A 576716-nucleotide genomic window follows, 5' to 3' on the forward strand; every position below is an offset into this window, starting at 1 on the left:
ACGCATACAGCGCACATCTCTCTGTTACTACCGCCACATCGCTCAAAACGTGAATATTAGTTTGATAGTAGTATTAGTTGATTGGGAAGACGATGTGCAATGCACAGCGCGAGAGTGCGTTGCAGTTTAACAAGAGGAGTGTTCGGCTGCGGTGATAGCCCAGTGCTCTCGTGTAGTAGGCAGCGAAGCTGATCTGTTCGCGCCGCCCCGTGTTAGAATCCCAGCCACGGATATCTATTTGGTTTAGTTTTATTTATTTTTTTCACTCGGCACAAACCCATAAACATCACAAGGTCTTGCTTGGGGTTTGCCCATCGCAATAGTGCTTTTGCACGAATAGCAGTAGTACCGTACCTACATGATATCTTGCATAACTTAAGAAAGCTGGGAAAAAGGGCAGGGCATAGTTTTTTCAGCCCCCGTTCTTTTGTGATGCTTATGCAAGCGTATTAAAGCTGCCCACAACTCAATAACAGAGTGCCCAATAAATCATCAAAGCAACTTTGCCGCATGCCAATCCAGCATTGTTTATTAATGTGAAAGTATTAGATGGCTATGTTGACGCCGGAAGGGTCCACAAAATGTGTCGCCGGAAGTTGGTCCTCTGTGACGTCACAAGGTATGTGACGTCACCGGCCATATGACGTCATGAAACATTACAATAAAAATAAAAGAAAATTGTGGACTAGGTGGAAATTGAACACGCGCCGCCGGCGTGCGAGGTGACACGACGAGGTGACACGACAGACAAAATTTAGAGAGTGCTAATGTCACACCCGAGCCGAGCCACAATCGCTGCCACGAGCAGACAGGAGAGAGGATGAAAGATGGAAAGAGACGCGCGGCGCAAAAACGCGTTCGCCGAAGCGGTGATGCAGGTTTGAGCAACACATATCGCAGGTGCAGGCGAAATCCCAGCGATATCATCGCTGGTTGACCTCAATGTGGTGGCAGTATTCCCGAACACATTCACCGAAATTTTGAGCAACTGTTCGTCGTACAGCACTTCGGGTGGTGTCATAGCATTTGTTTTTGTATATAGCTTACATGTTTTAGTCAAGTTGAAGGCTAGCTTGTGGCAGGGGTTCGGACCGATGGCATATGTGCCTTCAGTTAACCGCTTTAAGGCGCGGCTGAGGTGTCCGCCGAGAGGTTGAGATTTGAGAGCTACTGCGCCCTTTCCTTTCCTAAAAACACACACTTTCGCATTCCTCCACGTAAGCAGACTTAAGTGCCCTCAGAATTTTTTCTTTACCTTTATTATGTGGGAACTGTTAAGAGGCTGTATAAACGGTGGACGAAGGGAGTGTCAGTATAACGTGAAACAAGCAGTTTCTGTATACTAGATCTACGGCTGCGCTCCTAAGTTCTATGACTGCAAGCAGTAAAGAAAAGCAAAGACGGGCTAACACGAGACGGTTGAAGCCTGCGAGATCAGGAAACTTAATGACAAATGTATTAGCATGTCGTCTGCTGCACTATCTTATAAGGAGCTCTTTTTCGTGAACGATGCGCACCTAAAAAGTTTATCCGGATGTCTGACGACACACATTGTATGCTCTCTGCTGCGCCAGAAAAAATTTTGGTGCAAACTACGAAGCAGCTGCGTGCCATCTTCATGGACTATTTCACTACCGTTACCAAGGTTTAGCCACTATCCATTGTTCGTTTTGCACTTTGTTGTTTTCGTTTTTCACCTCACTCCTCTCAGATTTTACACCCTGGCGTCTCGTTTTAATTCACCATTTTTCTCGGCCATTACACCGTGACCGGCATTGACGCGGCTGATCAGTTCACGCGTGGTTTTGTTTGAGCTCCTACCGAACAAACTCAGTCGATAATCAGGGCTGTGTGATCGTAGTCCTTCTTCAAGCTTTTCCCGTCTTCTTTGTGTGCTGCAACAGCAAAAAGAGCTATTTGATGCTTACGTATAATACAAACAAAGGTTGTTTGACAACAGTGGAAATATAACTTACGAATGAAGAAAATAGAAATAGTCTAAAGAACATCATTCTGAGGGTTACTGGTTATCACAGCTTATATTCTGGAGTCCAGTCCACTGGAGGTTACGTGGCACTGAAGGTCGGTGAGATAATTTCGGACCAATGTAGTGTCGGTGGCATGCCTTTTTATTGGATTTTCAGGCCCAGCAATGTGTACGAAGTACATGGAATGCTTACGATGATCGCGGCATAATGCGGAGGTTGGCTTCTGTTTTCTTTTTTTCAATCACTGCAGAGGCATGGTTCATGGAACTCACAAGGTTTCTAGTTGTTAATCAGGGTGTGGCAAATGCATGTTTATTCGACATGAACGCAATCTTAGCGCTTCAAGAGGTTAATGTGTGCAATATTGCCTCAAAAATTTGTGGACAACCTGTTTCTCCCTCTATGTTTTCGACGCGGCTGACCAATTCATCATCGTGCGCCAGGACAGCACCGGCTGGGCAAGGAGAAAATCTTCCTCATGGGGGAAGGGGAAGCAACGACGGGAGCGCCACCTCGAAGGTTACGCGGAGCTCCGCGTAGCCGGTGACAGCCTCTTCGGGATCCGGCCAGTGTTGCGAGCGGTTGCAGCCGCACGCTCTCGTCCCCTTCCACGGCAGGCGCACGGAGATCCGTCGTGCCTTGCCGCTGTACTTCTGGTTCCAGGCAGAGAAGCGAGCGCAGCAAACGCACGCTCTCGTCGCCTCGCCCAGCAAATGCTCGGGGATGGCTTTGCCCCAAGAATGCGGCGCGCACGGGAAAACCCGGCCGCCATTGTCGGCGCATACAAACGTTCGCGGCCGACGCCCCCGAAGTCGCACCTCAACCGGCAAGTAGAAAGCCCTTGTTACGTAGCCTTCTATTTCCGAGGAATGCCTCGTTGATGTTTTGTAGCTATGTGGCCCGCTGTGTGTATTAATTAGAAGTGTAGTAAATAGCATATGAGTGTTCATGCTTTGTCGTCCCAGCCTTTCTTCCCTCGAGAACGAACCCCTCCGTGGTTAGGGAGCGGACACGCTGCATCCGGCGGGGAGTGAGAGAGCGGAGCGGAAGGCTGCCCCCCCCCCCCCCCCTCGCCCCCTGCATATCCACAAATTATACAAGCAGACCAAAAGAAGCGATATTGGCTGGTAATTTCTCACATCAGATTTCGATCCAGATTTGTGGGCGGCCACAACTCTTGTTAACTTCCATGACTGACAAAAACTCTTTGGTCTCACTCGATCATCATATACTAATGTTAATACCAGTGCAAGAGTACAATATAAATATTTTAACAGATGCATAGGGATGCCTTTTAGGCCGCAGGAGAGTAAATGACGCATACTGAGAAGGCTACAGTCGATAATGTTTGCACCGGTAAGAGCTGCGCACGGCTCCTCGAAAGACGGCAAAGTACTCTTCCCGAAATAGAGGTCTTCAACCCCAATGAAAACTTACTGAAATTGCTCCACAAACGTGTTCGAAGCGTCTGCAATTATTTGCCGTGGCCATCAAGGAAACGTTTATTTTCCTTGCCTGCTCTCGATCGCCTTAATATGTTTCCAAATGTTTCCAAAAGTATTTTTGAATCTTTCGAAAAATTGGGTTCGATTGACGCAATGCAGTTCAAGCATTTGTGGTCGTGAAGCTTTTTGTAAACAGATCTGTACTTCAGTAATTGCATCGTGCATTCTGTCGAGCCGCCTGCTTCTTTATTGCGCATTTCTGTCGAAGTGCTCATTATAGCCCATCGCCAACCTAAGTTCTAAGGAAAGCCAAATTGGAACCCTAGTCGTTTCGAAACGAAAAGAGGTATGCATTTACGCTACTGGGAGAAAAACTTAAAAGTTCTTGAACCTGATCGTTCAGCCCAGTTAACGTTAATACAGTAGGGAGTCAAAAATTTAGAAGGTTGAGGAAGCTGACGCAGTCTCCATTGCCGAAGTCGTATTACGGATGGGTGGGTGTGAGGGAGGGGGAGGGAACAGTAGTTCTGCAAACTACTTTGACTGAAACTAACTCAACGTCACTCTGATAAAAAGCGTAATCATTCAAAGTTTATTTAATTAGCGCGCTTAGGAACAACCTTGGGATTCCAATACTGGTGGACAATGACGGTTCATATGCAACAAAAACGCAGGTATGGAACAAAGGTGAAAACAAACGAAACAAAACATGAAAACTGCACTAGAGCAGAGCGACGTATACGTTATAAAAAGGGCAAACAGAAAGCGACTGGAACAAGCACAATCAAGGAAACACCAGCAGGGTGCAGAGAAGGTGATCAAGAAACACAAAGCGCGCAACGTCTACAACGTAATAACGAGGAGAGAGCAGGAAAACGCCGGAAGCACGAGAGAAAGCGAGACAGAGGAGACTGTTGGGAAACAACTCGCATTTATTGAAGGAGAATCAGCGCCCCGCAATCGTACAACGCATGCAAAAACCTAAAAACCCCCAAAACGAGAGAAGTGTGGGTCACTTTGCCAGCGTTATCTCGCGCAAAAAAAAGGCAAACAAACAAGTACGGCATTATTAACAAGTTCGGCTAAAAAAAAAAAACGAAAAATACTTGTTACTCAGCTATGATGAGGGCAGATTCGCATCTGCCCTCATCATAGCTGCCATTCGCACTGCCTAGTTTTCTAGTTTAGTATTCTTTATACTAAGCTACCCTCCAGCATACGCCAACACGCGCGTTATAATTGTAACGGAAGCGGTTCACATAGAGAAAGCAAAAAAAAAAAATTCGCTGTGGCTTAGCTTGGTTAAGCCCGGTAATGCGAAAGCAATATCCGTACCTACGCCATGGTACAGCTGGTAGTGTAGCTGGTGGTGGTGCTTGTGGTTAGACTTGTGGTGATGCATCGGTTATACAATCCAATCCAATCCAATCCATTCCAATGCAATTCAGTCCAATTCAATCAAATCCAATACACTCCTATCCAATCCAATATAATCTACTCTAATCTAATGTAATCTAATCCAATCCAATCTAATCTAATCTAATCCAATCTAATCCATTCTAATGCAATCAAGGTCAAATGAAGGTCAATGGTGGTTACCGCCGCGGCACGATGGTGGTCACCGCCGCGGCACGGCAAAGGCGTGAAAGTGCAAGTAGTATTGCTTTCGCAATAATAAGTGAATGAAAAGCGCTAGAAACAGCGTGAACTTTCAAAGCTACGTGACAGTGTCGTCTGCAGCAATAACATACGCACCAAGTGTTTGTTCTTTTCTATTATTAGTTTGCTTCTGAGGCATCGATCAATTTCAGGTGGTAGGACGCCCCTATTTCTAATGGCACTCAAGGGCTGGCTGATCAGGCAACGTGAAATGTTTTATGTGATTTGCCGGGCCACAGCTGAACGACTTCGACCAGACTTCGATGGAGAGACGGCCACGGGGACCGTTAAGGGGGAAATGAATATCGATGTCATCTCATTAATGCAAGCGACTCTTCTCGCGTTCCCTTCCTCGAAGCAGTCTTCTCACTCGCCCAGTTCTCTTTTTCTTTCGCTCGGCTAAAGAACGCCATCTACTCCGGGACGAGGGAGCGCTGGCCGTCAGTGATTCAATAACAGGCTCAACTTAGCACTCAGCTACTCGACGAAATCCACTCCAAGTACATCACACCGAGCTGAAAAGTCGCGAGCAAAGTAGCACGCATACAGGGCTCAAGTTTTAATTTCATTCTCAGTTGCTCCGAGAGACGGGACACCACCGAAATTTTGTTCTCTACTTTCTTGAGTATTTGGACGAATTATTCGCCGCGTACTGGCACAAAGCACTCACGGCTATAGAGTTTAGAATCATGTTGTCTCCGCTTGCACAATATCCGGTTGGCAAAAGTGCTGACAATGCGCAGAGAAAATTCCCAGTGGCACTGGCCGTTTTGCTGGAAGGCGAAATTTCTTGCTTCGATGAGCGCCGAAGCAGTTGTCTCCGCTTCACTGCGAGATTGTTGCAATCCGCTATCCCCATCCAGCGCAGGAACAAAGTCAGACAAGGGAAACAATACGGCAAAGTATAGACGGAGTACAATAAAGTCTTACCTATCCAAAATAAAAGCAAGGGTCAGGCAAGTAATTGTTCTCTTTCGTGCGAATCGAGCCTGCGTTTTGCTGCCAGTTGCGAACGTTATGCATTACATGCGTGTGCTGAAGAAGGCTGTTGTAAATATAACCCCTGCTTTAACGTCTTTTTTTTTTCGTGCTCATGCATATCGCGCTCGTGCGCAGTTTAATGTTTTGCGCTTACCATATGCCTTCTTGTAATTACCCTCGGGGTCAGCCAGTAGGGTTTCAACGAGGTAAACAGTCTTTGTTCCTAAAATACCGGTCTTACGAGAGGAGTCTGGTATATTCGATTCTTGGTGAAATTTGCATGCCGCTCGGAGAACCGCGACGCACCTAATACGACGTGAAGGGTTGCGCGAGCTCGGTGAAAGGATTATGCCGGAACGTAGACGCTCCGCGCCGTATACCTGCAAGGCCGCTATTTCTCTCTGCCGCGCTTTTGTCTCGCGCGCCGCCTCCGGTTCACCTCCGCGGGAGCGAGAGACGAGACGCGTGTGGACGGCTCTCCACTTGGCGGCGTCTGTGCTTAGCTCCCGCCGCTAATTGGGGCATTAGTCCTGCCGCCTGGCGCTCCCAGCATTTCCGCTGCCTGCACGGGACCACTAAGAGTGACGCCGGAGCGCATGCGTCAGGCGGCACGCTCCCGGCGGTCGTTAACGGGTCTCTGATGGTGTTTTCTGCGCCGATCATCGCACCATGTTCCGCGGAGTGCCGTCGGCGCCAGGCAGTGGGGATTACATAACTAGACGACCGTGGCAGTCCGAAGGGACGCAAGCACGAGAATATGTGCATGCTTCCATTAGGTCACCAGCCTGGTTAATGTGACCGCTGCTGCAGCGCGCAGAGAAGAGAGGTGGCGTCGCCTTTATTGCAGTTTTAAATATGTATGTTCGCACCTCCGGCGGCTTACGTTAAGGAGGCAGAAAGAGAGACGTTTATTTCAAACGAAGAAGGAGAGATGAGACGTACACGCGATTTAAAATTTTGTCTCTAGTTTACTTTCCGATTCAAAGACTACCCGCCTTTATGTCGACACAGGTGATAAAGCTTTATTTCAGTAAAGTATTGACATGTTCTACTTCGATTGCGCTCTAAAGCTGCTCAATAAAGTTCGTGTGCACGCCTATGTTTCCCAGCAATGTTTGCACGAAGTTCAGCCCGATCTTTTATTTAAATTATTCTCTTTAGCATCTGATTTCTCGAGCTTCTCGGGCGAATGTTGTCCAGCCAGACTCATTAAGGGCAATTTTGCGCGACTCCTCACGGCGGCGAGATTGCGTCCAAGGGAAGGCAGCACTTTCCTGGAAGACATCGCGCGTTTCCAAGCAAGCATCCTTCAAAAGGTCGCCTCTCTCTCTATCGCGCTGTCATGTAGACACAATCTTCTTCGGACGTTTTCATCTACCGGGCTTTGTTCCGACCCACGAAGTAGTTTCGAACTCAAAGACGCTACAAAGATGTAATACGTTCCTTCGTCTACGGCGTGGCAATCTCAGCCCTTCATTTCCTTTCGGTCTGTCAATACGAGGAACTGGAGGCTTCTCGGACGCTGTTTCATCGCTGACCGTAAGACTGACATCCGTTTTCGAGGCAGCGCGTGCAGCAAATTGCGGAGGAATCGGACTGCCCTTTGTTGTGTATTTGCTCAGTGCCGAAAAGGAAAAAAGAAGAAAAGGGAGAGGCTGTTGTCTGTGAGTTGGGTTCTTGTTGAGATGGTGGCTCTCCTATTCCTTGTAAACCTAAGCATCGCTTCACTCTTTTAATATCGAGGAGCGCGAAGTGTTCGAGAGAGGTGTTAAGACTCTCGAAGATTATGTTGAGTTGTTTTGGTTCTTTGAGAGAGAGAGAGAAAAACTTTATCATGGCAAGTGTGTTTAGACCCCCCTTGGGTCCCTGGACCACCGCACGGTCCCACTCTACGTCGTAACGTTCATGCGGTGTTTGTCCATGACGTCGGCACCCCGAAGCACCGCAGCAAGCTGCGATGGCGAAATTGAACCCAACACTTATCCTGAGCCGCCGCGGTGGCTCAGTGGTTATGGTGCTCGGCTGCTGACCCGAAAGACACGGGTTCGATCCCGGCCGCGGCGGTTGAATTTCTTTGGAGGAGAAATTCTAGAGGCCCGTGTACTGTGCGATGTCAGGGCACCTTAAAGAACCCCAGGTGGTCGAAATTTCCGGAGACCTTCACTACGGCGTCTCTCATAGCCTTAGTCGCTTTGGGACGTTAAACCCCATAAACCAATAACCAACTTATCCTGATAGTGCCATTTTGCGGTGTGGTCTTTGCGAGGATATTTCATCTACTGACGCCTCCAATCAAAATATTTCTGCAGTATTGAGTATAAGTGGCAGTGAAGCGCCATATTACGTTTAGTTCGAGTCTCCTTTCTAGATACTTTCATACAATACCGCCTATATTTACTCCACACGATTAATGCCTTTAGTAGCTCTTCTGTTAATCAGTTTTCCTTCGTTTGCTGTCCATGTCATGTCATCGCTCTGACAGTAGAGTGGAGACCATGAGAGCCGAAAGCATCGTCTTATATCCTTTCACAGACTTCCAACAAATGCTATTACCCGCAAACTGACTGCTAAGCCAGATTTGTTATTTAAGACTGAGTTGGTTTGGTGGCAACTGACTTCCTGTTCTCATATTAATAAGTAGTATTATGGCATTCCACTGAGTGAACTCAATAAAGTTTACTTTTTTTTTTGTCGAGCCTTAACAGACTCACAAAAACTCAGTGTGTAATAAATTGTGATAAAGTACACTGTTGTGAGGCCACTCATATTTCTCTGGTTGTTGTGTCCGTGCAGGATGCATGCTGGATAAAAAAGGGAAATGCCTACAGCCGCTCATGAATGCGCCGAAGTTTTCAGCCTTGATTATGACACATTCTTTTCCCCTCTGCGACATATCTATGGCATGACGTGTCGGAAGCGAAACAGGAGGTACACTCTCACAGCAGCCAGGCATAACAGTCGTACTGATCGTGTTTCACACAATTCGCGAGTCTGTTTTAATTTTTCGATCTTACGTCCGGCGCCTAATATACAATTACGGAACCTCGCCTACTGTTCAAAACACCAGAAGACGTCAGTTAATCTTCTCTCTCTCATTTCTTTTTCCTTCTTTTCCCTTTTTTTTTACTGGTAAGGATATTGCAATAGCTTTCAGGCTATTGAAGAAGCTAAGCAAAATAGCAACACAGAATAAAAAAAAAAAACACGATCGTTCGTACTGTCCGTTCCTCCTCCGTCTTTCTTAGCGCTTAACTCTTTGGTTATGCTGAGACCAATGACCCATAGCCGTCAATTCTGGACAAAAGCATTTTTGTGCGGGACACCGCCTGTGAACGAAATTTTTTCATATAATGCAAGATTTCACTATAACAATCAGAATATCCGCAGTTCACCTAACGGCAGTTTTGCATTTTTTTATTAACGTTTTTGCTATCTCAAAAGAGTAGACCATTGGTTTTTTATGCTGATGGGTGCGATCGATGGAAGTCGATCAGGAAGATTTTAACAGGAAGATTTTGCTACATATCAGAAGAATAGACCATTACCTTCAATATTTCCATAAGAGTATCTTACAATTTTCTAATTTTCACACTTTTTGACTCAGAATGTTGGACATGGTCCTACTGCACTTAAAGTGACTGACTGCACTCTACATCGAGAGTCACTTATTCGCTTCGCGGCAGCCCTGAGGAGGCTTTGAAGTCTTCGTACACAATGCTTTCTGTTTTTCGAATGCCTATGCGAGGAAAGACATTTTTATTTTTGTCAAACTGGGCAAATTTGTCAGAAGCGCCTAAAAAATCTAAAAAGCATTATTTCATCAATAGCTCTCAAATGCTCAATTTCAGAGCTTATTAATTTGAAAGTTCACATAGCTAACAGCTAACATAGCTAACACTTAGCATAATATAACACAACACAACACAACACAGCACAACACAACACAACACAACACAACACAACACAACACAACACAACACAACACAACACAACACAACACAACACAACACAACACAACACAACACAACACGACACAACACAACACAACACAACACAACACAACACAACACAACACAACACAACACAACACATCACAACACAACACAACACAACACAACATAACATAACACATAGCTAACACAGCTTCACGTACCGTCTAAGCCCCTCCATAACTAGTTTTAACCTATGGAGTGGCAAGAAGGTTTGGGGAACACGTTGAAATCGCACCGAAACCAGTGCTGCTTGGCTGCTCTGTGCCTCACAGAAAGGTGATTAAATAAGGCACTTTTCGGAAACAAGTAACAAGTGAGCCCCGTGATCGCCGAGGTTGCGCGTCAGGACCGCGAGTCCACGTAGTATTGAATGGAAACACGTCTTTATTAAAATCCCTCACGCGCACATTGTCAGAGGCATCTATGCGGGCATGTGGCACCACTCAACATGTTAGCTGCAGTGCTACCACGAACCCTGGCTTATTTTGTCGTGTTGCTTACAGCCATCGACTTCCTGAAACGAAACAAGTGATCGCTGCATTTCGCCCATAGATTGTGAAATTCTTGCCTGCAAGCCGCGTGCGGCTGACGAAAACGGCGAGAAAAACTAAACGTGTCCGAAATTGAGCAATCGCAGTCGCCACCGCCATTTCACCACTTCAGACGTCCGGTAACTTTTCATTTTGACGTCCGTGCAAACTGCAAAGCGCTTTGTCACGGGAGGAGGCGCTCTGAGAGCCTCTGACAAAAAATACAAAAAGCGCTAAACGGGGCTTCTCGTAAGTCGCGATTCCCATCAAACGTGCTCTTTGTCTTTCCGGGGAACGACACAGATGCTGGCCGCTCCCAAACACCCCAGAACGAAGCACAACGACGAAAGCAGATTATAAATATATATATATATATATATAGAACCACGCCGAGCACAATGGAGGTAATAAATGTCTTCACCTGTGAGCCCTCGAGACCTTGCTTAGCCAGGCGGCCATGGATTCGGAGTGCTCCCGGCGGCGTTGGGGGCGTTGAAACAAAGAAAAAAGAAAACAAGCGGACCGCCGGCTTTCAGGTGCCGTTCGGCCAAGATGTGAGCCCCGTCCCTTCTCTACTTTCGTCGATTTGTCTCGAAATTCCGTTTGTCGAGTGAAAACGAACAAATAATGGAACCAGAAAGTCGCGCGACAAAAAGGTTTGTTTGCAACGCTATGGGGGAGCAGAGAAAAGTAAAGGCCACAGAAGAAAGCCCCAGTGCCTCGTGCGTCGGCCGTAATGAAAGCGCCACCGACGCCTTAAGGAGGAGACACCGCGCAACGCAGACAACAGTGGGCGCCCGCAGTGGCACCGCACGAAGCATCGCGCAGCTGTGTCCTTGTCGAGAACAAGTCAAAGTTTCGAGTGGTGATTTGAAGTCGCGCGTTAGTCGCCCCATATATCCTTCTACCGTCGATGTTTTTCCTCCTGCCGTTCAGAGAGCGGACGGGGTCGTCTCGGTGTCGTATTTAGGCCCTCTGGGGGTTCTCGTTCACCATCGCTATCTCCGCAGAGCGTCGATACTGCTCATCGAGATGCGGTCCCGCGCCATCGCCATTGCCTCGAGAGAGCCGCGGCACTGGGTACGCGCAGCGACGGAGAACGTGCTGTACACGTTGGCTCGCGCAGCTTCTTTGCGGCGTTTTACTGGCAACGACCAATTTACAGGGACTTCCTTTGGGACGGAAAACTCGGTCGTCGTCACCGTTGTCCGCTGCCTCATGCGGACGAGTACAAGCGGGGCTTCCGAAAAGGGTGTGGCTGAAGGATCACAAGCGGTGTGCTGCAAACATCGCCCCGAGAGCTCAGAGAGCATGCTAGTTCATGGGAGAGGAGGCAGGAGCGCCAGTGGGAGAGAGTACAAATGTCTTCAAGTATGCAAGCGAGGTGCGCAAAGAAGGGAACGGCTGGTAGTGCGGCACAGCGTTCTTGAATACACTTAGTATGTTTGAACACTTGGCACGCAGGGGGCATGGGCTGGCATGCCGTGTTGACGTCGTATCGGCGGAAATCAGCGCACAGGTCGACTCTGGCGTAGAGCGTTCGCTCGCTGATTAAGCGCAAATGTGCCGAGGCAAGCTTGACAAGCACGACGACGAAACAGGTTAGCCGAGCCGTCACCAGAACATCTGTTGGCAAGTAGGGTGTGAAATCCTCATAGTTTTCAGCATCGTGAAATCGTTGCGGAGGCTTCCATATACAGGGGGTGCAGGACGCTGGGGTGCGACCTGCTGTATGGGGTACGGAACTGCTGTATTCTGCGCATGGATGCCGAATGTCGCCTAAAGAATCGCTGCTGTCACCGTGCATGACTGAGTGTACTTGATATGTACGTTAAAGCTCTGCCCTCATGTGAAAAGGCATCCCTCACATATTTAAGCAATAAATGAGCAAATAAATAATCAAGTTATGTCAACTCTCTTGCGTCCAGAAACAATTGCATGAGAAAGAATGAAAATGAGAATTTCATGAATAAGTGTGTCCAACATTTTTGTCCAAAAATTTTGAATATTGGAATATTGTAATGTATTGGTATGGAAATATTGAAGATAATGTTCTATTCTTCCGATAGGTAGCAACATTTTTCTTTGCGAGTGTTTCCATTGCTTGCATCGAGCAGTTCAGGCTTCCGTTTGAGAAGCACTCTTGACGATAGCAAAAATGTTAACAGCAAAAAAATTCAAGCCTGCCAATGAAAGATCTGCGGATATAATGACTGCTACAGTGAAATCCTAGAAAATCTGAGAAAAAAATTCATTCATAAACCGGTTCCTGTTCAAAAATCCTTTCGTCCACAGTTGTTGGGTATGAAGCGCGGTGCTTTCAGTGATGGCGCTTTGGACCTCTCTAGTCCTCGCACCTTTGATTCATGGTACGATTACAGGCAATGAGACAGACATTCAGTAGGTCTCATGGAGGAGCGAGCGGCTTTTCTCACCTCCTAAAGAGTTTATAATTTTGTCTTCCGAGTCTGTGAGCGGTGGGTGAGAGGCTTTCTGTCCTAGAAGCATGACCCCAGCTCAGATTTTCTAAGATTTCTCTGTAGCAAGGACGCCGCGAGACCGCTAGTTAAGCTCGTGCTGTTTCGTTGACGAAAACGTGCTTAGTGCGCAGACAGCAGCACTTGCCGCTTCTTTCCACGAATGCACGCGAGGAGCCTAAAGCAGCTCGGACCTAAAAAAAAGCGCGACAGAGGGGCTGCTCGTGCTGAAGCATATAGGCACCGCCAAGCGAACTCCTACAGAAAAAAAAAATGGTGGCGCTCCTATAATCGGATAGAGCTCAAGAAAGAAGCGGCAGTCCGGAGGACTGTCGTGATGAGGACATCGTGGTTAATCTCATTTCACGGAAACACCTTCAGCCACTTGCGAAGCCACGATAGCGGATTGACCGCGACGTCATGACAGACGGTCGACGCCATTGCCTGGAACGCCTCCTTTGAGGGGTGTCTACCGCTTCCTTCTTGAGTTGTAACCGCCGATAGTCGATGAGTTGCAAGTTAGTGGCTAACAATACCAGAAAGGAGCAGTCAAACTCTGTTCATTATTCATTATAGTGTATCCTGCAAGCAGTATCCTGTAAGCAGCTCATAACGTGTCTCATGTCTAAATATGGCATCTTCATTTCTGGAGGGCTAGTCTGTGGAATGCCACTGCTGTCTTCTAGTGCTTTGAGAGTGATTAGTGTGATTCGGAGGTTCTTACTGATCACGGACTTTGCCCATTCTACATTTCTGAGCGTTTTAGCTGCAGAGGTCCCCTCACTATGCACATATCGCTTTCATCATCGCTGCGGCTATCCCTGAACCGGCAGTCCGAAAGTATACCTTCTGTGTTTAAATTAAGAAATAGTTCCACAAACGTCAACGGATTGTTTCAATACCTTCCAGGATGCATGTCCAAGCCGACAGCCAAGCTAGATGCAAATGCGCTCACCCGGACTTTCTGTGTTTTCGAATGCGACGCTGACACTGCACATACTGTCGTATATCAGCGGTGTTCTACCGATAAAACGGGATATACGAGAGTGATGACTCGGGCATGCACACTGGGCTTACCTTTAGCAAACTAAGGTAGGCCTGCGATGGGACGTTGCAGGCGACTATCACAAGTGGACACATAATAATCGCTTTATCGAGAACTTTTGCCACTTTTAAGCAAGGCTTGTTTGCACTCCTTCTTCTAACTTTATCTCCCTTTCTCATTGTGCCTAATGGCAAACACCTTGAATAAAAAAAAACTGTCAAATGAGGTGGAAGCTCAGATGCCACAAATACTAATTTGGCCACCTTCCTACTTTCCTAACACTCTTCCAACTGTGACTCGTACTGCAACTTTATGAGACACTAACAAACCTTTCACTTTGATTACTTTGGCTACTGCATGCGGTGGCTCAATGGTGTTCGCCACGCTTCTGTTTAGTGGTATACAGGGCGGCAGGTAAGTAAAAGTTTGTAGCGAGAACGAGGACAAAGAGACAAACGGAAGACACATACAGGACGTAGTGTCTGTCGTCATGAACAATCTAGTCCTCCCAAATGCTTTGGCTGAGCGTAGAGGGCGTACTTCTCGGCAAGAGAGGGACAAAGGGCCTGAAAGGGGAGGCACAACGTTCGGGCGCTGCACGCCTGTCTGCAGGGACGCGAAAACAGTGGAGAACGAACACAGGCGCATGCTCACGTAATAAACATAGAAAACGACCACACCGAGATTCAGCGGTAAAAATAATTGCGTCCTGCTGTTTTTGCCAACAGGAAGAAAACCTGCTTTGTCGTCGAGTTTTCCCCCAGCGCTACATCCAAACTTACCGCGGCTTTTATGTTGGCTTTATTCGTCCTTGTTTAAAGAGAAACAGGATGGTTTTACCGCTTGCTGCAACTACGCTATATTTTTTTGATTTTCTTAACCGCTCCCGTTTTGCTGTAAGAAAATTTTAATTCGGGAAATAATGAATTCCGAAAGCAGTTTTAAGAACAGGCGACTTGTTATACTTCAGATAACTCTCTGTGAAATACGCTTACAAGTGGTAACACGTCGCGATCTCGCGAAAGGAGGTTCATGATCGCGCACTTATTCCTCGGCTTTAAAGGCTCTCTTCGCACGCTCATTTCTCGAATGAAAATTCTGTCCAGTGCTTGAAGCGATGCCAGCATTTGCAGTGACTCCGTATTCCTGCCTAATGCCCTGGCCGTGGGTGTACCGCTTATTGCGGTGACACAAGGAAGCACAATTTCAAGCGAACCATGCATTCGCATCGCAAAAAGAGGAGGCACACACAGCATGTCGGCAATATGTTTAATGCGACAGCGCCGCAACGCAGGCAAGGCAAAGAAAGGAATTCATGAGGCCACCTATTTTATAATAGCTACGGCCAACTAAGACTAAAACGCAGCACTCGTGGAGGAGAAGGCCTTGTCTCGCCAGCTGTAAATAGTTTTCCAGTGGGTCTTTGGTTATCGAGCTCCTGGCTCCGCTTGCCTTATGAAAACTGACGGTTCGCGTGTTTGGTGTAGCGCTCGAGCGAAACCGCGACACAGTGTTTCGTGGGTGAAAGCTGAGGCTGCCTCCGCGGGTCCAAGCAAACGCGGCTGCCCAGCCTCTCTCCTTCGGATAGGCGTTGTAAATCAGTCTTTGCACTCTTCTCCATCTTGGACAAACAGGTGACGGCGGCTTACGTCGGCAGCACTTCGATGTAACCTGTGGGAGCGAAAATGGCAGAAAAAAAAAGTGGTCCACTAGATTCACTCTTAGTGCAACAAATGCACAACTCTGTTTCACACGTATTCTGTTTCAGGTCGAGCAAGGAAAAAAAAAAATACAGGAACACGGTTATTTAAAAAAGTATCAACTAAACCACCACCACTACTACTACTACTATACTACTTCTATAGTACGTGAAACAACAGTCTGCACGCCAAGTACTGCAATCTACGGCAATACTAAAACTTGATTTTTAGCAAACGGTGAATCGCGCCTTCGAATTTTTTTGGTAACACTGGCTTTAATTACAGCAGTATTTCGGAAGTAAGAGTTTCATTATAATAACAATGATAACTGCGCCTCCCGTCCAACTTTTGAGTCATTTTACTAGTTTGGAAGACAAGTTAAGGGTAACTAGCAAGAAACGCAACTGCGAATGAAGGGCTTGTCTTTAGTAATGTTCTTTGAAAGTTCATATTGTGATAACGGCGATGCAAGGCGACAAAGGTACAGCGCAAAGGAGACAGTGGATGTGGTCATACATGATCGTACATGATATAACCACACACGGTCATTCCTATAATGAACCAATAAAGAAAACAGCAGCTCTCCTAGCCCTATTGCGTAACGAATGTTTTTATGGACGGGACCAAGGTACACAATAGCATTAGTACCTACAACCAGGAGCCGGGAAATTACTAAGCGAAAAAGCCCTCCATTTATTTGAGATTGTAGCATATTCTCGGCGAGGGAATTAGTAACGAGGAACAGGGTCTCAAAAAGTGGCGCGCCACAATTGTCTGAACGTAAAGTGTGGCATTATTCAAAATCAATAGTGAGCCCTCCATGGAACAGTGTGCTTATCTCTGAATATAACACACTGCAGCCCTGACATGCATTCTGTGCATATCTCGAGCTTCGGACTAAAGCGCGCTAAGGTCTTCCAAGAGTTCTACGAGTACTGCCATTTTGTGCTTTCAAGGAAATTACAATAAAATTGATGCGGTGTCCTTCGCAAGGCGTCCACTTTGAGGTACTGAGCCCCTGCACGCCTTTAACCATTCGCTGAAATAAAGGCAGGCCTGAAATACTGGGATTCTCCTGCGTAAGATCTCAGTGAACCCGGTGGCAGCTCCAACATTTTGTTCCGTCTCTCCTGCTGCACACACTTCATTCACAGCGTCAGCCGCTTGTTTTATTACTTTCGCCAAACTTCGTCCCGCCGGAGATATTGCGATTAGTGCCACCGCCGGAGCCCAATCTCAAGTCAGTACCCGAGTCGCGCGAGCGATTTCTCTTACGTGGCTTATATCGGGCCGCATTTTGATTTCATTGCCTCGAGACGACTTAGTTTCTCTAGGGCCGCTCGAGCGTCGCCCTGGCGCCCGGAACGCTACCGGATGTGCCTTTGCTTCCCGGCGGGCGCGCTTTGGAAAGGAATTTCAGCGAAGCGCGTCAATTAGAGCGAATCGATTCGCAGCACCTGTCGCGCGGGCTTAATTATTAAGCCCAATGAGTTTTCTCTTCCCGCGGCTGAACTGGACCGTGCTTCTCCATGCTAATGGGGGTGCGAGCCGAAGGGCTCGCGCTGCGAGTGCCGGCCTTCTTTCAGGCGCTTCTCTTTCTTTTTTTTTATTCCCTTAACTTTTCACGCTCTTCGCTGCCCTTTCCTCGTGAAAAGGTAAGCGGGGCGGCTACGGCTTGCGCCCAAGATCTGTCTGCAGCGACGCGCGCAGTGAGGCGCTCTTGCGGAACAATTAGGCACCTTCGCATCTGTCGCCTCTTTTCTCAGCCTGACGCTGTCAGCGTGTGCCGCGCTGCTCAGTGGGCTCGCGGACGAATTGAGTGCGAAGCAAAGGCGAGTGTCGCGAGTAAGAAAGATGCGGGGACGAGCTGGAGGAGGATGTCGCGGGCTGGTCTGAATTGCCGCGACTGTGCTTTCGCGCAGACATCAGGGCTTCCCCAATTAACAGCCTCACGCGCTATTGCCACACACAGAACAAAGTTGCGTGAGGGCTTTTCTTTAAATTGTTTTCGCTCTTTCTGGCAAGCCTTGGTATTTGTTATAGGGTAGCCGGTGCCTCTTGCGTACTTCTCTCTTTATTTTGCTTTGCGTTTAAAAATAAAAAACAAAAAACAAAAAACTACGTTTACGCGAAGTTGAATTTCGGCTAGTGATTATGTCTTCCAGTCGCGTCCTCTATGTAAATATGTCAGATGCTCAGATGCTTTAAAAGCGGCAGCAAAATGCCCCGTGATAATAACTTGGAGAAATGAAACTACGTGCCCCCCTTCACCCTTCAGGCCACGCGTAGCGTAACGAATCCAGGCGTCCATACCATCAGCTCTAAAATCACGGCTGTAATGGTACCATTACGAAGATATTAAACGCTGACAGTAGTTTGGTTGTGGCCAATGGCATCATTTCTTTTTTACGCGAATGATGTTCACACACAATTATTTACCAGCTGCGGCACTAAACGAAGTGATATGATGCCGGTAATTAGTAATTAGCGCAATTTAATATCGACTATTAGACGCCGTGAAATCTCGTCGATCATCATAAGGACGACTGGCTGAAGTGTGGGGCAAGCAACCATAGAGCACAAGGGCGCAGAACGCGCAGAATAACCGAAGTTTATGGGTGACTCTCACAGTAAGTGTAGGAAAGTGGCGGGAGTGGCCGGTCCCTTCTACGCAGTGCATTCCTTGGTTTTTCTTTGTTAAAAAAGAATGAATACTTGTGCCTTCTAGTAAACATTTTCTCAGTCATGAATGGTGCGGTACGATGCGTATTTCGGAAGTCTGAATGTTACTACGGCATACAAAGTGCTGCAGTACCGCGAACACACAGGCAAACAAATGTAGCGTCGGACGAGCCTGTCAAAGGCGTGTATGCCTGTATGCTTATTGCAGAGACTCTCATACTCGCCTGTCTGTATTAAGCAGCATTAAACGTGGTGTCCTCCCAATTCATTCTCTTCGAGGGAAATATACCGGGAAGAATGTCAACGTTGCGTTTCGTAGTCGCCATTTCGAACAACGTCAGGGCCTTGTTACCTAGCTGCGCTTGGTCTCACAACTTGCTCGAGGTGGAGCAGCAACCACGAGAGCTAGGTGACAGCTTTCACACGCATGCTGTTCTAACGCGTATCGGGCCACTTACACACGCGTAGAAGCAGCCGAATCGTCCTCGTAGCTTTCATTCTACCGCCAACAGGCTGCCAGACGGAGTATGCATGCATGCATCTGGATGGCGGGGTCACTTGCTAAACCTATACTTTGTTTGTGCACGCGAAGCTTCTACCCAGAAGCTTTAGCCGACTTCACATAGTCGTGTCGTTTTTTGTTTTTTTTTTGTATAAACCTGGTAAGCCATTAGCAAACTTTTGACAACCAGTACATATTCATCAAAAGTCTGTTAGGCCTGTGAGTCATAGCTTGGTTTTGATAGCACGGAGCATTAAATGGATAGGTAGTTATTTTCATGCCCTCTGTGCGAAAATGCATGTGTGACCTTAGGCGCCTCAAAAGGCTAATTTATTATAGCGCATCAGTTGGCCGGTCGAGACTTCGAGAGCCTGCAAAAGCATACTCGCACATCATAAGCGCCGCCCGAAAAGAGGCTCAGGGACCCTTTGTTCTGCTTTTCGCGAAAACACAGCGTGTTATTTTGAGGCGAGGCGCCGCCGTTATTGGCAGTACGGTTCTCTGACAAGCCGTGGGAAGTCGGAGAGTGACGACAGCCGGATGCGCCATGGGCTCCGGATCCGTCGACACCGCCTGTAACCGAAGCCGCTTAGTCGGTCGTACCGCGCAGCCGATGTTTATGGCTTTGCGGCATGCGCTCTCGCTTCTCAAAGAAATGGCGATATTTTGAGCGCTCCTGGTATCAAGCTTTCCGGTGTCTGAAGGCTTACCGCGGCTGCATGCGGTAAAGAGTGCGAACGCGCCGCAAGCGTTTCCGGCCTAGTCGCAGACAACAAAGTGCTGATCCTCTTCCGTTCGTTTTTAAAGAAGATGCAGTACGGGCGACAGCCGCGTACAGGCACGGTGCGAGGGAATATCGTGTGGCCCAACCGCGCGGCTCGTAGACGGTAACTGGTAGTTATGGACCAAAGGGAGGGAAGTCCCGGTTTTAAAAAGCGATCCTCGGGTCCTCCAACTGTGTTAAGGAGTTCAGGTCTATGGTTCGATGGAGAGTTGGAACCATGCGGAATTTTTTTAATCCTTTACGTCATGTAACCTAGCTAAGTTGCCTATTTTCCCGCCTTCAAGGCCCCTTTTGCCTCTGGCAAGACCCGTCCCAGATAGCGGCGCCTTTGATGCAGTTCTGATGCATAATCAACCCAAAGGCACAACTTGGGACGTGAAGGCAATGCAGAGATCTGAGGTGAACGCACATTTCCGCTGCACGCGACGCTTCCACCCGTGTGCCCGTGTGCTGTGCGATGTCAGTGCACGTTAAAGAACAGTGGTCGAAATTTCCGGAGCCCTCCACTACGGCGTCTCTCGTAGCCTGAGTCGCTTTGGGACGTTAAACCCCAATAAACCAAACCAAGCATAATCAACCACAAGTCCCGTTAGGCTCAGACAGGCGTGGAGATGAACCAGGAAATAGCATTACTCATGCGTTCAACACAAGCATTTTCTTCCTTCGAGTCGAAGTGACAGCACCCTCCCTCCCTCCGTAACGGCGTCCACTCCGAGGCCAACCACTTCACGTGACGGTACAGGGCCTATTGTTGAGAGCAACCTCCTTCCTGTCCTGCCCGGATGATCCTTGGTCAGCAGGGGAACGCGAGACATTTAGGTTACGACATTCTACGGCGCTGACGGCCGACAGGAAGTGTTACATACAGCTGCCGCCGTGAAAATCACAATATCCGCTAACTGCTTGCGCTTCACGACAAGTTCGCTGTGGCGAAGCCAGATTAACAAAATGCACACCTTCGGCTCTGCGGATCTCCTGGAGCTTCTTGTCGTGCGGCAGCGTCCCGGTGGCGGACACGAGCTGCACGAGCGGCGGGCTGCTGGGCTTGCGGAAGGACACGCGGCCTTTCCCGTGCACGGCGGCAGTGACGCGCACGTAGTTTGCGTCTTCGCAGGACGCGTCGGCGGCGCGGCTGCCCAGGCGCTCGGGGTCGGACTGGCAGGGCCGGCCCAGCTGCGGCGACGAGAGCACGCTGCCGTTGCTGAGCGAGCTGCTGGAGCGCTCGAACGCCGGCAGGACGTAGTTCAGGTCCCGGGCGTCGCCGCTGCAGCTGCGCGCCGCCTCGGGGCTCTCTGGCTGGCGCCGCCACGCAGGCGGCATCGACAGGGACGGAGTGGCAGGCGCCGAGCGGCCTGCACGCGCGTCCACGCCGCAGCAGCAGCGCGCAGAGCGGTATAGTTAAGACTCGTCTGCGCCGCTCATGGGGAAAGGGCGCATGTTTCAAAGGGACTGTGGCGGAAATTACACGCCTTCTACAACCTTCTCTCGGGTGCTCTCAGAATGTGTACTTTGAGGCGTATCTAATAAGCAGCAGCATTTTGAATAAATTATGTAGACACACACACACAAAAAGAAGACAGCCCAGTGCTGTACCGCGCATTCTTGCTACTCGAAAGTGTGTTCGAAATGACCTACTAACAAACTCAACTGTAAACGCTACTAAGAAGTATAGTATAGTATAGTATAGTATAGTATAGTATAGTATAGTATAGTATAGTATAGTATAGTATAGTATAGTATAGTATAGTATAGTATAGTATAGTATAGTATAGTATAGTATAGTATAGTAAAATGCCAACACTGTTCCCACTTCGAGTTATTGATCAATTCGCTCTCGCCCTACCATAAGCTTGCTGTCCCGGTTAGCTCAATTGGTAGAGCGACTGCTCCGGTGAAGCGGTGGTCCCGGGTTCGAACCCCGGACCAGGACGAATTTTCCTTTAACTGCGCGAAGTTTCTGAGAAAGCTGTATAGCTTTCCTTTGTAGCCGTATGGCTGCGTTCGGGTGGATGCCAATAAGTAATTACTCCCTTATTACAGTATAGTATAGTATTGAAAGCATAGTTTATCAAGACAATTTCAGATATCTTCGATTTATTTAATATTTTTTTATACCATTGCCCAAGGCCTGGAAAGGAGGGATCTGTAATTATTTTGTCCAAAAAAGTATTTCAAACCAAAAAGAAATTCTTGATTCGAAAGAGGTGGGCCCTGCTGTTTATGCGAACTGTGGGTGCTAGTAGCTGAAAGTATATTTCCAGGAGATGCTTAAAAATTTGTGCAGCAAATTTATGACTGCTGCGGAGTACGCCCGGCCGTTTTTGTCGGTTTCTAAGTTTTATTCTTTTTCTAAAATTGCAAACTTGGCACAAGAAAACTTTTGGTTACTTTGGAGCTTTTTTTTTTCAAAAAAGAGAAAATTAGCTATGACAAATAATACTTAATGCTGAATTTTACAAAAACTTCCGTACCTAAAGAAAAAAATTACTGACATATATTTAACGCATCGGAAATATTATTGCCAAAGTCTCAAGAAAGCGCAGAACCGCAAGGACTTTGGATGGCGAATGAGAAAAAAATGTTACGTATGTTTTATATTCTGTGGAGATATTGCACATTATATGCAAAAAACAAGTTGAAATGCTGCTGGTGTAGTAGAGACAACACTTCTAGACAGATCATTTTATGCACATTGCTGTTTGCGCCTACTTTAGTTATGAATGCCTGAAAATTTTTAGGCAACATTTCTGTTTGCCAAAGAGTGCACTTAGTTATTCTTGTCCATTTCGAACTTTTATTCTTTTCTCTAAAATTTTGCAAGCTTAGCAGAGGGGAAGTTTCTGTTAATGTTGGACGTCTTGATCTGACCAAAAGACCTAACCATTATCATAACTAGTTTACATTCTGTTCTTTGCAAACTTATCTACAAAACAATATAAGATTCACTCATGCGCCTGGGAGTATTAGGAAGAATTATTGCTGAAAATTAGAAAAAGCGCAGGGAAAAAACAATTCGAGACGATAAACACCGCTTGAATTGTTACTTTTATACTCTGCGCAGGTATTCACTATATGGATGTTCATAAGCAATAAAAAAAACATGTTGAAAAATAATAATGGCAGGTTCAGCATATCAATGAGGCCTTTCTGCAAGGCTTAACCCACTTTGTAGATCTGAAGAAACCTGTTTTCTGCAACGTGTGTGAAACACCGATCGAAGCCAGGGACTCTCAAGCTGATTGATTTACCATAATATATATGCGGACATTTACATTACCGCCATTGAAAACATAAGACAGCGCACTCACGTGGACAAGATAAAAGATTTTAACGACTTGCATGAGTAATGCAAACCTCCAGCTTCGTGATGTGACGCGCGTGTCAGTGGTAAGACCCTCTCCCACAATTCCCGCCCACGTACTTGATGGGCAAGAGGCATTCTTCCTCTTAGCAGCTTTACGCGGTGCCCTGACTGCAGCAACAAAGCTTGCACAATTAAGGTGGATTTAGTACGTATAGATGCCCTTATAATTAAAAGCAAGTGGACAGAGCAAAAATAGGTAAAATGTTTCTTTAACGTTGTGTGCTACCCCGAAATTTTAACAATATTACTATCCCATCCGTAAAAGATATATCAATGAATTTTATATCTATTAGTAGATATGCTTGCATAGAGCGCAGTATAACTGTTGTCACAACAGCTTTTTCTTCAGTATTTTGGGACCTTGCAAATAAATTATTGTACATTCAACGGGATTTCCTGTAGTATTTCTGTAGTCCCCTGTCGTAACGACAAAGCCAGTTCTGTCGGGACAAAACACGTCTTAGCGATACAACAGAAAAATTTATCGCAACTACAAAACGGCAAATTTTTTTGCCGTATTTTGGGACCGGCTCTGTCGCATTTTTAGCCTGGGTACGTACAGTCTTATTCGCTGAGATGAGGACCTCCAATGCTAGCAGAAAAACTATGTGCGCAAAGTTTTCAAAATTTGAAAAAGTGAATAAACGTTTAAAATAGACAAAAATAACTGGGTGCACTGTATGGTAAATATAAATGCCCCAAAAAATTTTCAGGTATGTAATTCGAAGAAATTTCAGTTAATTCGCAATCAAAGTTGGCGAAAGCTGCAGTATGCGGAAAAAATGTCTCTTTAGACGTGCTGTATCTACTAAACCAGCAACATTATGCACCATGTTTTTAATACTTATAGATATTGATATAGTGCTCAATATCTCGTCAGAATATAACAAATAAAGAAATGTGTTAATGCGACAGCGAGCGTTAAAGGCCTCGTTCCACGGAAAATCTGGCGCCGGCGTTGTGAGCGAAATATCATGAGCATGACTCTGCCAGGTGGGGCCCAGAGAGCGACCCGGGAGGCAGGTGGGCCACCCAGGTCACGTGACCTTGCGGGGTCATCACAACCTGCCCACCGGATAGGGAGCAAACTGCCCCCCCGTAGCAGGTGGCAGCTAAATTAATGACTAAGTCGCTCGGGAAGAACAACCTAGGCTTCGCAAAGGCCCACCGCTGGGAGCACCTGCCATCGCAGGGCAGTGGTGCATCGCTTAACCGCTGCACCACTGCGCCAGGAAGGGTATGGGGACTCCCAGGAATCTATGAATGTAACGTAGAGGATGACCTTCTGCATATATGGGAATTAACCCATTACGCTATCGCGTCATATCATTAAGGCAGAGCTTAAGTGTCTCCTCCAATTTTTTATGCGAAGCATATTACTAGAGCTACACTACAGCCCGTCGAGCGCGGCGGTGGAGCTACCATTGACCTTTAGCGTGACCACGTGACCCCACGTGACAACATGACGTCACAGCAGAGGAGAGATGGGCTGCCGGCTCGCGCGGTCGGCCGCGGCGGTGGAGGCTCCGCTGCAGCTGACCACGTGACGCTACAGCAGCGGTATAAAGCTGAGCTTGCCTCGCTCTCCGGGCACTTACGAGGCGGCCAGGTGTTGGGATGCCGCCTAGAAGCAGGGCTGATTTGAACGAGAAGCGAAAGCTTCAGCGTGCCACAGAGACCGATGAAGAGCGGGATGAACGTCTGGCTAAGCGGCGTGCTCAATATGCGGCTCGGCGACAACGTTCTACAACAACTGAAGAACAAAGCGAGGAACTTTACCAAGCCTAGCCATCAATATGCTTCGCATCTGACTAGGCTTAACCTTAGCTAAGCCTCAGCCATTTTTTTCAGTCTTCATGGCTCTGTGCTTTCTTGAAGTTTGAGCAGTAATATTTCATTATCCGCGAAGGACACATTGATGAATTTTTTATCAGTTCGTAGATAAAGTGTCGTGTAAAATTCCGCTGCAAATCTTTTCGGTTAAAGCTCATTTCCTCTTTTAGACGACATACTCCAAAGTTACCCAATAGTTCTGGCGCACCAAGTTTATGATTTCTTTAGTAAATGAATAAAATTGACACATCGGCAGAAATGAACTGGAGCACTCCACAGCAGTCATAGATTTGCTGCATAATTTTTTAAAGCGCCTCCTCGTAATATACCTTCATTTATTGGCGATCAAATTTTTCAAAAATGGAAACACACGTGAGTTTACGAGCCCAGCTCTTCGTCACCGAGGATTTTTTTGTTCGAAACAGTTTGTTCTATGTAAACATAATTGCTGATCCCTCCTTTCGAGACATCGGGAAATGACGTCAAAATATTAGGCACATTGAAGATGTCGACTAGCCATCCGCTGCATTCATCTGAAATCGCCCAATATATAATTGTAAATATTGCAGTACAGTACAGTGCAGTACAGTACAGTGGCATGAGGAACCAAAATATTCTTCTTCATGCAGGTTAGATGGTTCGGTTAGACAGTCGCATCAAACACGTCGACAGTGGTATCAGGACAGGAAACCGGTACGCATACGGCCGAAGAAGGAGTACAGTACAGTACAGTACAGTACAGTACAGTACAGTACAGTACAGTACAGTACAGTACAGTACAGTACAGTGCGGTATTTGGTACATGCAAATATTACGCGTATTGCTGAGCGGGGCCTTGGCATACAGTCCGCATTAGCTAAGCGCCCGAGCACCTCAGCGCTCGACAGACCCCTCTGCGTCGATTTACATTGAACAAACGTCACGTGCGCAAGAATTCGAACACAGAGTGCGCAATACAGCGGTGTTTCACTGAGCTTGCTGCCGTCATTTGAGCTCCGATAAATTCGCACACAACTGAGCTCTGTCTGTGCTGCGCAACCATCAGACGTTCAAGACCAGACAGCCAACAGTTTGTATCTGTATGCATCCCATGACACTCATACTGAAGGCTAAGTAGTGAAGTGCCGATAATTTTGGTCAGAGTCATCCTTTTAAAGCATGCTTCCTCCGTACTGAGCCCTTGATGCGCTACGAGGTCTGCAGTGGGCGACCTTGAAGAACATAACTATTTCGCACTCAGCGAGTTTCTCCCTCCGTCCTTTTGCTCTCCTTCCGTTTCACACTGAAATCCTGCCAGGTGACTGAGTGATACGTTGTATTTGCTCAACTTATCTTTGCCTGGGGTGAGTCCTCATTGTAGCAACTCTGTGGTAGTCAGGAGAGCACGACAGGGTGTTCTGAATTCCTGGCAGATGTTTTCATTGCTATATGCTTCACTTGGTGTAGCTTTCCGCGTATAGTTTAGCTCCTCTTTCCTGAGTCAGAAAGGGTTATCGGTTTCCATGTTTTTTTTTTTCTATTATTGTTTGTTAATTTCGATGGTGTACGGGTACAATGATCGAGGGAGGTATTAGAGCAAGGAGCCCGGAAGCACGGGACTGCAATAGTACCTCTTAAGATCGAATAAATCAGGCTGAGTCAAGGATGCACATTAATATTTCGCGTGGCGCAGGGTAAAGGACTCATAATAAGTGCGAGCATAAACTCATGAGGCACAAAACAGAAATATAAACAGGCATACCAACACAGTACATAGACATGTGCTGAGAGCAAGTGCAAAAGAAATCGTATTCTGGCAGAAATACGAAGCAACCGATTTGATGAAGCAGACATGAGCAAGAAAAGCGTAAAACAAGTTAATAGCCTATGTACAGTGAGAAAAAATTTATATATTTAAAAAAGATGCTGTTTTGTTTTACGCTCTTTCGTTGTTTTCTTATGTTGAAAAACGTACATGCCGCAACTGCAACGTACAACCCACTCCAGCCTAAGACCACGAACAGAGGCCGGCAGTACCTGATTGATAAATCTGCTGATATCGCACAAGGCAAAGCAAGTCAACCAGATCACATGAAGGACAGTAAAGAAAAAAAAAAACGAATGAAGCACTCCAGAGCACGTTTTCGCCCTTTCCCTCACTTTTTCAGTTCGAATAAATAAATAAACAAAAGCTAGACGTGCCAACTTCCACGCGTAAGCGAGTGCCGTGCGTGCTTTTCCCGCTATGTACGACGAGTCACTCACGTACCAAGCCTTACGCAGGAGGACCGCTGGGCGACAGCGCGGGACTGGCACCAGGAAGCGAGCGCCGCCTTGCGGGCAGCCCACAGCGACACGGCCCTCTTCAGCTCCCGTATCACCTCCTGGCCGCGCTGGGTGCGGAACTGGAACACACCTTCGCCCGTACAGCAGCGCCTGCGAACCACCAAGAAGTCGACGCTCGCACATAGGGGCCCAACTGCGGTCGGGGATCGGTGCTAAGCCGAGCCAAATGCCCGGAGATGCTGTCGCATGCTCAAATTAAAAAAAAAAATCGATTTGGGCTATTTACGCATAGGTTGACAAATAAGAACGTACTCTTGAGTCGCTTGATCAGGACTTCGCCCTGGTGAAATTATCATGATGATGGTGCCAGTTGTGAAGAAAAATCTATGAATTCGAATATTTCTATTCACTTTCTGGTAAATAGATCGATAGACCGGAAAGCAAGCGTGTTGTCACTTTCTTCCGTCCCGACATTGTGCTGTTTCTCGGTATAAACAATCGCCCGACGATACAGGTATGGGCTAGTGAACTAGCCCGTACCACTGGTACACAGTGCTCCATCATCATATTGCCATGTGTGCTACCTCGACTTGCTGCTGGCTGCTCGAGGCAGATCAGCAGCAAAGGAGAAGAGGATCCGGTGGAGCGATGTTTCTGTTTGTGCTCAGTCTCGTTTCTTCTTTATTGTTGTTTTGTTATTAGTGCGAAAGCACCCATACGCTCGTCAACACCGACCAAGAATCTTGTCACCGTAAACACTATCTCGAGCAAAAGCTTGAAGAAAAAAAATGTTTATTGTATATTCACCTGGCTATTCAGTCACCTGATATTGTTACCAGAGTAAAGAGCATGTAGGCCCTCATACATTTCAGACAGCTGGCTTGCGTGACTGCGCCGGAATAATGTTTTTTCCGCACACCCACGTCCAGTAAACTTTTGCGGGCGATAGTTCGTACTTACATACGTCCACCGTGCACCGTACGTACGATCTTGTGCCGTTGCCTAGCAACCCGAGTGACCACCCGAGCTTACTACTCAAGTTACTCGGGTAAGCTCGGGGGAGTTCGGAGGAGCGTCGCGCCAGCTGCGCGAGAGGTTGCTCGGGGAGACCAGCATATGGGTCGCACAACCCCTGCCGGTGGCCGTGACAGAAACAGCCACCTGCCAGTGCAGTGGCGCATCGCTTGACCGCTGCGCCACCGCACTGGTAGTGGTATATAAGGACTCGCCGCCATATGCGACTCTTAAGCAGAGAATGACCAATTCTGCTGATATGGTCATTAGCCCATTAAATATATCGCACCATACCCTTAATGCGGAGCTTAACTGTGCCCTCCAATTGAAGAATGAACACCTGCCTTCGCATGTCTACTCGGTTTAACTACGTTAAACCCCTACCATTTTTTTTTGCCACGCCCCTGAAGAACGTAAGCATGAATGCCTGTGAGTTTTGTGTGAACGTTAGAATATACTGTCCTTATTGACTTCATGGCACTCGACATAGTTGGGCTAATGTGGACAGCAAAGGAAGAGGACAGATTGAGGGTTGGTATTAAGGGAGTAATTACTCTGTACAATCCACCCAACCACAGACACACGGCTGCAGAGGGAAACTATACAGCTTCCACAGAAACTGCGAGATTAAAGAGAAATTCTTCCTGGCCCGGTGTTCGAACCCGAGACCACAATCTGTGCGGGGCAGCCGCTCTACCAACAAAGCTAACCAGGAAGGCTAGCAGAGATATGGCAAGTGAGAATTAATCAGTAACTCGAGGTGGGAACGGTACGAGTCCGCCTTGGAGGATTCGTTTAAGCATTCTGCACTTGAATGTAGTTAATATAAAGAGCAATGTACGCCCATAAAGAACGGGAGCAACCAAGGTAGGGGGTAAACGGCTGTTCTCAGCAAAAACGCACGCAGTTGAAGTTCAATAAGCTATACAGCTGGGCCAATATTTTTTTTTCCTTGCCCCCGCTGGCAAAGTTAGCTCGGCTGACTAATACACGTGTCACGAACGCACCAAAGAAAGACCAGTACCTCTGAATAGCTGCTCTTCCATATTTAGAAGCAGACACATCAAAATTCTTCTCACTCTCAAAAATTGGATTAAAACAAGATTCACGGGCGATGAAATACAGCCTCCCATCATTTTTTTTTTCCTGCATTCAAAAGCTGCTAGTCACCTCACAGCTTTTGTTAACCTCATCAACGGTGCACACAAATTTCGATGAAATGCATGGTCAAGGGATCGGAGTGCTCGCTCCTACAGGCCGAAACGCAGTCTGATGAACTCGGTGAGCGCGTTGGCCTGTAATTCCCGTCAGTGCTTGGGCAGAACTCGAAAGCAAAAGCAACAACCGCAGACCTCGCGAGAATAAAAAAGAAGTGAGTGGCTGAGCGCTCTCCGAGACGCCTGTCGGGTCATTTCATTTTGTGGCGAGCAGCCTGATTGGGTCTCGCTTCCGTGTTTCTGTGTGTTTCTTCTGTCCGAATTGAAATTTCTACTGAGGTGCACACGCAGCGTTGCAAACTGCGAGGAAAAGCCCGTCTATTAAGGAAACTGTCTTATCTCGCTACGTGGGTGAAGCAATTAAAGGCAACAAAGGGAAAAACGCGTTTTTTCCCCTTCAACTCATAAAGCTGGACTTCCGTAAGAGGAAACATCGACTTTGAAAACAAAATGTCGCAAATGCGGCTAATCAGAGAGAATATTTTGCAGTCGAAATTTCTGCGAGAGCAAGTTGACTCCAGTGACAGTGCTTCTGTCTGCGTTCTTTATGAACGAACGAAGCATTTAGGATGAAACACCACCGAAACTTTAAATTTAGGCATTCCTAAAAGGCATAGCTGCCACTTACAGACCGAGGGATCAATCAACACACGTGTGGGAGGGCGCCGTGTAATCGAAGCGCCTCGGCGCGCCTCTAGCGCGCTGACAGAAATGTTAAAGTAGAGGTTTCTGCGCTTAATCTCACTCATCAGTTCATACGCAAAGCGTGCATCATTTGGAATCCCCTTCCGCGTGACGCAGTTGAACCTCAGCCATCGCCGCATTTCGCAAACCTATTGCCATTTTTTTTTTCTCGTTAGCACTTCTTAAACATGTATTATTGTTGGTTTGCTGCTTGTATATTCCACTCATGCTGTACCCCACTCACGTCTGCAATGAGGTCGGCAAATAAATATCGCGAGCGCCATCACAGCACCGGCCACGTCTTAAGCGAGGCGATGCTCCTGCAGAAGAAAGGGGAGAATGTGAGTTCAGGGAACGGACCTTCGTGCTAAATGTGTAAATTCTCCCCTCCTTTTGCACGCGTATAAAAAAAATTAGGGTGAATGAAAGGGTTAGAAAATATTGAGAAGCGCTGCGGTGTTTCCAGTAGAAGCAGTGTACCGGACGGTGGCGCAAGCACGAGTATTTCTTGCTGCACACTGCGCTGACTAATTAAAGAAAATTATTCGTTCCATTTTAATTTCTGTAGATACAAGAAAGTTTCAGTTAAAAAGCTTGCCATGATCAGAAACAAAAGCTAGAAATCTCTCTTTCTTTTTATTATGGCAGCCTTAGTGTGAAAGGCCTTTTCATGGTCTGGTATAGACGAATTTAATAGGTGGTTTTTATTTGCTTCTGAAGTCTGCTTTCACGGCCGAATTGTTCCACCTATTAGCTATGAGATAAACAGTTCAGTTCCATGGATTTAACCCCAAAAAGCACGAATTGTTGTGCCAACCACGTTTGTCCCCAGTAGGACTAATATCTCTCTCCCCTTTTAGACCCCCCCCCCCCCCCCCTTTTTTTTTTCCTTAGAGTGTGCGCAACTGGATCAGGCCGTTCTTAACTGCCAAGACATCCATATACTGACATACACGGAAGACCTGAAGGACTGCCACTCAACGGCGGAGACAGCACACGCTGCGTTTTTCTTCGAAATGTGCATTTGTCAAGATAAGGCTTGCCATTCCAGCTAAGCAGTAAGCTCGATTATGGGCAAGACACATGGTGACAACTGAAAATGTAGTGCTCCGCATCATTCCTTCGCTTTTCTCTCTGTCTTTGTAACTTCAGCCGGCGGAACTAAGAGACTGTATTACTCCCAGTACCCCAGTGTGCGTTAATGCTGCAAAACGACATCCCGTATCAGCGACTGCCTCTTCAGCGAGCAGAAAAAAAAAAATGATGCGGTATCTGGTTGTGTAGGCACGACAGAAAAAGAAAAGAAGGAGAGAATGAAGAGACAACTCGCGTCGTGTCATTATCCATCCAGTTTTCGTCTTTCGTCCTTCCTTTATTTTTCTTTTTCTCAACGGCAGGAAATGACAGGCGCCGAATGCGGTGACGGGAGTCTTAGACGAAAAGGTTTCTGCCTCCTGCTCCAGAAGCTTTTGGGTTTGCATTTCGCTTTTGCGGCACTTTTTGCTAAAGAGGCTGCTCCTCATCTAAAGTGAAGCGACGAAGCTGTGAAAACTTTCTCCGCTATCAGAATTTAACTTTTTTTTTTCTTATTATGCCAATGCGCCTTGACGAGCTCGAATTAAACGCAGCATATAAGGTGAGTGAAGCTGGGGACTAATTGGATTCAGCCGCCGCACTCCGTAAATGCTCGACGCGCTGGGATCGTCCGGCGAACGACGTCACTGCTGCGGATTGGCGCCTATAGACGAGCCTAGCTGGGCCGAGCCGAAAGCGACCGAGCCGCTTGCGCGCGCAAGCCCGCTCGGTTTTCGCTTCACCGAGTACGGTGCTAAGAGAGAAAAGACAATATCTGCTGATTTGTAGAATGCATAAGGGTGTATGCGCCAATTTGAAAAAAAAAAAAGGAGAAAGGGGGAGGGGATGGCTTGTAGACAAGGGGGAAGAGAGAGACCGATGAGCCCCCACAGCGTGCACAATGCCAGGAAATATATTTCTGATAAACACACACGCTTATGTACGGATATCACCATTTGCAGGACTGTGGAGCAGCTTTTACGCGCCGGCAATTAGGTCTAGTGCACGTGAACTTGAGTTCGATGCTGTTTTCTTGCTTTTATTCCAATCCATGCCTCCGTTGTTCTTTTGCAGGGTTCAAAAGACTACATGGCAAGCTTTCAATTAGGTTATTGCACGTAAGAAGGAACTAACCACAGGAGTTCTGTACATTCTCATGATCGGATATTCCTTTCAGTCAGTGCTACGTGCGTGTAGTTAAGCATGTGAAAAAAGAGAATGCAGGCCGCCAAGGTCGCTCTGTTTTGAGATTGAAGCCGTAGTTTCATTTCAGCGAAGAAAAAGAAGTAGGGGGGAAATTATTAATTATCCACAAGGATGTATACAGGAAGAGAGCTGATAAGAAACGCAACTACGAAGATCCTCAGAGCGCTCGAGACAGCTTTTTCCCCGAAGCTCAGTCAGCGCAGTTCTGTCTAGATATATCGGGGCATTCGCTCGCTCACAACCGTGTTCGAAGAGCGTCCATGTCGCACTCTCTCAGGTTGCGCCTGACATCGTACGGGGGTCTTCTTATTCTGCCAAAACGTTATTAACAGCTCTGCGTCCGTGCTACGACGTGCGCTGCGACGCTGCCGCGTCTGAACAAGCATCTCCTAATCCCTGCTGTCATATTGCGCGGTCGATGAACCGGGCCCGATCTGGCTTGTCGGTCAGCATCGGCAATTTTCGCTAACCGCAGTCGGCTAAGACCGGCCCGGTCCCATTTACTTGGCGTCCTGCTTAAGATATGCCGCCAAGGAAAGCTCTTTGTGTGACCGCGCCTTGCGCCGAGCCTCGCTATAACGAGTATTTCCGCTCTCCTCTACATTTCCGCCCCCCCCCCCCCCTCCCTTTTTTTTCGGAATCGTTTATAGGCCGGCTGCCGGCTAGGTTAATAAAACTGCACGGTCCGTTGCAGTGCCGCTCCCCATGATTGCAAGTACCATTAACTTCGACGGGGTGTGAGTGATGTTTTCTATATAACCCTCAGAGTTATATAGAACAAAATCAAATAAACTCCCCCCGGGGGCCACCGCAACGTCAATAGAAAGTTATTGTAGATCAGTAGACAGCTAGACCGCACGGCTCCTAGCATATAATTTTGAGCAGTCATTTATGAGTTGCTCCGAGAAAGTGTTTCCAAACGCACGGTTCCGCACACGCCAAACACTAGCGCGCTTTAAGCGCCTTTTTATTTCTCCAGCATGCGCATGTCGAGCCTCAGCGGCGCAGGTGGTGTGCGCACTCTATTCCAGTACAAACCTTCAGCGCTCGTTTTTAGGCATGCAATGCACATTTGCTCGATCACGCTGTTTTAAGCAGCAACCTCAAAGTCGCGATTCTGCACTTAAATCACAGTTCAGTGAATTTAACTCCTCCATTTTATTTCAAGGTCGAAATTATTTGATCGAATGTGCCCGCGGGATGATAAATAAAACAATTTATTACTGCTATTAGCCTGTGAATATCAACTCATTGAGTGCCACGCGAAAGAGCGTCCTTATTTGCTCGAGCACTCGTCGGTGCCCAAACAGAACTTCGTCTAATTGCCAGGCAAAACAGCGCGAGGACGCGGACGAAAAAAACTAAGAACACGGGTGCTGATTAGAAACTAAAAGGGTGTTTTGCTGCCGAGGAATAAATGCTTGTAAAAAGGGGCGCGGAAAGTGACAGGTGCCACACATGAAAAATGAAAAACTGCCGCTAGCGCCCGTGTCCTTGCGCTGCTTTCACCTTTCAAGTATGAACCAACTAGACCGCCTCAGTGTTCTCCTGCCTCCCACGCAGAATAATTGCTTTTTTAGGTGAATGCGCGTGATTTTTTTGTATTTATTTGTTTTTGTTACAGTATTCTTAGCACCTGTAAGGCATTACAGAGGTAGAACGGGGGGAGGGGGGGGGGGGGGGGGGGGGGGGTGAACGAAACAATAAGTCCCACCTATGCACACGCATCGTATACTGCAATACGTAGAAACATTTTACCAACAGTAATCAAAAGTGTTTAAAGAATACTTCGTTCGACTGAACCACCGCGACATCCGATGGTGTTTGTTCACAAATTCATAGTTCGCACAAAAGAGGACGTTTGGAAGAGCTTCGTCTCCCGAGGCATTTCTTTCATTGTGTTTTGCATAGTCCAGCCGTAGTGAAACATAATCTGGCTAGCAGAAGCACTTGATTGCCGCGGCCTGTACCAGTGCGAGAGTAGTATATATAGTGAAAACATGCCAGTCGAAGAGTTCATCTACGTTTCTGAAGTAGCCTCCAGCCTAGACTTTCCTTTACGCAGAAGACACTGAAATATCTTGTGTAATTAGCAAGCAAGCATAAAAATCGCTAGATTTAGGACTGTTTCTGATTTACTCATATCAGATACAAACTACTGATCCTACACAGTACAAGCATAGTCGGATATAGTATAGATCGGACATCAGTGCTGGACAATAATTCACTTGAATTCACTTGAACAGGCAAATTGTTTGCATTTCTGCGCAAGAAATTTAGAAACGTACTGGCTGGCAGCTGCAATGTGATCGAGATGTCGGCTTCAGAAAAGATCATGGGTTAAACAAAAAGATATTTGCTACGCTTTTTTTCCCCCTCACGACAAGCAATAATTCGCCGCTCATGAAAGCACAGTTATGTGCGTCTAACTAAAACTTCTTTTTCTGCACTACATCAGGGGCTTTGCGATGAGGAGGACAAGGCAGCCATTTTATTATCGGAAACAGGGTTACGATATTGCGACCTGTTATGTGACTTGTAAAAACCATGCCTCCGAAGTTGCGGCTTACAGGGCCGCTGCTCAAAAAAGTGCGATAGAGATCCAAGGCAGTCAAGGATGGACTCCATGAGGTAAAAAGGAAACACACTGCAAGCCTATTCAAAACACCTAGTTGTAATAGCAGCAATAGTAGCTGAGGGTTGATGCCCTAGCAATGGCCATCGTGGGCCAAACGCAATTCAAGGCGGCTTTACTTTTCAGGAACACAAGGCGGTTTTCGCTGGAATCATCTGGCCTTGCCGTCCGCTTCTCGAGTGGTGGTGCGCACTTTTCACGCTTTAATTGAGCTTGGCGCGTGATAGCCTTAGATGCGTGTGTGCCACTAAACCCTACCCAACACCATACAACACAATTTTCACGCTCTAAGTTAACTGTAGAGCGCGGTTAGGTTTTCCTTCTCGTGCTAATTGAGACAAGGCAGAAAAGAAAAAAAAAAAGTGGTGCGACTGAAAACTGAGTATTAGTCGTTCATGATCTTGAGTTGTTATACAAATTGCACCTCCAGTTCTCGGGCATGCAAGATCAATATCGTATTCATGTCCTCCTCCCAGCATTAGAGTGGGAGAAGCGAGACAACAAAGAAAAATATTTCAGCGCCTTCTCAGGCGCCTCCTATACCACTTCACATCTACAACAATTTTCGCGATACGTACTGCGCCTTCCGCGTCCATTGTGTATGCAGCTATAGTGTCTGCTGAGCCAGTTCGGTCCATCTCTTAAATCGCAAAGCCAACGATCAGTCGCGCGCTTCGGCACTTCCCCCGCCGGCTTGCATAAACAGGAAGCACGGAGTTCCAACAATCGCGGCGCGCTGATGCTCTCGACACCTCGCGCAGGCGAGCGCGCCGGGGCCGGCGGCGGTAACAAGCCGCATCCACGTCACCGCACGGCCGCGCGAAAATCGTCCGCGTTTCTTCGCGCATCTGCATTTCTCCTCGCGGCGGGGAACTTCTTGAGCGACGCGGCCTAATCGCGGCCGGCGCATAAAGAGTGCCTTGGCGCGCGCGCGTTATGCAAATCCCCGCGGAAACCGCGGGATGTATATGCAAATCTCCGCACACCACGCACACCATCTCGAGCGCGGCTCGCCGTTCCGCTTCGGCTGGATGGGCCGTAGTTGGCCACCGGCCGGTCCCGCGCTGACCGGCGGCTCGCCACTTGACCCGGTGTACTCGACTCGCTCGCTGTGCGGGGCCACTCCTGGCACCCGCTGGCAGAAACTCGAGTGGGGCAGTCCTCGCCGTTTGTACACGCGACTGCGCTTTTAAGTTGTCGGCGCCGGAAGGAAATAGCAGTAGCAAAAAAAAAAAAAGTCACGGAAGAGCCAGCCAGCCAGGTCCCGCGGATGTAGCTTGTGTCCCGCACTCCCCACCCCTAGGGCCTCGCTCTTTAAGTGTAAATTCACTGCTACGCAGGGCGGCGGCTTTAATTTGCGAACTGTCAGCAAAGCACGCGGAGGAGCAGCAGCGGAGAACACGCAACGAAAGGCCTCCCCGACATCGTTTGAAGACGGGCTACTGTGCTGCGCGCCGGCTACTGCTCCTTTCTGGCTAGCGAAACAATCCCGCTCCCAGCCGGCGCATGTCTAGGCGGGAGCTTTTTTTTTAATTTCTCCTTCCTTCCTTTTTTGTTTTCCCCGAACATAAGCCACACGCTTTTAGTTCTGTCCCAATGAGGGAGCACCACTGGGGACGTCTAGCTGCGCCCCAGCATCGGTGCTCTTATTTTTTAACTGTCACTCTTTCCCCTAACGAGCAGACGGGGAAAGACATCGTCTAGTCTGCCTCCCAGGGGTCAGAAGCTTAAACGTTGTTTTCACGAACCCAGTCAGCTTCCTTAAAGCGGCCATCCTTCCACGATAACGACTACCGAAAAGAGCCTGTAAGCAACAAGTATAAGCGCACTTGCACCACCAATCCAAAGACGTTTGCGCGTAATTACGAAAAAAAAATTTAAAGATTACGATTTATGGCGTAGTCATTATCACGTATTTGCTGTGCGAATCGGAACCCTGGACCACTGCGAAGTTTTTCAAGGGTGAGCCATCATCAGTTCAGTTTACGAAGAGTTAAGCGCACCAACCAAGGCCCGCGTTCTCATTAACCTTTTTTTTTATTTGCTTTTATCTCATATCGAGCCCGCGTGCCTCAGGTTCACTTGCGAACGCACCGATTGTTGCAGCTGCGTTATAAGTGATCAGGAGTTCTCTCGTCTTCTACTGAACTTTTGCCATCGCAGTTACACGCTTAAAAGAACGGGAAAACGACTGAGCCCTTAATATATGCTTCACGTACTTGCAGTCGGCAGTAAAAGTGTACGGGATGCATACGCTTGGGAATAAATTTATCGTAACGCCACCCCGCGACCCAGTGGTCAGAGATTGATACCAGAGGACGGAGAATGCACGTTCCATTACACCTGCCGCCATTTGAGGCGACTGACCTGCATGCCTTAGCCGAAATATTTTTTTTTATGCACGCCCGCATCGTGCAAACTTGTGCCGCCGACTGCAGAGAGTATCGGCAGCATAATACAGGGCTCGACACCGGTTTGCCGAATGCTTCGCCGCAAGGGAAGCCAGTCCGCTCAGCCCGTATATGCTGGGAAAGCACCGTCTAAAACGACAGAAGATATACATAATAGGCAGGACAAAGTTCGTCCTGGCTATTCTGGTTATCATCTGTCGTTTTCTTGTGCTGTTTTCCCAGTATTAAAGATCACCAACTCGCCTAACTTTCGATACTTTTGCATTACAGGTCCACTTAGCGGTGGAAGTTGGCCCCTGCAGGAAGCGTAAATATTTGAAAAAGTTAGGCAAGATTTAAATTTTATTCGAGTGTTTCATTCGAATGCTACGTCGCATCGCGCTCTGTTCAGAATGGCTGATAAAGGTCTTCGAGGGCACAAAGAGAAAATGCTGCGGACCGAAAAACGGACTACGGGCTGTCGGAGCAAGCGGTGTAACGAAAGCGACGGGGTCCCGCTGTTCAAGCGAGGATGAGGCAGAGGGCTCGACTCGAAACTGGCGCGAGATGCTTGTCTTCGCAAAGTAACTCTTCGTGGCACAGTACCAAACAAACAAACAAAAAACATTGTGTTCCTTCACTGCACTCTTTCGGCGTGGCTTAGTCTTTGCTCCGTTGCCACTTCTTTCGAGCGCTACGTTGAAGGGGATGAAGCGGCAAAAAAAAAAAAAAAGCACCGAAAGTCACGTCAGTGGAGAGTAATGGATACCGCGCATCGTTCAAGAAGGAATCAAAAGGGAAAGAAGCTAAACAGCGACAGAAGCCGTGGATAGGAGCCCCAAACACAAGAGTGCCAACAGCCACTCCAGTAGAGCAATAAAAAGCTGGGTTCGGCAGGCAGTGAAAGCAGCGGCGCGAGCGAGGGGGTGGGTATGGAGCAACGAGGCCCCGCTCAGCGGCAGCACGACGCAGATGTCTTCGAGGGGATCCCGCGGCGTGCGCGGCGAACACAGCGGGATAAGCAAACGACGACAATCATCGGCGGCGCGTAGCATAATGTATCCCGCTTCCACGCGGAGGAACAACAGCGGGCCGCATTTTCTCCGTGCCATTGAACCGCCCCCTCCGCCGCCACGCTTCTCGCCCTTTGAACGCGCCGCGCGAGAAAACCGCGGGCGGCGAGACAAGTGCGACGCGCGGCATTAGCGCGCGTGGCGCGCCGCCTACGCGGCCCGGCTGGCTCGGGGCACCGCTAGACGCGCGGCGGCGTCGTGAGGACATTCCGCAGCATTCGTCGCGCCGGGCGGCGTGCTCGTCGCCGCTAGCGGTAAACGCGGCCGCACTCCCCACTTCTCGTCTGCCTCGAATCGTCGCAGCGTTCTGAGAGAGAGAGAGAGAGAGCGAGCAGGCACAGGCAAGGCGTAGGACGTGTGTTGGGTCACGGCCAAGGCGCCGGCTTCGGTCGCTTTGCCCAAGGAGCATGCGTCGCGTTGTTCCGTTGCTCCAGAAAAATATCAAGAAATAGCCATGAGGGAGGCATGAGGGATGCTGCACGTCACCATCAGCCTAATTACACCCACGGCAGCGCAGATGTCTCTCCCATGATGCCGCACTGTATAATGAATCGACACCATGCCGTCATATTGAGAGCGAATCGTTTAAATGACGCCATACTGTAATATGAAAAGACATGAGGCCGTCATATTGACGGCTCAGTTGTATTCCTAGTTGACAAGCAAAACGTCAAAATGATCAAAAACACCGTCATTTGGAAATGACGGCTGGCTGTCATTTTGACGGTTACGTGCTTGGAAATAGAGCTGCCAAGATATTTCCCGTCATTTTGACGGATTTTTTTTTAGTGATATAGTGTCCTGCGGAAGCTGCTGCCGCCCTATTCCTGCAAACTTCCCCATTTCGTCCAACCCCCTGACTCACTGACGCCTCCTGCCTAGCTTTTCCTTCCCTTGGAATTCACTTCGTTACCCTAAGGGACCATCAGTTACCTGTCGTCCGCATTACATGCTGTGCCCGCGTCCATTTCCTCTTGTTGAAACCGACATGGCCCTCTTATCGTTACACCTTTTCCGGTAGCCCTGTCCTCAATATGACTTCCAGCTTTTTCGTTAAGCTCCTTGTTTACGCCTTCTGGGTGAGCTCAGGCAAGAAACATTCTAGGCTTATATAATCGCCTAAATTTATTTTCTGTCTATACTCCATGAACTTCCCGCTTCCCTCGTTTTAACTGAGACCATGCATTGGACTGTGTACATCGTGGAGTGAATATAGCAGTTAATTCGCGGGAACTAAAGGAGGCAGTTCGTCACTCCAGCAGTTCCGGCCGCGAGATTTAGCTCCACGCGAACAGGACGAATTCGCGCTTTGAATTTCCTGTCGGGGGGCTTTGGCCTTCTCAGCAGAGGCCAGCGAGACTCCATTTTCGCAGACTACGTCAAATCATATGGAGTTCAAGTGTTTCTAAATCGCACCTGTCATCTGCATGAATCCAGCAGATATGCGCCCTCCGGTGTCGCATGATATTTCCTGAACGCCCTGTACTATAAGCCCGGCCGCATCTCGTTTTTAATCGTTATTAATGACTATGTCTGAAGCTAGTCTTTGTGATCTTATATGCGCTGATAGAACTTTAGTATAATACGTAGAGACTATCTCAGATCAGAGAGAGAGAGAAGGTCAGGAGCACAGACCTTTGGGCTAGTTGATTCATAGCAGACACGTACAAGCGCAAAAAACACGGACAGAGAAGAGACTTGGACAACACGAGCGCTTACTTTCAACTCAAGAGAGAGAAAGAGCGTTTTTTTTTTTCGAATATTCCTTAACACTGATCAGCTCTTCTCGGAGAGAAATGAACCGTTTTAAAATGGCGCCAGCGTTGCTCTTCGCACGGAATCTTTCCAATTTCGTTTCAGAATAGCTTATACAGCACAAAACCGGTCGCCGAAAGAACAGCATGATATCTATACAGGTACTAAGCTCTGCCAAGAGGGAGAAAAAAAAAATTGGATGCTTACGAGTGCAGTGAATTCTTTAAATGCGCGTTTACCGCTCTACCGCGCAAGCTGAAAACAAGCGCCAACTCTAATCCGCAGATTGCTTGCCCAGAGGCCACTTGTTTACGACCTGAGCACTACGGCGTGCTACTGAATAAGCTGAGAGACTTAAAAGCCCCGGCAGTGTCTCTATAATGGAATCGTTATTAGCGAATGTCCTCACCAAATAACGCATGACAACCTCTTGACTGGGAGCCTACGTCAAAGGGAGCACACCGGACCCTGAACCACAGCTGCAAGTACCGACACGGCACCCTTTTGTTTTTGCGACCGTCTGTGTTATTCATTTTCAGATCGCGGATGCCACTCGCACCTCCTTAATATTAAACTGCTGTCCACTCGCCATAAACCGCTACTACTATCGTTCTTCTCGTCCCCCCCCCCCCCCCCCCCCCCCTCTCGCTTTTATGGCCGTCGGGCACTCTCGATAAAAACAGGCGTTTGTTGTGTCTTTATCTATACTTTCTATGTCAACACTTCTTTCTCCTCCAAATTTAGTGTGCCCTTTGTTCCTGGAGGTTTTCCTTCGGTTGACTAAGACATTGCGTAAATGAAGAGTGCAATACATGGTTCATTTATTTATGTTACCCCTCAGGGCCATAGGCATTACAAAGGGGGAGTGGTAAATGTGAAAAAATTTGAGAGAAAAATACAGTCGGTTATATGAATGTTAAATACCACCTGAACATAGAATATTAAACGGTGCTTCATGGGACTGCCCGTAATCATTCATGCCAACAACCTTTGCGGGAAGGCGGTTCCAGTCACGTGAGGTTCGCGACAGGAATGATTGCGAAAAGCATTTCGTGTTGCAAGACACAATTCCGACTTTGTGATTATGATCAATGCGGTGGGATACAGAAATTGGCTGAGTGATGAGGTGATCCCGTAGAGCGGAATGATGATACATCGTGTGGGACAGGGGGACACTGAGCACTTTTCTACGCGATGTTAACGATGGGAGGCAGAGATTAGACTTCATGGTAGTTATACTTGCTGTGCAGTTATAGTTAGCAAGGATAAAACGCAGTGAGTCATTCTGCACCATATCGAGGCCACTAATTAATTTTTCATGAGTAGGGTCCCATACCGGTGTTGCGTACTCGAGTTTGAATAGTATTAATATTTTACAAAACAATGTTTCGAATTAGAAGGAACATTAAAAAAGATGCGATGTAAGTAGCCTAGCATGAGATTAGCATTTTTAATTATGTCCTCGATTTGAAGAGACCAGTTCAGCTTAGAATTAATATGAACGCCGAGGTATTTATATGATGCAACTGATTCCAAAGAAATGTTATTGCTGTAATAGGGAAGTTGGGCGGAAGTTTTCCAAGATACATGCACGACCTAGCATTTATTAATATTCAGCTGCATTAACCATTCCTTGCACCAGTTCCCTATAGTAGTAAGACCTGACTGAAGCAATGCAATGTTGCTAGCGTTGGTTATTTCTCTAAAAAAGACAGAATCATCAGCGAATAGGTGGATGCGGGAGTTCACAAGGGAGGGGAGATCAATAATGTAAATTAGAAACAACAGGGGTCCAAGAAATGAGCCTTGTGGAACTCCGGGACACATTTCTGTAAAACTGGAATTTTACCGTCAGCAAAAACAAATTGTGAGCGATTAAAAAAACGTTCAATCTATTTCAATAAGTTAGTCAATATTGGTTTGGCTTGTTTTGTTGGGGTTTAACGTCCCAAAGCAACTCAGGCTATGAGAGACGCCGTAGGGAAGGGCTCCGGATAATTTCGACCACCTGGGGTTCTTTAACGTGCACTGACATCGCACAGTACACGGGTTTCTAGAATTTTGCCTTCATCGAAATTCGGCCGCCGCGGCCGGGATCGAACCCGCGTCTTTCAGGTCAGCAGCCGAGCGCCGTAACCACTGAGCCATCGCGGCGGGTAGTCAGTGTTCGGTCGTTTTAGTTTGTGAAGTAATAGTTTCTGACATACCCTGTCGAAAGCTTTTGGAAAACTTAAGAATATGCGGTCAGCTACTGATAGGCCTAGAGTATGATGAAATGCATGTGTAAACGATATTAAACGTGTTTCACGACAGTCAAAATTTCCGAAAACTATGTTGCGCCTACGTAAAAAATGACTTCGATTCAAAGAAATTATGAAGGTTGGTGAATATTATACGTTCGAGCATTTTACAAGTACTGACAAGGGAAATGGGACGATAATTGCTAGGGGAAGCTTTCCTGCCGGATTTGTAGACTGGAAATATCTCTCCGATTTTCCACCACTTAGGTAGCATTGATTGGTCCAGTGATTGCTGAAAAAGTTTGGCAAGCATTATGAGAGATTAAGCTGAAGTGTTGTTCTTTTTTTAAACAATATTAAGTTATTACATTCTTGACCCGGAATGAACGATGAGTGCATCAATTCGCTTATCGACACCAGGCGTACAACAATTACAGGGGGCAAGTTCGTCGGTGATTTGCACACATAATTGCACTCCGTTAAGCTACAGCACGTGGTCATAGATCGGTCACTGACTTGCGACCGGTTTCGGTTTCAATTCTGCTTCTCCATCCTCCGTGGCTCCAGTATTCGCGGCTCTATAGCCTGGCTTATATGAACCTATCTAGGTGGTGCTTCATATACCATACAGCGGGGGTTTGAGTCAGAGAATCGAGCTAAGCAAGGTCAGCCCAACTCGACGATTCTCTGTTTACATGAACTCTGTACGAACGCGTCAACTGTCGTGGCGCGCACCGGCTCCGTGCTTGTGTTCTTCCGCGCAGAAAATGATTTCCCAAAGTGTGACAGAAGATTAGGCATAATTTGCGGAGGAGGCTGCGAGTCAACCCATTCCTTGTGATGGAGATGAGGAGTCGAGTCTACGACCGGGTTCAGGAAGCTCTATCTCGGTCTGTGCTTCCGCAGGCAGAGGTTGTGCCGCAGGGCTCTCGGCATGACTGCTACTTGCCAGGTGCCCGACGCGCCGTTGCAAACAGCATAACAGCGACCGATAGCAGCTCGTCGCCAGCGTGCGACCGATGTCAACGACGGGCCGCACGTGGCGCATCGCGCCGACCAGGAGCAGAATGCGAGAGCGCAGGGCGTCAGCGTCATGATGACGTAGGGGCGCGTTTCTCGGGGCCGGCCTGCCAGCCTGGATGTCGGCCGCCAGCGTCAGAAAAATGCGCTAGTATTGTTCGTTCACGTCCATGACAATCCTTGGGATAGATGAATGCCAAAAATGAATCAAATTGAGGATCATTGTCCAATACCGAGTTGCTGGTAGCAGTGATAACTGCTATACAAGCAAATTTCATCCCATAGCCGAATTATTTGCGGCCTGGTTGCGGCTTGCCTGGCGTCTGCTAGCTCCGCTGCTGAAGGCGTCGCGGAAATCGAGCGCATCTTTATTTTATTATGGGACAGGTTCACAGTCAAAGTGGTCAAAGGGGTGACGAGAGTAGTACCTTTTGCAGCGCTGCCAACTGCCGATGCGGCATCGATGCAAAACCAGCTAGGGTTAGCGACGACCAGTGCAGCCAGGGATCCTCGCAGTTCATCGCCCGGCGCGCCCGCAGACTGCCTAGTTGCCGAAAGCTCAGCATGCTGTCGTTGCTCGAATACAGCAGTCGGCCTTTCTGATAGCATGGCGGTTCTGTCTTTTCTGATGAGAACGTGAAATATACCGAGCCTGCAGGCCGGCCAGCCAGCCTACAGTGTATCCTGTCCGCCGGCGTCATAAAAATGAGCTAAAGATTGTTCTTCATAAACTCTGGGATAGAGAAGTGTGAAAAATAGATCATTTTTGAGGATCGTTGAACAATGCCGAGTTGCTGCTAGAAGTAACAACTGTGATACGAGCAAATTTCTTGCCACAACCGCCTCTCAGCTGCCGCTGCCCTGCAATTGCGGTCCGGCTCACGCGCCTGGCGTCCGCTAGCTCCGCTGCCGATCGCGTCGCGGAAATGACCATATTTTTTGCTGTGAGATGATGCTGTTGACAGTAAAGCGATACCAAGGGTAGGCATTTTATTATAACGCAGGCGACTTCCGAAGCGCCGTCCGCTGCGGCTTCGATGCGAAACAGACTCTAGGCCTCGCGACGTATACAGGGCAGCCAGACAGCAGCGCAGTTCGTCGCCCGGCGCACCCGCGTCCAGCGCCGTTGCCGAAAGCGTACTACATGGGTAGGCATGTTCTGTCGTCGCTCGAGTACAGCAGGCAGTCTTGCTTAAAACATCGCTATTTTGTCACCGCTGGTATGCGGTGGCGAAGTGTTACACCGGCTGTGGGCCGGGCTCGAGTCTAGCGGCGCAAAGCTGCTTGCCGCTCCGTGTGTCGACCCCTGCTTGCAGTGGGTGGCAATTCGCAAGCAGTGACCGGTGCGGCGCGCCGGCCAAGTTTTCGCACATGTGTCAGCCAACAGCATACATCGTTCTAGCAGGTGACGGTGCAGCTCGGGAAGATCAGCCATTTTTTAAATTTCCTTGAATGACGTCATTTTGACGCCACATTTGAGCGCATATGGTGTTGTGACCTCGGTCAACTATGGGTCAACAGGCATCCGCTAAGCCGTCATGTTGTGTTGACGACAAAAGCCTCTGACTGGTTAAGATGACGTTTGCTGTAGAGTCGAGGGGGACGAACGCTGGGAAACCAAAATTTAGTTTTTTTTTCCAGTAGACGGTCTAATGACATGCCAGAATTATTTAACATTGATGATTAGCATAGAGGGCAGTACATGTGTGTGGAAGTGCTTTTTAGCGTCTTTGAGCGCCTGCACATATGTGTTGGACGCCGCCGTATACGAAGCCCATCGCTCGGTAGTTGGCGAAAGCTTTGTGACGCGGTAAGGGCATTTATTTTTGTTGGATAAACGCTTAATATGATTATTACACCAGGGTGGGTTTGAATTGGTGGTAACGGTGCTTTGAGGAATGTACTGTTCAGTGATATGGGTGACTATAGTTGTGAACATGTTACTGTTAGTATGAACACTGTGGTTATCAAAGCCATCTACGAAAACTTCGATAAAAGAAGATAGTTCGTTATTTATCGCCTGAAAATTTGCTTTGTTGTAGTCTCGTATTATATTTTCTTTTAATTAGTATTCGGAGAGGCTAGATCAATGTCAAAGTGCAGAAGCAAGGGGCCGCTAATGCCCGGCAGGTATGTAATGGGGGAGACTATCTCAGGTCGTTTTGCCAGCATTAAATCAAGTGTGACCGTCGCGTTAGCTGTAATCCTGGAGAATACTGTGCACACATCTAAAATTCGCAACCTTGAGACGAGAACGGAGACATTAAAGGGGAGTCATAAATCCATGTTAAGCTCGTAAATTTAAATCGCCAAATAAGAATACTGGTGAAGAAGGAAGACGTGTTGCGATGACATTAATAGCATCGAAAAGTTCATTGCTAAACGTAGGAAATGAACTGAATTTATTTGCTCTGTCTCTCTGACAGACTTAAGTGCATCATAAATAGCTGCCCCCTGCCAGTAAAATGCGCACTGTGCGCGCAAAAAAGAAGACGGCTAAAGGTTGCGCCATTTTCTTAAATTACGTTTGGCACGAAAGGCTAGCGTGTGCAGGAAAAATCAAGTGTGCCTAATATATTCCCTATTCTTTACCTTATATATTCCGACGTCTCGTCTCATTGAGAAGTCTCGAAGTGTGCCATATATTCTTGTTCGACTGTGCGTATGCTCCTAGATTTATCCAGTGTAGCTATAGTTACTATGCGCACGAACAGCTTCCTTGCAATCATGACCGGCAGTTATTTCTCGACCTCTTCATATTTTTCCTTTCATTAAATTTCTCAGCCCTATGTCACGTTTTTCAGTGGGCTACAGTCTACTCACGCGTTGTCCGGTTGTCTGTGTGTGCGTGCGTGTGTGCGTGGCCTTATTATTTCTTCCTTTTTTTTTGCACAGGAACTCTCCATCTGGAGCAGCGTCTCATCAGTTTTCTTCATGGGCGCTAACCTAGGCTTCTCATCTGGCTCCTCCACCCCTCCCTTCCCCGAGGAAAACAACGTCCACTCCGCTAAGCAGAGAGCATCGAAATGACTCAAGAAAAAAACAAGCCGTCGGGCCTCCTTCGGCCGCCACGAACGAAAGGCCGCTCATTTCGCCGCTTTTCATTTCCTCTCTATCTTGTAGATACTTTTTTTCCCTCTGTCGCCATCCCACGGTTCGATGCGCTACTCACGTTGATAATGAAGCCCCACGCGAGTATAGCGCGCTCCTCTGAACCGCCGCCGTCGCGTGACGCGTCCGGTCGCCACGGTGACATCTGAGGCCGGGCGATGCGTCCTGTACGCTGGAGACGGCTGCCGCCCCCGCGACTCGCTGGGGTCCCCAGGGCTCCTCGAGGTCGCGTACGCACGCGCGCGCATAGGCTGCCCTCCTGGCCCCCGACGTGATCACGGCGCCCACCCGGCCGCGCTTGTGTTTACAAACAAACATGCGGGTACAGGAAGTAAGAAATCTGCGCGCCGAAGGGGGTGAGCGCCGCCGTGTTTGCCATTTAAGCACTGCCTCTACTTTCCTTTCCTCTTATCGGGCACCGCTGTTTGCCTTGGTCCTCATATGTGGACGGAGACACGCGCGCGAATCATGTGGGGGGCATTGTTTAATGCGGGCACTGGCTGCTGTTCTTGACATATATTAGGCTAGTGGAAATCACAAACTACGCCAGATGTGAATAAATGCTTAAAGAAGCCAGTAAAAAGCGTGCAACGTCTTCATCTGCCCACACATATCACGGGCACTTGAAGAAACTGTTGATTTTTCCCCCATTCTTTTATCGCAGCCAAAAAGAAATATAGCAGAGATCGGGTGACCTTACCTTAGACAAGTGCGCACACACCTATAGTAAAGAAAAAAAGAACGCGTTAAACTTCGAGCAGTGTACACGCAGTGGTGAACGCTGCAGTGACGCACACTTCGCATCAGGCAGACCAATTACAAGCCCTTGTTTCGCAGTTCCACAATGTAAGAGCGCATAGGCATAGAGCTCAGGAAAGGGCTTGGTGATAAACTACGTGTGAGTATTGATAGTGTATAATTCAGCCTCGCATTCGTGCCCGTCTTCTTCGGGAACCGTTCGGTACGTAGTAGTAAACTCAATTTTACAAAGCCGACAGCCAATGTCGAAAACAAAGAAGCAAAGTAGACGTTTTATTTTGGTTCTCTGGCTAATAAATCAGTCATGTTGTGCTGCGTGCGATTATCAAGGAAAAGCGAAACGCAGTTCATATCGCTTACTGAAACAAAAAGGGCCTACTCTGTTTAAGAAGAGCACGTCTGGTGTCAGTCCTGTTCTTATATGTGTTTTTTTTTCGCTCCGCCAGTCGTCGCAAAGCCTCCTCCATTTCCCCCACGGCAGAAACAAGCGCAGGTACTGGAGTGAAAGCACGAAGTAAACAGGTCTCTACGCTAGACGGCGATTGACTGCACACCTAACCATGCGTGCCTAGTTGGCGCCACCAACGATCCACAAGCTCTGGTAGCCGGCTGTACTTCTGAATGCAAGTGCTCTCTGAGAATCGTGCGTAACAAAAGGGCAGTGGCCATACCACACCGCTGCTCCTTCCCGAAAGCGCAGGGTATTGACAATGCCTATACGTAGTCGGATAAGGAAACTTCGGAGCAGGAGCGTAGGGTGTATGTAAAATGACAACGTACCTTTCGGCAAGTGTGTGTGTCAGTCACCAAGCTCATAGGCACTACTAAACTTGTAGCTCGAGTATGCGCGATTACCGTGCGATTTGTAAAAAAAAAAAAAAGCAGACGTTATAAAACGTTGGTTATCTCTAGCATGTCACTACTAGCACAGCGCGTATAACTCCACAAATACGACCCCTCATGAATCGTTGGCTGCGGAGGCAGCTACAAATGACGCCGCGGTGTTTTCACCAAGAGTCCGCCACATTCTAGCTATCACTGAAAAAATAAAAGATGAATTAACAACTCAGCGCAGTGGCCAAAGCTGCAGCCCTTCAGTGTATGTTGGTTGCTCCGCATGTCTACATTTAGCTCTGAAATGGCGCTACTATTACAAGCTCCTCAAAGCGCAGTGCACAAAGGCTCCGCTGACGGAAATCCCAATGTGCAAATGAGAATATGCCCCGCGGGCGAGCCAAATAGTGACGTATATACGCAAGGCTACCGTCCCGCCTGCGGCAACCAATCAAGCATGCGAAAGCAAGAGTGTCAACTCACCGGCCGACCTCGATGGTGACCAGGGTTGTGGTTCCCCTGGCGGCGGCGACTTTGGCGCACGACGCTGCGTGCTGCGGTCCCTGGCCGGGCTGGAGCAGCAGCTCGTGCCTGTACTGGCGGATACAGGTGACGGGCCACACGAGGAAGGGCTCCGGCGCGCCCGGCCGCAGCAGCCCCACGCTGTGGCCCTGTATCACCAGCTGGTAGTCGCCACGCAGACCCAGCCGCTCCGAGGCCTCGCTCGGCTGAACCACCACCGGGAACCTCTCGCGGGAGAAGAGCACTGCGACAGCCGCCGGATTGGGCACGGGTCAGCAGCAGTAAGCTAAAGGCTGTAATGGACTCACGCCTTCTCTCATGCCTTGAATCGAACGCAGGCTTTCCTGCGCAGTGCTAGTGCCCTATCTAGTTATGCAGTCTTGCTGAACATCTTTCCTCTTGCAATAAGACCTTGAGGTGGCTTCTCACGAGGACGCGCTCTTTTTAAGAATCAACACGCCATGCCCGCGCGAACAGGTGCCGTATACGGGCAACTACCGGTGCGATAAGCCATTGTTGTACAAATATATAACAATGTCTCACATATTTTGCCGCCACCAAGTTTTTGGAGCCCTCATGGCCGGAACGTAACTGTGACTGTGTAACATGTTTCGGCTCTGCATAGGTAATTCAGTTTCAGAAAACATATATACGGCGCGGCCCGAGTAGCCTGTTTACAGAAATGGAATAAATTGTCCTAGGAGTGGAAAACATGAAGATGATGTGGCAAAGTCCCGCAATGTACGGCAGCATATGGGACATACATATGCTGATACTCCTGCTCAAGCATTCACGCAACGCTCCAGGTGCGCTATAACTTACCGCCACCTCATCTCCGAATGAACGCAACCGTCCTGGCGTTGAAATATTAAAAAAAAGAAAAACTTTATCAGTCGCCGCTGGTCCGTCATACTCCTTCTGTTTTTCACTGGCTTTACAGTAATGTTTCTTCGCCAAAATCGTTAATTTAAATTTTATCCATTTAGCCAGCAAATAATTTTTTAGTGCTATCACTATGCGGACGTACTTAATACATTTATCACGAGATGAAAAAGAATAAATAAAGCACAGGCAAGAAACGAGAACAAGAAAATTCTCTCGGCAGTTGATTTCACCATTACCTAGCTTGAGTTAAGAGGTAAGAGTGGATTGACGAACTAAGTGCCCGCATGCTTTAATACCCCGGAGTTGCCCCGGGTGAGTCGGAATATGTAAACCCTGGCTAATGGAACGTATAGCGCATGCTTTGAGAGAATTTCTGTCATGTAGCGATGATATAGCTAAGGTACCAAAGAGATCGGCAAGGACCGAACGGAGTGACGCAGATTCATGCTTCAGCCCATGCGACAGGGCTAAACTCACGAAGAGAGAAGCAGCAGCAACGATAGAGGAACGTCCTTAAATGTTTGGAAGGGGATACGCACGGGAACGAGGGAGAGAACATTCACGGAACACAGAAGACCAAAGAGCGCTAGCGGAGAAAAATAATCCTGCGAGAAAGGCAGCGAACCCAAGAGGATGCCGTGGCGAAAGACGACACTGCCCTGCCTGCATGCAAAAACTCGCAGAGAAGCCGAATGAATATTCTTAAGGTACCTCGTTCCTGTGATTGTTTACGGCCTTTAGGGACGGCCGTGTTCCCACGCATACCAAAGTGAGTTGAAGTGACTCCGTTTAGAGAGGCAGGCCGCGCGGAAAACAAGGAAAGGGTCTCTTTACTGCCTGGCGACAAAAATAAAAGCGCTCAGAAACACGAGACTAAACCAACGAATAACTGAGAACCTCCTTCGAGCGCACGGGGAGAGAAGCAAGACAAACAATATTTTGCGAAGGCTTAGTTGATCGATATCATGCTCCACAAGTTCCAGCAGCTACGGCACGCCTTCGCTTCGCGCCGTCTTTATTGGGTTGCGCTTAGGTTTTGTACACCTCTTGTCAAATGGAGTGCCAAACGCGATAGGGGCCGCTGTGAGTGTGGTAGCGATCGCATCAAACGGCTGTAGGGGCAAACGAAAAAAAGAAATGAAACGCATAAAAACATAAAACTTCCTCTACGGAGCTGAATGATGCACGTGTATACCGAATCGCGTAATCGGCATAAAAAAAATAATAATTTCGTTGGTGACTCTGAGCTTCGAGCACGATTTATACCCACTGAGAAATAGCAAAGGAAACATCGGTCCCGGCTTTAGCGATTCCTGAGAAAAGGAAACATTAAACTAACCATAATTGGCGAGGAGAGGCGCGCTTTGACGTGAGCTCTTAGCTCTCAGCGTACACACGGGAGGACGGAGACAAGAGCAAAGGGGGGGGGGGGGGGGGGGGGGCTGAGCGTTCAGGCGTCGCAACGAGGCAGCTGCACTGAGAACAGCCCCGCGAGTAAAAGGCGGCTCCCCGCGCAGCTGTGCAACGGCGGGGTGAAGTAAGTGAGAGCAGAAGCTTGTCGGGCGACGAAGAGCCTCGGCTTATATGTATCTTTACTTGCGCTCATCTTTCTGCGGCCGAGTGTGCACCAGCTCCCGAGAAGAGTAAATTGAATTTGTTACTCTGCCCGAGCTGCGCATTTTAGTCGCCATTTTAGCACAGTACTTAAGTTGTCGTGTCGAGCTGTTAACGTCCAAGCTTGCTTCACTTTTTCTTTTTTTGCAGGGAACAGAGGACGGAGTGGCCGCGTCGGGTTGCGCCCATCTGACCGTGAGGAGACGGCAGTTTTCTCGCCTCCACTGCGAGATGACAGTGATGAAGCTTGGCTGACGGTTAATGTTGCGGCCGAATGAAAAGTACGCAATAAATTCGCAGTGAAAAAAAAAAAAAAGGAACGCGAGAAATGAAAAGTTGCTCACTACGCCAGAGAGAGCGAGAGGGAGAGAATTAAGCGGCAGGGCAAAAATGCAAATTGCGGCATGCGTGTTTGTTCTTCGAGCAAAAGAAAACTAAAAGCAACTAAGCCAACGAAAACAACTTTCACCGCTGAGCTACGCTGCGACTTAGTTGCTGGGGCTTGGGTTTTGGCGTCCGGCGCTTTTAGATCCGAAGGGCTGTAATGTTTCCGCTGACCGCGATTGTTCCAGGGAACAACAGTAGAGCGGAAGCACGAGTAGACGCTGACGCACATGGGACACCTCAGATACGAGATTCCACAAACGGAGTTGCCAAACCTTGCCGCTACGCGCTGCCAACTTTGATAGGAAGCGAACGAACCGTTTTTGAAAATATTTGTTTTCTGATTCTCCTCCCCGGAAGAAAATAAAAACAATCGCATGTGAAAGGACGCCTGAAGTTGAATGACGAAAGGGCGTGCCAAACTCATTGTCCACCATGTTAATATCAGAGACAATCGAGACTTACAAGCGCCCCTTTGCATAGCTAGGCAGTCAGACTCTGAAAGCTGAACGCCACTCGGCTGAGTAATTTCCTTCGCAGAAGCCTTTGTGAAGACGGAAAAAGCTGCCTTTATTTGTGGGCTGTTCCTTGAGCTGAATCATTATTCTTGTGCCCTATGGAAAGCGCCTCTGTGAGAGCGTATAGCCAAGCTACTTTAGTGCGAGCTGCAGGAAACTGCCGCGGCGGAGGAGTGCCTTTATTTTTCCGCATCCAAAAACGCCTCCCGGAGCTTGGCACGCCAAGGCCGTGCACTGCTCCTCTAGCAACGATAAATCTTCCTCCTGGCGTTCGCTGACATACCGCTTGGCTGACACCCGAGGTTGTTGTGCTTCTGCACTCCAAGACACTGTTGCACGTGCTTAGCCATGTCGAAAAACGCGTTCATCACCTAAGCGCTTTAAACTCTCCACTGTGTAAACCGACGCCAACATGCTGTTGTGAGCGCGGCCGTTGTTGACTTTTGCTAGAGCTAAAGAAGAGAGCGAACTTTCACCTGTAAATTACTCGTTCCCTCTGTGCATCCGTGTCTAAATGAGAAACGTACACTCACTTCTTCGGAACGTAAATCTTTAAGGTGCGGCTTGTTTCCCGGATAAAGACGGTTCATTCCGTGAGTACTATCGGCCACAAAAGTTAACGGGATGCGGGTGTGCGGGAAAAATTTGCATCGAAGCAGTCCCGCAAGCCAATCGCCTGGTATGTCTGAAGGTGTGTGGGAACGAGCATGCTCCTTCAGCTGGTAACATTACCAGGCAGCTGGGTCGCAAGGCAGCGCAACAATATTTTTTTTCGTTTTAGAGAACGCGCATCCCGTAAACTTTTGAGGCCGATCATACATTCACGAAGGAACTTCAAATTTAAGCAAAGGAATTATGTTTGGTGTATTTTTGCCCTATATCTTATCTGAAAACCGAAAAGTAGTATACCTAAAACCTGTAGCGGTCACTTCCTGAACGTGCAGTCTTTCGAAATGTTATCTACTTAGTGCGCCAGGAAAGATACCAAGCTGTGAAACCTTCCGTTTTAAGCGACAATAGACAATTTTAGCTGACCGGTTTTACGGTCCACTCCACTTGCGTTGACACGCTCAGCATAGGCGGAGCGGAGGCGCAGCGAGCGTGTTGTACCCAACCGTTCCGCAGGTACGGCTAAACGGAGCGGTTTCGACCTGTGTGCCATCTGGCGATGAGAAATAGTACCGCTTTGAGAAACGTAGTTTGTTTTTTCTAGTTTATATCCATTTGTTCTTGCTTCACTGGTACTTCATTGGTGTTAAGCGAACATGCTTAGGAAGGACACCTGATCGTGCAGCATAACTAATGAAAACGCGACTTGCATTGGTATTTAAACTCATAGTTTTTCAGCGCAACTGCACACGGCCAAAGAAAAGAAGCAGGAAGAAAAGAAGGACGAACACAGCGCTGTGTTCGTCTTTCTTCTCTTCCTGCTTCTTTTCTTTGGCCGTGTGCCTGTACTTCTTCTCTTCCTGCTTCTTTTCTTTGGCCGTGTGCCGTTGCGCTGAAAAACTATGAGTTTAAATCAAGTATACCAACTAGCCCAAGAACTAACTCTACTGAATTGCATTGGTAGTTTGATCCATGCAGATCAATGCTGCACTGTGTTGTTTATGTGAGTGGCCGCTTTTAGCCGCTATTTCAGGGGTTTTCCTACTTCCTGCGCTGCCCACATCAAGAATTCAGACTCCGACAATGTACAGTCTTTGTCAAAAGTATACAGCCCAGGGTATCTACTTCTGAGCCCAACAGCGCGGCTCCGCTTGCATACTCAAGGACCCTACTCTCACGAAGGCGGGTGGAGCTGAAGTTGTCAATCCTCCCAAGCTTGGGACTGTCAAATGTGTTAGAGAGCCCCGCTACACGGCTTGGAAGCAAACTCCTTGGGCTGTATATTTTGACAAAGACTGTACGTTCTCTTTGTCGCGACTAAACCGGAGGTGAATTGACGATCTGTCGAGTTGGAAACGTTTGCAGCATGTCGAGGTAAACCCCCTTTCCATATGAGTGCACAGACATCTACTCATTAGCGAAATAAATAGAGGCTCGAAGGCAGCGACCAGCTTTCTGGAATTTGCTCTTCATCCTGTCGAAAGCGTACCCGGTAAGGCGGTCTTCGCTTTTCTTCATCGCGCACAACGTTAAATCGCGCTTGACTGCGACCGCGGCCTTTTCTGGCACCCGCTCCCATATGTACACAGACGTTCGAAAGGAATCACCGCAACTGCGTGTCACTGCAAACAGGGATCCTTGTCGATTTTGAAGCGCTTTCGACGACTGTAGTCGGGGGAAACGAGCCCTTGAGACAGTGGAACTAGGAAGCGCTCTCAGACGAGACCGTCGAGCCGGAGGCAGCCATCTTGAACTAACCGGAAAACCCGTGACGTTTCCGTACGACACGACGCTCCGCTGAGCCGGCGTGTCAGCGGAACGGAGGCAGCGTCCCGCTCACCCGCTAGCGGGTGAACGTACTAAGCATGCGCACTTCAGCGCCCCGCTCCACTAAGCCGTGGAGCGGACTGTAAAACCGGTCAGCTAAAACTGTCTGATATGTTCCTAGATTTAGTACTTGTCCCACAAACATAGGCCCCAGATTTATAAGCAGCGGTAAACCGTTCGGGACTAAAATTATGGCCGCGGCAAAAGCTGTGAATTAACACACACGGTGAGCGCTATTAAATCAGTTTATTTCGCGTGAAGGAAGAAGCACCTAAAAACCAGCCGAAATTCTTAGTCCAGGCTCACAAAGATAGCACGAAAGTGGCATTTAGTTACGCTCAGAACACAAGCGAAGTTTACTTTAACGCAACGCCGCACAGCGCAGTAAAATTCTGCGTTGCGACCCTCTTCGAGAAAGTTACGCCAGTTTGTCGCTAGCACGTGTCCGCACTCATGCATGGCAGCCATCTACGCTAAGCACGTCGAGCCAAAAAAGCTGTAAAAACGGCCTTGTTGTGCGCTGCAGGTTTCGCTGCCGTGACAGGAACTTGAGATTTGCGCGCCGATGTAAAGAAAAAAAAAGAAAGCTCTCATGTCAGCGAGAAACACATCGACAAGAATTCTGGAAAAAAAAACACGAATTCTAAGCAGAAAAATGTGGTCGGCAAAGTTAGTCACGCCGCCGCGCTCACCAGTTGCGCATGCGCAGTAGCGGCGCATAGCTAGCGCGCCGGGGCCGCCGCCGCCGCCGCGCGCTCTCCATCGCCTCTCTCTCTCTCCTCGTTGCTTTCGCAATCCTCCAGGTTTAACCAGAGCTAAACCACTGCCATTTTTTTCATTCAGGCCTTTCCTTTCAGTCAAAGTCGATTCAGGCAGAGATGATATCAAGGGGGCACGTCTTGAGCCGATATTAAGCTTTTTCCGCTTGGGACGTCCCGCATACCCGGCCTTTGCAAACATTCTTCACGTTTCCGTGATTCGCAGTAGCTGCTACTTTGAGCCCCTAGTGTTAGACAACGTTGCGAACAACGTATGCTTCCTTTTTCTTTGTTAAACGCCTTTGGTTGCCCCTAAATCATCGGCGTCTGGTCTGCAGAACCCTTGCCACTTCGTCTCTACCCATATGCATGCACTATCGATAAGACCAGCTGGCAGGCTTCGTAACGTGGTCTGAAAAACTATTTATTTAGATTGAAGGCAAACATAACGAAAGAAATACTGATGACCGTACTTTTGATTGAATTATATCCTGATATTAGACTCTTAATAACAGTAACTCTATGAATTTATAAGTACTTATCAAGATACACTCGACACAAATCTGACTGCTTGCAGTCGTCACGACAAATGGCTAGTGGAACGAAGAAGGAAGTCTTTTTTTGCCAAGCGTCAGTTTTGAACTGCCGTTTTAAGGCATATTTTGCAACTTAAGAAATATCTGCCTTTGACAATCAGTCCTTTCGAAGAGCCGAAGCCTTCTGTGTCGTTCAGCACTTCAGCGCACAATCTAGTACGCGCGTCGCCTCAAACTGCTTGAAATGTCACGCGAAAGGCCGACACCCTGTGTGTCCGTAGCTGCAGCTCTCCAGCGTCCAGATCTCAGCTGCTCTGAGTACGCCAACTAAAGTCTGTTGCAGCGTCCAGGTGATCGTACCGCGCCGGACCACGCATCAAATAAACACACCCGACACGGCGGCGCGTGATTGCGGTACGACTTCAAGGCACGAGTCGCACCAGCCCACACTCAGCGCTTCTCGTCTCGTCCCTACGTTTCATCGTCGTCCTCATTGTTTTCGCGCTTGGTGTCTCAAGACAAATAGCAGAGTAACCCATAGCAAAATATTAATCGCACATTCGTTCGGGGGCTTTGATGACGTCCTCAGCAAAGTTTGATACGAAGGTGAGGGGACAGTGAAGGGCGCCTTTGTAATCCTGAAAGGTGTGTTGTTTCAGTTTCCCTATGCCTCACTAAGAATATCGTCTTCAGTATTAGGAACGCGCCAACGGAAATGAATTAGTTTCTCACATTATTCTGCCAGTCGCGCCGTGTGTTTCTCGAACCGCAACTCGTGAACTAATTTCCTAATGCGCGACTCTTTTCGCCCTGATCATGCTCTTTCATTCGGTTTTAATTGTCGTGGATTAATTTCAAGTCTGCGCATGGTGCATTTCGCTGCCAATGTTACCTGATCTTGCCTTGCCACTAAACCTAAATTTCCTTTCGTTCCGATTATTGTTCTCCTTCAAGAACACTTCCTTCCGTGCGCTCCTGAAAACAAAATATAAAAAAACCTTCCTGCATGACAACGTCGGAAACGGCAAACACACTGTGTGGCTGTGATGCTTGCTATACGTGGAAATGTCTGTTTCGTCTTAGAAAATCTAGTTATGCTGCAGCAGACAGCGATTCGACTTGAGCGGAAGAAAAGCGTTCTGTTGGTCGCAGGAATTCGCTCGGCAGCTTGAAACTTCAAAATAGAATAGGTCTCACTCGGAACTGCAATACTGTAACTACACAATAAAGTTCGCTTGATGAGGATTTTTCGTAATATTCAGTCCTGGTTAATCAAATCGAACTAAAGTGGAACGCGAATAGCCAAGCTACCTACCATTTCAGTCCCGTTTCCGACACGTTATTTGTGCAGATTTGCGCTTGCTGACGCTATTATCTTGTGTTGAAAAGTGACTGCGATATGCGGCATAAGGGAAGAAGCGCGAAACCTGAAAAAAGTAGAGTGTCTGTCGCACGCCCTTCAGATGATTTTCGTCGAATACAAGCGCACGAACCCGACGCACAGTTGAGGGAAGGTTTATTTCGTCGATGGCAAACATCGTTCACAACACGAAGCTTTCCGTGCTCACCGGTTCTCCCGAAGGATTAAAATCACTTCTAATATGATTATTAAAAGAAGACAGCATAGTAAAAGGTAGTAATTATTCTTCTGCTCGCGTCAAAACCCATCACAAACAAGACACGTGAAGATGCTTTCCAACAAAACAAGTGAATATCAGTGAATGTACTCCGGAGGCTTGAGAAAGTTTGCACAACTCACTCAATAAGTTCTTGTGCGTTCTCTCCACATGCTGCACGTCTACGAACCCCAGTTGGGCCCTCATATCGTCCTTATTTTCCGTAGTTTGTCACCGCTTGATTTTCATGTACCTCTTGTTTTATTTATTTACTTGTTTCTTAGTGACCTTTAAAACTTTTTCTTTTAACACATCGCTGCTATGTGCGTTCTTGACCTCTGTTCTGTTGTTGACCTCATTTCCTCGGACTCGGTCTCAATAGCACGAGCGTGTACTAAACTTAAAAGACTTAAAACTTGGGCCTGAAATTAAATATTAAACAAAAGCTGTTGATTATTTCGCAAAGAAAAGAACGCAATGACCATGCAACCAATAAATAATTTGCACGCAAAATAACTTTTCGAGGTACCTTAAGATCCTCCCACTGCTACGTCTCTGCATCTGCAAAATCACTGTCATTTCTTCTTCGTGAAGGAGGACAAAAAGTCAGGAAATTTCCTTTTCTTATTTTTTTTTCATGCCAGAATTTTCGCACTGACGCATTTTTCCTCTTTGTAGTCCTTAATTAAGCTATTTCATTTGATATGGTTCTTAATAGCGCTTATATGTGGCGGGAGCTGTGTTTTGAATACTCAAGCGCAGGACGCACAGTGTGGTATCTCATCATGGTTTCAGATCCTACTTCAGTGCACTCTGGTTTTGTCGGGCGCTTGAGGCAACCACGAATCCATGTACAACGTGTATAACGGACCATCAAAAAAAAAATTATACGAGAGTTGCGTGATGTCGAGCGACAGGATGCGTGAAACATTTTCTGCGCGTCCTGCGGACGCTTTTTAAGCAGGTTCCGTTGCAGTGCGACTCTCGGCGCAAGTACGGACCTGTCAACCACAGGCGGCTTGAGCGGCAGTGCCAGCCGTTCGGAAGCAATCAGCACTTGAACATTATACTGAAAGCGTCGCAACAAAAGATCACAAAAAGACAGTGTCTGCAGCGCACTGACGAATCAAAGTATTAAACAATGTTTACATGTGTGCGAAAGGCGATAGCGCCTGCAGTTGGCGCCAGCTACCCTTTCTTGTTCTCCGCCTGTTGGAACGACAGCGCAACGCAAGCAGTGGAAACAAGTCTATAGGGGCTCGCCGCAGTTCCGAAAGCTTGCACAACCAAATCGACATGTAGTAATTGTGGGGTATCGGGAACACCGGACGCCTGCTGCGCACGCGCAGTTGCCTCCGTGCGTAAACAACAGGCGACCAGCATTACAGTGCACGTACAGTTTCCCACAGAAGTTTTCGGAACTCAGAAACCACGACAAAGCTGAATTTTTTCGCTGCCTGGGGGCGCGGCCTGGCATTGAGGGCTGGACTATGCTGGTCGCATAGAGAAGTACGGGGCATATTCTTACTTTTGTGGCCGCATGGTTATCCTGAAAGTATAGTTAAGATTTTTCGTGATATCCGTGTTCCGAAAACTGTTGTGCGGGACGGTACGTCTGCAATGATACGTCTCCGCTATATATGCTTTAAAAATCTCTGATAACACGTTAATGCAAACACAGGATGCGTTTTTCTGGCGTCCAAATGGTTGCTACTGATTGTAGTTCATGAAGACGAAATTATGCTGGGAAACTGCGGATTCAAAAAAACTTCCATTATTGCGCGTTACGCGCGTTGCTGTAATATATGTGCTCCGTACAATAATTTTTTTCTTCAAAGAACAGCCGCCTTCGATACAAAGCACGTGGCTTGTTTGATAGTAGAAGTATGGAAAGCTGGGCGAGTTTGTAATAATTCATCATGGGGGGTACAGCGCGAAGAAGACGAAGGAAGAAGACTACACAGACGAGCTCTTGTTTGATAGCCCATGGCAGTGAGTTTGACGCCCGGTATATGAAGATGGCCTGCTAACTGCACTGCCGGCATTTTGCATTCTTTTCTGACAGTGCTGTAAAGTAATGCCAAGAAGTGATATATGTATTGCTCTTTCAGATGAGCGGCTACAGCATAACGGTAATAGTGAACCATATTTTCTCCCGCATCTGAGGTAATCTGGTGGTCTGTGGACTGGTATAGAACCTAGTTTCCCTTAAAGACTGGTTCACGTGCAAGCGACTGAGCGATTGAGCGGCCCGTCGCAGCGAAAATTTTCCAACTTGTTGGAACTCCGTCGTTCTGGCCACTCGAGCCGCCGAGACGGCTCGAAACATGTTTTTGCGCCACCGCGGCAGGGATCGCGAGCGTTTTCGCTTGCAAGTGAAACAGGCTCAACGCTTGGGCACGCGCCCTAACTAAACCGCAACTCCCATTCTTGTCTAAGACGTGCGAGCAATGCTTCTGCTGTCTTCCTACTTTACAAACGGCGTGGGTCAGGGATCCAAATGCCACAATATTTGAAACGTTCGAACTACTGCAACTTACTCAAGTGCTGTTAAATATCGTTTCTACAAAGCGGTCCAAAGCAATGATTGTAACGAAGGAAACATAAACTTCAAAAAATCCCATGGAAGCGCGTATACACTACACAAAGGTCTGTGCTCGTATGTGTACCGCTCCCCCAAACTTGCGAGCCGATAATATAGAAAAAAAATCCGCAAAAAGCAACATTGTTTCACTTGTATTGTTGCGAAAGCAACACTACGCTAGTCGCCGAGCCATTTCGCGAAGCTGATTAAAGGCCATACTGCACATGCGCGAGGAGCAGTGACGTCACACGGCGCATAGCTAGCATGCCGCCGCGGTGGCTGCGCGGGTGACTCAGAGGTGCCGCCGCCGCACTCGCCAGTTGCGCATGCGCAGTAGTGGCGCATAGCTAGCGTGCCGGGGCCGCCGCCGCGCGCTCTCCATCGCCTCTCTCCCTCTCCTCGTTGCTTTCGCAATCCTCCAGGTTTAACCAGAGCTAAACAACTGCCAATTTTATAAATTTACTTGCGTGGCACACTCCCCAAGGAGTTGCCGGATGGCGAAAGCTGCCTGCTGCTATCATTATTACCATTTTCCAGCATGCACCTTTGTGCAGCTGCGGACCATTTAAAGCATAATTCAGACCACAGTACTCGGTGTGGACGGCAACGGCCGACCAAAAAGTGCCGCCGACAGGACTGCTAAAAGGGTATCCCTTCATCTCGTCTGCTCTTGTATTTCGTATTCATGGCGTAAGGTGTCCCCGGACATTGCTGCTAAAAGTTTTAAAGGTACAGAAATTTTGAATGCAACGGGTGCAAACGAAGAATACTTCATTTACGGGAGTAGTCGGGCGCCGGTCCCGAGCAGCGGCGACAGCGATGAAGAACCTTATGTATCTGCAACCGCGCGCCGGATATAGCGTCAGACTGTAGGATACAATAAAGTAGTTTCCACGCAATGTAGTTGGGAAAACGAGCTGAAAAATGCCTATTTTGTGTAAAGACCCCACCCCGCCAAAATCGCGGAATTGCGGTCCTTAGTCGTGTGTATACGGTACCTCATTTTATTGAAGAATTCTGTATTGGATTACCCAGAAAGAACATATTTCTCTCCGTATCAGTCCTCAAACAAAGGCAGCAGTAATCGCGTTGCCTGTCCACATCTCAACCGCGTTCAATTTTGTTGAGCACTCATTCGGCGTGCCACTTCGACGGTACCGTGCCTGACACGACGCCTATTAAAACTCCGTTTTGCGACGTTTAAATGAACTCTGACAATTTATTTTCTTCTTTGCCACGCGTAGTACGAGCGATGACCATTAAAATTTTGTCGTGAACGCAGTCGCTTGTTGTCAGGGGCGCCCTGCTACGTCGGCCCCTGCTCGCCAGTTGTGTCTGATGTTCGTCTGGTATTTGATATTTGGGTTCAAGGCCATCTAATTATGCAATGAAGAAAAGTTTATAATGCAGAAATTTCAGACCCACTTAGTTTCATTGCAACGAGGTTTAATGAAGTGGCGACGCATGTCCTCCGCTTAGTGCAAGATTTTTTTTTTTCATCTTAGACTAATATATATAAAAGCATGATGCTCGGTGATCTGTCAAAGGGTTCCTGTTAGTAGGCGCACAAACAAAAAAACACTATCGCGTAATGTTTCTTCACGTCATGCCATGGGACAGCTCGGATACGGCACTATCCTTCTGTACGTTAATGGTCTGGGTCTTAATCAAAAAACGATTCTTTGCCTTTGATTCAATTCCGTTCTAATCATCGACGCCGTGGCTTCACCGCTTCCTTTCGGGCATTGACAGAGGACTAAAATAATAAAAATAAAATATACTTTTGTGTGTCTGCTGTGTGCGTGCGCTATTGTGGAGGTTTCGAAACGTTAACCAACGCTCTAACTTGGTCGGCGACCCAAGATTTTACCACTGGGTCTCTCTCTTTATCCTGAATAAAAAAACGCTGTATATTTATGCTAGTTTTTTCTTTCATTTTCTTTTTTTTCATGTTAGTGCTTTTTGGGTTCGCAGAGTTATAGCTCACCGTGAAGTGTTCCGCGGGGCTTTATGCTGCCCTCCTTCTTTTGCTCAAATGACTGGTGCGGCTGAAAGGGCGCGATATATTCGCGATAACATGGCAGTGGAGAAAGCGGTCAGCTCAGCTGATGTCCTGCATCAAGCGTCTTTGGATCTTCCACGCCAGCAGTAACGCCGCTGCAGCCTTAGCTGCTGTGTGCGTGAATTCGCAACAGCCCGTAACTATTAGATTGACCGACCGACCGACCGACCGACCGACCGACCGACCGACCGACCGACCGACCGACCGACCGACCGACCGACCGACCGACCGACCGACCGACCGACCGACCGACCGACCGACCGACCGACCGACCGACCGACCGACCGACCGACCGACTGACTGACTGACTGACTGACTGACTGACTGACCGACCGATTATTGATTGAATGATTGACTGACTGATTGATTATTGGTTGATTGATTTATTGACTGACTGATTGATTATTGGTTGATTGATTTATTGATTGGTTGATTGATTGGTCAATTGATCGATCGATAAATTTTTGATCGAGCGATCATTTTTTAGCCTTTACCCGTCATTTGAATGAAAAGCTGAAGATAACAAGATGCTCAAGGAAAAGTAGGAAGATATTCCCGGAGGCACTATACATTAAGTGTGCCATTCGTCCTTTGCCCGCCGCGTACTCACTGTCTAGGCACCCGTCGCCGTACTCGAGCGGCGGCGGGATGAGCACGCCGTCCAGAGACTCGGCCGAGTCGCCCTCGCAGGCCCCGCCGCTGCCACCGCTTCCCCGCGCCTGGCGGCCGCGGCACGACGAGCCCAGCTCCGTGCTGGCAGCTCCCGACGCGCTGTTCTCCAGGCTGCTGCTGAAGGCTGCCGAGTTGGCCATGGCCGCCGCTTGCTCGGACGCCTGGCGGCGGGGAGAGCGCCACGAGCGCGTTGGTTGCAGCCCGTACTCAGGAGATAGAAAAAACGCAACATGGAAGTTAGGTACGGGGAGGGAAAAGCATTATGGCATCACCTCAGTCGCTGTGCACGGATCACCTGCATCCCTTTCCGCAGATGGGCATTTTTCCAGCGCTCCGATGGAGGCTCAGCGCACTGAGTTTCGCTAAGAGGATCTTGCAGACAAAGAAGCCCAATGATGGTTCTCGTGTCCACTAAACATAATTCCACCGCAACCACGTAAGACTGAGAAAGCAACCGGCAAACAACAAGTTACGCAATTCTTTCTACGTTCTCCGTTCAAATGTTCAATTTATGTCGTAAGGGCATGCTAACGAACTACCATGCTAAGTGCGAAAGTGTAGCACGAAAGCGCTAGACGGCGTTTAGCTGATAGATGCTCCGTTCCCGGCGCAAGAGTCGCACCGGTTCAGGTGCGCAAGCCTTGGCAACCAAAACTTATTGCGCTGCATACCGAAGAATCCATGTGATATGAGCTGTAGCCTCGATCAGCTCCTCCGCCTGCAACATTATTTTTATTTCTTTTCCTTTCTGACCACAGTACGTTCTCTCTCTAGAACAAGAACTGCTCACGACTTCGGCGGCTGTAATATTTCAGAACTTTCCTCCTCTACCCACCTCAGTACAACTCCTCACCTGCGAAAGCACACAAACACACTTATATCTGTACATGAACGGTTGCCGCCATTCAACCGCAAGTTATTTTTTCATTGCAATGGCAGCTTTGCATATTCAGAAGAGGCCAGGACGTTTGTAAATCTTACTCTGGATGCCATGCTAAGGTGCTAATGCTTTCAGTGCGTCCGTTGTATTCCACTCACATTAATCAGCGCGTGTGTTCGCATCTGCATTCATTATCTTCGATTCCTCGCAGTCAACTTGTGAACTGGCGCAGCTACTCACGTTCGCCAAATAGACGACTTCTATGAACGCAATTAACATGCAAATTAGACATTTGTCTTTAACCGAGTTCAAAACCAAGCTCCCTCCAGGAACTACTGCGCCGTTTTCCTACCCTCTGCCACTTAAATATTGACTCGAAAATCCTGCGCTAAAAATATAATACTGTAAGCGACATAATTTTCGCGTTTTTCCCAAACCGCGCAAAACTCGCGAAAAATAGATCCCGAGAATAACATATCGAGTTAGGATACGGTAAAACATAAATCTGATATGAACACATTGTCTCCTCTGAGATAGAAGCGGAAAATGAAGAGGCAACTCTATCGTCAAGCTATGCTGAAATGGAGGTGTTTAAAAAAAAAGAGTAATCTCCTAAACACGTCCTCTGAGTTCCTGTCCGTTCGTTTGCTGTCTCTTTGATTTCTTCATGTCGAGCATTCCTCCTATCCGTGAAATATCTGGTACCCAGCGACGAACACGATACCCGTCATAGCCTTTGACGGCCATCGCGAGTAATGTACTTCATGCGCAGCGTCAGCAAGGTGAGTTTACGGATAGAAGGGATGTTCAGACCCTGTCTGAAGCCGCGAAATTCGGCAGGTATTCGAAATACTAAAGAAAACGTCCTTTTTTAAGAAACATCAGAAATCTTTGTGTTTTCGTTTTGTCTACCGCCAAGCTCCTCCCAATGTGCGCGCCGCGAGAGTGGTGCACGATGTCTCATTAGCCACGATCTGTTCTTGCAACGTCAGAAAGCCTGCAGACCACGGGAAAAAGAGTCTAACCAGGGGGCCTGCCGCGTTTGCTTCACGAAATTTTCTGTTCGCGAAATATTCTTAAACTGCGGCTCAAGTCCAATTCGTGAAATAATGACCTCGCGAAAAATAAGCCACTTACAATATATAAAAACCGAAGCACGTTTCAAAGGTGAGGAAATAAACATTAAAGGCATAGATGTTAATCAGGCCTGGGTTTCCTAGTTAGCACCGCTTCGTACGAACCATGCTAGTTCGTGCATGCCGTGTTGAACCAGTTAGGGACGCACACACAATGCAAGACTGGTGCATCATAAGCGAAATTCCCCGTTGCGTAAGATTCCTCACGATCTAAGGCGTTTCAATAAGCGCTTGCACAAGATGTAAGGGCTTACTTGAGCGTAATAAAAAAAATTAAATACCGAGCCTGGTAGTTGGTTATTTAAAATCTGGGGTCTGCGCCTGGGTTATGGCATGCGACGTAGTCTGAAATTCTTCAACGCGGACTGACAACACACTGTTCAGGGCCGTTTTGTACTTCGCCCCCCGCAGGAATGCGGTCGGCGTGGCCAGGATTCGAACCCACTTGTGCACCATTTCCCAGCCCGAATTTCGGCATTGCAAATGAATGCGACTTATGCTAGGATCCGCTTACTCTACCTGTATCGCGCTAGTATTTGCTGTGAGCCCTTTTTGTCTAAAAATACTTGAAAAGAGAAAAAAAAACCTGCCCGTGGCTTAATTAGTAAGATCTCCGTTCTGCTAGCAACAGGTAACAGAGTGGTACACGTTAGCCAAAGATTTTTTTTTTTTTGCTGGCCTTGCCTAGCGGACGCATCTACAATTTCGTTAATATTCACGTGCCCAGCTCGCGGGCACACGATACTTGTACGAGATTGAGAGAAGGAATTTCCTGCACATTTAAACGCAAATTTTGATTGTGTAGGCACGAACGGGTGCTATGAATGTTGCAGCATTCGTGAGTTATGCTTTAACAGGCATCCAGAACCGCGAACTGCGTACTGCAAGCAGCGAAGCAGATCCGAAATAGCCTGGACCACTGCAACGTATTCCGCTATAGTTGCAACCGAAGAGGACGGTAGACCCTAGTACGCGACATCCTTCAAGATTCTGGCAGAATATTCAACTCGTTCGCCGCGAAATCATTTTCGTCGTTCGATTTGCGCCGCCAGCTCCGTTCACAGCGCTGAATTTCTGTGAATATTTACGGCCGCCGAAAATCTCACGCTTCACGCCGTCAAGCGGACTCATTAGAACCGAGAGTCGGCAATTTTGATTCCGTGCAAGGGCGCAATTGCCCTTTTTATGAAGGTTTCTGTGAAGAACAAAAGATAACTGCAAGTTCAGCGACCTCCAGGAATGTGCCCGGAACACGTATAACTGCGCACAAATGGAGCCAGCACTGACCTGAGATTTAAACGTCCCTTGCGTTCAAACTTAGTAGCGAACTAAATGCAAAGAGCTTAAAATGAATCTTGTCTCTCTACAGACCTCCGTAAATTTGTGGTGTGGTGTGCAATCTGATAGTCGTCCGATGCATTGCCATCACGTACGAATAAGTCTGAGCACCGAATCGTGCGGTACTTGTGCCGATTATGGCAAAGCGGTCGGCTCCTAGAGGTGCAGAGGCTCGATACAAGCGCGTCGCGCCAACAGCGAGAATGACCAGTCACTAATGTATTCACTTATTTTTTTATTTTTATTGCACTAGGTGATCCAGGTGACCTGCGACGTTCTTTGCACTCTTTTTTATTTGCGAATATCCGAGGAGATTTGTTTTTTAATCACTTGCCGACTAAAGCCTCCGCGGTCGCTCATTGGTTATGGTGCTCGGCTGCTAACCCGAAAGACGCGGGCTCGATCCCGGCAGCGGCGGTCGCATTTCGATGGAGGCGAAATTCTAGAGGCCCGTGTACTGTGCGATGTCAGCGCACGTTAAAGAACCCCAGGTGGTCGAAATTACTCGAGCCCTCCACTACGGCGTCCCTAATAGCCTGAGTCGCTTTGGGTCGTAAAACATTACAAAAAAAAAAATCTCTACTGAACTCCTGATTTTTTCCTATGCAACAACCATCCCATACTGTTGGGGCGATAATGTTAACAGAAAGGCGATGTCCGTATTCCGCACGTACCTGGAACGAAATTCGGCCAATCAACTGTCGCATAAATAACGCTCCGCGCTGTCATGACAATTTGGTAAAACGCCTTCGTCCAGGACTAACAGAAAAACTGCACACTCTCTTGAGCGCAGCGCTCCTTCGCAACTGCCTCGTGTTAAACTTGTGCCAAGCCCATTTCGGCGAGGCCTCCTCACCTTCCGGCACATGAACCTCCAGCCGTGCTGCGAGGAGGCCTTGTGCGCGATGAGGCCCAGGGCGAGCAGCCACGAGCGTGAGCCCAGCTCGTCCTGTGCGGCCAGCACCAGTGGCGACCGGCCCTGGCACACCAGGACCAGCGCGTTAGGGAAGCGCTTCGAGTCCGACGTGAAGCCCACGTGCACCGTCTGCGCCAGGTCGAAGCAGAGGCGGCAGCAGGCAGGCGCCGCCGGCGGGGGCCGCGCGCCGCCGCAGGCGGACGCCGCGCACTGCGACAGGGCCTCTTCCTGGCTCGTGTACATCTCCAGCAGGGGTCCCCGCTCGCTCGTCTCGTCCTTGAGCACCAGGAAGCGCTTGTGCCACGCCTGCGGAGACAGGCGCCAGCCAGTGTGAGTAAGAGGCGAGTCCACGGCGGATGGGCGGCGGACTGGTCCAGACCCTTATTGGATTGCGCAACCAACGTACAGTCTGAACAACCAATGTACATGGTGACAACACAGCACAAAAAGACAAGGAACCAGAGTAAGAAAGACACAAGACAGGCGCTGACTCGCAACTAAAGGCTTTATTTGCTAAAACCTTCTTATATGAAGGAAACAGGCAGAAATATACAGCACAAAACACACACAAAAACTAAAACTAAAAACTAAAAACACCTTTGAAAATGCGCACGACAGTCAAGCGTTATGAAGAAAATCCATCTCCTTATCAATTAAGGAAACTGATGGTTTGCTGACGCAATTTTGCTTGTCATTTTCAATGTGAAAATTGCGTCAGCAAACCATCAGTTTCCTTAATTGATAAGGAGATGGAGTTTCTTTAAACGCTTGACTGTCGTGCGCATTTTCAAGGGTGCTTTTTAATTTTTAGTTCTGGTTTTTGTGTGTGTTTTGTGCTGTATCTTTCTGCCTGTTTCCTTCATATAAGAAGGTTTTAGCAAATAAAGCCTTTAGTTGCGAGGCGGCGCCTGTCCTGTCTTTCTTACTCCGGTTCCTCGTCTTTTTGCGCTGTGTTGTCACCATGAATCCTCACCAATCAGCCCAGTTGAACGTCTTGCTAAACCAATGTACAGTGAACGGTAGGGGGCAGGGGGAGGTGGGCTGTTTGTCACGGAAACTGTGGTATTGAACACGGCGCACTTGCAAACTTTAACGCTTAGGCTTTGGATGTTCATATCTTGAGTATTATTGCTATAAGAGCGACGCGCAGTTTACCAATGCCCACGAATTATTCTGCGTAATTTTCTATTCCGATTGTGTTTGCTCATTGCTGAGGGCTCCAGCTTTGTAGCGGCGCTATTATCGCCCCGATCGGTCAGTCGGCGAGGCGTATTACAGCGAAAGGAATTCCATCGGAAAGAATCGCAAGAAAGTGCCGCGAAACACATCGCCTGCAAAAACCGCGTTTGCAAAGCAGTCATGCTCCGTCTGCTTTAAGAGATCACTGTAGGGTAGCGACCGGCTCGCCAAAAGAAGTGTTTTCAGGCACTTTCGCTCTCTGCTGCATTCAGTTCATAAACGAAGTGCGAGGAAGCTTTTCTTGGACACAGTATTCAAATAAACGATGTGATGTTGACTCCAATTCCGGCTTGGTTACACAAGATTTATTTGAGCCCGTCACAGTTATGCGCGTTCTTCCGAGTGACAGTGTGAGATGAGGCAGCACTCGGCATGAGTTCTTTGCAACTTTGCAAAGTTTAGCAGCTTTGAAAGTTACTAAACATCGCTGCACATGCACACAGCACTAAGGACAAGCTCCAGACATAACTCCCACAAAAGTGCCGAATAAAAGAGGTATACCATCGAGGCAACTGGCATGCCGTTTTGTCACTTCCCTTTTTCTGTAACACAGCAGTTAGCCGATTCCTAGCCCCTTTGCCAAGAGCGAAACAGCCATCTGTTCTTGTAACTTGCGTTCCGCTCTATCCATCGTATCTGTCAGTTATATTCACCAACTAACCCTACGCTTAACTCTCTTCTCTCACTGCTCGGTTCGAGCGTCCAGCCTGAGCGAGACAGCTACTGCACCTTTTCTTTCCTCGTAACCAACTGTTACTATTAACGATTTCATTCAACCATTCCATTTCATAAATTTGAGAGAATTTCATTCCCTCCAAGTCTCTCCTTCCTAACCTGTTTTGGAGTCATAAATGAAGGCCGAGAGTCCCCATAAGTCGGACAGAGGAGACAGCGACGCTTTCATCACGGTCGATACACTGCGGCAATATCGGGGAATGCCTGTCGCATCCCCTCCGTTGGGCATGCGAGAAAAATCTGACTCGTCGGCGCCGTCGCGCACGCTCCTCGTCCGATGCCCAGTCGGCGTGCATCGTGTTGACCGAAAGGCCAAAGCTGCCGGCGGACTCTTTGCCCGCGGGGTGGCCGAGCTGCTGCCTCCGCTGTCCGCCGCTTTCGCGGCACAAAGGCGCGAGCTGCCTGCGTTGCGCATACGCGGCATCCCTGGCTCCGATAATCGCGCCTGCGATGGGAGACACTGCGGCGCGCGCCTGGAGCTGAAGTCGCCCTTTAACGCACAGCTCTAGGAGTGCAACGCCGCCTCTGCTCGGGGCTAGCCAGCGCGTCGCGTTGCTCGTGGCTATTGCCCGTCTGCTTGAAGCGTACGATACGGAACTCACGCGGCGAACCTACTCGGGCACTTTATCCTTCGAGTACATGAGATGGCACTGGGGCTTATGGGGTTCCTGAAGTGGCAAGTGCGCAACGACTTGAACACAATAACACCTCATGCGATCTCAAGGCAGTGCTTACGGTGTTAACATTTAGATCAGAGGAAACTGAGAGCGAAATTTGACAGCGGGAACTTTAAATGAAACTATAATAAAGCAAGATACCTCGCCTTGAACACGACAGAAAAAGATCGAAGCGTCGAAAATGTGCTATAGAAGCTAGGTGCGCACATTGTCTCCTCAGTAATAACTTTTACTTCACTACAGGAACGGCTAATTATACCATGACACTCACGAGGCTTCGTTAAAGTCAAGGTAGTAAATCAAGAGCAAGTGTGAAGGAGCGTTACAAGGTCAGCGCTGTTGCCAATCAGTAAACGACCTCCAAGTGTTCAAATAACTTAACGAATTATTAGTAAGGGAATTCGTTAATTGTTCAACGGTTTGTTTTATAAACTAGAAATTGTTGAAACTGAAACTAGAAATGCTTGTTTTCTCGTATGTTGTCTGTTTTGCACCCCCTCCCTTTTCCTTTCCCTGGTTCGTTTGTTTTTCAAATTTTTCTGCTCTTTCATTCGCTGATCAAATCGGCCTGCTTTCCTTTATTATTGAATGTCGTAACACGCACACAAACAGTCAGTTTCAACCTTCACAGCACCACCCTCCGACCGGGTGATATGTCATGATACGATTCATGTCGCACGTCAGTAAAGCACAAGGTCTCTTATTCCTACAATTAAACATCGTGGTCCAGGTTTCAGCGAGTGCCCCACGCAGGGTCGTAACCGGCGACTGCCCCTCCGCGGGCGCTAATACCGCTGCCCACTGTTGGTCGTGGCTTCCAGTCCGTATACATATTATATTGACACACGTACACGCGCCAGCGCCACCGGAGTGCCGCCCTGCAACAGGCGGGGGCAGAGCCGAGAGGGGCCGCCTCCGGAAACAATACGTGCGCGAAGGAAGAGCCGCGGTGCACGAGACGTGCCACGACCTGACCGTGTTCAGCGCGATTGATTAATTTTTTAGATGCACATGCTCCTTTCGCAGCGCGCGGGGCACGCCTGGACTCGATGCGCCGAGGCTTCCTCTGGACGCGGACGCCGCCGAAAGTCGTGGGAAGAATGTTCTGGCCCACGCTTGGAGCTGCGCGATGGACGCCATCCGACATCGACAGCGGCAGAACATGCACGGACATGGCCAGAGCGAGCACGCGTGCCTCAAGACTCCCAAGACGGGATACTGGATCCGGTAATCGGGTTCTTTCGGGGCTCGAGGACTGCATATCAGACGGCGTCACGCCCAGTAGAGGGTATGCGGGAGAAGGCAGGGATTGAGGGGAACTATATTGTCGTCGATTGCGCGGACCCCAAGCGATTGTTTCATGTGTGTGCGGGTGGGTTTGGAGGCGTGTGTGTATGTCCACATGCTCTTAGGTTTATGTGGGCACTTTTTGTTCTCCATTTGCATACACAATGTAATCACGCAAGCTTTGTGTGAAACACACTTTCCGCAAGTTTGTTTTCCAAAGGGTAAGGCAGAAATGAATGAGAAAAATTGAAATTCCATGCAAGGAACTGAAAGAAAACAATTCTTTCGTTTCCAATCGCATTAGTGATCTTTCTGTTTATTGCGAAAGCTGAAGTGACTTCACTGAGGTGCAAAGCCTTTGTTTCACTTTATCTATTTATGAATATATCATTCCATATCAACCACTCGTGTCATTATTAATGTACACCGTATGATCGCTCCATTATCACACGCAGAGCGTAACTGTACTGCGATTATATACCAAAGGTTTTAGTTGCACTGTTGGGGGCTAATGAACAGCGATAATACGAGCGCAGTGCATGCATTATGCAGTACGCCGTGTGCTGTGAGATCACGTGCTGGAAAACTTAAACTTACAGACATGGACAGATGAAGGTAAAAAGTGTCAGGGTGCTATCCTAGTTCTCCGTTTTTAGCCATGTTCCGTAGAACGTACGTTTCAGCATGGTTCTGCATCCTGAACCGCAACAAACTTCGGGAGGGCGCGAATTTTCAGGCCACCTTGCGAGGACTGCAACACAAAAGACAACACCCGACGGACAAAAAAAGGAAAGGAAGGCAACGGACACGAAAGCTCTCACCTACCTTTTTTTTCCCTCGTTCTCTTTTGCACTGTGTCTTTTGTAACCCACCATATGAACGCCGGCATTACTGTAGGCATAAAACATTCCATTCTCCCTTTGTACAAACTACGCAAGACTTTCCCCCGCTTCATTCCCTAAAGAAACGACATATCATTGGCCTTTTTTTTTTTGTTCCTGGCGTACCAGTGCGTTTGAGGTGAATGAGCGCACTCCCTGGCGTACACACCAAGCCTTAGAAGGCTAACTAAAAACTTTATTTCCTCAAAAGGATGAAGGCTCCCAGAGGTAGGTGGTTGGGTCCGCTAGTTCAGGGCTCCAGCTCTCTCGGCTGCCCAGCGAGCTCTACTAATCAGTTCTTGCTGACGTTCGAGCTGCGAGCTGGAAAACGCGGCTTCCCATTGCGCCGGTGTGGCTGAATTATTTCTCTGTATGACTGGTTTGCCCTGGAACCCTTATATCCTGTGGAATGAAGTGGGCCGCCTACCGCAGTGGAGGCCTTTGCTCGTGTATAGTGAGGATTTTGGTCTCAACTAGTTGGTTCGTTGATACAAAAGATTAATCCAGCGAGAAGGAACGAGGACACAAGAAAATACACAACATAGCGGACGTCAGCGCTCGTCCTGTGTTGTGTTTTATTTTGCCCTCGTGCCTTCACGTTGGATTAATCTGTTGTACAATCCTGGGTGTATTTTGCTGGGAAAGCTCAGGTTCGGTTAGGTGTTTGTGGTTGTCGCCAGGTTACTGATTGCTCCCTATCGAGGTCACTGTACGGAGGGGGGGGGGGGGGGGGGTACTTTTTCCTGGTGCCTTTCTGGTGTTCGAGAATGGCCCCGTATAGTCGGGTGACTGCACTGGGTTCTCCGTCACCTGTCGCCGCCCGGTTAGCGTATCTTCAGGAGCATGAGTCGTCAGCTTGGTTCCCCCCAACTGCGGCCATGTGTCTCAGGGCTCAAGTGAGGGAGTACCTGGTGCTCTTGTTGCGTCTCTTCAGGTTGTGCGCGGCGGTCATAGCTATGCGTTCGCTACTAAATCTGCTGTAGGCTTCCTATGAGTCCGTGACGATTCGTGCAGGTTCGCCACCCTCGTTGACCTGAATCATGGCGAGAGCGATAGCCAATTCCTCAGCCTCCAAGACACTTCCACCGCGGAGCGAGGCATTGCAGTCTTCCTGCAGTTGTCGATATACGACGTAAGCGACCGCGCCGTGTTGGTTACTGAATGTCGCAGCGTCCGTATACCATACGTTGTGTGTTTCGCAAAAACTCGTTCCTGGGCTTCGGCCCTGGCCGTCCTCCGTTTCTCCTGGATCCGGGGGTGCATGTATTTCGGGACAGGGTTAGCCTTGTATGTCTGACAGCATTTCCGTGCTATCGAGCTCTCTGATGGAGTCCGTATCGTAGTGCCAGCGTATGCCTTTGCCAGTTGTTTGCATCAAGCGCAGTCTCTGCGATGAGGTCCACCTCGATATGTACATATTTTTTTGTTGCTGATGCTCAGCGGCCAAAAACTTCTCTTTCAAGGTGGTCACCGGCAGTCCCAGCGCACACTTGTAAGTCCTCTTTAGGATGACTTCAATTTGTACTTTTCCTTGCGGAGAGGTACTTGGTAGGGGAGGCTGTAGACTATTCAGCTTACTACAAGGGCCTGTACCAGTCTCCAGGTGTCCTCTTCCTTCATTTCTCGTTTGCGGTTTGATACTCTCGAAATCATACATGAAATATGTGCCGTGACGTTGGTTACCCCTCTCATGGTGTGGTCAAATCTGCATTTGTTCTGCATCCACATCCTGAGAAATTTCACTCTGTCCACTTCGGGCATCCTCTTGCCATCTGTGTGGACATCGATGGCCCTGTCTGGGTCCTGCCTTTTCCTGCGCACTCTCAGCTGCTCTGGTTTCTCTGGGGAGCCAGTTGTGGCGCATACCATGACATTGTCCACATAAATGGCATGACGAACGCCTTGGATTCCCTACAGTAGGACGGCCATCTCGGTCATGGTGATGTTGAAAAGCATGGGAGAAATTACGGACCCTTGGTAGTACTCTTGTTAGGGACCGTAACGGAGTCCGTACTCAGTCCTCCGATTCCGATGGTTGCCGTTCTATCCGTCAGAAATGCTTTCACACACCAGTGCATTTTCTCTCCACAGTTGAGCCTCCAGCCCCGCCTGGTGGCTGATATTGTCGCACGTCGCCTTCAGGTCTAGTACCATGAGCGCGTGTTCACCGAAGTCCCAGCCTCCCTGGACATCGGTTTTAATTGCGAGGCTTCTGTGGAGCATTGTAAGGTACTGTTATGAGCATATTGATGGAAATGGACTGACCTTCCGATGCGTAGCAAAATCTTCCTGTTCTTGTGCTTGCCCCGAGCACTTAAGACTGCCATAAAAACCAATGGGGCGCGTTTTTGAGAATAAATAGCAGCAAACTGCAAGCGTTGCGAGAGGGAATCAGCAGATATATTGAATGCGGCGGTGCGATTTTACGATATGTGAATATATTGCGTTCATAAACAACTGCTCGTTGAGAAAATGCGTTTGTCCAAAATTTCTTGGTATGTTTGGAAACGCGCTCAGGAGTTCTTTCAGCTGAAGGAGTGCACCTTGCATGAACAGCGTCGGATGGAAGCCGCAGAGCGTGAGCGGAATGAGGTCGTTTCTTTGAGGTGGTTCTGCAGTCTGGCATGTACAACTCTCTGCAATCTGGCATGTACAACTCTCTCGTAGACTTTCCCTAGGCACGACGTGAGTGAGATTGGTCTGAGGTTGTCCAGGTTGGGTGGCTTGCGGGTTTCGGAATCATAACAATCCCCGCGTGCTTCGACTCCGTGGAGGTTGCGCCCCCTGGGCAGTGATGGTTGATCAGGTACGTGAGCTTTCCTACGGATTTTTCGTCCAAGTTCCTAATGACGGCGTTACTGATGCCGTCGCGGCCTAACGTCGTGTTCTTGATGGCTGACTGCATCGCTTGCTCGACCTTCTCCTATGTTGTGGGTGTGTTGAAAGTAGCGTTCTCGCTTTTCCAGTAGCAGGCGGAGCAGGTCGGAATATCCGCGCAGCCTACACATCTTCTTTTCGCTTGTTTTGAGTAATTCTCGATTCATGCCTTGATAGATGTGCGCCATGTTGTGCAGCTTCTTCTTGTTTTCCGGTCTCGTTTTAGTTGGGTCGATAGAGCTCTGAGGCGCGCCCATGTTTTGCCTATGCCTAGCGTGCCTTGCAGAGCGTTGCACTTCTGGTACCAGCTCTGTCGGGATAGCTGGCTGGCGTGCTCCTCGGCTTCTTTAGTGATTTCAGCAATTTTGGTATTGAGTTTCAGCTTTCGCCTCTTTACCAGGCTGTTCTTAGCCTCCCAGAGGTGGAGCAGATGCTTATCCACGCTCGGGTGTTGCTCGGTGAGGTTTACCCTATCCGTACATTCCTCCATGACCTTTTTGATGTTGCTACCCATTCGTCTAGGTTAGTGAATTCATCCTTGGCTCCTTCTCTATTTTGCCGGAAGACTTTCCAGACCATGATCCTCGCTTGCCCGTATTTCTTCCTGACCGGAACGGTCTCCACCTGCATTCGCAGCGTGCAGTGGTCGTTGCCCAGTGTCTGTTCCGTGTTCTCCCACGTGGCTGTTCTAGTGTTGTTGACAAAGGCCAGGCCCTGGCAGGAGCCGCGATTTATGCTATTCCCGATTTGCTTGGCCTCCGTGTGGTCTGTAATGAGACTGAATCTTCTTCGATCCACCTCCCTGGCTATATCTCTGCCTCCACATGTATCCTGTACATAGCGCCAACTTTTGCGCCATACGTTAATTCTCTAATCACGGCTAGACCATTGCCGTTAGCTTTGGTCTCGGCGGCGGCCAGTAGATAGTCGAAGTTGGCCTCCTTTTGACTCGGGGGGCTGTACAAGTTAAGGATAAAAAAGCTATCTTTGTTTCTTGTCTGTATGATAAGAGAAGAGGCTCTCATCAAATCAAGGGCCGTGATAGCTGTTTACGCAGCGTATAGATCCCATTGTTTCACACAAGAAATCGCACAAGTCTAAGGTCATTTTTTTGTTGTTGTCGTCTTTCATCAGAAAAATCACTACTTCTTTAAAGACACCAAGCGCGTCTAATCGAAATTACTTGACACTTGGCATTTCACCTTGATTTCACGTCCTCAACCTCATCTGCAACGCAACTATCTACTTACAGAAACGTAATGCTTCTGTTTCACCGCTCTTCCTTTCTTGTTCTACGGAGAACACAAAGAACAGCATGCTCTTGATAAACGCCCGATCCAGGCGCTATTTTTTCAATAAAACATCTTAGCGATATTGCTACACTGTTAGTGGAAAAAAAAAATAAGACACAGGGTGTGTCCGGAAAGTAATGCTATTATTTTTGTAACCTACGTAAACAGAACTCTCCCTGCAAAAAACTGATTAGTTTAAGAGTTCTAAACGTCAGCTTTGACATTCGATTTCGTTTCGTTCAGAAAGAGTCAATCCGTTTATTCGCATTTTGTGTTACGGCGCCGACGCGGTAAAACAGGCAGATGTACTCTGGAAGCGATTAAATTATCTGTCTAAATCCCTACAAGACAAGAATACCGTCCCATACCAAAATGACAATCAATAACAGAACCGTCAAGGGACCCGTAATGGTCCCGAAACGTCATTTCTTTTACTCCATTTTTCTTTCTTTTGGCGAGTGTGTAGTTTCAAAATAGTGTCCCGGGTGACGAGTTGGCCACCACCTTCAGCGATTACTTTATTTTCATCGCAAGTAATGCACATGACGCGCATTCGATGGACCTAATGAAACATAGCACACACGACAGTGCTTTCTTGTCACCGATAACCACGGCAGAAGTTCAAACTGCATTTCTGTCCCTTAAAAACAGCACAAGCTGCGATTTTGACGGATTACAGATAACTCCGACAAGGCATATCGTTCATGTTATGAACAGTATTTTAACACATCTAATTAATTCAATATTCCTGACAGGCATTTCCCATGAAACACTAAAGGGCTAAAGTTTGTGTTATTTTCAAAGGGGGTCATCGAGGCTGCCTGTCTAACTACAGGCCAATATCAATTCTTCCTGTTTTCTCTAAGGGCACTGAACAATTATTTCATCATAGAATGGTCAGCTTTTTAAACAAACATGACATCATTACACCCTGTCAATTCAGATTTACAAAAAAAAAAACGCTCGACAGAAATTGCACTACTCCACCAGAAAAATTTTTGGAAGCTTTTGAGCGTAAAGAGCACATGCTTGCATTATTTATCTACTTCTCAAAGGCATTTGATCGGATTAACCACATAGATCTTTCTGAAAAGAAAAATTATATTACGGTTCTCGCGGCAGCTTGTTGACCTTTCCGAAGAGAAGCAGGTCCAAATTAATGCTTTTAATTCTGAGCTGAAAACGGTCCGGTGGAGTGTTCTGCAAGGCAACATTGTGGGACCTTGATTATTTTAAATATACATTAATGACACACTTAACATCAACACAGCTATTCACTATATAATTTACGCTGATGACACTAGTTTGCTGCTCCCCGGCCGGTCTTCACCTGAACAGTAGTCCAAACTAATAAGGTCGATCTGCTAAACAACTTCAAAATTTCAAATTGACTGATTCTTAACCCTTCCTAGACAGAAACCGTATTATTTAGCTCTCGAAACAAGATCATGGATACTGATATGAATCTATATACTGGCTCCTCAACATAGGAATAACACCACATTTAGAAGGTAGAAGGCCTGGGGGTTATTTCCCAAGAGAATATGTATTGGAACTCGCATATCAGCCACATTCGCTCCAAACTCACTTGCACAATCGCCTTGATGTCGCGACTGCGGTTTCTTTTGCCTCAGTACATTAAACTGCTACTGTATAATTCATTTTTCTTTTCCACGTTGAGCTACTGTTCCCTAATTTGGAACACTAGCAAGCAAACTGACATTAACATTCATTTTAGATTACAGAAAAAAGCAATCCTTATCATTAGCAATGCTAAATTTAACGTTCACACAAAACCAATCTTTTAACAATTCCACCTGCCACCGCCTTGCACAATTACATACTTACTTTACGCTACAGCAACGGCATATCAAAAAATGACGCATACTTCAAAGATCTCCCCTCACCCTCATTAACATTACGAACCAATGTATACAACATGCGCAGCAGTGACCGCCGGATGATACCTACCTCGCACCCGACCAAATTACGGTCGAAAAGTCTTAAAATACTCTTTACCCGCCACTCTTAACCCGGAATGTACCTCCTTATAGTGAAAGCAGATTTTATAAATTAACCATGTTCTTTTCTTCTTCTCCTGAATTTTCTCAGTGTTTTTTTTCTAATAATGCGATCATAACTGCTGTTTCGGCCAAGTGTTTCTCAGTAGGGTGCAGATCTCGTCAAGACTCCAAAAGGCTTTCTGCGTGCACCCACAGCACTGTGTATGTACAGGGTGGTCCACTCTTAGTTAGAATGCGCTAGCGCATGGCCGTGCTCTTTGGAGGGTCACTGCGTCCGATACGGCTGCGCATCGAAGCGAAGTGGCAGATGACGCGAAGCACCACGTCCAGGTACACCTTCTCCTGCGCCGCTTTGGTGCGATGAGCGACTGTGTCGCACGCGGTGGCCCTCTGAAGAGTGCGGCCTTGCGATAGCGCATTCTAACTAAGAGTGGACGACCCTGTACCATGTGATGCTGAAATAAATTTATGATCCTGAAATTTCTGATTCTGAAACGTGCTGCTATCAGCGTCCGAGGTTTGACGACTGCGAGATAATTTTACTGCATTTGAAGGCGTCATGCCCAGCATTCCGGACAAGTTAACAGCGCCTGAGTTTAAAGCGGTGCACATATGTCGATCTGTTCACATGCGGCTTAGTACTTTCATTCTACATGCACTCGTTTCTCAATAAACATTTTAAACTCGATCGCTGTCTGGTTGCTGAGCACCTTTACGCTTTGCATTACCCATAACACGATTTATTAGGTAGAAACTACGAGAATCCGCACACGACGCATTTCACGTCTCAAAAAATATTAACGGACATACGTGATCATCCCTTTCTTGGCCTTGTCGAATAAAAGCATTGACTGTCTCGGAAAAAAAAATCACTAATAATTATCTCTTTTTAGGAGAGAAGCTAACACTCACTGAAACCAAGGAAAGCATATAATGTTTTTTTTACAGTTCTTGATGACCACATCAGAAAATTTCCCCGCCGCGGTGGCTCAGTGGTTACGGCGCTCGGCTGCTGACACGAAAGACGCGGGTTCGATCCCGGCCTCGGCGGTCGAATTTCGATGGAGGCGAAATCCTAGAGGCCCGTGTACTGTGCGATATCAGTGCACGTTAAAGAACCCCAGGTGGTCGAAATTTCCGGAGCCCTTCACTACAGCGTCCCTCATAGCCTGAGTTGCTTTGGGACGTTAAACCCCAATAAGCAAAACAAAACAAACATTGGCAAATTAACAGCGTAATCGCTTTTAGGCGCAGGATAATTTTAAGATATTAGAATAAAAGACTATCTAATCTGTCTTGAGTGATTAGCCATGTCGTGCTTGGCAGCACATCGAGTGGGGATGTCGCTATACCACAGCGCATATGCTCTGAAAAAGCGAGCTCTAGCGACGCTTTGCACCAGACCTTAGCGCCTTGGCATCGACCCACGTTTAACCAGGCCGTCTCACCATCTGGCATACCAGGCGGCAAGCGAACTCGTCTCGCTTGTGCGCGCCGTCGCCGACCTGCGTGTTCCCTTGCCGGAGAGCGATAATTCATCGCTCACCGCCGACGTTCGCCCTTCGTATGCGGAGGCGTCTTTTGTTAACGACGGAGATTTGAGGGCGTCTTCTTTCGCAGCCGACATTCCGCACATTGATTCAAGGATTCTTGACACGACCAGCTCGAAACGAACGATGCGTTCGCCAGCATCAAGAAAGCACTCGGCATGTCTGTAGCAAAAAAAAAAAAGAATAAAAGAGTGAAAATGCGCAAGAACAGATACACAGAGCACTGCAAGCCTCGGCAGCGTTGATAGGTGCCTGTGACCTTTGGCGTGGTTGTTGCGTTATTATATTTCTCGCCAATGTGTGCGGTTTGGCGGGATATGGGCCAGGCGGCAAGGTATGTTACGAGTGTTCGGTCGGTGAACTGACTTCTTTCAAGAATGGAAGTCACTTCCTTAACCTACAGCCTATTTTATATGAACATAGCAGGGGCGGGTCGAATCATATGTCCGGCTGAGCAACGTCACTCTATCTCGACGACTGTAGGTTTGCATGAACTCGGTACTCGAGCCCAGCCCAACGCGACGCACAGCGACTCCTAACGTCGAGCTGGGCAGTGCGACAGTACCACGGTGGCTTCCAACACTCAGCCGTTGTTCCCGAGGGACAACGTTACCAGTCCCAGTTTATTCTCTCTTCTCTCTGTAACCAGAAACCTTAACTAAAGAGCGTTCACATGCGCCTTGCCGAGCGCGGCGGGCTGTGTCAGCGTATATACCCCTTGCGCTCGCGGGCTTAATCGGCCCTACCAGGCGGTCGCTCGTCCCGGCCCGCTATAGAGTCTACATTGGTCCAGGAGAGGATAGTTTCAGCCTGACAGGACGACTCAACCCATCAATGTCGATTTCGTGCAAATGTGCAGTCTGGCCATGCTTGCAACTTCTTCACGCTGTGCTCCTCCGCAAACACAGACTAATCTGGCTAGGGTACTGCTGTGAAGGACATCTGCAGCCACATCAGCCGCCTAGTTATGCGGTTGTGCAGATGCAACCATGCAAAGCGAGTTAACGTTTCAATACAGAAACAGCATTCCCGCCTAATACAAGTCAACAGAGTAATTCCAGCGAATGCCATGTATATTCCTGTGCTTAATCATGTGCTTAACCATGAGAGAGAAGTGCGAAATACTTGCCAGGAAACTTGCTCTCAGTGTCTCACTCTCTTCCTCTCGCACACGCACACACACACACACACACACACACACACACACACACACACACACACACACACACACACACACACACACACACACACACACACACACACACACACACACACACACACACACACACACACACACACACACACACACACACACACACACACACACACACACACACACGCACACAAGCACGCACACGCACGCACGCACGCACGCACACACACACACACACACACACACACACACACACACACACACACACACACACACACACACACACACACACACACACAAAGACAGCACTTAGGCAAACCTCACAGCTAACTATTTAGGAGCGAATATTCTACATATAACGGTAAGGATGCCTTCCCCAAGACGACTTTCTGGAGTAGCATGCTAAGCTCATAACCAGGCAGACCTCTCCTTTATTCATTAAAGTCTCTCTCTCTCTCTCTCGAGACGATTTCATTGATGTTCGCTCGTTAATTATAGCTCACAAATCATCACAAATTATAGCTCAAAATCTCACAAAAAATCCAGTCATCAACATTTAGCACTGCAGCTGGAAAGCTAACGTTAGATTAAGGTGAACAGCGGTGCAAGAAGAGGTTCACCAATCAGCCTGCCGTAAGAGAGTTTTCTCTCTCACATCTGAACACTAAGTCTGGTGGCCGACACTTCCGTACATTTGTGTTCGTACATAATTAAGTTGGAGAAGGAGCAGCCACGGGAACGGCTCAGGGCTGTTAAGGGGAGTAACCGACTCCTCCCAAATCTGAAGTTAGAGCGCCTGTGGTACGGCGTGTCGAGCGAGTCGGGCAGTACGAGCAAATCTAGGTCCTTCAAAGTAGACAATGCGGCGTAGGAGACGCTTCCTCTTACTCGACCCATCACGATGTCTCAGTGGCGTTGGCGTTCGACTGCTGATCCCAACGGCACGGGTTCGATCCCGGCCACCGTGGGCGTATTTCAAGGCAAAATACAAAAACGGCCGTGTGCTGTACGGTGCTGGCGCACGCTAAAAGGCGCCGGCGGCCTAAATTAGTCCGGAGCCTCCACTACGGCGTCCCTCATGGACGTTGAACCCCACAATTTAAAATCTTTTACCTCTTGCTATCAGAGTCAGATTCAAACGTCACCACCATCATTTCTTTCTTGTACAGCGTGTGCAGCCGTACAAAACAGCCAAGTTTTGACCATCGGGTTGCAAGGAGTTCCATAAAGACGAAAACATTCTGCTGAGCAACTTCAAACACTTAAGTCAACATGAAACAACCATCAACCACCCCGCACGATTACCTCCATCTGTTACAGAGCGACGAGAGAGAGAATAACAAATAGTGAATCAAGCACGACGAAGTGGAGTTAGAGCGGAAAATATCCGGATAAAAAAAAACGGCATACAACTAGGGACTGATGCAGCTTAACTCGCACTGTTCAACTCGCGCGGCGCCATACTACACTGCGTTTGAGCTTGGAGCAGTCGAGCGCTCGCAGTAGCAGCCCTGAACTCATTACGCGCTTAGAGCAGAGATGACGTCGGCCTGCCCACACTATGCAACGCTAACCCTACAAAGCAGATTCACCGTGGTGTTCACCTGCTCTTTTAGAGATATGACGTTCGCCGGTCAGGGCAGTCGTCAATGTAGAATCAGATCTTAGAGACAAATTTAGAAAAGGGGAGGTGGCGGAGGGGCGGTGACTGCCCCTTCCCTCCAGCGAGAATTTTCTTTTTTTATGGGAAAACCGTAAGAGCCCCATTTCTTCGACAAAGAACGCTCAAGATAAGCATTGCGTGGAAAACAACTAGCGACTATGAAGGATGATGTGAATTTCATCATACCAGGTCCCTTAACCCCGCCTCCCTATGATGGCGCTGATGAATGGGGCAGTAAAGCGTACAGCTACCGCTGAACTTCGCAGCGCCTCTAAGGCTCTGCGCTCTCTTTGCCACACGAGTGGCACCATCGTAGTTCGCAGCCTCTCTCGCGTCTGGCAGCTTTGGCTGCGCGAGCGTGCACTTCCTGATCCTGGCGCGTTCTCTCATCTCAGCATCGTGGTGCTCGCACTTCAGGATCCTCTGGCTGTTGAACTTTGAAGTGAGAAAACTGAACCCCTATGTGCAGATCTACACGCTAGTGTTTAAAGTCCAACCAGCGTGCACGAGAGGCCGTATGGTTTAATGGTCTGTTTGTCTTTGTAGTTGCGACTTTTCTTTTTTTTAAATTATGTTATTACGTGTCAATATATCATTTGATTTCACACACAGGCACATTTGAAGAAAAGATGGGGGAGGAACGGTTCTTTCACTGTGGCCTCAACTCTGAACGAAAACTTTCTTTCATAACATCATCAGCCTGACTAAGCCCACTGCAGGGCAAAGGCCTCTCCCATGTCTCTCCAATTAACCCTGTCCTTTGCCAGCTCCAACCACCGTATCCCCGCAAACTTCTTATTCTCATCCGCCCACCTAACTTTCTGGCGCCCCCTGCTACGCTTGCCTTCTCCTGGAATCCACTCTGTTACCTCTAAGGACCCGCGGTTATCTTGCCCTCGCATTACATGCCCTGCCCAAGCCCATTTCTTTCTCTTGCTTTCGACTAGGATGTCATTAATTCGCGTTTGTTTCCTCGCCCACTCTGCCCTCTTGCGGTCTCTTAACGTTCCACCTATCAGTTTTCATATATATATATATATATATATATATATATATATATAAAGGTAACTGAGTGTAGCTTCTTGCCTCCCTGGCTAGTTCAGTGGTACACTGCTGTCCCCGCGAATTCCCCGTATATAAGTTGAATTCACTGATTCTTAAGCTCACAGCGCTTACGTCGCATTTTATATGCCACCGAAAGCACACTCCTGAAAACAGATGGCCAACTGGAGAGATCCCTTTTATTCCCAGCATCTTTCTCAAAACAAAAGGATACTGCGCCAGGAGTGCGTGTTTCTTCACAAACACCTGCGGCAAGTTGTTTCTCGATGCGCGGCAAGATCGGAAATGATTTTGAAACTGAGGCGTCACCGCATTTTTGTGCCGTTATGTAAACTTTTTTTTCTATATCCCACAAAGACAGCATGTACCCCTCTGGAGCTCCGCCAACGTTTCGAAAGTGTGCCGGAAAAGCTTACTAAAGCCAATCCTCTTGCTGAGAGCGACGAGACAGCGCGCGCTGTCTCTCTGGAAATCGGATTACAATTCTCGATATTTAAGAACCTTCTAGCGAGATTACGCAGATTATAATGCGAAAATGGGGAGCATAAAACGTTGTAACTTTACAGAACGCTTTTCTCGGGCTAACTACAGTTTATCATTACTTTTTTTTAATCCCTTTTATTTTTATGAGCCCTTTCTGTGAACCGTATGAGCGCAGGACCTGTGCTCCCAGGGGCGAGTTGTGCAAACTATCCTCAGGCGCACTAAAGTTGAATCTGCGCGCCCGGGAAGAGATAAATGTTCCATTTTACTTGTTTGCAGTGATAATTTAACAAGCTTGTGTTGCTAGCACCCAAATACAGTCGGCATACTTAGCAATGCGCTGTAAAATGCCAGGCACAACAGCATTCGAGAGTTGCACAACCTTCCCTTGCACAACCTTCCCTTTAGCATGTCTGACCAGCTTGCCCAATCCTATGCACAACCTTGGTGCACGATCGTGGATCTGGCGCTGTGTACCATCAGAGTCAAATGAAACGCGAACAGGATAGCTAAAAAGCAGACAAACAATAAGATATTGTTTACTGAAGAAGAAATATAGGTAGGGTCAATTAACACCTCGATGCAGCCGTCTTCTCACCACCAATATATAACTTAATTGCGCTAGTTTTCAGTCTGCTCCAACTAACGTCTCGCTTTTCTGTTCCCAGTGCAACTGTCTTGCGCGCGTTTCGTTTGACGCTGATAGCAGGTACAAGCGAATTAGGTGGATGTTTTGGATGTTACGAATTATGGCACCACAGTAATAAGGACAATCCAACCGCTCAGCTAAACGTCTTTATATCGGCATCTGTATGCGCCACGGTATGAACGTCTTTATATCGGAGTGTGCGCCACGGTATGAACATACGGTGCTCGTAATAATGCTAGCTGACGTCATTCATTTTTTTTTATTCGATCCCGACCGGTGCCGAGACAACGAATGTGCTTCAAGGTAGAACAACACTTTTGCATCTGCATTCGTTTCGACTAAATTATACGCGCGTCATCCGTTTATAACGCTCCACTTTGAGTATATCTGCTCCCGTCGTAGCTGTTTCACCTCGTAAAAAAAAAAAAAAAAAACTACCGTAACTTGTGAAGCAGCGACAGCACATCAGCTTTGCATTGGGTTGGAAGAAGACACTCTTCAGGCTCAGTGGTTATGGTGTTCGGCTGCTGACCCGAAAGACGCGGGTTCGATCCCGGCCGCGGCGGCTGGAATTTCTTTGGAGGAGAAATTCTATAGGCCCGTGTACTGTGCGATGTCAGTGCACGTTAAAGAACCCCAGGTGGTCGAAAGTTCCGGAGCCCTTCACTACGGCGTCTCTCATAGCCTGAGTCGCTTTGGGACGTTAAACCCTATAAACTAAACTAAACTAAACTAAACTAAATGCTTAAGTGATTACGAGATAACTGAAGGCAACGCTGAAAGGGGCACTGTGGACAAATAGAAGCTGGGTTGTATCGATGGACTACCGCATCTTATTGACCGTGAGACCACTGTCACCAAAAACGGAGCTTTTATAATGTATAAAAGCGCAAAAAAACGAAATATAAATGTCGGCATCGCCGGCCGATCTCGCGAGTAAAATGTGTTAGTCGACACAGATTTCTGGGCGCGGATTCCGGAAGCTGCGCTACACTGCCATCCACTTGAAAATTGTGACAATTCGTCAATTTCCGCAAGGACGTCACGAGTTTGAACCGCCTGGCGGGAAGTCTTTTAAATACAATTTTCTCGCCATTAAATGCGTCTCTTGCTGCCGAGAAAGCCTTAACACAGCCAGAAAGCGCAAGAGAATAAATTTTTTTTCTGTGATCAATAGTTAGATGGAGTTGTCTTCAGTTTCCTGTTAAGAGCAGTAACACGGCGCAGGGATTTTTTTTTTCTTTTACCATGAACGAACCCGTTCGCATGCACAACCCCGCTACTCACAGTGTCGATGAACATGCCAACCAAAGTATAGCAAATTGTGTCAAGTATCTAATCTCTCTTCTTTTTTTTTTTTAAGCGCGTATTTCATGACCACCTAAAGGCTGCATATGTGCGGAGCTCTCGGACCTTAGCTTACTAAAAAAGAATTCGCGGATTTTCTGACTGTTCAAGAGAATTACGATTGTCTAAAAGTGTAACACTGCGGTTTTGTTCTCACGAACTCGGTCTAGTAGCTTGAAATTTATCGCGACATCCGGTTTATAACGATGTTTCTGGTGAAAGACGACTATCAGGAAAAGAAAAAAAACACACTTAGGGACTAATTACACATTGTCATTGAAATGAGCGCAGCCGTACGGCTAAAAGGGAAAGCTATTGAGAGTTTCACTGAAAGCTATACTGCGAGCTTTACCTGCAAGGCAGGCGCAAGGAAATCAAAGTAAACAACATGCTTCATCACTCGACAAAGGCTAACATTTTAACCATCAAGACGTTGCAGGAAATACGTGCGCATTCGGCGCAATAGCAGCACTGCTGGGGTTGCCGACGTCACCGAGTGGAAGCGGGAGACGAGTGCTCGCATGCACTGTTCCACCCAACACGTGGACGCGGCTAGAGCACTATCCTAGCGACTCGTACAGCCTAAGCTGTGGTGGGAAGGTGGGCGGAAATCGCGTTTTATGTAAGGCGCCCACAAAAATTCCAGGGGTGCACTTAAGTCTGCTTAGGTGCAGTAATGTGAAAGCACTTCTCTTAATGCTGCCGATTATGTTACTACGTGATAGTTTCTTTATGCTTTTCCCGTTCCTAAGTCGTAGCCTGGAAGCACAGATACGAGCTCTTCAGGAGGAAATGAAGCAAATTAGTTCAATTGAATTTAATTGATTTAATTTAATTGATTCCATCATCATGTAGCTGAAACGTGCAAGAAAATTTCTTATGGGTTACGCGCACTAATTAAAGCCCGAAGCTATTTTCCAGTACAAACTTTATTATCTCTTTACTACGCATTCATCCACAGCCACTTAAACTACGGTATCTCATCTTGGGGTAACGCCTATCATATTCATCTCTGGCCTTTAATAAAACTGCAAAAGCAGGCCATGCGCATCATAACCAATACCCCTCGAATGTCACCCTCCCGCATTTTGTTCATAGATTTAAACGTTCTACCTATCTCGGCCCTTTATTTTTACAACCTTGGTATCCTATTCTTTAAGATTCTTCATCATTATCTCCCGCTAAGCATATTTTCTCTCGGCACGATCATGAGCAACATCGTCACACGTTTTGCGCTGCGTAATAACTTTTTACTACCTAAGGTCAGAACTAACTACGGCAAACAATGCCTTCATTTTTCATCCGTATCATTTTGGAATTCTTTGAACATAGACGTCAAACAAACTAATACGCTTTCTTTATTCAAGGTCAAACTAAAGCTTTCCTTCTTGATTTGTGATTTTTTTGTTATGTTATTGATTCTATGTATCGCGGCATCTGTGTTTTATTTTACATTATCGTGCATTACATTGTTTGTATTTAAATATTTCAGTAACTAATATTACATTATGTGCCCATATTTATTCTGTTTCGTCGCTAATTAATGTGTTGTGTATTTTATATTATGTTGCATATTGAAATTTATTTTCATGGGAGGTCCCGCCCGCGGTCTTGTACCATGGGACCTCTCGCTGTATACAATTGTAACATTTATTGTATTACTCAATAAACTTTCAACTTTCAACTTTCAATTTAAATAAAGTTTAATTAATTTCAATTGTGTTCAAATATAGCTTAATTTAATTGAATTATGCGTGTTAATGTTCAGTATTTCATCAATTCTATTTAATTACCAACCGATTCAAGCACTAATTAACTTATTGATCAATTTGATTAAGTTACCGCTTAATTTGTGAAATAATCGACTAATTGAGCTAACTAATTAATTCACCCAATTTATTAACTACCAACTTAACGAAAAACTTTGCCACCGTAATTATAATTACATGCTAATTACATAATTATTTAATCAACTATTCTATTCATTACCCCCTATAATTGATCACTGACAGTTCGTGCGGACACGCTCTGATGACACGCTTTGCCGACACGCTCTGCCGACAGGTCCTGTATACTCCACTCATGGGACAAGAAATGTCTCACATATTTCCTGCTCGAAGACTATGAAGAAGGGCGTCGGCGACTCCGAAAGGGCGCTACGCGCTGTTCTCTTAAACCACCTGTTAACGCAAAGGCTTGTGGAGATTCAGCGTCTACGAAATGCGCGCAACAGCCACTGGCATACATCAAGCGATTGGTGTATACGGCAGATGCCGAGAGCGACCTCGAATGCGGGCGGAACACCTAACGCTACAGATCACGCGGTAGTCGCTGACCGTACGCTCGAACGATACGACGGCACTCTCTCTCCGTCAGGTCGCGTTCTATGACCCATTTGCACCAGCGCCTCTGTGAATGAGTCTTGATGATCCGGAGAGATGGATCGACAAAAGTTGGCAAATCCACAAGAACCACGAGAACGTCGCCGTGAATGCAATGGTGAACCCAGGAGATTGCGGAGAGATTGCGTGAACGCAAGAGGTGCGCACTCGCGAAGCCAATGCATCAAAATGTACAGGATTGGATGAAGATGGAGGTCAGCATAGTCGAGCTTGTGGTCGTGAGCGTATGAGATAACGGCATCAAGAAACACGATGGCGCTGTCGCTGACGATTGCACCATCAAAAAAAATGATTGCCTGAGAATTCTTTCGCTGCTTTCGCTTTTGTTTTGCTTGTAATCAATTCCAGTGATTTCAATTAAAATCACAATCTATACAGGCCAGTAGGCTTCTCTAGATGAAAAAAATTCTACTGTTTTCGCAGGATATTCAACATTTAGCCATTTATTTATATATACTACCTACCCTTCGCGTAGCAGACAAATGCTATCATCTTAAAAGGGGGGACGTAATACCACACGCTGAGCCGTGGCCATTGTCGGATGCCCCCGCCTCGTTTTCATTGCATATAAGAAATAGAACCATTTTCATTTTCCTGCACTCTAGTGTAGGTGCACTAGTAGGCCTCACGTTACCCCTCGAAAGGGAACCGTTTTCGTCAAAAGTATTTTAGAGCGCTAGAAGTACCGCTAAAGCGCATGATAGCAAATGGAATTACTGGTAGCTAGATGCCTTATCAAAGAATAGGCGCCGCGGTCGTGTTTGAGTGTGCTATGGTTGCCTGCACGGTATTAATATCATATTTTTTAGGCTTTCTGTGTGCCAAGAGGTGCTCCCTCTGGCCAGCGCCGGTTCCGACGTACGTGCTGCCCAAGCTAGGGGAGCTGTCGCCGCTGGTGTACGTTTTCTGCGACGCACTCGCCGCTCTCGGTCGCTTCCGTTCGACCAGTGGAAACTTCCATCCAAGCCCCACGTGGCCGAAAGCGCTCGCCTTGCATGCGAACGCCATATTTAGCGAGAAACTCCCTCCCTGGCTAGAATATCGAGTCTTTTGCACGCACAGGTCCGCGAAAAACGAAAATCACCAATTTCAGTCACTTTAAAACCGTCATCGAAGATCATCTGTACTGATGTTTATACCTGTTAATTTGCCCACTCCTCATGAAATGTCCCATGTGGACCTTTGATTAATAATTTATTTAATTGATTGATTGATTGATTGATTGATTGATTGATTGATTGATTGATTGATTGATTGATTGATTGATTGATTGATTGATTGATTGATTGAAAACGTCTTTATTTCCTATATGTTCCTAGAGCATGTGGGTGGGCCGTCTAGTCCGGCAGTCCACTGGTGATCGCTGCCGTTTTGGCCCTCCACCAGCCAATGCTGGCGGTCAGGGTTTGCTGAGAAGGTGGCCTCCCACTGCTCGTCCACATAAGTCGGAAGGGAAAGAGAGCAGGACGCGAGTTGAGTTGTAGTATGCTACAGGTAGGATTAGCCTTGCTTATTCTGTCGGCAATTTGCCCACCGTAGCGTCATTTATATGTTATTAATGTTTTAAAACAGTCAAATCTGCACCGCTATGCGCACAGCCACTTATAATAGTACATTTTTCACTCCCGCAGTCACCATCAATGCACACATTCACTCACACAACATAATCCACTCCAGAAGTCACCATCTATACTCACATTCAGTCACAGTAGAACATAGTCCATTGCAGTGCCACCATCTATGCACACATTTACTCACAGTATAACATAGTCCACTCCAGAATACACCATCTACGTACATATTAAATCACAGTAGACCATAGGCCGTCCCTGCTATCACCATTTAGAGTCAAGATCAGTGTCCTGCAGGAATATTAAAAGAAGGTGTGAAGCCTCTCTTCTGCATGTCTGGTTTCCACTCGGGTAGACAATGTCCTGAACTGTACTGTGAAGGGCTCCTGTCCTCTTGAAGGAAGCGAACATCACATACCTTTCCACGTTGTACTCTGGGCAGTACATAATATAATGTTCTATATCCCCGCACACAACACATATAGAACATAGCAGAGACGATGCCATGCCCGCCTTATGCATCCAGGTAGGAGTACGAGCAGAGCCCATTCGAATTCGATGTAGTAGATGAATGATAATCTTACAGCTATCGTTACAGAGTGCGCCGCAGAAGTAGGTGGTAGGACGGTTCGACAGGATACCAGCAAGCTATCTCAGGAGACTAAAGATCTGATTAAGAAACGCCAAAGCATGAGGACGTCTAACTCCACAGACAGGATAGAACTAGCAGAGCTATCGAAGTTAATAAATAAGCGCAAGGTAGCCGACATAAGAAAGTTTAACATGGAGAAAATTGAGCATGCTCTAAGGAACGGCGGTAGCCTAAAATCAGTGAGGAGAAAACTGGGCACAGGTAAAAACCAGATGTATGCGCTAAAAGACAAACAGGGCAATGTCATCAGCAATATGGATAAGATAGTTGAATTAGCCGAAGAGTTCTACACAAATCTATACAGTAGCGAATGTAATCATCAAGTTACTGAGGGAGGCAGTCAAGCACAGCAATGGGACATCCTGCCAGTAACGAAGGAGGAAGTAAAGAAAGCCTTAGGAGCAATGCAAAGAGGGAAAGCAGCTGGTGAGGATCAGGTAACAGCAGATTTGTTGAAGGACGGAGGAGAGATTGTGCTACAAAAACTAGCCACCCTCTATACGCAATGCCTTGTGACCTCGAGAGTACCAGAAGCTTGGAAGAACGCTAACATTATCTTAATTCATAAGAAAGGAGATGTGAAGGACTTGAAGAATTACAGACCAATCAGCTTATTGTCCGTTGCCTACAAGGTATTTACTAAGGTAATCGCTAATAGAGTCAGGACAACCTTGGACTTTAGTCAACCAAATGATCAGGCAGGCTTTCGTAAAGGATACTCGACAATAGACCACATTCACACTATCAATCAGGTGATAGAGAAATGCGCAGAATATAACCAACCCTTATATATAGCCTTCATTGATTACGAGAAAGCATTTGACTCGGTGGAAACCTCAGCTGTCATGCAGGCATTGAGGAATCAGGGTGTAGAAGAGTGTTATGTGAAAATATTGGAAGATATTTATAACGACTGCACAGCTACTATAGTTCTCCATAAAGTCAGCAATAAAATTCCAATACGGAAAGGGGTCAGGCAGGGAGACACGATCTCGCCAATGCTCTTCACTGCCTGCTTACAGGAGGTATTCCGGGGACTGGAATGGGAACAGTTGGGGATAAGAGTTAATGGAGAATACCTGAGTAATTTGCGATTCGCTGATGACATTGCCTTGCTAAGCCACTCAGGACAAGAACTGCAAAGCATGATCAATCAGTTAGACAGGCAGAGCAGAACGGTGGGGCTAAGAATTAACATGCAGAAAACCAAAGTAATGTTCAACAGCCTAGCAAGGGAACAGCAGTTCGCAATTGGTAGCGAGGTGCTGGAAGTAGTAAGAGAATATGTCTACTTAGGGCAGGTAGTGACCGCAGATCCGGATCATGAGAGGGAAATAACTAGAAGAATACGAATGGGGTGGAGCGCATATGGTAGGTTCTCTCAGATCATGAATGGTAGCTTACCAATATCCCTGAAGAGAAAAGTATACAACAGCTGTATCCTACCGGTACTCACCTATGGGGCAGAAACGTGGAGGCTAACAAAGAGGGTTCAGCTTAAGTTAAGAACAACGCAGCGAGCTATGGAAAGGAAAATGATAGGTGTAACGTTAAGAGATCGGAAGAGGGCGGAGTGGGTGAGGGAACAAACGCGGGTTAATGACATCTTAGTTAAAATCAAGAGGAAGAAATGGGCTTGGGCAGGGCATGTAATGCGAAGGCAAGATAACCGCTGGTCCTTAAGGGTAACGGAGTGGATTCCAAGAGAAAGCAAACGTAGCAGGGGACGGCAGAAAGTTAGGTGGGCGGATGAGATTAAGAAGTTTGCAGGGATACAGTGGCGGCAACTGACAAAGGACAGGGTTAATTGGAGAGACATGGGAGAGGCCTTTGCCCTGCAGTGGGTGTAGTCAGGCTGATGATGATGATGATGATGATGATGTAGTAGACTGGCCTGGGATCTTCTCAGTCCCTTGGTCACACATGGCTTGTGAGGCGCACTCCACAGGGTACTAAAATGATCGAGCACCTTTCTTATGAAGAGTCGTTTTGCATCTGGAAGGAATTTTTTTGATGAATTTCTTGACAGAGCTTTATGGGCAAGACTATCTGCCATCTCACTGCCTCTGACTCCGATGTGAGAGGGCGCCCATTGGAAATATAGAGTAGAGCCTGTGTTGTGCAGATTCTCTACCAAGCGTAGAGAGCTTATAGACAAGGCATCAGTAGGGAACCCGCGCTCTAACCTCTGAAGGGCAGATTTTGAATCAGTTAGGATGACAACAGGTTGAGCCGGACGGGACCCTAACTTCCGTAAAACCGCCTCAAAGCAACACTTTTGGCCGTTGTGGAGGATACGACAGTAGTAATGCGTACATACCACTTACAGTTCAAAGAAGGAATGTAAAAAGCCGCTGCGCTAGCTTGTTTTGCCTTGTCCACAGAACCATCCGTGAAAATTTGAAGATGGCGGGAATACTCTCTTCAAAATGTTCAAGTACGATCGAACGCGTTGCTACAATGTCGTCAGCGCATATTGACATACGCACTTGCCTGCAATTTTTTTTTCAACGAATCGGGAAGGCCAGCCATTACGACGTTAAAGAGCGTGGGGGAAAGAACACTTCCTTGAGGCACACCTCGTGATAGAACCCTTTCGGTGCTTGCGGTACTCCCTAACTGTGCACTAACCGCACGATCATTCATAAACGTGTAAATGAATCTTAGCATATGGCCCTGTATGCCCATGCATTTCAAACAGCAGGACGCGAAAGTTATGAGCCTGTATGCGATCTCGGCCTTGACATCGACAATGATGACTGCGACGACGACGACGAACCAAGCGCTCGTCCTGTGTTGTCATTTCTTCAGTCTGTGCTCTTTCACGCTGTTTGTCCCAATGGACCGTTACCAACTCGCCCAACTCGCTCCACTCCTAAAACTAAGCGGTTATGAAACGGCGCCGAAAATTTGAAGCCACCCAAAATGTACTGTGACGGGGCAAATGTTTTGTGGATGCAGTATGACAGAGTGCCCAAAAAGGAGAAATTCAGGCAACACAAACCTCCACTGCAAGCAACACCTTCATCGTATACGAATACTTCAAAATGAGTGCGACGACTCAATATGTGAGAACGTCGCTTTACAAGCTTTTACTCAACGCGAAAAGGTGGGCGCTATATAGGCTTTCAGTGCAAATTGCCTAGGCTCTCCTCAAAACAGGGGCGCCAAAAGAAATCGCTCCCCTACCCTTACAACAATTTTTTTCGACAGTCTATAGACTTCTGTCTATAAAGTCTATAGGCAATATATAGGTTTATGGCCATACACTTTCAGTAAACTTTTGTTAGTAGACAGTTTACAGACTATGAATAGACAGAAATATCTATAGGAAGGCGATAGACTCTATAAGAAGTCTATAGAATGTCCATAGACCATTTTTATAAGAGTACATGCCACTTCCCAAGAGAAATAGTGCTTCCATTTGAACACATTCCAGATTTGCGCATGGCAAAGGCCGCGCGCTGGCCTGCACACTACGACGTAAAGCAGAGTTGGAAGCTGTGCGTGATATCATAGTCGCGTGTTCAATGTCAATAGTGGGACGCAGTCCAGTGCCTCACAAGCTAGAAGAACTGCTTTGAAGTTTTTCTGTAGAAATTAAATTTTTATAAAATTCTTGTGACGTTGCATGCATTTCACACTCACCAAGACCCATTGATTCCGTTTGTAATCATTACATAAAGTTAAAACAAAAATACAGCAATCTTATTTCGTCATCTTTTTTAATTATGCCATTCAATATCATTTTTTATGCTAAATTTGTAGTCTTAACTTGGGACTAAGACATGGAGCTACAGACGCCTCCGCCAAGCTATGAGGGGCTCTTAGCCCCCTAGTCTGTGGCCGCAAATAAGTAGAATAAAATCGGGAGCGGGTTTTGTTCCAATGTTCGAATAACCTCCATAGTGACAGCCGTAAGCAGAAACAACGAACGAACTGAAAACACCCAGACAGGCATTTTGCTCGCGGCAAGTTAATTTCGCCTGTCCAGCGGTCTCCAGCTCGTTTCTCTTGTGCTCTTTTTATACAAGAAGGCGGGGGGGGGGGGGGGGGGGGGGGGGGGGCTGAGCGTCTTAAGTGTTTGAATGAATAGCATTAGAACGCTCAATAGAACGGTCAATGAGTTTGCCTCTTGCATAGATGCTGACCGGAAAAGAAAGAAGAATGCTTGCATTTTCTGTCCAAAAACGAGATTGCCAAGGAGAATAGTAAGCACAATAACCTGCGTACTTGCTCCCAAAAACAAAAAGCAATGCCACAAATCCTGAGCAATTAACGCCCCAAAGCTACCTCAGTCGCGCACAACCAGACTTCTAGCGACGGCTTCCAGGCGACCTTGTCTGCCTAGCTATTGCGTTATTTAATTCACTCCAGTCTTCCCGCATTTCATGGACGTCTCATCGTACTGGTCTCAATGACAAAAAAAAAGCCTACAAAACAGCATTCCTCTATTACCTCAGATGTGCTAAGTGAACAATTGACGCTTGTTTTAGTTTTTTTTTTCTCACGACGGGCCAGCATGGATTAACTAAGGATTAACTAAACACGTTTCGCATCTTTTTCCTAGGAAAACTGGATGGCAGTCGCTAGTAATCAGGCCTGTATACAATAAGTCTTCAGAAACGCCATCTCTTGCGTAAATGTACTGTCGAAAGCACAATGGGCGTCGAACAGTGGCGCTTAGGTTTGACTTGACTGTCGCGCCACTTTCCAGCAGCGTCTATATACTGTCCAGACAGGCGAGGATGAGACCGTTTTCATCCAGAGGCATGTCATTTCGCTCGTTTCGGTGCGTGGCACTCCAGCTTGACGTAAACGCCGGAAGGTGCAACCGGAAGTGTTATATACCACTTTTATGCGAAGCATATTACTAGAGCTACACTACAGCCCGTCGAGCGCGGCGGTGGAGCTACCATTGACCTTTAGCGTGACCACGTGACACCACGTGACAACATGACGTCACAGCAGAGGAGAGATGGGCTGCCGGCTCGCGCGGTCGGCCGCGGCGGTGGAGGCTCCACATGAGAGGCGCTGCAGCTGACCACGTGACGCTACAGCAGCGGTATAAAGCTGAGCTTGCCTCGCTCTCCGGGCACTTACGAGGCGGCCAGGTGTTGGGATGCCGCCTAGAAGCAGGGCTGATTTGAACGAGAAGCGAAAGCTTCAGCGTGCCACAGAGACCGATGAAGAGCGGGATGAACGTCTGGCTAAGCGGCGTGCTCAATATGCGGCTCGGCGACAACGTTCTACAACAACTGAAGAACAAAGCGAGGAACTTTACCAAGCCTAGCCATCAATATGCTTCGCATCTGACTAGGCTTAACCTTAGCTAAGCCTCAGCCATTTTTTCATCCGACAGTACACTTCAACGCATAATTTCGGCTTTAACTAGCATAATCATACATAACTTCCACGAATCAAAACTTCAGGTCATTCAAACAAGAAGTAGTGACTCCAAGCAGTGCGAGTTAAGGCGAGTCGGTTATGGTAATTACAGCCCCTTTTCAAATCAGAGACCCCTCACTACATGTTGAAGACTTAGTAACCTCGCCCTCAGTGAATGTTGTCTTGGTATACTTCTGATAACACAGAAGGCCGATAAATGTTCTCGCGAACTGCAAGGGCGTAGCACTACTCCTAACGAAATGAGGAAAAATAAGCATAAGCGGCCCTTACACATCTAATAAACCTGCCACCCAGTCGATACAGTTGCGGCACGTTTTTCGATTTTGCGCAGCCGACTTTGTGGAATGAAGTTTCAATTGTATGGCACTGGCAGCGTCGGACAGAGCTTGTGTCGGGTGTTTCTAATGATGCCATGCCTTTCTCCTATAATGAACGGCACAACTTAGTTGAGTTTCGTAGACAGTAATCGCGGCTTAAGGGAAGAAAACGTAATAGAACAAATTGCGCTCCATGATTTCAACACTTGTGCTCCAATTATGATTAAATACGAAAGTATGACAACTGGGCGTGTGCGTGCATGTCTTTTTTTTCCTTTCTTTTTTTGACGGCAACTACTTTTGCACAAAAGCACAATATAAGGGCCTTCCACGCGAAGAAAAATTTTTCCGCAAATCCGCAGCTGCTAGTGAAAGATATATATTGAATACTTGGTTCTTTCATTTTTCTGCGCAAGCTCTTTTGCCGTTTGTAAAGCGCCAGTAGTGCTCCCGTTTTATGAGAGTGCTCGACTTGCAGAGCGACGTTTTATTGCATTTTGTTCTTTGTTAAGAGTATTTTTGGCGCCGTTTTCTTACTACTCTTAAGCACTTAACGATTAAGCGCTATGATTACTCTCTGCACTGAATACAGGAACTGTTGTAATTCGTACAAACAAGAAAATAATAAATGGCTGCTGTGCCCAGCCGCGTATTGGCATGCACGTCCTTCTGGACCCAGCTAAGCATATCTTCATCTGTCATTTCTCACAGTCGGAAGACATATGAACACAAAAAGGCAAAATATCGCTAAAATAGGATGACTACGTAAGTTAGTAAAGAAAGAAACTTCAACGTCTCCTCTATAAAAAAAGAAAATAAAACGTGTGATTAACTGCCGTCTTTGGCTGACACGTATTGCCCCACAGCTCCTTTCTTTATTAATGCACGAGAAGAAATACTGTCTGCCGAATACCTGACTTTTGCTAGCAGTTGAACTTCCACGCTAAAAACTAAAATACATATATGGCAAACTGGCAGGCAGGCATGACTACAGCCTCTTCTCAAGAGAGCGAGTACTGTTGCCGCCTCTGGATTGAACAACGCTGACCAAAAGGCGCTCGCCTTAGAAGTAAGTACATCTCCCAAGTGACTCCGTTCTTGAACCGCGACACTTACGCAATACCGCAACGTGTATGCTGCAGAAACGATGCACTACATCACCCCGCAGACCGACATATCCACCAGGATGGCTTGATGTGAAGGGCTCGTAACATTCCGAGTTGGCCCTGCATTGCCTGTGCACGCTCATATTCCCTCTGAAATCCTCCAACATTCTTTCCAGCCACAGTGCAGACTTAAAAAGTCGGAGAGTGCTTTTGACGCGGCGATGTACGCATGTATAAGCTGTGCTACCGCAGCAGCCATTTTAAAGTCCGTGCAACTGTAACTTACGAAGTTATGAAACACAACGACATCAGTTAGGCTCTCGGCAACTGCAAACTACATTTAAGATCGAATCATGCGATTGGACATAGCTCATTACATTTCTCTGGAAGTGAATGACCGGCTACCAAGGATTATGTCACGCGCTGTTTCCACTCCTACCCGCTTGTTCTAAGCAGCCTAGTGATCAGCGGCTCAAAGCATTTACGTCACCTTTGTGCTGGGGCAGTACTAACCCGTGGCAGTCATAAACGCCAGGGTGATAAAAGTAATAGCGCACCACTGTGGCCTCGGCACTTTGGCCGAGCACTGTGACCTTAGTCACCCATTCAGGTCTTGCCCTAGGGCTGTGATCATGTAAGGATTGTCCAACATCAGCATGGAAAGGAGCCTAAAACAATTTGCAAACGACATGGTTCGCAAAGTGAGAATAAAAAAAGCTAATTTATCTCTTTTCTCTGCCAGAATCTCTTTGGTATCACGACGAACGCGCGTTTGTGGTGAATATAGTGTTGAAGATTTCATTAATGGACAGGTGAACATAAGATTACAACAGCGGACCTTTCTCCTTGTCTCTATATATTGACTGACGGGCTGAGAGTCCTTACTTTGAGGGGTAGGCACAAGACCACTGTGGGGGAAAATTATGTTGCCATTAATTAATTATACAGATGCGCAGTGCCCTTAGATACACGACGAGTCATGAGGGACATAAACCGTAGTTGTGAATGTGTGAGAGCGAGTTTCTATGACGTTCGTTTCAGTGAAAAAGTTTCTTCACGGACGGCCATTTTCGTATTGGTTTAGCTTTAACCGAAAGGCAGGGGGGAGGGGGGTGAGTTGTGATCCTTTTCCCTCTCTTGATGTTATTGAGAGGGAACTAATGCTGATGATGGCAAATAATGTAAACGTCTTCCGGGTCCGAGCTTGCCCGTTCGCATTATCCGAAGTCATCTTCGGGAGAGTTAACTGTTTATTCGCGCACGCACGCACGCACGCACACGTACACACGCACACGCACACACGCACACACGCACACACGCACACACGCACACACGCGCACACGCGCACACGCACGCACACGCACACGCACACACACTGATATGATTTTATCATATTTTGGCAAGCCTCATTTACGGGCTCCAAACTTCGAGTGACCGCTACAGCGGCAACCACAGAAACCTTTGTTTAATTCTAACACGTGAGCTGGGTCAGCTAAATGGAGCAATGGCTACGTGTTCTATCATGAAAATCATGTAACAGCAACGCCATGTTGTAACGTACCTGACTGATAATTCAGCAACAGTGTTCGCATTCATAGCATGCTTGCAGTTGTTGTGGCAACGCCGTTCTGCAGGAGCGAAAAATAACATTGTCTGTGAGCTAAAAACAGAAAAAGAAAGCAAAGTACCGACCGAGAAGACGTGTTAAGTGCCCATAATGGGTTGTCTTTTCCGTACTTGTAATTACTCCTGTTCTCCCAAGGGTGCGTTTAGAGCCCATGGTAATTAATTAGGTTGCGAAAGTAGCTGCCCAGGAGGGAAATATAAGAACACCTCACGTAAAGCTAGCTGATAAATCGCGGAAGCTTACACAGAACACGCCGAATACCCGGCTTGGCCTCCTTTTTTTTCCCACCTGGTCGTTCATCTCAGCGCAGCAGACTTGAAGCGAAAGCATGCGTACTACGTGTTCTTTACTGTTCTTTATTCATTTTTTTTTTTGCTTTGCTTCAGCGACAGTAGGCAAACATTTTTTTGTTGTTGTTTCTGCGGAAGCACGGAGAAAAACGGAGAGCCTGGAAGCAATATCTCTAGCGCCCATGAAGAAGTTGATAAAAATTGAGTAAAACTGCCTTCGTTATAGGTTGCCGGCTAAACGTCACGCATGCTGTTAATGTGTATTAAAAAAAAGTCAGAAAAAACTCTATGCATGTTCTTCGCTAACAATCTATCACGAGGAAGCACTGTGCCGAATGACTATTCTGCGACAGTGCACCACAACTTTCGTCACCAAAGAAGGCCACTAAACCTGTAATTGTGCTTTAGAGGAAGTGGAAGTCGCTTTTTTTCAGCCAAAGCTGCAGATGGAAAGATAGGTAACGCGAAAAAACACATTCACAAGTGACGACAAGACGAGACGAGGGCAGACTTACAACTGAAGTTTACATAGTTTTGCCAGCTTCTGATACCGTTCTGCACCTGTGCTGGCAAAACTATGTAAACTTGCTTGTTCTATCTGCTTTTGAAACCGCTCTCAGCCTGTGCTGGCAAAACTATGCACACTTGCTTAATCCACCTGCTTTTGATACCGCTCTCAGCTTGTGTTAGCAAAACTATGTAGCTGGCTTGTTCTGCTTTTCATACCGGCAGGCAAAAATAGGTAAACTTGCTTTTTCTGCTTTTGATACCCTCCTGAGCCTGTGCTGGCAAAACTATGTAAGCTTGCTTGTTCTACTGTTAATACCGTTCTAGCCTGTGCTGGCAAAACTATGTAAACTTGCTTGTTCTTCGAATAAACCTGAGTTGCAAGTTCGCGCTCGTCCCGTTTTGTCGTCACTAATGAATGTCTTTTTTTTTTGTTGCGCAACCTATCTTTCCATCTTCATGACCCAACTTGCCCAACAACGTATTCTAACAAAGCTGCAGACTTGAGCGGCCCCCCATAGATGAACTGTCTGCACTTTTTTTTTTTCATTTTTGTCGGCCACGATGGGCTAATGGCCGCGGTCCCATTTCACGGAAGCGACGGGCATAGCTTTGCTCTTTCACTGCCTCTACAGCTCTTCTTTCCCCGAGCGTAGGGTCGCCAACTGGTCATTACGCTCGGTTAACCTGTCTGTCTTTCCCATCTGCTGTGTCTCCCCCTCATAATTATTTCCGATGATGAGGATAAGAGTCAAGGTGGCTGCCGGAAGAAGACGAGCTCAGCCTTAACAGCGCGCTAATTAAAGTTATCGAGAGAACAGCGGCCAAAGACGCGGCGAACGAGAATGAGAAATGCAGGACAAGCGCCGTTCGTCCGTCGTCGCGTTCATGTTGTGGGCCGTCAACTAGCCCAAGCTGCTATCCTAAGAATTAAAGTTTTTAATTCTGCTCCAGCAGCGCCTTTTCCAAAGAAAATAAAATGCAATCAGGAGCCGATCCTGCTAGAAACGCCAATATGATCTTAGATATTATGCTTGACAACAAGCCTTGCTCAGATTGCCCCTAGAAACTACACGCATAAGCAGTTTTTCGTACCTTCTGGTTCAGTTTTTTTTTTCTGTATCATTCTCTCGATCAGTTCCAGGTGTGTCTTTGTGTATTCCGCATTATCAGGCTAGAAAGTCGCATTTTTGTTGCTTCTAACTCCGTGCTGAACGCAGAAAAAATTTCCCAAATAGTTTAGAAAGCGAAATATATTTCGCACGTGGTGACGACGTTGCCATTTTAGGTTACCTTAATTTTCAGTTAGCCGACTACTCTAATAACAATGCCTTCGTGATGTGGGTAAATTTTAACAGCGCCTCTTTTGCTCAAATAACCTGGTAAGATGAAGAAAACAGCGAAATACAAATTAAGAAAGAAATATATAAAACAAAAATAGATGAAAAGCCATGCAATGCATATAAAATTGGGAAACCAACCACCTATCAAAGAAAAGCGTCTCAGGATTTGGCGCTATCGGTTGCCATAAAACTCTTTCGGATGCCATAAAACTTGTGAAGTCTTTTTTCTTCAACACAACCCTTTAGAACTTTATTTCTGAGGCTCCATAATGCTTGCGGAGGTTTGAGAAAGGCAGCAAAAACGCAAATGAAACAAATTTCACATCACGCCACAGTGATAACTGGTCCCGAGATTTGTTGCTGAGCATTAATCAACATTTTCATAGTGTTTACGCCATGCCTTCGGGCCCTTCATTCCCAAACTTCACGTCGATGACTTGAACTCGCACCGCCACGGTGGCCCAGTGGTTATGGCACTCCGCTGCTGACCCGACAGACGCGTGTTCGATCCCGGCCGCGGCGGTCGAATGTCGATGGAGGCGAAGTTCTAGAGGTCCCTGTACTGTGAAATGTCAGTGCACGTCAAAGAACCCCAAGTGGTCAAAATTTCTAGAGCCCTTCACTGCAGCGTCCCTCGTAGTCTGAGTCGCTTCGGGACGTTAAGCCCTCATAAACTGATTTGAACTCAAATAATCTTGCACTTAACATGCTTCTTACTTTCAAAGCCATGGTCATCGCGGGGACCTGACAGCGCTAGTGGGTTAATTTTTTCGAACCATTCATGTTATTTTTGTGAAATATGGAGCTCCATATAAATGCACCCTAACTTTCAGATTTTTCTCGATAGTAGAGCCTAATGCGCGTCTTAAAGGATTAAAGAAACACGTGCTATAAATGCTGGCATGAAGAGCGCTCTACTTTTCCGACGTTCAAGATAGGGCCTTCTCTTCCAGGACATCTTAAGAATGCCGTCAAAACGCAGTGAACTGAAGGATGCCATCATAAGAAAGGGTAAAGAGGCGACTCTTGCATTGAAAAATCTGGAAGCTCTGAGTCGATCTAAGACTGTGTGGTTTTCGGCATGTAGCTTTGGTTCCCTCTAAGCCACAGGCACCATGCACAAGGTTGAAGACGTAAAGAATTCCGAGGCCGAAAGTGGCAGAGAACGACTCGTTACCGCTTTTTGGAAGCAAACGCTGGTAGTTCGAGATCCATTGATTTTATACATTCGAACTGCCCGGGTAAAAGAAGCCAGCAGGTACCGGATGTGTATGGCATGTAACCATATGCAAACCATCGATGCTATGCATGTTTCAGCTCCGCCTCGCAGTCTGTGGACATCGCGTCCTTAGGTCGGAAAGGAGCGCAGCCTTGGGAGAAGCAGAGAAGTCAAGCCACGCGGGCGCAGAAAATAGAAGGCACAGGGTTATCGACACCGGATGGCCGCATGCACCCGCACTCTCAAATGACGCGCACCTGACATGCAGCCCATAAGGTTATCACAGCATTCAGTGAAACCCCGCTAAATTTTGCAACCTGCCTTCAAAGGCTTTTTCGACATCGTTTCACGTTATGACGGGACACGGCCGCCACGGCGAATGCAAGCTGATCCCGCCGGCGACGACACAACCTGCAGCTCAGAACAATGAGCGCCGGTGTAGTAAACTCGGTAAATGGGCGGCTTTAAACAACAAACGAAGTTGCGCCTTCGCCGTTTGCGAAACGGAGGAGCCTGGTATAAAACGCAAACCGCAATGCGAGGAAGGCATAAGGCAAATTGCGCAAAGTCACGCATGCGATGGAGCATGCGCAGAATTAAAGAGGCTCTGGCGTCCCAATGACTTCATTATGCTCCCGCTAAAAAGCCGAGAAACCAAACGCGGGCTCGAAAACGCCAGCGTTTTTTTTTCTGAGACGCCGTTTAAGATTTCGCTCATTAAATGTTGACCCTGCTGCTCAGTCTTCTGGCAGCCTTATGCGCGGCCGAAACGCGATATCCTAAGTGCGAAACGTGAGACCCGCTTTTTTGAAAATTCGTAGGCGATCAACAGCGTCTCGTGAAAGGTCAAAACACGGTCGGCGGAGCTAAACGACAGAATTCTTGATTAGGCGTTATTTGAAACTGCAACGCAAAGAAAACAAACAAACAAAAGACGAGAAACGTCCACGTTTCTGCACTTCTGTTTCTATACATGACCGATAGAACATCCTATAGGATGCTAGAGCAATTAAAGTACGGTATTCCATGCCCGCTGTTGGCCTGCGTTGAAAGACCTGGGAGTTAATTGTGAATAAATTAATAAATAATTACCGCGGGCGCTTAGCGAACTTTCAATTGAGTAATGCGAATGCATTGCAATTCTATTCCCATTATATTCCCATTCTATTCTAATTTCATTTATATTCCATACCAATTCTTTTCTAACTATATTCTGAACTTTTGTAGTTGTCGCAAATGTAAGTACTAGTTCTAACTATTACTGGTTAAAAATTCTTTTTCTCCCGCAGTTGATGACGTCACACCGCTGCAGCCAATCAAGAGTTTTGTAACGCCGCCATTTTTCGGGCGACGGCGAGTTTTCGTGTCCTTGAGTCATCTACTGATGTCGCATTAAAATAAATAAATACGACAAGAACACTGGATTGGTTCCGATATGCCGAACAATTAGTCCGTTCACTTTCTCACGCCTACGCCCCTAGGCGACTGTGTACCATACTGAACAGTGCTAAAAGAAAGGACAGGAACAGAAAGGAATATGCATGGCTCAGTTATGGATGGTTGCGCTGTTTTCGAAAAAGAAAGTCTTAACATGGGCAGAACGCCACTTGCAGTAACATTCATGAGGCGCTTAGTTTCACTTTATTTCTGGTATGTGTATCCATATTATGGTGTCTATGTGTACTTTGATGGTGATCATGCCCGGATTGTAATGGCGCAAGGGCAGCCGTGCCAAAGAGCACCATGACGCAAGGTATTTTTCGCTTACTCAAGGTGGTGTCAGAGGCCCATTTTCCGAGCATTTCATCACAAAGGAGCCGAACACCGGGCAACAGGGGAAAGGCTGTACCCATTGTATCGCCGGTGGGTGCCCGGCAGCACTAAGTAATGCGTGCGTGCGTGTGCGTTTGTAAGAGAGAGGCATGTCATTGTTGATGCGGCAGGAGGAGTGGCAAATTCTAGTGAACACATCGCTTAATAAGCAGCCGTCACTGCGACAACATTTTACAGCGAAAGCTCTAATAGCTTAGTCAAAGAGCCAAATACGATACGGGGGTACGATCATAAGGCGCTGCACTGTGAAAAGGAGGAAGTCCTGGCGCGGCGACAGCGTAAAGTTTTTTCAGGAAAAGAAATACGCTATACCCTATTACTACTCCTTTTCCTCTATAAATGCTCCTCTTTCCAGAAGTTCACCGCTTGTGTCTTGGCCACTCTCCCGTAGTGGGTATGTGCCATTTTATTTGAGACCAACCAACCAAGAAAGACACAGTACCTGTTTCACTACTTTTTGTCGCTGTGCAGTTTAAGTGTCCTCCTACGAAGTGCGCCAGCTATGCGGCTTTTCTTTCCTCAAAAGGAAAAGAGAGTTTAGACAACGAATTATAGACAGTCTCGCTAGCAGTCTGGCCTTATTCCCTCTCTAGACCCTCCGCTGGATCTGCGGAAAGGACAAACGCATAACAGGATCACTTTACCGGTGGACGCCTCAACCGCATTGCGAGGGAAAACATGAACGCCGAGTAAAAGCTTGTTGCCAGCTAGCGTTCGTGTTTTCTCCCACAGCGCGGTTGAGCTGTCTACTGGCAAAGTTATGCGCCTTTCCTTTGCTGAGATACAGCGGAGGGTCTAGACCACTTCTAGCACCGTGGTCTAAACTGCGAATAAAGCTAGACTTGGAACTAGACTGTCTTATTTGCTTCGTGTAAGCGGGCCCTGGACTGTGCCGGGAAGGAAGGATTGAAAGGGGCAGTCCATGATGCAGAACAACGCTATGAACTAGGCGACGTAGGCGTACGTCTGTCGTCGTGCAAAGAGAATTCAAGTTGTGTCCCGCATTCCGCCCGCAAGTAACGCTAGGTCAGTACCGGCTGCGGCAGCCACGTTTAAAAGCGAAATGTGATAAAACTGACCTGCTCCTGTTTGTGTTGCCGGAAGTGCTTTCACCACGCCTTAAACTGCCCGTTCTTTTTTTTCGTATTGAAATGCACTGACAAATATCCGGGGCCGGTATTTGTCTAACTGCTGTTCTCTGGGCTTGATTTGGGTGTTAGCTCTGTTTGACTCTGCTCTACACTCTGTTTGACCTTAAATCATATAACAAAGGTATCTGAAAGTCCAAAGTGGTTTATGAGAGTGGGATGGACGGGTGGGCATACGGATTGAATTATCGAAGGAGTTAAGTATACGGATACCACTCCAAAGCGCATTGCCCTAGTAGCGTTACAATAGTCGAAACCAGCACAGCAGAGTGCGCCTAAAGTTTCTACAGCTCTTTTTTTTTTTTATCATACTCTAAACCGCCAGTGAGCGTGGCTGGGCAAAAAAAAAAAAAACGCCAGCACGCCAAAAAAAAAAAAAAGAGAGAGGAAAAGACCGGCCTAAACCAGTACCACATAAGTGTTGTCGTACGCTATGCTGGATGTTTTATATTGTTTATTTTTTCTCTTATTTGCTCCACCATGTTTTCAAAATAAAAACAAAAGAAGTGCAGGTTAGAAGCAGCTTGAAAGCAAGGAATAAGCTTTTATCTTCGGAACACACGCCCCGCCCTGGAAAATACTGTAAGGTGTATTTCTGCGTTCCTCACGTTCTCATTTCCTTTCTTTTCTTTTTTTTTTCTGACTCGCCGGAACATTGCTGGGCGTCTTCCTTTACTACCAGCTTTTCCCTGCTTATTTTTATTTCCCGTTTCGCACTTTGTCGTTTCTTTTTCAACTTCCACGGCTGCCGCGGTTCCCATCTCTCGCGGAAGCCACCGCCGGCGCTCATCCTCTTTCCTCGTTGACTTTTTTTTTTTTTTGAGCATGAGAGTCCCTTTTTGTCTTCGCTTCCCCTTCGCATCGCGCGGAAGGGAATCGAAAGTGTACTCGCGGCGAATATTGAGGATTTGCCGCCGAACGCTTGACCAAATGCAATCGGCGAGCAGGTGCTGCGGCTGCGGGCCGCCAGTGGGCGAGTCGTGAGCTGAATTCGCGTGCGGCTGCAGGACGCGCAAACACGACACTGCGTTGCACCAACAAGAGCAGGGACTGCGGAGGCGCACGCGACCGCAAAAAAAGAAAGAGCGAAAAGAAATACGTTGACGTGTGCGCTTTCACACTGCGCGCCAGAGCGCACTTAGATCTGAAGCGGCGAAATTCGGTCCCTCCTTACGCTTCGGGCACGGCGGATCAACATACGCGTATTCGGTCGCCTCCGTGGCCGCCGCTGCGTGTACAGTTCTCCGTCTTACCGTGCTCGGAAAGACGTGATCCGTTCCTCGGGCGTCTGAGTAAGCAGGAGATGGGAGCTCTTGAAGTGGTTCGACCCTTGCAAGCATTGCTCTCTTTCGCAAAGCAGGGATCGATGTTCACTGATCGTGGAATCGATACTCAATGTCAGCTTTCAATACTGAGCGGAGACGCAAGGGCCCAAGCAATCGGCGTAATTTCACGACCGATGTTCGGGCACCTATGGGCCAGTGAGAGGAAATGAAAAGTGTGAGCAGCGCATGTGACGCTGCGTTTTTTTTTAATAAGCTGACTGCTGCCTCAGATCACAACAGAATCAGGCGGAAGCGAATAGTTTCGCCCAATGAATGAAGTTAAGCAGGTAGTGATGATGGAGTCTTTGTGTTTCACGCTACCTAAGATGCTGCCAGGCGCCGGGTATGGGTTGGTCCCAACGCAGGACTGACCCACGCAGCAGCTGGTGGATTTCCGTTTCTTCGTCGCGGCAGGAACGAACCAGGTAGCAGGGTGAGCAAATGAGTCCCGAAAGTGAGGGCAATTAACGAATGATTGCAGGAGTTACGGCCACACCAATTCGCATCCTGCGAAGCGCCGTCTTCTTAGTCCGAGCAGCACCGTTGAGGTGGGTGACTGCACGTGGAGGAACCAGAGCAGGTGTGAAGCGCCGGAGGTGCTCCTTTCGCGTAAAAAATGAGAATAGCATCATTCCAGCTTCATTTTTTCTTTTTTTTCTTTCTCCGTCTGTTGCTTTTTAGGGTTAAGAGACCACCGTCGTTGTTAAACGCCTTTCGTTTCCTCCCACGACAACACGAATAAAAGAGCTCCCACTTACTCGAATGTGATAGCAAATCTTAGGTCGGACTGCTTGCTTCAAGCGTTCCTTTCATGAATTCACCACAACCGTCGTTTCAACTGGCTTAGTTTTGACCCCTTCCGACTTAATGACCCCTCTCCCCCCCTCTCTTTCTTTCGCTAAGCCATAGGCAAAGCTAACCGATGAAATTGCAATAAATACCTGCCAGCCGTAATATTAACAACTGGCAAAAATTGCAAGCTGAGGAATTCGCCGATCGTAACAAACCGAGGGCAGCCGGTGTGCCGTTCTTAGTGGCAGCTAGGCCACTTGTCCTTAGCCGCGAGCCGGTAAAGGTGGCTCGAAAGATCTTGGGTACTGATAGCCACAGAAAAAGCACACAACAGAATAGAGGCGTGGCTCTCAGTTGTAAAAAAGTGCGAAAAGAGAAAAAGAAGAAAGGAACATTGGAAGGTTAGGGAGGACAGGTCGAAATAATCTTCCTCCCTAACGAGTTAATAGTTGACGTGACGAAATCACCCACAAGACAGCAAGCGCCCTTTGTTGACAAGGACCGTATAGGTGGCTTCTTGGGTAGTTGCAGAAAACCCGTGTTTGTGACAGCAGTCAGCTGAGTAGTTTTGTCATGACTAAGGTCGAGGAATACTGACTCAACAACGCGCGCTCACGCACGCACGCACACACACACACACAGACACACGAACGCGCGCGCGCCCCCCCCCCCCCCCACACACACACACACACACACACACACACACACACACACACACACACACACACGCACACACACACACACAGACGCACGCGAACACACGCGCACAGACTCACGCACGCACGCGCACGCACACACACGCACAGAAACTCGCTTTCGATTCCTTTCTTAGAACAACAGTGAAGCGCGGCCTAATTCTCTAATATGGGAATAATAAGGAAAGCGACGCACGCAGCACTAACACGCGAATCTCAAATACATGGCTGCGCATGGATTTCAAGAGCCTGGAAACTGTAACTAACGCGTTAGACTGGACAGAGAAGACCTACGCGTACATGACGATCATTTTCATTGCTCTGCATGTACGGTGGATAAGCCTTCATTAAAAACTGCTAGAAACACCTAAGAAGCTGCATTGTGAAAAAGAACAACGAAAAAAGAACCCAGAAATGGAGCTTATTTAAAGAAAAATAAACGTGTCAGTCAAACTTGAAAGTTTAAAAGAAAAAAATTATGTGTAGTTGAGTTCCTGTTCGTACGGTTTATCAATTTTTGTTAAGATATTTAAGGATAAAATGCAATGCAATGCAGTGTGTGTGTGTGTGTGGGGGGGGGGGGGGGGTTAAAGAAATGATTACGGGCGATGTTTTTGTTGCTATCGTTTTCGGAATTTATTCTTTTGTCGTGCGGGAAGGGGGGGGATAATAAAGAAATTAGGGGTAATAAAGAAATTAAAGATGTTTTGTTAGGATCGTTTTTCGAATTTATTCTTTTTTCTCTTACTTTGGCAAGTTGCAACTTGATACAGGAGGCGGTGAGAGGCAAGTATTGTTAGCTTGCTATGAACCCTTGCGTTTTGGGCCGTAGCTAAGATAATAAAGCGGCAGCCACTGAAATAATCGCCACAAAATACTGCGCAAAGCGATTTTTCTAATATGTAATATATAGTACAGAAAATGTTAAAATGGCTGATGCAAAGAGCTGTCAAACACGAATCCAGAGTGGTTCCACCACCGGTGATGAAAGTCATCCGATTCCTCTGTGCAAAATTACCCACAGGCGTCAAGCCTGCTGTCGTCAAAAGTGAGCCTTCCACGTTCCGTGACTGCGACGATGGCGTTCATTCGTAAACTGCGCCTGGAAAAGACTCTTTGTCGACCCCAATAACTCGTTCCTTGCTCTTTTGCAAGACAAAACACGTCGTCATGCCAGTCTAATGAATCAGTTGTGTCGCGTTGGAGCTCGAATAGCCAGTCATGTGAAGGAAAACACACCCAAGGACTCTAACGTGAAGTGCCGCTTCGTAATCTATGTACCATGTTTGGGCGCCTATTTCTCAATATTTTTCCTACCGCTGGATAACATTTGGAAATACTTTTGCTGTGCAGAAGAGTCTAAGGAGAGAATGTGATTGATAATTAACTCCGGAATCAGCGTGCTTTACAAAGCACTGGCGCGACTGCTAGAGGCCTGAAAACGCAGTGCTTTGCATGTGCCATCTTCGTCTTGAATGGAATTGAAAGAGGACATGGATTGTTTTTATTGAAAACAGGACACGTCAAGCCGAACCACTAGTATGGCATGCTATACTATACGTGAAGCCAGAGTCATCGGCCTAATTTAGCCGACTATACGATTATTGCCGTCACAAAGATGGCAGCAGGAAGAGGAAAAAAAGAAATCCTGCGCCGTCATTCATCCGCAGAGCCAGGGAACAAATATTGACATATAGTGATGGCGCCCACAGATGCGTTGGTCTATCGATATTATGACAGAGGCGGCGGAGCGCCATCGGTAGATGTCACCGGCCAGACGCCCATGCGAGGCGGCCCACTGATCGCGAAAAAATAAATAAATAAAAGAACGCCTCAAGGAATGTGTTACTGGCCGTGGAATGCGACCGCTGCGGCGGCTCGTGGTCGCTTTCTCACGGCTGCCGCGCTAATTGCGTGTCGCGGTGGGCTCATCGGAACGTAAGAACGCGCCCATCCGCCGCCCAAGCCCACGGGTTTGTGGACCTATATGTGATTGCCCGCGCGTGCGAACCACTGTGCGCCGCGCGGCCGGTGGAAACTTCGGACGCTCTTTCCTGGCACATTCAGTTGCCGTGAGGCCTCCGTTCCCAGGCAAAACCGGCCCGTGTTTTCGACTTCTTTTTTCACAGCTCGGCTAATAGGACCACGAACACGTGAATGGCACGGGCTGGACGCGATCCTGCTCGGCGCAGCCAGAGCGAGGAAACTGTTCGTGCTGACAGAAACAATGCGAGGACGACCGCTTTAGCCGTTACCTACTCGAGCAGTTTTGCATTGCCTTTTCTTTTTGCAAGTCCGAGCAATATACGCGACAGGAACTGGCCTCTAGCTCTCTCCATTCTTCACCATCACTGTTAGGAGAGCGCAAGCGATCGTACGTACGGCTTACTTACCCCCTTCAGTGAAAACCTGTGTGTGTGTGTGTGTGTGTGTGTGTGCGTGCGTGTGTGTGCGTGTGTGTGCGTGTGTGTGCGTGTGTGCGTGTGTGTGTGCGCGTGTGTGTGTGTGTGAGCGCATGGGCATGCGTATGTGTGTGCGTGCGTGTGCATATATGCATGTGTGCGTGCGTGCGTGTGTGTGTGTGTGTGCGTGCGTGTATGTGTGTGTGTGTGTGCGTGCGTGTGTGTGTGAGCGTGTGCGCATGCGTGCGTGTGTGTGCGTGTGGGTATGTGTGTGTGTGTGTCGCGCGAGGTTGCTCGGGGAATCTCAAGTCCCACCGGTGGCAGCACTGCCGCACCACTTAACCGCTGCAGCACCGCGCCACGAGAGGTATGAGGACTCCCAGGGATCTACGACTGTTGAATAGAGAAAGACCAGTCCTGGATTTACGGGCATTCCCATTAGCTATCGCGTCATACCCTTAAAGCGAATCGTGGGCGGCGGTACGTGGGTCTTCATGAAGTTAGCGCGCAGATCTGAAGGGGTGCGGCGGTGTCGCAGCGGCAGCTACGTGGAGCCATGCAGAGGTGGAATTGCCAGATGCGTGGCATCGGGGTATACTACGCCGCAGAGCGTGGCGTCTCTGCCGACCTTTGGTCTCGTTTGGCCGACACGAAACTGATCACCTTTGTATTGATCTTCAGTGTACGTCGGTGCAATGTGATCGTTTTATTCTACACATGTTTATTTTCAATGATCAAGAACGTACCGCCTGAATAGGGTGTCACTGGTCTTGGTAAGCACAAAATAAGGAGCCAGTGATCGCGGCTGCTCGACTAATATAGCCACATTTTGTTAATTATTTCTCCTTCATATTGCAATCGCCATTTCTAAAGCTGCATTAATTCGAGAACAAATGCAGCCAAAACTAATCATTTATCTTTTTTCAGCCTGATTCCGAAGCTGCGCGATAAAACGCCCTAAGTCCCTCTCACAATAAGGCGTCATTGAACGACGAGCTTGCAACGACACCTGCTTCCGATTCCATCCCCACAGCCGTAGAGATTTAAAAAGTGCACCATGTACATGCAAGATCGGCCGGCACCTGGGCGGAGGCCTCGCTGTCCATCCTGGCTGGCAAATGCATCCCCAGGCCACGCCCAACCAGAAATAAACATTGAGTACGAAGACGAACGAATGGCGATGCGAATCACATGGTCTAGAGATCTCTCTATCGCCGCTCCAACCCCCCCGCTTCATTCATTTTCCCCATGTGGAAACGGAAACGATCGACCCTGAATCCAGGTGAATGTGCATAACTTTGTACCCTCGACTACAGCAGTCTTTCAGACGATAATATCGGCAATTTTTGCTTTTTCTGACGCTGTGGGATAAAAGATGAGCAACTGTCCTCGGTCTTAGGTCCTGTAGTAAGTAGAATTAGCTGCCTGCTGAGAATAAGGGATCGTAAGAAAAAGGCTGTATGTAATATGTGCCAAAGGGCTGGCAAGACAGGGGAGCTTAGATTGCCCACGGTTCGATTAAGGCTTCCTGCTTCAAGGAGCCGCAAGGCAAACAACCGGCCGTTGCCGTTCTGCCAATCAGCCGGCGCGAGTAAGCTCGGCCTGGGTCCACTCGGTTGTCATCTCAATCAGCCGCGTGTCAGTGCACAGCGGGAGCAGGCAGTGATATTGGACGGCGAAGCAAATGACGCCACACAAAGAGCAATGCTTGGCCAAGCGCCGAAAGCTTTCAGCACAATGCAAACAACGCACCCGGTACAAAGGAGACATCGACGGTTTGATCCTTGCCTAAAACTATTTCTCGACAATCGCCTTATTACACGATGACGCTCAGTGCTTCTGAATAGTTAAACACGTACAAACGTGTATTGATTAATCTATAATTTTCAGTTTTTTTAGTTTTCTTAATAGCTTTCCTCTCGGCGAATACTATCCAAAATTCGTTCTTAAATTTACTAGAGAAATAACTAGAAAATCTGCAGTTCTCATCAAAAAATTCGTTCCGTCTCAAACTGCTAATGACTGTACTTAAGAATTACCTACGCATTCATTATGCGCATGTTAGCGTTAATATCACTGCCAGTCTAGTAGTTTGGTTGGTTTGACGAACTTAGTTTTTTTATTAATCCGAAGGCATCATATGTCCCATTTGCGAATCCGCCATCCGTCTGCCGTCCATGGGACGAATTTACTCAGTGACGTCATCATGCTCTCACATGACGTCAGCAATAGACCATAAGATATTGACGTCGACAGCAAAGAAAAATAGACAAAATATCTCCCGAAGACGAGGGGAATTGAACCAAGGATCTTCAGATTACGAGGCGAGCACGCAGACCATAGGCCACATAACCGCGTTACATCTTGGCGAATAAAGGCGAACCTATAGTGTATGCGTTTCCTTAAGACTGTATGGTAATGAGTAAGTGTGCCAACAGAAAGGAAAGAATCTTTAATGGACCTCACAACACAGCTCGCGATGAGACAGTGTTTTCGCATTCAGAGCACGCAAGCAGTCTTCAGTGCCCTCCGTAATTTTTTTTTTTTTACATTTATTGTCTCTTGCAAATTTTGTAGACGATTTGGTTCTCATATTTTTTTCTGCAGGAAGAGCTGGAAATTTATTGCAGTTTCCGAGTGTATTTCCGCTACCGAGGACGCCTACCAAATATACGCATTTATATCCGTACTGTATACGTGACGTATGCAACTGTATACAATATCCTGAGTTGAACGGAAGTATAATTCGATACTGACCTATATAGATATGTTTTAGCCTATTGCACACTATAGTATACCTATATACCAGGTGTCCCAGCTAAATGTAACCAAGATTTTAAAAAATACGGGGTGTCCTAGCCATCTGAAACCAAATGAGGGTTGTTTAGACTCGCGTGACCTAGTCTGCAGTATTTTTTTAATTCCTCAAGGTTCACTAAATAGTTAAGCTTAAGTAACTAACTTTTTGACTTGAGGAACAAAGTGTCAATGGAAAAGTTGTAGAGTGCTTTGAGAAACAGCTTACTGAGAGATTTGCAGCAAAGTAATATATACGTAAAGTAGTTTTTTTACCAGCCTTTAACCATAACCCGCACAATAAGAAAAAGATTCCACATGACAACTGTGCCACTTAAACGTCCCAAGAGGCGCCTTAAAGAATAAAATCTGTTTTTTCTGAAGTCCTCTGCTCGATGAGACTTTGGGTGCACATTGGGGCAGAGAAGTGAGCGAGCAGCTGGTCACGTGACAACTTTCTTTTAAGGCCAATAAATGAAGCTACGTAAATCGTAACTTGACGGAAACAGCACTGCTAGCGGTTTTTCGAGGCGATCTAAAACTTTTTCATTGACACTTTCTTCCTGAAGTAAATAATTAAAAAGTTAGTTATTAAACTCCAGTAATTAATTAACTTTGAAGAGCGAAAAAAATACTCAGGGCTAGGCCACGCGGCTATGAACAACCCTCAGTTGGTTTCACTGGACTAGGACACTTCGCCTTTTTTTTAAAGTTTGGTTACATTTAGCTGAGGCACCCGGTATAAGGCCCGTCGTTTTCGGGTAATTCACTATTTCACTCGATTTTCGAACCCCGAATTAATGATTAAAAATCGGGTTAAAATCAATCCCTATCCGAAAGTGCATCTTCAGTTTCAGTTTGTCAGTGCACAAAGCTGAAGGCACCACAGTGACACCAGCGGGACATCTTGTACTCTTTTTTAAGCGGCTTTTTTTATTTAACTGATGATGTTAAGCCACTTTTAATGCTTGTCATTAACGGCGTGGTTCATTCCGTGGATAAGTTAGACAAAAAATGTGGAGAAATAAACGACATACCTGAAACCGCCTTACCATCACTCGCGCATTACTTATCACGAAAAGCGTGTCAGACCGTTTGCATCCCGCTACGACACTTACAATTAATAATTTTTTCGTTGACCACTGAAGAGTGGAATAGGCTGCCGTGTGAATGCATCAGTGTGGACGTAGTTGAAGTGTCTGTTCGGGAAACTGAGAGAGTGCTTAGTCCGGGCTAAGCCTCTTCAAATATTTAGTAAAAGTCCTATTTGTTACCCGTAACTATTTGTTAGCAATGTATTACGCCTCATCCCGCCTACTTAAGCGGCGTGTTTATTGCCTATAATTATTGTTGACAGCAGTGTGAATTTTTGTGCATTTTGTATGCCGCATTTTCAAGCGCTCTATGCATCTTACACTCCGCTCCTGTATGCGCCTGAAAATCAAGCTTACAGTGTTGTCAACTAAATAATCAAATGAAGATAGAAAAGTAGGTCTCATAGGAGCGAGAAGCGGGAACAAAGGCCCTGAAGGGAAGCTTTAATAGCATTCATTTTATCAATCCGTATACACACGCTAACGTCTTCCAGTTCCAAGGCTGGTTTCAAATGGCCCCTTATAATGTTTATCTTTGAAATGTACAAAATCAGGCAGGACTAACAAAGATGCGAAAGTCTGCACATCAGGGTGGTAATTTGCGCCACGAAATAGTCGCAACCACAAGAAAAGAGAAATATCTGAAATGCAGAGCAATTTCTTCGTACAAGCTGTCACTTCTAGAGTATGAAAGTAAAGCTCAATTTTAACAGTCATAAAAGTTTCGTAGTCAGTGAAAGTCAACAAGCTATTTTATTTCCGCAGGCCCTAAAAAAATGGCCCTAGAAAACCAGAATAGAGAGGAACTTTCTTGAATATCTTCCTCTTTCTATCCGAATTCAAATTGAGGAATTAGCGCTAATTCGTACACCGAACGCCATAACCCGTGAGGGGGAGGAAGAAAATGAAAAGAAGGAAGAGTGAAATAAGTTTCGAGTGAAAGTTAAAAGCAAAAGTCTGTTTTTCTGACGTGCTCATGAGCCGGCCACACACGAGTGGAGCGTGCCATATCGAACTTATAGCTTACACGCTACCATATATGTAGTCCTGAGATGGAGTTACAGTGCGTGCATGGGTGAGCTCGAGCCAGCTATTCTCCGGTGCTGGATGTTCATCGAAAGTTAGATTATGAGCACCGAAAACATGTGCTCCAGATGAAATGAGCATATAGCAGAGAAAATTCTGGTCCCCTGGTAAACCGCGCAATCGCTTCGGGTACCTTCCTTGACTTGCCTCTAAAAGAGTTAGCTGCTGGGATGGTTGGTTGAACGACGTTACAAAAATATTTCAACGCCATGACTTACTACACAAGAAAGGAGACAAAAAAGTGTTGTCTTCTTTCTTGCATGTAGTACGTCTCGGCGCTAAAACATTTTTGTAATTGCCACTAACTTTCCTCGCGACTGCTACCGCGTAGCAGCGATGGTAGCAGCTGCCGACTTCAATAGTAACTGCATATCAGCTATTTGGGGGCTGACAGGGTAGCAAAGTGCTCATCTCCACTCACACGCACGCGCTCCACCTATTTCCAAATTCTCATTCTGTGTTACTCTCAAATGCGTTCAAAGAAGGTTTGCTGATAATTTTTGTACTCGTCCCGTTGCTTTATAAGCCATCCAAGTTACGTCGTAACTAGCACATCCAGAGTTAAACACCATGAAACAGCATCAGGCTTACATCACCCACTTCCTACTTCAAACCACCTGCCATAAACAACAGCCAGGCGGCGTTGCATCGCCTGTTCCTTCGCAGCATTCAGCTCTGAAGAAAAACCCATTCCTCTTGATAGGCGTCCAGAAATCATTAAAGGCCACCAGCGCCAGGAAGCACGACTGAACGACACCTCTAACTCGAAGCAGCGACATCAGCAACAGCTTAAGAGTTTGGAAGAAGAGCCATGCCTGCCATCACCTGCCGCGCTGGGCAGTGGCGACAACACGCTACGAGCGACACCTGAGTGCTCTTCCGCATTTCGTTGAAGGAAAGTAAAAAAAAAAAATATTTGATGTGTTATGGTAATATTTCGCCTTGCACCACGTTATAGCTACGCTGTGGCACTTTACTTCAAGTGCACTTAGCCGCTTTGAAAAGGTCACTAGCTGCCCTTCTGTAGCTGAGAACAAGAAATCACGAAAATTGGAGGTGCCAAAAATGGCTCAACGAAAGCGCTCTCTGGGATGAAATCTCTGAGACGTTTGTCGGGCGAGGAAACATGGTCTGAAGGCACGATTTTGCACTTCCAACTAGCGAAACTATAAAACACAGCAACCTGAACAATGCAAACTTGACAGTATGGAATTATGGGTGCCGTGCAAAGCTCAATAAGCAGCTGGTTCATTTGAAAAAAGCTGAGGAAATTCAGGTGCAAAGTGGCATGGGCACAGAGAGAAAACAATGACAGCGCTGCAAGAACCAGCGATTCTTGAGAGCGCTATTGTTTAATTGCTGGTAGCACCGAAATTAATGAACTGGCTACCGCATTTAAAAAACGGCAGTTTACTGCCTACACCAAGGAACGCGTATTCGCCCGGCATGACGGCGGTGTGATTTTGAGAGCAGCCGAGTATTGGCACCCAGTAAAACTCGTCATACTTTAGTAAATATCTTTACCTTTCTTTAGGCGATTTGCGAATATTCGAAAATTTCGAATATAGCTCGTATACTTTTCCCGGTTATTCGTATTCGATACGAGAGCTCAGTCTCGTACATGTTTAGAACATTAGAAAACAATCGAATATTCGATAAAAATAGAATAAGTCCAAAACTTACATCATTAGCATTCGTTTCCTCGTTCGCGGATACAGCTTGAGTAAACCTAGTTCGCAGGTGCACCGACAGCGACACACCAACATGACGGCTCCCTGCAGCCCCCTGTGTGCCATGTGGTACCGAATAAACTGTTTTGTTGTCTGCAGAATGTGACTGTGCGTCCAGCCTCGCAGCACTTGGTCTACGCTCCATCTCATTAGTTCCTTGCAGCGCTACCGAAGTTGCGATGAGTGCAGAGGCGACGTTCTGGAGCTGGGGAATGCAGTGCCAGTATGGAATGGGCATATGGGATAACATGCTTCATAGTGCACACGTGCCAAGCGCTATTTCAAATCAAGCCTTGACATACGTTCGCGCTACCTACGCCATTTCCCGAATATAGCGCGCGCGATTCTTGAGTACTCTAAAAAAGCGTTTGCAACATGACGGTGCACTTCGAAGCTGGACCCCTCTCTTCGGAGTGAGCGCGTCGTTGTTACTGAGTTGTTCATTGGTTGCTCTGCTCAAGCCCTTTTCTTCCTCTTGATATCAACTAGGGTGTCATCAACCCTCGTTTGTTCCCTGACCCACACTACCCTCTTCCTGCTAGCTCACTGGCGTTCACAGTCGGGCATACGCAGCAGTACTTGTTAACGTTTTATTAATGCAAGTCAATTCTTCCGCTGTGAAACCAGCCCCAACGCTTATCGCGTACCTGCGTTTCAACGGAGGCGTCTGTTCCGAGTTGTGTAAAAACGGAGTTTTCTTAAATCACTCTTCCTCTGGTTTCAGCGTACCAACGCCGACCGAAAGATGGCCCAATCCCAACCACAGTTTTTCCCCGTAATGACCCACAAGAACGTCTTCACTGTTCAGTGTGAGTCGGGCACACATCCTTATGTTTTTTTTGTTTGTTTTTTTTTACGGTTAGGGGAGGGAAAGGCTTGATTTCAGAGGGACCTCTCACCTCGACACCCCTACTCCACTTTGGCTACGTGCCTATTAATTCTGAGTAGAAAAGAAAACGCAACGATGTCCTAACTTTACAGATAGGATAATGAACCGTCGTCACATTCCTGGACTGGAAAGCTTATACATACGTGCGCCCAACGTGAAAGAAATCAAAAAAGTGCCTGCTACAAGAAGATGGCGAGGCATAATTCACGCTTTGCTATCTCATCGACTCATCGTCGCTTGTTGAACGGAGCCAATTTAACGTATCGGAAATCACTCACAACAGGCGCATTTAATGGCCTTAGAATGACCGCCCAGATTCCGCAACGCGGAAAATTTCAGCGCGCTCGCAAATCCACATGGTTTCTACACTACTTGCATGTACGGTTTCTACACTACTTGCTTTTCATTGTGCCTTACTTAACTTTCACTTGGCAATTTTGAAGAATTTCCACTCTGACACGTTTCGTTTTGCTCTGTTGCTACTTTGTGTGGCAGAAATTATCCATTGTGAATTCCTTTTCCTCTCTGACGCAGTAATCTCACAGTACTCGTTGTACAGAGAGTACTTCCGCGAAAAATGATGGCGTGCGTCCTTAGCAAAACGCCGTACGGAAAAGTGGGAGGTTGTGTAAAGTACTCGCAGCCTTTTCTGTTCATACATATGCCCAGTGAATACCGACATAAGCAGACGCCAGGCAGTTACGAGTTGTAAACGTTTTCCCTCGTGTAGGGTCGTAAATCTTTTCGCTGACGTATGTAAATCGCAAAGCGTCCGGGACAGCACGTGGAACAATCCCACAGACGGTGGTGACGGTTTGGTGCGTTAGGTCAACTTCAGAGAAGCACCAGGCTACCAGAATGAAAGTTGCGCCTATTAACGAAACTGGTACATAAAAACGGTGACAGATGATGGTGTATGCGTGGTGGCAAACATTATACTGTATGTGTGCGAAAATTTGTGTTGATGGGACCGCGCACGAGGAACTCATAGTCAGACGCACGCGCTATGACACCTGATACACTTGAATAAAATTTGGACAGACACGCCACTAGCAGCGTTAAACTAGATCGCTTTTCGACAGTGCTGCCCAAAGTTGAGTAACCATGTGCCAATGCAGTTTTTTTATCCATGTACGCTGTCGGTAACTTGTATATGCAGTCGAGCCCGGATATTTTGAATTATTCGCTATATCGAACACACAGACTATATCCTTGGAAATCCCGAGTAAAAGCATAGGAAAGTCGCACTGTATGCCCAACTCCGGTCATTCAGTATATCGAACCGCGCGCCGCGCCCCTGCAAGCAGCGCTTCCGCGGATGGCGCTCTTCGATGACTTTTCGCGCGCGTGAGGTACGCTTGAGGGTAGCCTTTGGTCTCTTGTACTCATTCGCCACGCCACAAGGCTGTCATGCAGTGAAGCCAACTTAAGCAAACCTTTCAGGCAGCGTGTGTTTCTCTGCCGGAGACGTTGCGGATATTAACTCTGCATTAATTTTAATGCGATTATTCTGTTTGTAGTGTACTGGTAACAGGATTAGATATATTATGATAGGAAGTGGCTTGTTTCTAAGAGCCATCCGCTGCGGCTTCTACGCGAATCAGATTGGACATAACAACGCACAGGGAACGGTGTACTGCCAGCACGCCGGCAGGAGACACGTCACTGCCTGAACAGTGTCACTAGAGAGGGTATACAACCTATTCTTGCTTTCAGGTTGTAGGTAAGCCTATCAACTTCCATTTCATATATCGAATTATCCACATATCGAACCATTTCGCGATCCCCTTCGGGTTCGATGTGTGTGGGTACGACTGTAGATGTGGCCAGGGGCACTGGCTTGGCGTAATAAAATTCCCCCGAGCACTTCACAGCTCCGACGTCGGTTTCTGGGCGCAAAATATACGAACTCGGGAAAGACTAGGCTTCGTTACGGTCGCTAAAGTTAAGCTCCTCCAGGCAACTCCGATGCCCTTAGACACCCCTCGCCCACTTGCCGCACTAGCTCATTGGGCATCGAATAGCACGATCGGCTTTATTCCTGGCGGAGATCGTAAAACGGCCTTTACGAGACGCCCTTCCGAGCAATTTATTCGCACCTGATCGACCTATCGCCGCAGCGGTGGCGCCAGTGGCACGGAGCTTGAAGGCGACGCTCCCACCCACTGCATGGCCCAAGCGCCGTTATGTAAAGTTGGCATGTGTGGTACAGTGGAATTTTGTCGCGCGTTCAATATACGCTTGTCGATGCGTTCACGCGTGCCTTGTTCGGCACGTTCGTAATCAAGTCACTTTCCCCGAAGTATAGCGCTGTATTTCAATCACGCTCCGCAAACACGGGGCATAAAGATCCTTGACCGTGCCATGAAGCTGGCAGTAAACAAGACTTTTACGAGCTGCGCAGACAGTAGAAGTTTTGGGCCCACCTCTCTCATTCCCTTCTCTATCTTAATAAATGTGATCAAAGGGAGCAGCGTTGGAGCCCGTCTAACGTTCTGCCGAGGTTTCACAGCACTGTCAACGTGTTGCTCGTGAATGAACTTGTGAACGAAATTTGCGACAGTAACATCCGGTAGGGATCGGAATAAGCTGACTAGACTCAAGAATAATGCTTGCCTCACAAAACTGTGGAGAAGCTGTGAGTCTATGTTTCTTTCACCGAATTGCGCGACTTTAGGATTAACCTTTCCGCGAAAGTAAACCAAGTGTTTTCCTTCCCACGAAGCTTACGCTATGAGTGAGCAAAAAGTTGAAACCGAAACTAAACAGAAATGCACCCGTGCTTCACCGTAGCTATTCAGAATACTTGTCGAATCTATACGAGTGAGTGAGTGAACCATTTTATTCAGGACGACCCACGAAATAACAAATGCTTTTAGTAGTTTGCGAAGACGCAAGCAGGAGCTACTGTTATGAACCAAGGACTTTTGAGCAAAGACAAAAGCGAAGGGCTTGCATAAGTCATAAGTTGCATAAGTTGTCCTTCAGAAAGCTTTTTCCTCGTGCTTCCAGTGTGATGTGATATGATGCATAGAAACTTCAATTCAATTCAATTATTAAAGGCGGGCTCCCAAAGAGTTAACGCGGCGCCAGCCTGTAAACGGCGCGTGATGGCGGTACTGGGTGAAGTCCAGATTGTCCGTGTGTGGTCTGAGTGTACACTTCTTCACGACAACGGTGAGGAAAAAACGCGCGATTTCTTGCTAAATGGGGCTAACTTTCTGTACAACAGGAAGGTCGCAGCATGACCGGGTTCCTTATTTTGGCTGAAAAGGGCGCTCCTATATACCGAGGACGAAAACAAATAATCCTGTAGTCAGTTCTTCAACCATCTGAATAAGTTACGTCCAAACAGTTGCAACCAACTGAGCAATAAACAAAAAAGCGGCAAGAAGGAAACATTCAACTGTTTTCATGGGTGTTGCATGAGAGGTGGTCGGACGAAAACTGCTGGCAAAATGTGAGACACACAAGAGCTAGATATTTAACAAACTGCGTTTGCATTTTGCGGGCCTTGATACCCGAAATCACATAAAACAACATGAAACAAAGCTTCTGCCTTGTTCTAGCCTCAGTGCTTCTGCTGGTGACGAAGTAATTGGACCAGAAGTGATTCGACACTCAGCCCAACGCGCATCTGTTGTCACCTAGACTTAAAATCACGTTAAAACAAGAGGCAAGATAAGGAAAAAAAAGAGCTCTCGCTTGGGCCTTAGAAAGCCCTGGATTAGTGACGGAGAAATATGGCGGGCTAATTCCATTTGGGAAAGAGATACGAGCAAGACAAGGCAAGGGAGCTTAACTAGAACGGACGCCTGTCAGTTATCCTTCACGGGTTCAAAGGATGAAGGAATGACGAGATGAAGAGGAAGAAAACACCGCCAAATGTACTCGCAGTGGTTAGTTGTACGGCAGCGGGTAGAATGAAAGGTGCGTTAGGACGGGTCGAATAATAAACGAGTTCAGCACGTGACTGCTACGACAAGAATTTTTTGCTGGCCATGGCAGGATATGACGCGGAAAGGATTCTTTCGAGTGGTCCGTACGTCAACAAAACGGCCAGATGGACCCAGTTTAGAAGTATCAGGCAATCAGTCAATAATAAAAGTGAGCAGCGACAGTTGAGCTTCAGATGAGCCGAGAATTAAAAAATAATATGGAGATGAAAAAGTTTGCCAGAACCAAACTAATGTGCGCTTGAGCCCATCGAACAAGGCGAGCGTCGCGTTGCCGTTGAGGCGCAACTCGGTGTCTATATATCCTTGAGGGAGCAGCGCGTCGCCGCTAATACTGTGGGGCGCCCCAAGAGATCGGTGAGCGCCGCCCGCGCGGAGACATACGTACAGGCTGTTATGCGAGCGTTCAGTGCCCCCATAAATCAATGATGAAGAATGTGATGCGCCTACGAGAGGAAAATTCTGTAGTGCAACCGGATTGCTCCCAGAAACTGTATCCGACCTAATCCGCCTCCTTGTCTAGGATTATAGGCCAACGCGGCGATGTGCGAGCAGAAGACATGCAATGAAAATATAAAGATTCTTTGTCAGACTTTCCGTCGCTTGACGCTGCCGGCATTTGTTGGGAAATGAACAGGCCCCACTGATATTTACTGTGAGTTAGAGAAAAATGATTAGCAGAATGCTGAGCCTCACGCGAATGAAATTTATATAAGAATAATAGTAATTCTTTATTTTCATGCATGATGGAGGAGACTGCGGGTAAAAGTCGCTTAAGAAAGAGAGCGACTTGACTGCAGCCCGCAGCCTCCTTTACAAGACAAGCAATGATACAAAAGAAAACAGACATAAGCAACAACTGACTTCAAATTAAATATGTGCACAACATAAGGCAAAAAAGGCAAGCAAATCAAAATGAAAAAGGCTCTTCAATTATTTAAGAAAGAATGAGTAACAAATAAATTCACGTAAGGCTCGTACATGCAAAGTATAGAAATCATGACCTGATTTATGAAACGAATTTAAGAGTGCTGGCAGAGCGTATGGTAGTTTCTGTGTAGATTAAATGGCTCGTGGTGTGACCACCTTCCGCTGTTTCATGCATCTTGTGACGTAAGAATGTGTGTTTCTTGTAAGATTAGATAATTCGTGAAGAAATTTTAAATTCTCTTTTACTTCCTGCTTGAAAGCTTGAGTCAATTTATAATGATAAAGGTTAAATACGGTTATTATATTTGCTTTAGGAAATAAGTCTGATGTAGGCAGCCTCAATGTAAGACAATCCATTTTCTATTTCTTCTTATTGCTTTTTCTTAGCAGTTCAGTTTTTCAGGTCCTCCTGGGTTATGAACCGCGCAATGGCAGCGCCTTCGGAAAAGCTCTGGCGCTGTATGCTTAAGCTGTGGCCATTAGGAAGCGTGCCGTGGGTGGTCGGTGCGGCAGTTTCGACGACTGTGCCATTGCGAACAAGCAAACCTCCCGCGAAATAAGGGTCACTCGAATCCGTGTAGAACTATGCGAACTGATGTGTGCTCGTTCTCGCCAAGGTATACTTCAAACGAAGAGGTTTCGTGAAGTTTCTGGCACAGAATATAAAGTACGCACCAAACGGCGGGACAGGTTTTTAGCTCTAAGAAACGTTAATGGAAGAGGCTCGATACACTATACAGGGTGTTTCACCCAAGACTTTACACAATTTTTAAACATAGGTTTTTGAGTTAGAAGGGCGCTTTTTTCGTCATAGCATTGTCAGCGGTGTTGTGGTACATCAGAATGAAGCCAACACGTGCTAACTACCAGGCTGGTTAACTTATATTAATTAGGTAACTTTTTAACAATTACTCTTAGGCTTAATTATTGAGACACGTGTGGACCGCCGCAAGTAATATCCATATCAGTTTTTTTAGAATTTAAAAGATGCGGTTATCTTAGGCGCAGTGGTCCAACAAATTTCGGCTACATTACGCCAAAATACATGCGCTTTCGAGAAGCTTGCAGGCATAGCAACCGCTTCAGTGCACGTAGCTCGTCGAAATGACCAAAATTTGTTGAGGCACAGCGTCGAGGGTAACCGCGCTGTCGAAATTCTAAAAATTGATATGGATATTACTTACGGTGGGCTACACGCCTCTCAATAATTGAGGAGCCTAACAGTAATAGTTAAAAGGTTATGACCAAATGTTTTTAGGGGAATCACCCAAGGTGGAGTAGATTTGTAATAAGGGAGTAATTACTCATTGACGTCCACCCGAGCGCAGCCATAATGCTACAAAGGAAAGCTATACAGCTTTCTCAGAAACTTCGTAGTTGAAGAAAAATTCGTCCTGGTCCGGGGTTCGAACCCGGGACCACCGCTTCACCGGAGCAGTCGCTCTACCAATTGAGCTAACCGGGACGACAAGCTTATGGTAGGGCGAGAGCGAATTGATCAATAACTCGAAGTGGGAACAGTGTTGACCAAATGTTTTTAGGGGAATCCCCCAAGGTGGAGTAGATTTGTAATAAGATTTGGTCAACACTGTTCCCACTTCGAGTTATTGATCAATTCGCTCTCGCCCTACCATAAGCTTGCCGTCCCGGTTAGCTCAATTGGTAGAGCGACTGCTCCGGTGAAGCGGTGGTCCCGGGTTCGAACCCCGGACCAGGACGAATTTTTCTTTAACTGCGAAGTTTCTGAGAAAGCTGTATAGCTTTCTTTTGTAGCCGTATGGCTGCGCTCGGGTGGACGTCAATGAGTAATTACTCCCTTATTACAGTTAAAACGTTATCTACTGGATATTAGTTCCCCAGCCTGCAAGTTAGCATGTCTTAGCTGCACTCTGTCGTACTGCCCTGCTGACAATGCTATGCAGAAAAAAGCCCTCTTCGAACTAAACAACGTATTCTTCAAAATTGCTAAATTTCTCAGGTCAAACACGCTGTACAGCGTAGCAGGAAGAAAGGAATCAAACGCTCAACTATATGCGTGCAAGCTTGGTCGATAGTATAGAGAAAATCAAAGCATTGCCAAGATGGCAGGGCCACGTGCATGAGGTAGTGCACGACGCTATAACATCAGCTGTTTAGTCCATGTGCAGTCGGTAGACAACGAATTGTCAGCGTTTCCTCCATTTTATCCGCAAGTATCTCTTTTATCGGACAGGGACGCAGAAAGTGCTGGTCCGTGTCATTGTCCTCTCTGTGGTGTGCTGAGAACGTCGCTGTACACCAAGTTCCGTTGCTTTGGCAACCGGTCGCCACTGAAACTGATGGTTCTGCCCTGCTGAATCCATATGTGCCACAGAAATGTCCGAAGACCTGCATAGGCCAAAGAAGGCGCTATAAGAGTGACCACGCACGGGAGCGCGTGAGCTGAGATTAAAGAAACGATTACGATCTACCTAATTCTCCTTCACGCTCTACAGTATTTAAAGCGTTTCATCGACACGGCGGCCGAATTTCGAGGGAGTCTTCGGCCGCCGAATTTCGAGGGAGTCGAAATTCGGCGTCCGAATTTCTATGGAGGCGAAATTCTAGAGGCCCGTGTACTGTGCGATGTCAGTGCACGTTACAGAACCCCAAGGTGGTCGAGATTTCCGGTGCTCTCCAGTGAGTCGTATTCGTGAAGTGAGCCCGTCGAATACTGCGCGCACACTGACCGCGTTCTTCGGCCATGTGCAAACGCCCGGCACGCCGCAGCGCTACGAGATATTTTTCCTCTTTTGCTGCTGATAATCTGGAAATAAACAACATTTTCTGATAAACAATGACCTCAGGTAATTCCCAAGCAAAAACCAGGCCGTTTTCATATTGGGACAGCTGGGAAAAGCGGTAAGGTTCCCACTTGCCTGAGTTTCCACTGACGCCATCTTCAAAAACCTGAAAGGGTCACAGCTTGTTTAAATTTTGTGAGCGAATGTGACGCATCAGGGCGCTCAGCCGTTAAAAAATGTCGGTTATCTTTCTTTACATATCAGGGCCGCTCGCTTTGTCCGGAGGCACTAAAGCGGCGATGAATAAAGGACGGCTTCCGTGAAACCTGATGCGCGCCACCTAGCCGGCTGCTACTGCCGAGGGCGCTTACACCTCAGAATGGGCTGCTAAGTTTATGCATTATTACTGCGTGTGCGGTTATTTCTTTTTTTTTTATGGGGGCCTTGTATGTGAACAAATAACCAGTTTCCAAAAGTCGGATCTCCTTACTTTATCAGATTCCTTTTCTTCATTTCTTAATATCTTTGCAACGCTGACGTCATAAGACACTCTCCTCGGACGCGAACTTCTCCATTCAGAAGGGATGCCTGCAAAAAGAAACGCGCCAAGGCGCCCACCTGCTTCCTGGAAGGCAACAAAACAATTTCCCTCCCTTTCCCCCATAAGGAACCTCAAGCAGCACGGTTTCGCAAGTAAAAACTAAACATTTCAAAATGGCACATACACGCACAGACACACACGCACACACACACACAAAAAAAAACCCTAGCACCAACCGTAAAACGAGTGTTCCTTTGAAGCGGGTCAGTCGCATGACTAGAAATCGCCGGCGTTACGTACGGGGCTGGTGTCGCGAACGCGAGGAGGGGGCAGACGGCGGAGAGCAATTGGGAAAGGGCACGAGGGTGAGGTTAAAGGACGCTATAACTCATTACTCATTCGATGGATCTTTCCGGGGTCGACATGCGCTGATGTCAGAATTTTCAATCGACGGTTGCCCCCGATCGAGCTTTTGTTTTTTATCGTCGTCGGCCAAGAAGATTAATTATTAGCTTTCTACGATCATCGATTCGCACGCTGCCCTTCTCGAAGAGCGCAATGCGCGCCCTACGCCCTCGGTTCCCTTTCCCGCCGAGCAACGCCCCGCCGGCGCAGCTCCGCACGGGTCAAACAATAATCTGTCGCCACTCGCTCCGTCTCCCCTTCATTGGCCGTCCTCCCTTTTTCCCTTTGTTTTCTCTTTTTCCGAAGCGCCCTTCAAAACCTTTCGGTTTGAAAAAGAGGCAGACGGGTGCGGGGAAGAGGACGAAGTGGCGAAGGAAGTGGGGAAAGGGCGTATTCAGATTATTTCCCAGAGGCTGCGCGGCGGATGCCACTTACCAGACAGCAATAGGGCTTTGTTCTGTCCCCCGAGCCCTCGTTATCGCACTACTCCTCCGACCACAAGGAGCTGTTACGTCTGAGACGACTTTATCTTCTATCATCCCTCTCTCTCTTCCTTGTTCTTTTTCTTCTTGTAGTCCTTGTTCTTTTTCACCAGATCCTTCCTCTCCTTGTCGTCATTTAGCTTCGGAAAAGAGCACACTCGAAGAGGAAAACAAATAATTAACCTTCGTCTCCCGTTGAACGGGTCTCCTCCTCCTGCTCTGGACGAACAATGCGCGATGCCCACGCAAAATACAAATGGGCGCCAACGCGTTAGCGCGCTGCAGCACCGTGCACCTATTTGATATGCACCTGCGCCGCACGAGGCTCGTGTAGACCCACGCCAGAGTCCCTTCGCGATATGAATTCACTTTCACTTTGGTGAATATGAATAGTGCATTTTGGTACACTTTGATGCACCGAGCACCCAAGTGCACCCACAGTTGTCGTACAGAATGCAGCATCCAAGCAGCGACAACCGGAAGTATAACGCAAGTAGTCAGGAACGGAGAGCCAAGAAAAGAACATCCAATAATGCCGGAACGTTCACTGCCGTGAGGCCTTACATAACACACGGATGTCGAGGGGCTTCCAGCCGTGGTTCCGCAGGCAATGACAGCGCGTACTTACGCGAAGTGGGAATTGAATTCCTTAAATCTAGACAATAGAGCGGCGCGGCCGTGACTAACCTTTCGTTTGAGCCATTCCAACTTGAACAAAACTTCCGCGCCCAGGATGGCACAAGCAGAAATACGCAAAACTCTCCTAGGGAGACATCCAGAAATTCACATATTCAAGCTTCCCCGAAGTGTGTAAGCGGAAGCTAGGCTTTCGCTTTCAGGTGCCTCGTCGCGTCGGCGTATTTGTACTTCCGTCACACACGGAATATGGCGCGTTCGGTGCTTTTATAAGCCTCGGAGTATGGTCGGCGAGAGCAGGATACCCTTGCCGAAGCACGAAGCCACACCAAGTCATATAAGAAGCTCCAGAAATTCCCTGTTTCCAAAGCCCTCGACAGATGGCACTGCTATTTCTGGCGGAAGTAGCGCGTGGAAATGAAGGGACATTGAGTGTTTTCCAAATTCATGACGCGCCTAGGCAGGCAACCGGCCGCAACGCGGGCGCTTTAGCGACTGGATGCAGCAGCAGAAGCACCGCAGGTAGATGTGTTTTCTTAGGCGCGGAAAAAAAAAGCCAATTTGCGTGGCTTCAGCGAAGCCATTTCGAACGCTGCGTGCGAATAACAGCGCCGAACTTGTCGCGGGTTAAAATCTGCGCCTGACGTTCGCGAATAGCGTGAGCTTCAAAAGGCGTCGCCGGTCGCGGCTCCGCTGAATACTCCGTGGCACACAGCGAGAACGCGACTACTGAGGCTTCTCATGACTGCCATGAATAGCGCACGCCTCGAAGCTCCTGTTTCCTGCCGAGGAGCAAGCGGGTAACGTTGCGGTAGAGCGTGCTTTATTTGCGTTAACCTTCGAGCGACACTGGTCAGTTGGAGTGCAGGTTTTCTATGCTGAGCGAGTAAATGGCTGCTGCGGAGACACGACTCGGCCGCTTGTACGGTGCCGCCTCTGATCGTTAAGTTTCCCGAATGGAGCCCATGTGAGGTCAAGCATGCTCCCGCTGGCTGGGGCGCAGGCGATAGATTCACCTCATTACTCCTTGCACGAGCTCCTTAGTATTTTCAATGGTCCGCATCCTGTGGTTCAAACGACGTTCGCGCTTATAAGGGGTCAAAATCCGGTCTTATCTGGCCATTTGGGGACCCCAGTCGGCCACTTCTGAAATGCCCACGGAGGATTATGTCTTTGCTTCCAGTACGCGGCCGATTCATTTACTATAAGTGACAATAGTCTTCAGGCCACGCGAGAAGCTATCTAGGCGCATAGGAGCAATGGCTGCCAACGACTACTTCATTTTACTACCATACAATAGAGGACATTAATCTGACTTTCGCCTCCAGAACTCTGGTCAAGAGGCACTGATAATAGCAGAGGTATTGACTTTTGTTCCCGCTAAGACGTCCTAGAGACTTTTGTCGCCGATAGTACTTACTGTCCTGCGTTGGAAAGCCGTGAAAACCACAAAAACCGCGCAAGCCATGTTACGACGATTACGTTGCACTCGAAAGTTGAAATGAGTTTTTTGCACCTGCGCAATTATCTGTTCCCTTTTAAGGCGGAAGCCTTTAATGTCTCATCGTTGTAAGCAGCAGTTGTCGACAGAAAATGTCACGCTTTTCAATTGGTGGAACCGGTCGTGACGTCACAGTGCGCGAATTTCAAACGGGGCCAATTGCACTTTGGCTAGTAACCATACAACCATTTGAAGGGATCGTATAGTGATGCTCCAAGTAAGTGGGACTGAGCTTAGTTAAATTGCTTAATTACCTAATTAGCCTAACTAGCTTTACTAGTCAGGCCATATAAATAAATAAAAGCGATTAAGAAACTGGTCGAGCTCAGGAATCGAACCCCGGTCTTCGGCGTGAGAGACGAGCACGCTATCCACTCCGCCATGCCACCTCGATGGTTTGGAATGAACAAAGGCGCGTCTAGTGAATACGGTGTCTTCACTCACTCTCATCCTCCTCCATTCCCTTCCGGCGAGGTTTAGGTGTCCACCGACAAATGAGAGACAGATACATTTCCTGTCCTCAAAAACCAATGTACCGACGAGCGAGGCGTAGAACCGAATGGGCGAAGGCGTTCTATGGACTCCTTGGCAGCGTTGCAAGACGCTGTCGCGTTCCACTCTTAGGGGCGAAGCTTAACATCTTAACCACACATCAGTGACCACACTTTAGGTCAAAAAAGTGCCCCCCTGAATTTTGGCGGGTGTTCACCGAGATATGTGAGACAGTTACTGCGTAATTTCCTTTCCTCAAATACAATTTTCATTTTCTTCATTACGGCTCCTCTTTATCTAACTTCTTTCACTCCCACCTCCCTTCCTCTACGGTGCGGTTCAGGTGTCCACCGAGATGACAGAGAATTACTGCGCCATTTCCTTTCCTCAAAAAGCGTTGCGTTCAAAGGGCAAGGCATCGCGCCGAACGGGTGGTGGCGTTCCGTGGACTCCCTGGCAGCGCTACAACGCGCTGTCGCGTTCCACTCCTAAAGGTGAAGCTTAAGCGCCATTAATCAGCAATTAATTAGCATTCATGCATTAATCAGTAATTAACAATTAATTAGTGATTTGCCATCACTTAGTAATTAGTACTCAAATATATGTGACGCCACCGGTGCCACAGAAACAGCGAAGGTGGTGCGGAAAACGCTTCCGCCTCTACCCACTTTAGACAGTCAAAGTGCCCCCTGAATTTTTTTAGTGCGCGAGCACAAAAACTTTCAGACTCAGATTTCGCCGAAGTTGGCCTGTCCGAAGCCTCTCTCCGCGACCTTCAGGTTTCTCGGGAAGCGCAACCTGGGCCGCACCTGGCTCACCGGTGGCAGCACCTGCCATCGCAGGGCAGTGGCGCATCGCTTCACCGCTGCACCACTGCGCCAGGAGTGGCGTGAGGACTCCCAGCCATCTATTAATATAATGTAGAGAACGACCAATTCCACATTAACGTTAACACATCGTACCCTTAGCCCATGTTCCCTTACCCTTAGTTCGATTTAGCCCATGTTTGTATGAAGCCTGCTTGACCTTGAAAACCGAGCGTCGAACCGAAACCGATGTAAAAACAGAAGTGCTAGCGCGCGTAACCCGCATTTGGCCTAATTCCGCTAAATCATTCGCCAGTTTTTTTTGCTTGTTCACTACATGGTGCCATGAGTCAGTTGCATTTATTCTCTGCACGCGACTGTCTTTATTCTTATTCTTACTCCTGTACGGGTGTTTGTGCAAATAATTTCTCAGCTCATCCAAAAGGGGAACCAAACTTAGCTTATCATCTCTCTTGACCGTATCATTAGGCTGTCGGTTCCTATCGAAACATTTCTTCAGTATCATTCACATGACTTGGGACCTTCCACAATTTTTGCTGTTTTTATTTGCTTTTTTGTGGAATTAATATATCACCGTGTCATACGTGCTGGGAGAAAAGTGCACTAGTATTATTTGGTATTGTATGTGAGTTAGGTCTGAACATATAACCATGCAAGAAAACATTGCGCTGCTGTCGTTTTCTTACTTCTAGACACGGAAATCGTGTAAGCATTATCTACTTCATCTGCACCGAACGTTCAGCTCAATGATTCTAAACACATGAAAGCGCCAAGTTCAACATTACCATTATATCTCATCCCGATTTACGTAGGTAGTTCATTCAACCATTATTTTCAGACATTGAGTCGAACACGGATATATCAAACTCGAAGGGGACCATGAAATAGATCTATATATTGATACTGGATATATAAAAATGGCATAGATAAGCTTATCTGTGACCTAGAAGCGAGACTACATTTCACCCACGCTAGTGACGCGCTTCTTGCACAGACATGGACCTCGCTAGGCGCTGCTAGGTCAAGCCTGCTTCGCATCGAAGCCGCTGCGCACGGTGCTTTGAAACTAGCAACTGCCTGTCATAAAATCTCTAACCCCGTTACCAGTACACTATACATAAAATAATCGTTCATTAAAATTAAGGTTCATTTTGTTTCCGCAAAGCCTTCGGTAGCGAAGCATGCCAGACGAGGGCCGCCGCTAGGCTCTAGTTAGTTAGGCTGGCTTCACCGCATGACAGCGACCTGGCGTGGAAAACGAGTACAAGGCCACCCTCAAGCACACTCCACGTTCATCTAGTGACGCTGCTCCACAGTGACAACGCTGCCAGCGAACCGTCTCCGCGCGTAAAAAATGATTAAAGAACGCCGTTAAGAGAAGCGCCACGCACAGGAAGAGGGGGTGGGGGGGGCGCAGTTCGATATAGTGACTGACCGGCGGAATTGAAGTTTCATATACAGTGTAACTTTTTAATATCTTTACACAACATCTTCAAGTAGATAATCTGTGGATTCGATATATCCAATAATTTTAAATATATCCTGGTTCGATATATCCGGGCTCGACGGTATATGCTCTTCGCCCATATGAAACGTCAGGGCAAGGATTCAGACAACTGCCGGTAAGCCAGTAATAGTTGAAACAGCGCTCATCGCCTTGCGTATATGAGCGACCGAAAGCGGCGCTTGTCGCTTCCCTTTACGCAGGTCGGCTGTGTGAGCGCGGTGAGCGCCCTTCTTGTGCCGAGCCGCCGCCAGGCTCTTGTTTTCTCCCCCACGCGCGGGGGGCCCGCACAAACATGCCGCTCCCGAGGAAGATCGATGCCTCCAAATATCCTGTCCGCCCTCCGTTCTTTCCCAGGGCTTGTCCCGGTTTTAGAAATTCAATCGAGGCTGAATGTTGCGCGCTCAACCTTGGACGAATTCGAGAAGCGACGACGGGCCTCAAAGAAACTGCGCAGTACCGCCCGCCGCTTAAATCTCGGCGGCGGATTTGCCGGCTCGCTTCTCTCCCAATGAGCTTGGCAGAGGCAAAGCCATCTATAATGCATGGTTCAATCCGTAGCGGGGCCAGCTTCTTCCGGCCTCTCTCGCTGCCTCGGCCGCCCTGTTTGCTCCCGCCCCTTGGCCGTTCCTCTAGGAGAAACAATTGCACACCGGAGATGTCCGAAGTTCGGCCTTCCGTTCTTGGCCGCCAGTGCGCCGTTTTCACTTTGCATGGCCCCGTTATTGCGACGGCCGCGCTCGCCATGAGGCCATCTAGGAGTCTATGTGGCGGTCTCTATACTCTCCCTGCCGTTCGGTGAGTTGCGCGTGGAGCATGCGGGATCGGCTTCTTTCGTCGGGACACGAGAGGCGCCTACTCAGGAACCAGAGCGCGACCGAGCTTGTGTGAGGTCATATGAATAAAAAAACTTTTGAGGGCGCATAAGCTTCGCCTTTAAGAGTAGAACGGGATAGCGTCACCGGGTCCCGTTCGCATCGCCTACTCAACACTTGCACAACGACCTAATCCTAATTAGCATGCTCATAATTGCTCATGCGCTGATTAGTACGTGTCTCGAAGACACTCCACCAAGTCAAAGACCACAAAGCACTCACTAATTCCACCATTATTCAGATTGAACCAAGTGTAATTGTATGCCCAAACCGAGTTTGAACCGGAGTAGCAAGCACTGCTAGTGCCGTGCTGTTCATTGCCCTTTTTCTAGTGCAGTGTTACTTAGGTGTGCCGTATTATGACGTAGTGCTGATGAGCCCTGTGTTACGTCTTTTCTCGTGCTTGCTTTAAGTGTGTCGTATTATGCATTGGGTCGATTTGCGATTGTTTTCTTCATGGTTTGTTTGCACATAGTTCATGTGCATGGAACATTGCTTCCCTCTAATAAATGCCATGTTCAAAAAAAAAAAAAAAACATTCGTAGCCCGAGGGTAGCGTGCCCGTCTAGGAATCCGAAGGTACTGAGTTCGATTGGCACCCAAAACTCAAGTGAACCCAATTTTATTTTTAGCTCAATTTGATTAATTATTTGCTTCCATCGAGATTTTTCGCTCACAGCCAACGACGCCGCCGACGACGACGGCGCTGGCATTTCTGGGACTGACGCTATCGCGTTCAAAATAGTCATGTCCAAGAGCTCTGTTCCGCCTTGCGTGAAACTCAGCCGTATATAACATCGCAATAAAATTCGAAAACGTAGCACGAATGTTTCTGTCTTTCATGCTTTAAGTGAGCCTTGCTGTTGCCGAGCTCACTGCAGCGTACGCGACGCTGTAGTCAGCGCCTTGTTCCGGTACCACTGAGCGACAAACGTTATACGTATCACACAGCTGTGGCAATAAGAGCCGGTCGAATACAGCCGGCTTTCAGGAATAACATTTCTGTGCCTAGAAGCGCTTTTTTTTTTCTTCATGAACTTCCATTCAAGCGCGTCAGGCATGGCAACTGCCGAAAAATATGGTTTAAGGGCAAAATGTATAACCATTCCGCGTTCAGAAAGGAATAACAAAGAAAAATAAAGACGCCAGTGCTTCTTACGTCTCAGATTTGCTTCTAATAAGTGCCACTGCGCCGCCAATCGCAATAAAAAGCAAAAGGCCCCACTGACCGTGGTCGGAGCGGGCCCGCGGCCTTTACTATGCTTTTTGCTGGGCGACAGACGAGGCATGATCCTCCGCACAGCTGCGCTTCTCACATATAAGTCGCAGCGATGAAGGTGGCGTGTGAGAGTGGATTCTTTATTATTACATTATCATGCTTCTTGCAATTCATTATCCCTTGGACTACAGACCGGGAGGTGAAGCAACGGAGGTGAAATCGAGGGATTTCGACCTTGTTATAAGAGAAATGACGGCCATCCCAAGGTGTAGCACTGCACCGAAGTTCTTTGCCTTCTTGCCTGACCAGGAACATGGGCCTTATCATTTTCTTTCTAGGCCAGCCCACATTCGTTCGTGAAGCAAGTGCGCGCAAGACGACTTTATCAAGAAGATGCGTCGGATCAGCGCCCCCTGCGCGCGGCCGGGGATCCTCAGAAAGGAGAAATCAGCCACTGCGCGCCCGAGGAGAAAGGCGGCGATGCGGCGCCGGCTCCAACAGCGGCTCACGCAGACGGGGAGCCAAGGGAACCACGCGACCGAATTTGCTTCGGGGCTAAGGGATTTGCCAGAAGCGCCAATCACGACTGTCGAGCAGGTACGAAAGTTTGATGAGATGCGGAGGGACTGTGGCTCTGATCAGCCTATTGGGTTGCCTCCTCGCAGAGGTGAGACGCGCGTAGAAAAAAAAAGGAATGCATTGTACTTCAAAAAGAGAGACGACTGCGCATGCTGCAGCTTACTGGATGTAGTGGCATCTCCTCTGAGACGATCTTTTCTGTGGCTCTGATTTCTTCTGGTATTTGCAAGAAAAGGCGTTTCGGCATCGCAAGAGCAAAAACCTGAAAGTGCAGCTGTCAAACTAGCTGCCTATTGGACATTAAAAAAAACTTACAGCTTACAGAAACATCGGAACAGGTACTTTTCGTATCAGAAAGTAGATTACGCATGCTGTGTCAAGAAAAGAGGTGGCTGAATTTCACCTTCAAGCGCGAATCGATGGAGTGTGTTTTTCAAATTGGAAAGCAAAAAATTATACGTTTTAGAATGCATCATTTAGTGTGGATAATGCAGCGTGCAAAAAAAAAAAAAATCAGCGCCTCTACCCGTCAAGAATAAGCGTAAACACATTGCAGGAAGAGCGGTCTTTCTTGGCCAGAGCTTGTCTCTGCGGTCACTTAGTTGTTACAAGTTCGTACAAGTCAGTTTTCTTTTGAACGGGAAATGTTACTGGAGCGTAACTGATAGGTAGTGAGAACAACATCCCTGTAAATACTATCCTGTTTTATTACATGCGCGAGTAAGCCGCGGATCAAAATCGCACACACAAACACACACACACAAGTGCAGGCGCCGATCCGCTACCCTAAATACTCGTGGCGCAGCGAAACCAGCATGCAGAGAAGAAATCAAAAGATAACTCAAGCGAAATCACTACCTCAAGGCTATATTTACAAACTAACTCTACTGAATTTTTCGGGTTTATGGTCACTAAAAACACAACCAAAGTTATTCGGTAGGACTTAGCTCCCTATTCCTGAAATAGGAAGGGAGTAATAGGGTGCATGCACTTTTGCTCCCAATGGAACTCCCCGGCCTTCCAGCATATCTTTGTGCGTTTAATCTTGAAGCCCTCGCACCATATCAGTGGTCGTGCTCGTGCACTATGTGTGTCCTTCTCTACATCTACTCCGCTACCAGAATAAAATATTTTATCTCGGTGAAATTAATGACGAATCAGCCCCTTTGTTGTCGTGAAGCGAGCAGAATACAAAGCGGTGGTCATTCGACTCAGAGGAAAGGAATCTGAGAAGCGTATGCGCTGTGAACTCTTATACGGCCCGTAATAACCTCCCAAGTGAAAAGGATATCGAAGTTGAACTCACACAAAAGAAAAGGAGAAGAAAGGTTGGGCGAAGCCAGGAACCTAATGAATAATAGGAATCTCATACGGCACAAAGCTTCAGCCTTGCTTCTGTAAGCTGCACGTATGAACTTCTAGGTTGAGCGTACTGCCAGGTCTGACCCTAGGAATCGTGATCGGCCCCGTAGTGTAGAGCGTCAGAACACATGATATGAGAATATGAAGACAAGTCAAATGACCGCTGAGAGTGATTCGTTACGTAAACACGTAATATGTGCGGGACAGAAAATAAGGGCATACAGTGAGTTTCGTAAGCACTACAAGCGGAGTGCCATGAGTCTCTATTTGTGATATAGGGAGACCCGGGCGCTGGAGTCAGATGTCTACGATGCGCACGGCACGTGCAATAAATGTGAAAATTACGGTATCAGAGATACCGTGAACTCCATATTTCTTCGCTTCTTTTGTTTTTTTTGTTTGTTTTTTTGCTATTGAGACTGTACAAGGATACCGCGTGTCTATTTCGTATCGGCTCACGCAGCTCAGTAGGCAAAAATCTTTTTTGGAGCACTCAGAACTATCCCAGTGGCGAATTTTGCTGTCATTGACGGTTACCCGCGGCACTTCTGTAGAGCGGGGAGCCCTGCTCTTTCGGGCTAATGTATTTTCTGTCATTGACGGTTGTGAGGGCAGGGCACACTTTTATTCTTCTTTCTTTTTCTTGCCCTTTGTAATATATGTCAATGACGATAAAGTGGTGCAGTCAGAGGCTATTAGTTTTCATTCTTTCATTTCGCCCCAGCCTAATATATGTCATTGACGGTCTAAATGAAGCATATATCAAAGTACGATCTTAAGACGACCATCAAACTTTTTTTTTTGTTCATGCAGGTGCCAGCCAACCTTATCCACATATGTGGACACACACTATTGTTCAAAAGCGAAGACAACCACAAGAGAACGGCGTGAAGAAGTTATAGGCTATATCATCTTGAAAACATGTGCCGTCGTCCCCATATATTTTCAGCACTTTACAAAACACACGCAGTCCTTGCGAAGGAATATACATATTGCCTCTCATCTACGTGGAACAGTAACGGTTTGTCAGTTTTTTAGCTGCATTCATAGTGTCCACGGGGGAGTCCGTGATGGGCACACGTATTCTACGTTCCCCTTCATACGTTCTGCAGCCCTCTCAGAGCAATGAAGGCATAAAACGAAAAGTCGCAGCATCTTGTGGAGAAATGTTGTCTGAAAACTGAAAAAATAGCGTATAATGAAGGTGGACTGAAAGTGGCTAAAAGAAAAACATCGAGTTGATCACCTTACCCTAGAGTCAAAGCGCTAAAGCAAACGGAAGTCCAAACGCGAAGTAAAAACTAGTTTTCATTTGCCGAGAAAAGTTGCGCAAGAAGGGCATCGTCGCTGTTGGGCCGTTCGGTCACGCTCACGTGTTTATCGTCCTGCTTCGGTTTATCAGGAGAATTGGGCTCCTCGAGAAAATGTAGTTTCGAGTGGTGAACGCTGCCGTTTCGAACGACCTGTTTCGTGTGCTCCACCGCGCGGTCGCTGTTCATGCGGCGGAGCTGACTTGGGGGCGGAAGACAGAGCGGTGTCGCGTGACGTGACCTGGGAATTGGAACGCTCATCTTCGCGCCTTACCACCAGAAGCAGACCACGAAAGCACTGTTTCGCTTGCGCCGTAATTTTGTTTTTGTTTTTTTGTCGAGGCACAAAATGGGCGATGAGTGTATTTTTCGACCAATATTGCCATATTTTTTTTTTCATCAGAACTATTATTCCCGAACACATTTCTATAACCTGAGGCTGATTATTCGTCTCGTCACAGAACTTCATGTTTTCTCCACTTCAGGCGTGCAGACTACGGATCCTGACACTACTTCACAGAGATTCGGGGTGGATAGCCACCTGGGTCACCTTTCCAATGTGTACAAAGCACACAGATTGTGGCTATTTGACAGAGAATAGGGGGTTCAAGTACCGAAGCACGAAACCAAAAAATAAGTATAAAAAGACTATAGTGTACAAGCTGGTCATCTTTCACGAAAGCGTAGTACGCACGAACAGAGCGAAAATGCAGGACAGAGTACTGCCACCAGCTTATGCCACTGCCTATAGTATTGCGTAGTTTTTGCGTTACGCAATGCGAAAAGTAACCCATAAATGGAGCATCCTGTCCATTCCTCTACGCCTTCTTTGATCTTGAGGGCATCCCCTCATGCCGTGCAAACATTTCAGCACAAACATTCCTCCTTTTCTCATGGTCGTAGAGAGAGCACTACTGCAAAGGAAAATGAAAGCGTCGGTATGACTCGCGCGGTAAATGGCTTAGTATGTAATGAAATGAAATGCTTGATGCGCATAGACCCGGCCAGAGAGCTAGGTTAGGTTTGTCCTACTGGCGCGGAGTTAAGGGCCAACATGGTCCATTGCACTGAGCGATGAAGAGTCATGCGGTCTGCCGCTGTAGCTGCGAGAGCGTCTAACGAGACTCTCACTGATGCCGCTAGGCTTGTCATTCATGTTGCCTTGGTGCCATGGACTTCCAGCCCATGTTACAAGTCTGTGTGTAAATACATTCATTTTCCGCATACATACGGATAATATGGGTTTCTGAGCGAATATATGAAGTTAAGCGGTGCATCTCTGGGACAGCGCTGAGATAAGGATGAAATTATACAAGTACACTCTTGGGTGTCTTACCTTCCGTTTGCGAGTCACCTTAGCACACCTGAGCTTTTTTTTTTTTTTCATTATGACGACGTGATGCAAGTCTGGAAGTTCTAGCCCTGCGGACAGACCAGTTTTTCTCCTTCCATCCCTTCGAGGTTCTCATGCAGTGAGTGACTTGCTGGTTCTTTGAGAGGATTAAAATATAAAAGCCCAGAATCTCTCAGGAAAGCAGAGAAGCGCCAGACCAGCTAGGCGATCTATTTCTTCGCTGCAGAGTTGAAGTGATCAAACTAGCGGGGCTTTGTAAAGTGAAGGTTAGCAGGCCAGATGCAAAGCTCTATATAACGTCGGGGCGGAAGGGAAACAAATTTCGGCCTCCGGGTTGCAGCCAAGCATGGGAAGATGGCAACCAGAAGACGCAGAATACTAAGCTTTTTCGGCGCACGTTCTCTTGCGAGGGGCAAAATAAAAAACGAACAATTCAAATTCGAGCCTACAGAAAAGAAGGGGAAAGTTCCTGCATTGTCTGCTCGCTTAGATGTCGACATCACACTGGGGGCTTTTTTTTTTTTTTCATTATTCATTTTCTATGCCGCTTTTCGCACGCAGTCAAAAATTTAAGACTTTATACTCGCAACTTTCTCAACCACCAAAGCGTAACTTGCTCTGCCTAGTTCTTTATTCTATAGCAGGGCTATTTAAAATCAGACTTCTAGAAAAAGGCGTCTTCGAAGGAAGGATGCGTTGGATAGCATACGCAATAGAAATCCCAAAGGAATTTCTGCGTGGGGTCTTGCACCATTCTGACACTCTACAAAGAACAAGCGGCCCACCAGCTCAGTCCCATGCCACTCACTTCATTTTCTCTTTTTGCTCACAGGATTCCCGTCTAAAATCTGCTCCCTCTATTAGCGTAATTTCTTTATACTTTCAGAAGTAAGCGGAGTCACTTCTTCATCATTTCCGGCACGGAGGCTGCGGCCAATCTGGTCAATTTCCAATACCTATGACTTGGTCTGATCATCGCGGCTAACGTCACGTCATTACGAGGGGAAGGGGGAGAGATTCCGCCTTCTGCTACTCCCTCCACACGGTTTTCCTCGCGTCCCAGCCATTCCATTAATTACGCCGAAGCTGCCAGACGCACGTCGCCTCAGCTCTGTGTGCCGGCCGCATCGGAAGAGCCGATCGACTAGTCCCCGCCGTCGTCCACTTCCACGAGCGCAGGCATGCAGGCAGGCAGACAGAAAACCGCGGTCGTTGCCTGGACACGACAACCCGCATTTTGGCGCGCTCGGCGGCGTATATACGCGATCGCGGGGGTGTGACGAACCGACCACTCGGCGACCACAGCCGACGCGCAAAAAGCGAAGCAAGAGGAAAGTAAAAAAAAGAAAGAGCGGAGGTAAGAAACGAGGGCAGGCTGACGGGCATGGGAAGGGTGCCCCCGGCGCCACACACACTTGGCTCCTTCACGCGACCGGCACGAGATCACGTACATAACTCGTCACCATCATTGGTGCGGTCTGGCCATATCTGAGTTTTTTTTTTTTTTCGTTTTCATCGTTTTCACTTCTCTTTTACTTTCCTTTTTTTTTTCTCACGTTTGGCTTCGTCTCTACGGCTTTTATTCCCCCCCCCCCCCCCCTCTATTTTTTTTTGTTCTTTCCATCCATTCTTTCGCTTGCTGGCTCTTCTCCCTGGCCGGCGTGCACACGACTGGCATAGGAGCGCTAACGACAGGCGGCGGGCAGAGGAGAGCACTCGGAGTGGCGTCGGCACGTATTCGGGAGTGCAGCGGTATGACGGCGCTGGCAGCTACGGGGGGCGGCGACTGACCCTCCGCTGCACTGCTTTCAACCCGACCGGTGCCTGCTTTCTTGCCCCTTTTGCTTTCTGCGTCCGCGTTGGTCTCGGCTGTCTCCGGCGTACATCTGCCCGTGCGCGCCAGAGCCAAGCTCCGGAGGGTCGATGACGGAGGCTAATGACGCGCCTAATGGCAGCCGATAACAGCGCCGAGGTAACGCCCGCTGAAGGTGCGCTACTGCTGCTAATGTTCTCGCTGCGCCGCCCCGTGACTGCATGTGGCCTATAGCGTTTATAGAGTGCTACATTTGTTGCTTTGTATTTTTTCCTTTGTACAAATTATTAACAATAAAATAAAAAGGACAGCGAATGCCGTCCCTGCGGTCGGGTTGAATGGCCAGATGGTCATTAAGAGGCAATAGGGTATCAGTGTTATCATCAGCTGGCCAATTAGCTGCACCACAAAAGTGAGTGTCTATAGCTTGTGAAGACTGGGCGAAGTGCTGGTCGCATAAAGGGTTACAAACAGTAACTTTCCGAGGTTCGAATATATACAAAAAAAAATAAACACACACAACAAGCACACACTTAGACGCCTGTATCGTGAATTCAACAGCACTGAACTCGGGCTGTGTCGCTGTCGGACGCGAGAATCATGTCCCGAGGCTCACCTTCGGTGGGGCGCCGGAGCTTTACGAAGTCACGCCTTGAACCTGACGCGCTGTGAAGATGAGGCCGCTGATAGTGTTTTTGCGCCTTCCCGATAGCCAAGATAGCTAACTTAGAGATTGATGCATTAATATTTGGCGTAAAGCACTGTGTTCGCACTGCCTGATCTGGAAAACCGCAATGTCAGAACTACCAATAAGATGGTCCACGTCCTCATGACATTGTGCACACGGCGTAGTTGTAGGAAGATGTAATTATCGGAAATAAGCACGACGGAGGAAGCTGGCGTATTATTCCATAAAGCAGTAAAAATTATTTCGTGAATCAGTGAGCGTTGTAGCATGTCGTCCGCCATTTTTGTGCAGACATGTTTGGCCACCAGTAGTAACATAATTTTTTCCCACCCAATTTCAAGCATGCTGTACACATTAGAAATAGAAACTGTTTCTACGATCATTCGGGTGTTTGCTTGATGAGTCGCAGAATTTCGATGTTGCTATTTTCATCAGTTGTGACACTTTGTACCGCATTTTGCACATATCTGCAAAAAATCAACCACTTGCACTTTGCTCGGGAAGCTAACAAATTGTATTCTTAAGGCGTGATTATAATATTTAGGCGTAAAAAATATTTTATTTCAATGGAAACAAAAAAAAACGCTGTCAAAGGACCAGCTCGTTATCAAGGACTGATCCAATGCCTCCCATTCTCTCACGCCGCATTAGTTTGGCATTTTTTTTTTAGCCAACACAAGCGTGACGCAATGGCTCCTGTCGGGTCCTTTTAAAAGCAACCATGTACGTTAAAAGGTCCTCGTAATGAAAGAGCTCGTGAATGCGCTGTATACTAGGCCATTGCTATCATCCTCGCACTCAACGACCGCGCCCATAGCGCACTTCAGGAGCAAATGCGGCAGTCGTGTATCTGTCGGCTTCAATAGACTCGTTCGTCGAAAAAACAAAGGGTAGAAGAGCAACAAAAAACAAGCGTTCTGCGCACGCGCCTGTCTTCCGACTGAGGCTCGGGTGCCGATTACGGGGCGCGCGCTTTAATAACGACTGCGGGGGCCCAATGGGCGGCCGGCACACGTGTCCGCCCTGGTCCCTGCCTGGTCGTGCGGCCTCGACAGTCCTCGCCATTGGGGCGTTTGTTTGGACGCGTAGCGCTGCGAGCGACGCTAGACACCGGACTTGACTGAGTGCGTTGCGGAAACACGTTGTCGACATCGTGTTTCCGCGGGAGCTGCTGACAAACGCGAACGTGTCCGGCAGCTGCCAAATCACCGAGCACGGGGCAGGAGAGGGAGAACGCGATGGAAACATAACGAGGTCCGCTGCGTAATACTTAGTAACAAGGATACGGCATTCTGCAGGCACTGAACTATAGAAATTATGGCTCTCCGCACTTATCAAAGGCGTTATGCTAGTAGGGCAACTGTGTGCGTGCGTGTGTGCGTGCGCATTACAGATGATGTATTACCAATCGACGTGAGGTTTTCTGCACCCAGCGTGCCATTGAAAAGGACGACACAACGCTCAATAAATCTGCAAAACCCGCCAAACCGGCCTCCCTGTCATTCACTAAGCACTCGTCCCTTACGGTGGTAATAATGGGAAAGTTAATCAGGGGCCATGGATTTAAACATCGCACGCAGAGTGAAATAGGTGTTTGTTGCCGCGGCGTTTATCGCAAAGCAAACCTATGCGTAGACGAGCCGCGCCAAAAAAAAAAAAATAGTTCCCGGGTATTCGAGGTATTCCTTCCAGAATTCAATAAGCCATCGCTCGCGGTTAGCAAGTCTGCCTTGCAGTGTTTTTCTCGTATGTTTTGGAATAGTCACAAATTCATTGAAATCAATACGTTTTGTTAGCAATTTGTTTTCTTCGTGCTCTTTGCTTCCGCACTTTTTTGCAACAATGTCTGCAGGACTATGCGCTTCCTTATTGATAGTTGCGCATTCTGTTGCATAGTTCGTAGTAACAGTCCTAAATACCTTACCACGTCTTAAGGGTTCGTTCATAAACTCTGTCTTCTCTGCCCGATTTGTTGCTAAAGAGTGCTGAAACCGTTCTAGATTATTGGCGAGCTGTCTAAATTGCTTTTTCCGCATATTAGCATATGTTAGCGAAGTGGGCAGTGACAGTTGTGTAATCCGCGCAATTCTTGATCGGTTTGGTCACGGCTCCTTAAGTGCTGACCTGTGATCAAATGCCTGCTAGTTATGAACGATGGTCAATCGAAAAGTTACCTTATGATGTCAATAAAAAATCTCGATCATGTGGTACAACATCCTACTCTGAATATGTTAATAGTTTATCTCTTCAAGATGGTGCAGTGCTGTGCGGTTTATTAGCATGACGGAAAGGATGTCTCCACTGCAGCACACTGAAGATGGTCGCCTCCTTTGAGGTGTGCACCGGACAGGGGCAGCACTCTGTAATGTTTTTTTTTTCTCCTTCTTTTAACAAGAGAGGTGGAAAACAAGCTGCATTCTCTAAGAATGAGGGCCCAGCAATGGGCTAGCTGCCTGTCTGGTCAGCAGGTTTAGCAGTTAAAACTTGAGCAGTTAAAAACGTCAGCAGTTAAAAACTTGAATAGCGGAGCTTCAACACTGGTTGACACAACACGCTGCGGAAGCCTGCATACTGCGACGCTCTTGATGTTTTGGAAGCCATGACCCAGGTGATTAGCTATTGACGAGGTGGTTCAAGGGCTTATGAGAAATCATGGCACGGCGCATCAAATAATCCGGGACGACTAACACTAGCGCCAAGATTCCGAGTGGTGGGTACCAAAAGAAATCTCTCTCAACTGAAGTAACCATATAACAACAATGATGATGATGATAATAATAATATTATTTTTTTGTCACCAACAAGTGCCCTACAACACAGACAGGCCGGTCTAAGCCTTTAGTTGGATTGTATGACCAAGCCTTACGATAGGTAAAAAAACATGTTGATTGAATACAGAATGATCCGTGAGCATATGGAAAAAACAAAACAAAAATTACAAGAAATGGAGCAGAACACGGTAAAAATTGGTAAGCTTAGTCCAATCAAAATAAAAAGAACATAAAGATACTAAATATAACGACGTCCAAAATTTCTCTAAGCGTTAACTCCGACCTCATCATTCAGTCTTCAGTGAGTTTTTATTGTTGATGTCGCGGAAAAAATATCATCCAGTAACTTGTTGAAATTATTGAGATGATAATAATGATTACAGTAATAACTATGATCACCACAGGCTCGTCGCCGCAGGTTTTCCCTCTCGCCCGTGCTATTCCCCTTCTCTTGTGATCCTTTGACTGACTTCCAGACTCCATCCTGGTTCGAACAAAGTGATCCGCTCAAGCAGTGCATTCCTGGCGCTTGAAAATAACGTACGGGCGCCGGTCGGCGACGCCTTTGTCTCCAGATTGCTCGAAAAGTGCCGGCAGCCCCCTGTGTTCGTTCGCCACCTAATTCTTCACTCCATAGCTGAGGCGTGCCAATCTGCCGTGCTACTACATACAGCGCGATCACCGCCATAGCTTGGATTCTGATTAGTTGTACTTGGAGCGGGTCACAGTGTCGTATTCATACCGTAGCCTTCTTTCCTTCCGTATACGAATAATCGGCGGTCCCTCCCAACGATAAAGACGCATATACAAAGCGGCGTTCATGCCCGGTTGCGCGAAACTGCGTAAATTTCGATGAAAGTAGAGATTTTTCAACACAATTCTTGCTAATACGAGCATGGCGCCGAAGGCAACTGGCACGTAACCGATGAAAACAGAAAACAGAGTGACAGCAGTCAACTTCGCAAACGGCGCAAGGCTTTCCGGCTCGATCCGCCGCGGTGGTTAAGGCGCTCGTCTACCGAGCCGGAGTACCCGGGTGCGAACCCGACCGCGGCGGCCGCGTTTCGATGGAGGTGAATTGCAAAAGGCACCCTTGTGCTGTGCGATGTCAGTGCACATTAAAGATCCCCAGGAGGTCGAAATTATACCGGAGACCTCCACTACGGCGCCTCTTTCTTCTTTCACTCCCACCTTTATCTCTTCCTTTACGGCGTGGTTCGGGTGTCCACCGATATATGTGAGACAGTTACTGCGTCATTTCCTTTCCTCAAAACCAATTTTCATTTTCCAGACTTGGGCACGGTGTTTCCTTTTTTTTTTCGTTGTCTTAGTTCATCGCTAGTGAGTGCGCGCCCGACAATCCCCCCTGGAGAGAATGGTACAAGAGTGGGACGGGCCCGTCAGCGGGCGCTCTGAGCAGGATCTGGCAAGCATGAATTGGGAGAAGGCGCTATGCCGGAGGTGTTGCGGAGTGTTCCTGCCAGGATCCCCGCCAAAGAATAGCGTACTCTACAGCGGACGCCTCAGGCTCGGCGCAGGGAAGCAGCAAGAAAAGTGAGTTGTGACGTGCCACCACCAACACTGTTTTGCATTGTAAAACACATCACGAACTGTCAAAGTTCACCTGAGTTGGTCTCTTGGAGAGGTTTCACGCTCACTGCATTACGTCGTTCTCACACTCCACGTTGTTGCTCGAGGCAAGCCACTAGGCGTGGAATGTTGAAAGATTTGGTTTTTGGTTTGGCTTGGTTTTAAAATGAGCTTTAATGTCCCAAAGCGACTCAGGCTATGAGGGATGCCGTAGTGGAAGGCTCCGGTATAATTTAGACCACCTGGGGTTCTTTAACGTGCACTGACATCGCACAGTACACGGGCCTCTAGAATTTCTCCTCCATCGAGATGCGACCACCGCTGCCGGGATCGAACCCGCGTTATTCGGGCTAGCAGCCGAGCATTATAACCACTGAGCCACCGCGGCAGCTGAATGTTGATATACTACTCAAATTTTCGCATGTAAGCCTTTCTGATCTTTGTTTCATTCGTTCACACCGTCAAAATAAAGGTAGGAAATAACTAAAGTTCAGCTGAACTATCACTGTTAATTTACAGAAACCACTGGGACGTTGCCGCAGGTTTTAGGTGCAACGCTGCCGCAGGTTTTACCACCACAAGCGAAGCGATCAAGCGGCGGCTTAAGTCCTGAACTCGCTTAATTGTACAGGTGCTGATTAAAGATATAAACACTTTCGTAGTAGTGCAGGCGCGTTTCAAGTGCAATGACATGACAGTGCAAGCATAACCTGCCATCGGTCTAACGCTGAAAGACAAGATCACAAAAGAAAACTAAACTAAAAGCGACTTGAGAGGTTTCTTCCAGTCAACGAGCATGGAAAACCGTCATTATATAAGTATCAATAAAGATAGTTGCCGAGGTACTTCCGCTAATCTGAAACCACAGTTCGTGCATACATGCCTCTTAAACAACGCGATTCAACTTATATAAAGAGTCAGGTCAACGGCTATTTCTCAGAAGCGTCTGAGTGCCTAACGCGTACGACCGCCAACCATTTCTTTGGAGCGAGTACTGGGAGCTTACAGAGTTCAAGCGATGCACGTGCTGTGACGGAACGAAGTTCGTCCCCAAAGGAGCATACTTATGTTTCCACATATATAACGTGACCGTACAACTATCGAATTTTAAATTTATTGGACGCACAAATTCGATTACGAGTACCCAAGCCCACACGCTGAGCCGTGACAAAAAAGTGCGTTATGCTATTTAGCTTTCTTCTCGAATCAGGGCGAAATTGCACTCATAAAGTTTTAATATTTAGACTTTCCTTCGTAATTCGGATCGCCAGGATCCTAACAAGCGCTCAATTCAGCGAAAATCCTTCAGCAGTGGTGGCCGGACAAAATAAAACGTCAATAAAAAAAATAACCCCTTCTATTTCTTTCTCATATGCCTTATCAAATAGCTCCTGCGTTCGTATGAGACATCGAATACGCTGAACGTTGTCCAATGTCAGGCGGAGAAAAGGAGCAAAGAATAACGCATACTCGTTTGGCCCACTTTTATTTTCATAACCTGAGATTTTTCTCCATCCTTTGAAACCCTATCTTCGGTCACAGCGCATATCTCGTTGCGACATTCCTGTTCTCTCTTTTGTCGTTACAACACCATGAAGAGCACCGCGCATGCATATATTTAGATATTGCTCTTCTCCTCTAGCCCCTCTCGTAACCTAGCACGAAGGATTTGCATGGCCCGCAATGCAGTGTGTGGCGGGATTTCAGGCAAGGGCGGAGGGATTACGCGCGCGCTCTCGGGCCTGATCCGCGCCCAGCGTACGCCCGCTGGACCAAGTCGTGCTCCCTACAGACCGCGTCTCCGGCCGCACCCGACAGACGCAGAGCATAAGCGTCCGCTTTGAAGCTTGCTATATAGCGCTCTCGCCTCTTCCCTCCTCGCAGTTTAGCGGAACTCGAGGGTTGGCGGTGGGAGGGGGAGGGGGGGAGGAGGGCTGGTCGAACTCGCGGGGCCGCGCGAATGACGGAAATCTGCGCCAGTTTCAAGTGGCAGGAGCGGCGGGCGGCCGGACCTCAGTCGGACCGTGTTAATTTAAAGCGCCGGATTAGGCGCCCGAAGCGGCGCCCCAGCTTGACTTCATGTACGCCCCCGCAAAAAGGCGTTCACTTCTAAGGTAACCGAATGGAAAGCTCGCATCGGTCGAACTGCGCTCGTCGCGGGTGCCTTCTGTTCAAGATGAGCGGGAATGAAAGCCGCGGCTATTCCGGACTGCCCGCCGTTTGAACCGGCGTAGCGCTTAGCGCCCTTTTGAAACGTGACGCACTACAAGACGCGTTAGTGTGTGGTAATATGTCTATGCGTTCCAAACGCGATCGTCGCTTTTCTCTAAAATATGCTAGGGTAATCGTTTCAGGCCTTCGCATCAGACGTTTCCGAGAACGCAGAGAACACAGCTTGCTACAGTCGGATACAACTCAATACTGAAGCAGTGATGCCTCACAAAATGAGGCCCTTCACCTAATTTCGTCGAGCGACTGTCATGACGCCGCGCTTAATCCCCTTGCGCCCAAGTCCAGCTTTATAGAGCGTCATTTTTAGTTGCGAGACAACAATATTGTAAGATATTGTTATGAACACATTGATGGGAATGGCTTAATCGTCCGATACGTAGCAAAATCTTGCTTTTAAAACTTGTTCTGCGCTCGCACCGAGTTGTTAACACTGCCATAGAAAAGTAATGGGGTGAGTTTTTGACAATAAATAACAGACAACTATGAGTGTTGCTAGGGAGGATCTGCGGATATATCGATTGTTATGATGCAGTCTTAGGATATGCGAAAAACGTGTTCATATACAACTTCGCATTGAAGAAATGCACTTGTCCAAAATTTCTGGTTATGCGCTAGCGTTACACCGCGGGGCTTTCAGGTGCAAGGGAATTAACCGCGGTTTAAGCCTACTAACAGCGACGCCACAACTGGTCGACACCATTGGCTGGAGGGCCTCCATTGACCGGCATTCGCAGCCGCTTTGTTCTTTCGAGCTCCGTCACTGGAGAGAACGGCGCTAGCGTCGACCTTGCACAGCAAAGGAGATCACGTGACGCCTATATTGCTGCAAGATCACAGGCTGCTGGAAAGAAATTATGCGTTTATAAGACGCAGGTCACCTTATTCTGTTTATTTTTTGGTATCAGCGGGTACATTCCCTGCGCATTGTGATCATGTGTCGTCATGGCAACAGCGGCATGTTTTATGCGAAGCATATTAACGTATGTTTCGGGACTTCGCGCGACGCCCGGCGATGGCCACCATTGACCTTCACGTAGGTCACGTGACATCACGTCACGTGATGACGTCACACCGGCTGCAGATGGGGCCTCATATCGCGCCGTCGGACGTCGCCCGGCGGAGGCCTCCACGCATGGAGGAAGGAAAAAGAGAGGAGAGGCCCTTTCCACACAACACCATGGGAGAAAAATGTGGAGGAAATCACGTGGTTTTTTCGCGATCGGGAGGCCATCTTGTCCGGGCAGCTTAGCAACGGCGTCGTAGTTGCTGCTTGCAAACATGGCGGTAGCAGACGGTCGCGGCGTAGCATTTGCGGTGCGGCGTAGGCGTACTTTTCTCAACTGCTCGAGTTTGTTTTTGATCGTGCTCACAGGCTGACTTGGCGCCGTTCACTCATATCTCAGGTGGAATTCGCTGCAAAACTCTCGTTGTTGCGTGCATTGATTTCAACGTGCTCGGCGACCACGATCGCACGGGCATTTCGTCTACTGCGTCACTGCTCGGAGCCGTCGGGAGACTACCGCTGCTTACTGAGGAGCACTCGCGCTGTTCGTTCACCAGTGATTCAATACGCCGTGCGCTAGAGAGGTCGTCGGCGTATTGTGCGGACGTTTCACGTCCTGTGCGTGCAGTGTGCGTGTACCATTCGCGCTCCCGTTTCCATCGGCAGTGAATCCTCGTTGCTATTAGGCGTGTTCTCGCAACGCTCCAGTGATCGTCACTGGTGTTAGTGTAACTGTCATTTTCGTTTTTCGCGATTGCGCTTGTGTGAGCGGCGGGGGCCATGACATGGGCGGAGGGCGATATTTTAAAGGAAGCATGCAGCTGCGCTCACTTTGCTCTTAGTATACTGCAGAAACTTTATTACCCGCCCGTTTCAAGCGTGTAACGTTTGAAGCGTCTAGCGAGCTCTAGCTTCTGGGACGTGCCGGGCTCGAGTGTATTCGTTCATATCGTGGCCAAGTCTGTGTTTCTGGTCGCGCGCTATGCTTAGAGCGGTTTCCTGTTGCCGGTTTGCAATTGCTTTTCTATCTGATGTCATAGTCAAGAAGTGCGAAAAAGGCGAAGCTCTAACTGAATTAGGAGGCCTTTTCTCACGTGTTTATTGTGCCCATGTCCTGTGATTGTGTTTTTTGGGGTAAAAAGTACTTAGTGAAATGAGGATCCACATGTGCGCTGAATTTAATTCATTGATGTCTGTGGTTATGTTGAAGAAAAATAATTTGATGCATTCGATCATTACGTACAATAGATCAGATTTCATTTTATGTGTTGTCATCACGAGTAAAGTGTGCTACTATGTAGTGACATTAGAAGCTAGTATTTCATCAAGTAGCGAAAAGCGGTGCGTACAGCTGCAGCTCTGCACATTAAACATGAAACACGGCATTGAAATGATGCTCAACACCGTGAAACTTACACTGCAGCCACTGGGTACTCCTAAACTTCTAGAAGTCTGAAAAGCTACGGTAATATATATTATGCACAATACTAGCTAGATCTGTGGATATGTGAAACATGCTATGTTGCCATGCTACAAAGGATGGATTTATGGAGAGGGGCAGTCACATTTTAAACATTTATTTCTTGGACTTTTTTCATTGAGAAAAAGATGTTTAGAATGGTTATCCTGTGTAAAATTTCAGATAAACCCTCCCCTGCTGTCTACTATATGCACTTTGGCCCTCTCCGTTTCTGTCACCTGCGTGAGTGGCTCTTGGAGTTGTGAATCAAAAGTCATTGCTGGCACGGCCACCAATACAACACGTTATGATATTACATTTTGCGTTCAGGGTCAAGAACTCAAACTTTTTAGTATACTCGCCCATCCTGACTGCTGTATACGAGAAAGCATTCCTTGCATCACCAGCCGCACGAAAACGTGCTATGAAGATAAGTATAGTATTTATGGCCAATAACAAAGTACTGCAGAATTTTTCCTACACTCACTGCTGCAGCACAAGGCAACGTTGGCACAGCCAGCTTCCCAAACATATGCAATGGAAGCAGATGGCAACATTCAGCAGCAAGAGCTGCATTAAAAGGCAGGTTGAACACTAAGGTGGGGTGTGACCATGCATGGCAGCATTGTTCACGACTCAGCCGAAAGCAGACAAGTGCACACTCATTCAGCATAAAACTGAGAGGTTTGTGCTATCCTCCAGAGAGCGCGATTAAAGCGCGGCCAGTATGCGGCACACTTTTATGCGAGCATAGCATGCAAACAACCCAATATCAATAACCTTGCTCAGGGATCTCATGCATGAACCTCTAAACTCATTCTAGCAAAGAAGGATTTTTTTTACAACCTCATGAGCACATTTGACAGCTGTCCACTCAAAAAACATATGCTCTCAAATAGAAATTGTTGCAGAGTACGATTCAAATATAAGTCTCGTGCAAGCAAGCTGTACATGAAAGGCTTCCAGTGTAGCCATATACTAAAACATTTCAGGAAGCTTAAGTTTAAAGGGAGTACTTTACACTGCATTAAGGTGGGATAGTTTGTTCGGAAGCTTCATGAAATACACTGTGAGATCCAAGACACACAGCATTAAAAAGAGAAAGAAAAAAGAAAGAAGAAAAAAGAAAGTGCTTTCAGGCAATCGGTATGTGAAATCTCTTAATTTTAGAACGTTCCCCAAAGCTCTTATAAAATTTGACAAAATATTTTTGCAGAAATGACTAAAAAAACCTGAGCTACTGGTGGCTATTGCATGCCATACTCAGTAAAGAATGCAGGGGCTCGTTCGGTTGAATGTGAAATTTACCGTTGATTTTATATGCGACTATTGTTGCGTATACCTTTATGCACTCGCTGTAGTTTCTACCGGCATCTTGCTTACACCTGCGATTAATTCGATCCCGACAATTTACGTATTCATTGATCACACGCGCCCTTAGGTTATTCTAAACTCAAGGTAGACACGTGCGCCGAAGCAGATGAGTAAAATTCTTTCACAATACAGCCACTACCAGTGGCGTAGGCAGAAGTATTTTTCGGGGACGCCGCTGGTAAAAAGAAAGACCCCCTGCGCTTAAACAATACCTTAGAGATTTTTCTTCTTTAAAAAAGGCGAAGGGTTAGTTTTGTTCACTGCAATATCTACATAAAGGTACGTATGCACACAGGATCCCGAGAACTTCATTCATAAAAAACATTTATTTTCTCACAAAAAACAACTCATACGGAAAAACGTGGCTATTTACAATATTTTCACATCATATACAACAACACAATAGCTTCTGCTCTACAACAAAATCATCAACTGCAAACAAATGGCATTTGTCAAAACTTCTACCGCGTACATGCAAACCTGCGGGGGCCTGTGCCCATGCGGTAGCACGCTCCTTCGTTGGCTTTGAAACGCGCGCGCAATCGGCGCGGCGGCGAAACGTCAGCATGACGTCAGCCCGGACAAGATGGCGCCGAGCTTGTTTCCGGCTTCACAAAATGTCACGTGACGGCCTCTCCTCTAATTTTCCTTCCTCCATGCCTCCACGCTTCGGTTCGCGCCGTCGCGCGCGACGCGGCGGCGGCGCCACCATCGCTGCATCACGTGATATGTGACGTCACGCCAGGGATGAGGCGGCGCGCGCCCGCCGTCGCGTCAGTCTCAGTGCCCGCAACCGCGCCAGCGTCTTTGCGCCGGGCGTGTATGCGGTCAAGATGCCTCCAAACGCTAAGGACATGCTTCGCATCCACTGGGCTTAACCTTGATAAGCCTCCAATTTTTTTTATGCTTCTGTCACGCTCGTTCATTGTCACCTCAATGCCAGACGTACGCGACCGAGCTCAGTATAAGCTCCGATTTCGATCCGAAAGATGTGACGCGGCGAGAATCACGGTTATTTACCCTGAGAATGGACAAAAAAGCGAGTTCACACTGTCGCGTGCGCCGAAAGCATTTTAGGGAGCAAGATTACGCTCATGGAGTCGTCGCTAAAATGCTTAATAAATAGCAGCCGACACGGAAGGAGCTGGCTGAAACATGCCACAGCATTTTAAAAAATTAAAGATTGACGTGTGTCGTCCAAAATCTGGTATCGCCCTCATTACCGCACTCTTGTATTGTGAAATAGGGAGCAGTCGAACGGCACCACATCCGCCAGCACAAACTGAAACCGACTGGCCCGAGACCTGATTTGCACTTGGCGTTCTGCCCAGCTCTTCATACTGAATATAGAAATTCTCTTTTTAGCGGGATATAGTGAGTTGGTGACCGCTTAACTATGGCTATTGGCGTAGCGGCTTCAACTTTGTACACAACGGCAATAACACATGCGCTTATTGAAGGCCGCGGGATGGTGGTCGCTGCATCGTTTTAGCGGCGGATAAAACTCATCGTGTAGTTCTGGGGCTCTTCGTTCACTCGGTGAGGTGTTTTGTTGGCAAAAAAGCCGATTTATGGACTCAGATGGACTGTAAACATGACCAGAAAGCTAAACAGCCTGAGACGCAGTGCAAAGCAGGAGAGCGGTACACGTGATCCCACTTCAATCGTCACGCGGGTGTGGCCGAGAGATGGCACCACTGTATGCACACGGCAAAACTAAGGAAAATACAGCAGGCTAAGTTGAGCATTGCAACATGTTCTTCACCTATATGCCGAGATAACAGTAATATACCAAGATTAAAAAAAAAAAAACTCATCGGCTACATCAGCCCGCTTCGATGCAAAGCAGGTAAAGCTGATGACTTTGAAGTCATCTGCCGCCGAATCCTGCACTAAACGTTTAGTGGGTCGACCTTTCCCACCGGCAGCCTCTGGAATAATTAAAATGCACACAAGCCTGAACTGCCCAGCAGGTTTAAGTACACGTATTCTACGTTCATCGCGCTCATCCTTCTAAGCAGCTAGCCAGGCCACATATGCTGCAAGCTAATGATTCGGGCCATTCACGCTGCGAATTCCGCCATTGCTTAGCTGACGTGAATTTTAGCTTCGATCCACACAGACCAATTCTACAGAACCGAGTGCGAAAGAAGAAGAAAAGAAAGATGGTACAATTCCTCACTGGCTGCATACGGAGGAAGCGATCAGAATTATACGAGCGGCCGCACTCAGCCCTATCCCAGTACTGACGGAAGCTGCCGTGAGGCATGCTATAGCGCAAGGCCAGCATAACGCTGAAGTAACAGGGCGACGACTCCTCGGTCGGTTGCCGAGTTCGCTTCATCTTGGCCCGCCAGTCCACGCGCAGCACGCAAAGACAGGCGCGCCGAGGGACGAATCTCGAGTCGATGATTTGGCCCCATACGGTGGAACCAAATCACCAGTCGAATTCGGCGCTTGCCAGATTAGCCCGCTCAATTATCCGACGCCTACACCGACGGGCCAGCGGGGCGGAAGTAGAGCAAGGGCGGAACGGCTCAGAGGCAAGAAGAAGAAATCGATGAAAGGTTTTATGGGAGGCTCGTGCGACTCTATACGCCTGTCTGGGAGCGTCGGTACAGGATAAGGTGTCTCGGAAGCGTGTGTAGAGGCTTAAGGAGCGGCACTCTCGCGTCGAGGCAACCTCGGAAACTCCTAGCGAAAGCTCGACACCCAGGGAAGAGCGCAGATTAGCCAACGCCGAATGGGAAGAGCCGCCCAGCTGCCAGAGACCGGCCGGCTGCGCTAGTTGTTGACGCTCGGCATCCCCGGGTTCTCGGAGGCCGCTCAAAGCCGCGGGGAAGATGCGGCCTGTGCCCGTGGCCGGTGCTGGCGAAACGAGGTGGCGATCTGCTTGTGCCCCGAAGAGTTAAGGCCGACAAGTATTTCATTAATGGCGCTTTTTGTAACTGACATTTGCCGGACGCATGTAACGCGAAGTGAGAGTGACCTCGTGAACTGTGTGTACGGGAGGTACTTTTTTCCCATGTCTATGGCGATTGCTGACAATAGTCAACAGTCTCAACAGTACAGAAATTTTTAGCACTCTTCATTTGTCTGCCGAGATGGCAATTATGTTCATAGAGTTTTGTAATATCGTTAGAAAGTTGCCATGCAGCAAATCATTGTATATGGAGTTCCTTGGTCTTCGTCGAATGTAATAACATGGGTTTCTTCTCATCGCAAAAAAAAAACAAAAAAAAACAGATTCTCTGTGCAGTCTCGTTTCTTCTAGTTCAAGAAATATTCTTCTGTTAACTGAAACATGGCTCAATTCATCTATTGACGATTCCGAGATCTTGCCACAGATAACAAACTTGGATATTTTTCGTAAAGGCAGAAATGATAACTCCTGTGTGGGCGGTGTACTTATCGGAGTAAGTTGCAAAATGCATTGTACACAGACTGAACTATATTCGCCATTAGAAATGATTTAGCTAGGCTGAAACACATCGCTACCGCGCCCTCTTACTGGAGTCTGTAATAACCCGCCGAACGCTGACGCATCTTTTGTATGGCGTTTTCACCACGCTCTGAACACGCTTTCAAAGACATGTCAAAACACTTCAGTTCTACGTTTCGGTGATTTCAACGTGCCCTCCATTGACTGGTCTGACCTTGATTCCACGTCATCGAAATACAACATTGCTTGCCAGTTTGTCAACACATGTCTCACCTTCGATTTAGCGCAGCTTATCACCAAGCCAACACGCACCACCGATCATTCTTGAAACATTCTGAACTTAAACACTTTTAGCGCCGTCAAAAGCTCTGCGCAGTTACGCATGTGCAAGACCTTAGTATCACACAATAATCCATACTACATTCGCCTCCAATTTGTTCGGAGCTAAAAAAAAACAAGAAAAAAGCAACTCCCGGGGCGATTACTCCAGCATAACTAATGAATTATCAGCCTTTTCTAACACCTTACCCTAGAGTTGTTCGCCTCGCTCAACGGAATCGAACTGACTCCTTTTTAAAACAGAGATGCAGCAGTTAATTAGAGTTTACGTTCCAACTATCACAGTAACCGAACTCGGAGCAATAATAGCCTCGGTTGAATTCAAGCTTAGAGCGAGCAAATAATAAGAAAAAGCGCCTCTTCCGCCGTCCTAAACATATTAACTCTCAACTTGCTTGGGACAAATACTGCTCCGCTGCTAACGACTACGATGCCCTAGTATTAAAAGTAAAGCGAAAATTTTACTCACGTACCTTACCTTCCATGCTGCATAGCAACCCTGAGGGCTTTTAAAATGTGTTTTTCTCAAGGAATCTAACTCTACACCCATTTGTGATCCCATTGGCTTTCCTATACCTGATTTTGGAGTCGCAAATTTAGTAAACAATGCATTTAGTTTTGTAATGACCCCTGAGCCGCTTAAAAATCGTCCCGATGCACCTGCTTACAATAAACCTCAGATGGCAGACATAATCTCCAATCAAAGCAATATCGTTAAAATTATTGACTCATTAAAAAATTAATCATCAGTTGGGATTGACGGCATTAATGCTAAAGTTTTAAACAGCACTAAATACATACGCAGTTTAATCTTACCGCTCATATTTCAGCATTCACTAACTGGATACGTTCCAGCAGACTGATGGATTGGTAAAATAATTCATGCATTTGAGAGAGACAACCGATCCCTACAGGCGAGCCCCTACAGTGTAGACATGCTAAGAAGATTTTGCTTCGCCACCGCACGTACGGTTACCTGCTGCGTGCTTTATCCACGAGTAAACAGAGGAAACTGAGGAAATATGGGCATCCCGGCTTCCCGCCGCTGCCTTCGCGCTGCCGTTCCTCCGGTCTTCCGTCGTCCTCTGCTCTTCCCCTTTCTCCAGCCTCAGGGACAGAGAGCCAGCCGGGTGGTCATCAAAAACCGTCATTGGGCTGCCGGGCCCTCTGACTGCCCAATGGACCGTTTCCGTCGATCCATTTTGGCAGGATTTCGGGACCCGCTCTGGCAAGCCCGCACGGCGCGTCCTCTCCAGCAACGAGCCTCGGAGGCTCAGAGGGGGTTTCTTCGGGGACAGCTCAAGGTGCCCACTGTTTCTCATCTTGTCCGGTGACCCCTTTGGACTCGTCCGTACTAGCGATTACTTTAGCTTGCCTACACGGGCTGCAGTGAGCTACGAAGGGTGCGTGCTTTGCGTTGATCCTCCCTTCCACACGCGGAGCCAACGATCGGCTCCTGTCTCGTGCGCGGTCGTACTACACCGAGCTGCACTGTCTTTGAACGCTCAAGGCGGACGGAGATTGGCCCCCTCTCTAGCGACCCGACCCTTTGGCCACCGCGAGGGACCGAGACATTCCCGCGGGGAGAAGGAGGCCTTTGCTAGAGACGCCCATTGTCTGCACGTCGCCTGTTCGCGCCGTGGAGCCTATGTTATTCGCGTGCCCCTGGGAAGGTTTATTGTTGTCAGAAAAGGTATCGCTCGAGGATGGCGTGAAGAAACCCCTCCGTTGAGCGTTCCGAGGTCTGTTTCCGTGCGGCGCTTCAGCTCTTCTGCCTCCTGACGTTGAGTGCGCGCCTGCATCCGTACACCAGCACGGGTGGTGCCGACAGATCGCGGCCCTTCAGCTCGCGCTAAGCACTTTCTGTACGCAGAAGAAACCGCAAATATATACATAATTTCCATCATCTTAATGAGGAGCAGCCTGAAAACCGTCAGGCCGGACGAACTTCTTCCAGGCAACGTTAAATCTGCTAAACTTGTCTCATCCGCACGTATACAAGCGAGTACTTGTCGAACTGTTCGCTATAGTTCAAAGTAATTTTCTTAATATCGTTCAAAAGAAGTGTTCCTGATCGTTCCGTGCGTTGTGATTATAATTAACAGGTTTTGCACACGCCAAAGCCAAGAAGAAGCAGCAAAGCACATCATAGTGAGGCTCCGAATTAATTTCCTCCACTACGAGTTCCTGATTGCGCATCAAGATCAACATGCTGGAGTTGTTGCATTTCTCCCTGGAGGAAATTCGGGACGCCGCAGCCGGGATGGAACCCGCGATCTTGTTAACGTGAGTAATGTGCCACCGCGGCCAGTTATCCGTTAGAGATGGAAGTCCGGTAACCTTGACCGCGTTCAACAAAACGCGGCTTTATTATGTTCATTCTGAGAGCAGCTAAGAACGCCACGTAATTCTCAGTTAGAATATGTGATTCCCTGAAGTACTGAAGGCATTGCAAAGCATATTGACAAGCTAAAATTATTGCGTAGCCCGGGCGTCATAACGTTTCCACTAAGGTATACAGTTAAAGGCAACTAAAGTCACAAATATCCCCTTAATGAAAGTTTGCTTCGGGATTAATAGAAAATAATTGCATTAATTAAGTGTTAAAAAGTGGTAATCGCTCTCGTCTTTCAGATTACCGCGCCATCTTTTTAACCCGCACTGCCTGTAAATTAATGGACCACATTATCTATTCCCAAGTCACATTACACTTCGTTATTAATACATTCTTCTTCTTCAGCCAACACGGCTTTCGCTCTGATTTCTTATGTGAATCACATCTATCTGAATTCATCACTGAGCTTCATTTGAGCCTAAATTCATTAACTAAAACTGGTGTAATGCTTTTAGACTTTTTTAAAGCCTTCGATCCTGCTTCCCATCTGCGACTCTTCAGTAAACTCTTTTCTCTCAGCCTCGATCCAGTAATTTTATCTCGCAATAAATGTTTCCTCACAGGCTTATCGGAGGGCGTTTCTCAGTTTCAACCAAAGTACTTTCTGGAGTTTCGCAAGCATCGGTTCTTGGTACACTTATTCTCATCTACATCAACGATCTACCCTGCGGCATTTCATCATCAATACGCCTCTTTGCGGACGATTGCGTCCTCTACCGCCGAAGTCTTTTTCTCAAGGCAATCAGATGATTTTTAAAAACGACTTACTTCTTATTGATAACAGGCGTACCGCGTGGACAATGCAGTTCAATAGTCCAAAGTGCAATTTGGGCATGTTTCGCGCAATCGGTATAATATTACCCATGCGTATTAATTGATTAAACTGCACAAATACAAACATATCGTTGCCCCAATGTCTTAATCGCAAGTAATTTGACCTCGTCTTAACGCATCCCAAAAAGGGTCGCTGACAGCTTGAAAAAGCGATAGCTTTCATCAGAAGAAACCTGTCTGCATCCCCTTTCAGTCCACAAGTTAGCATAAGAAACTTTTGTCCGAACCAAACATGAATGCACGTCTTCAGTTTGCAATCTATATCAGATTTGCTTAAATAATAAATTGTAATCTGTCCAGAACCACGCGGCTCGTTTTACATCCTCAAAGTACAAGAGTATATCAAATCATCACTTGATGTCCTCTCATAGGCCTTAGGCCATAAAACAGCCCGACTATGCATTTTCCATAAGTTATTTCACAACTTCCTTCATGTTCCCCAGTCACTTCTCCCACCAGCACGTAAGTCTCGCCGGTTATTCGATGCCGTAAATATACGGCGTTTGCATGGGTTAACCCCATCCTCTAATAAATCTTTTTTACCTGTCGCAATTCAGGAATGTAATGAGTTACCGGATTCAGTCACCATTCAACGTGTTCCTGTTAATTTCAATGAGCAGTTACTATGTGACCTCGAACATTTGATGTCCCTAGAATTGTAGTGTGCTCCTAGTGATTATTTGGCCGATCCATTTGTAATTATTGTATGATTAAAGGTGCACTTATTTTTTGTTTCTTCTTTATCTTGTAGTCGGCACATCGACTACACTGTCGCTAAAGCCTGTGACCGACTCGGTTTCTTAAGCCGAAACACACGTGAATTTCCTCTAAACGAACGAGATGTGTTGTACAAATCGCATGTCAGGTTAATACTAGGGTACGCATGTAAGTACAATATGGGACCCTCCTACTTTAAAAGATAAAAAGAAACTAGAAAAGGTGCATACATTAGCAGCCCGGTACGTGCTTGGCAGACCAGTACGAGAAAGGCAGTTTAGTGCAACTCAGGCCAAAGAAACATATAAATGGGAAGCGCTTGAGCATCGCAGAATGATGTTTCGATTAAAGCTACTTCATGCAATATATTGTTCACTTAATGTTATCCCCCGCAACACCTATCTCTTTCCCCCTCATCACATATCGGCATGTGTGGACCTCAAACATAAAATCATGGAATACAGATAACACTGCAGTATTCAAAGAAGCGTTCTTTCCAAAAACGATTCGACGATGGAATCGCTTGCCTGCCGCTGCTGTACTCATTTCTTCCAGTGACGCGGTTTATTCTTCTTTAAAACTGATACAACCTGTTTGAGACTGTTTGTAAGTTTTTTGCTGTTCTCGGTGGTAATCTCGGTGCAGACCGCTGTCACTTGTGGATTTCACGCCCACCATGTCCTTATCCACCTGTGCGTTTGCTCTGCTAGATATCATGTTGACATATTTTCTATGCATTTTGCTCGCGTTCTCGTGATCCTGTTATACCTGTGGATGCTTTTCTATTTTTTATGCATAGATTCGCGTGCAATGTACCTGCAAATTTATGTAGACTTAACTGCAGTATTCTGCCCCCCCCCCCCCCCCCCCTCACTTTAATGCCTTGATAAAGGCGCTGTGAGTAATAAATAAATAAAGAGGAATCTAAACTCGTCTTTTTACCGCGGAAACTCGATCTACACGTTCCGAGCACCTTAGAAACTTCGAATTATTGTCCTGTGCAGCCGATTTCCCTAATTTAAATCGGATTAAATGTCCTGGCTCCAGCCTTTCTTGACCTCACCGCTGACGGTAAGAGGAGTCAAGAAATGCGTGGAGTGCCTTTCAGCCAGTCCCGTGGCTGCTTGCCGCTCTGCCATCGGCAGAGTGATACGTAGCGATCGGCGAAAGCAAAGAGTACACGCGTATTTTTATTCCCGTGGGCCTAATTTGCAGCTCTCACTGGAAACCTAAAAATAAAAGCGAAAGCGAAGCTGCCACGCGACTTCCTGAAAGGCACTCCACGCGTTGGTTGACTCCTCCTACCTTCAGCGGTGAGTTAAAAAAAAAAAGGAGAGAGCCGAAAAGTTAAATCCGGTTCAAATTATTGAAATCGGCCGCACAGGACAATAACGCGAAGTTTCGAAGAATGCTCGGAACGTGTAGATCGGGTACCTGCGGTAAAAAGACGAATTCAGATTATTCCTCAGTGCACCTTTAACGTGTTCTGTCTTTGTTTTTGTGTGGAATTTTTGTCCTCGTGTTTTGTCTTTTTCATGACGACCCCTCCCCCTACCAACCCCCTTACGTAATGCCCTGTAAAGGGTCCTTAAGGGTTAAATAAATTATGTTGGTGATGATGATGGTGATGATGATGAAACTTAGCTTCGTAAAATGAGAAGTACTGACACCTTCTCGGCTTCTCCAAGTAATCTCTGCATTGGCTAACGTTCACTGCCCGAATTTTCGCCACGAAGATTACTACCAGAGACCCTTCGATGACCTCTTTGCGCGTCCATTGCAAGGCGTCCGTTAACGTATAATGATAAGCCTTATCCCGAATAAGACAAGCAGCTTTATCCACGCAGTTAAACGTGACCTGCAAGAGAATGATACCTGCGACTTGAGCAGGACATCGGCAGGGACAGCACCGTGCACACGGTGCAGTTCTCCCCTTCGTGCTCTTCCTCATGGCGTACTTTTTTCGTGTCCCTGTAGTAGACGCAGGTTCGTGTAGGAGCTGTGAGCGCTAGCTGTCTGCTTGCAGACTTGTTTCGATGGCTTGAGAGCGGCGGATCCGTGCGAGCTGTCACATCGCGATCGCAGCTTCCACTGCGCAGCCGCAAAAAGCTGCTCCCGAGTACGGAGCGCGGGATCCAGCAGACTGCTCCCTCCTCAGACTTCAGGAATATGCGGTGAAGCCCACTTCTTGCTTTTACTGGGAGGAGGGGGGCAGGGATCATTATCCAGTCCGAGCGCTTCGCTACGCCTCAGTGGCCAGGGAGGCACGCGTAGACTTTATTTGTATATAAAAGGAAATGTATGAGCCAGCGCAACGCTGCAGGGTATGAGAAAGGTCGTAGTGGGGGGCCTCCATTTCTGACCGTCAGGCAGGGTCTCGAACGAGTGCCATAAGCTCAGTTCAAGGGCGTTTTTGCATTTCACCTCCAGCAAAATGCGCATCACGATGGCGAGTTCTAACCCACGGGCTTGTGATAAGCGGCCTAATGCTACGACCACTGAGCCGCAGGTGTGAGTCATACACTCTGTAATGATTACTGGAGAGGTTAGCCTGGCAACAGGTCTGGCTTGTTCGCCCGTACTGAAAATGAAGTGGCACACAAACACTTCTCGCACGCAAGCCCCTCCTACCCCTCTCTCTCTTCCTCTGTACAAGCACAACAGATTGATTTTAGTTCAGTGGCCGTTGTAACACGTACTCTGTGATTCCCTGCTGGCTGAGATGGTCCAGCAACCAATCCTGGCACAGCGCGCACAGCGCGCACTCAGAGCACAAGTAGTATAACGCGACGTTTAGAATACGCCCGATTGACGACAAGCGGCTGTAGTCCCAAATCAAATGGTGCGGGATAGTTGGTATTGCTTCGTGAGAATAGCGCGCTGAATAATTCCTACAGAAACACAAGGACGACATTGGTTTGCGAAGAAATGGGGCAGAAACAAAGTGTGGGTTTTTATGCAGCTAAATAAAACGTGAAGAAAATACTCAACTAAAAAATTTGGTGCCATCAAAATGTTGTATATTTTTTTCTCGCGTTCTTAGTCTATTAAGAAATCGTACTCCCAGCATGCATTATAAAAACAGTTGAAGGTCGTGCACCTCCTCCCTGTCCCGTTTCTTCGCAAACTAAGGCCGTCGCCGTCTATTTGTAGAAATTCTTCAGCGTCCTATTCGCGCGTCAACAGGCAAGGTGAAGGTCGCAGCTACTAGCAACGAGCATGCAGGTCGAAATATCTGCCGTCAAGTTTGGGGCTCTTCCCCTCGGTTTCGCATACGGGCGCTCCACACTCCCTCGAGTACAAGAAGGATGTCTGCAGCCGGATATCGGCATGCGGCGCTGTGTAGTAAAGCAAAGAAACCTATAGGAGCTTTTTTATCAGAGTAGTGGCCAGAACAAACCAACAAATGCGGCTTGCATCCGTGTCGGCACCACTGCCCCCCCCCCCCCCTACTCCCCCCTTGGGGGAGGGCAGCCAAAAATGTGGAAGCTTTTTAGTGGTTGTCGAATTCATTCACTAAATGTGCGGAAGAATAGCGCTCCAAAGGAGTGAAGATTGCCATGTGCCGTCCTCGCAAGCGGGACTATGGTTGTGGGGCGAAGCTGTTTCAGCCAGACTTTGAAATTGGAACCATGGAGACTGCAGTGAATATGCAGCAGATACTCTTCGCATGCAGCCAGAAAAATGGAACAGTAACCCCGCCTGTCTATGAAATGGAAAGATTAAATCTCGTTTCAAGCACACAATTACATTTTTTTAGGCTTTCTGAGTGCTGTATCGGTTAAAAAGCGTTCTCCAAAGCTCGGACACTACCAGACGTCCATGGCACACCAAAGCATGCTACGGTTTGGAAGCACAATCAACTCGACGATGTCACCTACAACATCCGCCTCCTTATCCAACTTTGTTACCGAAATTGTACAAATTACGAAGCAAAACGCGAGGCTCAAATTCGGTTATACCTGGGCTATAAAATGCGAGCCCCTACAATTAACTATACCAATCACCAACGCATGTGGACGTCGTTCGCTACGGGCTTATACTGCGGCAAGCACGTCCCCCTTACAACCAATAGGAGAGCACAGGTCGTCCAACAGGCATGATATATTGCACTCCACCCACAAGTGTCGCGCTTCGAACGACAACACGTGGGCGCCTGCGTACTACCGCATATCCGGTTCCGGCCTGTATAACAACAGCCCATGTCCTCCATACGTCGCGATCGGGGTGAGGGGCTCCCACACGCACAAATAATAAGGCTTAGCGCTCGCTCGCTTTACTACCTACGCATTCGCTACCTGACATTCGCCGGCGCGAAATCTTGTGGTCTCCTCATGCGCGACGGTATAGTGCATGAACTTCCGGTTTCGCCTCCCAGCTCGTCTAGGAGCTTTTTAAACGCAAACTTCTTTCCAAAAAAATCTCAGGATGCAATCTATAGAGTAGTGCACATCCCGAAGAGAACAGTAAATGATTTGCGTGCAGGAAATTGCTGATTCAGGGAGAAAAAAAAATACGAATGAAAAATTGGTATCGAGGCAGCGGTTTAAACGGCAATTTTGGCTTGAAAGCATCTCAGAATGCATCCTAAAGGAGAACACGCCCACATGGGTAAATTATGAATAATTTGCATGCTTACCATGCTTTGTTTAAAAAACAAGGACAAATAGAATCAGTAAATCGTATTATTTCAAAAACATAACGCTAATCCGGTAATCTTCTTTACTTGTACTCCTACGCATTTTCACAAATATACTCGTATTTGCGCCCATGCGGAGAACAGAAGATTGCGCGCCGGCGAATGTCTGATACACGCACTCTACGAAGAATTCTGCGCGCTGGATGTTATCACGTGCGTCTGCCGTGTGCCGAGGAGCGCCATCGACGTCACCCCCTCGCCCAAATTCGTCGCTATATACTCGCACAGGTGTCACCGACAGACGCCACCCGTGTCTCTGTGTCACCCTCGTGCCGTGCTTCATTACACCACCCCTCGCGGAGGTTGACCAGGGAAGACAGGGGACCGAAAGAGGGATGAGACGGAGCACTTCTTAATGAAGACACGGGAAGAAGGATAGAAAAGGAGCGAGGAGTGCCAGCTTCACCGGCAGTGAAGACTTGGTGTCCGCTCAAGAAGAGGCGAGACAGCTCGCAAAATAAGGGAGAGGTGTAAGGTAGAAAGAAAGGTAGGCCAGTGCATGGTGCGGCAACGGTAAAAGTGTTTATTGCTAGAAGAGGTTAAACAGGCGTGGCACAGTCGTTGCGTCGGGTGTGCCAATCCCTACCTGGAAAACACGTCAGGCAGTCGCTAGTGGGAACTGTGTTAAGCAAGGACAAAACTCTCATGCTAGGCGAGTAATATGTGCCAGAAAAGATTGACACCTGCAGAGGTACAGCATTGTTCTCAGGCTATCCGGCGCTGCCAGAAGCAACAAGAAAAGAAAATATCTGAGGTTCTGTCCCCAAGTATCCGGTGAAGAAGGTCAGCTGCACGTGAACCTGACGGGTCTGTGTGGCAGCTCCTTGACAGCGCGCGTTTTCTACTGCCGTGTGCAACTACTCATTTCTCTTTTTCTTCCTTGTTGTCTCATGATCTCTGTAAACCCTTGACTCTCTCTGAAGGCTTAACTTTAGATGATTTTAAAAATTAATACGCAGAAAACTAAAGACGCTCTCTATAGCCTCAGAAGTGAACAGCAGCGAAGCGTTGGAAGTGGAACTTGGAGGGGGGTCTGTTACTTTTGCCCCCTATGATACAGTTATAGACCACACTTTTTTTTTTTTTTCAGACGTATACTCGTCCTTCCACCACCACTCTTGTACAGTCCACCGCAGAGCCTCCATCTGGGGTCCTTCCTCCTTACATTTGGCCATAATACAAGTTTACTCTCTCTCTCCTCGGGCGGCGTGTTTCGCAGCAGCCGCCACAAACGGAGAGTACCACATTCCTCCGCTCTCCCTCCTCCTTCCACGATAACCACCTAAGGGTGGTTACCGGGCAGTCATCCTCCTGCGCTCGCTCTGCCGGTTAAGCCGAAGGCCTACTAGGACGACACCGACGCCCAGCTCAAGGAACAGACGTTTAACAGCTGCGCTGTAAAAGAAGTCCGGTGCAATTCGGACCAAACTCCATTGCACAGCACGTCGTTCAGTATGGGCCGCTAGCCGTTGAAGTGGTGAGGCCGCCGACAAATCGATCCGCGGATGCTTTCAAACTTGTGCGAGCACAGGTACAATTCGGGCTGAGCACTGAAGTTCAGATGGCGTTGAATTCGCGTTTAATAACGCTGACGCAAGAGAGAACGCACACGTCAAACTATAAGAAGCAATCAATATCTTTGAAACAATAATTGGGCACTGTATAGAGGCAGCCGTGTTGTCTTCGGAGACCGAGGGCTCTTTCTGATCAGCGCTGAAATGGCGCTGACACTGAGTTAACCTATGTTACGAACTGCTCGAAGCAAAGATTAACGCCAAGGCTCTGGCGGTGCCAAGAACTAGCTGAAATTTCCGGAACCGAGGAGTAGTCAGGCATAATCAAGCTGGAAAAACAAAAGAGAACAGGGATATGTCCAAAGGTAGCGCGGCAGCATGGAATGGACGGCAGTCCAGACATTACACTTTTTTTTTTTGTCACGGAAGGCAAGTTTCGCTACCCACGCAGTATGAGCCCGTTGCATAAATAGGGGCAAGGAACCCTGGACGCGACCGCGTTCGTCTCGTCAGCTTCTTTCATCGGCGTCCCTGATTGTTTCTACGTCAAGCATCGAATCAGTCACAAACTAATGACTCCACCCGACTTGTGAGACTTGTGGATTCTGTGGTGGATTACTTTGAACAATTTTTTGCATTTCCCACTTCTCGCAGTAACACAAGTCCCGCTTCCCAGCGCCCGGAATACATCACTCCACCTTTGCTTCAGCACGTTCGTTATCGAAAATATTGATTCTCCGATGAAGACGGAAAGATTTATTCGTCAAAGGGAGGGAGGCGCGTAAAGATTGGAATCTCCTTATACCGCATTGCAAAGGACTATGGTTGTAAGTAAAAAAATGTATAAATATATATTCAGTCACTTTTAAAATCGTATGCGCTGCGTCAAAATGAACTCCGAGACTATTCGATTTACCTTATATTTAGTTTACATGTTTGGGTACATATGCTAAAGAGAAAAAAGAATGCATTCCGATAAAGCCTCCTCAAGACACTTATACAAAGGAAAGAACACGAACACAAAGCTCTTGACAAAGGCGAAAAGTGCCGAAGTGGGTGAAGACCCAATTTGCATGTGTACCAGCGTTGCACATAAAGGAGCTGAGCCTAATCAAAACACCTCAATAATAAGTACACATTCCGCTATTTATACACGCTGTACGAAGAGAAGAAATTATCGTCATGCTCACGTGCCTGCAATATCTTGTTCGCTGACTGATTAGTTCCAGACTATATAAAAATCGTTTCCGCGTTTCCCGATGGCGTCCCTACAATAGTAAATTTTTATGGAGTATTGAACGCAAATCGTGTGCCATAAAAGAAAAAAAAAAACAGGAACAGCTCGAAAACGCTCACATCATATCTGGTATGATTATTTTCAAAAACAAAAATAGGGAACAAACAAAAATCCACCTCGGTTCTGCTTCTGGAGTTTTGAAATCGGATAGTAGCAGCTTGAATGCCGTGGTGTCGCTTCTCTCGAATGAAAGAAAAGGGAAGAAACGGTCGTCTAACCTGTCCAGCTGGAGTTGTAACGCTGTGTTTTATAGCTGATAGCTAGGGGGCGTGCATCAAGTGAACGAGCGGAAAGCTATTTGCTCTCCCTTTCTCATAGCTATTCAGGAGGACTTGCGCACGACATGGCAAAGTGTTCGTGCACGCCGACAGTCAAGCTTCGCACAACTTGTTACAGTGCTGCCTCTTCATCTGGTACTATCACCTTTCACTCTTCGCCTCTTTAACTTCCTCTTCCCTTCATCAATTAGCAATAGCAAGGGACCGATGCATGTTCCTATCCTTCCGTTATCCTTGCTATTAAAGCTTCTCTTTCCCATACCGCATGTTTCATCAACCTAAGTTGCTCAGCAGTTTTTAAGAATAAGCTTCTTGGTTAGAAGCGCGCTTTTTTTCAGCATAGCATTGTGAGTGGTGTAGCGCAGCAGAATACAGCTTCGATAACTAGTAGGCCCCACAAATATTTCCTACATCGCGTCAAAATACATACGCATTCGAGAAACTTGCAGGCAAAGAGAGAGAAAAACCTTATTGAGAGAGAAAAACTTTATTGTGCAGGCAAAGCAACCCCTCCAGTGCACATAACTCGTTAAAATAGCCAAGATTTGTTGGGCCACACAACCAAGGGTAACTACGTTTACGAAATTCAAAAAAGTCGTATGGATATCACATAGGGTGAGTTACGTGCATCTCAATAACTCAGGAGCGTAACGGTAATTGTAAAAAAGTTAACTATTCAATATTAGTTCACCAGCCTACTAAGTGCACCGATGTGCTACACAGCTGACAATGCTATGCCGAAAAAAGCGCGCTCCTAACTCGAAAAGCCTATATTTAAAAAATTCAGAACATCTTAGGTGAAACACCCGGTATAAAAGAAGCGGGGAGCAAGAAGGCGCACTTCAATCGCCGCGTCTGGTGACTTCTGCGACACCAAAGTGTGGATAGCCAAGTTTCAAGCCGTCGCTCCCACTCGGCAGTCACTCCACCTCCGCGCGCGGGGAGTTGCTCGCTTCTAAAGGTAAACCCAGTCCAACAACAACAATGACGGCGGCGACATGGAAGGGGAAGAAAATATGCCCCAGATGATAAGCGAAGATGAAAGCGCCTTCAGCGCCACTAACTCTTCCGCTGGCGCAGTAGGCCTTATTTCATGCGCTTCTCCCTCTCCCCCACCTGGCTCTTGCTCACTCGCCATGTGGTTCGTTTTTATCGCCTCCAAATCAAATATACCGGCCGGGTGAGCACGGGCGGCGTGATAGTGAAAGCTCTTGCACCGCAACACGCGCTCGCGAGAAACTCATGCAGGGAAGAGAGCGAGAGAAAAAAAAAAAAAACCCTGGAAAACGAAGCGAGGCGCAAAATGAAAAGCAAGAAACAACGAAAGGGAGAATCAAAAAAGCGCAGAGCGAGGCAAGCCAACAGGTCCAGTCAATAAAAGGGCCGACGACGAAAGATTGGCTGCCGCCGCCGGCCAGCAAAGCGCGCAGCCGGAAACGAGCATGCAGGAAAAACAAGCCGCGGTCGGCCAAGGCTGCAGTGGTGCCCCGGCGGGATCCCACGATGCGCTGAAATTTCAGACGTCAGCCGTAGCGGCGCGACGCGCATCTACGCACTTCTTGCGTTTTGTTTTTTGTTTTGTTTTCGCCTATCTTTTGCTCGTCCTCGCGTCTCCCTCCAGCCATTCGACCCAGGTGCGGACCATGGTTGCCGGCTGCTCCTGGTGTTGCGCAGCACCACGGTGTGCGCGTTGGCCTTGCTCTGTGCTAGCCTCCTTGCATCTAGACCTTTTGTCCGCAGTCGCCTTCAATTTTTGCTCGGTCGCGTAGGCAAAACGCTCCGAGACGTCGCCGCCAGAGGCGTCCTCTCGCGCGTGCCGCTTTGGTGCATGCCGCGGTGAAAAGCTCACAAAGGCGGACGGTGAGGGGCTCGATGCTGAAGAAACTTGGCGCTGTGATGGCGAGACGAGAAACTTGGCCGAACTGCGCAAGGTCGGGCCGGTTACACGTTGGCCAGCGCTTTGCGCCCGCGCACCGTTGCAAGGTTTCTTCGTAACCTTTATTGCCCGATGCCTCCCCCCCCCCCCCCCCCCCCACCTCGTCTTTGTCCCGTTAACGCTCCAACTCCAACCTCTTCCTTCCACTGGGCGTTAGCTCCTCCTAGGCAGTTTATCTTTGGAAACAGAACAAGCAAAAGATGCATGAGCGCGACTTCCTTCTAGCTCTTATTTGCCACGCCGGACTAAGCGATGCCGACACGCGCAGCGTTTCACACTCCTGGGCTTCTTTAGCAGCTTCTTTAGATACATGTTGGCAACTCTGTTCTGCTACAGTGTGCTTTCTTCCAGGTTTTTTGCTTTGTTTTTCGCACTGTCGTGATGCCGGTTTGTGCACTGGAGGGCAGCACACCTCAATAAAAGAAAACAGGCGTGATTCGGCCATGATCGGAGATCGCGTAAAACATAACGGCGGGTCAGCGAACACACGCAGTCACACACACGGTTGACGCACGAGCGCGGACGTTCGGCAAGAAAACGCATAAAAGTCGCCAAGGCCGCAACATCCGGCGGATCATTTAAATTTAACTCGCTTTTGGCGAAGTCTAATGGCAGACTTTGAAAGGAATCTGCGTTGGTCATTAATCCCTTGCCTCGAAAATGGAAGGTGGTATTTTTTTTTTTTTTTGCCTCCTGGTGAACTAGAGGCGCATTTTTCACGGTAGCAACGTGCACCTATAGGGACGACACCCCGGTCTTTGGCTGACGCAACCTCACCGACTGCTAGACATAGCGGATGCGCAACGGAAATCTCCAGTCGGGAATGAATCTTCACCCCGGACGCCAGGGCGAAAATTGAGAAAACGTGCCTACACTTCACTTAATCCCGGCCCTGAGGCGCTCGCAGCATCTGTGTAGGATCACAACTGTTCGACTGGGAGAGAAAAAAACACCAGCGTGAAAGCCATATAGTGAATATATAGTTCGCGGCGCTAGAAAGCCAGAAATGAGCAAATAAAAGTTGGCTGAGCAAGGGAGGGTCATGCAGTTGCACAACCTGCTCGCATTTTTGCGCGATCGCCGAGACAAGTTCTGCATTCACCCCGGGGAAATGAAACCGCCCTCCTCCTTGCCCCTCAAAGCACGCCGGCCATTTGTCAGCTCCTCGGTTTCTCGTCGCTCCGTTAACCTTTTCTTTTTTACTTTGGACTTGTTCTTTCTCGTGCAGCTAGCTATCTCTCGCACTCAGCTTTATTAAATCACATTCCGCCGAGCAAGTGCTTCATCCGAAGTGCAAACAGTGACGGTCGACGAAAAGAGGAGGAAGGTATAGGCAAGGGGATAAGTGAGCCGATACCATTAATTAGGAAAACGGGGCGCCCAGCCCGTATATGCGCATGTACGAACGGAGCTGTATACTGCTCCGAACAGAGCGCGCACTTTTTCCTCTCAGCGCTAAAAGAGGGTGAGAGGCGGCGAAAACGGTTCACGCCGATAAATGGCCGTCGATCGTTCGTCCCCCTCCCCCTCATTTTCCCCCGGACTTAACCCATCTCCATCCCTCTCTCCTCACTCACCTCACGGTACACAAGTTGGAGGCTCCGTTAGAGCGCGTATAGTACGCAAGTCGCTCCCTTCCTCAGCTCAGCAGCGGATTGTGATCGTTTATTTCGCTTAAGTCTGGACAATTAGAGCACTTCCGTGAGCTTCACATGTCGTGCATATATTCTGCGCCCGTGCCTTTCTTTCCTTTTCTTTGCTTCTGCGCTCCGGGGGTGCACGCTTGGAAAAAGGCTGGAGCAGTCTCAGGATCGCAGACTTCTCCCACATCTTTGGACATCTACAAGAGCACTTCGTACCAGACACGCCGAAGTAAAAAAGAAGGTGGGAAACACCTGGCAACTTGCCTGAACAATTTGTCGCTGTCTTCTCTATTATACAAGGTAGGTCAAGGCTTAAGTTACAATAAAATGTCGGTGTCGCTGGTTAACCAGCCGTTTTCCACTCGATATACAAACTTTCCCTTGGCCTGCTTGGTGCTCAGCTTCGCTGAGGTGAAATACTTTGGGAAATTGAGCCTTCAGCCGCAGATCGTGCAGACTGAAACGCGTCAGCCGCGGCGTTCTTTAGAAAAGTTTACCATGCGTCATGAAAATAAAAATAATCGTGGTCAGGAAAAAGCGTATCTGCATGAAAATAAAAATGACACAGAACGCTAGGCCTGATAGACGCCGCTTTGCATTCGTCTGTCGGTAGCGCCACCTGGCGGAAAATGAAGCATTTAAGAGGCTGCGTTCATCTGTCCCTACAAGAGCTCCAAAACCGCAGAGCTCTGTGGGAGATGTCCCGTCGACGGAACGAGTCGTGAGCCATTCGCCGCGCAACGCTGCAAGTGCTAATAACGGCTATGAGTGTTAAGAATGCGGGCAATGTTACGGAGAGACTGGAGGCGCTAGCAGGGGGCAAACGATCCGCGGGCCAGCTGGCAGTCGCACGTGTTTTAACTGGATAGCGGTAAGTGTTTAGCGTTAAGCGGAGAACCAGGCATCGTAATAGGCGTTGGCATGTCGAGAAAATCCGGATTGATCGAGACGGTTGTTATGTCACACGTGGAGCAGCGGATTAAAAAAAAAATGATTAAAATATCGCATAATTATGCGTATAAGGTCGCAACATTGCTCAAACGCCATTATGACGCGCAGGAATGCAAATTAAATTGTTTTCGCCTAAAAGGAAAAGGGGGTAATTAAATGGGAGTTCAACCTGTGACCCTTTGGTCGCGAGTCATACACGCTACCCCTAGGCTGTCGAGGTTTTCTTTTTTTCTTTATTGTCTAGGCTTTCGAGGTACGTTCGCTCGGCTTGGTTAAAAGGAGGCCGTGTGTCTTGTCTTACAGTGTCTGTGTCCGGAAGTGCTAAGCAAAAGAGGACCACAGAACGCTGAAGGGACTCATTAACTATAGCGTCATACCCCTAAGGCGGAGCTTAAATGTCCTTCAATTTTTTAAAAAGGAGCCAGGTGGCCACTATAGGCTGTTTTGGACGGGACAACGGCGCTCTGTACTCTCGTTTAAGTTATGTAGTACAATTGTTCCAATAATAATCGCACTGGACGGTACTATTACTGTCTGAAGTAGAACAGTTCTCGCGGCCCATTTGCGGCGATATTGGTGCACGCTTGCTTCGAAGAAAAGACAAGATATTAATCGCACCAGCAGAATAGACCTTAATGCAAAGAAAAAAGTTCTACATAAAGCATTTCGTAATGCAATATTCAAAAATTGAAGAACATTTATCTGTATCGCCTCTTTAACTGATTCTTACAAAAGCCTGAGAACAACCGCTGATGATTTTTTTTTAAGTGTTGTTTCATTACGTCAGCTGGAGTATGCAGGGTGCCGCATGCACCCGTTAACTGGGTCCGCGACCTTGCAATCAAGTGCTGACTCTTGGAGCACACCTTACCACAGCGAAAGATTATGCACAAACTGTGCCCGCTGTCACTGAAACTACCCCCCCCCCCCTCCCCCTTCCACATTTTGTGTGCAGATGCCCCTGTACGTGCACCCACCAAAGCTTTAACGCCACCCCCTCGCCACCCCCTCTTCTATCGTGCTCTTTAGTTATCTTAGCGCAGGTGTAAATTATTTTAGCGTTTTAAGTGGTGATGAAGCGTTAACTGCCAATTTTCATGCTGTAGGCTGCTCCCATCTTTCTTGCAGTGGTCGGCGCGCAAGACCAAGTTAGGACTGCAGGCAAAAGTGAAAGTAAAGAACAAACTGCAGGAAAGTATGAATAACGGCTAGGAATAAGGCCAGAGCGCGGGAGGGTCTGTTGGCGCTCAAAACATCGTTTGGTATTCAGCGTACGGTGCGTCCAGCTTCCCCAGCGTGCTGAGTCGACCTCTTGGGTACGTCTGTGTACACACGCGGCACGTGAGCTTGACTTTAGCTTCTACAAGGAGCTTTGCATCTGCTTTCCGTGGCGCAAGGAATAAGAAAAAGGGATGAAAAAGAGCGAGCAAATATTTGAGCCATAGCCTCGAGACGCCCGACCTCATCGGCATTATTGATCGTTCCTTCCCTTAGCTGCTGCTTCAACCACGACTACTGCGACGCACATTTCTGCTTCCTGCGCTTGGTCTATTCGCATTACCCGGGAACTTATTTCCGGGGCGACCTGAGCCGCCCAACTGTTATACATTGTAGGCTGAGGCGAGCGCCTCCTTTTGTCTCACGCGTCAAGACGAGAAGGGTAGTAGTAAACACGACATTTTCTCTTGCTGTATGCCAGCCCACTTTGAAGTACTGATGAGTTATCGGCGCGAAGCTTTGTAACGTTTTTTTGTGGATGCCCAAAGCCAGCGGCACATGGCTGTATCACTTTGTCACGCGAGACGCGACGAGGTTTATCCGGAATGTTTGTAACCATGAGCAACTGTTTCTACGTTGTTCGCGATTATCGTAGCTGCTTTGAACGCCTTATGCCTAAACTTTTTTCGCCTGCTTTAAATTGAGTGCGGCCGAAAGAGGCAGTGATTGTGTTCTTCGACGACCGCCGAGTGCGTCCGCCGAGTTGTTCATTTCTTTGTGGGCGCAAGTCCGCCCCAATAAAGTGTTCATTTTGTCAGCCCTTCGTTGTCTCCTGACCTCCGGACTACCGTCACCAGCACGTGGCATTGCAGTAAGTAGACTAATCGTCCTAGAAAACAATGTATAGCTAAATAAATAATAGAAAGCTTCTTCCATTCTCGTTTTTTTTTTCTCTCGTCTATTCATGTACAGGTCTGAATTCATTGTGACCCATGAGAAGCTTGAAAAATATTTGTTTCTTTCTGGTAAAGTGGTTCTAAGTCATTTAGTTTGAAGTGAAGCAGAATGAATGCCAACTAATCGATATCAAGCGCTTAAATGCGCTCTTAGACACCTTCCGAGGAGAGCACGTCAACTCGCTCATTCACTGAATTATGTTGTCATGAACACCTTAGCCAGATAATACACTTCTACACGCAGCAGACGACCCACAATCACGCGCGAAAGCTGCCGAGCCCTTCCGGCGACTTTTTCACGCTCGCACCCTTCTCCGTCGCTCGCACATGCGTGTACAAGTTGAGATGTGGCTATTGGTTAGATTCTTTCACACGTCAGGCAGCTACCGTGGCCGCGGCCAGTAAGCCGCGTAGCTCCGGCGGGTCAGGAAGCTCTGCCCTTGGAGGTGGGGCCGGCGGAGGAACGCCGACCTTCCAGCATGCACAAAGTGACGAGAGGAGAAGGAAAGGCGCGAAGGCGCTGAAAATTCAAATTTTGACTACAGAGAGCTCAGCTTCTACAAAGCGAATAAAAAAAACAAACTTGCTGGACAATATTCATAAATCGGCGTGCTTTAACATCACAGGAGTACCGCAACTTTATAAGGGCCCCTTTCAGAGCCCCTTTATTTGCCGCTGAATAAACTCCCACCTTTGTAAAGCCGCAATAAATTCTCAGTATCAACGCATGCTTTTGCTGTTTTTTTTTTACAGGCTTACGTCAGTAGCAAACGGCCTCTGTCAACGGAAGATATTTAACTTGTGTATGTTATGTACATTCAAGTGAACACTCCCTTTTAACACTCCCGGCTTTGGCTGCAGAGTTGCCTCGAAGTTCGCAGAGAAACTATTCCGCGATATTTCGCAACAGATGGGTCCGGTATCCTGCCGATTCCAACCTCTGAAGCTGGGTGCGCACGCTGCAGTAGACTTCATGTTCGCAAGTTCTCTGGACGGCGCTTCTGATGACAGCCTTGGCAGAGAGTTGTTGCACCAGCTTGGAATGGGACGAGGTGAATGGAAGCCAGTGCGTTCGTGTTCGTGCTTCATAGCTCCAGCAGATGTGACCTAGGTGCAGAAACAATTTGAGGTAATGGAACCGGATTTGGCCTACAATAGGCACTTCCGTGATCAGCTTCCATCAGCTTGAGTTCGACGTCCCGAAGGCAGGTCGCAGAGGAATCGACCTGTACTGATCGACGGTATTCGGAGCCTGTGAGGTACAAATAAATAAACTGAGAGGCTGTAGAGCATCATAAAATACGTCGAAAATCTGTTTTAGGGTTCATAAGGATCGGCTGTTATGCCCCGAAAAGTATTAGAAACCTGTTCGCAAATCTGAAAACTTTCACCCAGCCAGTATGTTAAAAGACATCAGCTAGCAGTTTGTCACAGTGGGCTAGGAGTAAGTTGCTGAGGGCTGAACCTAAATATGACTCGATGGAGAGACCTTCTTTTTCGATGGAGCTTCTCTTCATTGCTTACGAAGGTGAATTTCAGGTAGAAAGACATGAGCTCTAATACCTGGAGACATTCGTTCCGCAGGCGTTTTGGAACTTGATACCGCGTAGGCCTCGAGGCTTTCGCTGACAACCAAGGAATGAAGATCCTTTAAGTCCATGGATATGACAACCATTTTCTTGAGCTGACTATCTTTGAAGAACTCTGAGTCGTCAAGCGGGCTACGAACTAGGAAAGGACACTTAACAGGTAAAGCTTCTAGAGAGCATTGAAGGTACAAGCCCACCTATTGTTGTCTTGTGTTCCTCTCGGAAACGAGAAACGATTACACTAATGGTCTGCCGTCCTTATGGATCTTGGAGTCGAAGAAGATGGCGAGGCTCAGGCCGTCACTCTTTCGTACGGAAGAAGTCAATTTGGTCAATCACTCGTCGTTGCACCAATTCTCCGCCACTTTCTTCACTTTTGCGGTTTTCCTCGAATACGCACGAGGTTGCTTTTGACAACTTCATCGGCTTGACGTTTGTGCTCTACCGAGAAAATAACGACGAAGCCACCTTCCTTGTCCAAATCCCTCTGCTTGAGTGCGGCGCCCCGAAGGTAGGTCGCAATGGAATCAATCTGTTCTTGCACATTGGAGTGGACTGTTTTTCTTGGCAAGGTGCCGATGCGTTCAACGATGCACCGTTCTGCCTCTGAGGCACAGCTTTTTTCCAGTGACAACATTCACATATTGTCACGATTGGCGTTCACGTAAAACTTCGGTCCTAGTCTCAGGGCGTCATTTACGGGGTCCAGCAACGAAGTTGTCCCATTTAAGCAGACGTCTTGACTCGCCTAGCTTTCTCCTACGAAAAAGCGACAGGCTGAAAGTTGACATCTATTTCAACTGCTAGATCCATAAGGATGACGAGCCTTTCGTGTCATCAACACCTTAGGTCGCTGTTAAAAAAAGATCATTTATTTTTCAGCTGTAGCTGCTTAAAGGGGTGGACGGTCTGCTCACCATCTTGGCCGTGGTGGCGCTGTTTTGTGGCCACAGGAAGTCGTTCGGGCTTTTGGCGATACGGTGGCTGCGGACTGGTGGGACGGCGTCATCTTCATCGCGGGAGCAAGGGAGAATTCTGCAAGTCAGGGTCCTGAGAAGGCCCAAGGCCCTCGGTCTCGGCAGATAGGGGTGATCGACGTCTGTCTGGACATCTACATTGGCCCTGGCGGTTCTCTCGTCACTTCGCTATCTTCCAGTAATTCTCTTGACGTAACAGGAGCTTCTCCGAGCAAGCTCGCTCTGTCTGCTCACACATTACAGGCCTCTCGATCGCCTGACTTGCGATTTTATAGGCAAAGACCAAAACTGTATGATACTTCGTCCAATCGTCGCACCACCGCAAACGTCTTTTTCCCGCCATACCATTGGTCTAGGCCTGGGGCCCATTTCGGTTTCCCGCCTCAATGTCGCCGGTCGAATTGCGGTCCGTCAAACCGCCTTTCCTCTCCTCGCCAATGGTTCTTGACGGACACACTGTACAATGCACGGGCCAGCTTCGCCTCACCGACATTGTCGATTGTAGTCTACGCCACTTGGCACCTGCACTCGGTCAAAGATCTTGGGAGATGTTGCGTTTCGTCACGCCTTCAGAATCCAATTGCTGGAACCTCCGACTTAATCACCCAACGAGCCGGCCATGCTTCGGCTTGGTATTCATCGCTGCTGGCCTAGGGACCGGGCATCGTCAATCGTGCTGGATTACAGTCGCGACAAAAGGGTACGTCAGCGCGCGCGTCTCGACGAAGTCGTCACGCCTGTCCCGTTGGGTGCGTTGTCTCGTGTTAGGGAGAGTTAGCGACGGTGCTTGTGTTGGTCGGGTCGAGCGTTTCATCGAAACTCTGCTTTCACGTAGACAGCGGCGGGATCCACCGCCGTCTACATGAAAGCAGAGTTTCGAGGGATCCACCGCCATCGAGGGGAAGAGTACAATGAGTCAGCCGCAGTGCGCGCACATCATAAAGTCTGCCACAAGCTCAACATGGCACAGAAGAAGAAACTCCAAGTGCCCCTCTAAGCGCTCGTCGGACGAAATTCATGCAGCGGCACGCACCTGCGACGAGGAAAACACCTGTGGCTAGCTAATGTTGCACAAGCCTCCACGCAAACGCACCGCTCGGCGTGTTCGCTTCCTCATCGTACCAAGACGCTGGGCTGGATAGCCAGCGGTACGAGGTGTTAAATCTGTCCGTACGTACCAGCCTCTACTCATCAGTCGTGACGGTGACTCGGCGGCGACAAGTGGTGCCGCACCAGTAGCTTGACCTGCTGCCGGAGCTGCCGACTCCTCGCCGCTCGGACTATCCTGCCAGACCCGCAGCCTCAGCCCTCAAAAGCATCGCACGCTGTGTGGTGTTAAGGTCACAGAAGTGCAGGCCGCATTTCTTTGTGAGAACTTCGTTGTCGGGGTTGGAAACGGGATCCATCGTAACGCTGGCGCAAACGTAAACGAAGCGATGGTAGCGACGGCTGATGGAAGCCTTCAACGGCCGGCGGTAGTTGTCATTTCGGTTGCTTCTGTGCTGTACCGCTCGCTGCCAGCAATCACGGGCTCCGCGTTTACGTCATTGCACGTCACTTCTCGGGTACTTAGTCATCAGAGAGCGGGAAAAATTTTAGCAAATTCCAATCCAGATCTCTAAGAACTAAATGCGTCCTTTACGGCCAAACAAGCGACAACGAAGCCACGAAATGCCGAACTATCGGATTTTGCTAAAAAGAAAAAAAATGATACTGAGTTGTCCTCGGTGTCCCTTTAAACGTGTGCTAACGGATGAAAAGCCTGCGCGAAAACTCGAACAGCAGCGGCAACGCCACCACGTGGCCAGCTTTTCGCTGAACTGTGTGTGTGCAGCAGTAGCTTAGCGTGTCGTAGTTTTGTTTCTTTTTTTGCGTTATGCACGTGACCTCCGAACGCGGAAGCGAATGTATCTTGTTGAGTTGTTTCAGATATTCAAAGATCTTTTTTGATGCACGTTGTATTTCAGAAGGGCGTATTTAATTTCTGCGGCCGCAACGGACACTAAACAAGCACTTTGCGCATGACATTTTCATCGAGGACGTCCGCACACCAGAGCGCGTAACTTATTCGGGAAAGCGAAGTACACAGCTAACGTCGCCGGGTGAAGGCAGACCAGATTGCCTTCAGGGTTCATGGCCTGCAACGCCTACGGTTTGCATCGATACTGTCAGCGAGTGTTCAAAACCTTGTAGATACTGCATATCGCAACAGAATAAATTTTGAAGTCCCAGATTTTATAATAACTCCTCAACAACTGCAAAGATAAACTACTTGACATACTGCTTGCTAAGAAATGCAGCCAGTTCGTCAGCGTTCGACAACAAAGCAACCTATGACAAATGACACTGTCTTTTCAGCGATTTGTTTCCCCGAAATCCTCGTGTAGCTGACTGTTGTCGAGCAAAGGGGGGCGTTGTCCCCGAAGGTTTGGAGTAAAAAATGCCAAAACAATGGCGTCGTTGGCAGCATCGTCCCAGTGAGACAATGATAGATGGCAAAAAGGGGGAAACACCCGTCTTTGCGCAGGCGAAACACATACACGCACGGGGCCACCGCATGTCTGTGCATCTTGGAGCCCTCAAGGCCGGACATCACGCCCAGCTTAATAAAGACAGATGCATCTGTCAAAGCGTCAATGCTTTGCCGTGCCACCGTCCTGCGTGGCTTCTCTTTAGGCAGTCTCGTTTCCTGACCCCTATTTTCATTGCTTACTCGGCGCACCTTGTCTCATGGGGGCAAAAGACCTGAATACGTCTTCAAAGAAGAGAGAGAAAAAGAAGAGATACATATATAGAGACGAAGAGGAAAGAGAACAAGCCGCCCGATGTCTACTCCAAACGAAATCACATCTCGGCGCTGCCGAGGAGCCGGAGATGTTCCCTCGCCGGGCAGAAAACGCGACGAGGCAAGAGCAGCAAGAGAGTGGAGCACTGTTTATTTGCGCGTTACTCACGAGACCCGCCCACCAGCGCGCGCCGAGGGTTTTAGCGCCGGCCCAACGCCTCTCCCGTGGTCCGTTTCCCGCGTGGGTCCATCGTTACCGCCCCGGGGCCTCCCCGTGACAGGGCCATCAACTCTTGGTCCACGGACGCCGCGCTCGCTCGTGAGCGGTGATCAGCGGCGATGCCTCGAAACTTGGGCGGACGATGTGCGGGCGAGGCGACTTTTTTTTTTTTCTCGCAGTCGCGGCGTCGGCCACGTGCGTCGTATCATTTGCTGGGCGCCGTCATCTCGGAGTTTGAAGCCTCGAGTCAAGCATGCTCGTTGTAATACGCGCGGCACCACCGCCGCCAGTCGTGTCGATCGGCCACTCCTCTCCCCGTAACTTGCGGCGCTCTGCGAAGGGCTTGTTTCCATGGCTTAACCGAGGGAAGCCGTGGTTTGTGCAAGTGATGGGTTCAGTCAGAAGCTCAGGTGCAGGAACGCCCCGCTATCGTTTCATTTATACTGCTTATTGGCACTAGCGAAACTTACAATATTACGCAATGAGTGCCGCGTTATTGCTGAAGAAATAGCGCTCTAACCTTAATCTAGTATAAAGCCTTCTCATCTTTGAATATGCAGTCTAACGCAATTTCAAGGTGATTACTTCAGGGTTAACCTACTCGGGTAAGACTCCTCTTACACGGTTTCTTTTCGCAAGAAGGCAGCAACGTTACACAAGCTTAGCTGTCCGAACGAATCTCCTATGCACACCGTCGTTTGCTGCGGACTGGTAACCGACCGTCGCACCAGGAAAACTTTATTGGTCCGTTTTAGCCGGAACTTGATAGCCTTCAAACCGCATTAGACTGTACACGACTTACTGCGAGCATGCGCTGAGCTTAACCCGCGTTGTGAATCGCGGGTGGCTCTAAAGAGGAGGTAAACGCACGACCGGCTTTTGCAAAGCGCGTGTCTTATGTCGCATCTTTAGTTTGAATTTAGTAATAGCATACAGCCACCTAATTATGAACGTGTTGTAGATGGTGGCGTGGGCTGAGCCAGCTTAGCAAATTTCTACGAAAGGGATGTACTGAGCACGGACAAATTTTAGGGGGTGAGAATTTGACGCTGTGTGATGTCGGCAAGTGTGTCCCACCTACGTGATCCAATAGAGACATCAATCAAAGCGCAGATCAATGAAGACTAGCGGTATCGAGAATAACAAGGGAACTTCTCGTGAACTGTGACGCGCTCGTTGTTTCAGGGAATCTGTCCCCACATCTACCGCTTTCGTAAGGCAATGCAGCTGTTCGCTAGCCCGGCCAAGGGCCTTAAGATTTCGGGTGACCCGGTTTTCTCGCTGCCTCTTGGTGCAATTCGTGTAGATCTCTCTACTGTCAGTGTATGCGTGCACGCGCGGCTATCGGCTGTAATTGGGGGGGAGAATGGTGTCGCTTGCGAGGGTGGCGGTCGTCAAGTTGGCTAAAAACGTGCGTCTGAATCGGTGTGGGCGATATTGCATGCAAAAGCCGGGACTGAGGAGGCTCTGAGTAAACCCTTAATATACAGATGTACACTCAGGCCGGAATGAAGCCTGAACAGCGCCTATGAAGAAAACAAAATATTTTACCTGTGTGCTTTCAGCTGCAGTATTCAGCTAGCCTGATTAAAGTGTCAGGGTAAACGATCTGCCGAAGTATACATCGATAAACTCTTTCTGAATGGATAGCTCGCTGAAAAGTAGACAAGTACACCATATGTGTGTTCCCATTTCATTCCGCCCTACTATACGGTTCTTTCTTAGTGGTATCAGTATCAGCAGTATTGTCCATGTGATTAACAGCAGCATGACAGTAGCGTTCTCGCGCGACGGATGAGTGTCATACGTTACGAGGGAGTGGAACCCGGAGTAAGGAGTAAGTACTTTGCCCCATAGTGGTGTTAAAGGGCGGGCATGGAATTGACGGTATCACCTGCAATGTGGCTGAGGTCTCGAGACCGGCGACGTTAGCAAACTGAAATTAATAACAAGTGTAAAATAGAACAAACCATGACTGTTTCGAAGCGAGTTCAGGTGCTCGTAGCTTGCTTGCTTGTTTTTTTCTTTCTTCCTTTCTTTCTTTCTTTTTCTCCCTTCCTTTCTTTCTTTCTTTCTTTCTTTCTTTCTTTCTTTCTTTCTTTCTTTCTTTCTTTCTTTCTTTCTTTCTTTCTTTCTTTCTTTCTTTCTTTCTTTCTTTCTTTCTTTCTTTCTTTCTTTTTTTCTTTCTTTCTTTCTTTCTTTCTTTATCTCTTTAACTCTTTCTTTCCTTCCTTTCTTCTTTCTTTCTCTCTCTTTCTTTCTACTTTAAATCCTTCCTTCTTTTTTTTTGTTTCTTGCGGAAGTTCGGAGTACTCTAGTGTAGAAAGAAAATGTCGCCGGCAGCTGACACGGGCACAGAGTAAAGATTGATGCAGTTCGAATAACATAAGAAACGGGCGTGTAGCTATATTAATGTGAAAGACAGGGGAACAGGTAATGCGCTCCTTTGAGTGTTTGAGCACACAGTGGTATGTTCCCAAAATCGAGAGAGCACAGTTTGGCGCTGTAGAGTGAACACACACATATACGCCTTGGCAAGTGATGGAGAGCGCGTCCAACATAGCCTCATTTGTCACGCGCCCGCGAGAACGACCTGAGGAACCTTGAGTTGGGCGCCCCGTCGAATCAGGATATATAGCCGGTAGGATACTCTCCGGCACTCAGTTAAGCTCCATCTATTCACGCCTGCTTGGAGGTGTAATTCAGCCGCTATAAATAACTCGCGCCTCACGTCATCGACAGCTCAATGTGCGCAGGATTTATTGCAGAGTTTTCTAGATTAATTGCAGGTTTATGAATTCGTTTGCTTTACTTTCTTCTATTTGCATTGTTTGTTTGTTTGTTTGTTTGTTTGTTTGTTTTCCTTCGCCTTTCTAAACAAGCCTCGTTGATCACACCAAACTGCGCCAAACAAATACGCCACTGACGTATAAGTGCACCTTATTTTACGCACATATTTAACGCTTGCGTGTCGTCAGGCCTGTTCCCGTGTAACATGCAATCCGCAAGAGTTGCCGTGATATATAAAAAAGGCAAAATAGATTATCTATCGAATTATCATCCAATTTCTATTCTTCCCGTCTTTTCCAAAGGATTCAACAAAATAATTCTTCAGCGTTTGACTGCTTTTTTTTTTAACAAGTACAAAATCATAATTGAGGCACAGGCAAAGTAACATGAATAGATAGTATTGCTCGGCAAGTATACTACGGCAGGCTCATTCATTTTCATTCATCGCGCTTTTATTTATCCTAAGGGCCCATTAGAGCGCATTACACAGGGGGAAAAAAAAAAACATATAAAGACAGCAAAATGAGTCAGTTTTCTTGGCTCGGCTGTAACTTCTTTTACCAAGCGATGAAATTGAAAGATGTTTCATGCGAGTGAAATCTGTTCTTTTTCAGGAGCAAGTTATTTTGCAGTGTATAGCTCCCGCCAGCGGTGATGCACTTCCGCCATTTGAGCGCGGTCTCTGCACGCTATCGTAGACGAAGGAAGGCCTCTGTCGACGACTCCAACGGCGCACTGCATGGGCGAGCTATTCGTTGGACGCGAAGCGCGCGCCCTATAGAGATACTCCTCCTTCTTGGGAAACAGCCAGAAGCCAGATGGTGCGAGGTCTGGGCTGTCAAGCGCATAGCTTCAGGGAACAACATCCGTCAGCAGCAGCCGTCGTCAACTCCGACATGCAAACTACAGAGTGCATTGCCGCCGCTGGTGGGGACTGTATGGAAAATCCCCAGGAAACAAGACATTCAAAACCGTTTCAGGAATATGCAACGTCGTTTAATTTCCTCGCTTAATACAAAAGTTACAGACAGTTCAAGTGCTAGGGCTTACTGAACATTGAATTTACAACCTAAGAGGAAAAAATTATTGGAGACAGATCAAATATGTCTGTACATTTTAGTGCGGCGCCGAAAAGCTTAAAAATTGTTTAGAACCCATTCATATACCCGTACGCACTAGAAGGCATGAAATACGAGAACAATGTTTGAACTATCACTACACAAACACGCTTATTTGGCTTGTTTTGCGAGCAATCTTCAAAATTAATTAAAAAATTTAATTATTCGAAGCTGCCCTGTTCATCCAATTTCTAAGATATTCGTATCGGGGAGAAAAGGGTGCTCTACATTTGTCTGCGCTGTATTACAGTGTGCTTTGCATAGCCACATGAACCACGTGCACTCATCGGATCCACAGGTGTCTGTACATATGTGTACAAAGGTCCGCTAATTGTTGAACGATTGGCTGTCCTGCATGCGCTGGCTAATCACGATGGGTAATGAGGCCTCTATTAGTAAAAGCACCGCTTGATGACTAACGCTAGTCTTGGTGCGTGCGAAACACTTCCCACATATATTTTTTTTTTACTGCATTTCCCATTTGGGTTTAAGATAGTTTTACCTAGCGCCCAACTCGTTTTCTTTTTTCTTCGTCTATACAGATATATGGGAACAAGCTACTCTCGTGTGGTAATACATACACTCATAAGCATTTTCAAATTTACCCTTATAAGAGTAGCCATACTGACACTAGGCCACGACAGCTGTTCCGATAAGCGGATTTCGTTGAGGCAGCGTACTGAGCATGCGCAGTCCAGAATGCACGTATTCTCATTCAAGTTGTAAACAGTGAAAATGTTTATACGTATCAGAACAAAATTGAATGACTGTTTGGAGCTGAATTTTCACTTAATCGTAAATTTCCAAGCAAAAAATAGAAAAAACTCTTACAATAAAAGTTTGATTGCTGCGACTCTGGCTCTCTATCAAAATGCAGGCCGCATATTGTAAAGACTATTTTTCCGGGTAATGCTTTTATTATGCTCTGTAAAATTGGTAGCCGCGCCTGTTACGTCAGGACTGACAACTAGCGAGTAATATTACTCGCCGCGCGGTTGGTTAACGACGAAAAGGCGGAGAGAAATGAACCGGCAAAATAATCGTTACGAAATGCGTCTCCAAGCGTCAAATTTCTGCAGAATGTGCCTGCCAGAGTGTTTAAAACGCACGGAAGAGCCGTGACAAATTGCACTATATGTGTAATTGTCACGTCACTTGCGTAAATTTTGCACAAATTTATTGCTGAGATTACAACCCAAGGTAGCATTAACGTTAATATTTAAAAGCAGTGCACCCGTAAATCTTAATTCCTAAATCTTAAAATACTGTGATTTTCTGAAAAAACTCCCAATCATTCAGGGCTTTGAAATGAAATAGTGGTCTCAACGGTCTCTGAATTATAACGAGTTCTTTTGTAACGCGGTGAGTGTTCCAAAACGTTCAATAAAGAAAATAAAAAGTGAGTGTTCCAAAACATTTCAGCGGTTGCTGGGAAAAACAATTCCATTGTTCTATGCATTTTGATAGGAGCCTTAGTGCTCGACTTTTCTTCTGCTTTCGCCTGTCATTCCCTTTCAGGCATCCGTTGGCCCGCCACCTCTCCTTTTCGAAAATTTGCAACCTTGATTCGGCACTGAAGCGTTTATTTCCTTGTCGTCAGCGGTGTGGTAACTTACTTGCCTGTTTCCCAGCGTCAAACGCTTAGCAGAGTTTGTCGATTTCTTTTCTTATATTTTTTTTTGAAAACATTGCCTCAGTCGGACGTTAAGCTTAGTGCAATTGAACATACTCTTTTTTTTTTTCGTCCCAGTCCTTCTATATCTTTTTTTTTATATAGGTGAATGTCTGAAGTCGTCTGCAAGCTGCTACTTCCAGTGCAGCTGCCTCGTCTTCCAAGACTGCCGAAATACAAGGAAGGATTTTTTTTTTTTAGCCGTTTCCCGTAATTAAAGTCATGCCTTTGATGCTCTTCGAGGAAGAAATGCCGTGAATTCTTATTCGTTCCACAGCTTTTTCCATGTTCGTGGCAGTTGTAGCTTCGGGAGACCGAAAGTGCCTCGTCGTGGTTGCCTATTTAACTGTGTTCAGCAGTCTTGTTGTGAAGCATCGAATCGTCTATTCTTTCTTGCTTACAAATGGCTAAAATATATATATTAAAAGGTGCTCAAAGGTACCAAATGCGCCTTTTCAATTAATAAAGTAGAGAAACCTTAGTCACGAGATGATTCCGAAACAAGTTTTATACAAGTCAAAGTAACTACATGCATATACTTACCTGCGTAGAATGAAAGCTTCTCAAATCCTGGCTTTCATTCTACGCCGGTCACTAAACAATAATTATGGACCATATATCGCTACATGGACCTGCAAGCCACTTGTTAGAACAGGCGCGTTTCGTAAGCCTACACGAGGAGAAGAGCGCGCGAATAGGTACTTGACCTGGGGCATGAAAGGAGCGCAACTGCACGCTGCAAGATATAGTTGACGCACGGAGTAAAATGTGCGTGTCGGAAAGAGCAGTACGCAGTTAGTTTTCAAAGTAAATAGGTGCATAGAAGCATCGCCACAAAAGAGCGTCGAAGTACAGCGATACATAAGAGATGGGCACGTTAAGTCAAGAACGATGACTTCGATGGAATGCTAGAAATGAATGGGTTTGATTCTCTGTACTGCGTCCAGCGATAGATCATCCCACTCGCGGGATGACCTGGTGAAAAATGACTGACGGTGAGCTGTGGCCTATGCAAGAGGAATATGCGAGCGTCAATTACAATTCTAAGTTGAAACCTAGCAGGATATTAAAAAAAAAACTAGGTTGAAACTCCAATCATGCCCTTGATATCCACTCCTTCATGTAATTTCCGCACATAACAAGTGAAAGGTGGATAGTAAGCTTCATTCCGCCAAAAACGATTTTTGCAACTTGGTCCAGAGGTACCAAGTGTCACGCTGACAAAAAAGAATGTAACGCAGTTGTGCCCCAGGGGAGCACATTATCATTTGTCAGATCTTAGGCATAAGCACAGCACCTAATTGCTGCCCCAAGAACGGGTAGTGCAGCCATAATTTAAGGATTTAGGGAGACTCTAGGCCATGCAGGTAAGCTGACTTGAGGAATCTTCAACTTTTTCATAGGTGGTCAGTGGGCTTCACGCCAGGGATATGGTGTAATATTCCCTTTTGCCGACAGCTTTGCTTTCCGGAGAAACAAAATATTACCAATAATACCATAAGAAGGCTACATAAGAGCTCAAATTCTAAGCTGTCTCCCCTTACCCCTTATTTTTTGCTCAGAATGTCCTATCCAAAAAATAACATTTATTTGGTAACGAGTAGACCCTGAGCAATGCATGAAGAGTATAAATAATCCCTGTCGACGGTATTTCAAATATATATGCATATATGGCATCGGTGGCCGTTGGCTTCCTTCATATATATATATATATATATATATATATATATATATATATATATATATATATATATATATATATATATATATATATATATATATATATATATATATATATATATATATATATATATATATATATATATATATATATATATATATATATATATATATTCAAGATCTTTCAGTAGCGTGTGTGTGTGTGAGAGAGAGAGAGTACATGAAAGATGCCAGCAGTCACTGAAACCAAGGAAAGCAAAGAGGAGCGCTTTCATTTTTATTTGTGGTGTTGGATGATGGAAAATTAGTAGTGTAAACCGCGGACTACTCAGTGGTACTAAGTAGACCCACCAAGCTTTGTAACTACAGCTTTTAATCGAGACCGCGCTCCTGCAGGCGTTGTCTAACTGGACTGAAGCGATTATTTATTAAACCCGCTCGCAGGTATCAGGCTTTGCAACGCAGCTATAGACACCCCTAAGACTGTGGAATATTCACATCTACATAAAATCTGGCCGAGTCCATGTCTCTACTGAAAGCGTCCTCAAGAGAAAGGGCGTTTGTTCCGGCAAAGCAGAAAGCACAAGCAGAAAAAAGCCAAAAAGCAATGTTAGTGAGGCTCGCCCGAGTCTATTGCAAAAAGAACGGCGAATTAAAAACTATACTGCAGAATTTATTTTTCGATGTCATGGATTGAGAGTAAGCCGACTCCTGTAATGGAATCCCGAACGGCTGTCCGTACCTAATACTTGCATGCCGACTCCTCCTTTATCTTTGTACCGCCCATAATCCTTGCGTTATCTTTTCTCTTCTCTTCTGTACAAAACTGAGCCTGCATTGATGTGTTTTACGCCAGTTTGTCCTTCGTGTAATATTTATTTTCTTGCTGCTTCCAGGCCTCCATTACTACCGCCAAAAGCGACAAAAGAGCGGCCCCTTAATACCTCGCACTTAAGAAATTCTTTATGCCACAGATGAATACTCGATGTGACCCAAAGCGAGCAATGTTCTGGTGACATTGAGCATATCACGTGTAGAAAACGGGTGAATGCTTCATTGAGATCAAAAGTATAATACTATTCTTCAACTCGGAAAACCTCTAAACTAAATACACACTTAGAAACGTTTCAGGCAACACGCTGGGAAAGCCTGTATTTGATTTAAAACTGCACATCGATGGTGCCGGCTCGCCCACATATCTCCGCACTTTCACAATCGAGAGACGATGGCGAAACAGCACCTGAAGAGACCGTTGCAAAACGGTGGGCTGACGGAATCAATACAGTTCTTCTATAACGGCATAAAGTTCGATTTCAGCCTGTTAAACGGCAGTCGGGAAACGTCGAATACAAAAGCGTCCAGACAATTTCGAAACTTCATCGTTTCCTCAGATCACGATTTACGGCGTGAAATGCGAACAACACGCTCGCTGTTTCGACAGGACGTAGCCACGAGTTTCCAGCCCTATGCTTCAACAGTAGCAGGCTGTCAGACGTGCAATATATCGGTCTCACCCAATCTTTCATTCGCAGTTTCCCCGGTGCGCTGTTCAACACCTCAGACAGCGTACTATAGAACTTTCCGGTAGCCTTCAGGTCCCCCGTGTGAAGGTAACAGTTCCAAATGGGCGGCAAATGTGAAAGTTAAGTTGAGGTAAACGCTGGTTTCTACCGACGCGGAAAAAAAAATATGGGAGACGATTAAACATCGCCTTTAAGAGTAGAATGCTACATTGTTATCGGGTCCTGTTCGCATCGCCTGCTCAACACTCACACAACTACCCAGTTTCTAATTAGCATACTCTTAATTACTCATGTACACAGCAGTGCATGTCTCAAAGACATTCACAATGCATTCACATGGACCGCGTTTAATTAACTTGAACCAACGAGCCTTCATGGGTAGCTTTCCCGTCTCGCACTCCGAAGGTCCTGCGCTCCATTCCCATCCAAACTCGAATTAACCCAATTTTCTTTGGAGGAGAAATTCTAGAGGCCCACGTACTGTGCGATGTCAGTGCACGTTAAAGAACCCCAGGTGGTCGAAATTTCCGAAGCCCTTCACTACGGCGTCTCTCATAGCCTTAGTCTCTTTGGGACGTTAAACCCCATAAACCAAACCAAACCAATTTTCTTTTCAGCTCAAATGCGTTCCTTTGGTTACAGGAACCTCCCTGAGAAATATGGCGTCAAATGAAACATTATTTGGCCCGTTCCTCAATTTTATTAATTATTTGCTTTCATCTAAATTTTTCGCTCACGGGCAACGATGCCGACGACGACGACGACGCCGGCTTTTCTGCGAAATGCCGCCTATAACGTTATCGCGTTAAAAGCTGATAAATTAACGCGTACCTTATTCGTTACATTGCCGGGCCTCTGCTCGGTTACGACGATTACAAAATGCAAGCAAGCAGCACAAACTTAGAAAAGCGGAACATTAGGTAGAGCCAGGCATTATATACGATTGCACAAAATGCCCGTGAAACCTGCGTTCGTTCATTATCCTCACGGTCAGCCTGAGTGGGACACCAAGGACCCGCTCCGCTACCCTGCAACCTTGGTCGGGACGACAGGCGCCTTGCCAGTCTTTCCGAAATCGGCCTCTACCACCCAACAACCCCCTCCCCTTTTTTTTTTCGTTTTTTCAGGCTCTCACTTTTTATTTCTCGACTTTTTGCGAGGCTTGTTTATTTCGCCCATCCGCGCAAGGTTTTGCTATCTTCTCGAACGATTTTCTTGTCCCGTGCCCAAGAGTGGGCTTCGCCCAGTACAAGGAGCGTGCCTGCGCGCGATCGCTGTCCGAGGCCGCCGACTGTCACGACGGCCATGACATTCGGATTGCCGGGGGATCATTCTTCTCCGGCTAGATACATAGCTCTGTCCGCAGACGCCCTCCTGACGGGCTTAGGTATGTTAATTATTTCTTCTTTGCTGTTTTCTTCTACGGCTCGCGTTTTAATGCTTTTTTCTGCTTTTTTTATATATATAGGAAGCTTGATTGGCAGGAATGGAACTAGGAGCTTGCAGCGCCGAGGCCGCCGTCCCCACTTCTGCAACAACGCGTTCGGAGGCCACTGGCTTGGTTGCAGAGCTGTTCTCGAATGCTTTCAAGGGCGTACGTGGGCATTGAGGGGCGACGTTTCAGTTTCGAGGTGGCAAGCAGAAAAAAAAAAGAAAAGAAAAACGCACGATTACAAGCGACATCCGGGGGCAGTCGAATCGAGACGAGCGCCGAGTGCAATTTGTGTTTCTTCATGCAAGACCACATTGCCCAGCACGCTCGTCACCTGCCGCACGGTGTTTGTTCAAACGCAGCTTTGTGCCAACGGTACTCAGTGCCGCAGACGCGTAACTGCTTGGCGCACCACTGCACAGAGATTGCTAGTGCTATTCTCAGAAGCGATTTTAACCAGACGCGCGTAAGAACAGGGAAGCGAAAAAAACGGTAAAGAAACAAGAACAAAACAAGAGGCGAGCCTTGCAGCCTGGTGTGAATGCCCACTGGTCACAATGCTGAACAACCCAAGTCAGTTCCAGCCCCTGCCGCTCTTAATGGTTGTGCGCTAACCTGTAGAGCGTTTAACCGGCCACTCTATCCGCTCAACTACGCGCAAGGCTTGTTTCTTTTTTTTTTTTCAGCTTTATTAACACGCCCCTGATTCTACAGCGCGCACAAAGCACTATTTTATTTTCTTTTTCGAGCAATCGAAGCAAGAACCGAACGAACGACAGAAGTGAAACATAAAAGTGCCTCCGATAATACTGCGTCAAAAATTACTTCAGAAATGAATAAAGCCACGAGAGTGGACGTCACCTCGAATTCAGATCTCATGAACAAGGCCTTATCATAATGATTCAGCGCATGTGAAAGGGCGAGTTTTCCCAAAGAATATGCTTTTTCCCTATCAAAGCTGCTCGAAGACAATTGGGTGCTACGGCCAATTTTTCATCGTGACTGGATATCATAAAGTTATGACGGATAGCGGCTGCTGACGAATCGCTGTGTCTTTTAAATTACGCAACAGGATGTCTTACAGTGACTCCGTAAACAAAACTAAACTTGAAAAAGCAATGGCATTGTATCCAAACAAATCCTTGCCTCGTTCTCATATGAACGGTATGAGCACAGTTGTAGCACTCAAACGTGCTGAACTTCCTGTTCCTAGTTAAGCACAAATACAATTACAAAAATGCCAGCAATTTCTTATAGAAAATGTGAAACAGGCGAATAATTAAAAAGTACTAGAACAGGCTCAATCGGCAGCATGGATTTTTTAAAGCTACATGAGTGTATGATCTGGTACATGGTACAGACTTTCAACTTTTATCCATGTCTGTGGAAGAAACGAAGAGCTATCCGCTCCCAGCAAGTGCCTGCGGCTAAAACCTGCATAAATAAATTAGGATGAGCGTACTCGTCTAAAAGCGGCGGCGCTTGCTGCAATCACTACGAATGTGAGAATTGCCAATTTTCGAATCGGATTCGGAGAAGCGGTGTCGTAAGTGTCAAAATGAACCCGAATGCACGTTTCTTTTTTCTTAGAATAAATGAATCACGACGAAGGGGTTACCAGCAACTGCAAATCTGATCATATGCCTCAATGTACTCCTTGATGTAATCGAGTCGAACTAAATGAAATCACGCTCAGGTGAGAAGCATTTATGCGAGTGAGAAGTGACGGGCACCGACAGAGTTGGTCACCGCGAGAAATGCGCGCATAGAAATTTTGTTTGAAACCTTTATTTAGCCCGTACATACGATCTACTGATCAGACCGAGCCGGATAAGGGAAACGACATGTGGGCTGCGGCATCACGCCAGAAGGTGTCCCGGACCTTCGGGTTGGGGAGGAATTCCAGGAGCAGGTTCCAGAGCGATTCTGCAGTTATGGCGGTTGTTGTGTTGCCCGGAGCTAGACGTCGTAGGATTCAGGCAGATAAGCTGTAGTGAGTGCACCTAATATGCTTCTTTCTGAGGAGGTGAAGATGGGAAACTCCCGGATGAAGTGCGCATTCGTAGCCGGAGTGTGGCACGTTTGGAGTACGCATTGTAAGTTTATTGATTCTGAGCGTATCAGTAAAGCTTGAATAGGTCAAGAAAGTCTCAGGTAAGTATATTTAGATAGATCCGCATATAGTAATAATAATAATAATAAGAAGAAGAATTTTCATTTCCATAACCGTACGTTGATGGATAACGTCGTTAAAGAAAGCATGTGCAGCTCAGCGGAAATGGAGACACCAGTGTAGTAATAGAGTTTTGTCACGAATATTTGGTCATAAGTGAATGTTCGCGGATGCCTTATGAACGATTCTCCAGTCGAATACGAAATGATTTGATTTATGATTGATGGGGCTTTAACGTCCCAAAGCGGCTCAGGCTATGAGGGACGCCGTAGTGAACGGCTGCGGAAATTTCGACCACCTGGGGTTCTTTAACGCGCACTGACATCGCACAGTACACGGGCCTCCAGAATTTCGCCTCCATCGAAATTCGACCGCCGCGGCTGGGATCGAACGCGCGTCTTTCGGGTCAGCAGCCGAGCGCCATAACCACTGAGCTACTGTGGCGGCTTCTAATATCAAATGAATAGTACGAAATGTTCAATTCATATTTCAAAATATCGAACGCTCGCTGAGCGCTCAGTAGCAAAATTTTATATTCAAATGAAATATTTGCGTTCCATCGTCTAAACAAGTCGCATCATAATAGTAATAATAATAATCCTGACTACTCTCACTGCAGGACAAAAGCCTATCCCATATCTCTCCAATTAGCCCTGTCCTGTGCCAGCCAAGGCCACCTTATCCGTGTAAACTTTTTAAACTCCTCCGCCCTTTCTGCCACCCCCTGCTACGCTTGCCATCTCTTGGAATACAGTCCGTTACCCTTAGCGACTGTCGGTTATCTTGCCTTCAGATTCCATGCCGTGCCCAAGCCCATTTGTTCTTGATTCCCAAGTTGCGGTCTGATACTGATCCGAAGCCTTCGTCAGCATGGCGTCTCTTGCCACCTAAGTCTTCACCCGCACTTCGGGCTTACAGACGAGCGAAAAAACGAAAAAACGTGCGCGGACTTAGCTATCGGTGCAGCTGAGCTCATATGTTGTCATCGTTGAATCCTGGCGCACTTGTTGAGCCGACTTTCTCGTCGTTACCGGTCAAGAATAGCACGTTAAAGTCCCAAAATAAAAACGACATTTCGGGAAGACCGCGTTCAGCAGATCGCCACATCTTAGGTACAGGGCCAACGCTGGACAACCATTTGCGTGCGACACCCTGACGACATGGTTGCGCAGTCAATCTCCCGAATAACGGGCGATCGGCACCGCTACTCTTGACGCAAGATTGACACCGCTACTCTGGTTGACACGAATCGATAAGCAAAGATTTTGTCGCCGTCGGAAACACCGAATGTTCGCCCTGTGCCAAGAAGAGAGGACGGCCGCACTGCAGCACGGATACCCGCCCCGGTGGAGGCACCGGCGTGTCCTGAACAGTGCGACCGTCGTTTACAAATGACAGCAGCGCGCGGGTGCGCGCGCGTTACGTGAGGACGGGCCGAGGGCGAGAGAGCGGCCCCGTGGCGTAATGGCGCGTTCGAAACGGCACGTCGCGCGGCGATAGACAGCCGAGGAAAGGAAACCCATTTGCCGCGCGTCCGGCCATGCTCGTGATGAAAGTCGACGGGCAGCACTCCATCGTGTAAGCCGCTGTAGCTATTTTCTTTTCTTTTTGTCTTCTCTCTTTCCTCCTTCCTTTTCTTTCTTTTCTTTCGTGGCTCGTCCTTATTTTCCACCTTTATTTGTATGTTTCCTATTCGTCTGTCTGCAGGTGGAGTGCATCGATCCTCGGAGCGTCGTTAACGGTAAAGCTTTGTACACTTGCCATCAGGGCGCCACCGAAGTATACCAGTTTATCTCTATACATGTACGCGCGTCTCTGTCCGCGGACAACGCGTATGTATACCACGTCGCGTGGTTGGCGCAGTAGTACGCCTTGGAACGCTCGGCGATTGTACGAGGGCAACGAATGCTAAAATAGCGCAACACACTGAGCAGAGAGGCCTATATAGTTATTGGGCCGAATATGAAGGAACTGCGCCCTTTCTTTGATTGATTTTTTTTCGTTCTAAGTTTTTGACAATGAAACATGCACTAAGCATCACCGCAAAAGCAGCAAGCGATAGGTTAATGAGCCCTTGACATTTTCTCCGAAGTTTGTTTTGTTTTCCTTCTTTTCCGCTCCGTGACCGGCTGAATAATGTTTTCGACAGAAAACGGAGGGGGGGGGGGGGGGGGGGGGGGGGGGGGGCGTCACGAGCTGTTTTTCCGCGTACAAACAGCGCAACCTTGTTGCATTCCGATGATTACCCGACTTAGTTCGCGCTTGCTTCGCTCCCATCAGGATTCTATTCACGCTCTCTTGCGGGCTTTAAAAACTGCTCGTTGGCGGCTTATTTCGACAAGCTGTTCGGTCAACTCTCTGTCCGGCTTCAAGCGCCCTGCGGATTACGCTTGGCACGTCGTAGAGGCAAAAGCACTCCTGGCACGAGGGTACTGGCATTTCTTCGGCCATTTCAAGAGAAACTTTATGTAGGCTATGTGCGCTATGAGTTCCAGCAACTTTGGCGCACGTATGCCATTTGCCCTGAAGCGCTAGCTTGAGGCCGTGGTATCGACTCTCCAACTGCCTGGTCCTCTACGGAAGGCAGAGGTCGATCGCTGCTTCATTGAGCACCACTGCACGCGCTGAGTTCATGTACTCATGCCGCGTATATCTTTCGAATCCAATCCTTCTTTCGTCTTTTTTTATCAACGGCAAAGAAAAAAGAATATGGCCATATATCATGGAGTGCCCTTTGGAAAGAGCGTCGTTATTCTCCTGTTTTTGAGCCTCGCGACCTTAAAAGAGCGAATTCTGGCGAGACAAAGCGGTTCGCTTTCGAGTGGGGCGCTCCGTGCGGACGACGTCAGGCCTGGCTAAGGATTTCCAGTGTGGAAAAAAAAACTACACCTAATGTGTGTGTGTGTGTGTGTGCGTGTGTGTGTGTGCGTGTGTGTGTGTGTGTGTGTGTGTGTGTGTGTATATATATATATATATATATATATATATATATATATATATATATATATATATATATATATATATATATATATATTTATATATATATATATTACAGCGCTGTTCCTTTTCCTAATGGCTGGCGTGGTGTTCGCGCTACAGCTTGTAACTGTAGTAGGCGTACCTGACGCCCTTGCTTCTTACTCCATTCTCCTCTCTCCCTTTTTTCCTTTTACATCCAATCTTCCATTTCTCCCACAGCAGAATCGCGAACAGCCTTCAGCTTAGCCTCCGTGCCATTCCTGCTCCTCTCTCGCTCTTCGCCTACACGCATGACCGGTTCGTGAGTGGCCGGCGTGCGCGCTGCGACCAATCACGTGATAACCAACGAGATGATTGTCGAAGCCTCGACAGATCAAGAACCGAGCTTAGATTGTATCATCAGCTTTGTTAATATTGCTTCACAATTTGCTGCGACAGAGGTGGAAGCTGCCATGCAGCTCGCGCCAGGAAATTAAGAGCCCAAGTTCGAAGCATCTCGCATGTGGAAACGGTTCTTCAGTGCCTCGCGCCGGTCACTTTGGCAATCGTTATAGCTCGGCATAGGGCAGCATCAGCTGGAGTGCCGGCCAATCATGCATTCTACCTCTTGGCTACAGCAACTGAGCCACCTTCTCGCAGTTCAACAAGCTGCGCGAGAAGTAGTACAGACTCTATGAGCCACGTGGATACTCAACTAAAATTTGTTGCTTCTTCTTCGGTAACAAGTCGCCCTGCTGCCCTCTCTCGTGTACGACCTATATCCCAAGCAGGGCAGGTAATTCACCCCATCTTGGAAATGTAATGGCAAAACTGGTCGTATACAAAGGACCAGAGTGAAACCATCTCTTTCTAATATTGGGCTGATTACCTATGTTGCTTGGGATGTTGCTCTAACTTGTTACAGGCGAAAAAGCCACCTGAATGCACGTCCGCTAGAAAGACGGACATTGAGCTCTCGGAATTCTACGGCTGAATGACGTCCAGCGTAGTGGCGCCATCGGCGGCGCAACATTTGAGAGCCCTGCCTCGAAGGTGCGTGTTCACAAAAAGTATAGGCTGCGCGAGCTGCATTTTCTCGCGAACGAGGAAAATCGAATGATTGTCGCAAACCAAACGATTGTCGTGGATCTGCCGGAGGCATTCCTTCGTTTAGCATCGACTTACCCCTCCCCCCCCCCTCCCCCGCCCACCGTCCCCTCCCTCCCTCTTTCCTTCTCCTTCCCACCTCGTCGCTGACATGCGTACGTGGGAGCCCCGGGCTACTCCATCAAAGTAAGCCACCTCTTCTTGCACCAGCCTTCACCGGCTAACCATCTAGACAGATAGGACCCCTGGCCCCACTGAATCTCAAATAAGGGACACAGGCCCGGTCATGCAGAAGAAAAAAATGTTGATTTCATTTCTCTTTGTCGTACGCAGGTCACATCTATCCCTGGCAAAGCGTGGTGTCTTATGCACTGAGACCGACGCCACATGTGGTGCTTGCATGTGCTGGGTCTGTGCGTGGTCTTCTGTACTGAAGCAGTTTCCTCGACAGACGCTTTCTTTATTATCTTATTTTCCACTGAAGACAACGCACTAGACATCAGAGCGCACGCAGCACTACGCTGTAGCCATGCACCCCCCCACCCCCCCTCCAAGAAAGAAAAAGGAGGGAGGATGATTTGCACTCATTGCGAAGCTATCACTTGGAGCTGCCCATATGAGGAGTCACAAAGTGTGATACCGAAGCTTCCGTTATGAATTAAACGTTCGCTTTTAACGACTACCCGCTGTGTTCAGTTGCTCATAGTACGCGGTGGTGCCTCTTAATAACCGCCAGGTCATCTTTAGCGACGCAACTGTATTTAGAAGATTACGTCGCTTATCGCAAATTGTATAACAGTAAGCCTTTTTTTCTACTTTATTTTCTTTTCAGCGTAACAGCAAGCCTCTCTAAAAGACCCGTACGTGGTCAGCGCGTGTCTTTTTTTGTTGTTGTTGTCTTCCGTAGAGAAGAATATAATAGGGCCGAAAGCAAACCAGCGCGCTCACCGCCAATTTAACGGATTGCACAAGTAGTTCAGCAGCGCACCTCCTCCCTAACCTCGTTGTTACAATATCTACCTTGTGACTGTTAAGTATTCCCTCAAGCTAATCCTGCCAAGCCTGACTAAATGATGCGGATAAGAACAAAACAAGCCCACGCGTTTGGGTGTAGAGCTCTCTCGAGTAGTTCTAATGAGCAGATTAAATTAAAACGGTACGGCGTCAGAACAAAGGTGCCGCTGAGCGCCTCGCCCATCCGAAGGAACACAGACTCACAACAAAGGACCAAACGGCGCTCGAAACCACGAACCCTGCAAAATGTGCTCGGCTGCGCAGCGCGAGACCGCATTAGGACAGCCCGCCAAAGGCGTTTCTGGTATCAAGTTTATTTAATCACTCAGAAAGCTACGCATGGCTCAGCGGTTCCTGCGCGTTTCGTTTCGAAGAGAAAATATTTGAAACCTGACTTTCTCTGTATTCAAGCAACGAGTTTTATTCTGTCATCGTACTCATTACCGCAGACTTTTGTATAAGCCCAGTCGCGCGTCTGGCGAATAAAGGCTTCCAATTAGTTCTGCTCGCCTGCTATGTTGAAACACTGCTGACTACACCCAGCACCGAGACAGGGGGGAACTAGCTATGGATTATTAAATCCGTAACTACTTTCGAGGAAAGGATTATGAGTGAATAATAAAAGCCCCCCCCCCCCCCCCCCCCTTCCGGGTGGCCTTTAAATACATCTGTCGAGGGAAACAAAAAGAAACTAAGCAAGTAGTAAAAGTAGTTACCGTGCTTCCTGTATCGTTTCGTTCAGCGAGAGCCCTAGAAGCGCTTTACTGGGCGAAGTTAATTCGACACGCTCGGCAGTTTTGCTACCTTGTCTCGCGGCGCCGCTTTCGTTTATGCTATTCTTTTTCCTCGCCTTATTCAACACGAGACGCGTCATCCAAAAGACGAGGCGTACGAAGCAGCACAGCGCACTCAGCTACCGGCCCATTTGTATTCCGCTTGTCACTTGCACAAAAGCAAGGTTACTGGACGCTATATAGTTCTCATGGCGCACCGCCACTTTCATACATAGCACCAAAAATAGCGAACCGTTCGGCAACTACTGCCCTTTTCGAGAAAATCGATGCTTGCTGATGCAAACCGGGCGTGGTATCCGTCGAAATGGGCAACAGTAAAATCCCTCTGGTCGAGCACGTGACAAGTTGCACATGCAGAGGTCAGGCGCCGCAGGCGAGAATGCACAAAGAGAAGACAGATCGTGGTGCGTGTCGCGCATTGTAAGTGAGCGTCGCCGTGGCGCCATGGGCACGCTGGCTGACCGCTCTGAAACAGCGCGCCGGTGTAATTAACCGCTCAGAGGAAAGGCCCTTCGACGCCTGCAGCCGCGTTGCGTGTGCGGCGCACGTTTTGGCGAACAACATGCGTGCAGGTGTCGTGCGTACGGTGATATCTCAGCCCCGCAGCTCTGCCCAGTTTCTCAGCGAATACTTTGGATAATATTTTAAAATGGGCTTTAAGACAGACAAATAAAATGATGCGTTATGTTTCATAGCGCGGCAAGAACTCAGGGGACAAACACAAGCGCTACACAAGCGCTTGTGTTTGTCCCCTGAGTTCCTGCTGCGCTATGGAACATAACGCATACCCACTAGCCCGAACCATCACCTTGTTAAACAACAAAATGGCCGTGGTATCAGCAGTGGCGGACGTCAGAAAAAAAAAGTGAACCATCTTAAAAGGTGGGCTGGTTACCTAAAATATACAATTCAACATTTAGGCCCCGCACTGCAGACTTCAGAGCAATTTTCGAAGCCGTATTTGCTAAACGTTCATTAATGTAACGAGTATAGTAGAGAAAATGTTTCTCCTTGGTTCTGCGGCGCAAGGAATTTTCGCTGTCTGTGCACGTGAAAACGAAATTCAGCGCTCTCAAAAGGTAAACTGAATGACGCCCGCAATTAAGCCGACTGCACTGTTTCGATATACTTACGGTCTTCAGTCGCCATTTTTAAGGCGGAAGCCTTTAATGTCTCATCGTTGTAAGCAGCAGTTGTCGACAGAAAATGTCACGCTTTTCAATTGGTGGAAACAGTCGTGACGTCACAGTGCGCGAATTTCAAACGGGGCCAATTGCACTTTGGCTAGTAACCATACAACCAATTGAAGGGATCGTATAGTGATGCTCCAAGTAAGTGGGACTGAGCTTAGTTAATTGCTTAATTACCCAATTAGCCTAATTAGCTGTACTAGTCAGGCCATATAAATAAATAAAAGCGATTAAGAAATTGGTCGAGCTCAGGAATCGAACCCCGGTCTTCGGCGTGAGAGACGAGCACGCTATCCACTCCGCTACGCCAGCTCGATAGTTTGGAATGAACAAAGGCGCGTCTAGTGAATACGGTGTCTTCACTCACTCTCATCCTCCTCCATTCCCTTCCGGCGAGGTTTAGGTGTCCACCGACAAATGAGAGACAGATACATTTCCTTTCCTCAAAAACCAATTTACCGACGAGCGAGGCGTAGAACCGAATGGGCGATGGCGTTCTATGGACTCCCTGGCAGCGTTGCAAGACGCTGTCGCGTTCCACTCTTAGGGGCGAAGCTTAACATCTTAACCACACATCAGTGACCACACTTTAGGTCAAAAAAGTGCCCCCCTGAATTTTGACGGGTGTCCACCGAGATATGTGAGACAGTTACTGCGTAATTTCCTTTCCTCAAATACAATTTTCATTTTCTTCACTACGGCTCCTCTTTATCTATCTTCTTTCACTCCCACCTCCCTTCCTCTACGGTGCGGTTCAGGTGTCCACCGAGATGACAGAGATTTACTGCGCCATTTCCTTTCCTCAAAAAGCGTTGCGTTCAAAGGGCAAGGCATCGCGCCGAACGGGTGGTGGCGTTCCGTGGACTCCCTGACAGCGCTACAACGCGCTGTCGCGTTCCACTCCTAAAGGCGAAGCTTAAGCGTCATTAATTAGCAGTTAATTAGCATCCAGGCATTAATCAGTAATTAACAATTAATTAGTGATTTGCCATCACTTAGTAATTAGTACTCAAATATATGTGACGCCACCAGTGCCACAGAAACAGCGAAGGTGGTGCGGAAAACGCTTCCGCCTCTACCCACTTTAGACAAAGTGCCCCCTGGATTTTTAGGTTTCACATGACTACAGATGGTCACATTTCCTTGCAGCCCAACATCGACAAGAACGGCAGTTTTTACAGTCTAGAGGCTGGTATGACATTTACTTACGTTTAGCAACAGGTTCCTAATCACAGTGGGGCCCCGCACTTCGTACATGAAAAAAGAGACTGAAAGCGGTTTTTCACGTTCTCTTATTTCTCGGGGGAAAGTCGTGGGGAGAATCAGTGCGGTCGATGATCCAGATGTACAACGCATTATTCATGGGATTCCTCCCGTACAGTCTCCTTGTACTTCGCAACATTAGGAAAACGAACATCCGAGCTGTACAAAGCGTTCAAGCTCAAGCCTTCCGCAACCGTACTAATCGCCTTGGAGCATCCCGCCACCACCTACATTACGGTTGACACCCTGAGAGCACGTATTCGACCATTCTCCCTCAGATTCCCTGCCACCATCTTGCCAGCCTTCCTATTACCAGGTCACGTACATACATACATACATCGCTTGCAAAATTATGGAGCCTGCTTGTCAGTTATGGAGCCTGCATCAACTTTTTGCGCTTCTTTCCACACCCGGCATAAGAAAGAAGGCTGATTTATCGCCGACAGCATTAAAACAGGCCACTCTTGAATAGTTGCATAACCACGGACACCGACTGCACGTGTACACAGACGGCTCAGTAGCTCCCATCAGTAATTCGGATGCGTGGTCATCCCCGCAAGGACGACAGTAATCAGAGTAAAGACATCTCACTGGACTTCATCGACGGGTGTAGAGCTTGCTGCTCTTCATGTCGTCATTGAGTATGTCAATGAAGAAAGCCTCCGGCAGTGGTTTATTTTGACTGACTCAAAATAGCCCTCCAAGGCTTACAAGTTGCACTTCACCGTGGATTCCACGGAGCAGCTGTTCATGGAATTCCGAGAATTACATCACTTTGGCATCAATAAAGGAGACGATATAGCCCACCAACGCCTACCAGGATAAAGCGGCATCACAGGCAATCACCGCGCGGACGAGGCTGCGCGAACTGCTGACCACGACGCAGAGGGCAGGCTTCGAACACTTTCGTGGAAGATCACGCTTGCCTTGTGGAATTCCGGCCAGTTTTCAAACCTACGTCTACAGTTCCAGGAGTCTGACCTGGAGCTCGGACTTTCAACCTGCCTATCACGACGTCAACCAACTTTGCTGTGTCGCCTGTGGCAAATCGGTGTCGCATTCGCGAACCATTACTACTTTGTTATCTGTATGGCTGATAGCCCTGCGTGCGCTATCTGCAGATGCGACAAGGCCATATCCCACATTTTCTGTGCATTTCCTGCATGCAGTGTCGAAAGGCACCCTCTAAGCCAACTTCAGGTTGGCTTTAGGTAGCGTCTTTACCCTCGCCCACTGACGGAGATGAATATTCTCGGACAGCGGCCGTGGCAGTCATCGGCGGCGAAGGTCTGCCCAGTACTGTTCCATTTCTTGAGGGCGTCTGGCCTGCACGACAGGTTGTTACTTTGACGCACGATAACTTTGTACTCCAATACGGTTCACCTGTTTTTTAGCGTCTGCCACCTCTAACACTTCCAAGGAACTAACTACTTTTGGGTTAAAAATTTTAGGGTTAAAATGTTTAAATCCTTAGCTGAAACACCTTGCCCCTGACATGTGGCGGTCGCGGGGCCAGTGTGCCGGCAGGGCCCACAATGTGTCTGCGTTGGCCTCGCTATGCAGCTGCAGCGAAGTCGTATAGAGCGCAAGCCTGCAAAGTCGGACAAGCAGCCAGCCTGTGTGCACAAAAACCATCACATTCTGTAGCCGTTTCCCTGCTTTCGTCGTGTGAGGTCAATCTGCTCCAGGAAGTATGCGCCTGTCGTCAAGACCAGGCGCTCATGGGTCTGTTCTACCGCGTCATTTTTCCTTCTATCCCAGACCAAGAGAAGGCCGGCAAGATATTGACACTGTCACGAGCGGCAGTTTAGCACTCACAGCATTGTCAATATCGTGCTTGTCTCTCTCTCTCTCCCCCCCCCCCCCCCCCCCCCTTCCCGTCTTTGTGCATTGTGTTAAACTGGTTAGTGTGTGGTGTGCTCGAGCTGCTGGCAGTTGGCGATATCCAATCGATGCTTCTCCTTTTATTTCCTTAAACCGAAGTGGCTTTCAGGTGCATCGAGCTAGCGTGTAATTGCAGTTCCATCGGTTTGCAGTACACTGCTGTTTTTGGTTAACTTTTTCTTTTCTAACGCGCTGGGTAGAACCGACTATTGCCGGTTATTCACCTCGTTTACTTTTCAGCTCTTCTCTGCCTGCCCGTCGCTTTGTTCTGAGTGTGTCAATGGCATAGCGACGTCAGGCGTTCGTCACCTGTTTTTTTTTTTTTGGAGGGGGGGGGGGGGGGGGGGGGATTTGTTTTGCATAACCGTACTTCTTCGACCCTGCAAGCGCTTGGCAGTATTCTTCTTTACTTATCCCAATGCGCAAGGGGAGGTCTTCGACCTTTGTGTCCTGCCTTTTCCCGTTCTTTGCCTAAACTGACACCATCCGATTTTCGTTAAAGCAGGCTGGCATTGTTTACTTACACGGTGGCAGCTGACAGCATTTTACAATCATATTTTTGGCTGTATTTGTTTTATGTAATGACATTACTAATGTTTATGATTAATTCGGCCAATAAACGAACCGCAGTAGCAAGAACAAAACCGAAGAGCGAGCTTCGTCCGTGCGTTTTCACGCACATCGATCTTCAAAAAGATGAACTGCGAAAGGAATCGGCGCAAAAAAAAAAAAAGAAAATTCCGGCCGACCCGTGACCACGGCCAGCGTATAGTTGGGACAGCTGGCTGTGACAGCCGCAACGCCACCACGGTCGTTTGCGGCAGTTGAAGAAATATCGTGCATTGATTAAAGCACATTCCCGTTTTTAACAGTAAGATACATGTGGGGCATATGAAAGGAACTAATGATTGCATGGTTGAAAGAACGAGCTGGTCGTAGTGACTGACCACCCCGGACACTTCTTGGATGAATGCCAGATGAGGAAGCGGAAAAAAAAAATTGGTTTGCTCTCTTTTCTCTCGAAACAGATATTTTTATTTATTTTATTGCAGGATTGTTTGCTGCCAGGTAAAAATTCAACATGTAAGGGCATTGTTAACAGCGACTGTTGGGAGCGGAACGTCGCAGAAGCGGTATCTGGCAGATGATCGGAGGCATCATCTTTATTCAGTAAAGAACCCCACGTGAAGTCCAACTCACGGGACCTATAGGTTCCGTGCGGCTAAATTAATGGACTCACGCTCCTCTTCTTGCATAAACTCGTCAGCGTAGCGCCCGAAAACCTGCCCAGCGAAAGCGCGGTAACGTACACAGCAAGCGCATCGAGTTGCCCGTGCATTAAGAAGGCATGCATGGGGCGCGAAACTAGCAGGGTTGGTAGTCACGCTCTTGATCGTTTAATAACCACTGCCTCTCCTGTGGCCTGCGTCGCCACTCCACCTCACACCAGCTGGCTACCTGCATTTCAGGCTACTTCCGGAGTAGCTAGGATCGCACAAGATGCACGAAACCGACACTCCACCGTGCTGGACTCGGAGGGCCGCCAAGTGGCCTTTGTTTGGCACCCGCACACAAAGCACGCGTACGGAGGGGTTTGCCAACGAGCGGGCTCAGTGTGCGCACGCTATGCCTGCGACTTGCACGAGCTTTCGCTCACGCAAAGTTTGCTTGTAGCAAACCAAGCTGGCGCCTATATATAGCCCGATTTCCATTTCTCTAGAAGCGCTATATAATACACGTTACCTCATGAGCGTGTGGTATGTGTTGCGCATGCATACATTACGCTAAAACTGAAACTGCAGAGGAAGAAAACTAAGTCAAAACACCTTCCTACGCGCCATTTCTGAAATGCCTGACGCAACATACATGGGGTACCAGTTACATATTGTATGATATTGTATGATGGATTAATAAAAAAACTTGAAAGTGTGCAAAGAAGAGCAGCTCGATTCATAATGTCCAGATATGCGCGTACTGATTCTGTAACAGAGATGCCGTGTCTTCTCAATTTGCCACCTCTAGCCGAACGTCGCCGAATGAACAGACTAAAATTTTTATTTCAGCTCTCAAGAAACTCCTTCAATATCAATAGTTCCCATTACTTGGTCCGAAAACAACTTACACATCTCAGAGCAAGCAATGAATACTGTTACCATACCTCGAACCCACGCATTAATGTGTATGCTAATTCTTATTTTCCGAGGATGATAGCAGAATGGAATAATTTACCAGCATCTCTCTTGCGGTCCAGTACATTAACAACTTTCGGAAAAGCTCTCTCCATTTCACACTAAGAAGTTTTTTTGCAGTGTCATACACCTAATCACTTGCTGATCACAACTCGCCTAAGGTGAAGGCCGGGAATGTAGAAATGATTTTGTTGTTTTCCCTTTCTGTGTGAAATAACTGTTTTTCAAGTGAATATTTATTAATACTGCTTCTGCAGAAAAAGAGAAACATTACGCTGCAAGAAATATGATTGTATAGATGAAGATGAACTTTGTATTTTTATATAACCAAAAAAAAACATGTTACTCTTCAAGTGTCATGCCCCACCACTGTAACGGCCCCACGGCCAACAGTATTTGCAAATAAATATCAAGCGTCATAACATGATGAGAAAGCAATGTGCTCTTTTTTTCGCCTCGTTCACAAATCTGCCCCGACTATAGCTCAGCTACATATGGGCATCAAATGTGATTCTTTACATCAAATGGATCATTTCAGCTGCCCCCTTCAGCTAACGTACAAACGCGACAAAGAGCGTGTTCTGGTTGGTTGGTTGGTTGGTTATTCGGGTTTATCGGCGCATCAACAACTAAAGCCGTTACGAACAAAAAACGCAGGGTTAGAAACGTGCCGTCTTTTTGTCTTTAATGTGTTAATCGTTTTTAAGAATTGCAGTACATTTGGAATGTTTGCGTCTTTTAAAATTAGATAACAAAAACGAGCGAAGTGATTACAGGCGATTCTTCTCCGAGAAGCAAGCCGGAGTGAAAAGCTATTTTCCGTTCACAAAAGTATGGGAAATGTTCTCCTCTCAGAACGTCAAGTTTTTGCGCGTAATTGCGCAATAATTTACTCTGATAACATCTTCGCAATTTTCACACGCGGGGTTGTGTTGTTTCCCGAGTTTGAAGTTGTGCGCGGTGTATCTGTGGCCATTACGAAGGCGGCATAAAACAACTTCGAAAGAAAACGCTCTTGATGCCTAAATGATTTCCATTCTCCAAGGATGAGTTTTGCGAGGAGAAGTTCGTTGCTTAAGTCGTTATCCCGTTTGCTTAGCCATCTTTCTGAAGGTTTTGTGCGTATATACGTTTCGTTGTTTTCACGGGGAATAACTATATATATTCTCGATCTCTCTGTCGCGAGCTATGCATGTGGCCGCTCTCTCGTTTCCACGTCTTCTGACACTATTCAGAACCCGGCTTAATTTATTTCGCGTCTTTGTTTTGCGACTATCCTTACGGCATGTACGGTGTCCCCGAATAAAAGTTCAAGTGAATTTCTGGAACGCAGTCCTCGGAGTATACGCTGAACGAGCTCGTGCAAAAAGGCATCGCAGAGGGTTTTCCAAATAGCTCACAAATATTGTTCACGCGTCATTTTATGCCTGTAACACAAATTTTTGTACAAATAAACCCAGAATACATTTCCGTCTGCATGAAACGCGCAACAAACGAGATCCCTCTGTCTCAAGCCGAGAAAGTTTTTTTCCGTGACACGCAGCGCCATGATTGATCCGCTGGTTCGGAAGTTGTGCGTCGCTGGCGGCGTACAGGGACTCGCGACACAAATACGTGGCGTGATCTAACACGCTCCACAGAAGTTTTCCAGAAGCCAGAGGCCATCGTCGAAAACGAGAGGAGATCGAACTAATTACGAAAATGTCCCTCACCGTTGTCGTGTCAGGAGAGCGGCGCACTCCCAGCGCCGGCACTGGTGTGTACCGCGGATGTCATGGAAACCGCGACAAACGCGGCAGTTGGCATGGAATGTCGGCGGTAGGCCCTTGCTTCCTTCTGTTTACATTTTTTTTTATTTAGCAATAACAAGGAGAAGAGTCAGATAAAACTAAGTACGCGGCAACCGCACTAGATGTTAAGAATAGAGCAGACGCCGGCTCCCATTCTGACAACCGGCTTTCACGTACCTCCGTCAACCATAATATTATACCTTTTACAGACAATGTAACCAAGGCGTCTGCACTCGGAAGTACCGTTTGGCTAATTGTACATACCAACGCCAAACGGCGCGAGCCACGGACCATTAACTGAGCACCGACATCCCCTTCCAACCGTTTTTCTTGGCGCTTTAATTTACGAAAACTCCAGTACCTGCCGTCCTCACCGAGCCACAGTGTCAGCCAGAGTTAGCTCTTTTCCTCATCTCCCTGGTGCCGGGCTTTTCTGACAGAGCACGCCGCATGGCACAAAACAGCAAGGGCAAAAACCCACCGGTCGTTAACTATCGGGAGTGTTTACCGAGCGTGCGTCCGGCCATTCGACTCTCCTCAGCTCACGGGGCTCACAATGCGCCAACGCAACGCGTTCAGGTGCGCCCTAAAGCAGCGCTCCGTTGCAACCGCGAGATGTTGTTATGGGGGCGGATGAAGTGCGCGCGAAGATGGCGGTGGGTGGAGTGAGCGATGCTGCGGCGGTGCCGAGCGGGTCGTCGTCGGGGATTCCACGGCCCGCCCCGTATAACGCGCCGGGCCACAGAGCGCGCGCCAGTATTAATGGGCATTGTTTGTACAGAGCCAACGCGCCTGATTTATTAGCGCCATTATTATCCGCACGGGCCGCAAGACAGGCTGCGCCAAGGCTCCCATATTATACGCAGGCATGCACGACGCGGAACCGCCGTCCAGCCTGGCGCGAAAACCGACACGGGAGCGCGGAAGCTGACTGGCGCCGTTTCTTTCCTGCCATGCATTCGCCGGACACTGTGCGCTGTAACCCCTCTCGTTGGCGCCGATGTCTGAAAATTGACTCCGGGCACGATGAAGCACTGAACGATTCTTCGAGGCTCATGTGCGCCTCAGGACGAAAAATTTGGCAAGCCTATTGTATCACCCACGCAAAAGGCAGCTTATTCTCTTTCTCTGAACTATGGAGCAATCGGGAGCCGACAGACCAAGCGCAAAAATGAGGCTACTGAGAGGAAAGGCCTAACGTAACCAAGATGGGGTAATAAATTATTTTTGCCTACTATACCGGCCTGTCGAGTGAATTATTAATAACAAGCGGACACGCTCGGTAGCCTCCAATGTCGTATCTATCGTTTTTTTTTCTTTTATTACGTGTTACCCTACCTGCCTTCTCCGCATCTCTATATTGCGGACAGTGTTTTAGGCAGGAACCAGAATGCTGCACGTGTCACGAGCTCGGAAGTGATGGCGCAATAATTAGATAAGCGACAGATAAGCGATAGAACGAGGGCTCCTGTCACGGCTTCTCTCTGCATACGCCCCATTAGCGCTGATGATCTTTTAACTAATGACGAACCAAGTAGGATGCTGCACTGGTGTAGAATTAGGACACCCACCTCCTATGTATGAGAACGCGGTTCAAATCCCTCAGCCGCACAATTCTCCACCGGATAAAAAAAAATCCGAGTGTCGGCGGAATTTAATAACCGGGCCTTGGGTGCTGACTGATCCCGGATACCGGAGCTGCGAGCACACCCTCTCACCTGAACAGTATTTGGTAAACCTGGTTTAGTACTTTGCCACCACCTCCTGAGGGCCTGAGGGACACCATCCCCGGCCTTCAGGCTCCAGCGGCTGCGAAGCAGTTGAACAAGTCTGCGGTCAGACCTGTGACGTAGCGAAGGGTGAAAGGAATTTTTGGCTCCGGACAGCCCGCCACTCGAAACGGAACTTGGTAACATTTAACGCTAGAACCTTGGCTAGTGAGGCTAGCCTAGCAGTGCTGTTCGAGGAACTAGCAGGTATAAAGTGGAAGTTCTAGGGCTTACTGAGATTAGGTGGACACAAGAAGCGTATACCGTGTTAAAGGGTAGACACGTACTATTCTACCGTGCTTTAGCAGTGCGCCGAGATCTAGGCGTGGGATTCCTGGTTAATAGTGATATTGCTGGCAATATAGAGCAATTTTACACCATTAACAAGAGAGTGGCAGTTACAGTAATTAAGCCTAATAAGAGGCAGAAACTGAAGTCTGTACAGTCCTATGCAACTGCATGCAATCATATTGACGAGATAGTAGAAATGATGAGTAAAGAAAAAAATGCAGTACACTGTCCTGATGGGCGACTTCAATGCCAAGGTAGGCCAGAAGCAGGCAGGCGACCAGGCAGTGGGGTACTACGGCCTAGGTTCTTAGAATATCAAGGGGGAGTTATCAGTAAAGTGTAGAACGAAATAGTTCACGGATTATGAATACCTTCTTCCGCAAACTGGAGAACCGGAAGTGGACTTGGAAGAGCCTGAACTGCGAGACAAAAATTAAACAGGCCATATTGTGCGCGCATCTTGGTAGAGTGCAGGATGCGAAGGTGCTCGGCAAGGTGCGATGTAGTGACCATATGATGGTGATGTCTTGAATTAGCCTAGACTTGAACAGGGAACGGAAGAAACTAGTAAGGAAGGAGTACATCAAAGAGTTAGCAGTAAGAGGGAAAGTACAGGAATCCAGGACCTGGCTCGAGAACAGATATTGCGTTTTAACGGACGACGAAGACATTAGTGTTCAGGAGTTGAATGATAATCTCACAAATATCATTACTGATTGGGCAATAGGAGTAGCCGGTACTGTAGATAGAGAGGATAATGGCAAGCTCTCCCAAGAGACGGAAGACCTGATTAAGAAACGCCAAAATATGAAAGCCTCTAACCCCATAGATTGAATCGAAGTGGCAGAACTGCCAAGGGTTATCAATAAACGCAATGTAAACGAAATAAGGAAGTATAAAAACTGCAGAGAACACTTAGGCTCCGCCTGACGCAGTGGTGCAGCGGTTAAGCGATGCGCCACGGCCCGGCAGGGAGCTATTGCACACAGCCACCGGTGGGGCCTGTGAGATCCAGGTTGCTCTTCCCTAACAACTTCTCGCGATCAATCAATACATTTAACTGCAACGATGGGCAGTTTACTCACAATCCGCTAGACAGGTTGTTATGACGTCATAAGGTCACGTGATTCATGTGGTCCACCTAGGTTACTTCTGTCGGGATTTTTCGCTAACGCCGCCGCCGCCGACGGCGCCGCGTTTTCCGTTGAACAGGGACCTTAACGTCAAATCAAGAGGGTCGAGCAAACTCTAAAGAAGGGAGGTAGCATAAAAGCGGTCGAAAGGAAATTAGGCATTGTCAAAAATCAGATTTTCACCATAAGAGACAAGGAGGGCAAGTCATTGCCAATATGGATAAGGCAGTTAAATAGCCGAAGAATTATGCACAGATCTGTACAGTAGCCGATATAATCAGAATGCTAATAATGAAGTCAGTGGTGTGGACGAATTGAAAATACAGTCGGTAGCGATAGAGGAAGTAAAGAAAGTTTTACATGCAATGCAAAGCGGGAAGGCGGCCGGTGAGGATCAGGCAACTACTTTTTTGCTGAAGCAGAATGGGTACATTGGCCTAGAAAAACTTCCTACCCTGTATACGCAACGCCACATGACATCTAGAGCACCGGAATCATGGAAGGACGCTAAATACATCATAATCCGTAAGAAGGGGGACGTCAGAAAATTGAAAAACTACAGGCCGATAACCTTACTATATGTTGTTTTACAAAGTATTAACTAAGATAAACGCTAATCGAACTAGGTCAACCTAAGATTTCAATAAACCAAAGGATCACGCTGGCTTTCAGAAAGACTGCTGGACCATACAGAGTTTTAGTACAGCGTAGCGTGATAGCGGCACTAAGGGAAATTATAATGCGTGCCGCAAGCAACTTACCCCCACAGAGAGTTTTAGCATAGCGTTCCTAGAACGATAAATGCGATCAACTTTACTTGGAGGCGAAATGCCTTTTTAAAACGGTCGCCACTGCCATTAGTCTGCCAAAATATTATATATCAGGGCCTTTGATGGCCAATTAATGCAGCAAAGTTTATTTCCGCCAGAAAAATGCTCAGGCAATGCCTCGGTGGTTCTGAATATGTGAAATAAGATACGTAAACACAGTGGCGCCATCTAGTTAAAGAAATGCACAAATCGCTCGAGCAACGAAACTTTCCAAGACATGACATGTAATGTCCGAAATACTTCAGTAAATTTAATACAAATTACCGCGATAAACTACTGAAATACGTAGAACACTGTGACAAAGCTCAAAACCTGTTTCTGTTACATTCCGAGTAGGTGCAGTCGGTTGCAGTGCAGATGGAAGCCCCATCAGGCCTTTGCGCTCCAGAATCGAGTGTATCTCAAAATCTGGCTGAGTATACAGCTTGCAGTTTGTCGTCGAAGCGAGGTCAATCATAGCGAAACGCAACAACAGCAGTAGTTACCAGCAAATGTAGCAACCAGAGCAACGACTACTTTTTCGGCGGAAGCGAGCGGCCCTCGCATAGAAGGGCGCCCCAAGTTTTCACGCTAAGTGAGAAAAAACGGCAACGCCAACTTTTGAAAATTGTGTCCATACGCTAATGCTAGTTCCCTTCCAGCGATCTGCGCATGCGCACTCTGAAGCCGTTATTCTGCTAAGCACGAAATCGCGCAAAATTCATCATACTGAAACTCTCTAATATGCCACATTCATACAGTGAATCAGGTGATAGAGAAATGCGCAGGATATAACCAACCCCTATATATAATTTTCATCGGCGACGAGAAAGCATCTGGCTCAGTCCAAACCTAGGCGGTTATGCTGGCATTGCGATCCAGGGTGTAGAAGAGGAAAATTTAAAGCTAAAGCTATACTCGAAAATATCTGTAGCGGCTGCACAGCGACAGTATAGTCCTTGACAGGGAAAGTGACAAAATACCAATCAGGAAGCGTTCGAAGGAAGCCAACAGTGACCGAAACCAAGGAAAGCACAGGGGAATGGTTCTTTTTTTTTTTTTTAATGTGCCAGCGTTAGAATCGCCATCAGCGGAAAAAGTGTCGGGCGTTGGCGTCCAGCGTGTGAAGCCTCGAGAGAGAGGCTGCAAAGTGCAGACAAGGAAAGAGCGAGAGAGAAAAGGAAGGAGAGGGCGGGGGAAACGGAGAGAGGGAAACCGTGGTGGGTAAGAGAAGGCTAAAGTAGTGAAGGTACGCCGTGACACGCTGTGATTGATGAACTGGACCACGCCAGCCGCTGCGCTCATGGAGGAGCACTAATGCTAACGAATACCCTGCCGCATGAATCGCATTGATTGCCGGTGACTTTTTAAATTTCTGTTGCTGATGAGTGGGAAATTACTCACTTAATCATTTTTACCTTTAAGATAACTAATTTAAAGATATAAGAAAAACCACAACTTAAAGGGCAACTAAGAGGTTTTAGAGTTCGACGAGCTTGAAGGGTCGACTGGGTGAGACTTTCAGGTAAAGCATGCGAAGTCTTTTTGTGCTAGCATTTCAAATGGCCGCGCAATCGCTGAATAAAGCCGCGTCAGCGCTTAGGCTTCGCTGCAGTGCAGAGCGACGGGCAGAGGCCGCAACGATGACATCACGTACGACGGCGATATATGTTTTCAGCGTAGAAGCGGTTGCTTCAAGGAAGAAAACCAACACCATCGAAGGTGACGCCCACGAAGCATTGTTTGGCGGCATCGTACGATGTACGGCAGTATGTGGGCGAATGCAGAAGACAACTGAATTTTCGGCAACAATGACGTCATCACTAGTTTCTTCGCGCTTCTCGAGCGTAGTGAGGAGAAGCCTGAACACTGTCGCGGATTTAATCGGCGATTACGTCACCATTTTCGATTTGGTTTTATGTGGTTTAACGTCCCAAAGCGACTGGAGTCAGAACTGGGTTCATCCCGTAAAAGCGCGTGCCGCCCCCGGTGCGTACCTCTCGTGACTGCCTCGGCTGGATCCAGCCGTCGTCCAGAGTCAGTCGACTGACTCGCAGTTTGGTCAGGCATTCTCAGTAAACTGAGTCTAGCATCGTTCCGAAATCGCGGTGAGCAGTTGTGATACCCAGCGCCTTAGACCATTTGGCCACTGTCGCAACAACGGGCGCAGTGTATTGTAACTGGAATTCATTGCACAGATGGCGTTACCGACCATCATCTAATCGACGTGCTTGGAGTAGGTGGCGACATTGAGTACACTGTAGTCACTGCGTGAATGATCAGATTATGTAGCCTTCCACACCGGCACAAAGAGGACATCATCGTCGCCAGCATCATCCCAAATGTCTGCTACGTTCGCTCTAGTACACGCAAACGGCGCATATCATTGCCATTGTCATCCGTCACCATGCAGTACATTCATTCTGCGCTTCCACGTGCTCCATAACTGTAGTGCTGCAGCTAGGAAACACTGATATAGTAGCGTTGGTCAAATGTTTTAGGGGAATCCCCCAAGGTGGAGTAAATTTGTAATAAGGGAGTAATTACTCATTGGCATCCACCCAAGCGCAGCCATACGGGTACATAGGAAAGCTATACAGCTTTCTCAGAAACTTCGTAGTTAAAGAAAAATTCGTCCTGGTCCGGGGTTCGAACCCGGGACCACAGTTTGACGCCAGAGAAGGAAAAGGCTCGATTTCGTTGGCAATCGCTGCTTTATATGTTGCCACACACGAAGCTGAGAAGGCAGCAAAGACGGCTGAACGTGTCGGTAAGGCTGAAGAAAAGGGCAGAACGTGCTATATGTCGAGCAGCAAAAGCAGCGAGGGACGACCAGCGCGCTGCCCAGCTCGAAAAAATAAAGGCGGCTGAACGGCTCATTTCAGAGGCACGTCAAGCGGTGAAAGCAGCGAGGGAAACTGAGCGTGCTGCTCAGCTGGACAAAAAAGAGATATGGGCGATGACGGCGACTCGTCGAGCAGCCAAAGGACCTGGCCGAGACCCATTTAAATAGAGCGAACAGCCCCATCTATGAGCCGTCCTAGAATAAGCCACGCCGGTCAGGCAGAACATTTCATGCTGTCGACAACGAGATTGGTTGCCAATTTACTATATGCACTGCATCCCCTCGCCCCACACCTTGAGTCTGCCAATGTTCGGAGTTTCTTCTTGTCTTCGCATTGCGCACCGTTTCGCGCTGACAGCTGTTGCAGGGTAACTGTGCCATATTCAGAGTCAGAGTCATTTTATTCAGGCAGCAGTAATAGATGCCTAGGAGGCAGACATAAAGGTAAATTAGTGCCTGACTCAGTGTCGGCCCCTTCCCCCCCCCCCCCCCCCCCCTTTCCAAAACATATCACTCAACAGCAGTTACAGTCACATCATTGAAAAAACTTTCGATCAGTAATCATCACCATAAAAGGAACATATTAAGACAACATCGCATATAGGACGAAGTTATACTGCGAGGAAAAAAAGAGCGAAAATAAGTGACATGTAGTGACATGCAGAGGAAATAAACAGGCAGGGACAATAAAACGTATTCCTAACGAAAACCATCTGGTGTCTACTTAGAACCCGGAAAAAAGGAGGAAATAGATTGTGTGCTCAGAAAAAAATATGTTAATTTTTTTTAAATGCTTGAGCTCAGAAACTGTCAGTAATGATATTTATAACCATGGCGTGCTTATTCAAGAAGTCAGGAATCTGATATGTCAACTTTTAATCTAATATATTGCCAAAGGGACCTGCATGACAACTTTTTCATTCCTACAGCATAAAACCATATAACCACAGTCCAGTGCTACCAGCTTCGCGCATCGATAGTTGTCTTCATTGGCAGTGTTTGTGCATATTGTGTACAGCAAAAAAAACAATAAAAGCAAGAAAGAAATAAGGAAAGGAAGAGGGAAAGAAAGAAAGAGAGAAAGAAGGAAAGAAAGATAGGAATAAATAAAGAATGAAGGAAAGAAAGAAAGAAAGAAAGAAAGAAAGAAGGAAGGAAAGAAAGAAGGAAAGAAGGAAATAAATAAAGAAAGAAAGAAAGAAAGAAAGAAAGAAAGAAAGAAAGAAAGAAAGAAAGAAAGAAAGAAAGAAAGAAAGAAAGAAAGAAAGAAAGAAAGAAAGAAAGTTAAATTGCCAGCGTGCAACGCTTTTCAAGCTTTTCAAAATTTTTCTCCTTGTCTTCTGTCGAGGTGCTCGTGACCTCCGCTCCCTTCAGTAACACCTTCTGTCTCCGAAAGTATCGTAACCAAAAAAATGGGCCAGATAACGACAGCCAGAGTACTGGGACAATCACAAGTCGTTCGTGCCTGACGCCTGCTTTTCGAATTAGATTCCGGATTGCTATAGAAATTTGTTCTTTCACCAATTAACATTTATCCTGGGTAAGCAGTTCACAAACTCGCAAAATAAGAAGCGGTGCCAAGCTTCATCCAGTTATCAGCCCAGAGTAAACGTCTCGATTGCTACAAAATACCGTGCGCAAAAAAAAAAAAGAGAGAATACGTAAGCGCGCGAAAATGGATAGCAGCGCTATATTCTTTCGACACATTTCAACGTGAGCGTCAAGTTAGTTTTCGTATTTGTCGCCCTATTTCCCCGCTAATCAGCGAAACGTGCGAATTCTGCGATAATTTGCCATGCACAGGAAAGAATGACTCGGCTACGAGCGCTAATTCGGGACGGACACCGCTGCGACAGACAGGCGTCAGGGTGGCGTGCGGAAACCGGCGGATGACAACAGCGATCACCGCTGACAGGACAAGGGATGAGTGTAAGCCTGCGTTTTTGCCCGCTTACTCCTGACGAAGAAGAGGAAGAATACAAAACGAAACAGAAACTGTCCGAAACGAGCGCAGTACATACATAGCGCGGCAGTGGAGTTTATTACGTGTCCCTTCCTTCTTCCATGCTTTCTCCTCTCAGCGCTGTGCCCATTACTTTATCCTCGCACCACGCTTTGTCGCGTTACATTCTGCAGGGCGAAGATCCCGGGAGAGATAAATCGGCCGTTGATGGCACGACATTAGCTAATTAAGGATCATCCACCTGTGCCCCTCCCCCGTGCGACCGATGTCCGCTGGCGGGCGCAACGTCCCAGTGCGGCCGCAGACAGATAACCGAATTAGAGACACTGCCGCTGGCAACTAGTCCGAGGTTTCCAACATTTCTGGCTGCGTTCGGGCAGGGCCGTTACCATTGATCGCGCCCGAGGAACCATTCGCAGCTCGAGACACATCTCACTTACACGGTCCATTTATCGCCACATTTGTGAAGAAGGTCGCGGTAAATGGGTGGGGAGAGGGAGGGGGGAGGTCAGGCTGGCGATGGCGAGGAGCAAGCTTGCAGTATGGACTTCCATACGCGCCCAACGAGGTGTCGACCCGTCCGCTATTTAGCAGTCCACCACGGGAGGGAAGTCGTTTACGCGAGCCTTCACGTTCTATGATTTATAGAGATGGCAATTATGCGGCCCAATTCGCGACCTCGAAAACCGTTTGATAAAGAAACTCGAGAAATTGCCACGGAGACGCGCTGAAGCGTGCACGCAGTGCCGCGACTGGCATTACTTCGCAGTGGCATCCCCGCCAGCACTCTTATACAATACCTCGGCAGCGTTGCTGCCAGGCGGCTATGAATACAAGCTTCATCCACGCCTCCTTTGAAGGCAGCGAAGAAATAAAATCTCTTTGTGTCGTGCTTAAAAAAGCGCGCGATGGCGCCTCGGTGCCTGCTGCCGATTTCTCACGGCGCAGTGCCGGTAAGAAAGCAAAGCTCCTCTCGCTCAGTTGGCGAGAAAGCAAGCGCAGCAGCGGGCTCGAAGAACCGGCAAGCCGCTGAAAATCAGCGCGCCGCGTTCGTCATTTCTCCGTCCGCCGTCTCTACGCTGTCAGCCTGTGTCCCAGGGAGCCGTGCCTTCCTGCGCTCTTCTTACTGCCCGCCTATATCTTCTAGCATCTGGGGCAGATGCCTCGGCGAGCCTCGGATCGTTGCGGATGAGCCTGCCTGAGTGCCCCTTTGAAGTTCCTCCGTGGCTCGACCGTCGCGGAGGGAATGCGCGGAAATCGTGTTGACTTTGCGCTGCGCCTTCTTTGCGGGCTTTTTTGTAAGCGAACGATATGTGTATTTACGCCTCTCTTCGAAGCACTTTCCTTTGCAGCTTTGCACAGAGAAAGCAACATTATGTAGGTTTATCCTGGTACATTAATACCAAATACAGATTTACTTCTTAACGATGAAGGCAAGCGGCAGTGGAGGAAAAAAAACTAACACAGCGTCATAAATCCGGACAGAGCTATACAGGAAAGCTAACGGATGGACGCAGAAGAAAAAAAAAATGTCGTCAGAAGAAGTGGCTGGCTCAGTTCAGAGGTCGGGAAAGAGCACGAGCAAGGAAGTGCATTAAGGTTAGAAAGTACAGCACTCATTCTCGCAGGAACGTTGGTTCACAATAAGTGGCGAACCAAAGAAAATGTTTGCTCGCGAAAGCGAAGAAGCAATAGCTAAGGCGCTCGATCTATCTTCCAAGCGGGTAGGAAAGAGAGTGAAAGAAGGGACGTATTGTGGAACATCAGGTATAAAAGAAAAGAATAAAACAAGCACCTTCCGCTGGAAGTCCACGTGTCTTTCCAGAAGCGGCTGTAATATGAGCACTGCGTTCGTCTTCGATTCCGCTTCGAAGCACTCGATGAAGGGAAGCCAGAGCGCAGAATCTCTCAGACCTTGTGTCGTTGGCCCGGCGAAATAGGAAATACGGTTGTTATAAAAGCCACACGGAGGACTTCTGCGGTCTGGAGTTGTAATAGAGTTAATGAATCGATGAAGGTAGACATTTAAGGAAAAGCATAATTAAGCTCCAGTCCTCGGCAAACTCATTAGGTCATCACCAACGCAATTGCGACGAAGACCGCGCCGAAACTGACGTCAAATTTCGTCCAGAACGTACTCATGTGCAAGAAAAAATCCCGAAACGCCCGGAGCTTGATTCGAACCCACGCCGTCACGAAAGCACCAGCTTGCTCGACTGACTCTGAGACCGCATCGCCTCAAGGGCGAGAACAGTGTATCTAGCATATATTCCCATGCATGAACCACGCCTGCTATAGACATTAGGTGGCCAGACTGAATGGAACTGCATATAGATCGCGGCACTCGGAGGAGTGTGTAGGTCTTCACACTAACAACACGTGGAAGTGCTTTAAGGGCTCTGATAGTGACCGCTTGGAAGCATAGGGGGCGACACGTACCGCATTGACACCAAGGGAGAGGGCATACATCATTAACATCGCCGTTTGTTGCCTTTCACATGTACGGTATCGTGGGTACGATTGTCCGCGTCCACATCGCGGAGGCAACTCTAGTTTTGACTCCACAGCGAAGCAGCGATCCATTGATTTGCAACAGCTGCTTTATGAGAGCGCACTTGAACGCAAGAAGGCGGCCGAATGCGTAGCTAACGCCAAAGGAGAAATCAGGCGAACACCACGCTAAGCATGCACACGAAACATGGCCGAGACCGATTCAAAGAGTGCAGATATTGCAGCTGTGACCCGTCTTAGAATATGCGACGCTGCCCCTGCAAAGCATCATTTCATGCTGGAACCTATACGCTAACCCTCTATTAAGTGTCCCTGCCGAGACATTGACTCCCTGTATGAAAATTTACCCCAGCGTGTGTCTATATATAATTTGAAGCAAGTTTTTGCGTGCAAACTCAGCCTTTCCGATTTGGCATACCAAACATGAACTAAGAACTCCTTGTCCCTTAATATGCTTTTTTGCGGAGCGATAAATCTTAGAAGTTTCCTGATCCCCTGATGCTGAGGGACCGCAAGATTGTTGTGCAGCCTAAAACGGCAATATAAAGTCTCTAATGCGCTCGGAACGTGACGCAATGCTCCCTCATTGAAAAGTGATGTTACTGAAAATAAAACAGCGTTCACCAATTCAGGACATTGCTTATTTACTCCTTTCAGAAAGCAATTTTACTCTGTTGCACTCACCTTTGTAATATGCCGAAAACTAAGCCGCGGGAGCTGTAACTTCATTTGTATCGAGGTGTATACAGGTGCGGATAAAGTAAACTGAGCACGCTATGACCTTCTTATTTCCCTTACGAGTTGTTAAGCATATGTAAGGAGATAACGCCTATGCATATACCTGAACGTTGGTATTGTGGGTTTCGCGTAGATGCATACACTGTTTCTTGATTTCATCTGTCGGACAGGTCTCAATGCAGTTGGAACAAAAGAGCATGTATACCGTTTACCATTCTTGCGCCTTTCTACAACACTTAGTTGAATTCGAACCTACATTGTCTGTTCATATTACATCCCCAACTCGTAGCGACTTTATGCTGGAGCCTGCATGCACTCCTCCTGCACATCACACCTGCACAGGCAACCTTAGACGAATGCGCACGACGTCGGGGACCTGAAGAAACGCCGCCGTGCCTCTAACGTCCCTGACAGAAATCTGCCAAAAGAAAAAAAAAATGCTCCATAGAGGCAAAAATGTACAGACCACCGTGTGGGAAGATTGCTGTCTGTTGAGTAATCCTACTTGTGCACGGATTGCCTATTTCAAAACGCGACAATTTTACGCTTCTATCAGCAGCCAAACTTGATGCGCGTTTGCAATAACAGCATTGACTACACACACACGCTCTCTGGCAGTGTGGCAGTCTCCGTGACGTATATACAAGGCGCAACACTTTCCTCATGCGCTCGAGTTTGACCATTCCCGTACTATGACTCTCCCCTTCCCAGCCGCTGTTGCGCGGAGAAATCCCCCTTCAAGGTGCACGCGCGTCGACACTCGCAGGTTATTTAACTGAACGCTTCGCAACGTTAAGATGGGGCAACCGGCTGCTGTCACTGCCGGGGCAAACTAGCTGCAGGGAGAAGCGCGGGTGATTCGCGGCGCCCAGCCTCCGCGTGTACCTGCGGCCTCCGCGGCGTCCGCCGGCTGTGTCTCCGTCCGCCGGCGACCTTGTCTCAAAAGGTGCGGAAGCGTGCGCTGTTCGGCGGACACCCCAGTGCCTGTGCTCAAGATCCGCGTCTCCCACACGCGGAACTGGCGACTGCAGAATGCATCGGATGGAAAGCGCCCTCCCATTGTGCATGATGTGGTCAACCGACAGCGTTATTGTTTAAAAACGCGACTCAGAGATCACCTGCTGTCGATAAACCCGCTTAGTGGGACTCACTGCAGTGTTTCTTCGTTTCAAGCATGCCAAGGAAAGAAGGCTGCCTTGTGTCCTTAGTTCCTTTTCTTCGATGCCGTTAGCTTCGTCAGCTCCTAGCATGCAAAAGTAGTGACAGTGATAATAATCAGCGGCTTTATACGCGCCAAAGCCGAGGACGCAGACTTGAGGGACGCCGTACTGGAAAGCTCCAGATTAATTTCGACGACCTGGGGTTTCTTAACGTGCGTCGGCTTCGCACAGCCCACAGGCGTTGTTGTTGTTTGTTTTGTTTTTTTGCGTCTCGTCTTCATCTAAACGCGGCTGTCGGGGCCAGGAATCGAGCCCAGTTCGAGTATACCGAATGTGGAAAGCAGCAAGCGTCGGACGTGCCGCTCGCCAGCAGTGTTTTTGCGATTCCCAGCGTTCTTGCTTCTTGTAGGCTGACGTTTCCTTAAACCCAAGCAGCTGCTTAAAGAGCTATACACAACGCGCACAACATCTAAGCCTTCGATACGAATAGTTAGTGCGCGCTGGGAATTACGCACATAAAACATAAACCATTCCGACCACTGGGCGTTACGCGTCACGTTTCACCTCCCTTCTCTCTCTTTTTTTTTTTTTGCTGTCTTCCCTGTACTCAACACACATTATTTCCTCTCTGTCTCTCTGCATAGAACATGAAACGCCCCTTTGCAGTTTTGGTCACTACGAGCCTTCAGTTATGCAAATACCCCGTACACCATATGCCTTTCATGTGTATAGTGCTGGATTACAGGCTGCTGAAGATGGTGAGAACAAAGCCGTGCGGCTGCGTTCACGAAGCTCTTTGCACGTGAATACTTGCAGATGTAGCCGGCTACAGTGCCGTGGCGAATCGCATTAGCCAACGAGACGCAAGAAAAGCTCCAAACGGTCACAATTAATCTCACTTTTGAACACACAAAAAAACAAAAACAAAAGCAGCTCATTGAACAGACTGCGAATTTCAACCTTTTACCTCTTGTATGTCGTAATGCGTTTCTTTGCAGATTATTATTATCATGATCGTTATTAAAACAAGAACGGTAACTTCTATAACATCAGTAATATAGGAACTTCACTGGCGGTATTATAAATTAAATAAACCAACCAAAAAAACTGTTGTCTCTCTGCGTGGTACGTATGGTGCTCTACCACGATAGCTCTGAGAACTCTTTTGAAGACACGCCCTTCGAATGGGGCTCGTCGCACGCTCTAAGACGGGTCAGAGGTGCTGCCAGCCGCACTCCAATCTGTCTCGGCCAGGTGTTTAGGCCCACGTTCGTCCGCTTTTTTTCTTCAGCCTTAGACGCGTGTTCATCCCTCTCCTCACGCATAATGCTGCCGCTATCAAGCAGTCTAGCGTTTCTAGGCTCTGGCCTCAAACCCTTGTCGCATTTCAAATTCTGAAGACGCTTGCTGGCTCCCGAATCAACTAACCCTCCCCACCAGTTGCAGCACTGCTGCCTGGCTGTGGTTCGTGCATATAAAAACCGTTTAGATGCACCCTGTGCAGACTCGCGGCAATGAGCGAGTGCTTGGTTCAGCCAGGCATGCTATTGGTTCCACACCGTTCGTGGGCTTGAAATCCGCTCCGCTCGGAGCGCAAAGTTCTTTCTTTTTTTTTTTTTTACCGTGCCCTTGCGTGTTCCTCGAACGCGTGTGGCCTCACCATAATAGCGTGGACGCTTGCTGAATATTGTCGGCATCCATAATGAAACGGCGCAATCAATTTCTTCTTATTCCTCTGGTCGCCATTCCTTCTTTCGCTTTTGGTGCCGCGACCACTAAAACAGTTTGTGATAGAGGCCCGACGCGCACGCTCAAGAGCGTAGGCCAGTTTTCATCTTCCTTGTTTCTCTCCGCAACCGCTTCGAGGCGCTTAGGTTTTCCGTTCAGACGACCGACGCGGGTGGTCAGGAGTGTAGGTCATGCAGATGTCGCTCTAAAAAGGCGCAACGCAAGATACGAAAGGTCAACGAGTTCTTGGTGTTCAAGCCGCACTGCATGATTACTGCGTGGTGCACCGTGCTGTTGAGGACTCCGGATGAAGTTTGGCCGCGCGGGGTTCTTTAACGAGCGCCGAAATCTCTAAACACGAGTACACTAGCCTTTCATAATCATCATCATCATCATCATCACCCTTAGTACGCCCACTTCAGGGCAAAGGCCTCTGCCATATCTCTGCGATTAGCCCTGTCCTGTGCTAGTTGCGGCCACCTTATCGCCGCAAACTTCATATTCTCGACTTTCTGCCGCCGCCTGCTACGCCCGCCTTCTCTTGTAACTACTCCGTAACTATTAGTGACGACCACCGGTTATTATGCATCCGCATTACATGCCCTGCCCATGCTCATTTCTTCTTCCTGATTTCGGCTACAGATATAATCAACTCGCATTTGTTTCCTGAGTCACTATGCACTCTTCCTGCTTCTTAACGTTTCATCTATCACTTACCTCTCAATAGCTCGCTGCGCTGTCGTCACTTAATTCCAAGCCTTTTCGTTAGCCTCCATGTTACCGCCCTATATGTGAGAACTCGTAAGATACAAATGTTGAAGACTTTCTTCTTGGGGGATACTGGTAAAGTGATATGCACGCCAGCCCCATTCTTATTCTTCTATGAATTCACTCTCGTGGTCCGGGTCTGCGGTTACAACCTGCCCTAAGTAGATGTATTCCCGAGGCTATTAAATATTACTTTATACTTCTTCAGATCAGTTATTAGGCCCACCATTATGTTTTGCGCGTCTAGTTTCTCTATCATGCTTTGCAATTCGTCCCCTGCGTTACTTAGTACGGCAATGTCATCAGCGAATTGGCGATTACTAAGCTATTCTCCGTTAACCTTTATCCCCACCATTACTAAGCTATTCTCCATTAACCATACCCCGAGATTGGCGCATGATGGCCTCAGTTGCCTATGTGCCATAAAACCCAACAAACAAACTAACCTTTATCCTCACATATTCCAAATCGAATCCTCTGAATACCGCTTGTAAGCACGATTGGTGCATTCATGTAGGCAGGAGGTGGTGGCCAAGTACTACACCAGGGTGGCCGTTCTGAACAGAACAGAACGCAACCCAGGTTTGGTTATTTGATTATGTCAACACTCGTTTCTTTTTTTTATCTGGTGGGAAATTGCGCAGCATCTGGATTCGAACCGCGGTCCTCTTTGCACGCGAGACGAATGCTCTACCTCTACGTCATCGCGAATTGCATTTTCATTTCGTGTGCATTGAAATGTGGCCGCCGTGGCTGGGATTCAGCCCCCTAAATGAGGTTCAGTAGTCGAACATTACATGTCCCGAGTCTTGCCGCCGGGGGCAAAAATCATAAGGGCAAGGGACAAAGGCAGAATTTGCTCACTTATTTTCTTGGCTGATTGAACTGGCTTGCGTGATTCAAAACAATGCTGCAACTAGCCCGTCATTAGGCGCTGTTGTAAGCAGTAACCTCTTCAACAAGCTCAGAAATACAGGATAACGGCTTAGGGGGGCAGCGTCGTTGAGCTATAGGGCATAATAAAAAACTGGAGGTTCATCGGAGCTTCGGTTCGCGCGCGCGTGAAATTAGAATCGTCCCGAGACGGAGCTGAGACAGGCGATAAAAGAGGAAGCAGTTTTGCTTATATGCCTTATCATACCTCTCTTCTCTACGCGAGGAGAAGGCGCGTCAGCTGCTTCCTTTTGTTTCACTTTCTCTAATTTCCTGCTTATCTTCTGGCCATTTTTTTTTATCCGCACGTGAGATTTTTTTCATTCGACGCACACTGGAGCGGAGCAACCGTATACTGTCGGTCCCCATCATTTCCATCATTTAACCCTCTTCCAAATGTAACGAGGGAGGGAAAAGCGTAGATCATACGGCATAACTTTGCTTTTGGTTTAGTGACGATGGGTGAGAAACGAAGCGGCGATTTCACATGAACGCGAAAGAAAGCGGAAAAGAGAAAGTATTTCTCTTCTCAGGCCACCACATTGGTGATGGCGATGAACTTTAATGGCGCAAGAGAAGGAGGGGGGGTCATAGACTCATTTTCCAAGCACTTCACCCGAGAGAGGCCAGGGGAAAGCTTGTACCCTTTGTATCACCGGTGGGTACCAGGTGGCACTGGGGATCGAACCCCGCACCTCCCGCATGTGAGGCGGATGATCGAACCACTACGCTACTGCTGCGGTCCTTAGTGCACCTTTATACCTTCATTTAAAAGCGTGTATGTATTGGCCTTTCTCAGTTGTAAGGGCGTAAACATAATATACTACACGGCTTTGAAGCTAACATTTTGGGCTTTATATTTTGACAAAGATGGCATGCGGGATTTAACGTCCCGAAGCTGCCCCCGGGATGTGAGAGACGTCATAGTGGGGAGCTCCGGATTAATTTGGACCCCTCGCGGTTTTCAACTTGCACTTCCGTAGCGCAGCGCACGGGCGCTTCTCATTTGACTTCCTTCGAAAGGCTGTACCCAAACTTATATACAGGGAGACCTTTTCTGTACATACAGGGTCTGTTCTGAAAGTAGTAGGACTGGTTTTTTCCTGGGCGAACGGGCGCACGAGAGGTTGTCGGCGCGTGCAGGATCGTTGAAGGGGGATATTGGGAATGCAGGGGAAAATCGGCTGTCGTCTCTCGGCCGTTGAAGAGAGGAGGTCACTGGTACTGCGAACCCCTGTCGAAACGTCTCGTCACGCAGAATCGTCGAGCGTTTACTGGATCAGCGATACGCGATCAAATTTTCAGTAAAGTCTTGGTAAAACGGGCAAATAGACTCACAAAATGATTAAGGAGGCCTACGGTGACGCTTCCATGGGTAGATCAGATGTTTTTTGATTGGCACAAGCTGTTCCGAGAAGGTAAGGAAAGAGTGGAGGAAGACGACCACTCCAGACGCCCTTCGACCAGCAAGACCAACGAAAATGTGTAGCGAGTGAAACATTTACTTAACAGTGATCGTAGAATGAGTATCAGATTGATTTCTGATGACTTGAGCATTCCTCAAGCCCAAGTTTTTGAGATCGTGACAGAAAACTTATCCATGAGGAAAGCGTGCGCGAAGTTTGTGCCGGTAGTGTTGTCAGAGGAGGAAAAGGCCAACCGGTAGGATCTTCATCATGTGAATGAGGACCCCGATTTTTTGCCCAGCACAAGGCGGCAACGCTGCCTCAGCCCCCCTAGAGCCTCGACTTGGCCCCGCCAGACTTTTTTCTATTCCCGAGAATAAAATCGACGCTCGAGGGGAAACATCACGGATCGGTAGAGGTGGTTCAACAGGCCGTGACGAGGGAGCTAAACAGCATTTCGGTCAAGGCGTTCCTGGAGGCGTACGAAAACTGTAAAACTCATAGGCAGCAGCGTGTAGGTGCGGAAGGGTGCTACCTTGAAAAATTGTAATCGTTTGTACTATTCTCTTGAATAAATTTTGTTTAAAAAAATGAGTCCTACTACTTTCAGAACAGACCATGTATTTACAGCTTTACTAAAAAATTACGAGGATTATGAGGCGCATACCACTTTCACTGGAAGTATGTTAGACTTAGCGGACACAGGGTAAGCAGATAGTGGTTACGTTTATTAAATTTTAACGCCAAATTTTTTTAATTATCCTTTAAATATCGATGCTATGCTCCGTGTTCATATCACGGTCTTAATGAAATCTTTAATTAGAGACTAAACTAATTTGAAGAATTTGTGAAAGTACAATAGCTCTTGCGATATTCATCGATTAATTCCTTCTTTCTCCCACATGTTCGGAAATTGAAATGCGCCAGAGAATGACACCCGCTCACGGCCGGTTACCAGCACTGCACCGCGGCCAGCTGTGGTTGTGGCATATGAGAGCATATGCCGCCATTCTAGCTGCACTGTTATTTCAGCCGTGGGCAGCTCGCGCGCTTGCGATATTTCGTTGTTATATGAAGATCACCGACGTGTCCTTACAAAATTTTTTTTAGTCTATAAACTTCTGTCTATAAAGTCTGTAGACTCTCTATAGACAAATCCTAGGGAACAGTCTATAGGCAATACAAATGCTACAGCCAGTCTATAGACAATGTATATATTTATGGGCATACACTTTTAGAAGACTTTTGCCTATAGATATTCTATAGAATATGACTAGACAAAAAGAAATACCTATAGAAAGGCAATGGAGTCTATAAGAAGTCTATAGATTGTCTGTAGACGATTTCTATATATATTGGCCTGGCGCTAACGTCAGCATTCTGGGAAAGTCGGCCCATATTCAAATAAATTTCATCGTAACTGTTGTAGTCAGTGGGTAACAACATTTTTACGTTCGCCGTGTATTTCGTTACGAAATCCGGAATAGGCGAGGCTCCATCGTAAACAAATATTTAGCAACTCCATCACGCATTATTTCGCGGCTGAGCGAATCTCGTGCCTGACTTAGCCATTGCGAAGCTAAGTAGTTTAGAGCGTAAACTGACCCCACGCAAACACCACCTCGACTAAACGAATTTGAGCCATTTCCCCTGTGACATGATCAACTCGCTGACCACACGCGAAAATGCGTGAGTGGGTGTTTGCGGCAACCAGGGCTGCGGAGATCACTGCTCGCCGACCTCGCAACTCTGACGTCGCCGCTAACAGCGTTTGCCCTCGGACAGGCGGTGTCGCACCGGGCGCCCGCCGCTCGCCCGGTGCCCTCGCGAAGACACCAGCGACGGGCAACAGCCGACACTGCAGCGCCTTCATTTCCCAGAGGTCCGCTTGCTGGGGAGGGGTTATATTTAAGCCTCTGGGGGCTGTTTCTCTCGCGCGAGGACTCGGCTGTCAACGTGTCATTCAAGGCGAAAGCGGACCTGCCGCGGATCCCTTTTTTTGATCGCGACCCTCTTTGCGCAGCGTGCGGATGCGCTTGGCTGGCGCTGCCTCGGCTCGCCCGCCGCTCCCGCTCAAGAAGAGACACCGCCGCGTGGTTCTTCCCGAAACCACATCGATTCCGGTGCCCAGTTCAGTTTAGAAAAAAAAAGAAAAGCTTCATCATTTTCACGATTCCGTTGTTTTGCTGTTCACGTCCGTCCACAGCGTGCTATTAAACTCGCATGAACGAATCAGCAAGCGAGTGGGCAAAGAAAGACAGTTATCGACTCTTACGTCACGGCGTGCCGGTATATTTAGCGTAAGAAATGCAACGTTTGCTTCGCAGCCTGAGATAGGTTGCTGTTGTGTTTCCTCATTTTTTTATTATTATTGGCGTTGTGCCCTCCAACTCTGAGTATATCGAGAAGGAAAGTATTTTTGCAACTATAATATTGCTCAGTGAGCGTCGGTTAAAATGACGCTGGCCTCCTAACGTGTACGGCAATAACCAGTACGTGCATGCGCCAAAGCGAATCGTTGTGCCTGTCCGCCAACTGCAAACCACACGACGCAGTTCCGCGCACCGTGTGGATTAATCATAAAAGAACACGTTCAAAAGCTAAAAACGAGGAAAACCACGAACTGAAACACAGATGAGGTCGAATTGGAGAGCACGTAACCGTTTGGCCACTCCCCACACCTGGGAGGCATCTAGTAGATCAAGGACAAAAATTAGGTAGAGCGATGGCGGAGCGCGTTGAGATGTGAAAGACAGTGAGCTAGCCCGTCGTTGCCCCTGCAGGTTGCGCTGTTTGCGAAAGCATAACAGGACGGCAGACACAAAAGTTGCCGCGACTGAGCGGGCGAAACAACCACAAGGGTGAGGCTCCTGCAAAACACGCCGCAGAGAGAGAGAGAAAGAGAGAACTTCTAGAAACATTATTCACGCGGGCAGAACTTTGAAAACCAGGTAGTTTTCGACATACGACGACGTCGATGACGGACATCGCAGGGAAGGTTTTGTTTTGCATGTCGCAGCCGACGAAAACGCCCGTGTATTCGTGCTGGTCATTAATAATGTTGGCAAAATTACCCATGTCTCACGCTGGGGAGTGCTAAAGCGGGTCTTTAATGCGCAATGTACAGTTGTGAGCAATATGAACGGGAACAAACCGTACAAAATTGCGAATTTTCCGTTCTTTCTTGTGAATGAATTGTGAATGAATTTTGTATACCATACGCCTAGAGGAAAACTAGTTTGGAAATGGAAGAAAACAAAACTGTGCTTGTCACACGTAATTATGCAGTGATCAATCAATGAATGCTCAAACTTTGCTTCATCTCATATTTCTCACGACTGTACGGTGATTTATTTCACACAAAGCACTAGCAACTGTGGCCCCACTATAGGGAGCGCCCTGATTGGGTGGGGATCGGAGAGGGAGTGGGCGTTACAAGATCAATGTTCTTTTTTCTCACCGATGGCAGGTGACAGTTTGAACGTTCTTTGTCGCCTTTGTTTTTCTTCTCGGCTTGCATTTCTTCTGGGACCTTTTTTTTTTTTAATCTTCACTGCGCATGGTGGTGCTTCCTAATAGGGTGCGCCATTAGGTGTGGTCGAACTCAGTGCGAATTCTCCACTACGCCATGGTTCTAAACCCGTAGTGTTGTTGCAGCTCGCGGAGAAAAAATAAACATTAATCCACTAAATCCGCGCTAATTATAACAGAAAATGACTGAAAGCTAGCCAGGCATGCGCATACAGCCCTTCGTTCGTAATGCAAAGTGAAGAGTACTTTTGCATACCGCCAGGATTTCGCTGTACTTTGTACCTTTAGACGAACACGACTCTATCACAATCACAGCAGAACGCAGGAAACAACACTTGTAATCCAAGCTATTCACATCGCGATTAAAATATATAATTAAAACTGACGGCTTCCTGTTACGAAGCAGCGCTTGCACTCCGAGATGTGTCGCATGCAAGTGCTGTCTCTAGATTGATACTGACCCATCTCGTAGCACGGCAAGGAGCGGGAAGGGAGATTGTTTTCCTAAGCCTCATCGCTGTAAAGAGGCACGTGGCGCATTTGAAATGCGAAGCTACGAGCAATAAAAAGAATGCAGTAACAGAACGCGTGGAACCACTACAGTGGTTGAGCTTTTAACGGGCGGATATACATAGCACTGTAGTATGTATGTATGTATGTATGTATGTATGTATGTATGTATGTATGTATGTATGTATGTATGTATGTATGTATGTACGTATGTATGTATGTATGTATGTATGTATGTATGTATGTATGTATGTATGTATGTATGTATGTATGTACGTACGTACAGGCGCGGCCATAAGTAAACAGAGCACGCTATTGCGTTTGAAGTGCAATCACGCTTTCTCCATTGCTAATGAAGAAGCGTTGTTTGTCTACCAGAAAACCCACCAGCCTTCTCTACCAGCATGATCGTACCACTGCTGGAAATTTCAATTAAGTGACACGTGAAAAATATTCGAAAACAGTTGCGTGCTCCGTTTACTTTTCTCCGCGCATGTATGTATGTATGTATGTATGTATGTATGTATGTATGTATGTATGTATGTTGTGTGTGCGCATGTGTGTGTGTGCGCGCGCGCGCGCGCGTGTGTGTGTGTGTGTGTGTGTGTGTGTGTGTGTGTGTGTGTGTGAGAGAGAGAGAGAGAGACTAGAGACAATGGACTGAATATACTGCGTAACGGCAACTAGCTCTCGTAGAATTCGCACATTGCTAAAAAAAATCATTGTCTCATAGTGAGCTCTGTTGCGAGGTTCATTAAAGATTACTTCCTATCTAATGACAGACCTACTAATCGCACGTTAAAGAACCCCATGTGGTCGAAATTTTCGGAGCCCTTCACTACGGCGTCTCTCATAGCCTGAGTCGCTTTGGGAGGTTAAACGCCATAAACTAAACCAAACCAACCACTTACTAATCAGCATACAGACGTAAGGAAACGCGTACACCAGATTCACCATTATTCGCCAGAAGTAAAGCGGTTAAAAAAGGTTTTGTGACCTATGGGTTGCGTGCTGGCCTCGCAGTCTGAAGGTTCATAGTTCAATTTCCCGCACCTTCGGAAGAAATTTCACTTTCAAAGCAGAAGCTTTACTGGCTTAGTCAAGCTAAGATCATCGGCGCCACTTCTTGACCTTGTTGTGTTTCTACCCCCCCCCCCCCCCTTAACTCTCTTTGTGTGTTCCCGTCACACCTGTGTCCATTTCGGACCACGTGGGCCCGATCAAGCAGCTACCGTGAACATTCATCGAGGCCGACAACCCCGCGACGGCGGTAGGAAGTGGGATGCTTGGAATGCCCCTCCGAGCCTCAGCGGATTAGTGTAGCAGGAATTTTAAGGGCCATTGTCCGAGCGACCACAGCGGAGATGACCACTATGGCGACGAAAGCCGGGGACGCGCCGGAGGTATTGTCCGGGCGACCACAGAGGAGGCTACGTGCCGGCGCCGGTCACGCTGGCGGATAATTGAAGAATTCTGTGGCCCTGACTCGCGTTCTGGGCATTCGGCGGGGAAGCAAGTTTATTCACCTGCTGGAGGACTTCGGGAGATTCCTATCCCGCAGAGCTGGATGGGTCAGCATCTCCTCCTCTCATCAACCAGCTGCGATAGAGTGAAAAAACCCGCACCTGCCCAGCCGTGGGCGGTAACAAGAACGTCCCCTTCGGTCCATCCGATTGGACAGTGCTCGTCGACCATTATTCCCCAGCCAGGGATCTGGGGAAACCGAACGATATTTAACTCGGCCGTGAGTGTGGCCGAGAGAAGCCTGCTAGCTCCAGTCGACTACGGTTGACGAAGACGTTGCCCTTCCACTGAGAGCCATTCTCAGTCCCGCTCTATGTAAATAATGTAAATATGTGAATACAGTTTTTCCTTCACTTCCCCTACTCCCCGTCTCCGGCCCACGTTTCCTTCCTCCTTCGGCACAGCGGCGGTGCTCTTGGATCCGATGCCTGGTGGGACACGCTTCTAGCATCGACAAATATATCAACTGGTTGGCAGCGGTGGGATCTTCCACGCTTGGTCCTGGCTTCAGCAGTGGTGAGCGCTTGACTTTCTTTAAGAATCTGCCAGGCTTGATAACTCTGGAAATTTATCACTTCCTGTAGATTGTTTTTTCTGCACGTGCTCGCTTAAGCATTTCACGTAGCAGCTTATTTTATGAAAGTCCTCGTTCGGAAGTTGCCATGGATTTGAGCAAGCTAAAGAAGCCAGAGTTGATGTTGCTGTGTGAAAAGCTGGGTATTGAGGCCAGGAAAAGTCACAGAAAGCCGCAGCTGATTGAGGCTATTAAGGAATGTGGTGCTAAGGAGGAGGGTGACAAAATTTGGGAGACCTGGGAAGTCATTCAGGAGGGAATCAGGAACGCTAAGGAGGAGGCCGACAGGGTTGAAAAAGAACGCCTTTACCGCAAGGAAGCCGCTAAGAAGGAGGCTGACAGGATTGAAAAAGAGCGCAAGGAGAAGGTCGAGAGGGTTGAAAAAGAATGGCAGGAGCAATGCCGTAAGAGACTCGCTGAGCTCGAGGAACTACAGCAGGAGCTCATACGTACTACTCAGTTTCTCAGACAGCGAAGGGCCCGAGATCGGTTGCGGACTTTTCAGAGAGGCGAGAGCTTCAGAACGTTCCTCGCGAATTTTGAACAGGTATGTGCGGAGGAGGAACTAGATCAGGGCGAATGGTCAATGATGTTGCTGGCCATCCTTCCTTGCGATGTCAGCGCCGTATTAGCGCGACTGTCCGATGAGGATGCCAGAAACTACGACAAAGCCAAAAATGCCCTCTTCCGATACTTCGGAATTCGCGTACAGACCGAGTCTAAAAGCCGAAGTGATAGCAGCGGTCCGCGCTCCCGTCAGTGCGTCAGCGACCAGCCAAAGAGCCCCGCTTGGTCAGCTACGCACATTGTAGTTGCTCAGAAGAACAGTGGCAGTCGGGAAATTGATGTGATAATCTGCGGCACAGAGCGTCGTTGTCTGCCACCTGACAGCGACTGTGGCGCTCCAAGCCAGAGCGCGGCGTTAGATGAAAAGCGCGATGCCGCGCAGATTTCCCTTTCAACCCAGAAAGACGTAGGAACAGCGCAAAAATGTCGTCCTCCGGAAAGCAGTCGCGCGCTGAAGGAGGCAACTGCAAGTTCTACTGTAAGCGAGGAATGCGCATCATCGCTGCTTGGAAACAAAGATCAGTTCAGCGATAAGGGAACGACAGCCGCTCGCGACCGAACACCCGAAAACGAGTTATGCGTCAATGAAAACTGCGTGTCTTTGCCAATTGCCTGCGTCGCGATCGAGAGCCCGCTCGAGGTGCGTCTGACCGAGGCAGCCGTCTCCCAAAACCTGCCTAAGCAGCATCCCTCGATTTTCTCAAATCGCTTGGATATGCTGCCCAAAGAAAAAGGCCTTTGTTTTGGAGATAACGCTGCGCAGGTCCTTACCATTTCGAAGGCTCGTGAATTCGCAGCGCCAGCAGAGCACGTTGTTGAACAGGGCAAACCTGAACCTGTAAGCCCGAAGCCTGTAAATTCTCGCGGTGATGAGCCAGAGCAAGCTCTAGTAAAGACTGACGATGAGACGAACGCCGGCGACTTAACCCGTGACGGCTCCGCGTTACCAAATGACGAGCCAGCCCAGGACTTACTCACTTCTAGCACAGGGCTAAAGAGCACTGATAGTAGTGCAAGCTATAGTGAGTCTTCCGAATCAGGCGCAAGTGATGAGCTGGAGCTAGGTGAGGAGTTGAATACCAATCTGGTGGTACCCCACTCGGATGGCTTTCTCGAACTCCTTCGTGTGGACAGAGAAACGTTCACCGCTGAGCAAGAGAAAGACCAATCTCTACGCAACTTGAGTCCCCAAAGTGACGTAGGTGTGTCACGGAAGAACATACCTTTCCAGCTCCGTTCTGGCCTGCTGTACCGCCAGTATAAGGATAGGAAAGGTATCGAACACGACCAACTTACTGCCCGCGTCGCGATCGAGAGCCCTCTCGAGCTGCGTCTGACCAAGGCAGCCGTCTCCCAAAACCTGCTTTTGCAGTATCCGTCGATTTTCTCAAATCGCTTGGATATGCTGCCCAAAGAAAAAGGCCTTTGTTTTGGAGATGATGCTGCGCAGGTCCTTACCATTTCGAAGGCTCCAGGATTCGCAGCGCCAGCAGAGCACGCGTGTGAAGAGGGCAGACGTGGCCCTGTAGGCCTTATAAACTCTCACGGTAGTGAGCCAGAGCAGGCTGGATCACAAACGGACAAAGAGGCGAACGCCGACGACTTAACCTGTGACGGTTCCGCAATGGCTAGTGACGCGCCCCGCAAACCAACAGCGAGGGTTTCCACAGAGCGGCAGCGTATAGAGGTGGCCAAACGGGGAATGTTAATGAAGGGGAAAGTGCGCCTCATGTTGACTGCTGCACAGAAAACCGGACAACCGGTTACCCGCCCCAATTTGGCACCTCAGCGCTCAAGAGTTCGCACGCGCCGCTTGAAGGGAACGCAAGCTAAGGGGACGCAACGCGCGAACCCAATCCGAGAAAGGCAGATTCGCTGGCACGGCATTCGCACTCGTTCGCTCCCTTCTCGCATTCTGCTTTCTGAGCGTCAGCTAAACTTCAGAACCGCGAGACTTGGACGAAGAACAGTGCAGGGTCCCAAGCGGAAGTTTCTAGCCTTGTGTAATTTTGCACCTGCTAGAGTAGCTATCGGACCGCGGCCGCGCAGAGGGCGGCTGAAGAATAGGAACCAGTAAATTCCTCTAATCGTAACGCTGTTTCTGGACGGTTTCGAGGAATAATCCTGTTCAGTTTATTGCTTGTTTCTTTTTGTTCATTTAACTCTCCTGTACAGAAATGCAAGCTGAAATTCCTAGCATTATGCAATGTCTCATCTGCTAAAGCAGCTGTCGGACCGCGGCCGCGAAAGGGGCAGATATGACGCATAATCTCATATTGAGTTTAATGCTTGTTTTTTGTCTTTTGTTCATATCACTCTCCTATGCGAAATGAGAGCGAAAATTTGGAGATTGGCATTGCCGGACTCAGTTTACATGCGTTGCAGTAAAGTGCGAGGTAATGGAAACGCTGATGGCCTCAGCCGAAGCTTTCCCGTGTAATGCCCTTTCCTGACTCCCCGGACGTTAATCCGCTATGCAAATTTGTATTTTGTTTTTTTGCTTTAGCGGGAATCATTTTTGTCTGTTTTGTATGTGTGTTCAGCAGCTCCACCTTCCCTTTGTGCTCTCACGGGCGGTGGCTTTCTGTGACATACACCGTGCTACGGCACCCCCCAAAATTTTAGGAAATTTTCCTCCCTTTTGGCTAAACAAGCTCTGTGTATTCTGGTTTGGTCAAACTTGGAAACTTTCGGAGGAGGACGTAAATTTCACGCGACAGCTCATTTTCTCTAAACAGACTTTGTCGACCGAAAACAGCTTGGCAGTTCTTAAAGTCGGTTTGGCGCTTTCTGCTTGTTGGGCTGTGTACCTTGCTGGTTGAGCTCGTTACAGCTGTAATCGAAGCAAGAAGAACCTTTGGGCCCAGCTGTGACCAAAAGCCGAACGGACACAACTCCAGGTCTCTGCGCGCAGCAGCGTTGGCTGCAACCACTACGAGACCTCTTCGGGCGGCGGACGTGCTGTTGTGTTTCTACCCCCCCCCCCCCCCCCCCCCCTTAACTCTCTTTGTGTGTTCCCGTCACACCTGTGTCCATTTCGGACCACGTGGGCCCGATCAAGCAGCTACCGTGAACATTCATCGAGGCCGACAACCCCGCGACGGCGGTAGGAAGTGGGATGCTTGGAATGCCCCTCCGAGCCTCAGCGGATTAGTGTAGCAGGAATTTTAAGGGCCATTGTCCGAGCGACCACAGCGGAGATGACCACTATGGCGACGAAAGCCGGGGACGCGCCGGAGGTATTGTCCGGGCGACCACAGAGGAGGCTACGTGCCGGCGCCGGTCACGCTGGCGGATAATTGAAGAATTCTGTGGCCCTGACTCGCGTTCTGGGCATTCGGCGGGGAAGCAAGTTTATTCACCTGCTGGAGGACTTCGGGAGATTCCTATCCCGCAGAGCTGGATGGGTCAGCATCTCCTCCTCTCATCAACCAGCTGCGATAGAGTGAAAAAACCCGCACCTGCCCAGCCGTGGGCGGTAACAAGAACGTCCCCTTCGGTCCATCCGATTGGACAGTGCTCGTCGACCATTATTCCCCAGCCAGGGATCTGGGGAAACCGAACGATATTTAACTCGGCCGTGAGTGTGGCCGAGAGAAGCCTGCTAGCTCCAGTCGACTACGGTTGACGAAGACGTTGCCCTTCCACTGAGAGCCATTCTCAGTCCCGCTCTATGTAAATAATGTAAATATGTGAATACAGTTTTTCCTTCACTTCCCCTACTCCCCGTCTCCGGCCCACGTTTCCTTCCTCCTTCGGCACAGCGGCGGTGCTCTTGGATCCGATGCCTGGTGGGACACGCTTCTAGCATCGACAAATATATCAACCTTCAAGTGAAGGAGCGGTGGAGCTGTGGCAACCATGTGACATATTTTCTCTCATTCCCTCCTCTACCACTTCCCTAAAGGCGCGGTTCAGGTGTCCACCGAGTTGTGAGACAGATAGTGCGCCATTTCCTTTCCTCAAAAACCAAACCAAACAAAACAATTGCGCCACCGGCGTTCATTGGCTTTATTGGCGTTGACAACGTTGAAGAGTCCGTTGATTTTGACAATAATAAAGGCGTAAAACTGGCTCCCTGGGTCAGTGGACACCTCAATCTCGCTTTCATATATGTGGCGTTGGTGTCCTCTTTCAAAAACCCCCTTTCGCTGAATATTCCGTTTTTAGCAATGCTAAACCGCCAGCAATTTTTTATTCTTTGCTATAGACGTCACTAACTTATGCTCTGTTGCTGACGTCATGCGAGAGCGTAGTGACGTCACTGAGGAATTTCGTGCCATGGACGCGTCGACAGACGGCGGCTTTCGTGCTAATAGGAAATACAATGCTTTCGCATTAGGTTTGGTTTGGTTTATGGGGTTTAACGTCCCAAAGCGACTAAGGCTATGAGAGACGCCGTAGTGGAGGGCTCCGGAAATTTCGACCACCTGGGGTTCTTTAACGTGCACTGACATCGCACAGTACACGGGCCTCTAGAATTTCTCCTCCAAAGAAATTCCCGGGATCGAACCCGCGTCTTTCGGGTCAGCAGCCGAGCACCGTAACCACTGAGCCACCGCGGCGGGGCGCTTTCGCATTAATAAGCAGCTATTGCATTGATGTTATTTCTGCGAGAGACACGGCTGCTTCTGTCTTTGTGTCTGCCTTGTAAGGATAAAAATTACCCAGTAGAATTGCGCGGCGGGCAGTAGATACGTATATAGCGCACTCTGACGAAAGGGTCACTGCGAGCTTCGAAGCGTGCCTTTCTAAAACAGAGGGCTGTCCTGCATGCCATGGGAAGTTGACAGATTAAATTTTGCGATTTCTTTGATCTCGGAGATTTTTTATAGTCTCTATCAAAACCACTGACACGCGCATGCGATCTATTGCTGATATCAATATGTTCGCCGCAAAGCCTATATACTGTGCGTATACCGCCAGATATGAACCCACGCCGGGGCTTGTAAAAAAAGAGAAAAGGGCGGGTGGACAAGTGCCAGTGGCAGCTGAAAAGGGTGTATGAGGTGACGCGAGAAGTGCAGTGCAAAAATATGTTTACCCTCGATGCGTTCACAAGCAGCAATGTTGCCTACAGGGCACGACAGCAACTACAAAAGATTAAAAAAAAGGACAGAAAATAAGAAGACGAAATGAACAAAAGTGTGGCGCGGCACGGACCGCCAGATCAATTTTCTTCCACTGCCGACTGTGGGCAGCACGCTGTGGGCGTTCCCTTCCACCAGCGGCGCGACGGAGTACACAAGCAGCCGTGGGAGCAGCGCGGAGCGCAGTAGTCCGCGGCCAGCCCGTGAAATGATGCGCGCCCACGAGCTGCCGCAGCAAAGGAGCGGGCGCCCCTTTCGTTACCCCCCTCGCCAGGGAGCGCGTCAGTAGGCTGCGCGGCGATAAGACTGCAGCCTGCTATATACATTGTGTACATGGGCTCCCCCCAAACCTCCTTCGCAGCTGTATTACTACGTGCATACGTATACTCGCAGGCGAGCGCGCGAATGGATTCATGTACCCCCCTGCATGACCAACGAGGCCGGTGGTGTTCGCACGCCGCGGTCCGTCTGTTTTGGTCGCCGAGCCCGGCCCTTCGCGTGAGATAGCACCTGCGTCGCCGCGGTTGTGTACACGGAGACACAGCCGAGCCCCTTATCTAAGCCTATCGCGTGCCCACCGCCGCGTGCAAAATAGAAAAAGCCAGAGAACGGCTTCCGGGTATGCCTTTTTTTGAGTGCATGTGTTTTGCGTGCGCGTCTGCCTGCTTCTGTGGGCGCGATCTTCGAGAGGTGGCGGTCAGCGAGCCGCGTTTTATCTGTGTGCCGCTAGGTGACTGGATGGCTGCTTGACGGGGCGCAGAAAAAGAAAAAAAGACGGTTCAAACATCCACCACAGCGGTAGCTGTATTAATGCCAAACGAAAGCTTAACAGCTTCCTCAAATTGTGTATATTTCAGGCAAATTCTTCCAGGTCCGGGAATTTCTAAATTTACGAAGATATGAGAAAGATGTGCACGTTTTCTTATGCAGTTGTATGACTGCGCTAAAGTGGACGTCAATATTACCTATTTTGGGTCTAAAATCTACTGCACATTGGAAGCCTCTCTTGATTACACGGGCATCCTCGTTTTTTTATTCCCCCAGACTGGCCTCTCGTGGAACACGTGGCACCACTGGAAAAGAGGATTGTCACACAAGAAACAAATATTCCTACCGAGACGCCGTGAACAGGAATTTTGCTTTAAGCAGTCATGACGTAAGAGCCCCGTCACTGTTGCTGCCACATGACTGCTGACTACTGACGCAACATAACGAGCACATAGAAGTTTGTTTAGTCGCCATCTTGGCCGAAATAACAGCTGTGTAAAGGTGTAGGAAAAAACATCCCTGGAAGATACGTCCCCGAAAAAAAGTCCCTTGAGGAAGCGCCTACTATAGGGAAAGAAAGTCCCCAGGTCAAAAATTGTCGAAAGAATGAATTCGTTGGGAACCTACTTGACAAAGGTTTCCGTCTTTATTGGACTATTCCTTGACTTACAGAACAGTTGTAAGCGTCAAGTATTCTGCAGTACCCGATCACAACATGGTCATTTAGGGCATGTCATGCCAAGAAAAGCCACACCACAAACCTATTTCGCCGTTGACTTCTCTGAAGCGCCCAATGATCCCAGACGCACTTGCCCTCGACAGCTCCCCCTTCCGCCGCCATCCTTTTTTAAGGCGACAGCCTTTCTTGGCTCATGAGTGGCGCGGACGGAAACTGTCCGCAAGTGCGGCGTGGCGGAAGTTGTAGACAGAGGCTGTCCGCAAAAGTGTCCGCACAAACTGTCAATCATAAGTTGCATGGTAATTAAATAAAATGTAAAAGTTAGGCAACATTTCACAAGCAACATATATGTAATGATAGCAGTGATAGTAAATAGGTAGTAAAAAATAATTATAGTGACAATGACAGCTACTGATAGTGACAGTGCTAGAGATAGATAGCGGCAGTGATGGTAGTGATAACGATCGCTGCCGACAGTAATAGTTAGTGATAGTGACAGGGCTAGAGATCGATAGTGGTAGTGATGATGATAGCGAAAGTGGTAGTTGGTATAGCGATTACGAAAAACAGAAATAAAAACAATAAAAATTCAAAATATAAAAATAAAATTAAGAAATAAAGATATACAAAATGGAAAAGGGAGGAAGAAAGAGAGGAAAGGCTTCACGAAAGCAACAAGTTCCATTTAAACCGCAGCACGAAGGGTAAGGCTTCCATAGACAATGCAGGTGAATTTTAAGGCGAAAGCCCTTTATGGCTCATGAGTGACGTGGACAGAATGTGTCACACTCTCACGAATTCATAGCCAATCTACAATCCAATCCATAGCCATCACACAAGCCAATCCACAATTAAATCCATAATACAACAAGCAAAACCATAATCCACAATTCAATACACAATCCAATCTAGAATCCAACAAGGCACGAACAGTCAATGAAGAAAGGGCCTGCGGCATGCGAGACGGGGACGATTCCACTGCGCCACGACGGTTTGACGTTTGCAGCTGAATAAAGGAGCGTGTAGTGAATGCAGGAAACGTATTTTCTAGATATGTACTCAGGCGGACATGAGTAATTATGAGAAGATAAATTTCAGATATCGCAATTAACCGAGTACAAAAGTACGTTCCCGGTAAATTTACATTTTGCTTGGCGTGTCGTGACGCCATCTCGCGGCACCCACTGAAAACCCCCCTCTGTATGACGCTGGCCCAGCAGATGGCGGGCGCGTAGTAACGCAGCGGACGCCATCTTAGCCAGCTCAGCTTTCGCATTTCCGCACGTAAAGAGACTTAAGTGCACCTCATAGTTTTTTTTTGTCATAGTTATTAATCTGCTCAGGAAAAAAAAGGCGTAATATCGAATGTCTAAAAAGAAACAACGACAGCTAGTGTCCGGCTCATCGCCAAATCGCTATGGCTTGTGCGCATGCCTGTACAAAATATAAATAAGTAACTTTTTTTTTTTTGACGTGATCGGTCATTTGGAGCTAAGTATAGGGCTAACACCGCTCCATAAACACCACTGCCAACTCTCCCAACCAACTAGAGCTGCTCACACAACAACGAAGAATACCGTGTGCCTAGTGAACATCCCCGGACTGGCAGACAAATAATCTGCGCTAGAAGGAACGCTCAAGGCAGAGTCGAACCAGGATTCGCGCTTTCGTGTCTCACCTTGTGGCTCCGCCTACCGCGCTTTCACGGCGTGAAAAGAACGCTCCATCGCCATAACACGCGATAACGAAGTCTGTATACGCTGTTGGCAGCTGTGTTTACTGCACGCTTCCTTTACGGGGACTTCAACCAAGCGTTCGGCGCTGCAGCCTCTGGGCCGTCTTGACCCAAGACAGGAAAATTTGCGGTTAGAGAGTGATTGAGCACCGCCAAAACAGATCCCACTGCCACACAGCTAACCCGCAGTAAAAACAAAAAAAAGGAGTACAACGCTTTTGAGACTATGGACCAGACGATTAAGTAAGAGCGGCAGAAAAAAAGACTAGAATTCGTTGGGAAGTTTAATGTAGGGGGTCTGCACAGATACCAGCCCTCCTAAAGGCGCATATGTGCTGTTGCTCTTTCAGAAGTGGTAAGTTAGTTTGTTTATTTTTTTATAAAGTTCAAAAATTTATCTGATAGCCGCGGAATCGTGCATATATACAAGCGGGCAGACTTCTAAGGTAGGTGGCAGTGTCAGAAATAGAGAAGAGCGAAAGCCATCATAAGCTGCTCTGAACTTGTTAATCGTGCAGGGTAGGCTATGACGCCGAGCACGCGACGCAACCTCACCAAAAGTAACTTTTTTCTTTCTGCCTCTTTCAAATATGACGGGCGGGGTGGGTGACAAAACCAGGCTTCGATCTGAGACAAAGTTTGCCGAGACAACTGAATTCACTGAATTAAGTGCAACAAAATAGCAACTAAGTGCAACAAAAAAGTAATGTCCGCAGAGATGAAAACGACCATGGCTGCGGCACAGGGCGGTGCAGATTGGAGGCCTGCGATAGAGTATAGCTATACCGGTCTTATACTTTCATTCAGTAAAAGTTCTTGAACGTGAAGCAACGTCGGCAAACTACTCCTATCCGTCTCCTATATACCAGCCTGGCTTGCCACGATACCTTGTTCGCGATAACTCTGAGAGCCATCGAGTTTCCTGCCATTGTCGTTTGTGCCAGATAAGCCGGTATGGGTAAGCAGCGGGTTAATCGCACAATGCATACATCCAAATGCACTCCCAGGCCTGCTAGCTTTTCCCGCTCGTTTCTGCCGTGTGATCAGGATCTACCGTAATTACTATGCATAAGGAAGATATGCGTACAGTCAGTGGACCTGTCAGCGCTCGAACAGTGCGCAGGAGACAATAAAAAGAAAATGAGGCAGCAGCGCCTGCCTTCCATGTGACGCGCGCGTGTGCACGTGATTTGCGGGTCTACATGGCTTTCCTTTCACCCAAGCATTCCCTCAAAACTGCAGCAAGTGCGGCAAGGTATTGCTTTGTTTCCAGGGCAGTGTGTCGCTCGAGCTGCATACGCAAGTTCGACGCCGACCGCACAGGTACGGAGAGATCAGTCATAAAGTACTTCCAGTACCTTACTTCCTATCGTAAAGAGCTGCGCCTTCAACAAAGTACTGAACATTACTTTTGTTTTGTTCATACTAATCACTCACCTGAGGAGCCGAAACTCGAAGGACCACAAAAAAAAACTTAAATGAAATTTAACACACTGCAGCGAGTAATGGAAAGAAAAATGATAGGGACAACACTGAGAGAAATAAAACATTTATTTTTTATTTGTTTATTTACGCTCAAGCCAGAATCATTACAGAGTGAATTCAAACAAACAGTAAACGAAACAAATTCCTAAAACGTTATGTAAAGAAGTTACTACTGATTACACAATGTTCGCTAAAGAATTGCGAAAAAAGTTGGTTCTCATCAATAGACACAATTTAAGCGAGAATGCAACTCCATCCGTGTTAACTAATACTACGCTGGCCCATTTTATCATTCGCGGTACAAGAGCGGTTAATAGAATTAAATGTGTAACCACTTTCCTCGCGAAAAAAAAAGGAATTTACCCAGAAAACATTTCAGGAGGTTCCGATAATCTACATAGACACCTTTTCAAAGAAGAATACACACACACACACACACACACACACACACACACACACACACACACACACACACACACACACACACACACACACACACATATATATATATATATATATATATATATATATATATATATATATATATATATTCGGAGGTCGTGGGTTCAGATCCCACCGGCGGCATGTGGTTGTTTTTTCTTCTGCTTTTCTAATCAATTAGCTTTAAGCTATAACATATGCAGTACTATTCTAAATCGAACAACTGCACAAAATAAATAAAAAATAAAAAATCCCCTCTATCTCTCGGTTTCTGTGGCTGTTGGCTTCTCTCATATATATATATATATATATATATATATATATATATATATATATATATATATAGGGTGTTTCACCTAAGACTTTCGGCAATTTTTAAAAATAAGTTATTTGAATTAGATGCGCACTTTTTCTGGCATAGCATTGTCAGTGGTGTAGTACATCATAATTCAACTAAGACGTCGTAACTAGCAGGCTTCTTAACCAATATTTAATAGTTAACTTTTAAACGATTACCGTTGGGCTCCTTGATTATTGAGAGGCATGCAGCCCACCGTAAGTAATGTCCATATCCGTTTTTATAATTTCGAGAACGCGATTATCCTCGCGCTGTGGCCCAACAAATTTCGCCTGCATCGCGCCAAAATACATGCGGTTTGAGAAGCTTGTAGGCAAAGCAACCTCTCCAGTGAACCTAACTCGTCGAAATAGCCAAACTTTGTTGGGCCACAGCGCCGAGGATAATCGCGTTCTCAAAATTCTAAAAACGGATATGGACATTACTTACGGTGGGCTACATGCCTCTCAATAATTAAGGAGCCCAACGGTAATAGTTTAAAAGTTAACTATTAAATATTGGTTAACAAGCTTGCTAGTTAGCACGTTTAGCTGCATTATGATGTACTACACCACTGACAACGCTATGCGAGAAAAAGCGCGCATCTAATTCAAATAGCTTATTTTTAAAAATTGCAGAAAGTCTTAGGTGAAACACCCTGTATATATATATATATATATATATATATATATATATATATATATATATATATATATATATATATATATATATATATATATATATATATATATAGCAAACAAGGGAAGGGGAATGAGGGGCTCGTTATAAATATGACAGAAGCCAATAGCCACAGAAACCAAGGGGCACAGGGGATTTTTTTTAATTTATTTATTTATTTTGTGGTGTTGATCAATTTAGAATATTACTGAATATGTTATCCCTTAAAGCTAATTGACTAGAAAAGCAGAAGAAAGAACAACCATGTGCCGCCGGTGATATTCAGTAATATTCTAAATTGATCAACACCACAAAAAAAATAAATTAATTAAAAAATTCCCCTGTGCCCCTTGGTTTCTGTGGCGGTTGGCTTCTGTCATATATATATATATATATATATATATATAGGTTGCGAAAGCATGAAGTACTTGACTGCTTGCAAGAGTTTATAGCGAAGTATACGCTTCGTTAAAGGAAACGTATTTATTCGACTCGACGTTTCGATCGGAAGATCGGTCTTCCGATCGCAACGTCGAGTCGAATAAATACGTTTCCTTTAACGAAGCGTATACTTCGCGATATATATATATATATATATATATATATATATATAGCAAACAAGGGAAGGGGAATGAGGGGCTCGTTATAAGTTATAAGTATGAAGGAGCGTTGGAAAGGCTGGCCTGCGTATGTCGCGCGTGCGCAGTGAGTAGCGAGTGTCATAAATGTCTGCCGCACTAGTTGTGCGTTCGTTGCACGGTTCTAACGTATCCTGTTCACGATATAGCAAGCAAGTCTACCTGCTGTCGACGTTTTCTTTGCAGTTTGAGCAGCGAAGCGGCTATTGCACAACACTTGGTCTAAGGAGCACTGCCGAGTCAATTCACAGCGCCAACCTGGGATATCAATTACTCTTAGTTTCTAATCTGGGATAGAACAAAGCCTGTCACCTAATGCCCCCCTACAGATTGTAATACCTTAATCAACCCGCAGAACCTGCTCTTCGCTACAGTATCCTGACAATGCAAGGGCTAAACGTACATGGAACCGTCACTGGAGCCAGCCTCGGAAGCGGCCAAACTTCAAATTCGTGCAGTGCACTGCGGCAGCTAGCAGAATTGCCCATCTGACTCGTGGTGGTAGCGTCGCGGGTATCATGTGTGCATAGCGTCAAGCAATGATGTTGCTATAACCGCAAAACCGCCTGCAGCGACGTCATGGGTGGCAGCCCTCGTACCTCGTCTTATTATCGACGTGCTGCCTTGGCCTTCACTCAGCCCAACGACCGACACGATATACAGGGTGTTTCACCTAAGACTTTCTGCAATTTTTAAAAATAAGCTATTTGAATTAGATGCGCGCTTTTTCTGGCATTGCATTGTCAGTGGTGTAGTACATCATAATGCAGCTAATACGTGCTAACTAGCAGGCTTGTTAACCAATATTTAATAGTTAACTTTTAAACTATTACCCTTGGGCTCCTTAATTATTGAGAGGCATGTAGCCCACCGTAAGTAATGTCCATATCCGTTTTTATAATTTCGAGAACGCGATTATCCTCGGCGCTGTGGCCCAACATATTTTGGCTATTTCGACGAGTTAGGTACACTGGAGAGGTTGCTTTGCCTGCAAGCTTCTCAAACCGCATGTATTTTGGCGCGATGTAGGCGAAATTTGTTGGGCCACAGCGCCGAGGATAATCGCGTTCTCGAAATTCCAAAAACGGATATGGACATTACTTACGGTGGGCTACATGCCTCTCAATAATTAAGGAGCCCAACGGTATTAGTTTAAAAGTTAACTATTAAATATTGGTTAACAAGCCTGCTAGTTAGCACGTATTAGCTGCATTATGATGTACTACACCACTGACAATGCAATGCCAGAAAAAGCGCGCATCTAATTCAAATAGCTTATTTTTAAAAATTGCAGAAAGTCTTAGGTGAAACACCCTGTATATCTTGCTCACTTGGTGACAGCACCGAACCCGCTGAGCCCTCTGCGACAGGTCACCTTCCCCGCAGATCAACGTTCCCTGAGGAGAAGCAGACACCAGGTGTCTACAGTCAAGAAGAGGCTTTTCTCACTTTTTGGCAGTGAAGCGAAGATCAAAAGCGGGGTCAATCAGCATTTCTTCACAACCTGTCGGCTCGCGCTGCCGCGAAATAGCCGCACTAAAAAAAGCATCCTTGCTCGCTTGCGTCTGCAGTCTTCACTGTCACTCAAAGTTAGTCCGAAGACTACATTTTGCGAAATAAAAGAAAAAATTACAAGAAAAAATGCGTCTGGACATGTCTAGTCTTAATACAACGATGTCGCCATTCCTCCACAGGTCGTTAGGAAACGCTCGATGTGGCTCGACTAACAGCCGTGACGCAGCTAGTGTCGCCTCCAGTGTCGACAGGCCACGGCACGTACTACGTCGTGCTGACTTCCCGTGTCGTAATACGAGAGCCACAGAGGTGCTCCCTCTGGCCAGCGCGGGCTCCGACGCACGTGCTCTCCGGGCTAGGTGAGCTGTCGCCGGTGGTGTACGTTTTCTGCGACGCACTCGCCGCTCTCGGTCGCTTCCGTTCGACCAGTGGAAACTTCCATCCAAGCCCCACGTGGCCGAAAGCGCTCGCCTAGCATGCGAACGCCATATTTAGCGAGAAACTCCCTCCCTGGCGAGAATATCGAGTCTTTTGCACCCACGGGTCCACGAAAAACGAAAATCACCAATTTCAGTCACTTTAAAACCGTCATGGAAGATCATCTGTACTGATGTTTATACCTGTTAATTTGCCCACTCATGCAATGTCCATTGTGGACCTTTGATTGATTGATTGATTGATTGATTGATTGATTGATTGATTGATTGATTGATTGATTGATTGAAGTGGAATCTGCGAGCCTCAGCAGCCGCAAAACCTCTGATTTTTCACTTTTACGTAAATTAATTATCACCGGTAATATTATCATGCTCTCAGTGCGTTTACTCGAAAACATGCGAACGCGGACGTTCCTCATCGATGCACAAATGTGCAGAAGAAGAAGGTAGCTGTGGTATACGGTCCCAATTTTAAACGATGCGAACGACTACGTTCTGCTCGACGATCGCAATTTGCCCACGAGCGAGCTATTTAGCCAATGTGTACCTCCATCTGCGCACGATGCTTCGGCAAGCGCCAGGAAGAAGCGGGTCCGGTTGTACCACCCCATCATCCACAAAAAAGCGCGCCTGTAATGGCGCACAGTGTAAGCGGGATGCCTTTTATTATTTTGTGTTGTTCGTCGATGCGCTGAAACAATGCCTGTTAACATTTCAGACGCTGTGCACACAAATGTGTGCAACTCGCAGCTTTTCCTAAAAGTGCACTGCCGCGAGCAGTGATTTTTTTTTTAAGTTTCAGACGAAAGTTAGCACTACTAGTACTGCAACTGGAGTGGTTCATCATGTCAGATAGTGAATGCAGTAAATGATGTTTCTCAAAGCAGTGAGCATGAAAGTACGTCCTTCGACACAGCCATGTAGACAGACTCTGTCACCCTTGAGAGCACCATATTTTTTTTATTTGGATTGCTAGTGTCATGTGCATCTTCAAAAAAAAAAAAAACAAATTGATTGCGCGATGCATAAAATGCTTACCTCACGAACTTTGGTGCTTCGATGTTACGATCTGCAAACATTGTGGCGCTTTGAAAAAAACTGTGCACATCCCTTTGAAAAAGTAACAGTTCGCGTTTCGTGTTGCGAAACTAACTGACTTTCTTGTGGTTATTTTTTCTTCTGTTTTCTGACCATTTACCTTTAAAATAATTACGCTCTTAATCTCCCACTGATGAACACCACAAATAATCCCCTATGCTCCTTGGTTTTGGTGACTGTTGGCTTCCGTCATTTATGTCATAAGGAGCCTCTCTTTTCCCTTCCCTTGTCTGCTCAAGGACTGCACAGACAGTTTAAGCACTTTTTCTTTTTTTTTTCTTGTAGCAAGAGCTGTATCTGCGGCATTCTCCGATGCCGGCACGTACGTACGCTCACAACGATCATGTGAACGCTCCCTATACGTGCTTCGGTCTACCTTCGGCATCTTCGGGTGGGGTCCGAGTTCACCCGTGATCCCCCCCACCCTCTGCACTCACCCCGAGCCTCACGCTTCGTGCGTCCTTTGTCACAGGTGACTGTGGCGCGTTTTGTGCGGCCTTGTCTGGATGCAAGCATTTGCAGTTAAGCTCATAGGATTTCATCGTCATTGTTTGCCTTCCATGGTTACAGCGGCTTTGGGAGGTACGGAAGAGACATTTCAGTCGTTCTAGGCATGTGTTTTGCCCTCTCTACAAGGACAACTTGTAGCCACTGCAGCGACACTATGATATGTCTGCGAAGAAAATTCCGCTCACGCAGTCCGGTCTCTCGTCTCCCAGCGAATGCAATGGTGTGTTCAGCGAACGCAAGACTGATGTTTCAGGCAACGAGTCGACAATGTCGGTGGAAGAGTCGCATGGGGGATCGCACTGTCTCGTCCCGCGTCACTCCTTCTCTTTCGCCTTTTTGTGAAACTCGCACCCACGCACACCGGCGCGCACACGTCGTAGGAGGATCCAGCCCACGTGGCTGCCGAAATTAATCCGCGACTGCCGTCCTCCACTGTTTGTTAGCGCCTCAAGTTGGGTTCGCCGTTTGCGCGAGCGCACAGCGGCGCATCCAAAACTCGGAAAAGGGCGAATTTCACGGATTGGTTTCCTTCCGCGGCCTTTCAAGCGATTCATGTAAAAGAACAAAGGGGCACGAAAGTGCGGGCGCCACTAGTAAATCTTTATGCCGCTCTCACCGGACGGCCTTGCGTATGATCGGAAGGGAAGGCATCCGAGAAGAGAAGGGGTCGGTGGAAGCACAGCGATAGTATGCACGCGCGGGCCGATCTCCACTGTCCCGTGCGGGCCGGCCTCGCCCGCGGCCCTCGTGTTTGTTTCCTCCCACTTGCGGATCGGCGCCACAAAAGAAGCTCCTCCGCCACCGCCGCCGCGTGATTTGCATAGCCCGTGCCGGCCGGCCGGCCGGCGGTAATAATGAAGGCGCCAAGCAGCAAAACGGCGGCGTTTGCATTGCATTCGCTTCTCGCGCGCCGCCGCCGCAAACTGCCTCGACTCCTCTTTCTTGCTATCTGCCGCGCTGTCCCTCTCGGCCGCACCGTTAACAAACAGTGGCCACATTACGCAGGAACACGCGCGCACCATACTCTCGCGCGTACGATGCCGTCGCAGTCCATGCACCTCCCCACCCTTCCCCATCTTCCCCGGCAGTGCTGCGCGCGACGCACGGCAGCTGCACTGCAGCCTCCCGGAGTCTGTCCGCTCCACTCCACCGCCAACTAATTAGGCGCGCTTCGAGTGAAGAGATGACATCTCCGGCCGCGATATCTCCCGGAGCATATATCACGTAGTTTGTCCGCCGCAGACGGTCATGAATTGCGCCAGACGTAGCACGGTTATCCGCGGACGCCTCAAACCGACTGCTCGAGGATCGTGTAACCGATGCGAGCGTCGCTTTTTCCCTGTCATGTTTAACGGTGACGTTCTTCGCGCTCCTCTGAACATACTTTCAACTTGTTTCGTAGACTAGTGTAGTTAACGGCGTGTCGGAGACACAGCTCTCTTTGGCGCTGCAGTTTGGTTCACTTAGTGGTATATCACTGCAGCGTCGCGGTTTTTCAGTCCGCCCTGCGCTTCTTACGACTTTACCGCCGAACCATGTATCTCCGTGTAGGCAACACTGTTTTAAGGAGGAGCCCGACAGCGAAATAGCTTTTCGCATTTTTTTTTTTACCATGAACCATGAACTGCTCCGGCTTGCACTGTGCTTTTTTTTTTTTTTTTGACGCGATGTGTGAAAAGCTTTACGACGTTAGTCATCATGAGAAGAAAATCGTTCAGCGGTTTCGGCTGCTGCGCTCGCTAGACCAGTGTCAACCACGTGTCGAAAGGCAAAGCGCCCTAGGTGTGGTGCATGCTTCGCAGCCTTTTTTGATTCGACCATGAGTCACATAGAATAATTTAAGAATGATTAATGCTTCACTTTTCCAAACCACACGAATAATATTATATTACTCCATGCTCGTGCGAGAGCATGGAGTACTTGACTGCTTGCTTACAGGAGTATATATAGAGCGAAGTATACGCTTCGTTACAGGAAACATATTGACTGGACTCGACGTTTCGATCGGATTAATATATATATATATATATATATATATATATATATATATATATATATATATATATATATATATATGTGGCAACATTCGGGTTGCGTCTGCCCTTGGTACTTACGAAGTTACGACACGCAAACAGCGGGCCAGCGTACCGCGTCATCACCAAGAAATATTTTATCCCCTGCGCCTTCCTCGCGAAAATACAGGTTACACGCATTATAAATTTAAGCGAAGCGCACTGGCTTTGGATGGGCACGGACACAAAACTCAGCGAACAACCCATGAAAAGCCTGAAAAGCTCATGCTGGCATCTCAGTCTCGCGCGCTAGTTATTGCGTACTATCTATTGGCAAATTTCACTACCTAGAGAGGGCGCCGCAATTGATTCAACATGGCCGCATTAAGAAGCACCCCTTTCGGGGTTATCAAAGGTAGAATCGCACTTATCTTTAAAGTTTGACGATAATCTCACGCTTGTTGAGCGAACTGCCTCGTTTCTGGGGGGTGGAAATGAATAAATGAGAGAAAAGGAACAAATCGCTGTCTAGTATTTGAGAAAGGTCGGTGTGAATGCTTCGCGGTAGGCGGTCGACGCCAGCTTTGGAGAAAATTTTGATCAATGACACTGATGATGAAAAAATGAAGCTCTGTTTTGTGCACTTAGCCCAGGTAAGCAAGACTCACTCAGTGACTGTAATGCTGCTGGCGTGAAAACAAGGTAGAAAAGACAGTGTTGCTTGAGTTTTAACTGAAAAACTTGCGCTCTTTTGGCCTTTCTTTTCTTCCCATAAATTTTATTAACCTCGCACTAATTAAATATGAATTTGTACTTATAATCATGTGTACAGTAGGAAAGCGAGAACAATGCTGTCACGCGTGCTGTTTTCTCAGGGATATCATTTTATTCATAAGCAGTGGATGCAATGCACGTAGTGAACGTAACTGTGATACGATTGTTTCCGTCAGATTCTATCCGATTCTTACCATCCGCCCGTCTGATTGACTTCCAGTGAAGGCATAGGGCAAAAACGAAGTACAAAATGAATTACAATGAAATTTAATTTGTATCACAAAGTACCATATCACCATATACGCATTCCGCAATGAGCCTTGCGAGCACAGAAACACAGAAACAGACATGCGCAATATTCTTGGCGCTTGAAATGCACTCTTTAGTCATGTGTGCTCTGCGATGTTCGTTAAAAGTCAACTGCACCACTTTTTGGGAATTCCGCGATATTCAAGGATTCAAATCTATATAGGCTGCAGGTAAAGTATGCCAGGAGTTTTTACGCTAGCGTTTAAAATAGTGACGTAAGCGACGATTGAATTTTAAGCTTCTCCTCAGAGCACCGAAGCAGTGCTGGTAAGTTTGGTGTGACGTCACTGAAGGTAAGATTTCAAGCTGCCGCTGCCGTCAACCACACCCTGGCGTGCCTCGTTTGACGCTGCTAAACAGCAGGCTTTGCCTGCAGTGCTGTTGGATTTTTTTTTCCTCCAAAGCAAGCGTTTATGCGTAGCAAATGTACCGGTACCTTCCATGACGTCATCATGCGCCCCCACTTCGCGCTGTGTGCTGCGCAGAAGCTTGAAAGCCATCGCGATTTTAACCGGAGATTACGTCACCATGTCAAACCCTAGCCCAAAAGGACTTCGCATGCTTCACCTGCAAGTTTCATACCTTCGACTCCTTTAAGCTCGTCGATTTCTAAAACCTACGCAGTTGCCCTTCGAGAAAAACAGCCCTGTATTTACACCGCCCGTTGTAGACCGTGCAAATTACCAGTCAAGAAATACAGGCTCGGTGCCTGATAAGTACCGCGCTGTCATGGTCCTACAAGCGTCCCGCTACAGTGTGGAACCTTCCTGTTCCCACGTTCTTTGCGTATAGGTGGCTACCAGAAAACTTACGCAATGTCAATCAGCGGCTGTTCTATCTCGTTATCGTGAAAACGGTCATGTAACCGCGTTCCTAAGATATATTAGTCGCAGCAAAACTCAGACATCAACGTCTGAATATGCCGGCGAACCATTTACGCAACAGAGCAAATGAAGTGGTTCCGCGCGCGCCGATCCTTCATAAAGTATAGTTCGCGGCGCCGCCGCCGCATGTCGTGCGCTAAAACGCCGCGTGCGCAGCAATGCGCATGCTCCGAACGCTATTCGACCCCGAACCAATGAGTGGGTCCGAATCGCAAACGCAGCTCTTGCATCTTTTTTCGTGCATGCTGCTACGACTGCTACCGGGCTCGAGGCGAGTGGCGCTGTCGACGCGGCGGTGCTTGAAGCTTAAGTCACTCCCTTCATGAAAAATTAGTCATGATCGTTGCCCTGTTTTGTCTGTTCGCGGGTAGTAAGCGCTACATCGGGCTTTCTCTTCGTCACCACGGCTACGTAGAAATGAAAGAGGCATAACCGTACGGAGTTTTTTGAGACTGTTTGGCGGCTTGGCAGTTCCTGAAAGACGCATTTTTTTTTTTTCTCTGACGAGTTCATGCTAGTGAGAGAGCTGCTGGGTTGCAATGAGTGGGGCGATAAAACGCACAGTACTGGGTATCGAAAAATTAAGTTTTCTGTATGACAAGCATGCAGCACTCATTATAAAACAACTGAAATCTGTGTTAGTGACCAAAACAATGGCTTTCTGAAGTGCTGACATGATTTTCCGTGTTGGCGCCATGTAGAGGACGCACTCGCTCGCGTTTGCATTACGTTGCAGTGCAGGAAGACTCTGTTAAACTCTAGACATCGGTGTACGTACTGCAGCTGACATACGCGTATCGTCCACTGTGAACGCTACTTCTTGCCTCTGTTAAACTAGCTCGCAAACATTCCGCAGACATTTCGCTGAAATCGCGGCGAGGTTCTTAGTCACGGGCCCTGATCAGTTTGTTAAAGAGCTAAGTTCAGAGCTAAAATAGAAAAACTCGGTTCGCGAGAAGGAATAGGTTACGTCATTTGAACAGTGCCAATGCAAACTGGGTCACTGTACACTGATGTAATTGTGATGGCTCGTTATTGTCGTATCTATGCATAGTCGAAATCGGTCTTAATGTACCGTAACTCTCTCATTCGGTCTTGAATGTCACGGCTAATTAGGTGTTTTACTCGCTGGTGTCATTACCGTGCATGAGCGGAACCAAATCTGCTTTGTGAGGTCATACCAGTCGTCTGGCAGCACCATAATCTCATCTCGCTCCGTATACTTTCTGCGTCTCCCTTCTTAGCCCGCTCCTCGAGCGCATCACTAAGTACTTAAGCATAGGGCGTTACCACCCGCATATTAGCCATCGTGGCTCTGTTTCTGGCTTGCTGAGCATATCTTTTGAGCCCTCTGCTGCAGTGGAATACCCCTATTTTGCTGGTGCCTCACTTCGACACGAAAACTAACATGCATGCGATCAGGCTACATGTATAAGCTTTCACCTCGATGTTATTTTTTCCTTGTGCTCTGTGCTACAGCAATCATGGTCTCGCTTCGGCTTCAGCAGATAGCGAGGAAATTATCCGGTAATTTTGACTCCGACAGCTCGTGCACCGTTAGCGCGTGTTCGGCTCGGATAGCCACTGCAGCCTTCGAAGTAAGTTCGAGCAGCCGGAGCTTATTTGGCTCCGACGAGCCTCCAGCGGCCGGCGCGTCAAAGTCTGCTTTATTGGAACGAAGCCTCCCCTGCATCTCACTCTTGATGGAAACTTGGGCCAAGTGCGTGATGAGGTCACAGCCGGGCCAGCAAAGAAAGTCGCCTTAAATATTCATGGGAAACGAGCGGTGCGTTCGGAGAGGAACCCGACCCGCTCCACGCTGCGTTTGAGCCGACGACGGATTACGGCTTTGTCCCGCGAAACGGTTCCTCCCAACCGTGCGGTTCTTTGCCGCACGTTTTCTTCGCTGCTCGGTTCTCCGCACACAAACGTCCGAAGTGCACCGACGTATAGACAGACGGCGCTACGCTCTCGGTCGAAGGCTGCGCTCTCCTACTGACATCCGTGCTACCGATACGCGCGTTATGCTGCTCATCGTGCAAGCAGGCGCGCCACCGCAAAAAAAAAAAAAGGAAAATTTTTTCTGCGCATATCGCTCTCCTTAAGCGAAACTTTGGCTCCATATAGCGAACAACTTCGTAGTCGTAACTCTTCAGCCCTGCAGCCAGGCAAGAGTAGCCATGAGGATCATTAGTGCATGTATGCGGGCAGGCCCGGGTTGCGAATGAGTTTACGATTGTTGCAGCTATACGGGGGGCTTTGCGAAACAAGCGGTTTCGCAATGTGCCACGCATGTTGCATCATCCTTCTAACTAATGGTTACGGCTCACGTAGGTTTCCCTTCTCATAATATCTCGCAATGCGCCGCAGTGAAAGTCACTCGGTGGCAATGGCCGAAGCGGGAGAAAGCCTGAAGCATCGGGTCGTGGTCGAATTTTTGAGGAACTGAGAGAGAACGACATCGACAGACGTATGGACGCACGAAGAATGGGTGCGGGGACTGTGTACCCTTATACGCGGCCGTCAGACGGCGGCTAGCTTTATTTATGCACGGCGCGAGACGACTCTTGCACCAGTCGGCCAGTTGAAGTCACTACTGCGGAAATGGGTAACAGAGTGGAAGACGAACTGTTATGGCCAACAGGCTTAAAGCAGTTCGTCATGCCGCACTCAGCTGGGTAGTACTCAGATGGGTAAAAACAACCTTGCCCAGAAGTTTGCGTATGTCCAGGGTGTGTTCGCGTTGAATCGCCAAAATGTTGGCGCCTGAAGTTAAGAAAAATCGATTGAAGTGTCCTTAAATGTTAGCCATGACGAACATTGATGAGAGCTGCTTTTACAGCCGGTTGGTGACTGGGGATGGAGCCTGATTATAGCACTGGGACTACTTTTGCAACCAATGAGACAGCATGGACTGGAAGCACAAGAGTCCTGTTTCGCCCATCAACTTGAGGACAGCTTTCGCGATGATGATAACGGTGACAATTTTTTAGAATAGGAATAGCGTCGTCCTGCTGGTTGTCTGCCTACCAGGCCAAAGAAACGATGTAAGGGCCCTATTATGCTCAAGTGCTGGCTCCGTTGTGTCAGGATGTCAAAGAAAAGAAACGCGCCGGGGAAAATAGGGCGAAAAAATTTTGCTCCTTCATGGCAATGCCCCTGCGCACACGTCCCATTTTGCGCAAGACGCTGCGCAGGATAGCTGGTTAGAAGTCGCAGCCACCCAACCTATTCTCCGTAGCTTATTTTCTCTCCAACAGTTTAAGCACCAACTTCGAGGAGACCGATTTCAGGACGATGAGGCGCTCAAAAGAGGCCATTGTGTATACTACTTCGAGAGGTGCGACAAAAGTTTATTCGCTTCAGGAATCACAGAACTTCGAAATCGATCTACGAATTGCGTTCATGTTTGAAGTGGCGGGGAGGCGAAGGTGTCTAGTTCGTGGTCCTAGAGTAATTGCTTCTCCGTTAGGTTTAGAACTTATTGAACGTTCCTCGTCTATCTAGCTCTCACCACACACCGGTGGGCACAGGACCTCCATTACGGCGTCTCTCGACTTCGGACACAGTAACCAGAGACATGCGTTCACTTCGAAGTGGATCAATACGTTTGAACTTAATGATGATAAGTGAAAACGTCATTTGTAACGCTGAGCTCTTTTTCACGGTTGCATCGCGCATCGCATAAACTGAGACACACGACAGTGCCATAGAGGCAAGCGGCTATCGGCGAGTACGTATTGGCGTTTCATTTTTTTTTGCTTGCTTACTTGCTTGCTTGCTATTTGTTCCTAATTGCTTGCTTGCTTCAGTAATCACCATGAAAAAAAAAGCACGTCATCTTTACGATGATCACGACAAGACAGCTTCACTGCGATGATTCCTTTTTAGCAACATTAAGTTCTCAGTGCCAGTCAGCGCCTCATTCTCTTTTAATTCGATAAGACTACAGTGGTGTCTCGAAATTCGCTGATTGGTCGAGATAGGTCACGTGACCTTGTGACGTCATCACAACCTGCCCACCATGGCAGGTGACATCCTGGCCACCGGATTGTGAGCAACCTGCCCACTGGCAAGGTGGCGGATGTACAGGTGCGGACATAACTAAACGGAGCATGCAATTGTCTTCGAATATTTTTCAAGCGTTGCCTAATTGAAATTTCCAGTAATGGTATGTGCATGGTGGTAGTGGACGTTGGTGCGCTTTCTCATAGAGAAACAATGTTTCTTCATTTCCAATAGGAAAAGCTCGATTGCAATTAGAACAGAATAGCGTGCTCCGTTACTTATGTCTGCACCTGTACCTGCTACTGCAGTTGTAGTGAAATATGGGAGTTGATGGACCGACAATGGCAAAGAAACTGACGCAAACGCAACTGCAATAGAAGCTGCATCAAATGTGAAATCCAATGTTATCTCATTCCACTCTTAAGGTTACTTAAGCGTCCTCATAGTGTTTATTATGCACACGGATATCATGCAAATGTTGGCGCCTGTCACCTGTGTCGCTGCTGACAGAGAGCCGCAATGGCAGCATCACGTAGTTCACGCGGATTCACAGCTCCTATCTTGCGAAAAACGAGGTTCGGCTGTACTCGCAGCGTCGCACAGAGACGGACAATCTTGCGAGGTCTATTTAGAGACAGACGAAGGGAGAAAGCAGTTATTCCCGGTCGGCATTCGTGCTTTCCGTGTTCACAACCAACGTTTTTCCGTTGCCTGCGCTGTCGCGACTGACCTGCGCGCGATTTCTCGCCATTCTACAGGTTTTAGTGAGCGCGAAAAGTTCTCGGAATCGGGCCTTGTTCAAATGATGCCAGCTTAAGCTTCTGCAATGTCGCACTGTTCCAATGAGACGGAATACTGATTTCTTCCCCGCCGTTCCTGGTCGGTACAGGCCTCGTGAACGCATGAGACGCTGCTGAAAGCTTACCCCATCACACGTATACGCTTTTCCATTCTCTTTCATTTATGTTCACTGAGCAAGCTACGAATGGTGGAAATTGACAGAAAAAAGAACGGCAAATAAGCGATAAGGCCTTCTTGCATGAAAGCGTCGTAAATAATGTGTCTGCGTTAGTTTCCGCTGCCGCTCAATTTGCGTCTAAAAATTACTACCGCATTTATCTGGCGACTCGATGGAAAGCAGCTGGCGGTGGGCGGAATTTGAAATAATGTTGACAATCAGTAATTCCTAACAATGTATAGAGAGTCTATGGTTCTTGAATCTATTACCAAAAGTCAATACGTGATCAATTAATATTATCGATTCAGTTTTTCTGCTCAAGATTAACCAGAAGAGACTAAATTTTGGCGACGAACTTTCCAACGCTCCGACATCGTTTCAATTTTTTATGGCGGCAGAATTTTAGAGAAAACATGACGTAACACACGGCTTTATGCCTCTGGTGTGGCTGACTCGAGGAAGCCGACCACTTTCAGGGATAGTGGGAACAAGTCCCTGTAGCAGCCTACATAAATGTCGGAAACGAAGAAAAATTAGGGGATACGCGGCCGTCTCCTAAGGAAGAAAAGTTGGCGAGTGCACACGCTTCCATTGAAATTTGTCACAGCCGTTTTCATACGCAGGCCAGTGTCTCTGACGTGACACGACACGTGCACGACCACTTTTCATGCTGCTCCTGTCTTTCAAAGCCACGCGTCCCGAGTAGCAAAGCGTATTACCGTCTTCAAAACAGAGCGTCTCAGTGCACGCAAGTGCGTGCTTGTTTGTTTTCCGGCCGTCTACGACCTTTCATAAAGCGCCGACATTTATAAGCGTTTTCCATACGCGCCTTCCTCGAATTTTAACCCTCTCACGAGCCACTTTCGAAGCAAAAGGTGCAAGAAATTACTTCAAGAGAAAGCTTCGCAAGAAATGAGTGAACTAGGCGAATGAAGCTGCCAGCTCGGAAACTCGAGTATGCATGCAACCGCAAGCATAACCCACCATTTTTCCTTTTTTTTTTTTAGCGTCGTGGGGCTCCTGCACAACAGAACCGAGCATGTCGAGATCTACCAATAACCCGTGCATAATTTCTCTGCAATATGTACAATGCTAGCGGTGACCGTAACTAAAAATAAGAATAGTTTCTTGCAGGCCAGGGAGAGGGAAAAAGAGAGGGGTGTACTGGTGCTGTTGTCGCTTAAACGCCCGGGCAGTTCGAAAAGCTGGCATCAATAATGACATCAGAAATTTCGGACACCGGTATTCTCCAAGCTTCTCCCAAGCCTCCGGGCAACCGGCGCTGGGGCACCAACAGACAGATGTCGGTGATCGGTCTCCGCACCTCCTCTGTGCGTTCTTGTTTCTCTAATTACCCAAACCTCGCAGTGATGTTTTTTTACGTATTCCCCCTTTTTTTTTTTCACTTTTCAAGACTGAAAAAAATCAATAAAATTGATGCCCTCAAGTTTTCGAGGGCGGCGACTCGAAAGACGGGCGAAAAGAGAAAGTGAGTCTATTTCAAGCCATCCAAAAGGAAGAAAGCTCAAAATAGCGGAGAGAGCGAGGCTTTTTTTTTTTTTTTGCTGTTGTTATATGGCGTGTTCGGGTGCACTGAAACTGGCTAATTAGAAGAGTGTTCGTCAACTGTATATACACAATCTTCACTCTCGAAATACAGGCCTCGTCTACGACGTTGTTAACGATAGTTTGAAATCCTGCGCTCAGACGATAATGGCACAGGTTGATATCAGTGAAAACTGAAGGACTGCGGCGAAAAAAAAAATGTATATACTGCAGTAGTTGACTTCGAGTCCCGGCCTGTGAAACCCTTCTAATCCGCTGCCATATCGCTCATTGCCACGGCGAATGCATAGCGATTATCGTCCGACCGACCGACCAAATATGCAAAGTTCGTTGCACCAAAAAAAAAAAAACATTTTAAAGCAGAGAGTGAGGTTAAGGGGAAAATTGCAGACACGGCCGCCTAGAAAAAGAGAACAATATAAAACAAACCTTTTTTTTTCTTCCAACCAACCTTTTTCTTTTTATGTTTTTTTTTTGCAGCAACCTGAATGCGTCGACTTTTGGCTGCGTGAGCCGGTGTCTGCGACCATTCCTTGCAGGTGAAGGACATTGATGCAGCTGTCCTAAATTCCCGTTGGTCATCATGTTTCCTTCTGTCACCTCGTAAGAAGAGCAGCCTGCTGCTGCTTAAAGATCAGACAGAAGAGTCAAGACTGTCGTTTGTCGATGGCTTTTAGTATGTACGCTGCAAAAGACTTCAATTTCCGTGCCTTACACCGGAAAGCACGGCTGGCCTCAACTCGCCAGCTTTTCAGCCGCAAGTAGACGTCCGGAGTAAACCGGCAAGTCCACGATCGTCCTGTGACACAAGCGCACGTAATTGCACGAGTGTAGTTGACCCGTGCAATTAATTGCACTTGCGTAAGATTTACTAGGCCTGCTGTCCACAAAACCGCATCGTTAAATTTGTTACTATCAACAGCACTGCTCATTTCCACAGATTATGCATACCCAGATTCTCAACTGAATGGTACCCCACATGGTCAACTCACTGTTACGTAGATTTAACGTTTTTCTACATCCGCTTTCGAACTCTGCAACTACCAAAACTGACTCTCAGCATCGAAACTCTTTTCCTTGTTTTGATATCGATATGCTGTTCGATCATCAGACAACCCAATTGTGCGGGTCTAGGTATCTCTCCACCTGTTAAACGTCTACACAGTTACTACCGTCATCAGAATCATATGCTCGAAATGACGCACGTAAGAAGTTTGGTGAATTTTTTGTGCCCTCATAAAACGAGTCTGAAGTGCCCCAGTCGTCGATTGATTAACTCGATACGGACTTCCGTCTAGTATTCAGTCATGCTCTCTGAAATGCACAAAAACCGTGCATCTCTTCAGTGCGCCTGAAGTGTGGATGACAGCAGGGGTATTGTACGCCTCCATTTGGATCAATTGCGAGAACATGGTCACGGTGCGCTTGCGTACCCTATGTTCGACAGAACACGCAAAAGCACGCACGCACGAAAGCAAGGTACGACGTGGGCTCACCCTCAGCATGTCGAAGCGTCTCCTTGGTGGCCTCTTGACGAAGAGGTAGCCCTGCTTGACGATGTCGCCGGACGAAGAACCGCAGAAGCCCTGGTCAGCCATGCACGGACAGAGGATGGGCCGGTGGGCACTTGGCCCCGGCTCTCAGCGGACGGGCACGCACCGCTCTCCGGCCCCAGTCCACGCCGCGAGCAACGACTTCCCTCGATTTAACTATTGTCGCGAACTTTTCAGAAAAGCCTGCACACACAATAAGCTCCACGGCCGCCGCTGCCTCCCACGCGGAGGCCGACGCGCAGGACGCGCGCGGTCAGCGGTCGCGGCGGCGTGTCTCGCCGGGTGCGCGCGCGATCGCCGGGACGGAAGGCGTGCGCAGCGGGCGACGCGCGCGGGGCACGTTTATCTACTGTGGGTTCGCCGGCGTCGCTGCTGCCGGCGCGCGCGCACGTTGCTCGCTCTCTTTGGCCGGCGCGGCCGAGCCCCCTACTCGCGCCTCACGACGCCGGCGCTCACGGGGGAGCGCCGCCCCGTGTTGGCGACGCGAAGGACGGGCCCTCTCGGCGCCGCTTCTGTATAGCTCGGCGCGGCCGCGGTCTTCCCTGCGGAGTGCATGTAGTAAAGTTTTCTCGGGGCGTTGGGGCCCAAGACTGGCTCCAACGAGGTACTGGATGAGTATACGCGCTACTGAGCATCGCTTAACTGTGAACAGGAACGAGCTGTTCGCAAATCCAAGAATTCAGACCTTTCCTCGTGTTGTGCAAAGGTAGGTTAGGGTCGAGTATGACTGCCCAGTTGATATCTTCTGAATGGTGGCGTAGGAAGGAGGTAACCCTTCCTTTCGCGAGCTTTAGCGAAAACACGGTTGTTACTTGTGCTGGAAATTTGGAGCATGTCACTATATAGTTTGTTTTCTCACGATAAGGACAGCGAGAAGAGAAGTACTCATCCCCACCAAAGACAATATCCATAAGAGTGTTTGTGCTCAACCAAAACAACAGTGCATAGTGAACATTCGTTTCCGAGGGCAGCTTCTTAGAAAAAAAATAAAACGAGTTGCTTTGCGGGAGAGTTCAGAACCCACTACCCTTCACTGTGCAGGTGACGTTGTGGGACATATTTTGAAAATTAGCACAGTTTGCTAGGCCGTTTGGTAAAATGAGCCCTATTTTTGAAAATCAAGCAGAAAAGCCTCAACATCGTTCAGACGGGGCTCTCTGCAGGGCGAGTTTTGAGGCATGTGCCGCTGGAACCTATCTTCGAAAAAAAAAAGCAGACGTCAGCGTCGCTGCTCCATTAGGCCCACACTTTTACGTTTCTCTTTTTTGTGTGAAATATTCGCGGTCCTATCCAAGTAGTCCAGTCATGTCAAGACTGGTTATTTGCAGAGCAAGCACTTGTTCCACTTGTTGCAGAGGGAGCACTTTCCGCCCATTTTTTCCCTCTTTTTATACTCTTTATATTCATTCCTTTTCAACCTATGCGCAGTGTGTATATATATATATATATATATATATATATATATATATATATATATATATATATATATGAAAGAAGCCAGCAGCCACAGAAACCAAGGGGCACAGGGGATTTTTTTTTTAATTAATTTATTTATTTTGTGGTGTTGATCAATTTAGAATATTACTGAACATGTCATCGCTTAAAGCTAATTGATTAGAAAAGCAGAAGAAAAAACAACCACTGCCGCCGGTGGGATCCGAACCCACGACCTCCGAATTACGCGTCCGGTGCTCTACCTCTGAGCTACGGCGACGGCTGTCAAATCTTCTGCTTTCGGGGGTATTTATGTTTACAAGTAACCTAACCTTGAGAGTGTTCATCAGCGCCATCCACGTGCATAAGCAAATCACCGATTACTACAAGGAGGAGCACCGGCGCTACCCGGCCCCTTGTAAGGGTCTGGATCGCGCTGACGAGCGCCTCCTCATCAAAATTCTTACCAACACTGTACTGTGCCCGGCGGTGCTTAAACATTTCAATCCATCCTTTGATGGCGCGTGCCAGTTCTGTGGGGAGGTGGCTGACACCTTCCACATGGTTTGGGCGTGTCAGTCAAACCCATCTATCCCCCCCAACCCCAACCCCACCAGAGAGGACTGGGAGGCGGCCCTGCTCGGCTGTCAGGACCTAAAGACCCAAAAGGCCTTGGTTCACCGGACGCGGGCGGCGTTGCTTGCCAATGGGGCCCCGGAATAGGGGCTCCACCTAGTATTGTTAGGGGAAAGGGCCAATAGGGCCTACCCCAATCACCTCTCTGTAAATATTTATTGCATTATAAATGTTTTTCACCACCACCACCATAAGCGGCGGACGTAGAACGTCCTGAGTAACCGCAGGTAGTGACGTAGAACGTCATCGAAAGGAGAGGGTGGAAGCTGCGTGAGAACCCTCTTATGCTTCCTATGGAGTCAAGGCTGGCAGAACCGAGGCCCTCGCTAAGCAATTAAGCAAACAAGGGAAGGGGATGGGGGGCTCGTTATAAATAAAGGTAGTGACGTTCTACGTCACTGCCTGCGGTTACTCAGGACGTTCTACGTCCGCCGCTTATGAACGTGGGTGGCGCTGATGAACACTCTCAAGGTTAGGTTACTTGTAAACATAAATACCCCCGAAAGCAGACTTGACAGCCGTCGCCGTAGCTCAGAGGTAGAGCACCGGACGCGTAATTCGGAGGTCGTGGGTTCGGATCCCACCGGCGGCAGTGGTTGTTTTTTCTTCTGCTTTTCTAATCAATTAGCTTTAAGCGATGACATGTTCAGTAATATTCTAAATTGATCAACACCACAAAATAAATAAATTTTAAAAAAATCCCCTGTGCCCCTTGGTTTCTGTGGCTGTTGGCTTCTTTAATATTTATAACGAGCCCCTCATTCCCCTTCCCTTGTTTGCTATATATATATATATATATATATATATATATATATATATATATATATATATATATATATATATATATATATTTCCCCAAAGGCATTATTCCAACAGAGAGCTGTTTGTAGAAGAAATACCAGGCTTTTTCGGGGGAACGTGCCTGTTATCAACATCACAGTCTGTCGAAGCTCGGATAAGCATAAGATAACTGTGCCTCTTTGGCTTTTAGCGTTAAAAAAGCCAGGTTTCAGTAAGCTATGGATTCAGAATCGTAATGAAGAGGGGAGGACGGCTAAAAGCATTTGCCATCCTCCCTTTTATGTTGTTAGCGATGTTATGTAGTTCTGTGTAAACGGAACAATATTATATTCTCTTCGCTATTTCGCTCGGTAGCCAAACGCGTGCCACCTTTTACTAATCGTTTAAATGCATTTGAAAGACAATTTTTGTAGTGTTATTGGATGTCCCTTAGGTTATTTTGCGATACCAGTCTAAGAGAAATTCCGTAGTGAAATTCAGCATTAATCGGAAGCAGTAAACTCGCCTCAAGAAACTGCTCGCGTATCAAGAAGGCCTGCTAGCGTATCAAGTATATCACCTGGCACGGCTTTTGATAATAACCAACAGAAAGGTGCGCAGAATTTTCTAATGTCGCAGAACGATTTTATGGTAAGCTTCATTCATTCTCTTCAATTTTTGGTGATGTTACATGAGGTGAATACTACAAGAGGACGTCCCCGAGTAACAACTTTCAGGGAGACCTCCTGCTGGCAAATGCATCGACAAAGAGCCTGGAAATGAGGCAGCAAAATAAACGAAATACACAGCAAGGTCATAATCGTGAAACTGAAGGTGAGCATGTAAGTAGGAACTTATGAATAAATTTGTTCCCAATAAAAAGAAATTATACAAAACAATTCAAATCGTTACTACCGATACGTACGTAACATGCGTTCAGAATCATAAAACAAACAGAATGTTAACGCTCTTTGAGGGCAAGGACAACAGAAAGTAACCGTAAAAGGAAATCATCGGTACAGAGCTTAATTTCGCAAGAATGGTGCAATGCAGTGTAGTGTAAATAAAAGGTATAAATATTTTTATCACCATGCAGATAGTAAATGCTTATTCAGTGATTGACGAAATGAACGTGTGGTTTGTGCTTTGATATGAGTGGTCAGTGAATTCTAAATGAAAATCGCGGACAAGAGCATTAAATACTTACCGTAATTAGTAAGAGTATAGCGCCCGGCGACGCTACAAAGCGCCGGCGCTGAGATCGGCGTTACAGCGCGCGCTAGAAGAAAAAGATGGACAGTGCGTGCTCGGAGCGCACGCCCGGCACGGGCTGTTCGGAACTAGAAGTCTGCCACGCTGGTCGTCTTGCTCTGGTGCTCCGCTGCGACCCCGCAAATCTTCAACAGTGGTGACCCGGCGAACCGTGCCTTCTATCCCAGCGGCGTCCTAGCATGGAGTACTGGCAGGACCCAAATTTCGACCCGCAGCTCCGAGCGTTCCTGCCTGCAGGCGTCGGCGGGTGGTTCGCCCAACTGGAGGCTGCGATGTACCTGAACGGCATTACCATCCAGCCGTTTAAACACGCAGTCCTTTGCGACATCCTCCCGACCGACCTCCTGCGTCGGCTCACCTACTCTGCCTTGGGCTGCCGGCCATACGATGAGCTGCGTGCGGCCGTCTTGGCTGACTTCGGCGCCTACTATGTTCCGCCGCCGCTCTACGACGCAGCGGACTCGTTTTCGCCGCCGCCAGCCTCTGGCCCTGCACCGGCATCGCTCGCGCCCACGCAGCCTTCATCAGAACCCAGCCCGCCTCAGCAGCCCCTCGCCGCCTCGCCGCCACTCCAGTCCAGCGTCTCCAGCCCGGCTGTCTCTCTCGACGCCACACCAGGTGGGATCCGCACGAGCTTCGCCTCGTGTCCTGCTCCCACTACTACCCTACCCGCGTCTCTGGCCCTGCCTCCTTGCGCTTCAGTGGCGTTGTTGCCAGAGCCTCCTGCAGCCAAGGACGACTCTGCGGCAGCAGCCGTGCCGAGGCTTCCGGCATCTCCATCTACCTCGTCACTACCACCAACAGCTCTGCAGGCCTCTGCTGTGAGCTTGAAGCCGCCGCCCGCTGATGCTAAAGAGCCCTCGACAACGACCAAGCCTGCTTGTCACACTCCCAGCCCCTCAGAAGGTCCGCAAAGCACTAATCGTCATCAGGAGCAGTATGAGCAGGCCAATCCGGTGACAGCAGTAACAAGCATGGCGGTTGCCACCCGTCCCACTTTGCCTGAAAAGGATCGTGAACTGGTGCCAGCGTTTGTCGCCAAGCCAAACCAGGCCACTGCTGTGTGCCCTTCTTGCTCTCCGCCGGTGTTACCATCTTCAAAGAAGCATGACACCCCTAGCTGGGACGCTACCTCATGTCCATTTCCGGTAAGCCCATCTGTCCTTCCTGTCGCGAGGCACGCATGCACGCCTTACCAGAGCCCTCTCGCTCATAATGTGCAACCCGCACCGCTTGCCACGGTTCCCTGGGCATCTGTCGGCATCGCTAGTGCCTCTGCCTCTGCGACAGACAGGACAGCCGCCGAATGTGGTGCCATGCTTGCGACATGGACGCGTCTAAGCGGGCCCCATACAGCACCACCTGTGGTCGGAGCACAAGAGCATCCTGTTCCTTCCGACGCTCACGTGCCGGACTTGTGCCATCCTCCTCGATTCACAGCGGCCAGTACCGAAGCGGTCACGGCTTTCCCGTCTGATGAGAGCGGCCCATTTCTCGCTCCGCCTTCGCCTACCTTGCCGTTGTCTCGCCACCTCAAGCGCCTGCGCCATCTTCTCTGCTACTATCGCTGCTGCTGCCACAGGAGACACCATCTATCACACCCGTTAGGGCGACGCACTTCACACGCTCGCAGATCTGTACATTTGCTTATCTTCAGGCCATCCTCGAGCGCACTGTCAGCCCTACCAGTTGCCGTCAAGACTTGTTTCCGGCCATCCCGTCGACGTTTCCTCAGTGACTTTTCATGTCGGCTGCCCCTGTCATCACCATCCCCTTTTTGCATCCCTCGCCCGTTTCGAAGCAGCCAGGCTCGACCGCCTGAGCTTGGTTCCCCAGCCTGACTGCCTTCCCGGACTACCGACCTACACTGCAGACCCACCTGAAGACCTGCTTGCCGCCGTGGCTACTCCATCTCAGCCCCGTCGGCGCGTACATTTCGCCGTTCCGTCTAGGCGGGGGGCCCTATAGCGCCCGGCGACACTACAAAGCGCCGGCGCTGAGATCGGCGTTACAGCGCGCGCTAGAAGAAAATAAAGATGGACAGCGCGTGCTCGGAGCGCACGCCCGGCACGGGCTGTTCGGAACTAGAAGTCTGCCACGCTGGTCGTCTTGCTCTGGTGCTCCGCTGCGACCCCACAAATCCTCAACAAGAGCTTTGATAGCTGTAGAGTACCATACTCGGAAAATTTGGTTATGTATGTTTGGTTTGGTTTGATTTTATGGGGTCTAAAATACCAAATCGACCAAGGCTATGAGAGACGCCGTAGTGGAGGACTCCAGGTAATTGCGACCACCTGGGACTCTTTAAGGCGCACTGACATCGCACAGTACACGGGTCTCTATAGCATTTCGCCTCCATCGAAAAGCGACCGCCGCGGCCGGGATCGGCCCGCGTCTTTTGGGTCAGCAGCCGAGCACCTTAACCACTGAGCCACCATCGCGGCGCTGGTTATATTTGTGTTTAAGAGATGTGATGGATCAATGCAATTGTTCACAATTTCATTTTTACAATTCCAATATGTGAGATATATACTGCTAATTTTTTCTTAATTTTAAAGTATAACGGCAGAATACTTAGACTCTTCTAGCTGTACGAGATGTTCAGTCTGTATGGGGAAAAAGTAATTCTGCGAGGACCTTGATTTTCCAACCTTGAGGTTGGTTTTATCAGATAGACATTGCACAAGGTGAAAGGCCCCAAGGACTAGGGAAACTTGCGGACAACCGCACACGTCCTGTCGTAATAAAGTTTTTGCGTTTTCGTGAGCATTGAAGTTTTGAGAGTGGTTGCAAATTCGAAGGCTCAGACTATCTGACAAAATAGAGGCTTTCAGATCGTGCGGTAAGATAAGTAAAAAACAAAAAAATCTATGAGTCGTCTTCCTCCTTTATGAGAGGTGGTTCTGGCTTCTTTTTTTTATTTGAACAAGTGTTTTTCGATAATTCCCGGTATTGGCGATATTCAATACCTAAAGCGGCGCCTCACTTGATGCGATATCGCAGCGTTAAGGACGACTGGTTGGTTTATGTGCTTTGACGTCCTAAAGCGACTTAGCCTGTGAGGGACGCCATAGTAAAGGGCTCCGGATAATATCTACCACCTGGGGTTCTTTAACGTGCACTCGCGTCGCACAGTACACAGACCTCAAGTATTTCACCTCCATCGAAATATGACCGCCGCAGCCGGGATAGAACCCGCGTTTTTCGGGTTAGCTCAGCCGAATGACACTGCTTCTCTAGTCAGGCTAGGTGGAATCGCGCTTGTTTTTAAATTACACTTTTTACTCGCGCTTCTTTGCTGACAGTGGCAACCCCCTGTGGACAAGTTTTTAGTTACTTGATCATGCAAGGGAATAAACGAAAGACAAGGAAAAAATCTCTGGCTGATGTTTTAAAGCGCCCGGCGTGAAAGCCAGCAGGGGCGCGCTTTTGAGAGAATTCATACTCAGTGCCGTCGACGATGAAGACTCCTGTGCGGTGAATAACATAATTGGATAAATAAAACTAATTGCTGGGCTAGTCGGTTCATGTTTGTAAAAGCAAAGTTTATAAACATGTTTTTAAAGGTATCAGCTTCCGTCCTGTCTGTTGTCTGTGCGTCCGTCTTTGATTTGCCCTTAAACCTTTACCGTTATAAACATTGTCACGAGCTCAGTTTTGTTGCGTTTAGTTCCAGAAATAACCAATACTCAGCAATTACCATGCTGCTTGCTCAGAAATGAAGCCCGCTAAAAACCTTTCTAGTCACTGTCGCTTGAGCTTTAACTTACGAAGTTGAGTGCCTCGATGTTTATTCGCACACGTGCCATCTATTAGCCCCGTGTGGCTAAAATATCGTATCACTCTAGATTTCAGACCATACGTAAGCTTAAGAACTTAAAAGACAGTTAACAAAATTTGGCTAATTAATGGGATAGACGCCACCGATATCTGCCTATCGGGTGTCCACCAAGTCCACTATACTTGCAATGGAGACAGCAACTACCTGACCGTTATCGACATTTTTAGTAAAGCTCTAAAGATTTTAAAAATAACCCTGTACATTACTTTACCTTCTGTCTCCGGCATCGCATTAGGCCTCCTCGTGTGACCGAGTCGACGGAAGCACCGCATCGAGCACTCTCCTCTGTTCAATATCGGTAGACTGGATAAACTGAGGTTGCGAAGATAAGCTCTGCGCAGTCAACACTTTCGACGGTAAAAGGTCCTTCTCTTCGCAGGGATTAGACGTAAACATGCGTGCTATAGTGGCGCGTCCGCCGGAAATGAACCAGGTATTCGGGCCGAAAAATTAAAGAGGTTGTATTCAGGTCGATGAGAAACCATCACGCGACGGCAGCGACGCTTCGACCGAGTCGGCTGTTGTTCTGGTGCCCTTGGTGGTTGTCAGCTCGCCATCCTCGAGCGTCCGGCGCGAGCCTTGAGCATTGCCACGCCACTTCGTCGCCGTCTTTCAGCAGGAGCCGGTGGTCCTATTATGCATGAGATGCATCGCGCATTGCAGCTTTGCTCATATAGCACCGCTGCATTCCCTATAGACACCCTCCGCTCCCATGCGCAAAACAGGGGTCGCGCATGATGCGAGCACCAGTTGATGCCGTCGAAGAACACGCGAGCTGTATGTAGATGGGCTGCCCAATGGCATAATTAAAGCTTCTCAAGGAGGCGCCACTGAGCACGCGACTGACCATCCGATACGAAAATTCCGCGAAGTATGAACTTCTTATTGGCTTGGCTAGTGCCTGATCGGAAACGGAAATTGGGTTGCAGAAATATGGCTTTACCGCAAGTCGGGCGGTTTTTTATTTCGAACACTATCGATTAAAACGCAGAAATAGTATCCATGCAATCACAAAACCTGGAGCATGGCGGAAAAAATAAAGCTGTGCTCGAAACGTGCGCACATGGCTTCTTTGAATTCGCACGTTTCACGCATCTTTTATTTTTGGTGCTTGGCGTGTTTTGGAATGACTGAAGCTGTTCCTGGGGGTTTTCTTTCTTTTTTGGAAAAAAAGTTATATTTCTGCGGACTAATTTTATATTCGGCTAGAGAGAGAGAGAGAAAGGAATTTTAATGAGGGAAAGGTGGAGAGGTCGGCCGGTGGTAACATACTTCCCAGTATTGAAACGATGGATAAACGATTTCAGTACTACTTTTCTTTGTAGATAACTATGCAACACACTGAAAAACGGTGCTCCATTACCTGTGTGCAGTACGTGCCTTCACTAACAGGCGCTCTCAGAGTTTATAAAAAAAAACAAAATTTCATCCTAAGTATGTTCTGTCGCAAAGCCGTTTAGCTTATTTACGTACCGCAGATGGACCTTCTCCGGCCATCCTTGCAGTTAGCGCTCTCATGAAGTTGTCGGAGATGTAGTTTCCCCTTGGTGGAGGATGGCTAAAGGTCTGAGAGTTCTAAACCAAACGAATCTTCGGTCAGTGTTGATGGCATTACTTCCCGCACTATTTCGGGCGAATTTCTTTCTCACTTATTGCACGAGCATTAAAAGGGTAAGCTGTCGCCTGGATCAGTACAGAAGCGCTATTCCTGTTATTGCTTGGAGTGACATAAGCTTGTCTTTTTTTTTAAAGGCCCCTCACCATGTTTGGGCATTATAGCTAAGTGAGCGCAACGTGTATATAGTTCAGTCGGCTACAATCGTCTCTGCCTTACAAGCGCCGCGAAAGACGCTGAAAATTGAACGAAAGTCCGTTCACGTTTCTTCGGCACAGCTGCAGTCTGCCTTCTTTCGCTAGAGACGGAACGGACGCATCAGGCGCTACGTAAATGGCGCAGAAAATTTAATTGGTCGATCATCGCTCTTGACGGAGGACGTGCTTCCCAGTCGTCTCGTCGGCTGCGCTGCGCAGCCACGCGCTCTGTCTCTCTCAACGCCGTTCGATTTTGAACGTGAAGCAAGCGCTTTAACTTCGCTTTCTATACACCTTTCTTTTCCCTAGGAGCTGTGCATTGCGTCGCATTTTCCCTTGGCTCGTTTTTTTATTTCTTTTTGTGTCGCATATTAGCGACAGATGTCGGCCTACACTTGCCGCAGACATGACGTAGATTTCTGACGTAGCTTTACGACTGTTCCAAGGGAGGAGGAGAGTGAGAAAAAACTTTAGTTTGCAGACGCTAGTCTTTCGGGATGTGAAACGAGCTGTCCTGGAAAAAGCACGTGCAGCTTTGAGAAGCGTGACAGAACTGCTTCACTGAGACAGCTGTTACTCCGCTATCAACGAGACCTCGCAAGACATTTTTGAGGGGACGGGCTGCCTGGAGTCACAAGCCGGCCTGCGGAGACACAGTTTCTATATAGATAAATATTATGATAAGTATAATCTCTGGCTTCGGTGAAGTTGGCCAAGTTGGTTTCGAGGTGCATTACAAAACAGGTCGGCGAAGGTGCGAGCTGAGGAGGAGGAGGAAAATACTTTATTTGAGGCCAACACTAAGGCCCAGGGAAGCAGAGCGCTTGTTCTGCCAAGGCCCGCTGATATTCTGCCGAGCCCGAGAGAAACCAAGCACTCCAGGAAGGAGAGAGAGGGTAATGGAAATAAGGAGAGGTAACGACAGCGATGCATGAGTATAGAATGTGTTCTGTGTCTGCCCTGACCTCTGGACAGTTGGGACAGCTGGAGACCGGCGAGAATAGCAGTGGTCTCTCAGCTGATATATGGCGTTCTGCCAGAAAGCGACTGGTCGAGGGTTGTACCCCAGCTGAGGCTGCAGCATTTCGATGAAGGCGCTTTGCAGATGCAGGGTGGTCGGAATTATTCCGCGTCCCTTCACTACTGCGTTCGGTTTCCGCTTGAAGTCACCTGTGGGCGGCACCCAATCTGGCCTTTTATGGCTTACGTGCTATAAAATGACTGATATAGCTCTCAAAATCAGAATTAGTTATCGCGGTTAGGTTACATTCGTGCTGCACGCGCATGCGGAGAGGTATCGTCGGTCTCATCAAACGTAAATACCGGACAAATCCCTGCTTTTAACGGGAAAAGTCGGTAGTTGGTGCTTCTTTTGTAAAGTTGGGACAGTTCCGCAAAATTCGGGATCGTTGACAACCGTAACCTGACCAATGAAAAAGAGGCGAAAAAGAAATGAATCGCGAAATGTCATGAATTGTTCGGTTTTACCCTAAAATAGGCTCCTGAAAGATCTTACCGTGTGAAAAATGGACGCTTCTTGTTGCGTACATTTTATTATTTTTGGGTTAAGTAAACGGTGCGGTTAGATAATGCACGAAGATTTTCAAACGCTACTCTTCCTACGCGCACATGACCTGACTCATAAAATGACTCCTGCGCTCGCAGCGACTAATGCTGAAGGTCGTAGGAACTCAGTGAGGTGCACTAAACATTCACACTTGCCGAGGTGATGTTTTTCATGTTCACCACCATGCAGCACGGGGTGGCAGCAGCGCAAATGAGAAGCGTTTGTCCAGGCTTTCTGAACTTGAAATAATAGGCAGTAATGTGAAATTTCATTTGTATAATACAATTTTTTATGAAAGTTATGGTTTTTATTTACTGCGATAAGCTTATAACCCGAAAAAAGAAAATGTTGCAAAAATTATGAAATATACAAAATGTTGCTCGTTTTATTGCATTAAGCGCCTGAAAGCTCCAAGGCTCTGACTGACATAGACTTCAAGACATAAAAAAATGTTTGCTGCCTCATAAAAAGCAGCTATTGTTTTGCAGGTGTTACAAAAAGCTCTTTCTTCTATAAATATTTCTGTAGTAAGATAGTAGAAAATAAATACACCAGCTAAGATGTAATTCCGAATTATTCTGACATTCTGAATTCTGACATTTAAGAAGTACATTTAGAATTGTAAAATGTACACAAAAATTGCACAATAAAAAAATTTAGGGCAGACGGCAGCAAAACTTCTAAAGGCATGCAGGTATAATGAAGGGAAAAGATGGCTAATATGTACCGGGTGCACAAAACGTTTCGAATTAAAGTGTCTAAAGGGTGCGTTTCACGTCGAAAATGTGTTGAGGCACAGGAGAAAACCTTCTCTAACCAAGGCTCACGTGCCACTGTACAAAACAGCTCCTTAATTTTGAGACACATATTGTCATCCAAAATGCACACTGAAGAAGCAAGGTGCCTTGTGGGCATTAATCGAATGACGCGCATGTGCACTTGCGGCATTTTTGATAGGCCATCAGCTTTGGCTCAAAGTTGTTTGCTCAGGACGAGCATCGAGACATACATATTCGTTTCCACTGAAATCTTCTTGCCTATATTGTGAAAAGAGCCGGATAACTTCGCTCCACATCGTCACCTGTTTGGCTGTACGGCTTCACTGAGGTGAAGGTGGGGGAGGTAGATTCTTCTCAGGTACTACAGTTGTCTATTTAAAGATGGCTGGACCAAATATATTGGCCACATAATGTAGACACACGGAAAAGAACAACTGTAGTACTGCGAACATCCCTATTACATCTTGGGCGGCACAAAAAAATGTGGTAGGTAGGAAACAATGCTGCCCTGTGTACAGAAGTTGATGCTAAGCCTGGTTTCTTCATCGTAAAAATTATAGTTTGACTATCTGACATCTTCCTAAGCCTCAATAGTGCTACTACAATTCAAAAATGTTATCTCTGGCAAAAAAAATTCACGACATTTGGGTAGTTATCGAGAAGGTCCGGCTATCAGGCAGTTTATTGCTAACCAGGAAAACTTGCACACCGTGCTCTGCAGTCGCGCACCAAAAATTCAGCGCCACGTAGCAAAATTTTGAATTTCTTCAAAGCTAACGTCGATTTCTTGGCCTGTAAGTTCAGCAATGATCACCTTGCATATCCATTAATTGTTGCCTTTCAGGTAGCCAGCCACAATCTCACCCGTTTCGCACTAATCCTTGTGAAACCCAAAACTGATTACGGCAAATTCACGGCTAATTTTCATGCTTCTTTAGTGTGGAACTCATTACCGTTACACATAAAGAAGGTGTCATCTGTTAGTGCATTTAAACTTAACCTGATAGAATTTCTGCTGACAGCTTGAAGAAAATTTTTCCTTGTTCATATGTCTAAATTCTCAATAGTTCTGATTCTGTTCTCATCCTAATTCTTCTTGGTATTAAACATGCTTACTGGTTATGTTTCGAATCAGTTTTTTTTTCTGGTTTTTAGTTTTTGTTTTCTGAGTGCATATTGTGTTACTGCTCCTTCTTGATTTTGATTTTTTTTTGCATCCTGTTGCTATGTAGGAGGTCCGCAACCAATCTCCGACTTTGTGACCTCCTTCTGCATTCATAATCTGTACCTGCGCTAACATTTGTGCAATAAACTACGCCTATTGAACACCGCGGTCGTGTTTGAGTGTGCTATGGTTGCCTGCGCGGTATTAATATCATATTTTTTTTACTTTCTGTGTGCCAAGGGGTGCTCCGTCTGGCCAGCGCCGGTTCCGACGCACGTGCTCTCCGAGCTAGGTGAGCTGTCGCCGCTGGTGTACGTTTTCTGCGACGCACTCGCCGCTCTCGGTCGCTTCCGTTCGACCAGTGGAAACTTCCATCCAAGCCACACGTGGCCGAAAGCGCTCGCCTTGCATGCGAACGCCATATTTACCGATACACTCCCTCCCTGGCGAGAATATCGAGTCTTTTGCACCCACGAGTCCGAGAAAAACGAAAATCACCAATTTCAGTCGCTTTAAAACCGCTATCGAAGATGTTGATACCTGTTAGTTTGCCCACTCCTCATGTAATGTCCTTTGTGGACCTTTGATTGATTGATTGATTGATTGATTGATTGATTGATTGATTGATTGATTGATTGATTTATTGTGGAAGAATTCGGAAACTGCAGCGGTAACATTGGATTAGTGCTCGATATCTATAGGTAGCCGGTCGCCTGTACTCAGTGAGCATGGTAAGGAAAGAGTTAAACCCGATATCTACTTGAAAATGTGCTGTTAAAAAGTGAAGTTTGCCAATGCACAAAGTTGAAGGCACAGCACAAAAATTAGCCGATGTCATGTACTTATTCTAAGGCAGTGTATTCAAGTAACTTTCGAGGATTTTAAACCTTTTTTGAGCGCTTCTTATCCACTACGTGGTTTAATCCGGGGATAAGTTCGGAAAGTGCGTTTCAGAAGAAAGGCCAGAACACAGGCATAGACGGGACGTTATACTGGCAGCATTCTATCGGGCGCTGCCCACGCAAACGACGTGCTTCAAGACTGCTGAAAGCCTGAAACGACTGCGATGGTGTCAATCGTTTACGCAGGGTATAAAGACAAGCAGGACAGGAGCGAAAGTGCTGCACATGGGAATGATAATGCTGACGTCGAAATAATTGTAATAAATAAAAAAATATCTGGCTTGTTGCAAAGTTATTTGGTACAAGCTGCCGTTTCTAGATTGCTTACAAAAATAGTGAAAACTAGCATTTTATGTCTTGAAGAAACACTTGTGCTAACAGTTCAATATTTCTGCTGAAGAAAAAAATAACCCGAAAAAAGAAACAGTGTTTTTAAACTTCTTGTCACCAATTTCCACCTCCAGATTTCAGAAAACGCTTCAACTCTACACAACGGAGAGCAATAAATAATTGATGTCCTTGCAGTATACCGTTTTTAACGGGCTTCTGACAGGGTTCTGAGGCTGAACCATTTTTTTTATGGATTGACCATGTCTTTCTTCCAGACTCGACAAATAGTAAAAAAATAGGAAAATACTAGGGGTATGCGAATAGTCGGAGTTGTAAGTATTCATCCTTTCAGTACAAGAGAAAGGAGAAATAAAGTAACAGCTAAAGCCGTAGCCTGACAAGGACTCTTACTTCATCCGGCAGTCACAGAAAAGATGCATATATGCACAAAGGTTACAATAACAGAGAGCATATGGAATAAACCGGTATTCGTTTCAAAACCACATCGAATAGAATAGCTAAAAACCGAACCAAGTACGAACCGAATATTTTACGAATATTCGCTTGCACGAATACTCGTACACAAGGAATGATCGTGCAAAACAGCGAAGAGCTAGCGGTGGCTATAACTAGGGGTTCGACTTTTTGGTTTAAACCGAAAGATACCGATAAACGTATGTACACCGCATTCATTTTTGAAATTCGGTTTTAACACAAAAAAGGTAAGCATTTCTGGCATTCATGTCACAGCTATTCAGTGCCTGTTACAGTAGGCAACAGTAGAAAATCAAGAAAGTGCTGGAACCATAAACATGGTGAGATAAAGGTATCTTAGTAATCTAAAACTCTGAGTTCTGAGTCATTGATCCGCGAACTCAGACACGCCGTTGCAAGTAGGAAAGCTCGACCACTTAGCTATATATAAGCGCTACTGGCTTGCACAGTGCCATTTTCTGAGACTAATCACCTACTTGGGGCCATCGCTTCGTTAAGTAGGTTTTCCCACTGCATTTAAGGACATTGGAAACTTTTGGAACCGCAACAAGCGACCATCAGTACGAAGGCATGCATGAACGGCACGAAGGTGTCGGGTTCTGGCTTCCGCGACGGTTAAGCAGTAGTTCCATCGCTGCCTCAGCATGCGGAGCACAGTGTGCGCGGTCCCCTTCGTTTATCCCAGAGTTCAGCCAGAATACCGCAATCAAGTTTTCAGAACTAATCTTCCACTTACGACCGCCGCGGTGGCTCAGTGGTTACGGTGCTCGGCTGCTGACCTGAAAGACGCGGGTTCGATCCCGGTCGCGGCGGTTGGAGGAGAATATCTAGAGGCCCGTGTACTGTGCGATGTCAGTGCACGTTAAAGAACCCCAGGTGGTCGAAATTTCCGGAGCCCTTCACTACGGCGTCTCTCATAGCCTTAGTCGCTTTGGGACGTTAAACCCCATAAACCAAACCAAACCAATCTTACGCCTTGGCTTACAGCCCAATCATTTAACTTCGGCATTTTTGCTTTTTGGAACGACAGTACGACTTTCTTCACCAAAGACAGATCTTAAGATGGCCATTTATGTGGTACATACTGTTACGTGAGCACCTGGTTAAAAAAAAGGGGAGGGGGGGGGGGGGTATTAATGCAATCTGTACGTCACTTTTGACCGCACAGAGACATCATATATTTCACCGATAAAACTGAAACTTCGTATGACGAAAATAATATTCGCCGAAAAAAAGAAACCGAAAGTGGCGTTCTGAAATAAATACCAAAAAAAAAGTCCGCTGAATTTTCGAAAATTAAAAACCGAAAAGTCTAACCCATAGCTATAACTTATAGAGTTACAGCTATAGCTGTCAAAAAAACGCAACACTGGCCTTCACTATTGGGACGCAACAAGAAGTCAGTATGAAGATCATATTTTAAGTACACGAGAATTACTAATGACGACCGCGATAGACTATAGCGACGCACGCCAGTAGATGAGAGCGGCAAGAGCTACGTTGGAGCCATGGCCTCCGAGATTGGTCACCAGGGCAGAGTTTGCGCAATCTTGCTGAGCCCTGCCACGTTGTCAAAATCTTTCAGGTCATGCATGAGCGTTATGAACGCGAGCCACACGAATGGACCGTGTGGCGCCGGTGAACTCTCAATCGCTCGCAGACCGATCGCGGCAGCATGTTGTGCGGCGCCGGTCCATGTGGACCCTGTTGTGCAGCGAAAGCTGATTCTATGCCCTTCTAGAGAAATGCGACCGCGAAGCTCATGAAAAATTCGCAGCGCCCCTGGTGGGCACAAGCCCACCTTGCGCCGCCGACTACGCGTGTACCTCACGCCAACCGCGCGCACTCCATGTGCGCGCAGGCAGCGCACATAAAAACTGTTAATTGAAAATTGGTTTTGAGGGAAGAAAGAGCGCAGTCACAGTCTCACGTCTCGATGGACACCCGTGCCGTGAGGGATGACGGAGAGACGGTAAAAAGGAAGCGAGACAGAGGTGCCGTAGGGGATGGCTCCTGATCAATCTCGACGACCTGGGGCTCTTAAACGAGCGATGACGTTGCAGCGCACACGAATGTCTTTTGCATTTCGCCTCAATGGAAACGCAGTCGCCTCGACCAGGATTGTGGAAGCTGTGGGAGGAGGGTCGTTCACAGCGTTTGGAATACACGGAGCGCTGAGGAGGAAGAGGTGAGAGTTTGAGCGTAGATGGCGGTGCTGATGCGATCTATGCACAAATGAGAGAACGAGATGGTATAAGGAGCGTCTCGGGGTATCGACGTCACTCCTTCGCCTCATGGCACGGACGAAGGTGAGTCTTACGGTGTTGCAGCCCTGCGCACTCAGGTATGGGATGTCATGCTTCCGCTGAGTTTAGCGATTTACGTAGCATTGCGTAACTGTTCGAAACGTTCGCCGAAGCGGACTGTACAGCGGGCCTTATGCGATAACCGTTCGAAAACTTGAGGACATACTCTATTCGTTTCGAGTGGTTCTGAACATATTTGGTTCGCTTGGCGAATCGAATAGGATGATATTCGATTCGCTATTCAAAATTTTCGAATATTCGCACACCCCTAAATATGCTAACATTTAAATAGTAATACAGGAAGCCCTCATTACAAAGATTTGTAGGCATCTATAACATGTTAATGCTGTTAATTAAGCAAACTATGAGCTTTAATTAAAAACAAATAATAAAAGACAATTATGCTGACATTGTTTAGGAATGGTCGTCGAAAACTGGATAAAGCTGGAACTACAAAAAGACTACAGTAGGAACTACAAAAGGAAAGCCTCAATATTTTTTTCAGGAGAAAGATGACGCATTATTAAGTATATGGGGTAGGAATTTCATTCAGTAAAGGAGAACACTCACAGAGACAAAAATACTAGAAAGCACTCTGTTCGTGTACCTTCGTCTTTGATTGATTGATTGGCTGAAATAACTTTATTGTCCAACCGATTAAACGACGGCTTTTCGCATTTTTAATTACTCAAGGACCATCTAAAGTACTTCGTGTAATTTTAAACCAGATAATAATTGTGACCACGTCATGCAAGACGCTGCAATGGCCCTCATCTTCACGAAGGTTGTGTACATTGCCGTCTGAATTTGCTGTTGGTAATTTATTCGTGTAGATGAGCCCAAGACAAAATAAAGATAAAGATAATTTTTAATGTGTGGCTCACGGCTCCAGCCGGTCCGCTAAATATGCATCCTTTTCCGGCGTAATTGCGGCCCTCATAATTTCTGTCCTAAGAGAGCGCTCTTAATATCTTGGAAAGGAGGTTTTTAGTACGCGTTGTACTTAAGCAAAGGCTGCTTTTCAGTGTGTTTTTTCTTGTTCTGACAGCCCCTACTCGAGCAATAAAAATGGCGAATGCAAAGGTCAGAACGGCAACTCTCACGGTCGTCTGAAGGCACTGTTCAGTACAGTTGAGTGAAGTTCGATACATAATACTTATTTAAAGGCACTGCCACTCTGAGTCCGACGTGCGTGCCACAAGTAGACCAGTAAATTTCATTTTATTGTACTTCTGTACAAAAAAGTTTCAATTGACCCGATCTTTGAAGTAGGATTTTTTTCCCTCGGCATTCATGTACACATTAGCACAAAATTTTGTGCTAATGGGCATATAAATGCCCCGGAACATTGCACATTCTTCCTGGCCACCGCAAATAGTCCCTACACTGTTTGGTGTTACACCGGTCCAACTGCACTGTCACAAGGATTGTTTTCCTTCTCTGCCCTGTTATTGAAAATCATCAGCATCAGCCTGACTACGCCCACTGCAAGGCAAAGGCCTCTCCCATGTCTCTCCAATTAACCCTGTCCTTTGCCAGTTGCGGCCACCGTATCCCCGCAAACTTCTTAATCTCATCATCCCACCTAACTTTCTGCCGCCCCCTGCTACGCTCGCCTTCTCTTGGAATCCACTCCGTTACCCTTAAGGACCAGCGGCTATCTTGCCTTCGCATTACATGCCCTGCCCAAGCCCATTTCTTCCTTTTGATTTCGACTAGGATGTGATTAACTCGCGTTTGTTCCCTCGGCCAATCCGCCCGCTTCCGATCTCTTAACGTTACACCTATCATTTTTCTTTCCGTAGCTCGCTGCTTTGCACCTTAACTTAATCTGAGCCCTCTTTGTTAGCCTCCACGTTTCTGCCCCATAGGTGAGTACCGGTAAGATACAACTGTTGTATACTTTTCTCTTGAGGGATATTGGTAAACTGCCGTTCATGATCTGAGAGAACCTGCCATATGTGCTCTACCCCATTCTTACCCTTCTAGTTATTTCCCTCTCATGATCCGGATCAGCGGTCACTACCTGCCCTAAGTAGGCATATTCCCTTACTACTTCCAGCACCTCGCTACCAATTGCGAACTGCGGATATTGAAAATATCCGTTTATATTGCCGGTTGCAATTCACTGTCTTACAACTTGTACAACTGATAGGCGCTTTCTAATTAGTGCGGCAGCCCCGCTGCTTATGTAGGTGACCTGACATTATCGGAGGTATTTTAAAAGCAAGTATACTTTTTCTGGCTGCGCCTAGGTATTTTTTTGCGTCAGATTATGTGCACCAATTTTTTCCCACAAGATTCTGCGTAGACCAATTTTCGCCCGCCAAATTTTGTGCCCTGATTTTTGTCTGCAGTGCTGCCATCCGTGGCCAAAGGGTATGGTTTCTACGTCAAAGCAGTCGCACTGCATGCCATTCATGTGGTGCAGGTGGATCTGCCCAGGACCTGCACCTGTGCATACAGTCAAGGTGCGGGAGGTAGGTGACATCTCGAGCAATAGACATACAGGAAAGCGTCATCTGCTCCCGCGCAGTCCCAGAGGCCCTGGAAGAAAGTGCACTCAAGGGGTGCCTCGAAACAGATGCCCAAAGCACGGCGTCAGAGGCATACATCGGTAGATTTTTTTTAGTTCCAAATTAAAAAAAAGTAAAAGGCAAATTGCTTTTGACTTTTTTTTAGCCTGGGGCTATATTCGGGGCTACGGCGGGTACCATGCAAGAGGCAGAATGCTTTAATTAGTTTGCTGATTAAATACATGCGTTAATTAACTTTTCTCATTTTTATTTTAGGAGGTATGCTGTGCTATCAGAATTGAAGATCGTCCTCCAAGCAGTCTAGCCACACTGGCGGGCCGGCTGTTTGGCCATGTTTGGCTGCCAGTATCGCTTCGCTCCGGGTCGGAACTCAATGCGCCCTGTCATTGTACTTACTATCCGACGTCAAAGCAACTGCGTGGCCGTTGTCGTTTGTGGAAGCGGAAAAAAAAATCTCGCGGTATTCTCGCTTGTGACGTGTGACAGCATCGTCTTCGGAATGGCGTCGCGGAGTGAAGGAAGGTTATCACCAGAAGAAAAAGTGGACATGGTTGTCGCATATGTAACCATGGAGAAGAGCGTCTGGGGGCGCCGGCTTCCAGCGGAGACGTCGTTTGTGAGGACTTTCAGCAAATTTGCTTCTAAATGTTATGTGGCGTCAACAAGAACCCCTAAAGTGTATGTTCTGGGCGAATAGTTTGAAATCGGCGTGCTTGCATTCGAAAGAGCGAAGCCTGAGACCAGCATTCGACAAATAGCCCAGTGTTCCGGTGCAAGCATGAGATCACTGTGGAGAATACTTGTCAAGCACTGCATGTATCCTTTTCATGTGAGTCTGCACCAGCAGCTCAGTGAGAGAGACTTTGACCGAAGGCAGGATTTTTGTAACTTGGCCCTGATTCAGTTAAACATAGATCCTAGCTTTTTACCGAAGGTGCTCTGAAAGGATGAAGCACAGTTTTGTCGTAATCCGTCTGTGAACCTGCCCAGTGACCATTACCGGGCTGGTGTGAACCCTCACTGGCTTCAAGCGCATAAACAGCAACAAAGGTAGGCAGTCAACGTTTGGGGCGGCATTTTCAACGACCGAATCGTTGACCCCTACTTTTATGAAGAGTCACTGACAGGGAGAAAGTACTGCGACAAATTTCTCGAAGAAGTTTAAGATTTCATTGGAGACCTGCCTCTCAAAGTGCTCAGGGAAGCGTGATATCAACGATGGAGTGCCGGCGCATTCTTCTGAGCGTGCTCTGAAGCATCTCTATGCAGGATTTCCAATGCAAGGGATAGGATGTAACGGCCCCGTACCATGGCCCCCAAGGTCTCCAGACTTGACCCCCTTGAGTCTTCTTCGTGTAGGGGTTCATAAAAAAATAATGTTTTCATTGATGAGTCTGCCCGTGTAGAAGATCTTAAGGCGAGGATCATCGCAGCATGCACAGCAGTTGAGCCTGCAATGCTGAGTGGGGTACTCGGTACCGTGCGTGAGTGATACATGATGTGTGTTGCTGCGGAGGGACAGCATTTCGAGCACTTCTCATAAAAGTTCTGTTTTCTTCTAGTACCGCTTCCTAGTTTGCATGTGAGTCTACAAACTGTGATTTTGCCACTAAAGAAACAATTCAATAAAGTGTTTTCGTCAAATCTGCACACATTGCTTAACTATTTGGAAGTAAACAATCAGTTCTTTTTTTGTGTGTGTGTCCGTTCAGAATTCTGAGTTCTGAGTTTTAATTTGGTCTTGAAGATATTCAGTGCCAGATGAGTGCTGCCAATGAATCATAACAGGGACTTTCGCTTCTAAAAAAACTTGCCTAGAGTAGGTTTTCAAGTAAGCAAGTTTACTGTAGCAAGCGATTAACAAATATTTCAGTTGTGAAATGTATCAGGCACTAAACGTTACATGCGCTGTCAAGTTAGCCATGAGTCCCTAAAGCATCACTCTGAGCTCCATCTAGAGTCCGCTACCATGGGGTGGCAGTTCCATTATCGAGAGATTTCGCAATTGTTTTGCCTTGAGCGGAATAAGTGCTTTCAAAAGAAAAGAAAATTTAAATCCCCCTGGAGCTGTGGCCAAGCCGTGGTTTGCAGTAACTATTCTCGCAAGGAGCATGAATTCACGCGCAAGATTTTTCCAACCCGGGTGTCAAGACAGACAACACATCCGAGGTGCTTGCATGTGCACAGTGCGGCAAATAAAAAGTTTTGCCGATGCAAAGCACATCGCGCATTCTGCGGTTGAAAATAACGGGAGCCCTTCTTTTTGCCGCTCCAACAAGGGCCAGTCCGGAGCGCGCGCCTGCGTCTCGTGCGCCCCAGACCGGCGGTGCTCCAACAGTACACAAGAACCACGCAGTTATCTGGTGCCCGCCGTCACCCCCAATATAGCCCCAGGGTTAAAATCAATCTAAAGCAAGTTGCTTCTTTTTTTTCAATTTTGAACCTTCTAAAAAAAAACACCGGGTATAGTAGATGTCGTCCATAGCAGCAGACGACACATTGCAAATTTTATTTTCTACATAAAAAAATGGCTGAGGCTTAGCTAAGGTTAAGCCTAGTCAGATGCGAAGCATATTGATGGCTAGGCTTGGTAATACATGGCTTTCCTTGGTTGACGTTCATCACGCTCTTCATCGGTCTCTGTGGCACGCTGAAGCTTTCGCTTCTCGTTCAAATCAGCCCTGCTTCTAGGCGGCATCCCAACACCTGGCCGCCTCGTAAGTGCCCGGAGAGCGAGGCAAGCTCAGCTTTATACCGCTGCTGTAGCGTCACGTGGTCAGCTGCAGCGCCTCTCATGTGGAGCCTCCACCGCCGCGGCCGATCGCGCGAGCCGGCAGCCCATCTCTCCTCTGCTGTGACGTCATGTTGTCACGTGGTCAGCCGCCGCGCCTCTGATGTGGAGCCTCCACCGCCGCGGCCTACCGCGCGAGCCGGCAGCGCATCTCTCCTCTGCTGTGACATCATGTTGTCACGTGGTGTCACGTGGTCCCGCTAAAGGTCAATGGTAGCTCCACCGCCGCGCTCGACGGGCTGTAGTGTAGCTCTAGTTATAAGCGTCGCATAAAAGGTGGACGTATGAGATTAAGAAGTTTCCGGGAATACGCTGGCCGCAACTGGCAAAAGACAGGGTTAATTGGAGAGACATGGGAGAGGCCTTTGCCCTGCAGTGGGCGTAGTCAGGCTGATGATGATCGTGATTGTTAAAATTTATTTTTACATTTTCTGGCAATGCTTGACACGAAGCAAAAAAATTCCTATTTCTAGCCAATGTACCCATGTACCCATTAGAAAATCTGTGGGTGCACATCGGCACCGACGATCGGACGCAGCACTTCCCGAATGCGAAGCAGATGCTCCACCACAAGGGCACCACACCAGAGAACTACTGCAGCTCAAAATTAAAAGATGAGATCGGAAAAGATGGTTTATGGAGGTTTAACGCCCCAAAGCGGCACACGCAAGAAGAGACGCCGTACTGAACGGCTCCGGAAATTTCGACCACCTGGGGTTTTTAAACGTGCACAGACATCGCACAGTACACGGGCGTCTAGAATTCCGCCTCCACCTAAATTCGACCGCCACGGCCGGGATCGAACCTGTGTCTTTCGGGTAATCAGCCGAACGCCATATCCACGGAGCCACCGTGGCGGCAGATCGAAAAAGACAAATAAATCAATACCCCAAATTTTCACTACAAATTGAACGTTTATCATATCAAATAACATATACGTACACCGTTTAACAAAGTTGTTTGAAACATCAAACGACAACAATAAAAACCGCAAAACAATAAACACACTAGAGTGCTAGCAAAATTAAGCACCAAACACTAATCGCCTTGTCAAGGCTTCCCGAAGACCCGAGGGGCACATGCAGTGGATACACATCTTCGGTAGTGCATCGCCACATGTTAGAGTTCAGCGCACGTGACGAGCTTGACGTCCTCAAAGTCCCAGTGTTGAGCAGCCGCCACAGACATGAGCGACGCCAGAAACCTTGCAGGCCCGTTTTGCCACGAACGTCTCCGGCAACTATGCCCAGACGCTTACACTGGGTCATGGAACGACGGCTGCACGGCTGCCGGACCAGAACAGCGCTGGGCATCGCACATCTCTCGATCGTGTCCGCGCGAGCAGCTGCTTGGCCAGAGCCGTCCTTGCGGTGCCTGGTGGTGTTTGTGCCGCCGGAGACGAACGCAGTCTTCAAGATGAGTCGTGGGCACACTTGCCAGCGCACTCGGCTGTCCGGATGGCCAGCTGGTACGTCGACAGTGGGATCACGGCTACTGGCATCTGTACCGGCTCGTACGAAGCGTCTGGTGAGGCACTGTCGCTGAGCGGAGTCAATGCGAGTGTCTTGCTGGACTCCGCCTGTACACGAGCCACGAAGGCCGTGCTGGTCATTACAGCCTTGACACCGTCAGCCTGAACGGACGTGGGCTTAGCGTACATGTCCTGCAGGACGCTGCGCAGGAGCAGGAAGCGCGGGATCTAATCCTCAATGCTTACGAAAAGGTCCGCGAAACCGCGAACCACTACAGTACCGTCCTCGACCAACTCGTTCCACGTAGAACGGAGCTATTACCGAATTCGCGACGAATGGCCACGTCAGCTGCTAATGATGTCGATGCTACTGCGGAGACTGCGGGAACATCTTGAAACACTGATCTCCACTAGGGGGCTGGATGGCGCATTGAGCGAAGCCACCAGAAGTAAGCGGCCTTGTCCCGGAAGTCAGCCTTTGGCAGTGCACGAAATCGCACCTCAGCGCGGTTTTTCAGTTCCAGTTTTGTTTTCCCACTAAGCATTTCGTCTTTTCGCAGTTCTCGTCTTTTTACATCACAATGCCGACCTGTCGCGCCGTCAACTGAGCAAGGAGACCAGCGAAGTCTTCAGGAAAGACGTCTAAAAAATAAGGGTCTATTGCATCTCAATCGGATGACACTAGCAGACGACAGGACGTCGCTACACACAGCAAGTATGGAGCTCCGTCTGATCAACTCTGTGTCTCTTCGCGCTAGCTTCGCCAACTCTGCTCGTTACTGTCATGCTTGATCCCACGCTCAAGCCCAAGTTATGCTATCAATGGGGGATAAATATAAGAAAGAATAGGTGGAAACATCCACCAGGCAGCTGACTTTGCAGCGACCATTTTACCGAATTATGTTTAGACCGAACCGCAGCAAGGGCTAGGCTACTTTCTGGTGAGGTGTCGACAGTGTTCGGTTGGTTCACATTACTGCCTCCAGAAGGTATGGTACTGCTTTTTCGACGGAGCGTGCCATGTACTGATTCGTATTGTAGCAAGTTAAGCCTGAATGGGCTTTTATTCGTGCTGCTTCGTGCAGTTGACTTCTAACAGCGCTTCTCACGCGCACTGCAGCATTGTCAGTCTTAAGAGTCGTTCCTCTCACGCTGTGCCTGTTCTTTGCTACACGAAAATTTGGTTTTAAGATGACCTACCATCATCGTCATCGTCATTCTACTACTTCTCCTTCGCGCTCGGGAGACAAGAACCAGACAAGAACATAGTGTTTAATGCACGTGCTCCTTTGCCGCGGCAGGGTGAGACCTGCATGCCTGTTTTCTTCGGCTTCTCTGAAATTACAGGGTTCTGCACTCAATGCTCACATTTCTCGCGTTCAGCCTGCTTGTTCCTTTCATATAACAGTAGACATTACAAGTGAACAGCGCAAAAAACTGACAACGAAAGGGCGAAAGACGTGACTTTTTGCATTGAAATACACAGCAGACACCCGACTTCCGGGACAAGCCGTCCAACTTCCGGTGTACAGTGTCCCCTTCTAAACACTGTATTCCGGTGGCTTTACTCGTGCTCGTCTTGGAAAGCGGGAATGTGACATCCAGCCACCTAGTGGAGATCAGTGTCTTGAATGCAGGACCTATATGAAGTAAAGCCACGCACAGATGGCAGTGCTCCAGCGTGCGTATCCTAGTTCATGATTTTCGCTGCAAGGTTAAAAATTCTACCAGCGGTGCGGCGCTAATTTACGTCGTCGTTCTTGTGATGAGAATCACCCGGTGAAGGTAGATATTAAGACACTTCTTCCTCCTGTGGGCCATGAGGCACAGCCACGGATAAGGAAAGAACTGTGGGCGCCCCCATGGAATGGCATCCATGCACATACTTCCTTAATAACAACTAGAGCGAGTGATGGCGGCGCTGCACCTCATCCACTAAAGTAGCGCTGGGCATTAAAAATTTGAAAATATTTGGCAAAAGCCTTATTATTGTTGTTTATTTTCAATTATTTTAGAATTCTGTACACAGCTCCAACAATTACTTTTAAAGACACCTTATATTTCCAGTGTTGCCAAATTGAGCCGCTGAATACGTACAGCGTTGCCTGATTTTAATGGCTTAATAAATTATCTTTTTCTCTTAGGTCGGAGGTGTTTGCAGTCCCTTGCAAAAGTGTGTTTTTAGATTAGGAAATCGTTATCGGGAAAAAAGCAGTATCTCTTATCAGGCACACAGCCCGCACCGAGATTATAGTAGTACACTAGGCACGCCGGGAAAGCAGGCCTTTGAATTTTTCATCTGTTGGGTTGCTGATTGCCATACAGGCTAGATTTTGTTGTTTTCAATTTCGTTTCTGTTTTCGTTTTGTGAGTGCGCGCGTTTTGTTTAGTTTATGGAGGTTTAACGTCCCAAAGCGACTCGGGCTATGAGGGACGCCGTAGTGAAAGGCTTCGGAAATTTCGACCACCTGGGGTATTTAAACGTGTACTGACATCGTACAGAACACGGCCGACTAGAATTTCACTTCCACCGAAATTCGACCGCCACGGCCGGGGTCGAACGTGTCTTTCGGGTCAGCAGCCGAACGCCATATCCACTGAGCCACCGTGGTGGCAGTTCGGAAAAGAGAGAAATAAATCAATACGTAAAGCCCTAGTAGCACAGTATGTTACTGCAATGTTGCAACAACATTGCCAATGTTGTACTATGTTGTGCTAACATTCTTCAACATTAGATAATGTTGCTGCAATGTTACCAAGCAACATGCTGATAACGTTGCCCTAAAGTGGTCTTTTTACATTGCAGCAATATTGTCAAATGATGAATAAATGTTGAATCACATACGATGACATTGATATAACATTCATGCTATAGGTTAATTGTCTGCCCTCTCGGGCTATTTCTGAAGCCCAAATAGAAAAGCCGGTACCAGATCACTTAATTCTACTCACCATGACAGTATTAATTTATTTATTTATTTATTAATTTTTACTTCGAGGGCAAGTTTGCAAGTTTGCATATGCAAATGGTGAGCAGTCCAAGTGTACTTGCACTCTGTGACACTAATGTAGAAAGATATATTTCTATCTAAAATATTTTTAATGAGCTGGAAGTACGTTGTTTTTCAATTAAACATGCAGACAAAATTAAAACTGCCGAAGAAATTTAGTTCTGGTTTCACTGACGCCCCGCAGTTTAATGACCATGGAGATCACTATCACAAATCCAAATCATCCAAATCCAAACCGCGGCCGCGCCGAGAGCCAATCCTGCGATGCGCGCTCATCGGAGAACCTGCGTTGCGTGTCAGCGGCAGTCGTGGCAAGATATTCACGTTTTTTGTTCTTCTAGTACAGTTTTTCTTGCGGTCGCCGTGCCCGCGCTGCTGTGTTTCGTTGTGGTTTCACTGGAATTCAGCTGAAACAACAAAGGCTTGCCCAGAGGATGACCTCAATGGTGAGTGATTTCTAGACTTCCATTGTTGTGCTGTGAGTTGTGTTGGTTCTTCGTGATAGTTTGATAAAGTGTTACATTCGTTGTATCATGAAGAGAATGAAGTGTTCGCTAAGCGAAGTGTCCATTCAGCAACGACGCCGAAGAACAGCAGAGGTTGTTCACGACGAACTAGAAAACTGTTTTTCTGTTGTTAGGCTTGATAATGGTCATGGCAGCAGATTGTACGCAACATGAGCAGAACAGTATCAAGATGCCTTTTGATCGCATAATATTATTTTATCCTCTTTATCAGCGCCAGGCGAGGACGCAGTTGAAAGCCGCAGTTCACTTGTCGGATTTTAGCACCGCTAGCAGCATCTCTGACATAGAAAGGGCAACATAGGAGTTGTCGCGGATTTCTGACAATAAGGAGTTGGTGGTTTATGAAGATAGGATGACACTTGAGTCTGGTGCCGCTACTCAATGTCTAGAGCACGACTTGCGCGAGTGGGCAATTAATAGCCTGCTTCTCACCTGCATTCCCTGCTTAAAGTGCTGAAGCCATACCATCCAGAGTTACGCACGGATGCTAGAAAATTACTAAAGACGCAGAGGCATACTGATCCAGCAGTGATGACCGATGGTCATTACCACTACTTTGGAATGTTTCGTTCTCTGGAAGAACATGTGCATGTTCCTTAACGTCTGCACTTTGTGCGAGGGCATTACACCAGTTCTCATGCATTCTACTGGAAGATAGTATAAATCCAGCGGCATTTTAAGCAAGGAACCAGAATTTGTTCTTTCACTCGAAACTGACGCTGCTGCAGTATACTAGTCTTTGCCTTCTCATTCCCAATCAGATGTATACCCTTATAACCAACATTTATGGGACTGTGCAGCGATTTGCGCCAAGGGTAAGAAAAGTGAAATATTCATTGTTGTTCAATCATCCTTCATCATCGTCAGCCAGACTATACCCACTGCAGGGCGACAGACTCTCCCATATTCCCCAAATTAGCCCTTTCCTGTGCTAGCTGCATCCACTTGACCCCTGCACCCATCATCAGTTTGTGATCTAGCTTATGTAGCCCCAGGAAGAATCGGCCGTTAGCAACTTTGCCTTTCAAATTGTGCACAGCAGTGAGACTGAAAAAGACTATAGGCTGGGCCTGCCCTCTTCGCTCGGTTTACTTTGTCGGCCACCTGCCATGGCACAATTGAGGGAAGACAAAGGGAGTGATGTGCAACCACCTCCAGCCGGCTACGCCTTCATCTACAAACGCCCTTGTGGTTTTAAGCAATTGAATGGTCGTCCCCATGGATGACATCAGTATGTCCGCTTGTAAGGCAGGATTCAAGCGAGACAGCAGCACTGGAAATCGCTGTGAGGTGCGGGAATGGGAATTTTTGTTTGTAAATTATTTGCTTGCTTTGGAGGAATTTTAGGTGGCATGAATGGTCGATGTCTTTTATGTAATGAATGCATTTTTTAGCCACTTTCAGAACAATTTGTTGCTCAGGCTGTTAAAATATGCTCGCGGTGCCAGGGAAGGGCATTTTTTTTTTCACTATTTTGGTTTGAGCCAAGTGACTGGACATAAGTTCTTTAAACAGAGCTGTCCAATGTCTGTGTTCCTTGAGGAGTGTAGAAGATTTGTTATTAGACGTGTATGCTTATATTAGGAAATTTTTGTTCTTTTTTTTTTTGCAGGGATGCAGCTTCGCTTGTGACATCATGAATTAGAAGAGACCATCATCGCGAGCAGCTGGAGGCTACCAGAAGACAAGCATATTTTAGACGTGCTAAATTGTTCAGGCAAATGTTGACAGTACTTTAAATTTGTAGTTTTCCAGTGCAACGGTGCATGACCAAAGAAGGGAAGAAGGATACTTGAAGAAAACAGCGCAGCAACAGGGACAAGAGAGAAGATGGGACAGGTGCTGACCAGCAACTGAAGGTTTATTGAAAAGGAACGCATAAAACATACTCTCTTCACAACCAAGAGTGCGCATAAACTGCGCGAATAACACTGATAACCTGTCAACTTCAGTCATGGTGGTCAGGATACAATAGTTCACAATCATGAACAAGTACGGACAGTCGTTCATGACTGTGAACTGTTGAATCTTGACCACCATGACTGAAGTTGATAGCTTATCGGTGTTGTTTGCGCAGCTCATGTGCGCTCTTGGTTGTAAAGTGAGTATATTTTAAGTGTTCCTTTTCAATAAACCTTCAGTTGCTGGTCACCACCTGTCCCATCTTCTCTCTTGTGCTTGTTGCTGCGCTGTTTTCTTCAAGTATGTACCAACTTGCCGTTTTACTGAAGTTGGGAAGAAGGATAAAACACAGCGCTCACTGCCAACTGGTTATTTAACGGCACAGACACTGCTTAAATGCCCTCAGACCAGCCTTTATCATAAAAACTATGAAAGAAACATCATATCTGCATTATATGATACAATTGAAGTATTGCTCGCACATTGTGAACCAGCTTTTTTAATATGATGCGTCTCTGTCGCTTCACATGTGGTTTGTGGTCTGCTTCTGCTAAGGATCTTCGCACTTGAAAATCTCTGTACAATCACTGCAATGCTTGACAAGTTTGGAACCTGTCTTCATTCTTTAGATCTCTTGCATGCAGATTGCATTTATGGGCCTCTAGCATTTTGCCTCCATCGAAATGCAACCACCGCGGCCAGGATAGAACCCGTGTCTTAACAGGCCAGCAGCGAGCACCATAACCACTGAACCACCGCGGCGGCTCATGTATCTGTGTGTGTGTGTTCCGTAGGGCTGGAAAACTATGCACTTAAATCAGTGATGTCAAACAGCCCAACAACTAACTCTGCTGTTCATAATACCTCTGCTCCTTGTTTCTGAATGGCCAACTAGGTTGAACTGCTACTTTGTTTATTTGTTGCAATTTTGTGCACAAAATGAATGTGTTATATTTGGGAAATACAAAGTCCAGGTGGTGCATGTTTTCAAGGTGTGCTATTGTTGTGTAAATAGTTTACTCAAGTGTTTTGTATTTATAACATGCCAGTTGAGAGGTGTGTGCACGTTTTCATGCTATGGTAATGTGCCTAGTAACTGTTTAAAACATTAGCTCTGGTTCTTGTTCCCGAGTAGCTGACATGTGTACTGTTTTTTTTAGATTTGTTGCAAAATTCTTTATGAAGTAAATAAATAAATCATATCCGTGAAAATGTAAGCCCTCGTGTTGCATTTTTCAAGCTGTATTGTTGAGTGTATTATAAGTCTGCTTCCTTTTTCGAAATTATATTTCTGTCTATTTAAATAAATCAGTCTAATTGTCAGAATAACCATGTCATGGAATCTTGTTGCATCTAAACGATAGGAGCACTGGTAGAGAGCTAATGAATGTAACATTTAAGGATTTATTTAGAGCAAGCGGTCTGGAAAGTATGGAAATACAATGTGTTGTGCAGTGCAGTCTTGTATTTGTATTCTATAGCAAGCACCGCATTACTGTGTAGCAAGGAGTAATGCTAAATTGCTCATTCTTGTAACCTTAAGCTGCTGTAACCATTCTGGTATGATGATGCCATTGTACACAGTTTAGTCTTTCAAGAGATCACTTTATGGAGCAGCAGCCGTTATTGGTCGCTGAAATATTTCAGTAATTTAGAATGCTGTCTAAATGTTTTTGAAACATTATGACAGCATTGCAGCAATATTGTAGTAACATTGTCGTGGGAATGTTGCATGTGTGCGAATAAAAAGTTGTATCAACATTAAGAAAATGTTGTAGCAATGTTGCATTAATATTGTCTCCAGAAGTTGCTTTAACATTGACTGAAAGTTGATGTAACATTGGAGCAATATTGTCTCAACGTTGTCTTATGTATGTTGCGTTAACGTGGCAAAAAGAGGACGCTAGCCACGTTAAGGCAATGTTAGAAGGTAACGTTGTGACCACACTGAGGCAACAAAGCGTGCTACTAGGGAGTTTTCGCTACAAATTGAACGTTTATCAAATAAAACAACATATACGTACACCGTTTAACACAGTTGTGCGAAACACCAAATAACAACAATAAAAACCGCAAAATAATAAACACACTTGAGTGCGAGCAAAATTAAGCACCAAACGCTAACAGCCTTGCCAAGGCTTCCCGAAGACCCATGGGGCACATGCAGTGGATACACATCTTCGGTAGCGCATCGCGAAATGTTAGAGTTCAGCGCACGTGACGTGCTTGACGTCCTTAAAGTCGCAGTGTTGAACAGCCGCCACAGTATCCACGATCACAGGAGCGACTCCAGAAACCTTGCAGGCCGCGGTTTTGCCACCAGCGTCTTCGGTTGCAACTCCCACCCGCCTAGACTGGATCATGGAAGGATGTCTGCACGGCTGCAAAACCAGAACAGCGCTCGGCATCGCACATCTCTCGATCGCGTCCGCGCGAGCAGCTGCTTGGCCAAAGGCGTCTTGGCGGTGCCTGGTGGTGTTTGTGCCGCCGCAGACGAGCGCTGTCTTCAGGATGGAGTCGGGTACACTTGCCAGCACACTCGGCTGTCTGGACGGCCAGCTGGAGCGTCGGCAGTGGGATCACGGCTACTGGCATCTGTGCCGGCTCGTACGAAGGGTCTGGTGAGGCGCTGTCGCTGAGCGGTGTCAATGCGAGTGTTGTGCTGGACTCCGCCTGGACACGAGCCACGAAGGCCCTGCTGGCCATTACAGTCTTGACGGCGTCAGCCTGAATGGACGTGGGCTTAGTGTACATGGCCTGCAGGACACTGCGCAGAAGCAGGAAGCGCGGGATCTAATCCTCAATGCTTACGAAAACGTCCGCGAAACCGCGCACGTCGACAGCACCGATCTCGACCAACTCGTTGCATGTAGAACAGAGCTATTACCGGATATCTTTCTCTATGGATTCTCGACGAATGGTCACGTCAGCTGGTAATGATGTCGATGCTGCTGCGGAGACTATGGGAACATGTTGAAATGGCAGCGCACAAATGGCTTGATGGCTTGATAGTAGCGACGTCCTGTCGTCTGCTAGTGTCGCCCCATTGAGATGCAGTGGGGCCTTATTTTTGAAACGTATTTCCCGAAAACTTCGCTGGTCTCCTCGCTCAGTTGACGGCGTAGCAGGTAGGCATTGTCATGGCAAGCATTTCTAGGGACCCTGCTTTCGGGCGCTCAATGAGCCATCAGCCCCGTAGTGGAGATCAGTGGTTAAATGCGATCTGCTTGACATGCAGGCGAACGGTCCTTCTAAAACAGTCGCTAATGCTACTAACTTGCCAAAATAAAATATTTCAGTGTCTTTTGATCCAATTATTACACAGACAGTTATTTTCGACAGCAAAATGACCAAAAATTAAAGTAAAGCGAGAAAAAAAAACGTATTACAGTGGCGCCATCTACTGAAAAAATTGTCAACTACAAACCGTTATAGCAAGAATATTTTCCATCACGTAGCGTCTAATGTTCAAAAAACTTTTGTAAACTTAATATAAATGATTGTGCTACATCATTTAAGTATATAAAACACCGCGACAAAGCTCGAAATATATTTCTCTTTAGTTCCGGACGTTTGTGTTCGGTTCTGGGCAGTTGCAGACGGTTACCTTGCAGCCTGTGGTCCCATTAGTGTTGAGTGCAAGGAATCGCGAGCGGATCTCAAAAACTAGGCTGTATTGCAGCTTAAACTTTATCGTCGAAGCAAGGTAAGTCATCGCGAAAAGCAACAACACCAGTAGTTGGTTGTAAACATGCCCACCGGAATCGCATGGACGGCTGAATCGGCTGAAGCGGGCGGCTCTCGCTGGCGGCGTATGCGCACTCTGGACCCGCTATTCCGCTATGCCCGCAGTTGCGCAAAGCCCCCAATACTAAAACTCTTGCCCAGAGCTCGCATGACTGCAGCGAATGTCTTCGTGCAGCCTTCTGTTCCGCAGCTTAATTTGCGGCACTCTGAACAAATACGGCATTCTTTCGTAGGCAGAGCGGCGATCTTCCGTAAACAACAACAAGGGCGTTAGCTACTGTGATGCGCAGCTGATGCGGCAACGCCTTGAGAATAAACCCGTCTTTTATGGTGATCACCAATTACCTGGACGAAGTCTGTGCGACATAGAACTTGCTTGCAGGCCAAAATTCTTCCGAAGGGCTCCAGTACTTTACGCGTGGCATCGTCGCTAGTATGATTTGGTATCCGGTGCAGCATTTTTTTTTTACCTTTTAACCATTTGTTTAGCAGCCATTGAATGCGTCGTTACAGCGCAGATGTGATTCATCCGGTAGGCACCTATCGACGCCGCGTCTATGACGACCTCGAGCTGCTCCATTTCTTCTTCGAATTGACCGATGTGATAAGGCCAGCCAGACACACCGCATTTCATAAGAACACTAATCAGGGATGCATTTCCATTTGGCAGTTCGGGACGAAACCGTATAACTATGGTAAGCATCGGCAAACACAGTGCTCATGCTTCCTATTATCGTTGCCTCTTGCCTGCCGGTGGTGGTATCTAGAAGTCAACAAGACGAGCCGAAGCAAGAAGGTGTTCTAGGCATTAATAAGTTCACCACTGAAGTGCACATGGCGGCAGGATGCCCATAGTGAAGCTGCCTCTGGGACACCTTGACTCGGCCATGGACACCCAGGCGCAAACTTTGGCAGCATAATAGTAGGTAAAAATAAAGGGCAAGAAAAAAAAACCTGGTCTCACCGAGATTTGAACTCGGATTGCTGGATTCAGAGTGCTAACCGTTAGCACCATGAGACCACACCTTCCGACGCCGGGGATCGAACCCGGGCCTCCTGGGTGAAAGCCAGGTATCATAGCCACTAGACCACGCCGGACCGCAATGGCTGTGGGCCATTCTAGGCATTATATAATTGCAAAAACTCTTGCAACAGAGTTTTAGTATAGCGTTAGCGCGATAGTGGACCTATGGGAAATTACGCTAGCGGGCTGCAAGCAACTTATCCCCACAGACAGTTCTGGTCAACGTTCTTAGACAGTTTCAGTTTCGCAGCTCCTCTCTGGAAATGGCTAAAGTGGCGGGCGTGGGAGCTAGTGGCGCTGCAGTCGAGCTTTTCTGCATCGTCTGCTGCTGCGGGAGATCGTTCGCTACAGTAGGGAGGGCTAGTCGGACTTACAAGTTGGTTTTCGCGTGGATGGCGCTCTTAGTGATTGTGAAGACTTCTCTGCGGTGAAATATGTGCACTTGATGACTTCAAGTGAGTGCTACACATACGATCTTGCTTTGCGCCTCGCTGCAAAAGTGGCAACAGAAACTGCCTGGCGGTGACAACCAGTTTAAAAGGTGGGAGCATATATTGCGTCGCAGGAACAGCTGTATCGCACATCTGAGGTACGTGAGCGTCAATCTGAGCATGAAAACGCTGCCAAGGACTACAAGCACGTTGTAAATGGGCAAGAGGTGTGAATTCCCCGCGGGAACTGCGCGCTGCTCGGTACCGTCCCTGGACTCCTTCCCCGTCTCCTGGAGTGAATCTCAAAACCAGGAAGCGTGCAATGCAGGCGAAAGCCACCCAAAAAGCGTGCTTTATGCAGGCTTGTACGTCCGGAGATCCTTGCATCGACAGCAAGTGTACAACGTCGTCTTCAAGCTAGCCGCTCGTATGCCCTCATTTCGAATGAGTTGGTGCCGCTTTTCTGCTCGGCGATACCAGTATTCGTCTGCACTGAAGCTTGATGGCCTGGCGACTATGACGCGACCCTCACGGACTCGTGACATGAAGCTATGCAGGATGAAATAACAGGGATGGTATATAGAGTTTTCTACTGTAGCTGCAGACCGTCTAATAATTCCTAAGGTTGTTGTCATGAGGATTGCAGCTGCGTCGTGAATGGCTGCAAGCTGCACAAGCAGCTGTTAAAAACTGCAGCCTTTGTAGCGGGCCTTGAGAGAATCCTGATGGAAACAGGTGGCTTAAATATACGTATCTGTGCTGGTGTAAATACGACTCTCATCAACAGAGGGCAATGTCCGAAACAGTTCATAACAGACAACCGCCGCGTGACAGAAAAAAAAATTACCGACGATTACGTTACTTCCTAATGCGAAATTTGAGCGCAGCAAATAAGCTGTTTCCCCTTTTCGAGAGTGAGTCAACCCCAGCTGCGGAGTTGGTTTCAGGGACAACGCCGCCGATGCCGACACAAACAATATGATACCCTCGCTTCCGCAGCGCTAAGAACCAGGTCTAGCCGTGGGAAGGTGGTCACGTATTCGTCGACGTGCCGGGGCCTACGTGAAATAACCGGCGCGTCGGCAACTGAAGAGCACCCTATCCGCCACACAAGAACAGGGGGGGGGACCCTTTCCTCCTCTTTCTGCATGGCGGCGACGGTGTTCTATGCAGTCACGTTATCTTTACTCTCTAGCGGCGTCAGCGGCATCCAGCGGTATCAGTCGGTCGCTGCTAGCGCTGGGGGGATGAAAGGGGGGCGGAGCTGGTTACGAGGCCGACGACAACGCCGACGACGACGCGAAACCCAGGAACGGACGCCAAAGAGCTGCGCTCTAAAAAAAGCAAAGACCCCGCGCTGAAGGCAGCACTCTCAGAAGTTACAAACCAAGGAACTCGCACTGGTTGATCTCCCGTGTCTGGAGCGCACGCCGTCCATGCCATCAGCATGTGGCATGATAGTGCACAGCTAGATGCTTGTACACTGAAATTGTTCTGCATTGCACTCGATTTGCGTTAAGTGCTATAACCAATCAAAAGAACAAAGTGAAAAACTGAAATGCTTGGACGCCACGAGACGCACAGCGTAAGAGGGCGAAGCGCGCGTCTTCTAGTATCACGTCGTTTGTCCCAACCTTAGTGTGTGTACCCATCTGCCGCCAAGCAGCGTGCTAGATCATATTAATGTTTGTTCACACTGCCGAAAAAAAATGAATTTCCCAGCAGGCAGGGGTTCGGCGCCGCCTGTCTTTACGTAGGCGTTGCAGACGACGCATGAGACATGTAGAAACGCACGACTGCAGCACCGTTACTTCCAGCGACGTCCACGATAGGAACGCCACTGAGCGGCGTGTACAAAAAGCTGCGAAACCGAAACTGTCTGAACGTTGTTTCCCACTCGAGAAACCCAGCTTGCTGCGGAAATGGCTCCAAGTGGTGGCGCGAATGCACTTCAGGCACAGCAGATACCAGCCACCGCGCTCAGTTGACTTCGAGTCAGGCAGCATCCGATGCTTCGCATCTCAAATGAACTACCTGCGTAGCTCGATAACTACACTACCACAAAGCGTACCCACAAAGAACTGAAAACCAAACTGAACGGAAATCCCATCCGTAAGGCAGTCAACAAGCCACCAGATATCAATCCGAAGCCCTCTTTTCCTTTTCCAGCTTAGAGTGAGTTGTAAAACAATTAGGAATACAGAAAAATTAATGCGATTTTGGTAAACTATTTTTGAATTTTTAATTCATAGCGCGTCCTTGGTGGATGAAGCGCAGCGCAGCCAAGCACTCTCTCTAGTTATTAGTAAGAAAGGCTATGGACGCCATTCCATGGGGGCTTCCAATGTACCATCCAGCCCGCCCCCTATTGGAGATGAGTGGTTGTGCCTCATGGCCCTCAGAGGCAGCCGTGGCTCTAGCAGCAGCGGAGGGCTACCGATCCAGCAGGTCCTTAACCATACTCACAAGCTGCATGCCGCAACTACCGAAACCGCAGAATCAGCCACAGCGCACTCCGCATCATCCGCTCAAGTGGCAAAACCGAAAACAACCAGGCCAAACACATGATAGTTTGGGTACCGGGACATACCGAGATTACGGGAAATCAGGAGGCGGATAGGATAGCTCGAGGGTACGCAACAAACCGAGCATCCAACAATCCCGACCCCGCTGAGGAGCCCGAGCGCGTAGCCCAAAGCTATACAGAGATGCTAAACTAATACAGAGGGATGAGACGAAAATACCCGCCCCCACACAAACAACTAAATAGATTAAATAGAGAAGACGCCGTAGCATGGCGACAGCTACATACGAGAGCATTCCCGTGGCTAAACATGCTAAGCAAAATCTACACCACGCAGTACGAGAGCGAGTGCCAGTGGTGTGGAGACAAACCAACCCTATACCACAAGGGCTTGCCAGAAAATAGGCGAGCTAGCCATAATAGAAAACCCGAGTGCGAAACAGTGGGGGAGGATGCTATCAAGCGACATCCTAAAAGTCCAACGAGGACTAGTAAGGCGTGCACGCAGGGCAGCTACCCTCACCGGGGCCCTGGACTAGGGGAACCGACCCTGAAGGGAAGATGGAAGACTCCACCTGAAGCCGCAAAAACCACTGTAAAATACAGCAAATAAACGTTTTCCACCACCACCACCACAGGAGGAAGGAGTCCCTTAATATCTACCTGCACCAGGTGATTTTCATACCGACAAAGACGACCTAAATAAGCGCCGCAACGCAGATAGCGTTTTTTAACCAAGCGGTGAAAGGTATGAACTAGGATACGCACGCTGGAGCAGTGCCACCAGTGCAGAGCTTACCTCATATACGTCTTGCATGAAACCATTTGTGCGCTGCCCATTTCAAGGTGTTCCCGTAGTCTCCGCACTAGCATCGACATCATTAGCAGCTCACGTGGCCATTCATCGCGAATTCGGTAATAGCTCTGTTCTACGTGAAACGAGTTGGTCGAGATCGGTGCTGCAGTGGTTCGCAGTTTCGCGGACCTTTTCGTAAGCATTGAGGATTAGATCCCGCGCTTCCTGCTTCTGCGCAGTGTCCTGCAGGCCATGTACGCCAAGCCCACGTCCGTTCAGGCTGACGCCGTCAAGACTGTAATGGCCAGCAGGGCCTTCGTGGCTCGTGTCCAGGCGGAGTCCAGCAAGACACTCGCATTGACACCGCTCAGCGATAGTGGCTCACCAGGCCCTTCGTACGAGCCGGTACAGATGCCAGTAGCCGTGATCCCCCTGCCGAGGTGTCAGCTGGCCATCCAGACAGCCGAGTGCGCTGGCAAGTGTGCCCACGACTCCATTCTGAAGACTGCGCTCGTCTGCGGCGGCACGAACACCACCAGGCACCGCCAGGACGCCTCTGGCCAAGCAGCTGCTCGCACGGACACGATCGACAGGTGTGCGTGCCCTCCGCTGTTCCCTTGGTCCTGGCCGCCGTGCAGCCGTCGTTCCATGACCCAGTGTAGGCGTCTGGGCATAACCGCCGGAGACGTTCGTGGCAAAACAGGGGCCTGCTAGCTTTCTGGAGTCGCTCATGTCTGTGGCGGCTGCTCAACACTGGGACTTTGATTACGTCAAGCTCGTCACGTGCACTGAACTCTAACATTTGGCAATGCACTACCGAAGTTGCGTATCCACTGCATGTGCCCCACGGGTCATCGGGAAGCCTTGGCAAGGCGATTAGTGTTTGGTGCTTAATTCTCCTAGCACTGTAGTGTGTTTATTGTTTTGCGGTTTTTATTGTTGTCGTTGCGTGCTTTGCACAATTATTTTAGACGTTGTAGCTATATACTGTCTGATTTGATAAAAGTTCAATTTGTAGTGAAAACTTTGTGTATGGGTTTATTTCTTTCTTTTCCCACCTCGTCTTTTAATCTTTAGCTGCAGTTGCTATGGCGTGCGGTGACCTTGTGGTAGATCATCTGCCTCGCTTTCGGCAAAGGCTGGGCCTGATCGTCGTCGTCGTCGTTAGCGCAGTCTACCCACCGGTTTTCTGATGAGTACAAGATTTCTCCCGGCCTGACGCTCGGCTTTTCTGGAGTTAAATGCTTCAGAAAAAGGCCTTGACCGTGGCCGTTGCCTTCAGCTGCAGCTGTCACTTCGACTGTCGGAGGTGGTAATTTGGACTCTTATTCTCTGCTCTCCAGGGCGCATAGCTATGCAAAGGAGCGTGCGCCTTCCACGCTTACTGAGACCAGTATTACGTCTGCACTGAAGCTTGGTGGCCTGGCGACTCTTACGCATCCCTCTACGGACTCGCGACATGGAGCTATACACGATGTAATAACAGGGATGATGTGTGGAGTTCTCCACTCCAGAAAGCTACCTGTAGACCATGTAGTAATTCCTGAGGTCTTTGTCAACAGGATGGCAGCTGCGTCGCGACTGGCTGCAAGTTGCACAAGCAGATCTTGGAAACTCCAGCCATTATCGCCAGCCTTCAGAGAGGATCGATTGAAACAGGTGACTTAAATATACGAACCTGTGCAGGCGTAAATACAAATCTCGTAAACAGACGGCGAAGTCGGAAACTGTTCATCACAGGCAACTGCCGCGTGGTAGAAAAAAGAGCGAGGACCCGGCGCTGAAGGCAGCACTCTCGGAAGTTACAGACCAAGGAACTCGCACTGGTTGATCTCCTGTGTCTGGAGCGCGTGGCGTTCATGCCATCAGAATGTTGCATGATACCGCACAGCTCGATGCTTGTGCACTCAAACAGTTTCGGCATTGTATTCGATTCGTTTTAAGTGCTACATCCGACGAAAAGAGCACAGTGAGATCTGAAGTGCATGGACGGCATGAATCGCGCACCGTCTATTATAATGTCGTTCGTCCCAATCTCCCAGTGCGTACCTTGTTCCCTCCAAGGAGCGTGATATTCTCATCATGTCCCAACAAGGGGTCGGCCGTATTCTTCTTCTTTTCCACGGCCGGAAAGAAAAAAGTATTTCCCAGCAGGCATGGCTGCGGCGCCGCTTGTCTTTACGGAGGCGTAGCAGACGACGCGTGGGACATGTAGAAAAGCACGACTGCAGCGCTGTTAGTTCCAGCGACGTCCACAATAGGGAAGCCCCTGATTGGCGATCCTGAAACTGTCTAAAAGTCGGTTCTCGCTCGACAAACCAAGCTTGCTGCGGAAATGGCTCCATGTAGTGGGGCAAACAGACTTCAGGCTCAGCAGGCAAAAGGCAACGCGCTCAGCTCACTTCGCATCAAGCACCATAGGACGCTTCGCATCTTAAACGAACAACCTGCGCACCAAATAACGACACCACCACAAAGAGGGCGCGCGCGCGCGCACACACACACACACACACACACACACACACACAATGAATTCGAAACTGAACAACCCAAAAATTTAATCCATAAGACTATCAACAGGCCAGCAGATTTACGTTCGAAGCCCTGTTTTCCCGGCGTGCCCAGGGTAGGTGTCTAATCGAATTGTGCAGGCTTTTTCTCTGCTAAGAGATTCTGCTTTTACGATAACGATTTCCTAAACTAAAAACACTTCTCCAAGCGACTGCAGGTACCCCCTACGACAGAAAAAAACGGTATTTAATTCATTAAATCACTAATATCAAACAACTCTGTACTCATTCGAATATTCGATTGGCAACATTGAAAAATGTTAGGTGTTTTTAAAAGCGATATTTGCAGTTTCAGCGAGTTGTAAAACTGTAAAAAAAAATAAAAAATAACGTGAATATTGTGAAATATTTTTGAATTTTTTAATCCTAGCGCGTCCATGCTGGGTGAAGTGCAGCGCCGCCGCACACTCGGGTAGTAATTAAGAAAGCCTACGGAAATCCTTGCACGAGGGCACCTAATGCGCCATCCAGCACTCAATTAAAAATAAGTGGTTGTGCCTTATTAAATAAAGAGGAAGAAGTCCCTTAATATCTACCTACAACCGGCGATTGTCATCACGGCGACGACGTCGTAAACTAGTGCCAGCCCACAGGTAGCGTTCATTACCTAGCGGCGAAAAGCATAAACTACGACACGCGTGCTGGAGCAGTGCCATCTGTGCAAGGCTTTACTCATGCTTTACTTCATTTAGGTCCAATATCAAGCCATTTGTGCGCTGCCATTTCAACATGTTCCCATAGTCTCCGCAGCAGCGTCGACATCATTACCAGCTGACGTGGCCATTCGTCGAGAATCCATAGAGAAAGATATCCGGTAATAGCTCCGTTCTACATGCAACGAGTTGGTCGAGATCGGTGCTGTCGACGTGCGCGGTTTCGCGGACGTTTTCGTAAGCATTGAGGATTAGATCCCGCGCTTCCTGCTTCTGCGCAGTGTCCTGCAGGCCATGTACACCAAGCCCACGTCCATTCAGGCTGACGCCGTCAAGACTGTAATGGCCAGCAGGGCCTTCGTGGCTCGTGTCCAGGCGGAGTCCAGCACGACACTCGCATTGACACCGCTCAGCGACAGCGCCTCACCACACCCTTCGTACGAGCCGGCACAGATGCCAGCAGCCGTGATCCCACTGCCGACGCGCCAGCTGGCCATCCAGACAGCCGAGTGCGCTGGCAACTGTACCCGACTCCATCCTGAAGACAGCCTTCGTCTGCGGCGGCGCAAACACCACCAGGCACCGCCAGGTCTCCTCTGGCCAAGAAGCTGCTCGCGCGGGCGCGATCGAGAGATTTGCGATGGCCAGCGCTGTTCTGGTTTTGCAGCCGTGCAGCCATCGTTCCATGATCCAGTCTAGGCGGCTGGGAGTAGCAACCGAAGACGCTGGTGGCAAAACCGCGGCCTGCCAGCTTTGAGTCGATCATGTCTGTGATCGCGGGTACTGTGGCGTCTGTTCAACGCTGGGACTTTGATTACGTCAAGCTCGTCACGTGCGCGGAACTCTAACATTTGGCAATGCACTACCGAAGTTGTGTATCCACTGCATGAGCCCCACGGGTCTTCGGGAAGCCTTGGCAAGGCGATTAGTGTTTGGTGCTTAATTCTCCTAGCACTGTAGTGTGTTTATTGTTTTGCGGTTTTTTTTGTTGTCGTTGCGTGCTTCGCACAATTATTTTAGACGTTGTAGCTATATACTGTCTGATTTGATAAAAGTTCAATTTGTAGTGAAAACTTTCTGTATGGGTTTATTTCTTTCTTTTCCCACCTCGTCTTTTAATCTTTAGCTGCAGTTGCTATGGCTTTCGGTGACCTTGTGGTAGATCATCTGCCTCGCTTTCGGCAAGGGCTGGGTCTGATCGTCGTCGTCGTCGTTAGCGCAGTCTACCCACCGGTCTTCTCATGAGTACAAGATTTCTCCCGGCCTGACGCTAGGCTTTTCTGGAGTTAAATGCTTCAGAAAAAGGCCTTGACCGTGGCCGTTGCCTTCAGCTGCAGCTGTCGCTTCGACTGTCGGAGGTGGTAATTTGGACTCTTATTCTCTGCTCTCCAGGGCGGATAGCTATGCAAAGGAGCGTGCGCCTTCCACGCTCACTGCGACCAGTATTACGTCTGCACTGAAGCTTGGTGGCTTGGCGACTCTTACGCATCCCTCTACGGACTCGCGACATGGAGCTATACACGATGTAATGACAGGGATGATGTGTGGACTTCTCCACTCCAGAAAGCTACCTGTAGACCATGTAGTAATTCATGAGGTTTTTGTCAACAGGATGGCAGCTGCGTCGCGACTGGCTGGAAGTTGCACAAGCAGATCTTGGAAACTCCAGCCATTATCGCCAGCCTTCAGAGAAGATCGATTGAAACAGGTGACTTAAATATACGAACCTGTGCAGGCGTAAATACAAATCTCATAAACAGACGGCGAAGTCGGAAACTGTTCATCACATGCAACTGCCGCGTGGTAGAAAAAAGAGCGAGGACCCGGCGCTGAAGGCAGCACTCTCAGAAGCTACAGACCAAGGAACTCGCACTGGTTGATCTCCCGTGTCTGGAGCGCGTGGCGTTCATGCCATCAGAATGTTGCATGATAGCGCACAGCTCGATGCTTGTGCACTCAAACAGTTTCGGCATTGTATTCGATTCGTTTTAAGTGCTCCATCCGACGAAAAGAGCACAGTGAGATCTGAAGTGCTTGGACGGCATGAATCGCGCACCGTCTATTTTAATGTCGTTCGTCCCAATCTCCCAGTGTGTACCTTGTTCCCTGCAAGGAGCGTGATATTCTCATCATGTCCCAACAAGGGGTCGGCCGTATTCTTCTTCTTTTCCACCGCCGGAAAGAAAAAAGTATTTCCCAGCAGGCATGGCTTCGGCGCCGCTTGTCTTTACGGAGGCGTAGCAGACGACGCGTGGGACATGTAGAAAAGCACGACTGCAGAGCCGTTAGTTCCAGCGACGTCCACAATAGGGAAGCCCCTGATTGGCGATCCTGAAACTGTCTGAACGTCGGTTCTCGCTCGACAAACCAAGCTTGCTGCGGAAATGGCTCCATGTAGTGGGGCAAACGGACTTCAGGCCCAGCAGGCAAAGGGCAACGCGCTCAGCTCACTTCGCATCAAGCACCATCGGACGCTTCGCATCTTAAATGAACAACCTGCGCACCAAGTAACGACACCACCACAAAGAGGGCGCGCGCGCACGCACACACACACACACACACACACACACACACACACACACACACACACGCGCGCGCGCGCGCGCGCGCGCGAACTGAATACGAAACTGAACAACCCAAAAATTTAATCCATAACACTATCAACAGGCCACCAGATTTACGTTCGAAGCCCTGTTTTCCCGGCGTGCCCAGGGTAGGTGTCTAATCGAATTGTGCAGGCTTTTTCTCTGCTAAGAGATTCTCCTCTTACGATAACGGTTTCCTAAACTAAAAACACTTCTCCAAGCGACTGCAGTTACCCCCTACGACAGAAGAAAATGGTATTTAATTCATTATATCACTAATATCAAACAACTCTGTACTCATTCGAATATTCGATTGGCAACATTGAAAAATGTTAGGTGCTTTTAAAAGCGATATTTGCAGTTTCAGCGAGTTGTAAAACTGTAAAAAAATAAAAAATAACGTGAATATTGTGAAATATTTTTGAATTTTTTAATCCTAGCGCGTCCATGCTGGGTGAAGTGCAGCGCCGCCGCACACTCGGGTAGAAATTAAGAAAGCCTACGGAAATCTTTGCACGAGGGCACCTAATGCGCCATCCAGGACTCAATTAAAAATAAGTGCTTGTGCCTTATTAAATAAAGAGGAAGAAGTCCTTTAATATCTACCTACAACCGGCGATTGTCATCACGCATCGACGACGTCGTAAACTAGTGCCAGCCCACAGGTAGCATTCATTACCTAGCGGCGAAAAGCATAAACTACGACACGCGTGCTGGAGCAGTGCCATCTGTGCAAGGCTTTACTCAAGCTTTACTTCATTTAGGTCCAATATCAAGCCATTTGTGCACTGCCATTTCAACATGTTCCCATAGTCTCCGCAGCAGCATCGACATCACTACCAGCTGACGTGGCCATTCGTCGAGAATCCATAGAGAAAGATATCCGGTAATAGCTCCGTTCTACATGCAACGAGTTGGTCGAGATCGGTGCTGTCGACGTGCGCTGGTTTCGCGGACGTTTTCGTAAGCATTGAGGATTAGATCCCGCGCTTCCTGCTTCTGCGCAGTGTCCTGCAGGCCATGTACGCCAAGCCCACGTCCGTTCAGGCTGACGCCGTCAAGACTGTAATGGCCAGCAGGGCCTTCGTGGCTCGTGTCCAGACGGAGTCCAGCACGACACTCGCATTGAGACCGCTCAGCGAAAGCGCCTCACCAGACCCTTCGTACGAACCGGCACAGATGCCAGCAGCCGTGATCCCACTGCCGACGCGCCAGCTGGCCATCCAGACAGCCGAGTGCGCTGGCAACTGTAACCGACTCCATCCTGAAGACAGCGCTCGTCTGCGGCGGCACAAACACCACCAGGCACCGCCAGGTCTCCTCTGACCAAGCAGCTGCTCGCGCGGGCGCGATCGAGAGATGTGCGATGGCCAGCGCTGTTCTGGTTTTGCAGCCGTGCAGCCATCGTTCCATGACCCAGTCTAGGCGGCTGGGAGTAGCAACCGAAGACGCTGGTGGCAAAACCGCGGCCTGCCAGCTTTGAGTCACTCATGTCTGTGATCGCGGGTACTGTGGCGGCTGTTCAACGCTGGGACTTTGATTACGTCAAGCTCGTCACGTGCGCGGAACTCTAACATCTGGCAATGCACTACCGAAGTTGTGTATCCACTGCATGAGCCCCACGGGTCTTCGGGAAGCCTTGGCAAGGCGATTAGTGTTTGGTGCTTAATTCTCCTAGCACTGTAGTGTGTTTATTGTTTTGCGGTTTTTATTGTTGTCGTTGCGTGCTTCGCACAATTATTTTAGACGTTGTAGCTATATACTGTCTGATTTGATAAAAGTTCAATTTCTAGTGAAAACTTTCTGTATGGGTTTATTTCTTTCTTTTCCCACCTCGTCTTTTAATCTTTAGCTGCAGTTGCTATGGCGTGCGGTGACCTTGTGGTAGATCATCTGCCTCGCTTTCGGGAAAGGCTGGGTCTGATCGTCGTCGTCGTCGTTAGCGCAGTCTACCCACCGGTTTTCTAATGAGTACAAGATTTCTCCCGGCCTGACGCTCGGCTTTTCTGGAGTTAAATGCTTCAGAAAAAGGCCTTGACCGTGGCCGTTGCCTTCAGCTGCAGCTGTCGCTTCGACTGTCGGAGGTGGTAATTTGGACTCTTATTCTCTGCTCTCCAGGGCGGATAGCTATGCAAAGGAGCGTGCGCCTTCCACGCTCACTGAGACCAGTATTACGTCTGCACTGAAGCTTGGTGGCCTGGCGACTCTTACGCATCCCTCTACGGACTCGCGACATGGAGCTACACACGATGTAATGACAGGGATGATGTGTGGACTTCTCCACTCCAGAAAGCTACCTGTAGACCATGTAGTAATTCCTGAGGTTTTTGTCAACAGGATGGCAGCTGCGTCGCGACTGGCTGGAAGTTACACAAGCAGATCTTGGAAACTCCAGCCATTATCGCCAGCCTTCAGAGAAGATCGATTGAAACAGGTGACTTAAATATACGAACCTCTGCAGGCGTAAATACAAATCTCATAAACAGACGGCGAAGTCGGAAACTGTTCATCACAGGCAACTGCCGCGTGGTAGAAAAAAGAGCGAGGACCCGGCGCTGAAGGCAGCACTCTCAGAAGCTACAGACCAAGGAACTCGCACTGGCTGATCTCCCGTGTCTGGAGCGCGTGGCGTTCATGCCATCAGAATGTTGCATGATAGCGCACAGCTCGATGCTTGTGCACTCAAACAGTTTCGGCATTGTATTCGATTCGTTTTAAGTGCTACATCCGACGAAAAGAGCACAGTGAGATCTGAAGTGCTTGGACGGCATGAATCGCGCACCGTCTATTATAATGTCGTTCGTCCCAATCTCCCAGTGCGTACCTTGTTCCCTCCAAGGAGCGTGATATTCTCATCATGTCCCAACAAGGGGTCGGCCGTATTCTTCTTCTTTTCCACCGCCGGAAAGAAAAAAGTATTTCCCAGAAGGCTTGGCTGCGGCGCCGCTTGTCTTTACGGAGGCGTAGCAGACGACGCGTGGGACATGTAGAAAAGCACGACTGCAGCGCCGTTAGTTCCAGCGACGTCCACAATAGGGAAGCCCCTGATTGGCGATCCTGAAACTGTCTGAGCGTCGGTTCTCGCTCGACAAACCAAGCTTGCTGCGGAAATGGCTCCATGTAGTGGGGCAAACGGACTTCGGGCCCAGCAGGCAAAAGGCAACGCGCTCAGCTCACTTCGCATCAAGCACCATCGGACGCTTCGCATCTTAAATGAACAACCTGCGCACCAAATAACGACACCACCACAAAGAGGGCGCGCGCACACACACACACACACACACACGCGCGCGCGCGCACGCACGCACGCACGCACGCACGCACACACACACACACACACACACACACACACACACACACACACACACACACACACACACACACACACACACACAAACATACACACACACACGCGCGCAAACTGAATACGAAACTGAACAGCCCAAAAATTTAATCCATAACACTATCAACAGGCCACCAGATTTACGTTCGAAGCCCTGTTTTCCCGGCGTGCCCAGGGTAGGTGTCTAATCGAATTGTGCAGGTTTTTTCTCTGCTAAGAGATTCTGCTCTTACGATAACGGTTTCCTAAACTAAAAACACTTCTCCAAGCGACTGCAGGTACCCCCTACGACAGAAGAAAATGGTATTTAATTCATTATATCACTAATATCAAACAACTCTGTACTCATTCGAATATTCGATTGGCAACATTGAAAAATGTTAGGTGCTTTTAAAAGCGATATTTGCAGTTTCAGCGAGTTGTAAAACTGTAAAAAAATAAAAAATAACGTGAATATTGTGAAATATTTTTGAATTTTTTAATCCTAGCGCGTCCATGCTGGGTGAAGTGCAGCGCCGCCGCACACTCGGGTAGAAATTAAGAAAGCCTACGGAAATCTTTGCAAGAGGGCACCTAATGCGCCATCCAGGACTCAATTAAAAATAAGTGCTTGTGCCTTATTAAATAAAGAGGAAGAAGTCCTTTAATATCTACCTACAACCGGCGATTGTCATCACGCATCGACGACGTCGTAAACTAGTGCCAGCCCACAGGTAGCATTCATTACCTAGCGGCGAAAAGCATAAACTACGACACGCGTGCTGGAGCAGTGCCATCTGTGCAAGGCTTTACTCAAGCTTTACTTCATTTAGGTCCAATATCAAGCCATTTGTGCACTGCCATTTCAACATGTTCCCATAGTCTCCGCAGCAGCATCGACATCATTACCAGCTGACGTGGCCATTCGTCGAGAATCCATAGAGAAAGATATCCGGTAATAGCTCCGTTCTACATGCAACGAGTTGGTCGAGATCGGTGCTGTCGACGTGCGCTGGTTTCGCGGACGTTTTCGTAAGCATTGAGGATTAGATCCCGCGCTTCCTGCTTCTGCGCAGTGTCCTGCAGGCCATGTACGCCAAGCCCACGTCCGTTCAGGCTGACGCCGTCAAGACTGTAATGGCCAGCAGGGCCTTCGTGGCTCGTGTCCAGACGGAGTCCAGCACGACACTCGCATTGAGACCGCTCAGCGAAAGCGCCTCACCAGACCCTTCGTACGAACCGGCACAGATGCCAGCAGCCGTGATCCCACTGCCGACGCGCCAGCTGGCCATCCAGACAGCCGAGTGCGCTGGCAACTGTAACCGACTCCATCCTGAAGACAGCGCTCGTCTGCGGCGGCACAAACACCACCAGGCACCGCCAGGTCTCCTCTGGCCAAGCAGCTGCTCGCGCGGGCGCGATCGAGAGATGTGCCATGGCCAGCGCTGTTCTGGTTTTGCAGCCGTGCAGCCATCGTTCCATGACCCAGTCTAGGCGGCTGGGAGTAGCAACCGAAGACGCTGGTGGCAAAACCGCGGCCTGCCAGCTTTGAGTCGCTCATGTCTGTGATCGCGGGTACTGTGGCGGCTGTTCAACGCTGGGACTTTGATTACGTCAAGCTCGCCACGTGCGCGGAACTCTAACATCTGGCAATGCACTACCGAAGTTGTGTATCCACTGCATGTGCCCCACGGGTCTTCGGGAAGCCTTGGCAAGGCGATTAGTGTTTGGAGCTTAATTCTCCTAGCACTGTAGTGTGTTTATTGTTTTGCGGTTTTTATTATTGTCGTTGCGTGCTTCGCACAGTTATTTTAGACGTTGTAGCTATATACTGTCTGATTTGATAAAAGTTCAATTTGTAGTGAAAACTTTGTGTATGGGTTTATTTCTTTCTTTTCCCACCTCCTCTTTTAATCTTTAGCTCCAGTTGCTATGGCGTGCGGTGACCTTATGGTAGATCATCTACCTCGCTTTCGGGAAAGGCTGGGTCTGATCGTCGTCGTCGTCGTTAGCGCAGTCTACCCACCGGTTTTCTCATGAGTGCAAGATTTTCCCGGCCTGACGCTCGGCTTTTCTGGAGTTAAATGCTTCAGAAAAAGGCCTTGACCGTGGCCGTTGCCTTCAGCTGCAGCTGTCGCTTCGACTGTCGGAGGTGGTAATTTGGACTCTTATTCTCTGCTCTCCAGGGCGGATAGCTATGCAAAGGAGCGTGCGCCTTCCACGCTCACTGAGACCAGTATTACGTCTGCACTGAAGCTTGGTGGCCTGGCGACTCTTACGCATCCCTCTACGGACTCGCGACATGGAGCTATACACGATGTAATGACAGGGATGATGTGTGGAGTTCTCCACTCCAGAAAGCTACCTGTAGACCATGTAGTAATTCCTGAGGTTTTTGTCAACAGGATGGCAGCTGCGTCGCGACTGGCTGCATGTTGCACAAGCAGATCTTGGAAACTCCAGCCATTATCGCCAGCCTTCAGAGAAGATCGATTGAAACAGGTGACTTAAATATACGAACCTGTGCAGGCGTAAATACAAATCTCATAAACAGACGGCGAAGTCGGAAACTGTTCATCACAGGCAACTGCCGCGTGGTAGAAAAAAGAGCGAGGACCCGGCGCTGAAGGCAGCACTCTCAGAAGTTACAGACCAAGGAACTCGCACTGGTTGATCTCCTGTGTCTGGAGCGCGTGGCGTTCACGCCATCAGAATGTTGCATGACAGCGCAGAGCTCGATGCTTGTGCACTCAAACAGTTTCGGCATTGTATTCGATTCGTGTTAAGTGCTACATCCGACGAAAAGAGCACAGTGAGATCTGAAGGTGCTTGGACGGCATTTTTTTTTAATGCGATGTTTATTGCCTCAGGGCATAAAACGGCATGTAATGATAAATGAGGATGCCTAAATAAATGAGTAAAGGTTCGCTGATCTAATGAAATCGAGCAGTGAACGATGATGAGGTCCTTGTGTCCAAGCGGTGTATGAAGCACTGTTATCGGGCGAAAGACCCGCTGCCGCCAGGTGCCGAATTCTTGTAGGCTTCAGCGCCGGGCAAACCCACAGCAGGTAGTGAATGTCGGCCTCAAGATTTCTGTTCTTGCAGACTGGACACCCGGGGTGGGGAAATACACCTTCGAATTGCGGCCACTTTCGTGTAACGGCCGGAGTTAGGGCAACCCCGACCCTGATCCTCCGAAGCGCAACCTCCTCTGCACGGGTAAGACCACGGGGGAGGGTTACCGCACACGGAGGGATTAGAGCACGTGTGCAGCGCCGGAGGTGTTCCTTTTTTGTTAAAAGGAGGGTGGTGTCATCCAGTGTTAGGAGTCGAGGCGAAGACGAAGTTGGGGTCACAAGGTGGGTCGCAGAATCTGCACGGCTTTGCGAACTCAGGAGGTCTCGTGGGACCCACTGAATTCGGACTGGCTGCGGGATGCGTGCCGCGAGACGATGGATGTCCTGGCAAATGCCTGGGGTGCGACTGACGCGTCGTAGTAGGCGTATGACTTGAAGAGCGTCGGTGCGGATGACAATGCGAGCCGTAGGTAGTAGGGGAACGGCGGCCACTGAGCATAGTGCCTCTTGAACAGCAAGCATCTCCACACAGAAGGAGGAAGGAGGTTCTGGGAAGCGAAACCTGGACGTTTTGTTGAGGGCAGGCTTGCAAGGGCAGTAAATTGCAGTAGTGGTTTCGCAAGCCTGGATGCCTGCGTCAACGTATAAAACGATGGAGCCATACGGCAGATGGGCGTCTTCTTGTGCAATTCGTTCGCGAAACGACGCCGCCGCGAGGGTAGATGATGGCCGACTTAGATCTGTTGGTTTGTTATCGCTTAGCTGCACAAAATGCCAAGGAGGGAGAACTGGCGGAGGCGGCTGTCGAATGGAGTGCGAGGAAGCATACGCCCTGAGTGCACACGTTGGGTGTGTAAGGTTAGACTTAAGCCGGCGAGCATCACGCCTTTGCTGCACCAGCTCATCTAGAGTATTCAGCTGCGCATGTTCTTGGAGCGCCACGATCGGGGTTATGCGGGGAAGGCAAGTGATGACCCTAATTGCCTCTCGATTAACGGCTTCAAGGCGATCCCACTGAGCCCTCGTCAAATGCTGGAATTGGGCTTGGTACACGAGGCGCGGTTGCACAACCGCCCGCACCAACTGCCTTGCAACATGAGAGCGGGCGCCGCCTGTTTTAGGAGCAATTCGTCTAATCAGACCTAACGCCTGAATCGCTTGCTTTTTAGCTCGAGAAAGCCAAGCAGTCCCTGTTCCTGACTCGTGAATCGTCAAGCCCAATATTTTGACTATCTAACTTTCTTGAAGTGGAGTTCCCGATAGATAGAGACGAATTGGTGTCGCAGCGAGTTTACGGCGTCCCCAGCGGTTGGCAACAGACACATACGTAGTTTTGCTCACTGAAAGCTGAAGACCAATTGAAGAGGCATAAGTCGACGTTAAATCTAGGGCTGACTGTAGGGCCGAGGCTTGAGTCAACAGGTCGTGGTGGGTGCTCCACACAGTGATGTCATCAGCGTACAATAAAAACTTAATATCAGTCACTTCATGTAAGCGCCAAGCAAGGGGGATAAAAGTAATATTAAATAATGTGGGCGATAGTACCGATCCCTGGGGCACACCGCGAAGAGGCACAAAGGATCCGACGGCCTCACCACTGAGGCGTATGGCAAAGCGTCGGCCTTCCAGAAAGGATTTTACAAAATTGCGCACTCTAACGGGGAAATGCAGCATGTCAAGTGATTCCAGGATAGCAGCATGACTGATATTGTCGTACGCCTTTTCAACGTCCATGGCCAGTACGGTACGCACATTGTGGCTGCGTGTTGATGCTAGAACTGATGACGCCAAGACAGCCAATCCATCTTCTGTACCTATGGACGTTCGAAAGCCGATTTGGGCGGGGTGATAGAAACCGTGGTGCTCAAGCCACCACGACAGGCGTGTGGCAAGCATCTTTTCAGTAAGCTTGCACAAAGTGGGCGTAAGCGATATAGGCCGGAAATTACCAAGGTCTGTCGGCGGCTTCCCTGGCTTTGGGATGGGGATCACAATAGCCGATTTCCAAGTTTCTGGTACGACGCCTTCTATCCATACCTTGTTGATGGTGGCGAGGAGTTGAGGCAGTAGAGCGGAACTCATGTTCTTGTACACCTCGTACGGAATGGAGTCCGGGCCGGGTGCAGTCTTCCGACGGGCCTCATCTATTGCTGCAAGCAACTCGGGCATGGAAAATGGGCTTGCGATACCCTCGGCGTCGGCTGTAGATGGTAGCCTGTCGACATATGCTGGAATGCCAGCCAAGGATGCTCCTGCGGTCCTTGGAGGCAACACGTCATACTTCGGAAAAAACTTCCGCGCTGCTTCTCTTGCGAAATCATCCGGAGCTAAGTTAGCAGCGAAGCATGCTGTGGCCGCTGCGTCAGGACGACGAGAACCATGTTCCATAGCGCGAAATGTTCGCCATAAAGAAGAATTCGATGACTGTGTCGAAAACTGGTCACACCACGCATGCCACTGCCTTCGCGATAGATCACGTTCATATCTGCGAGCCTTGGCAGTAAGGTAATTCAGCCTTGTGCGTGCTTGTGCAGAAGTCGAGTCTCGGGAAGCTGCCATCTCCGCTTGTCGGCGAGCAGCCCACAAGTTAAGCAGACCCACATCCGGCGCCGGACGATTGACGTCTGTCCAGGTGACAGTTGTAGCCTTGGTGAGCGCAGTTTGTATGCAGTCCATACGCAGTGTAGATGACTGCAATGAGAGATCTTCGAGCGTGGTGCGAAAGGTGTCCCAATTTACCACAGAACACCTACGGCGTAATCGGCGGGCTCGTAACGGATGAAGACCGATGATGATAGGATGGTGGTCACTACCCCAGCAGTCAGGCTCCAGGTGCCACGAGGGAGTGCCGGGACCGGACCACCACGTAAGGTCCGGAGCATACGTTGGACTGCGAGCATGGCACACAGCCCGCGTTGATGAATCGGGATGGTTGAGTAATACAAGCAACGCATCCGCGAAGGCGTCCCGCACACGCCTACCACGGGGGCTAGAAGTGGGGTATCCCCAGTCTGGGTGAGGGGCGTTAAAGTCACCACCGACTAAAATAGGGCACCCTGGGTGTTGTCGTCGCAGAGTTAATAACCACCCCAGATTAATGCGGGAGGAAGCTCCACCGGCGGGCCTTACATAGCATGACACGACTACAACAGTTGCCTTGGGAAACTTCACGGCCACTGCAACTACCTCCTGATATGAGGTGCACCATTTTTCTAGGGAGAGGCGAACTTGAGGAAAGCGCGTATCGACATATACCGCCGCCTTTCCTGGAGGGGCTGCAGTGTGCACACGACGGTCGGTCATTGATGGAGACATATATCCATTAAAGCCCGGAATGGATGGCAAGGCATTGGTCTCCTGCAGTAGCAGGGCCCACACCTGGAGCTTGTTCATGCGAAGTCGATATTTCAGCTCTCCCAGCTTTGTGGAGAGGCCTCTGCAGTTCCACTGGAGCACGCCACAAGAACGTGTACTCGCCATTTTCGATTAAGCGTCCAAGCGTTGTAAAAGAACGAATGTCAGGTTAGATAACTGGGTTACCATAAATCGGAGGAGGGATGTTGTAGAATTATCCCGCAGTGCAGCAGAAGACCTGGTAGAGTCAGCAAACAACGCGTGAGGGCCGGACGTAGTCGACGGTGCGGCAGCACTCAGTGGCGCGGGGTTGGATTCCGCTGTTGGTCTTCGACGAGCAAGCAGCTCACGGCGCTGTCGTAGCTTAGAAACCTCGGCTAAAAGGCGTACGATTTGGTCGTCAACTGCTGCCATGTCCTCAGGAAGTGGCTCCAGCATGCTGGTATTGTTTGTAGCCTGAAGGCGACGGCGATCCTTGCGCACTTTATCTCTGTAAGACAGTTGAACAGAGGCTGCAGGCGGATTGGACTCGGAAAGCTCTGGCCAGTCGTCGTCATCCCACTGGAGGGCCGCAAACCTGTTGGATGTCTGTATCGGTGCTGCATTTTCAGGTGGAGGCACGAGTTTATGTATCCTACGCCTAACCTTTTCAGTTGCCTTTTGTTTTGTTGGGCAGGTTGGAGAGGTGATCTCATGGTCGTCGGTCTTGCAAAGTCCGCAACGGTAGGACGGAGTGCCTTGTGGCGTAGCCTGATCTTGAGTTGTAAAAGGGCATGATCGGCGCATGTGGCCAGATCTGAAGCAACTATAGCAGTAGACAGCGCTCGGTTTGTATGGCCGAGGTCGCAGAATACAGCCATAATAGTAAAGGCGTTCTGGAGGAGTTGGTGAGCCTTGCAGTGTGACGATAACGGAGCGCCCTTTGCCCATATACTGCGCTTGGATAACACGGTGCGAAGGGCAGTATAGCTCACGCTGTAGGGTTGCCTGGTCTTCGGCGACGTCGACGTTGTACACAACACACCGTTGTAGGTCCGAACCTTCTACAAGATACACCTGGACAGGCACCGAGATCTCGCTTGTAATCGATATACACTTGAGCGTTTGCAGACGCTCGACGGCAGCCAGAGTCGGGAGCCACACAGCGATGGTATTGGATTTCGTTCTAGCCGTGAAGCCACGAAAACCTTTGGTTCCAAGACAAGCGTCCAGGTTTGCCTGAAGGATCCTGTTCGGGATGTCTGTGAGGCTTGTGTTTGCCAGAGCTTTAATGGCCACTTTATACGATGCCGATCCAGGCGTCGATACAAAGTGGCTGGCATTCGCTAAGCAGGAACGCTTGCCTTGTGAGCTGTTGTTGGCCGAAGATGAATCCTGTGCAGTGTCCCCTGATGGACGCTTTTGAGAACCGCGAGAAGCCGGAGTCACGGGTGCAGGTGCTGAAGTCATGTCCATTGGAGAGCTCTCCTCCTCACGCAGCGCGGTTGAGGCCCCGTCCAAAAGTGGAGGCTGGGTAGCCATTGCCGTGTTCCGCCCAGAGGGCAGATCGCTCACGGGCTGAGAAACATTTGGAGAAGGCGGGATGTGCGCTGCCGCTGATGGACCGGGAGCAGGAACCAGGAGCTGGGACCCAGGCTCAGTTGTCAGAAGAGGTGCTGCTGAAGCCGTCGCGACGAGCGACACCGGCGGAGTTACCCCCGCCAGCGCGTCACCGGAGGCCCAAGGCCTAGTCTCGGAGCACAGTCCAGTTGCAGGGATGACTGTGGGAGATTCTGTCAATGCCACACAGCCAGACGGCGCATGAGCTTCGGAAGCTTCTTCAGATGGTATGAAGTCAGTTCGCTTGGTATAAGGAACGTATTTACGCGGATGGCAAGATTTTTCACTGGAGCGATGTGCAGCCACCGTAGCAGGGACACTTCGTCTTCCTCCCTCATGACGGCATGAATCGCGCACCGTCTATTATAATGTCGTTCGTCCCAATCTTCCAGTGCGTACCTTGTTCCCTCCAAGGAGCGTGATATTCTCATCATGTCCCAACAAGAGGTCGGCCGTATTCTTCTTCTTTTCCACCGCCAGAAAGAAAAAAGTATTTCCCAGCAGGCTTGCTGCGGCGCCGCTTGTCTTTACGGAGGCGTAGCAGACGACGCGTGGGACATGTAGAAAAGCCCGACTGCAGCGCCGTTAGTTCCAGCGACGACCACAATAGGGAAGCCCCTGATTGGCGATCCTGAAACTGTCTAAACGTCGGTTCTCGCTCGACAAACCAAGCTTGCTGCGGAAATGGCTCCATGTAGTGGGGCAAACGGACTTAAGGCCCAGCAGGCAAAAGGCAACGCGCTAAGCTCACTTCGCATCAAGCACCATCGGACGCTTCGCATCTTAAATGAACAACCTGCGCACCAAATAACGACACCACCACAAAGAGGGCGCACACACACACACACACACACACACACACACACACACACACACGCACACACACACACACACACACACACACACACGCACGCACAAACTGAATACGAAACTGAACAACCCAAAAATTTAATCCATAACACTATCAACAGGCCACCAGATTTACGTTCGAAGCCCTGTTTTCCCGGCGTGCCCAAGGTAGGTGTCTAATCGAATTGTGCAGGCTTTTTCTCTGCTAAGAGATTCTGCTCTTACGATAACGGTTTCCTAAACTAAAAACACTTCTCCAAGCGACTGCAGGTACCCCCTACGACAGAAGAAAATGGTATTTAATTTATTATATCACTAATATCAAACAACTCTGTACTCATTCGAATATTCGATTGGCAACATTGAAAAATGTTAGGTGCTTTTAAAAGCGATATTTGCAGTTTCAGCGAATTGTAGAACAGTAAAAAAAAATAAAAAATAACGTGAATATTGTGAAATATTTTTGAATTTTTTAATCCTAGCGCGTCCATGCTGGCTGAAGTGCAGCGCCGCCGCACACTCGGGTAGTAATTAAGAAAGCCTACGGAAATCTTTGCACGAGGGCACGTAATGCGCCATCCAGCACTCAATTAGAAATAAGTGGTTGTGCCTTCTTAAATAAAGAGGAAGAAGTCCCTTAATATCTACCTACAACCGGCGATTGTCATCACGGCGACGACGTCGTAAACTAGTGCCAGCCCACAGGTAGCGTTCATTACCTAGCGGCGAAAAGCATAAACTACGACACGCGTGCTGGAGCACTGCCATCTGTGCAAGGCTTTACTCATGCTTTACTTCATTTAGGTCCAATATCAAGCCATTTGTGCGCTGCCATTTCAACATGTTCCCATAGTCTCCGCAGCAGCATCGACATCATTACCAGCTGACGTGGCCATTCGTCGAGAATCCATAGAGAAAGATATCCGGTAATAGCTCCGTTCTACATGCAACGAGTTGGTCGAGATCGGTGCTGTCGACGTGCGCGGTTTCGCGGACGTTTCCGTAAGCATTGAGGATTAGATCCCGCGCTTCCTGCTTCTGCGCAGTGTCCTGCAGGCCATGTACGCCAAGCCCACGTCCGTTCAGGCTGACGCCGTCAAGACTGTAATGGCCAGCAGGGCCTTCGTGGCTCGTGTCCAGGCGGAGTCCAGCACGACACTCGCATTGAGACCGCTCAGCGAAAGCGCCTCACCAGACCCTTCGTACGAGCCGGCACAGATGCCAGTAGCCATGATCCCACTGCCGACGCGCCAGCTGGCCATCCAGACAGCCGAGTGCGCTGGCAACTGTACCCGACTCCATCCTGAAGACAGCGTTCGTCTGCGGCGGCACAAACACCACCAGGCACCGCCAGGTCTCCTCTGGCCAAGCAGCTGCTCGCGCGGGCGCGATCGAGAGATTTGCGATGGCCAGCGCTGTTCTGGTTTTGCAGCCGTGCAGCCATCGTTCCATGATCCAGTCTAGGCGGCTGGGAGTAGCAACCGAAGACGCTGGTGGCAAAACCGCGGCCTGCCAGCTTTGAGTCGCTCATGTCTGTGATCGCGGGTACTGTGGCGGCTGTTCAACGCTGGGACTTTGATTACTTCAAGCTCGTCACGTGCGCGGAACTCTAACATTTGGCAGTGCACTACCGAAGTTGTGTATCCACTGCATATGCACCACGGGTCTTCGGGAAGCCTTGGCAAGGCGATTAGTGTTTGGAGCTTAATTCTCCTAGCACTGTAGTGTGTTTATTGTTTTGCGGTTTTTATTATTGTCGTTGCGTGCTTCGCACAGTTATTTTAGACGTTGTAGCTATATACTGTCTGATTTGATAAAAGTTCAATTTGTAGTGAAAACTTTGTGTATGGGTTTATTTCTTTCTTTTCCCACCTCCTCTTTTAATCTTTAGCTGCAGTTGCTATGGCGTGCGGTGACCTTGTGGTAGATCATCTGCCTCGCTTTCGGGAAAGGCTCGGTCTGATCGTCGTCGTCGTCGTTAGCGCAGTCTACCCACCGGTTTTCTCATGAGTACAAGATTTCTCCCGGCCTGACGCTCGGCTTTTCTGGAGTTAAATGCTTCAGAAAAAGGCCTTGACCGTGGCCGTTGCCTTCAGCTGCAGCTGTCGCTTCGACTGTCGGAGGTGGTAATTTGGACTCTTATTCTCCTCTCTCCAGAGCGGATAGCTATGCAAAGGAGCGTGCGCCTTCCACGCTTACTGAGACCAGTATTACGTCTGCACTGAAGCTTGGTGGCCTGGCGACTCTTACGCATCCCTCTACGGACTCGCGACATGGAGCTATACACGATGTAATGACAGGCATGATGTGTGGAGTTCTCCGCTCCAGAAAGCTACCTGTAGACCATGTAGTAATTCCTGAGGTTTTTGTCAACAGGATGGCAGCTGCGTCGCGACTGGCTGCAAGTTGCACAAGCAGACCTTGGAAACTCCAGCCATTATCGCCAGCCTTCAGAGAAGATCGATTGAAACAGGTGACTTAAATATACGAACCTGTGCAGGCGTAAATACAAATCTCATAAACAGACGGCGAAGTCGGAAACTTTATCACAGGCAACTACCGCGTGGTAGAAAAAAGAGCGAGGACCCGGCGCTGAAGGCAGCACTCTCAGAAGTTATAGACCAAGGAACTCGCACTGGTTGATCTCCTGTGTCTGGAGCGCGTGGCGTTCATGCCATCAGAATGTTGCATGATAGCGCACAGCTCGATGCTTGTGCACTCAAACAGTTTCGGCATTGTATTCGATTCGTGTTAAGTGCTACATCCGACGAAAAGAGCACAGTGAGATCTGCAGTGCTTGGACGGCATGAATCGCGTACCGTCTATTATAATGTCGTTCGTCCCAATCTCCCAGTGCGTACCTTGTTCCCTCCAAGGAGCGTGATATTCTCATCATGTCCCAACAAGGGGTCGGCCGTATTCTTCTTCTTTTCCACGGCCGGAAAGAAAAAAGTATTTCCCAGCAGGCATGGCTGCGGCGCCGCTTCTCTTTACGGAGGCGAAGCAGACGATGCGTGGGACATGTAGAAATGCACGACTGCAGCGCCGTTAGTTCCAGCGACGTCCACAATAGGGAAGCCCCTGATTGGCGATCCTGAAACTGTCTAAACGTCGGTTCTCGCTCGACAAACCAAGCTTGCTGCGGAAATGGCTCCATGTAGTGGGGCAAACGGACTTCAGGCCCAGCAGGCAAAAGGCAACGCGCTCAGCTCACTTCGAATCAAGCACCATTGGACGCTTCGCATCTTAAATGAACAACCTGCGCACCAAATAACGACACCACCACAAAGAGGGCGCGCGCGCGCACACACACACACACACACACACACGCAATGAATTCGAAACTGAACAACCCAAAAATTTAATCCATAAGACTATCAACAGGCCAGCAGATTTACGTTCGAAGCCCTGTTTTCCCGGCGTGCCCACGGTAGGTGTCTAATCGAATTGTGCAGGCTTTTTCTCTGCTAAGAGATTCTGCTCTTACGATAACGATTTCCTAAACTAAAACACTTCTCCAAGCGACTGCAGGTACCCCCTACGACAGAAGAAAACGGTATTTAATTCATTAAATCACTAATATCAAACAACTCTGTACTCATTCGAATATTCGATTGGCAACATTGAAAAATGTTAGGTGTTTTTAAAAGCGGTATTTGCAGTTTTAGCGAGTTGTAAAACAGTAAAAAAATAAAAAATAACGTGAATATTGTGAAATATTTTTAAATTCTTTAATACCTAGCGCGTCCATGCTGGGTGAAGTGCAGCGCCGCCAGCACTCTCGGGTAGTAATTAAGAAAGCCTACGGAAACCTTTGCCCTAGGGCACCTAATGCGCCATCCAGCACTCAATTAAAAATAAGTGGTTGTGCCTTATTAAATAAAGAGGAAGAAGTCCCTTATATCTACCTACAACCTGCGATTGTCATCATGGCGATGACGACGTAAATTAGCGCCAGCCCACAGGTAGCGTTCCTCACCTAGCGGCGAAAGGCATAAACTACGACACGCGTGCTGGAGCAGTGCCATCTGTGCAAGGCTTTACTCATGCTTTACTTCATTTAGGTCCAATATCAAGCCATTTGTGCGCTGCCATTTCAACATGTTCCCATAGTCTCCGCAGCAGCATCGACATCATTACGAGCTGACGTGGCCATTCGTCGAGAATCCATAGAGAAAGATATCCGGTAATAGCTCCGTTCTACATGCAACGAGTTGGTCGAGATCGGTGCTGTCGACGTGCGCGGTTTCGCGGACGTTTTCGTAAGCATTGAGGATTAGATCCCGCGCTTCCTGCTTCTGCGCAGTGTCCTGCAGGCCATGTACGCCAAACCCACGTCCGTTCAGGCTGACGCCGTCAAGACTGTAATGGCCAGCAGGGCCTTCGTGGCTCGTGTCCAGGCGGAGTCGAGCACGACACTCGCATTGACACCGCTCAGCGACAGCGCCTCACCAGACCCTTCGTACGAGCCGGCACAGATGCCAGCAGCCGTGATCCCACTGCCGACGCGCCAGCTGGCCATCCAGACAGCCGAGTGCGCTGGCAACTGTAACCGACTCCATCCTGAAGGTAGCGCTCGTCTGCGGCGGCACAAACACCACCAGGCACCGCCAGGACGCCTTTGGCCAAGCAGCTGCTCGCGCGGGCGCGATCGAGAGATGTGCGATGGCCAGCGCTGTTCTGGTTTTGCAGCCGTGCAGCCATCGTTCCATGATCCAGTCTAGACGGCTGGGAGTAGCAACCGAAGACGCTGGTGGCAAAACCGCGGCCTGCCAGCTTTGAGTCGCTCATGTCTGTGATCGCGGGTACTGTGGCGGCTGTTCAACGCTGGGACTTTGATTACGTCAAGCTCGTCACGTGCGCGGAACTCTAACATTTGGCAATGCACTACCGAAGTTGTGTATCCACTGCATGTGCCCCACGAGTCTTGGCACGGGAAGCCTTGGCAAGGCGATTAGTGTTTGGTGCTTAATTCTCCTAGCACTGTAGTGTGTTTATTGTTTTGCGGTTTTTATTGTTGTCGTTGCGTGCTTCGCACAATTATTTTAGACGTTGTAGCTATATACTGTCTGATTTGATAAAAGTTCAATTTGTAGTGAAAACTTTGTGTATGGGTTTATTTCTTTCTTTTCCCACCTCGTCTTTTAATCTTTAGCTGCAGTTGCTATGGCGTGCGGTGACCTTGTGGTAGATCATCTGCCTCGCTTTCGGGAAAGGCTCGGTCTGATCGTCGTCATCGTCGTTAGCGCAGTCTACCCACCGGTTTTCTAATGAGTACAAGATTTCTCCCGGCCTGACGCTCGGCTTTTCTGGAGTTAAATGCTTCAGAAAAAGGCCTTGACCGTGGCCGTTGCCTTCAGCTGCAGCTGTCGCTTCGACTGTCGGAGGTGGTAATTTGGACTCTTATTCTCCTCTCTCCAGAGCGGATAGCTATGCAAAGGAGCGTGCGCCTTCCACGCTTACTGAGACCAGTATTACGTCTGCACTGAAGCTTGGTGGCCTGGCGACTCTTACGCATCCCTCTACGGACTCGCGACATGGAGCTATACACGATGTAATGACAGGCATGATGTGTGGAGTTCTCCGCTCCAGAAAGCTACCTGTAGACCATGTAGTAATTCCTGAGGTTTTCTCAACAGGATGGCAGCTGCGTGGCGACTGGCTGCAAGTTGCACATGCAGACCTTGGAAACTCCAGCCATTATCGCCAGCCTTCAGAGAAGATCGATTGAAACAGGTGACTTAAATATACGAACCTGTGCAGGCGTAAATACAAATCTCATAACCAGACGGCGAAGTCGGAAACTTCATCACAGGCAACTACCGCGTGGTAGAAAAAAGAGCGAGGACCCGGCGCTGAAGGCAGCACTCTCAGAAGTTATAGACCAAGGAACTCGCACTGGTTGATCTCCTGTGTCTGGAGCGCGTGGCGTTCATGCCATCAGAATGTTGCATGATAGCGCACAGCTCGATGCTTGTGCACTCAAACAGTTTCGGCATTGTATTCGATTCGTGTTAAGTGCTACATCCGACGAAAAGAGCACAGTGAGATCTGCAGTGCTTGGACGGCATGAATCGCGTACCGTCTATTATAATGTCGTTCGTCCCAATATCCCAGTGCGTACCTTGTTCCCTCCAAGGAGCGTGATATTCTCATCATGTCCCAACAAGGGGTCGGCCGTATTCTTCTTCTTTTCCACGGCCGGAAAGAAAAAAGTATTTCCCAGCAGGCATGGCTGCGGCGCCGCTTCTCTTTACGGAGGCGAAGCAGACGACGCGTGGGACATGTAGAAAAGCACGACTGCAGCGCCGTTAGTTCCAGCGACGTCCACAATAGGGAAGCCCCTGATTGGCGATCCTGAAACTGTCTAAACGTCGGTTCTCGCTCGACAAACCAAGCTTGCTGCGGAAATGGCTCCATGTAGTGGGGCAAACGGACTTCAGGCCCAGCAGGCAAAAGGCAACGCGCTCAGCTCACTTCGAATCAAGCACCATCGGACGCTTCGCATCTTAAATGAACAACCTGCGCACCAAATAACGACACCACCACAAAGAGGGCGCGCGCGCGCACACACACACACACACACACACACACGCAATGAATTCGAAACTGAACAACCCAAAAATTTAATCCATAAGACTATCAACAGGCCAGCAGATTTACGTTCGAAGCCCTGTTTTCCCGGCGTGCCCACGGTAGGTGTCTAATCGAATTGTGCAGGCTTTTTCTCTGCTAAGAGATTCTGCTCTTACGATAACGATTTCCTAAACTAAAACACTTCTCCAAGCGACTGCAGGTACCCCCTACGACAGAAGAAAACGGTATTTAATTCATTAAATCACTAATATCAAACAACTCTGTACTCATTCGAATATTCGATTGGCAACATTGAAAAATGTTAGGTGTTTTTAAAAGCGATATTTGCAGTTTTAGCGAGTTGTAAAACAGTAAAAAAATAAAAAATAACGTGAATATTGTGAAATATTTTTAAATTCTTTAATACCTAGCGCGTCCATGCTGGGTGAAGTGCAGCGCCGCCAGCACTCTCGGGTAGTAATTAAGAAAGCCTACGGAAACCTTTGCACGAGGGCACCTAATGCGCCATCCAGCACTCAATTAAAAATAAGTGGTTGTGCCTTATTAAATAAAGAGGAAGAAGTCCCTTATATCTAACTACAACCTGCGATTGTCATCATGGCGATGACGACGTAAATTAGCGCCAGCCCACAGGTAGCGTTCCTCACCTAGCGGCGAAAGGCATAAACTACGACACGCGTGCTGGAGCAGTGCCATCTGTGCAAGGATTTACTCATGCTTTACTTCATTTAGGTCCAATATCAAGCCATTTGTGCGCTGCCATTTCAACATGTTCCCATGGTCTCCGCAGCAGCATCGACATCATTACGAGCTGACGTGGCCATTCGTCGAGAATCCATAGAGAAAGATATCCGGTAATAGCTCCGTTCTACATGCAACGAGTTGGTCGAGATCGGTGCTGTCGACGTGCGCGGTTTCGCGGACGTTTTCGTAAGCATTGAGGATTAGATCCCGCGCTTCCTGCTTCTGCTCAGTGTCCTGCAGGCCATGTACGCCAAGCCCACGTCCGTTCAGGCTGACGCCGTCAAGACTGTAATGGCCAGCAGGGCCTTCGTGGCTCGTGTCCAGGCGGAGTCGAGCACGACACTCGCATTGACACCGCTCAGCGACAGCGCCTCACCAGACCCTTCGTACGAGCCGGCACAGATGCCAGCAGCCGTGATCCCACTGCCGACGCGCCAGCTGGCCATCCAGACAGCCGAGTGCGCTGGCAACTGTAACCGACTCCATCCTGAAGGTAGCGCTCGTCTGCGGCGGCACAAACACCACCAGGCACCGCCAGGACGCCTTTGGCCAAGCAGCTGCTCGCGCGGGCGCGATCGAGAGATGTGCGATGGCCAGCGCTGTTCTGGTTTTGCAGCCGTGCAGCCATCGTTCCATGATCCAGTCTAGGCGGCTGGGAGTAGCAACCGAAGACGCTGGTGGCAAAACCGCGGCCTGCCAGCTTTGAGTCGCTCATGTCTGTGATCGCGGGTACTGTGGCGGCTGTTCAACGCTGGGACTTTGATTACGTCAAGCTCGTTACGTGCGCGGAACTCTAACATTTGGCAATGCACTACCGAAGTTGTGTATCCACTGCATGTGCCCCACGAGTCTTCGGGAAGCCTTGGCAAGGCGATTAGTGTTTGGTGCTTAATTCTCCTAGCACTGTAGTGTGTTTATTGTTTTGCGGTTTTTATTGTTGCCGTTGCGTGCTTCGCACAATTATTTTAGACGTTGTAGCTATATACTGTCTGAATTGATAAAAGTTCAATTTGTAGTAAAAACTTTGTGTATGGGTTAATTTCTTTCTTTTCCCACCTCGCCTTTTAATCTTTAGCTGCAGTTGCTATGGCGTGCGGTGACCTTGTGGTAGATCATCTGCCTCGCTTTCAGGAAAGGCTGGGTCTGATCGTCGTCGTCGTCGTTAGCGCAGTCTACCCACCGGTTTTCTAATGAGTACAAGATTTCTCCCGGCCTGACGCTCGGCTTTTCTGGAGTTAAATGCTTCAGAAAAAGGCCTTGACCGTGGCCGTTGCCTTCAGCTGCAGCTGTCGCTTCGACTGTCGGAGGTGGTAATTTGGACTCTTATTCTCCGCTCTCCAGGGCGGATAGCTATGCAAAGGAGCGTGCGCCTTCCACGCTTACTGAGACCAGTATTACGTCTGCACTGAAGCTTGGTGGCCTGGCGACTCTTACGCATCCCTCTACGGACTCGCGACATGGAGCTATACACGATGTAATGACAGGCATGATGTGTGGAGTTCTCCGCTCCAGAAAGCTACCTGTAGACCATGTAGTAATTCCTGAGGTTTTTGTCAACAGGATGGCAGCTGCGTCGCGACTGGCTGCAAGTTGCACAAGCAGACCTTGGAAACTCCAGCCATTATCGCCAGCCTTCAGAGAAGATCGATTGAAACAGGTGACTTAAATATACGAACCTGTGCAGGCGTAAATACAAATCTCATAAACAGACGGCGAAGTCGGAAACTTCATCACAGGCAACTGCCGCGTGGTAGAAAAAAGAGCGAGGACCCGGCGCTGAAGGCAGCACTCTCAGAAGTTATAGACCAAGGAACTCGCACTGGTTGATCTCCTGTGTCTGGAGCGCGTGGCGTTCATGCCATCAGAATGTTGCATGATAGCGCACAGCTCGATGCTTGTGCACTCAAACAGTTTCGGCATTGTATTCGATTCGTGTTAAGTGCTACATCCGACGAAAAGAGCACAGTGAGATCTGCAGTGCTTGGACGGCATGAATCGCGTACCGTCTATTATAATGTCGTTCGTCCCAATCTCCCAGTGCGTACCTTGTTCCCTCCAAGGAGCGTGATATTCTCATCATGTCCCAACAAGGGGTCGGCCGTATTCTTCTTCTTTTCCACGGCCGGAAAGAAAAAAGTATTTCCCAGCAGGCATGGCTGCGGCGCCGCTTCTCTTTACGGAGGCGAAGCAGACGACGCGTGGGACATGTAGAAAAGCACGACTGCAGCGCCGTTAGTTCCAGCGACGTCCACAATAGGGAAGCCCCTGATTGGCGATCCTGAAACTGTCTAAACGTCGGTTCTCGCTCGACAAACCAAGCTTGCTGCGGAAATGGCTAAATGTAGTGGGGCAAACGGACTTCAGGCCCAGCAGGCAAAAGGCAACGCGCTCAGCTCACTTCGAATCAAGCACCATCGGACGCTTCGCATCTTAAATGAACAACCTGCGCACCAAATAACGACACCACCACAAAGAGGGCGCGCACACACACACACACACACACACACACACACACACACACACACACACACACACACACACACACACACAATGAATTCGAAACTGAACAACCGAAAAATTTAATCCATAAGACTATCAACAGGCCAGCAGATTTACGTTCGAAGCCCTGTTTTCCCGGCGTGCCCACGGTAGGTGTCTAATCGAATTGTGCAGGCCTTTTCTCTGCTAAGAGATTCTGCTCTTACGATAACGATTTCCTAAACTAAAAACACTTCTCCAAGCGACTGCAGGTACCCCCTACGACAGAAGAAAACGGTATTTAATTCATTAAATCATTAATATCAAACAACTCTGTACTCATTCGAATATTCGATTGGCAACATTGAAAAATGTTAGGTGTTTTTTAAAAGCGATATTTGCAGTTTCAGCGAGTTGTAAAACTGTAAAAAAATAAAAAATAACGTGAATATTGTGAAATATTTTTGAATTTTTTAATCCTAGCGCGTCCATGCTGGGTGAAGTGCAGCGCCGCCGCACACTCGGGTAGAAATTAAGAAAGCCTACGGAAATCTTTGCACGAGGGCACCTAATGCGCCATCCAGCACTCAATTAAAAATAAGTGGTTGTGCCTTATTAAATAAAGAGGAAGAAGTCCCTTATATCTACCTACAACCTGCGATTGTCATCATGGCGATGACGACGTAAATTAGCGCCAGCCCACAGGTAGCGTTCCTCACCTAGCGGCGAAAGGCATAAACTACGACACGCGTGCTGGAGCAGTGCCATCTGTGCAAGGCTTTACTCATGCTTTACTTCATTTAGGTCCAATATCAAGCCATTTGTGCGCTGCCATTTCAACATGTTCCCATAGTCTCCGCAGCAGCATCGACATCATTACGAGCTGACGTGGCCATTCGTCGAGAATCCATAGAGAAAGATATCCGGTAATAGCTCCGTTCTACATGCAACGAGTTGGTCGAGATCGGTGCTGTCGACGTGCGCGGTTTCGCGGACGTTTTCGTAAGCATTGAGGATTAGATCCCGCGCTTCCTGCTTCTGCGCAGTGTCCTGCAGGCCATGTACGCCAAGCCCACGTCCGTTCAGGCTGACGCCGTCAAGACTGTAATGGCCAGCAGGGCCTTCGTGCCTCGTGTCCAGGCGGAGTCGAGCACGACACTCGCATTGACACCGCTCAGCGGCAGCGCCTCACCAGACCCTTCGTACGAGCCGGCGCAGATGCCAGCAGCCGTGATCCCACTGCCGACGCGCCAGCTGGCCATCCAGACAGCCGAGTGCGCTGGCAACTGTAACCGACTCCATCCTGAAGGTAGCGCTCGTCTGCGGCGGCACAAACACCACCACGCACCGCCAGGACGCCTTTGGCCAAGCAGCTGCTCGCGCGGGCGCGATCGAGAGATGGGCGATGGCCAGCGCTGTTCTGGTTTTGCAGCCGTGCAGCCATCGTTCCATGATCCAGTCTAGACGGCTGGGAGTAGCAACCGAAGACGCTGGTGGCAAAACCGCGGCCTGCCAGCTTGGAGTCGCTCATGTCTGTGATCGCGGGTACTGTGGCGGCTGTTCAACGCTGGGACTTTGATTACGTCAAGCTCGTCACGTGCGCGGAACTCTAACATTTGGCAATGCACTACCGAAGTTGTGTATCCACTGCAAGTGCCCCACGAGTCTTGGCACGGGAAGCCTTGGCAAGGCGATTAGTGTTTGGTGCTTAATTCTCCTAGCACTGTAGTGTGTTTATTGTTTTGCGGTTTTTATTGTTGTCGTTGCGTGCTTCGCACAATTATTTTAGACGTTGTAGCTATATACTGTCTGAATTGATAAAAGTTCAATTTGTAGTAAAAACTTTGTGTATGGGTTTATTTCTTTCTTTTCCCACCTCGCCTTTTAATCTTTAGCTGCAGTTGATATGGCGTGCGGTGACCTTGTGGTAGATCATCTGCCTCGCTTTCGGGGAAGGCTGGGTCTGATCGTCGTCGTCGTCGTTAGCGCAGTCTACCCACCGGTTTTCTAATGAGTACAAGATTTCTCCCGGCCTGACGCTCGGCTTTTCTGGAGTTAAATGCTTCAGAAAAAGGCCTTGACCGTGGCCGTTGCCTTCAGCTGCAGCTGTCGCTTCGACTGTCCGAGGTGGTAATTTGGACTCTTATTCTCCGCTCTCCAGGGCGGATAGCTATGCAAAGGAGCGTGCGCCTTCCACGCTTACTGAGACCAGTATTACGTCTGCACTGAAGCTTGGTGGCCTGGCGACTCTTACGCATCCCTCTACGGACTCGCGACATGGAGCTATACACGATGTAATGACAGGCATGATGTGTGGAGTTCTCCGCTCCAGAAAGCTACCTGTAGACCATGTAGTAATTCCTGAGGTTTTTGTCAACAGGATGGCAGCTGCGTCGCGACTGGCTGCAAGTTGCACAAGCAGACCTTGGAAACTCCAGCCATTATCGCCAGCCTTCAGAGAAGATCGATTGAAACAGGTGACTTAAATATACGAACCTGTGCAGGCGTAAATACAAATCTCATAAACAGACGGCGAAGTCGGAAACTTCATCACAGGCAACTGCCGCGTGGTAGAAAAAAGAGCGAGGACCCGGCGCTGAAGGCAGCACTCTCAGAAGTTATAGACCAAGGAACTCGCACTGGTTGATCTCCTGTGTCTGGAGCGCGTGGCGTTCATGCCATCAGAATGTTGCATGATAGCGCACAGCTCGATGCTTGTGCACTCAAACAGTTTCGGCATTGTATTCGATTCGTGTTAAGTGCTACATCCGACGAAAAGAGCACAGTGAGATCTGCAGTGCTTGGACGGCATGAATCGCGTACCGTCTATTATAATGTCGTTCGTCCCAATCTCCCAGTGCGTACCTTGTTCCCTCCAAGGAGCGTGATATTCTCATCATGTCCCAACAAGGGGTCGGCCGTATTCTTCTTCTTTTCCACGGCCGGAAAGAAAAAAGTATTTCCCAGCAGGCATGGCTGCGGCGCCGCTTCTCTTTACGGAGGCGAAGCAGACGACGCGTGGGACATGAAAAAAAGCACGACTGCAGCGCCGTTAGTTCCAGCGACGTCCACAATAGGGAAGCCCCTGATTGGCGATCCTGAAACTGTCTAAACGTCGGTTCTCGCTCGACAAACCAAGCTTGCTGCGGAAATGGCTCCATGTAGTGGGGCAAACGGACTTCAGGCCCAGCAGGCAAAAGGCAACGCGCTCAGCTCACTTCGAATCAAGCACCATCGGACGCTTCGCATCTTAAATGAACAACCTGCGCACCAAATAACGACACCACCACAAAGAGGGCGCACACACACACACACACACACACACACACACACACACACAATGAATTCGAAACTGAACAACCGAAAAATTTAATCCATAAGACTATCAACAGGCCAGCAGATTTACGTTCGAAGCCCTGTTTTCCCGGCGTGCCCACGGTAGGTGTCTAATCGAATTGTGCAGGCCTTTTCTCTGCTAAGAGATTCTGCTCTTACGATAACGATTTCCTAAACTAAAACACTTCTCCAAGCGACTGCAGGTACCCCCTACGACAGAAGAAAACGGTATTTAATTCATTAAATCACTAATATCAAACAACTCTGTACTCATTCGAATATTCGATTGGCAACATTGAAAAATGTTAGGTGCTTTTAAAAGCGATATTTGCAGTTTCAGCGAGTTGTAAAACTGTAAAAAAATAAAAAAAACGTGAATATTGTGAAATATTTTTGAATTTTTTAATCCTAGCGCGTCCATGCTGGGTGAAGTGCAGCGCCGCCGCACACTCGGGTAGAAATTAAGAAAGCCTACGGAAATCTTTGCACGAGGGCACCTAATGCGCCATCCAGCACTCAATTAAAAATAAGTGGTTGTGCCTTATTAAATAAAGAGGAAGAAGTCCCTTATATCTACCTACAACCTGCGATTGTCATCATGGCGATGACGACGTAAATTAGCGCCAGCCCACAGGTAGCGTTCCTCACCTAGCGGCGAAAGGCATAAACTACGACACGCGTGCTGGAGCAGTGCCATCTGTGCAAGGCTTTACTCATGCTTTACTTCATTTAGGTCCAATATCAAGCCATTTGTGCGCTGCCATTTCAACATGTTCCCATAGTCTCCGCAGCAGCATCGACATCATTACGAGCTGACGTGGCCATTCGTCGAGAATCCATAGAGAAAGATATCCGGTAATAGCTCCGTTCTACATGCAACGAGTTGGTCGAGATCGGTGCTGTCGACGTGCGCGGTTTCGCGGACGTTTTCGTAAGCATTGAGGATTAGATCCCGCGCTTCCTGCTTCTGCGCAGTGTCCTGCAGGCCATGTACGCCAAGCCCACGTCCGTTCGGGCTGACGCCGTCAAGACTGTAATGGCCAGCAGGGCCTTCGTGGCTCGTGTCCAGGCGGAGTCGAGCACGACACTCGCATTGACACCGCTCAGCGACAGCGCCTCACCACACCCTTCGTACGAGCCGGCACAGATGCCAGCAGCCGTGATCCCACTGCCGACGCGCCAGCTGGCCATCCAGACAGCCGAGTGCGCTGGCAACTGCAACCGACTCCATCCTGAAGGTAGCGCTCGTCTGCGTCGGCACAAACACCACCAGGCACCGCCAGGACGCCTTTGGGCAAGCAGCTGCTCGCGCGGGCGCGATCGAGAGATGTGCGATGGCCAGCGCTGTTCTGGTTTTGCAGCCGTGCAGCCATCGTTCCATGATCCAGTCTAGGCGGCTGAGAGTAGCAACCGAAGACGCTGGTGGCAAAACCGCGGCCTGCCAGCTTTGAGTCGCTCATGTCTGTGATCGCGGGTACTTTGGCGGCTATTCAACGCTGGGACTTTGATTACGTCAAGCTCGTCACGTGCGCGGAACTCTAACATTTGGCAATGCACTACCGAAGTTGTGTATCCACTGCATGTGCCCCACGAGTCTTCCGGAAGCCTTGGCAAGCCGATTAGTGTTTGGTGCTTAATTCTCCTAGCACTGTAGTGTGTTTATTGTTTTGCGGTTTTTATTATTGTCGTTGCGTGCTTCGCACAATTATTTTAGACGTTGTAGCTATATACTGTCTGATTTGATAACAGTTCAATTTGTAGTGAAAACTTTGTGTATGGGTTTATTTCTTTCTTTTCCCACCTCGTCTTTTAATCTTTAGCTGCAGTTGCTATGGCGTGCGGTGACCTTGTGGTAGATCATCTGCCTCGCTTTCGGGGACGGCTGGGTCTGATCGTCGTCGTCGTCGTTAGCGCAGTCTACCCACCGGTTTTCTAATGAATACAAGATTTCTCCCGGCCTGACGCTCGGCTTTTCTGGAGTTAAATGCTTCAGAAAAAGGCCTTGACCGTGGCCGTTGCCTTCAGCTGCAGCTGTCGCTTCGACTGTCGGAGGTGGTAATTTGGACTCTTATTCTCCGCACTCCAGGGCGGATAGCTATGCAAAGGAGCGTGCGCCTTCCACGCTTACTGAGACCAGTATTACGTCTGCACTGAAGCTTGGTGGCCTGGCGACTCTTACGCATCCCTCTACGGACTCGCGACATAGAGCTATACACGATGTAATGACAGGGATGATGTGTGGAGTTCTCCGCTCCAGAAAGCTACCTGTAGACCATGTAGTAATTCCTGAGGTTTTTGTCAACAGGATGGCAGCTGCGTCGCGACTGGCTGCAAGTTGCACAAGCAGATCTTGGAAACTCCAGCCATTATCGCCAGCCTTCAGAGAAGATCGATTGAAACAGGTGACTTAAATATACGAACCTGTGCAGGCGTAAATACAAATCTCATAAACAGACGGCGAAGTCGGAAACTTCATCACAGGCAACTGCCGCGTGGTAGAAAAAAGAGCGAGGACCCGGAACTGAAGGCAGCACTCTCAGAAGTTACAGACCAAGGAACTCGCACTGGTTGATCTCCTGTGTCTCGAGCGCGTGGCGTTTATGCCATCAGAATGTTGCATGATAGCGCACAGCTCGATGCTTGTGCACTCAAACAGTTTCGGCATTGTATTCGATTCGTGTTAAGTGCTACATCCGACGAAAAGAGCACAGTGAGATCTGAAGTGCTTGGACGGCATGAATCGCGCACCGTCTATTATAATGTCGTTCGTCCCAATCTCCCAGGGCGTACCTTGTTCCCTCCAAGGAGCGTGATATTCTCATCATATCCCAACAAGGGGTCGGCCGTATTTTTCTTCTTTTCCACGGCCGGAAAGAAAAAAGTATTTCCCAGCAGGCATGGCAGCGGCGCCGCTTCTCTTTACGGAGGCGAAGCAGACGACGCGTGGGACATGTAGAAAAGCACGACTGCAGCGCCGTTAGTTCCAGCGACGTCCACAATAGGGAAGCCCCTGATTGGCGATCCTGAAACTGTCTAAACGTCGGTTCTCGCTCGACAAACCAAGCTTGCTGCGGAAATGGCTCCATGTAGTGGGGCAAACGGACTTCAGGCCCAGCAGGCAAAAGGCAACGCGCTCAGCTCACTTCGAATCAAGCACCATCGGACGCTTCGCATCTTAAATGAACAACCTGCGCACCAAATAACGACACCACCACAAAGAGGGCGCGCGCACACACACACACACACAATGAATTCGAAACTGAACAACCCAAAAATTTAATCCATAAGACTATCAACAGGCCAGCAGATTTACGTTCGAAGCCCTGTTTTCCCGGCGTGCCCACGGTAGGTTTCTAATCGAATTGTGCAGGCTTTTTCTCTGCTAAGAGATTCTGCTCTTACGATAACGATTTCCTAAACTAAAAACACTTTTCCAAGCGACTGCAGGTACCCCCTACGACAGAAGAAAACGGTATTTAATTCATTAAATCACTAATATCAAACAACTCTGTACTCATTCGAATATTCGATTGGCAACATTGAAAAATGTTAGGTGTTTTTAAAAGCGATATTTGCAGTTTTAGCGAGTTGTAAAACAGTAAAAAAATAAAAAATAACGTGAATATTGTGAAATATTTTTAAATTATTTAATACCTAGCGCGTCCATGCTGGGTGAAGTGCAGCGCCGCCAGCACTCTTGGGTAGTAATTAAGAAAGCCTACAGAAACCTTTGCACGAGGGCACCTAATGCGCCATCCAGCACTCAATTAAAAATAAGTGGTTGTGCCTTATTAAATAAAGAGGAAGAAGTCCCTTATATCTACCTACAACCTGCGATTGTCATCATGGCGATGACGACGTAAATTAGCGCCAGCCCACAGGTAGCGTTCTTCACCTAGCGGCGAAAGGCATAAACTACGGCACTCGTGCTGGAGCAGTGCCATCTGTGCAAGGCTTTACTCATGCTTTACTTCATTTAGGTCCAATATCAAGCCATTTGTGCGCTGCCATTTCAACATGTTCCCATAGTCTCCGCAGCAGCATCGACATCATTACGAGCTGACGTGGCCATTCGTCGAGAATCCATAGAGAAAGATATCCGGTAATAGCTCCGTTCTACATGCAACGAGTTGGTCGAGATCGGTGCTGTCGACGTGCGCTGGTTTCGCGGACGTTTTCGTAAGCATTGAGGATTAGATCCCGCGCTTCCTGCTTCTGCGCAGTGTCCTGCAGGCCATGTACGCCAAGCCCACGTCCGTTCAGGCTGACGCCGTCAAGACTGTAATGGCCAGCAGGGCCTTCGTGGCTCGTGTCCAGGCGGAGTCGAGCACGACACTCGCATTGACACCGCTCAGCGACAGCGCCTCACCAGACCCTTCGTACGAGCCGGCACAGATGCCAGCAGCCGTGATCCCACTGCCGACGCGCCAGCTGGCCATCCAGACAGCCGAGTGCGCTGGCAACTGTAACCGACTCCATCCTGAAGGTAGCGCTCGTCTGCGGCGGCACAAACACCACCAGGCACCGCCAGGACGCCTTTGGCCAAGCAGCTGCTCGCGCGGGCGCGATCGAGAGATGTGCGATGGCCAGCGCTGTTCTGGTTTTGCAGCCGTGCAGCCATCGTTCCATGATCCAGTCTAGGCGGCTGGGAGTAGCAACCGAAGACGCTGGTGGCAAAACCGCGGCCTGCCAGCTTTGAGTCGCTCATGTCTGTGATCGCGGGTACTGTGGCGGCTGTTCAACGCTGGGACTTTGATTACGTCAAGCTCGTCACGTGCGCGGAACTCTAACATTTGGCAATGCACTACCGAAGTTGTGTATCCACTGCATGTGCCCCACGAGTCTTCGGGAAGCCTTGGCAAGTCGATTAGTGTTTGGTGCTTAATTCTCCTAGCACTGTAGTGTGTTTATTGTTTTGCGGTTTTTATTGTTGCCGTTGCGTGCTTCGCACAATTATTTTAGACGTTGTAGCTATATACTGTCTGATTTGATAAAAGTTCAATTTGTAGTAAAAACTTTGTGTATGGGTTTATTTCTTTCTTTTCCCACCTCGTCTTTTAATCTTTAGCTGCAGTTGCTATGGCGTGCGGTGACCTTGTGGTAGATCATCTGCCTCGCTTTCGGGGAAGGCTGGGTCTGATCGTCGTCGTCGTCGTTAGCGCAGTCTACCCACCGGTTTTCTAATGAGTACAAGATTTCTCCCGGCCTGACGCTCGGCTTTTCTGGAGTTAAATGCTTCAGAAAAAGGCCTTGACCGTGGCCGTTGCCTTCAGCTGCAGCTGTCGCTTCGACTGTCGGAGGTGGTAATTTGGACTCTTATTCTCCGCACTCCAGGGCGGATAGCTATGCAAAGGAGCGTGCGCCTTCCACGCTTACTGAGACCAGTATTACGTCTGCACTGAAGCTTGGTGGCCTGGCGACTCTTACGCATCCCTCTACGGACTCGCGACATAGAGCTATACACGATGTAATGACAGGGATGATGTGTGGAGTTCTCCGCTCCAGAAAGCTACCTGTAGACCATGTAGTAATTCCTGAGGTTTTTGTCAACAGGATGGCAGCTGCGTCGCGACTGGCTGCAAGTTGCACAAGCAGATCTTGGAAACTCCAGCCATTATCGCCAGCCTTCAGAGAAGATCGATTGAAACAGGTGACTTAAATATACGAACCTGTGCAGGCGTAAATACAAATCTCATAAACAGACGGCGAAGTCGGAAACTTCATCACAGGCAACTGCCGCGTGGTAGAAAAAAGAGCGAGGACCCGGCGCTGAAGGCAGCACTCTCAGAAGTTACAGACCAAGGAACTCGCACTGGTTGATCTCCTGTGTCTGGAGCGCGTGGCGTTTATGCCATCAGAATGTTGCATGATAGCGCACAGCTCGATGCTTGTGCACTCAAACAGTTTCGGCATTGTATTCGATTCGTGTTAAGTGCTACATCCGACGAAAAGAGCACAGTGAGATCTGAAGTGCTTGGACGGCATGAATCGCGCACCGTCTATTATAATGTCGTTCGTCCCAATCTCCCAGTGCGTACCTTGTTCCCTCCAAGGAGCGTGATATTCTCATCATATCCCAACAAGGGGTCGGCCGTATTCTTCTTCTTTTCCACGGCCGGAAAGAAAAAAGTATTTCCCAGCAGGCATGGCTGCGGCGCCGCTTCTCTTTACGGAGGCGAAGCAGACGACGCGTGGGACATGTAGAAAAGCACGACTGCAGCGCCGTTAGTTCCAGCGACGTCCACAATAGGGAAGCCCCTGATTGGCGATCCTGAAACTGTCTAAACGTCGGTTCTCGCTCGACAAACCAAGCTTGCTGCGGAAATGGCTCCATGTAGTGGGGCAAACGGACTTCAGGCCCAGCAGGCAAAAGGCAACGCGCTCAGCTCACTTCGAATCAAGCACCATCGGACGCTTCGCATCTTAAATGAACAACCTGCGCACCAAATAACGACACCACCACAAAGAGGGCGCGCGCACACACACACACACACAATGAATTCGAAACTGAACAACCCAAAAATTTAATCCATAAGACTATCAACAGGCCAGCAGATTTACGTTCGAAGCCCTGTTTTCCCGGCGTGCCCACGGTAGGTTTCTAATCGAATTGTGCAGGCTTTTTCTCTGCTAAGAGATTCTGCTCTTACGATAACGATTTCCTAAACTAAAAACACTTTTCCAAGCGACTGCAGGTACCCCCTACGACAGAAGAAAACGGTATTTAATTCATTAAATCACTAATATCAAACAACTCTGTACTCATTCGAATATTCGATTGGCAACATTGAAAAATGTTAGGTGTTTTTAAAAGCAATATTTGCAGTTTTAGCGAGTTGTAAAACAGTAAAAAAATAAAAAATAACGTGAATATTGTGAAATATTTTTAAATTGTTTAATACCTAGCGCGTCCATGCTGGGTGAAGTGCAGCGCCGCCAGCACTCTTGGGTAGTAATTAAGAAAGCCTACAGAAACCTTTGCACGAGGGCACCTAATGCGCCATCCAGCACTCAATTAAAAATAAGTGGTTGTGCCTTATTAAATAAAGAGGAAGAAGTCCCTTATATCTACCTACAACCTGCGATTGTCATCATGGCGATGACGACGTAAATTAGCGCCAGCCCACAGGTAGCGTTCTTCACCTAGCGGCGAAAGGCATAAACTACGGCACTCGTGCTGGAGCAGTGCCATCTGTGCAAGGCTTTACTCATGCTTTACTTCATTTAGGTCCAATATCAAGCCATTTGTGCGCTGCCATTTCAACATGTTCCCATAGTCTCCGCAGCAGCATCGACATCATTACGAGCTGTCGTGGCCATTCGTCGAGAATCCATAGAGAAAGATATCCGGTAATAGCTCCGTTCTACATGCAACGAGTTGGTCGAGATCGGTGCTGTCGACGTGCGCGGTTTCGCGGACGTTTTCGTAAGCATTGAGGATTAGATCCCGCGCTTCCTGCTTCTGCGCAGTGTCCTGCAGGCCATGTACGCCAAGCCCACGTCCGTTCAGGCTGACGCCGTCAAGACTGTAATGGCCCGCAGGGCCTTCGTGGCTCGTGTCCAGGCGGAGTCGAGCACGACACTCGCATTGACACCGCTCAGCGACAGCGCCTCACCACACCCTTCGTACGAGCCGGCACAGATGCCAGCAGCCGTGATCCCACTGCCGACGCGCCAGCTGGCCATTCAGACAGCCGAGTGCGCTGGCAACTGCAACCGACTCCATCCTGAAGGTAGCGCTCGTCTGCGTCGGCACAAACACCACCAGGCACCGCCAGGACGCCTTTGGGCAAGCAGCTGCTCGCGCGGGCGCGATCGAGAGATGTGCGATGGCCAGCGCTGTTCTGGTTTTGCAGCCGTGCAGCCATCGTTCCATGATCCAGTCTAGGCGGCTGGGAGTAGCAACCGAAGACGCTGGTGGCAAAACCGCGGCCTGCCAGCTTTGAGTCGCTCATGTCTGTGATCGCGGGTACTGTGGCGGCTGTTCAACGCTGGGACTTTGATTACGTCAAGCTCGTCACGTGCGCGGAACTCTAACATTTGGCAATGCACTACCGAAGTTGTGTATCCACTGCATGAGCCCCACGAGTCATCGGGAAGCCTTGGCAAGGCGATTAGTGTTTGGTGCTTAATTCTCCTAGCACTGTAGTGTGTTTATTGTTTTGCGGTTTTTATTGTTGTCGTTGCGTGCTTCGCACAATTAATTTAGACGGTGTAGCTATATACTGTCTGATTTGATAAAAGTTCAATTTGTAGTGAAAACTTTGTGTATGGGTTTATTTCTTTCTTTTCCCACCTCGTCTTTTAATCTTTAGCTGCAGTTGCTATGGCGTGCGGTGACCTTGTGGTAGATCATCTGCCTCGCTTTCGGGAAAGGCTGGGTCTGATCGTCGTCGTCGTCGTTAGCGCAGTCTACCCACCGGTTTTCTAATGAGTACAAGATTTCTCCCGGCCTGACGCTCGGCTTTTCTGGAGGTAAATGCTTCAGAAAAAGGCCTTGACCGTGGCCGTTGCCTTCAGCTGCAGCTGTCGCTTCGACTGTCGGAGGTGGTAATTTGGACTCTTATTCTCCGCTCTCCAGGGCGGATAGCTATGCAAAGGAGCGTGCGCCTTCCACGCTTACTGAGACCAGTATTACGTCTGCACTGAAGCTTGGTGGCCTGGCGACTCTTCCGCATCCCTCTACGGACTCGCGACATGGAGCTATACACGATGTAATGACAGGGATGATGTGTGGAGTTCTCCACTCCAGAAAGCTACCTGTAGACCATGTAGTAATTCCTGAGGTTTTTGTCATCAGGATGGCAGCTGCGTCGCGACCATGGGCGTCCGGAGGGGGGGGGGGGGGCAAGGGGGGGCGGCTGCACCCCCCTGGAAAATCACTCATTTTAACCGTGAGTGATGGCCGCACACCAGGGGCGGCGGTGCGCTCAGCAAAAAGAGTAAAAGCGGCCCCGCTTCCAGCTTTGGGTCACATCTGCGAAGTGCCGCGTCCGGGGACGCGTCGTTGCAGACATACAGCGGCACCGGCGAGCATGTGTTTCGAGGCGTCTTGAGATGGGTGCCTGTTTCTTTGATCTCTAGAGAGATAGCCACACGGAGGCAGACAGTGCACAATCCGGCCACCGATGAATTCTTCAGGAGGGAGGGACAAATCAGCCGTGTCCACCCCCGCTTTGTCGGGCTGCTCAAGGGCAAGCAGGCGATGAGTTGGCGCCGCCGCCGCTCGCTGTCTCCTCCGATCCACGGGAGAGCGCAGTTCGGTAGAAGCGCCGCTTTCAGAATCTTCGGCAAAGGGGATTAGCAGTTGCTTTTGTTCACGGCGACGCAGTCTCCAGAGGCGCCCCCACACCAGCGTTCCTTGCATCTTCTCCGGAAGCCAGCGCCTTTGGTCAAGGCAGCCCGATGGCGCCTGCCTGGCTCGCCTGGCTCGCCTGTCACCTCTGGCTGGGCCTCAAATCCCAACAGCGCCCATCTACTGTGCGATGTCAGTGCATGGTAAAGAGACCCAGGTGGTCGACATTATCCGGAACTCTGTACTACTCCGTCCCTCATAGCCTGAGTCGTTTTGGGGCTCTGAACCCCATAAAAACACACAAAACAAATTTTCCGACCGGAGTGGCGAGTGTCCCTTCCCCTCGGAAGTCGCGAGGCGTTCCTTTCACCCCCAAAGTGCTATTAGGAACGACGACAACAAGTCTCGCCGGGTGGCCGCCAGCACGCCTGTTTCTACTGTGTATGGCTGCTAGCGACTTGAGGGTGATTGCTTTCGGGCCTGCCGCCATGGACCACAAGCACCGAGAGGACCCAGGTGCCAGCTGACTTCAATTACGGAGTTTGCCCGGTTGGAGTGCAGGAACAAAACCAGACCCCCTTCACAAAGTGCCTGCACGTGTAGAACGCCGCCGCCGCCTCGGGGAGACGAACGTTATCTTCCCCATTTGCCGTGACCGTGCCAGGGAACAAAGGGCCTCGTCTCCGGTTGCTCTTTGGCGTGCCCAAGCACCGCGACATGCTGGCGGGCCTCATCTCCGACCCAAGCACGAGGAACCACTTTCGGCGTTTTCGTGACCTCGCGTCTGGCCTCGAGCGGCGGGTGGCATTTGATGATCAACAGATGTCGGTGACCCGCAGAAACCTTCGGCTGGCCGGAGGCCATCACCTACCGCCGTCAACGCTACCTCGACGACAACCTTCTTTCCCTCAGACTCCACATGTGAAGGGGGCGTGACCATGAGTGCAGTGTCGTGTGTGTGCGCACAGGTGAAAGCTCTAGGCCCCTCCCACTCCGGCAAAGGCGTCCTCAACCTGGGGACTTTAGGGAACAAGAAGGATATAAAACTCGACAACGGATGCGGCAGAATCGTCTCACTTCTAACCACCAATGTAAAATGTAAATAAACCTATTCTCCTTTCGCCATCTACCTCTTCGCTCAGCGGCACTCCTGTCCTGAACCCTCAACTCCAACAGTGCGTATTCGGGGATACTGCGGCAAGTAGGCCCTTGCATGTGTGCGCGCCTCTGTGTTTGTGCTTCGGTATTTTTAGTGGCCGGTTGTCAACGAAGCTGAGAACAATCAAGACAGCGGACGAGAAAACGACGAGCGGCGAGTAGTGTGTGTGCAAATACTCGACTGTGCGGTTGCGCGAGCAAGATGGAGCGAGGTGTATGAAGCTGCGAGCGTGCATTTATCTTGTAAATAAGTTTTCGTTGTATATATAGTCATTTTTTGTTTTCAACGTACGCATTCAACCGTTTTTTCAATCAATGTGTATATATTTTTAACACTACCAACCCCGAAGATTTCCATAGCCAGCTTTGTCTCGCGCGGTTCCGAATGATGGACATTCGGCGCTTCTTCAAGCGTCAGCGGTTGTCTGACGAAGCGTTATCCAAATGCGCCCCTGCAGATTCTGGTGTGATATGTGACAACGGTGTAGCATTTGAACAGAGTGATGCAAGCTTTTATCACCGGACAGTAGCTGATGTCGTCGACTCCATGGAAGGGACTCTGTCAACAGTGAGTTCAGGTAATGCAGCAGGCCGAGATGATTCCATTTCTCCTTTCTTGGGATTTAAGTCCGGATTTGACCAGAGCGATGCAACCTTTCATCACCGGACAGTAGCCGACGTCGTCGTCTCCATGGAAGGAACTTCACCAGCGAGCTCCGGTCACGCAGTAAGCCGAGACGATTCCCTTTCTCCTTGCTTGGGATCGAAGTCCGGAGACAACATCAAGAAAACAAATAACTTGCCTCAAGAATATGACTTAGGAGAATTTCTAGGCAAAGCTAAACTCACTGGCATACCGGACTTTTTGAAGCTACGTCTTCTTACTAAGCCATGGTCACCAAATGTTACATACGATTTTAAGAAGGATGTAACACCTGGAAAGAGGCCTTTTCGACATCAATGGCTGGGAGATTACGCCCCCTGGCTTGCGTACTCAGCGACAGCGAAAGGCGCTATTTGTCGTTTTTGCGTCATTTTTCCTCCACGTGTTCACCGGGGTACTCAAGGAAGTTTTATCGTGCGCGCTTTCAGTAACTACAGAAAAATGCACGAGGCGTGCAGGGATCACGTAAAATCCCAATGGCACCAGGAGGCAATGACGGCCTCACAGAACTTTATGGATGTGATGAAAGGCAAGCAGCTACCCGTTGTAGAGCAGCTGAACAGAGCACTCCACGCGCAAGTTGAAAGGAACCGTGAGAAACTATTTCCAGTAGTTTCCACCATTGTCTTTTGCGCGACGCATGACTTGCCAATTCGCGGCAAGCAGTCCGATAGTGGAGTCTTCAATGATCTGCTTGACTTTCGTGTAGAAGCTGGAGATACTCTACTTCAGGAGCACTTCGCTTCTTCTGCTGGCAATGCCAAGTACACTTCTGTCCGCGTCCAGAACGAGATCATCACAATCTGTGGCGACATCCTGAAAGAGCAGATAGTTACCGAAGCTAACAAAGCGTTTGCTTTTTCCGTTCTTGCTGACGAAACTGCAGATATTTCAGGAAAAGAGCAGATGTCTATAGGCGTTCGCTTTATTGACAAGGCGGGAGCCGAAGTGTGCGTTCGAGAGCAGTTTTTGGGATTTGTAGAGCTGGAGCAATTAAACTCCGCTTGCATCGCCGCGGCAATCTTGAAGTTTTTGACGAATGTCGGGCTGATTCTTTCGAACCTCGTTGGACAGGGGTACGATGGATGCTCTACAATGGCTGGAAAAGAAGCTGCAGTGAACAAAATTATACAAAAACAGTTCCCGAAGGCACTATTTTTCCACTGTGCAAGTCACAAACTAAATCTCGTCATCAACGATCTGAACGACGTCTCTGAAATTCGAAACACAATTGGCATAATCAAACAAACCATAAACTTCTTCCGCGAGAGCGTACTCCGGAGAAAATTGGTGCCGAACATTCCGATGCTGTGTGAGACAAGATGGTCTGCAAAATATAAGTCTATTAGGATCTTCTCTCAGCATTACGTGGCCATAGTCGAAGCACTCGAGGAGCTCGCGTCCACGGAATCATGCTCGAACGCTGCAACTAGACAACGAGCTCACATCCTCTACTGCGCAACAACAAGCTCATCTTTCATCGTCTGCTTGCATATTGTAGCGAAGTACAGCGCTCGGCTCGAACCAGTTACGAACATTCTGCAAGGTGTATCCATGGACTTCCATTCTGTGCATGACCACATCACTGAGCTGCAACGTATTTTTCGCGGCCACCGGACGAACGCTGTAGAGGAGTTCTCTAACATCATGAATGCAGCAAGGGAGGCAGCCAATCACTTAAATGTGGTGATATCTGTGCCAAGACAAGTCTCTCGTCAGGCCCACCGAGACAACTACGGGATTCAGTCGCCGGAGGAATACTTGGACTCCCTCACTGCTTCTTTAGCTCGGCGCTTTTCTGAAAGCAATGAGAGGAGCTTCAAACTTCTCCAGCTGCATCCATCAAAAATGAAGCACTTGAGCCGTGTTGAGTTCGCTGTTCTCGCCGAAGAACTCCAGTGCTTTTACGGCATCGACAACTTCAAGGAAGAGGCCATCTCTTGGTACGAGATGTGGTGCAACAAAACTGGGGACCCATCAGAAATAACTTACTGCGAGCTTCTACATCAGGCCAAGACATTCTTCCCTGGTGTTGCAAAAGCCATTGAGGTGGCTTTGGCTTTGCCAGTTACTACCTGTACGGTCGAACGCTCCTTCAGTACAATGAGGAGAGTGAAAACGTGGCTACGCTCAACGATGACAAACGACAGACTGGACGGCCTTTGTATGATGAGTGTGCACCGAGAGCGTGTAATGAAGCACAGGAATGAATTTATCACCCGTGTCATCACGCAATTCGCCCAGAAAAATCCGAGGCGTCTACAGTTGCTGTTTACTGACTGACTGTCGTTGCGTGTTTGTGAACATATTGTGCTGTGTGCTGGTCATCAATCCGGGTGTGTCGAGAACCCGTATGCAGCAAGACTGAGCACTCTTCTCCACGAAGTGATAGTATCTTTTTGCATTTTTATTAATTTTAATTGTTTCTTCGTTGATAAACTCCAATGTATCTCTCCTAGCCACGCTTTAATTTGCTGTTTGTAATTTTTCTTTCATGTGTGTATTTTACTTATTTATTTTATTTATTTATAAATAAATAAATTTACTCCGCAAATAGTGCCTTTTTGCTACGAACATAACCCCCCCCCCCTTCCGGCGCCAACAGCCAATGGGGCCCCCCCCTGCAAAAAATTCTGCGGACGCCCTTGGTCGCGACTGGCTGCAAGTTGCACAAGCAGATCTTGGAAACTCCAGCCATTATCGCCAGCCTTCAGAGAAGATCGATTGAAACAGGTGACTTAAATATACGAACCTGTGCAGGCGTAAATACAAATCTCATAAACAGACGGCGAAGTCGGAAACTTCATCACAGGCAACTGCCGCGTGGTAGAAAAAAAGAGCGAGGACCCGGCCCTGAAGGCAGCACTCTCAGAAGTTACAGACCAAGGAACTCGCACTGGTTGATCTCCTGTGTCTGGAGCGCGTGGCGTTCATGCCATCAGAATGTTGCATGATAGCGCACAGCTCGATGCTTGTGCACTCAAACAGTTTCGGCATTGTATTCGATTCGTGTTAAGTGCTACATCCGACGAAAAGAGCACAGTGAGATCTGAAGTGCTTGGACGGCATGAATCGCGCACCGTCTATTATAATGTCGTTCGTCCCAATCTCCCAGTGCGTACCTTGTTCCCTCCAAGGAGCGTGATATTCTCATCATGTCCCAACAAGGGGTCGGCCGTATTCTTCTTCTTTTCCACGGCCGGAAAGAAAAAAGTATTTCCCAGCAGGCATGGCTGCGGCGCCGCTTCTCTTTACGGAGGCGAAGCAGACGACGCGTGGGACATGTAGAAAAGCACGACTGCAGCGTCGTTAGTTCCAGCGACGTCCACAATAGGGAAGCCCCTGATTGGCGATCCTGAAACTGTCTAAACGTCGGTTCTCGCTCGACAAACCAAGCTTGCTGCGGAAATGGCTCCATGTAGTGGGGCAAACGGACTTCAGGCCCAGCAGGCAAAAGGCAACGCGCTCAGCTCACTTCGCATCAAGCACCATCGGACGCTTCGCATCTTAAATGAACAACCTGCGCACCAAATAACGACACTACCACAAAGAGGGCGCGCGCACACACACACAAACACACACACACACACACACACACACAATGAATTCGAAACTGAACAACCCAAAAATTTAATCCATAAGACTATCAACAGGCCAGCAGATTTACGTTCGAAGCCCTGTTTTCCCGGCGTGCCCACGGTAGGTGTCTAATCGAATTGTGCAGGCTTTTTCTCTGCTAAGAGATTCTGCTCTTACGATAACGATTTCCTAAACTAAAAACACTTCTCCAAGCGACTGCAGGTACCCTCTACGACAGAAGAACACGGTATTTAATTCATTAAATCACTAATATCAAACAACTCTGTACTCATTCGAATATTCGATTGGCAACATTGAAAAATGTTAGGTGTTTTTAAAAGCGATATTTGCAGTTTTAGCGAGTTGTAAAACAGTAAAAAAATAAAAAATAACGTGAATATTGTGAAATATTTTTAAATTCTTTAATACCTAGCGCGTCCATGCTGGGTGAAGTGCAGCGCCGCCAGCACTCTCGGGTAGTAATTAAGAAAGCCTACGGAAACCTTTGCACGAGGGCACCTAATGCGCCATCCAGCACTCAATTAAAAATAAGTGGTTGTGCCTTATTAAATAAAGAGGAAGAAGTCCCTTATATCTACCTACAACCTGCGATTGTCATCATGGCGATGACGACGTAAATTAGCGCCAGCCCACAGGTAGCGTTCCTCACCTAGCGGCGAAAGGCATAAACTACGACACGCGTGCTGGAGCAGTGCCATCTGTGCAAGGCTTTACTCATGCTTTACTTCATTTAGGTCCAATACATAGAGTTTCTTACTACTACCTAGAGGGAAAGCTGGCGGCGCTGCACTTCAGCCAACATGGACCCTCAAAGCATCATGGGGCGGTGAGCTACTTGTTGCGGCACAGTCGTAGTTTTTCGGGAACACAGAGTGGCAGTACTAAGGCGTTTCATTTCGAAAACGTAGTTCGTGTGTGCGCAGACGACTTTCGCGCGAACGCAGTGTGCAAAAGCCATAGTAGTGAAGACGCGACGACACACGACACCAATAAAAGGTATTACTCTTCCGAAATGCCATTAAAAAACCTCTTAAAGTATCTAAACAACATTTTTTTGAAAACATATTTACTTTTAAAAGTGCGCCTGTTAATTACGAAATATTAGTTTTTTTAGTGTTCATCACTCGGCCAATAGGAAAGCTAGTCATGTCTTATTTTAGGCAAACTTTGCACTTAAATGCTTTTCTGCTCGTTTGTTGCAATCATTAGACAAGATAATGAATGTTAGGACGTTTGTAGCTATCACACAGCTTTATTTTTTTATTATTTTTTGGCCAAAAGTTGCAGTTCCGCAACAAGTAGCTCACCGCCCCATGATGCTTTGAGCGCCCATGGTGGCTGAGGTGGTCACGTGGGGTCTCCATGCAAACTCCCATAGACGGCTTGCCAGCTTTCCCTCTAGGTAATAGTAAGAAACTCTATGGGTCCAATATCAAGCCATTTGTGCGCTGCCATTTCAACATGTTCCCATAGTCTCCGCAGCAGCATCGACATCATTACGAGCTGACGTGGCCATTCGTCGAGAATCCATAGAGAAAGATATCCGGTAATAGCTCCGTTCTACATGCAACGAATTGGTCGAGATCGGTGCTGTCGACGTGCGCGGTTTCGCGGACGTTTTCGTAAGCATTGAGGATTAGATCCCGCGCTTCCTGCTTCTGCGCAGTGTCCTGCAGGCCATGTACGCCAAGCCCACGTCCGTTCAGGCTGACGCCGTCAAGACTGTAATGGCCAGCAGGGCCTTCGTGGCTCGTGTCCAGGCGGAGTCGAGCACGACACTCGCATTGACACCGCTCAGCGACAGCGCCTCGCCACACCCTTCGTACGAGCCGGCACAGATGCCAGCAGCCGTTCTCCCACTGCCGACGCGCCAGCTGGCCATCCAGACAGCCGAGTGCGCTGGCAACTGCAACCGACTCCATCCTGAAGGTAGCGCTCGTCTGCGGCGGCACAAACACCACCAGGCACCGCCAGAACGCCTTTGGCCAAGCAGCTGCTCGCGCGGGCGCGATCGAGAGATGTGCGATGGCCAGCGCTGTTCTGGTTTTGCAGCCGTGCAGCCATCGTTCCATGATCCAGTCTAGGCGGCTGGGAGTAGCAACCGAAGACGCTGGTGGCAAAACCGCGGCCTGCCAGCTTTGAGTCGCTCATGTCTGTGATCGCGGATACTGTGGCGGCTGTTCAACGCTGGGACTTTGATTACGTCAAGCTCGTCACGTGCGCGGAACTCTAACATTTGGCAATGCACTACCGAAGTTGTGTATCCACTGCATGTGCCCCACGAGTCTTCGGGTAGCCTTGGCAAGGCGATTAGTGTTTGGTGTTTAATTCTCCTAGCACTGTAGTGTGTTTATTGTTTTGCGGTTTTTATTGTTGTCGTTGCGTGCTTCGCACAATTATTTTAGACGTTGTAGCTATATACTGTCTGATTTGATAAAAGTTCAATTTGTAGTGAAAACTTTGTGTATGGGTTTATTTCTTTCTTTTCCCACCTCGTCTTTTAATCTTTAGCTGCAGTTGCTATGGCGTGCTGTGACCTTGTGGTAGATCATCTGCCTCGCTTTCAGGAAAGGCTGGGTCTGATCGTCGTCGTCGTCGTTAGCGCAGTCTACCCACCGGTTTTCTAATGAGTACAAGATTTCTCCCGGCCTGACGCTCGGCTTTTCTGGAGGTAAATGCTTCAGAAAAAGGCCTTGACCGTGGCCGTTGCCTTCAGCTGCAGCTGTCGCTTCGACTGTCGGAGGTGGTAATTTGGACTCTTATTCTCCGCTCTCCAGGGCGGATAGCTATGCAAAGGAGCGTGCGCCTTCCACGCTTACTGAGACCAGTATTACGTCTGCACTGAAGCTTGGTGGCCTGGCTACTCTTACGCATCCCTCTACGGACTCGCGACATGGAGCTATACACGATGTAATGACAGGGATGATGTGTGGAGTTCTCCACTCCAGAAAGCTACCTGTAGACCATGTAGTAATTCCTGAGGTTTTTGTCAACAGGATGGCAGCTGCGTCGCGACTGGCTGCAAGTTGCACAAGCAGATCTTGGAAACTCCAGCCATTATCGCCAGCCTTCAGAGAAGATCGATTGAAACAGGTGACTTAAATATACGAACCTGTGCAGGCGTAAATACAAATCTCATAAACAGACGGCGAAGTCGGAAACTGTTTATCACAGGCAACTGCCGCGTGGTAGAAAAAAGAGCGAGGACCCGGCGCTGAAGGCAGCACACTCAGAAGTTACAGAACAAGGAACTCGCACTGGTTGATCTCCTGTGTCTGGAGCGCGTGGCGTTCATGCCATCAGAATGTTGCATGATAGCGCACAGCTCGATGCTTGTGCACTCAAACAGTTTCGGCATTGTATTCGATTCGTGTTAAGTGCTACATCCGACGAAAAGAGCACAGTGAGATCTGAAGTGCTTGGACGGCATGAATCGCGCACCGTCTATAATAATATCGTTCGTCCCAATCTCCCAGTGCGTACCTTGTTCCCTCCAAGGAGCGTGATATTCTCATCATGTCCCAACAAGGGGTCGGCCGTATTCTTCTTCTTTTCCACGGCCGGAAAGAAAAAAGTATTTCCCAGCAGGCATGGCTGCGGCGCCGCTTCTCTTTACGGAGGCGAAGCAGACGACGCGTGGGACATGTAGAAAAGCACGACTGCAGCGCCGTTAGTTCCAGCGACGTCCACAATAGGGAAGCCCCTGATTGGCGATCCTGAAACTGTCTAAACGTCGGTTCTCGCTCGACAAACCAAGCTTGCTGCGGAAATGGCTCCATGTAGTGGGGCAAACGGACTTCAGGCCCAGCACGCAAAAGGCAACGCGCTCAGCTCACTTCGAATCAAGCACCATCGGACGCTTCGCATCTTAAATGAACAACCTGCGCACCAAATAACGACACCACCACAAAGAGGGCACACACACACACACACACACACACACACACACACGCACACACAATGAATTCGAAACTGAACAACCCAAAAATTTAATCCATAAGACTATCAACAGGACAGCAGATTTACGTTCGAAGCCCTGTTTTCCCGGCGTGCCCACGGTAGGTGTCTAATCGAATTGTGCAGGCTTTTTCTCTGCTAAGAGATTCTGCTCTTACGATAACGATTTCCTAAACTAAAAACACTTCTCCAAGCGAGTGCAGGTACCCCCTACGACAGAAGAAAACGGTATTTAATTCATTAAATCACTAATATCAAACAACTCTGTACTCATTCGAATATTCGATTGGCAACATTGAAAAATGTTAGGTGTTTTTAAAAGCGATATTTGCAGTTTTAGCGAGTTGTAAAACAGTAAAAAAATAAAAAATAACGTGAATATTGTGAAATATTTTTAAATTCTTTAATACCTAGCGCGTCCATGCTTGGTGAAGTGCAGCGCCGCCAGTACTCTCCGGTAGTAATTAAGAAAGCCTACGGAAACCTTTGCACGAGGGCACCTATTGCGCCATCCAGCACTCAATTAAAAATAAGTGGTTGTGCCTTATTAAATAAAGAGGAAGAAGTCCCTTATATCTACCTACAACCTGCAATTGTCATCATGGCGATGACGACGTAAATTAGCGCCAGCCCACAGGTAGCGTTCCTCACCTAGCGGCGAAAGGCATAAACTACGACACGCGTGCTGGAGCAGTGCCATCTGTGCAAGGCTTTACTCATGCTTTACTTCATTTAGGTCCAATATCAAGCCATTTGTGCGCTGCCATTTCAACATGTTCCCATAGTCTCCGCAGCAGCATCGACATCATTACGAGCTGATGTGGCCATTCGTCGAGAATCCATAGAGAAAGATATCCGGTAATAGCTCCGTTCTACATGCAACGAGTTGGTCGAGATCGGTGCTGTCGACGTGCGCGGTTTCGCGGACATTTTCGTAAGCATTGAGGATTAGATCCCGCGCTTCCTGCTTCTGCGCAGTGTCCTGCAGGCCATGTACGCCAAGCCCACGTCCGTTCAGGCTGACGCCGTCAAGACTGTAATGGCCAGCAGGGCCTTCGTGGCTCGTGTCCAGGCGGAGTCGAGCACGACACTCGCATTGACACCGCTCAGCGACAGCGCCTCACCGCACCCTTCGTACGAGCCGGCACAGATGCCAGCAGCCGTGATCCCACTGCCGACGCGCCAGCTGGCCATCCAGACAGCCGAGTGCGCTGGCAACTGCAACCGACTCCATCCTGAAGGTAGCGCTCGTCTGCGGCGGCACAAACACCACCAGGCACCGCCAGGACGCCTTTGGCCAAGCAGCTGCTCGCGCGGGCGCGATCGAGAGATGTGCGATGGCCAGCGCTGTTCTGGTTTTGCAGCCGTGCAGCCATCGTTCCATGATACAGTCTAGGCGGCTGGGAGTAGCAACCGAAGACGCTGGTGGCAAAACCGCGGCCTGCCAGCTTTGAGTCGCTCATGTCTGTGATCGCGGGTACTGTGGCGGCTGTTCAACGCTGGGACTTTGATTACGTCAAGCTCGTCACGTGCGCGGAACTCTAACATTTGGAAATGCACTACCGAAGTTGTGTATCCACTGCATGTACCCCACGAGTCTTCGGGAAGCCTTGGCAAGGCGATTAGTGTTTGGTGCTTAATTCTCCTAGCACTGTAGTGTGTGTATTGTTTTGTGGTTTTTATTGTTGTCGTTGCGTGATTCGCACAATTATTTTAGACGTTGTAGCTATATACTGTCTGATTTGATAAAAGTTCAATTTGTAGTGAAAACTTTGTGTATGGGTTTATTTCTTTCTTTTCCCACCTCGTCTTTTAATCTTTAGCTGCAGTTGCTATGGCGTGCGGTGACCTTGTGGTAGATCATCTGCCTCGCTTTCGGGAAAGGCTGGGTCTGATCGCCGTTTGTCGTCGTTAGCGCAGTCTACCCACCGGTTTTCTAATGAGTACAAGATTTCTCCCGGCCTGACGCTCGGCTTTTCTGGAGTTAAATGCTTCAGAAAAAGGCCTTGACCGTGGCCGTTGCCTTCAGCTGCAGCTGTCGCTTCGACTGTCGGAGGTGGTAATTTGGACTCTTAGTCTCCGCTCTCCAGGGCGGATAGCTATGCAAAGGAGCGTGCGCCTTCCACGCTTACTGAGACCAGTATTACGTCTGCACTGAAGCTTGGTGGCCTGGCGACTCTTACGCATCCCTCTACGGACTCGCGACATGGAGCTATACACGATGTAATGACAGGGATGATGTGTGGAGTTCTCCGCTCCAGAAAGCTACCTGTAGACCATGTAGTAATTCCTGAGGTCTTTGTCAACAGGATGGCAGCTGGGTCGCGACTGGCTGCAAGTTGCACAAGCAGATCTTGGAAACTCCAGCCATTATCGCCAGCCTTCAGAGAAGATCGATTGAAACAGGTGACTTAAATATACGAACCTGTGCAGGCGTAAATACAAATCTCATAAACAGACGGCGAAGTCGGTCGGAAACTTCATCACAGGCAACTGCCGCGTGGTAGAAAAAAGAGCGAGGACCCGGCGCTGAAGGCAGCACACTCAGAAGTTACAGACCAAGGAACTCGCACTGGTTGATCTCCTGTGTCTGGAGCGCGTGGAGTTCATGCCATCAGAATGTTGCATGATAGCGCACAGCTCGATGCTTGTGCACTCAAGCAGTTTCGGCATTGTATTCGATTCGTGTTAAGTGCTACATCCGACGAAAAGAGCACAGTGAGATCTGAAGTGCTTGGACGGCATGAATCGCGCACCGTCTATTATAATGTCGTTCGTCCCAATCTCCCAGTGCGTACCTTGTTCCCTCCAAGGAGCGTGATATTCTCATCATGTCCCAACAAGGGGTCGGCCGTATTCTTCTTCTTTTCCACGGCCGGAAAGAAAAAAGTATTTCCCAGCAGGCATGGCTGCGGCGCCGCTTCTCTTTACGGAGGCGAAGCAGACGACGCGTGGGACATGTAGAAAAGCACGACTGCAGCGCCGTTAGTTCCAGCGACGTCCACAATAGGGAAGCCCCTGATTGGCGATCCTGAAACTGTCTAAACGTCGGTTCTCGCTCGACAAACCAAGCTTGCTGCGGAAATGGCTCCATCTAGTGGGGCAAACGGACTTCAGGCCCAGCAGGCAAAAGGCAACGCGCTCAGCTCACTTGGAATCAAGCACCATCGGACGCCTCGCATCTTAAATGAACAACCTGCGCACCAAATAACGACACCACCACAAAGAGGGCGCGCACACACACACACACACACACACACACACACACAATGAATTCGAAACTGAACAACCCAAAAATTTAATCCATAAGACTATCAACAGGCCAGCAGATTTACGTTCGAAGCCCTGTTTTCCCGGCGTGCCCTCGGTAGGTGTCTAATCGAATTGTGCAGGCTTTTTCTCTGCTAAGAGATTCTGCTCTTACGATAACGATTTCCTAAACTAAAAACACTTCTCCAAGCGACTGCAGGTACCCCCTACGACAGAAGAAAACGGTATTTAATTCATTAAATCACTAATATCAAACAACTCTGTACTCATTCGAATATTCGATTGGCAACATTGAAAAATGTTAGGTGTTTTTAAAAGCGATATTTGCAGTTTTAGCGAGTTGTAAAACCGTAAAAAAATAAAAAATAACGTGAATATTGTGAAATATTTTTAAATTCTTTAATACCTACCGCGTCCATGCTGGGTGAAGTGCTGCGCCGCCAGCACTCTCGGGTAGTAATTAGGAAAGCCTACGGAAACCTTTGCACGAGGGCACCTAATGCGCCATCCAGCACTCAATTAAAAATAAGTGGTTGTGCCTTATTAAATAAAGAGGAAGAAGTCCCTTATATCTACCTACAACCTGCGATTGTCATCATGGCGATGACGATGTAAATTAGCGCCAGCCCACAGGTAGCGTTCTTCACCTAGCGGCGAAAGGCATAAACTACGACACGCGTGCTGGAGCAGTGCCATCTGTGCAACGCTTTACTCATGCTTTACTTCATTTAGGTCCAATATCAAGCCATTCGTGCGCTGCCATTTCAACATGTTCCCATAGTCTCCGCAGCAGCATCGACATCATTACGAGCTGACGTGGCCATTCGTCGAGAATCCATAGAGAAACATATCCGGTAATAGCTCCGTTCTACATGCAACGAGTTGGTCGAGATCGGTGCTGTCGACGTGCGCGGTTTCGCGGACGTTTTCGTAAGCATTGAGGATTAGATCCCGCGCTTCCTGCTTCTGCGCAGTGTCCTGCAGGCCATGTACGCCAAGCCCACGTCCGTTCAGGCTGACGCCGTCAAGACTGTAATGGCCAGCAGGGCCTTCGTGGCTCGTGTCCAGGCGGAGTCGAGCACGACACTCGCATTGACACCGCTCAGCGACAGCGCCTCACCACACCCTTCGTACGAGCCGGCACAGATGCCAGCAGCCGTTCTCCCACTGCCGACGCGCCAGCTGGCCATCCATACAGCCGAGTGCGCTGGCAACTGCAACCGACTCCATCCTGAAGGTAGCGCTCGTCTGCGGCGGCACAAACACCACCAGGCACCGCCAGGACGCCTTTGGCCAAGCAGCTGCTCGCGCGGGCGCGATCGAGAGATGTGCGATGGCCAGCGCTGTTCTGGTTTTGCAGCCGTGCAGCCATCGTTCCATGATCCAGTCTATTCGGCTGGGAGTAGCAACCGAAGACGCTGGTGGCAAAACCGCGGCCTGCCAGCTTTGAGTCGCTCATGTCTGTGATCGCGGGTACTGTGGCGGCTGTTCAACGCTGGGACTTTGATTACGTCAAGCTCGTCACGTGCGCGGAACTCTAACATTTGGCAATGCACTACCGAAGTTGTGTATCCACTGCATGTGCCCCACGAGTCTTCGGGAAGCCTTGGCAAGGCGATTAGTGTTTGGTGCTTAATTCTCCTAGCACTGTAGTGTGTTTATTGTTTTGCGGTTTTTATTGTTGCCGTTGCATGCTTCGCACAATTATTTTAGACCTTGTAGCTATATACTGTCTGATTTGATAAAAGTTCAATTTGTAGTAAAAACTTTGTGTATGGGTTTATTTCTTTCTTTTCCCACCTCGCCTTTTAATCTTTAGCTGCAGTTGCTATGGCGTGCGGTGACCTTGTGGTAGATCATCTGCCTCGCTTTCGGGGAAGGCTGGGTCTGATCGTCGTCGTCGTCGTTAGCGCAGTCTACCCACCGGTTTTCTAATGAGTACAAGATTTCTCCCGGCCTGACGCTCGGCTTTTCTGGAGTTAAATGCTTCAGAAAAAGGCCTTGACCGTGGCCGTTGCCTTCAGCTGCAGCTGTCGCTTCGACTGTCGGAGGAGGTAATTTGGACTCTTATTCTCCGCTCTCCAGGGCGGATAGCTATGCAAAGGAGCGTGCGCCTTCCACGCTTACTGAGACCAGTATTACGTCTGCACTGAAGCTTGGTGGCCTGGCGACTCTTACGCATCCCTCTACGGACTCGCGACATGGAGCTATACACGATGTAATGACAGGGATGATGTGTGGAGTTCTCCGCTCCAGAAAGCTACCTGTAGACCATGTAGTAATTCCTGAGGTTTTTGTCAACAGGATGGCAGCTGCGTCGCGACTGGCTGCAAGTTGCACAAGCAGATTTTGGAAACTCCAGCCATTATCGCCAGCCTTCAGAGAAGATCGATTGAAACAGGTGACTTAAATATACGAACCTGTGCAGGCGTAAATACAAATCTCATAAACAGACGGCGAAGTCGGAAACTGTTTATCACAGGCAACTGCCGCGTGGTAGAAAAAAGAGCGAGGACCCGGCGCTGAAGGCAGCACACTCAGAAGTTACAGACCAAGGAACTCGCACTGGTTGATCTCCTGTGTCTGGAGCGCGTGGCGTTCATGCCATGAGAATGTTGCATGATAGCGCACAGCTCGATGCTTGTGCACTCAAACAGTTTCGGCATTGTATTCGATTCGTGTTAAGTGCTACATCCGACGAAAAGAGCACAGTGTGATCTGCAGTTCTTGGACGGCATGAATCGCGTACCGTCTATTATAATGTCGTTCGTCCCAATCTCCCAGTGCGTACCTTGTTCCCTCGAAGGAGCGTGATATTCTCATCATGTCCCAACAAGGGGTCGGCCGTATTCTTCTTCTTTTCCACGGCCGGAAAGAAAAAAGTATTTCCCAGCAGGCATGGCTGCAGCGCCGCTTGTCTTTACGGAGGCGTAGCAGACGACGCGTGGGACATGTAGAAAAGCACGACTGCAGCGCCGTTAGTTCCAGCGACGTCCACAATAGGGAAGCCCCTGATTGGCGATCCTGAAACTGTCTAAACGTCGGTTCTCGCTCGACAAACCAAGCTTGCTGCGGAAATGGCTCCATGTAGTGGGGCAAACGGAATTCAGGCCCAGCAGGCAAAAGGCAACGCGCTCAGCTCACTTCGAATCAAGCACCATCGGACGCTTCGCATCTTAAATGAACAACCTGCGCACCAAATAACGACACCACCATAATGAGGGCGCGCGCACACACACACACACACACACACAATGAATTCGAAACTGAACAACCCAAAAATTTAATCCATAAGACTATCAACAGGCCAGCAGATTTACAATCGAAGCCCTGTTTTCCCGGCGTGCCCACGTTAGGTGTCTAATCGAATTGTGCAGGCTTTTTCTCTGCTAAGAGATTCTGCTCTTACGATAACGATTTCCTAAACTAAAAACACTTCTCCAAGCGACTGCAGGTACCCCCTACGACAGAAGAAAACGGTATTTAATTCATTAAATCACTAATATCAAACAACTCTGTACTCATTCGAATATTCGATTGGCAACATTGAAAAATGTTAGGTGTTTTTAAAAGCGATATTTGCAGTTTTAGCGAGTTGTAAAACAGTAAAAAAATAAAAAAATAACGTGACTATTGTGAAATATTTATAAATTCTTTAATACCTAGCGCGTCCATGCTGGGTGAAGTGCAGCGCCGCCAGCACTCTCGGGTAGTAATTAAGAAAGCCTACGGAAACCTTGCACGAGGGCACCTAATGCGCCATCCAGCACTCAATTAAAAATAAGTGGTTGTGCCTTATTAAATAAAGAGGAAGAAGTCCCTTATATCTAACTACAACCTGCGATTGTCATCATGGCGATGACGACGTAAATTAGCGCCAGCCCACAGGTAGCGTTCCTCACCTAGCGGCGAAAGGCATAAACTACGACACGCGTGCTGGAGCAGTGCCATCTGTGCAAGGCTTTACTCATGCTTTACTTCATTTAGGTCCAATATCAAGCCATTTGTGCGCTGCCATTTCAACATGTTCCCATAGTCTCCGCAGCAGCATCGACATCATTACGAGCTGACGTGGCCATTCGTCGAGAATCCATAGAGAAAGATATCCGGTAATAGCTCCGTTCTACATGGAACGAGTTGGTCGAGATCGGTGCTGTCGACGTGCGCTGGTTTCGCGGACGTTTTCGTAAGCATTGAGGATTAGATCCCGCGCTTCCTGCTTCTGCGCAGTGTCCTGCAGGCCATGTACGCCAAGCCCACGTCCGTTCAGGCTGACGCAGTCAAGACTGTAATGGCCAGCAGGGCCTTCGTGGCTCGTGTCCAGGCGGAGTCGAGCACGACACTCGCATTGACACCGCTCAGCGACAGCGCCTCACCAGACCCTTCGTACGAGCCGGCACAGATGCCAGCAGCCGTGATCCCACTGCCGACGCGCCAGCTGGCCATCCAGACAGCCGAGTGCGCTGGCAACTGTAACCGACTCCATCCTGAAGGTAGCGCTCGTCTGCGGCGGCACAAACACCACCAGGCACCGCCAGGACGCCTTTGGCCAAGCAGCTGCTCGCGCGGGCGCGATCGAGAGATGTGCGATGGCCAGCGCTGTTCTGGTTTTGCAGCCGTGCAGCCATCGTTCCATGATCCAGTCTAGGCGGCTGGGAGTAGCAACCGAAGACGCTGGTGGCAAAACCGCGGCCTGCCAGCTTTGAGTCGCTCATGTCTGTGATCGCGGGTACTGTGGCGGCTGTTCAACGCTGGGACTTTGATTACGTCAAGCTCGTCACGTGCGCGGAACTCTAACATTTGGCAATGCACTACCGAAGTTGTGTATCCACTGCATGTGCCCCACGAGTCTTCGGGAAGCCTTGGCAAGTCGATTAGTGTTTGGTGCTTAATTCTCCTAGCACTGTAGTGTGTTTATTGTTTTGCGGTTTTTATTGTTGCCGTTGCGTGCTTCGCACAATTATTTTAGACGTTGTAGCTATATACTGTCTGATTTGATAAAAGTTCAATTTGTAGTAAAAACTTTGTGTATGGGTTTATTTCTTTCTTTTCCCACCTCGTCTTTTAATCTTTAGCTGCAGTTGCTATGGCGTGCGGTGACCTTGTGGTAGATCATCTGCCTCGCTTTCGGGGAAGGCTGGGTCTGATCGTCGTCGTCGTCGTTAGCGCAGTCTACCCACCGGTTTTCTAATGAGTACAAGATTTCTCCCGGCCTGACGCTCGGCTTTTCTGGAGTTAAATGCTTCAGAAAAAGGCCTTGACCGTGGCCGTTGCCTTCAGCTGCAGCTGTCGCTTCGACTGTCGGAGGTGGTAATTTGGACTCTTATTCTCCGCACTCCAGGGCGGATAGCTATGCAAAGGAGCGTGCGCCTTCCACGCTTACTGAGACCAGTATTACGTCTGCACTGAAGCTTGGTGGCCTGGCGACTCTTACGCATCCCTCTACGGACTCGCGACATAGAGCTATACACGATGTAATGACAGGGATGATGTGTGGAGTTCTCCGCTCCAGAAAGCTACCTGTAGACCATGTAGTAATTCCTGAGGTTTTTGTCAACAGGATGGCAGCTGCGTCGCGACTGGCTGCAAGTTGCACAAGCAGATCTTGGAAACTCCAGCCATTATCGCCAGCCTTCAGAGAAGATCGATTGAAACAGGTGACTTAAATATACGAACCTGTGCAGGCGTAAATACAAATCTCATAAACAGACGGCGAAGTCGGAAACTTCATCACAGGCAACTGCCGCGTGGTAGAAAAAAGAGCGAGGACCCGGAACTGAAGGCAGCACTCTCAGAAGTTACAGACCAAGGAACTCGCACTGGTTGATCTCCTGTGTCTGGAGCGCGTGGCGTTTATGCCATCAGAATGTTGCATGATAGCGCACAGCTCGATGCTTGTGCACTCAAACAGTTTCGGCATTGTATTCGATTCGTGTTAAGTGCTACATCCGACGAAAAGAGCACAGTGTGATCTGCAGTTCTTGGACGGCATGAATCGCGTACCGTCTATTATAATGTCGTTCGTCCCAATCTCCCAGTGCGTACCTTGTTCCCTCGAAGGAGCGTGATATTCTCATCATATCCCAACAAGGGGTCGGCCGTATTCTTCTTCTTTTCCACGGCCGGAAAGAAAAAAGTATTTCCCAGCAGGCATGGCTGCGGCGCCGCTTCTCTTTACGGAGGCGAAGCAGACGACGCGTGGGACATGTAGAAAAGCACGACTGCAGCGCCGTTAGTTCCAGCGACGTCCACAATAGGGAAGCCCCTGATTGGCGATCCTGAAACTGTCTAAACGTCGGTTCTCGCTCGACAAACCAAGCTTGCTGCGGAAATGGCTCCATGTAGTGGGGCAAACGGACTTCAGGCCCAGCAGGCAAAAGGCAACGCGCTCAGCTCACTTCGAATCAAGCACCATCGGACTCCTCGCATCTTAAATGAACAACCTGCGCACCAAATAACGACACCACCACAAAGAGGGCGCGCGCGCACACGCACACACACACACACACACACACAATGAATTCGAAACTGAACAACCCAAAAATTTAATCCATAAGACTATCAACAGGCCAGCAGATTTACGTTCGAAGCCCTGTTTTCCCGGCGTGCCCACGGTAGGTTTCTAATCGAATTGTGCAGGCTTTTTCTCTGCTAAGAGATTCTGCTCTTACGATAACGATTTCCTAAACTAAAAACACTTTTCCAAGCGACTGCAGGTACCCCCTACGACAGAAGAAAACGGTATTTAATTCATTAAATCACTAATATCAAACAACTCTGTACTCATTCGAATATTCGATTGGCAACATTGAAAAATGTTAGGTGTTTTTAAAAGCGATATTTGCAGTTTTAGCGAGTTGTAAAACAGTAAAAAAATAAAAAATAACGTGAATATTGTGAAATATTTTTAAATTATTTAATACCTAGCGCGTCCATGCTGGGTGAAGTGCAGCGCCGCCAGCACTCTTGGGTAGTAATTAAGAAAGCCTACAGAAACCTTTGCACGAGGGCACCTAATGCGCCATCCAGCACTCAATTAAAAATAAGTGGTTGTGCCTTATTAAATAAAGAGGAAGAAGTCCCTTATATCTACCTACAACCTGCGATTGTCATCATGGCGATGACGACGTAAATTAGCGCCAGCCCACAGGTAGCGTTCTTCACCTAGCGGCGAAAGGCATAAACTACGGCACTCGTGCTGGAGCAGTGCCATCTGTGCAAGGCTTTACTCATGCTTTACTTCATTTAGGTCCAATATCAAGCCATTTGTGCGCTGCCATTTCAACATGTTCCCATAGTCTCCGCAGCAGCATCGACATCATTACGAGCTGACGTGGCCATTCGTCGAGAATCCATAGAGAAAGATATCCGGTAATAGCTCCGTTCTACATGCAACGAGTTGGTCGAGATCGGTGCTGTCGACGTGCGCTGGTTTCGCGGACGTTTTCGTAAGCATTGAGGATTAGATCCCGCGCTTCCTGCTTCTGCGCAGTGTCCTGCAGGCCATGTACGCCAAGCCCACGTCCGTTCAGGCTGACGCCGTCAAGACTGTAATGGCCAGCAGGGCCTTCGTGGCTCGTGTCCAGGCGGAGTCGAGCACGACACTCGCATTGACACCGCTCAGCGACAGCGCCTCACCGCACCCTTCGTACGAGCCGGCACAGATGCCAGCAGCCGTGATCCCACTGCCGACGCGCCAGCTGGCCATCCAGACAGCCGAGTGCGCTGGCAACTGCAACCGACTCCATCCTGAAGGTAGCGCTCGTCTGCGGCGGCACAAACACCACCAGGCACCGCCAGGACGCCTTTGGCCAAGCAGCTGCTCGCGCGGGCGCGATCGAGAGATGTGCGATGGCCAGCGCTGTTCTGGTTTTGCAGCCGTGCAGCCATCGTTCCATGATCCAGTCTAGGCGGCTGGGAGTAGCAACCGAAGACGCTGGTGGCAAAACCGCGGCCTGCCAGCTTTGAGTCGCTCATGTCTGTTATCGCGGGTACTGTGGCGGCTGTTCAACGCTGGGACTTTGATTACGTCAAGCTCGTCACGTGCGCGGAACTCTAACATTTGGCAATGCACTACCGAAGTTGTGTATCCACTGCATGTACCCCACGAGTCTTCGGGAAGCCTTGGCAAGGCGATTAGTGTTTGGTGCTTAATTCTCCTAGCACTGTAGTGTGTTTATTGTTTTGCGGTTTTTATTGTTGTCGTTGCGTGCTTCGCACAATTATTTTTGACGTTGTAGCTATATACTGTCTGATTTGATAAAAGTTCAATTTGTAGTGAAAACTTTGTGTATGGGTTTATTTCTTTCTTTTCCCACCTCGTCTTGTAATCTTTATCTGCAGTTGCTATGGCGTGCGGTGACCTTGTTGTAGATCATCTGCCTCGCTTTCGGGAAAGGCTGGGTCTGATCGCCGTTTGTCGTCGTTAGCGCAGTCTACCCACCGGTTTTCTAATGAGTACAAGATTTCTCCCGGCCTGACGCTCGGCTTTTCTGGAGTTAAATGCTTCAGAAAAAGGCCTTGACCGTGGCCGTTGCCTTCAGCTGCAGCTGTCGCTTCGACTGTCGGAGGTGGTAATTTGGACTCTTATTCTCCGCACTCCAGGGCGGATAGCTATGCAAAGGAGCGTGCGCCTTCCACGCTTACTGAGACCAGTATTACGTCTGCACTGAAGCTTGGTGGCCTGGCGACTCTTACGCATCCCTCTACGGACTCGCGACATAGAGCTATACACGATGTAATGACAGGGATGATGTGTGGAGTTCTCCGCTCCAGAAAGCTACCTGTAGACCATGTAGTAATTCCTGAGGTTTTTGTCAACAGGATGGCAGCTGCGTCGCGACCATGGGCGTCCGGAGGGGGGGGGGGGCAAGGGGGGGCGGCTGCACCCCCCTGGAAAATCACTCATTTTAACCGTGAGTGATGGCCGCACACCAGGGGCGGCGGTGCGCTCAGCAAAGAGAGTAAAAGCGGCCCCGCTTCCAGCTTTGGGTCACATCTGCGAAGTGCCGCGTCCGGGGACGCGTCGTTGCAGACATACAGCGGCACCGGCGAGCATGTGTTTCGAGGCGTCTTGAGATGGGTGCCTGTTTCTTTGATCTCTAGAGAGATAGCCACACGGAGGCAGACAGTGCACAATCCGGCCACCGATGAATTCTTCAGGAGGGAGGGACAAATCAGCCGTGTCCACCCCCGCTTTGTCGGGCTGCTCAAGGGCAAGCAGGCGATGAGTTGGCGCCGCCGCCGCTCGCTGTCTCCTCCGATCCACGGGAGAGCGCAGTTCGGTAGAAGCGCCGCTTTCAGAATCTTCGGCAAAGGGGATTAGCAGTTGCTTTTGTTCACGGCGACGCAGTCTCCAGAGGCGCCCCCACACCAGCGTTCCTTGCATCTTCTCCGGAAGCCAGCGCCTTTGGTCAAGGCAGCCCGATGGCGCCTGCCTGGCTCGCCTGGCTCGCCTGTCACCTCTGACTGGGCCTCAAATCCCAACAGCGCCCATGTACTGTGCGATGTCAGTGCATGGTAAAGAGACCCAGGTGGTCGACATTATCCGGAACTCTGTACTACTCCGTCCCTCATAGCCTGAGTCGTTTTGGGGCTCTGAACCCCATAAAAACACACAAAACAAATTTTCCGACCGGAGTGGCGAGTGTCCCTTCCCCTCGGAAGTCGCGAGGCGTTCCTTTCACCCCCAAAGTGCTATTAGGAACGACGACAACAAGTCTCGCCGGGTGGCCGCCAGCACGCCTGTTTCTACTGTGTATGGCTGCTAGCGACTTGAGGGTGATTGCTTTCGGGCCTGCCGCCATGGACCACAAGCACCGAGAGGACCCAGGTGCCAGCTGACTTCAATTACGGAGTTTGCCCGGTTGGAGTGCAGGAACAAAACCAGACCCCCTTCACAAAGTGCCTGCACGTGTAGAACGCCGCCGCCGCCTCGGGGAGACGAACGTTATCTTCCCCATTTGCCGTGACCGTGCCAGGGAACAAAGGGCCTCGTCTCCGGTTGCTCTTTGGCGTGCCCAAGCACCGCGACATGCTGGCGGGCCTCATCTCCGACCCAAGCACGAGGAACCACTTTCGGCGTTTTCGTGACCTCGCGTCTGGCCTCGAGCGGCGGGTGGCATTTGATGATCAACAGATGTCGGTGACCCGCAGAAACCTTCGGCTGGCCGGAGGCCATCACCTACCGCCGTCAACGCTACCTCGACGACAACCTTCTTTCCCTCAGACTCCACATGTGAAGGGGGCGTGACCATGAGTGCAGTGTCGTGTGTGTGCGCACAGGTGAAAGCTCTAGGCCCCTCCCACTCCGGCAAGGGCGTCCTCAACCTAGGGACTTTAGGGAACAAGAAGGATATAAAACTCGACAACGGATGCGGCAGAATCGTCTCACTTCTAACCACCAATGTAAAATGTAAATAAACCTATTCTCCTTTCGCCATCTACCTCTTCGCTCAGCGGCACTCCTGTCCTGAACCCTCAACTCCAACAGTGCGTATTCGGGGATACTGCGGCAAGTAGGCCCTTGCATGTGTGCGCGCCTCTGTGTTTGTGCTTCGGTATTTTTAGTGGCCGGTTGTCAACGAAGCTGAGAACAATCAAGACAGCGGACGAGAAAACGACGAGCGGCGAGTAGTGTGTGTGCAAATACTCGACTGTGCGGTTGCGCGAGCAAGATGGAGCGAGGTGTATGAAGCTGCGAGCGTGCATTTATCTTGTAAATAAGTTTTCGTTGTATATATAGTCATTTTTTGTTTTCAACGTACGCATTCAACCGTTTTTTCAATCAATGTGTATATATTTTTAACACTACCAACCCCGAAGATTTCCATAGCCAGCTTTGTCTCGCGCGGTTCCGAATGATGGACATTCGGCGCTTCTTCAAGCGTCAGCGGTTGTCTGACGAAGCGTTATCCAAATGCGCCCCTGCAGATTCTGGTGTGATATGTGACAACGGTGTAGCATTTGAACAGAGTGATGCAAGCTTTTATCACCGGACAGTAGCTGATGTCGTCGACTCCATGGAAGGGACTCTGTCAACAGTGAGTTCAGGTAATGCAGCAGGCCGAGATGATTCCATTTCTCCTTTCTTGGGATTTAAGTCCGGATTTGACCAGAGCGATGCAACCTTTCATCACCGGACAGTAGCCGACGTCGTCGTCTCCATGGAAGGAACTTCACCAGCGAGCTCCGGTCACGCAGTAAGCCGAGACGATTCCCTTTCTCCTTGCTTGGGATCGAAGTCCGGAGACAACATCAAGAAAACAAATAACTTGCCTCAAGAATATGACTTAGGAGAGTTTCTAGGCAAAGCTAAACTCACTGGCATACCGGACTTTTTGAAGTTACGTCTTCTTACTAAGCCATGGTCACCAAATGTTACATACGATTTTAAGAAGGATGTAACACCTGGAAAGAGGCCTTTTCGACATCAATGGCTGGGAGATTACGCCCCCTGGCTTGCGTACTCAGCGACAGCGAAAGGCGCTATTTGTCGTTTTTGCGTCATTTTTCCTCCACGTGTTCACCGGGGTACTCAAGGAAGTTTTATCGTGCGCGCTTTCAGTAACTACAGAAAAATGCACGAGGCGTGCAGGGATCACGTAAAATCCCAATGGCACCAGGAGGCAATGACGGCCTCACAGAACTTTATGGATGTGATGAAAGGCAAGCAGCTACCCGTTGTAGAGCAGCTGAACAGAGCACTCCACGCGCAAGTTGAAAGGAACCGTGAGAAACTATTTCCAGTAGTTTCCACCATTGTCTTTTGCGCGACGCATGACTTGCCAATTCGCGGCAAGCAGTCCGATAGTGGAGTCTTCAATGATCTGCTTGACTTTCGTGTAGAAGCTGGAGATACTCTACTTCAGGAGCACTTCGCTTCTTCTGCTGGCAATGCCAAGTACACTTCTGTCCGCGTCCAGAACGAGATCATCACAATCTGTGGCGACATCCTGAAAGAGCAGATAGTTACCGAAGCTAACAAAGCGTTTGCTTTTTCCGTTCTTGCTGACGAAACTGCAGATATTTCAGGAAAAGAGCAGATGTCTATAGGCGTTCGCTTTATTGACAAGGCGGGAGCCGAAGTGTGCGTTCGAGAGCAGTTTTTGGGATTTGTAGAGCTGGAGCAATTAAACTCCGCTTGCATCGCCGCGGCAATCTTGAAGTTTTTGACGAATGTCGGGCTGATTCTTTCGAACCTCGTTGGACAGGGGTACGATGGATGCTCTACAATGGCTGGAAAAGAAGCTGCAGTGAACAAAATTATACAAAAACAGTTCCCGAAGGCACTATTTTTCCACTGTGCAAGTCACAAACTAAATCTCGTCATCAACGATCTGAACGACGTCTCTGAAATTCGAAACACAATTGGCATAATCAAACAAACCATAAACTTCTTCCGCGAGAGCGTACTCCGGAGAAAATTGGTGCCGAACATTCCGATGCTGTGTGAGACAAGATGGTCTGCAAAATATAAGTCTATTAGGATCTTCTCTCAGCATTACGTGGCCATAGTCGAAGCACTCGAGGAGCTCGCGTCCACGGAATCATGCTCGAACGCTGCAACTAGACAACGAGCTCACATCCTCTACTGCGCAACAACAAGCTCATCTTTCATCGTCTGCTTGCATATTGTAGCGAAGTACAGCGCTCGGCTCGAACCAGTTACGAACATTCTGCAAGGTGTATCCATGGACTTCCATTCTGTGCATGACCACATCACTGAGCTGCAACGTATTTTTCGCGGCCACCGGACGAACGCTGTAGAGGAGTTCTCTAACATCATGAATGCAGCAAGGGAGGCAGCCAATCACTTAAATGTGGTGATATCTGTGCCAAGACAAGTCTCTCGTCAGGCCCACCGAGACAACTACGGGATTCAGTCGCCGGAGGAATACTTGGACTCCCTCACTGCTTCTTTAGCTCGGCGCTTTTCTGAAAGCAATGAGAGGAGCTTCAAACTTCTCCAGCTGCATCCATCAAAAATGAAGCACTTGAGCCGTGTTGAGTTCGCTGTTCTCGCCGAAGAACTCCAGTGCTTTTACGGCATCGACAACTTCAAGGAAGAGGCCATCTCTTGGTACGAGATGTGGTGCAACAAAACTGGGGACCCATCAGAAATAACTTACTGCGAGCTTCTACATCAGGCCAAGACATTCTTCCCTGGTGTTGCAAAAGCCATTGAGGTGGCTTTGGCTTTGCCAGTTACTACCTGTACGGTCGAACGCTCCTTCAGTACAATGAGGAGAGTGAAAACGTGGCTACGCTCAACGATGACAAACGACAGACTGGACGGCCTTTGTATGTTGAGTGTGCACCGAGAGCGTGTAATGAAGCACAGGAATGAATTTATCACCCGTGTCATCACGCAATTCGCCCAGAAAAATCCGAGGCGTCTACAGTTGCTGTTTACTGACTGACTGTCGTTGCGTGTTTGTGAACATATTGTGCTGTGTGCTGGTCATCAATCCGGGTGTGTCGAGAACCCGTATGCAGCAAGACTGAGCACTCTTCTCCACGAAGTGATAGTATCTTTTTGCATTTTTATTAATTTTAATTGTTTCTTCGTTGATAAACTCCAATGTATCTCTCCTAGCCACGCTTTAATTTGCTGTTTGTAATTTTTCTTTCATGTGTGTATTTTACTTATTTATTTTATTTATTTATAAATAAATAAATTTACTCCGCAAATAGTGCCTTTTTGCTACGAACATAACCCCCCCCCCCTTCCGGCGCCAACAGCCAATGGGGCCCCCCCCTGCAAAAAATTCTGCGGACGCCCGTGGTCGCGACTGGCTGCAAGTTGCACAAGCAGATCTTGGAAACTCCAGCCATTATCGCCAGCCTTCAGAGAAGATCGATTGAAACAGGTGACTTAAATATACGAACCTCTGCAGGCGTAAATACAAATCTCATAAACAGACGGCGAAGTCGGAAACTTCATCACAGGCAACTACCGCGTGGTAGAAAAAAAGAGCGAGGACCCGGCCCTGAAGGCAGCACTCTCAGAAGTTACAGACCAAGGAACTCGCACTGGTTGATCTCCTGTGTCTGGAGCGCGTGGCGTTCATGCCATCAGAATGTTGCATGATAGCGCACAGCTCGATGCTTGTGCACTCAAACAGTTTCGGCATTGTATTCGATTCGTGTTAAGTGCTACATCCGACGAAAAGAGCACAGTGAGATCTGAAGTGCTTGGACGGCATGAATCGCGCACCGTCTATTATAATGTCGTTCGTCCCAATCTCCCAGTGCGTACCTTGTTCCCTCCAAGGAGCGTGATATTCTCATCATGTCCCAACAAGGGGTCGGCCGTATTCTTCTTCTTTTCCACGGCCGGAAAGAAAAAAGTATTTCCCAGCAGGCATGGCTGCGGCGCCGCTTCTCTTTACGGAGGCGAAGCAGACGACGCGTGGGACATGTAGAAAAGCACGACTGCAGCGCCGTTAGTTCCAGCGACGTCCACAATAGGGAAGCCCCTGATTGGCGATCCTGAAACTGTCTAAACGTCGGTTCTCGCTCGACAAACCAAGCTTGCTGCGGAAATGGCTCCATGTAGTGGGGCAAACGGACTTCAGGCCCAGCAGGCAAAAGGCAACGCGCTCAGCTCACTTCGCATCAAGCACCATCGCACGCTTCGCATCTTAAATGAACAACCTGCGCACCAAATAACGACACTACCACAAAGAGGGCGCGCGCACACACACACAAACACACACACACACACACAATGAATTCGAAACTGAACAACCCAAAAATTTAATCCATAAGACTATCAACAGGCCAGCAGATTTACGTTCGAAGCCCTGTTTTCCCGGCGTGCCCACGGTAGGTGTCTAATCGAATTGTGCAGGCTTTTTCTCGCCTAAGAGATTCTGCTCTTACGATAACGATTTCCTAAACTAAAAACACTTCTCCAAGCGACTGCAGGTACCCTCTACGACAGAAGAACACGGTATTTAATTCATTAAATCACTAATATCAAACAACTCTGTACTCATTCGAATATTCGATTGGCAACATTGAAAAATGTTAGGTGTTTTTAAAAGCGATATTTGCAGTTTTAGCGAGTTGTAAAACAGTAAAAAAATAAAAAATAACGTGAATATTGTGAAATATTTTTAAATTCTTTAATACCTAGCGCGTCCATGCTGGGTGAAGTGCAGCGCCGCCAGCACTCTCGGGTAGTAATTAAGAAAGCCTACGGAAACCTTTGCACGAGGGCACCTAATGCGCCATCCAGCACTCAATTAAAAATAAGTGGTTGTGCCTTATTAAATAAAGAGGAAGAAGTCCCTTATATCTAACTACAACCTGCGATTGTCATCACGGCGATGACGACGTAAATTAGCGCCAGCCCACAGGTAGCGTTCCTCACCTAGCGGCGAAAGGCATAAACTACGACACGCGTGCTGGAGCAGTGCCATCTGTGCAAGGCTTTACTCATGCTTTACTTCATTTAGGTCCAATATCAAGCCATTTGTGCGCTGCCATTTCAACATGTTCCCATAGTCTCCGCAGCAGCATCGACATTATTACGAGCTGACGTGGCCATTCGTCGAGAATCCATAGAGAAAGATATCCGGTAATAGCTCCGTTCTACATGCAACGAGTTGGTCGAGATCGGTGCTGCCGACGTGCGCGGTTTCGCGGACGTTTTCGTAAGCATTGAGGATTAGATCCCGCGCTTCCTGCTTCTGCGCAGTGTCCTGCAGGCCATGTACGCCAAGCCCACGTCCGTTCAGGCTGACGCCGTCAAGACTGTAATGGCCAGCATGGCCTTCGTGGCTCGTGTCCAGGCGGAGTCGAGCACGACACTCGCATTGACACCGCTCAGCGACAGCGCCTCACCAGACCCTTCGTACGAGCCGGCACAGATGCCAGCAGCCGTGATCCCACTGCCGACGCGCCAGCTGGCCATCCAGACAGCCGAGTGCGCTGGCAACTGTAACCGACTCCATCCTGAAGGTAGCGCTCGTCTGCGGCGGCACAAACACCACCAGGCACCGCCAGGACGCCTTTGGCCAAGCAGCTGCTCGCGCGGGCGCGATCGAGAGATGTGCGATGGCCAGCGCTGTTCTGGTTTTGCAGCCGTGCAGCCATCGTTCCATGATCCAGTCTAGGCGGCTGGGAGTAGCAACCGAAGACGCTGGTGGCAAAACCGCGGCCTGCCAGCTTTGAGTCGCTCATGTCTGTGATCGCGGGTGCTGTGGCGGCTGTTCAACGCTGGGACTTTGATTACGTCAAGCTCGTCACGTGCGCGGAACTCTAACATTTGGAAATGCACTACCGAAGTTGTGTATCCACTGCATGTGCCCCACGAGTCTTCGGGAAGCCTTGGCAAGGCGATTAGTGTTTGGTGCTTAATTCTCCTAGCACTGTAGTGTGTTTATTGTTTTGCGGTTTTTATTGTTGCCGTTGCGTGCTTCGCACAATTATTTTAGACGTTGTAGCTATATACTGTCTGATTTGATAAAAGTTCAATTTGTAGTAAAAACTTTGTGTATGGGTTTATTTCTTTCTTTTCCCACCTCGTCTTTTAATCTTTAGCTGCAGTTGCTATGGCGTGCGGTGACCTTGTGGTAGATCATCTGCAACGCTTTCGGGGAAGGCTGGGTCTGATCGTCGTCGTCGTCGTTAGCGCAGTCTACCCACCGGTTTTCTAATGAGTACAAGATTTCTCCCGGCCTGACGCTCGGCTTTTCTGGAGTTAAATGCTTCAGAAAAAGGCCATGACCGTTGCCTTCAGCTGCAGCTCTCGCTTCGACTGTCGGAGGTGGTAATTTGGACTCTTATTCTCCGCCCTCCAGGGCGGATAGCTATGCAAAGGAGCGTGCGCTTTCCACGCTTACTGAGACCAGTATTACGTCTGCACTGAAGCTTGGTGGCCTGGCGACTCTTACGCATCCCTCTACGGACTCGCGACATGGAGCTATACACGATGTAATGACAGGGATGATGTGTGGAGTTCTCCGCTCCAGAAAGCTACCTGTAGACCATGTAGTAATTCCTGAGGTTTTTGTCAACAGGATGGCAGCTGCGTCGCGACTGGCTGCAAGTTGCACAAGCAGATCTTGGAAACTCCAGCCATTATCGCCAGCCTTCAGAGAAGATAGATTGAAACAGGTGACTTAAATATACGAACCTGTGCAGGCGTAAATACAAATCTCATAAACAGACGGCGAAGTCGGTCGGAAACTTCATCACAGGCAACTGCCGCGTGGTAGAAAAAAGAGCGAGGACCCGGCGCTGAAGGCAGCACACTCAGAAGTTACAGACCAAGGAACTCGCACTGGTTGATCTCCTGTGTCTGGAGCGCGTGGCGTTCATGCCATCAGAATGTTGCATGATAGCGCACAGCTCGATGCTTGTGCACTCAAACAGTTTCGGCATTGTATTCGATTCGTGTTAAGTGCTACATCCGACGAAAAGAGCACAGTGAGATCTGAAGTGCTTGGACGGCATGAATCGCGCACCGTCTATTATAATGTCGTTCGTCCCAATCTCCCAGTGCGTACCTTGTTCCCTCCAAGGAGCGTGATATTCTCATCATGTCCCAACAAGGGGTCGGCCGTATTCTTCTTCTTTTCCACGGCCGCAAAGAAAAAAGTATTTCCCAGCAGGCATGGCTGCGGCGCCGCTTCTCTTTACGGAGGCGAAGCAGACGACGCGTGGGACATGTAGAAAAGCACGACTGCAGCGCCGTTAGTTCCAGCGACGTCCACAATAGGGAAGCCCCTAATTGGCGATCCTGAAACTGTCTAAACGTCGGTTCTCGCTCGACAAACCAAGCTTGCTGCGGAAATGGCTCCATCTAGTGGGGCAAACGGACTTCAGGCCCAGCAGGCAAAAGGCAACGCGCTCAGCTCACTTCGAATCAAGCACCATCGGACGCCTCGCATCTTAAATGAACAACCCGCGCACCAAATAACGACACCACCACAAAGAGGGCGCGCGCGCACACACACACACACACACACACACAATGAATTCGAAACTGAACAACCCAAAAATTTAATCCATAAGACTATCAACAGGCCAGCAGATTTACGTTCGAAGCCCTGTTTTCCCGGCGTGCCCACGGTAGGTGTCTAATCGAATTGTGCAGGCTTTTTCTCTGCTAAGAGATTCTGCTCTTACGATAACGATTTCCTAAACTAAAAACACTTCTCCAAGCGACTGCAGGTACCCCCTACGACAGAAGAAAACGGTATTTAATTCATTAAATCACTAATATCAAACAACTCTGTACTCATTCGAATATTCGATTGGCAACATTGAAAAATGTTAGGTGTTTTTAAAAGCGATATTTGCAGTTTTAGCGAGTTGTAAAACAGTAAAAAAATAAAAAATAACGTGAATATTGTGAAATATTTTTAAATTCTTTAATACCTAGCGCGTCCATGCTGGGTGAAGTGCAGCGCCGCCAGCACTCTCGGGTAGTAATTAGGAAAGCCTACGGAAACCTTTGCACGAGGGCACCTAATGCGCCATCCAGCACTCAATTAAAAATAAGTGGTTGTGCCTTATTAAATAAAGAGGAAGAAGTCCCTTATATCTACCTACAACCTGCGATTGTCATCATGGCGATGACGACGTAAATTAGCGCCAGCCCACAGGTAGCGTTCCTCACCTAGCGGCGAAAGGCATAAACTACGACACGCGTGCTGGAGCAGTGCCATCTGTGCAAGGCTTTACTCATGCTTTACTTCATTTAGGTCCAATATCAAGCCATTTGTGCGCTGCCATTTCAACATGTTCCCATAGTCTCCGCAGCAGCATCGACATCATTACGAGCTGACGTGGCCATTCGTCGAGAATCCATAGAGAAAGATATCCGGTAATAGCTCCGTTCTACATGCAACGAGTTGGTCGAGATCGGTGCTGTCGACGTGCGCGGTTTCGCGGACGTTTTCGTAAGCATTGAGGATTAGATCCCGCGCTTCCTGCTTCTGCGCAGTGTCCTGCAGGCCATGTACGCCAAGCCCACGTCCGTTCAGGCTGACGCCGTCAAGACTGTAATGGCCAGCAGGGCCTTCGTGGCTCGTGTCCAGGCGGAGTCGAGCACGACACTCGTATTGACACCGCTCAGCGACAGCGCCTCACCGCACCCTTCGTACGAGCCGGCACAGATGCCAGCAGCCGTGAACCCACTGCCGACGCGCCAGCTGGCCATCCAAACAGCCGAGTGCGCTGGCAACTGCAACCGACTCCATCCTGAAGGTAGCGCTCGTCTGCGGCGGCACAAACACCACCAGGCACCGCCAGGACGCCTTTGGCCAAGCAGCTGCTCGCGCGGGCGCGATCGAGAGATGTGCGATGGCCAGCGCTGTTCTGGTTTTGCAGCCGTGCAGCCATCGTTCCATGATCCAGTCTAGGCGGCTGGGAGTAGCAACCGAAGACGCTGGTGGCAAAACCGCGGCCTGCCAGCTTTGAGTCGCTCATGTCTGTTATCGCGGGTACTGTGGCGGCTGTTCAACGCTGGGACTTTGATTACGTCAAGCTCGTCACGTGCGCGGAACTCTAACATTTGGCAATGCACTACCGAAGTTGTGTATCCACTGCATGTACCCCACGACTCTTCGGGAAGCCTTGGCAAGGCGATTAGTGTTTGGTGCTTAATTCTCCTAGCACTGTAGTGTGTTTATTGTTTTGCGGTTTTTATTGTTGTCGTTGCGTGCTTCGCACAATTATTTTTGACGTTGTAGCTATATACTGTCTGATTTGATAAAAGTTCAATTTGTAGTGAAAACTTTGTGTATGGGTTTATTTCTTTCTTTTCCCACCTCGTCTTGTAATCTTTATCTGCAGTTGCTATGGCGTGCGGTGACCTTGTTGTAGATCATCTGCCTCGCTTTCGGGAAAGGCTGGGTCTGATCGCCGTTTGTCGTCGTTAGCGCAGTCTACCCACCGGTTTTCTAATGAGTACAAGATTTCTCCCGGCCTGACGCTCGGCTTTTCTGGAGTTAAATGCTTCAGAAAAAGGCCTTGACCGTGGCCGTTGCCTTCAGCTGCAGCTGTCGCTTCGACTGTCGGAGGTGGTAATTTGGACTCTTATTCTCCGCTCTCCAGGGCGGATAGCTATGCAAAGGAGCGTGCGCCTTCCACGCTTACTGAGACCAGTATTACGTCTGCACAGAAGCTTGGTGGCCTGGCGACTCTTACGCATCCCTCTACGGACTCGCGACATGGAGCTATACACGATGTAATGACAGGGATGATGTGTGCAGTTCTCCGCTCCAGAAAGCTACCTGTAGACCATGTAGTAATTCCTGAGGTCTTTGTCAACAGGATGGCAGCTGCGTCGCGACTGGCTGCAAGTTGCACAAGCAGATCTTGGAAACTCCAGCCATTATCGCCAGCCTTCAGAGAATATCGATTGAAACAGGTGACTTAAATATACGAACCTGTGCAGGCGTAAATACAAATCTCATAAACAGACGGCGAAGTCGGAAACTGTTTATCACAGGCAACTGCCGCGTGGTAGAAAAAAGAGCGAGGACCCGGCGCTGAAGGCAGCACACTGAGAAGTTACAGACCAAGGAACTCGCACTGGTTGATCTCCTGTGTCTGGAGCGCGTGGCGTTCATGCCATCAGAATGTTGCATGATAGCGCACAGCTCGATGCTTGTGCACTCAAACAGTTTCGGCATTGTATTCGATTCGTGTTAAGTGCTACATCCGACGAAAAGAGCACAGTGAGATCTGAAGTGCTTGGACGGCATGAATCGCGCACCGTCTATTATAATGTCGTTCGTCCCAATCTCCGAGTGCGTACCTTGTTCCATCCAAGGAGCGTATATTCTAATCATGTCCCAACAAGGGGTCGGCCGTATTCTTCTTCTTTTCCACGGCCGCAAAGAAAAAAGTATTTCCCAGCAGGCATGGCTGCGGCGCCGCTTCTCTTTACGGAGGCGAAGCAGACGACGCGTGGGACATGTAGAAAAGCACGACTGCAGCGCCGTTAGTTCCAGCGACGTCCACAACAGGGAAGCCCCTGATTGGCGATCCTGAAACTGTCTAAACGTCGGTTCTCGCTCGACAAACCAAGCTTGCTGCGGAAATGGCTCCATGTAGTGGGGCAAACGGACTTCAGGCCCAGCAGGCAAAAGGCAACGCGCTCAGCTCACTTCGAATCAAGCACCATCGGACGCTTCGCATCTTAAATGAACAACCTGCGCACCAAATAACGACACCGCCACAAAGAGGGCGCGCACACACACACACACGCACACACAATGAATTCGAAACTGAACAACCCAAAAATTTAATCCATAAGACTATCAACAGGCCAGCAGATTTACGTTCGAAGCCCTGTTTTCCCGGCGTGCCCACGGTAGGTGTCTAATCGAATTGTGCAGGCTTTTTCTCTGCTAAGAGATTCTGCTCTTACGATAACGATTTCCTAAACTAAAAACACTTCTCCAAGCGACTGCAGGTACCCCCTACGACAGAAGAAAACGGTATTTAATTCATTAAATCACTAATATCAAACAACTCTGTACTCATTCGAATATTCGATTGGCAACATTGAAAAATGTTAGGTGTTTTTAAAAGCGATATTTGCAGTTTTAGCGAGTTGTAAAACAGTAAAAAAAATAAAAAATAACGTGAATGTAGTGAAATATTTTTAAATTCTTTAATACCTAGCGCGTCCATGCTGGGTGAAGTGCAGCGCCGCCAGCACTCTCGGGTAGTAATTAAGAAAGCCTACGGAAACCTTTGCACGAGGGCACCTAATGCGCCATCCAGCACTCAATTAAAAATAAGTGGTTGTGCCTTATTAAATAAAGAGGAAGAAGTCCCTTATATCTACCTACAACCTGCGATTGTCATCATGGCGATGACGACGTAAATTAGCGCCAGCCCACAGGTAGCGTTCCTCACCTAGCGGCGAAAGGCATAAACTACGACACGCGTGCTGGAGCATGTGCCATCTGTGCAAGGCTTTACTCATGCTTTACTTCATTTAGGTCCAATACATAGAGTTTCTTACTACTACCTAGAGGGAAAGCTGGCGGCGCTGCACTTCAGCCAACATGGACGCTCAAAGCATCATGGGGCGGTGAGCTACTTGTTGCGGCACAGTCGTAGTTTTTCGGGAACACAGAGTGGCAGTACTAAGGCGTTTCATTTCGAAAACGTAGTTCGTGTGTGCGCAGACGACTTTCGCGCGAACGCAGTGTGCAAAAGCCATAGTAGTGAAGACGCGACGACACACGACACCAATAAAAGGTATTACTCTTCCGAAATGCCATTAAAAAACCTCTTAAAGTATCTAAACAACATTTTTTTGAAAACATATTTACTTTTAAAAGTGCGCCTGTTAATTACGAAATATTAGTTTTTTTAGTGTTCATCACTCGGCCAATAGGAAAGCTAGTCATGTCTTATTTTAGGCAAACTTTGCACTTAAATGCTTTTCTGCTCGTTTGTTGCAATCATTAGACAAGATAATGAATGTTAGGACGTTTGTAGCGATCACACAGCTTTATTTATTTATTATTTTTTGCCCAAAAGTTGCAGTTCCGCAACAAGTAGCTCACCGCCCCATGATGCTTTGAGCGCCCATGGTGGCTGAGGTGGTCACGTGGGGTCTCCATGCAAACTCCCATAGACGGCTTGCCAGCTTTCCCTCTAGGTAATAGTAAGAAACTCTATGGGTCCAATATCAAGCCATTTGTGCGCTGCCATTTCAACATGTTCCCATAGTCTCCGCAGCAGCATCGACATCATTACGAGCTGACGTGGCCATTCGTCGAGAATCCATAGAGAAAGATATCCGGTAATAGCTCCGTTCTACATGCAACGAATTGGTCGAGATCGGTGCTGTCGACGTGCGCGGTTTCGCGGACGTTTTCGTAAGCATTGAGGATTAGATCCCGCGCTTCCTGCTTCTGCGCAGTGTCCTGCAGGCCATGTACGCCAAGCCCACGTCCGTTCAGGCTGACGCCGTCAAGACTGTAATGGCCAGCAGGGCCTTCGTGGCTCGTGTCCAGGCAGAGTCGAGCACGACACTCGCATTGACACCGCTCAGCGACAGCGCCTCGCCACACCCTTCGTACGAGCCGGCACAGATGCCAGCAGCCGTTCTCCCACTGCCGACGCGCCAGCTGGCCATCCAGACAGCCGAGTGCGCTGGCAACTGCAACCGACTCCATCCTGAAGGTAGCGCTCGTCTGCGGCGGCACAAACACCACCAGGCACCGCCAGAACGCCTTTGGCCAAGCAGCTGCTCGCGCGGGCGCGATCGAGAGATGTGCGATGGCCAGCGCTGTTCTGGTTTTGCAGCCGTGCAGCCATCGTTCCATGATCCAGTCTAGGCGGCTGGGAGTAGCAACCGAAGACGCTGGTGGCAAAACCGCGGCCTGCCAGCTTTGAGTCGCTCATGTCTGTGATCGCGGATACTGTGGCGGCTGTTCAACGCTGGGACTTTGATTACGTCAAGCTCGTCACGTGCGCGGAACTCTAACATTTGGCAATGCACTACCGAAGTTGTGTATCCACTGCATGTGCCCCACGAGTCTTCGGGTAGCCTTGGCAAGGCGATTAGTGTTTGGTGTTTAATTCTCCTAGCACTGTAGTGTGTTTATTGTTTTGCGGTTTTTATTGTTGTCGTTGCGTGCTTCGCACAATTATTTTAGACGTTGTAGCTATATACTGTCTGATTTGATAAAAGTTCAATTTGTAGTGAAAACTTTGTGTATGGGTTTATTTCTTTCTTTTCCCACCTCGTCTTTTAATCTTTAGCTGCAGTTGCTATGGCGTGCTGTGACCTTGTGGTAGATCATCTGCCTCGCTTTCAGGAAAGGCTGGGTCTGATCGTCGTCGTCGTCGTTAGCGCAGTCTACCCACCGGTTTTCTAATGAGTACAAGATTTCTCCCGGCCTGACGCTCGGCTTTTCTGGAGGTAAATGCTTCAGAAAAAGGCCTTGACCGTGGCCGTTGCCTTCAGCTGCAGCTGTCGCTTCGACTGTCGGAGGTGGTAATTTGGACTCTTATTCTCCGCTCTCCAGGGCGGATAGCTATGCAAAGGAGCGTGCGCCTTCCACGCTTACTGAGACCAGTATTACGTCTGCACTGAAGCTTGGTGGCCTGGCTACTCTTACGCATCCCTCTACGGACTCGCGACATGGAGCTATACACGATGTAATGACAGGGATGATGTGTGGAGTTCTCCACTCCAGAAAGCTACCTGTAGACCATGTAGTAATTCCTGAGGTTTTTGTCAACAGGATGGCAGCTGCGTCGCGACTGGCTGCAAGTTGCACAAGCAGATCTTGGAAACTCCAGCCATTATCGCCAGCCTTCAGAGAAGATCGATTGAAACAGGTGACTTAAATATACGAACCTGTGCAGGCGTAAATACAAATCTCATAAACAGACGGCGAAGTCGGAAACTGTTTATCACAGGCAACTGCCGCGTGGTAGAAAAAAGAGCGAGGACCCGGCGCTGAAGGCAGCACACTCAGAAGTTACAGAACAAGGAACTCGCACTGGTTGATCTCCTGTGTCTGGAGCGCGTGGCGTTCATGCCATCAGAATGTTGCATGATAGCGCACAGCTCGATGCTTGTGCACTCAAACAGTTTCGGCATTGTATTCGATTCGTGTTAAGTGCTACATCCGACGAAAAGAGCACAGTGAGATCTGAAGTGCTTGGACGGCATGAATCGCGCACCGTCTATAATAATATCGTTCGTCCCAATCTCCCAGTGCGTACCTTGTTCCCTCCAAGGAGCGTGATATTCTCATCATGTCCCAACAAGGGGTCGGCCGTATTCTTCTTCTTTTCCACGGCCGGAAAGAAAAAAGTATTTCCCAGCAGGCATGGCTGCGGCGCCGCTTCTCTTTACGGAGGCGAAGCAGACGACGCGTGGGACATGTAGAAAAGCACGACTGCAGCGCCGTTAGTTCCAGCGACGTCCACAATAAGGAAGCCCCTGATTGGCGATCCTGAAACTGTCTAAACGTCGGTTCTCGCTCGACAGACCAAGCTTGCTGCGGAAATGGCTCCATGTAGTGGGGCAAACGGACTTCAGGCCCAGCACGCAAAAGGCAACGCGCTCAGCTCACTTCGAATCAAGCACCATCGGACGCTTCGCATCTTAAATGAACAACCTGCGCACCAAATAACGACACCACCACAAAGAGGGCACACACACACACACACACACACACACGCACACACAATGAATTCGAAACTGAACAACCCAAAAATTTAATCCATAAGACTATCAACAGGACAGCAGATTTACGTTCGAAGCCCTGTTTTCCCGGCGTGCCCACGGTAGGTGTCTAATCGAATTGTGCAGGCTTTTTCTCTGCTAAGAGATTCTGCTCTTACGATAACGATTTCCTAAACTAAAAACAGTTCTCCAAGCGAGTGCAGGTACCCCCTACGACAGAAGAAAACGGTATTTACTTCATTAAATCACTAATATCAAACAACTCTGTACTCATTCGAATATTCGATTGGCAACATTGAAAAATGTTAGGTGTTTTTAAAAGCGATATTTGCAGTTTTAGCGAGTTGTAAAACAGTAAAAAAATAAAAAATAACGTGAATATTGTGAAATATTTTTAAATTCTTTAATACCTAGCGCGTCCATGCTGGGTGAAGTGCAGCGCCGCCAGTACTCTCCGGTAGTAATTAAGAAAGCCTACGGAAACCTTTGCACGAGGGCACCTATTGCGCCATCCAGCACTCAATTAAAAATAAGTGGTTGTGCCTTATTAAATAAAGAGGAAGAAGTCCCTTATATCTACCTACAACCTGCGATTGTCATCATGGCGATGACGACGTAAATTAGCGCCAGCCCACAGGTAGCGTTCCTCACCTAGCGGCGAAAGGCATAAACTACGACACGCGTGCTGGAGCAGTGCCATCTGTGCAAGGCTTTACTCATGCTTTACTTCATTTAGGTCCAATATCAAGCCATTTGTGCGCTGCCATTTCAACATGTTCCCATAGTCTCCGCAGCAGCATCGATATCATTACGAGCTGACGTGGCCATTCGTCGAGAATCCATAGAGAAAGATATCCGGTAATAGCTCCGTTCTACATGCAACGAGTTGGTCGAGATCGGTGCTGTCGACGTGCGCGGTTTCGCGGACAGTTTCGTAAGCATTGAGGATTAGATCCCGCGCTTCCTGCTTCTGCGCAGTGTCCTGCAGGCCATGTACGCCAAGCCCACGTCCGTTCAGGCTGACGCCGTCAAGACTGTAATGGCCAGCAGGGCCTTCGTGGCTCGTGTCCAGGCGGAGTCGAGCACGACACTCGCATTGACACCGCTCAGCGACAGCGCCTCACCGCACCCTTCGTACGAGCCGGCACAGATGCCAGCAGCCGTGATCCCACTGCCGACGCGCCAGCTGGCCATCCAGACAGCCGAGTGCGCTGGCAACTGCAACCGACTCCATCCTGAAGGTAGCGCTCGTCTGCGGCGGCACAAACACCACCAGGCACCGCCAGGACGCCTTTGGCCAAGCAGCTGCTCGCGCGGGCGCGATCGAGAGATGTGCGATGGCCAGCGCTGTTCTGGTTTTGCAGCCGTGCAGCCATCGTTCCATGATACAGTCTAGGCGGCTGGGAGTAGCAACCGAAGACGCTGGTGGCAAAACCGCGGCCTGCCAGCTTTGAGTCGCTCATGTCTGTGATCGCGGGTACTGTGGCGGCTGTTCAACGCTGGGACTTTGATTACGTCAAGCTCGTCACGTGCGCGGAACTCTAACATTTTGAAATGCACTACCGAAGTTGTGTATCCACTGCATGTACCCCACGAGTCTTCGGGAAGCCTTGGCAAGGCGATTAGTGTTTGGTGCTTAATTCTCCTAGCACTGTAGTGTGTGTATTGTTTTGCGGTTTTTATTGTTGTCGTTGCGTGATTCGCACAATTATTTTAGACGTTGTAGCTATATACTGTCTGATTTGATAAAAGTTCAATTTGTAGTGAAAACTTTGTGTATGGGTTTATTTCTTTCTTTTCCCACCTCGTCTTTTAATCTTTAGCTGCAGTTGCTATGGCGTGCGGTGACCTTGTGGTAGATCATCTGCCTCGCTTTCGGGAAAGGCTGGGTCTGATCGCCGTTTGTCGTCGTTAGCGCAGTCTACCCACCGGTTTTCTAATGAGTACAAGATTTCTCCCGGCCTGACGCTCGGCTTTTCTGGAGTTAAATGCTTCAGAAAAAGGCCTTGACCGTGGCCGTTGCCTTCAGCTGCAGCTGTCGCTTCGACTGTCGGAGGTGGTAATTTGGACTCTTAGTCTCCGCTCTCCAGGGCGGATAGCTATGCAAAGGAGCGTGCGCCTTCCACGCTTACTGAGACCAGTATTACGTCTGCACTGAAGCTTGGTGGCCTGGCGACTCTTACGCATCCCTCTACGGACTCGCGACATGGAGCTATACACGATGTAATGACAGGGATGATGTGTGGAGTTCTCCGCTCCAGAAAGCTACCTGTAGACCATGTAGTAATTCCTGAGGTCTTTGTCAACAGGATGGCAGCTGCGTCGCGACTGGCTGCAAGTTGCACAAGCAGATCTTGGAAACTCCAGCCATTATCGCCAGCCTTCAGAGAAGATCGATTGAAACAGGTGACTTAAATATACGAACCTGTGCAGGCGTAAATACAAATCTCATAAACAGACGGCGAAGTCGGTCGGAAACTTCATCACAGGCAACTGCCGCGTGGTAGAAAAAAGAGCGAGGACCCGGCGCTGAAGGCAGCACACTCAGAAGTTACAGACCAAGGAACTCGCACTGGTTGATCTCCTGTGTCTGGAGCGCGTGGCGTTCATGCCATCAGAATGTTGCATGATAGCGCACAGCTCGATGCTTGTGCACTCAAGCAGTTTCGGCATTGTATTCGATTCGTGTTAAGTGCTACATCCGACGAAAAGAGCACAGTGAGATCTGAAGTGCTTGGACGGCATGAATCGCGCACCGTCTATTATAATGTCGTTCGTCCCAATCTCCCAGTGCGTACCTTGTTCCCTCCAAGGAGCGTGATATTCTCATCATGTCCCAACAAGGGGTCGGCCGTATTCTTCTTCTTTTCCACGGCCGCAAAGAAAAAAGTATTTCCCAGCAGGCATGGCTGCGGCGCCGCTTCTCTTTACGGAGGCGAAGCAGACGACGCGTGGGACATGTAGAAAAGCACGACTGCACCGCCGTTAGTTCCAGCGACGTCCACAATAGGGAAGCCCCTGATTGGCGATCCTGAAACTGTCTAAACGTCGGTTCTCGCTCGACAAACCAAGCTTGCTGCGGAAATGGCTCCATCTAGTGGGGCAAACGGACTTCAGGCCCAGCAGGCAAAAGGCAACGCGCTCAGCTCACTTCGAATCAAGCACCATCGGACGCCTCGCATCTTAAATGAACAACCTGCGCACCAAATAACGACACCACCACAAAGAGGGCGCGCACACACACACACACACACACACACAATGAATTCGAAACTGAACAACCCAAAAATTTAATCCATAAGACTATCAACAGGCCAGCAGATTTACGTTCGAAGCCCTCTTTTCCCGGCGTGCCCACGGTAGGTGTCTAATCGAATTGTGCAGGCTTTTTCTCTGCTAAGAGATTCTGCTCTTACGATAACGATTTCCTAAACTAAAAACACTTCTCCAAGCGACTGCAGGTACCCCCTACGACAGAAGAAAACGGTATTTAATTCATTAAATCACTAATATCAAACAACTCTGTACTCATTCGAATATTCGATTGGCAACATTGAAAAATGTTAGGTGTTTTTAAAAGCGATATTTGCAGTTTTAGCGAGTTGTAAAACAGTAAAAAAATAAAAAATAACGTGAATATTGTGAAATATTTTTAAATTCTTTAATACCTAGCGCGTCCATGCTGGGTGAAGTGCAGCGCCGCCAGCACTCTCGGGTAGTAATTAAAGGGGTAGAGACATCAAATTCCAAGGTTGTACAAAAGACTGCCATACGTTTCCTTTGTATGTGAGGACCATAAGAGCGAAGTATTAAATTTAAGGGAGGTCTAGAACATATTTTAATTTCATTTTAAAGTTTGTGAAAATGCTCACTCTTGATGTCTGAGCCATCGCTAGTGCATCAATGTGACGTAGGAACAGAGAAGAAAACACAAGCAAGTATTTCCTACGTCATTGCACAGTTTTCTGACGTACGGGACCAAGTGACCAAGTTTTGCGGTTTCGCGGCCTAGCAACCTTGGTTACGAGTGCTCACGAGTCTTTTTTTTTTTTTTCTGCACGCTCGCGAGTGCGATGGTGCTTTACGCCCGGCGTTGCCGCAGGCGATGTCGTTGCCGAAAGATCCACTTTTGCAGAGGCATATTGCCCGTGCTCTAATGTAGGAAGCATTCTTTAGTATCATGGATGTTATGTATTTTCTTGTGCGAACGTGAAGTACGCCGTGCCTGCCGGCCGGTCGGCCAGCCTGGATACCGTCTGCCGACGTCATAAAAGCGAGCTAAGGAGTGTTCTTGACGTAAATAATAAACCATGGTACAAGAAATGTGAAAAAAGTGTCATTTTTGAGTACCGCTGACGAATACTGAGCTGCTGGCAAAGGTAACGACTGTGATACGAGCAAACTTTTTGCCACAACCGCCTCGCAGCTGCCGCTGGCCCGACGTTGCGGTCCGGCTCGCCTGGCGCCCGCTCGCTTCGCTGCTGAAGACGTCGTGGAGATTTACCATACTATTATTTTATTGTGAGATGATGCTGTTGACAGTAAAGTGATGTGTAGAGCAGGCCTTTTATTATAGCGCAGGCGACTACCGAAGCGCCGGCCGCTGCGACTTCGATGCGGAAGAGGCTATAGGCCTAGCGACGACCACGGCAACCAGGCAGCAGAACGGCTCGTCGCCCGGAGCGCCCGCGAGCGATGCCGTTGCCGAAAGCTCGAAACATATAAGCATGCATGCTTTGTCGCTGCTCGAGCAGTCTTTCTGAGGGACTGCTGTACGGCGGCGAAGTGCGACACCGGTTGCGGGCGGAGCTTGGGTAGAGCGGCGCAGCGATGCTCACCGCTCCGTGTCCCTGCTTGCAGTGGGGCGGCAGTTCGCAAGCGACGATCAGTGCGGCGCGTCGGCCAAGTGGCCATATGGCTTGGTGAATGTTGCTGCGCGTGCATTATTTGTCTAAATAATGATTGCACTTCGCGCTCTGAGCTCGCTACTTGTTTTTGGTCGGCGAATGTTTTCGCTCGGCCACCGATATGCCAAGGCACGTCGGCCAACGGGTCTCGTTTTGGTCGGCGGCGTTGTCACACTAGGACGACGCTTGGTCGTTGGGGCGTCGTCGTCGTCGTCGGTGCAGTGTGACTGGTTAGTCGGGGAACGACCAGATTGGCCGACGCGACCGTCGGCGTCGCTGTCGCGTCGACCTCGGGGTCCCGTCGGCCTAGTGTGAACGCGCCTGAACTGCGCGCTGGTCCCAGGCTGCCCTAGTCGTCGCTAGGCCTAGGTGGTCTCGCTTCCGCAGTTGACGGCGCTTTGGAAGTCGACTGTGCTATAATAAAAGGCCTACTCTTCACATCGCTTTAGTGCGAACTCGTCCCATAATAGAAGATAAGTTCGATTTCCACGACGCCTTCATCAACGGAGCTAGCAAACGAGCAGCGCGCACGAAGAAGCAGCGTCGAGCTGTCGGGATGGGACAACGTCGGCGTGAGGTCGGCGCTGTTGTCGGCAGAGTGTGACACAAGGGTCGGCCGACGGCTGCTATCTCGGCGACGCGACGGCGATGCGCTCGTCAGGCGACGACCGGTGCTCGGTCGGCGTCTGCGCAGTGTGACAGACGCGCCGACGGCACGAAAATCGCTGCCGCCGACCATCGCCAGACTGAAATCGGCCGATCGTCGGCGTAGTGTGAACGCGCCTTTACCATTTGACGTTGCCTACACGCTCGGCGTTCGCTGGCACAATCTGAGCTGCGTCGGGCCTGACGCCTGCCTGCTCTTCGGAATCGCTGGCCAGCGGATCAAAAATGAAGTGGTTGTCGGGGTTCGAACCGCGGCGTCTTCTTCCTCGTCTGCGTCATCCCGCGATTCCTCATAATCGGTGTCTTCGCCGAAATAAAACTCTTCTTTCCGACTCCGAGCTGTTCGACTTGCCCTCCACCCGGCTCTCCGTGTTTACGCGCACCACGTGCGTGTCAAGCAGACGACATGCCTACACGACGTCACGGCTTTCCGGACCCACGTGACAACGCATTGTCTGGTTTTTGACGTCATAAAAGAGCCTGGCAAAACCTGGCAACTACGAACCGAAACCGAAACTGCTGGGTACAAATAATACGATTATTAATTATATAATGCGAGTTCATGCTTCTAAGATGGTGTTCCATGCTCACTGAATCGCTACGCATTATTTACAACCAAGAGATACAACACAAAAATTTGGTGTCTCTACCCCTTTAAGAAAGCCTACGGAAACCTTTGCACGAGGGCACCTATTGCGCCATCCAGCACTCAATTAAAAATAAGTGGTGGTGCCTTATTAAATAAAGAGGAAGAAGTCCCTTATATCTACCTACTACCTGCGATTGTCATCATGGCGATGACGACGTAAATTAGCGCCAGCCCACAGGTAGCGTTCCTCACCTAGAGGCGAAAGGCATAAACTACGACACGCGTGCTGGAGCAGTGCCATCTGTGCAAGGCTTTACTCATGCTTTACTTCATTTAGGTCCAATATCAAGCCATTTGTGCGCTGCCATTTCAACATGTTCCCATAGTCTCCGCAGCAGCATCGACATCATTACGAGCTGACGTGGCCATTCGTCGAGAATCCATAGAGAAAGATATCCGGTAATAGCTCCGTTCTACATGCAACGAGTTGGTCGACATCGGTGCTGTCGACGTGCGCGGTTTCGCGGACGTTTTCGTAAGCATTGAGGATTAGATCCCGCGCTTCCTGCTTCTGCGCAGTGTCCTGCAGGCCATGTACGCCAAGCCCACGTCCGTTCAGGCTGACGCCGTCAAGACTGTAATGGCCAGCAGGGCCTTCGTGGCTCGTGTCCAGGCGGAGTCGAGCACGACACTCGCATTGACACCGCTCAGCGACAGCGCCTCACCGCACCCTTCGTACGAGCCGGCACAGATGCCAGCAGCCGTGATCCCACTGCCGACGCGCCAGCTGGCCATCCAGACAGCCGAGTGCGCTGGCAACTGCAACCGACTCCATCCTGAAGGTAGCGCTCATCTGCGGCGGCACAAACACCACCAGGCACCGCCAGGATGCCTTTGGCCAAGCAGCTGCTCGCGCGGGCGCGATCGAGAGATGTGCGATGGCCAGCGCTGTTCTGGTTTTGCAGCCGTGCAGCCATCGTTCCATGATCCAGTCAAGGCGGCTGGGAGTAGCAACCGAAGACGCTGGTGGCAAAACCGCGGCCTGCCAGCTTTGAGTCGCTCATGTCTGATCGCGGGTACTGTGGCGGCTGTTCAACGCTGGGACTTTGATTACGTCAAGCTCGTCACGTGCGCGGAACTCTAACATTTGGCAATGCACTACCGAAGTTGTGTATCCACTGCATGTGCCCCACGAGTCTTCGGGAAGCCTTGGCAAGGCGATTAGTGTTTGGTGCTTAATTCTCCTAGCACTGTAGTGTGTTTATTGTTTTGCGGTTTTTATTGTTGTCGTTGCGTGCTTCGCACAATTATTTTAGACGTTGTAGCTATATACTGTCTGATTTGATAAAAGTTCAATTTGTAGTGAAAACTTTGTGTATGGGTTTATTTCTTTCTTTTCCCACCTCGTCTTTTAATATTTAGCTGCAGTTGCTATGGCGTGCGGTGACCTTGTGGTAGATCATCTGCCTCGCTTTCGGGAAAGGCTGGGTCTGATCGCCGTCGTCGTCGTTAGCGCAGTCTACCCACCGGTTTTCTAATGAGTACAAGATTTCTCCCGGCCTGACGCTCGGCTTTTCTGGAGTTAAATGCTTCAGAAAAAGGCCTTGACCGTGGCCGTTGCCTTCAGCTGGAGCTGTCGCTTCGACTGTCGGAGGTGGTAATTTGGACTCTTATTCTCCGCTCTCCAGGGCGGATAGCTATGCAAAGGAGCGTGCGCCTTCCACGCTTACTGAGACCAGTATTACGTCTGCACTGAAGCTTGGTGGCCTGGCGACTCTTACGCATCCCTCTACGGACTCGCGACATGGAGCTATACACGATGTAATGACAGGGATGATGTGTGGAGTTCTCCGCTCCAGAAAGCTACCTGTAGACTATGTAGTAATTCCTGAGGTCTTTGTCAACAGGATGGCAGCTGCGTCGCGACTGGCTGCAAGTTGCACAAGCAGATCTTGGAAACTCCAGCCATTATCGCCAGCCTTCAGAGAAGATCGATTGAAACAGGTGACTTAAATATACGAACCTGTGCAGCCGTAAATACAAATCTCATAAACAGACGGCGAAGTCGGAAACTGTTTATCACAGGCAACTGCCGCGTGGTAGAAAAAAGAGCGAGGACCCGGCGCTGAAGGCAGCACACTCAGAAGTTACAGACCAAGGAACTCGCACTGGTTGATCTCCTGTGTCTGGAGCGCGTGGCGTTCATGCCATCAGAATGTTGCATGATAGCGCACAGCTCGATGCTTGTGCACTCAAACAGTTTCGTCATTGTATTCGAATCGTGTTAAGTTCTACATCCGACGAAAAGAGCACAGTGAGATCTGAAGTGCTTGGACGGCATGAATCGCGCACCGTCTATTATAATGTCGTTCGTCCCAATCTCCCAGTGCGTACCTTGTTCCCTCCAAGGAGCGTGATGTTCTCATCATGTCCCAACAAGGGGTCGGCCGTATTCTTCTTCTTTTCCACGGCCGCAAAGAAAAAAGTATTTCCCAGCAGGCATGGCTGCGGCGCCGCTTCTCTTTACGGAGGCGAAGCAGACGACGCGTGGGACATGTAGAAAAGCACGACTGCACCGCCGTTAGTTCCAGCGACGTCCACAATAGGGAAGCCCCTGATTGGCGATCCTGAAACTGTCTAAACGTCGGTTCTCGCTCGACAAACCAAGCTTGCTGCGGAAATGGCTCCATCTAGTGGGGCAAACGGACTTCAGGCCCAGCAGGCAAAAGGCAACGCGCTCAGCTCACTTCGAATCAAGCACCATCGGACGCCTCGCATCTTAAATGAACAACCTGCGCACCAAATAACGACACCACCACAAAGAGGGCGCGCACACACACACACACACACACACAATGAATTCGAAACTGAACAACCCAAAAATTTAATCCATAAGACTATCAACAGGACAGCAGATTTACGTTCGAAGCCCTGTTTTCCCGGCGTGCCCACGGTAGGTGTCTAATCGAATTGTGCAGGCTTTTTCTCTGCTAAGAGATTCTGCTCTTACGATAACGATTTCCTAAACTAAAAACACTTCTCCAAGCGACTGCTGGTACCCCCTACGACAAAAGAAAACGGTATTTAATTCATTAAATCACTAATATCAAACAACTCTGTACTCATTCGAATATTCGATTGGCAACATTGAAAAATGTTAGGTGTTTTTAAAAGCGATATTTGCAGTTTTAGCGAGTTGTAAAACAGTAAAAAAATAAAAAATAACGTGAATATTGTGAAATATTTTTAAATTCTTTAATACCTAGCGCGTCCATGCTGGGTGAAGTGCAGCGCCGCCAGCACTCTCGGGTAGTAATTAAGAAAGCCTACGGAAACCTTTGCACGAGGGCACCTATTGCGCCATCCAGCACTCAATTAAAAATAAGTGGTTGTGCCTTATTAAATAAAGAGGAAGAAGTCCCTTATATCTACCTACTACATGCGATTGTCATCATGGCGATGACGACGTAAATTAGCGCCAGCCCACAGGTAGCGTTCCTCACCTAGCGGCGAAAGGCATAAACTACGACACGCGTGCTGGAGCAGTGCCATCTGTGCAAGGCTTTACTCATGCTTTACTTCATTTAGGTCCAATATCAAGCCATTTGTGCGCTGCCATTTCAACATGTTCCCATAGTCTCCGCAGCAGCATCGACATCATTACGAGCTGACGTGGCCATTCGTCGAGAATCCATAGAGAAAGATATCCGGTAATAGCTCCGTTCTACATGCAACGAGTTGGTCGAGATCGGTGCTGTCGACGTGCGCGGTTTCGCGGACATTTTCGTAAGCATTGAGGATTAGATCCCGCGCTTCCTGCTTCTGCGCAGTGTCCTGCAGGCCATGTACGCCTAGCCCACGTCCGTTCAGGCTGACGCCGTCAAGACTGTAATGGCCAGCAGGGCCTTCGTGGCTCGTGTCCAGGCGGAGTCGAGCACGACACTCGCATTGACACCGCTCAGCGACAGCGCCTCACCGCACCCTTCGTACGAGCCGGCACAGATGCCAGCAGCCGTGATCCCACTGCCGACGCGCCAGCTGGCCATCCAGACAGCCGAGTGCGCTGGCAACTGCAACCGACTCCATCCTGAAGGTAGCGCTCGTCTGCGGCGGCACAAACACCACCAGGCACCGCCAGGACGCCTTTGGCCAAGCAGCTGCTCGCGCGGGCGCGATCGAGAGATGTGCGATGGCCAGCGCTGTTCTGGTTTTGCAGCCGTGCAGCCATCGTTCCATGATCCAGTCTAGGCGGCTGAGAGTAGCAACCGAAGACGCTGGTGGCAAAACCGCGGCCTGCCAGCTTTGAGTCGCTCATGTCTGTGATCGCGGGTACTGTGGCGGCTGTTCAACGCTGGGACTTTGATTACGTCAAGCTCGTCACGTGCGCGGAACTCTAACATTTGGCAATGCACTACCGAAGTTGTGTATCCACTGCATGTGCCCCACGAGTCTTCGGGAAGCCTTGGCAAGCCGATTAGTGTTTGGTGCTTAATTCTCCTAGCACTGTAGTGTGTTTATTGTTTTGCGGTTTTTATTGTTGTCGTTGCGTGCTTCGCACAATTATTTTAGACGTTGTAGCTATATACTGTCTGATTTGATAAAAGTTCAATTTGTAGTGAAAACTTTGTGTATGGGTTTATTTCTTTCTTTTCCCACCTCGTCTTTTAATCTTTAGCTGCAGTTGCTATGGCGTGCGGTGACCTTGTGGTAGATCATCTGCCTCGCTTTCGGGAAAGGCTGGGTCTGATCGCCGTCGTCGTCGTTAGCGCAGTCTACTCACTGGTTTTCTAATGAGTACAAGATTTCTCCCGGCCTGACGCTCGGCTTTTCTGGAGTTAAATGCTTCAGAAAAAGGCCTTGACCGTGGCCGTTGCCTTCAGCTGCAGCTGTCGCTTCGACTGTCGGAGGTGGTAATTTGGACTCTTATTCTCCGCTCTCCAGGGCGGATAGCTATGCAAAGGAGCGTGCGCCTTCCACGCTTACTGAGACCAGTATTACGTCTGCACTGAAGCTTGGTGGCCTGGCGACTCTTACGCATCCCTCTACGGACTCGCGACATGGAGCTATACACGATGTAATGACAGGGATGATGTGTGGAGTTCTCCGCTCCAGAAAGCTACCTGTAGACTATGTAGTAATTCCTGAGGTCTTTGTCAACAGGATGGCAGCTGCGTCGCGACTGGCTGCAAGTTGCACAAGCAGATCTTGGAAACTCCAGCCATTATCGCCAGCCTTCAGAGAAGATCGATTGAAACAGGTGACTTAAATATACGAACCTGTGCAGGCGTAAATACAAATCTCATAAACAGACGGCGAAGTCGGAAACTGTTTATCACAGGCAACTGCCGCGTGGTAGAAAAAAGAGCGAGGACCCGGCGCTGAAGGCAGCACACTCAGAAGTTACAGACCAAGGAACTCGCACTGGTTGATCTCCTGTGTCTGGAGCGCGTGGCGTTCATGCCATCACAATGTTGCATGATAGCGCACAGCTCGATGCTTGTGCACTCAAACAGTTTCGTCATTGTATTCGAATCGTGTTAAGTGCTACATCCGACGAAAAGAGCACAGTGAGATCTGAAGTGCTTGGACGGCATGAATCGCGCACCGTCTATTATAATGTCGTTCGTCCCAATCTCCCAGTGCGTACCTTGTTCCCTCCAAGGAGCGTGATGTTCACATCATGTCCCAACAAGGGGTCGGCCGTATTCTTCTTCTTTTCCACGGCCGCAAAGAAAAAAGTATTTCCCAGCAGGCATGGCTGCGGCGCCGCTTCTCTTTACGGAGGCGAAGCAGACGACGCGTGGGACATGTAGAAAAGCACGACTGCAGCGCCGTTAGTTCCAGCGACGTCCACAATAGGGAAGCCCCTGATTGGCGATCCTGAAACTGTCTAAACGTCGGTTCTCGCTCGACAAACCAAGCTTGCTGCGGAAATGGCTCCATCTAGTGGGGCAAACGGACTTCCGGCCCAGCAGGCAAAAGGCAACGCGCTCAGCTCACTTCGAATCAAGCACCATCGGACGCCTCGCATCTTAAATGAACAACCTGCGCACCAAATAACGACACCACCACAAAGATGGCGCGCGCACACACACACACACACAATGAATTCGAAACTGAACAACCCAAAAATTTAATCCATAAGACTATCAACAGGCCAGCAGATTTACGTTCGAAGCCCTGTTTTCCCGGCGTGCCCACGGTAGGTGTCTAATCGAATTGTGCAGGCTTTTTCTCTGCTAAGAGATTCTGCTCTTACAATAACGATTTCCTAAACTAAAAACACTTCTCCAAGCGACTGCAGGTACCCCCTACGACAGAAGAAAACGGTATTTAATTCATTAAATCACTAATATCAAACAACTCTGTACTCATTCGAATATTCGATTGGCAACATTGAAAAATGTTAGGTGTTTTTAAAAGCGATATTTGCAGTTTTAGCGAGTTGTAAAACAGTAAAAAAATAAAAAATAACGTGAATATTGTGAAATATTTTTAAATTCTTTAATACCTAGCGCGTCCATGCTGGGTGAAGTGCAGCGCCGCCAGCACTCTCGGGTAGTAATTAAGAAAGCCTACGGAAACCTTTGCACGAGGGCACCTAATGCGCCATCCAGCACTCAATTAAAAATAAGTGGTTGTGCCTTATTAAATAAAGATTAAGAAGTCCCTTATGTCTACCTACAACCTGCGATTGTCATCATGGCGATGACGACGTAAATTAGCGCCAGCCCACAGGTAGCGTTCCTCACCTAGCGGCGGAAGGCATAAACTACGACACGCGTGCTGGAGCAGTGCCCTCTGTGCAAGGCTTTACTCATGCTTTAATCCATTTAGGTCCAATATCTAGCCATTTGTGCGCTGCCATTTCAACATGTTCCCATAGTCTCCGCAGCAGCATCGACATCATTACGAGCTGACGTGGCCATTCGTCGAGAATCCATAGAGAAAGATATCCGGTAATAGCTCCGTTCTACATGCAACGAGTTGGTCGAGATCGGTGCTGTCGACGTGCGCGGTTTCGCGGACGTTTTCGTAAGCATTGGGGATTAGATCCCGCGCTTCCTGCTTCTGCGCAGTGTCCTGCAGGCCATGTACGCCAAGCCCACGTCCGTTCAGGCTGACGCCGTCAAGACTGTAATGGCCAGCAGGGCCTTCGTGGCTCGTGTCCAGGCGGAGTCGAGCACGACACTCGCATTGACACCGCTCAGCGACAGCGCCTCACCACACCCTTCGTACGAGCCGGCACAGATGCCAGCAGCCGTTCTCCCACTGCCGACGCGCCAGCTGGCCATCCAGACAGCCGAGTGCGCTGGCAACTGCAACCGACTCCATCCTGAAGGTAGCGCTCGTCTGCGGCGGCACAAACACCACCAGGCACCGCCAGGACGCCTTTGGCCAAGCAGCTGCTCGCGCGGGCGCGATCGAGAGATGTGCGATGGCCAGCGCTGTTCTGCTTTTGCAGCCGTGCAGCCATCGTTCCATGATCCAGTCTAGGCGGCTGGGAGTAGCAACCGAAGACGCTGGTGGCAAAACCGCGGCCTGCCAGCTTTGAGTCGCTCATGTCTGTGATCGCGGGTACTGTGGCGGCTGTTCAACGCTGGGACTTTGATTACGTCAAGCTCGTCACGTGCGCGGAACTCTAACATTTGGCAATGCACCACCGAAGTTGTGTATCCACTGCATGTGCCCCACGAGTCTTCGGGTAGCCTTGGCAAGGCGATTAGTGTTTGGTGCTTAATTCTCCTAGCACTGTAGTGTGTTTATTGTTTTGCGGTTTTTATTGTTGTCGTTGCGTGCTTCGCACAATTATTTTAGACGTTGTAGCTATATACTGTCTGATTTGATAAAAGTTCAATTTGTAGTGAAAACTTTGTGTATGGGTTTATTTCTTTCTTTTCCCACCTCGTCTTTTAATCTTTAGCTGCAGTTCCTATGGTGTGCGGTGACCTTGTGGTAGATCATCTGCCTCGCTTTCGGGAAAGGCTGGGTCTGATCGTCGTCGTCGTCGTCGTTAGCGCAGTCTACCCACCGGTTTTCTATTGAGTACAAGATTTCTCCCGGCCTGACGCTCGGCTTTTCTGGAGGTAAATGCTTCAGAAAAAGGCCTTGACCGTGGCCGTTGCCTTCAGCTGCAGCTGTCGCTTCGACTGTCGGATGTGGTAATTTGGACTCTTATTCTCTGCTCTCCAGGGCGGATAGCTATGCAAAGGAGCGTGCGCCTTCCACGCTTACTGAGACCAGTATTACGTCTGCACTGAAGCTTGGTGGCCTGGCGACTCTTACGCATCCCTCTACGGACTCGCGACATGGAGCTATACACGATGTAATGACAGGGATGATGTGTGGAGTTCTCCACTCCAGAAAGCTACCTGTAGACCATGTAGTAATTCCTGAGGTTTTTGTCAACAGGATGGCAGCTGCGTCGCGACTGGCTGCAAGTTGCACAAGCAGATCTTGGAAACTCCAGCCATTATCGCCAGCCTTCAGAGAAGATCGATTGAAACAGGTGACTTAAATATACGAACCTGTGCAGGCGTAAATACAAATCTCATAAACAGACGGCGAAGTCGGAAACTGTTTATCACAGGCAACTGCCGCGTGGTAGAAAAAAGAGCGAGGACCCGGCGCTGAAGGCAGCACACTCAGAAGTTACAGACCAAGGAACTCGCACTGGTAGATCTCCTGTGTCTGGAGCGCGTGGCGTTCATGCCATCAGAATGTTGCATGATAGCGCACAGCTCGATGTTTGTGCACTCAAACAGTTTCGGCATTGTATTCGATTCGTGTTAAGTGCTACATCCGACGAAAAGAGCACAGTGAGATCTGAAGTGCTTGGACGGCATGAATCGCGCGCCGTCTATTATAATGTCGTTCGTCCCAATCTCCCAGTGCGTACCTTGTTCCCTCCAAGGAGCGTGATATTCTCATCATGTCCCAACAAGGGGTCGGCCGTATTCTTCTTCTTTTCCACGGCCGGAAAGAAAAAAGTATTTCCCAGCAGGCATGGCTGCGGCGCCGCTTCTCTTTACGGAGGCGAAGCAGACGACGCGTGGGACATGTAGAAAAGCACGACTGCAGCGCCGTTAGTTCCAGCGACGTCCACAACAGGGAAGCCCCTGATTGGCGATCCTGAAACTGTCTAAACGTCGGTTCTCGCTCGACAAACCAAGCTTGCTGCGGAAATGGCTCCATGTAGTGGGGCAAACGGACTTCAGGCCCAGCAGGCAAAAGGCAACGCGCTCAGCTCACTTCGAATCAAGCACCATCGGACGCTTCGCATCTTAAATGAACAACCTGCGCACCAAATAACGACACCAACACAAAGAGGGCGCGCACACACACACACACACACACACACACAATGAATTCGAAACTGAACACCCCAAAAATTTAATCCATAAGACTATCAACAGGACAGCAGATTTACGTTCGAAGCCCTGTTTTCCCGGCGTGCCCACGGTAGGTGTCTAATCGAATTGTGCAATCTTTTTCTCTGCTAAGAGATTCTGCTCTTACGATAACGATTTCCTAAACTAAAAACACTTCTCCAAGCGACTGCAGGTACCCCCTACGACAGAAGAAAACGGTATTTAATTCATTAAATCACTAATATCAAACAACTCTGTACTCATTCGAATATTCGATTGGCAACATTGAAAAATGTTAGGTGTTTTTAAAAGCGATATTTGCAGTTTTAGCGAGTTGTAAAACAGTAAAAAAAATAAAAAATAACGTGAATATTGTGAAATATTTTTAAATTCTTTAATACCTAGCGCGTCCATGCTGGGTGAAGTGCAGCGCCGCCAGCACTCTCGGGTAGTAATTAAGAAAGCCTACGGAAACCTTTGCACGAGGGCACCTATTGCGCCATCCAGCACTCAATTAAAAATAAGTGGTGGTGCCTTATTAAATAAAGAGGAAGAAGTCCCTTATATCTACCTACTACCTGCGATTGTCATCATGGCGATGACGACGTAAATTAGCGCCAGCCCACAGGTAGCGTTCCTCACCTAGAGGCGAAAGGCATAAACTACGACACGCGTGCTGGAGCAGTGCCATCTGTGCAAGGCTTTACTCATGCTTTACTTCATTTAGGTCCAATATCAAGCCATTTGTGCGCTGCCATTTCAACATGTTCCCATAGTCTCCGCAGCAGCATCGACATCATTACGAGCTGACGTGGCCATTCGTCGAGAATCCATAGAGAAAGATATCCGGTAATAGCTCCGTTCTACATGCAACGAGTTGGTCGAGATCGGTGCTGTCGACGTGCGCGGTTTCGCGGACATTTTCGTAAGCATTGAGGATTAGATCCCGCGCTTCCTGCTTCTGCGCAGTGTCCTGCAGGCCATGTACGCCAAGCCCACGTCCGTTCAGGCTGACGCCGTCAAGACTGTAATGGCCAGCAGGGCCTTCGTGGCTCGTGTCCAGGCGGAGTCGAGCACGACACTCGCATTGACACCGCTCAGCGACAGCGCCTCACCGCACCCTTCGTACGAGCCGGCACAGATGCCAGCAGCCGTGATCCCACTGCCGACGCGCCAGCTGGCCATCCAGACAGCCGAGTGCGCTGGCAACTGCAACCGACTCCATCCTGAAGGTAGCGCTCGTCTGCGGCGGCACAAACACCACCAGGCACCGCCAGGACGCCTTTGGCCAAGCAGCTGCTCGCGCGGGCGCGATCGAGAGATGTGCGATGGCCAGAGCTGTTCTGGTTTTGCAGCCGTGCAGCCATCGTTCCATGATCCAGTCTAGGCGGCTGGGAGTAGCAACCGAAGACGCTGGTGGCAAAACCGCGGCCTGCCAGCTTTGAGTCGCTCATGTCTGATCGCGGGTACTGTGGCGGCTGTTCAACGCTGGGACTTTGATTACGTCAAGCTCGTCACGTGCGCGGAACTCTAACATTTGGCAATGCACTACCGAAGTTGTGTATCCACTGCATGTGCCCCACGAGTCTTCGGGAAGCCTTGGCAAGGCGATTAGTGTTTGGTGCTTAATTCTCCTAGCACTGTAGTGTGTTTATTGTTTTGCGGTTTTTATTGTTGTCGTTGCGTGCTTCGCACAATTATTTTAGACGTTGTAGCTATATACTGTCTGATTTGATAAAAGTTCAATTTGTAGTGAAAACTTTGTGTATGGGTTTATTTCTTTCTTTTCCCACCTCGTCTTTTAATATTTAGCTGCAGTTGCTATGGCGTGCGGTGACCTTGTGGTAGATCATCTGCCTCGCTTTCGGGAAAGGCTGGGTCTGATCGCCGTCGTCGTCGTTAGCGCAGTCTACCCACCGGTTTTCTAATGAGTACAAGATTTCTCCCGGCCTGACGCTCGGCTTTTCTGGAGTTAAATGCTTCAGAAAAAGGCCTTGACCGTGGCCGTTGCCTTCAGCTGGAGCTGTCGCTTCGACTGTCGGAGGTGGTAATTTGGACTCTTATTCTCCGCTCTCCAGGGCGGATAGCTATGCAAAGGAGCGTGCGCCTTCCACGCTTACTGAGACCAGTATTACGTCTGCACTGAAGCTTGGTGGCCTGGCGACTCTTACGCATCCCTCTACGGACTCGCGACATGGAGCTATACACGATGTAATGACAGGGATGATGTGTGGAGTTCTCCGCTCCAGAAAGCTACCTGTAGACTATGTAGTAATTCCTGAGGTCTTTGTCAACAGGATGGCAGCTGCGTCGCGACTGGCTGCAAGTTGCACAAGCAGATCTTGGAAACTCCAGCCATTATCGCCAGCCTTCAGAGAATATCGATTGAAACAGGTGACTTAAATATACGAACCTGTGCAGGCGTAAATACAAATCTCATAAACAGACGGCGAAGTCGGAAACTGTTTATCACAGGCAACTGCCGCGTGGTAGAAAAAAGAGCGAGGACCCGGCGCTGAAGGCAGCACACTCAGAAGTTACAGACCAAGGAACTCGCACTGGTTGATCTGTGTCTGGAGCGCGTGGCGTTCATGCCATCAGAATGTTGCATGATAGCGCACAGCTCGATGCTTGTGCACTCAAACAGTTTCGTCATTGTATTCGAATCGTGTTAAGTTCTACATCCGACGAAAAGAGCACAGTGAGATCTGAAGTGCTTGGACGGCATGAATCGCGCACCGTCTATTATAATGTCGTTCGTCCCAATCTCCCAGTGCGTACCGTGTTCCCTCCAAGGAGCGTGATGTTCTCATCATGTCCCAACAAGGGGTCGGCCGTATTCTTCTTCTTTTCCACGGCCGCAAAGAAAAAAGTATTTACCAGCAGGCATGGCTGCGGCGCCGCTTCTCTTTACGGAGGCGAAGCAGACGACGCGTGGGACATGTAGAAAAGCACGACTGCACCGCCGTTAGTTCCAGCGACGTCCACAATAGGGAAGCCCCTGATTGGCGATCCTGAAACTGTCTAAACGTCGGTTCTCGCTCGACAAACCAAGCTTGCTGCGGAAATGGCTCCATCTAGTTGGGCAAACGGACTTCAGGCCCAGCAGGCAAAAGGCAACGCGCTCAGCTCACTTCGAATCAAGCACCATCGGACGCCTCGCATCTTAAATGAACAACCTGCGCACCAAATAACGACACCACCACAAAGAGGGCGCGCGCGCACACACACACACACACACACACACACACAATGAATTCGAAACTGAACAACCCAAAAATTTAATCCATAAGACTATCAACAGGACAGCAGATTTACGTTCGAAGCCCTGTTTTCCCGGCGTGCCCACGGTAGGTGTCTAATCGAATTGTGCAGGCTTTTTCTCTGCTAAGAGATTCTGCTCTTACAATAACGATTTCCTAAACTAAAAACACTTCTCCAAGCGACTGCAGGTACCCCCTACGACAGAAGAAAACGGTATTTAATTCATTAAATCCCTAATATCAAACAACTCTGTACTCATTCGAATATTCGATTGGCAACATTGAAAAATGTTAGGTGTTTTTAAAAGCGATATTTGCAGTTTTAGCGAGTTGTAAAACAGTAAAAAAATAAAAAATAACGTGAATATTGTGAAATATTTTTAAATTCTTTAATACCTAGCGCGTCCATGCTGGGTGAAGTGCAGCGCCGCCAGCACTCTCGGGTAGTAATTAAGAAAGCCTACGGAAACCTTTGCACGAGGGCACCTATTGCGCCATCCAGCACTCAATTAAAAATAAGTGGTGGTGCCTTATTAAATAAAGAGGAAGAAGTCCCTTATATCTACCTACTACCTGCGATTGTCATCATGGCGATGACGACGTAAATTAGCGCCAGCCCACAGGTAGCGTTCCTCACCTAGAGGCGAAAGGCATAAACTACGACACGCGTGCTGGAGCAGTGCCATCTGTGCAAGGCTTTACTCATGCTTTACTTCATTTAGGTCCAATATCAAGCCATTTGTGCGCTGCCATTTCAACATGTTCCCATAGTCTCCGCAGCAGCATCGACATCATTACGAGCTGACGTGGCCATTCGTCGAGAATCCATAGAGAAAGATATCCGGTAATAGCTCCGTTCTACATGCAACGAGTTGGTCGAGATCGGTGCTGTCGACGTCCGCGGTTTCGCGGACATTTTCGTAAGCATTGAGGATTAGATCCCGCGCTTCCTGCTTCTGCGCAGTGTCCTGCAGGCCATGTACGCCAAGCCCACGTCCGTTCAGGCTGACGCCGTCAAGACTGTAATGGCCAGCAGGGCCTTCGTGGCTCGTGTCCAGGCGGAGTCGAGCACGACACTCGCATTGACACCGCTCAGCGACAGCGCCTCACCGCACCCTTCGTACGAGCCGGCACAGATGCCAGCAGCCGTGATCCCACTGCCGACGCGCCAGCTGGCCATCCAGACAGCCGAGTGCGCTGGCAACTGCAACCGACTCCATCCTGAAGGTAGCGCTCGTCTGCGGCGGCACAAACACCACCAGGCACCGCCAGGACGCCTTTGGCCAAGCAGCTGCTCGCGCGGGCGCGATCGAGAGATGTGCGATGGCCAGCGCTGTTCTGGTTTTGCAGCCGTGCAGCCATCGTTCCATGATCCAGTCTAGGCGGCTGAGAGTAGCAACCGAAGACGCTGGTGGCAAAACCGCGGCCTGCCAGCTTTGAGTCGCTCATGTCTGTGATCGCGGGTACTGTGGCGGCTGTTCAACGCTGGGACTTTGATTACGTCAAGCTCGTCACGTGCGCGGAACTCTAACATTTGGCAATGCACTACCGAAGTTGTGTATCCACTGCATGTGCCCCACGAGTCTTCGGGAAGCCTTGGCAAGGCGATTAGTGTTTGGTGCTTAATTCTCCTAGCACTGTAGTGTGTTTATTGTTTTGCGGTTTTTATTGTTGTCGTTGCGTGCTTCGCACAATTATTTTAGACATTGTAGCTATATACTGTCTGATTTGTTAAAAGTTCAATTTGTAGTGAAAACTTTGTGTATGGGTTTATTTCTTCCTTTTCCCACCTCGTCTTTTAATATTTAGCTGCAGTTGCTATGGCGTGCGGTGACCTTGTGGTAGATCATCTGCCTCGCTTTCGGGAAAGGCTGGGTCTGATCGCCGTCGTCGTCGTTAGCGCAGTCTACCCACCGGTTTTCTAATGAGTACAAGATTTCTCCCGGCCTGACGCTCGGCTTTTCTGGAGTTAAATGCTTCAGAAAAAGGCCTTGACCGTGGCCGTTGCCTTCAGCTGCAGCTGTCGCTTCGACTGTCGGAGGTGGTAATTTGGACTCTTATTCTCCGCTCTCCAGGGCGGATAGCTATGCAAAGGAGCGTGCGCCTTCCACGCTTACTGAGACCAGTATTACGTCTGCACTGAAGCTTGGTGGCCTGGCGACTCTTACGCATCCCTCTACGGACTCGCGACATGGAGCTATACACGATGTAATGACAGGGATGATGTGTGGAGTTCTCCGCTCCAGAAAGCTACCTGTAGACTATGTAGTAATTCCTGAGGTCTTTGTCAACAGGATGGCAGCTGCGTCGCGACTGGCTGCAAGTTGCACAAGCAGATCTTGGAAACTCCAGCCATTATCGCCAGCCTTCAGAGAAGATCGATTGAAACAGGTGACTTAAATATACGAACCTGTGCAGGCGTAAATACAAATCTCATAAACAGACGGCGAAGTCGGAAACTGTTTATCACAGGCAACTGCCGCGTGGTAGAAAAAAGAGCGAGGACCCGGCGCTGAAGGCAGCACACTCAGAAGTTACAGACCAAGGAACTCGCACTGGTTGATCTCCTGTGTCTGGAGCGCGTGGCGTTCATGCCATCAGAATGTTGCATGATAGCGCACAGCTCGATGCTTGTGCACTCAAACAGTTTCGTCATTGTATTCGAATCGTGTTAAGTTCTACATCCGACGAAAAGAGCACAGTGAGATCTGGAGTGCTTGGACGGCATGAATCGCGCACCGTCTATTATAATGTCGTTCGTCCCAATCTCCCAGTGCGTACCTTGTTCCCTCCAAGGAGCGTGATGTTCTCATCATGTCCCAACAAGGGGTCGGCCGTATTCTTCTTCTTTTCCACGGCCGCAAAGAAAAAAGTATTTCCCAGCAGGCATGGCTGCGGCGCCGCTTCTCTTTACGGAGGCGAAGCAGACGACGCGTGGGACATGTAGAAAAGCACGACTGCACCGCCGTTAGTTCCAGCGACGTCCACAATAGGGAAGCCCCTGATTGGCGATCCTGAAACTGTCTAAACGTCGGTTCTCGCTCGACAAACCAAGCTTGCTGCGGAAATGGCTCCATCTAGTGGGGCAAACGGACTTCAGGCCCAGCAGGCAAAAGGCAACGCGCTCAGCTCACTTCGAATCAAGCACCATCGGACGCCTCGCATCTTAAATGAACAACCTGCGCACCAAATAACGACACCACCACAAAGAGGGCGCGCACACACACACACACACACACACAATGAATTCGAAACTGAACAACCCAAAAATTTAATCCATAAGACTATCAACAGGACAGCAGATTTACGTTCGAAGCCCTGTTTTCCCGGCGTGCCCACGCTAGGTGTCTAATCGAATTGTGCAGGCTTTTTCTCTGCTAAGAGATTCTGCTCTTACGATAACGATTTCCTAAACTAAAAACACTTCTCCAAGCGACTGCTGGTACCCCCTACGACAAAAGAAAACGGTATTTAATTCATTAAATCACTAATATCAAACAACTCTGTACTCATTCGAATATTCGATTGGCAACATTGAAAAATGTTAGGTGTTTTTAAAAGCGATATTTGCAGTTTTAGCGAGTTGTAAAACAGTAAAAAAATAAAAAATAACGTGAATATTGTGAAATATTTTTAAATTCTTTAATACCTAGCGCGTCCATGCTGGGTGACGTGCAGCGCCGCCAGCACTCTCGGGTAGTAATTAAGAAAGCCTACGGAAACCTTTGCACGAGGGCACCTATTGCGCCATCCAGCACTCAATTAAAAATAAGTGGTTGTGCCTTATTAAATAAAGAGGAAGAAGTCCCTTATATCTACCTACTACATGCGATTGTCATCATGGCGATGACGACGTAAATTAGCGCCAGCCCACAGGTAGCGTTCCACACCTAGCGGCGAAAGGCATAAACTACGACACGCGTGCTGGAGCAGTGCCATCTGTGCAAGGCTTTACTCATGCTTTACTTCATTTAGGTCCAATATCAAGCCATTTGTGCGCTGCCATTTCAACATGTTCCCATAGTCTCCGCAGCAGCATCGACATCATTACGAGCTGACGTGGCCATTCGTCGAGAATCCATAGAGAAAGATATCCGGTAATAGCTCCGTTCTACATGCAACGAGTTGGTCGAGATCGGTGCTGTCGACGTGCGCGGTTTCGCGGACATTTTCGTAAGCATTGAGGATTAGATCCCGCGCTTCCTGCTTCTGCGCAGTGTCCTGCAGGCCATGTACGCCTAGCCCACGTCCGTTCAGGCTGACGCCGTCAAGACTGTAATGGCCAGCAGGGCCTTCGTGGCTCGTGTCCAGGCGGAGTCGAGCACGACACTCGCATTGACACCGCTCAGCGACAGCGCCTCACCGCACCCTTCGTACGAGCCGGCACAGATGCCAGCAGCCGTGATCCCACTGCCGACGCGCCAGCTGGCCATCCAGACAGCCGAGTGCGCTGGCAACTGCAACCGACTCCATCCTGAAGGTAGCGCTCGTCTGCGGCGGCACAAACACCACCAGGCACCGCCAGGACGCCTTTGGCCAAGCAGCTGCTCGCGCGGGCGCGATCGAGAGATGTGCGATGGCCAGCGCTGTTCTGGTTTTGCAGCCGTGCAGCCATCGTTCCATGATCCAGTCTAGGCGGCTGAGAGTAGCAACCGAAGACGCTGGTGGCAAAACCGCGGCCTGCCAGCTTTGAGTCGCTCATGTCTGTGATCGCGGGTACTGTGGCGGCTGTTCAACGCTGGGACTTTGATTACGTCAAGCTCGTCACGTGCGCGGAACTCTAACATTTGGCAATGCACTACCGAAGTTGTGTATCCACTGCATGTGCCCCACGAGTCTTCGGGAAGCCTTGGCAAGGCGATTAGTGTTTGGTGCTTAATTCTCCTAGCACTGTAGTGTGTTTATTGTTTTGCGGTTTTTATTGTTGTCGTTGCGTGCTTCGCACAATTATTTTAGACGTTGTAGCTATATACTGTCTGATTTGATAAAAGTTCAATTTGTAGTGAAAACTTTGTGTATGGGTTTATTTCTTTCTTTTCCCACCTCGTCTTTTAATCTTTAGCTGCAGTTGCTATGGCGTGCGGTGACCTTGTGGTAGATCATCTGCCTCGCTTTCGGGAAAGGCTGGGTCTGATCGCCGTCGTCGTCGTTAGCGCAGTCTACTCACCGGTTTTCTAATGACTACAAGATTTCTCCCGGCCTGACGCTCGGCTTTACTGGAGTTAAATGCTTCAGAAAAAGGCCTTGACCGTGGCCGTTGCCTTCAGCTGCAGCTGTCGCTTCGACTGTCGGAGGTGGTAATTTGGACTCTTATTCTCCGCTCTCCAGGGCGGATAGCTATGCAAAGGAGCGTGCGCCTTCCACGCTTACTGAGACCAGTATTACGTCTGCACTGAAGCTTGGTGGCCTGGCGACTCTTACGCATCCCTCTACGGACTCGCGACATGGAGCTATACACGATGTAATGACAGGGATGATGTGTGGAGTTCTCCGCTCCAGAAAGCTACCTGTAGACTATGTAGTAATTCCTGAGGTCTTTGTCAACAGGATGGCAGCTGCGTCGCGACTGGCTGCAAGTTGCACAAGCAGATCTTGGAAACTCCAGCCATTATCGCCAGCCTTCAGAGAAGATCGATTGAAACAGGTGACTTAAATATACGAACCTGTGCAGGCGTAAATACAAATCTCATAAACAGACGGCGAAGTCGGAAACTGTTTATCACAGGCAACTGCCGCGTGGTAGAAAAAAGAGCGAGGACCCGGCGCTGAAGGCAGCACACTCAGAAGTTACAGACCAAGGAACTCGCACTGGTTGATCTCCTGTGTCTGGAGCGCGTGGCGTTCATGCCATCACAATGTTGCATGATAGCGCACAGCTCGATGCTTGTGCACTCAAACAGTTTCGTCATTGTATTCGAATCGTGTTAAGTGCTACATCCGAAGAAAAGAGCACAGTGAGATCTGAAGTGCTTGGACGGCATGAATCGCGCACCGTCTATTATAATGTCGTTCGTCCCAATCTCCCAGTGCGTACCTTGTTCCCTCCAAGGAGCGTGATGTTCACATCATGTCCCAACAAGGGGTCGGCCGTATTCTTCTTCTTTTCCACGGCCGCAAAGAAAAAAGTATTTCCCAGCAGGCATGGCTGCGGCGCCGCTTCTCTTTACGGAGGCGAAGCAGACGACGCGTGGGACATGTAGAAAAGCACGACTGCAGCGCCGTTAGTTCCAGCGACGTCCACAATAGGGAAGCCCCTGATGGCGATTCTGAAACTGTCTAAACGTCGGTTCTCGCTCGACAAACCAAGCTTGCTGCGGAAATGGCTCCATCTAGTGGGGCAAACGGACTTCAGGCCCAGCAGGCAAAAGGCAACGCGCTCAGCTCACTTCGAATCAAGCACCATCGGACGCCTCGCATCTTAAATGAACAACCTGCGCACCAAATAACGACACCACCACAAAGATGGCGCGCGCGCACACACACACACACAATGAATTCGAAACTGAACAACCCAAAAATTTAATCCATAAGACTATCAACAGGCCAGCAGATTTACGTTCGAAGCCCTGTTTTCCCGGCGTGCCCACGGTAGGTGTCTAATCGAATTGTGCAGGCTTTTTCTCTGCTAAGAGATTCTGCTCTTACAATAACGATTTCCTAAACTAAAAACACTTCTCCAAGCGACTGCAGGTACCCCCTACGACAGAAGAAAACGGTATTTAATTCATTAAATCACTAATATCAAACAACTCTGTACTCATTCGAATATTCGATTGGCAACATTGAAAAATGTTAGGTGTTTTTAAAAGCGATATTTGCAGTTTTAGCGAGTTGTAAAACAGTAAAAAAATAAAAAATAACGTGAATATTGTGAAATATTTTTAAATTCTTTAATACCTAGCGCGTCCATGCTGGGTGAAGTGCAGCGCCGCCAGCACTCTCGGGTAGTAATTAAGAAAGCCTACGGAAACCTTTGCACGAGGGCACCTATTGCGCCATCCAGCACTCAATTAAAAATAAGTGGTGGTGCCTTATTAAATAAAGAGGAAGAAGTCCCTTATATCTACCTACTACCTGCGATTGTCATCATGGCGATGACGACGTAAATTAGCGCCAGCCCACAGGTAGCGTTCCTCACCTAGAGGCGAAAGGCATAAACTACGACACGCGTGCTGGAGCAGTGCCATCTGTGCAAGGCTTTACTCACGCTTTACTTCATTTAGGTCCAATATCAAGCCATTTGTGCGCTGCCATTTCAACATGTTCCCATAGTCTCCGCAGCAGCATCGACATCATTACGAGCTGACGTGGCCATTCGTCGAGAATCCATAGAGAAAGATATCCGGTAATAGCTCCGTTCTACATGCAACGAGTTGGTCGAGATCGGTGCTGTCGACGTCCGCGGTTTCGCGGACATTTTCGTAAGCATTGAGGATTAGATCCCGCGCTTCCTGCTTCTGCGCAGTGTCCTGCAGGCCATGTACGCCAAGCCCACGTCCGATCAGGCTGACGCCGTCAAGACTGTAATGGCCAGCAGGGCCTTCGTGGCTCGTGTCCAGGCGGAGTCGAGCACGACACTCGCATTGACACCGCTCAGCGACAGCGCCTCACCACACCCTTCGTACGAGCCGGCACAGATGCCAGCAGCCGTTCTCCCACTGCCGACGCGCCAGCTGGCCATCCAGACAGCCGAGTGCGCTGGCAACTGCAACCGACTCCATCCTGAAGGTAGCGCTCGTCTGCGGCGGCACAAACACCACCAGGCACCGCCAGGACGCCTTTGGCCAAGCAGCTGCTCGCGCGGGCGCGATCGAGAGATGTGCGATGGCCAGCGCTGTTCTGGTTTTGCAGCCGTGCAGCCATCGTTCCATGATCCAGTGTAGGCGGCTGGGAGTAGCAACCGAAAACGCTGGTGGCAAAACCGCGGCCTGCCAGCTTTCAGTCGCTCATGTCTGTGATCGCGGGTACTGTGGCGGCTGTTCAACGCTGGGACTTTGATTACGTCAAGCTCGTCACGTGCGCGGAACTCTAACATTTGGCAATGCACTACCGAAGTTGTGTATCCACTGCATGTGCCCCACGAGTCTTCGGGTAGCCTTGGCAAGGCGATTAGTGTTTGGTGCTTAATTCTCCTAGCACTGTAGTGTGTTTATTGTTTTGCGGTTTTTATTGTTGTCGTTGCGTGCTTCGCACAATTATTTTAGACGTTGTAGCTATATACTGTCTGATTTGATAAAAGTTCAATTTGTAGTGAAAACTTTGTGTATGGGTTTATTTCTTTCTTTTCCCACCTCGTCTTTTAATCTTTAGCTGCAGTTCCTATGGCGTGCGGTGACCTTGTGGTAGATCATCTGCCTCGCTTTCGGGAAAGGCTGGGTCTGATCGTCGTCGTCGTCGTCGTTAGCGCAGTCTACCCACCGGTTTTCTATTGAGTACAAGATTTCTCCCGGCCTGACGCTCGGCTTTTCTGGAGGTAAATGCTTCAGAAAAAGGCCTTGACCGTGGCCGTTGCCTTCAGCTGCAGCTGTCGCTTCGACTGTCGGAGGTGGTAATTTGGACTCTTATTATCCGCTCTCCAGGGCGGATAGCTATGCAAAGGAGCGTGCGCCTTCCACGCTTACTGAGACCAGTATTACGTCTGCACTGAAGCTTGGTGGCCTGGCGACTCTTACGCATCCCTCTACGGACTCGCGACATGGAGCTATACACGATGTAATGACAGGGATAATGTGTGTAGTTCTCCACTCCAGAAAGCTACCTGTAGACCATGTAGTAATTCCTGAGGTTTTTGTCAACAGGATGGCAGCTGCGTCGCGACTGGCTGCAAGTTGCACAAGCAGATCTTGGAAACTCCAGCCATTATCGCCAGCCTTCAGAGAAGATCGATTGAAACAGGTGACTTAAATATACGAACCTGTGCAGGCGTAAATACAAATCTCATAAACAGACGGTGAAGTCGGAAACTGTTTATCACAGGCAACTGCCGCGTGGTAGAAAAAAGAGCGAGGACCCGGCGCTGAAGGCAGCACACTCAGAAGTTACAGACCAAGGAACTCGCACTGGTTGATCTCCTGTGTCTGGAGCGCGTGGCGTTCATGCCATCAGAATGTTGCATGATAGCGCACAGCTCGATGCTTGTGCACTCAAACAGTTTCGGCATTGTATTCGATTCGTGTTAAGTGCTACATCCGACGAAAAGAGCACAGTGAGATCTGAAGTGCTTGGACGGCATGAATCGCGCACCGTCTATTATAATGTCGTTCGTCCCAATCTCCCAGTGCGTACCTTGTTCCCTCCAAGGAGCGTGATATTCTCATCATGTCCCAACAAGGGGTCGGCCGTATTCTTCTTCTTTTCCACGGCCGGAAAGAAAAAAGTATTTCCCAGCAGGCATGGCTGCGGCGCCGCTTCTCTTTACGGAGGCGAAGCAGACGACGCGTGGGACATGTAGAAAAGCACGACTGCAGCGCCGTTAGTTCCAGCGACGTCCACAACAGGGAAGCCCCTGATTGGCGATCCTGAAACTGTCTAAACGTCGGTTCTCGCTCGACAAACCAAGCTTGCTGCGGAAATGGCTCCATGTAGTGGGGCAAACGGACTTCAGGCCCAGCAGGCAAAAGGCAACGCGCTCAGCTCACTTCGAATCAAGCACCATCGGACGCTTCGCATCTTAAATGAACAACCTGCGCACCAAATAACGACACCAACACAAAGAGGGCGCACACACACACACACACACACACACACAATGAATTCGAAACTGAACAACCCAAAAATTTAATCCATAAGACTATCAACAGGACAGCAGATTTACGTTCGAAGCCCTGTTTTCCCGGCGTGCCCACGGTAGGTGTCTAATCGAATTGTGCAATCTTTTTCTCTGCTAAGAGATTCTGCTCTTACGATAACGATTTCCTAAACTAAAAACACTTCTCCAAGCGACTGCAGGTACCCCCTACGACAGAAGAAAACGGTATTTAATTCATTAAATCACTAATATCAAACAACTCTGTACTCATTCGAATATTCGATTGGCAACATTGAAAAATGTTAGGTGTTTTTAAAAGCGATATTTGCAGTTTTAGCGAGTTGTAAAACAGTAAAAAAATAAAAAATAACGTGAATATTGTGAAATATTTTTAAATTCTTTAATACCTAGCGCGTCCATGCTGGGTGAAGTGCAGCGCCGCCAGCACTCTCGGGTAGTAATTAAGAAAGCCTACGGAAACCTTTGCACGAGGGCACCTATTGCGCCATCCAGCACTCAATTAAAAATAAGTGGTGGTGCCTTATTAAATAAAGAGGAAGAAGTCCCTTATATCTACCTACTACCTGCGATTGTCATCATGGCGATGACGACGTAAATTAGCGCCAGCCCACAGGTAGCGTTCCTCACCTAGAGGCGAAAGGCATAAACTACGACACGCGTGCTGGAGCAGTGCCATCTGTGCAAGGCTTTACTCATGCTTTACTTCATTTAGGTCCAATATCAAGCCATTTGTGCGCTGCCATTTCAACATGTTCCCATAGTCTCCGCAGCAGCATCGACATCATTACGAGCTGACGTGGCCATTCGTCGAGAATCCATAGAGAAAGATATCCGGTAATAGCTCCGTTCTACATGCAACGAGTTGGTCGAGATCGGTGCTGTCGACGTGCGCGGTTTCGCGGACATTTTCGTAAGCATTGAGGATTAGATCCCGCGCTTCCTGCTTCTGCGCAGTGTCCTGCAGGCCATGTACGCCAAGCCCACGTCCGTTCAGGCTGACGCCGTCAAGACTGTAATGGCCAGCAGGGCCTTCGTGGCTCGTGTCCAGGCGGAGTCGAGCACGACACTCGCATTGACACCGCTCAGCGACAGCGCCTCACCGCACCCTTCGTACGAGCCGGCACAGATGCCAGCAGCCGTGATCCCACTGCCGACGCGCCAGCTGGCCATCCAGACAGCCGAGTGCGCTGGCAACTGCAACCGACTCCATCCTGAAGGTAGCGCTCGTCTGCGGCGGCACAAACACCACCAGGCACCGCCAGGACGCCTTTGGCCAAGCAGCTGCTCGCGCGGGCGCGATCGAGAGATGTGCGATGGCCAGAGCTGTTCTGGTTTTGCAGCCGTGCAGCCATCGTTCCATGATCCAGTCTAGGCGGCTGGGAGTAGCAACCGAAGACGCTGGTGGCAAAACCGCGGCCTGCCAGCTTTGAGTCGCTCATGTCTGATCGCGGGTACTGTGGCGGCTGTTCAACGCTGGGACTTTGATTACGTCAAGCTCGTCACGTGCGCGGAACTCTAACATTTGGCAATGCACTACCGAAGTTGTGTATCCACTGCATGTGCCCCACGAGTCTTCGGGAAGCCTTGGCAAGGCGATTAGTGTTTGGTGCTTAATTCTCCTAGCACTGTAGTGTGTTTATTGTTTTGCGGTTTTTATTGTTGTCGTTGCGTGCTTCGCACAATTATTTTAGACGTTGTAGCTATATACTGTCTGATTTGATAAAAGTTCAATTTGTAGTGAAAACTTTGTGTATGGGTTTATTTCTTTCTTTTCCCACCTCGTCTTTTAATATTTAGCTGCAGTTGCTATGGCGTGCGGTGACCTTGTGGTAGATCATCTGCCTCGCTTTCGGGAAAGGCTGGGTCTGATCGCCGTCGTCGTCGTTAGCGCAGTCTACCCACCGGTTTTCTAATGAGTACAAGATTTCTCCCGGCCTGACGCTCGGCTTTTCTGGAGTTAAATGCTTCAGAAAAAGGCCTTGGCCGTGGCCGTTGCCTTCAGCTGCAGCTGTCGCTTCGACTGTCGGAGGTGGTAATTTGGACTCTTATTCTCCGCTCTCCAGGGCGGATAGCTATGCAAAGGAGCGTGCGCCTTCCACGCTTACTGAGACCAGTATTACGTCTGCACTGAAGCTTGGTGGCCTGGCGACTCTTACGCATCCCTCTACGGACTCGCGACATGGAGCTATACACGATGTAATGACAGGGATGATGTGTGGAGTTCTCCGCTCCAGAAAGCTACCTGTAGACTATGTAGTAATTCCTGAGGTCTTTGTCAACAGGATGGCAGCTGCGTCGCGACTGGCTGCAAGTTGCACATGCAGATCTTGGAAACTCCAGCCATTATCGCCAGCCTTCAGAGAAGATCGATTGAAACAGGTGACTTAAATATACGAACCTGTGCAGGCGTAAATACAAATCTCATAAACAGACGGCGAAGTCGGAAACTGTTTATCACAGGCAACTGCCGCGTGGTAGAAAAAAGAGCGAGGACCCGGCGCTGAAGGCAGCACACTCAGAAGTTACAGACCAAGGAACTCGCACTGGTTGATCTCCTGTGTCTGGAGCGCGTGGCGTTCATGCCATCAGAATGTTGCATGATAGCGCACAGCTCGATGCTTGTGCACTCAAACAGTTTCGTCATTGTATTCGAATCGTGTTAAGTTCTACATCCGACGAAACGAGCACAGTGAGATCTGAAGTGCTTGGACGGCATGAATCGCGCACCGTCTATTATAATGTCGTTCGTCCCAATCTCCCAGTGCGTACCGTGTTCCCTCCAAGGAGCGTGATGTTCTCATCATGTCCCAACAAGGGGTCGGCCGTATTCTTCTTCTTTTCCACGGCCGCTAAGAAAAAAGTATTTACCAGCAGGCATGGCTGCGGCGCCGCTTCTCTTTACGGAGGCGAAGCAGACGACGCGTGGGACATGTAGAAAAGCACGACTGCACCGCCGTTAGTTCCAGCGACGTCCACAATAGGGAAGCCCCTGATTGGCGATCCTGAAACTGTCTAAACGTCGGTTCTCGCTCGACAAACCAAGCTTGCTGCGGAAATGGCTCCATCTAGTGGGGCAAACGGACTTCAGGCCCAGCAGGCAAAAGGCAACGCGCTCAGCTCACTTCGAATCAAGCACCATCGGACGCCTCGCATCTTAAATGAACAACCTGCGCACCAAATAACGACACCACCACAAAGAGGGCGCGCGCACACACACACACACACACACACACACAATGAATTCGAAACTGAACAACCCAAAAATTTAATCCATAAGACTATCAACAGGACAGCAGATTTACGTTCGAAGCCCTGTTTTCCCGGCGTGCCCACGGTAGGTGTCTAATCGAATTGTGCAGGCTTTTTCTCTGCTAAGAGATTCTGCTCTTACGATAACGATTTCCTAAACTAAAAACACTTCTCCAAGCGACTGCTGGTACCCCCTACGACAAAAGAAAACGGTATTTAATTCATTAAATCACTAATATCAAACAACTCTGTACTCATTCGAATATTCGATTGGCAACATTGAAAAATGTTAGGTGTTTTTAAAAGCGATATTTGCTGTTTTAGCGAGTTGTAAAACAGTAAAAAAATAAAAAATAACGTGAATATTGTGAAATATTTTTAAATTCTTTAATACCTAGCGCGTCCATGCTGGGTGAAGTGCAGCGCCGCCAGCACTCTCGGGTAGTAATTAAGAAAGCCTACGGAAACCTTTGCACGAGGGCACCTATTGCGCCATCCAGCACTCAATTAAAAATAAGTGGTGGTGCCTTATTAAATAAAGAGGAAGAAGTCCCTTATATCTACCTACTACCTGCGATTGTCATCATGGCGATGACGACGTAAATTAGCGCCAGCCCACAGGTAGCGTTCCTCACCTAGAGGCGAAAGGCATAAACTACGACACGCGTGCTGGAGCAGTGCCATCTGTGCAAGGCTTTACTCATGCTTTACTTCATTTAGGTCCAATATCAAGCCATTTGTGCGCTGCCATTTCAACATGTTCCCATAGTCTCCGCAGCAGCATCGACATCATTACGAGCTGACGTGGCCATTCGTCGAGAATCCATAGAGAAAGATATCCGGTAATAGCTCCGTTCTACATGCAACGAGTTGGTCGAGATCGGTGCTGTCGACGTCCGCGGTTTCGCGGACATTTTCGTAAGCATTGAGGATTAGATCCCGCGCTTCCTGCTTCTGCGCAGTGTCCTGCAGGCCATGTACGCCAAGCCCACGTCCGTTCAGGCTGACGCCGTCAAGACTGTAATGGCCAGCAGGGCCTTCGTGGCTCGTGTCCAGGCGGAGTCGAGCACGACACTCGCATTGACACCGCTCAGCGACAGCGCCTCACCGCACCCTTCGTACGAGCCGGCACAGATGCCAGCAGCCGTGATCCCACTGCCGACGCGCCAGCTGGCCATCCAGACAGCCGAGTGCGCTGGCAACTGCAACCGACTCCATCCTGAAGGTAGCGCTCGTCTGCGGCGGCACAAACACCACCAGGCACCGCCAGGACGCCTTTGGCCAAGCAGCTGCTCGCGCGGGCGCGATCGAGAGATGTGCGATGGCCAGCGCTGTTCTGGTTTTGCAGCCGTGCAGCCATCGTTCCATGATCCAGTCTAGGCGGCTGAGAGTAGCAACCGAAGACGCTGGTGGCAAAACCGCGGCCTGCCAGCTTTGAGTCGCTCATGTCTGTGATCGCGGGTACTGTGGCGGCTGTTCAACGCTGGGACTTTGATTACGTCAAGCTCGTCACGTGCGCGGAACTCTAACATTTGGCAATGCACTACCGAAGTTGTGTACCCACTGCATGTGCCCCACGAGTCTTCGGGAAGCCTTGGCAAGGCGATTAGTGTTTGGTGCTTAATTCTCCTAGCACTGTAGTGTGTTTATTGTTTTGCGGTTTTTATTGTTGTCGTTGCGTGCTTCGCACAATTATTTTAGACATTGTAGCTATATACTGTCTGATTTGTTAAAAGTTCAATTTGTAGTGAAAACTTTGTGTATGGGTTTATTTCTTCCTTTTCCCACCTCGTCTTTTAATATTTAGCTGCAGTTGCTATGGCGTGCGGTGACCTTGTGGTAGATCATCTGCCTCGCTTTCGGGAAAGGCTGGGTCTGATCGCCGTCGTCGTCGTTAGCGCAGTCTACCCACCGGTTTTCTAATGAGTACAAGATTTCTCCCGGCCTGACGCTCGGCTTTTCTGGAGTTAAATGCTTCAGAAAAAGGCCTTGACCGTGGCCGTTGCCTTCAGCTGCAGCTGTCGCTTCGACTGTCGGAGGTGGTAATTTGGACTCTTATTCTCCGCTCTCCAGGGCGGATAGCTATGCAAAGGAGCGTGCGCCTTCCACGCTTACTGAGACCAGTATTACGTCTGCACTGAAGCTTGGTGGCCTGGCGACTCTTACGCATCCCTCTACGGACTCGCGACATGGAGCTATACACGATGTAATGACAGGGATGATGTGTGGAGTTCTCCGCTCCAGAAAGCTACCTGTAGACTATGTAGTAATTCCTGAGGTCTTTGTCAACAGGATGGCAGCTGCGTCGCGACTGGCTGCAAGTTGCACAAGCAGATCTTGGAAACTCCAGCCATTATCGCCAGCCTTCAGAGAAGATCGATTGAAACAGGTGACTTAAATATACGAACCTGTGCAGGCGTAAATACAAATCTCATAAACAGACGGCGAAGTCGGAAACTGTTTATCACAGGCAACTGCCGCGTGGTAGAAAAAAGAGCGAGGACCCGGCGCTGAAGGCAGCACACTCAGAAGTTACAGACCAAGGAACTCGCACTGGTTGATCTCCTGTGTCTGGAGCGCGTGGCGTTCATGCCATCAGAATGTTGCATGATAGCGCACAGCTCGATGCTTGTGCACTCAAACAGTTTCGTCATTGTATTCGAATCGTGTTAAGTTCTACATCCGACGAAAAGAGCACAGTGAGATCTGGAGTGCTTGGACGGCATGAATCGCGCACCGTCTATTATAATGTCGTTCGTCCCAATCTCCCAGTGCGTACCTTGTTCCCTCCAAGGAGCGTGATGTTCTCATCATGTCCCAACAAGGGGTCGGCCGTATTCTTCTTCTTTTCCACGGCCGCAAAGAAAAAAGTATTTCCCAGCAGGCATGGCTGCGGCGCCGCTTCTCTTTACGGAGGCGAAGCAGACGACGCGTGGGACATGTAGAAAAGCACGACTGCACCGCCGTTAGTTCCAGCGACGTCCACAATAGGGAAGCCCCTGATTGGCGATCCTGAAACTGTCTAAACGTCGGTTCTCGCTCGACAAACCAAGCTTGCTGCGGAAATGGCTCCATCTAGTGGGGCAAACGGACTTCAGGCCCAGCAGGCAAAAGGCAACGCGCTCAGCTCACTTCGAATCAAGCACCATCGGACGCCTCGCATCTTAAATGAACAACCTGCGCACCAAATAACGACACCACCACAAAGAGGGCGCGCACACACACACACACACACACACAATGAATTCGAAACTGAACAACCCAAAAATTTAATCCATAAGACTATCAACAGGACAGCAGATTTACGTTCGAAGCCCTGTTTTCCCGGCGTGCCCACGCTAGGTGTCTAATCGAATTGTGCAGGCTTTTTCTCTGCTAAGAGATTCTGCTCTTACGATAACGATTTCCTAAACTAAAAACACTTCTCCAAGCGACTGCTGGTACCCCCTACGACAAAAGAAAACGGTATTTAATTCATTAAATCACTAATATCAAACAACTCTGTACTCATTCGAATATTCGATTGGCAACATTGAAAAATGTTAGGTGTTTTTAAAAGCGATATTTGCAGTTTTAGCGAGTTGTAAAACAGTAAAAAAATAAAAAATAACGTGAATATTGTGAAATATTTTTAAATTCTTTAATACCTAGCGCGTCCATGCTGGGTGACGTGCAGCGCCGCCAGCACTCTCGGGTAGTAATTAAGAAAGCCTACGGAAACCTTTGCACGAGGGCACCTATTGCGCCATCCAGCACTCAATTAAAAATAAGTGGTTGTGCCTTATTAAATAAAGAGGAAGAAGTCCCTTATATCTACCTACTACATGCGATTGTCATCATGGCGATGACGACGTAAATTAGCGCCAGCCCACAGGTAGCGTTCCACACCTAGCGGCGAAAGGCATAAACTACGACACGCGTGCTGGAGCAGTGCCATCTGTGCAAGGCTTTACTCATGCTTTACTTCATTTAGGTCCAATATCAAGCCATTTGTGCGCTGCCATTTCAACATGTTCCCATAGTCTCCGCAGCAGCATCGACATCATTACGAGCTGACGTGGCCATTCGTCGAGAATCCATAGAGAAAGATATCCGGTAATAGCTCCGTTCTACATGCAACGAGTTGGTCGAGATCGGTGCTGTCGACGTGCGCGGTTTCGCGGACATTTTCGTAAGCATTGAGGATTAGATCCCGCGCTTCCTGCTTCTGCGCAGTGTCCTGCAGGCCATGTACGCCTAGCCCACGTCCGTTCAGGCTGACGCCGTCAAGACTGTAATGGCCAGCAGGGCCTTCGTGGCTCGTGTCCAGGCGGAGTCGAGCACGACACTCGCATTGACACCGCTCAGCGACAGCGCCTCACCGCACCCTTCGTACGAGCCGGCACAGATGCCAGCAGCCGTGATCCCACTGCCGACGCGCCAGCTGGCCATCCAGACAGCCGAGTGCGCTGGCAACTGCAACCGACTCCATCCTGAAGGTAGCGCTCGTCTGCGGCGGCACAAACACCACCAGGCACCGCCAGGACGCCTTTGGCCAAGCAGCTGCTCGCGCGGGCGCGATCGAGAGATGTGCGATGGCCAGCGCTGTTCTGGTTTTGCAGCCGTGCAGCCATCGTTCCATGATCCAGTCTAGGCGGCTGAGAGTAGCAACCGAAGACGCTGGTGGCAAAACCGCGGCCTGCCAGCTTTGAGTCGCTCATGTCTGTGATCGCGGGTACTGTGGCGGCTGTTCAACGCTGGGACTTTGATTACGTCAAGCTCGTCACGTGCGCGGAACTCTAACATTTGGCAATGCACTACCGAAGTTGTGTATCCACTGCATGTGCCCCACGAGTCTTCGGGAAGCCTTGGCAAGGCGATTAGTGTTTGGTGCTTAATTCTCCTAGCACTGTAGTGTGTTTATTGTTTTGCGGTTTTTATTGTTGTCGTTGCGTGCTTCGCACAATTATTTTAGACGTTGTAGCTATATACTGTCTGATTTGATAAAAGTTCAATTTGTAGTGAAAACTTTGTGTATGGGTTTATTTCTTTCTTTTCCCACCTCGTCTTTTAATCTTTAGCTGCAGTTGCTATGGCGTGCGGTGACCTTGTGGTAGATCATCTGCCTCGCTTTCGGGAAAGGCTGGGTCTGATCGCCGTCGTCGTCGTTAGCGCAGTCTACTCACCGGTTTTCTAATGACTACAAGATTTCTCCCGGCCTGACGCTCGGCTTTACTGGAGTTAAATGCTTCAGAAAAAGGCCTTGACCGTGGCCGTTGCCTTCAGCTGCAGCTGTCGCTTCGACTGTCGGAGGTGGTAATTTGGACTCTTATTCTCCGCTCTCCAGGGCGGATAGCTATGCAAAGGAGCGTGCGCCTTCCACGCTTACTGAGACCAGTATTACGTCTGCACTGAAGCTTGGTGGCCTGGCGACTCTTACGCATCCCTCTACGGACTCGCGACATGGAGCTATACACGATGTAATGACAGGGATGATGTGTGGAGTTCTCCGCTCCAGAAAGCTACCTGTAGACTATGTAGTAATTCCTGAGGTCTTTGTCAACAGGATGGCAGCTGCGTCGCGACTGGCTGCAAGTTGCACAAGCAGATCTTGGAAACTCCAGCCATTATCGCCAGCCTTCAGAGAAGATCGATTGAAACAGGTGACTTAAATATACGAACCTGTGCAGGCGTAAATACAAATCTCATAAACAGACGGCGAAGTCGGAAACTGTTTATCACAGGCAACTGCCGCGTGGTAGAAAAAAGAGCGAGGACCCGGCGCTGAAGGCAGCACACTCAGAAGTTACAGACCAAGGAACTCGCACTGGTTGATCTCCTGTGTCTGGAGCGCGTGGCGTTCATGCCATCACAATGTTGCATGATAGCGCACAGCTCGATGCTTGTGCACTCAAACAGTTTCGTCATTGTATTCGAATCGTGTTAAGTGCTACATCCGAAGAAAAGAGCACAGTGAGATCTGAAGTGCTTGGACGGCATGAATCGCGCACCGTCTATTATAATGTCGTTCGTCCCAATCTCCCAGTGCGTACCTTGTTCCCTCCAAGGAGCGTGATGTTCACATCATGTCCCAACAAGGGGTCGGCCGTATTCTTCTTCTTTTCCACGGCCGCAAAGAAAAAAGTATTTCCCAGCAGGCATGGCTGCGGCGCCGCTTCTCTTTACGGAGGCGAAGCAGACGACGCGTGGGACATGTAGAAAAGCACGACTGCAGCGCCGTTAGTTCCAGCGACGTCCACAATAGGGAAGCCCCTGATGGCGATTCTGAAACTGTCTAAACGTCGGTTCTCGCTCGACAAACCAAGCTTGCTGCGGAAATGGCTCCATCTAGTGGGGCAAACGGACTTCAGGCCCAGCAGGCAAAAGGCAACGCGCTCAGCTCACTTCGAATCAAGCACCATCGGACGCCTCGCATCTTAAATGAACAACCTGCGCACCAAATAACGACACCACCACAAAGATGGCGCGCGCGCACACACACACACACAATGAATTCGAAACTGAACAACCCAAAAATTTAATCCATAAGACTATCAACAGGCCAGCAGATTTACGTTCGAAGCCCTGTTTTCCCGGCGTGCCCACGGTAGGTGTCTAATCGAATTGTGCAGGCTTTTTCTCTGCTAAGAGATTCTGCTCTTACAATAACGATTTCCTAAACTAAAAACACTTCTCCAAGCGACTGCAGGTACCCCCTACGACAGAAGAAAACGGTATTTAATTCATTAAATCACTAATATCAAACAACTCTGTACTCATTCGAATATTCGATTGGCAACATTGAAAAATGTTAGGTGTTTTTAAAAGCGATATTTGCAGTTTTAGCGAGTTGTAAAACAGTAAAAAAATAAAAAATAACGTGAATATTGTGAAATATTTTTAAATTCTTTAATACCTAGCGCGTCCATGCTGGGTGAAGTGCAGCGCCGCCAGCACTCTCGGGTAGTAATTAAGAAAGCCTACGGAAACCTTTGCACGAGGGCACCTATTGCGCCATCCAGCACTCAATTAAAAATAAGTGGTGGTGCCTTATTAAATAAAGAGGAAGAAGTCCCTTATATCTACCTACTACCTGCGATTGTCATCATGGCGATGACGACGTAAATTAGCGCCAGCCCACAGGTAGCGTTCCTCACCTAGAGGCGAAAGGCATAAACTACGACACGCGTGCTGGAGCAGTGCCATCTGTGCAAGGCTTTACTCACGCTTTACTTCATTTAGGTCCAATATCAAGCCATTTGTGCGCTGCCATTTCAACATGTTCCCATAGTCTCCGCAGCAGCATCGACATCATTACGAGCTGACGTGGCCATTCGTCGAGAATCCATAGAGAAAGATATCCGGTAATAGCTCCGTTCTACATGCAACGAGTTGGTCGAGATCGGTGCTGTCGACGTCCGCGGTTTCGCGGACATTTTCGTAAGCATTGAGGATTAGATCCCGCGCTTCCTGCTTCTGCGCAGTGTCCTGCAGGCCATGTACGCCAAGCCCACGTCCGATCAGGCTGACGCCGTCAAGACTGTAATGGCCAGCAGGGCCTTCGTGGCTCGTGTCCAGGCGGAGTCGAGCACGACACTCGCATTGACACCGCTCAGCGACAGCGCCTCACCACACCCTTCGTACGAGCCGGCACAGATGCCAGCAGCCGTTCTCCCACTGCCGACGCGCCAGCTGGCCATCCAGACAGCCGAGTGCGCTGGCAACTGCAACCGACTCCATCCTGAAGGTAGCGCTCGTCTGCGGCGGCACAAACACCACCAGGCACCGCCAGGACGCCTTTGGCCAAGCAGCTGCTCGCGCGGGCGCGATCGAGAGATGTGCGATGGCCAGCGCTGTTCTGGTTTTGCAGCCGTGCAGCCATCGTTCCATGATCCAGTGTAGGCGGCTGGGAGTAGCAACCGAAAACGCTGGTGGCAAAACCGCGGCCTGCCAGCTTTCAGTCGCTCATGTCTGTGATCGCGGGTACTGTGGCGGCTGTTCAACGCTGGGACTTTGATTACGTCAAGCTCGTCACGTGCGCGGAACTCTAACATTTGGCAATGCACTACCGAAGTTGTGTATCCACTGCATGTGCCCCACGAGTCTTCGGGTAGCCTTGGCAAGGCGATTAGTGTTTGGTGCTTAATTCTCCTAGCACTGTAGTGTGTTTATTGTTTTGCGGTTTTTATTGTTGTCGTTGCGTGCTTCGCACAATTATTTTAGACGTTGTAGCTATATACTGTCTGATTTGATAAAAGTTCAATTTGTAGTGAAAACTTTGTGTATGGGTTTATTTCTTTCTTTTCCCACCTCGTCTTTTAATCTTTAGCTGCAGTTCCTATGGCGTGCGGTGACCTTGTGGTAGATCATCTGCCTCGCTTTCGGGAAAGGCTGGGTCTGATCGTCGTCGTCGTCGTCGTTAGCGCAGTCTACCCACCGGTTTTCTATTGAGTACAAGATTTCTCCCGGCCTGACGCTCGGCTTTTCTGGAGGTAAATGCTTCAGAAAAAGGCCTTGACCGTGGCCGTTGCCTTCAGCTGCAGCTGTCGCTTCGACTGTCGGAGGTGGTAATTTGGACTCTTATTATCCGCTCTCCAGGGCGGATAGCTATGCAAAGGAGCGTGCGCCTTCCACGCTTACTGAGACCAGTATTACGTCTGCACTGAAGCTTGGTGGCCTGGCGACTCTTACGCATCCCTCTACGGACTCGCGACATGGAGCTATACACGATGTAATGACAGGGATGATGTGTGGAGTTCTCCGCTCCAGAAAGCTACCTGTAGACCATGTAGTAATTCCTGAGGTTTTTGTCAACAGGATGGCAGCTGCGTCGCGACTGGCTGCAAGTTGCACAAGCAGATCTTGGAAACTCCAGCCATTATCGCCAGCCTTCAGAGAAGATCGATTGAAACAGGTGACTTAAATATACGAACCTGTGCAGGCGTAAATACAAATCTCATAAACAGACGGTGAAGTCGGAAACTGTTTATCACAGGCAACTGCCGCGTGGTAGAAAAAAGAGCGAGGACCCGGCGCTGAAGGCAGCACACTCAGAAGTTACAGACCAAGGAACTCGCACTGGTTGATCTCCTGTGTCTGGAGCGCGTGGCGTTCATGCCATCAGAATGTTGCATGATAGCGCACAGCTCGATGCTTGTGCACTCAAACAGTTTCGGCATTGTATTCGATTCGTGTTAAGTGCTACATCCGACGAAAAGAGCACAGTGAGATCTGAAGTGCTTGGACGGCATGAATCGCGCACCGTCTATTATAATGTCGTTCGTCCCAATCTCCCAGTGCGTACCTTGTTCCCTCCAAGGAGCGTGATATTCTCATCATGTCCCAACAAGGGGTCGGCCGTATTCTTCTTCTTTTCCACGGCCGGAAAGAAAAAAGTATTTCCCAGCAGGCATGGCTGCGGCGCCGCTTCTCTTTACGGAGGCGAAGCAGACGACGCGTGGGACATGTAGAAAAGCACGACTGCAGCGCCGTTAGTTCCAGCGACGTCCACAACAGGGAAGCCCCTGATTGGCGATCCTGAAACTGTCTAAACGTCGGTTCTCGCTCGACAAACCAAGCTTGCTGCGGAAATGGCTCCATGTAGTGGGGCAAACGGACTTCAGGCCCAGCAGGCAAAAGGCAACGCGCTCAGCTCACTTCGAATCAAGCACCATCGGACGCTTCGCATCTTAAATGAACAACCTGCGCACCAAATAACGACACCAACACAAAGAGGGCGCGCACACACACACACACACACACACACACAATGAATTCGAAACTGAACAACCCAAAAATTTAATCCATAAGACTATCAACAGGACAGCAGATTTACGTTCGAAGCCCTGTTTTCCCGGCGTGCCCACGGTAGGTGTCTAATCGAATTGTGCAATCTTTTTCTCTGCTAAGAGATTCTGCTCTTACGATAACGATTTCCTAAACTAAAAACACTTCTCCAAGCGACTGCAGGTACCCCCTACGACAGAAGAAAACGGTATTTAATTCATTAAATCACTAATATCAAACAACTCTGTACTCATTCGAATATTCGATTGGCAACATTGAAAAATGTTAGGTGTTTTTAAAAGCGATATTTGCAGTTTTAGCGAGTTGTAAAACAGTAAAAAAATAAAAAATAACGTGAATATTGTGAAATATTTTTAAATTCTTTAATACCTAGCGCGTCCATGCTGGGTGAAGTGCAGCGCCGCCAGCACTCTCGGGTAGTAATTAAGAAAGCCTACGGAAACCTTTGCACGAGGGCACCTATTGCGCCATCCAGCACTCAATTAAAAATAAGTGGTGGTGCCTTATTAAATAAAGAGGAAGAAGTCCCTTATATCTACCTACTACCTGCGATTGTCATCATGGCGATGACGACGTAAATTAGCGCCAGCCCACAGGTAGCGTTCCTCACCTAGAGGCGAAAGGCATAAACTACGACACGCGTGCTGGAGCAGTGCCATCTGTGCAAGGCTTTACTCATGCTTTACTTCATTTAGGTCCAATATCAAGCCATTTGTGCGCTGCCATTTCAACATGTTCCCATAGTCTCCGCAGCAGCATCGACATCATTACGAGCTGACGTGGCCATTCGTCGAGAATCCATAGAGAAAGATATCCGGTAATAGCTCCGTTCTACATGCAACGAGTTGGTCGAGATCGGTGCTGTCGACGTGCGCGGTTTCGCGGACATTTTCGTAAGCATTGAGGATTAGATCCCGCGCTTCCTGCTTCTGCGCAGTGTCCTGCAGGCCATGTACGCCAAGCCCACGTCCGTTCAGGCTGACGCCGTCAAGACTGTAATGGCCAGCAGGGCCTTCGTGGCTCGTGTCCAGGCGGAGTCGAGCACGACACTCGCATTGACACCGCTCAGCGACAGCGCCTCACCGCACCCTTCGTACGAGCCGGCACAGATGCCAGCAGCCGTGATCCCACTGCCGACGCGCCAGCTGGCCATCCAGACAGCCGAGTGCGCTGGCAACTGCAACCGACTCCATCCTGAAGGTAGCGCTCGTCTGCGGCGGCACAAACACCACCAGGCACCGCCAGGACGCCTTTGGCCAAGCAGCTGCTCGCGCGGGCGCGATCGAGAGATGTGCGATGGCCAGAGCTGTTCTGGTTTTGCAGCCGTGCAGCCATCGTTCCATGATCCAGTCTAGGCGGCTGGGAGTAGCAACCGAAGACGCTGGTGGCAAAACCGCGGCCTGCCAGCTTTGAGTCGCTCATGTCTGATCGCGGGTACTGTGGCGGCTGTTCAACGCTGGGACTTTGATTACGTCAAGCTCGTCACGTGCGCGGAACTCTAACATTTGGCAATGCACTACCGAAGTTGTGTATCCACTGCATGTGCCCCACGAGTCTTCGGGAAGCCTTGGCAAGGCGATTAGTGTTTGGTGCTTAATTCTCCTAGCACTGTAGTGTGTTTATTGTTTTGCGGTTTTTATTGTTGTCGTTGCGTGCTTCGCACAATTATTTTAGACGTTGTAGCTATATACTGTCTGATTTGATAAAAGTTCAATTTGTAGTGAAAACTTTGTGTATGGGTTTATTTCTTTCTTTTCCCACCTCGTCTTTTAATATTTAGCTGCAGTTGCTATGGCGTGCGGTGACCTTGTGGTAGATCATCTGCCTCGCTTTCGGGAAAGGCTGGGTCTGATCGCCGTCGTCGTCGTTAGCGCAGTCTACCCACCGGTTTTCTAATGAGTACAAGATTTCTCCCGGCCTGACGCTCGGCTTTTCTGGAGTTAAATGCTTCAGAAAAAGGCCTTGGCCGTGGCCGTTGCCTTCAGCTGCAGCTGTCGCTTCGACTGTCGGAGGTGGTAATTTGGACTCTTATTCTCCGCTCTCCAGGGCGGATAGCTATGCAAAGGAGCGTGCGCCTTCCACGCTTACTGAGACCAGTATTACGTCTGCACTGAAGCTTGGTGGCCTGGCGACTCTTACGCATCCCTCTACGGACTCGCGACATGGAGCTATACACGATGTAATGACAGGGATGATGTGTGGAGTTCTCCGCTCCAGAAAGCTACCTGTAGACTATGTAGTAATTCCTGAGGTCTTTGTCAACAGGATGGCAGCTGCGTCGCGACTGGCTGCAAGTTGCACATGCAGATCTTGGAAACTCCAGCCATTATCGCCAGCCTTCAGAGAAGATCGATTGAAACAGGTGACTTAAATATACGAACCTGTGCAGGCGTAAATACAAATCTCATAAACAGACGGCGAAGTCGGAAACTGTTTATCACAGGCAACTGCCGCGTGGTAGAAAAAAGAGCGAGGACCCGGCGCTGAAGGCAGCACACTCAGAAGTTACAGACCAAGGAACTCGCACTGGTTGATCTCCTGTGTCTGGAGCGCGTGGCGTTCATGCCATCAGAATGTTGCATGATAGCGCACAGCTCGATGCTTGTGCACTCAAACAGTTTCGTCATTGTATTCGAATCGTGTTAAGTTCTACATCCGACGAAACGAGCACAGTGAGATCTGAAGTGCTTGGACGGCATGAATCGCGCACCGTCTATTATAATGTCGTTCGTCCCAATCTCCCAGTGCGTACCGTGTTCCCTCCAAGGAGCGTGATGTTCTCATCATGTCCCAACAAGGGGTCGGCCGTATTCTTCTTCTTTTCCACGGCCGCTAAGAAAAAAGTATTTACCAGCAGGCATGGCTGCGGCGCCGCTTCTCTTTACGGAGGCGAAGCAGACGACGCGTGGGACATGTAGAAAAGCACGACTGCACCGCCGTTAGTTCCAGCGACGTCCACAATAGGGAAGCCCCTGATTGGCGATCCTGAAACTGTCTAAACGTCGGTTCTCGCTCGACAAACCAAGCTTGCTGCGGAAATGGCTCCATCTAGTGGGGCAAACGGACTTCAGGCCCAGCAGGCAAAAGGCAACGCGCTCAGCTCACTTCGAATCAAGCACCATCGGACGCCTCGCATCTTAAATGAACAACCTGCGCACCAAATAACGACACCACCACAAAGAGGGCGCGCGCACACACACACACACACACACACAATGAATTCGAAACTGAACAACCCAAAAATTTAATCCATAAGACTATCAACAGGACAGCAGATTTACGTTCGAAGCCCTGTTTTCCCGGCGTGCCCACGGTAGGTGTCTAATCGAATTGTGCAGGCTTTTTCTCTGCTAAGAGATTCTGCTCTTACGATAACGATTTCCTAAACTAAAAACACTTCTCCAAGCGACTGCTGGTACCCCCTACGACAAAAGAAAACGGTATTTAATTCATTAAATCACTAATATCAAACAACTCTGTACTCATTCGAATATTCGATTGGCAACATTGAAAAATGTTAGGTGTTTTTAAAAGCGATATTTGCTGTTTTAGCGAGTTGTAAAACAGTAAAAAAATAAAAAATAACGTGAATAATGTGAAATATTTTTAAATTCTTTAATACCTAGCGCGTCCATGCTGGGTGAAGTGCAGCGCCGCCAGCACTCTCGGGTAGTAATTAAGAAAGCCTACGGAAACCTTTGCACGAGGGCACCTATTGCGCCATCCAGCACTCAATTAAAAATAAGTGGTTGTGCCTTATTAAATAAAGAGGAAGAAGTCCCTTATATCTACCTACTACATGCGATTGTCATCATGGCGATGACGACGTAAATTAGCGCCAGCCCACAGGTAGCGTTCCTCACCTAGCGGCGAAAGGCATAAACTACGACACGCGTGCTGGAGCAGTGCCATCTGTGCAAGGCTTTACTCATGCTTTACTTCATTTAGGTCCAATATCAAGCCATTTGTGCGCTGCCATTTCAACATGTTCCCATAGTCTCCGCAGCAGCATCGACATCATTACGAGCTGACGTGGCCATTCGTCGAGAATCCATAGAGAAAGATATCCGGTAATAGCTCCGTTCTACATGCAACGAGTTGGTCGAGATCGGTGCTGTCGACGTCCGCGGTTTCGCGGACATTTTCGTAAGCATTGAGGATTAGATCCCGCGCTTCCTGCTTCTGCGCAGTGTCCTGCAGGCCATGTACGCCAAGCCCACGTCCGTTCAGGCTGACGCCGTCAAGACTGTAATGGCCAGCAGGGCCTTCGTGGCTCGTGTCCAGGCGGAGTCGAGCACGACACTCGCATTGACACCGCTCAGCGACAGCGCCTCACCGCACCCTTCGTACGAGCCGGCACAGATGCCAGCAGCCGTGATCCCACTGCCGACGCGCCAGCTGGCCATCCAGACAGCCGAGTGCGCTGGCAACTGCAACCGACTCCATCCTGAAGGTAGCGCTCGTCTGCGGCGGCACAAACACCACCAGGCACCGCCAGGACGCCTTTGGCCAAGCAGCTGCTCGCGCGGGCGCGATCGAGAGATGTGCGATGGCCAGCGCTGTTCTGGTTTTGCAGCCGTGCAGCCATCGTTCCATGATCCAGTCTAGGCGGCTGAGAGTAGCAACCGAAGACGCTGGTGGCAAAACCGCGGCCTGCCAGCTTTGAGTCGCTCATGTCTGTGATCGCGGGTACTGTGGCGGCTGTTCAACGCTGGGACTTTGATTACGTCAAGCTCGTCACGTGCGCGGAACTCTAACATTTGGCAATGCACTACCGAAGTTGTGTATCCACTGCATGTGCCCCACGAGTCTTCGGGAAGCCTTGGCAAGGCGATTAGTGTTTGGTGCTTAATTCTCCTAGCACTGTAGTGTGTTTATTGTTTTGCGGTTTTTATTGTTGTCGTTGCGTGCTTCGCACAATTATTTTAGACGTTGTAGCTATATACTGTCTGATTTGATAAAAGTTCAATTTGTAGTGAAAACTTTGTGTATGGGTTTATTTCTTCCTTTTCCCACCTCGTCTTTTAATCTTTAGCTGCAGTTGCTATGGCGTGCGGTGACCTTGTGGTAGATCATCTGCCTCGCTTTCGGGAAAGGCTGGGTCTGATCGCCGTCGTCGTCGTTAGCGCAGTCTACCCACCGGTTTTCTAATGAGTACAAGATTTCTCCCGGCCTGACGCTCGGCTTTTCTGGAGTTAAATGCTTCAGAAAAAGGCCTTGACCGTGGCCGTTGCCTTCAGCTGCAGCTGTCGCTTCGACTGTCGGAGGTGGTAATTTGGACTCTTATTCTCCGCTCTCCAGGGCGGATAGCTATGCAAAGGAGCGTGCGCCTTCCACGCTTACTGAGACCAGTATTACGTCTGCACTGAAGCTTGGTGGCCTGGCGACTCTTACGCATCCCTCTACGGACTCGCGACATGGAGCTATACACGATGTAATGACAGGGATGATGTGTGGAGTTCTCCGCTCCAGAAAGCTACCTGTAGACTATGTAGTAATTCCTGAGGTCTTTGTCAACAGGATGGCAGCTGCGTCGCGACTGGCTGCAAGTTGCACAAGCAGATCTTGGAAACTCCAGCCGTTATCGCCAGCCTTCAGAGAAGATCGATTGAAACAGGTGACTTAAATATACGAACCTGTGCAGGCGTAAATACAAATCTCATAAACAGACGGCGAAGTCGGAAACTGTTTATCACAGACAACTGCCGCGTGGTAGAAAAAAGAGCGAGGACCCGGCGCTGAAGGCAGCACACTCAGAAGTTACAGACCAAGGAACTCACACTGGTTGATCTCCTGTGTCTGGAGCGCGTGGCGTTCATGCCATCACAATGTTGCATGATAGCGCACAGCTCGATGCTTGTGCACTCAAACAGTTTCGTCATTGTATTCGAATCGTGTTAAGTGCTACATCCGACGAAAAGAGCACAGTGAGATCTGAAGTGCTTGGACGGCATGAATCGCGCACCGTCTATTATAATGTCGTTCGTCCCAATCTCCCAGTGCGTACCTTGTTCCCTCCAAGGAGCGTGATGTTCACATCATGTCCCAACAAGGGGTCGGCCGTATTCTTCTTCTTTTCCACGGCCGCAAAGAAAAAAGTATTTCCCAGCAGGCATGGCTGCGGCGCCGCTTCTCTTTACGGAGGCGAAGCAGACGACGCGTGGGACATGTAGAAAAGCACGACTGCAGCGCCGTTAGTTCTAGCGACGTCCACAATAGGGAAGCCCCTGATTGGCGATCCTGAAACTGTCTAAACGTCGGTTCTCGCTCGACAAACCAAGCTTGCTGCGGAAATGGCTCCATCTAGTGGGGCAAACGGACTTCAGGCCCAGCAGGCAAAAGGCAACGCGCTCAGCTCACTTCGAATCAAGCACCATCGGACGCCTCGCATCTTAAATGAACAACCTGCGCACCAAATAACGACACCACCACAAAGAGGGCGCGCGCGCACACACACACACACACACACACACACACACAATGAATTCGAAACTGAACAACCCAAAAATTTAATCCATAAGACTATCAACAGGCCAGCAGATTTACGTTCGAAGCCCTGTTTTCCCGGCGTGCCCACGGTAGGTGTCTAATCGAATTGTGCAGGCTTTTTCTCTGCTAAGAGATTCTGCTCTTACAATAACGATTTCCTAAACTAAAAACACTTCTCCAAGCGACTGCAGGTACCCCCTACGACAGAAGAAAACGGTATTTAATTCATTAAATCCCTAATATCAAACAACTCTGTACTCATTCGAATATTCGATTGGCAACATTGAAAAATGTTAGGTGTTTTTAAAAGCGATATTTGCAGTTTTAGCGAGTTGTAAAACAGTAAAAAAATAAAAAATAACGTGAATATTGTGAAATATTTTTAAATTCTTTAATACCTAGCGCGTCCATGCTGGGTGAAGTGCAGCGCCGCCAGCACTCTCGGGTAGTAATTAAGAAAGCCTACGGAAACCTTTGCACGAGGGCACCTAATGCGCCATCCAGCACTCAATTAAAAATAAGTGGTTGTGCCTTATTAAATAAAGAGGAAGAAGTCCCTTATATCTACCTACAACCTGCGATTGTCATCATGGCGATGACGACGTAAATTAGCGCCAGCCCACAGGTAGCGTTCCTCACCTAGCGGCGAAAGGCATAAACTACGGCACGCGTGCTGGAGCAGTGCCATCTGTGCAAGGCTTTACTCATGCTTTACTTCATTCAGGTCCAATATCAAGCCATTTGTGCGCTGCCATTTCAACATGTTCCCATAGTCTCCGCAGCAGCATCGACATCATTACGAGCTGACGTGGCCATTCGTCGAGAATCCATAGAGAAAGATATCCGGTAATAGCTCCGTTCTACATGCAACGAGTTGGTCGAGATCGTTGCTGTCGACGTGCGCGGTTTCGCGGACGTTTTCGTAAGCATTGAGGATTAGATCCCGCGCTTCCTGCTTCTGCGCAGTGTCCTGCAGGCCATGTACGCCAAGCCCACGTCCGTTCAGGCTGACGCCGTCAAGACTGTAATGGCCAGCAGGGCCTTCGTGGCTCGTGTCCAGGCGGAGTCGAGCACGACACTCGCATTGACACCGCTCAGCGACAGCGCCTCGCCACACCATTCGTACGAGCCGGCACAGATGCCAGCAGCCGTTCTCCCACTGCCGACGCGCCAGCTGGCCATCCAGACAGCCGAGTGCGCTGGCAACTGCAACCGACTCCATCCTGAAGGTAGCGCTCGTCTGCGGCGGCACAAACACCACCAGGCACCGCCAGAACGCCTTTGGCCAAGCAGCTGCTCGCGCGGGCGCGATCGAGAGATGTGCGATGGCCAGCGCTGTTCTGGTTTTGCAGCCGTGCAGCCATCGTTCCATGATCCAGTCTAGGCGGCTGGGAGTAGCAACCGAAGACGCTGGTGCCAAAACCGCGGCCTGCCAGCTTTGAGTCGCTCATGTCTGTGATCGCTGGTACTGTGGCGGCTGTTCAACGCTGGGACTTTGATTACGTCAAGCTCGTCACGTGCGCGGAACTCTAACATTTGGCAATGCACTACCGAAGTTGTGTATCCACTGCATGTGCCCCACGAGTCTTCGGGTAGCCTTGGCAAGGCGATTAGTGTTTGGTGCTTAATTCTCCTAGCACTGTAGTGTGTTTATTGTTTTGCGGTTTTAATTGTTGTCGTTGCGTGCTTCGCACAATTATTTTAGACGTTGTAGCTATATACTGTCTGATTTGATAAAAGTTCAATTTGTAGTGAAAACTTTGTGTATGGGTTTATTTCTTTCTTTTCCCACCTCGTCTTTTAATCTTTAGCTGCAGTTGCTATGGCGTGCTGTGACCTTGTGGTAGATCATCTGCCTCGCTTTCAGGAAAGGCTGGGTCTGATCGTCGTCGTCGTCGTTAGCGCAGTCTACCCACCGGTTTTCTAATGAGTACAAGATTTCTCCCGGCCTGACGCTCGGCTTTTCTGGAGGTAAATGCTTCAGAAAAAGGCCTTGACCGTGGCCGTTGCCTTCAGCTGCAGCTGTCGCTTCGACTGTCCGAGGTGGTAAGTTGGACTCTTATTCTCCGCTCTCCAGGGCGGATAGCTATGCAAAGGAGCGTGCGCCTTCCACGCTTACTGAGACCAGTATTACGTCTGCACTGAAGCTTGGTGGCCTGGCGACTCTTACGCATCCCTCTACGGACTCGCGACATGGAGCTATACACGATGTAATGACAGGGATGATGTGTGGAGTTCTCCACTCCAGAAAGCTACCTGTAGACCATGTAGTAATTCCTGAGGTTTTTGTCAACAGGATGGCAGCTGCGTCGCGACTGGCTGCAAGTTGCACAAGCAGATCTTGGAAACTCCAGCCATTATCGCCAGCCTTCAGAGAAGATCGATTGAAACAGGTGACTTAAATATACGAACCTGTGCAGGCGTAAATACAAATCTCATAAACAGACGGCGAAGTCGGAAACTGTTTATCACAGGCAACTGCCGCGTGGTAGAAAAAAGAGCGAGGACCCGGCGCTGAAGGCAGCACACTCAGAAGTTACAGACCAAGGAACTCGCACTGGTTGATCTCCTGGGTCTGGAGCGCGTGGCGTTCATGCCATCAGAATGTTGCATGATAGCGCACAGCTCGATGCTTGTGCACTCAAACAGTTTCGGCATTGTATTCGATTCGTGTTAAGTGCTACATCCGACGAAAAGAGCACACCGAGATCTGAAGTACTTGGACGGCATGAATCGCGCACCGTCTATTATAATGTCGTTCGTCCCAATCTCCCAGTGCGTACCTTGTTCCCTCCAAGGAGCGTGATATTATAATCATGTCCCAACAAGGGGTCGGCCGTATTCTTCTTCTTTTCCACGGCCGGAAAGAAAAAAGTATTTCCCAGCAGGCATGGCTGCGGCGCCGCTTCTCTTTACGGAGGCGAAGCAGACGACGCGTGGGACATGTAGAAAAGCACGACTGACGCGCCGTTAGTTCCAGCGACGTCCACAACAGGGAAGCCCCTGATTGGCGATCCTGAAACTGTCTAAACGTCGGTTCTCGCTCGACAAACCAAGCTTGCTGCGGAAATGGCTCCATGTAGTGGGGCAAACGGACTTCAGGCCCAGCAGGCAAAAGGCAACGCGCTCAGCTCACTTCGAATCAAGCACCATCGGACGCTTCGCATCTTAAATGAACAACCTGCGCACCAAATAACGACACCACCACAAAGAGGGCGCGCACGCACACACACACACACACACACACACACAATGAATTCGAAACTGAACAACCCAAAAATTTAATCCATAAGACTATCAACAGGCCAGCAGATTTACGTTCGAAGCCCTGTTTTCCCGGCGTGCCCACGGTAGGTGTCTAATCGAATTGTGCAGGCTTTTTCTCTGCTAAGAGATTCTGCTCTTACGATAACGATTTCCTAAACTAAAAACACTTCTCCAAGCGACTGCAGGGACCCCCTACGACAGAAGAAAACGGTATTTAATTCATTAAATCACTAATATCAAACAACTCTGTACTCATTCGAATATTCGATTGGCAACATTGAAAAATGTTAGGTGTTTTTAAAAGCGATATTTGCAGTTTTAGCGAGTTGTAAAACAGTAAAAAAATAAAAAATAACGTGAATATTGTGAAATATTTTTAAATTCTTTAATACCTAGCGCGTCCATGCTGGGTGAAGTGCAGCGCCGCCAGCACTCTCGGGTAGTAATTAAGAAAGCCTACGGAAACCTTTGCACGAGGGCACCTAATGCGCCTTCCAGCACTCAATTAAAAATAAGTGGTTGTGCCTTATTAAATAAAGAGGAAGAAGTCCCTTATATCTACCTACAACCTGCGATTGTCATCATGGCGATGAAGACGTAAATTAGCGCCAGCCCACAGGTAGCGTTCCTCACCTAGCGGCGAAAGGCATAAACTACGACACGCGTGCTGGAGCAGTGCCATCTGTGCAAGGCTTTACTCATGCTTTACTTCATTTAGGTCCAATATCAAGCCATTTGTGCGCTGCCATTTCAACATGTTCCCATAGTCTCCGCAGCAGCATCGACATCATTACGAGCTGACGTGGCCATTCGTCGAGAATCCATAGAGAAAGATATCCGGTAATAGCTCCGTTCTACATGCAACGAGTTGGTCGAGATCGGTGCTGTCGACGTCCGCGGTTTCGCGGACATTTTCGTAAGCATTGAGGATTAGATCCCGCGCTTCCTGCTTCTGCGCAGTGTCCTGCAGGCCATGTACGCCAAGCCCACGTCCGTTCAGGCTGACGCCGTCAAGACTGTAATGGCCAGCAGGGCCTTCGTGGCTCGTGTCCAGGCGGAGTCGAGCACGACACTCGCATTGACACCGCTCAGCGACAGCGCCTCACCGCACCCTTCGTACGAGCCGGCACAGATGCCAGCAGCCGTGATCCCACTGCCGACGCGCCAGCTGGCCATCCAGACAGCCGAGTGCGCTGGCAACTGCAACCGACTCCATCCTGAAGGTAGCGCTCGTCTGCGGCGGCACAAACACCACCTGGCACCGCCAGGACGCCTTTGGCCAAGCAGCTGCTCGCGCGGGCGCGATCGAGAGATGTGCGATGGCCAGCGCTGTTCTGGTTTTGCAGCCGTGCAGCCATCGTTCCATGATCCAGTCTAGGCGGCTGGGAGTAGCAACCGAAGACGTTGGTGGCAAAACCGCGGCCTGCCAGCTTTGAGTCGCTCATGTCTGTGATCGCGGGTACTGTGGCGGCTGTTCAACGCTGGGACTTTGATTACGTCAAGCTCGTCACGTGCGCGGAACTCTAACATTTGGCAATGCACTACCGAAGTTGTGTATCCACTGCATGTGCCCCACGAGTCTTCGGGTAGCCTTGGCAAGGCGATTAGTGTTTGGTGCTTAATTCTCCTAGCACTGTAGTGTGTTTATTGTTTTGCGGTTTTTATTGTTGTCGTTGCGTGCTTCCCACAATTATTTTAGACGTTGTAGCTATATACTGTCTGATTTGATAAAAGTTCAATTTGTAGTGAAAACTTTGTGTATGGGTTTATTTCTTTCTTTTCCCACCTCGTCTTTTAATCTTTAGCTGCAGTTGCTATGGCGTGCTGTGACCTTGTGGTAGATCATCTGCCTCGCTTTCAGGAAAGGCTGGGTCTGATCGTCGTCGTCGTCGTTAGCGCAGTCTACCCACCGGTTTTCTAATGAGTACAAGATTTCTCCCGGCCTGACGCTCGGCTTTTCTGGAGGTAAATGCTTCAGAAAAAGGCCTTGACCGTGGCCGTTGCCTTCAGCTGCAGCTGTCGCTTCGACTGTCGGAGGTGGTAATTTGGACTCTTATTCTCCGCTCTCCAGGGCGGATAGCTATGCAAAGGAGCGTGCGCCTTCCACGCTTACTGAGACCAGTATTACGTCTGCACTAAAGCTTGGTGGCCTGGCGACTCTTCCGCATCCCTCTACGGACTCGCGACATGGAGCTATACACGATGTAATGACAGGGATGATGTGTGGAGTTCTCCACTCCGGAAAGCTACCTGTAGACCATGTAGTAATTCCTGAGGTTTTTGTCAACAAGATGGCAGCTGCGTCGCGACTGGCTGCAAGTTGCACAAGCAGATCTTGGAAACTCCAGCCATTATCGCCAGCCTTCAGAGAAGATCGATTGAAACAGGTGACTTAAATATACGAACCTGTGCAGGCGTAAATACAAATCTCATAAACAGACGGCGAAGTCGGAAACTGTTTATCACAGGCAACTGCCGCGTGGTAGAAAAAAGAGCGAGGACCCGGCGCTGAAGGCAGCACACTCAGAAGTTACAGACCAAGGAACTCGCACTGGTTGATCTCCTGTGTCTGGAGCGCGTGGCGTTCATGCCATCAGAATGTTGCATGATAGCGCACAGCTCGATGCTTGTGCACTCAAACAGTTTCGGCATTGTATTCGATTCGTGTTAAGTGCTACATCCGACGAAAAGAGCACACTGAGATCTGAAGTACTTGGACGGCATGAATCGCGCACCGTCTATTATAATGTCGTTCGTCCTAATCTCCCAGTGCGTACCTTGTTCCCTCCAAGGAGCGTGATATTATAATCATGTCCCAACAAGGGGTCGGCCGTATTCTTCTTCTTTTCCACGGCCGGAAAGAAAAAAGTATTTCCCAGCAGGCATTTGTTGCGGCGCCGCTTCTCTTTACGGGGGCGAAGCAGACGACGAGTGGGACATGTAGAAAAGCACGACTGCAGCGCCGTTAGTTCCAGCGACATCCACAACAGGGAAGCCCCTGATTGGCGATCCTGAAACTGTCTAAACGTCGGTTCTCGCTCGACAAACCAAGCTTGCTGCGGAAATGGCTCCATGTAGTGGGGCAAACGGACTTCAGGCCCAGCAGGCAAAAGGCAACGCGCTCAGCTCACTTCGAATCAAGCACCATCGGACGCTTCGCATCTTAAATGAACAACCTGCGCACCAAATAACGACACCACCACAAAGAGGGCGCGCACACACACACACACACACACACACAATGAATTCGAACCTGAACAACCCAAAAATTTAATCCATAAGACTATCAACAGGCCAGCAGATTTACGTTCGAAGCCCTGTTTTCCCGGCGTGCCCACGGTAGGTGTCTAATCGAATTGTGCAGGCTTTTTCTCTGCTAAGAGATTCTGCTCTTACGATAACGATTTCCTAAACTAAAAACACTTCTCCAAGCGACTGCAGGTACCCCCTACGACAGAAGAAAACGGTATTTAATTCATTAAATCACTAATATCAAACAACTCTGTACTCATTCGAATATTCGATTGGCAACATTGAAAAATGTTAGGTGTTTTTAAAAGCGATATTTGCAGTTTTAGCGAGTTGTAAAACAGTAAAAAAATAAAAAATAACGTGAATATTGTGAAATATTTTTAAATTCTTTAATACCCAGCGCGTCCATGCTGGGTGAAGTGCAGCGCCGCCAGCACTCTCGGGTAGTAATTAAGAAAGCCTACGGAAACCTTTGCACGAGGGCACCTAATGCGCCTTCCAGCACTCAATTAAAAATAAGTGGTTGTGCCTTATTAAATAAAGAGGAAGAAGTCCCTTATATCTACCTACAACCTGCGATTGTCATCATGGCGATGACGACGTAAATTAGCGCCAGCCCACAGGTAGCGTTCCTCACCTAGCGGCGAAAGGCATAAACTACGACACGCGTGCTGGAGCAGTGCCATCTGTGCAAGGCTTTACTCATGCTTTACTTCATTTAGGTCCAATATCAAGCCATTTGTGCGCTGCCATTTCAACATGTTCCCATAGTCTCCGCAGCAGCATCGACATCATTACGAGCTTACGTGGCCATTCGTCGAGAATCCATAGAGAAAGATATCCGGTAATTGCTCCGTTCTACATGCAACGAGTTGGTCGAGATCGGTGCTGTCGACGTCCGCGGTTTCGCGGACATTTTCGTAAGCATTGAGGATTAGATCCCGCGCTTCCTGCTTCTGCGCAGTGTCCTGCAGGCCATGTACGCCAAGCCCACGTCCGTTCAGGCTGACGCCGTCAAGACTGTAATGGCCAGCAGGGCCTTCGTGGCTCGTGTCCAGGCGGAGTCGAGCACGACACTCGCATTGACACCGCTCAGCGACAGCGCCTCACCGCACCCTTCGTACGAGCCGGCACAGATGCCAGCAGCCGTGATCCCACTGCCGACGCGCCAGCTGGCCATCCAGACAGCCGAGTGCGCTGGCAACTGCAACCGACTCCATCCTGAAGGTAGCGCTCGTCTGCGGCGGCACAAACACCACCAGGCACCGCCAGGACGCCTTTGGCCAAGCAGCTGCTCGCGCGGGCGCGATCGAGAGATGTGCGATGGCCAGCGCTGTTCTGGTTTTGCAGCCGTGCAGCCATCGTTCCATGATCCAGTCTAGGCGGCTGGGAGTAGCAACCGAAGACGCTGGTGGCAAAACCGCGGCCTGCCAGCTTTGAGTCGCTCATGTCTGTGATCGCGGGTACTGTGGCGGCTGTTCAACGCTGGGACTTTGATTACGTCAAGCTCGTCACGTGCGCGGAACTCTAACATTTGGCAATGCACTACCGAAGTTGTGTATCCACTGCATGTGCCCCACGAGTCTTCGGGTAGCCTTGGCAAGGCGATTAGTGTTTGGTGCTTAATTCTCCTAGCACTGTAGTGTGTTTATTGTTTTGCGGTTTTTATTGTTGTCGTTGCGTGCTTCGCACAATTATTTTAGACGTTGTAGCTATATACTGTCTGATTTGATAAAAGTTCAATTTGTAGTGAAAACTTTGTGTATGGGTTTATTTCTTTCTTTTCCCACCTCGTCTTTTAATCTTTAGCTGCAGTTGCTATGGCGTGCTGTGACCTTGTGGTAGATCATCTGCCTCGCTTTCAGGAAAGGCTGGGTCTGATCGTCGTCGTCGTCGTTAGCGCAGTCTACCCACCGGTTTTCTAATGAGTACAAGATTTCTCCCGGCCTGACGCTCGGCTTTTCTGGAGGTAAATGCTTCAAAAAAAGGCCTTGACCGTGGCCGTTGCCTTCAGCTGCAGCTGTCGCTTCGACTGTCGGAGGTGGTAATTTGGACTCTTATTCTCCGCTCTCCAGGGCGGATAGCTATGCAAAGGAGCGTGCGCCTTCCACGCTTACTGAGACCAGTATTACGTCTGCACTGAAGCTTGGTGGCCTGGCGACTCTTCCGCATCCCTCTACGGACTCGCGACATGGAGCTATACACGATGTAATGACAGGGATGATGTGTGGAGTTCTCCACTCCAGAAAGCTACCTGTAGACCATGTAGTAATTCCTGAGGTTTTTGTCAACAGGATGGCAGCTGCGTGGCGACTGGCTGCAAGTTGCACAAGCAGATCTTGGAAACTCCAGCCATTATCGCCAGCCTTCAGAGAAGATCGATTGAAACAGGTGACTTAAATATACGAACCTGTGCAGGCGTAAATACAAATCTCATAAACAGACGGCGAAGTCGGAAACTGTTTATCACAGGCAACTGCCGCGTGGTAGAAAAAAGAGCGAGGACCCGGCGCTGAAGGCAGCACACTCAGAAGTTACAGACCAAGGAACTCGCACTGGTTGATCTCCTGTGTCTGGAGCGCGTGGCGTTCATGCCATCAGAATGTTGCATGATAGCGCACAGCTCGATGCTTGTGCACTCAAACAGTTTCGGCATTGTATTCGATTCGTGTTAAGTGCTACATCCGACGAAAAGAGCACAGTGAGATCTGAAGTGCTTGGACGGCATGAATCGCTCACCGTCTATTATAAAGTCGTTCGTCCCAATCTCCCAGTGCGTACCTTGTTCCCTCCAAGGAGCGTGATATTCTCATCATGTCCCAACAAGGGGTCGGCCGTATTCTTCTTCTTTTCCACGGCCGGAAAGAAAAAAGTATTTCCCAGCAGGCATGGCTGCGGCGCCGCTTCTCTTTACGGAGGCGAAGCAGACGACGCGTGGGACATGTAGAACAGCACGACTGCAGCGCCGTTAGTTCCAGCGACGTCCACAACAGGAAAGCCCCTGATTGGCGATCCTGAAACTGTCTAAACGTCGGTTCTCGCTCGACAAACCAAGCTTGCTGCGGAAATGGCTCCATGTAGTGGGGCAAACGGACTTCAGGCCCAGCAGGCAAAAGGCAACGCGCTCAGCTCACTTCGAATCAAGCACCATCGGACTCCTCGCATCTTAAATGAACAACCTGCGCACCAAATAACGACACCACCACAAAGAGGGCGCGCGCGCACACGCACACACACACACACACACACACAATGAATTCGAAACTGAACAACCCAAAAATTTAATCCATAAGACTATCAACAGGCCAGCAGATTTACGTTCGAAGCCCTGTTTTCCCGGCGTGCCCACGGTAGGTGTCCAATCGAATTGTGCAGGCTTTTTCTCTGCTAAGAGATTCTGCTCTTACGATAACGATTTCCTAAACTAAAAACACTTCTCCAAGCGACTGCAGGTACCCCCTACGACAGAAGAAAACGGTATTTAATTCATTAAATCACTAATATCAAACAACTCTGTACTCATTCGAATATTCGATTGGCAACATTGAAAAATGTTAGGTGTTTTTAAAAGCGATATTTGCAGTTTTAGCGAGTTGTAAAACAGTAAAAAAATAAAAATAACGTGAATATTGTGAAATATTTTTAAATTCTTTAATACCTAGCGCGTCCATGCTGGGTGAAGTGCAGCGCCGCCAGCACTCTCGGGTAGTAATTAAGAAAGCCTACGGAAACCTTTCCACGAGGGCACCTAATGCGCCATCCAGCACTCAATTAAAAATAAGTGGTTGTGCCTTATTAAATAAAGAGGAAGAAGTCCCTTATATCTACCTACAACCTGCGATTGTCATCATGGCGATGACGACGTAAATTAGCGCCAGCCCACAGGTAGCGTTCCTCACCTAGCGGCGAAAGGCATAAACTACGACACGCGTGCTGGAGCAGTGCCATCTGTGCAAGGCTTTACTCATGCTTTAATTCATTTAGGTCCAATATCAAGCCATTTGTGCGCTGCCATTTCAACATGTTCCCATAGTCTCCGCAGCAGCATCGACATCATTACGAGCTGACGTGGCCATTCGTCGAGAATCCATAGAGAAAGATATCCGGTAATAGCTCCGTTCTACATGCAACGAGTTGGTCGAGATCGGTGCTGTCGACGTGCGCGGTTTCGCGGACGTTTTCGTAAGCATTGAGGATTAGATCCCGCGCTTCCTGCTTCTGCGCAGTGTCCTGCAGGCCATGTACGCCAAGCCCACGTCCGTTCAGGCTGACGCCGTCAAGACTGTAATGGCCAGCAGGGCCTTCGTGGCTCGTGTCCAGGCGGAGTCGAGCACGACACTCGCATTGACACCGCTCAGCGACAGCGCCTCACCGCACCCTTCGTACGAGCCGGCACAGATGCCAGCAGCCGTGATCCCACTGCCGACGCGCCAGCTGGCCATCCAGACAGCCGAGTGCGCTGGCAACTGCAACCGACTCCATCCTGAAGGTAGCGCTCGTCTGCGGCGGCACAAACACCACCAGGCACCGCCAGGACGCCTTTGGCCAAGCAGCTGCTCGCGCGGGCGCGATCGAGAGATGTGCGATGGCCAGCGCTGTTCTGGTTTTGCAGCCGTGCAGCCATCGTTCCATGATCCAGTCTAGGCGGCTGGGAGTAGCAACCGAAGACGCTGGTGGCAAAACCGCGGCCTGCCAGCTTTGAGTCGCTCATGTCTGTGATCGCGGGTACTGTGGCGGCTGTTCAACGCTGGGACTTTGATTACGTCAAGCTCGTCACGTGCGCGGAACTCTAACATTTGGCAATGCACTACCGAAGTTGTGTATCCACTGCATGTGCCCCACGAGTCTTCGGGTAGCCTTGGCAAGGCGATTAGTGTTTGGTGCTTAATTCTCCTAGCACTGTAGTGTGTTTATTGTTTTGCGGTTTTTATTGTTGTCGTTGCGTGCTTCGCACAATTATTTTAGACGTTGTAGCTATATACTGTCTGATTTGATAAAAGTTCAATTTGTAGTGAAAACTTTGTGTATGGGTTTATTTCTTTCTTTTCCCACCTCGTCTTTTAATCTTTAGCTGCAGTTCCTATGGCGTGCGGTGACCTTGTGGTAGATCATCTGCCTCGCTTTCGGGAAAGGCTGGGTCTGATCGTCGTCGTCGTCGTCGTTAGCGCAGTCTACCCACCGGTTTTCTATTGAGTACAAGATTTCTCCCGGCCTGACGCTCGGCTTTTCTGGAGGTAAATGCTTCAGAAAAAGGCCTTGACCGTGGCCGTTGCCTTCAGCTGCAGCTGTCGCTTCGACTGTCGGAGGTGGTAATTTGGACTCTTATTATCCGCTCTCCAGGGCGGATAGCTATGCAAAGGAGCGTGCGCCTTCCACGCTTACTGAGACCAGTATTACGTCTGCACTGAAGCTTGGTGGCCTGGCGACTCTTACGCATCCCTCTACGGACTCGCGACATGGAGCTATACACGATGTAATGACAGGGATGATGTGTGGAGTTCTCCACTCCAGAAAGCTACCTGTAGACCATGTAGTAATTCCTGAGGTTTTTGTCAACAGGATGGCAGCTGCGTCGCGACTGGCTGCAAGTTGCACAAGCAGATCTTGGAAACTCCAGCCATTATCGCCAGCCTTCAGAGAAGATCGATTGAAACAGGTGACTTAAATATACGAACCTGTGCAGGCGTAAATACAAATCTCATAAACAGACGGTGAAGTCGGAAACTGTTTATCACAGGCAACTGCCGCGTGGTAGAAAAAAGAGCGAGGACCCGGCGCTGAAGGCAGCACACTCAGAAGTTACAGACCAAGGAACTCGCACTGGTTGATCTCCTGTGTCTGGAGCGCGTGGCGTTCATGCCATCAGAATGTTGCATGATAGCGCACAGCTCGATGCTTGTGCACTCAAACAGTTTCGGCATTGTATTCGATTCGTGTTAAGTGCTACATCCGACGAAAAGAGCACAGTGAGATCTGAAGTGCTTGGACGGCATGAATCGCGCACCGTCTATTATAATGTCGTTCGTCCCAATCTCCCAGTGCGTACCTTGTTCCCTCCAAGGAGCGTGATATTCTCATCATGTCCCAACAAGGGGTCGGCCGTATTCTTCTTCTTTTCCACGGCCGGAAAGAAAAAAGTATTTCCCAGCAGGCATGGCTGCGGCGCCGCTTCTCTTTACGGAGGCGAAGCAGACGACGCGTGGGACATGTAGAAAAGCACGACTGCAGCGCCGTTAGTTCCAGCGACGTCCACAACAGGGAAGCCCCTGATTGGCGATCCTGAAACTGTCTAAACGTCGGTTCTCGCTCGACAAACCAAGCTTGCTGCGGAAATGGCTCCATGTAGTGGGGCAAACGGACTTCAGGCCCAGCAGGCAAAAGGCAACGCGCTCAGCTCACTTCGAATCAAGCACCATCGGACGCTTCGCATCTTAAATGAACAACCTGCGCACCAAATAACGACACCAACACAAAGAGGGCGCGCACACACACACACACACACACACACACAATGAATTCGAAACTGAACAACCCAAAAATTTAATCCATAAGACTATCAACAGGACAGCAGATTTACGTTCGAAGCCCTGTTTTCCCGGCGTGCCCACGGTAGGTGTCTAATCGAATTGTGCAATCTTTTTCTCTGCTAAGAGATTCTGCTCTTACGATAACGATTTCCTAAACTAAAAACACTTCTCCAAGCGACTGCAGGTACCCCCTACGACAGAAGAAAACGGTATTTAATTCATTAAATCACTAATATCAAACAACTCTGTACTCATTCGAATATTCGATTGGCAACATTGAAAAATGTTAGGTGTTTTTAAAAGCGATATTTGCAGTTTTAGCGAGTTGTAAAACAGTAAAAAAATAAAAAATAACGTGAATATGGTGAAATATTTTTAAATTCTTTAATACCTAGCGCGTCCATGCTGGGTGAAGTGCAGCGCCGCCAGCACTCTCGGGTAGTAATTAAGAAAGCCTACGGAAACCTTTGCACGAGGGCACCTATTGCGCCATCCAGCACTCAATTAAAAATAAGTGGTGGTGCCTTATTAAATAAAGAGGAAGAAGTCCCTTATATCTACCTACTACCTGCGATTGTCATCATGGCGATGACGACGTAAATTAGCGCCAGCCCACAGGTAGCGTTCCTCACCTAGAGGCGAAAGGCATAAACTACGACACGCGTGCTGGAGCAGTGCCATCTGTGCAAGGCTTTACTCATGCTTTACTTCATTTAGGTCCAATATCAAGCCATTTGTGCGCTGCCATTTCAACATGTTCCCATAGTCTCCGCAGCAGCATCGACATCATTACGAGCTGACGTGGCCATTCGTCGAGAATCCATAGAGAAAGATATCCGGTAATAGCTCCGTTCTACATGCAACGAGTTGGTCGAGATCGGTGCTGTCGACGTGCGCGGTTTCGCGGACATTTTCGTAAGCATTGAGGATTAGATCCCGCGCTTCCTGCTTCTGCGCAGTGTCCTGCAGGCCATGTACGCCAAGCCCACGTCCGTTCAGGCTGACGCCGTCAAGACTGTAATGGCCAGCAGGGCCTTCGTGGCTCGTGTCCAGGCGGAGTCGAGCACGACACTCGCATTGACACCGCTCAGCGACAGCGCCTCACCGCACCCTTCGTACGAGCCGGCACAGATGCCAGCAGCCGTGATCCCACTGCCGACGCGCCAGCTGGCCATCCAGACAGCCGAGTGCGCTGGCAACTGCAACCGACTCCATCCTGAAGGTAGCGCTCGTCTGCGGCGGCACAAACACCACCAGGCACCGCCAGGACGCCTTTGGCCAAGCAGCTGCTCGCGCGGGCGCGATCGAGAGATGTGCGATGGCCAGAGCTGTTCTGGTTTTGCAGCCGTGCAGCCATCGTTCCATGATCCAGTCTAGGCGGCTGGGAGTAGCAACCGAAGACGCTGGTGGCAAAACCGAGGCCTGCCAGCTTTGAGTCGCTCATGTCTGATCGCGGGTACTGTGGCGGCTGTTCAACGCTGGGACTTTGATTACGTCAAGCTCGTCACGTGCGCGGAACTCTAACATTTGGCAATGCACTACCGAAGTTGTGTATCCACTGCATGTGCCCCACGAGTCTTCGGGAAGCCTTGGCAAGGCGATTAGTGTTTGGTGCTTAATTCTCCTAGCACTGTAGTGTGTTTATTGTTTTGCGGTTTTTATTGTTGTCGTTGCGTGCTTCGCACAATTATTTTAGACGTTGTAGCTATATACTGTCTGATTTGATAAAAGTTCAATTTGTAGTGAAAACTTTGTGTATAGGTTTATTTCTTTCTTTTCCCACCTCGTCTTTTAATATTTAGCTGCAGTTGCTATGGCGTGCGGTGACCTTGTGGTAGATCATCTGCCTCGCTTTCGGGAAAGGCTGGGTCTGATCGCCGTCGTCGTCGTTAGCGCAGTCTACCCACCGGTTTTCTAATGAGTACAAGATTTCTCCCGGCCTGACGCTCGGCTTTTCTGGAGTTAAATGCTTCAGAAAAAGGCCTTGGCCGTGGCCGTTGCCTTCAGCTGCAGCTGTCGCTTCGACTGTCGGAGGTGGTAATTTGGACTCTTATTCTCCGCTCTCCAGGGCGGATAGCTATGCAAAGGAGCGTGCGCCTTCCACGCTTACTGAGACCAGTATTACGTCTGCACTGAAGCTTGGTGGCCTGGCGACTCTTACGCATCCCTCTACGGACTCGCGACATGGAGCTATACACGACGTAATGACAGGGATGATGTGTGGAGTTCTCCGCTCCAGAAAGCTACCTGTAGACTATGTAGTAATTCCTGAGGTCTTTGTCAACAGGATGGCAGCTGCGTCGCGACTGGCTGCAAGTTGCACATGCAGATCTTGGAAACTCCAGCCATTATCGCCAGCCTTCAGAGAAGATCGATTGAAACAGGTGACTTAAATATACGAACCTGCGCAGGCGTAAATACAAATCTCATAAACAGACGGCGAAGTCGGAAACTGTTTATCACAGGCAACTGCCGCGTGGTAGAAAAAAGAGCGAGGACCCGGCGCTGAAGGCAGCACACTCAGAAGTTACAGACCAAGGAACTCGCACTGGTTGATCTCCTGTGTCTGGAGCGCGTGGCGTTCATGCCATCAGAATGTTGCATGATAGCGCACAGCTCGATGCTTGTGCACTCAAACAGTTTCGTCATTGTATTCGAATCGTGTTAAGTTCTACATCCGACGAAACGAGCACAGTGAGATCTGAAGTGCTTGGACGGCATGAATCGCGCACCGTCTATTATAATGTCGTTCGTCCCAATCTCCCAGTGCGTACCGTGTTCCCTCCAAGGAGCGTGATGTTCTCATCATGTCCCAACAAGGGGTCGGCCGTATTCTTCTTCTTTTCCACGGCCGCTAAGAAAAAAGTATTTACCAGCAGGCATGGCTGCGGCGCCGCTTCTCTTTACGGAGGCGAAGCAGACGACGCGTGGGACATGTAGAAAAGCACGACTGCACCGCCGTTAGTTCCAGCGACGTCCACAATAGGGAAGCCCCTGATTGGCGATCCTGAAACTGTCTAAACGTCGGTTCTCGCTCGACAAACCAAGCTTGCTGCGGAAATGGCTCCATCTAGTGGGGCAAACGGACTTCAGGCCCAGCAGGCAAAAGGCAACGCGCTCAGCTCACTTCGAATCAAGCACCATCGGACGCCTCGCATCTTAAATGAACAACCTGCGCACCAAATAACGACACCACCACAAAGAGGGCGCGCGCACACACACACACACACACACACACACAATGAATTCGAAACTGAACAACCCAAAAATTTAATCCATAAGACTATCAACAGGACAGCAGATTTACGTTCGAAGCCCTGTTTTCCCGGCGTGCCCACGGTAGGTGTCTAATCGAATTGTGCAGGCTTTTTCTCTGCTAAGAGATTCTGCTCTTACGATAACGATTTCCTAAACTAAAAACACTTCTCCAAGCGACTGCTGGTACCCCCTACGACAAAAGAAAACGGTATTTAATTCATTAAATCACTAATATCAAACAACTCTGTACTCATTCGAATATTCGATTGGCAACATTGAAAAATGTTAGGTGTTTTTAAAAGCGATATTTGCTGTTTTAGCGAGTTGTAAAACAGTAAAAAAATAAAAAATAACGTGAATAATGTGAAATATTTTTAAATTCTTTAATACCTAGCGCGTCCATGCTGGGTGAAGTGCAGCGCCGCCAGCACTCTCGGGTAGTAATTAAGAAAGCCTACGGAAACCTTTGCACGAGGGCACCTATTGCGCCATCCAGCACTCAATTAAAAATAAGTGGTTGTGCCTTATTAAATAAAGAGGAAGAAGTCCCTTATATCTACCTACTACATGCGATTGTCATCATGGCGATGACGACGTAAATTAGCGCCAGCCCACAGGTAGCGTTCCTCACCTAGCGGCGAAAGGCATAAACTACGACACGCGTGCTGGAGCAGTGCCATCTGTGCAAGGCTTTACTCATGCTTTACTTCATTTAGGTCCAATATCAAGCCATTTGTGCGCTGCCATTTCAACATGTTCCCATAGTCTCCGCAGCAGCATCGACATCATTACGAGCTGACGTGGCCATTCGTCGAGAATCCATAGAGAAAGATATCCGGTAATAGCTCCGTTCTACATGCAACGAGTTGGTCGAGATCGGTGCTGTCGACGTCCGCGGTTTCGCGGACATTTTCGTAAGCATTGAGGATTAGATCCCGCGCTTCCTGCTTCTGCGCAGTGTCCTGCAGGCCATGTACGCCAAGCCCACGTCCGTTCAGGCTGACGCCGTCAAGACTGTAATGGCCAGCAGGGCCTTCGTGGCTCGTGTCCAGGCGGAGTCGAGCACGACACTCGCATTGACACCGCTCAGCGACAGCGCCTCACCGCACCCTTCGTACGAGCCGGCACAGATGCCAGCAGCCGTGATCCCACTGCCGACGCGCCAGCTGGCCATCCAGACAGCCGAGTGCGCTGGCAACTGCAACCGACTCCATCCTGAAGGTAGCGCTCGTCTGCGGCGGCACAAACACCACCAGGCACCGCCAGGACGCCTTTGGCCAAGCAGCTGCTCGCGCGGGCGCGATCGAGAGATGTGCGATGGCCAGCGCTGTTCTGGTTTTGCAGCCGTGCAGCCATCGTTCCATGATCCAGTCTAGGCGGCTGAGAGTAGCAACCGAAGACGCTGGTGGCAAAACCGCGGCCTGCCAGCTTTGAGTCGCTCATGTCTGTGATCGCGGGTACTGTGGCGGCTGTTCAACGCTGGGACTTTGATTACGTCAAGCTCGTCACGTGCGCGGAACTCTAACATTTGGCAATGCACTACCGAAGTTGTGTATCCACTGCATGTGCCCCACGAGTCTTCGGGAAGCCTTGGCAAGGCGATTAGTGTTTGGTGCTTAATTCTCCTAGCACTGTAGTGTGTTTATTGTTTTGCGGTTTTTATTGTTGTCGTTGCGTGCTTCGCACAATTATTTTAGACGTTGTAGCTATATACTGTCTGATTTGATAAAAGTTCAATTTGTAGTGAAAACTTTGTGTATGGGTTTATTTCTTCCTTTTCCCACCTCGTCTTTTAATCTTTAGCTGCAGTTGCTATGGCGTGCGGTGACCTTGTGGTAGATCATCTGCCTCGCTTTCGGGAAAGGCTGGGTCTGATCGCCGTCGTCGTCGTTAGCGCAGTCTACCCACCGGTTTTCTAATGAGTACAAGATTTCTCCCGGCCTGACGCTCGGCTTTTCTGGAGTTAAATGCTTCAGAAAAAGGCCTTGACCGTGGCCGTTGCCTTCAGCTGCAGCTGTCGCTTCGACTGTCGGAGGTGGTAATTTGGACTCTTATTCTCCGCTCTCCAGGGCGGATAGCTATGCAAAGGAGCGTGCGCCTTCCACGCTTACTGAGACCAGTATTACGTCTGCACTGAAGCTTGGTGGCCTGGCGACTCTTACGCATCCCTCTACGGACTCGCGACATGGAGCTATACACGATGTAATGACAGGGATGATGTGTGGAGTTCTCCGCTCCAGAAAGCTACCTGTAGACTATGTAGTAATTCCTGAGGTCTTTGTCAACAGGATGGCAGCTGCGTCGCGACTGGCTGCAAGTTGCACAAGCAGATCTTGGAAACTCCAGCCGTTATCGCCAGCCTTCAGAGAAGATCGATTGAAACAGGTGACTTAAATATACGAACCTGTGCAGGCGTAAATACAAATCTCATAAACAGACGGCGAAGTCGGAAACTGTTTATCACAGACAACTGCCGCGTGGTAGAAAAAAGAGCGAGGACCCGGCGCTGAAGGCAGCACACTCAGAAGTTACAGACCAAGGAACTCGCACTGGTTGATCTCCTGTGTCTGGAGCGCGTGGCGTTCATGCCATCACAATGTTGCATGATAGCGCACAGCTCGATGCTTGTGCACTCAAACAGTTTCGTCATTGTATTCGAATCGTGTTAAGTGCTACATCCGACGAAAAGAGCACAGTGAGATCTGAAGTGCTTGGACGGCATGAATCGCGCACCGTCTATTATAATGTCGTTCGTCCCAATCTCCCAGTGCGTACCTTGTTCCCTCCAAGGAGCGTGATGTTCACATCATGTCCCAACAAGGGGTCGGCCGTATTCTTCTTCTTTTCCACGGCCGCAAAGAAAAAAGTATTTCCCAGCAGGCATGGCTGCGGCGCCGCTTCTCTTTACGGAGGCGAAGCAGACGACGCGTGGGACATGTAGAAAAGCACGACTGCAGCGCCGTTAGTTCTAGCGACGTCCACAATAGGGAAGCCCCTGATTGGCGATCCTGAAACTGTCTAAACGTCGGTTCTCGCTCGACAAACCAAGCTTGCTGCGGAAATGGCTCCATCTAGTGGGGCAAACGGACTTCAGGCCCAGCAGGCAAAAGGCAACGCGCTCAGCTCACTTCGAATCAAGCACCATCGGACGCCTCGCATCTTAAATGAACAACCTGCGCACCAAATAACGACACCACCACAAAGAGGGCGCGCGCGCACACACACACACACACACACACACACACAATGAATTCGAAACTGAACAACCCAAAAATTTAATCCATAAGACTATCAACAGGCCAGCAGATTTACGTTCGAAGCCCTGTTTTCCCGGCGTGCCCACGGTAGGTGTCTAATCGAATTGTGCAGGCTTTTTCTCTGCTAAGAGATTCTGCTCTTACAATAACGATTTCCTAAACTAAAAACACTTCTCCAAGCGACTGCAGGTACCCCCTACGACAGAAGAAAACGGTATTTAATTCATTAAATCCCTAATATCAAACAACTCTGTACTCATTCGAATATTCGATTGGCAACATTGAAAAATGTTAGGTGTTTTTAAAAGCGATATTTGCAGTTTTAGCGAGTTGTAAAACAGTAAAAAAATAAAAAATAACGTGAATATTGTGAAATATTTTTAAATTCTTTAATACCTAGCGCGTCCATGCTGGGTGAAGTGCAGCGCCGCCAGCACTCTCGGGTAGTAATTAAGAAAGCCTACGGAAACCTTTGCACGAGGGCACCTAATGCGCCATGCAGCACTCAATTAAAAATAAGTGGTTGTGCCTTATTAAATAAAGAGGAAGAAGTCCCTTATATCTACCTACAACCTGCGATTGTCATCATGGCGATGACGACGTAAATTAGCGCCAGCCCACAGGTAGCGTTCCTCACCTAGCGGCGAAAGGCATAAACTACGGCACGCGTGCTGGAGCAGTGCCATCTGTGCAAGGCTTTACTCATGCTTTACTTCATTCAGGTCCAATATCAAGCCATTTGTGCGCTGCCATTTCAACATGTTCCCATAGTCTCCGCAGCAGCATCGACATCATTACGAGCTGACGTGGCCATTCGTCGAGAATCCATAGAGAAAGATATCCGGTAATAGCTCCGTTCTACATGCAACGAGTTGGTCGAGATCGTTGCTGTCGACGTGCGCGGTTTCGCGGACGTTTTCGTAAGCATTGAGGATTAGATCCCGCGCTTCCTGCTTCTGCGCAGTGTCCTGCAGGCCATGTACGCCAAGCCCACGTCCGTTCAGGCTGACGCCGTCAAGACTGTAATGGCCAGCAGGGCCTTCGTGGCTCGTGTCCAGGCGGAGTCGAGCACGACACTCGCATTGACACCGCTCAGCGACAGCGCCTCGCCACACCATTCGTACGAGCCGGCACAGATGCCAGCAGCCGTTCTCCCACTGCCGACGCGCCAGCTGGCCATCCAGACAGCCGAGTGCGCTGGCAACTGCAACCGACTCCATCCTGAAGGTAGCGCTCGTCTGCGGCGGCACAAACACCACCAGGCACCGCCAGAACGCCTTTGGCCAAGCAGCTGCTCGCGCGGGCGCGATCGAGAGATGTGCGATGGCCAGCGCTGTTCTGGTTTTGCAGCCGTGCAGCCATCGTTCCATGATCCAGTCTAGGCGGCTGGGAGTAGCAACCGAAGACGCTGGTGCCAAAACCGCGGCCTGCCAGCTTTGAGTCGCTCATGTCTGTGATCGCTGGTACTGTGGCGGCTGTTCAACGCTGGGACTTTGATTACGTCAAGCTCGTCACGTGCGCGGAACTCTAACATTTGGCAATGCACTACCGAAGTTGTGTATCCACTGCATGTGCCCCACGAGTCTTCGGGTAGCCTTGGCAAGGCGATTAGTGTTTGGTGCTTAATTCTCCTAGCACTGTAGTGTGTTTATTGTTTTGCGGTTTTAATTGTTGTCGTTGCGTGCTTCGCACAATTATTTTAGACGTTGTAGCTATATACTGTCTGATTTGATAAAAGTTCAATTTGTAGTGAAAACTTTGTGTATGGGTTTATTTCTTTCTTTTCCCACCTCGTCTTTTAATCTTTAGCTGCAGTTGCTATGGCGTGCTGTGACCTTGTGGTAGATCATCTGCCTCGCTTTCAGGAAAGGCTGGGTCTGATCGTCGTCGTCGTCGTTAGCGCAGTCTACCCACCGGTTTTCTAATGAGTACAAGATTTCTCCCGGCCTGACGCTCGGCTTTTCTGGAGGTAAATGCTTCAGAAAAAGGCCTTGACCGTGGCCGTTGCCTTCAGCTGCAGCTGTCGCTTCGACTGTCCGAGGTGGTAAGTTGGACTCTTATTCTCCGCTCTCCAGGGCGGATAGCTATGCAAAGGAGCGTGCGCCTTCCACGCTTACTGAGACCAGTATTACGTCTGCACTGAAGCTTGGTGGCCTGGCGACTCTTACGCATCCCTCTACGGACTCGCGACATGGAGCTATACACGATGTAATGACAGGGATGATGTGTGGAGTTCTCCACTCCAGAAAGCTACCTGTAGACCATGTAGTAATTCCTGAGGTTTTTGTCAACAGGATGGCAGCTGCGTCGCGACTGGCTGCAAGTTGCACAAGCAGATCTTGGAAACTCCAGCCATTATCGCCAGCCTTCAGAGAAGATCGATTGAAACAGGTGACTTAAATATACGAACCTGTGCAGGCGTAAATACAAATCTCATAAACAGACGGCGAAGTCGGAAACTGTTTATCACAGGCAACTGCCGCGTGGTAGAAAAAAGAGCGAGGACCCGGCGCTGAAGGCAGCACACTCAGAAGTTACAGACCAAGGAACTCGCACTGGTTGATCTCCTGGGTCTGGAGCGCGTGGCGTTCATGCCATCAGAATGTTGCATGATAGCGCACAGCTCGATGCTTGTGCACTCAAACAGTTTCGGCATTGTATTCGATTCGTGTTAAGTGCTACATCCGACGAAAAGAGCACACCGAGATCTGAAGTACTTGGACGGCATGAATCGCGCACCGTCTATTATAATGTCGTTCGTCCCAATCTCCCAGTGCGTACCTTGTTCCCTCCAAGGAGCGTGATATTATAATCATGTCCCAACAAGGGGTCGGCCGTATTCTTCTTCTTTTCCACGGCCGGAAGGAAAGAAGTATTTCCCAGCAGGCATGGCTGCGGCGCCGCTTCTCTTTACGGAGGCGAAGCAGACGACGCGTGGGACATGTAGAAAAGCACGACTGACGCGCCGTTAGTTCCAGCGACGTCCACAACAGGGAAGCCCCTGATTGGCGATCCTGAAACTGTCTAAACGTCGGTTCTCGCTCGACAAACCAAGCTTGCTGCGGAAATGGCTCCATGTAGTGGGGCAAACGGACTTCAGGCCCAGCAGGCAAAAGGCAACGCGCTCAGCTCACTTCGAATCAAGCAAAACCGGACGCTTCGCATCTTAAATGAACAACCTGCGCACCAAATAACGACACCACCACAAAGAGGGCGCGCACGCACACACACACACACACACACACACACAATGAATTCGAAACTGAACAACCCAAAAATTTAATCCATAAGACTATCAACAGGCCAGCAGATTTACGTTCGAAGCCCTGTTTTCCCGGCGTGCCCACGGTAGGTGTCTAATCGAATTGTGCAGGCTTTTTCTCTGCTAAGAGATTCTGCTCTTACGATAACGATTTCCTAAACTAAAAACACTTCTCCAAGCGACTGCAGGGACCCCCTACGACAGAAGAAAACGGTATTTAATTCATTAAATCACTAATATCAAACAACTCTGTACTCATTCGAATATTCGATTGGCAACATTGAAAAATGTTAGGTGTTTTTAAAAGCGATATTTGCAGTTTTAGCGAGTTGTAAAACAGTAAAAAAATAAAAAATAACGTGAATATTGTGAAATATTTTTAAATTCTTTAATACCTAGCGCGTCCATGCTGGGTGAAGTGCAGCGCCGCCAGCACTCTCGGGTAGTAATTAAGAAAGCCTACGGAAACCTTAGCACGAGGGCACCTAATGCGCCTTCCAGCACTCAATTAAAAATAAGTGGTTGTGCCTTATTAAATAAAGAGGAAGAAGTCCCTTATATCTACCTACAACCTGCGATTGTCATCATGGCGATGAAGACGTAAATTAGCGCCAGCCCACAGGTAGCGTTCCTCACCTAGCGGCGAAAGGCATAAACTACGACACGCGTGCTGGAGCAGTGCCATCTGTGCAAGGCTTTACTCATGCTTTACTTCATTTAGGTCCAATATCAAGCCATTTGTGCGCTGCCATTTCAACATGTTCCCATAGTCTCCGCAGCAGCATCGACATCATTACGAGCTGACGTGGCCATTCGTCGAGAATCCATAGAGAAAGATATCCGGTAATAGCTCCGTTCTACATGCAACGAGTTGGTCGAGATCGGTGCTGTCGACGTCCGCGGTTTCGCGGACATTTTCGTAAGCATTGAGGATTAGATCCCGCGCTTCCTGCTTCTGCGCAGTGTCCTGCAGGCCATGTACGCCAAGCCCACGTCCGTTCAGGCTGACGCCGTCAAGACTGTAATGGCCAGCAGGGCCTTCGTGGCTCGTGTCCAGGCGGAGTCGAGCACGACACTCGCATTGACACCGCTCAGCGACAGCGCCTCACCGCACCCTTCGTACGAGCCGGCACAGATGCCAGCAGCCGTGATCCCACTGCCGACGCCCCAGCTGGCCATCCAGACAGCCGAGTGCGCTGGCAACTGCAACCGACTCCATCCTGAAGGTAGCGCTCGTCTGCGGCGGCACAAACACCACCAGGCACCGCCAGGACGCCTTTGGCCAAGCAGCTGCTCGCGCGGGCGCGATCGAGAGATGTGCGATGGCCAGCGCTGTTCTGGTTTTGCAGCCGTGCAGCCATCGTTCCATGATCCAGTCTAGGCGGCTGGGAGTAGCAACCGAAGACGTTGGTGGCAAAACCGCGGCCTGCCAGCTTTGAGTCGCTCATGTCTGTGATCGCGGGTACTGTGGCGGCTGTTCAACGCTGGGACTTTGATTACGTCAAGCTCGTCACGTGCGCGGAACTCTAACATTTGGCAATGCACTACCGAAGTTGTGTATCCACTGCATGTGCCCCACGAGTCTTCGGGTAGCCTTGGCAAGGCGATTAGTGTTTGGTGCTTAATTCTCCTAGCACTGTAGTGTGTTTATTGTTTTGCGGTTTTTATTGTTGTCGTTGCGTGCTTCCCACAATTATTTTAGACGTTGTAGCTATATACTGTCTGATTTGATAAAAGTTCAATTTGTAGTGAAAACTTTGTGTATGGGTTTATTTCTTTCTTTTCCCACCTCGTCTTTTAATCTTTAGCTGCAGTTGCTATGGCGTGCTGTGACCTTGTGGTAGATCATCTGCCTCGCTTTCAGGAAAGGCTGGGTCTGATCGTCGTCGTCGTCGTTAGCGCAGTCTACCCACCGGTTTTCTAATGAGTACAAGATTTCTCCCGGCCTGACGCTCGGCTTTTCTGGAGGTAAATGCTTCAGAAAAAGGCCTTGACCGTGGCCGTTGCCTTCAGCTGCAGCTGTCGCTTCGACTGTCGGAGGTGGTAATTTGGACTCTTATTCTCCGCTCTCCAGGGCGGATAGCTATGCAAAGGAGCGTGCGCCTTCCACGCTTACTGAGACCAGTATTACGTCTGCACTAAAGCTTGGTGGCCTGGCGACTCTTCCGCATCCCTCTACGGACTCGCGACATGGAGCTATACACGATGTAATGACAGGGATGATGTGTGGAGTTCTCCACTCCAGAAAGCTACCTGTAGACCATGTAGTAATTCCTGAGGTTTTTGTCAACAAGATGGCAGCTGCGTCGCGACTGGCTGCAAGTTGCACAAGCAGATCTTGGAAACTCCAGCCATTATCGCCAGCCTTCAGAGAAGATCGATTGAAACAGGTGACTTAAATATACGAACCTGTGCAGGCGTAAATACAAATCTCATAAACAGACGGCGAAGTCGGAAACTGTTTATCACAGGCAACTGCCGCGTGGTAGAAAAAAGAGCGAGGACCCGGCGCTGAAGGCAGCACACTCAGAAGTTACAGACCAAGGAACTCGCACTGGTTGATCTCCTGTGTCTGGAGCGCGTGGCGTTCATGCCATCAGAATGTTGCATGATAGCGCACAGCTCGATGCTTGTGCACTCAAACAGTTTCGGCATTGTATTCGATTCGTGTTAAGTGCTACATCCGACGAAAAGAGCACACTGAGATCTGAAGTACTTGGACGGCATGAATCGCGCACCGTCTATTATAATGTCGTTCGTCCTAATCTCCCAGTGCGTACCTTGTTCCCTCCAAGGAGCGTGATATTATAATCATGTCCCAACAAGGGGTCGGCCGTATTCTTCTTCTTTTCCACGGCCGGAAAGAAAAAAGTATTTCCCAGCAGGCATTTGTTGCGGCGCCGCTTCTCTTTACGGAGGCGAAGCAGACGACGAGTGGGACATGTAGAAAAGCACGACTGCAGCGCCGTTAGTTCCAGCGACATCCACAACAGGGAAGCCCCTGATTGGCGATCCTGAAACTGTCTAAACGTCGGTTCTCGCTCGACAAACCAAGCTTGCTGCGGAAATGGCTCCATGTAGTGGGGCAAACGGACTTCAGGCCCAGCAGGCAAAAGGCAACGCGCTCAGCTCACTTCGAATCAAGCACCATCGGACGCTTCGCATCTTAAATGAACAACCTGCGCACCAAATAACGACACCACCACAAAGAGGGCGCGCACACACACACACACACACACACACAATGAATTCGAACCTGAACAACCCAAAAATTTAATCCATAAGACTATCAACAGGCCAGCAGATTTACGTTCGAAGCCCTGTTTTCCCGGCGTGCCCACGGTAGGTGTCTAATCGAATTGTGCAGGCTTTTTCTCTGCTAAGAGATTCTGCTCTTACGATAACGATTTCCTAAACTAAAAACACTTCTCCAAGCGACTGCAGGTACCCCCTACGACAGAAGAAAACGGTATTTAATTCATTAAATCACTAATATCAAACAACTCTGTACTCATTCGAATATTCGATTGGCAACATTGAAAAATGTTAGGTGTTTTTAAAAGCGATATTTGCAGTTTTAGCGAGTTGTAAAACAGTAAAAAAATAAAAAATAACGTGAATATTGTGAAATATTTTTAAATTCTTTAATACCCAGCGCGTCCATGCTGGGTGAAGTGCAGCGCCGCCAGCACTCTCGGGTAGTAATTAAGAAAGCCTACGGAAACCTTTGCACGAGGGCACCTAATGCGCCTTCCAGCACTCAATTAAAAATAAGTGGTTGTGCCTTATTAAATAAAGAGGAAGAAGTCCCTTATATCTACCTACAACCTGCGATTGTCATCATGGCGATGACGACGTAAATTAGCGCCAGCCCACAGGTAGCGTTCCTCACCTAGCGGCGAAAGGCATAAACTACGACACGCGTGCTGGAGCAGTGCCATCTGTGCAAGGCTTTACTCATGCTTTACTTCATTTAGGTCCAATATCAAGCCATTTGTGCGCTGCCATTTCAACATGTTCCCATAGTCTCCGCAGCAGCATCGACATCATTACGAGCTTACGTGGCCATTCGTCGAGAATCCATAGAGAAAGATATCCGGTAATTGCTCCGTTCTACATGCAACGAGTTGGTCGAGATCGGTGCTGTCGACGTCCGCGGTTTCGCGGACATTTTCGTAAGCATTGAGGATTAGATCCCGCGCTTCCTGCTTCTGCGCAGTGTCCTGCAGGCCATGTACGCCAAGCCCACGTCCGTTCAGGCTGACGCCGTCAAGACTGTAATGGCCAGCAGGGCCTTCGTGGCTCGTGTCCAGGCGGAGTCGAGCACGACACTCGCATTGACACCGCTCAGCGACAGCGCCTCACCGCACCCTTCGTACGAGCCGGCACAGATGCCAGCAGCCGTGATCCCACTGCCGACGCGCCAGCTGGCCATCCAGACAGCCGAGTGCGCTGGCAACTGCAACCGACTCCATCCTGAAGGTAGCGCTCGTCTGCGGCGGCACAAACACCACCAGGCACCGCCAGGACGCCTTTGGCCAAGCAGCTGCTCGCGCGGGCGCGATCGAGAGATGTGCGATGGCCAGCGCTGTTCTGGTTTTGCAGCCGTGCAGCCATCGTTCCATGATCCAGTCTAGGCGGCTGGGAGTAGCAACCGAAGACGCTGGTGGCAAAACCGCGGCCTGCCAGCTTTGAGTCGCTCATGTCTGTGATCGCGGGTACTGTGGCGGCTGTTCAACGCTGGGACTTTGATTACGTCAAGCTCGTCACGTGCGCGGAACTCTAACATTTGGCAATGCACTACCGAAGTTGTGTATCCACTGCATGTGCCCCACGAGTCTTCGGGTAGCCTTGGCAAGGCGATTAGTGTTTGGTGCTTAATTCTCCTAGCACTGTAGTGTGTTTATTGTTTTGCGGTTTTTATTGTTGTCGTTGCGTGCTTCGCACAATTATTTTAGACGTTGTAGCTATATACTGTCTGATTTGATAAAAGTTCAATTTGTAGTGAAAACTTTGTGTATGGGTTTATTTCTTTCTTTTCCCACCTCGTCTTTTAATCTTTAGCTGCAGTTGCTATGGCGTGCTGTGACCTTGTGGTAGATCATCTGCCTCGCTTTCAGGAAAGGCTGGGTCTGATCGTCGTCGTCGTCGTTAGCGCAGTCTACCCACCGGTTTTCTAATGAGTACAAGATTTCTCCCGGCCTGACGCTCGGCTTTTCTGGAGGTAAATGCTTCAAAAAAAGGCCTTGACCGTGGCCGTTGCCTTCAGCTGCAGCTGTCGCTTCGACTGTCGGAGGTGGTAATTTGGACTCTTATTCTCCGCTCTCCAGGGCGGATAGCTATGCAAAGGAGCGTGCGCCTTCCACGCTTACTGAGACCAGTTTTACGTCTGCACTGAAGCTTGGTGGCCTGGCGACTCTTCCGCATCCCTCTACGGACTCGCGACATGGAGCTATACACGATGTAATGACAGGGATGATGTGTGGAGTTCTCCACTCCAGAAAGCTACCTGTAGACCATGTAGTAATTCCTGAGGTTTTTGTCAACAGGATGGCAGCTGCGTGGCGACTGGCTGCAAGTTGCACAAGCAGATCTTGGAAACTCCAGCCATTATCGCCAGCCTTCAGAGAAGATCGATTGAAACAGGTGACTTAAATATACGAACCTGTGCAGGCGTAAATACAAATCTCATAAACAGACGGCGAAGTCGGAAACTGTTTATCACAGGCAACTGCCGCGTGGTAGAAAAAAGAGCGAGGACCCGGCGCTGAAGGCAGCACACTCAGAAGTTACAGACCAAGGAACTCGCACTGGTTGATCTCCTGTGTCTGGAGCGCGTGGCGTTCATGCCATCAGAATGTTGCATGATAGCGCACAGCTCGATGCTTGTGCACTCAAACAGTTTCGGCATTGTATTCGATTCGTGTTAAGTGCTACATCCGACGAAAAGAGCACAGTGAGATCTGAAGTGCTTGGACGGCATGAATCGCTCACCGTCTATTATAAAGTCGTTCGTCCCAATCTCCCAGTGCGTACCTTGTTCCCTCCAAGGAGCGTGATATTCTCATCATGTCCCAACAAGGGGTCGGCCGTATTCTTCTTCTTTTCCACGGCCGGAAAGAAAAAAGTATTTCCCAGCAGGCATGGCTGCGGCGCCGCTTCTCTTTACGGAGGCGAAGCAGACGACGCGTGGGACATGTAGAACAGCACGACTGCAGCGCCGTTAGTTCCAGCGACGTCCACAACAGGAAAGCCCCTGATTGGCGATCCTGAAACTGTCTAAACGTCGGTTCTCGCTCGACAAACCAAGCTTGCTGCGGAAATGGCTCCATGTAGTGGGGCAAACGGACTTCAGGCCCAGCAGGCAAAAGGCAACGCGCTCAGCTCACTTCGAATCAAGCACCATCGGACTCCTCGCATCTTAAATGAACAACCTGCGCACCAAATAACGACACCACCACAAAGAGGGCGCGCGCGCACACGCACACACACACACACACACACACAATGAATTCGAAACTGAACAACCCAAAAATTTAATCCATAAGACTATCAACAGGCCAGCAGATTTACGTTCGAAGCCCTGTTTTCCCGGCGTGCCCACGGTAGGTGTCCAATCGAATTGTGCAGGCTTTTTCTCTGCTAAGAGATTCTGCTCTTACGATAACGATTTCCTAAACTAAAAACACTTCTCCAAGCGACTGCAGGTACCCCCTACGACAGAAGAAAACGGTATTTAATTCATTAAATCACTAATATCAAACAACTCTGTACTCATTCGAATATTCGATTGGCAACATTGAAAAATGTTAGGTGTTTTTAAAAGCGATATTTGCAGTTTTAGCGAGTTGTAAAACAGTAAAAAAATAAAAATAACGTGAATATTGTGAAATATTTTTAAATTCTTTAATACCTAGCGCGTCCATGCTGGGTGAAGTGCAGCGCCGCCAGCACTCTCGGGTAGTAATTAAGAAAGCCTACGGAAACCTTTCCACGAGGGCACCTAATGCGCCATCCAGCACTCAATTAAAAATAAGTGGTTGTGCCTTATTAAATAAAGAGGAAGAAGTCCCTTATATCTACCTACAACCTGCGATTGTCATCATGGCGATGACGACGTAAATTAGCGCCAGCCCACAGGTAGCGTTCCTCACCTAGCGGCGAAAGGCATAAACTACGACACGCGTGCTGGAGCAGTGCCATCTGTGCAAGGCTTTACTCATGCTTTAATTCATTTAGGTCCAATATCAAGCCATTTGTGCGCTGCCATTTCAACATGTTCCCATAGTCTCCGCAGCAGCATCGACATCATTACGAGCTGACGTGGCCATTCGTCGAGAATCCATAGAGAAAGATATCCGGTAATAGCTCCGTTCTACATGCAACGAGTTGGTCGAGATCGGTGCTGTCGACGTGCGCGGTTTCGCGGACGTTTTCGTAAGCATTGAGGATTAGATCCCGCGCTTCCTGCTTCTGCGCAGTGTCCTGCAGGCCATGTACGCCAAGCCCACGTCCGTTCAGGCTGACGCCGTCAAGACTGTAATGGCCAGCAGGGCCTTCGTGGCTCGTGTCCAGGCGGAGTCGAGCACGACACTCGCATTGACACCGCTCAGCGACAGCGCCTCACCGCACCCTTCGTACGAGCCGGCACAGATGCCAGCAGCCGTGATCCCACTGCCGACGCGCCAGCTGGCCATCCAGACAGCCGAGTGCGCTGGCAACTGCAACCGACTCCATCCTGAAGGTAGCGCTCGTCTGCGGCGGCACAAACACCACCAGGCACCGCCAGGACGGCTTTGGCCAAGCAGCTGCTCGCGCGGGCGCGATCGAGAGATGTGCGATGGCCAGCGCTGTTCTGGGTTTGCAGCCGTGCAGCCATCGTTCCATGATCCAGTCTAGGCGGCTGGGAGTAGCAACCGAAGACGCTGGTGGCAAAACCGCGGCCTGCCAGCTTTGAGTCGCTCATGTCTGTGATCGCGGGTACTGTGGCGGCTGTTCAACGCTGGGACTTTGATTACGTCAAGCTCGTCACGTGCGCGGAACTCTAACATTTGGCAATGCACTACCGAAGTTGTGTATCCACTGCATGTGCCCCACGAGTCTTCGGGTAGCCTTGGCAAGGCGATTAGTGTTTGGTGCTTAATTCTCCTAGCACTGTAGTGTGTTTATTGTTTTGCGGTTTTTATTGTTGTCGTTGCGTGCTTCGCACAATTATTTTAGACGTTGTAGCTATATACTGTCTGATTTGATAAAAGTTCAATTTGTAGTGAAAACTTTGTGTATGGGTTTATTTCTTTCTTTTCCCACCTCGTCTTTTAATCTTTAGCTGCAGTTCCTATGGCGTGCTGTGACCTTGTGGTAGATCATCTGCCTCGCTTTCAGGAAAGGCTGGGTCTGATCGTCGTCGTCGTCGTTAGCGCAGTCTACCCACCGGTTTTCTAATGAGTACAAGATTTCTCCCGGCCTGACGCTCGGCTTTTCTGGAGTTAAATGCTTCAGAAAAAGGCCTTGACCGTGGCCGTTGCCTTCAGCTGCAGCTGTCGCTTCGACTGTCGGAGGTGGTAATTTGGACTCTTATTCTCCGCTCTCCAGGGCGGATAGCTATGCAAAGGAGCGTGCGCCTTCCACGCTTACTGAGACCAGTATTACGTCTGCACTGAAGCTTGGTGGCCTGGCGACTCTTCCGCATCCCTCTACGGACTCGCGACATGGAGCTATACACGATGTAATGACAGGGATGATGTGTAGAGTTCTCCACTCCAGAAAGCTACCTGTAGACCATGTAGTAATTCCTGAGGTTTTTGTCAACAGGATGGCAGCTGCGTGGCGACTGGCTGCAAGTTGCACAAGCAGATCTTGGAAACTCCAGCCATTATCGCCAGCCTTCAGAGAAGATCGATTGAAACAGGTGACTTAAATATACGAACCTGTGCAGGCGTAAATACAAATCTCATAAACAGACGGCGAAGTCGGAAACTGTTTATCACAGGCAACTGCCGCGTGGTAGAAAAAAGAGCGAGGACCCGGCGCTGAAGGCAGCACACTCAGAAGTTACAGACCAAGGAACTCGCACTGGTTGATCTCCTGTGTCTGGAGCGCGTGGCGTTCATGCCATCAGAATGTTGCATGATAGCGCACAGCTCGATGCTTGTGCACTCAAACAGTTTCGGCATTGTATTCGATTCGTGTTAAGTGCTACATCCGACGAAAAGAGCACAGTGAGATCTGAAGTGCTTGGACGGCATGAATCGCGCACCGTCTATTATAATGTCGTTCGTCCCAATCTCCCAGTGCGTACCTTGTTCCCTCCAAGGAGCGTGATATTCTTATCATGTCCCAACAAGGGGTCGGCCGTATTCTTCTTCTTTTCCACGGCCGGAAAGAAAAAAGTATTTCCCAGCAGGCATGGCTGCGGCGCCGCTTCTTTTTAGGGAGGCGAAGCAGACGACGCGTGGGACATGTAGAAAAGCACGACTGCAGCGCCGTTAGTTCCAGCGACGTCCACAACAGGGAAGCCCCTGATTGGCGATCCTGAAACTGTCTAAACGTCGGTTCTCGCTCGACAAACCAAGCTTGCTGCGGAAATGGCTCCATGTAGTGGGGCAAACGGACTTCAGGCCCAGCAGGCAAGAGGCAACGCGCTCAGCTCACTTCGAATCAAGCAGCATCGGACGCTTCGCATCTTAAATGAACAACCTGCGCACCAAATAACGACACCACCACAAAGAGGGCGCGCACACACACACACACACACACACACACACACACACACGCACACACAATGAATTCGAAACTGAACAACCCAAAAATTTAATCCATAAGACTATCAACAGGCCAGCAGATTTACGTTCGAAGCCCTGTTTTCCCGGCGTGCCCACGGTAGGTGTCTAATCGAATTGTGCAGGCTTTTTCTCTGCTAAGAGATTCTGCTCTTACGATAACGATTTCCTAAACTAAAAACACTTCTCCAAGCGACTGCAGGTACCCCCTACGACAGAAGGAAACGGTATTTAATTCATTAAATCACTAATATCAAACAACTCTGTACTCATTCGAATATTCGATTGGCAACATTGAAAAATGTTAGGTGTTTTTAAAAGCGATATTTGCAGTTTTAGCGAGTTGTAAAACAGTAAAAAAATAAAAAATAACGTGAATATTGTGAAATATTTTTAAATTCTTTAATACCTAGCGCGTCCATGCTGGGTGAAGTGCAGCGCCGCCAGCACTCTCGGGTAGTAATTAAGAAAGCCTACGGAAACCTTTGCCCGAGGGCACCTAATGCGCCATCCAGCACTCAATTAAAAATAAGTGGTTGTGCCTTATTAAATAAAGAGGAAGAAGTCCCTTATATCTACCTACAACCTGCGATTGTCATCATGGCGATGACGACGTAAATTAGCGCCAGCCCACAGGTAGCGTTCCTCACCTAGCGGCGAAAGGCATAAACTACGACACGCGTGCTGGAGCAGTGCCATCTGTGCAAGGCTTTACTCATGCTTTACTTCATTTAGGTCCAATATCAAGCCATTTGTGCGCTGCCATTTCAACATGTTCCCATAGTCTCCGCAGCAGCATCGACATCATTACCAGCTGACGTGGCCATTCGTCGAGAATCCATAGAGAAAGATATCCGGTAATAGCTCCGTTGTACATGCAACGAGTTGGTCGAGATCGGTGCTGTCGACGTGCGCGGTTTCGCGGACGTTTTCGTAAGCATTGAGGATTAGATCCCGCGCTTCCTGCTTCTGCGCAGTGTCCTGCAGGCCATGTACGCCAAGCCCACGTCCGTTCAGGCTGACGCCGTGAAGACTGTAATGGCCAGCAGGGCCTTCGTGGCTCGTGTCCAGGCGGAGTCGAGCACGACACCCGCATTGACACCGCTCAGCGACAGCGCCTCACCAGACCCTTCGTACGAGCCGGCACAGATGCCAGCAGCCGTGATCCCACTGCCGACGCGCCAGCTGGCCATCCAGACAGCCGAGTGCGCTGGCAACTGTAACCGACTCCATCCTGAAGGTAGCGCTCGTCTGCGGCGGCACAAACACCACCAGGCACCGCCAGGACGCCTTTGGCCAAGCAGCTGCTCGCGCGGGCGCGATCGAGAGATGTGCGATGGCCAGCGCTGTTCTGGTTTTGCAGCCGTGCAGCCATCGTTCCATGATCCAGTCTAGGCGGCTGGGAGTAGCAACCGAAGACGCTGGTGGCAAAACCGCGGCCTGCCAGCTTTGAGTCGCTCATGTCTGTGATCGCGGGTACTGTGGCGGCTGTTCAACGCTGGGACTTTGATTACGTCAAGCTCGTCACGTGCGCGGAACTCTAACATTTGGCAATGCACTACCGAAGTTGTGTATCCACTGCATGTGCTCCACGAGTCTTCGGGAAGCCTTGGCAAGGCGATTAGTGTTTGGTGCTTAATTCTCCTAGCACTGTAGTGTGTTTATTGTTTTGCGGTTTTTATTGTTGTCGTTGCGTGCTTCGCACAATTATTTTAGACGTTGTAGCTATATACTGTCTGATTTGATAAAAGTTCAATTTGTAGTGAAAACTTTGTGTATGGGTTTATTTCTTTCTTTTCCCACCTCGTCTTTTAATCTTTAGCTGCAGTTGCTATGGCGTGCGGTGACCTTGTGGTAGATCATCTGCCTCGCTTTCGGGAAAGGCTGGGTCTGATCGCCGTCGTCGTCGTTAGCGCAGTCTACCCACCGGTTTTCTAATGAGTACAAGATTTCTCCCGGCCTGACGCTCGGCTTTTCTGGAGTTAAATGCTTCAGAAAAAGGCCTTGACCGTGGCCGTTGCCTTCAGCTGCAGCTGTCGCTTCGACTGTCGGAGGTGGTAATTTGGACTCTTATTCTCCGCTCTCCAGGGCGGATAGCTATCCAAAGGAGCGTGCGCCTTCCACGCTTACTGAGACCAGTATTACGTCTGCACTGAAGCTTGGTGGCCTGGCGACTCTTACGCATCCCTCTACGGACTCGCGACATGGAGCTATACACGATGTAATGACAGGGATGATGTGTGGAGTTCTCCACTCCAGAAAGCTACCTGTAGACCATGTAGTAATTCCTGAGGTTTTTGTCAACAGGATGGCAGCTGCGTCGCAACTGGCTGCAAGTTGCACAAGCAGATCTTGGAAACTCCAGCCATTATCGCCAGCCTTCAGAGAAGATCGATTGAAACAGGTGACTTAAATATACGAACCTGTGCAGGCGTAAATACAAATCTCATAAACAGACGGCGAAGTCGGAAACTGTTTATCACAGGCAACTGCCGCGTGGTAGAAAAAAGAGCGAGGACCCGGCGCTGAAGGCAGCACTCTCAGAAGTTACAGACCAAGGAACTCGCACTGGTTGATCTCCTGTGTCTGGAGCGCGTGGCGTTCATGCCATCAGAATGTTGCATGATAGCGCACAGCTCGATGCTTGTGCACTCAAACAGTTTCGGCATTGTATTCGATTCGTGTTAAGTGCTACATCCGACGAAAAGAGCACAGTGAGATCTGAAGTGCTTGGACGGCATGAATCGCGCACCGTCTATTATAATGTCGTTCGTCCCAATCTCCCAGTGCGTACCTTGTTCCCTCCAAGGAGCGTGATATTCTCATCATGTCCCAACAAGGGGTCGGCCGTATTCTTCTTCTTTTCCACGGCCGGAAAGAAAAAAGTATTTCCCAGCAGGCATGGTCGGCGCCGCTTCTCTTTACGGAGGCGAAGCAGACGACGCGTGGGACATGTAGAAAAGCACGACTGCAGCGCCGTTAGTTCCAGCGACGTCCACAACAGGGAAGCCCCTGATTGGCGATCCTTAAACTGTCTAAACGTCGGTTCTCGCTCGACAAACCAAGCTTGCTGCGGAAATGTCTCCATGTAGTGGGGCAAACGGACTTCAGGCCCAGCAGGCAAAAGGCAACGCGCTCAGCTCACTTCGCATCCAGCACCATCGGACGCTTCGCATCTTAAATGAACAACCTGCGCACCAAATAACGACACTACCACACAGAGGGCGCGCGCGCACACACACACACACACACACACACACACACACAGACGCACACACACACACACACACGCACAAACTGAGTACGAAACTGAACAACCCAAAAATTTAATCCATAACACTATCAACAGGCCACCAGATTTACGTTCGAAGCCCTGTTTTCCCGGCGTGCCCAGGGTAGGTGTCTAATCGAATTGTGCAGGCTTTTTCTCTGCTAAGAGATTCTGCTCTTACGATAACGGTTTCCTAAACTAAAAACACTTCTCCAAGCGACTGCAGGTACCCCCTACGACAGACGAAAACGGTATTTAATTCATTAAATCACTAATATCAAACAACTCTGTACTCATTCGAATATTCGATTGGCAACATTGAAAAATGTTAGGTGTTTTTAAAAGCGATATTTGCAGTTTTAGCGAGTTGTAAAACAGTAAAAAAAATAAAAATAACGTGAATATTGTGAAATATTTTTGAATTTTTTAATACCTAGCGCGTCCATGCTGGGTGAAGTGCAGCGCCTCCAGCACTCTCGGGTAGTAATTAAGAAAGCCTACGGAAACCTTTGCACGAGGGCACCTAATGCGCCATCCAGCACTCAATTAAAAATAAGTGGTTGTGCCTTATTAAATAAAGAGGAAGAAGTCCCTTATATCTACCTACAACCTGCGATTGTCATCATGGCGATGACGACGTAAATTAGCGCCAGCCCACAGGTAGCGTTCCTCACCTAGCGGCGAAAGGCATAAACTACGACACGCGTGCTGGAGCAGTGCCATCTGTCCAAGGCTTTACTCATGCTTTACTTCATTTAGGTCCAATATCAAGCCATTTGTGCGCTGCCATTTCAACATGTTCCCATAGTATCCGCAGCAGCATCGACATCATTACGAGCTGACGTGGCCATTCGTCGAGAATCCATAGAGAAAGATATCCGGTAATAGCTCCGTTCTACATGCAACGAGTTGGTCGAGATCGGTGCTGTCGACGTGCACGGTTTCGCGGACGTTTTCGTAAGCATTGAGGATTAGATCCCGCGCTTCCTGCTTCTGCGCAGTGTCCTGCAGGCCATGTACGCCAAGCCCACGTCCGTTCAGGCTGACGCCGTCAAGACTGTAATGGCCAGCAGGGCCTTCGTGGCTCGTGTCCAGGCGGAGTCGAGCACGACACTCGCATTGACACCGCTCAGCGACAGTGCCTCACCAGACCCTTCGTACGAGCCGGCACAGATGCCAGCAGCCGTGATCCCACTGCCGACGCGCCAGCTGGCCATCCAGACAGCCGAGTGCGCTGGCAAGTGTGCCCACGACTCATCCTGAAGACTGCGTTCGTCTCCGGCGGCGCAAACACCACCAGGCACCGCCAGGACGGCTCTGGCCAAGCAGCTGCTCGCGCGGACACGATCGAGAGATGTGCGATGCCCAGCGCTGTTCTGGTCTGGCAGCCGTGCAGCCGTCGTTCCATGACCCAGTGTAAGCGTCTGGGCATAGTTGCCGGAGACGTTCGTGGCAAAACGGGCCTGCAAGGTTTCTGGCGTCGCTCTTGTCTGTGGCGGCTGCTCAACACCGGGACTTTGAGGACGTCAAGCTCGTCACGTGCGCTGAACTCTTAACATGTGGCGATGCACTACCGAAGATGTGTATCCACTGCATGTGCCCCACGGGTCTTCGGGAAGCCTTGGCAATGCGATAAGTGTTTGGTGCTTAATTTTGCTGGCACTCTAGTGTGTTTATTGTTTTGCGGTTTTTATTGTTGTCGTTTGATGTTTCAAACAACTTTGTTAAATGGTGTACGTATATGTTATTTGATATGATAAACGTTCAATTTGTAGTGAAAATTTGGGGTATTGATTTATTTGTCTTTTTCGATCTGCCGCCACGGTGACTCCGTGGATATGGCGTTCGGCTGCTTACCCGAAAGACACAGGTTCGATCCCGGCCGTGGCGGTCGAATTTAGGTGGAGGTGAAATTCTAGACGCCCGTGTACCGTGCGATGTCAGTGCACGTTGAAAAACCCCAGGTGGTCGAAATTTCCGGAGCCGTTCAGTACGGCGTCTCTTCTTGCGTGTGCCTCTTTGGGGCGTTAAACCTCCATAAACCATCTTTTCCGATCTCATCTTTTAATTTTGAGCTGCAGTAGTTCTCTGGTGTGGTGCCCTTGTGGTGGAGCATCTGCTTCGCATTCGGGAAGTGCTGCGTCCGATCGTCGGTGCCGATGTGCACCCACAGATTTTCTAATGGGTACAAGGTGTCTCTCAAGCAACGCTTGAGGGTAGGTCTCTTCGCTCTCAAGCAACGCTCTCAAGCCTCAGAGGGACGCTAACTGCTCTCTCGTTGCAAACCCTTCGCTCGCAGTGATAAATTATCGATGCGTGCGGTTAGCATGGCGGTGCCGGCAGTGCAGAGGGAAAGCTCAAGACCCCTTCAGCCACCATCGGCCCTCAAAGCATCATGGGCCGGTGAGCTACCGACTGCAGAACTACAACTTTTGGCCAAAAAATAGTGCAAAAATAGACGTTGTTTAATAATTAAGAGTGCCCTAACATTGCATATCCTGTCTATAAATTGCAACAAACGTGCAGAAAAGCATGTAAATGCGAAGTTTGCCCAAAATAACAGATAGCTTGCTCTCCTATTGGCGAAGTATTGCACACCACCGAAACTAATATTTCGTGCTTGACAGGTGCACTTTTAAAGAGAAATATATTTTCAGAAAAATGAAAGAACACCCCCCGACATTTTCTGAGCTCTGCATCTCCCTCAACTCCCCCCCCCCCCCTCCTGCGGACTTTCTCTCGCTCATGCTATTTAACACCGCATCGATATAATGAAGTGTAAAAACGAAAGTGCAGTGTCGGTTTATTCTCGAAAAGATTGACCTACGTTGTCGCGGCTCTAATAATACGAAGCGGAAGTTATTGCAGAATGATTCTTCTTCGCCATCGCACGACGTCTGATACTCCTTTTAATTGCAGGCACAGTTCGCGCAATTAAACATACCTTTTCACGTCAGCCTACTTTTTCATCCCTTGCATTGTCCTCAAGTAATCATAAACTGCCGCAAAAATAAAGAGTGCTTTCTTTTTTTAAAGATCCCCTGCGGCCGGGCGCAGGTTCACATGAATGGGGTAGAAGCTTTGCCAAATGCCATTCGTTCGCAGTTGCTGACTTGGTCGTAGAGCAGAAGCGTCTGGGTTGTGTACGATGTGAAAATATTCTAAATAGCCGCGATTTTTTGTGCGGGTGTTTTTTGTGGGAAAATAAATGTTCTTTTCGAATCAAGTCCTCGGCGTCCTGCGTGCACTCGTGTTTTTATGTAGATATTGCATTGAACGGAACAACTAATCCTTCGGGTTTATTGAAGCAGAAAAATTACTAAGATATCGTTTGGGCGCAGGATCTCTATCTTTTTATTCTTTACCGTTGGCATATAGCATTCCCCGAAAAATATTTCTGTCTACGTCAAGGGCACGCCAAGGGTGCACGCACGGCACCATCGTGAACTATACTTCCTCTCACAAGCTGCACGCAGTGGGGTGGAAGCTATGGGCGCGAGCCGACGGCTCCCGCTCTCGAAAGCCGACCGCACAGGCTTGAAGGTCATCACCTCACGTTCGTAGTTTCCACTCCACTGCGTATGACTAGTGAGATGGAAGATAGATGCCGGCGATGCAGGCAAATAGAGGAAACATGGCGCTGAAACCCTCGTTGTATTTACCCACGGCTGCGAATGGCACGCATTAGGAGAACAGACAAACGTGCGCTCGGCGAAGCTCACACGCGCAGGAAGTCACGTTAGGTATTAGGTGGACCAGAGCAGGCTTCATTTCCAAGCTATTCTTGTGCTTTCAGACACTGTTTTTAGACATGCATAATTTTGACGCAGTTAATACTGATCCACCAACCTCTGGTTGAACCCGGACGTACTGCACTGGTCATTCAGTGTAAGGTGAGGCTCGATATATAATATCGCAACAGACGGCACGACATCCAAGCACCGGCAACTGATCAGGGTATTTTTAAATGGCGGCTCCACGCCGAACAGCATTCGCTTTTTTATTGTGAAACATTTTATTCGCCAGGAAGAGCTTGGTAAGAGGTCGCGTTAAGTAGCTGAAAGTACATAGCCCTCGACGACTTTCTCAGCCCACTCGCTTCTCAACGCTAAAAATTTTCTTTTGAATCTTCCGCCAAGCACAAGCAGTCGATGTTGGAATGCTGGAAGTTCTCTCGCATCTTTTCTCCTTCCCCATGCCTTTCCCCTCAAACGATTTTCTCGCCGCTGGTGACGTACTCTATTTTCGCGTACATTTCAGCACGTTTCCGCAATAAAAGTACCCACTAAGGTCAAGTAATTTTAGATACTATTTGTTCTGTGGCTTTGAATGTCAAACATTACAATTCAAGAGTGTTTTTTTTTTTTTGTTCTTTCAGAAAACATTACCAAATGACGAAATGGCATCAACCGCATCATGTACGCAACTGCGGCGTGTCGATGTGCACCATCCACTTCCCGTGTTTTTGATGCCAGGATAATGGCGGATGACCCGATGGCGGGTTTGCAAAGCTGGCGAAATGTAACGTCTCTGTTTGCTAATTGATGGCTCGTGATCATCAGGTCCGACGATAAGTTGATGGAGAAGTGGATGACTTAAAACTAGGTATCGTCTCTCGGTGCTTGATTTTCTGCTTTTTATACTGCTACTCAGTGGCGCGTTTTAGAGCTTGCTCAACAAAAGGCCTAAGGTGTTCCAAGTCGCCGAGCAGAGCCGCGTTGTGCGGAAGGACGCTGATTTTGCCATATCTTCGCATTGCTTGTAGTGCATCATTTTTATGCAGCCAGCTTGAGTATGAGCCATGGTTCATGCGCAGCGAGGTAAGGCGTTTCCTGTGCGTAATATCTGCAAGCACCCACTACAAACGTTTCATCTCAACTGCACTCGTCTACGTGGGTACACCTCGTTATCATAGAACTTCCGTTTACAGCTTATGGCGGAGGTTAGATCCCTGTTTTACCCGTTCTGTTGACCTGCTGCTGTTTGGACCTAGCGCACCTAGTAGGCTTCAGAGAAACGCGTGTGAACTTTTCACCCTGGCCGTTCATCGTAACGTTGGTTGTTACGTAATCCAACCATGCGCTGCCCGCCAATTCGCTAATCGTTGTATGTTTTCTATGCTAGTGATTTTTGAAGCAGATTAATGTAGTGACAGACCACACCATGTTACCCTTCTTGAAACGTTAATGAGCACTAGTCGATCCTCTTTAACTTCCGCATCAGTGATCTGTGCTAACGGCGTTGCGTATTTAATAAGTCAGTTGAAAAGGCTGACGTGAGGGGACCACCTTTGATGAACGATCTCTTTTTAGGCTTGAACATATTTTTCCTAACGTGCATCGAAAGAGCTCAATGCTAAGGACGATTGCAGGGCATCAAAGTGGGTACAGGAAGCTTCTCTCAGTCATTTCGCGACCGAGCATCGCCGCGGTATCACTGGCATTTGCCGACTGTGTACGTGGTGAGTTGCGCGCTCCGATCGCGTTGAGACGCCCTGCAGACATCACTAGGGCGACAGCTGCACTGTTGTTGCAAATGTCGGCTATAATTCCTGCATAGTAATTTGCGCGGCGTACATGTTCATCGGAGCAGTTGGGCAGAGGAGATTTCGAAAATGGCATACCTGACATCTATAAAATTAAGTATTACTGCTTTGCTGTGGGTATAACAAGTTATAACTGCTTTCTGCAAACATGGTACATGTTTGCTTGCATAGGACTTGTGTTCATATTCGAATTGTTTCTGATGGCAGCAGCACATTTAATCATTGTGTTTTTGCAGAATGTTTATGGTGGTCTCATATGTTTTGCTGTTCCAAACAGATCTGACTGATGACATAAGCTATTACGTCATGAGTGAAATCTGTTAAACACATTGTGCACGTATGTATATGGCTGGTGCCTATTGCCAGGACAACATGACTTGCTGCCCTAGAGCTTTGTGGTTATTTGTCTGCTGTGATTGACAGCAGTCTTGGAATGGTAGTCTGCTTTTTTGGAAGCAAACTACCAGCAACTGGTGTTTGAAGAACTGAGCCTTGTTTTTATATTTTGCTGGTTAGTTATGTCATATGTGGATGAATGAATGGAATTTTTTGTAAACAAGGCAGTACAAAAATTGGAGAAGCAATGACTACATAATCATCTTTTCACTGTGATCTTGTCTCCTTTTTTGCTTTTTTATTCCTGTTGGTGTTGTGCAGTTTTTGTGAAGCTCCATACGTTGTCCAAGCATAAATAAGCCCTTGGGGCTCCAATTGAGGTTTTCATGAAGCTACATACTGTTGCTTACACCTAAAATGCGCACACATGTATATTTTTTCCAGCACACAGCACTAATATTTGCTTGGGCCTTGTGTAAATTGTCTCCATTGACTACTTTTAAGCCGTTCAGCAGTATGGGGGGGGGGTTAACATCCTAAAGCAGCACACGTGTTTTGATGCACACCATAGAGTGGGGAAGGGGGAGGGTGCTCTGGATTAATTTTGACCACGTGGGGTTTTTAAGCAGTTTCAAAAGATGGCTAAGACCGCTGTGTTTTCTTTAAAATATATCTGTTTGGGATACATAGTTTTGTATTATAATTTATGGTGTCTGGCCTCTTATATTTCATTGGCTGAAGAATATATTGTGATGTGGTTTGTGCTTTTTTAGAAACTTCTGAGGAAACTATACTGTGAGGGCATTGAATGTTTTAAGGTTTTGTGTTACTTCCTGTGTATTGAACAGCGTTGACTGATGGAATGCGTTTTTTGAGTGTGACTATCAGTTTAGTGACAGATGTCAGTTCTTGTATTTTAGCATATAAATGGTACTCTAGATGGCTTAAACTCTGTTTTTATCTCAGGTTTTGGCAACTTGGTGCTTGCAGAAGTTTCTGATAGCTAGTGATGCTAAATTCATGGTGAAGGTAGCGGGAAAGACTGGGACAGAAGGAAGAAGCAAGACATGACACCTTCCTTTCATCCTCGTCTTTCTCGCTACCGTCACCATGGATCCGATTCAGCTTGCCCAACTTTCCACCTTACTGGCGCTAAGTGCTCCTGATTTGCACAGTTACATTTTTGTTGGTTTCAAAGCAAATAATCCGAACAAAACTGTATTGTGCCTTCATTGAAGTAAAATTGGCTGTGGTCACATTGATGTTTACAAATGCATACTTTCCTTAGTGTGCACTTAGCAATGAAATAGCAGTCATGTAAGGCTTGGCCTGCAAATTTAGCTAATTTGTTGTCAGCTAGATGTAGTGCATGACTACATTTTAAAAGCTGTAATTTCTGGGAGGACTCTGCCAATGCATATGTTGCTATATGTGCGCATGTCGGAAATTTTCCAGATGGTTCAAAACAGTCTGGAAAACAGTCATTTCCCACTGTGTTGCTTTAGCATTAAAAATGGTTATCATACCCTCTGTGTGCTTCATGATAAAGTTGCCTCTTTATGTTGGATGTGTGTAGTTTTCTTGGTAGAACATACCTGGAAAGTTATAACAGCAAGTTTTACAGTTGCCTCTTTTAGTTCTTTTTGCACAAAACATGCTAGGCCTTTAGACTGCATCCACTGTGTTCCATGTGCATTCAGACACTTTTTTTTTTTCATCAGAACAGTGCTTTTCATGCAATAATTCGTGCTTCTTGTGCTTTCAATACAACTGGTGACATGATTGGAGACTCCTGAAGGGCACGTTTCAGCTGTTATTGTTGCAAATGCAGTCTGGCCTATGCCAGCAACATGGGCCACTAGTTGACGTTTTAAAGCCAGCACAACCAGAATAACACAATTTTTTATGACACCATCCGTAGTAGTTCAAGTAAGCACCAGTGCAGTAACTGGAGTATTTTTTTTCCAACCTCATTGTTTTGTAAGTGAACAGTTTTGAATGCATGCAGCTGCAAGGTGTAATGGTGTCCCATGCAGCTTGTTCTGCTACATGCCGGGATGACAAAATTTCACTTTAGTGACCCTTTAATAGTAGAGTGAAAGACTTTGGGGCCATCGGCAGCACGTTCAATGAGGTGAAAGCAAAAGCTTGCTTTAGTTGGTGGCATTTTAGATATCAAAGTGTGTGGTGTAAAGGAGTCAACCTTATCTATTTTTTATTTGTTTATTTCAGAATTAATGCTAGCCTTCAAGAAGGCCTTAGGCATTTACTATACCTTTATTGGCTGCGTTGGCCCTAGTTATAGTTTTAATTCTATGTCTCTTTCCTGTACTGTGCAGCATCTTTTAAATCTCATGGGTTCCTTTCAGTGAGGTCATGTAAGCAGAGGCAGTTTACAGCATCACTTGAGTGAAACGCTGCCATAGTTCAAGGCTCAAAACATTTTATTATCATTTGTGGGCTTTTCCTGCTAGTGCCTCTTGCCTTGGATCACATTTGTATTTTGTGCACTTTTGCTGTTTATGGGCTCCGGTTCCTTTGTTAAAATGCACTAAAGAGGAATCTGAACTTGTCCTTTTTCCCCAGGAACTCGATCTGCACGTTCCGAGCATTCGTAGAAACTTCGAATTATTGTCCTGTCTGGCCAATTTCCCTAATTTAAATCAGATTAAATGCCCTGGCTCCCGCCTTTTTTGCAACTCGCCGCTGAAGGTAGGAGCAGTCAACTAACGCGTGGAGCGCCTTTCAGGCAGTAGTGTGATGGCTTCGCTTTTGCTTTTATTTTTGTCTTTTAGGTTTTAGTGAATAAATAGATCTAGTCAGAGAGAGCATAGCTGCGAATTAAGCCCACGGAAATAAAAATATGCATGGGCTCTTTGCTTTCGCCGATCGCTACGTATCACTCCGCCGATGGCAGAGCGGCAAGCCGATATGGGACTGGCTGAACGCCGCTCCACGCGTTGGTTGTCTCCTCCTATCGTCAGCAGTGCATTAAAAAAAAAAGGCGGGTGCCAGGACGTTTCATTCGATTTAAATTAAGGAAATCGGCTGCACAGGACAATAATTCAAGGTTTCTAAGGATGCTCGGAATGTGTAGATCGAGTTCCCGTGGTAACAAGACGGGTTTGAATCCTCTTTTGTTCACCTTTAAGGTCTTGATTTTAAACAGACTGTAGTTATGCATGTCGATGGAGGTGAAATTCTAGAGGCCCGTATACTGTGCCATGTCATTACATGTCAAAGAACTCATGGGTGGTCGAAATTTCAGGAGCCCTTCACTACAGCATCCCTCATAGCCCGAGTCACTTCGAGATGTTAAACCCCCATAAACTGTAGTTATGCTTGGTTCAGTATACACATCTGTGGGCCAAGTGGAGAGGGGCTTCCTATGCTGTTATAATTCCATTCTTGCCTGTCTCTGCAGATTAAAGGCTGGCCAGTGTGGAAGCTTGTCGAGTGGCAGATCATTCTTAAAAAGACAAGGATGCAGAAAGAGATGTACACACAGGCGCTGGCTTACAGCTAAAATTTTATTGCTCAGAGGCCCACTTATATAGATAGGCAGCACAATAAACAGGAATATAATATATTCCTTCTTGTTTATTGTGCTGGCTGCCTATATAAGTGGGCCTCTGAGCAATAAAATTTTAGATGTAAGCCCGCCTGTGTGTACGTGTCTTCCTGCATCCTTGTCTTGTTTGTGCTGTTGTAAGAATAAGAGGCTGAATTTTTTTTCACTTGAGTTTACATCAGAAGTACTGTAGCGCATGAATGCATTGAACTTTCTCATTTGCACTGTATGATGCTTGACTAGAGCTAAGCACTGCAGAGTGTGCTCCATTTACTGCTGCTTGCATTGTTCATTAAACTACTTCTGTGCTGTGAGTTTAAAAAAGATTTGGTAAATTGGTTTTTGAGGAAAGGAAATTGCGCAGTATCTGTATGGCATATCTCGGTGGACATCTGAACCACGCCCCTAAGGGAAGGGAGGAAGTTGGGAGTGAAAGAAGAAAGAGGTTCCGGAGTGGTGGTCTCGGGAATAATTTCAGCCACCTTTAACGTGCACATCTTTAACGTGCACTGACATTGCACAGCACACGTGCGCCTTTTGTGTGCCGCCTCCATCGAAACACAGCTGCCGCGGTCGGGTTCGAACCCGTGTACTGTGAGTAACATGCTGAATTTTGGCATGTAAAATGTACCCTCTATCCGGATGGAAAAACCAGAATTGGGCATAGCATGGTTACGTTTACAGGGACTTGTAGACATTCTATAGACCATTTCAGATGTAACAGCAGTGCAGTCTTACACACTGAAGTTGTTTTTTGAGTGGTTTGCTGTGCTGATTTTCATTTTCACTAATTGGGAACTTTCTTGGTGTTACTGTACTTGTCTCGGTCATTGTCACTGTATCTGGTTGCAGATTTGACTGACCCTGAATATCTTGCATTTTGTATTTAGGAAACTGTTTCACCGTGTCAGCTTCTTCATTTTCCAAGGATATGCATTGACGCTGCAAATGCCCATCTTTTGGCTTCTATAACATCTCTATCTTGTGGGCAAAGTGGGGTATTCTTTGAGCAAGTGTCATTTGGCAGTACAGTCAAGCCCACTGATAACAATACTGGTTATAACTATATACGAGATATGACAATGGTCAGTCGTGGCACCATCAGCTTTACCATGTGTTCTATGGTAAAATAAACTGCTTATAGCAATGCTGTCAAGGCACATTATTGGTTATAACTATTAAATCTGGTAATTGAGTGTCAACCATAACAGAAAAGAACTCATGGAAATGCTACAAATGCACCAGCAAAACTATGCTTACAACACAAAAGCGCGTGCTTGTGGGGCCGACCAATGGACTGAGCTGGTGCACCGACGCCACGAAAGCAAAAGAACTCGTGACCACGCACTCGGAAACGCTGCCACCGGGTGCGCCGAGGATGCTTGCATGTCGCAATGACACAGGCAGGAGAAACGATGGATGCAAAAGGCCCATGCAAAATGCCCATGCAGAGAAGAAAGTAGGGAGCATGGTAGGGAGCCTTGGCAGAGCAGTCCATTATTAACATTAACGTTTCTGAGGGGTGCGCCGCTCGCACCCCGTTTTTCTTTGTTCTTACACTCTGAGCTATGGCTGGCACCGGCAGTGCTTATGTTGTCCCATCTTCTTCGCTAACTTCTCCACTGTCCCCGCTTGACAAAGTTCCCATGTCCCAGGGGCAGGAGTCATCGCATCAGGCGAGCTGCTGCATTGCTGCATTGGCTACGCGTGCCATGCGTACTCCCAATCAGTCGGTGCAGTGCACACGCAAGCATCCAGCACGGTTTTTCTCTTGTCAGCTGTCACCATACCTTTGGTTCTGCATGCTTCTTGAATTTCCTGTAAGAATCGCTTCCGGAAAGCCGGCTTGATCCCTGTGACATTGAGGTGTGCGAAGCTCCCGCAAGTGCAGTGATGACTGTGCTTTGGTCATCGGTGAACGACATTTTTCCGGTCCCCTGAGGTTCGAATTAACGACCATTTACAGGCATTAGAACAATCAAACCCCTCCGGATATTTACTGTCAATAAATGCTCTGAAGTTTGTCATCTTTTCTTTTTTTCGGCTCAACCCTGTTATAACAATTATTGGTTATAACAGTGGTATTTCCATGGCACTTGAATATTGTTATAAGTGGGTTTGAAGTGGGTTTGACTGTGATGTCTTTTGCAGCTAGTTCCACACAAGGGTGTGTGGCCTCTCTGTCGTGTATTCGTTTTTTGTGCGCTTTGGTATCCATTATGAATCTATACCAACATGACCAACTTTTTGCCCTCCTTCCACAGAGGACCTTTTAGTGATGCTTTAGAATGTTTGAGCTTCAATAGTGTGTTCGGTGAACTCGCTTCAGTCAGATTGTTTCATTTCCAGGATTAATAGAAACGTTTTGAGTGATGATATATGTCAGAGCATATTGTTAAGCTTTGAGATATGTGCTAAATGACAACATTCTGCCATTTCATTTCTCCAGGTGCTGGGTATGCTTCATGCCTATCGTAACTTCAAATATTTGTTACTTGGTAAAGTTTTGAAGTGATTTCATCTACAAGAAAAAGACCTTCTAAAGTGCTTTGGATACAAAAGAAACATAACTCAAATATCAGTGAGAAGTGTTCAAAATTTTGAGGGCTCATTTGCTTTACCTCCTGTCATTATTATTAGTTCTGAGGGAGACTTTGTTTTGGTGTGTATGTCAAGTCGTTATTAAGGCCACTTCACAAAGCAACATACATTTGCTGAAAGTGACTCTTACTGTAGCCCTTTCGGCCCTGGATTTTTGTTTTGCACGCAGATTTTTTTGCTCTGTGTTTTTATGATGTCTAAGGCCCTTCAACCATAGAGTAGAAATTTGTTGCAGTTGCCTCAAAAGGCGCCGCTCTCTGCTGTTCACCATGTGTTTTGTATCATTTATCCTCGATCTTGTCGCTTTCATGTGTCTGTTCCAGCTGATATTATGTCACGTCATCAACACGCATGTTCAGAATTTGCACAGCCTTACTGTAAGGCGACTGTAGACAAGATGGAGGCTTTCCCCAAATCTGTAATGCCCTCTTCTGTCGAGCTTAATGAAGCGCTTCAGTAACACTCAACATAGAACCCAGCACATCTAAGTTCTCAGCTTGCGCGAGGCACAATGCAGCTTGAACGTGCTTTCATACCAGCTGTCTACCATAAAATAATTCATAATAAGGAAGATAATCTCTCGTGCCTACAATATTTACTAAAGGCTGTTCTGTACAGGCAACCAAAAATTCCCTCTCAACCAGACTTATGTGGCGCGGCTATCTTCCGGTCAATGAGAAACCGGAAGGTGCTTATGAGCATACCGAATGCACGTTCTCAAGAAAAGGTAGGCAAATGGCTACATTGCTTCGATCTTGGCCGCGGCGGTCGAATTTCGATGGAGGCGAAATTCTAGAGGCCCGTGTACTGTGCGATGTCAGTGCACGTTAAAGAACCCCAGGTGGTGGAAATTTCCGGAGCGCTTCACTACAGCGTCCCTCATAGCCTGAGCCGCTTTGGGCCGTTAAACCCTAATAAACCAAACCAAACTCCCAGCGTGGAGGGTGCGCCACACGTGCTGCACAAGGAGCGGTGCACGAGTTAGTGTGAATGCCTCGGTCGCTTCTAGCGGCTTGTTGCCGATGCTCATAGAAGTAGAAGGAGAGTGGTCGAAAAAAGAACAATTAAAAGCGCTAGTTCAGGCGTCTTTTATTCTCACTGTTGCTTTGCTCTGGTTGCTGTTGGCTGACATCCGCACTGTTATTTCTAGGCACGATCCCAACATTCACTTTCCAACAACAATCTTATCAACAGTCCAACAATCTCATCAGTATAGGTGCGTTAGTAAAAAGGCTAGCAGAACTTTCTCAAGGAAGATTGCCTATCTTCACTCAATGGCCGCCGCTCGCAACCTTTGAGCCCTGGTGTTGTCAAAATCGTACATGCAAAAAATGTGTTTCAGCGCAGCCCCGACACATTCAATAATAGTTGTAACGCGAATATGAGCTTGGATAGGTGTTTCACAAAACATCTAGGAATCTGAGCAGAAAAGAAGGAATGGTTAGTGAGATATAAGCCTACAAATTTGCTATTCCTCGGCTTCTTCACCAGATGCCTACCATGCTGCTACTTCTTCTTCCTTACTCCGCACAGCTCGGTGGAAATGCATGAACAGTGATGCTGGTAGCAACAGGGATCCCAGAGAAACTATCCTATTAAAAATTAATAGCATTATTGTTCATTACTGAGGCGCGAACGGAATATTTGTGTTGTGGTCTCATCAAGGAAAAAAAAAAGAAAAGCAACCCATTTGATGAGGACTGTGGCCAAAACCTCAATTTTTCTGTGTATAAGCTCTGCTTTTGTGCATGCTTAAAAATAGTTCATACACACGGGTTCAGATTGTTGTTATTGAATGAGCTTCGTGATATGCTGAATATTAGGCAGTGTGCCTCTATTATGAGTAAAAACTAGAATATAGATTGACCTGAAGCATCAGATGCAAGCAGACAATAACTGAAGGAGTAGCTAGACCAAACCTCTTGTAGGCCTTCTTAGTGTGCATAAAATATTTTGCCATAAACTTTGAATAAATAGTGCATAAAACTTGTCAATGCAACAAATGTTTTTCATTGCATGCAAAGTGCCCTTATCACGGGTTCTCAAACCGGGTCCTTTGGAGCAATTTTTGAGTTCCCTGAGCACCTTAATCCATGCATGCCTCAACCACAATCTTTCCTATTACCCACTTCATTTTAGGAGAATACCTGAGTAATTTGCGATTCGCTGATGACATTGCCTTGCTAAGCCACTCAGGACAAGAACTGCAAAGCATGATCAACCAGTTAGAAAGGCAGAGCAGAACGGTGGAGCTAAGAATTAACATGCAGAAAACCAAAGTAATGTTCAACAGCCTAGCAAAGGAAGAGCAGTTCGCAATTGGTAGCGAGGTGCTGGAAGTAGTAAGAGAATATGTCTACTTAGGGCAGGTAGTGACCGCAGATCCGGATCATGAGAGGGAAATAACTAGAAGAATAAGAATGGGGTGGAGCGCATATGGCAGGTTCTCTCAGATCATGAATGGTAGCTTACCAATATCCCTGAAGAGAAAAGTATACAACAGCTGTATCCTACCGGTACTCACCTATGGGGCAGAAACGTGGAGGCTAACAAAGAGGGTTCAGCTTAAGTTAAGAACAACGCAGCGAGCTATGGAAAGGAAAATGATAGGTGTAACGTTAAGAGATCGGAAGAGGGCGGAGTGGGTGAGGGAACAAACGCGGGTTAATGACATCTTAGTTGAAATCAAGAAGAAGAAATGGGCTTGGGCAGGGCATGTAATGCGAAGGCAAGATAACCGCTGGTCCTTAAGGGTAACGGAGTGGATTCCAAGAGAAAGCAAACATAGCAGGGGACGGCAGAAAGTTAGGTGGGCGGATGAGATTAAGAAGTTTGCGGGGATACAGTGGCGGCAACTGACAAAGGACAGGGTTAATTGGAGAGACATGGGAGAGGCCTTTGCCCTGCAGTGGGTGTAGTCAGGCTGATGATGATGATGATGATGACTTCATTTTAGTGACTCTTCATGGGGTGTAACAAGCTGCCGCTGTGGCTCATTGGTTATGGCGCTCGGCTCTTACCCGAAAGGCGCAGGATCAATCCCGGCCGTGGCAGTCAAAATTCGATGGAGATGAAATTCTAGAGGCACATGTACTGTGCATTGTCAGTGCACATTAAAGAACCCAAGGTGGTCGAAATTTCCGGAGCCCTTCGCTATGACTGTCCCTCATAGCATGATTCACTTTGGGACGTTAAACCCCCCCCCATAAACCATCATTTTGGAACTGACTGTACTGTAATTGCTCATAACAGGCAGTTCCACTCTGCAGCTGGTCATTATTATTGAATTTCGCTATTTTTTTTTTTTTTAGAGGTCGTGCTTCTGCCTGCTCTTTTTGCTTGCATGTTAGGCAGCAAAGGATGGAAGCCAAGACATGCAAGGTTCCTTGGCACCTTTCGGAATCCACTAGGGTTCCTCAGGGCTAGAAATACTGTGGGACCCCTGCCTAATTACGTGCAGAAGCGTTTTGTGATGTCATTAAGGATACTTTACCGTAGTGTCACTAGCTATTAAGTATAGTCACATAAGTGCTTAAGGAACAGGCATCACTCCTTGTTACATACTTGCATTTGTATAAACTGACTGTGGTCACTGTGTGTGGCACATATTATAAAAGACCATAAATGATGTCGGTGGTCATTGTAGACGTGGTAAAAATGTGCTGTAAAGTTTGAATTGTCTCAGTATTATCATCATCATCATCAACCAGGTCAAGTCCACTACAGGAGAGAAGCCTCTTCTATCAGTTTGCAGTTAGCCCCATCCTGTGTTCTGGTTGCATTATGCAAGTAAATTCGGAAACTCATCTCACTCCCTGTCCATCTGCAACCCCTTGTTAAGTTGCCCTTTTCTCGGTACCTGCCTTGTTACCTTGGTGGAATATCAGTTAACTGTTCTCCGTATTGCATGCCTTTACAAGTGTAATCAATCAAGGCGGAAAGCTGGGCTAGTCTATTTCCTGTTCTCGTTGGTAGTGAAAAATCAGAATAGGAGGGAATGTGTCTGTTAGATCTAGAAGGGAGTAGTATAGAAGCAGTAAAAAAAAGTCTTAAAATAGTATTTCCATCTTAGTAGAAGAGGGCATCAGCATGCCTTAACGATGACTTGAAGAACTGCAGGGGGACCTTGAATTTTCCATCTGTAGTGGCAGCTAAAATGGCAGAAATAATGGATTATGGAGATATCGATGGCGCGAGGACTTATGAATGGAAGTCAGGGAAAAAAAGCAGTGTAGGGTTTGGTATTAATTCAATGCAAAACTATTCTTGTCAAGCTCTGAATGTCTTAGTAACGTGCTAGTGTTGTGGTGTGCACCTGTGCATTTAATGCTTGATCTTACTCCTGGCTCCTGGCATGGAGATTGTGATAGACCATCAAATGCCAACTATTCAAAATGAACGAGGGCGCTAGTTGCTGAACTGCAATTTGAGGTCATTTTTTGGTGCTTAGAAATTGCACACAAGTTTGTTTTAGTAGCATAATTAGGGTCTTGCAGGCTAGACCTTATGTGAATTGCATTTGATATTCTTTGATTCCTTGTTAGCTCTGATACATGGATGATCCTTGTGACCGTTTCTTAAGTTGCGAGGTTGAGATATTTATAGACCATGTTCTTGGGCATGGAGGAAGCAGCTAAGCACTGGGGAGGGGTCCTTTCCTCCTCTCACTGGCTTGTGTGGCAGCCGAGCAACAAGCTCTGCCTAATCTGTGCTGGGCTTGAAAACCAATTTTCTTGCACTTTGAGTGCATCATAGGCCAGTGGGATTCTTTAGTAGCACTATAGGCCCACATTGAGTCTTCGACAAAAATATGTCTACCCATCTGTCTGTATTTCAAGAAAAGAAAATTGTACACTATGCTCACTGTTGCACTTTCACTATGTTGTATTGGACTTCCATTAATGGCTCACATAAGTACAGTGTAGTAGTTCTGTCCAGGCAGTGGCAAATAGTTGACTACTAAAAAACTCGCATCAAGTGCCATCTGATTGTTTTGATTGTTTTCTACCCTGAAATTTTGTACATTGCACGCTTTGTTTACAAAGATGCCAGGAAGTACTACTTGTATTCCACGTTTTGTAATAGTTGTATTGTGATGTGATTGCTTGGAAAGCTCCCTCCAAGCTCTTTGTTTTTTTTACTACTGTTAGAGAGGTGTTTTTGCCCTCCTTTAAAGATAATTGAATTGCTAGCACAACAGGGCCCACCTAGCTTTAGAGAATGCTTCTCTATTTGTAGAGCTGTGGCACTAAGAAGGTCCAGTGTATATATTTCTTGGTAATTGTTGATCTCCTGTGTTGTGTCTTGAAGTTTAGGCATAGCTAAGGAGAAACAAAATTTTGTTTAGTACCTACTGGTTGGCATAAGTCATGCAGATGTGACAAAGTATTCTATATGGGCTAGAGCATCTATGAGGATCTTTTGGCAACTTCTGCTTATATTTGACTTGGGCTACCTTTGACCAAACTTTGTTTTGTGATTGTTGCAACGTTCATATATTTGCTTGAAAAAAAATTCTAAATTTTTTTTTTTTGCAGTGAAAAGTCCGTAAGGTATTGAATGCAATGGAATTAATCAGAGTACTCATTTCTTTCATTCCAAAGAGGTTGGAAATGGGTAGTGCAAGAGTGCATATGGATACTGAGGGCTATGCCCGTGGTGCTGCTGTTACAGGTGCAATGAAGATGAATCTGAACTCATCTTTTTGCCGCGGGAACTCGATCTACACGTTCCGAGCATTCTTAGAAACTGTGATTTATTGCCCTGTGTAGCCAATTTCCTTAATTAAATCGAATTAACGTCCGGCTCCCGCCTTTTTTTTTTTTTCGAATTCTCCACGTACGATGGGCGGGGTCGACCAACGCGTGGAGCGCCTTTCACCCAGTCCCTTGGCGGCTTGCCGCTCTGCCATCGGCGGAGTAATACGTAGTAGTCCGTAGTAGCAAATAGTCCGCGCATATTTTTATTTCTGCGGGCTTATTTTGCAGCTATATTATCTGTGAATGAAACTATTTATTCACAAAAACCTGAAACCAAAATAAAGCGAAAGCAAAGCCTCCACAGCGCTGGCTGAAAGGCACTTCCCGCGTTGGTCAACTCCGCCCACCATACGGGGAGAATTAAAAAAATAAAGGTGGGAGCCGGACGTTAATCCGATTTAATTAGGGAAATCAGCCTCACCGGGCTATAAGTCGAAGTTTCTAAGAATGCTCAGAATGTGTAGATTGAGTTCCCGCGGCAAAAAGACGAGTTCAGATTCCTCTTCACTGCACCTTTAAGTGGCTGCAACAACAATAACCAAGTGAAACACAACTCAAGCACTGCTTTCATTTGCTCAGTAACATTGGACTTGCAATTCAGGTGTACTTGTTAGGTTATTTGTTTGACTATACTCCGTCTCACAAGATGTTTGCAGCACTACGAAAGGTAGAGCTCTCTCGTCCAATCAGGATGGCGCGCACTACATTAGTGTGTTCTTACGCGCCTGTGGCTCGATCCACCTGATGTCCAGGTGGCTCGATCCATATGAAAGAAGACGTACTGGTAGTTAGCTTCTTTCTACCTCTAGCAGGTGGCGCTTGATGTCTTTTTATCCTTTCATCTGTTTGTTTTTGTACAGGCAGACTCCCGTTCCAGGCGCACTGGCCCCACTTTTTCTTTTTTTTGTCGCCACCTGTTTGTATCAGTTCCTCTGTTGTCACGTCACAGTTATTTTCAATGTTCCTGTCATGTTTATATGAATTTATTTATTCCAGCATGGTCACTACACTATTAAGCTGGGTCGAATGGAGGCAGGGGCAGCCGAATGTCGATGTTGGCTAAATGCAAAACAACCCCATGCGCTGCGTGAAAGTCAACGCACAAGCGGTCAAAATTAATGCGAAGCCGTCCGCTACGGCGTCTGCCATATCTCATGAGAGACGCTGCGACAGTACTCCGGCTTTCGCGCGTACGTTAGCACGTTAATGGGGCTCATATCATCGTCCTCATCACAACTCCATTCAGTTCTGCTGGTTGTGTCGTCCTCCAGGTTGACAATAGACGGTCCTTGGTCAACAACATCATCGATGACATGGTCCAGTTTCATCATCCCATCTTCCTCAGTAATAACATGCTGCACGTAATTCTTCCATTTCTCAGCAGTCACTTGCATGATGCCTTGCCAAACCAGAGGCTCCATGTCTTAGAGCTTAAACGTCTTGTTTTGACTGGCGACGAAGCCCTTGACATCGCTCCAAACAAGCTCTATCGGGTTCAGTTAGCAGTGGTAGGGTGGCAAGCGCACAACAAGACGGCCAGCAGCTTCGGCGATGCAGTCCACACGGCATCGGTCCCCACTTGTGTTCATGTTGTTGACAAGCTTCATGAGCTCGGCCATCACCATGTCGCTACTCCACGCGACACCTTTTCCGGGCAGCCAAATCTGTATGCCCTTTTTTTAGACTAGTCATCCGCCGCGCTTTATCCTGCTTCACAGAATGATATGGCGTGATGTCCATCACTATAACGCTGCCTGCTTCTTCGGGGACAGCATTCGGCCCGCCTTCAACGTCTGCGTTGTCTACTGGTAAAGCGTTCGCTCGCTCACCTGAGTGAGTGAGTTTTGCCATCCTCTTGATGAGTGCATTCGTACTTGAACTGCCCCCGTTCTTGACGCGAAGCACTTCAAGAAGCCAACTGCGACGGCCTGCTTGGAAAAACAGCGCACTGTCGGTGTAGGGCACACAGGCGACACAGCCAACTCGGCTGGCACCATGTTGAAAAATGGCAATGCATCACTACCTCGCAGAGAGCCTCCTCAGAGCTGTGTTTGTACGGGCTTTGTCTGTTAATTTCACCAGTGATTGAAGCACTCTATACCATCTAAATCTACCACTCCAAACTATGTTTTCAATTGCTGTGCTTATTGTTTGATTAGTAGTCCTACACTGCTCAAATATTCGAGGGACTATTTTTTCTGTTCCTGCAGCCCTGATTGGACGAGAAGGCTCTGCCTTCCGTAGTGCTGCAAACATCTTGTGAGACGAAGTATAGGTATACATGGGTGATCAGGCAGTGGTGTTTCAAGTTAGTTATAACTGCTTAGTGAATGGTATCCAAACTAAGCAAAGTTATTGCTTGTCTCATGGAAAATTTCTTTATTTTGGTACTGCTTTTAAGCATGTTGCATCTCATTAGCATGCAATGTTACTCTTGTGTACAGCTTATGACATCAGGCTCCCATTATTCACTGCAGGTTCTATGTCTGTTCCCACTTCGTTTGCCTGAATAAAATTTTTCTTGTTTGGCATATGCATAAACAGCCATGCCCCGTTAATATGGCCGACTCAAATTTATGTAAGTTTTTGTGGGGACCAAACTTTTTCGATGTATTTTTGACTCGTTATTTCAGAAACTTGCTGTCCGAGCAATGGACAGGGTGTAAATGTACGGAGGCCGTCGGGGCCTATGTATTTTTGTCCCACAAGAAAATCAAAATCCCTACAGCCCTTAAAAAATGTTCTGCTACTTGTGTTTTGAGTGCAGGGCACCAGTGAAAGGCAGAATGACAGTGCAGATGCGGCAGTGATGGCCTTTGTGCATGCGTGTGTGATTTCATGCTTTACAGTGGCAAGGTGCCCACTCGACGTGCCTTGCCCTTTGCCACGTAGTATGAGCAGTTGCGAATAAAATTTTTCTCTGCAGCCTGTGCTATGTTGAAAACCACATTCAGTAGCCATCACCCCATTAAGTACAGAGTTCTTTGAATGTGAACAGTCGTAGTAAGAGAAGCTTTGCCACGCCATGAGGCAACATTACATGTCTCGTGCACCTCTAGGCACTTCAAACTTGCTGCAGTCTGCACTGCATTATTTTAAAGATAATGGCGACCAGAATAATCCTTTCCAAGCTTCCAAGATTGCCACTTCACTGCCCGCCACTATGTACAGAAGTAGACAATAATCTTGTTTTGTTTTTTACATTATTTCCTTTTGTTTTTCCTCACAATTCGTTATTTCGGACAACTCTCTTTATGATTACTTTGGTCAGGAGCCAAAGTGTCCATATTAACAAGGCACTACTGTACTTGCATGGCTACTTTATGAGCCCAGATTTAGAAATTGTCGAATACTTGTTCTCGCAGCATTGTGAAACTACTGTATTAATGCCTTGAGGCATTTTTTTTGTTTGAAATTTATAAAAGCGATATCCAGACTAATCTGCCTCTAATGTAATATTTCAAATTTTGATTTCGAGTATTTGGATGTTGCACAGTGCACAAGCAGGACCATGACCTGAATTGGCAACCTGGAAGAAGGGACATGCAATGTGACATGCAGTATTGGGATAATGTCGATCAAGGAAAGTAATAAAAAAATAAGCAAGCTACATTGTATGACCACTTAGATTATCAGCTCATTGTTTTCCAATTTGGTGTTGGCAACTGAAAAATGGAATTTAGTAATTGCACTCTGTGCTTTTTTGCGAAAGGCACTTAATGTTACTTGTCACTTAAGGCCTTAGTAAGTGTATAGAGTAGCTTCTCACTTCGTATTCATGCAATTTGGCATTTTGCTTATCTGTTGTTATGCCTGTATAATTAGTGCAAATGTAAGTTTCATGTTGCAATCACACCTTACTTATAGCATACTTAAAAAGTAGTAAACTTGTTCTGCTGCAGCTTGCTTGCTCATTGTGCAGTTCTTGTGATGGACAAATGTGGTTTGAATGGACTGTGGAAAATTTTATGACAGTGAATAGCAGTCTTTCAATATATATTCTGTGGTTTCATTGGTTACACTTGACAGTGAAAGAGTGGATTGTGCCATAGTTGTATGGTGCCTGGACGTATCTGCTTGCATGAATGTATAAAGGACAGCATCAAGGACCAATGGAAAGATCATTCTCTCTGCTTTTCATTTCCGTGTTGTTTTGAGCGCGGCTTCAACTGCTGTTGTGGCCAGACTTTCCTGAATTTTCAACAGAATCGGTTGCTTTTATGAGGTCTTCATTTTTATTTTTTAGCATTTTGATTTGAGGTCTGACATGTGTAGTGAGGCATGCCTCTCATAATTGATTTCACTTCTCTAGGTCCACATCATGTCGAAGTTTGGGGCAAAGACTTATAACCGTAAGCACGACTGCCGCCTGGCATCTTCGCTGGACCAAATCATTCTTGACAAGGGGGACAGCAAGACCAGCTCGGCCAAAATGTCTGTGGCAGCAGTACACCGGTGGGGCGTGACTTCATTCACATCCCTTCGCAAGGCACCTCAGGTGGGTTCTCCAGGGTTTTAGGGTGCCACATCCCCTGGCAATATACCTTATTTACTCTGCTGCTGACACACAAATATTTTTTATCTCATCGTTGAGTGCCATTTATGAGTCAGTCAGCATTGTCACTTTTCATAATGTCATCCACTGTACTTAATTACAGTTAGTTCATCAGAAGGAACAGCAGATTGCGGTTATTTTGCTACATGGTAACCAAACTATGGAATAAACTGTCGCTATAAAATCTGCTGTGTCACTTCACTTGTGTAGAAAAGAGGTCATGCTCACACATATTCAGAATAGTACAACACTACAGCATTGTTCTCCAAGTGTTTTTTTTTTTTTATCATTATTCACTTTCACTTGAACCAAATTTTTGTGTGTAATCTTATAATAGCATTTGCAAAGCACATGTTCATGATATTTTTTGTTCACTTCATTAACCCGCATACTAAGAACACGGCTTCTGAGTAGGTTTTCAAATACTGCCCACAGATATCCTTCTAAGGTTTTTTTGTTTATTGTAATAATTTTTTAGTGATAGTCTAATTATTTCATTTGAGTGAATTTCCATTTTTGCACAGGCAAAAACTGTGCCATGTAGCACCAGTGTGTGCCAGCAGATTAAAAAAGTGGTGAAAGGCTCAGTTTTGTGTTTGTATCATTATTTTACTCACTGCCAGCTTTCAAGGTCTAGCAATGAAATTGGAATAATCATTGAATTTGTAGGCAATAAATCCTGGTGTGCGAAACTGGCTCTCGGAGTACCTGATTATATTGAAAATGCCGTGAACATTGCCTATGGTGCAAGTGTGCAGCCGCAGGTTGAATTTTGAGTTAACATAGTTTATTATTACTTGTTCTAAAGAGCTCAGTGAGAGTTTTGTGGAGAATACTGCTGTTGCTCTGGAAGACCTGGGCTGTGAATTTATTTACTTAATTATTTATTTTGATGAAGCAGTGCTTAAGAAGGGAATTTGCAACATCTGCCACGCATGTGGTGAGTTTATAGGAGTGCACAATGGTGATGTTTGCTGACAAATGGCAGCACGGGTACTAAACAATTATTTCTGTACCATTTCCAAAAAAAGATGTGCGTTGGTGGGTTAAGTGTTGTGGGGTTTAAGTATCAAGGTTGATTGAATGAAAAGTACCGTATCTACTCGCATAATGATCTTACTTTAAAAAAAAAATGACGCAAATTTAGGAGTGCGATCAATTACTCAGGGCAAATTTTCTACAAAAATTTTTGAACACCGAAAACTCAAGCAAGTTGCAGGTCAGACTTCTTGCAATAGGTACTAATAATAACCTTGTCACACGGGCACGCTTAACCGCGGTTTTCGCTAATTGTGCTTACTGCTGTCCACACAGCGGGACCTGGACCGGGGTTACGCTGCTAACCGCGGTTATCGCGAACCTAGCTTGGCGATCTCGCTTTACGTCGTTAACCGACATGGCGGCAGCGTCTGTGGACGGAAGGTGCCCGTAGGCATCCGAGTGCGAAAAGCGCACGAACTGGCCCAGTTCAAGAATGTACTTTCTTTGCACTAAATCATGTTTCAAGAGCAACGCATCAAAATAGTCCGTGCGACGGCGCTTTTAAGCAGCCTTCGATCCCATCCGAAGGCGCAGCAACAGCGTTCTGCAGCAATGCCCCGCGGTGCTCAAGCTACGCATTTTACTGCCGTTACCCCGAAAAATGTCCAGTCCCTGCCGCATTGCTGAAGTAGGTGACACGTTCGCAACGCTCGCAGCACCGGATTCCGCGAGTGCGACGGCGCTCTGCTGCACTCCCTAGTCGTCGCTAGGCCTAATTTGTTTCGCATCGAAGCCACAGCGGACAGCGCTTTTGAATTGACCACCTTATGGCACTGCCATAACCTCATTGTTTCATATTAAAAGAAAGATATATGAGCGATTTCAGCGATGCCTTAGCAGTGGAGCTGGCATGCAAGCAGATCGGGTCAGCCGCGTTGCAACGGCGGCAGCTGCTACGTGGCTGCGAACATAAAACTAGCTTGCATCGCAGTTACTACTCCTACCAGGAACTCGGTACAGGTCAGCGATCCTCAAGGAGGATTCATTTTTGACATTCCTGTACCTGGAGGCTTATTATTTACGAGAACAAGAAAAGCACGGTTTTCTGACACTGGTGCCTGGGATCCGCCGTAGAAATGTTTCCTTGGCACGGTCGGCTTGCGGGTGGCGCGGCGATGTATTCGGCTGTGGAGGCAGTGCTGCCACCGGAGAGCACCGTCGGACCGCACTTTCAACACGCGCCAAATGCGCGCCAAATGTCGCGTCGTTCCGGATCACCGCGTCACTTCGTTGCACCACAACCCAGAACGGTGGCGAGCCTTGTGACAACAGCGAACCGTGATTCTAAATAACCGCAGTTAAGTTTGGTAAACGCAGTAAAGGATAACCGCGTTTAGGCTGCCCGTGATGCGTCGGAATGCGTATGCTGCGGGATGACTGCAGGCTAACCAACAGGCGGCTGTCGCTGTAACAGTGCGGGACATGAAAACAAAAATGGCGGCTGACAGAGCAAGATGGTCATCTGCACGTGGCGCTGACAGATGGCAAGTACGATCATCGTCGGCTAGACTTTTCACATGACTTATCACAGCGAAAAGTTCGGGGTGCGGTCATTACATGGGGAATCATAAAAATTGAATTCTGACAACAAAATTTAGAGGTGCGATCATTATGTGAGTAAATATGGTAACAATGCTTGTAGGTCTCACACTGGCAGTGGTGTTATTATATTGCCTTCTCCAGTAAACAATAGATTGTTTGACCTCTGTTTTTATCATTACTGATAGATGGGCAAGTGGCATTGACTCAGTTTTTATGGACAAAGTTCTTTTCTGCTTCTTATCATTTAGGCTAATGGCCAGCCTGATGGAGCAAATGATGGACCAGCACCATCGGACTTGACAGCTGTACGCTCTTCGTTTGATGATGACCCATTCAGCTTCGACAGCGACCGTGATGACAAGTCTCGCAGCACCAAAAGTGCATTTTCTCATCTGCACAGCACAGTACAGGAGACTGCTCAGACAAGCAAGCAACCACTGCCTCCAAAGCCCAAAAAGTTCTTCAAGAGCCGTAATGCCACTTGTGCATCGTCTCTGGCTTCTCAAACATCAGCACGGGCAGTGGAACAATTTGACAAATTGCGGGCATCAACCAGTTCCAACGTGCATGCAAGCAAGTCTAGGGAGAAGAATGAACCTGCGTCTAAAGTTGGCATCAGCTGGGGCCCCGACGATAATGTTGACTTTCGATGTGTAAAGCTGGAAAAAAGCAGTCGTGCAGCAGCACTCTCAAGGGATCATTCGCATTCTGTTACTGCTTCTGCAAATGCTGCACTTCCCACTGCTAGCTCGCTGACTTCTGCTTCATTGACTGTTGCTCCTTCAGCTTCTATACCTTTGACTGCTGTTCCTTTAGCTGCTTCGTCTCTGTCTGCTACCCCTTTAACTGCTGTCCCTTTGGCCACTGCTGCTTTGGCTGCTGCTCCTGTAACAGTTGCTGCACCTCCTGCCCTACAAGAACTACCTCCACCTTCCTCATCTGCGTTTGTCATTGAGGAGCCTGCTAAGGGCAGTGAGCCCTGTGATGGCAATGACAAGAGCTCATTCCGTGCACCACCAGCCATTCGAACGTACTCTCGGAAAAGGAACCTAGGTGGTTCTGTTGAGACACCGGGGATGGTGATCCCTGTGAAGAGAACTGCTTCAGCGTTGACTGTTAGTGATGCCATGGTATCTGGTTTGGTGCTGGTGGTGCCTAGTACAAACCTGGGTGTGACTTCCTGTGTGATGGGCGGTGGCGAGGCAGCAAGCTCCAGTGAGGTACCTTTTGACAACTCATCGCCTGTGAATGCCGGGAGGAGTGACAAACCACTAGCACCCTGTCAGGACTCAGATGCAGTGGCCACAGCCTCGTCACTTTCCAGCTCTCAAGACTCTGAGCCCTGTTGTGCGGTTGCTGGTGAAACCTCTCAGGCCTCTGCCACAAATTCCCAGGAGTCCCCATCTGGATCACAGAACTCAGCGCCAAGCTCACAGGAGGGTGTAACCAAGCCTTCAGAACCAAAAGCATCATCTTCGAGGTCCATATTCAAGAGCAAAAAGATATTTCAAAGCCCGAAAAAGGTAAATAGCTTTTTGTATTTTAAAGCTCACATGGATGCTGTTTTGACAATTGGCCATTGCCCAGGTCAGCAATATTAGAGCAGTAGGAGCTGCCTGTCTTTTGAGCCCACAGGACATGCAGTGCCATTGCTTTCATAGGTCTAAACAACATGCAGATGTTAACTCTTCTGCAGCATTGCACCATGATGTATTTGTGATTACCAAGCACATGCGAGACTTAAATAAGTGTGAATTGCGGCCAGTTCGTGAAACTGAATCTTGACTATTTGGTAAACTATGTTGAACCTTATTGTTACCGACTTGTATCTGTTTTTTGTCAAAGTATTATAAGTTTTGGTCAAAGGTAAAGTATAGGTCACGTTGTGCATGTGCATTTCAAGGTGAAACTTTCAAATACAACTTGCCAGCATGCATCACCATTTCATGTGACTTCACCCCTTTATATATTGCAATGTCTTGTTAGAAGTGTATATGCAGCTTCTGTTCTTGTTTTTGCATGCTTCAGGTAAAAAAATGTAATGCAGCATATACTAGCTCATGTCTTGTTCTGTGTGTGGTCAAATTGTTTAGTCAGTATGCAGCAGAATGAATATGCATGCATCATGCCAAGGCTGTCAAAGAACTTGGTTGATGAGCTTCAAGGGCAAATCTTAGCTTTTGCTGATTAAGGTCGAAATTATGAAATGGCTGATCGGCTCTTATTTTCATGTGAAGCGCTGTTTTAAAAGCACTTTTTTCTTGTTGGATGAAATGCTTTCAGCATGCATTTTGTTCAGATAGCGTGTGACTAGCAAACTTAGGTTTGGTATGCTCAAGGTTTGGTATGTTCAGTGAAAGTAAGCTACTGTGTGCTTGCTGCAGCTTTTAATGCAGACTTATCCATTCAGTTCTCTGCAGTGCATGCTCTGTTGTAAAGGTAGACGTAAATGAGTACTAATTGGCATGGGCACATACATGCCATGTGAGATATATCGAGGCGATGAGCACGGTATTGTCAACAGTGTGCAATGGTGTGTGCAGTATGTCACATGCCTCTGGTTGTACATGTCAGAAATTGCAGTGCACAAAATGCAACATTTGAAGGAACGCTGAATAGAGCTTCAAGTGTGGCTGCACAGTGCAGAATCAATCATATTACACACAATTCGAACTTTCAGGCATGCTTTGGGAATCGCATTTGTTTATGAAATGCAAAATTAGAACCCGTCTGCCTCCGTTGGCACTTGCTTGAACTACTTGTGTGGTACCATGCTTGCCCATGCAGCAGCTCATGCTGCTCATCAAGTGATTATTATTAAGCTGTGTTAAAGGTGCACTAAAGCGGAATCTGAACTCGTCTTTTTACCGCGGGAACTCTATTTACACGTTCCGAGCAGTCTTATAAACTTTGTATTATTGTCTTGTGCGGCCGATTTCAATAATTTGAATCGGATTAAACGTCCAGGCTCCCGCCCTTTTTTTTTTTAACTCGCCGCTGAAGGTAGAAGGAGTCAACTAACACATGGAGGGCCTTTCAGGCAGTCGCGTGGCGGCTTCGCTTTTGCTTTTATTTTTATTTAGGTTTCTGTGAATAAATAGATCCATTCAGAGACAACATAGCTGCAAATCAGGCACACGGAAATAAAAATATACGTGGACTCATTGTGTTCACCGATCGCTACATATCACTCCGCCGATGGCAGAGCGGCAAGCCGACACGGGACTGACTGAAAAGCACTCCACGCATTTCTTGACTCCTCTTACCATCAGCGGTGAGTTCAAAAAAAGGTGGGAGCCAGGACGTCTAACCGGATTTATATTAGGGAAATCGGCCGCACAGGACAATAGCTCAAAGTTTCTAAGGATGCTCGGAACGTGTTGATCGAATTCCCGCAGTAAAAAGACGAGTTGAGATTCCTCTTTAGTGCACCTTTAAGGGGAGATGTGAGTTTTAAAATTCTTATTACTAGAGATTTAGGTGTGTATGTGCATTTTTTGTTTTGAAGAATATAATTAGTTTCAGTGTATCTCGGCTAGTTCTCGTATTATGAAAAATAAGTAAAGCATAATTAGGTATTATAGGTAATTAAGACACTTTCCCTCAATATTTTTTGTTTCCAATTGAAGTGGACCTGTAGCCAAAGACCTGCCATGCAGAGCTATGCTATTTATATTGTTATTGAGATGCATCGTAGTATATCTTGTATTACATCCACCGCTTTGGATGAGAGTGGCTGCTCTGGCGGACGCTCTCCAAGTTCAGTTACACTACGTATAAATACCCCCAAAAGCAGAAGATTGGAGAGCCGTGTCCGCAGATCAGTTGGTAGAGCACTGGATTCTCATTTCGAAGGTTGTTGGTTTGGATCCTACAAGCATGTGGTTGTTTTTTCTTGTGCTTTCTAATCAATTATCTTTAAGTGATAAAATAAGTACACTATTAATCTCCCATTGATCAACACCACAAATTTTAAAAAATCCCCTATGCTCCTTTGTTTCGGTGACTGTAGGCTTCTCTCATGTATCTGCTTTGAAGATGCGCATGTCCCTAGGAATTCAAAAAAAAAAAAATTAACTGGAGATCATACAACTTCATGCGACAAATATGACACAGCATCGAGTTTTAGCTTCTTGTGTTGCTGCAGTTCGGAGGGATGTTGTTCCTTGTATTGGAGTTGGCGCCCAAGCCATTGCTGTTGCAGTTGCCGAGGGCGATGGACTGCTGCTACGGCGGCTTTGCTATTGCCAGACGAGGAAGAAGGAATGGGAGTCGACATCACACACCTCCAAATGCTTCAAAATCGAGAGGAGAACTGAGCTGGCATGAGGCTAGAGGCTATGACATACACAGTGCACAATTATCACATGCTCTTCCCCCCCCCCCCCCCCCCCCTTTGTGGGCTGTTATCTACCATTTTACTGAAGGCAAGATGTGGAGGAGGAAAATATATGCTCTAATCCCTTGCATTGGACATCAACAGCCATTTCATTTTCGTCCGGTCCATTGTTTCCAGTCTCAAGTGGGCTGTGCAAGCTTGCTTTATGCATTGCAGAGCAGCCTTTTTCGTCAGACTTTTGCCGTTTTAATATTTATATCCCTTTATCAATGCCGTTCACGGTTGTAAGGGCATCAGGACAGCACTGCATGATCGTGTACTGCGCAAATAATCAAAGAAATTGGAAGCGGATCGCCGAGAGTACATTCTGGAAAGATGCAAAGACAGTCTCAATACGGTTGCAAGATGTTTCTGTTACACTGCTTTCCCGCTGACCTGGAATTAAATTGCCTGTAGACGTCTAGTGTAAATGGGAAAGTCTCTGAACCAATTACGAACTCTCAGTCGATTTCTCGCATGGCAGGCACACGGAAGAAAGTTCGGTACCGATGTGGAACCTGGGATACAAACACAGGACAAGTTATTTTTCTACTTTTATCCCATCGGTAGTTGTTTAACAAGTTCTTTTCTTTACCGTGACATTACTGAGACCATGTTGTAATAGCGATGGTAAATTCACCAATGTTGCCCATAATTAGGTACCGACCTATATTCGTGACCAAAGAACCTCGACTATATTCGGGACGCAGGTCTTCATCATCATCATGCGGGTGCACACAGTGAATTGCTGTGTGTACCCGCATTGCTCTTTCACTCATTTCTGTGGTCTTATCGTGGTAGACAGCTTAGGAAGCAGTATATTTTGGCGTTCTGGGCAGGAGCGGTGATAGTAAAGCACGAAAGGTTTTGGAGGCGTACCACATAAGAAAAAGAGGAAAAAGTTGTGTCAGCGATACATCTCTGAACCTTTTTAAAGCTGAGATTTCATATCTTGAACGGTTCTGTCGATTGCACATCGGGTTTCTTTCTGCGCATGCCTAGCTTTCTGTATATTTGCTCGCTTTTCAGATATTAAAGTCAGATGAAGTGTGCACTTGTCCTACGTCGTATGTGCATGTTTTTCAAAAGATATGGGTCGACTTATATTCGAATAATTTTTTTTTTATTTCTCGGTGAACCCAATGTATAGGGGTCGACCTATATGCGAGTAAATACGGTAGTATTTTTGGTGGTGCAGCTTATCTTGCTGTCATGCATACTACCAGTCAGCCATTGAGTTTCCTTGATCATGGCTCCTGTCTCTGATGATCACTGTTAAGCCTTGTGTTCTTTCTGGTGTGGCATCCCATTTCAGATGCTATGCCTGTTGAGCATGCATGCGGTGCTTGCATTCTACTGCCTTCCATTCTTCTTGCTACTGCTGCTCCACTTCGTTCTTGGCTGCCCACTCCCATATTTGTGTTACTTTCTGAACCTCACATTCCAGTTGCCACAATTTTGGTAGTGCCTTATGCACCCAATGTGTAGATCCTGCATCTCCTTGTAGGGTACAATCTCTACTCCATCAGCCACATTCATCACCTCATGTCAACTGCTGCATCGCTTCATATTGGCATGTGTTATTGGGAATAAAATGTGGATTCAGCCATAGCAATACAACTCTTCTCGCGGCAAACCTCGAAGATATGTTGTGAAAGTTTCCATACCAACCCAAAACCAAACTTGCACTTGCATTGAATTTATTAGAGTGAAAAACACAATATTGAAATTATTTAATCTACACACATAGGGTAGCATCGCAGTCCAGCCACAGATTTCAAGGCAGAATCCACATTTTTAGCCCAGTGCTAGCCAAGCGAAGTGCGAAACGTCATCTTCCAGTAGTCACGTGGTTGAAGTGCTGTTTTAAAGAACTCACATAGACGGTGGCGCCACTTTTTCCTCTAAGTAATTTTGTGGAACTCTTGTGGTCCAGACTTGGCCATAATGCAGCAAGAGCAGTTTCCTCCTCTCAACCCTCTAGTCTGGTCCTACTTTGTGGTTGTGTTTTTAATGCCTGTGTTAAAAACTAAGCAAATGCGGAGTCATTTGGCAGTGCACATCGATGCTATTACCTATTGAATCCCAGGTATCCGGGATTGTGTCACAATTGATTCATTGGAATATATGAAGTTGTAAAGGCGACCTTGACCACAGATGAGCAATGCTGACTAAACTTTGAGGAAAAAAATAATGCCTTGTGTTTTCTAAGGGCTAAAAAAAAGGATCAGGATTGTTGGTATGTTAGACTGTATATGTGTGGGACGTGCTGAATCTCTATAGTGGGGCACCTTGTGTTTACACGGTGGGGTTTATTTTGGTCAGAGCAGATTATTATCACCTTTTTTGAATAAGAAGAAGGAATAGGAAGGTTTCAAAATACAAAAAAAAAATTTCTTGTGTAATGTTGAACAGGTTCACATATTTTTTTTCTGTTGCGCAGCCTAAAGCCGTTTACAAGATGCGGCACTGGCAGACCCCGGATGCTGATGAAGAGCTTGAGCACACAGAGGTAAGTAGTCCTGGCTTTTGCATCGTTTGTATGTTTTCCATTATGTATTCATTATTTCTGTGGGATCTTTGCAATCAGGTCCGTGTAATATGAAATGCAAACACATGACTTTTAGGCAATTAATGGTTACTCTCTCTCTTTTTTTTTTTTTTTCAGGTAGTGAACTTTAAAATGAACGGTCACTGTCGTATTTTTTTTTTTTCCTTGTTTTGATATCTGTCATTGAGTGTGAACTGAAAATTGCCCTTTATATTGTTTGTGCCTGCATATGTCACAGTGTCCCTAGCCAAATGGGAATCTTAGTGCTTTAAAGCATCAAGTTGTCTAGAAGTGCTGTGGCATGTGTGTTTCTTTCTTGCTTTAGATTGTTTCTGATTGGTCTGTGATGCTGACATCAGTGTGCAGATTTCAGTGAGCATCAGTCTGATATGTGTAGGTTAGTGTTTTAGTAACTATAACATCTGGTACTAATAGTGCTATAGTTTCTTCTGTTACATAGTGTGCTAGGGAAAAAAAACGCTAGGTTTTATAAAAAAAAACATGAAGTAAAAATGTCACAAAGTATTTAATTTTAATGCATTAACTCTAAGTGCCGCTTGTAATAATCTATACTAATAACAATTAGTACGGCATATGCTTATTTGTGTGCAGAAATCCATTCATTTACAAGAGCGGGACAGCTGCATCAATTCGACCACTTTGATATAGACGTTATTTTCTGCATCATGCCACACCCAGAGTTTTAAATTGGCTGAAACTGTGCAGTGATGTGTTAAAGGCTGGGTGGGGCCGATACAAGTTTTAGCCGAGTATGTTGCTGCTGTCTGGTTGTTGCCCTGAAGAATGCAACAAGTTGTTCTCACATTAAATGGTTTAAACTTGACCCCCCCCCCCTGTTTTTGTCAGGCCCTATGTCTAATCTGACAATCTGACACACAACAGTTTTCTTTCTGCCATTGCACGCTCAATCTAGATAGTATGAGAAAAAGGCAGAAACGGGAGAAAAGTATATGGGATTTCAGTATGAATGAAGTACAGCAATGTGCAGGGTGTACTAACCACACACTGCAAAAAATGGAAGCCTTTTATAGATTTCTACTATGCAATGGAAACATAGCGCATAATTATAACATCCCTGTGTAGCTGCACAGCAGTGCGAGAAACATGGCCCACTAAGAAGAGCACACTATAGCTTTGATGGTGCGGCAGCAGCGGCTGCCATCTCCTCAGCTGGCCTGGCAGCATCAATACTCATGGAGGGAAGGAAGGTGGGGGAAAGAGGCAGTCACTTTTTTCATGCCCCCTCCTTCGGTCTACCCAGCCAATGTTGCCCTGACAAATGGACTCAGTCTTTGCCTGGCTTTCCAGCTGAGAGTGTATGTGCCATGCATTGCCCAGAATTGTGATTAAAGAGTGGTACAGGGCGGCGGGAGGAGCGTTCATTTTGCAGTGTGACCTGCGGTGACGCCTGAAGCAGCAGCTTTTGGTGACAGTTACTTACCATTGAAAACTGCTGATATAAAAAAAGAAGGATATTTTTCTCTGATATAAGTGAGAATAGGTTAGTAGCTTAAACCAAATGCAGTGGACTGTGCTTGGCACAGCCTCACATAGGAGCAGTGTCTCTGCTGTTTTATCTGCATTGCTTCCCCTTTTGCAAGACATGCTGTATGAAGATTATGATAACATGCCATTGTTGGTGCTGTATTATGCAGGAAATCAGATGCATATAGAAATCTATGAGGAAACTAGGTAGAATGTTTTTTTTTTGTCATCCTGTCTAGTTTTCATAATCTTCACCCCCCTCTTGTGTACTACTTTCATTGTTTTAGTGGTTCAACACATAAGGCCGAAGCCGCCGCGGTGGCTCAGCGGCTATGGTGCTCGGCTGCTGACCCAAAGGACGCGGGTTCGATCCCGGCCGCGGCGGCTGGAATTTCTTTGGAGGAGAAATTCTAGAGGCCCGTGTACTGTGCGATGTCAGTGCACGTTAAAGAACCCCAGGTGGTCGAAATTTCCGGAGCCCTCCACTACGGCGTCTCTCATAGCCTTAGTCGCTTTGAGACGTTAAACCCCATAAACCAAACCAAACCATAAGGCCGAAAACTTTAGAAACTAACTAAAAACTGTAAATATGAGCACCAAAATGAGTAGATAGAGGTGATTTTACAATTAAAGCTAATATTAAATTCATGTACTTCTATATGATGGGAGATTTAAGGTTTGTGAAAAGTGTAGGTGTACAGCTGGCCAGATCTTTAGCTAGCGTGCACGATGGCCGCTTTTTCTACGCTCCTGTGCTTTGCGACTTACACTTGCGGAAAGCTCAGTATTAAGCATGGGCTTAGTGAGCCTGTGCTTAGATTTGATATTTTCGCAAGTTTTCTGTCATGAGCTGCAGGAGCACGGAAAGCACGGCCATCACGTACACCAGCTAAATAAAGATTTTGTCCAGCTGTACGTGCCAATATGTTATGTAGCCAAAGCATCAGGAAATGGGATGAATTTCTTGTATCATGCTAATGGCATTCTTTAGTTTTTAGTGATTGATCAGTTTAGCTCATATTTATTTGTGCATTTCATACACAAGAAGTGCAGGAAGTAGGTTAAGAATTCTCGGCAGAAAATAGCTGCCTAGGGTCCCTGAGCCCCAGCAAGTTTACAGCAAACAGTGCATAGCAAGAGGTGATTGTAAACGCAAGTGCTAAAATAATTTGTGCATAAATGAACAACATTGCAAACAAATATGGAAACAACCATATGTCTGTTTTTTTTTTGTTTGTTTTTTTTTTTGCAGGCTGCACAAGATCAGAACAAGCATGCTGATGAATTTGACGATGAGTGGTTTGATGACAGTACCCTGACCAAGGAAGTACGCCATCCTTCACAGCCTTGGAAAGACACTGTAACATCAGTAAAGTGTCCTCGCAAGGCACGTGAGGTAAGCCCCCCTGTGAAGTTATTTTAGGTACAAATTGCTCTGACGTGGGGCAAGTGACTGTGTGTGGAGGAAGGGATCTCCTCTAATGCATGTTGTTGCAGGAGTTCAGAGTGCTGGCAAAAAAATTTAAGCATTTGTTGCGTGAGATCACAGAAATGTTTATGGGATGACTTTATATGCCTGCTGCCTTGCCACTTGAATGACTTTTAAAATTGTGATTTGTTTCCTTTTTCTTTTTCTAGCTGTATACCGTAGTCCACAATGTGAAAAAGGCATATCAGTGCCATGAATCTGGAGAAACACAGGAGTTCAACGATGACATTGACTACTTGCTGGAGGGAGTGCAGCCTAGCAACCCGATAGCAGCTAGGTGTCTCAGGTGAGCCATGTGAAAAATTACTAATGTGGTAGTGGGTTGCCGCCGCGGTGGCTCAGTGGTTATGGCGCTCGGCTGCTGGCCCGAAAGATGCGGGTGCGATCCCAGCCGCGGTGGTCGAATTTCGGTGGAGGCGAAATTCTAGAGGCCTGTGTACTGTGCGATGTCAGGGCACGTTAAAGAACCCCAGGTGATCGAAATATCGGGAGCCCTTCGCTACGGCGTCTCTCATGGCCTGAGTCGCTTTGGGACATTAAACCCCACAAACCAAACCAAACCTTAACCTTAACAGAAGTTCTGTTCATAATAAATTACCTGGTAGCACGAGCTTTAAGTGATCACTTAAAGCAAGACCATTAAAGGGCCCTGAAAATTATATACCCTGGCTGTGAGGCATTGTTCAAGAAATATGTTCCTGCAAAAAAATTTCATGTAAAGACTCATAATAGCAAAGTTACAGCTGTCTCACTTTATTCATGCCCTCTCTAAGACAGTTTCATTCGTGTGTTGGGGTGACTAGCCTCTGCAAAGTGAAGAGCCTCTCCCTTCTAGGAAGAGGCATGATGCTACATGTGAGTCTATGCTCTGTGCCTAATCTGTGTCCTGGCAGGTGTGCGCTGACACCTGCTGCCTCCTGGATGGGGCAGATCACAGTAAAGTGTCAGGTGTCAGGCTGTGCTTTAACGCAATTGTCACAACGGAGTTGTTGAGTGTGGTAATGTGCTGCTTGCAGGGACTGTGTGATCAAGTTCGTAATAAAACTGACTCGTAGGCAAACAAAGTAAAAATGCAGCATTGCACACGGGCCTCAAAGAAATGCAAAGGGGCTAGAAAGTGAACTTAGTTTTTGCTTCGCCCTTGATGAGGATTATTAGGCAGTGAAATTCTCTGCATCATTTGCGTAGCGCATATGCACCCTGTTCACCAGTGGTGAAAGAAAGGAGATTGCCGTGTCGAGAGGAAGCGAGAGTGGACTTTTGTTTCAGTTTTCACCATCTTTGGCGCTGTATGTGACTATAATGCTTTACAAAGACAACTGTAACCATGCAGTCCGTATGCTGAACTTGTTATTTTTCTTTTATCAGCCTGCAGGGGCCCTTTATATGTAGGTCCCTTCATTTTTTGTTGTTTTTTTCTTCGCACTTCTGGGGGTAAATATCTAGGGATATTTTTCATCCTTGAATTCAGATGCAAATCAGGTAATTCAAAAAAAATTTTCGTAGTTCATATTTTTTTAGGGTCATTTATTGCAGCCGAAGACAGTTTACTGAAATAGTTAATTTTCCTGTTAGACATAGTGACTTTTTTTTTTTTGCTCATTATTTTATGAACAACATGGAAATCGCAGGTTCCATGGAAGATTTTTTTTCCTAATCAATTACAAGTGTTTCAAGTAATTACAAGTTACAAGCTTATGTAACCAATCTCACTGCAGAGCACTGCCGCATTTGGGCCAAGACCCGCCTGGCTTTATTTGTACAGTGCAAAAGCATTCAACACAACCACGGCCATTATGAGCACACAAGGTCTTTAGATCAGGGTGTCGTTAGTGTGGGTAGCACTTAACACAGTGATTCCGATAAAAGATCTTATCAATAGCCTTGTCACAGCCTCTCACTTCAAAATCGCCCTTTTCGAACCTATCCTCAAATTTGTCTGCCTCATGAAAATGAGTGTTAAAAGAATATAGGGGTTGTGCTTGGAAGAAAAAAAAAAAAATGTATCATAGACATGAAGGAAAAATTGTGCATGTTTGCCTAGATTTTAGCTTGTAGTGATTACTACATTGCGTAGTTTGCATGCATGTTCTACAGTAGTTTTCCACAGACTTCATTTCATAGCTTCCATTGCTGTTGCACTGTAAACTTGTCATGCCTTTGGCTGCATTTTTTTTTTTAATTCCTTGTGTGGTTGCTCTTTGTGCAGTGTCGTTGGCTTGGCTTCTAAGTGCATGGTCCCAGCATTCCGGATGCATCTACGAGCTCATGGAATCATGTACAAGTTCTTCAGTGCCTTAACTGATGCTCCTTCTGACCCAGTGAGTTTCCTCTTCATTATTATGTTTGTGTGTTGGTTTTTATTCACACTCTGTTTCTTTGTTGTTTTGCTTGTACCTGCAGCAAGCTCTGGTTTTAATATAAGCTGCAATTTCGCTAGTAATCATTGAGACAGTGCATGAAATGGAAATTTTAGCTTTTGGATGCACGGACGCAAGTGTACAAGCACACATTTAGGTCAAATGCAGTATATGCTGAACTGTGTACAGCTAGAATGCTGTGGTAAAGGTGGGGTTTCTTGAAAAGGGCAGCCAGAAGCTTACGTGCAAGGAGAGGAGAGCGTCACACCCCTGTGCTCTGCCTGGCTTCTGGTCGCTCAAAGCTCAAGTAGTTCACTGTAGCACCAGCAACACTTTCCTAGTTGTGAAATTCCGCTTTGTGGGGCAGCATGCTTTCAGTCTTTTTTTTTTTTTCTTATCTAATTTATTTTCTGAAATACTGTGCTGGTAGTCAGAGTTTGAGTATATTCCATTCGAAAGGAAACAGCACTTTCATGACATTTTGATTTGGCCGGAAAAATGAAGGGGGGACGAGGGTCTTAAAACTAACTTTTTTATTTATGGCTAGAATCTCATGAAATGTTGCACACAGATGTATTTTTCTCTTCTGATTCCAAATATGTAATCATAATTGAGCTGGTGGTCTTAGATCTTACAAAGTCTAGAATGTAATTAGGTAATTTCTTACGCAGCTTTAATGAACTTTCTCATTGCATTTTGTTGCTTTTATTTACATGAATTGATAGCCAGAGACTTCCCATATCCGATGACATTCTTCGTTTTTCTCTAAAGGCATGTCATCCTGATATACTATGTCGAGAGTAAAAGGTTGCAGTATTTGGCACTGCAACTCGTTAAGGTAATTGTAAATTGCTGTTTATATGTGGCCTAAACAAAAAAAATAAGAATGTCATCGGGTATGGTAACTCTCTGGCTATCAATTCATGTAAATAAAAGCAACAAAATGAAATGAGAAAGTTCATTAAAGCTGCGTAAGAAATTACCTAATTATACTCTAGAATTTAAGATAACTTTTGATCTACGACCACCAGCCTAAATATGACTATATATTTTTGAAATCAGAAGAGAAAAACACATCTGTGTGCAAAATTTCATCAGATTCTAGCCACAAATAAAAAGGTCAGTTTTAAGACCCTCGTCCCCCCTTAATACAAGTCAAGACAAGCTCAATTAGAAGAATATATAGGGGCATTCATTTGACAAAAAAAAAATTATTCAGCAAATATTGTGCTGCCAAGTGTAAGAAATTGCTTTAAACTGGGTATATCATGAGAGCTATTTTAATAGACTGTTTCTTGCCACACTAGTTTAATTTGACTTATAGCCTCACATTGACCTGCCCTGTTATACCCAAAAAAATGCACTGCAAATGACGCCATTTTGTTTAAAAATAGGACTACCAAATATTTAGGTGAAAAATTTTTAGGTTTCGGCATTTTTGTGGAGCCCAAATTTTGAGGTAGAACTTTTTTTTGTTTTCTGGAACCTTAAATTACTATTACTGGTGTTAAAAGTAATAAGTGTCATTGCGTAGTTTCTAATTTAATGGCAAATATCCAGCTTTCTTCAAAAACGACCACATTGAGGACCAGAAAAAAAGAGCACCATGTGGACAGTGGTGTATGACATTAGTACAAAAATTGTCACAAGGTGAGGCAATCTAATTAGTTGAACATATCGAAACAGGGGAAAAGTATTTGCTGAAGTTGTGAATGTACTTGCTGGAAAATTGTATTTTCCAGAAAAATATCAACAAGGTGAGAAACAGTAACTCTGTTAGGGGTGTGAGCAATTTTTAGCTTGAAAATTTGTCTTGAAAGTGCATGTGTGTGCGGGGGACATGTGAGGCCGCAGGGGTGTGGGCGGGGGTGGAGGCTAGGGGCACGGCGGGTTTCTCTGTTGGGCTGCAGCATGGTGGCGGGAACTAGCTGTGTGACATCCAACATTTGTACCTGACTGTTGCTTGTCGGTGATCTCGATGGCTGCAGTAGCTTGCTGTGTTAGCTGTTGTGTTGAGTGGTGGTGGTGCAACCATGTCCAAGGTATTGTGGATCAGGCACATTTCAGCATCACCAGCACTCGCGAAACCAATATCATGCATGAAACCGTGACATGCCTTAGCGCCCGATTCTAGGTTTACCTGTGCCATCTACGTCATGCTACCATGTGATTGGTTGCAGCGGCACTGGTAGCGGTCGCCACCATTTAAGCCTACGCTGCGTAGAAATGTTGTTTTAGAAATGTTGTTCATTGAGCAATTGCAAAAATTGCAAAAATTGAGCAACGTGCAGCTGTCCGACAGCTTTCACCTTTCAGCGGTCACACAACCTCCGCGATTCGCAAGTGTGAATTCTAAAGTTGCAGAGCTTGTACGACCGTTTTGGTCGAAAAGTATCAGTAGCAGGATGGCCGTACACTGCTAGATTTTCCAGCCTTGCAACCATGCTCATAGGCAGTCACATGACTTTTGCGACTCCCGTGCAGCCCTCCTCTGCGCAAGTTGAGACGCACTGAGCATCACCCCCCTCTTCCTTGGTTTTAAAGGTGGAGAGGAGGCTTTCGGCTGTGTTTGGGCTTTAGAACAAATGATGTTGGCCGTTGCCTTCCTGGGGAAAATTGAGTAGATGATCACAGAATCTTTTTAGAGCAGTAGGGTACTCTCACTGCCTGACTACTTCCCTCAGAGGGACAGGTAACCATTCCCTCAGAGGGACAGGTAAGTACTGGGTGGAATATTATAGTATGAAGTGCAAGGTGTGGGCTGCTTTGAGTGTTTTCGTAAACATGTCCTCCTGGTGCCAAAAACCAGCAGGGTTACTTCTAGGTGTGTCACCTGTCAGGAAGGGACACTGCTTTACATCACTCTTGTGAAGTGAGAGAGGGCATCCATATCACCTTGCTTCCTATTGCCTTGCAGAGCCTGTCGTTGTGCACAGCCACACTGTTCTTCGTCTTGAGCCAAGACCGGCTTACGATGGACTTGGATGCATCCACGCTGTCTCTCATGCTGCAGCTGTTTGAGTCAGACCCCCAGCAAGGGGAAGGGGGCCTGGAGGCCACCCAGCATCCTTCCTCCGACCTCATTGAGAGGCACCGTGAGAAGGTGCAGCAGCTGTGCGAGCAGATGCAGCAGAAAGGCCATGCCAAGCACCTAAACCTCAACAGAGTCAATGTGAGAGATTATCCTCGGCACCCTCTTTCTTTATTATTATTTTTAATGTGGTAGACGGCAAACCTGAGATTTTAGTAGAGGGCTTTAGAATGACTGCTCCAAAGAAGTGGTGCATCACTACTGCTCATGTGGCAGAATAGGAACCGTACCTTGGGTTTTGCACTTGATTTTGGCTCAAGCTGAAAACTGAAGAAATAGCTTGCAGTTTTATAGTGTCTAGGTGCATGATAGAGCCCGTCACTAGCAGGAGGTGACGTCATATTGCTCACTGGACTGTCATTTGCACCAGTTACAAGCGTGGTGAACGTGGTGGCACAAGCTCTCTGCACATGTTTGAACAGTCAAATGAGCTGGTATTTCGACATCTGTATGTACCCAGAGGAAAGGTCTGTGCAGAGTATTGGAGCAGATAGGGTGCTCAGTTCATGCTTGAAACATTGTGGAGGGTAGGAGAAGAAAAGATAGGCACTACAAGCACTGGTTTTGGTCTTTTCACGTCCCATCCATTGTGCTGTTTCAGAGCATAAAAGTAAAGCAACACGCCCAACTTACTACCGTATTTACTCGCATAATGATCGCACTCGCGTAATGATCGCACCCCCGAATTTTGTTGGCAAAATTCTTTTTTTTTTATTCCCCGCGTAATGATCGCACCCCGAACTTGCCGCTGCAATTTGTCGACGATGTCGAGTCTACGATGATAGTCGACGATGATCGCCGATGATGATCGCCGATGATGATCGTACTTGCTATCTGTCTGACAGATGGCACGTGCAGATGACCATCTTGCTCTGTCAGCATTGCAGCGGCAGCTGCCTGTTGGCTAACCTGCAGTCACACGGGCCGTCTAAATGTGGTTATGCTCAATCGCGGATACCAAACTTATCTGCGGTAATCTCGAATCACGGTTTGCCATTGTCACGAGGCTCGCCACCGTTCTGGGTTGCGGTGCAACGAAGTGACGCGGTGATCCGGCTAAACTTTATTGTTCTCGTAAATAATAAGCCCTGGGATACGGGAACGTCAAAAATGAAGCCTCCTTGAAGATCGCTGGCCTGTACCGAGTTACTGGTAGGAGTAATAACTGCGATACCAGCTAGTTTTACTTTCGCAGTCGCGTAGCAGCTGCCTCCGTTCGAGCGCGATCGAGTGACCCTATCTGCTTGCATGCCAGCTCCGTTGCTAAGGTGTCGCTGAAATCGATCATTTATAATTCTTTTGATACGAAACAATTAGGTTGTCAGTAAAGCAGCACTATAAGTAGAACATTCATTATAGCGTTGGTCAGTTCAAAAGCGCCGTCCACTGCGGCTTCGATACGCAACAAGTTAGGCCTAGCGACGACTAGGGAGTACAGAGCGTCGTCGTCCGCCGCGCTCGCGGGTGGCATCACTACGGTAAGCTCGCAGAATCTGGTGCTGCGAGCGTTCCGAATTTGTCGCCTACTTTAACGATGCGGCAGGGACCGGACTTTTTTCAGCGTAACGGCAGCAAAATGCGTAGCTTGAGCGCCACGGGACGTTGCTGTTGTACGCTGTTGCTGCGCCATCGGATGAGATCGAAGACTGCGTAAAAGTGCCGTCGCGCAGCACTATACACACTGCCTATTTTGATGTGTGGCTCTTGGAGCGCGATTTATTGCGATGAAAGTACGTTCTTGAAGCGGGTCAGCTCGTGCGCTTTTCGCACTCTTATCTTCTCGGTTAACGACGCAAGCCGAGATCGCCGAGCTCAGTTCGTGATAACCACGTTTAGCGGCATAACCGTGGGTAGCGCGCCCGAGTGATAAGGGTAGTCTGACCTGTTACTTGTTTGCGTTTTCGGGGCTCAAAATTTTTTTGTTAAAAATTTACCCCGCGTAATGATCGCACCACTAAATTTGCGTCAATTTTTTGAAAAAAAAAAGTGCAATCATTACGCGAGTAAATACGGTATACACTTGTACTCAGTCGAGCATATTTTTTTTTTTTGTGTCAAAACAGCCTTGAATAAATTATGACCTCATTTTTACTTCTTGGTGTGTAGGGCTGAGAGAAGTAGCAGGAATTGGCGAGCTTATTTATGTTTTTCTAGAAGCTTAGCTTTTCCACCGTGGGTGTAAAGATATGTCTTATCTGTTTGGTAGTCAAAGGAAACCTGCACTTGTGAAAACCATTTTTCATTCATTTCTTGAGGTTTTGGAGTCTTGTACTTGTATCATGCTCACTGTGTGTAAGGTGGTTGTTCTTAGACGTGGAGTTGTTGTAACGAATGAAAGGATTTAGGAGTGCAACCATTGGTTACCTGGTTGAGCTCCAGGGTTAGCAGGGTATGGGAGAGGGGTTACCTCTTAAGTTATTTTTTCAAATAACGTTGGGCTGCAGTATTTTCTATTACTAAAAGTCTCTCTGGATACAGTAGTGGTTAACAGTTTAATTCATATGATGGTAAATTTAGTAGCACACTTGTAGCTGACTAGATCTGAGCAGTGAAATTTGGGGCCCGTTAATTTTGGCACCGTGGACTAAAATCACTGTACATTAGCTTATCTGCATTATGTCACAAGGTGTTCCAAATACAGTCATTGCTCAATACCATCAAAAAGTGTACTTCATTGTCGTTTTATTAGAAATTTGTTACTTTTTGTTACCTGAAGTGTTATTTCAACCACTCATGGCATAGGGCACAGATTATCTGTTATGCATTCTAAAAGGACACAATGTTTTAGTTTCATATCACTCTGACTGGCATATTTAGAGCACATCTGGGGTAGTATGGGTAAGGCTGGCACGCGCTTTGGCCGTCCCACAGCTCTCGCTATCTTGTGCTAAATTGGCACTGAGTGCAGAGCGCTACCTGCGCTCAAAGAGAGCTGGCCGCTTGTATCGTGTTTGTGTATATATATTCCCAAAGCTGTGTATAAAAGGATTGGAAGGGTGTGTGCTTGGCACACCCTTCAGCTGTGACGCTTAGCCTGCACTTCACAGCCAACAACCTCGCTTAAATCTCGGACTATGCATCATGTGCACAAACATATCCTCGCACTTACGGTTGAAAAGCAGTGAGGCGCAGGATGGGCGTGGTTTCATTTTGTTGGCTGCTGCTTGGAGGACACTCTTCTCGCTATTGCCTACTTGGAAAAATAGGGGAGGAGGGGGAAAGCCGGTGTGGCCCACTGCTGCCGGTCTTCCTTACTCCTTCCTTATTCCTTCCTTCGTTTCCCTTCCTCCTTCTCACGAGGCCGCGGCAGCGTAACGCGTTGCCGTATTGCTGGTGTGCTCAGGCACTAACGTGTCGGCGACGGCAGCAAAACCAAAACCCACGATGGGTGTATCATCCCCACCACCTGCGAGGTGCTCAACATGATAGACGTGCTGAGGCATTCAGGGGCAAGACATAATGAAATTCCAGTGGGCATACAAATAACATGTAATGCTTTTGTTTATGCCAAAGAAGGATCAGAAGGAACACATTCTCTGGAAGTAAAGGTTTTTCCTGTGGGTAATCTGTAATGCGTAGTGGGGGATTCCTAGTATGCCAAGAGACGAATTTCGATGTAGTGCAAGTGCCAACTCTGTTAAAGGTGGGGACACTACCCTAAACAGTGAACTTTTGAACCACTTGCTCGATTTCATTGTAACTTGTGGGGCTTGTTTATATTACTGCTGGGACCACCTCTGCCAAATTTAATTATTCTAGAATTAAGTATGAAGCACGTTATGCAACCTTTGTGCCAAGGATGACTATGCTTGCTTAGGAAAACTATTGTTTGAAAAATAAGTTTAATTTTTCCAATTTTTTGTGTTATGTGGCATTGGGAATGTTTAGAGCACACAACTGTGGAATTATTTTGCTTAATTCTCCTATATTTTGAAAGAATGATACCATATAAAGAATGACTTTATATTTTCATTTTGCATTAATTTTTTTAGTCATTTTTCAGTCTGAAAAAAGGAAAAAATAAACAAACTGAGAGCACAGTTGTGTTCCTCATAAAATTTCGCTCCGGAAAACCTGGTACAATACCAATATTATCAAGTAATATTGGAATGATAGTTTTTCTAAGCTGGCAGTTGACTGAAGAAACAGGAGATGGGAAAAATAGACTCACATGATTGAAAATTATCCCATTTTATTTTAAGAACTACAATGTTCAAGACAAGCCCCCAGCTGAATAATAAAATTTGGCAGAGGTAGTCCCAGCAACGATATTCACAAGTTCCAATGAAATCGAGCAAGCGGTTCAAAGTTCACTCTTTAGGGTAGTTTCCCCCCTGAAGTTGAGGATTAATGTGGGCTTCATTGTGAGAGCATGTAGTTACAGCAAAAAAAAAGAGACAGTGGGAAGAAAAATAATTTCCTTTGAGGCTTCTTGCTACGATTGTGTGGCTATTTGGGGTAACAGGAAAGCATCTAATAAACTATATTGGAGGAGTGCTGACTAATGGTAATGAAGCATTGGCGAATCGCAAGCTCCACAGCCTGCAGGTGGCATCCAATACGGCTGCGTTAAGGGTGGCCATGAAGGAAGGAGAGGTGGTCAAATGAAGGCAAGGCAGTCAACCAGTACATGTTATCAGCACATTGCTATCAGCATACAAAACGTGATGCACCGCCCTGTTGCTCAACCCAGTGCACAACGAGAATATGAGTAGAAGTAGTGTAAAACTTTATTCCGCAAAATGGGACGGAGTTTAGGGGTTGGGATCTTGAGCAGCAGGTGGTGTTCCTAGGTACAGGATCCCATTGGTTCTTGCTGCCTTCTCGGCCCGCTCAACCAGCGCAACCTGATCTTGCGGGTCGGAGCTGGACAGAAGCTCCTCCCACGACTGACGGGTTTTCAATTTTGGGCTCTATCAGGCTCGCCCGACAGCCCCGTGTGGAGTGGTAGAGGGTGGCTATCTCTCCGCACCACACGCATTCTGGAGTGTATTGCGTAGGCCAAATCTTACTGTATATGTAGCGACTTGGGTATGAGTTTGTTTGTAGCCGTCTCCATGTAGTTGCCTGATGTCTTGTTAGTGTCTTGTGGGGAAACGGGTATTTACGGCGTCCTAACTTTCAAAACATGGTGAGCTCTCCGTAGCTATTCAGAGTAGTGTTGGTTTCCCCCTTGTCGTCGCTTGCTTGGTTTATGTTACCTTGAACTATCGCGTTGACTTTAAGGTTTCCCTCCACTCCTCCGTGCCCAGGTGCCCGTACCACATTGTGCTTGTTTTTGAGTTTTGTCGCCTCCCTGAGGAGGGTGCCAGCCTGCTTGCTTATTCTTCCCCTTAGGAAGCGTCTGCATGCAGCCTGTGAGTCAGCTACTATTGTGTAGCTCTTGTTGTTTCTGTTTGCTTCCGTGATGGCTAAAGCTATTGCCACCTCCTCTGCCGTGTCTATATCCCCAGTCCTAATTGACATGCTGGATATTTCTTTTCCCTGGTTGTTAACGACGGCTATGACCGCCGCTTTTCTGTCTGTACGTGGAAGCATCTACGTAGAGGACGTTTGATTTCTTTGCCGAGCTTCGGCCTAGAGCTCCTGCCCTAGCCTCTCTCCTCCCTGTGTTGTGCAAGGGGCTCATGTTTTTTGGTATAGGGCTGACCACGAACGTTTCCCTAATCTTTTGTGGTATGTCAGTCGAATTCTTGATCTCTCTCTTGCGTCTCGGTGGCCAAGTATCATTAGTAGGTGCCTTCCTACCTTGGATTGTGCTAGCCTGACTTTCTGAAATAATGTGGCCGCTTCGCTGTGTTCATTATAGGTGTTGAATACTCCTAGTTCCATGTGCTTTTGCGTGGACGCTCTGGGGGGAAGTCCTAGCGCGATCTTATATGCTTTCCTAATTTGGGCATCAATTTGATTGATTTCCTCTCTGTTTAGTTTGTGGTACGGCAAGCTGTACGTCAATCGTGGTATCACCAAGGCAGTGACTATCCTGATTGTGTCAGCCTCCTTTAGCCCTTTTCTTTTATTCGTTATCCTGCGGATCATTCCGCATATTTGTTTGTTGTTTTGGTTAATGTTTTAATCGTGTGGTCTCTTTTCCTATAGTTTTGGAGCCACATTCCTAGGACCCTGAGTTTGTCTGTTTCCCTTATTGGTTGTTCGTTCAATATTAGCGTTGTCTTTTCAGGTTTAAATCTTTTTGAGCATATTCGGGTAAACTCCGACTTCTCCAGTGAGCATTCCATACCACTGTTTCTTGCGAAATCCACGATGCATTCTGCCGCCTCCTGCAAGTTTTGTTCTTTCTCTCCGGTGGACCCTTTAGTGGTCCATACCGTGATATCGTCCACGTATATGGTGTGACCTACGTCCTTGATGTTGCCTAGTTTTTCTGCCAGTGAGATATCCCCCTTAAGAGAATGTGACAACCCGGTTGTTAGAACTAAACTTCTGCTCACGTCTTTGTGTGGTGGTTCAAGCATTTAATTTCCGCATTGTACATTTTTTAATGATGATAATATTTGCTTATGCTCAGTGGTCAATGGTCATCAACCATTGTATAAAATCTAACACGGAAACACTATTAACAGTAGTCATGTTGCAAGTGGGAGCAGACAAGCAATCCACTCACTCTCAGCTGTTGCCTGCAACCACCACCGGAGTGTTTCTTTCCTTGGCCACCAGGTGGTAGTGGGGTCTACATTGCTTTGCAAGTACTGGTGCTGAACAACAAAAGAGTGTGGGGACCAGATGAAAGCTGAAGACGGGTAAGGTAAATCCACTGTCTGACAGGGGTCTTCTTCTGCCACCATGTCCCCGCACTGTTCTCTTGTTTGCCATTGGGAAATACACCAACAGCCCTTGTTAGCATCTTGCTAACTTTGTACTTCCGCTGTTCTTGTCATGCAGAGGACTGTAGCAGCATTCTGCCTCAGTTCTTGAATACAGTCGACGACCGATTTTTCGGACTCTCTAGGGACCGCGAAAACGACCGAAAAATCGGGCAGTCCGGAAAATCAAATTTCACTGAAAAAATCACGAACTTATTACCACTATGCCGGAGAAAGCGGCCAATTGTATTGCACACATTCTAAAGCTCCTCATGACTATATTTCGCCGCGTGAAATACCGTATAAACGCGTATAAGGGCCGCACTTTGTTTTTTCCAGATTCGAGGGCCAGTTTTCGGGGCGCGGCCCATACACGTGATATGCGGAAAAAAAAATTTTTTTAAGTAAAAACACACCAACCAGGGAATGAGCGACATTTATTCTACGTTCAGTCGTCACTCGCGAAGTATTTAGACTCCTGAGCTGGTGCTGCGCTCTGGTGCACGCTCATGCCAAAAGAAGCCGCGCAGCATGTCCGCTGTCAACGCGTAGCCGTTGTTCCGAAATTCCATCACATAGAGGAGCAGCTCTTCTTCCAGTTCAGGAAACTCGCACGGCTTGACTCGGAAAGCGCGCTTTTTGCAGCTTGTGTTTCTCTTTTGATTGCACAATCATCAGACGCACTTCTCAGCCACGTCGAATTTCCCGCCCGCCGCACGCTTACCGACCGCGTTCGAGAGCTAACTCCCAGCCGTGTAGCTTAAGGTGCTTGCCAACGCGCTAAAACTATGAAGCTCGGCGGCAGCACGCGAAAGCCGCTATCACGGCGAACGCGCTAACACGCCACGAAAGGCTGGAGCTGGCGATACTGATGCCGATGTGAACAGCGGAAAATCGCGACCGAGAAAAATGTTGATGATAATGATCACGGCGCCATCCATAGAGGGCACTTGGAAGCTCCGGTGCGTGCGCGTGGCCTCCGCGAACGGCGCAGCGCCGGAGCAGATCGCGGCCGCGATAAGATCCGGCGGCGCGCCCGAAGCGCGCTTCGATCGCGGAGGCCACGGCGTGCGCGTAGCCTCCGCGATCGTATTCGCGTTCCGTGTTCGGGACTAAAGACTCGGCACAGATGAGTTCCGTGAACTCAGACTACGGTTCAAGTTCGTGCGGCGGAAAACATTCAAGGACAGTACGAATTCGAAAACACGCGAGCGCAATGTGCCAACTCGCGCAGAATTTCAGCGTCGCAAGAGGCTCCCTTTAAGCTTGAATTTCGTTTTGTTTGATCAAGTTTTCGATATCTCCTGCAGTCTGAATTAATGAGGTTCCACTGTACACATTATATGGCGGCTTGGGTACTAGCGGCGAGTGCGAACGAGGTCCGAAAAATCGAGTGGTCAGTTGCGGTGCGTCCGAAATTTCAAGCGCTCTTACACATTGGCTCTATGGGCCATGTCGCGGTGCCGCGAAAAAGTCCGAATAATCAAGCATCTCCGAAAAATCAGGCGTCCGAATTTTCGGTCGTCGACTGTATATGCTGACTTGTGATGGCCGGTCTACTGAAGTGGCTCTGATTTTGTGTTTGTGTTTTCACATGCAGACTGGCACGCTAGCACTTGAGACTCTACTAAGCTTAACATCTAGGCGAGCTGGAGAGTGGTTCAAGGAAGAGCTGCGATTGCAAGGTGGACTGACACACATTGTAAATACAGGTGAGGTACCGAAGATGTGCTTCTCTACTTCATGGTAGTGCTGTTTGAAATATGCAAAGTAATTATAGTGTTCCCTACCTAGATATAGGAGGGTGTGAATACATGTCACTGTGTATTGTAACATAATACTACCTCCATTTAAAATTGCTTGAATTAAATGCTTTTTTGATTGCAAGGTACGTAAGGTGTCATTTAAGCAGTCTGGAGATGCACTTTCTTCATCTTTTTTGCAAAAGTAAGCTTTGGTGGAATATCTGAATCTAGTTGTTGTAAGCCCAAAATGATAATCTTCAAATTGCTTCATGTTCAATATCACTATCATGCTTAGTAGAGCCAGCGCGTTGGCTCAGTGGTTATGGGGCTTGGCTGCTGACCCGAAAGACGTGGGTTCGATCCCAGCTGCAGTGGTCGCATTTCAGTGGAGGTGAAATGCTAGAGACCATGTGTACTGTACGATGTCAGTGCAGATTAAAAAACCCCAGGTGGTCGAAATTACCTGGAGCCCTCCACTTCAGCGTTCCTCATAGCCTGAGTCACTTTGAGACGTTAAACCCCATACACCGATACACCAAAACGTTTAGCAGGACCTGAAGCATGTCTGGGTGATAGGTCCTTAGTTAACTACTCTGTAGAATGTGCCAAGAAGGATACATCTCACTGAAAACAATGCATAGCACTGCTGCACAGTTCATTTAGCAATCCAGTCAGTTCCAGTGTAATGTGAGTCATATGGAGTACCTCTGCAGTTAAACCTAGATGTAGTGAGCCTCCGTGTTGCGAATTCCTTGATGTTACGAAGTTTATCATTTCCCAAATGCCGTCCCCTTACTGAAGCTTGTGTATTTTTGACCTTCATGGAATGAAGGTGTTGCAGTGGTTGACCTTGATATGTACTGACTACTTCGACTGTCGGTCGTCGGCTGCATTCATTGAAATTTGGCCCAAGCACGCAAAAGTTTCCTGCGATACAACATAAACTGCTTTGCGAGCAATGTGTGATCACAACGAGCTAACAGAGTTGACATGAGTGCAGTGCTCCAGCATGATCAGTGCTTATCCATAGCAAATGCAACAGTCTCCGCTGCTTTTGCTTTTGTAGCATTACACCAAGTGGCACTACAACAGTTCATGTTTAAAAACAGCGCACAACAGCAAGACGTAGAAGAAAGGCAGGGGACGAGCAGTGTGCACTCATCGGCACCACACAGTTGCTCATATAATTCAGGTGGTGACACCAGACTCGTGGTGGGACTGAGAACGGTGTAGAGGGCTGGCAACGCAAGGTGAATACAACAGTCCGTTTGCTGGAGCGGTCAGCAGTGGCCAGGCAGACCAAGAGAGGGAACACGTGGGAAAAGTGTGTGTGTGTGGAGGCGGGGGGGCGGGGGGGGTGCTTCCTATTCCACCACTCTCCCCGCTCCACACGTAGCAGTGGCATGCGAGCCGTGGCAGAGATGGTGGTAGGCGGCTGCTACCGCAGTCACATAGTCAGCGCGATTGCAAAACATTTTTCTGCGTTTACTGTTTGCAGTAACAGGGGTTTGCTGCGTACATTTGCTATGCGATTTCACCTGCATTTATTTTTCATTCTGGCTGTCATTCTGCGTCGTTCTTTCAAGTCTGCACGCGAAAAGCAACTGATGTAAACTGTCCGTGTCATAGTAAATTTATTTCGTGAAAACCAGGGCGATGGTGATCTGAAATGCTTAGGAAGTGTACTCCTACACTGAGAGCACATATGCAAGAAAGTGGCAGGGTTCTTCGGACGAAAGATAGCACATCTGCAACAAAATACCTTGTGGTCCCAGTTTTCACATTTTCAATACTTAATGATCGGTGTTTTCCCTGTCTCATCTAATTTTGGTCATCAAAGTTTGTCTTCAGCTCAAAATACCACAATTACAAAAGCCAACGTCGACTGATTACTTATCTCAGGCAGCTGAACATTTGTCGTCTTGTAGCCTACCGTACTTATTACAAAGCTTGTTTGCTTTTTCTTTCAGTAAGCGATTGTCTCACCTATTTTGGAAAAGTGGTCACAGTCCTGAAGAGTCCAACAGACTTCCAGCTGGAGAAGCTCAAGAAGATTGACAGATGCTCCCGTGTACTAGAAAACGTATGTACTGTGTGGAGTAGCAGCAAATTAGAAATTGCTGAAAATATTTCCACTGTGGTGTCTTGCTAATGTGCAGTGCATGCTTTTGGCTGTCGCTGACGTGCTGTCTTAATGTACTTATTTCTGTACTTTATTTCTGGCAGCAGTGAAACCTTGTTTATTGAGGTCAGAAATGCATATTTGTTAAATTTGTGAGCCGGGACAAAAATGAGGGCTGACTTGTGAGAGCTCTCGTAATGAGTAGAGGAGGTATTACACTGTAGCAGCAGATGCTACTACGACAGAAATGTTTATTGCAACAGAGTATTTTCGATTTTTGTTAGTGTTCCATAGACTGTAATGTACCTAAATTCTCTCTCTGATTAACTATTTCTTGGACACTCATGCTATTCAGCGAAGTTTTCTTGCTTGTTAATGAAATAAGCAAACATGACAGCAATTACTAATGTTTCTAGAGCATGAATGCTTGTAAAATGCCTTATGTTCGTGATCCTCAACCCTCCCAAGTTGCCATGAAAGCTGTGAAAACCTGCAAAACGTCATTTTTTTGTTGTCAGTTCTAAAGCAGTTGTATGAAAAAGCTTTCATATGGGAACCAAGTAACACTAGAGGTCTAGCTAAGCTCTAGCTGAACCATGAAGAGTTAGTCAGGCTTGTCTGTGCCATGGTGGTATACTCCCTGACAACTTTCTGTGGCTCTGCAGCCTAGGCAGCTAGGCAGGAAAGGGAAGGAGACGACATTTTGTCCCCGTGCCTTGGGGAGTGTTCATTGTTCGGGCTAGAGGTGCAGAGGCGTGAAGGGGGGAAGTTGGAGAGATGGTGTGGCATTGCTGGGGCGGAGGTAGCCCACTCCCCACAGCACAGAGACATATGGTATCTCCTTCCCTTTCCTGCCTAACCTTGGCTGCAGGGCCAGAGAAAGTTGTCTGGGATTATAGTGACTCTTCTGCATTATGATGTGGTAACACAGGTCGACACCAGTGGCTGCACCAGTGGTTATGGATGGACGTGTTTGATACAATCCGCCATTATCTTTATCTTGGTGTTTACAAAGGCGTCACGATGTCTGAATGCCAGCTGTGAGCACTGCTTGTGGGAGAGGCAGAGCTACTTGAATACCAGTTATAGAACATTGTCAAACCCATTTTCTCACAGTCAGTGCACGTTAAAGAACCCCAGGTGGTCGAAATTTCCGGAGCCCGCCACTACGGCGTCTCTCATAGCCTTAGTTGCTTTGGGACGTTAAACCCCATAAACCAACCAACCAACCATTTTCTCACAGTTAACTGATCATTTCAGTTTTTTTTTTTTTTTTTTTTTTGCGTTCCTCCTCAGTTTTGCTGTAGTGAGGTTCAACTGTATCCTTAAATACAGCATGCCACCTTGCACAACGCATCTTTTTGATTCTTTGCCTCATTATCATCTCTTTTCTTTGCCTTGTTCTTCATGCAAAGAAAGTCCCTGATAGAGGTTAAACACGCAGCAAGCACAAGCAGGAGGGATGCTTGATTAAAGGGGCTCTGAAACACCTTCCAAGGAGAGCACATCAACTCGCTCAATCACTGCATTGTGTTCTCATGAAAACCTGAGCCGAACTATACACTTCTACACGCCGCAGAGGACCCACAATCACGCGCGAAAGTTGGCGAGCCCTTCCCTGCGACTTTATAATGCTCGCACCCTCCTCCGTCGCTCCCACCTGCGTGTACAAGATAAAGAGGTGGCTATTGGCTAGATTCTTTCAGGCGTCAGGCAGCTGCCATGGCCGCGGCCAATAAGCCGCATAGCTCCGGTGGGTCAGGAAGCTTCGCCTCCAGAGGTGGAGTTGGCAGAGAAGCGCCAACCTTCCAGCGTGCAAAAAGTGACGAGAGGAGAGGGAAAGGTGCGAAGATGCTGAAATTAAAATTTTGACTACAGATAACTCAGCTTGTACAGTGTGCATTAAAAAAATTCTTGCTGGACAATATTCACGAAGCAGCGTGCTTTAACATCCCAGGCATACTGCAACTTTATTACAGCCTCTTTCAGAGCCCCTTTAATTTGTGCTTTGTGCTAGCAAGACGGCACACTCTGCCGCTCGGAGGTGGCGTAGTGCTGGAGGCCTACCGTATTTACTCACATAATTTGTGCACCTTTTTTCTTTAAATTAAAGCTTCTAAAAGGGGTTGCACAAATTACGCAGAGATTTTACGAGCACGTCCTGAAAGCTCTACAAAGGCTATAACGTGCAATATATTCTGCATATTGCCACCTACATGCCGACCCCCAGCTTGCACTCGTCTCTGGTAAAAAAAAAAAAAAAGTGATATATACATAAGATGCTGCTCCCTTTCGCTTTGCCCCACGTTATGTAGTTCCCTGCGGGATCGCATGATGCCATGTGCGCAGCTAAAAGCAAAAAATGCACAGTAGAATTGTGAAGCCAGCAGTCAGAAGCCAACGGCAATAAAAAGTGATAAAACGACGCCCTCATGTGCGGCCCAGCTGACTAGCAGCAAAGCGAACAGCAGACGGATCGGTAGTTTCGGATTCCGGCGTATGTCGTCCAGGAAAGTGACCACCAGCGCAAGCAAGCTGGGTGAATGCCCCACAGTTCGTCTCCTTGCTGCTCACACTTTTCGCAGGCGCTCACGGTGACGCAGCTGTGCCCATCTTCCCAAGCCCGCCTTGTGCATACCCATGTGTATGCTGATGGTCTGGCGCTGCGAGCATAAAATATGAAAGTAAAAGTTTTTTTAGTAAATCAAGGTTATAATTTAGGGGTGCACAAATTATGCACATAAATATGGTGTATGCCGCCAAGGGGCAGTGCTGCGTTGGATGAGCAACAGCCATTCTGTGTGCCTCATTGTTGCAGCCATCCACTACATGATGTGCTGGGCAAAAAGAAAATGAGTGTGTGTGTCACAAATTGACCTGGCGTTTTAGGTAGCATCTAGCTACAGTAAGAAAGGGGAGTATTTTGTCTGACAAATGTCTTCATTTATACCGTATGATCGCGTGTAAGGGCCACACCCATGTATGGGCTGCACCCCGTTTTCCCGAAGGAAATGTTTGAAAAAAAATAAATCCGTGTAAGGGCCGCACCCGAACTTTCCATGACCCAGGTGGGAATAGCCTTCTAAATGCACGCGCCGTGGCCTCCACGATCTGTGAGCAACGGTGTGCTTGATCGCGGAGGCCACGCATGCACCATAGCCTCCGAGGCCATGCACGCGCACAAGAGCTTTCAAGTGCCGTCCATGGATGGCGCCCGAGGTCGTAGTCATCATCATCGTCAACTTTTTCCTCCGCTGCGACCTTCCGCTTTCCTCATCGGCATCAGTATCGCCAGCTCCAGCCTTTTGTTGCTTTTGTGGCGTGTTTGCCCTGTTTGTAGTGATTGTGGCTTTCGCGTGCTGCCGCCAAGCGTAGCAGTTTTAGCACGATGGGCAAGCACCTTAAGAGCTGCACGGCTGGGAGTTACCTCTCGAACACGGCAAGCGTGCGGCAGGCAGGAAATTCGACGTGGCCGAGGAGTGCATTTGATGATGGTGCAACCAAAAGGATGCAATGAGAAACACAAGCTGCAAAAAGCCCACTTTCCGAGGCAAGCCGTGCGAGTTTCCCGAACTGGAAAAGCTTCTCTGCTATGGGATGGAAATGCGGAACAACAGCTACACGTTGACAGCGGATATGCTGCACGGCTTCTTTTGGGATGAGCGTGCACCAGAGCACAGCACCAGCTCAGAGTTGAAATACTCCGCGAGTGACGACTGAACGCAGAATAAATGCCGCTCATTGCCTGATTGGCTTCTAAAAACAAATTTTTTTTTTTTTCGCACATTGCGTGTATGGGCCCCACCCTGAAAATTGGCCCTAGAATCTGGAAAAAAAACTGCGGCCCTTACACGCGTTTATACGATAGTTTCTAAATCTCTGGTGAAAGACTGTTGCTGACAAGTTTCATCCGAAATGAGGCTGTGTTCATTTAAGTAACGAAGGTCCGAGGTTTCATAATGTTGAGCACATAAGACGCTGATTTAAAACTGCATTGGCTTTGTACATCTTGGGGGCAAGGTTTTACTTGTAATGGTTGACATAAGTGCAGAAATTGAGCAAACCGAAAGTTACAAAAGGTAGCTGTAATTGTGTGGCCAGAAGTGGAAAATTAAATGCTGATTGAAATGAATTTTGGGTAAAGTTCTGAATGAGCTTTTCATACAATACACTAATATGAATGCAGCAGTAGCGTATGGTATTTTCTAGCGTATTTCTAGCTGCTTATGCCATCCAGCAAACAGGGAACCGTGGCTAGCCAGTTGGCAGACAAGTGTATCTCCCTATAATCCAACTCTCTGTGCTTCGCTTGTTTCTGTGCAACAATGAAGTTGACTTGTCCGTCTCTATCTGCTGACGCCCAACAGGTTGATGCATTATCCTTGTTTACGTGTGGGCTACAAGCGAGAAAGTTGATACAATACGCTGTGGTTGTATTCATGTCAACATGGCTATAGGACCATAACACGATATAGTTATAAAATTTGCATATATTTCAGAAATATATCAGCATACAAAATTGTTTGAGAGAGCATTGACGGGGTACGTATGTTGTGACTCAATCCTTTTTTGCTTCTGCTGGGCCCAGGTTACATATATGAACACTGACAACCAGAGGTACCTGCTGGATTTCAAGGACTCCCTCATGGTGTCATCATATGTCAGGTGAGTCTGTTGTAATGTTTCGAGTGTTGGTAAACCTGGAATGTATTTTAACTGTTTTCTTTATAATTAATCGGTGCAAAAAGAGGTAGGCAAACTTCTTTTGTCATATATAACTGCATGTTGTTCGAGGAGACTCATGAAATAAGTAGAAACTTCTTCCTATGTTCGCGTTTCTTCTGCTTTTCCGTTTTATTTTATTTATTTAATTTATTTATTTATTTTTTTCAACTACAAGTTGATAATATTGTATGGCACCATTTTGATGGAGGCGTCCATATCACTTACAGGACTGCCTTGGTGCTGTTGCTAGCACTTGAATGTGCTGTTCTTTTCCTCTGTCAGTAGCGCTGCCCTGTGTCTTGTAGAACACAACTTTTATGTGGAACCTTCTCTCTATAACATTTTAGTGGAGGTGCGGAGGGAGCCTTATGACAAGGAGCTGGATCTTTGCAACATATGCCACCTTGCTTCCGTGATTCGTCTCGGTTCTACCGTATTTACTTGCATAATGAACTCATTCACATAATGACCCCACCCCCACCCACCTTTTCTAATTGATAATTTACTTTCTTTTCAAGCAATACCTCTTCTTAGCGCGTTCCCAAGTTTTGCACGATCCTCACAATATAAAGGATCCTCTATACTGAAATGCCATGAAGGAAGCAGGACCTTCAGACCCCTAAGCAATTTGGCGAGCTTAAGACTGGGAGAAAAGATACCTAACCCCACTCCCATTCCAACTAACGCTTCAACATTCGCCTTAAACATTCGTAACTGTCTTTCGAATTTTTTCAGCCGCGCGTAAATACGCACACCTGACCTTCAGGGCTAGTGTTCAGCAGCATGTTCGTTTTATCTCGCCACAATTGTCCGGTACCATCGACTACCACAAAATCGTCGGATCGCACCGTGATTCTGCAGATACGTTTCAAAGCAAATGATCCCAAACACCAGTGACACAAACGCAGCTGACCGCATGCTTTTGTTGATGATCTATGCATGGACAAACAGACAGGCAGACGGTCAGGCAAATGATATGACATTTCGACTCTCGCAAAAAGCTGTCGAAACTTTTTTTCCTGTGTAATGAACACTGCCCCCAAATTGATGCCAACTTTTCTGGAAAAAGGGGGTCCATTACACGAGTAAAAACGGTATGTGGGTGCCACCCTGATCATGTTTTTAAGGCTGAAGTAATTTGCACTGCAAATAATTGTAGTAGCACTAATGAATATAGTCTTATTCCCCTTTGATTGGTACTGCAGTAGCACTGATGAATATAATCTTATTCTCCTTTGATTGGTAGGCTGCTGCTGTTGTGCCAGTCAAGTCTGATAGTGCACCCAGTTGTCAATGAGCCGGGAGCTGGCAGCAGTGCTAGTGGCAGCAAATCGAGTGAGGGCCAGATCACCTCTGTGGTGCTCCAAAGCATGCGAGGGCCTGGCGCTGTGTTCTTCTCTTGCCTGCTGTCTGTTCTGCGTGTGCTGCTGAACATGACACATGAAAGCGGTGAGTACATTCAACATGCTTTCTCTCACTTTGATCTTTAAGATACCATGTGAATGGCTTGTGCATGTATGCGCAAATTTCCGCATCAGTATTGATCATAGGTCGGCACACTCACTCATGAGTGCACTCATATTGCCTCACTCACACTCACGTCTGTGAGTGTGAGTGGACGTGAGTGTGAATGCGAGTGAGTGGATATGAGTTTGGGTGGTCACCAATGTGAGTGTGGGTGGTCACGAGTGTGAGTGCAGGTGAGTGTGAGGGGAGAGAAGTGTTAGCAGGGATGAGTGGTGAGTGAATGTGAGTCGACTTAAGTGGATGTGAGTGGTGAGTGGACGCGACAGTGAAGTTTGCCACTTGTGTTTCGCGCCGATGGTATCCGCTTAGCTATTTTCATGTTGTTGACAGCTGAGCCAAGCAAATATTCACTGCCAAGCGCACTCGAGACGGCACAAGACATCATGCTGGTGTATTTGGACGCCCAAAGCAGAGGATTCCACTGGCGTGGGAATAGCACTCTTTATTTTGCTGTTTGCCTTACTAGTTCACCGTTGGTATGGGCCAAGATCTTTGCTGGTGCAATGAGCCGCTACAGGTTGTGTCAGGTCCTTTGATCGAATTTCGCATTGTCACTACTAGAATGGTAGATGTCTCTTGTCACGCTTCCTACATGGGTTGAGCTCACATACGCACAGTTCCAGTACTTGCTGCTGAAAATGTGACTGCCTGCTTCTCAGCAATAACTGCCCTAAGGTAGGATCTTGAGCCCTGCAGTGGATGCGTAGGCTTTTCGTGCCTGGGTGTATGCATTGTAGAGCTCTGCTCTGGTCGTAATTTATTTATTGGATCGGACGCGGAACCGGCAGAGCCTTCCATTGCTGACGCGAAGAACCTGACCTACTTGGCCCGGCTCTTGAACTGCACAAGCACAGCCGAACCCCGCAAATGATGCGAAAAAGCAAGCGAACTTTTAGGCGACACCAGAAGTTTTTGTTTCTATCATGTACTTGAAGGAGCCCTCCGTCGCAAATAAAGCATGTGGTTTTTATTTCTTATATGCATATCATAAATCATGGTGATGCCATGACGCTGAGGAGATAGCCGAAATGGTAACATCTGATATAATCTGCTCCAGAAATGCTTGTTTCGTGCCGATGGTGACGAAACGTTGCGGCGATTTTCAGCAGTTGATATGAGGTGGCCACCAAATCAGCCTCACCTTTTTCGACTGGTTGGACGTACAGTTCAAACTTGATTCTTCTATACTCGGGAAAGGGATCTAAAATATAATTTCTGTCAGTATTGTCACATTTTTGGTCAAGAAAAGAGTAGAAAAGGAAAGGAGTACAAGCGGATGAAAGCTTATGACAATCAAGCTAGGGGCGACAGTTATTGTTTTTGCCTGAAAGAAACCTGTGAGTACTGCTGTTCAAACTGCCGATACCGAGAAGGCAGCGAAGAAAAACTTCCCGACAGACACCATTGCCAAAAATGCGATGAAAAGAGAACAGGAGGGGGGGGGGGGGGGAGCGGGGTTAGAAAGGGGTTGCGGGAGAGGAGCACAGGGGAACTTTTCACAAATTGGTCGAAGGGTGCCGGCATTGGACAGTGTACTGCTCATAGAACAGGAAGGAGCTAAGTATTAAGCTCCCCCAGGCTCTCCCCCTGAGTACAAAAACTTTTTTTTTTTTATTGTCATGAAAAGGCTCCCGTCTCCATCATGTGCCAAGTCAAAAAATGCATGCAAGCTTTCGCTGCATGTATGCGAGGCGTGTTTCTGATTTGTGGGACGCTCCTGCTTTTCTGCATCGCGCTGCCGGTCGCGTCATCCATTGCTCAACAACAAAAGCTTACGCAAAAAGCTACCGAAGCCTTCACGATCAACGATTACAAGCAGCAGCTGGGTACAAATCTCTCGGGTCATGCAGTCAGTTGCCGTCACCATGCTGCCACAGAGAAAGTCCCCCCTCTTTGTTTATCTGGCCTCGCACCTCGCATGCCAGCTTTACCCTCCACATCACCTCCAAAGAGGTGTTGCAGTTTTGTGGGAGCATTGCTTGGTTTGCCACCTGCCCAGGCCGCCCAGGCGGGGCAGCGCATAGTTGAATTCACCCATTCATGTTCGAATTAACGGGTCATATTTTACATTCACTCTCATGGAGCTTGGACGAACCAAGTTTGACAGTTCGTATTATCCAAAAATGTTAATTAATGAGGTTTGAATTAACGAGCTTTCATTTTATATGTGGAAAACTGGAAAGAGCGCTCTAAAATTATACAGGTAGGAAGTCGCTGTCATATCCTTTACCGCAGCATATCTTGCATTACACAGTGGTAACCGTCGTGTGAATTTTTTGACTGGTAAAATGGGAATTATCAGGCTTTTGACGGCTTTCGTTATGGGACAGCAGGGCTGAACCTTTGGCAGCATGAACTGCATATAACTTTTTCCTTTATTTTCCTTTTCCTTTTCCAGCTTTGGGCAGTGCTATTGTTGGACGCCAGCCAGGGTTGCTGTCTGCCATTTTGCTTTGCATCCTCCAAGTCCCCAAAGCAGTGCCCTCAGAACAGCGCTTTGATCTTCTGGTTTTGGTGAGTGAACAATCTCTTATTTTTTGTTAACACCGATTGAGGCTCCAAAGTGTCAGCTTGCTTCTAGCTTTTGTTTCTGTTCTTGTACTGTAACAGTAAAACATGCTCTCAGACGTTTCGGAGGACTGTAGTCCACACACACATTTACCGCTCATAACAGCTGGGTTTATTCTACATGAGACATTGAAAAATACAAGTGCAGTAAGAATGGGAATCCAGAAAGAACCCCAACTAACAGCCATGACCAGGCAAGACACACATGTGGCTAGCCCAAGAAGCAGCACTGCTGTAGCTTATTTGGCCACATTATTTGGTCGTGAACTTTCATTAAGAAGATGGTACACTAATCATTCCTTCAGTCAAATCTCAATAATTGATCACAAAGGGGATAAAAAATTCATTTGATTTGAGTGTAGTTCCAACTAAAGGAAGTGCATTAAGCTGGAACCGCATGGAGCGTTTTTCGGAAAAACGCGACGCGCGGCAAACGCCCGCGTTGCCGCCGGCGCGCGAGCACCCGCACGAGAAAAATGAAGCGGCGCTGTCGCGCCGCGTTTTTTCGGGTTGCCAGACCACACAACTGCCAATGAGGTGAATTATCTGTTACCGCATATATAATATGCCCGTTAAATTACAGGACACTACAATAAAAACAATCTTCATGTAATTATACCTCGTTAAAGGTTGTCTTGTGTATGTTGGCCGAACACTACGCGCGAACGAACACGATGCGTGAATGCACGTGGCTCTTTGGACGTGCTGAATGGTAAAGCCAGCTCCTCCGAGGAAAGAGCAAAGTTCCCCCAAAAAGGTGCCGCCGAGATGCGCGGAGAGCTGAGCCATCTGTTGGCAAACCGAAGAACCAAAATGACACGTGCCTGCACGCTGATTGGTGGACGCCGGCCGTGACGTCAGTGGACGCACAGCGCGAGGCGTTTTTTTCTACAAGTGTAGAACCACGCGGCGGCGCGATTTCGTGTTGGATTATGCTGGGCACGCGTCAGAATGACGCGCGCGTCCCACCATCCGCGCGGCAATCGCGCCCAAAAACACGCCATGCGGTTCCAGCTTTAAGAATTAGGAGGTGGGTTTGCTGATGCTCTACATCGTGCGTGGGTAACCATATTAGAGACATGTCAGTGCACGCAAGGAGTTTCGCCCACAAATGAACTGTTGTGTACACTGATGTGTTTGAATTTCAAGGTGTCTTATTCAAATACCAAAACAGCAGTTTAAAAAAATCAGAAGTGTGAACCATAGTCAAGCCTGGATATATCGATCCCGGATATTTTGAATTATTGGATATATCGAACGTAAAGATTATCCCCCTGAGAATCCTTTGTAAATATATAGGAAAGTCGCACAGTACAGTTGCCGACCATTTATTTGGACCTCATGGGGACCGAGGAAAAGTTTAAAAAAAAAAAAAAGAGGTGTTCAAAAAACAGAGTCCGGAAAAAAAAAAAAGAGTCCTTTATTTTTACTCACTCATTCGGGCTCAGCTATTGGCTTAAAGAAATCATGGATGTGTTGTTGCACGCTGCTTCGTTTACGTGCAATCAGATCATCCTGAATCTCGAGGGAGGTTCATGCGGTCACTGTAGGCCACTGAAAGCACAGCCACTGCTTGTACAAGGTCCGTGTGCAACGGCAGCAGCACACATGGTGCGTCATGTTCCGACTCCGAGTCGTCATTTGGCGGGGCACCAGAAACCTGACGAATGATCTCGTCATTGCGGCTTCGGGTGGCTGACTTCTCTAAAAAATTTTCTTTCAAGACGGAGGAAGACTTGGTTGCTTCACCGAGAATATTGGCTGTTTTTCATATAATCTGAGACCTTTTGCCTCGAAATAACTAAATTCCTGAGCAACTGCACTCTGAGACCAGTCGCTCTGCACTTGCTGAACAATGGCGATCTGTTTCACCATTATCATTGTGGTATAGATGGCACACTTACCAGCATTTCCCGGCGCAGGCTGAGTGGGCACTCTCGGTACCATTAGACACCTGACGCGATGTTTCCATGTGCCGGAGGCACTCGCTTCCTCTCGCGTCTTCCCGTGGGTTACCCATGGGTTACCTCTCGGTCTACGCGAGCGTCATTGCCCCATGCAGACTGACTGTTCTTGCTTCGTGCAGCGAGTGCATTCATTCGGGGCATGACTGCGGCCACGTTGCACTGTCTGGTATCATGATGTGATAGGGTGCGGACATAAAGAAAGCATGGCTACGACTCAGATAGAGTCTAATATTATCGCTTGTAGGCGGAACATGGGGAGCGGCGATTTTCACGATTTTGAAAGCCGGTTTTTCGCAGAAAAGTTTATTTTTTTAAGTTCACTGGTTTTTTGAACTGTTCGATTATTCGGACCGTTTTTCGGATCCCGCCGAGTACAAAAAATCGGTCGGTGACTGTATGTGGAACACTATGACAGATTTCACAATGCCACCAGTGTTAAAAGCATACAATATGTGTAGAAAATAGAAGAAAGAGGACAGTTGGCAATCTCAAAGGGTTATTCTCTGGATATACAGATTTATTTATTTATTTCCAGTACCTGAAAAAGGGAATTCTTGCCCATTGTCATTGGCTCAAGCAGTACTGCAACCACTGGCGCTGTGTGTGTCATTGCTTCACATAATGATGAACTGAAAACTGAACTAAAAAATTAAGTTAGAGTAGAGTTACAGTGGACTGCAATCCAAATTTCAGAGGACTAGGGATTTTTATTTAAACTATCAGAATGATCCAAGACTGTAATGATTTGCTTTATGGATATCGATGCATACAAGTAGTATTTTGGAACCTTTTCTCTATACATGCATAGCTGAAATCATTAGCACAACATAGAATATGGGTGAATGGGTGAGAAGCACTGATATGTTTACTCAGCTAGCCGTCTCCAACTGGTTGTGTGGTGGAAAAAAGTTACTGCTCTGCAATGGAAAAAAAGCATCGCAAATTATCCGAAGGTCGAATCATCAAATTGCTGCGAAGAAAAACTTTCAAGATACTGTTCCCCCCCCCCTGCAACAAATAATTTAATTGACAAAAAAATAGGCAATGGTCGTCTGCTTTCGAGTGAAAACTGCTTGGCAATGTCAATTTTTTTTGTAGTTCGTTCTTTCTGTACTGCATGACCACTGTCTGGATTATGAAAGCAGAACTCTTTCAATATAGCCAAATAGTGCACCCTTCTGTGGCCTCCTTCAAAGGTACGACGTGGTAGTGGTGGAGCCGCCTCAAAAGTGGTATATAAGGAGGCTTCACCTCGCAAATAAGTAGTAGCTCGTCATGAGTGCGCATTTTCAGCTCGCAGGACCAAGGAACGGAAGCTAGGGGAGCACACATTTATGCCAGAATAGCGAGATGCCTTCTGAAAAAGAAAAAAAAAAGACACGTGACATGCCAGCCAGCATCCGAAACGGCGCGCAGCTGGGCTTGGCCCGTTCACATACGGCTGCTTGCTGCAGGCAGTAGCAGAGCTCAGGAAACAGCTGCGCAGCGACAGGGCACCTCCAGTTGCTTGGAGCGCCAGTCGGACCTCTATACGGCACGGCCCACTTCAGACTGCGTCCAGGTTAACCGGTTAGAGGGGCTTAATTTCCCGCTCGCGCAGCTCTGCAAACCTGACATATCCGACCTGAGCTGCTGCTCATTCGCACACTGGGAGTGTTGGAACTGGACAAAACGTTTGAATTAAGCAAGACTGCGGAATGAACTAGGTGGCTTTAAAGTGCATTGTGAAAAGTGCAATGCCACAAAATTTTGAAATTCGTTTGAATTAAGTGAAAGTGCTGATTATCGGAATTTGAGTTATCGCAATTCTCTTGCATTTATCATGGGCCTGTTTAACCTAGTTGAAGAACTTTCCAAGTCCAAGGACACGGGATTGGATCCCAAGTGCACTGGCCACATTTCAGTGGAGGCGAAATGCAGAGATGCCCGTGTGCTGTGCAATGTCATGTTAAAGGGACACTGAGGAGAAATTGAAGTTGACTTGTATCGACAGAATACCAGCTCCTGATTACAAAAACACCACTCATACTGACAACAAAGCTCTTGTAACGTAGAAAAGAGCAAAAACCAAAATACAGGTATCGCCGCCACAGGCCAAACTCACAAGTACAAGTGTGATGACGTCATAGGGCAAAACAACACTAGGACACGAGAAGCCACGAATCACTGAGGCGCAGCCAATGCATGCGCAAATCTCCTTGACGTCGCCAGATGGCGCCACGTACCCGGCAGCTACGCGCGCGCCTGCAGCATCGGGACCAATCACCGCCTGCTCACCGGCAGCAGGCGGGCTCCCGGTACTCCACTAACGGTAACAAGGTACAAGGTATGCTAAAGGTGTCTATTTGCGAGAACTTCGTTGACGACTTCAAGAACGGGATCCATCGCAACGCTGGAAAAACGCCGGTGCAAACGTCGGTGCAAGGCGATGGTAGCGACGCCGCAGTAGCCGATAGATGCCTTCAACATGCGGCCAGCGGTAGCTTTCTTGTCGGCTGCTGCTAGGCCACTCTGCTGGCCACCAGAAATCACGGAGTCTGCGTTACGTCATGTGCACGTCATGTTTCACGTCAGTTAGTCCTGTGTCGTCATAAGAGAATCCCAAGTTTGAATCAGAGCGGCGGAAAAAACTTTTTCAACTTCGAATCCAAATTTCTTAAAAATAATTGCATCTTTCGCTGCCGGCCAAGTGGCAACAAAGCCGTGAAATGCCGAACTAATGGATTTTGCTTTTAAAAAAATATTGATGGAGCTCTCCTCACTGTCCCTTTAAGCCCCATATATTTGTGTAATACCATTTGTGTAATGTTACACAATCAGACATAATCAGGAATAGAAGTGTTTATTCTGAAAGTTTCCCAAAAGGCCAGGGGACTTGTGATTTGCTTGCAGAAGGTACATTTGCATTGCATCGGGCTGAGTATGGCTTGTATCAAGTTCTCCTGTACGCAGGAGTTAGCACACGTGTACAATAAACATTTTTGCCTTTTCCCTTCCAGTGCAGGCCTTTTCATGCTTCAGTGTACTGGGAGTGGGTGGCATCACTTTTGTGGTTCTGAAAAAAAAATCTATGTGCATGTATCTTTTCAGTCCCTGGGCTTGCTGATTAACTTGGTGGAGCACTGTGCAGAGAACCGGCAGCTCTTGGCTGACACGCAAACTGTGGGCTCATTTGAGTCCGTCTGTGACCAGATGGAGATGCCAGCTTTCAATGCCCTTATGGACGTGAGTGGACATTTTCTCCTCACCCTCACGTTCAGCCAACTTCTGGCGCCTTTACTTTTTTTTTTTCACAGTTTTGATTGGGTGCGGGCGTTACACGAGACCAGCATTCTTATGTTAAATTTTTCTGACTACAGTGGACCTCGGATTACACATCCCTCTTTTTGTGGTGGCATGCATTTTGACGATGTATTAACACAGTCCTGGTGAATGCTTCAGATACATGATGGATTGAAAGTATTGATACAACGCGCGCCTGATGACCAGCGTGAACTAACCACCCTGAGTAAAACAAGCTGCCAGATCGTTTTACCGGCAGACGTCACGTAACCCTAAGTTATTAAGATCCTCTGAAAATCTGGCACTCTACTGACAGTAATATGACGGCTTGGCCAAAGGTGCCACGCTTGCGACCTGCGGCCATCGGTGTGAGGTGGCCCTCACCTGGCCTGTTTTTCTGCACGCTAACAAGGAAACCACAAGCTTTCATGTGAGAATGAAGGTAAACCTTAAAACAGTAAACAATAAACTGGAGAACGGAATTTTTTGGACCTTTATTTTATATAGTTTTTTTTATTACATGCTGTAATACTTGCTTAAAGAACATTTATTTAAGACTTTTTGGGCTTGCATAATCTGCCAGCGAGTTCATTTGCTAGCATTCAGGATTGAAATGCAGTGAAATTTCTATAGACTTCAGGTCATGAAATGCTTTCTTCCCTAGGCAAACATAATGCTTCTTGCATCAGTAACACAGTCATGACACTGAAGCATGCTTATTGCTGTATAGCCTCTGCTGTCATTACCAGCTTTGCAGTGATTGGCCGACTCATTGGCAGTTGACAGTCGTGCAGTGTTCTTGAATGTACAGTTTGTTTTTTCTTGGGGGAACAGTTCTTCACAGACAAGATTGAAGCAGCCCAGCAGTCTGAAGAGCAAGCTAATGAGCTGCTCAGCAGCCAAGAGCAAAAGGTGAAGGCATCTTCGGAGCCTCGGGACGGAGAGTCACCTCCCGCCAACCAGCCACCTGTTTCTTCTCAGTCTGATGACCTGGAGGAGACCCTCATGAAAGGTCAGGAGCCCATTATCTGTGTCTCGTGTCTTGTGTCTCCACATGTCCTTTGTGTTGCAAGGTCTGAATGACGTGAGACTATGGATGTAGCAGGTTTTCTGTAAATTCTGCATGTGAAGGAGCCATGGAAGCATTTATCGTATGCTGGTTTCCTTAGCAATACAGTAGAATCACACTCTAGTAAAAACTCGGATATAGTAAAGGGAAACTCCTGTCCCATCTTGCCTTCCATTGACCACTTCACTTTTTTTTTTTTTTTTTCGTTTATAGTAAAGATTCTTTTACAAGAAACGGCTATAGTAAAGAGTGCCTGGCCGTGGCGACATACTTCCCGCAGAATGATCACATCGCGACATTCGGAGGCAAATGGATACCAAAAACTATAAAACAGCGCTTTTGAGATGGCTTCACTACCACACTCGAAAGCGCGAGGAGAAGCCAACTTTCCGAAGTCCTTGGGGTTGTGAGGCAAATGCGCGGTGTGCACAGAAAAAATAAATGAATAAATAAAAAATAAAGCTGGCTATGAGTGTAGAAAGAAGGTGGTGCTGTTCACTGAGAAAGGAAAGCCAGTAAAAGTGCAGTGATGAGTAAAGAAGGGAAGAAAAGGGCGAACGTTCGCAGCACGGCAGCACGCACTTGACTATGTCACGCGCGTTTCTTAACTCTTGCCTCTTGCAGAAGACGATGCCGTGCTCACGCTGAGGTTTGGTTTTTACATGGAATCAAGCTGGCATTATATTCGTAGCTGCATTGTATTCGTGCAAATGCAGTACTTCCACAAGACAGTAAACGAAATTGAAAACGTGATAGCATAAAATGTAACTGAAGATAAATAATTATCACATAAAGGGTCGATAAGAGCAGGATGGAAGGCATTTCTGAATGTTTCGTTTATAAGCCAACACTGTATTTGGCAAGTATATAGCCAGAGAGCGTCCTCAGAGCCATGCCATCACCAACACCTGATATAGTAAAGATTTTTGCTGGTTCGAGTGACTTTATCATAGTTGGGTTCTACTGTACCACAGTTCTCTTCATTGCCCCAGGACCCAAAAAGGGGTCTTAAAGTGGAGGTATAGCCACAGCAGTATAAAATAGCTATTTGGATTGATATGTAAGAGTGCCTGAAATTTTGGACGCATCACAACTTATTGCTCGGTTTTTTTGGACCTCATGAAGCTGCACCTAGACATCCACTGAAAGGAATGACAGCAGTTATAGCTCAGTCACCGACTGATTTTTCAGACTCTAGGGATTGTGAAAGCGTAAAAAAAAATCAAATTTTGTTATAAAAATCGTATTACATAAACTTCTAATTGCCAGTATGGTGTAGAAAGTTTTCAGCAGTTTCGTGCACATTCTGCAGCTTCTCATGACTAAATCTCTTTGCGCATTATGTACACAGACAACTGGCGACAACCGCTTTCATGAGCTTGGCATTCGATGACTACCGTATAAACGCGTGTAAGGGCCACCCTTTTTTTTTTCCAAATTCGAGGGCAAATTTTCGGGGTGCGGCCCATACACGTGGTTTGCGGAAAATAAAATTTTTATTTTAAGTAAGCGCACCAATCAGGGAATGAACGGCATTTATTCTGCGTCCAATCGTCACTCACCGAGTATTTCAACTCTGAGCTGGTGCTGTGCTCTGGTGCACGCTCATCCCAAACGAAGCTGCGCAGCACGTCCGCTGTCAACGCGTAGCCGTTGTTCCGCACTTCCATCACATAAGAGAGCAGCTCTTCTTCCATTTCGGGAAACTTGCACGGCTTGCCTCGGAAAGCAGGCTTTGGGCAGCTTGTGTTTCTCAATGCATCCTTCTGGTTGCACCATCATCGGATGCATTCCTCGGCCGCGTCGAATTTCCTGCCCGCCGCACGCTTGCATGTTCGAGAGCTAACTCCCAGCCGTGTAGCTATTAAGGCGCTTGCCCATCGTGCTAAAACTGCAAAGCTCGGCGGCAGCACACGAAAGCTACACCGTCCCTTTCGCGCAACGGAAGGCAGAGTTACGTTGGTTTGAAGCTCGCCCAGGCAGACGCGGTCCCGCCTAGGCAGACGCGGTTCGCTCCCGGCGGACGCGGTAAATGGTCTTCGAATTTTTAAAGGCACTTTTCTCTGGCCGAGCGCGACGAAATTTACGCCACGTGTCGGCCGCGCTGCCGCGCATCTTGTGCAGTCATCCTCGACCCGCTGCTTCCACTGTAGCCGGAGCAGCGGGTGATTAACTCTTTCCTTACCACGGGAAAAACGACCATTTTTCACATGTCTCAGACAAAATTTTTTTTTAGAAAAAGTGTGATAGATAAAATTATATAAAATGCATAACAATAATTCAGATAGAATGAATGCGCTTTATAATGAAATTTATTTGAACACATATTCTGCTTGAAATGCTGTGAAAAAAAATCAGTAAACACAACAAAAAGTAAAAAAGAAGAAAAGTTCTGTGTTTATATGACAATAACTTTCCAAACACTTGTACTAAAAAAATTATAGAATTTACAAAACAATTCAAATTCTTTCTAAAACATGGCATTAAAGTTTAAAAATTATAACTTGAATAGTTTTCGAGCTAGAATTTTTTTTCCTCATGCCTCTTGAAAAGGCTCGTTTGAGAGTGCCCTTTATATGATTTTTACAGTCCAACAAAAAAAAATTGGAAATGTAATGTTATGCGCCAAACGAAAGCTTGGTAAGCATGGTTTAAAAAATACAAATCAAAACTTATTTAATTTACATCAAAAATTCAAAAAAATATAAAACACAACAAGTATAGGTGTGATATTGCGATATATAGTATGCGATAAGTATAGCTGCGATGTAGCTGCAGAATTGAAATCCGACGTTACAACATCTTCGTCCGAGTCACTGCTGCTCGGAAGATCTTGAAAATCAGCTGCAGAGGCTGGAGAATCACGTGCAGCGGGACTCTTCCGAGCGCGCGAAGCGCCCGACCTCGACGCGACGCCATCCTCACCGCGTATTATGTCGCTATAAGCCTATGCTCCAAGGGCACTTCAAAAATGCACGACTGGCGGGGAAATTACGAACTAGGCCGAAAATGGAACTAACCGTCTGAACAACAAACCAGATGCGCCCGCACAAGCGGACAGGAAAAAGAAAGCGAAACTATCAGGCCAACGTTCCGGGATCGGTTTGCGCAGTTACAGCGTCTGAACCAAAATCCGACAATGCAACATCGTCACCAGAGACTCTACTACTCGTAGCATAGATAATAATTGCAGTCAACGCAGTAGAATTGCGCGCAGCAAGGTTTTTCCGAGCGCACGCCGTCTGCGCGCCCGACGCCATGCACGGAGCGTCCGCGCCGTACCCTCCGCTTCAAGGGCGTTTCAAAAATTCGCGCGTCGTGGGAAAATTTCTCTCTACGCAGAAACCGAAACTGTAGTCTCTGGAGAACAACTTAGATAGATGGCGCCACATCACCGTAACGGCTACAATGAGGAGCTTCGGTTCGCACAAACAGACCGGAACGAGGAATCTGAACGCACAGGCGAGCGTTCTGGGCTCTCGTTGCCCAGTTTGGGCTTCGAAACAGTACCTGACGATACAGCATCGTCGTCAGGGTCCATGCTAATCGATACATCAAAAATATGTGGTGCAAACGCAGCGGAATTGAGTGGAACGAGGTTTTTTCGAGCGAGCGCCATTCCCGATGATGACGGCATGTTCGGAGCGCCCGACGCCGCACACCAAACTTCAAGCGCGTCTCAAAAATTGCCGCTTTTTGGCAAAAATATAAACTAAACAGGAAGTTGAAGTTTAATGTGTGAACAACAAACCGAATGACTCAGCAAGTCCGTAGCGGCCGCGGTCGTGCTGCCGTAGCGCTTCGAATTTTTCGATCACCGGTGATCGAAGCACAGTGGCGTGGTAACGAAAGAGTTAACCAGGCTCGCAAGGGGCCGCCTTTTCGAATCTTCACGGCCGTTCCTGTACAACCACCACAACTACGGCAAGCACGCTAACATGCCACAAAAACAACAAAAGGCTGCCGATGCTGATGTTGATGTAGATGGCGGGAGGTCGCGGTGGAGAAAAAAAGTTTACGATGATGATGATGACGACCGCGGCCTCGGGCGCCATCCATGGACGGCACTTGGAAGATCCTGTGGCCTCCGCGATCAAGTGCACTTTTGCTCGCAGCCGAAGCTGATCGCGGAGGCCACGGCGCGTGCATTTAGAAGGCTATTCCCACCTGGGTCGTGGAAAGTTCGGGTGCGGCCCTTACACGGATTTATTTTTGTTTTAAACATTTCCTTCGGGAAAACGGGGTGTGGCCGTTACCCATGTTTATACGATATACTCTTCAGCACGTTGCAGATGAGCATGCGGGCAGGGACGAAGTCCAGACGTGAAAGTGAACCCGCTGAGTCAGGAACTACGCTGTGACTGCCATATGGAGGTCTTGAAACAAAAAGAAAAAGGTGTTGATAAAGATGAGATATCGACAGGTGGCTGAAACAAGCACTCTGTTGGGATTGGCTTTCGGAATTAGGCCTAGTGACTAGAGCCAAAACCAAATCTCGAAACCATCAGTACGTTATTCTATGAACTCCGCGGTGGCTTTTGCATAATGAGAGGCATTTTGCCTGTTATCAGCACGCAGGTTTTGATGGTGCTGCAGTGGAACAGTTGGGGCCGCGGTGAATTTTTGGGGCTGTGGTTTGAAAAGCACTTCTATGTTTCTTCCACCCGCATTCGTGAAGCCGCATGCCTCCCACGTGCATCCGGGATGAAATGACTCTGCACCGATGAATTCCACTAACTTTGACGACTACAGTAGAATCACCGCTGTTCAATCTTTACGGCACCGCAAGCGAAAAAGCGTACGGCCGGGAAGCATGCATGAAAAAAAATGTACCTCTCCGTCTTCCGTTTTTTTTTTCGTTTAGTAAGCCGCTTCGCTTCTCTGGAATTTTCAAGGTTTTGTGGCTCTAATGATTGTTATGTGCTTGGGATTACCTGAACACCGTGTGATAGCTCTCTGTCTGCTTGAGCAGCTGTTTGCAGAAGGGAAGCAGCAGTGAAGAGGTAGGGCACTCGGAGCTGGCAAAGTTTTGGCATGCGTGCGCACTTCTGCACTGTTTTCACGGAAGCCGCTTTTGGCATGCGTGCGCACTTCTGCACTGTTTTCACGGAAGCCGCTTTAATCCCGCATAATCATCATCTGTTGCAGTCAAGAAATCCTATTTTTAAGCTGCTGGCAATAAGGAAATTGCGGATGACAAAAACCTGCTTTGGAGGCATCCTGCACAACCGCATCTCGTAGTGTTCGCGTTTGCACCGCAGCGGTGCTGCAGCAAGATTCATGCCTCCCGCAAGTGTGTTTGGCATCGGTGTGGTGCAACACGCTGGAAGCTGCTGAACACGGTGACAGCCAAGCACAGTCGCCGTTCTGCACGCTCTAGGCTGTCCAAACGTTAGCAAGAAGTAAATCACTATCACGAATATTGCATATTTTCGTATATACATAAAATTTTATATGGAATAGTTTTTACGGGGAAAAAACAGGACTGAATTCTTGAAAAACCGTCATATTCCCCACGGTAGCAAAAGAATTAAGTCTGAATGAATGAAGTTCTACTATAAATATTATGTACGGTGGCTTGGATATTGGTGGTGCTGCGACGAATGCAAATGAGTTCTGAAAAATTGTGCAATTAGTTGCAATGTGTCTGAAATTTCTGGTGCTCTTATTCATTAGCAGTTAACACTATGAGGCATGTTGTGGTGCCCGCGAAAAAGTATGAATACGGAAGCACGTCCGAAAAAAATTGGGCATCTGAATTTTCGATCGGTGACTGCAGAAGCTATAGAAATCATAGAAATAAGGACAGCCTTTGAAAATGGGACTTCTGTAGACCTAATTGCGTCAATATACGGTAATTATGCTTCAACACACTTTTGAGCAGTGTGAAACTCCTCCTCACTGTGAAGCAGTTGTTGCATATGACATTTCTTTGATTTCGCTAGCCAAAAGTGAATGGGAAACCATTATAAACCTCACGTTTTGCTCCGAACTGTTGGCAGACGAAGCATCATATGCAACAAGTGCACCAAACCTAGGAGAAGTTAACGCTTTTATCCACAGTCTTGCAGGAATTGGAAATTAGGAGACAGAGATCTTGGAAAATGGGCATGCTACAACAACTCCACCAAATTGAATAATCAAGGAATACAACTGGCTTTAAGGCTCCATTTTAAACATGCATGCTAACTACAGTAACTAGAAGGTTCATTGATAGTTTTTACGCGACGAAGGTGAAAATTTTTCACTCACTGTGGACTTGCCTCGTCCCATAAACTTTTGCGATACCTCTGTTAATTTAGAGGACTACCGTATTTACTCGCATAATAGGCGCACCCCCAATTCGGTCGCGAAAATTCCGATTTTTTTATTTCCGCGCATAATATAGGTGCACCCTGAACTTGGCACTGTGATCGATACTGTATTTGCACAATTGCAAGCCAACGCCTTTTCTTTTGAATTGTGTCAGGTTGTGTGTGTAACATGTCTTGAAAACACTATAGCTTCTTCATATTTCGTTTTTTATTTTTATTGCAGCCCTTCAAAAAGCTGGCAAGCACATGGAACACAGCATAGTGTGTGCTTACATTGCCCTGCTCCTTGGCTGTGCTGTTCAGAACAACAAGGCAAGTAACATTTTTTGTGCTCATCTACATGCAAGACTTTCTTGCACATGGCCAACTGCACTAGTTCTCTGCCCTGCGTGGTTTTTTTTTTTAATTTTTTTTCACCTGCTTTTTTTGCTATGAGGCCTAACTGTGATGTAAAGTGCAGGAGTGGCACAGGATGATTATATCAGGTGACAGTGTTAAAGCGAGCGAGTGAAACATTTTTTTCGTGATGATCCACCGCTGCATTGTGAAGAATAGGTGTCTTGGGGGGGCTACACGAGAGCCTGGTAGAGCACAGTGGTAGTTGTGAGGTCTAGGGCATGTGCGATATGTTGTGCTAGACGAGGCCTGAGAATCGGCTGAAAGTTCAGTGGTAGTGCAGGCCAGCTCTTGCATGCGAAAGAAATGTGGGGACAAACAAAGGAGTTGTAAGGGAAGAAAGCGTGCTGAGCATTGGATGCGAGAACTAGTGAGCACCATGAACCTGACAAGAGGGAATTCCAGAGCTGTATTAATCAGGTCTCAAGAAATCCAGGATTTGATGGAAATCCATCTGGTTGGGAATATAACCATCATGGTGATTCATGAAGTGCTCCCCTAGTTAAGAAATTAAAAAGATGTTTCAGCTCCACTACATGTTTGTGTGCTTGCAATACAAACACCAACGTGCCCTCTTGCTTCCATCTGCGTGCTTGTCACTGGTCCTTCTCTGTGTGTGTCAGACATGGCAGTAATTGAATTACTGTACTGAATTATATTGCAGCAGCAATTTTGCCGCAAAAGGAATTAATTACTTGTGAAATTACTTTAATTGAAATGCACTGCTACTCTTTGTGTTGGCAGAGCTTTAGTCTCTCGTGTGCCCAGTTGGGTGCCTCGAAAGCAGGAATGATGCATGGCAAGAACCACATAGAACTTTGCCTCCAAGACCGCCGCCGGTCTCCTCTGTTGTCGGGTTGCTGCCCGCGGGTATTCAGTGGGTAGGCCCGAATTGTTGGGATGCGTACAGAGAGCATGGTCAAGGTTAGAGCAGGAAAGAGGAGGCGAGAGATGGGGTTACATAGGGGAGAACAGGAAGGGACCGGCAGTGTCACTGTCCGGTGGCCGCGTCATCTGGCTCGAAGCCCAGTCCCTGCCCTCTCAGTCTTGTCAGCACTGGCATGCAGCTGCACCAGGGCCCCAGCACCAGTCCAGATCTTCCGGACAGCAGGTTCGGTGACGTGACTTGCGGTGCGAAAAAGTACATTGAGGACATGGTGAAGGCATCTGACGCAGGAAGGCATCTGATGGAACTGCAAAAAAAAAAAATGTCGCATTACACTAACAGTTCCAGGCAGTTTTTCGGGGGCCATTTGATAACTTGACTTTCAGGTAACTTGGACGTTTTTTCTGGCCCCTCTAAGTCCAAATAAGCAAAGTGTTACCAGAAGGGAAACTGCAGGATTTGTATTACAGCACAAAAGAAGTATCACGCCAACTTTACCTTGCTGCCTGGTATATGCAGTAAGGTGGAAAGCTGCGTAAGTCAAATCGGATTCATGTTGAAGGTAGCGTGAAAGACAAGGATGAAAGGAAAAAGCAAGCTCGTGTCGCGTCTTGCTCTTCCTTTCGACCTCGTCTTTGGCGCTACCTTCACCATGAAGCTCAGTATATGTTGTGCAGGAGCACATGCTTCCCTGAAGTCAACATGTGCACATGGTCACCTACCAGTCCACTCAGGCTTAAATACCTGTTGATGTCGGTAACAACGCTTATGGTCACATTTATCACACTCTCGCCTCACTTCACCTTTGTGCTTTCCTTGTCCCTCAACAAGGAAACCTTGAGGGCTGTTGAGAATGTTGTGGGCAGTGGACATTCATAAGGAAAGTGCTAGTAATTGGCTGTGTAAATGCCAGCCTTTTAAAAAACCAGGCCAAGTTTTCCCATTGAGAAAAGTTTGTCTCATGGCACAGAAGAAAAGGGGTGCAGAACAGTCAATTTTTTAATGGGGGTGCTCAAATGTTTGAAATTTCATATAGTTTGGGGAGATATGGGAGAGGCCTTTGTCCCGCAGTGGGCGTAGTCCGGCTGGTGATGATGGTGACGATGATTATAGTTATTCGAATCACACCGTGCATTATTGGTCAAACTGTTCAAATCATCTGAATATTCAAAAGATTTTTTATGTTCATCTTAACTTTTAGCCAGGCACCTTCGTTTTTCTGAATAGTGCTCACTGTAGCATTGCATTCATCAGCTGACATGCTGTTTATCGGTAGAGTTGATTGCTGTTATTCAGCTATATCACATGCACAATACTGCTTGGCCTTCCATCTGCTCGCCACTATGTATCTGATGCTCCAAAATAAGATAGTTGATGGCCATTGTAAGCTATGGCTTATTGGCTACTTTTCATTCACGGATCAGAAACAAAGTGTAGAAGGATAGGCTGAATTGACTTCCAGGAGGTGCCCTACCCCCCGTTTTTTTTTTTTTTTCGTTTTTTTTCTCATGTAATGATATTGCTTCCCAAAGCAGTGCAGGTTACATGAATGTCTTTTAAACACATCCAGTAACTTGCATCCTTTTCATATTTGTCACACATACAGACAGTGAAGGCCACATAAGTTTTGATGCTCATGTACCTCTCTCTGTTAGAGACCACACAGCCGTGCAGTGTGTTCCTGTGCACAAGTTATGGGTGCCTATGGGTTTGCTGTAGGCCCATAGACGCACATTCCCTTATGAGCTTTGGTGTCATAGCCCTGATGTGCACTGTGATTGTCATTTTGCTTTCATTTTTGACAAACGTTTGTCATGTACAGGGTCCGTCAAAAGTTCCAAGGCCACAGGGTTTGCTTTTGAGCAGCATAGTCGGGCTGTTGAGAAACCCTCGAAGCTCAAAATATCTGTAGAGAATAGAAGAAGGATCGTTCTACCATCTGAAAACCTCGATAGCTCTATTGGAATCTTAAGTGCCAGGATATACCGATGAAAAGCGGACCATGTGGCCTGGGAACTTTTGACGGACCCTGTACATGTCATGTGCATGCAGAGTTGAAACACCTTGCTCTGATTGTATACAAGTTATGGGTGCCTATGGGTTTGCTGTAGACCCATAGACGCACATTCCCTTATGAGCTTTGGTGTCGTAGCCCTGATGTGCACTGTGATTGTCATTTTGCCTTCATTTTTGACAAACGTTTGTCATGTACTTGTCATGTGCATGCAGAGTTGAAACACCTTGCTCTGATTGTATGCTGTTGTTTTTCCAATTGCTGCCTGCCTTTGACGGGTGCAAAATACTGGCTGGAAATTTTATTTATTTTTATTTTTTCCAGGAGTTGGCTGAGAGACTGCGAGAGCACACTCCAGATGGCAAATTTTTGCCCTTGGTCGAAGCACTTAAGAAATTTCACAATTTTATCAACCTAACGGTAGGTACTTGTTTAATCTACCCATACTGTTTGTCGTGTTTGTCCATACCCTTGTCCTGTTTGCATGTGTTTGTTCCCCTTCCATTTTAGCTTATTCTTATTTCACAAAGTTGTTATTTGTTTCTAGCTTTATCACTTATTCACTATGGCTCAGTGGTTGTCATTCAGCTGCTGAGCCTGAGAACATGAGGTCAAATCCTGGCCACATTTCTAAGGGGGTGAAATTGAAAACACACCCATGTGCTGTGCTGTGCTGTGCTGTGCTGTGCAGTGTATGGTAAAGAACCCCAAATGGTCAAATATAATCTGGAGCCCTCCACTGTAGCACCTCAATCTCTCGTCCTCATTTCACTCCCTCGTTCATCCCTTCCCTCACGATGTGGTTCAAGTGTCCACTGAGAATGAGACAGTTACTGCTCTGCATGCCTTTCCTTTCCTCACAACTTAGGGGTTGAATTTTCAGTTTAAACGGGGGTGGGAAAGGAAGGTATAAAAGTATGTCGCATTGAATTTCCAAAATTTGTTTTAACTAAAAAAAGGTCAGTATCCTTGACATCTATGGCAATACCTGAATGTTCAGTAATGCTGTAGTCGCAGGAGAAAATTAAAAATGTGCGGAAGCCAGGGGCATAGTGAAACATTGGTACTGCTGGATTAGGGCAGTTGTGTATTTTGAGGCATTTGTCTGCTACCTTACGTGCCTCTGCAAACCAGGAGGCCTGACATCCTTGCCGTCTGCTAGTGAAGGGCTGTTTCTTCATTGTCATCACCTGCTAAGGACAGGTATTACTTCGTTAAGCAGGTTTCTGCACTGCATGTAAGAGCAACGAGACGATACCATGCATAAGCTTTACTAAATAGCATCACGTCTGGCTACTGCAATGGTTCAGCAGTGGTTCTATCGCTGCCTCTCCTCAGTCCAACAATAAGATGAGAACCGAGTTTTTAGAAAAAATTTCCACCTGCATTCTTGTCTGATGGCTCCTTTATTTAGCATCCGTTACTTCTTTCATGGCGATGGCACTTTCCTCCCATCAAGCAGTTTCATCGTGACCCTCTCAGCCACGCCTTCTTCAAGATGGTCTCTATTTCATCGGGTTACTTGCGGTCTCAGGTGTTGGGCATGGCGGGTCACAGTGACAGAGCACAGATTGTACTTCCCTAGAACATAATTGTCACGACAGCTGAGCCATGTAGAACATGGCAGCGTGTGCACAGCTGGTTCAAAACGGCACTAGAAAGTGCTGGCCAATGTGCAATAAAGCTGTCACTCATAATGAAAACAAACGAAGCAGAAGAGACACAATGCGTACCCTGCAGCCCGTGCGGATTAGCCGGTACGAGACCTGTAGTGTCCGATCTAACAAGTGTATGACGTCATAGTTTTGCATGGGCATTGGCCACGACCGAGCCAGCAGTTTGAATTGTCCAGATTTCTGAATCAATGGGGGTTGAATTAACAAGATTTTACTGTGCTATCCATAAATAGAGCTATTTGTATTCGGATTTTTTTTTCCCCCCAACATTTAGGGGAAAAAAATCTGGTGATATTTTTTTTTTAGCTCAAATTTGGGTACAAATCAGGTGATTCAGCAAAACATTTCGTAATTTGGGTTTTATCAGGTCATATTTTGCAGGAGAAGACAATTTTAATTTATTATGAGAGCTTGTTTTTGTGCGGGACATAAAACGATCTATTTTTATTGCACATGTTTTGGAAACAACATGGAAACAGTAGGTTGTAGTACTGCAACACTTTTGCCAGCTCAGTTTTTTTTTTTTTCTTTTCTAATTTGTTACATTTATTTCGCCTCGAGTGTTATCACCTGTTGCACAGCACTTCCACATCCACGCAGGACTTGCCTGCTTTTCTATGCTGTGAAAACATTCATTCAGTGTCACAGCGATCATTTTAAATGCAAAACAGCCTTGTAGCAGGATGTTGTAGCGGGCTTAGCACTTGATACAGCCGTGCCAATAAGACATTTGGTCAGTACCTATATTTTGGCTTCTCGCTTCCAGAATGTACTGTTCAAACCTCATGTCAAATTAAGCACCGTCACTACTAAAAGGTTTAAAATGATGAGCTGACTGAAAACACCCTCTCTATTAAGCATGAGACTGGGGCTGATTTTCATGCAGGGTCTTGAGCTTTGTACACAGGAAAACGTTTTAGGGTAGAAATCAGGTTTAAACCTGTTATTTAAGAAATCTGTTAGGGATGCAAGAATCGGGCAAAATCAATGTTTTTTTACCCGAAAACTAAGGGTCCAGTCCATATATAGCATTTCTGTGTCGGCATATAAGCCTTTGTTTGTAAATTTTCCTTTCTGCTATTTGAATTTAAATATATTTAAGTACTGGCATATTATACTATGTGAGACAGACGTCCGTGGAGTTTATGATGCTGCATTTCTCCCACTAGGTCTGTAAGGTGCTTTTTTCACATTTCGACTTAAGTTTATCACAGTAGATTTCTGCAGCTGCTCATTGAAGATTGCTGATTGGAGAAGTAGTAATTCTGTAATTTGCCACTCTAACTGTTCCAGTTCACTCAACGTTCATTATTTACCTAATTGTTGTTGGTCAGCTTTGTGTTCAGAATTTTGCTGTGCAATTGGCAGAGGCTGCCATGACTCATTTTTGTGACAGTGAATATCACTGGTGAAAAATAAGCTGGATTCCTCTTGTATTGGGCAGTAACAGTAACAGAACAGAAAATCTCTTGGTGTAATTCCATCTTGCTGACTGTATACCTTATGCAGAGGCACAACTTATCGACAAAATATTCTTGAAAAAGAGTACTTAGAAGGGGGTGCAATGTGTAGACTGGAAAATATGGTGCGTAGAGCGCAATATGTATTAAAGTTGTGTTGACATTAGCGAAAAGAAAATGCCTGCATGGGAATTGTGTTTAGTGGCTAGTAGATAAGAGGCTCTCTATGGAGTTGATCTGTTCCTTGAGGTCACCGTACCACCACAGCAGCAGTATCTGTTATCACCACATTTGCTGAATGAATTGTTAGGTGTCAATAATTCTAGGGATTAAAAGCAGTTCACACAAATCTTTTTTTCATGTGTAAGCTGCCTGTCAGCATCTCCGACTTGGAAAACTATAATATGGCTAGGAGAGAAACACTGTCAGCATGTGTTCAGACCCCATGCACCCACAAATCACACCAGACTAAGCACACAGCCAGCCCACTGATTTGGCACGAAATATGCATTTTATAATTCAAGACTGGGCCATTGCAGTCTTGTGGGTCACTTCTTTGGGAGCTGCCAGTGTATGGTGACAGGCAGTACCATTTCGATAACACGAATGTAGACAGTCGGAGTGCTCCCAGTACCTCATGTGGGACATTCTTGCTTGGATGCAGCATTGTCCATGCTCGTTGCAGAGCTGAGAAAGCAGTCTGCAGACTAGCGAGCAACTTCCAAACTGTTTCTTGGAGCTGATCTGTGGAGCTTGTCTGGGTCTGTTTTTGGACCTTGTTTGTTTGGAACTTCAGCATGGGTTAATTTGCCATTGTCAGTTACATTTTTACCAACAACGCATATGCAGTGTTCTCCTGCTGTCTCAAGTTAGTTAAAGCAAAATGCACCAAACAGTATTTTTACTGACTCTAGAAAGGGTTTCTCGCATCTTGCATTGCTTATGAAACATACTCTGTTAATCTTTTTAGCTGAGTTACTCTCGCACTTCGATGGAAGTTTTCCACATTTGGCAACGCAGGAAAATTGAGTAATTTAGGCAAAATATTGGTTGGTTTGATATTAATGTGTTGTTTTTCTGGCACTCGTTGCTTGTAATTTTCATTGGCTGTGGCACAAAAATGCATTGTGTTTTTGTTTCTTTGCTTATTCACAGGGTGTGCTTGGAAATACAGCCACCAAAAGCATGCAGCGTGTCATCGAAGTTCTTGAAGACAGCTGATCACCCAAGGCCAGGCACATTGAACACCCCTTCACCAGCATGTCTGCCTTGCCTTGGGATTCTGATCGGCCAAGGTGGCAAACCTGGATTCCATGACCTAGCTTCCGCTCATCAGCATGTGTGCATGCTAATTGTGAAGAATGCCATTCTCTCCTGACTGTTTTCCTCTTAGCTCTGTATATAACATGCCGCGTCAATTTCCTCTTTATTCTTTCTTTTTTCCCCATCGTTGGTCAAGGCTTTACATTGGCATGGTTTGTGGTAGGAGGCAGAGAATTGTGGATTCGTGTGTGTTGGCAATTGCTTGTGGGCAATACGAAACAGGCCATGTTCGACGGCTTTGTTCTTATTGTGTGGAATGGTAAGCCAAACCAGCTGTTATACTTTTGCAGAAAACTTAATATTGATCGGACTTCATGTTAGAGCTGTGCACGGGCCACAAATTTCAGCCTGCGCCCAGCCCGAGCCCTACACTACTGACGGAGGCCCGGCCCGGCCCGACACTGAAGAAGCCTAAGCCCGCCCGGGCCCGGCCCAAGTTAAGGCCCGGCCCGGGCCCGGCCCGACCTGCAAAACTGAAATTGAAGTGACGATGAAACAGAAAGAGATAATTTAATGAAAATCAGTTTATTTCAATGTTTTTAAAATGCTCAGCTCTCATGGTCTAGATGAAAATTGGTGAGTATATGCAAACACGGCGCATGTAGAGAGTTATCACTCCAAGTTATTATGTAAAAACAACAAATCATCCATTGATGACGGCTTGAGGCAAGTGCGGCGCTCCTGCAGATTAGTTTCGAACCTTGCAACAGTAGGGCGGCTGGAGCCACGCAGGAGCAATCGCGATCGCGAAGCCCGGCCGGCCCGTTCGAGACAAATATACCGTGGCCCGAGCCCGGCCCGGGCCCGGGTGAATAGACTTCCGCAAGGCCCGAGCCCGGCCCGCGGGCCGGGCCGGGTACGGGCTTTCGGGCCCGAGCCCGTGCACAGCTCTACTTCATGTAACCACAAGTGCACATATGTGGAAGAGACGTTTCATGTCTTGTAGTTTATTTAATGACTGTCTTTTGTCAGAGAGGTATTTAAGGTCATTTAAAAGCATGGTTTTTCTGTTTATATTAGCTATATGCTCTCTTGAGCATCTGATGTGGAAATCTATATTTCGTATCTGTTAATTTCATTATCATTATGATGGGAGGGTTATTTTGCTGAGGAGTAATTTTTTCTTTTTTTTTTATCCTTTGGTGTTTTCAAGTCTTTTGTGACTCATGGGGTAGTGGGGTAATCAAAGCTGCTAATCATGTAGTGAAAAAAAATGTCTCTTTTGAGCACAATGTAATGCTTCGTACATAATGTTTTTTATATATATATATATATTTTGATTTTGTCAGCTCTAGAATTTTTAATCTCTAGTTCTGCTGACTGTTTAGTGAAAAAGGTGTGTCTTTGAGCACAGTCTAATCCTTCTTATGTGAGCTATTAGGTAAATTTTTAATGTTGACCCTGGAGCTTTTACCTTCCAATTCGATTCTTAACTTGTTCAGACTTTAGCACGTTCACTGTGTCGTGGGTCACCGGTGGGTCATGTCTTGTATTCATGCTGTGCGGCACGAACGCCGTGTGGCACGATGAAGACATGGCACAGATCAGGTTTTTCAAAGAGCCTGCGAAAAACACACGTCAAGTTGCTGTAGCAATCTATTGTGGCTTCCAATAAGTTGCCTTCGCCGGAGGCACACAAGAAGGGTGGCCCACCATTGAGCCACGACGCATAGTGATGAGGGCTTGCAAGTTGCTGCCGCAGTGAACGTGTTAAGAGGCAATGGTAGCTATGCTTTTGGAAGCAAATGGAACTGCTGTGTTGAAGGAGCTTTTAATTTTTTCATGCTATGGGTTGCTTTCATGAAGCTTCCTTTATTCAAGCACAGTTGCGTTTGTTGCGGCCTTCCACCACTTTTTATCATTTGTGTATAAAATTTTTCCCAGCAGCACTTGTGCCCTTGCGAATACTGTGCAGTGGGTAAGAAAGTGTTAGAATGTAAGGTCAAGTGCACAGGTACTGGTTTAGGACACATCTGTGGTTTTGTGGAAGCACTCAGGCCTTCCTTGCCATCTTAGAGGGATGCATGAGAGTGAATGGTGTGTGGCATGTCTGTTTCTTGTGCTGTGTGTGTCAGAACAGCTTAACCTAGACCGAGCAGCATGATGGCTATCTACAAAAGGCCAGATTCCAAGTTTGGCACTTTTTTTTTTCCTCCCTCTCTCTTACATAGTTGCGCATCAGTCGGCCTGTTGAGTTTGGCACAGTGTGTATATACAACCATCGTTTCACCGCCACCACCACTACATATTTGTATTTCATTTATATATGGAATTTGTTTTATGAGGCTATTTATTGACTCTGCATATTCTGGCTCATTGTGCTCTGTGGCTGTTTTGTTTTTCTCTGTGGGCACCGTGTTGATTCTGAAGTTGTACAAAGTTCATACGTTCATGAACGTATGCTGCACGTGCTTCCCCGTTTCATCTTCTTGCGTTTGATGAGGACATGGTATTTGTATCAGAATATTTATTTACAGGAAAAAAAGCAACCAGTGTTCTGAAAAGGAGTCAATAAATTTTATGAAAACATGGTTTTTCTTTGCTTTTGCACGTAAATACCTCTTTCTAAAGTTTGTATTGGCACAAATCGTCTGTTACACTGATTTATTGAAACTTGCCCAAATACACCCTGATCGCACAAATCACAAGCATGGTAAACAAATGGCAGCATCATTAGGAGCTTGGTTCAACACTCAGTGTGTGCCCTGATAGCAATTCACAATGTTGAAAAATGTTTCTCAGCACTGAATTCAGTTCTTTCACAGCATTTAGCTTTAGGAAAAGGGCACAATCATAATATTCTCCGAATAGCTATAACAGTCTCAAACTTAAGCAGACCTAAGACAGCTGTGCTAACTGACAAGTTAAAAGTCTGCAAACGTGTTCTTCGGTTCTGTACTGGAGGAAAAAGAATGGAAGGCTTCATAGATAAAGTAGTTGCTCCACATTAAACCCTGTTGGTGCAGCCTCTGTCACTGTTTCTGTGCATGAGGCCTAGAGATATCCCCATACGCAGGGTGCCTCGATGGGCCAGAGGCATAGACATCGAGGCACCCTACTCATGCATCATGCGTAGGCTCAACTAGCAGCACTCGCAACAGAAACATTTATTTGTGCCCCTGACCGCGCTCGCCACATGAACGAGCCGCTGAAACGTGGTGGTTGCTGGTACAAGTTTCAGCATGTTCGCTCGTTGCTTAGGCAGCGTTTCGGCAAACGGCCTCTTTATGGACAACTGTTCTTTCGCTATCTGTCGAGCGTCGTGCTCTTGGGCTCCTGCACTCTACAGACCATTGAATTGACATTTAAACAATGTTGACATTTCAGCTTTTTTCAGCCGCTGCTGTCAACCATTTGCAGTTAAGGGGCTGAAAATTGAGAGGAAAATAAAACTGATGGGTGCTTACCCCAAGGCACAATGAGTGATCAAGCGCTGGCTGGTTTGTGAAAGGATTTACGCAATGATGATGGCGTGAATAACTGTGACAATTGTGTTTGTGTTATGGGAGTATTATTATGATGTGAGAAATCTGTGGGCATGGACTTGCCCCAGGTGAAAATTTCCAACTGGTGTATTGTTGTTTTCAATAGCGCTGGGTTTTTAGCACATTCCCAACAGCTGCTGGGACCCGTAGGTGCTTGCCCTGGTAGCACTGATATATTAAATTTTAACATTTCTTGGGTACACAATTCATACAACGACCTTCTGTTTTCTACCTTATTCTAAAGTATTACAGTCATGCTAAAGTAACAGTTTCTATAACACTAAGTGCACACAGAAAAGGAGCATGCTGGTGACCTACGCTGGAATGCTGGTGTCCCCGCGGGACCAATCAGATTGCCTATATATAGTGAGAGCACGCATATAGCTTCAAATCCCGCTCGGCAAGCAACAGCAAACTAAATTACACGCACGGCTTGCATGTAGAGCTCATACATTCACATTCAAACTATAGTTAGATGCATCCTAAGTCTGCAGTGAAGCTCTGCCCACTTTCAAGAAGACCACACAGAATTTCTCCATGATAAAAAATTAGTCCGTTGTTAACTTTGCTTGTTACTTTAACAAGAAGCTAACCAAGAAAAAAATTAAAGGCTCCAGAATTTTGATGCCTGGCTTGTTTATAATAGACAAACATTAAAAAGTTGATTTTGTTTACTGCTGTGATAGCCCAGCAGAACAATACAGGAAGCCGTGGACCGTGACTGAGTGTAGCCAACTGCTGTTTTTAAAGTAAAGCTTTACTGGTCTAGTCAAGCCAAGGTCATTCACGCCGCAAGTGAAAGAGCGGCAGGTCAGGGTGTCCACCGAGATGTGAAACAAAAATATATTGCGCCATTTCCTCTCCTCAAAAACCACTTTTCAATTTCCTCTTTCTTCATTTCTTCTTTCACTCGCTCCTTTATCCCTTCCCTTGCGGTGTGGTTCGAGCGTCCACCAAGATGTCACAGTTACTGCGCCATTTCCTTTCCTCAAAAATCAGACAAAAGTAGGCTGCCGGCGATAATGGGTTCTTTGGCGTTGGCAACATTATAGAGTCTGTTGATTTTGACGAAAGGAAAGGTGCACAACTGGCTCCCTGGATCAGTGGACACCTCGATCTTGCTTTCATACGCGTGGCGTTGGTGTCGACCTGCAATAACCTGCCTTCGCTCAATATTCTATACTTAATGTTAAACTGCCAGCAATTTTTTTAAGTTGTATCCTACTACAATACCAGGGCTCATGCTTACATATGCCCTCCGTTAAAGGGACCGACCACTGACCAAAACATGTCATGAGATTATGGCGGAAATGAAAAGATTGTGCCTCATATTGCAAGAATTGAGCACTATGTTTGGTCCCTATAAAGGTGTACTAGAGGCGTCAGTGAGAAGTGGTTAATGAGCAATTTTTGCATCAAGTTTTGGCACTCTTTATGCAATTTGTAGCGGGCACAATGCAAGAGACTTACCTGAAATTTTCTGTTAGCTAAAGACTACTATTGAAACAATGTAAAAAGTTCTCCAAATTTAACAGCAAGAAACTGCTGGAACCAAGAAATCCAGTTCAAAACCAGTAAGCTCTCTAGTTTGGACCTGCAGGTTTCTACTGGAACCAGATGGTCCTGTAGAAAACCAGCAAGGTTCATGCTGGGAGCAGTTGGCCCAGTTGAAAACCAGCAAGCTCTGTTGCTGGAACCAGCTGGTGCAGTACAAAACAAGCAAGGCTCCTGTCGGGACCAACTAAAACCGGCAGATTCCCAGTTTTAAATTTTAACCTGAAGCGGATCTTGTTGCGCAACGCGTTCGTCCTATTCCACTCTCCGCACGTACGCAGGCTCTGGCCTCCTCCATACGAGCGGCGTCCCGAGCACGACGCCCCTATCCAGCGCCCATGACATCGTCGCTATGCAGCTGATGAACATCTATCTTTTCAAACATGCATTACTTTTAGCTCCTGTTCTCGACACTCAGGCGAACATCAGCTGGGAACCGCGGCAAACTTCAAGGAGAACATGACGGCGAGTCTGAAGCGAACTTTGCGAAAATTTCTGCTGGAGCAGTTAGCGCGCCGGGAGCGGAAGCTCACGGTGCGGGCTTTCGAAGCTTCTGCTATCGGTGAATGACTGAACGCTACCACAACGCCACCGAGAATCGCACAATCCTACCCCAACCTCACCCGTTACTAACACGGAATCGGCACACGTTCCTCGCAAAGTTCAAACTAATGTGCAAGAGTGGAAGAGCGGGCTAGTTGGTAGTTCATCTTGGGGAAAAATACAGCGCACTCCTAAGACGAGGACGAAGAAAGACAAGGTGATACAGTGCTGTTCGAACTAACGCTCTCCTCACCCCACTAATGTTCTGCCGCTTCGGCTAGCGTGACATAGCTCACTCTCCCAACTGTCCAGACATCAAGGCAGACAAAGAACACATTTTTCTACTCGTGTAACACTGCTTTTACCTCTACTTATTTCGATTACCCTCCCCCTCATTCCTGGAGTGCTTGGCTTCCCTCGGGCTCGGCAGAAGCAAGCGCTCTTCTGCACTGGGTCCTTGTGCTGGCCTGAAATAAAGTTTTTTTTTCCCTCCTCCTCCTCCTTCTTCCTCTGGGCGGTGCCGTGGATGTTACTCAGGCCTGCGCCGTTCGTTCTGCGCTTCAATTCAAGGTCGGCGGCCGATTTGCTACGTGTGGCATGACCTGGACGAGACCCATTTCAAGAATGCGGTGAACGCCACCTGCAACCCACCTTAGTGTTACGCCAGGTACTGCAAATCATGCCATGCTTACATCTACTCTCGGAGGCTGCAATTTTTTGTTATCACTGCGGCGGCCACTACTGCGCACGCGCGCGTGCAGAGCTTCTATAGTCACGCGTTAGAAAGTTTCGCTTTAGCTCTGCAAGTATGCTGATGCGCGGGGTGTGGTGGAGCCATCGAAAAACAAAAAATAAAGATAAAGGTCATGGTTATATCATGCCTACATGGATAACCACACAGCCTCAAGAGGGTGGGTTCGTGAGCTCACGTGAATGTTGTTTTTTTCTGCACCTGAAAAGCTTTTTAAGCTATGCCACATTATAAACTCCGGCAACACTAGAAAGCTGGGCTGGGCCAAGAAGCACCAAAACAGATTTGTGCCTTGCGCTCGCGAGGTCGTGTACAGGATCTCTTTGACATGTGCCAGGCACTACATGGGACAGGCGGACAGATGCCGCAGTGACCGTTTAAGGGAACAGATTAGCAGCGTCAGTACCTCTGTAGCCGGTCATTTGGGCATTCAATGCAGAGACCACGAAAAAGAAAAAGAAACATGGGAAAGAAGAAAGCATACTGTCCGATTCTAAGCCAGTGCGAGAGCTTACTAGAAAGTCGCAACAGAACGACAAAAGGAATAATCGAAGCCTGCGGAATTCAGAAACACCAAAACTAACGAGTAAGCACTGCCTCGATAGCACTCTCCGAGAAGTATACTTCGAGCAGGATTCTTGTAATTTTTTGTGTGTTTTCAGTTGAGATTGTTTGCCACAGTATATAAGCAAAGCCTATATGTCTGTGTCCTTTTTTTTTTTTTTCATGTCCACGTCTTTTCGCTGTTCTGACAACGTACTCAGAAATTCTGGGCAAGCGCAGTATTTCAACAGGACGTTGTTTATGAACGCAGTGTTTTCGCATTTCGTAAGATTGCACCATAACAATCACTATATTCACAGGTCTCTCCTCGGGACGCTTGTAGTTGTCTGCCATTTATTGTCAAAAACGCGCCCCACAGGTTTTATATGGCAGCCGTAACTACTCGGTACGATCGAGCGCAGAACAAACTTTAAAAACAAGATTTCGCTACGCATCGGAAAGTTAGACCATTCCCATCAATATATACATCACATTATGTATCTTACAAATATTCCATTGTTGCCTCTCAATTGAAAGATGTCCAAGAAAGCTGGACCTGAATAGCATACATTAAACACGGAGCCGCTGGCCCTCGGTCGTTCCGCATACTTTATGCGAGAGATGAGATCCTTACTTGCTTGTAGCCTTCTTTCCATTCTACCTCCCGCAACACCCAGCGCTACGTTCTGGGTGAGACGCTCGAAATTCGGATGTTCCTGAAAAACTGAATGCCATACAAGGAATAGGCAGCAGATGCGGGTTCGCGGCCGCAGGGGAAGAGAAATGACTCGAAAAGAACAGCTTGAACTGCTGCGTTGTGCAAGCTGCTGGTTTAATCATGTCTCAGATATGCGGTGACTTCACTGATAGCATGACTTTTCTCGTTCCAAATATTTTTTCTTAGACATAATTGTTATTTTTCTCTCTTGGGAGCGATGATCTTAATGTGCAGTTTTTTGTATGCGATTTATAGGATTCCTAACAAAACCAGCTGTAAGTGTAGATGCAGGTATACGAGTGCGAAGCGGCGCCTTCCGGGACCGTGTGCTTGGGTGGGAAACGCGTCAGGGCTGCCCGCTTGTGGAAGCCGTCGGCCGCCTCGCGCACCTATAACCAATTTGCTGGCAACACAGTTCCAGTTGTGAGACGGAGCATACTAAACTTTTTATGTGCGTGTTTTGATGATCCTTTTTATTGTCTAGCTTTATCTGTAGGGCAACCTTAGCTCGTTCTTGTCAGAGCTCAAAGACTGGTTTTTGTAACTTGAAAGTGTGGCGATATCTAGTCATCGCCGTAGGTCACCACAGGTGGTGTGTTGCCTTTTCTATGCAGTTAAAGCTCGTTAATTTGGGCTGCAAGGGATTAGGAAAAAAATATTTGAATTTTCTCGCATCGTAGTAAATTTATTTGGTGAGTACCCGGAACATAGGCGCCGAGTTTTCAGTCTGCCGGGGGGACTGGGGCCCAATTAGCACCTTCTCTCTTTTTCATTCGCCCTCCGCTCTGTTAGACATGCTCTGTTAGTGAAGAAATTGTTATCCTCCAGAAAATTAACGAGATGTGTACATATATGTACCATTATATTGCATGATATTGATCTCAAAGATATGGGTCAATGGTTAGATGGATTCTGTTTATATCCGGATTTATGTACTGGTATGACCACTGCAGTTTTCCAGTCTTGAGTAGTACACCATGATGACACGATTGCGAGAATATGCATTTCATGATGATGGAACTATACTCTTTAGCATTCCGTATAAATTTGCCATGTATACCATCAATTCCGCTAGAAGATGTTAGTTTCAAATCGATGATCGGTATGATGCCTTGTAAGTAGAACATAGTAGGATTCATCGCGAAATGATCGCACAGTTGGAGATCGGGACGTTAGATAACATTGGATGAAGAAGGAAACGACTTAACGAAAGCACCATTTAGTACAGTAGCACAGAGGTGGTCTGGAGCAGGTTCGCCGATGGGTGCAATAACGACGATTTATTGTTGTTTCCAGGTCTTATTATGTTCCAGAAGAGTTTTAAATTATTCTTCAGAATGTTCAGGAGGGTTACTTTAAAGAAGGTGGATTTAGTAGAATTCAGTGCTCGTTAATATGCTGAAGCAGCTGTATAGTATGCTGTCCAATGGGCAGCTTTTTAATGAATACTTAGCAACTCGAAAAGGTATTTTCTTTTTTTTAGAAAATCGTTTTAAATATCTGTTATACAATTGCCACAAGCCGCCTCCTAAATACCGCAATGTACGGGAGAGGCACCCCCGCACCCCGGGCATGTTCCGACAGGAACCTCGGAGCAGTGACCGGGCAGCTCGAGGCCTTGACGGCAACACCGCGCAACCTTGGAGAAGGGTTAAAAAGGCGAGCTCGTCCCGCCGACGGGTAGTGCGCTTTGGGGAGATCCAGTCTCTCGGGTGCCTCCCGCGGAACCGAGCGTCCACCGTACTACAGACGCGACCCTGCTACGACCACCTCGCCGTCACCCTCGCTGCTCGCCTACGCCGGAACGTGAGAACTCTGTCGCCTTGTACATTCCTGAACGATCCATTCACACGCATCTGCTTTTTATTGTTTGTTGTTGTATTCCCGTACATTCTACGTAGCCTCTACACCTTTAGTGTTGCCTCAATCTATTTTTTGTATGCAACTAATTAGTCTTGTATATACTCTGAGCTAATTGTTTGTGCCATCTTATCATCGACTTGTTGATGTTGATTTAGCCGTGTGGCACACTTCTTAGTGCATGTATTTCTGATTCTGTTGTAAACTTTTCCTTCCGATATAAATACCCAACTGTTTTATGTCTACAAGCCAAAGTTTTGCGAATTTCTTCTTTCGGTCCACTGGACGCACAGGTCGACCGCCCTAATGAAGTTAATGTGCCACAGGGATCCGTAGTGGGAAGGCGGGTAACCGTGGAGGGGATCCGCGCCTTAACCTGCCCAAAGTGGAAGTTATGACAACCATGGAGCATGGCTATTGGAGTACACACGCCGAAGAGGGATAAGACGATGAACCAGTTAAGACATTTTATGTGCCAAGAATATGCCAGTCCGTAGCAGAAGATATGCTGCCCCCTGACTTCATCGCTCAGTGTCAGGGGGGGGGGGGGGGGCGGTTACTTCAGCTTTCCCCCTGCAGTCGGCGCCTATGACCTGGAACACGGTCGTCTGCTTCTGAGATGAAAACTAAGTGGCAACGACGCAATTTCTGCAGTTCCGTTGAATGCTTTACTGCGCGCACACTGTCGGAAATGTCGAAGCACAACTGCTCCGAAATTCGTCTTCACGGCCCCCGTATACCGGTGTGCCGCAGAAGCGGTGGAGACTCCTCACAAGCATCGTCGTCGCATGTGAAGAGGCTTATCAAAACTAACTGCGAACAGCGCGTGACAAGGGTGCAGTTTCGATGCAGTTGAAGAGAAGAAGGAATTGGCTGAAGAGAAGACGCTGAATTGGCTCAGAAAAACCGAAACCGAAACTATGCGGCCGGACTGTTTATTGCAGTGACATTGCCCTGTGACCATCGTCGCTCCTGTCGTTGCATGCACATCACAGGTGCGCGCTGGCAGCATTGTAATATGCAATTCAGGCTTGAATAGGGATATTGAGATATTTAGACGATCGCGCTTCCTGAGTCGGCCATACCTCGATCCCCCTACCGTTTAAAGCCCGTCCGAATTAACTAGTATGAGCTGAGTTGCGTCCGAATTAACGAGCCTCCAACGCCATAAACGTATACATGGGCGTTGGCTGCGCCGGCAGTCCGAAATATCCGGAATTGTGAATTCACGGGGTCGAATTAACGAAGGTTTACTGTCCCATCTAAATGATACCTCACTTGCTTTCCTTCTCTGAAATAATAGCCTTAAACAAAAAATTCAGCCCGATTTTCTTGGTTTCACAGCTCTTGGCTTTCATATTTCGCGAGTTAATTCTGCAGGTCGGCCCACTATTGGTAGCGTTTCTGTATCTGTCGTGGAATCGGCGTACGCGCCGACGCAGAGATACATTTCATTTTTTATCTGCTTTCCGCAGGCGGCAATTCAAAAACATAGCCAAAGTTGAAAGTTCATGACGTGATTTTACTGAGCGATTTCGAATGATAGCATTAGCCGCGTTTACATGAATGCGACAGAAGTCGACTCCAGTCCCCCCTTTTTTTAAGGGAAAGTGCAAAAACGTTGAGGAAGAGAGTAAAGGACGGGTCACGCCTTTCTTTCTCGCAACCTGCTCTTTCCCTCAAAAAGTGGACAGGAGTCGACTTCTGTCGCATGCATGTAAACGCGGCTGTTGGGGCCTTTTGAGCATGCAATGAATGCGTTTCTTGTTCGTTGCCTACTTGATACGAAAAGCCTCCAAACACTCCTGGTCTTTGTTTACTATGCGCTGGCTTACTGCACCGAGCACACAGGCGTCAGCCTTTGTACTGCGTAGGCATTTCTCTTTGCGCAGACATTTGCACTGACTGCGGGACACGAGCTCGTGGTCTGATTAGTTCCAATTCTGTGCTGAGAGAAGTCTCGAACATCTTTCCTTGCTTTCTCCTTTTGTAATAAGGATATTCTTTCTCTGTGTGTGTGTGTGTGTGTGTGTGTGTGTGTGTGTGTGTGTGTGTGTGTGTGTGTGTGTGTGTGTGTGTGTGTGTGTGTGTGTGTGTGTGTGTGTGTGTGTGTGTGTGTGTGTGTGTGTGTGTGTGTGTGTGTGTGTGTGTGTGTGTGTGTGTGTGTGTGTGTGTGTGTGTGTGTGTGTGTGTGTGTGTGTGTGTGTGTGTGTGTGTGTGTGTGTGTGTGTGTGTGTGTGTGTGTGTGTGTGTGTGTGTGTGTGTGTGTGTGTGTGTGTGTGTGTGTGTGTGTGTGTGTGTGTGTGTGTGTGTGTGTGTGTGTGTGTGTGTGTGTGTGTGTGTGTGTGTGTGTGTGTGTGTGTGTGTGTGTGTGTGTGTGTGTGTGTGTGTGTGTGTGTGTGTGTGTGTGTGTGTGTGTGTGTGTGTGTGTGTGTGTGTGTGTGTGTGTGTGTGTGTGTGTGTGTGTGTGTGTGTGTGTGTGTGTGTGTGTGTGTGTGTGTGTGTGTGTGTGTGTGTGTGTGTGTGTGTGTGTGTGTGTGTGTGTGTGTGTGTGTGTGTGTGTGTGTGTGTGTGTGTGTGTGTGTGTGTGTGTGTGTGTGTGTGTGTGTGTGTGTGTGTGTGTGTGTGTGTGTGTGTGTGTGTGTGTGTGTGTGTGTGTGTGTGTGTGTGTGTGTGTGTGTGTGTGTGTGTGTGGGGGGGGGGGGGGGGGGGGTTGTGCTTCGAGAGTTCGCGGTTCTGCTTTGCAGTTGTAGTGCTCTGTTTTTAAATGAAGATGAAGTTTTTCCACCGTTTTGTTTTCTCGCTCTGTTATCTTTCAATTTGTCGTGTTCGTGCCATGACACCACCTTTACCTGACGGACGCATGCGAAGCCTGTGCTTTTATTCTCGCCGCTGTTTACTATTAGGCTCGTCTTATAGTTGATTCTAATGCGACGCTTTTCACTGCGATTTCTGATCTGCCACACGGGGGTTACGAACCAACATCCTGCATGCATGCTTATTTATTTGCGAACGTCGGCACCACAGGGCGACAGTTGCTGCGGAAAGGTTCTGTGCATGGCATTATTTTTTTTTTTCGTTCCTCTCGCGGCAAGGATTTTTCGGCTTAACGACGGAGTAGCTAAAGGTTGCGAAACATCGTTACGGCATCACGAAAGCGCTACGCTATGCGGTGGCATTTTTAGCTGGCTAGATTTCGACTGCGCGTCCGCGTGCAAAACAGATTTCTGATGTTCGTTTATGCAACGCTGTGCACTGGAACGACGACCTCTACTGGAAGATTCAAGCACACGCTCCCGGTTAAGGGGGTGGGGGATCGAATTTAGCGTGGACTAATATGATTAAGGCAATGCTGGGAGCAGTCGGCGCACTTGCCGCCCTTTCCTATACCTCCATACCTGCGTCTCCCTTTCTCTGTTCCCTTTCCCTCCACCACTCTTCCTTTCCCTGAAGGCGTTTGCGTAATCTAGGTGTCGGGAATTTTCGCTCGGTAGTTAAGACGCAGGCAGAGGATTTTCTCTTTCGTTACGGACGCATACCCGCAGTCTCTCCAGCGGTAAAGCCAGTGGCGCATTGTGTATTATGGTGTATTTTAGATACAGTACAATACAATGCAATGCAGTGTTCGAAGCACATAATTCATGCAATTAAGCCATTTCAACGGTCGATTTGTGGAAGTGCGCGTTGTCTTGGTGAACGAGCACTTTTTTATGCGCTGGTCTGGACGTCTTTTTTTTTTAGATTCTTTCAAACACTCCAGTAACATTGTGTATTGCCTTTCTGCAGGTATAGCTGTTGATGATAATTCCTTGGCTGCCCCCCCCCCCCCCCCACCTCGCCTTCTAGAAAAAAAAAGACAGCGACCATCACCTGCAAGCCGCAAGTTGTATGCTGCTTTCTTTAAAGCGTTGTCACCAGACGTTGTTAACTGCTTTGACTGCTGCTTTTACTGACGAGTGCAGAGGTGCGTCTATATTTCGACTCACGAGCTGAACCCAAAACACTTGCATATAAGGATCGCCAATTACGGCGCCCGTAACAGTAATCAGTATTATTTGCGAAAAAAGTTATCAGTCAAGTAAAGGCACAGTAACGTTTTTTTCATTCATGGCGGACTTACGAACCGCGCGTCGTCAAGGAAGGACTGAAGGAGGGAATGAAAGAAGGAAAAGAGATAGGGTCCACGTATAGTGGAGGGCTCCGGATTGATTCCGATCACGTGGGGTTCTTAAACGTGCACTGACATTGCGCAAGGGCAGGGGCATCTTTTGCATTTCGCGTCTATCGAAATGCGTCCTCCGCTGCTGGGATTCCATCCCGCGACCCAGCAGGCTCAGCAGCAGAACTCCACAACCACTGAGCTTTGAGCTACCGCAACGGATCGCGCACACTTTCGTGCGCAGTTCCTCGCGCACCATTTCGTGTGCTCTTTCAGCTGAGATGCACGTAGCATCATCAGCGCACTTTCATTCGGCGGGTCTCCATGTAACGATGCCGTAGACGTTCTTTTTTTTTCCGTGAGCTAGGTGCACATGCTTCATCTTTAGTGCATGTTCGGCCATGTCTAATTCAGCTCATTGTCCTTGCTTTTCATGAAAAGTTCGCAGTCCCCAAACCGCAGGATTTTTCATTCCATAGCTTCTTAATATGTCAAGACGCTGCAGCATGAAATTTTATGCCAAGACTCTTTAGGAGCCCTCATGCTGCGATTCGCTCTCATTTTTCGGTACAAGTAGGCCCCGGCACCATTTTAATTCGGTTACCTGTCGCCTAAAAAGATGGCGGGAAACGAGCGCTTTTCTCCCCATGTCTAGTATGTCCTTCCAAGTTCGCCAGACAGCCGCAATATCCGTAGGGCGAAGCACATTGGGGTCGTATATGCGTGTTATTTGCACGTTGTTTGCGTCTCACGAACAAATTGTCTGTGGACCTCACTACACTTCCGTCACGTGGCAGAACGCGCAGCGTGGCGAGAAGCTGTCTAAAGCAGAAAATCTATTTTAGAAACAACCGTTCAGCCAAATTGATAATCTCATGAGCAGGATGTTGGAGCTTAATTTAGCTTTAAACATACGTTTCTGAAATTAGCTACCGCAATGATTGCGAGGCATCGTATGTACCTGGAAGGCTTACAATGGTAGCGTCGTTATTTATTAAAATATTAACTATGAGCGAATGAATCGAAGTGGCTAAACTGATTGCCGTCGTGCCTCTTGGACGTGTGGGATCAATAATATAAGTAAAGGCTCACACTTTGCCTCGAGTCCCCTTTCCTCCCCCTGTACTCGAGACGTACTTCCGGATTCGCCGTCGACTGGAAGTGACAACTTTGACAAGCGTGTTTCGCGCCAGTCGGGCATGGGGCGCCTGTCACTGCGCGCCGCAGAACGATTTCCTGCACCGGCCGCTTCGAATCCCGCCGCGCGACGCGACGCACGGTTCCTCGATCCCGCAGCCTCCTGCAGAACACATTGCGGCCCGCTGCTCGTTACTTTCTTCTTTTTTTTTCTCCCCCCACCCCCCTCGTCCTTTGGTTTCTCTTGTCTTCTGCCACGTCATTGGCGGCTGCGGCGCGGCTGCGACAGCCGGCGCGGCGATATCGGATCTGACATTCAGCCGACAGCCACTTTAACAGCCCGACAACTCCTTCCGAGGTGAGGGTTTCGATCTCGTCGGCTGCTTGCAGCAGCCCCCTTCCATTTTCTTACTTGATATTTCATTTTCAAAACGCGTGCGCATAAAATATGAGACAGCCTGGCCTCTGGCAGTTCTGCGCGGAAGCCTTTGCCGCTGCCGCCGAGACAATTGGGCGCGCAGGGGCTGCACTTAGCTCGTCGTCTCCGCAGGAGTGTGGATGGGAACAGGTGTACGCCACCGAGCCTTCGTCGACAGCGCGGTCTTGCGGATCCGTCCGACACCTCCGAATGACGTCTGCTTGTTCGGCGGGCGCGATTGTGCGGAAGCGGAAGGGTGATCGAATATGGCTCTCATGCACGCCGCGCTCGCGGAAGGAAGGCCAACGCGTCGGCGGCTCTTCGTGTGAAATATTTAGTGGCGCCTTTGATTTTGGTGTCCGCCAAAATGCCGTCGCATCACGTTGCTAGGCGCGATTTAGGATGACTCCGACGGCACGTTGGCATTCGTAATGGAGGGGACGCCAGACCGTCTGCTGATGTGGAAGGAGCGAACAGCGTGACTGGCCATCAGTCAGAGACGGTAACGCAGGAGTCTGTAGCTCGTGCGCCATTATATTAAGTGCGAACGGATCAACTGCACTTGCACCAGGCGTTTCGGGGAAGCCTGTCACTAATTTTCTTTAGTAGAGGTTTTTTGAGATATGAGTTTTGCGGCATAGTAATACATTTTTACCTCAAAAAGCAAAGTAAAAAAAAATTAGTGGCAGGCTTCTCTAAAACACCTGCTATAGTGCGAGCCATTGTGGTCCTCGCCTGCGTCGCTGTGTGGCGCTGTGGTTTGGGGTGCCTCAATGGGCCAACGCCGCTGTCCAGAGCGGCGCCATGTTGGTTTGACTCTCCCGTTTGGTCGCACTGAGCGCAGTGCAGCGGCGGGCTGTTTGGAAGAGAAATTTGCTGTTGCTTTTCTGGAATTCTGCACATTTGGTACTCCAGCAAGATATAGTTATACAAGAGAAGGATTAAAGAGGGAATTTCGGTCAATTACGCAAAAGCACGTAATATTCCACACCTCATCTTCCGAGAAACTCGATGCCTTGCGTTACCTTCGGACAACGAATGTAGCCGCGTGCTCTAAATTTCGGATACATTTCCAACAATCACGAGGACTTATTTCGAGCTGCAGCAAAGCAGTATCCCCTACCTCTGCCCCTGCAGTATGCAAAAAAAAAAAAAAAGAGAGAGAAAACGGCGGAAAATTAGGGGAAATGGCTTCTAAGGTTTACGTCCCGCAACCACGGCATCGGTGATATCCGTGGCGCATGTTTCCGTGACGGCACAGTGTTTCTTTTTTTTTTTTTTTCCCCTCTCTTGCTGACAGCAGCAGGGATGAGCGATTTTGTTGCCGCTACGGACGACTCTCGAGGCTGAAGAGGCAAGCCGGCGTCTCTGGACGACCGCGGAGAGGAGGAAGGCGGCCTTTGTTCCCCCTCAGATTGTTTAGCCCAGAGCGTTGGCAGACTATGCACGGGTGCAGTAATGAGCTGCCTGGGGCTGTCGAGCTCTTGGACCGAATTCCGCTGCTACGCTGCCCGAACGAGGCCTCCCCGGTTCAAGGAGGTTCCCATTCGCACGTCCTTCACGGCCCGTGCCCAATTTGCGTTCGTGCGCTCCCACACTCGCTTTTGGAACGACTGGCTGTTTATCGACATTTCCGTAAGCTACTGAGCGAACTTTACTGTTCGCACTCATGGTGTTTTCCGCGCAGAGTTGTGGATGTGGATGCATTAAAATACACCAACACCAATAAATGCTTCTTTACGAGAGGATCTTGAGATAGCGGAAGCAAGGCTGAATGGTGGGCCTGTTAGTACGGCATGTTGAACAGAATTTTGGCCAGTCAAAAAAAGACGCGCACACAAGTAAGACCCACATGGCGCGTGACGCGCAGCATCTTACGTATTGATAATGAGTTTTCCTCGGGAATGGTTTGTCTGTTAGTCAGTAAATATGATAAGCACACGACGCCTCAGCAAATATTTTGACCGCAAGGAATCTTAGTGCTCTTGTAAAGACCGAATGCATGCTTCAACGGAAATCGAGATGACAGGCATTCTAAAACCATTGAGAATAAATAGAAGTATCCGGTTGGTTTAGTGAAAGTATTTTCTGTTCCATAGACACTGATCGGCTGAGTTATAAACTGCGTGAGATCGAAGTGCACCTTTGCACTTCGTTAAACAGTTAGCCTATAGAGATAAAATTTGTCCTCGAATAAAGCGACTTAGCAACTACGAATCAGGAAGACGTCATCGCATCGTATCACCTACGTCCAGACAGCGTCATATAGGCGGAAACGAAACTGTCTAGATGATATTGTTGTTGAATATGCCACGGGCAAGCAATCAAGAATATAAGATGATTTGGTGTCAGACGCGCCTTCAGCTATCCACCCTAGCGCACTGAGGCGACGGACCATTTGGAAGATGGTTGGTTGGTTGGTTTATGGGGTTTAACGTCCCAAAGCGACTAAGGCTATGAGAGACGCCGTAGTGGAGGGCTCCGGAAATTTCGACCACCTGGGGTTCTTTAACGTGCACTGACATCGTACAGTACACGGGCCTCTAGAATTTCTCCTCCAAAGAAATTCCAGCCGCCGCGGCCGGGATCGAACCCGCGTCTTTTGGGTCAGCAGCCGAGCACCATAGCCACTGAGCCACCGCGGCGGCCCATTTGGAAGAGAAATTTACCGTTGCTGCTTGAAATTCTGAATCTTTGGTGTTGTAAGAAGACATAAAAGCCACCCCAGAGAATGTTATTCCAGAGAATTTTTCCCAGAGAATATATCCTCCAAGGTGGCCTAAAAACTCAGGGCCTTGCAGTCGTTACGTTCAAATAACGGTTTGGTTTGGTTTGGTTTATGGGGTTTAACGTCCCAAAGCGACTCAGGCTATGAGGGACGCCGTAGTGGAGGGCTCCGGAAATTTCGACCACCTGGGGTTCTTTAACGTGCACTGACATCGCACAGTACACGGGCCTCTAGAATTTCTCCTCCAAAGAAATTCTAGCCGCCGCGGCCGGGATCGAACCCGCGTCTTTTGGGTCAGCAGCCGAGCACCATAACCACTGAGCCACTGCGGCGGCCGTTCAAATAACGAATGTAACATAATCCTTCGCAATTCAGTGACCCGGTGATCTACATGTTGTCCCAGATAACTTGAGCCAAGGTTTTAGAAATGAAAGGCACTCCGGACGCGAACGGAACCAGATGCATAAAGTTGGCACTAGCCTAAAGTTACTCGGGCGATTTTTTATTTTCTCCTTAACTGACTCTTTATATTAAATTAACGAACTTATTAAGTATTGGCTGCAGACCCCAAGTGCGATCGGCAAAGTTGTAGAGCATGTTCAGAAACCTCTCAATAAATTGTTTCCTACACGGTATATCTCATGTGGTCTTTTTTTTTTTCGCATTCCAAAGAAAGCCCGCGAAGTACGAAAAAATACCACGTGACGGGGCGCTTGCGCCCAGTTGTTGCGCTGCTCTCAAGCGTGCGATGGATGAACAAGGTCGGCTGCAGGGAGACTGGCCCGCGACAGGCCGTTATGCCTGATATAGGTATCTGGGTGTGCGGCTCTTATCGCATGACGCCACAAATGCATGCTGCTGCTGGCCGAGCGGTGCCGAAGCGATTAAGCGTACAAGGCTACGAAAAAGAAAAGAAAACTTTGAATCAGCTTGAAAAAAGGATAAGGCGAAGCGCGTGAGAACAATGGAAGACGATGGTGGAGTCTGCTACAATTTTGCCGTCGTATGCAAATGTCCTTGTAGTACTTTTCAAATTGAGCGACGATACTAGAATTTTAAACCTTAGGGTTTGAGTAACGGCGAATAAATCACACGGGGACAAAACTGAGTAATGGTAAAAAAAAAAAAAAACTCGGTTATATTCAAGCAAGATTGCGCATGTCTTCTTAACACGACGACTCGTTTCGCACTAGCCTTGTCCGCTCTCCTTCTCGAACTTACGGTCTACCAGACGTTTACTTTTGATCTCGCACCTCGCACGTGCGCATCCCTTGGTGGTCGCAGTACCGGGTGGCCGCGTCTCGCTCCACACTTCTGCACCGTGACCGGCGCTTCTGTTCGTGAGAGAGTGCGGAGGCAGGTTGTTCCAGCTTTGCCGGATGTAGATCAGGGGTCGACCAAGCTCCTTTCGATGTGTAACTCAAAACCTACGAACGCTGTTTATGCATTATTAGTTGAGCTATTTGAACGCTATCATACGCGTCCGAGCATAATGACGATTGTGCGTGCATAGGAGAGCTGGGACAGACTGGGACTTTTACGAAGAAACGACACAAGTATTCAATACTGGGCGAGGAAATGGAGACGTATTCTGCCGAAATTTTCTTCACACCCACAAGCAAGTGTTCGTAGTGCCGGTGTAGAAGCTGGAGTGTAAAAGTCTTCAGTGTAGAGAATACTGAAGTGACAAATTCATCCATTCCACGTCCAATTGCACCAGATGTTGGAGCTCTGCAATTTCCAAAATTGAATGAACTTTGCAAACTGGATTCTAATAAGGACGGAAGAGGACCCAGGCTTTGTCAACAAAATACTGTGGACCGATAAAGCTACCTTCTCAGGCAATGCTCATGCGAACATCCACAACGCTCACTATTGGAGTGACGAAAACCCTCACTGGATTTTGAAAGCGGTGTGCGTCAAAGGCTGTCTGCGCCTTGGAAGCCGAGGTGGGGGCGGGCGTCGAGGCACCGTACTGTAGTTTACATGGTTGGTGATTACGACAGAAGCGGGGGTACAAACGAGCCAGCCGTATTTCCTTTTCCGTTTTTTCTGAGTGTGTGAGCTTTCATGTAGGGTTAGGTTGGGAACCTCAGACGAACACGATAACAGTGGCGCCAATGTCGTCGATTTAGATCCTGAATACAGACGTGTGCGTGGAAATGCTAAACGGACGATGCTGTCCTTTATATATATATTCTTCATTATTCGTCTTTCGCAAACCGCCGGAGCGCAATAACCTCGTGTTCTTGTTCAAGACAACTATATCACCAGCAGTGCTACAGCGCCATGCACACCCTGTACACGATTAAAATGGCGCTTGTTCGGGCAAGCGGAAAGGAAATGCGGGTTCGCCCTGTTGAAGCGCATATAGGAAGACTTGATACGATGGAGTACTAAGCACATGTGCGAAGTCAAATGCTAAACGAGGAGCGGGCATGCACGGATTAGCGTAGACTTGAATGATAAAATACGCGAGAGAGAGCTAAAAAAGCAAAAACAACCGCATATGCACACGAGACGCGACCTTTAATGGGATAATAAGCGGCGCCGTGGTGCTGATTTCTCGGCCCTGGTTCCTCTCCGCCGGAGCTGAGCTCCTATTGGCCTCCTCTCTCTAAAACGCACGCGCCATTTCCGCGCGGTTCTTTCATCAGCATCCACAGAAGCGCCGACCGTGCCAATTTGAACGAACGCGCCAGAGTCGTTATTTTTGCCCAGGCGGGCGTGAAAATGCGCACCAGGTATGAACGACCATGCTCTCGGCACCACTCGAGAGTTACACTCCAGGGGGCTGAGCTCTCCCACTCTCTCTCTTCCACCTCTCCCCTTCACGCCTTCGGTCCTTCGGCGAGGCTTAGCTCGTTTACGTAAATGCCTTCTCCGCGCGCTGCTCGCAAGAAAGCGCGTGCGCGCTTTACCCTGAACAAGGAACATAATCTTCTGAGATCAGGAGCGAATTATACGCACCCGGGCGCATGAGTGTGGCCGGACGAGGTAAAAATGTGAGGTTTGCTGGGGATGAAATGCGTTCACTCAGAACGGTGCCGCGTGCGCGCACGGAGGCCGCTTCGGGCGCAATGGAGCCCGTGACGCCCGAGTTTTCATATGCGCTTGATGAGCGCATTATTTCCGTTCCGAGCCCATGACAGGGAGATCGACTGGCGGGCGCCTCCTCCGTCCTAGCTCTCTTGTGCACTTAGAGAGTCACGAGCGTCTCTTTTTGCATGTCAGAACTTCGATGTAGAGTCGAAGTTTTTTTTTTTTTTTTACAGCAGTATTTGTGTGTGGGACCTCGTTCGGAGTGCACGACATCGGCTTAGGCGTAATATGTCGACACAGAAAATTTCAGCGTTCACCCTGTAGTAGCACCTCCCCTTTACGAGGGCCTTTGTGGCAACGATGAAGAAGGAAAAGCACGTGCCAACGTCACAAGGCATGTTTCCCCAAATATACCATGAATATATGAAGAAGAACGCATCTTCTGCCCTTTGCTATTCACATCTCTGTTTGTTGTTAATGAAATCAATTTCTCGCTCACACGAATAATTTCTAACCTCCCGACAAATCCATGTCATTCAAATTATGCTGTACACGTACGGGCTAATTTTGTTTTCTCAGGCTTTTTCTCACGATGTGTGCCTCGCGCGTGAAGCGCGCCTTACGTAAGAGACTTGAGTGTCGCTCGCAACGCTTCTTGCCTGAATGCGACGAATCTTTGCTCGTGATGACCACGATTCGCCGCGATCGCCGTCTTCGTGAGTGCTGCGGCGAGCGGGCTCGAAGCGCCAAGGTCGGCACGACCATCCATTTTCAATTAAAATTAAGCGCGGCCCGTCAGCGCGCTGTGGTTTAATCGCATGATCGATGGGCGCCGCTGTCGAGGACGTCTCTGCCGGTCCATATTTCACGACTGAATGACGGAGGCGCCCGCGTCTGGCTTTCCCGAACACCGCGCCGTCTTTCAGCCCCGGTACTTTCCTTTTTCTGCTCGCGTCTATCTTTTCTTTCTCGGTTTTGGCGTTTTCTGCCAGCGTTTGACGTTGTAAAGCGAAACGACTTAGGGGGAGAAAAAAACACAGAGAAGGAAGTGCTGGGCAGTTTGAAGAATGACTGCGCTCGAAGGGTGCTTTGCATTTGGTGCTCGCGTGAGAGAGAGAGAGAGAGCAGTGGTGCGGTGACGGCGCATTATAATATACGCCGCCGCTGAAATTTCCGAGCGCGCCCACTATCGAGCGCCCACGCTGCGTCGTGGTCATTGTCGAGTTCAAGCTGGAGCGATATTTCAAACGGGAGGTCATTTTTCTTCGCCGCGTCTGCGATCTGGCCCAAGTTAGGTGTCAGAGCCCGGCTTCTGTCTCGACGCTTCGCCTCGCTGCCGCGTGATGCAGTGGCTGGGCAGCCGGAAATGGAGGGAAAACAAATTAAAAAAAGAACACACATTTATGGGTTAAAGCTGTTGCGCGCCTAAATCTCTTTTGGTCTGTAGCGGATGAACCGGAAAGTGAAGATAAAACGTATATTCGTAGTCGTCGCGCGTTCACTGCTAGAAACGTAGACGGAAAAGCGGTTGAAGCGTCCGAGGTGCGTTGAATCGATTATCTGACCAGCTAAATGCGGAAAAGATAAAAATGGAGGAAAGAACTGAAGAAATTGCAATTTTCTGTTTTGCTTAATAGGCTTCAGCAGTGCAGCGTGTGGTATATACAATATACGTGACGAGTGCTCGCATCTTTCTCCTAGACCTCAAGAAAATTATGTTCAGCGCCTCATTCTTTTTGTGAGAGACACGCGTACGGCAATTATGTGCATTATGATGGCAAATTTAGGCGCTCCGGGACGTCCTCTGTCTACGTACGCCAGGACCGGCGGTCGTTGCTTGGAGGTGAAGCCTTGGTTTTGCTGTTTCCACTCTTACGCGTTGGATTTGCGTTGGGCTTGGACCGAAGCCCGATAGAGCTTCGAGACAACGCTGCAAGCACGCTGAACTAGTGAAGTGCGGCAAAAACGAAACAAAACCAACAAAAGAACACAAAACGGCCCTCTCGGCCGGGACACAGATAGCACGACGAGACCGTCGTGTCCTGCGCAGAACGACTTCCGATGAGCCGCACGATGTCGTGCGTAGAACACTGTTCTTTCAAGAATATGCCATTTTCAGTGTGCGCCGGTTAAGTAAGGGTGACGGGAGATTCTGCAGAAGCACATGGGGGGGAGGCTTCTTTATAAAGTGAATCTGATGCCACGCTGCCATCACGCCCAAAAAGAGCAGAGACTTTAATAGTTTCATTTGTGAGACTCTAGTGGTATTATGGGTCGTCCAATGGCCGTAATTCCATTCACCATGAAATCAGGCTCGTTGACCCGGTGGGTGATAAAAGCTATGCCCACAGCTGTCGTATCCGTTCGAAATGCCGAGAGGAATAGCCTATTTCGGCGCAGTTCTCAATCTTGATATCAAAGTTCCGTGTTCGTTTGGCCGCTCAGGGCACGATGCGAGCTGGGCTAGCTAATTACACTGGCAAACAACACTTAAAGGGGCACAGAAAAGCAGTTCTTGGGTGTCCTTTCGTTTTGTTTTTGCCTTGAAAGAGGCCTGCGGACTTAGTAATCATGAAAATTATCGCAAAACGCCAGTGCGCAGCGTGAATAATTATTTACAACTGATTTCGTACCGGCAGTTTCGGCCTCGGTCGATGCTTAGACCGGCCAACCTGGTCTACCACAATGCTGATGACGTCGGCATCGCCGGCAAGCGCCGGTTGTCACAGCAGACAACAACTGGATTCGGCGACGTCGCAAAACCTGGGGCAAGTGTACCTTGACGTCACTCGATGTGGGTGAGGATGCCAAGTGGCTCCTCGAACAACATTCCAAATCACAATAAATTACGTTCCACTCAACCCCTGCAACTGAAGCTTGCTAGAAGGCGGTACTAAACGCCCACGAAACAAATGCCATTTGTTTGCGTTCTAAACTTGTTGTCTGTGCCCCTTTAAGAGAGAACCGCCCTGTTTGTTGCACGTATAGTGCGTAAGTGCCAATAACTAAGTGCAGATTCATTCAATCTGTATAAAATTTGTATTCATGGAGGAGAAAGGGCATCGTATGTTTGGTACCCTTTCTCCCTCCAACAATTTAAAAACCGCAGTTAAGTTTGGCTCGATCACAAGTGCAAAGAGCCGCCGCGGTGGCTCAGTGGCTATGGTGCTCGGCTGCTGTCCCGAAAGACGCGGGTTCGATCCCGGCCGCGGCGGTTGAATTTCTTTGGAGGAGAAATTCGAGGCCCGTGTACTGTGCGATGTCAGTGCACGTTAAAGAACCCCAGGTGGTCGAAATTTCCGGAGCCCTCCACTACGGCGTCTCTCATAGCCTTAGTCGCTTTGGGACGTTAAATCCCATAAACCAACCAACCAACAAGTGCAAAGAATGTGTGTCCACGCTGGATGCCCGCGTGTAGTCGTCCCTCTCAACAAAGAGCGGCTGCTGCGGGCTCGGCTCCTTTCTTTCTTTTGTCCGAATGGTGACCTCGCCGATCTTCTCGGTCGGCACTCGCCGCTGATCGCAAAAATCCCTTTCCCAGAACATGCTTACGAGCATACCTCTTGCAAAAATTTCAATAAACTGTCCACAGACTGTCTCTAAACTGCCTATGCACTATCATTTAAATTTTTGCAAGCGATAACGTCCGTATGAAATCAGTTCGCTACGATCTTCAGTTTGACCGAATTCACCACTGTTATTCCGCTTTCTTTTTTTTGTGTGTGTGTGTGACGAAATTGGCCTCCTTTCTTTTTTGTATTGTTTTCGTTATTTCGGGCAGGAAGGGGGTTGAACTTTCAGACCACCGCGATCGTAGTGTTATTTTCCAGGCAGAATAAATAGCGCGTCTCCGACGTGCGCGCTTGCCCTCGACCATACCTAGCCAACGCGACGCGATAGCCTCCAGCATCTGTAAAAGCGATCACGCATGCGCATATCTTCTTCGGCGGCCGACTACGGGCGAGCAACCCAGAGTGGCGTCCACGGTGTCTGCTGCTGCTGCGCCGCCCGAGGAAAACACGACGTCGCCGGCTGCACGTGAGTGTTCCGACCTGCGCGCAAGGGCGACCGGTACTACAACGCAGTACACGTGTAGCAGGCAGGAGGGGATCGCCGGCGGCAGCGATAAGGGTGACTAAAGCCGAGCCGAATCCATTGGGCTAATGACGTATTCAGGGCCGCGCCGCCAGCCGTTTGTCATGGCTTACTGCCCGCGCTCGCTTTGGGCACCCCTCGAGGGAAGGAGCCTCCCCCTCGCCCCTCGTTCGGGAAATGCGGTCGGGCGGCGCGGCAGTGCATGCATTGCCTTCCCCACCCCGAGAGAGGATGCAGCGCCCAGTGGCGCGTTTGTGTAGCGAGAATGGACGAGCTCGTAAAAAGGGAGGCGTAAAAGGAGGCCTGTTTGCGAGCGCACGCATATCGACATGTCTCCTGCACCGACGCCACCCGGCGCCTGGACTCGGCTCAGACTCGTCTGTGACGCCGCTGCCGATCCCGGAATAACCGCCGCTTCTGCTTGTGCAGAACAAAAAAAAAAAAGTTTGCGTTGGTTCAAGTCCTTGCGGTGTGCACGAGGTTCTGTATGTCTTTTATTACCGTAAAGAATGAAAGGAATAATTGAGTAAAAAAAAAAAAACAAACGCGGAGCAGGACACAAGGAAGGGACAAAGGACGAGAAGGCGACAGGACAAGTCGTCCTCTCGTTTTTTGTCCCTTAAGTTCTTTCGGCGCTTTTTTACTTGCGAACTATAGATCACCAACTTACCCATAAAACCCCTGTTTCAATACAAGCGCTTTTGGCAGCGGTCGTTTCGAATTCCTTCCATTTTTTTTTTAGCTGTGCGCGTAGCGCAGGAAAGGCTGAACGGCTAATATTCCCTCGTTCCTCTTTGTGATTGGCCCTGCAAAAACAGCAGGGGTTTCCTCTTCTCCAGTGTCCCTCCAAGACCGAAGCGCGTATTATGCCCCATCCTCTGAAAGTAAAACACAAGCGAAAACAGGAATTTGTGAGGGTTTCTAATTTTGAAGTCTGGAATTGAAATTTCCCCTTTGTTTAAAACTTTGCTCTTTGGCTACCAGTTGTGAAATTTCCCATAAGGTCGATAGGGCCGATGTATTAAAAAGCGGCGGGTTGAGGTTGAGGTGACCGAAAAATTTGGATGGATGTATGACGGACGGACGGACGGACGGATGGATGGATTGATGGAAGATAGGAGCGTACCCTTTGAAACGGTGTGGTGGCACTTGCCACCATGCTCAGCTTTTCTTTAACGGTGTTATAAATCAGTCTATAAATTCTCCATTTTATTTAAATACATTCTAATTCTGCACTTCTGACCTTGCGTCAACTCTCTGTAATGAGCCACCAATCTTCCAATCGCCTTTTGCTAACTTCCACCACACATGACCATTGTTATCTCTAAACAATCCTAGGGCCTCTAAGAGAGTGAGTGCGCCTGCATCGACATCCGGATGTATAACTTCACATTCGAGCATAAGATGCCCAATTGTTTCTACAGATTTACCACACACTGCACATGTGCAATCGTCTTGGTTATATTTCTTTTTGTAGCTGCGCGTTCTAAGAGATCCTGACCTAGATTCAGAGTGTAGGGCACTGCTTCTCGAGTTATCACAGAACGAGTGATCATAGAACGGGTGTGTACGAATTGCCGCGCCGCTCGCGGTGAATATGTTCAAGCTGCGAACTTCGAGATTGTCGATAAACGGACAACCGTCTGAGAACAAAATCAATGAAACAGATGCATTAACGAAAATCCGTTGATATAACAGTCCGACAGATAAATTAAAATATAAAAGAAGAAAAAAAAAAGCTTTTCAGAAGAGAATGGCGACATAAGGCAGCACTTTTATTCGCCGCTTCCAGATGGCGCCACCATCCGTAAGCCCCAGAATATGGTTGCTGGGACTGGTCATTTTCTGAAGCAGAATTTCGCAGCATGATCTAAGAGCCCTGGTTGAAAACAAATGGTGTCTTCGGCCGACGGAACTCGTGGAATTTCTGCGCACTCGTGCGGAGCCGTTTGTTCGACTGGGTACCACTCGTGCAGAGGCCTCAAAAAGGGAGTAAATCAGGGCCGAGAAGTGATCCACGCCACGCCAGCGTGCTGGCATGTTGCTGCCTTAGTGACATGGCACATACCCCCGACGGGGTGATAAGCTGACATGTTACAATTCTCGCTGTGGCCAAAACAATTTTTCCTTCTTTAGAACATTCAGAATTTACACTCTGGCTACTGCAAATATCGTGTAGAAAATGAGTACCTGTAATTGTTATACGAGTTAAAAACAAATTTGAAGCATTTTTATTCGCAGTCGCCGCGGTGGCTCAGTGGTTATGGTGCTCGGTTGCCAATCCGAAAGATGCAGGTTCGATCCCGGCCGTGGCGGTCGCATTTCGACGGCGGCGATATGCTAGAGGCGTGTGTGCTGTGCGATGTCAGTGCACGGTAAAGAACCCCAGGTGGTCGAAATCCTCCGGAGCCCTCCACTACGGCGTCCCTCATAGCCTGAGTCGATATGAAACTAAACTCTATAAAACCAAACTAACTATCGATGCTATCTGATCCCATCTACTTCAACAACGAAAAAATGTTTTCTTTGCTTTCAAGCATTGTACGCGTAGTCTGAGTGCAGTTTGACTATATTCTATGACTCCGGTCACTGTCGTTCAAAGACAAAGTTCTTCGATCTTCTGCGCGAATATCGGGTATCTATTGTGAATAAATCTGCTTACAAGAAAAGAACTCTCCTTTGTCTGTTGTATTTGCGCAGCCCGTTATTTTTAACCTCGGCTTTTCTCTATTCATCAGGAGTACACGAAACTTTGGAAGTTTGCCTCCTCGAATGTTTTACTTGAACTGAATATTCTTTTCAAGCTTTCCGGACAGCTGTATTATGCTTTAATTTCTTTCTTTCTTTTTTTTTTTTTGAGGGGGTTAGTTATCAGAGCTGAATAAGCGTTGCTGAAGCTTCCATGAACTTATTGTGTAGGCGCTTATTGTCTGACGGCACACAGAAAGACTTTCCGGCCGTTCACGAAATGGCGGTAAAAGAATGTGGACACGAAAACTGTGGATCCAATTTCCCATGGACTAGGCCGTCGTCTTTCGCCACCCCTGGGGGCAGTAAATACGATCCGCAGCTGCGCCCATGCAGGTGGCTCCGTCTGGCGGCACACAGTGATCAACGGCGTGCGTAGTACAAGCCTGCAAACCCCGGGCGTACCTACCGCAGCGCGACTGTATAATCATTTGTTCCGCTCGCAACAAAGCAGCTGGCTTGGCTGTCGGCGCTGGCGTACGCTCGAGTTTCTCGCAACCGACGACATATATGTATCTCCTGTTACAAGCGTGCACTCAGCCAGAACGCAAACACGACATGCCGCGCATGCATTACATTCGTCTATCGCCTCTACATTGTGCAGTGGCGCTGCATTGAACGACAGCATCGCACAAAGGCGTTTCGGTCTCACAAACCGTTGCGAAGCTGCGTGGCGTGTGGAGTGGAAGTACTTCGATAAAGTGTGAAGCAGGGGTAGGTCTCGCGTTCTGCAGCATGTATGCGGTGAAGCACGCTCGCCGTCTCCGAGTAGAACCTCGGCTAGCCGCTTGCAGGTCAGGAACGAGCTGAGAGACGTGAAGAATCGAGACAGCATGCGAGATATTGGGGGGATTCAGCATTTTAGGCGACAGTTGTAACTTACGTATCGAAAGCAACCGTCTCAATGACTGCGATATGTGGGTTGCAACTGGCTCAAGCGCCTAACGGCTTCACTCAATGCGAAAGTTAGGATCGACGGTCACAGGTGTAGTGTCGCAGCCGCCATAGCTTGTCCATAATCCGTCAGATTCGAGTACATGAGGTCCCATCCGGCTCATTAACGCGCACCCAAGCTTTCCAACGTTAACATGCGCTGACTTGCGTCTTCATTTTTTTCTTATTCCCATTTGCCCAGCTTCCCTTCTCAGAGGCGAACCGCCGCAGCCCAGAGGGTCCAAAACCTCCACCCGAGTGGAATGTGCGAATCGAAGAACCTTCCACGCATTCGCGTCTCACATCCCGGGGCTCACCCAGTCTGGGAGGCCAGTGGAGAAGAGCGAGAGAAGGAATAAAGAACTCCCTCTCTTTCCGCGCCTTCTCTCGGCAGTCCATACAGATCTCCAGTCGCCGTTTCGACCCGCGGACGCGCGCTGTATAAACCCGGGGCGCCGGCACAAAGGGAGGCGACATTTCCATTCGAAGCGATTATCGCCCTCTAATGACGCCGTAAATTTCTTCTCCCCGCCGCGGCGCCGCCGCCGTCCCTTCCTTTTCATCGGCCGCTCTGCGCCCAGCGGCTCAGACGTTTTCACGCGCTTCGGGCGACCGGGGTCGCCGTGGCCATTCGGGCAGGTGGGGTAAATGCTAGTTAATGTGCGAACGCCGCGAGGGACGCTGACACGCCGAGATAAACAATTTCTCGAGAACGGACAGGGCGTAATCCCCGTATCGGACACGCGATCGGCTGCCTGACGCGTCGGGGTGCGCGAGCGCCGATGAATGCGTGCGCGAGCGTCGTAACTCACCGAGCGCCGACGAGCGCATGTAAGGCGTCATTATGTGATCGCGGATTTACCACCGCCTGTGGCCTTTTTTGCCGTCTCCGCACAATGACTGCGCACGCGCGCCGAATAGGTTTTATAATCTTTTTCTACATGCGTGGCGCGGCATTGTCGTCGCCGTACACACAATGATCGTGTCAAAAATATGTGTGAGAAACTCCGGCTGTAACCTCGCTCGCCTGCAGAGCGTGCCGCGGCTTGGCTCTTCCCTTTCTTATTTAGCATCTCGCGAACTTTCTTAGGCAGCCATGCACAGGGATAATTTGGGGGCCATCGAACAAAGCATCGCAGTTTTCTCGGTCGCAGCTAAGAAGGTGAGGAGCGTTTGTTTTTCTTTTAGACGGAACTCAGGCCGTACAGTGTTAGGCGACGGTGTTTGTAAGTGAATCCGTGCTATAGTACAAACGTTTGTATCTAAAACTTGCTGCTGTATGCATTTGTAAGCTTCTATGAAAAAAAACAAAAAGAAACGAAGCATGAACCTGTAAGGAAGGGTACTCATCTAGACCCAAGAAAGCACCCTGTGTCCGGGGCTGTGACAATAGTTTCCGAGGGCAGTTTCGAAGTATGGACAGCGATAGATTTGGGTACGGGCGAGCAGGCAACACGGGCATTAGTTTTGTTTGCATGTCCGCGTACCTCTCGCTGTCCATAGTGATAAACCGTGTAGGCAACTGTAGGTTAAAGTCAACACACCTTGCAGCATACATTACGATGTGCAGATTCAATGTGCGAAACTAAAAATAAGGCATGGTTTCCGACAGTGGTCCACTTTATAAACCACTGATATTAACGAGTCCCTGAAACACCCATCTCTCGTCCACTGGAAAATCTTTGTGATCGATTGGGTGCCCCACGAGCGACGCCACTCGTAAACTTGGGCCACTTGGTGCGTTTTGGAAATGTGGAGCTTTACCAGCGACGCCGCTCGTAAAGCGCCATATTCGCCAAACGCACCAAGTGGCCTAATTTGGTATCCACGCACTTGCCAAAAGGAGTCAAACCACTTAAACGCACAAGACCGGAGATATTACCGGTACAATATTAATAACTTTTGCAGTTCCTTTCAGCCAAAAATTCTACCTTTCTCCTTAACCTTTTCCTTTCCTTGGCCGTGAGCGGCACCGGTCTACCAAATCCGCGCACTCCTTTGCCTATGATCGGCTCTTGCCGCTGCGATGACCAGCGGCGCCGGCGGTCGCACTGAGAGGTGACGTCACACGCGCGCCTGCTCTATGAAAGCATAACCCGTATGGGAAAGCCGCTGAACGAAAAGAAGGATAGATTACTTTCCGTTCTATTTGTGAGCGCTATGCTGCACGTATAGGCCGAGTAAGTCGGCCCAAATTCTGACCGAATGCATTAACTCGTTGCTCTTAGCGGGTGGTTAGGGCCCCTTAATGCGAATCAATCTGCAGCGCGCAGCCCCAGTGCCATTTTTTGTCACGCATCGTCCTCCCAGGAAACAAATGCGAATCATTAGGGGCTACATAGTGTATAGTTTATTTAATGCGAATGAAGCAAAAACTGGAAGAGAGAAAGGTGACTGGAATGTGCTGCCCACCAAAAGACGCAGAGGCTGACCTTGAAATCCTGGAGACCCAACCCATTCCTTTCCTGCAGGATTTTTCATTAGTTTTCTGTTAGTGCATTGGTAGCAGGGAAGGGCGAGGTTTCGTGTGAATAAAAAAAACGGAATGAATTCCAGCGCGGGATTACAGCTCGCTCTTCATCTGTTATTGGTTCTTGCCTGTCGTACTGGTACGTCCAGGCTGCTGCGCTCTTCATGCGTGCTGGAAGAGTGCACTGTCCTCAGGCTAAATGAGCGCAAAAGGGTCTCAGTACGGAAGGGCTACGAAACGGTTGTCTCCCGTGCTAGCACAGACAGCTACGCGAGAGATGAAGCGGCAACTGATGCACGCGCTAGCGAAAACCCCGTTCGCCGCTGTGCTCAGACCTTTTTTCTTAGAGAGAGAAAAAGCACTTTATTCTGGCCGCATATCAAGCTAAGGTCGCATACGACCTTGGATTCTATAACCGGTACAAACCGTAAACTAAGCCGAAATCACTTTTTCGCGAAAACAAGATACAAACGTAACCGCGCTTTGTGCGCGCAGATTTCGAGGGAAGGAAACGACCAGCTGCTCGTCTGACGCCCACAGCGTGCAGGTGCCCTCAAGGCTTGCCACAGTGCGCGATTCCTCTTCCGGTCCCCTGCGATGGAGACCAAAGATCCTTCGCGGCGCCGTATAACCACGGAGTTTCGAGGGCGCGCTAACCTCGTCGCTGTTATGCTAAGCGTTTGCTCCCATGCTAAGCAGGGGAACTGGCGGCGGCGGCACCAGCTCGCGGCTTCCTGTAAAACACCGCTCTTCTCCCGAGGGGGCTAGCCGCCCTGCGGTACACACCGCCCCCTTCTTCTCCCTACACACGTCGCCGGGTTGTTGACGTTGCCGCGCCTCGCCGTATAAATCACTACACACCGGCGCGATCTTTCTCGCGCCCGTCTCGCGCGAAGAAGCGCACACGTCGCGCTGCAGCTGGCGCGCACGCGGCAAGCCTCCGCATTAGGGGCAGCCTCGGCGCTAGACGAGACCCCCGAACTGGGAAGCGCCGCCGCCGGGTGCGCCACACTATTTTCATGTTACCAGGTCCCCCCGGTTGCGAGCGGTTAACTCGACTCCCGACCGCATCAGCGATGCAGTGACCTGCGGCTCAACCGAGTCGACCGTGCAGGCAGCGCGTGCCTTGACGACAACGCCGGTGACGAGCGGAGAAGCCGAGTCGAGAGCTCGGGAGGCGGTGGTCGAGGGTGCGGGGCGCTTGCTCGGCTCATTATGCCAAGCGTATCCTGTCGCGCGACATCTGTCGAACTCTTTTCAAAAGCAGCACCGCCGCCACCAGCGGCGGCGGCAGACGACGCAGCCCTCGCCGAGATCCGCGGATGGGGCCGCTCGCACGCCATTAGGCGCCCGGCCGATCCCGCGGGCGCTCCTTCCCGGCTCCTGGAGCACTTGTTTTCTCAAATCGCTCTTTTCCTCCCCGCTGCACTTCTTGCTTTCCCACCTCATTTTCCGAGATCCTTCTCCCGTATTACCGTTTCCTTTTTCTTTTCTCTCTCTCCGTCGAGCTTCGTTGCGCTAGCTTTGCCGCCGTCTCTGCCTCTCTCTCTTTCGAGCGGCGCTTAAGTATAATGTAAACAATAAACAAAATGCGAAGCGCACAGTAGCGGATGGGGGAGGCGTTTCTGGATGAGAACACACTTTGCGGTGAAATGGGTTGCTCTACAGGGTCGAAGAGATACAGGAGATGGCGCGCAAGGCTGCTCTGACGACGACGAAGGCGTCGACAACTCGACGATCGACGTGGCAATCGCGCGTGGAGGAGACAAAGCCTTTTGTCTTCTCTTTCTTCCTTTTGCGCCAGGAGCGGTGCAAGGGGGAAGTCACCATTTTACTATCCGTTCAGGAGTCTTTTATTTCTATTTTCTTGCTTCGGAAAGACGATAAAAAAAAAAAACGACTCAGGAGCTTCCGGGCGTATACTTTGTAGCGCAGGTATGCATGTGTGATTGATTGTGCGGTAATTGATTTTTGTTTCAGCTTATTTTTCTTTTCGCGAAAAGCGCTTGTATGAAGCCGGCGGTGTTTAGATGGCGATTTGGCTTTTGCGTTGGACCGTATTATTAGCGCGTAATGAATTTTTACCTAACGCCGGGTCTCTGTACGCCCTGATTAGGCTTTACGCGTTGTAGTGCTAGCGCAGTTTCCCTTCGCCGTCACGCTCGGCTGCTGCGGTCTTCTTCCTCTGTTTGTTTTGTATCCCATGTTTTGTGTTGTTCTACCACTTTTTATTTACTTGTCATGCTATAGTAGTTATCACAATTGCTTCATGATTAAACCTTGTCATTGGCAGTAGACGTAGCGCAGTTTTTTCGTGTTAGAAGCTATGTTAGTCAGGCCGGTTGAAATGCGTTAGGCGCACTTAGTCCGATCTCTTTGTGCCAGCTGTAAGAAACGAAAGAAACAAAGAAAAAAAATAAAACAGACGAAACTGTGAGTGTGAGTGCGACATCTTTCACGCTCGTCACTGCACTGCGAGGAAGATCGACTTTATCCCCGCGTGTCAGAAAGAAGGAGGAGGTTGGGGAAGGGGCCGCGGGTGAGACGTCGACAATGCCCCGCTGCGCAGATCCAGTGGAAGACGGCGTTGGGGACACGTGTGTCGGAATCGAACGTCATCTCCGCGGCTTCCTCCCCATACGAGACGTCGAGCTGTCGACATGCCGACGTCCCGGTTTCAGACGTCGGTGCGTCTGTGTAGGCTTCGTTAAAAGGGAGTCGAGAACGCCACACAGGCCTGCGCGCCGGCTCGGCACGAAGCTCACTTGCGTAGTTGAAAACTCGAAGTTGCCGACAGCAACCACAATTTGGCAGCAAAAAGAAAAAAATAGAAAGGAAGGGGATAAAAATTGAGTGAAATTTCGGACCTGTGTGAACAGGAGTTAACATTGCGGTGGTTAGCGTTATGGCAGTTAACTGAACTAGCAGGAGGGGAATTTCTGCCGACAAGGAGCCGGCTAACGCGCTGATACAAATAGTTATTCATCGAGGCTTGACGTCTTTGAGAAAGTTTCGAAGCCGCCTCGATGCGGAATGGGGCAACGTATGCGGAGAACCACGACACTTTTATTTTGCATGCAGTCCGCGCTGCGAATCCTGCGAAATGCTGTGCTCCTCCGTCACAGTAAACGCAGAGTAGAGGTCTGGGCTGTAGCTGATACATCACAACAAAGCCACAATTCGCAAACGACAGGGAACGTTAACGCATACAGTGCTGAACGCCTAGTATACAAGTGCTTTTCAGAAGTTAGAAGGGCCTCGTAACACCGCACTTGTGACCGAAGCGATATGCTCTGGGCACTTCCACGTTGACGCGGTGGTGATGAATCGCCCCCGGGCACGATCGTGGACGCGTGTTCGTGTCTCGGCGGATGAAACTTCGTTTGGATATGCGGCGAACTTCGTTAGCTGCATTTGTACTGATATTTGGGCACACGACGAAGAATAGCGGTTTATACGAGTAAGTCTGGCACCCCGCACTCATGACGTCCTTCGTTTTTATCGCCCCAGTGTAGTCCTCTGCTGACTTTATTTTATTTATGAATACTGTCAACCCTCATTTGAGGGTCATTACAGGGAGGGAAAGTGAAGAGACAAAAAAAATGCATATATGCAGCCAGGCATTTTATTTTTCTTCTCACACACGTGACAGAGCGAAGCATAAATGATCAATTCAAGCTACCTGCACTCGAAACAAGGCGACAAAACGGTGCCAATATGGCCGCTTTTAGTGGCACTCATGGGTAAATCCGTCTTACGTGAAAATACTTGAGTCAAAAACGACAAATTTGCGTTGATCCATACCACTGGGCGCGCTCTGTATACTAAACGCCGTGTTTATAGTCAAGAGTACTGGATGTGCAGCCTATTGGCCATTTTCACGACATCGACGCCACGCCGCTGCGGCACCTCCGCGAACTAGTCTCGGTGCTGTTGGGACTGAGGCATCCCACCGCTGTCGCCACTGTTGGGACTGGGAGTCCGAGCCAGGAAACGGTCGAGGCGACGGTGAGTCAAATGAACTTTATGTACAGTATGTACAAGGGCTTTTACATGATACAAGGGTCAAGAGCACCACGGGCAGGCACACAGAAGAAGGCGGCCCCGGCGGCGAGCGTAGCTCCGGCGTGATGGCTCTTCTGCTGCCCGTCTGCTGCTCGGGTTCAGCGCGGCTCCGTTTTTATAGCCGCTGGTAACGGTTACGGCAGCCAGCCGTTCAAATCCTCCAATCACTGGCCACCGTTCAAATTAGACCAATGGTCGAGAACCGGCGAGCGTCGGAGGAGTGCGCACCGACGGAGAGGAGGACAGGAGGAAGGGTCCGTGTCGGCGCCGCGTCGGCGGGATGAGTCACGCTGCATGTCGCGACTTGTCCGAGAAAGTCTGGGCCTGCTTTGAGCGTCGGCGAGCGCGCAGCGCTTGTTTCCAGGGGGGCCAGCCAGCGAAATGGGAGCTCCGGCACTACAGTGCGCACGAAACCGCTTGCTCCGTTGCCTGAGTAGTTCTCCGGCCCATTTAGACGCAGTTTTCTGAATTTTTTCTCTAAAAACATTTCTTATGAGCCCTCTTGCCTGGACATTCGCACGTTAAGGAGATAGAAGAGCCGCTGAGGGTCAATGCGTGGAATTTCTGGTGCCAGCAAGGCAGAGAGAGCATAGGGACAGGAGGTTTCCGAGCTGCAATGGAGCGCTTGCAGTAAGTGTATGACAGCGCAGTTCTTATCAGGCACCCAGCCAATATTCCTTTAAAAAAATATTTGTTTGGGTTAGATATGTCTTTATAAAAACGCGGCGCTGTTTGTTAAGAAACATCTCCGACCATACATGACTGGCGGGCGCATTTCAAGCGCGAAAACTTTTGTGTGTGTCTCTCTCAAATTGCACGACTTACTATACAGCATGCGTGCATGGTGATGCGGTTCTTCGTTAGCCACGGAGGAGTGGCGAGAGCGGTATTTCACTCGAGTTCTATTTCATTCCGATTATTTTTGCATTTCAATTGTTCTATGCCTTCGCTGTCGCTGGAATCAGTCGGATGGATGGAAATATTCGAACAGAATCGGGCTTAAAGAATAGTATCTTAGAGGCCTTGCATTCGTTTCGTGCTTTCCAACCACTGAATACGGACAATCTACGTACACAAGGCGTGGTTAATTTCTCCGAGATGGCAGTCCGCGGAAAAGGCGACCTCATTGTTCTCGCTTTTCACCTCTGTGCATGATTAGAAATGCTTATTCATGTTTAAGGTAGCTCATGATTAATAAAATTTATGAGCACGAGAAATCTCAAAAGTGATCAGCTTAATCACTTTAAACTGAAGCGACAGTGACAGGAAATACAAACAATTAGGTTTCTAAAGTTCAAGGGCAAAATTTCAGAACAAGCGCGATTCTACCTCACCTGACCCCGGAAGCAGTATACTCCTTAACGCCGCCATACTGAGCCAACTAAGGCGCCCCCTTTACGACGTGAAAGTCGCCAGTTAGCGCAGCGACAGGTTGTTGTCACCATTTCTACGTGAAGACTTTTGACGGGTACTGCTCTAGTTCAACATACCAGATCCAAGCTATTTCAGAGCTGTGCTATAATTTTTTCCCCTCTGTACGGCGGTACTCGAGTTACTCTGCCTTCGTACCTATTTATCATTTTATTTCTTTCCTGTAAACGTCTAAAGATTTTTTCATCTTGTTAGCGCGGAGCGTAGAAAGGAAGACTACCATCTTCTGTAGTCTCTGTCTGCGGAGAGCGTTTGCTCGCGTTGAATAATTTTGCGAAGATGAGAAAGAAGCCGATAAAAAGTAGTGCTGAAGAATATTTTTGGGTATACCTAAAAAAAAAATGGTATACAAACTAATCCCAGGCCTGACTTTCCACCTCCTGTTTCTTCAAAAAGCCCGATGCTTGAAACACACTTGATTTATTTAGAAAGAGAAGAGGATGCACGCGCAAATGATGCAGTGCAGGGTTTATTCGCAATATCGCGAACACCCGACACCTCTATTATAGAAGAGAAGACCCTCGTTAATTCGAACTCGTTTAATTCGAGCTGTCGGTTTATTCGAACTGATGCTTCGGCCACCACCAAGCATATTTAAAAGTTGTTTTTAACTCCAGCTCTGCCTGATTCGTGCAACTTCCCTGTCCGAGTGCGAATTATCGAGAATGCACTGCATACGTCTGTCGTACTGGCCGGCTGATGGAAATACACCATTTCGAAGCCAGCTAGACTGATACGCCCACCGTCCGCTGTTACTTAATGTAGGAGAGTGAAACATAAAATTTAGATATACACGACGGCTGTGAATCCGCACGCCCTCATGTTCGATTCAAGTGTCATGCATGCATCGCTGAAAGTGGGCGCGAGAAAGTTGCAGCTGTGCACGCGAACGCTGGAAATGCTGTTGGAAGCTCAAATGGACGTTAGAACATCGCCT

At 48.2% G+C, this 576716-nt stretch overlaps 2 protein-coding genes and 1 non-coding gene across 6 annotated transcripts; 1 reads left to right on the forward strand and 2 right to left on the reverse strand.

Moving 5' to 3' along the window:
• Window positions 1-15372: 15372 nt before the first annotated feature.
• Window positions 15373-258953, reverse strand: LOC149352930 (uncharacterized). Of its 4 annotated transcripts, XM_089582141.1 has the most exons (8): window positions 258479-258953; window positions 99054-99120; window positions 67057-67422; window positions 62785-63052; window positions 48743-49025; window positions 27231-27397; window positions 20742-21137; window positions 15373-15788 (listed from the first exon to the last, which is right to left on the reverse strand). In XM_089582141.1, exons 3-8 carry the CDS (start codon window positions 67357-67359, stop codon window positions 15763-15765), a joined length of 1443 nt encoding a protein of 480 aa, XP_089438267.1. In that variant the 5' UTR covers window positions 67360-67422; window positions 99054-99120; window positions 258479-258953; the 3' UTR covers window positions 15373-15762. The 4 variants fall into 4 exon arrangements, with proteins under 4 accessions (XP_089438267.1, XP_089438265.1, XP_089438266.1 ...); XM_089582139.1 differs by lacking the exon at window positions 99054-99120 and having other exon boundaries at window positions 258479-258952; XM_089582140.1 differs by lacking the exon at window positions 99054-99120 and having other exon boundaries at window positions 62785-63007; window positions 258479-258951.
• Window positions 258954-292866: 33913 nt separating this feature from the next.
• TRNAE-UUC (transfer RNA glutamic acid (anticodon UUC)) lies at window positions 292867-292938 on the reverse strand. Its single transcript has one exon. It is a non-coding gene; the product is annotated as a tRNA-Glu (tRNA).
• Window positions 292939-463297: 170359 nt separating this feature from the next.
• Window positions 463298-541631, forward strand: wapl (cohesin release factor wings apart-like). The gene is made up of 18 exons (XM_089582143.1): window positions 463298-463481; window positions 481001-481186; window positions 484075-485349; window positions 490648-490716; window positions 493514-493657; window positions 493900-494036; window positions 495960-496071; window positions 499028-499282; window positions 507626-507737; window positions 509741-509853; window positions 514481-514557; window positions 515864-516066; window positions 518543-518658; window positions 523770-523904; window positions 524796-524973; window positions 531568-531656; window positions 534965-535060; window positions 538932-541631. The coding sequence occupies exons 2-18, from the start codon at window positions 481010-481012 to the stop codon at window positions 538995-538997; spliced, it is 3354 nt and encodes a 1117-aa protein (XP_089438269.1). The 5' UTR covers window positions 463298-463481; window positions 481001-481009; the 3' UTR covers window positions 538998-541631.
• The last annotated feature ends 35085 nt before the right edge of the window (window positions 541632-576716 follow it).

Source organism: Amblyomma mixtum, chromosome 3 (assembly GCF_055824585.1).
Source record: "Amblyomma mixtum isolate Tamu chromosome 3, ASM5582458v1, whole genome shotgun sequence".
In the NCBI taxonomy this organism is placed as follows: domain Eukaryota; kingdom Metazoa; phylum Arthropoda; class Arachnida; order Ixodida; family Ixodidae; genus Amblyomma; species Amblyomma mixtum.

What these genes read in the sequence shown, in the direction of transcription:
- LOC149352930 (XM_089582139.1), bottom strand. Translation starts at nt 258,580, where the DNA reads ATGGCTGACCAGGGCTTCTGCGGTTCTTCGTCCGGCGACATCGTCAAG. An exon ending in GACGCTTCGACATGCTGAGG is followed by an intron (nt 67,423 to 258,478) that starts GTGAGCCCACGT and finishes CTGTCTCCGCAG; the next exon opens with GCGTGGCACAAGCGCTTCCT. An exon ending in GTCACCATCGAGGTCGGCCG is followed by an intron (nt 27,398 to 48,742) that starts GTGAGTTGACAC and finishes GGTGGTTCGCAG; the next exon opens with GCGCTGCTGTACGGGCGAAG.
- wapl (XM_089582143.1), top strand. Translation starts at nt 481,010, where the DNA reads ATGTCGAAGTTTGGGGCAAAGACTTATAACCGTAAGCACGACTGCCGC. An exon ending in AAGAGCTTGAGCACACAGAG is followed by an intron (nt 490,717 to 493,513) that starts GTAAGTAGTCCT and finishes TTTTTTTTGCAG; the next exon opens with GCTGCACAAGATCAGAACAA. An exon ending in ATAGCAGCTAGGTGTCTCAG is followed by an intron (nt 494,037 to 495,959) that starts GTGAGCCATGTG and finishes CTCTTTGTGCAG; the next exon opens with TGTCGTTGGCTTGGCTTCTA.